Genomic DNA, 439,544 nt, shown 5'->3' with positions numbered 1-439,544 from the left:
ATATATATATATATAAAATATATACTCAGCCATAAAAAGAATGAAATGTTGTCGTTTGCAGCAACATGGATGGACTTGGAGGGTATTAGGCTAAGTGAAATAAGAAAGAGAAAGACAAATACAGTATGATATCATTTACATGTGGAATCTAAAAAATACAACCAACTAGGGAATATAACAAAAGAGAAGCCGACTCACAGATACAGAGAACAAACTAGTGGTTACAAGTGGGTAGAGGGAAGGGGTGAGGGGCAATACAGGGGGAGGGGATTAAGAGATGCAGACTATTAGGTATAAAATAAGCTACAAGAGTATATTGTACAGCACAGGGAATATAGTCAATATGTTAAAATAACTATAAATGGAGTACAACCTTTAAAAATTGTGAATCACTATATGGTACACCTGTAACATATAATGTTATACATCAACTGTACTTTGATTTTTAAAAAGGTTAAGTAAAATAATTGGTGAATATAGGGGTTCACCCTATTCCTGGAACTTCCAGTAGGTTTGAAATTTTTCAAAATAAAAAGGGGATTTCCTGGCAGTCCAGTGGTTAGGACTCTGCACTTCCACTGCAGGGGGGCATAGGTTCAATCCCTGGTCAGGGAACTAAGATCCCACATATACCGTGAGGCCAAAAAAAAAAAAGTTGGCGTCAAAAAGCAGTTGTTACCAACTCTACCCCCCAAGTTTAAAAAATTTAATCTCCCTTGATCCTGACAATGACTCCATTGCTCAGAAAGGTTATGATTTTGCATTGCAAGATTATGGGTTCGGGTTAATTAAGAAGTATATACTCTGATACTCATATATCCTGAACTATTACTAAACTGCTTGCAGTTTTAAAATGTAGTTTAAGAAGGCATAGAATTTCAGAACCATTTAGAATCACTGAACTTAAAAAGTGAAGATGGGAAGACTAACAATATCTATATACCTTTACATGGTAATCATAAGATACTTATTTTTGCATCAATTTAGCTCCCAGAGTTTAGTGACATCTTTAGTGATCCTTTGTCAGTTCGTCAGGATAACATACTACCACACCAGCTCTTCCAAACCTTGCCTTTCCCTTGGTTGCAGTAAATAATCTTACCCCTCTTTTGTTAAGATTGAGGAGGCATAAGCTTCTTTGTCTTCCTTCTGTTGCCACCTCTTAATATTTGGCATCTTTCTGCATTAGAGAAAGGAGAAGCCCTTCTGTTTCCCTCTCTGACTTCCTCTCTTCCCCCATGAATTTATTTATTCATTCAGGGTACTTTTCATGCCCTTTCACTTCCCTCAGTACATTTTTTTTTTTTTTTTTTTTTACTGCAGGTTCTTATTAGGCATCAATTTTATACACATCAGTGTATACATGTCAATCCCAATCGCCCAATTCAGCACACCACCATCCCCACCCCACCGCAGTTTTCCCCCCTTGGTGTCCATATGTCCATTCTCTACATCTGTGTCTCAACTTCTGAGTACATTGTTTTTTAATTAAAAAAATTTTTAATTGAAGTACAGTTGAGGTACAACATTATGTAAGTTACAGGTGTACAATATAGTGATTCACAATTTTTAAAGGTTATACTCCATTTATAGTTATTACAAAATATTGGCTATATTCCCCATGTTGTACAATATATCCTTGTAGCTTATTTTATACCTAATAATTTGCACCTCTTAATCCCTGACCCTTATATTGCCCCCCCTTCCCTCTACCCACTGGTAACCACTAGTTCTCTGTATCTGTGAGTCTGCTTCTCTTTTGTTACATTCATTAGTTGGTTGTATTTTTTAGATTCCACACATAAGTGATATCATACAGTATTTGTATTTTTCTGTCTGACTTATTTCACTTAGCCTAATACCCTTCAAGTCCATCCATGTTGCTGCAAATGGCAACATTTCATTCTTTTTTATGGCTGAAATGGTAATCCATTGTAATACACCTCAGTACATTTTAAAATTAAGTATCGGGACTTCCCTGACGGTCCAGTGGTTAGGACTCAGCGCTTTCACTGCAGGGGGCACGGGTTTGATCCCTGGTCAGGGACCAAGATGCTACATGCACCACGTCATGGCCAAAAACAAAACAAAACAAATTTAAGTATCCACACCATAGACTTTCTCAACCTTCCCCTTTTCACTTGCACCTTCCCCTGCCTTCACTCTTGCTAAATTTTCCATTATTGGGAGGGAGAAGGTGAGGGAAGTTAGTATTTCCTAGACCAATTTGCCACACCATATTTTTTTTTTATTGAGGTATAGTTGATTTACAATGTTGTGTTAGTTTCAGGTGTACAGCAAAGTGATTCAGTTATACATACATATATCGATATATCTATTTTTTTCAGATTCTTTTCCCTTACAGGTTATTACAAAATAATTGAGTATAGTTCCCTGTGCTATACAGTAGTTCCTTGTTGGTTACCTATTTTATATATAGTAGTGTGCATATGTTAAACTCCTAATTTATCTCTCCCTCCACCCTTCCCCACTGGTAACCATAAGTTCGTTCTCTAAGTCTGTGGGTTTCTTTCTGTTTTGTAAATAAGTTCATTTGTATCATTTTTTTAAGATTCTGCATATGTGATATCATATATGATATATGTCTTTGTCTGACTTACTTCACTTAGTATGATAATCTCCAGGTCCATCCATGTTGCTGCAAACGGCATTATTTCATTCTTTTTAATGGCTGAGTAATATTCCATTGTATATTGGAATTTCTTTATCCACATTTTCTTTATCCATTCACATACTGATGGACATTTAGGCTGCTTCTATGTCTTGGCTATTGTAAATAGCACTGCAATGAACACTGGGGTGCATGTATCCTTTTGAACAATGTTTTTCTCCAGATATATGCCCAGGAGTGGGATTTCTGGATCATACGGTAGCTCTGTTTTTAGTTTTTGAAGGAACCGCCATACTGTTCTCCAGAGTGGCTGTACCAATGTACATTCCCACCAACAGTGTAGGAGGGTTCCCTTTTCTCCACACCCTCTCCAGCATTTATTGTTGTAGACTTTTATTTTTATTTTATTTTCGGCTGCATTGGGTCTTTGTTGCTGTGCGTGGGCTTTTCTCTAGTTGCAGCAAGCGGGGGCCACTCTTCGTTGTGGTGCGCAGGCTTCTCATTGCGGTGGCTCCTCTTGTTGCGGAGCATGGGCTCTAGGCATGCGGGCTTCAGTAGTTGTGGCAGGCAGGCTCAGTAGTTGTGGCTCGCGGGCTCTAGAGCGCAGGCTCAGTAGTTGTGGCGCACGGGCTTAGTTGCTCCGAGGCATGTGGGACCTTCCCAGACCAGGGCTCAAACCCGTGTCCCCTGCATTGGCAGGCGGATTCTTAACCACTGCGCCACCAGGGAAGCCCTGTTGTAGACTTTTTGATGATAGCCATTCTGACTGGTGTGAGGTGATATCTCGTAGTTTTGATTTGCATTGCTCTAACTAATTAGCAATGTTGAGTATCTTTTCATGTATCTCTTGGTCATCTGTATGTCTTCTTCGGAGACATGTCTTTTTAGGTCTTCTGCCCATTTTTTTATTGGGTTGTTTGCTTTTTTGATATTGAGCTGCATGAGCTGTTTGTAAATTTTGGAGATTAATCCCTTGTCGGTCAGGTTGTTTGCAAATATTTTCTCCCATTCCGTGGGTTGTCTTTTCTTTTTGTTTATGGTTTCCTTTGCTGTGCAAAAGCTTTTGAGTTTAAGTAGGTCCTATTTGTTTATTTTTGTTTTTATTTCCATTACTCTAGGAGACGGATTGAAAAGATATTCGGGAGATTTATGTCAAAGAGTGTTCTGCCTGGGACTTCCCTGGTGGCATAGTGGTTAAGAATCTGCCTGCCAGTGCAGGGGACATGGGTTTGAGCCCTGGTCCGGGAAGATCCCACATGTCACGGAGCAACTAAGCCTGTGTGCCACAACTACTGAGCCTGCGGTCTAGAGCCCGTGAGCCACAACTACTGAGGCCTGCGTGCCTAGAGCCCGTGCTCCGCAACAAGAGAAGCCCCTGCTCGCCACAACTAGAGAAAGCCGTCACACAGCAACGAAGACCCAATGCAGCCAAAAATAAATAAATAAATAATTTTTTAAAAAAAAAGTGTTCTGCCTATGTTTTCTTCTGAGAGTTTTATAGTATAGTCTTACATTTAGATCTTTAATCCATTTTGAGTTTATTTTTGTGTATGGTGTTAAAGAATGTTCTAATTTCATTTTTTTACATGTAGCTGTCCAGTTTTCCCAGCACCATTTATTGAAGAGACTGTCTTTCCTCCATTGTACAGTCTTGCCTCCTTTAGCGTAGATTAATTACCCATAGGTGCATGGGTTTATTTCTGGGCTTTCTATCCTGTTCCATTGATTAATATTTCTATATTTGTGATCTATATTTGTTTTTGTGCCAGTATCATACTTACTGACAAAGTTCTTACTTGATTGGTCTACACTCTTGTTACTGAAACAAACTTGGGTCCCTTTGCCTGTGCACAGTAAAGCCAATCTACTGACACCAGGTCGTGGTGAAGGAAAGTGCAGCATTTACTGTAAGGCGCCAGACAATGAGTCCAGGGCAGCTAGTGTTCAAAACATCCCAACTCCCCCAGTAGGTTTCAGGGAGACATCTTTATAGGCAAAATTTGGGGGCAGGGCTGCCGGATGTGTAACCCTCCTTTAATTGGTTGGTGGTGAGGTAACAGGGTGGTATTCCAGGAATCTCAGTCATCAGCCTTCTGGTTCCAATTGGTCTGGGGTCCAGTGCTTATGCTCAGCCTGAAGTTACCATCTTCCACCTGGGTGGGGATCTTAGTTCCTGTAGAAGAACTCAGAGATATGTATCAAATTGTTATGCACATCCCCCAGGAGGAACCAGGATCTCACCCCATTCTGCACTATTGTTTCTTTTTTTAAAAAATTTATTAATTTATTTATTTTTGGCTGTGTTGGGTCTTCGTTGCTGCGCAAGGGCTTTCACTTATTGTGGTGAGCGGGGGTGGGGCTACTCTTCATTGCGGTGTGCGGGCTTCTCATGGTGGCTTCTCTTGTGGAGCACAGGCTCTAGGCGTGTGGGCTTCAGTAGTTGTGGTGCATGGGCTCAGTAGTTGTGGTGCACAGGCTTAGTTGCTCTGTGGCATGTGGGATCTTCCCGGACCAGGGCTGGAACCCGTGACCCCTGCATTGGCAGGTGGATTCTTAACCACTGCGCCACCAGGGAAGCCCCTGCACTATTGTTTCTTGACTGCTCCTCCTTTGTTTTTGCATTCCCTCATTTCCCTGGTTAGCAACTGTTTGAGTCTGCCCTTTGGAATACAGGGAAGGTCTAGGAGGCGGAATGAAGCCTATTTCCTACAAACAAGAAACAGGGGACATAGAAAGGGCTTATACCGGGAGGGCCGCACAGGGTCCTGCTCTGTTTCACTCCTTGCTTCCACTTCAGTATTTACCCTCTTTACTTTTCAAATCTCTGGCTTTTACTGTTGCCACCTGGCTCAAAAAATTTTTTTCTCTTATATGGCTTATTAGCAATCATTACTATTTTCATAACTAACTTTGTAATATTATATGCAGTTAATTATATCAGAAAGATGCAATTTCCTTGTATTTTGAAACTACTCCTTAAGTCTCAAAGGAAGATGATCAGTTTGAATATCTTAGTTACCATTTTGAAGGATTGTGAGTAAGGAGATTAGGAAGAAACTGTCGTGTAACTCAGATTGGGACTTGAACCCATGTGCTGGGACTCAAACCCAGCCAAAACCCAGATTGGGACTTGAACCCACAGTATTTTAACTGAGATCAGACACCTGGTCTCAGGACTTAATGAGCTCAGGTTCTTGATGTCTCATCACAGAAAGAATTCCGAGAGAGACAAAGTGATAGGTGAGAAGATTTGTTTATGGAGAAACACACTCCACAGAGTGTGGGCCGTCTCAGAAGGCAAGAAAGGCACCAGGGTATGGGGGTTGTCAGTTTTTATAGGGGTGGGTAATTTCATAGGCTAATGAGTGGGAGGAGTATTCCAGCTATTTTGGGGAGGGGTGGGGATTTCCAGAAATTGGGCCACTGCCCACTTCTTGATCTTTATGGTCAGCCTTGGGACTGTCATGGCGCCTGTGGGTGTGTCATTTAGCTTGCTGATGTGTTACAATGAGTGTATACTGAGGCTCAAGGTCTACTGGAAGTGGACTTGTCTGCCATCTTGGACCTATTTGCTTCTAATCAGTTTATGTCATGTCCTTGGGCTGTGTCATTCTTCTAAAGGTTGTGCCCTGCCCCCTTACCTCCTGTCTCTCTAGGGGAAAAAAATGGGCTATCATTCAAAACTATTAACAACACAACCACTACTAATCCCTACTAATTTTGAGTTCTTAGCAAGTGTCAGACACTAGGCTAAATGTGTTTACAAACAAATTAATGTTCCTGAGTACATACTTTTTTTTTTATAACTTTTTTAAAAAATTTTATTTATTTTTGGCTGTGTTGGGTCTTTGTTGCTGTGCGCAGGCTTTCTCTAGTTGCGGCAAGCGGGGCCTACTCTTCGTTGCGGTGCTCAGGCTTCTCATTGCGGTGGCTTCTCGTTGCAGAGCATGGGCTCTAGGCGTGCAGGCTTCAGTAGTTGTGGCATGTGGGCTCAGTAGTTGTGGCTCGTGGGCTCTAGAGCGCAGGCTCAGTAGTTGTGGCGTATGGACTTAGTTGCTCCATGGCACGTGGGATCCTCCCGGACCAGGGCTCGAACCCGTGTCCCCTGCATTGGCAGGCGGACTCTCAACCACTGCGCCACTAGGGAAGTCCCCATACAACTATTAAGTGTCAGAATTCAAGCCCACATGTGTCTGATTCCAAAACCTATGCTTCTGTCAGAAGTCACAAGTAAATTTCCAGTTAGAAAGTCCAATGACTTTCTCAATGACAACTATATCCTGAAACTTCCCTCCTTCAAGTTGCATGGTGCTGCTTTCCACACATTTTTTTTCCCTCTCTGCATATCTGCCTACTGTGGCTTCTCTTTCTGGATGTTAAATGATAAATCTCTGTTGTTCTACCTTTGTAAATACATATCCTCTTATTTAGAGAGCTCGTTTACTCCCTTGCTTTCAACATCATGTCTTTTTTTTTTTTTTTTTTTGGCCGTGCCGCACGGCTTGTGGCATCTTAGTTCCCTGACCAGGGATTGAACCCAGGCCCTTGGCACTAAGAGCAGGAATCCTAACCACTGGACCACCAGGGAATTCCCTGAATATCACTTCTTTTATTTATTTTTTTTAACATCTTTATTGGAGTATAATTGCTTTACAATTGTGTGTTAGTTTCTGCTTTATAACAGTGAATCAGCTATACATATACATATGTTCCCATATTCCCTCCCTCTTGCATCTCCCTCCCTATCCCACCCCTCTAGGTGGTCACAAAGCACTGGGCTGATCTCCCTGTGCTATGCGGCTGCTTTCTTTTACTTTTTTATTTTATTATTTTTAAAATATTTTTTAAAAATATTTATTTAGCCTGTGCCGGGTCTTAGTTGTGGCATGCAGACTGTTAGTTGCAGCATGCATGTGGGATCTAGTTCCCCAGTGGTCCACAAACTTTTTGGCACCAGGGACCGGTTCTGTGGAAGACAATTTTTCCACAAAATTGGGGGGTAAGGTTCAGGCGGTAATGCAAACTATGGGGAGCTGCAGATGAAGCTTCGCTCGCTCGCCCACTGCTTACCTCCCGCTGTGGGGCCCAGTTCCTAACAGGGCGCGGACTGGTACTGGTCCATGGCCCGGGGGTTGGGGATGCCTGTAGTGCCCTGATCAGGGATCGAACCCAGGCCCCCTGCCTTGGGAGTGTGGAGTCTTACCCACTGGACAACCAGGGAAGTCCCAATATCACTTCTTTGAAAATGATTCTCAAGTATAGTTTACTACCATCAGTGCCTCTTACAAACTCTATTCTCAAATTTCTAACTCTTTGCCGAATGTATCTACTTAAGCGACAGTCACCTAAAACTTGAACAACCTGAAAAGCAATAGTCATTAGCAGAATGGGCTTCAGAGCCAGTGTATCAATTACTTTTGCTACAATAATGCTATGTAACAACCCCAAAACTCAGTAGTATACAAGAACATTTATTTTACAAGTCTGGGGAAATGAGCTAATCAGGCCCTGGCTGATCTCGCCTGGGCTCACTCCTCACTCGTGTATCTGCAGTCAGCTGAGGGGTGGCTAGGCTGGCCTCTAAACTTTGCTAGGCTCACTCATTTGTCTAGGGTTGGGCTGATCGACGATGACTTCCATGGAGATGACTGGAGCAAATTGGTTCTGTTTCTTATGTCCTTCAACATGTTCTCTTGGTCATGGCAGAGGGACAAGTCGTTTTCAAGTCTCTGCATATGTCCTATCTGCTAATATTTGCTTGACCAAAAAGCAAGTTGCGTGGTGTAACTCAGAATCAAGGAGGGGGGAATACATTCTACTTTTAATGATAGGCACTTGGCAAAAGACGTGGATACACAGAGATGTGAACAATTAAGGTCATTAATACAATCAATCTACAATAGTCAAATTGCTTGCATTGAATACGGGCTCTTCCACCTATTAGCTGTGTGACCTTGGCAGGTTCTCTCACCTCAGTTTCCTCATCTGCAAAATGAGTATCTACCTTGAGTTGTTACGAAACTAAATGTTTAAAAGATACAAAGTACATAGTAAATGCACAGCATCTCTCTCCCCAATTTTGGGTGCATATAACATGCCCTGTCAGATGCATAATCCCACAGTGCTTTTCACATGTCACCAGTGGCAGAAAGTCCAGGACACCAGCCCATCCCTCTATAGGGTTCCGAATACTAAGTAGATAGTGACTTTGATAATTCATGTCTGAAGTGTGTATTGTTTGGCAAAATTATGGAGGCATAGTTATTTATGATAGCAACTATTCAGGTGCAGATTTATCAGACAAGCCTTTTGGGTTTAAGTTCCTTCAATTCTCTGTCTCTCACCCGTGTGAAGTTCTGCTGCAGGACCTAAGGACACTGAAGTATGAGACTGTTCATGAACATAGCAGCTGGTGTAGTTCTCCAACAGTAAAGTCATGATGCTACTCAAACTGAAGATGATCCTTTGTAGTGTAACAAAGGGCCCCAAAACTTACTGACTTAAAATGAAGATTTATTATTTTTCATAATTTTCTGGGTCTGGGTGGTTCTTCTCCCTGTGGCGTTGTCTGGAGTCACTCATGAGGTTAATTGAGCTGGCAGATTTGCTGTGCTGGAAGGTCCAAGAAGGCTTCTCACATAACCAGGGCCTTGGAGCTGTTGGCTGAGGCACTACATTTATTTCCATCAAGGCCTCTCTCTCCAGGATCTCGTCCCCCAGGGGCTTTCCATATGGCTTCCCTCTGTAGAAGGATAGCCCGATCTCCCTTACTCCCCCGCAGCTACATTCCAGGAAGGTGAAAGAAAATGCTGCAGGCTTCTAAAGGGTTGGAACTGGAACTGACACAGTACCATTTTTGGCCATCTTCTTTTGGGAGGGAACTATATAAGGGCTTGAATACCAGGAGGCACAGTTCACTGGGAGACACCAATGTAACTGTCTAACATGTTTGATCAGCCAGGTGAAGTGAGGGGGTCACACAGTATTTGGTTATCCCACTTTTAAAGATACAAGGATTGATCAGTGGGTTCAGATGGTAAGAGCTCAATCCTTTCATCGTAAAGTTACTGATCAACTTATCAACGAATAGTATTATCTACTGATATTATTGCTTGATTCAGTTATTACAGGTTGCAAAATGGTGATTTTTCTAACTCTACCATTCTTTTTGAGGGGCTTTTTCAAAATCTTCTTTACACTGTAAATGGACTGTGGAAAAAGAAAGTGGTTCTGGATCTGTGATATGATAAATGTCAAAACCAGTACTAACCTGGAGCCCTTAGGGTCAGTTGAGATCGCTCCTTTAGTGCTTGGTTTAAAGACCCTTGAGTGCAGCCAGTTGGGGCTACTTGTAGTTCCCCTCTCACATTCCCACACTTTCACATTCATGCAGTTCCCTCTGCTGAAAATGGTCTTTTTTCTCTGCAAAGTCATGCTGTAACTGAAATGCCAACCCTTGTAGAAAACCTTTCCCAAGTCCTCCTCTGTTGCCACAATACTTTATTTATATCTCTATATAGAACTTCTGCAGCTCAAACTTGGGTAAGCTACTTAACCTCTCTAAGCCTATTTTCTCATCAAAAAAAATGTGAATAGTGTCACATGTTGGGTTCTCCAGAAGGAAGACTCTTACATGATTAGTGTGCATATTTATTAGGGAATGCTCTTTGGATCATCACTTGTGAGAGAGAAGGGAAGAATGGGGCAGAGGGAGAAGTCGAGCTGCAATGCAGTCTTAATGGAATGCAGGTTGTTCTGGGGATGGGATGATCCATCAGAACTGTCCCAACTTGAGGTGAGAGGGCTGGGCCTTCCAACAATTTGTAGACAGATATTTGCCTCCTGGGGAAGGGGTGTGACATTAGGCAATGCCAGAAGGGGGCTGACAGCTGATGGCTATGGCTGTCTGTGGGCAACACTCCTGGCTGCTGGGGTAGTATATCCCTCGTTCCTGAAGGGGATCTGAGAAGTACATTTCAGTGCCCCCCACTAATAGCATCTATCTCAGGATTACTGGAAGCCTAAAATAGGATACGGTATAAAAAGTACATAGCATACTGCCTGGCACATAGGACTCAAGAAGAGCTAATTGTTAAGGTTACTATAAATTAGTACTTGGCTCTTAAAAGCATATAGAGCAAGGTAGGGAAACCTTGTTTTGTTAATTTTTGTATCTCTAGTCCTAGTATAGGGCCTGGAACTAATTAGATTCAATAAAGGCTTGTTGATGTGTCAGTATAAAAATATACCTGCCATCCCTGGTCTCCAAGCAGATGTTATTTTGAATTGAACTCTCAACTAAAACAAATACAAAAAGGCATTTCAAGCATTTAATAACTTTTATTAGCAAAATAAAAGGAGGCACATATCCACTTGCCTGAAAAAAAAGTTTCAAACACAAGGTAAACAAAAGCAATGAAGCAGTACTGGACAACTGCTGAAGAGCTCCAGTTAAAATGGCTTCTACCACTGCATTTGATATTTTTGGAATATAATCTTCAAATTATATAGAGGGAAGGAGATTTAGTTCAGCTTTTTCACAGCTCATAAATGGTGAGGCTGTCAATGAAACTACCAACCCAAAGTAAGTACTTATCTCCATCAATGGGTATTGGGCCTTTATTTTCCTGCATGCTCACTACAGTTCCTTGATATACTTTAATACAGTATCATACACTGCTTTGTGCCAGACACAGGTTCTGTGGATACAGCAAGATCAAAGGTTACAAAGTCCCTGCCTAAAAGGATCTCAGGACTCCCTCTTGCGATAGTACCAGAATCACAACTAACTGCTGAACAGTCATTGAGAGGAAGATACTGGAACTCACCAAAAAAGATACTCCACATCCAAAGACAAAGGAGAAGCCACAGTGACATGGTAGGAGGGGCGCAATCACAGTAAAATCAAATCCCATAACTGCTGGGTGGGTGACTCAAACTGGAGAACACTTATACCACAGAAGTCCACCCATTGGAGTGAGGTTATGAGCTTCAGGTCAGGCTTCCCAACCTGGGGGTCCATCAATGGGAGGAGGAATTCCTAGAGAATCAGACTTTGAAGGCTAGTGGGATTTGATTGCAGGACTTCGACAGGACTGGGGGAAAGAGACTCCACTCTTGGAGAGCACACACAAAGTAGTGTGCGCATTGGGACCCAGGGGAAGGAGCAGTGGCCCCATAGGAGACTGAACCAGACCTACCTGCTAGTGTTGGAGGGTCTCCAGCAGAGGCGGGGGGTGGCTGTGGCTCACCGTGGGGACAAGGACACTGGCAGCAGAAGTTCTGGGAAGTACTCCTTGGCATGAGCCCTCCCAGAGTCTGCCATTAGCCCCACCAAAGAGCCGGGTAGGCTCCAGTGCTGGGTCGCCTCAGGCCAAACACCCAACAGGGAGGGAACACAGCCTTACCCATCAGCAGACAAGCAGATTAAAGTTTGACTGATCTCTGCCCACCAGAGCAACACCCAGCTCTACTCATCACTAGTCCCTCCCATCAGGAAGCTTGCACAAGCCTCTTAGATAGCCTCATCCACCAGAGGACAGACAGCAGAAGCAAGAACTACAGTTCTGCAGCCTGTGGAACGAAAACCACATTCACAGAAAGACAGAGAAGATGAAAAGACAGAGGACTTGGTAGCAGATGAAGGAACAAGATAAAACCCCAGAAAAACAACTAAATAAAGTGGAGATAGGCAACCTTCCAGAAAAAGAATTCAGAATAATGATAGTGAAAATGATCCAGGACCTCAGAAAAAGAATGGAGGCAAAGATATAGAAGATGCAAGAAATGTTTAAAAAAGACCTAGAAGAATTAAAGAACAAATACCTAGAAGAATTAAAGGACAAACAGAGATGAACAATACAATAACTGAAATGAAAAATACACTAGAAGGAATCTATAGCAAAATAACTGAGGCAGAAGAACAGATAAGTGACCTGGAAGACACAATGGTGGAATTCACTGCTGTGGAGCAGAATAAAGAAAAAAAAATACAAAGAAATGAAGACAGCCTAAGAGACCTCTGGGACAACATTAAACCCAACAACATTCACATTATAGGGGTCCCAGAAGGAGAAGAGAGAGAGAAAGGACCCGAGAAAATATGTGAAGAGATTATAGTCAAAAACTTCCATAACATGGGAAAAGAAATAGTCACCCAAGTCCAGGAAGCAGAAAGAGTCCCAGGCAGGATAAACCCAAGAAGAAACACACCAAGACGCATAGTAATCAAATTGACAAAAATTAAAGACAAAGAAAAATTATTGAAAGCAACAAGGGAAAAATGACAAATAATATACAAGGGAACTCCCATAAGGTTAACAGCTGATTTCTCAGCAGAAACTCTACAAGCCAGAAGGGAGTGGCATGATATATTTAAAGTGATGAAAGGGAAGAACCTACAACCAAGATTACTCTACCCGGCAAGGATCTCATTCAGACTCGACGGAGAAATCAAAAGCTTTACAGACAAGCAAAAGCTAAGAGAATTCAGCATCACCAAACCAGCTCTACAACAAATGCTAAAGGAATTTCTCTAAATGGGAAACACAAGAGAAGAAAAGGACCTACAAAAACAAACCAGTAACAATTAAGAAAATGGTCATAGGAACATACATATCGATAATTACCTTAAACGTGAATAGATTAAATGCTCTGAGCAAAAGACACAGGCTCGCTGAATGGATACAAAAACAAGACCTATATATATGCTGTCTACAAGAGACCCACTTCAGACCTAGGGACACATACAGACTGAAAGTGAGGGGATGGAAAAAGATATTCCATGCAAATGGAAATCAAAAGAAAGCTGGAGTAGCAATAGTCATATCAGATAAAATAGACTTTAAAATAAAGAATGTTACAAGAGACAAGGAAGGACACTATATAATGATCAAGGGATCAATCCAAGAAGAAGATATAGCAATTATAAATATATATGCACCCAACATAGGAGTACCTCAGTACATAAGGCAAATGCTAACAGCTATAGAAGAGGAAATCAACAATAACACAATAATAGTAGGGGACTTGAACACCTCACTTACACCAATGGACAGATCATTCAAAATGAAAATTAATAAGGTATCACAAGCTTTAAATGACACAATAGACCTGATAGGTTTAATTGATATTTATAGGACATTCCATCCAAAAGCAGCAGATTACACCTTCTTCTCAAGTGCACATGGTACATTTTCCAGAATAGAGCACATCTTGGGTCACAAATGAAGCCTCAGTAAATTTAAGAAAATTGAAACCATATCAAGCATCTTTTCTGACCACAACACTATGAGATTAGAAATCAATTACAGGGAAAAAAACGTAAAAAACACAAACACATGGAGGCTAAACAATATGTTACTAAATAACCAAGAGATCACTGAAGAAATCAAAGAGGAAATCATAACATACCTAGAGACAAATTACAATGAAAACACAACAATCCAAAACCTATGGGATGCAGCAAAAGCAGTTCTAAGAGGGAAGTTTATAGCAATACAAGCCTAGCTCAAGAAACAAGAAAAATCTCAAATAAACAATCAAAACTTACACCTAAAGAAACTAGAGAAAGAAGAACAAACATAACCCAAAGTTAACAGAAGAAATCATAAAGATCAGAGCAGAAATAAATGAAATAGAAACAAAACAATAGCAAAGATTAATAAAACTAAAAGCTGGTTCTCAGTTTGCAGGGCAGAAATAGAAACACAGATGTAGAGAACAAAAGTATGGACACCAAGGGGGGAGAGTGGCGGGGGGGCGGTGGTGGTGTGATGAATTGGGAGATTGGGATTGACATATATACACTAATATGTATAAAATGCATAACTAATAAGAACCTGCTGTATAAAAAAAAATAAAATTCAAAAATTCTAAAAACAGAAAAACCCTAAAAGCTGGTTCTTTGAGAAGATAAACAAAATTGATAAACCATTAGCCAGACTCATCAAGAAAAAGAGGGCAAGGACTCAAATCAATAAAATTAGAAATGAAAAAGAAGTTACAACAGACACCACAGAAATACAAAGCATCCTAAGAGACTACTACAAGCAACTCTATGCCAATAAACTGGACAACCTGGAAGAAATGGACAAATTCTTAGAAAGGTAACCTTCCAAGACTGAACCAGGAAGAAATAGAAAATATGAACAGACCAATCAAAAGTAATGAAATTAAAACTGTGATTAAAAATCTTCCAACAGACAAAAGTCCAGGACCAGATGGCTTCACAGGTGAATTCTATCAAACATTTAGAGAAGAGCTAACACCCATCCTTCTCAAACTCTTCCAAAAAATTGCAGAGGAAGGAACACTCCCAAATTCATTCTATGAGGCCACCATCACCCTGATACCAAAACCAGACAAAGATACTACAAAAAAAGAAAATTACAGACCAATATCACTGATGAATATAGATGCAAAAATCCTCAACAAAACACTAGCAAACAGAATCCAACAACACATTAAAAGGATCATACACCATGATCAAGTGGGATTTATCCCAGGGTTGCAAGGATTCTTTAATATACGCAAATCAATCAATGTGATATACCATATTAACAAATTGAAGGATAAAAACCATATGATCATCTCAATAGATGCAGAAAAAGCTTTTGACAAAATTCAACATCCATTTATGATAAAAACTCTCCAGAAAGTGGGCATAGAGGGAACCTACCTCAACAGAATGAAGGCCATATATGACAAACCCACAGCAAACATCATTCTCAATGATGAAAAACTGAAAGCATTTCCTCTAAGATCAGGAACAAGCCAAGGATGTACACTCTCGCCACTATTATTCAACATAGTTTTGGAAGTCCTAGCCACAGCAATCAGAGATTAAAAAGAAATAAAAGGGGGGCTTCCCTGGTGGCGCAGTGGTTGAGAATCTGCCTGCCAATGCAGGGGACACGGGTTCGGGCCCCGGTCTGGGAAGATCTCACATGCCACGGAGCAACTGGGCCCGTGAGCCACAATTACTGAGCCTGCGCGTCTGGAGCCTGTGCTCCGCAACAAGAGAGGCCGCGACAGTGAGAGGCCCGCGCACCGCGATGAAGAGTGGTCCCCACTCGCTGCAATTGGAGATAAGCCCTCGCACAGAAACGAAGACTCAACACAATCATAAATAAATAAATAAAAGAACGTGAATTTCTTTTAAAAAAAAAAAAAGGAATACAAATTGGAAAAGAAGAAGTAAAACTATCACTGTTTGTGGAGATGACATGATACTATACATGGATAATCCTAAAAATGCCATGAGAAAACTACTACAGCTAATCACTGAATTTGGTAAAGTTGCAGGATACAAAATTAATGCATAGAAATCTCTGGCATTCCTATACACTAATGGTGAAAAATCTGAAAGAGAAATTAAGGAAACACTCCCATTTACCATTGCAAGAAAAAGAACAAAATACCTAGGAATAAACCTACCTAGGGAGACAAAAGACCTGTATGCAGAAAACTATAAGACATTGCTGAAAGAAATTAAAGACGATAGAAACAGGTGGAGAGATATACCATGTTCTTGGATTGGAAGAATCAATATTGTGAAAATTAGTATACTACCCAAAGCAATCTACAGATTCAATGCAATCCCTATCAAATTACCAATGGCATTTTTTGCATTTTTTACAGAGCTAGAACAAAAGATCTTAAAATTTGTATGGAGACACAAAAGACCCCGAATAGCCAAAGCAGTCTTGAGGGAAAAAAATGGATCTGGAGGAATCATATTCCCTGACTTTAGACTATACTACAAAGGTACAGTAATCAAGACAGTATGGTACTGGCACAAAAACAGAAATATAGATCAATGGAACAGGGTAGAAAGCCCAGAGATAAACCCATGCACCTATGGTCAACTAATCTATGACAAAGGAGGCAAGGATATACAATGGAGAAAAGACAGTCTCTTCAATACGTGGTGCTGGGAAAACTGGATAGCTACATGTAAAAGAATGAAATTAGAACACTCCCTAACACCATACAGAAAAATAAACTCAAAATGGATTAAAGACCTAAATGTAAGACTGGACGCTATAAAACTCTTAGAGGAAAACAGGAAGAACACTCTTTGACATAAATCACAGCAAGATCTTTTTTGATCCACCTCCTAGAGTAATGGAAATAAAAACAATAATAAACAAATGGGACCTAATGAAACTTAAAAGCTTTTGCAAAGCAAAGGAAACTACAAACAAGACGAAAAGACAACCCTCAGAATGGGAGAAAGTATTTGCAAATGAATCAACGGACAAAGGATTAATCTCCAAAATATATAAACAGCTCATGCAGCTCAATATTAAAAAAACAACCCAATCAAAAAATGGGCAGAAGACCTAAATAGACATTTCTCCAAAGAAGACATACAGATGGCCAAGAAGCACATGAAAAGCTGCTGAACATCACTAATTATTAGAGAAATGCAAATCAAAAGTACAATGAGGTATCACCTCACACCAGTTAGAATGGGCATCATCAGAAAATCTACAAACAACAAATGTCGGAGAGGGTGTGGAGTAAAGGAAACCCTCTTGCCCTGTTGGTGGGAATGTAAATTGATACAGCCACTATGGAGAACAGTATGGAGGTTCCTTAGAAAACTAAAAATAGAATTACCATATGACCCAGCAATCCCACTACTGGGCATATTCCCAGAGAAAACCACAATTCAAAAAGACACATGCACCCCAATGTTCATTGCAGCACTATTTACAATAGCCAGGTCACGGAAGCAACCTAAATGCCCATCGACAGATGAATGGATAAAGAAGATGTCACACATATATACCATGGAATATTACTCAGCCATAAAAAGGAACGAAACTGGGTCATTTGTAGAGACGCAGATGGATCTAGAGACTGTCATACAGAGTGAAGTAAGTCAGAAAGAGAAAAACATATATCGTATGTTAACGCATATATGTGGAACCTAGAAGAATGGTACAGATCAACCGGTTTGCAGGGCAGAAATAGAGACAGACGTAGAGAACAAACGTCCGGACACCAAGGGGGGAAAGCAGCGAGGGGTGGGGGTGGTGGTGTGATGAATTGGGAGATTGGGATTGACATATATACACTAATATGTATAAAATGGATAACTAATAAGAACCTGTTACAGAAACAAACAAATAAAATTCAAAAAAACCCTACCAGATCTCACATTCTTGGTGGCAGAGGACAGATAAATAAGGTCTGCAAGTGACAACTGTCATGAAGAAATTTAAGCGTGTAAAGACAGCAAAAGCGGTGGTGCAAGTGTGGTCCTTTGGATAGAGCAGTCTGCGAAGACTCAGATATCGACCTCTGACCAAGGACCTGAAATACGCGCCGAACGAGTTAAAAGAAATCTGGAGGAAGTGTTGCAGCCAGAGGGAACAGCAAGGGCGAAGTCGTGAAGTGGATCGAGCCTGCGTGTTGTAGGAACAGAGGGAAAGCCAGAGAGGTGAGCGAGGGAGCTATGCGGTGGGAGATGAGGTAGGCAGGAGCACATACAATATACACACACAGATTATTTTTCTACCTGAGACCACATTACTAAGGAGGGAGGGTGTACAAATCTCTCAAGAGGCCACAAAAGGCAGGATGAAGCGGACTTCCAACCGCGGCGCTCCACGGACGCCTTTCCTCCAAGGCTAGGGACAAGTTAGACAGCCGTAGGGGATGGACTGGGTCCCGCCCTCAGAAGACCAACCCTCGCCCAGGAGCGGGGGCGGATCGCGGGGGTGGACCTCGGCAGTCCCCGGCTCGCCTGGGCCGCCGGCGCTGCACCGGCCGCGGTTACCAGCAGGCGGTGTAGTGAGCGCGCCTGCATCTGCAGCCGCAGCCGCCGCCGCCGCCGCCGCCCGCCAGTCCCAGCAAGGACGAGAAAGGAGGGGACCGGAAGGAGCCACTGGTGCTGCGGGAAGTGGCAGGAACGGGAGGCGGGGACCCACCTGGAAGCGCCCCAGCGCCGCTGTCGAGCTTCCTGCGGCGGCGGCCAGCCGAGCCAGTGCCGTGGCGGGGGCGGAGAGCGGCCACGGCGGCGGCGCCTCCCGGAGTGGCCTGCGGTGCTCGGCCCCGCCCGAAAGGTGAGCAGGCGCTTGGGGCACGTGGTGGGGGCCAGATGCGGGGGAGGGGGGATGGAGGAGGAGGGATCCCGGGGATGATCGGCTCTGGGACCCGGATTTGGAACCTAGTGCTAGGAGGGGGTGGACTGGAGGCGGCGGCGGCGACGGCGGCGACGGCAAAGCCCCCACGTGGGGCGGGGGGGCGCGCGCACGTGTGCGCGGGCAAAAGGGGGGCGGGGAGCGCTCTGGGGAGGGCGGCGGGCGCGCGCTCGCTCAGTAGTGGTCCACGTGACCGGCACGCAGAGAATGTTTCCACGTGACAGGCTCGGAGGCTGGCTGAGGCAGAGGATTGCTGTGTCTGTGTAGCGCAACCGTGGTCGTCGGAGGTTTTAGGGTTGTTTGCCGCTTTTCATCTATACTAGTGGGGTATGAAGATAAATATAAGGCGGAAAAGACTTCCTGCTCTTTCTCTGTTATACACATTCTTTTCGTAAATGAAACCCTTTCTAAATGCCGAAGTACTGATTTCTCTGTACCGCCATGTTGGTTCTAGAGGAAACTCGCGAGATGCTAGCGGGTTTGTATCGCGAGATCTCCCGATTCTCGCGGGACCTTGTTGGCAGAGCAGTTGTCCTGGATGGCGGATCCCTGGGTTCCGGGGACCTGGGACCCGCAACTCTTTCTACAAGGCAAGTTGCGAGGGAGGGGCCGGGGGCAAGTGCCTCTTGGTGCCGGGATCCGTGCTGCGTCATCTTCCTCTAGTCTTGAAGGGAATACATTGACCCAGTTGAGGCGACACGATCCTCCTCCCCACCCCCCTGCGGGCGCTTCGCCACCTGCAGAAGCCACCCCTCAGCCCGGGCTCCTTCTCCCCCGCTCAGTGATAGTTCCTCCCCCGTCTCACTGGAAGTACGGAGCCGTGCTCGCACAGACGTGATGATTCCATTGGATACCGTTCCTCTTACTTTCAGACGTTCTTGTCAGTTTTTCCCCTTGTTGCCATTTTCTGAAGAATTCCAGACCTGTTAACCATTCTGTCGCTTGTTTCTGCTGCAGAACCTTTCTCCACGGCCCCTTCTCAGACGCTTAAAATAGAACGCATTCCGTTTTTTCTCTCTGGGCATCATTTACTCCCATTTATTTGGTCATTGATAACTTCCTCATCACTCTGTGTTTACGATAACTTTTGGCAGTATTTGGAGGGATCCTTTATATCTTTGACAATACCTGATGTCAGAATAAAACCATTCTTTTAATTTTTTTGGTACGTGCTTATTAACCCATAATTATCGATAAGTTTTTTTCCGATAGGATTTTGATTACTCTTGTTATGAGTTTGCCATCTTTGTTGTTCAGGGATGATTGTTTTAGTTTACGTATTTAAGGCAATAGTGGAATGTTTTAAGTCAAATTTAAAAGCAAACTTCTTTTCGTAAATTTTGATATCAAAGCTTGAGTTCAATTTTTCCTTAAATGAGTTTGACGTAAGATTAGTTTTTCTCCAACCCTTCAGTGTTTTATCAAAGGTGAATTTATAATATACTTTTTTTTCCGTATTTTTGAGCAGTCTGGATTTATTTAGTATTCGTAGTGGTAAATTAATCGCAAACTAATCAGATAATTAGGTAATCCAGTCATAATTTTTTTTAAACTACAAACGTGTTACTTTGCTCTACACTTAGTACGGAGAAAAATAAAGGGTAAAATGCTTCCTGTTACATTCTACCAAGTTGCCTCCCTCAGTCCTAAATCTCTGTAAACACTCTTAGCGGTAGCTATGTATTATTCCAGATATTTTCCTTTTTTTTTTTTTTTTTTTTTAACAAAGAGGAGGAAACGGAGGGATGTTGTTTTAAGATACTCTATCACAGCATTAGCAATCAGTAAAATTTTTTTCTGCTCACTTATATTTTTATTTAGTGGTTTTTTGACTCATGCATACATGCTTTAAAAAAGTAAATTTTTTGTACAGATTTTTTGGTGGTATAGTTTTGTGAAAATAGCTTGAGTGATAGCATTATTTTTACTGTAGAGTGGTATGCTAGTCGCTCTGTACAAAAATAAAGTACATGTGAAATAAGATTTAAAGATTTAAATGTTTTGTCACTTGAGTTTTATATTTTTATATTTAATAGTTGTGCTATCTGTTTACATTTATATTTATATGTTTATATATTCTAAACTGTTACCCAAGTGTGTATATCGGAGTTTTCCAGAAGTTTAAAAAGTTATCAGCTTAATTAAATAGTTCTCAACTGAAGAGTGGAAGATACATCAGTAGTTAATACAGACAAACGTACATATACTCAAAAGTTGCTAAGCAGCATTTTGTGATTGTTTTTTGTATTTTTCCCTCCAAACTACCAGCAATATTATTTATCACACTTGTCACATAAAAAAAGTGACCACTCGTTTTGGTCACTGTAGTTTTCTCTTGTAATAGTTAAAGTAGGAATGTTGGGGAATAAAAGTGAGTGTTGAGAGGTGAGATGCGGGGAAGAGGAAAAGGAGACATGGGAGTGTGTATAGGTTGATACTGAAATGGAATTGGAGAAGTTGCAGAGAAAAGAAAGGGTGGTAGAAGGTTGACAGAGCCATGGTCCAAAAATAGTCTGTTCATGATGGCGGGAGGGTGACTTGAGTTGACCAGAATTTGGAATCAGTATGTGAGGCAATTTTTTCCTCTTAAATAATTTTTTTTAAACAGGTTTCAGCCCACCCCCAAATTTGCTTGATATGACCTGTCCCAAAAAAAAAAAAAAAAAAACAACTGAAGTTGATGTTTAATCGGAACTTTGTGAATTCTTTACTTATTTTATGTTTTTAGAAATAGGAGCTTGTGAAAATGACAGTGGATTCAAAAGATCTCAGTTCTATAATGGCCTTTGCAAACTTTACAAAGTTTCGCTTGGGAATTGGGCCTTGAGAGTTCGCATGTGCATCTGATCCTTGTAATGATATATGTTACTTATTCGTACAACTTTGTTTTATAAACTGTTTTTGGTAGCGGATCTTAGGAATTACCAGACTTTTACAGACACTAAAATACCCATATACTGGGTAGAAATATACTGAGAAAATACAAGAGAAATATATCTTATGTGAGTTGAGTTTTGCTTGAGTAAAACTTAACCAGGAAATTTTATTTTCCTCTTTCTCAGTTATTACTGTCATAGAAGTGATCTATGAGAGCTAATGAGCTTCAGTAATCAGAGGATGTTAACAAAAGTGATAATATGATGTCCTCACTTGAATTTTTTTTCTTTAGATATGACACAATGCTAGTTTCCATAGACCTGTAACTTTGTAACTATATAGTGTAATACCTATGTTACATATTAATTATATGAAGAATGTACATTTTATTTCCTGTCTCTTACTGAACCAGCGTCCAAGACATTGCAGGAAATTACTTGACCAGAAATATCAATGAAAGTACGTGCAGGCGCTTTTTAAACAATCTGCCATTTCATATGAAAATTCATTGTCAGTTTAAGTACAAGGAATATTTGCTGGAAGTCTTTGCATGTTTTTTGTTTTGTTTTTTTTGTTTTTTTGGCCTCAACAGTGAAAGCGCGGAGTCCTAACCACTGGACCACGATGGAATTCCCAGTCTTGATTTTTATAGTACTATTTAATATATATGTGGTATACACTGTAGTGCAGTTTTCTATAGTTAATACCGTGATAACCACTGTAATTATACTTTAAAAAACACTATGTGTATATATTTCCCGAAGTCCTAAGTCTTGCCTTCTAGAACCATGCAGTATGGACTTTGCTATTTCATTTGAACTTGTCCTTCTCACTTCTTTCCTTCTTTTTCTTTTCATCTGTTATTTCTCAACTTACGTAGGTAATTTTTCTCTGGTCAGAGACAAGTGAGTTGAGTAACTTTGAGGAGACTATCAAACTATTCAGTTATTATTATTTTGGAACTCCAGAATATGTGTAAGTTGCAGTTAGTAATTAAACATTTTTTGAGTGATTGTGATTTTAGTCATTTCAAACAGCAGAGATCCTGAGGCTTCAAAATAACTGTAACCAAGTATAATAAGCCTATGAGCTTTATTCAGAAACTACTAACTGGAGTAAATAACTTAACATTTTGCAGCCCCGACAGGGTTGGTTATCTGATATTTCAGCCCACAGATTACAATTTGCAAGGTTGGCCATTGGAGTTAGGCACACTGACAACTGAAATGTCATCTTATTTCAAGGCTACTGAAGAAGAGCTATTAAAAAGTATATGGAACTATAAAAGGATAGTGTTTTAAGGCCATTACATGGAGACATACAGTCCTATAATCATTAACTTCTGAGGGAGTCACAGTGTTGTAGAGTAGTATAGTACATGGTCTGTCACAATGATGATCTTAATCATAAATAAACTTTTACTCTGTACTGTGTTTAAGGAATTAAGAAATTGGTGTCTTTTTAGAAGATTCTTATAAGGGTAAACGTTTTCAAAGCTTTTTAATAAATTTGTTTCAGTTTTCTAGAAAATTCACTTAACAGAACTCATCTGATACCCCCCAAAAAATGGGGCTGCTGTGTATGGAATTTTCTTTGTTTTATTTTATTGCTTTTATCTACTTATTTCCTTATTTAATATTTCAAGGAGTTGCGTCCCAAGTAAGACTCTATTACATTTAATATTTGATATCAGTAATAATTAACCAATTGGCTAAAGACAAGCACGTTTGTTGATGAAGGAATTTTCAGAGCAGATAATTAGAATTAGTAAATGACCTGTCTGTCAATCAGCTGTATAGTTCTGAATCCTGATAGTTGAGTCTCCATCCTTAGCACAGCTGAATGTCCTGAGGTGAGAAATGTTTCTTTTTGTAGTAGATTTTGTTTGTTGCTTTGCTTGCCTTTTCAGTCTCTTTTAATATGTTAATTTAAACCTTAATGTTAATTTAAACCACCCTTCAGTGGTAGAGTGATGGTATATAGCACTTGATTTAGGTATTAAGTGTGTATATTTGTGTGTGTTTTAATGATTTTGATGGCTGGTTTGAGGATTTTGAATCTTGGGAATTAATATAACCATATTAAAAATTTGATGTGTTTCTTCCATTATTTAAAAACATATCTTTTACATGTTTACAGATAAAACATATTTAATTTCATGTCCTGCTTTTAACCTGATGTTAGGTAACATTTTCCCATTCTCACAATGAGTATTCTTAACCATAATTATAAGTGGTTGTATGATGTTCCATGTGTAGATGTATATCATTCTCCTGTTCTAGTGTTTTGCATAAGAGTGTGAAGAACATTTATATATAAGGTGTTTCTTATATATAATATTATCTTCTAGTATATTACAGGTATAATTTTTAGGTACATTTTAAAGGCTCTTTAAACTGTGTCACGATATTTGTCAAAATGATCAGTTTATATTCACGTTGGAGTGGCTGTTGGCTCTATACATCAACATTAAGTATTTTTTATAAAAATGTAATAGGGGATAAGCCGTATTATAACTTTTTTTTCTTAGATTACTACTGGGGTGAAACATTATGCTTAATAGGTGTATTTCTTTTGTGAGTTTTTCAGATAAACAGAATTTTAAAATTAATATAATCAAATCATTGACCTAATTTTGTTTTATTTCTGATCTTACGAAATTCTTCCTTCTCTAGAAATGTAATAAATAATACTGATCTTAATACTATTTATTTTAGTTTTTCTAAGTTAGATTTAAATAAATTTAACTTTTTATCTCCTCTGGCATTGGTATGAGAATGTAAATGTTTTCCTGCAAATCGGTAATTGTCTCAAGTCTATTTATTAAATAATTTTTCTTTGTTTTGCGTGTTTCATTTTTACATTTTAAATGTTTATATCTTATATTGCTTATTTTTAAGCCCAAACTTAAAAAAAATTAGTATTGTTTTTTAGATGATTCTTACTGCATGTTTAATATCTTTTGCCCTGGTCTCTTTATTGTGTTTGTTTTCTTATCGATTTTTGAAAGCACTTTATAATTTGAGGATAATAAAAGCTCATTTTGTACAAAACAATGTTTTATAATTCCTTTTGTCAACCAAAATTTGAAATATTATTTTCCCATATACCAGAATTAAGTAGGATTAAATGAAGCAGTTTCTCCTTTCTTGAAAAGATAAAGTATGAAACTATGTAAAGGTACAGTACAAGAGGCTGTAAAGAGAAAAACTACTTTGGTAGATTTTGTGGAATTAGAGAAATAAACTTCTAAGATCAACAATTTAGGATGTGTGCTTAAGGTGTTTCTCTCATTAAATAGTAATACACAACTTGACATCATATCCCTCTAAAATATTTAGAAAAAAAAAGTGTTCGTTAGCAGTTCTAGGACTCAAGTTCCAGAATCACAATTCCTTTGTTTTTCAGCTGTTAAGAATGGCGACAATGTTGTGCATTTACTGAAATTAAATAATGAATCTGAGAAATTCTATGTGAGCATTAGTGAGGGCATCCATGCCAAGGAGAGCTTTTTAAATGTTTAAAGTTCTTATTGTTTACGAAGGTGTGGTTTGTTTTTTCCTTTATGAAATAATTATTCAAGATAATAAAATAATTTTTTAAAAAGTGAGATATTTATACTTACTTACATTTTAAAACTGTTATGTTCCAAGCTATTACTTTATTAAATATTGACGAACACTTTCTGTTGGCTACAGAATGGTGTGGTTACATAATTGCTAGGAAGAAAAACCAGATTAACTTTGTGAGTATGAAAATGTAATAAATATTTGAAAACACGTATGTCCTGTGCTTGGGTATTACATAAAGAGAATTGCAGATGAGGAACCAGGTGTGATGAAATTTCCTTTTACCTTGGATTGGGATTAGATTTATAGGGACTGGAGCATAATTTATATCTTTTATTTCTACTAGAATTCTGCTACCCCCTAAGGGGTGAGTTTATTTTTCAAAAGGGCACTGAAGTGGTCCAGGAATAGCAGTTGCTAATTGTGTTCTGGCATTTACTTACCTCCTTACTAATAACTTTTTAAAAATTGGACAGAAGTTTAAGGAAAGTAGATACTGCAGCTCATATACACTTCCCCATTAGAAGCAGATTTATGTGTTTCATAAATAGAGTGAAATTTAGCTTGGCTGTATTCTAGAGGGAGGTACCAAGATTTTTTCCTCCTGAAAAAGGTGTGTGTATGTATGTTTGTGGGATTTATCTACTGAAAGCCCTTGAGGAGCTTTGTAATACTTCTCTATATTAACTCTCTACTCCCCACCCCAAACCTGTAATTCTTTTTTTTTTTAAATTAATTAATTAATTAATTTATTTATTTATTTGGCTGTGTTGGGTCTTCGTTTCTGTGCGAGGGCTTTCTCTAGTTGTGGCAAGCGGGGGCCACTCTTAATCGCGGTGCGCGGGCCTCTCACTATCATGGCCTCTCCTGTTGCGGCGCACAGGCTCCAGACACGCAGGCTCAGTAGTTGTGGCTCACGGGCCCAGCCGCTCCGCGGCACGTGGGAGCTTCCCAGACCAGGGCTCGAACCCGCGTCCCCTGCATTAGCAGGCAGATTCTCAACCACTGCGCCACCAGGGCAGCCCCCAAACCTGTAATTCTTAATCTGAATGGTCTCCACTAAATTTTTTTTTTTTAATAAATTTATTTATTTATTTTTGGCTGTGCTGGGTCTTTGTTGCTATGCATGGGCTTTCTCTAGTTGCGGCTAGCGGGGGCTGCTCCTCATTGTGGTGCGTGGGCTTCTCGTGGCGGTGGCTTCTCTTGTTGCGGAGCACGGGCTCCAGGTGTGTGGGCTTCAGTAGTTGTGGCACGTGGGCTCAGTAGTTGTGGCTCGTGGGCTCTAGAGTGCAGGCTCAGTAGTTGTGGCGCACGGGCTTAGTTGTTCCGCGGCATGTTGGATCTTCCTGGACCAGGGCTCGAACCTGCGACCCCTGCATTGGCAGGCGGATTCTTAACCACTGCACCACCAGGGAAGTCCCTAAAAATTTTTAATGTTGCTTTTGCAGTAATACGTTTCATTTCCTGAGGGAGAAATTTCCTCCTCCCCCACTTAAAAAATGTAAATATGATTAGCATATGAATACACACAGAAAGTTCTCCTAAGTGTACAGTTCAGTGAATTTTCACAATGTGAACAAACCTGTGTAATTATTACTGAGAAGTAGAACATTATCAAAACCCCGGAAACTGTCTTGTGCTGTATTGTGGTCATTAACTCCCCACGCCCATGAGAAATCACTATTTTGATTTCTAGTACCATAGAATAATTTTGTCTGGTTTTGAACTTTAACTTCCTTTATAAACATTAATGCATTGTTATCCTGTTTTGATATGAGTAACTTGAGAAATCCTAGAACTTGATCTAGTTTATACCTGGACATCTCAGCACTTAGACATTTTTCTCGTGGTATTCATAGTTTTCAGGAACTCTAGAAGGGGACATCAAAGAACCACCTTCTTTGCTTTCAGATTGTGTGGTAGACCCTGTTTGTGTTTTATGTTGTTTGGGCAAACAGGATGCTTTTAATTTCTGTCATTGATGGCCTTCAAGAGTACCTCACCTTTTGTTTTTTTTTCCTCCTACTTAAAAATTTTGTTTTGAAAACTTTGGTATAGCATTCCTGACAAGTTAATGGCTTTTTGGACTTTTATCCTATGAGTTGGCAGCTTTCTTTTCATTCTTTGAATTCCTTTCAAGCAGTGATTCCCATTCAAATTTTTATGACAGCTACCCTGTAGTATCCGCTGTTATTTCAAAGAATGTCGTGAGTACCCACCCCGCCCCTTCCCTCCCCTCTCATAAAAAGTCTCAGGTTAAGTCATTTTATTTTAAAATATTTATTTTGTATTTATTAACAGTATAACATTGTGGTATACAGATTATAGATCAAATTATAGGCTACTAAAAAATTGAGAGTCAGCTATACCTAGTTAGCAACTCCTTTCAGGCTGGCTTCAAGTGTTAAGTGTAACTTTCTTATGAGAAATTCTCCCTTTGTACTTTCTTTTCTACCCCTCCATTTCACTTTCTTAATTGTAAAGGAAGGCATAGGAAAGATTTATTACTGTGTTCTTGCACATAATTTTTCTTTCATTTAAGTCCCACAGTTAGCCTGGGAGATACACTTAATTTCCTTTATAAACGAATTTTGCTTGCTGTCACTCAGTAATTATTAGGACCAGAATATTATAAATGGCCTGTAGCTGTCAAAATTTGATGTTTTGTTCAAGTATAATTTAAGAGTAACATGTATCTACATTTTGTACCCCAGTGCTCTTTCATTTGCTGAGCTTTTGTGGAAATTAAACGTTATGCAAAAATTGAGACTAATTTAAAAAAAAAATTTTTTTTTTTTTTGGCCTGGATATTTTAAATGTTTGACTTTGGGCATCATGTCATAGGAGAACATCTCATGAAGAGTGAAGGAGAAAGTAATTGACTTTTGTAAAGGTTATAGGGTTACCACTAAATTTGAATAAATGCTGTTCTTGGTGAATGAGTCAGGACAATTTCCAGTTTGACCTAAGGCACATTTATGGGTAGGTACTTTCCTTTCTATAGTTAGCAAAATTTCATGAAGGAAATTTTGATTCGTTTGTAACTATAAGGCAGTTGTTCTCAAACTTTAGCATACATCATAATCGCCTGGAAGTTTTGTTTGTTTTTATTCTTTAAAAACATTGCATGCTGGGCCCCACTCATAGAGTTTCAGGTTTAGTAGGTTAGGAGATCACACAATACTAGGGTATAGTAAGGGCACCTACATTTAAAAACAAACAAAAACCCCACAGGTGTTTCTGATGTATATCCTAGCTGAGAACCTTTGAGCATTATTTCTTACGATATGGTCCTGGGAATTTCAGTTGGCAATCTGTTAAAGGTGCAAATTCTCTCAAACTCTGGGGTGAAACCTAGAAATCTATTTTAAACTAGCCCTCCAAATGATTCTGGTGTGTGCCAAAGCTTGAGAACCATCCTTGTAACTCAGAAGTGTCCTTCCTTGACACCTGTCTGGGAGCTTGTTAGAAATGGAAATTTCAGACCTTCTTGATAACAATCTCATTTTAACTAGATTCCCAGGCAGTTTGAATGTATATTGAACATTGTGAAGGGGTGCTCTAGATGATTTTTATTACCATTATAAAAATAATACTAATTTAAAATTATTGAACATTTGCTGTATGCTAGATACATGTAAATACTGTATTCATTATTATTTGGTCCTCACCACAACCTTGTAGGGATGTTATTTATGTATGTATGTATGTATGTATGTGTTGGGTCTTTGTTGCTATGCACAGGCCTCTCATTGCGGTGACCTCCCCCGTTTCAGAGCACGGGCTCCAGGTGCACACGCCTCAGCAGTTGTGTCTCGCGGGCTCCAGAGTGCAGGCTCAGTAACTGTGGTGCACAGGTTCAGCTGCTCTGAGGCATGTGGAATCCTCCCGGACCAAGGCTCCAACCCATATCCCCTGCACTGGCAGGCGGACTCCCAACCACTGCGCCACCAGGGAAGTCCAGGGATGTTTACTTTTATCCTCATTCTGCAAATGAGCAAGTTGAGGCAGAGAGGTTAAGTATCTTGCTCAGTGTCACACAGGCATTGAATGCAGGGTTTAGGATATGAACTTAAGCATTCAAACTCTACTTTTGGGGTTTGAGATGCTATCATCAGGACCATTTATATGCATGTATATGTGTCTTCCTTGTTGTTCGAGCTCCATTGTATTGATATATATTCTAACGAGTTTTTTGTGTGTCAAATTTTACAATGGCATTTGAATTTTCTTCCAGATCTTATATGCAAGGACTGTTTTTGCTAAAATATTGTGTTTTATATACAGAAACAGAACTGGAAGTAGCTGTGATTTGATTACTTTGGTTTTTAAGAATAGAAATCACTTAAGTTTATTCATCAAGGTGTTATTTATCCAAACTCTTTGTTCCCTTATACTTTTGTTTTGTGTGCAATTGTAGTAAGGCAGCTCTTACAGGTTAGTGTTTCATTTAAAATTTTGCACAATGATAAGTTCATATATTCAAGAATTGTATTTGTTTATTAAAGAGGACCACAGTTGTAGTTCAGTACTTAGAGGCCCCGATGTGCTGAAACCATACTTGGGGTTCATTTCAAGTAAGCATGCGTATTTGCAGAATAATAAATCTAAATGATGGCATTTATTTCAAGGTAATAGTATAAGAAAGCATTCTGGTCACCTTATTAATAATAGATTATTTTGGGAGGATTTGAGTCATATTTTTTAAGTGTACAATTCATTGATTTTTAGTAAATTTACATTGTTGTGCAGCCATTTCCACAGTCCAGTTTTAGAACATTTCCATCAATCTAAATGATTTCTTTTTCTTTTTTTGTCAGTCTCACTTTCAGCTTATTATAGATTTTTTAAAAGTCAGCTGGTGCATTTTAGAAGTCCTTCAATATAGTACCATACTACAGTATTAGTAGTAAAAACCTGTGTATAAACCTTAATCCATAAACCTTTTTTTAACTTACTTTTAAGAAATGGAAAAAAAAAATACTATTCTAGCTCTTAGTTTCTGTTCACTCTGATCAATTAACTGATTGGCAGGATTCAAAGTGATGTGAATGGTAGTGTTTGGGCCTAGGAAACATTCTTTCATTCACCTAATTGGCTGTTCACAATCTAATGTATGAAGAGAGAATGAGGAGAAGAGAAAGAGAAGATAATTAAGGGAAACTGTAGTTCCATGATGATATTGACAAATACAGAGTTCTGTTTGGTGGTTGCTTGGTTTCTGGAAAACTATGGTAAGCATTTCTGTTGTCTTGATCTGAATACCTCACAAGAATGACAGTTGTTTTTTTTAAAAAAAAACCCTTTTTCGCTGCATTGTTTGTTTTAAGAATTTTGAGGATGAGTAGCACATTATGCTGAATAAGGTAGTTCAGCCACCTGACTTTTTGTCTCTCTAACCCTGGGTTTTTATGATTGCATATAAAGCTCTTTTACAAAAATGTCTGAAAATTACGTGGCATAATGTAATAGAATTTTTACTTTTAATTAAGTGGATTAATTAAACAATACATTAACAATAAAGATTATCAGAGCTTTTGATATATTATTCGCTGGCAGTTTAGTCTCCTGAACGTGGAAGAGAACTGCTGGTATGAAATTGATTCCGACCAACAAGGAAGAACAGTGAGGGACGTGTGGAATTAACTATTATTGAACATTTGTTTTGGGCAAGTGGACCCATTTTATAGTCTCTTCTTTGTGTTGTAGCAAAGAGAACACAGGCTTGGAATCAGATAGACCTGGATTTAAATCCTGGCTCTAGCACTTAGAAACTCTGTGACTTTAAGAAAATTGCTTATATCTAAGCTCTTGTTTTCCTCAATATAAATGATACATACTTTCTACTTACATGTAGAGTATATAAGGCACTTGATATAAAATAGGTGCTCATTAAATCTGTTCTTTATTGATGTCGAAATGGAGACTCAGAGATGTTTGTTACATGGCTAGTAAGTGACAAATATCTGTCTGATTTCAAAGTCCATGCTTTTCCAAAATACGGTTCTTTGTCTCCTAGATAGAAATGGAAATCATGGGAATCAAAAGTTAGAGACTGTGTCACTTTGGATTTTAAATTATTAGGTAGGAATTCACAGAAAAGCAAGTTTCAGAAAGGTCAGAAAAAAGATTGGTAATGACCACAGATGATGTAGACAATATTGATAGAAGGCACTTAAAAATGAAACATGTTATTTAAAAAAATGGAACATGTATTAAAATTACAAAAAGTTTCCACTGAGGGGAGAAAAATGCATGAGTCATCCAGAGAAAATATTGTGACTTTCACATAGGTAATTTCTAATAAACTTCAAAAGAAAACGTATCAAGAATACCTGCATTACTAATGGTTTATAACTGATGGTTAATACTAAAATGTGTCAGTAGGAGTATGGGGAGGCTAGAGCTCTGAATGAGTTAAAGTTTGCAAAAAATGCTTAAGCCAACAAAGGAGGGCTTTAGCTAAACTCAGCAAGATAAGTAAGGAAGAAAGAGGCCCATTCATTGGGGAGATATTAAATGATGACAACTACTCAAATCCTGTTTTACTTCTTTTACATCTAGGAAAATGACTTTCATACTGGAAGGGAGACAGCCTTGTTTAAAGAGGAGACTATTCCATGATTGTTATGTGGTAAAGAGCATCTAGTTTCATTAAATAAATTTAGATCTCTAGTTCTAATTAATTACTTAGAGCAATGAAGCATCATTGTTTCTTGATGTCTGTGACTGTTTTTGGGTGTAAGGAAGACCATTTACAAGTTTTGGTAAAATAATATTGAGTAGTTAACAAATTAAAAAACTTGTCTTTTAAGTTCAACTTATACATTTTATTACTCTATTAATAAATTTAGCAAGTTTCATATAAACTAAGAATATTTTTGTTTTCCTGGGTGGGGGGATGACCCTTTGATTACTATATCTTAGTAATTCTCGTTGAAGAGATTAAATCTCCCTTAAAACACCCTTTCCAGGTAAAATGGCTTTTGTACTTGTTTTCTTTTTCTGTAATACACTTATATATTTGCATGCCTTGTTCCCTCATTTCTTAGGTTCAAATGTCACTTGGTCTAGAGAGGTTTTCCCTGATGAAGGAGTTTCCAAGGGGCATCATTTACATAACTTCCCTGTGAATGATGCTTACTGGTGTGACCCACTTCATACCATCTAAAAGAGCACTTCCTCCTTTCAGTTTCCCTGGTTTATTTTTCTTCACAGTAATTATCATATTTGATATTTATTGTTTGCCTCTTCTCATTAAAGTATGAGATCCACGAAGGGTGAAATTATGTTTTCATAATTCACTGATTTATGTTCACTGATTTAATTCTCAGAGCTTCATGGTGTATGCTCAGTGATTATTTGTTGAATGAATGACTTTATATTGTAAAGTACTTGGAACAATGTTGAGCACTAGGAAAATGCTCTTTGAATGTTAGCTGTTAGTAGCACTACTACTGCTGCTTAAGTTCATTACATTCCTTATATTTACACATTAATTATACTGGATTTTATTTTATTTTTTTTAGCACTTTATATACCTTACAGAGTAAATGTAAAATTTCAACAAGCAGGACTTTCCCGGATACTTAAAACTCCTTTAAAATTAATAAGTGGAACTTATAAATGTAGTCAGTCATAATTTCTCTTAAGCATTCCAATATTGCTTATTAACCAAACCAAATACTTTATACCTTTAAACTTAATGTCCTAAGACTGAGGTCAGTTACTATTTTAAATTTAGAATTATAAGACTGTCAGATTCTATAATGTTAAAGTTCTCTTAAACACTATAAAAGCTTAAAGAAAAAATACGTAGTTGTAAACTTAACATGGAAATATTAATATTGTGGGTTTGATATATAATACTTAAATTTTAGTAGTATTTAATTCTAATTCACCTTGGCAGAGAGTCACTTACTTAAGGGAATAGTTTTGTTGTCTCAAGCAAGTTGAAATTTCTGTGACACAGTTTATGAACACAGACCAGTTACCATCTCTTGACTGGCTGATTATCAGCCTGACATTGATCGGCTTCGGAAGCTGCCTTTGTCCAGGTGGTTTTTCTCATTCTGCACACGGACACATTGAACCTTTAACAAAAATCGTCCCTATGATAACAGTGGAACTCCAAGACAATGCCCTTTGGTTTCTTCTCCATTCAAGTTTAAGGCTTTTTGTAACTGCCTTTTAATTCCATTGCCTGATAAATTTCTGTAAACCCCACTCAGGTTGTTTCACCACTTGATTGGATTCCAAGAATTCATTTTCTACCTATTTGGCTAATGCCACAGGTTTTAGATCGTTTAAATGACACAAGGGAACTGAGAGAGATGTTGATAGCTTTTGTTAATTTGTGGTGAATCAGAGTATGCCAGAAGATTAGAAACAAAGTCTTATTTTTTAAAAAAAAAAACAGTAGTTTTTGAAATCATTTTCCAGTCCTTGGAGGTAAGGTAGAGAAATAGGCTAGTTCATCAGCATTAAGACTATTACATTAATAGGTGTAAAATAACCTTTCCTAAATACTGGTACAGAGGGATTTATGTCAAACTTAAGAGATGTATCTAAAAAGGCTTTTTTTGTCCTTGTCTATTTTAACATTTTTGTTAATACTTTGCATAAATATACAGTTGTGCTTATTTTCTGAACAACTCAACTGGCAAGGATACATGACTAAAAACAGCTTTCAAAATTTTGTCTGCAATCACAGGCAGGAACCTATAGTGTGAGTTACTTAAAAGTGAAGAATTTCTGAAAAAGTATGGAATTCGATTGAAAAAGTTCTCTGAGTAGAATTCTATTCAGTTCACCAATTTTAAGGAACTGTACTAGAGAATAAAACATGAATTGCACTGTTCCCTCAAGGAGCCTGTAATCAAGTAAGGAATATACACACATCAAACTATACATTGTAAATTCTGTGATAGAAGATTTAAGTGTTATGGGAACAAAAGAGAAAGCATTTAATTCTGATGGATCATTGAATTGAGTTTTGAGGAAGAAAAGTTTTCTAGGAATTGAAGATGGGAGAAAGTCATTGTGGTGTTTTGTTTGTTCTTTTTTTTTTTTTTTCTAATGAGGGGACTGAAAAATCAGCCAGGGCTCTGTTTATTAAGACATATATTTGTGAACAGATAAATAATACATTGGAGTAGGAGATTAATTAGGCTATTACAGTTGTTTAAATGGGGTGATGATGGCCTGACCTGGAGCAATAACAATAGGACAGAAAGAGTAGAAAGTTTTTTTCAGGACATTTCAGAAGTAGAAGAAGTAGGGTTTATTGATTGTATACTGATGGGAAAAGGAAAGAGTTAAGATGTCTCAAAGTTTTTTAGTTTGGGTGATTAGATATATGTCCTTTAGATTGTTGACATAGGGAGGAGATAGTTTTTTGGAGGTAGAAAGAAAATGACTAGGGATTTGTACTTGTTGAATACAACTATTGGGATATCTAGATTGAGAGCTCAGAATATGCCAGTCTGAAGTTTTGGGTGTTGGTTGGTGCTAGAAATATAAAACTGTTTATAGATTAAATTTATCTGAAAGAGTTTGACTTCACCTACGGAGAGAGGGTTAGAAAGGGTGGGACATGTACATTTTGTAGGGAGCAGAGAAGAGTCACATTGCATGAGAAAATGGAGGGGAAAAGCCTTAGAAAATTTATCTCAGAGGTAAGAGGAAATCTAGAAGGAAATGCAGGTCAAAGATGGGAGTTTCAAAGGAAGGAGAGAAGTGATTTGATTAAAAGCTTCAGGGGGATTTAAATGGTGTGGTCACTGAGAAGAGAAATCTTTGCAACTGGGGGAAGAACTAGCTGGATCTGATAGACAATTTTAGGAGTTTGGTTTTGCATAATCTCAGAGATCCAACAGTGTGAGTTGTTTAAAAAAGAACAAAACAAAACAAATGAGGTACCAGGTTGTATTAATGGGATTATGTCCATAATAAGGGATATACCGTAATATGTATTCCATGTTGGTTAGAACGTGTTTACAATGTTGGCCTTGCTTCTAGAAGCTGCATTTTAAGAACAGTAAATGAAAAATTGAATGTGTCAAGAGGAGGGTAACCAGATGATGATGAAGTGTCTGAGAACCTTTGAAGGAGTTTGGAGTGCTTACTGTGGAGAAGGGATGACTTGGTTGGAATGGGTGGAGAACGGGAGGCGGCAGCTATTTTCAGGTAATGAAGGGCTGTAATGAAGTTTCATAGAATGGAACTAGATCCAGGTATACTGCCAGACTTTTTTCCTTAACTGGGATATTCTTTTAAAAAATCACAGTTGCAATGATCAAAATCAGGAAATTTAACATTAATATAATATCTAATTCATAGTCCGTAATCAAATTTTGTCAGTTATCCTAATAATTACTTTCATCGCTTTAAAATCAAGGATCATGCGTTGTATTTAATTATCCTGTCTTTCTAGTCTCCTTTAATCTGGAACAGTTCCTCAAGTTTCTTGACCTTGGCATTTTTGAAGAGTTTAGGCCCGTTATTTTGTTGAATGTACCTCAATTTGCGCTTCTGATGTTTCCTTTTGTTTAGATTCAGGCTATATGCACTGATACCTTCAATTCCAGTCACTGCAGTGTGTATTGCATTTTTCCACCCTGACATATTTGTAACTGTCTTCTCCAATAAAGGTAATTAAAAGGTTTTTTTTTGCATCATGTTTAAAAATACCCTGTTACCGCTTTGAACTGCTCAAAAATGGAGAAGGGGATATCTTGTGAGTTTAGAAACTCCCCTGAATTGGATAAAGGAAACTGACAACATTCTACAATGATCTCATTTTATTCATATGATAATTATCAATATTAAGATTGGTATGCTTTCTTCTTTTATACAAGAGAAAATCTCTCCTCAGAGAATTGTAGTTTGTTACCAAATATCTAAATATAAAGTCCATATTCATTTTCCTCTAAGTGTCAAAAAAGCTGTTAGGGTGTGTCTTCAGGGCATCTGAGGGTGTTTTCAATCATTGCATTGGAAGTTTGCTTTTTGTATGTGTGCCATTGTTAACTGCATGCTTTTCTGAGTGATTTTTATGAGGGGATCCAGCGATTTTTTTTTTTTTTTTAGAGTTAAAACAATTAATGCTCAGTTTATTGATGACAAATTAGGGTGGCAAATGCACTTAGAGTACATATGGAATTTGAGTTCCTGAATTATCCCAGAAAAGTTTTTATAAATGAAAAATATATGTTTTGTTTATATTGTGTGTTTATAAATGTGTGGTCCCTGTTGGAACAGCTATTGCTAGATATAAATTGGAAGAAACGGAGATTAGCCCAGAATGATTGGAAACTTGGATTTGGTCACAATGATAGTATAAAGGGAAGGTAAGAAGAAGGATAGTTGGGCTCTAAAATAATGGGATAGAAGTAATTGTGGCCTGTTACTTAAGAGGCATACCTTTACCTGCTAGAAAATGAAATGTGCCTCTTCATTATTATTGGTCCCTATTGATATATCTCTACTGTAAGTTTATTCTTCTAGCTTCTTGTATATAGGAGTGTTAATTTCAAATGTAATAAACTTTTTCAAAACCTTTTTGTTGCGGTATAACATAAATATGAAAAACACATCATCATTAAGTATAAAGGTCAGTGAATTTCCAGAAACTGAACCAGCAACTAGATCAAGAGGCAGAACATTAGCAGTACCTCCTTTCTTTCTTTTCTTCCTCCCTCCCTCCCTTCCAAAAAGAAAAAAAGAAAAAAAGAAAAAAAAAATATATATATATACATGGCTGCACCAGGTCTTAGTTGCAGCATATGGGATCTAGTTCCCTGACCAGGGATTGAACCCAGGCCCCTGCACTGGGAGCACGGAGTCTTACACACTGGACCACCAGGGAAGTCCCAGCAGTACCTCCTTTCAATCACTTTCTACTTCCCCATGCCAAGGGTAACTTTTATCTTGACTTCTGATAGTATAGATTAGTTTCTCTGATTTGAACTTTATGTAAATGATATCACATAATGTTAATTTTCGAAAGATTTTTTTTTTTTTTTAATAAATTTATTTATTTATTTATTTTTGGCTGTGTTGGGTCTTCGTTTCTGTGCGAGGGCTTTCTCCAGTTGCGGCGAGCGGGGGCCACTCTTCATCGCGGTGCGCGGGCCTCTCACTGTCACGGCCTCTCGTTGCGGAGCACAGGCTCCAGACGCGCAGGCTCAGTAGCTGTGGCTCACGGGCCCAGTTGCTCCACGGCATGTGGGATCTTCCCGGACCAGGGTTCGAACCCGTGTCCCCTGCATTGGCAGGCAGATTCTCAACCACTGTGCCACCAGGGAAGCCCCCGAAAGATTTTAAACCTAAATGTTTTTACTACTTTTGTTATGAAATCATAGAATCATAAAAGTTTTATCCTTTCACTTCTAGGGAAAAGATTATCTTTTATATTTGTATGATTAGTTTAAAATGTGAGTCTGCGCTAACTTTTCCATCGATTTATAGAAAATTTCATAGCTCTGTATGGTGAAGTTTATGCTGACATTTCTGGAGAAATGAACAAAAATTACATTAATTTATTTCTTCTGGATAAAGATAAAACTTTTTTTAGTGAAAAATAAAATCATCAGAAGTGGTTTAGTTATAAAGCAGGGTTTAATTTGGAATATCCAATTTAGGTGTGTTCTATAAGATTTTGATGAACATACTGATTGGGAAAAGGGGTATTATTGTAGAAAGAGAGGTATAAAAAGATAAAGGACATTAATGTGATCCAGTGTAGGCCCATCCCTAGTCCTAGGGGTGGAGTATATTATCCAGGCTAAAGCCGGATCAGCTCACCACTGGCCAAGTGATTGGTTCATGAGAGATGAGCACATGACTGAAGTTAGTCCAATCAGAGTGAATCTCAAGACTTTACTGTTACTGGAGTGTAAACTCAATAAAAGTAGGGACCTTCCTTACCTGTCTTATTTCCACTGCTTCCACAACATCTAAAACAAAGTAGATAATAAATATGTTTGAATGTTAAATATCCAAAAATGGAACTAAAAGTGGAATAAAAACTGGATTTTAATGACATCGAATCCCTGTACCTCAGCTAAATCTACCCCTAGGTCATTCAGTTACTAAGTCAGTAATTTTCTTTGTTTGCTTATACCCGTTTGAGTTTGGATTTCTCTCACTTGAAACCAACAGGTAATAGGGAAATAGGCAGGACAAGAAAAAAAAAGATAAAAAGACTTTAGAGATAAGCCTTTGATATTAAAACCAGAAATTAGACGTGATAAAGGAGAACAGCGTAAAACTCTGTCTTTTAGTAGGGAAGCTTGATGACACTTGACATCTTTTTTTTACCCCCCTGATGTCCTGTGTTCCTTGGTAAATAATCTTTTACACTGGGGTTTCTTAACAGTGGGCAGTTGGGCCGTGACCTTGAAACAATGGAGTGAACTGGCCTTTGGCAGTGGTTCCTGAGAGATACGTTTAGTCTGAAGTTCTGATAATCAGCCATTTGGCATTCGGCACCTATGTGTTTCTCTGGTAAACATTGCTGCCTCAATGTCAAGTTACTCAGTGGTTTTTCAGATAAGAAAATGTTCCTTAGGTAAATTGAAATACCTTAGAATCAGTATTTATAACCATTCTGTAGCCTTGAGCAGAATATCAGAACGCCTTCACAGAACTTCTAGCAAGTGTCCCTTTTAACCTTTATTGATTTCTGCCATATTTATGACACGCCATCTTCAGTTTTTTGTTTTTGTTTTTTCTCCAAGATGTGCAGGAATTGGGGGAAAAAAAAAAATCTTAGACCTTCTTCACTGCCACACACTTTCTTTGAAATGCAGTTTTTTCTTTTTTAAATCAGAATATCAGATTAAACTTTTTTAAAATGTAAAAAAGTTGATTAGGTTTATTAGAAAACATTAAATGGAATAATAAATTGTTTAGCCTAAATCTAAAATCGTCTTTCATTAGTAACATTAAAACACTTAAAGCTACATCAAGTGATAGGAAATTATTGTAGTATAAGCCACCTTTCTATATAAAGTATGCTTAATAAGGATATTTTAATGCATTGTTTTGTAGTCACCTTAAATTTAGAAGTTTTAACATATGCAGCTTTATATTAACAAGTATAAAATATAAAAATATAAAAGCTTTATCTTAAAAGCAACTTGACGGTGTTCATCACAACCCTAAAAAAGTTCACATCCTAGGACCCAATAAGTCTGTTTTAAACAAGTAGTCAGGGATGCAGAAATGTACAGAATGTACAAGGACATTCATCAAAGGGTTATTTATAATCAATAATAAAATATCAGAAGTAGTCTAAATGTCCTAACAGAATGGATATGGTTGAATTAGGGACTACTTACAAGGTTTTTCTATATCCATTGACAATTTTAAGACTTAACCGTGTGACATGTTAAGTGTGTGTGAGGCAGGATGTAAAATTAAGAATATGAATGTGAATTTTGACTTTAAAAATGCACATATAAATAGGAATGGAAAGGAATACACTAGTATATTAAGTGGTTGTTGAAATGGGTTAAGCTATATTTGTACTTTATATTAAGGATGTGTCTAATAATGATTGTATAGTAATTATTCATTTAACAAATAGTATTGGACATCAAGCTCTGACTAGGCTCTGGATTATAAAAGAGAAGAAAACAGACAAAGTCCTTCTAGTGGAGATTATATTTAAGTTGTGGGAGGTAGCAAGCAAATATTCCATTGAACGTTATTAAAAGGCTGTTATTTGATCATTTTTGACCTACTAAACTAGAAGTTTCATATGATTTAAACATATCTCAGATGGTGATAAGTGCTGTCAAAAAAACTGGAAGTAGGGTAAAGGGGATGGAGATTGTGGTTGTGTGGAGGCAAGGAGTGGCTATCAGGGAATATCATATGTAGGTGGTCAGGGAAGCCTGATACAGTGATATCTGAGCAGAGGACTGAAAGAAGTGAGGGAATTAACCAGAAAAGTGTTCCACACTGATGTAACAGTAAATTGAAGTCCAGAAGCCTGCAGTTGTATACTGTGCTCTATGCTTGTGAGAATGCTTTACCATGTTTTTGCAGTTTCATGTGTTCTAAACACATGATCCTAGTTTAGGTCAATTATATTAGCACATTAAACTTTCTTAGGCAGAAAAATAGAATTTAGATATAATTATCTTCTGTGTGTTTTTTAGGTGAGTGTATTTTCTGGATAACAGTTCCCAACTCTTTCCCTATAAAACTTCTCATTTATTATTTCCCCTCTAATCTATATTTTCAAAGGTTTTTACTAAAAAAATTGCATTATTAATACTTATGATCAGCACTGAGATAACCAACGTGGCCATATAACTTTCTAGTCAAGAAACAGGTAGACTGATAAGAATGTAAATATGGTTGATTTTCATTATTTGCAGGTTTTGTATTTATGAATTCACCTACTTGCTAAAATTTATTTGTAACACCAAAATCAATACTCCTGGAGCTTTCATGGTCATTCACAGACGTGCAGAGTGGTGAAAAATTTGAGTTGCCTAAAGGCACATGGTCGTAACTGAGGTTGAACAAGGTCATGACCTGCCTTCTTTCAGCTCGCATACTGTAAACAGTGTTCTTTTCATGGTCTGTTTAGTGCCATGTCTTTCACATTTTTGTGTTTTTTGGGGTGAGATTTTGCTGTTTAAAGTGACCTCCAAGTGTCGTGCTGAAGTGCTGTCTAGTGTTCCTAAGTGCAATAAGGTTGTGATGTATCTTACAGAGAAAATAGAAAATATGTGTTAGACAAGTTTCATTTTAGTACTAGTTACAGTGCTGTTGGCTGTAAGTTCAATGTTAATGAATCAACAATATATATTAAATAAGGTGTATTTAAACAGAAACATACATAAAACAAGGTTATGTATTGATCAGATGATGAAAATGTGACCAGAGGCTTACAGGAACTTAACTCTGCATTTCCCTTAGGAGAAAGGGTTCAGTATTGGCTAATTCAGTGTTTTGTGGCAACTTTATGGAACATAACTACTGTGAATAATGAGAATCAACTATATGAGACTTGTTATGGCAATTTTAGGTTTTTGAAATATCAAAACTAGCTTGGGAACTCCTTAACCTCTATAGATTCTTAGAGGTGGTGAAGCATCCACTTAGAGGTGGATTAGTATACTGGTGAAATTTTTTTGTCTTCTCTGAGATAATTGACAGAAAAAATTCAAGAACTTAGAGGAATTACTAGAGATCTGATAAGATTTCAAGGGTTTTGCATTTTGATATTCAGCCCTTGATGATGATATCAAAAAATATTTCTGGGAGGACTCTGTCCTGAGAGAAGAATGGTAAAATGTCCTAATTCAATATGACTCTTTACCTTAGTTTGTCTCCTGTTGATTTTTTTATTTGCTTTTAAGATTTTTCCTAGTCTTTTAAAAAAAATTTAATTTTATATTGGCATATAGTTGATTAAAAATGTTGTGTTAGAAGACTTTTCCTAGTCTTCATTGTTGGTCCTTGATTGTTGTGTTGACCAAAACCATTGAGAATTCTTAGGACAGATGGAACATGTCTTTTAGAAAGGGTTAAGTAATCATTTGTTACCTGTGACTGGCTTTTAAAGAAACTGACATTACGTAACATCCTTAAAGATAAAAATCACTGAATAAAATTAATGGAAATTTAGCCTTTTCTCTAAATTTAACTAATTGATAAATTCATAACCACTCTAGAGCACTGCAGAATTTGAATTTAAAATCATTATAAATATAAGACTTTTAAAAACTGAAGTATAGTGGATTTACAATATGTGTAAGACTTGTTTTTAATATTTTAAAAAAGCACTTACAATCGTAATTATTTGTAACCATTTTCAAAATGTTATGTACAGCTAGGCAGCTCTGAAAGATAGTTTTAGTGAGGAATATTACTGAAAGGAAGACATTTATACAAATTGAAGTTAATAGAGGGATCTTTACATCAGATATTTCACATAGGCCTTGCTGAATTATTAATACTTACGTTGCAAATGTTTACTGAAGGTGAACCATTGTACAGAGCTGAGATTTTATCTTAATGATGGTAAGTGCATAGTAACATAACATGCTCAGTTAATGTATCTTGAAATGAATCAGTCTTGCTAGTCCAAGAATCATTTCCAAACTAGTCTGTTCCATGAACAACCAAGCTAGTTTGGACCTCAGAATGATGTATAGATGCATTCGCATTTCATTTTTTGAAAGTCATCAGTCAACTAAGGGAATATTTTTGACTTATGAAGTTGAAAAGTTCAGATTGTTTATCTCGCTTCAGGCAGAACTAAATCAAACTGTTTAAATGATGGCCCTTTAGGGCTCTTTTTCCTTCTTTTGCTTGGCCACGGGGAGTTTCAACCTTATTTTTTGCTACTCTAGAGAAAAATCCTATCTGTTAGGCTATTTCATTAGCCATATAAACAGATCTCATGGAGGAACTGTGATTGGTGCTGCTTGCATCATATGCTCTGTGTGTGTGTGTGTATGTGTACATATACATATATACATGTAGATGGGGTCAGCCATGTTTAAATCAACTGTATCAACACACATTAGTTTTACCTGTTCTTGAACTTTATATAAATGGAAACATACAGTATGTACTCCTTTGTGTCTGTCTTATTTGGCTAAACATTATGCTTATGAGCTTTTTATTGTTGCATGAACTTTTAGCTTATTTTCATTGTTGTATACTATTTCATTGTGTGAATAATCAACAAGTTATATATCTATTGTTGATGGGCATTTAGGTAGTTACAAATAGTGCTGCTATGAACGTTCTTATACATGTCTTTAGATGAACATATGCATGCATTTCCCTTTTTTCCCCCATATGTATGCATTTCTATTGGCTATATACCTAGGATTGAAATGATTGGGTCAGATGGTGTATATTTATTGAACTGTAGATATTGACAGTTTTCCAGAGTGGTTATATCAGTTTACACTCTTGCCAGTAGCGTATCAGAGTTCTGGTTGCTCCACATTCTTGGTCAACTTTTTTTTTTTTTTTTTTTTTTTGGCCGTGGTGTAGGCTTGTGGGATCTTAGTTTCCCGACCAGGTATTGAACCCGGGCCCTTGGCAATGAAAGCGCCAGAGTCTGAACCACTGAACCGCCAGGGAATTCCCTCTTGTCAATTTTTGTTTTGCCTTTTTAAAAAATCATAGTCAGATGGTTTTGATTTTTGTTTGCTTGATGAATAATGAAGTAGAGCATCATTTCATGTTTATTGGCTAATTGGCTTTCATTTTTTGTGTGGTCAAATCTTTGCCTGTTTAAAAAATATTAGGTGTGTATCTTGTTCTTATTGGTTTATAGGAATTTTTAAAATATATTGGAACATGAGTCCTTTTTTGATTGAAATATACATTGCAAATATCTCTTCCCACTCTGGATTGCCTTTTCATTCTCTTAATGGTATCTTTTGCTGAACAGAAGTTCTAAAATTGTAACATAATCCAGTTGATCCATTTTTTTTCTTTTTTCTTTTCTTTCTTTTCTTTTTTTGTTTTTTGTTTTGGCCGCAACACGATGGGGATCTTAGTTCCCCAACCAGGGATCGACCCAGTGCCCCCTGCAATGGAAGCAGTCCTAACCACTGGACCGTCAGGAAATTCCCAGTGCATTTTTTCAAATGCTGCTTTCTGTGACCTGTTCAAGAAAATCTTTGCCTGTTCCAAGATGATGAAGCTGTTCTCGTGCTAAGAAGTTTTTAAATTTTTCTAAAAAGTTCAAAAAAGTTTTTTACCTTTCCCATTTAGATCCGTAGTCTGTCTGAATTGATTTTTGTGTATGTCATGAGGTAGTAGTCAAATCACATTTTATTCCATATGGATATCTAGTTGACCCTCTGTAATCTATTAAAGAAAACCTTTCTTTCCCCACTGTACTATAGTTTTACCTTTGTCATGAATCAGATGACCATATTTGCTCATACCCCTTTTGGTTATAAAATAAGTAGCTGTTTCTTTTAAATATTTAAAAATACTGTCATGACTAAAATCCAGTCAAAGTATAGGTAATTATAGAAGAAGCAATTTTAATTTTGATCTTACAGATCATTTGTTTGATCATGTTGTGTCAATATTAACTATTTAATTGGCTTGCTTCTCTTAAGTTTTCTATTCTAGGAGACAAATAGGAGATAAATACAATGAAGGGCACTTTTCGTATCAAGCCTTAGGCGCTGTCTTGTCTTCAGTCTTCACACCTTTCCAAAGATGGAAATCTTTTTCCTCTTCATGAACAGAGAGAGGGAATGAGTTTGCAGGAGAGACTGAATGACTTACAAAGAAGTATAAAACTCTCTTCTAGTTCTCTGTTAAATGATGTCATTCATTAAACAAGAAGCATATGCAGAAAACAGTAATGGACCTGTCAAAATATCTTCTGCGTTTGATTAGCACTGGGATATTCTCACAGACTTCATGTAAGTAGGGTAATGTTGTTATTGATATTCTTAAGTAAATCTATATATTTTTTAAAATTTTATTTATTTATTTATGGCTGTGTTGGGTCTTCGTTTCTGTGCGAGGGCTTTCTCTAGTTGCCGCAAGCGGGGGCCACTCTTCATCGCGGTGCGCGGGCCTCTCACTATCGCGGCCTCTCTTGTTGCGGAGCACAGGCTCCAGACGCGCAGGCTCAGTAATTGCGGCTCACGCCCTCGTTGCTCCGCGGCATGTGGGATCTTCCCAGACCAGGGCTCGAACCCGTGTCCCCTGCATTGGCAGGCAGGTTCTCAACCACTGCGCCACCAGGGAAGCCCAGTAAATCTATATTTTAACTTCTGGTAAATTTGACTGTTGACAGCCATTGGGAGGAAGTATTAACATAGGTCATGTATCATCTGTTTATTAAATATAACCTCTCTTGTTTTCTTCTGGAAGGAGTTCTTCATTCACAGTGTTTATAGAATTATTACCATAATGTAGAGAGCCACATAGTCTCATAGATTGAACTCTGGTTTGAGCAGTAAGACCTAGGCTCAAATTCTGGCTTTATTAGTTGTGTGATCATAGGCATTTCTTGAGTTTGTTGCCATATGCTACAGGAAATGAATATCATGCCTATCCTGTATACTTTTGAGATTGTTGTGAAGGTATAATGAGGAAGTTGTTATTGTAAAGCACAGTATCAAAGTGGTTAAGACTCTTTTCTGCCACTTAATTATCTGTGTAATGTTGAAGAAAATATTTAACTTTTCAAGCCTTAGTTTTCTCATGTGTAAAATGGGAATAATAATAGGACCCCCCCTCCCCCCAGGTTTTTGAGAGTTTTAAATGAGATGATGAATATAAAGTATAGTGCCTAGCATTGGACATAATACATGTTAACAATCATTATTATGTGTATCTATTGATTATGTAATATGTACTGGGAGTACTTTATATAAATTATTTCATTTAATTCTCAGGATAATTCTGTGTGGTAGGAATGCTTTTTCCCCATTTCACAGGTGAGGAATGAGTGTCAGTTAATTGCTCAAGGTCACATAACTAGTAAGTAGTTTAGTTTGGATTGGAACCTAAAACTCTCCTCCCACCCCAACACCCAGTATATTAAGATTCCTTTCAAATATATGCTGTAGGTACCTTTACACCGTATAGATGAATCACCTTTGATTCATGTTTACAGATTTTTTCAAAGACTGATTTTGAGTTTTCCAGTGTTTTCAAATATCTTTTATTCCAGTCTTCCTAGGTTTCTTTAATTTGCTTGGTAGACTAGAACTTCTGCTACAGAAATAAACAAGCTTTGTTGATATGTAGTTAAGAACAGTTAATAGTTTGTTTATAAGCCACTAGACTCCTTGAGTCTGGCTGACTTAGCTATTACAAAATGACTTTAGACTTTGCCTCTGGTAAGGGAAAAATACTCTGATTTTATCCTCTGTATGTAAGGAGCTTACTTCAAGTTGAAGTGCAAAATTGTAATTGACTTTCTAGCCAAGGGAAGAAGGTCAGAAGACCCCAAAATGAAAAAGTACCTAGCTTTAAATATTTCTGGTTGAAGTCTTTTGATGCTGCGTCTGGGAAAATTGAAATAGATATTGTTTTCAAGGGAAATTTGGAGAACTCTATTGAGGTTTTCTTCTTTGTTCTTTTAATTTTTTTTCTGATGCAGTCCAGTTTTTGAACTTGGAATACTAATAGAGACCTTTAAATTATCCTTAGGCATTATGATGGCCTTTCACATTTCATTCCATCACTGTAAAATGGGCAGCATTCAAATGAACTCTCTCACTTGGTGGTATATATTTGTTTAAAAAGCATTTTTAAGAGTTTTTATGAAAAGGTTTATGTATTTGGGATCAAAAGATTTTCTACTGATAATTCATCTGTGCAGTTGAGGTTGTAAATCATTGGGAAAATGTGAATTTTTATCAACAACTTGGAATATATGTTCTTTGTGGAGTTAGATATAGGTGTTTATAAAAGATAACTTGTGTATTTGTAGGTCGTAATAACACCATTTCCCAAACATTAATCCTTCTCCTATAACTTTATTGTTTTGTTTGCTGAAGATTTGACTCCCTTAATTTTTCCTAACTAACATTAGAGCATTCACTAATATACCATAAGTCAGAGAAAGCAGATTAAAATGATCTTCCTTACCCTTGTGCTGTGACATCATTAAAGTGCGCATAATGTACAAAAAAAATATGATGAATGATTGGATATGGGTATGGGTGGGTGGGTTGGATGATAGAGGAAAAGGGAATTAAAAAGGTTACTCCTAGGATTTTAGTTTTGGCAGTAGGGTATTTTGTAGTATCATTCATTTAGGTAAGTAATTCTGATGGAGGAACCAGGTATTGGTATTGGGGCTGAAGGGAAGAGGTGAATTCACTTCTGAACAAGTAGAATTTGAGGTTTTTATGGAGTCCAGCAGGCAGTTGGATATAGAACTGAAGCTCTGAAGGGAAATGTAGAAGCTGATGTATAGATTGAGGAGCCCACAGCATTGAAGTTATTGTGCAAGGATGAAAGAAGGCAGTAACAAAAGAGGGAGTAGGACAGAACCTTGCAGAGTACTCCTGAGCAGAGGAGGAGTAATTCTTAGAATCTTTGACTTTCTTTTAAAGCTCACATCCAGAGTATTAATGATAGTGAATTCGGTTTGGCCTGCTTTCAAAATCTAGGTTGAAGTGGCTACTGTCTTGCCACTTCCTCTGATAATGCACTGGTATTTCTCCCATAGCAGTAACATCCTCTGGAACTGTCCTTCATGTTTCTGCTCTTGCTGTCTACAGTCTGTTCTGCACAGAGCTGTTGGAATGATCCTTTTAAATAAATGTCAGATCATGGTACTCCCTTGATTAAAATTCTCCAGTGGATTTCATCTCACTCTGAATAAAATCCAAAGTCCTTACCATTGCCTACCAGGTCCTACATGATCGCTATTCAAATGTTAGGTCATTCTTAGAGATTGTCATACTGAGTGAAGTAAGTCAGACAGAGAATGACAAATGTCATATGATAACGCTTATATGTGGAATCTAAAAAAATGGTACAAATGAACCTGTTTACAAAACAGAAATAGAGTCTCAGATGTAGAAAACAAACTTATGGTTACCAAGGGGGAAAGGTGGGGGAGGGATAAATTGGGAGATTGGTATTGACATATACACACTACTATATATAAAATAGATAACTAATAAGAACCTACTGTGTAGGACAGGGAACTCTACTCAATACTCTGTGATGACCAATATGGGAATAGAATCTAAAAAAGGGTATATATATGTATATTATAACTGATTCACTTTGCTGTACAGCAGAAACTAACACAACATTGTAAATCAACTATACTCCAATAAAAAAATTAATTAAACAAATGTTAGGTCATTGGAGAATTCCCCCCTGACCACTCCCATCATTTTCATTGTCTTATCTTGCTTTATTTTTTGTAGTATTTATCTGACATAATTTATCTGTTGAATTGTTTATACAAAATGTAAGCTCTGTGAAAGCAGAAACTTTCCTCTTCCCAGTGTCCAGAACAGTGCCGGGACCACAGTTGGTCCCAGTTAGTATTTGTTGAATGAATGAAAACAAGTGACAATATTGGATGTAGTCACTTTCCTGCTTAAACGTTTATTCTTTTATTCCCTTTGTTCAAATTTATTAGGGTACTCTTGTTCCCTTCCCATTATGCTCTTGAGTTCACATTCACACAGCAGCCAGAATAATCTTTTAAAACTGTGTATTAGATTGCGTCATTCTCTTCTTTAAAACTCTTCTATGGAGTAAATACTTCAGATTAAAAATACATAACAAAATTAAAAAGTAAATTAAAAAAACCCCAAAGATCAAATTCCTATCATAGCCTACAAAGCCCTTCATGGTCTGGCACCTGTCTGCTTTAAAGCTTATTTCATGATGCTTCCTCCCTTGCCCACTTAAGGTCCAGCCTCATTGGCCTCATTTCAGTTCCGCTGATATGCCAAGGCTTTTTCTGTTTCAGTACCTCCATTGATACTGTTTCCCTTTTCTTAAACATTTTCCCCCTTACTGATTTATCCTCCATATTTACTTTTAGTTTGAATAATGTCTCAGTAATAATGTTTAATTAATGTTTTCTAAGCATCAGGGAAATGATACGGGAGGCCTTGCTATAAACTAGTTTTGGTGAATGAAATACAAGTGAATAGAAGAGTATAGTAAGTAGTAATTTTCATACTCCTAGGTGAATAGTTTGAGGGAGGGTGGGCAAGCTTACTGTCACGCAATGACTTTACCCTTGTTTTTAACTAGAGCAGCTTTACTTTCTTCTGTTTCTTTAGCATACAATTTAAGAGTTCTTGCTTTAAAAAAGGGTTCAGAAAATACCACATGTGCTCAGTGGTATGATAAGAGCTATGCACAGGATTCCCTGAGAACACATAGCTTCTTTATGGCTAAATTTTTTTTAAATTAATTAATTAATTAATTTTTTTTGGCTGCATTGGGTCTTCGTTGCTGTGCGCGGGCTTTCTGTAGTTGCGGCGAGCGGGGGCTACTCTTCCTTGCGGTGTGCGGGCTTCTCACTGCAGTGGCTTCCCTTAGCGTAGCACAGGCTCTAGGCGTGTAGGCTTCAGTAGTTGTGGCGCACGGGCTTAGTTGCTCCACGGCATAGTGGGATCTTCCCGGACCAGGGCTCGAACCCGTGTCCCCTGCATTGGCAGGCAGATTCTTAACCACCATGCCACCAGGGAAGTCCCTAAAGTGTACAGTTTTAATGGCATTAAGTACATTCACATTGTTGGGCAGTCATCACTATCATCCACCTCTAGAACTAATTTGATTTTGTAAAACTGTAACTCTATCCATTAAACAATAACTTTCCATTACCCTCTTTCCCTAGTCTCTGGAAACCACCAGTGTGTTTTCTATCTCTATGAATTTGACTACTTTAGTTACCTCATATAAGTGGAATCATGTAGTATTTGTCCTTGGTTGCTTGTGCTTTTAGGGTCATGTGTAAGAAACCATTGTCTAATCCAAGGTAACAAGGATTTATATTTATTTTTCTTCTAAGAATATTATAATTTTAGCTCCTACACATGGGTCTTTGATTCATTTTTAGTTAATTTTTGAATGTAATGCAAAAATAGGTGTCCAGCTTTCTTTTGCATGTGGATATTCCATTTTTGTTAGCACCATTTTTGGGGAAGATTATTTTTCCCCCATTGATTTATCTTGGTTCCTTTGTTGGAATAATTATCTTTTAAATACAGAATCTACGGTTATACCACTTCTTTTTTTTTTTTATTTATCTATTTATTTGGTTGTGTCGGGTCTTAGTTGCGGCATGTGGGATCTTTTGTTGGGGCATGTGGGCTTCTCTCTAGTTGTGGCACGCAGGCTCCAGAACACGCCAGCTCTGTAGTTGTGGCACACAGGCTCTCTAGTTGAGGCTCGCGGGCTCAGTTGACCCGCGGCACGTGGGATCTTAGTTCCCCGACCAAGGGTCGAACCCACGTCCCCTGCATTGGAAGGCAGATTCTTAACCACTGGACCACCAGGGAAGTCCCTCTTTGTTTCTTAATATTAATAATTTATATATTTTTTTCCTGATCAGTCTGGCAAGAGATTTATCAGTTTTATTGATTTTTGTTTTTCTTTTTTTTTATAAGGGATTTTAATGGTTCTACAACTTTTTTTTTTTTTAATTTATTTTTATTTTTGGCTGTGTTGGGTCTTCGTTTCTGTGCGAGGGCTTTCTCTAGTTGCGGCAAGCGGGGGCCACTCTTCATCGCGGTGCGCGGGCCTCTCACTATCGCGGCCTCTCTTGTTGCAGAGCACAGGCTTCAGACGCGCAGGCTCGGTAGTTGTGGCACACGGGCCTAGTTGCTCTGTGGTATGTGGGATCTTCCCAGACCAGGGCTTGAACCCGTGTTCCCTGCATTGGCAGGCAGATTCTCAACCACTGCGCCACCAGGGAAGCCCGATTTTTGTTTTTCTGTTTTCAGTTTTCATTGATTTGTGTTCTTTATTATTCCCTTTCTTTTTTATATAGGTTATATTATTCTGTTTTCCCTAGTTTCTTAAGGTGGAAGTCGATGTTATGTTGAGTTCTTATTTCTTTTCTAATGCTTTCTGTTATAAATTTTCCTTTAAGTGCTGCTTTTGTTGCATCCCACAGATGCTAATATGTTGTGTTTTTATTTTCATTTAGTTACACTATTTTCTAATTTCTCCCTTCATTTCTCTTTCTTCTTTGACTCATGGGGTATTTAGAAACATGCTATTTATTTTGAGATATTTTGGGATTTTGAGATATACTTTTAGTATTGATTTCTAATTTAATTCCATCATGGTTAATTTATATTACTTGAATCTTTAAAAATTTATTGATTGTTATTCTTTCCAAGCAACTTTTTCCAAATAACTATTTTAAAAGTGATTTTAGACCATTTACATTAGCTGTAGTTAAGTTTAAACCTACTACCTTGCTATTGTTTAAAATTTTTTCCTATATTGTCTTTGTTCTCTTTTCCCTCTATTCTGCCTTCTTTTGGATTTAGTATTTTTTCTTTTTTATGTTTTATTTCTTTTGTTGGCTTATTAACTATCATCTTTTTTTTTTTGCAAGTGATTGCTTTTAGGGTTCATAGTCTACATCTTTAACTTATCACAGAGTATCTTGAAATTATATTATACCACTTCACATGTAGTATAAGAACCTTACAACATTGTATTGTTGTAAGGTTGTTGTTGTGCTATTATTACCTTCCTGGTTGTTGTGCTATTATTACCTTCCTGGTTGTTGTGCTATTATTACCTTCCTGGTTGTTGTGCTATTATTACCTTCCTGGTTGTTGTGCTATTATTACCTTTTACTTCTGTGCATGTTATAAACTTCACAGTATATTGGTATTATTTTGTTTTAAATAGTCAATTATCTTTTTTTTAAAAAAATATATTTATTTATTTATTCATTTTTGGCTGCATTGAGTCTTTGTTGCTGCGTGTGGGCTTTCTCTAGTTGCGGTGGCTTCTCGTTGCAGAGCACAGGCTCTAGGCACGTGGGCTTCAGTAGTTGTGGTGCACGGGCTTAGTTGCTCCGAGGCATGTGGGATCTTCCCAGCCCAGGGCTCAAACCCGTGTCCCCTGCATTGGCAGGGGATTCTTAACCACTGCGCCACCTGGGAAGTCCCAGTTATCTTTTAAAGAGATATAACAACTAAGGGGAAAACTCTTTTAGATTTACCCTCATTTTCCATTTCTGGTGCTTTTCATTCATTTGGTTAGATCCAGAGTTCCAACCAGTATCTTTTTTCTTCTGCCTGAAGAACTTCTTTTAACATTTTTTTGGTGGGGGTGGGGGCTGCGCCACGCAGCATGCAGGATCTTAGTTCCCTAACCAGGAATCGAACCCACGTCCCCTGCAGTGGAAGCACAGAGTCTTAACCACTGGACCGCCAGGGAAGTCCCCTAACATTTCCTATAGTTTATTTCTGTTGGTGATGGCATCTTCCAACATTAACCATTTGAAATCATCTTTATTTCACCTTAGAGAACATATCTTTCAAAAATTATCGAATTATCAGTTGATAGTTTCTTTCAGTATGAAGATAAACTTCACTGTCTTGTCTTGTGTTGTTTCCAGTGAATAGTCTGCTTTCAATCTTATTCTTCCCGTGTATATAATGTGTCATACTTCTCTGTCTGCTTTTAAGATATTCTTTTTTTTTTTTTTTAAACTTGTTTAAAGCAATTTCCTTGTGATGTGCTGTGGTTTTCTTCATGTTTCTTGTGCTTGGGGTTTAGTCTCTGTGATCTGTGTGTTTATAATTTCCATCAAATTTGAAAAATTTGGGGCCATTACTCTTTCAGACATTTTTTTCTGCTTCTTTTGTGCACTCCAGTTACCCATCTATTAGGCCACTTGACGTTGTCTCACAGCTCATTTATGCTTTTTTTATTCAGTCTTGTTTGTCTCTGTGTTTTATTTTGTAGTTTCTGTTGCTATGCTTTCATGTTCATTGACATTTTGTTTGCAGTATCTAATCTGCTGTTTATCCCAACCAGCATTTTTCATTACTAGAAGAATCAGTTTTTAAAAATATCTTTCATATCTGTACCTAACATGTTTAATCTTTCCATTTATCTTTCTGAATGTATTAACTACAGTTATAATAACTGATTTAATGTTCCTGCCTAGTAAATCTTTCATGTATGTGTCCTTTTTTATTGATTGATTTTCTCATTATATGTAGTATCTTCCTGTTTCTTAGCATGTCTGGTAATTTTTTATTGGATGCCAGGCATTGTCAATTTTACGTTGTTTGGTGCTGGACGTTTTTGTATTCCTATAAATATTTTTGAGCTTTGTTCTGGGATATAGTTAAGTTCCTTGCAAATGGATTTATTCTTTTGGGGCTTGCTTTTAATCTTTGTTAGGTGTGACTAGAGTAGTCTTTAGTCTAGAGCTCATTTTGTCCCAGTACTGAGGCGATGCCCTCCTGAGCACTGTACTTGATGTCTTATGAATTATGAGGTTTTCTACTCTGGCTGGTAGGTATACAAACTATTCCTGGCCCTGTGTGAGCCACGGGCAGTGGTATACTAGAGCTTGTGAGGGCCAGTTTTCAAAATATCGGGAAGTTTGTGAGCTGGCTTAATTCTTTTTTTTTTTTTTTTTAACATCTTTATTGAAGTTTAATTGCCTTACAATAGTGTGTTAGCTTCTGCTTTATAACAAAGTGAATCAGTTATACATATACAATATGTTCCCATTTCTCTCCCCTCTTGCATCTCCCTCCCTCCCACCCTCCCCATCCCACCCCTCTAGGTGGTCACAAAGCACCGAGCTGATCTCCCTGTGCTGTGCGGCTGCTTCCCACTAGTTATCTATTTTACATTTGGTAGTGTATATATGTCCATGACACTCTCTTACCCTGTCACATCTCACCCCACCCCCTCCCCATATCCTCAAGTCCATTCTCTAGTAGGTCTGTGTCTTTATTCCCGTCTTGCCACTAGGTTCTTCATGGCCTTGTTTTGTTTTGTTTTGTTTTTCCCTTAGATTCCGTATATATGTGTTAGCATACTGTATTTGTTTTTCTCTTTCTGACTTACTTCACTCTGTATGACAGACTCTAACTCCATCCACCTCATTACGAATACCTCCATTTCATTTCTTTTCATGGCTGAGTAATATTCCATTGTATATATGTGCCACATCTTCTTCATCCATTCATCTGCCGATGGACATTTAGGTTGCTTCCATGTCCTGGCTATTGTAAATAGAGCTGCAATGAACATTTTGGTACATGACTCTTTTTGACCTATGGTTTTCTCAGGGTATATGCCCAGTAGTGGGATTGCTGGGTCATATGGTAGTTCTATTTGTAGTTTTTTAAGGAACCTCCATACTGTTCTCCATAGTGGCTGTATCAATTTACATTCCCACCAACAGTGCAAGAGTGTTCCCTTTCCTCCACACCCTCTCCAGCACTTATTGTTTCTAGATTTTTTGATGATGGCCATTCTGATCGGTGTGAGATGATATCTCATTGTAGTTTTGATTTGCATTTCTCTAATGATTAATGATGTTGAGCATTCTTTCATGTGTCTGTAGGCCATCTGTATATCTTCTTTGGAGAAATGTCTATTTAGATCTTCTGCCCACTTTTGGATTGGGTTGTTCGTTTTTTTGTTATTGAGCTGCATGAGCTGCTTGTAAATCTTGGAGATTAATCCTTTGTCAGTTGCTTCATTTGCAAATATTTTCTCCCATTCTGAGGGTTGTCTTTTGGTCTTGTTTATGGTTTCCTTTGCTGTGCAAAAGCTTTTAAGTTTCATTAGGTCCCATTTGTTTATTTGTGTTCTTATTTCCATTTCTCTGGGAGCTGGGTCAAAAAGAATCTTGCTGTGATGTATGTCATACAGTGTTCTGCCTATGTTTTCCTCTAAGAGTTTGATAGTGTCTGCCCTTACACTTAGGTCTTTAATCCATTTTGAGTTTATTTTTGAGCATGGTGTCAGGGAGTGTTCTAATTTCATACTTTTACATGTTCCTGTCCAATTTTCCCAGCACCACTTATTGAAGAGGCTGTCTTTTCTCCACTGTATATGCTTGCCTCCTTTATCAAAGATAAGTTGACCATATGTGTGTGGGTTTATCTCTGGGCTTTCTATCCTGTTCCATTGATCTATATTTCTGTTTTTGTGCCAGTACCAAACTGTCTTGATTACTGAAGCTTTGTAATATAGTCTGAAGTCAGGGAGCCTGATTCCCCCAGCTCCATTTTTCGTTCTCAAGATGGCTTTGGCTATTCGGGGTCTTTTGTGTTTCCATACAAATTGTGAAATTTTTTGTTCTAGTTCTGTGAAAAATGCCAGTGGTAGTTTGATAGGGATTGCATTGAATCTGTAGATTGCTTTGGGAAGTAGAGTCATTTTCACAATGTTGATTCTTCCAATCCAGGAACATGGTATATCTCTCCATCTATTTGTATCATCTTTAATTTCTTTCATCAGTGTCTTATAATTTTCTGCATACAGGTCTTTTGTCTCCTTAGGTAGGTTTATTCCTAGATATTTTATTCTTTTTGTTGCAATGGTAAATGGGAGTGTTTTCTTAATTTCACTTTCAGATTTTTCGTCATTAGTGTATAGAAATGCAAGAGATTTCTGTGCATTAATTTTGTATCCTGCTACTTTACCAAATTCATTGATTAGCTCTAGGAGTTTTCTGGTAGCATCTTTAGGATTCTCTATGTATAGTATCATGTCATCTGCAAATAGTGACAGCTTTACTTCTTCTTTTCCGATTTGGATTCCTTTTATTTCTTTGTCTTCTCTGATTGCTGTGGCTAGGACTTCCAGAACTATGTTGAATAATAGTGGTGAGAGTGGGCAACCTTGTCTTGTTCCTGATCTTAGTGGAAATGGTTTCAGTTTTTCACCATTGAGGACAATGTTGGCTGTGGGTTTGTCATATATGGCCTTTATTATGTTGAGGAAAGTTCCCTCTATGCCTACTTTCTGCAGGGCTTTTATCATAAATGGGTGTTGAATTTTGTCGAAAGCTTTCTCTGCATCTATTGAGATGATCATATGGTTTTTCTCCTTCAATTTGTTAATATGGTGTATCACATTGATTGATTTGCGTATATTGAAGAATCCTTGCATTCCTGGGATAAACCCCACTTGATCATGGTGTATGATCCTTTTAATGTGCTGTTGGATTCTGTTTGCTAGTATTTTGTTGAGGATTTTTGCATCTATGTTCATCAGTGATATTGGCCTGTAGTTTTCTTTCTTTGTGACATCTTTGTCTGGTTTTGGTATCAGGGTGATGGTGGCCTTGTAGAATGAGTTTGGGAGTGTTCCTCCCTCTGCAATATTTTGGAAGAGTTTGAGAAGGATAGGTGTTAGCTCTTCTCTAAATGTTTGATAGAATTCACCTGTGAAGCCATCTGGTCCTGGGCTTTTGTTTGTTGGAAGGTTTTTAATCACAGTTTCAATTTCAGTGCTTGTGATTGGTCTGTTTATATTTTCTATTTCTTCCTGGTTCAGTCTTGGCAGTTTGTGCATTTCTAAGAATCTGTCCATTTCTTCCAGGTTGTCCATTTTATTGGCATAGAGTTGCTTGTAGTAATCTCTCATGATCTTTTGTATTTCTGCAGTGTCAGTGGTTACTTCTCCTTTTTCATTTCTAATTCTATTGATCTGGGTCTTCTCCCTTTTTTTCTTGATGAGTCTGGCTAATGGTTTATCAATTTTGTTTATCTTCTCAAAGAACCAGCTTTTAGTTTCATTGATTTTTGCTATTGTTTCCTTCATTTCTTTTTCATTTATTTCTGACCTGATCTTTATAATTTCTTTCCTTCTGCTGGCTTTGGGGTTTTTTTGTTCTTCTTTCTCTAATTGCTTTAGGTGCAAGGTTAGGTTGTTTATTCGAGATGTTTCCTGTTTCTTGAGGTAGGCTTGTATTGCTATAAACTTCCCTCTTAGCACTGCTTTTGCTGCGTCCCATAGGTTTTGGGTCGTTGTGTCTCCGTTGTCATTTGTTTCTAGGTATTTTTTGATTTCCCCTTTGATTTCTTCAGTAATCACTTCGTTATTAAGTAATGTATTGTGTAGCCTCCATGTGTTTGTATTTTTTACAGATCTTTTCCTGTAATTGATATCTAGTCTCATAGCGTTGTGGTCGGAAAAGATACTTGATACGATTTCAATTTTCTTAAATTTACCAAGGCTTGATTTGTGACCCAAGATATGATCTATCCTGGAGAATGTTCCATGAGCACTTGAGAAAAATGTGTATTCTGTTGTTTTTGGGTGGAATGTCCTATAAATATCAATTAAGTCCATATTGTTTAATGTATCATTTAAAGCTTGTGTTTCCTTATTTATTTTCATTTTGGATGACCTGTCCATTGGTGAAAGTGGGGTGTTAAAGTCCCCTACTATGATTGTGTTGCTGTCAATTTCCCCTTTTATGGCTGTTAGTATTTGCCTTATGTATTGAGGTGCTCCTATGTTGGGTGCATAAATATTTACAATTGTTATACCTTCCTCTTGGATCGATCCCTTGATCATTATATAGTGTCCTTCTTTGTCTCTTGTAATAGTCTTTATTTTAAAGTCTATTTTGTCTGATATGAGAATTGCTACTCCAGCTTTCTTTTGATTTCCATTTGCATGGAATATCTTTTTCCATCCCCTCACTTTCAATCTGTATGTGTCTCTAGGTCTGAAGTGGGTCTCTTGTAGACAGCATATATATGGGTCTTGTTTTTGTATCCATTCAGCCAGCCTGTGTCTTTTGGTGGGAGCATTTAATCCATTTACATTCAAGGTAATTATCGATATGTATGTTCCTATTCCCATTTTCTTAAATGTATTGGGTTTGTTATTGTAGGTGTTTTCCTTCTCTTGTGTTTCTTGCCTAGAGAAGTTCCTTTAGCATTTGTTGTAAAGCTGGTTTGGTGGTGCTGAACTCTCAGCTTTTGCTTGTCTGTAAAGGTTTTAATTTCTCCATCAAATCTGAATGAGATCCTTGCTGGGTAGAGTAATCTTGGTTGTAGGTTTTTCTCCTTCATAACTTTAAGTATATCCTGCCACTCCCTTCTGGCTTGCAGAGTTTCTGCTGATAGATCAGATGTTAACCTTATGGGGATTCCCTTGTGTGTTATTTGTTTTTTTTCCCTTGCTGCCTTTAATATGTTTTCCTTATATTTAATTTTTGACAGTTTGATTAATATGTGTCTTGGCGTGTTCCTCCTTGGGTTTATCCTGTATGGGACTCTCTGTGCTTCCAGGACTTGATTAACTATTTCCTTTCCCATATTAGGGAAGTTTTCAACTATAATCTCTTCAAAAATTTTCTCAGTCCCTTTCTTTTTCTCTTCTTCTTCTGGGACCCCTATAATTCGAATGTTGGAGCGTTTAATGTTGTCCCAGAGGTCCCTGAGACTGTCCTCAGTTCTTTTCATTCTTTTTTCTTTATCCTGCTCTGTAGTAGTTATTTCCACCATTTTATCTTCCAGGTCACTTATCCTTTCTTCTGCCTCAGTTATTCTACTATTGATCCCATCTAGAGTATTTTTAATTTCATTTATTGTGTTCTTCATCATTGCTTGGTTCCTCTTTAGTTCTTCTACATCCTTGTTAAATGTTTCTTGCATTTTGTCTATTCTATTTCCAAGATTTTGGATCATCCTTACTATCATTATTCTGAATTCTTTTTCAGGTAGACTACCTATTTCCTCTTCATTTGTTAAGTCCAGTGTGTTTTGAGCCTGCTCCTTCATCTGCTGTGTGTTTTTCTGTCGTCTCATTTTGCCTATCTTACTGTGTTTGGGGTCTCCTTTTCACAGGCTGCAGGTTCGTAGTTCCCGTTGTTTTTGGTATCTGTCCCCAGTGGCTAAGGTTGGTTCAGTGGGTTGTGTAGGCTTCCTGGTGGAGGGAACTAGTGCCTGAGTTCTGGTGGATGAGGCTAGATCTTGTCTTTCTGGTGGGCACGTCCACGTCTGGTGGTGTTTTTTGGTGTGTCTGTGGCCTTATTATGATTTTAGGCAGCCTCTCTGCTAATGGATGGGGTTGTGTTCCTGTCTAGCTAGTTGTTTGGCATAGGGTGTCCAGCACTGTAGCTTGCTGGTCGTTGGGTGAAGCTGGGTCTTGATGTTGAGATGGAGATCTCTGGGAGATTTTTGCCGTTTGGTATTACGTGGAGCTGGGAGGTCTCTTGTGGACCAGTGTTCTGTAGTTGGCTCTCCCACCTCAGAGGCACGGCCCTGATGCCTGGCTGGAGCACCAAGAGCCTTTCGTCCACACAGCTCAGAGTAAAAGGGAGAAAAAATAGAAAGAAAGAAAGAAAGAGGCTATAATATAGTGAAGTAAAATAAAGCTATTGTAAAGCAAAGCTATACAGACAAAATCTCACCCAGAAGCATATACATATACACTCACAAAAAAAAAGGAAAAGGGGAAAAATTAATATCTCCTGCTCCCAGAGTCCCCCTCCTGAATTTGGGCTGATTCGTTGTCTATTCAGGTATTCAGCAGATGCGGGCACATCAAGTTGTTTGTGGAGCTTTAATCCGCTGCTTCTGAGGCTGCTGGGAGAGATTTCCCCTTCTCTTCCCTGTTCGCACAGCTCCCTGGGTTCAGCTTTGGATTTGGACCCTCCTCTGCATGTAGGTCGCCTGAGGGCGTCTGTTCCCCGCCCAGACAGGACGGGGTTAAAGGAGCAGCTGCTTCGGGGGCTCTGGCTCACCCAGGCCGCGGGGAGGGAGGGGTACAGAGGAGGCGGGGCGAGCCTGCAGCGTCAGAGGCCGGCGTGACGTTGCACCGGCCCGAGGCGCGCAGTGCGTTCTCCCGGGGATGTTGTCCCCGGATCCCGGGACCCTGGCAGTGGCGGGCTGCACAGGCTACCGGGAGGGGCGGTGTGGAGAGTGACCTGTGCTCACACACAGGCTTTTTGGAGGCGGCAGCAGCAGCCCCAGCGTCTCACGCCCGTCTCTGGGGTCCGCGCTGATCGCCGCGGCTCGCGCCCTTCTCTGGAGTTCGTTTAGGCGGCGCTCTGAATCCCCTCTCCTTGCGCGCAGCGAAACTAAGAGGCAAGAAAAAGTCTCTTGCCTCTTCGGCAGCTGCAGACCTTTTCTCGGTCTCCCTCCCGGCTAGCTGTGGTGCGCCAACCCCTTCAGGCTGTGTTCACGCCGCCAGCCCCAGTCCTCTCCCTGCGCTCCGACCGCAGCCTGAGCCTCAGCTCCCAGCCCCGCCCGCCCCGGCGGGGGAGCAGACAAGCCTCTCGGGCTGGTGAGCGCTGCTCGGCGCCGAGCCTCTGTGCGGGAGTCTCTCCGTTTTTCCCTCTGCGCCCCTGTTGCTGTGGGATCCGCGCTGATAGCCGCGGCTTGCGCCCTTCTCTGGAGTTCGTTTAGACGGCGCTCTGAATCCCCTCTCCTTGCCCGCCGCGAAACAAAGAGGCAAGAAAAAGTCTCTTGCCTCTTCGGCAGCTGCAGACTTTTTCCCGGACTCACTTCTGGCTACCTGTGGTGCACTAACCCCTTCAGGCTGTGTTCACGCTGCCAGCCCCAGTCCTCTCCCTGCGATCCGACTGAAGCCCAGCCTCAGCTCCCAGCCCCGCCCGCCCCGGCGGGGGAGCAGACAAGCCTCTCGGGCTGGTGAGTGCTGCTCGGCGCCGAGCCTCTGTGCGGGAACCTCTCCGCTTTGCCCTCCGCACCCCTGGGGCTGCGCTCTCCTCCGTGGCTCCAAAGCTTCCCCCCTCCGCCACCCGCAGTCTCCGCCCGCGAAGGGGCTCCTAGTGCGTGGAAACCTTTCCTCCTTCACAGCTCCCTCCCACTGGTGCAGGTGCCGTCCCTATTCTTTTGTCTCTGTTATTTCTTTTTTCTTTTGCTCTACCCAAGTACGGGGGGAGTTTCTTGCCTTTTTGGAGGTCGGGCGTTTTCTGCCAGCGTTCAGTGGGTGTTCTGTAGGAGCAGTTCCACGTGTAGATGTATTTCTACTGTATCTGTGGGAAGGAAGGTGATCTCCACGTCTTACTCTTCCGCCATCTTCCGCCCCAAGCTCTGGCTTAATTCTTAATAGAATTAAATTATATATACCTCCAGTTAAATCAATTATATTAAGAATAAAGGTGATAAAACTCATTACTTCCAAATTATATTATTACTTATTACTATTTTGATGCTTTGGTGGTAATTTATTATATCACTATTTTAGAAATATTCTGTAATGTTTAATGTGCTACCATGTATCTCTTCCCATGTTTCACTCAGTGATATTCCTTGATAGCTTGAAATTGGCCATGGGCAGGAGTATTCACACCAGAGTCATTGGTAACCCTGCAAACCAGGAACTATAAACCACCAACTGCCCTTAGTTGTTACACATTTTCTAGCATACCCCTGGCTATGGGTAAGAGTGGTTTTTCCAGACCTTGGATACACTGCATATACTGATCAGTGCTCAGCTCAAGACTTGAGGAGGATCTCTGCAGATCTCCTGAGGTCTTACTTGCTCTCTCTGAAACTGCCTCCTCTCTGGTACAAGTGTTCTGGGAACCTTAGCTACTTGGGTCTCCCCACACTCTGTGCTTCATTTTCTTAAATCAGGGAGACTGCTTTGCCTGGGATCACCCTCCTCACTCTGAAACTTGGAAACTCTCCAAGCAGGAAGCTGGGGCTTTGCTTTGTTTCTTCTCTTTCATCGATCACTCTCCTATAGTGTCTGGTTTCCAGTGTGTGAAAAACATTTTTATACATTTTGCCCAGATTTTTAGTTGTTTCGGATAGGAACGTAAATCTCATCTCTGTTACCCTGTCTTGGCCAGAAGCGGAAGTCCCTTGGAAGGGTTTTAGATAAGAGAGTGACAGAAATGTGCACTTTAGACCCCGCTGTAGACCATGAATTTGTAAGGGACAAGACTTAAAGTAGAGGGACCAATTACAAGTCATGTGGGTTAGTTCAAGTGAGAAGTGATGAAGGCTTAATGTTAGTCATGGATGACACTAGAGAGGTGGGGAACGATTTGAGAAACGTGTAGGGGGAAGAATCTAGTTCAAGGTTTGTAAAAGGATGGGTCATGAGCCATTTACATCTCAGTCACCTGTACTGTTTGATAAAAATGAGGATTCTGTGTCCTGCCCCAACTTTATTGAATCTGAATTTCTACGGATGAGGTTTAAAAATTTGTATTTTAAATAAGCCCCTAGGGTAATGCTTACAAACACTAAAGTTTCAGAAGAAAGTGATGGGATTTTTTTTCCAAAGGGTGAGCCTCATCTTTGGGGGATCCCCTGCATTGGAATGACCTGAAGTAGTTAATTAAAAATAAAGATTTATGTGTGCATGTCCAGAACTGCTGAATCTGAATTTCTGGGGCAGTTAGTTCCAGGAATTTCTTAGGCACACTAAAGTTTGCCTACTTTGCAGGTATAATCTCACTGAACTTCATAGTAACCCTGAGATGTAGTCGGCAGGTATTATGTCTCCAGTTTTATAGGTGAAGAAATGAAACGCAGAAGTGCAAAGTGGTTTTCTCTTGGTCAAACAGTTATTATTGATGGTGGGTAGAGAATCATATTTCCTTCTCCTTCCACCAAATCTGATGCTCTTTCTACTTCCTTTCTGTTGACTATATAATAGGCTTATCTCTGAAATCTGTAGGAGGCATCCAAGACATTGCACCTGTGGTTACAAACAATTTAGGGAGCCAGAAAAGTGTGATCTTCTTGGTCATACTTTGTACCAAGTGAAAATTCGGTTCAGCTCTCTATAGCAAGTAACTGTGATAAACTTAATTGTCTAGGAAAAGTATTTCTGTCTTTGACCATTATCTTAATGCCTTTTACAACCAGCTTTGAATGTCCCTCTCTGTTTTCTTTTAAAATCACTTAAAGCCATAGTGTAGTGCAGTGCATGTGTTCAGTAATTTTGCTTATAACAACTGAAGAATTGGGTGTGAAATATGAATCTATATTATAACCTTTGTTCTGAGTTTTTTTTCCCCAAGGTCTTATAAAAATAAAAAAAAATAAATTCAGTGTCTTATAATTTAGATTGCATTTAGCTTGGATGTCACAGTTTTACTTTTATAGTATGTTGTGTGGCTTATAACTTTGCTATATTAGTAGAACTGATATATTTTCTAGTGAGATTTTCTGTAGTCTTTTGAAGTGATTTCATATGTGCCATGAATCTGAGATCCGTAATCTGTTTAACACAGTAGTACTAGTGTTAGACTGCAAATGGTAGGAAAAGTAATTCTTTTCAGTAAAGATTGGTTTCTGGATTTGCTTTTGGAATTCTTGAATAGTCAATGAATTTTGTTAGTACGTGAAAACAAGCAAAGCTCTGTGGCAAAGAATAAATAAGGCCTTAGGAATGGGATTTAAATGGTTTGTTTTCTATTTTGTATGCTTTTCAAAAGACAAAGTAGCTAAGTTTTTTAAACTTCTGGAAGTAAGTTACTATATTTAAATAGTTCAAGTTTAAAAATTATTGTAGGGGCTTCCCTGGTGGCGCAGTGGTTGAGAATCTGCCTGCTAATGCAGGGGACACGGGTTCGAGCCCTGGTCTGGGAAGATCCCACATGCCGCGGAGCGGCTGGGCCCGTGAGCCACAGCTACTGAGCCTGCGCGTCTGGAGCCTGTGCCCCGCGACGGGAGGGGCCGCGATAGTGAGAGGCCCGCGCACCGCGATGAAGAGCGGTCCCCGCACCGCGATGAAGAGTGGCCCCCACTTGCCGTAACCAGAGAAGGCCCTCGCACGAACCGAAGACCCAACACAGCCAAAAATAAATAAATAAATAAATAAAGTAGCTATAAAATTAAAAAAAAAAAAAAAAAAAATTATTGTAGCTTGTCACAATTCTAAGTAGCTTCTCTGCTCCAGAAAGCATATAGTATTTGTGCAGAATCTTAAATATGAAATGTATAGTGCATGAATGAAGACTGCTATGTAGGGAATATAAGAAGAGTTTTGACTACATTAACTCCTTGCTTGTTACAAGAGAATTTATATCAACTTTTAAATTTAGGAATACCTAGATCTGTATTAATTTTTTATGGCATTTCCTAAAGTCTTTTTTAACATTTGAAAACAAATGAGGGAATGCACGGGCGGTCCAGTGGTTAGGACTCTGCGCTTCCACTGCAGGGGACCCAGATTCAATCCCTGGTCAGGGAACTAGGATCCCACAAGACGTGTGGAGCCGTGGGGGAATAAAAAAGGAAAACAAATAATAGGAATGAAGTGTTTGAGGATAGATATTAGTATTTCTTAATCGCTGTCTATTGTTTTTTTTCCCTCCAATTAAAAAATATTTAAATATAATTGACATTATGTTAGTTTTCTACTGTATTTTAGTGAAACTTTTCACTGAGAACATGTCAGGTTGACAACTCCACTAACAAATTTTATCCACAAAACAGATATAAGGCTATGTGCATTTTCTGTGAAGATTTTTACTCTTTCTTTTTATTATACAGGAATTTGGAATGGTACACCATGCTGAATCATTTTAGAATGCCATTGATAGATTTCTTTGACATATATATGACCTTTTTTTAGCTTATTTTTCCAATAATAAATGGGTAGAAATGACTTAAAAGTTTTATATAATGCTTTTCATTATCATTGTAAGCACATTGATGTGTTTCTCAGACTTGTAACCTACAACCATGTGTATGTTTTTAAGAAGCTGACTTTTTTTTAAGGAACGTTTGTACAGCTACATCTTGATTTCTTTCTTCACTTATTTTGTCACATTTATTTTCTATTTATATTCAAAATAACATGGTCAAATTAGTCACAGAGGGATAATCTAACCAAGACAAAAATGTTACTTTAAAAGACATAGAATGTTTTAAAGTCACATTTAGGGGAAAGTCATGATCTTTTTTACTGCATTCTTAAGCTTTCTAGATTTATTCCCTAATATTGTTATAAAACACAAAAAAAGTACTTTTCTATTAATGTCTGAGAAATTACAGATATATCTGTATGTCTACATTGGTAGTCAGAAAAGGAATCTAAGGAGCTCTAAAACTTGTTAGAATTTTAATTTAGAATTAAATTTGAAATATTTTATGTGGGTACTGTGAGAAGCATTTGTAAGAGTATTAACAAATCATCTTAGTCTGCTAAAAAATAACACATATTTTGTAGCTAAATATAAGGAATTATTTGTGAAATTTATTAGAAAATGCAGTGTGTGGTGTGTTAAGAAATATTATCAGTTTTATCCACAAATCTGTAAACAGTAACACATCCATAGTGACTATATTGTGGTTTCCCTTCACAGATACCAAGTTGTGCTAGTACAACCATATAAATAAGTAATACCTGAAGTCTCAGTGTAACATGGACATTAACAGTGATGACAGATAAATGCAGACGCTTGGGAATCAAATACTAGGCGAAACACTTTTAAAAAAGGTAAGAAAAAATGTAATCTTAATTAAGACCAAGCGGGCTTTAGTTAGTAGAAGTAACTGAAGTTTCTTTTTCACTGTATTAGGCTTTTAAGAAGCCTAATCTGCCTAATCATCTGCATGATCCTGTTTATCTTAATACTGGTAGGACTCAGCTGTAAGTATCAGTTCTTCTGTGAAAATAACTGTTGCAGATCTCCTTGCCTGGCAAAGATCATAATGGATGATGTTTCAACAGCAAACCCTACCCAAATAGGATAGTAACGTGACTGATTGGAACTTGATAGAGCGCTGGAATGGGCGTGCCAGTGAATACTCAGAGACACATCCTAAACTGTGGATCCTCTTTGGCTCAGTTGATTGCTGCCATCTCCATACACCATACAGTGTAATGCTTTACCATGTTTGTGAAAGGATTTCAGGGTTGAGTACAAAGGCGTTGGCAATTCGAATCTGTTATAAGAGTGAAGTTTCAAGTCAAGGGTTACTTTTTTGTAGGACCATTTTTCACTGTGCACCCTCCTCATGTTAATTTAGAACATTTTTTAATGTAGTATTAAATAATTTTATTTAGACAATTTTCCTACCTTGTGCTTTTCAAGAATTTAGAATACATATCTGGGAGAAGTTACATCTATAGATATTAGATATTAGCCTTGTTGCCCTCTTGCTGACTAAAACTGTAATCTATTTTTTCTAGGCAGTAAATCTAGTTTACAAAGCTTGATAATTGCATCAGTTTTTATTTTTAAAAATTTTTTGCATTAGTTTTTAAGTTGCAATCCTTTACCAAAAATAGTGTCACTTTTAGAATATCTAGTTTTATGTTTATAATAAAGTGACAATTTCCATCACGAACATCGCTAGTCTTTTTCCTGGTGTTCCTCCTTGTTTTTGGATGGGCACTCATAGTAACCCATTTATCCAGATTCTCTGAAAAGGATATCATAATACATTATTATAAAGTAAAACTGTAATTAACCAGACTGTCCAAGAAATGGATTATAATTAGATTAATTAAAATATCTGGCCAACTGGGTACTAAAGCCAGAAAATCCTTATTGTTTTGTTTTTGTTGAAAATCCATATGCCAAAAATAATAGAAATTTCCCTTTATAAAAAATTTCCCTTTGTAAAGTCTTGTAGCACTTTATAACCAAAGTTATAATGTATATATATTGCAGAAGACTTGGTTGATTCTTTGTTGTACATAATCTAAATTATTTTTGTTGTTCACTCCCTAGTTTTAAATACCTGAAAGCCAAACTTTGGGAAGGCCTCTAGAATAAGAGTAAGAGATTATAAATTCTGTATGAGAAATCTTCTTATCAAGGGCAGTCTTTGGGCCACCTCAAAACAATATTGCCTTAGACTCTAGAAAAGAACTGAGTTGCATTTTGACTCAAAATAATACTGAGTTGTTGTAAAGATTTAGTATATTTCAGGCTCTTTTTGGTTTGTTTTTGTTGGTTTCTGAAAATCCTTTTCCAGTTTCTTGATATCTCTGAGGCTACAAAGTTAACAAGAATTACCAAAGATGTTACTAAAATATTTTAGCATAAGTTAATTTGCTTCTTTAATTCTTTTTTTTTTATTATTTTATTTTTAAAGAAAGGAATTTAGGAAGTTCTAGTATTCTCCATGGCTGAAGCTGAGAGTCTGAAACCATGATGCTTAAGCTCTATTCTAGATCATAGCTCCAACTCCTTCAGGATATAAGGAAAAGAGATAATATTTCCACAATGATAGATCTTTGGTTGTACAGGTAAGTTATTTAGTTTTGTAGTAGTGAAGACAACTATAGTCTGTTTGTTTGCCTGTAATTAAGGAGAGGAGGCTTGTTATTTTTCTATACTTCCTTTGGTGCATGGAAAATTTTGCAGTCTGGGTAGCTGTTCATAGGAGTGCAGAGCTATAGGGAATGGTGTAGGGATGAAGTATTTTCCCAACAGGGGATAAATGAAGTAACTTAAAGTACGTTGGAATCTCTAGAGCATTATACCTTTCTTTGACACTCTAGGTATTTTTGATCCAAGGGTAGTATGAAATTCCTTGACTTCTCTTTTTCCCCACTTGTCTTTTTAAGTGTATATTCATTCAGCTCTCTCTATATCTATGTCTCTCTGCCTACCCCCTCGCCCCTCTCTGAATGGGGAAGAAAGAAGAGATCCCTTTAAACAAGGGATCAAGATAGTATGTAATAGAGTTCCCAGGGTTCAAAGAGGCTGATATTAAGAACCTTAAGTTGAATTGCATAGGTAGGTCCCCAGGTCTCACTCTCCTTCTTTTAACCTTATAGATACTTTTGACATTATAGATAATAGTGGTAATTGCTCAGCGAAGAAATTTGTCTTAAAATAATTGTATGACAAGGATAGTCCCTAAACTGTTATTAAACAGTTCCTGTTTATGTTCTAGACAAATAGAAAAAGAATCATTGGTAACACTTCCCAATTGCTCTTGCTCTTTTTGCCTTTCACTTTGGTTTGTCTGCATGGTATCATGACCAGTTCCTAAAAACTGTTCACTTAATAAAACTAAATAAATATCAGCTAGAACATTGATGTTAATGAAGGATTGCCAGTCCTTCAATTCCCAAAATAAACCATACTACTTCAGTAATTATAGTGGAACAAAAGCTTACAGGCAGTGTCTTTGAAATATCTTTTGAGATTTCTAAAGTAAAGGTGATAGATAGCTGGAGTAGTGTTTCATTAGGTGGACCATTTTACTTTCAGTCACTGAAACAGTGATACAGATGTGATCACAGGGGCTGGAAATGTATGATCTGAAACATAGCTGATACTGTTTCAGAGAGCGTTTCAGAATCCTATAATTATATTTGAGAATCCTATAATTAGATCCTACAAGTAGATTCAAATTTGGGAGAGGGTAGTTCAACAGTAAATAAATGGGTGAGACATATGGAATTATAGGTAGGATTTGGGCCTTAATGTGAATGGACAGGGTAAAATTTGGTTGACTCCTTCTGAGATATGTTCTGCAGTAGAGTGAAAACTTACGAAGGTGGGGAAGAGAGGAATTCTAGTGATTGATTATATTCTCTTCCCTCTATTGTAGAAAATGCCATATTCATTAGTTGGTGGATAACATAGGAAAAACGTCATTCTAGTTGCTAGATTGGGTTTTGCCCATATGAATCTGTTAACTAACAGTTTCCCTTAATTCTAAAACTAGAGTGATTGATTGAATTACCAGTTCTAGTTGGGTGCTGGCTAATGTTTAAACCATGTTAACTATTTACTTAACTAACAGGGGTATTTTCTGAGATATGTTGTTTGTAAATGAGTTTCTTTCCCTTCCTTTAGCAACTTAATTTTTGGCAGGAATGTAATTTTGTACTCCAAACCTCTTCACTGAATTTCTTCAGTAACTCTTGTGTTATGCAGCTAAAATGAGGAAGACAACTGCTTTAGTCTATAATACTTTATTTACAAAGCATGGCAAAACAATGTTGAGACTTGGTTGAGATAATTGGAACATTGTTAGCTTAGTCTCTTTTTGGTAATTGAATTTTGCACTCAGTTTATCAGATAACTACAGAAAATATGTGTCTTTATAAATGCTTATTCAAAAATAGAAAAGATAATGAAGAAAATGGTTAGAACAGAAGAAAAAAAATCATGAGAAGCAAGAGTGCTGAAATTTCACTTAACTCTAATCTTCAGAATTTTAACCAATTTAATACCTTAAGTATATATAATATGTTAATTTCAGGCAAGAGATTTTTATAGTCCTCTGGTGCTTCCTTAGCCAAAGGGATAATGGTTTTATTTATAAATTTTTTATTATTAGGATTGAATAAAGAATTAAAGGATATGTTATAAATGGTCTAATTTAGTTTGAAACTTGATATATTTTAATAGACTACTGTCTGGATGCAGTGGTCTAAGGCAGTGCTTCTCAACCCTAATAGACATTTAATGACCTGGGAATCAGATTAATTGGACGGTCTAAGGCAGGGCCTGATATTCTGCATTTGTAACAAGCTTCCAGTAGATGACCATAGTGCTAGTTCTCAGGCCACACTTTTTTTTTTTTTTTAAGACTTTTATACTTTAAGGACAGTAAATATGAGTCACCAAATTTCTGTACAAAATATCCTATTGGTTTCTTTTTTTTTTTTTTTTTTACTTTCTATTGGAGTACAGTCTATTTACAATGTTGTGTTAGTTTCAGGTGTTCAGGCCACACTTTGAGTTGCAAGAGTTTGAGGTACCACAAGGGTTCTTATCACAAAACGGTTTCGTTTAAAATATGGCCCAATAGCATAGGGTTTGAGAACTCTAAAACTTGGACTTCATTGTAGTTGTGAACGGAATAAAAAGATTTTTAGGGAGCAAAAGAAATGAAAAAAGTTTTAATATTTCATGTTGATCAGTGTTTTGATCACTGGAATGGTGAAGAAATAAAACAGACCCTCATTATAGGTGGTGTTTTATAATGATATATATATACATTCTTTGTTAGTAGTTTTGGGTACTACTAATAATAGGATTATTTCATTAATAATGATAAGGCAGAAATTTTGCTCTCATTTGGATTGGTGTGGAGAGAAAAGGGCTAGGAATGCCTGTTACCGGAATCATTTGAAGTTTATATGCCCTTGACTGGCATCATATTTTAAAAAATAAACAGTTTTTTGTGTGTGTGTTTATAAAGTATTACTATTGCCAATATTATTTTTGAACCATAAATCACAAATATAATCAAATTGGCATTAAAGATATTTGCATTAGGTTTTGTAAATAAAGTTTATAAAATTAACTTGTTTTCTTCATTATATTTACATAGGTATTTAATATTTAAAAATCTGTAATCTTCAAATTTGAAAGCTCCAGATTTGGGTACATGAAACAAATACATTGATTTTAATATTTTTTAGTTTGTGCTCTTTTGAAACATCATTTGAAGTTTAACTTAAAGTTTTTGTAATTAAAAGTGGATATTTATGGGTCATTCACTGTTTATTACCCGTGAATAAAAATAGACTGTAATCTTGATAAGAAGATTTTAACAGAAGAGAATTATACATCAGGTCTGACTAATGAGTCCCAAAAGAGTAAAAGTTTACTTTGAAAAGCATTATTTTTAAGTTCTGATCAGTGTTCCATACTTACTGTTCATGTGATTGCTATGGAATTCTCTAGAAAGAATTTTCACACTTTAATCCCAGGGCTGATTTTGTGAGTCTTGTAAGGTTTAAAAAAATTGTTAATTAAAAATTTAGAAGTATGCCATACTCTGAAACAAAACTAAATTCAACTGACTTACATATTTTGCAGGATACTTCTTCACTTTATTCATTTTGTCAGCAGGCAGGAACAAGAAGGCAGTTTCTGTTTTTTGTATGTGATACCGTGTTGCTGTATCTTCTGTAGTTCTTAATAACCTTTCCAACTGTTAGATACTTCTAAGTTGAGGCAAAGGAGAGATTGTATTTGATTTGTGGGGAGAGGGGTAGAATGGCATTTGGAGGGTTATGGGAGAGTGAGCTTGTGGGAAAGCTGGCAAAAGGGATGAGGGAAGAGGGTCCTGTGCAGCTTTGTACTACAACCATTACTGGCCTCTTTTCTCTGTCCATCGTGCACCCTATTCGAAGTCAGGCAGTGAAGTGGCAAAGTATCTTTTGAAAGCTAAATACAGGAGGAGCAGAAGAACGGAGACTTGAAATTGTAACAGCTCCTTTAATTCTGCTTGTTGGGAGAACCTTGGAAAATAATCACTGAATCACTCAGTTTATCCAAATGGATCACTCAGGGCAGTTTTCAGTTTCCTTCTCATTTGTATTATAGAAACACCAAAGCATCCACACCAGAAAGCCTGCTCATCTCCTCAACATGCATTAATACTGTGGCATACACATATACTCAGGAGTTCAAGAAGGAAAGGATGGGGTTATATGTGTATTCCTGATTTCTTAAATGTAATATTTGTTTGGCAGTGTGCTTCTTTCCCTTTTTCTTCTATCCTCTTTAGAATACTTCCTTTCACTTGCTAATTTGTGGCTCTACTTTTAGAGACTAGGGTGGCTTGGCTTTGCTCTGTATTGCTCTTAGCAAGTATAAGCTACGGTTGTGATTTCTGTTCATCTGCTTAGTTATAAAAAATTCTACTGCGATTTCTGTTCATCTGCTTAGTTATAAAAAATTCTACTTCAACCAAAATTTTTTGGGTGCCACGTAGTTTGTTTTCAAAGAATTTGACCTGAAACTCATTTTAGTAAGAGTGAATTTAAAAGAGCAGAGCCTGTCTTTTTACCTCCCAGAAGTGTTTTGAGAAAACATGAAAAGTGGTTGGGATAGTTTATGTGATAGCTGCTATATAAATTCAAGATTATTATTTTAATAACCAAGATGAAGTCCTGTCTTTGAGAGAGATCTTTCTGGGCCCTTTGCCCCTGTATATCTGAGAGGTAGATACATAGTGAGGAAGGTTAAGAGCATGGAATCTAGAACCCTGCCCAGCAGTTTACTAGCTGTGTGAATTTGGACAGATTACTTAAGCTGTATGTGCCTCAATCTCCTCATTTATGAAGTAGGAATGTAATAAGCACTTATTCTAATTGTTGTTAGACTTAAGTGAGTTAATGTATGTAAAGCATATAGAATGATTCCTGGAATGTATTAAGTGCCATATAATTGTTAGCTAATGTTATCACTTTTGGAAATGTTAATAAAATAATTATATCACAAAATTTAATATGGCTATACATGGATTAAAAAGTTATAGCTTTATACTTTTGTTTTAGGTGTATTAACTATTACCTTTTTCTCATTATTTTGTTTACGTTTTTGAAGGTTTCCCAATGAGTGGATCATGATGACCGTATTGTAGGGACTTGCCATAGTATGGCTGCTTCCCGATCTACTCGTGTTACAAGATCAACAGTGGGGTTAAACGGCTTGGATGAATCTTTTTGTGGTAGAACTTTAAGGAATCGTAGCATTGCTCATCCTGAAGAAATCTCTTCTCATTCTCAAGTACGATCAAGATCACCAAAGAAGAGACCAGAGCCTGTGCAAATTCAGAAAGGAAATAATAATGGAAGAACTCCTGATATAAAACAGCAGAGTACTCGAGAGTTATGGGTAAGCCCTAGGAAAAGAGGACTTCCTTCTTCAGAAAAAGATAACGTAGAAAGGCAGTCTGTAGAAAATTGTGAAAGAAGGCAAACAGAACCTGTTTCACCAGTTTTAAAAAGAATTAAGCGTTGTCTTAGATCTGAAGCACCAAACAGTTCAGAAGAAGATTCACCTATAAAATCAGACAAGGAGTCAGTAGAACAGAGGAGTACAGTAGTGGACAATGATGCAGATTTTCAAGGGACTAAACGAGCTTGTCGATGTCTTATACTGGATGATTGTGAGAAAAGGGAAATTAAAAAGGTGAATGTCAGTGAGGAAGGGCCACTTAATTCTACAGTAGTTGAAGAAATCACGGGCTATTTGGCTGTCAATGGTGTTGATGACAGTGATTCAGCTGTTGTAAACTGTGATGACTGTCAGTCCGATGGGAACACTAAACAAAATAGCACTGGTTCCTATGTGTTGCAGGAGAAATCAGTAGCTGAAAATGGGGATTCGGATACCCACACTTCAATGTTCCTTGGTAGTAGGAAGGAGGACAGTTATATAGACCATAACGTGCCTTGCACAAATTCAGAAGTGCAGGTCAAGTTGGAGGACCACAAAATAGTAACTGCCTGCCTGCCTGTGGAACATGTTAATCAGCTGACTACTGAGCCAGCTACAGCCCCCTTTTCTGAAATTCATTCATCTTTAAGGGATTCTGAGGAGGAAGTAGATGTGGTGGGAGATAGCAGTGCCTCAAAAGAGCAGTGTAATGAAAACACCAATAACGCCCTGGACACAAGTCTTGAGAGTATGCCAGTCTCCGGAGAACCAGAGCCATCTTCTGTTCTAGACTGTATTTCAGCTCAAATGATGTCTTTATCAGAACCTCAAGAACATCGGTATACTCTGAGAACTTCACCCCGGAGGGCAGCCCCTACCAGAGGTAGTCCCACTAAAAACAGTTCTCCTTGCAGAGAAAATGGACAACTTGAGGAGAATAATCTTAATCCCAGTGAAACAAATGCACCTGTTAGTGATAATATAAGTCAGTCTCTCACAAATCCCGATGAAATTTCTCACAATGAAAAAGGCATATGTTGTGACTCTGAAAATTATGGGAGTGAAGGACTAAATAAGCCATCCTCAGAGGCAAGACTCAATATTGGACATTTGCCATCTGCCAAAGAGAGTGCCAATCCGCACATTACAGAAGAGGAAGATGATGATCCTGATGTTTATTACTTTGAATCAGATCATGTGGCACTGAAACACAACAAAGAGTATGTGTAAATATGGTAACCATGAATTCTGCTTTGTTTATTATTCCCCAAGTTTTCATTTATTCATAAATGTCTATAGCATTTTTATTACAGCTAAAATTAATGCTTTAGCTGAAATTTTGGGTTTAACACAATGATATTCTCAACTCTTAAAAAAAAATTTTCCAAAAAAAAAGACTAACATCCAGCTTTATTAGCCTTCTCAATGGCAATACGGTTTTCTAGTTTTGAGATTTCACACATCTCAAATTAGAAAAGACATGTGGAAACATGGTTGATGGTGTTTTTATTTTTAATAAGTTTTATATCATTTGAGTTAATTTATAAAATAGAAACATCTTTAGTTATCACAATACACTTTGATTTATAGTTGTAGAGCTTTATGAAGTGTATATGGTATCCACATAATGTAGAACAATTAATGAGTGAATAAACATCATCCAAATAAGGGAAATCTGGCAGGCTACAAATCTACATTTATCTTAGTTACTTACATCTAATTTCCAATTAAAACTTTTGATTTAAACAATGTGCTTTATGCATCATCTTTGACTTTTGTGATATAGAGAAGTAGATATTACTGTTAATACTGTGACAGCTAGTTGTATGTTGTAATTAGCTTATTAGCAAGAGTTCAGTCTGCTCTATAGTTTACATAAAGCGTTTGAGACAGATTTTTTTTTTCCTGATTCTAAATTATAAGGGGAGACTGTATCTTAAAATACTATCTGTTTTCAACCTTTGTGATAAAGGTACTTTTTAAAATAAAGAATTCCGTGTCCAGATTTATCACGATTTTGCTTAGATTTTCTTTAAAGTACTCTGGGCAATAACAAATGAATTGGAGCTATGTCTAAATCGTGAAAGGAACTGTTAACAAAAGTGCTTATCATAAATATCATGATCAGCAATAGTAAAAGATAGACTTAATCACGTTTACTTCTACAGAGTAGGCTTTTGAATAAATATCACAATCAGATTATATAAACTGTGTAAAAATACTTATTTGAGGAACCTTCTTAATGTTTTTGTTGTGGCAGCTGTCAGATCCTGCTATATATTGGATGAAAGTATCAAATCCTGCTTGTAGAATATAATAATCTTTTACCACGCATTATAGATAGTTTAGATTTGTATATGATAACATGGTGGCCTTTTAGCATAGGTCTCTTTTCTGAAAATTTTCTTCTGTTTTCTTTATAAACAGTATTTTAATATTGTGTTTAATAGATCATTTTATCTGAGCATTTTACTTATTTTGTGGAACTGTTAGCATTTTCATGTATTTGAAATGTTTGAAGTCCAGTTTGAGATGAAAAACAATTCATAAATGAAGTTTTTTCAATTTGAGATAAGTTGAGTTCTTACCATTAGTATCATATATCAGTTTTCAAAAGTAGAGTTTTTTCCCGCAGGCACTAGGAAGCAGAGCATGTGTCTTGGGGGAAATACCGAAAAGTCTGGAAGTATGCATATTTACAAAATGATATTCTGTTAATTCTATTCTTTGCTTTTTATTGTTTCTTTGGCAAAAGAGGTACTCTCTTATTAAGGGTTAACTGGTTATTAATCATGGAAAATATTTTCCCATTAGTACATTATGTTACTTTTTTGGTAAGCGCTCTTCTGGTGATTCTGAAGAATGATGTTCCTATAAAATGATTATCTAAAGATAGTGGCCATAACATTTGAAGAGTGAGGTGCATATTCCTAAACCTTTGAGGATGAGAACAATAGTTTCATGGGTTCCTTAGGATATACAGAGTACTTTGGAATTTGGATGATAGTTGCTTTATTAGGACAGTGTTCTAAGTTAAATTAGTGCCTTGTTGGGTGACTTTGGGCAACAGAATTCATTCCTTCTTGCTTTTTTGCTTTTTCCAAATCTTTTGAAAATAGCACCTTTTGACCCTTCACTTCTAACTTTTTTTTCCCCCAAAGGAAGCAGATCAGGAGAAGTGGGACGGAGAGAGAGCATGTTGATTAGCATCTTGGTTAAAGATAATTTAAGAAAAATTGGGATGAGGTGTTTGATCATATCAGATGTAATCTCTTTCAGTAAAATCCCTGTTCCTATCTAGAACCAGGAGATGGTTAGAGAAAATGTTTTGACTCTTTTTACCCAAATTGTCATTGTTGAAAATAGCATCATGATACCTGTCTAGTGCTTTTAATTCTCAAGTAAATTTCTGGCAGTTGGAAAATGTTAAAAGGTACTTTGGGGAAAGAAAGAAAAAAAAAAAAGACACTTGGGATAGATGGATTATTGTCCCCCTGCACACACAGATCTCCACCACTAGGGATTGAGTACTTCCTGATGGCCAGTTTAGAAAATACATTATGAATAGAAGACACTGAGTGTGACGTAGCTCTTTGTCTGGAGCCAGGAGGCCATAGCTCTTTGTTCCAGTTACAGTTCTTTGAATTAACATTAATTAATCAGCAACCTTCTATCCTAGCATTCATCCTATAATTTATCCATCTTGTTTGCAAGGATATCATATACACGGTCATCTAATCACTTGTAAATGTTTGAAAAGATATTGTATGTCGAGTCCTAGACTTAGACCCGATTCATGGTAATTAGGCCATAGGCCAGAGAAATGAACTTGCGGATGTTTTGGGTGCTTGCCCTGTTTCCTCTCTAGATGCCATTCCTCTTCTCCAGCATATAAACCCATAGGTGCTTTTATGTATTTATTTATCCAAATGGAGAACTCCACTGTGATCAAGGGACTAAAGAGTATCTTCTTTTCTGGTGTGATTCCAGCTGTGGAGTATTTTACTAGAATATGCCTTCTTAAAGATTAGGGGGTGGGGAATCAAAAAGAAATATACTTTATCTCAAGACACTCTCATCTTCAAGGTTGATAGAGTCTGTTAAAGTCGTAGATAATACCTAATGACTCTCTTTTTGGCCTATATAGCTGGACTAACTGAGATCATGTGCTTAACTGTGGATTGCTCTTTCTGTTTGAGAATGGACCTTTTGCTGATTTTGAATCAGAGACACTGAAACTGACCTCTAAATTTTGAAGTTCTGGTTCTAGGGAGAAAAGATATGGAAAATTTCAGGCCCTGAGATTTAATGTTCAGAGCTTTCCTTCCAATTCACAAGGCAGTCACTGGAAAATAAATTTTCAAATAAAAATGTGATTTGGTCAGTTGCCTCTGAATTCTCATTGTACAAGAATACTTAAATAAATTTGTACTTGAAGGGCCTTGGATAGCTTCATGAAAGCTTTTATGAACAGATAGAGGGTGGAAAGTCAGATTTAGGGTTTCTAGATTTCTGGGGTCTTACAAATGATTTAACTCATTGATAATATTGCTAATGTTGATATTGATTTGTAAGTTTCTAGATAATGAAAGCGTAAGAGTAAGATAGTTATTGCTCATCTAAGAGTGTTGCTCATGTAGTCTTCAGGTAAAAATCTTGTTTTCAAATCATATTAAGGAATATTACAAGAATTGTAGTTTCAAACTTGATTCTCTGGAAACATTAATGTAGTGAATAATTATGTGTCCTTCTGTTGCACAATGCTTATGAGGAATCATTTGATACTTCATCAGTTTCAGAAGCTACATAGGAAAATCCTCATCAATTCTTCTAGATTCACTACTTCCTATGAGACTGCTTTTTTATTGTTTGTCAAGGTAATTTCTTTCAAAGGACCAGAAAACTCCCAAGACTAGGGATGGATTTTGCTTAGAAAGCACTAGAGTTGTCATCCTGCCCTGGATAAAATAATTTTACATTTGTACTGTGTTTCATAATTTACAAAGTAATTTCATCTAGTTTCTCATTTGACACCCACAGCTACTTGGAAGTAGACAGCATATACTACCAGGTGGCAGTATACAGTCCCTGTTTCCTAACTCATAATCAAGGTTTTTAGGTTATTAAGGTATGATGAATTCTGGGTAGAAATGGGGTTAGAAATTCTGTCTTTTAATTGATAGTCTGAACTAGGTTCCCTGATCCAATAAAGATTTATTCCATGGACTTTTGGGATTTCTAGGTTGAGTACTCTAATGGAGCAGATCTTGGATACCCAGTTTTCAAAATTTGTTAGCACAAGTTTAAGCTCTGTAATTGTAATCATAATTATTTGGTTTTATCTGTCAGAGAATCAGCCTTATAGGTAAGTAACCTGTTTATTGAATGAAAGACTTTCATGTTCATTGTTTTTTTTAAAAAAATAAATTTTATTTATTTATTTATTTATTTTTGGCTGCGTTGGGTCTTTGTTGCTGTGCGCGGGTTTTCTCTAGTTGCGGCGAGCGGGGGCTTCTCTTCGTTGTGGTCCGCAGGCTTCTCATTGTGGTGGCTTTTCTTGTTGCAGAGCGCGGGCTCCAGGCGTGTGGGGCTTCAGTAGTCGTGGCTTGTGGGCTCTAGAGCGCAGGCTCAGTAGTTGTGGCGCACAGGCTTAGTTGCTCCACGGCATGTGGGATCTTCCCGGACCAGGGCTCGAACCCGTGTCCCCTTCATCGGCAGGTGAATTCTTAACCACTGCACCACCAGGGAAGCCCGTGTTCATCGTTTTGAAGAACATTTTGTTAGTGTGTCTGTGAAGGATAACTCCCATGTACAGTAAACTGGGGAAATATAATTACAGCTACAACTTGACTTTACATAGAGGATTTGGATAATGCGCAAAAAATAGTTTGTGGAGGGTAGTTTAGAATGCAATTAGGTATATTAAAGTCAAAAGTTACTAGGGAAGACTCATGGGAAAACACTGTGGAATACAAGAGCCAGATTGGCCCCAGTAGTTTGACACAAAGATTAATGGGAGGAGGGAGATAAGTGTCCTAAGTATAAAATTTTGGGTTGAAGTGGAGTAAGCCATTGACTAGTCAAAATATTCAGTGAATTCTTTGTTTTTTTCCTTTGAATACCAACATCTTTTATTTCAACTAATGTCAATGGTTTCCAAAAGTAACTATCTGCCTGTGATTGAACTATATTTGTACTCCAGTGTAATTTAATCTGTTCTTTTTGATTTAGGGTCATCTTTGCTGGCAGAGGTTATGTGGTGATACTTTTTCTGGCATCACTGCCAGAAGGTCTGTTTTCACCTGTGTTAAATGATTTGGGCTTCTCCGCTTTTTATGTTCGTAGAATGTGGCTTCTTTTCGATGTTCTTTTCTAAGTTCTCTGGCTTCTTATGATTTTCTTCTTAATTTTTGTTGACTTTCATTAGTCACTTGTGCTGTGATGGTACTTCTTTTTTTTTTTTTTTAATTTTTATTTATTTATTTTTATTTTTGGCTGTGTTGGGTCTTCGTCTCTGCGCGAGGGCCGTCTCCAGTTGTGGCGAGCGGGGGCCACTCTTCATCGCGGTGCGCGGGCCTCTCACTGTCGTGGCCTCTCTTGTTGCGGGGCACAGGCTCCAGATGCGCAGGCTCAGCAGTTGTGGCTCTCGGGCCCAGCCGCTCCGCGGCATGTGGGATCTTCCCAGACCAGGGCTCGAACCCGTGTCTCCTGCATTGGCAGGCAGATTCTCAACCACTGCGCCACCAGGGAAGCCCTAGGTACTTATCTTCTAATAACTCAGCCTTCCCTTCTAATTGCTTTTAGTTTTCTTTCAAATTGGAAACCAAGAATAACCAAGCTTGTAAGAATTGTCTCATGATTTTTAAGATGCACTGAGAAATTTCTTTTTGATTTAGTAAATGAGCATTACTTCATGAAATTTTTTTTTTTTTAATTGTGTGTTTTCTTGTTTGCTTCCTCTCTGATTTGGAGGCTGTGTCTTACGTAAGTTACCAGGTATCTAAATTTTGAATAAACAGTAGTTGTTTCTTTATACATGGCAATAAATACTCATTAGAAATAAAACCCATCTAAAATAATTATCATTTATTTGAGACTGATTGAAGCTTAGCCTTTAGTTGCAGGAGGTTTATTTCTGTAAATTTTTATAGTAGGCTAAAAATGTTGTATTTTTACGTATTAGTAGCCTATACCATATATACTGTTTCTGTGATGATGCATGTCATCAGGTATTATAATGTATGGTAATAAGTGGGAAGATCTGTCTGACCGTTCTACTCCTCCTCCCCACCCTCCTCCCTTCCTCCCTCTTTCTTTAGTGGAATCTCTCTACCACATTTCCTTTGCATTATTATGGAAAGCTGCTTCTACTTGTCTCTTTAATTTCTGATTTTAACAGAGGGAAATTTGTAAAGTGATGAGAGGAGACTGAGTAATTTGTTCAGGGTTCTCTCAGTAGACAGAATTCTCTGTAGTGTGTTACGATTTTATTTTCACATATCTAGTAATATTTGTGTGGTGGACACTGTAAATATGTTGTTGACGGTCTGGATTTTGTTCTTTCTTTAAAAAGTGTTGAAATTTGATCTGACAGGCAGTTAATTTACTTGATAATAAGCTTGGTCTTAATAAGGCTTATACTTTTAGCTCTGTTAGGGGAAGTCCAGAGTAGCCTGTGCTCTAGATCTAGTTTAGCCTCACATCTATGCCATGGCCTTTCTGGTGTCTCTTTTAAAAAGGTCTTTACTCTGGCTAGTTGAAACCCTAATGACTCTAGCTAGCCTCGTGAGAATACTAGTAGTTACTCTTTGCTTGGTCCTGTTTTATATGTGCAGCTTTATGTTCAGCCAAAGACTCTAGGTTTCTGTGTTCCATCCTTTTCTGTTTCGCTTCTTCTTTGGTGCTCTGTCCCACAAATTCCAGCTGCTTCAGCTTGCCCAAACTCTGTTTTCTGTCTCTCTGCTCATCCAGACCCCTTCTTATTTCATGATACTGATGGTACTTCTATGTAGAAAGTGAGTGGGATCCTAGGGCTTAGCTCATTTGTTTGCCCTGTCTCACAGGTCATAGTTCTGCTCTGCCTGTTGTCCATTGTCTAACAGTAACTGTTTCTATATTTTCTCCAGTTTTCTAGTTATGTATAGTAGGAGGGTATTCAGTGTTAGCTACTCTGTCATAACTGGAAGCGAAAATCTCTGATTTAATTTTAATATACATTAGGTGTGTTTTCTTCTCATGACACTCATGCCCAGCCTACGGTTTGGTCATTTGGAAATGATTTTTTGTTGATGCTCCTGTGACAGTGAGGGCTAGTTTTTTTTGTTTTTGTTTTTTTAAAAAAATATTTATTTATTTATTTGGCTGCGCTGGGTCTTAGCTGTGGCATGCAATCTCTTAGTTGCGGCATGCATGTAGGATCTAGTTCCCTGACCAGGGATCGAACCCGGGCCCCCTGCATTGGGAGTGTGGAGTCTTAGCCACTGGACCACCAGGGAAGTCCCTAGTTTTTAGTTACACCTTAAAAATCAGTTTAAGCAACTTCTTTTTCTAAGAAGCTTAAGTCAGAGAAATTGGAATAATAACAATTTGAATTGAAGAATGAAGGTAAAAGAAACTTGACATTGTTTTAGTTGTGTTGATGAGGTATTGTTATGGTTGAAGTAGAAGTAAAAAATTGGGTTACTGGTTGATATATACTTCAGGAGGAGGGTAAAAGAGAAAGTGACATACAAGAAGATACGAAACATTGTTTACTAGGTTTAGAATGGTAGCCATAAATGATTAAGGAGTAATGTAATGTATCTGGATTTTAGTTAGCTGTTTTTCTTAGCCCCTTCAGATCTTTTTGCTGGACCAAACTTTCTGTATTATATTTTCAGAAAGCCATGGTGAATGTTCCCTTTTTACGACTATCAGTTTAATCCAGTTTCTTGTATATATTTTTTCCTTAAATAAAATTAAATGTAGAGTATTATGCAGAAATCTATTTTGCCTGGTACCATAATTTTTATCATTTGTATTAAGTTGAAAAATTTTGGCTGAACTCTTTCTTTCTTTCTTTGCTACTTTTCACTTGTCTCACATTATCTTTCCCCATAATTTTTAAATGTATTTTTATCATGTTTTAAATAATAGGTCTCAGAATATAAGAGCATAAGATTATTTTGCTCTGCTTAAACTTTAGTTAGAGAGCAAGGGTCATGCTAAAAGTTTATTGGCAATGAGGGTAGGAAGTGTGAGTGAAAAAGATTACAATGAAAACCTAAAGTATCTTCTTAATAAACACTTGAAAACATATATATGGGTGTGAAGAGTCAGGTTAAAAGCAACAAATATAATATTTTCTGTCAAAATTAGAGGTTTTTTTAAGGCAGCAATCATGAGTAGATAATGTTTGTGTTTTTCTTTTGATTTACTTATTTTTTATTTTTGGCTGCACCACACGGCATGCAGGGTCTTAGCTCCCCAACCAGGGCTGGAACCTGGGCCCCCTACAGTGGAAGCACGGAGTCTTTTTTTTTTTAAACATCTTTATTGAAGTATAATTGCTTTACAATGGTATGTTAGTTTCTGCTTCACAACAAAGTGAATCAGTTATACATATACATATGTTCCCATATCTCTTCCCTCTTGCATCTCCCTCCCTCCCACCCTCCCCATCCCACCCCTCTAGGTGGTCACAAAGCACCGAGCTGATCTCCCTGTGCTATGCGGCTGCTTCCCACTAGCTAGCTATTTTACATTTGGTAGAGAAGCATGGAGTCTTAACCACTGGACTGCCTGGGAATTCCCAGTGTTTGTGTTTTTAAAATGCTAACTCATTTAATTGTAAAATCTCAATATTTAAAAAATTTTTATTTGTAAATTATTTTCAGAGGTTGGACTAGATTTGAGGAGTGTTCCGGTCCCCTTCCATTACTGTTTTAAACTGGTACTATGGAGCTGGGTAAATGTCTTTAACTTCTATGGTTGTCAGTTTTCTCATCTATAAAGTTGACATGATTTGATTTCTGTAATTCTAATTATTGTTTCATATATGTCTATCTAATCTGTCTATCCATATATATGATTTTGAATTCTCTTTCTCTGCTCTTCCCTTTACTTTTGGCCCTGCTCAGGCTTCAGTTGTTTACTTTCTTCATATTTTGCATGCTCTCTGGGCATTCTCACTGCTCTGAAATTGCCATCTTATATACTGATGGATTTCCAAATTTATATGTCCAGTCAGATTATTCTTGAACTTTGGACCGTTTATAAGATATCTCCATTTACATATCTCACAGTAACTCAGTAGAACATGTCTAAAGTTGAACTCATCATTGCTTCCTCCATACACACCCAATAAACAACACCATCTTTTTTACTTAGTTGGTAGGGTCTTTCATTTGCCCAGTCTAGAAAAACGTACTCCTATTTTTCTTCAGTTACTTCTTCACCATACCCTCCTCTCCCACCAATGTTGACTCAACTTTATTTCTTTATTATTAATGCCACTTTCTTAAATTAATCTTAAATTAATGCCACTATCTTCTCTTTTCTAGATTATTGGAAATGGTTCCTCAGTTGCTTTCTGTGATGCGAGTGTATGGTTTCCCCCATGGATTCCTGTATTGTAGCTGGCATAAATGTCTTTAAAATAAAACCTATTCTTTAAAATGAATTATTGCATGATTTTAAAATATTCTCCTTTACTTTCTGCCTCTCACTCTATATTTGAAACAGATTAAGCCTTTAGTTCCTTGATGATTGTATTCTTTCACTCTAGAATTTCTCATGTGCCTAACTGCCTGCTCTAGTCCACTCTTACCCCCTTTCCCTGGTTACCTTCCTTTCCCTGTCTGCAAAGGGAGAAGGCTGTCACAGTTTAGATATCATTATCTCTGTGAGATCTTTCATATCTTCCCATGACTGATTAATTACTCCTTGTGTTCTCTGTCATAGCAAATTATAATTTCCTGTAAACATGTACCGTACAGTGAACCTCAAGCTCTTTGAGGTATCCATGCCTTACTAGTTGGTTGATGTATCATCATTGATATGTCAAGCCTTATCCTGTTTTGAAAATGTCAGAAAAATTTAGCATGCTAGAAATTTTTTTATACCATTAGTTTGACTTTTAAGATTCTGAATTTATGGAGTTAGTATTAGTGATGATTTCCCTTTTTTTAACTTAAAAAAATCTAGACTTTAAATTTTCAAAAGAAAAAAAATGAATAGCCTGCATAATCATTCACATAGTTCACTAAACTCAGGAATTGGGAAGAGATAAAGGCAGGGGGTGGGGAGATAAAAGGATGTGTCTCATAATCAGGGATGGTTGTCTGAACACAGTACCTGGTTAAAATAATGTTTCTACATGGTCACATAAAAAAGTAAGCTCAGTTGTTAATACCAGACCCGAAGAGAGGAAGTCATTGTATTATAAAACAAATTTACAAGTTTGGTATGATCAGAATGTTTTATATGGCTTCAGATATATTTTTACAATCTAGAGTTTTGCCAGTAGCCTTTAGAAAGCATATGGAATGATAAGAATTTGGTTGAGGTTGTCTTTATTGAATTGAAGGACTTGAAAGAAAATGTGCATCACTGTCTATGTATGTGTGTCTGTCCTGTTATTTAAAGATTTTCATCAGAGGTTATTATCCACCTTTCTCTGTACGAACTCATAATTTTGAGTAGATACTAGAAATAATTAAATATGACAAGACATATCCTGTGCCTTTGAAGTTACTGTGAAATGATCAAATACCTTAATAGATTTGTAGTTTGCTTATATTTGAGGTGTGTTGCCTGTTAGAGTATTAGCTTATAACTAGAAATTACTAGCTTGTCGCAATTATTTGAAACTTTAATTTATTTGCATCTCCAGAATAGAAGGTGAACTTTTTAGATGTTACAGAGGATTGTTTCTTAGAGTGGGTAATCTAAAACTCTTGAGTAGGGAAAATACGTGAATCTTGGTCTGACTGGTCAGGATTTTTTCTAGATGACTGTGCAACTTTTATAATATTGACCACAATACAGTTGCACTCAGCTTCCTATTTAAGAAGGAAAACTCAAGAATTCTGTTGAATAGATTTAGAAAAACAGGTACTAGGAACAAGTTGAAAGATCATCTTTTAAGGTTTATTACCACAAGAAACCTGGAGTCTTTAGGGAGGGAAAAAAACCACATTATTTGGAAGGCTATAAAAGTGTGGATTAAAAAGAATGATACTCACATTCTTTTAAAAACTCCCTGTGAAAGCCTTTGTATGGTTCTTCAAAAGGTATTCAATTTAAATACAAAATATTAAAATCCATTAATTAGTAAGGAACCTCTTCAGGTTATTTAAAACTAGTGAGAGAAATAAAGTCAAGGTAGTCAGAGCTTGTTTTAGTAAGAACTTGCTGGTTTCAGGAATCAGAAACCCATTCAAAGTATGTCAAATAAAAAAAAAGTTTATTTTGAATAAATAGTAGACAGTCTTAAGAATATCCAATGTCAGGAAATAAAGTCTAACCAAGCCTCATGAAATTATAACCTGTCAGTATCCAAGATTATACTCTCTTACCTCTGCTTCTCTTTGTGCAGCACGGACTGTGGTTTTTCTCTTTACCAATGTTTCTTTGCACACTTTTTGCCTTCTTTCCCCCGTAATTTCAGTTTGCGAATGGCAATGACTTCCCACTGTGTTTGCCCTGATCCCCACACTGTGTGATCTTTATTCTGCAGAGCTGCTTCTCACATTCTCTAAAGAGAACCTGGTTATTGACTTTTCAGTAGATGGACTCTCCTGGGTCAGGTTTCTATCCCTGGCAAAATTATCAATGGTCAGGGGTGGAATTACTGTGGGAGGGAGGTGGGGTGGAGCTGGAGGCAGTCTGTTGTGGCGTATCCTTTCTGCAAGGATATCTTCTAGGAAAGAGGTTGGTGGGCAGTGTAGGTGGTCAAAACATGCCCATTATAGACCAGTTGGTGTTTTGGGTCAGATTGTATTCTTGATTAGTTAGATATCTATAAAATGGGTTGTGGGAACCCTCATGCATTGCTATTGGGAATGTAAAGTAAAATGGTGCACCCACTGTAGCAATCTGTTTGGCAGTTCCTTGATATATTAAACATAAAATTACCATATGATCCAGCAATTCCACTTTTAGATATATACTGAAAAGAATTTTTAAAAACACGTATTCAGATAAAAAACCCTTGTACACAGATGTTCATGGCAGCACCGTTCACAATAGTAGGAAGGTGGATACAACTCAAATATCCATAAACTGATGAATTGATTAAAAAATGAAGTTTTATCAATACAATGGAATACTATTCAGCCATACAAAGGAATGAAGTACTTTTACATGTTACAACATGATGAATTTTGAAAATATTATGCTAAGTGAAAGAAGCCAGACACAACAGGTCACATATTGTATGATTTCATTTATGTGAAATATCTAGAAGAAGCATATTCATAGAGATAAAAAGCAGGTTAATGGTTGCTAGGGGCTGATGGTTGCACAACATTGTGAATGTACTAAATGCCACTTAATTGTATGCTTTAAAATGGTTAAAATGGTGAATTTTTTATTATGTGAATTCTAACACAGTAAAAAGAATGACAAAGTATGGTTGAGGTATGTGCATACCAGAGGATGCTCAAGAAAATCCATTGGGAGATAGGAAGAAAATGCTATTTATATGTATTTTTCCTTATTCTTAAGAATTTTGGGGGTTCTTTTTATATGTTTATAATGTATATAATAAGTACAGTTAAACATATAATTTATAAGTAAGTATACATATATTGGAAGCATGTGCCAGAATTTTTATTTTATTTTTACCAGTAGAGTTGCTTGGTACAAAAATATGAAAATCATTGTTTTTAACAAGGAAAAGTCAGTTATTAATCATTAAGTTTTTGCTTAAGCGGGGAGCTTTAAAAAAATATTGGTAGATTCTCTCTTGAAATCAGGGTTATAGAATCCTAATAATACATTTAGAGAAACTGTTGGCCTCAGCTGGCATTCACTTTACAGTGAAAACAACTTTGGGTTACTTTTAGCCAAATCATGGTGATCTATTATAATTAGACTGACATTTTAAGTATTGCTATCATTCTTAAGAAGAACACCAAAGGGATCTTAGGAATTAGAGACTTGTGAATTTTCTTCATACTGGGAAATTGAAGCCAGTAATACTAATGATAATAAATATGAATACTGGTTATTTAGAGAAAAACCAGTGATTTGGGGGAGAGGAATCATGGTTTCTGCAAGGGCAAGGATGGGAAGCATGCCTAGCCAATTAATGAGAATTCTTTAAGAGAAAATTGTTAATAAGATAAAGAGAACTCAGTAATGTATAATGTATGTAGACTTAGGAGCCTTCGGGAAGGTTCCATGTTATAGTTATTTCCTTTTAAATATGTGAAAAAATATTAGTTAATTTGAAGGGGTCTTTGACATACAGGAATCACATAGTGGTTATATTGATATTAGGTAGCATGTGGCTATAAGGTAGTACTACTGATTTGCTAAGTTTTATTTAAAAAGCAAAAATAAGTAGAACATCTTTCACTTTACAGATATCAGTGCCTCACTTTAATGGACTCAACAACCATCATGCTCAAAATGTTTTTGGAACTCAGTTTGTAACAGCTTACAGAATATCCTCAGTGGCAATTATTTTTGAAGGATATTTAATTTTTACTTGGTTTCTTAATCAGGTTTGGTACAGAAATACAACATGGAGAAATAAATATACTTTGTGTCAGAAATGAAATTGTAAGTAATGAAACTGATGTTCTTTCATTCCTCACTAACCTGAACCTAATGTGACTAATGAAGTTGGCTCTGAAGAATTTCAGAAAAACTTTATAGCCATTTTGCATATGCATCATCTATCACTATCTTCTCTCCTAGATTGTGAGTTTCTTTGAAGGTGGGACCAGGTTTGTTGTACATGATGTAGTTTCTTCACATTGATTTAATCATTACCGTCTTTGTTAAAGATTCAGAATATTTTATGGATCTCTCCCCACCTCCTCTGTCTCATTTTTCTAGTCATCATTGTAAAAAATTCTGGGAAATAATACTCTGTAAAGACCATCCTACTCCTTGATTATATTCTATAGTTCTGCATCAGTTTAATTTTGAACAGCCTTTCTGACTACCCTAAGTTCATGTACTGTGATGGTGGTGGTGCCATTTTTTGGTTAAGTAGAAAGAAGGCTTCCTTGAATTATTGGGTCTGCTGATCATCAGTTGTGAAAGCAAAGAGAGAAAGAGAAGAGGGAGCAACTGGGGTTACACCATTGTGGAGATTGATGGTTGTAGATGCCTCTACCGTTGGTGCCATGCTGTGCAGTCATTCCTGCCACCCCATTCATTAAGGCTTCTTTGAAGAATGAATGTTCTTTTTACATTTGCTTGCTTCTCTGATATTAGAAGTGGATTATAACTTCTGGTCCCTTGCCCATGGTTAGACTCTGAAGCTATGTTTTGATATGAAAGTAGATAAATATAAATATTGTGAGGGATTTGGAACTTGAAGCTAGCTAGGCACACCCTGGGCTCTTCTGTTTTTTTTTTTTTTTTTTCCCCCTCCTCATTTTATTTCTCTTTGCTTTCAAGACTGTACTCACATCTGATTTTTATATCCAGTCGTCCATGTTATTTTTAATTCTTTGCTACTTTAGGATGAAGATAACAGTAGTTAATAAATCGTTTAATAAATGACTAGACTAGATCTAGGGTTCAGCGTGGTGAAAGTCAGCTCCTAGTTGTAGAAGTGGCAGCTATTATGCTAATCATCCATGTAATTAAACCTGGCTTTTATTTTTCTCTTTAGAGGAACAGCAAAATTGCTTGTTTACTATTATGACCTACTGGATAAAGAGATTTATTCTAACACTTTACAGTTGGTGTGATGATAATGGTTTCAGAGGCTGTTTTATCCCTCTAAATTTATAGGTGTAAAAACCTAGACCAGAAAAGATAAGTCATGTTCAAGATTGCAAAATTAGTGGCAGAGTTGCCACTTGTTCCATGTTTCCTGACTCTGAGACCAGGCATTTTCTACTCTTAATTTCTTATAAAAGTTTAAAATTGTTACTATTGTTATTATTTTGGTCTGCATAACAGTCCTGAGGGTGTGCTAGTCAAATTTTACCACCTCAGTGAAGAAACTATAAACTTCTCCAAAATTTTTTAAATGGACTTTAATTTTTAGTACAGTTTTAGATTTACAGAAAAATTAAGAAGAAAGTACAGAGAATTCCCATACGCTCTGCACTATTTCCTCTGTTAACATCTTATAGAAATATAATATATTTGTTATAATTAGCGAATTGATACATTTTTATTAATTGTATATAATATAGTTCAATTAACATATATATAATATATATAAAATATATTAAAGTAAACACTTTGTATTCAGAGTTCCTTAGTTCCGGAATCCCAATTAGTGTATACCACATTTCTTTTAGTTTTCGTGTCTCCTTAGGCTTCTCTTGGTTGTGGCAGTTTCTCAGACTTGTCTTGTTGATGACCTGGGCAATTTTGAGGGATACTGGTTAGGTATTATAGGTGCCTCTGTATTGTAATTTGTCTGACTTTTTCCCTCATGATTAGACTAGGGTTGTGGGCTTTGGGGAGGAAGACCACAGAGGTAAAATGCCATTTTTATCATGTCATATCAAGGGATATACTGTTAATATGATTTATTACTGTTGATGTTGAGCTTGATCATTTTACTGAGGTAGTATTTGTTAGATTTCTTATTGTAAAGTTACTCTTCTACCACTATCCATATTGTATTGTTTGGAAAGAAATCACTGCACAGCCCACACTTAAAGAGGGCAGAGCATTTACATAAATTATTTGAAATTCTTCTGCATGGGCTTTTTTTTATTCTCTTTTTTTTCATTTATTCAGTCATTTATTTAAATCAGTATGGACTCATAAATATTTATTTTTATACCTTGGGGTATAATTTAGTACTGCTTTATTTTATTGCTCAAATTGTTCCAGCTTTGGCCATTGGGAACCTTTCTGATGGCTCCTGTGTCCCATTAAGGTGATATATTTTTGTTGTGTGTATGTGTTTGTTTTTTTGAGCACTTTCTTACTTTTTGGCACTTCAAAATACTCCAGACTCATCTTGTATGTTTCCTGCCCCAGTCCTAGAATCAGCCTTCTCTGCAAGGAACCTCAGTTCCCTTTATTGGAAAATGGTATTAGAAATCAGTATTTGAGTGCTGTGAGTACTCACTGATACTAGGGTTGCTGTTGCTTTTATTTAGTGTCACAGCAGATAGAGCAAGAAAATATATGTGTATATACTAACCTGTGTATACACATAACCATAAATCTTTTTTTTTAATAAATTTATTTATTTTTATTTATTTAATTTTGGCTGTGTTGGGACTTTGTTGCTGCGTGCGGCCTTCAGTAGTTGTGGCTTGCAGGCTCTAGAGCACAGCCTCAGAAGTTGTGTCCCCCCACCAAAGAAGTGGAAGGAATAGCAGTGGAGAATAAGGAATTTTCTTTCTTTTGATTCTAATAAAATCAAGGTATTTATTACATTATTTAATACCTGGTCTTCACAAATTTATTCTATGGTTAGGACTTCAAAAGTATAATTCAGCTAAATGCAAGTGAAAACAAGCTTCTATTTAAGAGAAATATCAGTTATACTCAAATTTCTTCAGAGATGGAAGAGTTATTCCTGCATGCTGTTATATTAGGGATTGTGTGTTTAGACCAATACTTTAACAGCAGCTAGATGATGTTTTAGTCATTTACTGATGAAGGTAGAACTTGCCAACTATAACCCAAACAAGGCGGTAAAAGTAAAGATCGTCAGACACTTTTAAAATAAGGGCACACTCTGTAAATACTGATTTTCTTGGCATGGATAATTTTTGTTTTCCCTTAGCTAAGAAAAATAAATGATGTTTCTATTTTTAGTATACAGGCTAATATTTTCTAAACAGATTATATTTTTGCCTTTAGGTTTTTTTTCAGTCAAAGCCATGTAAGTGAAAAATTTTCCAGCTTAAAAAAATATTGTGTGTGTATATAATTTAAATGGAGAAAGAGCTGGTCTATAACAAACACAAGTATTCTTTAAATTTTTTTTTAACCAGAAACAACATAGGAGGCATAAGACTATGTCTAAGCGTAAAGGGAATGAGGGCTGATACTATCAAATGCTTATTGAAAGTTTTTGAGATGTGGGAAGCCTCAATTCAAACATATTTGCATTCAGAAGCGAACAGCAACGTTAGAGATCCAGGGAATGGGTGTAGAACATAAGGGATTGGTGAGTTGACTGTTCTCACATAGCTTACTAGAGATATTACTTCTGGTACATGACACTGCCTAAATTTGCTTTCTTGATTTGTAAAGACTTAAATTTAGCTCACAAATAATTTTTAAAAACATTTTTATTGGAGTATAATTGATTTACAATGTTGTGTTAGCTTCAGGTGTACAGCAAAGTGAATCAGTTATACATGTACATATATCCACTCTTTTTTTCGATTCGTTGCCCATATAGGCCATTACAGAGTATTGAGCAGAGTACCCTGTGCTATACAGTAGGTCCTCATTAGTTATCTCTTATGTATAGTAGTGTGCATATGTCAATCCCAATTTCCCAATTTATCCCTCCCCGCCTTAGCCCTGGTAAGCCTTTGTAAATAAGTTCATTTGTACTCTTTTGTTAGATTCTACATATAAGTGATATCATATGCTTGTCTTTCTCTGTCTGACTTCACTCAGTATGACAATCTCTAGCTCGCAAATAATTTTTAAAAATTGTATTGCAGTTATACATTATCTTTGCCCCTTAGTTGTTAAATTATTTCATTCATTCATCTCAACTGTAAATAGTAGTTTCTTTTCTAATATTGATAATTCTTTTTTAGAAGATATTTATTTATTTGGTTGTGCCAGGTCTTAGTTGTGGCACGCAGGATTTTTAGTTGTGGCATGCAGGAGTTTTAGTTGTGGCATGCAGGTCTAGTTCCCTGACCAGGGATCGAACCTGGGCCCCCTGCATTGGGAGCACTGAGTCTTAACCGCTGCACCACCAGGGAAGTCCCTAATACTGATAATTCTTAATGAATCTTTATTGCTTTTTAGGATTGATAGAGTGTAGCAGAATAGAGCTGCACATTAGAATCACTTACGATGTTTTAAAAATACATGAATGCCTAGACTTGCCCTAGAGATTCTGATTTAGTCTGTGGAATCTCAATCACCCCTCTCTCTCTCTTTTTTAAAAAGCTCTCCAAATGATTGTAATATTCAGCCAGGTTTGAAAATCACTGCTATATATAGGATAGTTTTAGAACCCATCTAAAAGTTTCAATACTGAGACTAATTTTATTTTTTTTGGCCGTGCTGCGGCTTGGGGGATCTTAGTTCCCCAACTAGGGATCCACCCTGAGCCCACGGCTGTGAAAATGCTGAGTCCTAACCACTGGACCGCCAGGGAATTCCTACTAATTTTTAATCATTCAACTTAAAAAGAGAAATTTCAGATTGGTTTTTCAATTAAAATATTTCATTAAAAATTTTAAATTTGGATTTCCCTGGTGGCGCAGTGGTTAAGAATCTGCCTGCCAGTGCAGGGGACACAGGTTTGAGCCCTGGTCCAGGAAGATCCCACATGCCATGGAACAACTAAGCCTATACACCACAACTACTGAGCCTGTGCTCTAGAGCCTGCGAGCCACAACTTCTGAAGCCCGAGTGCCACAACTACTGAAGCCCACGCGCCTAGAACCCGTGCTTCGCAACAAAGAGAAGCCACCGCAATGAGAAGCGCACCGCAACAAAGAGTAGCCCCCGCTCACTGCAACTAGAGAAAGTCTGCGCACAGCAAGGAAGACCCAATGCAGCCAGAAAATAAAAAATAAATAAATAAAATTAAATTTAAAAAAAAGTTAAATTTATTTTTAGGGGAAAAACTTTTAAACTTAGAACATGTATTTTCCTTTTTTCTTTTTATGACCCTTAAAAGTGAGTGCTAATCTTTAATTTGGCATCTATAATAAGATGTCTTCTGACATTTATTAAGCATAACTATTATAATCTACAATAATATTAAAAAATTCTTATATTGTTTATAAGCCATTAGATGACAGGCAGCATAGAATTTTAAAGGGCCAGTCCAAATAGCATTATGTGAGAAGTGGTTTTATGGTAACATGTTGCACTCTGATCATATTTTTATTGATTTGGTTTTATACTTTGAAGAGCAAGTAATAAGTAAATGTCTGTAAATTATCAGATATAGTTTCCCTCAGTCTTCATTTGTGTTAATGCTCATTTACTGAAAAAAGAGATACGTCCTTGAGAACATCTTCCATCATTTCTTTGATTCTAAGAAACGATTGAAATCTTTCAGTTTTCTGGAACACTTCAGCTAATATGCAGTAACATTTGAAGACCACAACAAAAATGCAAACTCAAATTTCATGGATTTGTTATGATTAATTTAAAAATAGGTATTATTCTTACAAATACGATTTTCTAATGTCTTACTAGCCTAGCTGAAACTTGAATTGGCAGGCTCTTGAATGAATAGATGGTTCTAGTTTTAAGAAATTTTTTTTTCCTAGACATAGTAATTTTTATCTGCCATGTTCAGAGTCCTAGGTTTAACTAATTAATTTAGAACTATTTTAAAGATGGGGTGAAAAAAAATCACAGTAGCTTGTTAATCATGCTCATAAATCATGTAAAAATAAATGATTGTGTATGACCAGCATCTATTTTGACTTATTAAGTGTTCTTAATTAAGTGTAGGTGAAATCTGAGTCTGTCACTGGCATTGTGATTTAGGGCTCACAAGTCTTTCAGTGCTAGGGTAATTACCTTTGGTTAAAGCTGGTGCTTCAGTACTATAGATCCTTTTTTTTTGATTATATTTGATTAACAGTGCTGTTAGTTTCAGGTGTACAACAAAGTGATTCAGTTATACATATACATGTATCTGTTCTTTTTCAAATTCTTTTCCATTTAGGTTATTACAGAGTAGTGAGCATAGCTATATGTAGCTATACAGTATAGCTATACTGTGCTATACAGTAGGTCCTTGTTGGTTATCTATTTTATTTTATTTTATTTATTTATTTATTTATTTATTTATTTTTTAATGTCTGAAACATTTATATTAACATATTTCCATACAAATAACCCAATGAAAGTTTAGTATTAGTTGTTTTGTTTGTTTGTTTGTTTATACTGCAGGTTCTTATTAGGCATCAGTTTTATACACATCAGTGTATACATGTCAATCCCAATCGCCCAATTCAGCACAACACCATCCCCACCCCACCACAGTTTTCCCCCCTTGGTGTCCATATGTCCATTCTCTACATCTGTGTCTCAACTTCTGCCCTGCAAACCGGCTTATCTGTACCATTTTTCTAGGTTCCACATACATGCGTTAATATACGATATTTGTTTTTCTCTTTCTGACTTACTTCACTCTGTATGACAGTCTCTAGATCCATCCACGTCTCAACAAATGACTCAATTTTGTTCCTTTTTATGGCTGAGTAATATTCCATTGTATATATGTACCACATCTTCTTTATCCATTCGTCTGTTGATGGGCATTTAGGTTGCTTCCATGACCTGGCTATTGTAAATAGTGCTGCAATGAACATTCGGGTGCATGTGTCTTTTTGAATTACAGTTTTCTCTGGGAATATGCCCAGTAGTGGGATTGCTGGGTCATATGGTAATTCTATTTTTAGTTTTCTAAGGAACCTCCAAACTGTTCTCCATAGTGGCTGTATCAATTTACATTCCCACCAACAGTGCAAGAGGGTTCCCTTTTCTCCACACCCTCTCCAGCATTTGTTGTTTGTAGATTTTTTGATGATGGCCATTCTGACTGGTGTGAGGTGATACCTCATTGTAGTTTTGATTTGCATTTCTCTAATAATTAGTGATGTTGAGCATCTTTTCATGTGCTTCGTGGCCGTCTGTATGTCTTCTTTGGAGAAATGTCTATTTAGGTCATCTGCCCATTTTTGGATTGGAGTGTTTGTTTCTTTAATATTGAGCTGAATGAGCTGTTTATATATTTTGGAGATTAATCCTTTGTCCGTTGATTTGTTTGCAAATATTTTCTCCCATTCTGAGGGTTGTCTTTTTGTCTTGTTTATGATTTCCTTTGCTGTGCAAAAGCTTTAAAGTTTCATTAGGTCCCATTTGTTTATTTTTGTTTTTATTTCCATTACTCTAGGAGGTGGATCAAAAAAGATCTTGCTGTGATTTATGTCAAAGAGTGTTCTTCCTATGTTTTCCTCTAAGAGTTTTATAGTGTCCAGTCTTACATTTAGGTCTTTAATCCCTTTTGAGTTTATTTTTGTATGCTGTGAAAAAATGTTCTAATTTTATTTTTTAACATGTAGCTGTCCAGTTTTCCCAGCACCATTTATTGAAGAGACTGTCTTTCCTCCATTGTATAGTCTTGCCTCTTTGTCGTAGATTGACCATAGGTGCGTGGGCTTATTTCTGGGCTTTCTATCTTGTTCCATTGATCTATATTACTGTTTTGGTGCCAGTACCATACTGTTTTGATGACTGTAGTTTTGTAGTATAGACTGAAGTCAGGGAGCCTGATTCCTCCAGCTCTGTTTTTCTTTCTCAAGATTGCCTTGACTATTCTGGGTCTTTTGTGTCTCCATACAAATTTTAAGATTTTTTTTTTCTAGTTCTGTGAAAAATGCCATGGGTAATTTGATAGGGATTGCATTGAATCTGTAGATTGCCTCGGGTAGTATAGTCATTTTAACAATGTTGATTCTTCCAATCCAAGAACATGGTATATCTTTCCGTCTGTGTCATCTTCAGTTTCTTTCATCAGCGTCTTACAGTTTTCAGAGTACTGTACAAGTCTTTTGTCTCCTTAGGTTTATTCCTAGGTATTTTATTCTTTTTGATGTGACAGTAAATGGGATTGTTTCTTTAATTTCTCTTTCGGTCTTTTGTTGTTACTGTATAGACATGCAACAGATTTCTGTGTATTAATTCTGTATCCTGCAGCTTGACCGAATTCATTGATGAGCTCTAGTAGTTTTCTGGTAGCATCTGTAGGGTTTTCTTTGTATATACTATCATGTCATCTGCAAACAGTGACAGTTTTACTTCTTCTTTCCAATTTGGATTTCTCTTATTTCTTTTTCTTCTCTGGTTGCCGTGGCTAGGATTTTCAAAACTATGTTGAATAAAAGTGGTCAGAGTGGGCACCCTTGTCTTGTTCCTGATCTTAGAGGAAATGCTTTCAGCTTTTCACCATTGAGTATGATGTTAGCTCTAGGTTTGTCATATATGACCTTTATTATGTTGAGGTATGTTCCCTCTATGCCCACTTTCTGGAGAGTCTTTATAAATGGGTATTGAATTTTGTCAAAAGCTTTTTCTACATCTGTTGAGATGATTATGTGGTTTTTATTCTTTAATTTGTTGATGTGGTGTATCACACTGATTCACGGCTATAGATCTTTTAAAATTAATTTTATTAATCAACAAACATGCAATGTGGGCTGCTGTTGCTTTGCCCTGACGTAATTCAGTTCAGCAAACATCTGTTGAGTGCCTGATGTAAGCTTGGGATAGTCTTAGCGAAACCATATATGTAAAGATGAGTAAGAGTTGCTCTCTTTCCTGGAGGAGTTTAGGGAGACACATTTTATCTATCTATCTATCTATCTATCTATCTATCTATCTATCTATTTAATGTATTCCTTTACATTTTTTTTAATTGGTGTATAGTTGATTTACAATGTTGTATTAGTTTCAAGTGTATAGCAAAGTGAATCTGTTATGCATATATCTTAAAAGATTCTTTTCCCATGTAGGTCATTATAGCATATTGAGTAGAGTTCCCTGTGCTGTACAGTAGGTCCTTATTAGTTATCTATTTTATATATAGTAGTGTAGGGAGACACATTTTAAGCCACTACCCATTTCCATCCCAATTGTATTTTAGTGACAGTCTTGCTTTCATTTCTTCCAGGTATTTTGTTCCCTTTCACCATTCTTATGTCTGCAATGTCTCAATTAATTATTTAATATCTCAGGAATGTTTATGAAGCTCTTACTTTTCCATAACATTTGAGATGTGATTGCAGTGTATATGTATATGGCTTACCTTTTGTTTTCCTCCCCCAGTAATTGTCCCAGAATAGATGGACAGCTGATAATTGGCAAATAAATACATAGAAGAATATACAGTTTCTTACTTAACAACTCTACGTTTTCTGTATTTGCCCTTATCTGTCCTTGCTTCCTTTTGTTATCTGCCTTGGATTCCCTGATCTTTAACTGCATAGTTTTCTTGCCAACATTTTTTCCTCCCCTCTCCCATTGCCTTTCCTTTGTTCCTACTGAAGGAAGATCACATACTTCTGCATACTGGTACCACTGTAAATTTATGGTTTCCAATTACAGTTGGGGGCCTCTCAGGTTGTATGTACCTTCCATTTTTCCCTAGTCAGCTTTTTTTTCATGACTTTTTAAAATCTTTTTTACTCTCACTAAGCCACCAGCACCTCACTCCACAGATACCCTGGCTTCCTACTTCATGGGGGAACAAAAGGCACCGGAGCAGAACTGCTACCTCAGTCAACATCTTGCTCCATATTTATCTGCATCTGTACCCATCCTTCATGAGTGAGAGTATAGTGCACTGATTATGCTCTTGGGAGTCAGAGAGGCTTAGCTGGGTTCAAATCCACTACTTGAAGCCTTGGGCAAATTACTTAACCTCCTTGAAGTTTTGTTTCCTCATCTGCAAAAAGAGAGTAGTAATACATATAGGGCTGCCAGCGGTTGTAAAGAGCTTAACATAATATCTTAGAAGTACTAAGTTTTCAATACAAAATGATGATGGTGATGATGATGAGGAAAAACAGACTCTAAAGTGAAGGGATTTCTTTTTTCTTCCTGAGGCTAAGCCTTCTACCAGTGAGTCGGGTCCCATCCCCTCTTACTTTCTTTTAGAGACCTTGCTCTGTTTGTTACTACTCTCAACTGAGTTTTCAGAATCAACCTTTCTAATGGTCCCTTTCCCATCTGCATTTAAACATGCTTAAGTCTTTCCTGATTTAAAGATTATCTTTTCATTTCCCAAATACCTTTCAACTACTTACTTTCTCCCCTTCACAGCTAAATTTCTTGAATAGATTGATTCTTTTTCCCATTTCTCCTTTGTTAACTTTTCACTCAATCCTAAAGTATTGAAGTCTAGCTTCAACCTTCCAGCGCGCCACTGAAGTGACATACTAATGATTTCCTTGTATGAAATCTAGTGGACATAGCCTTTTACCTTAGATTTTTTTTAAAAATTAGAAGTTGGCTTCACTGGCCCTCCTTCTTGAAATTTTTTTTTTTTGAATATTTCTTTTGTCCAGGCAGTCACCAAGTGCTATAGAACCTACCATATAAATCTCTCAAATTACCTACTTACCTCATTCTTTCTCCACGCCCACTACCTTAATGCAGTCTGTCTTTCCTCTGGGTTATTACAACAAGAGCTCATTAATTGGTCTCCTTCTGGAGTCTTGCTCCACTCTAATCCATTCTCCTTGTTCTGGTGTGAATGGTTTTTGTAAAAAGCAACATTTTTTTCCTTCAGCTTAAAACTCCTCCAGAGCTTCCCATTGCCCTTAAAATCAAGTTCAGTCTTGACTTTACAGAGCCGTGTGTGATTGATCCCATTCTTCCTCTCGAGCCTCAACTCTGTCTTCACTCCCAGTCGTACCAAACCTCTTTTCTGGTCTTAGGTTCTGTGCTTTGCCTAGAAGCATTTCTGCATAATGTTCCTTCTGTTTGGTTGGAAAAATTCTTGAACTCTTCTTCCCTCTACACCTCTTCCCCAGCTAATTCCCTTTCTTCTTTCTGGTCTCAGCTGAACTTCTTTTGGGAAGCTTTTCCTGACCCTCAGAGACCTCTGTTCAAAGCCCTCCTATATTGTGTGCATTCCTCTTTACAACACTCATACCCCATATTGTAATTGGCTGTTTACTTATTTGTGTTGCCCCCTTGACTGGTACCTCTGATAGGAAGAGGCCCTTTGTATCCCGAGTGTTTAATGCAGTACTTTAGCGTCGGAGGTGAATGAGTTAATGAAAACGGAATGCAATCATGCTGCTTCTTCAAGTATTTGGAACTAAGAAAAACTATGTTAAAAACCGTACTTTGGCATCAGAGTATAGAAATATATCTGAAGCTTGTTTAAGCCTTCTATTTAAGTTAGACCCAAATAAAACAAAAAGTGATGAGACAAGGAAAATATAGCTTAACTGTCATGCTTTTTTTTGTTGTTGTGGTTAAAGTATTATAGACAGAGATTGTAGACTCCAATCTAGATCTATCCTAGGCCAGTTTCCAGGTACTAAGATAGACTCGGAAAAGAGAAATCTGATAACTTTTATTGTAGAGACCATTGAAAGAATGACTGTATCTTCAGGATATTTGATGAAACCTTAATGGAAATACCTTTTGAAGCACATTAGAAATTACACTTCTTTCAGGGGGCTACCTACACATTGAGAACATACATAATGAAGCCTTTTGGGGAAGGGGCAGGTATTTTTGTACAACTGTTTGAGACTGTCAAACCTCTTTTTTTCTTATGAATGACATGTTTGAGTTAAAACATTGTTTACTCTATTTATGATACATTTAAATAAAAAAACCTTGATATTCTTCTTTCTCCTCTGTTGTGTTGTTATTGAATTAATATTTGTACTAGTAGATGAGTAGGAAAAGGAAGAGTTGTTAAATAGGCTAATTTTATTACTATTCTGTTATATTTTAAATGGAGCAGGAAATTAAGGCCTCATGTTAGGTTTTGGATAATTTCTGAGTTTTTGGTTTAGGCTAATTTTCCTAGTGTATGAAATCTAAACTCAATATTACACATAAATTATGTTGTGTAAATGATATTATGGAAAGAATTTGGTGGCAGGAATCTACCTGTATTTCCAAGTTTTAGTTATGTCATCTGTAACGTGGTAATAATACCTATTTCAAACGTTTTTTGGTCAAGGATAAATATGATCACATATGTTAACATAACTAATATATACTCAGTAAATATTCATGAAATGAGAGTTACAAGGAAGGTAACAATAGCTGTGCAAAGAGTAAAGTTAATAGTAGTATATTGAGATTATAAGGTAGCAATATCAATACAGAAGTAAAAAAATTTTTATTCCATCTTGTGATTTTAAAATTTTATGTAAATTGCGTTCTTAACAGATGCATATACACCTAAATACATTTTTTACCACTCATAAATATACTTTACGAACCACTGTGTTGTAAATGCTAAAGTTGGTCTAATACTGTTTTTAAAAAATATTTATTTGTTTATTTGGCTACACTGGGTCTTAGTTGCAGCACGCAGGATCTTTGTTGTGGTGTGCACGCTCTTTAGTTGTGGCATGTGGAATCTTATTTTTTTACTTGTGGCACGTGGGATCTAGTTCCCTGACCAGGGATTGAACCTGTGCCGCATGCATTGGGAGCACAGAGCCTTAACCACTGGACCACCAGGGAAGTCCCTAATACTGTTTTATAAAACATCTACCATTATTAAACTGGAAGAACTATTATTTTTAAACTTTTCCTCCCTGCAGCCTCCCCATCAGAATGTATTTTTTATTTTTGTAAATCATTTATTTTTGGCTGCGTTGGGTCTTCGTTGCTGTGCACAGGCTTTCTCTAGTTGCAGCAGGCGGTGGCTATTCTTTGTTGCGATGCGCGGGCTTCTCATTGCGGTGTGCGGGCTTCTCATTGCGGTGGCTTCTCTTGTTGTGGAGCACAGGCTCTTGGCATGTGGGCTTCAGTAGTTACAGCATGTGGGCTCAGTAGTTGTGGCATGCAGGCTCCAGAGCGCAGGCTCAGTAGTTGTGGCGCACGGACTTAGTTGCTCTGCGGCATATGGGATCTTCCTGGACCAGGGCTCAAACCCATGTCCCCTGCATTGGCAGACAGATTCTTAACCACTGTGCCACCAGGGAAGTCCCCAGAATGTGTTTTTTAAGAGTATGTAGTAGCTAGGTCAGGCATAATGGTGTTTATTTTAATGTCACTACTATGCTGAAGCACTAAAATTAAAAGACTAGAGTTGTGCTTACTCAGTAGCCTAAGTTGAATAACTGTAGTAGGTCTAGAGATTAGATTTATTGGACAAAGATTTTACATTTGAAATACTCTAGCAGTGATCACTCTTAAGCAGAATAAATTAATACTATAAAGGTGTTTTCAACAAATATATGGAGCAGAGATAGCAGCTGTTTATAATTTGGCAATATACAGCTGCTAGCAGTTATTTATAACTTGGCAAGTTCTAGAATCATTAAAATGATTCCTCTATGTGGTAAAGTTTAACCCAAAATAAATGATAATTTGCTAACATAAAATTTTTAATTTTAAAATAATTAGATGGGATGTCTTAAATTCTGATATTTCAACTGGTGGAATCTTAAATACATACTTCAACCAAATACTTTCCCTTTTGCTATTCCAAGATAGTAAAGGAATAATGGCTATAGGGAAGGTTGAGAAATTTATTTTATTAAAAAGATTTATAGATTTATAGAAGAATCGAGAACATATTACCGAGAGTTCCCATCACTCCCTACCCAATTTCCCCCATTAGTAATATTTTACATTAGTATGTTACCTTTATTACAATTAATGAATCAATGTTATTATTAACCAAAGTCCATACCTTATTCAGAGTTCCTTAATTTTTAACTAATGTCCTTTTTTTGTTCTAGAATCCCACTTAGGATACCATATTACATTTAGTTTTTATGTCTCCTTAGTCTTCTCTTGGTTGTGGCAGTTTCTCAGACTTTCCTTGTTGATGACCTGGGCAGTTTTGAGGGATACCAGTGGAGTATTATAGATTCCTCTCTATTGGAATTTGTTTGATGTTTTCCTCTTGATTAAACTGGGGTTGTGGGTTTTTGGGAGGAAGACCACAGAGGTGAAGTGCCATTTTTGTCATTTCATACCAAGGGAAATACTAGTTTTTAAAAAAATTTATTTTATTGAAGTGTAGTTGATTTACAGTGTTGTGTTAATTTCTACTCTATGGCAAAGTGATTCAGTTATACATGTATATATTCTCGTTCATATTCTTTTCCATTATGGTTTATCACAGGATATTGAATGTAGTTCCCTATATAGTAGTAGTTTGTTGTTTATTCTCTATATAATAGTTTATCTATTCTCTGTATAATAGTTTGCATCTGCTATTCCCAAATTCCCAATCCCTCCTCCACCCCCATTCCCCCTTGGCAACCACAAGTCTGTTCTCTATGTCTGTGAGTCTGTTTCTGTTTCATACATAAGTTCATTTATGTCATATTTTAGATTCCACATATAAGTGATATTGTATGGTATTTGTCTTTCTCTTTCTGACTTCACTTAGTATGATAATCTCTAGGTCTGTCCATGTTGCTGCAAATGGTATTATTTCATTCCTTTTTTATGGCTGAGTAGTATTCCACTGTATATATGTACCACATCTTCTTTATCCATTCATCTGTCGATGAACATTTGGGTTGTTTCCATGTCTTGGCTATTGTGAACAGCACTGCAAGGAACATTGAGGTGCACGTATCATTTCTCATCTGTCGATGGACATTTAGGTGGTTTCCATGGCTTGGCTATTGTGAACAGCACTGCAAGGAACATTGAGGTGCATGTATCCTTTCTCATCTGTCGATGGACATTTAGGTGGTTTCCATGTCTTGGCTATTGTGAACAGCACTGTAAGGAGCATTGGGGTGCGTGTTTCCTTTTGAACCATGTTTTTCTCCAGATACATGCCCAGGCGTGGGATTGCAGGATCATATGGCAACCCTATTTTTAGTTTTTTGAGGGCCCTCCATCCTGTTTTCCATAGTGGCTGTACCAATTTCCATTCCAACCGACAGTGTAAGAGGTTTCCTTTTTCTCCACACCCTCTCCAGCATTTATTTGTAGACTTTTTAATGATGGTCATTTTGACAGGTGTGAGGTGGTACCTCATTGTATTTTTAATTTGCATTTCTCTAATAATTTGCGATGTTTAGCATCTTTTCATGTGCCTATTGGCCATCTGTATGTCTTCTGTTTAGGTCTTCTGCTCATTTTTCAATTGGGTTGTTTTTTGTTACTGAGTTGTATGAGCTGTTTGTATATTTTGGAAATTAAGCCCTTGTCATTTGCATCATTTGCAAATATTTTCTCGGATTGTCCTTTCATTTTGTTTATGGTTTCCTTTGCTGTACAAAAACTTGTAAGTTTGATTAGGTCCAATTTGTTTATTTTTGTTTTTATTTCTATTGCCCTGGGATACTGACCTAAGAAAACATTGGTACGATTTATGTCAGAGAATGTTTTGCATATGTTCTCTTCTAGGAGTTTTATGGTGTCATGTCTTATATTTAAGTCTTTAAGCCATTTTGAGTTTATTTTGTGTATGGTGTGAGGGTGTGTTCTAACGTCATTGATTTACATGCAGCTATCCAGCTTTCCCAACACCACTTGCTGAAGAGACTTTCTCCATTGTATATTGTTGCCTCCTTTGTCAAAGATTAATTGACCATATGCGTGTGGGTTTATTTCTGGGCTCTCTATTCTGTTCCATTGATCCATGTGTCTGTTTTTTTTTTTTAAAGATTTGTTACTTATTTATTTTATTTGTTATTTTTGGCTGCGTTGGGTCTTAGTTGCGGCATGCGGGATGTTCGTTGAGGCATACAGGATCTTTTCGTTGTGGCATGCAGCCTCTTCGTTGTGGCATGTGGACTTCTGTCTAGTTGTTGCGTACAGGTTTTCTCTTCTGTAGTTGTGGCGTGCAGGGTCCAGGGAGTGTGGGCTCTGTAGTTGTGGCATCTGGGCTCCAGAGTTCATGGGCTCTGTAGTTTGTGGCACGTAGGCTCTCTGGTTGGGGCCCGTGAGCTCAGTAGTTGTGGCACGTGGGCTCAATTGCCCCGTGGCACGTGGGTTCTTAGTTCCCTGACCAGGGATCGAACCCCCGTCCCCTGCATTGTAAAGTGGATTCTTTACCACTGGACCACCAGGGAAGTGCCCCATGTGTCTGTTTTTGTGCCAATACCACACTGTTTTGATTACTGAAGCTTTGTATATTGTCCGAAGTCTAGGATGGTTATGCCTTCTGCTTTGGTCTTTTTCCTCAGGATTGCTTTGGCAATTCTGGGTGTTTTATGGTTCCATAGAAATTTTAGTATTATTTGTTCTAGGTCTGTGAAAAATGTCATGGGTAATTTGTTAGGGATCACATTAAATCTGTAGATTGCTTTGGGTAGTATGGCCACTTTAAGAATATTAATTCTTCAATCCAAGAGCATGGGATCTTTCCATTTCTTTGAATCATCTTCAGTTTCCTTTATTAATGTTTATTAATGTTTAAAAATTCTCAGCATTTAAGTCTTTCACCTCCTTGGTCAGGTTTATTCCTAAGTACTTTTTTTTCTTTTGATCCTATTTTAAAAGGGATTGTTTGTTTACATTCCCTTTCTGATATTTCATTGTTAGTGTAAAGAAATACAACCGATTTCTGTATGTTAGTCTTATATCCTGCTACCTTGCTGAATTTGTTTATCAGTTCTAGTAGTTTTTGTGTGGAGTCTAGGGTTTTCTATATATAGTGTCATGTCATCTGCATATAATGGCAATTTTAGCTCTTCCCAAGGGATATACTATTACTATGATTTATTGCAGTTGTTGACCTTGATCACCTGGTAGTATTTGTCAGCTTTCTCCACTGTAAGGTTACTCTCCACTTTCCATACTCTATTCTTTGGAAAGAAGTCACTATGCACAGCCTACACTTAAGGAGTGGGGAGTTATGTTCTCTCTCCTTGAGGGCAGAGTGTTTCCGTAAATTATTTGGAAATCTTCTACATGGGAGATTTTTTTTCCTCCCTCCCTCCCTTCCTTCTTTCCTTCCTTCCTTCCTTCCTTCCCTCCTCCCCCTCCCTCCCCCCACCCTCCCTTCCTCCCTTCCTTCCTCCCCCTCCCTCCCTTCCTCCTTTCCCCCCTCGCTTCCTCCTTCTCACTCTCCCTCATTCTTCCTTCAGTCGTTTATTTGTATAAGTATAGACTCATAAATATTTACTTTCATACTTTGGGTATAATTGAGTACCACTCTATTTTATTGCTCAAATTGTTCCAGCTTTGGCCATTGGGAACCTTTCTGTTGGCTCCTGTGTCCCATTAAGGTGGTGTATTTTTGTTCTATGTATTTGTTTGTTTGTTTTTCAAGCACTTTCTTACTTTCTGACACTTTAAAATACTCCAGATTCAACTTGTGTATTTCCTGCCCCAGTCCTAGAATCAGCCTTCTCTGTAAGGAACCCCATTTCCCTTCATTGTAGAACAATGTTAGAAGTCAATATTTGGGTTCTGTGTGCTGGCTGCTGGGGGTTGTTGTTGCTTTTATTTATCCATCTCAGCTGACAAGAAAATATATGTGTGTTTACTAACCTGTGTATATACACATATCTATAAATATTTCTATATGTAATCATCTGTATATATACAAAGCTAAACATGAGTTCATACTTTGACTCTATCTCGAATTCATTATATTACCATATGGATCCTTTTAGCTCCTCCCCTTATTTATCTGTAAATTCTCCAGCACTAGCAAACCTGGCCATCCACCACCCATTTATTTGTTTAATTCCATTATATGTGTATAGCGGTATTAGAATTGTTAACTCTTACTTCTATGGGAAATAACTATGTCAAGCAGAATATAGTGCTATGTGAAGTTCCTTTTACCTTTTGTCCTTGAGATGCTGCTCATTTCCAGAGTTACCTAGGTCAGGACCTTTTCCTTCTACCCGCTTTAGTGAGGTTGTTTCATGCATTTATTGTACACTTAGATCCTTGTGTCACAGTTTATATTCCTTCCTAGGGTCCCCTGACCTACTAAATGATGTTTTTAAAATTTGCATACATTAAGGTACATTCTTTATGCTTTAAAGTTTTATATGCTTTTGACAAATGCATAATGTCATGGATCCAACATCACAGTACCATACAGAATAATTTCACTGGTATTAAAAAAAAAAATTACCTTTGTGTCCTGTACTCAACCCTCTTCCTTTCCCCTGAGTTTCTGGGAACTACTGATCTCTTTACTATGTCTGTAGTTCTATCTTTTACAAAATGTAATACTATTGGAATCATAACATATAGCCTTTTGAGACTGAAGAAATTTATTTTTAACACTCTTTTTAGTATCTTTAGAAACTTATTTTGGAGTGTCCTTGATGAAAGAAAGCCTAGTCCAAACTTCTGCCAAATTTATAACCACGTGTACAGTGTCCTTTGATGGTGATCATTCAGTATCTATTTAAACTTATCTTGTGACAGGGAACTCACTGCTTTATGAAATCTTTCCTTGTTTTGAAGTTCTTCCCTAGAACTTCTGTTGAATGATGTGATTTTGACTTTGGGGTGACTTAGAATATGTCTCTTCCCTTTTCTACGTAACAAGCTCTCATGTTTTGAAGACAGTTTTAATGTGCTGTCTTCTGCCAACTACTTTCTTTTAACTTTTCAGAACCCTAGCTGGTTAAAAACTTCTGGCTATATGTCAGTGTAAAATACGGTGTTTAGCATGTAATGTTACACACTAGCCACATAGCTTTCTATGTGGTTTCCATTGCCATTTTCAGTTCTCTCAAGTTTATCTTACACGTTGCAGCCATGTTAGCCTTCCAAATGCAAATGCTTTCTTATATCATTGTTCAAAACTTCCAGTTGCTTTCTGTTGCATTTTTGAATATAGATGCTCAAGTGGTACTTTCTGGGAATTACAGAAGTGGAAAGTGATTTTAGAAAGTCTTATTTTGTATCAGTACAAGAAGAAACTGAAGGCCTGATATGATACAGGCTAGTAGATTTGATCTTGACCACAGCTTGTCAGAATGGGACTAGAAACCATATCTCTTTGTCCCATCAGATCTACAGCTCTTTCTAGTATTCATTTAAAGACTTTTTATTTTGTGTTTTCAACTTGTCCTTATGTTTTATATTCTTCATACTATCACTGTTCTCTCAACTTAACACACACTTAACCTGCCGCTGTGCTTTCTCTTGCGCCATTTATTCTGTCTATAATATCTTAACCTCCTTTTCCCTTTTCCTTTAAAAATACCACATATTTTTCAGGATTCAACTTGATTTTTGCTTCTTCTTTGAAATATTGCTTGGGTTTCCCAGGAATGATAACTTTGTTCATTTCATGCTTATAAGCTCATCATGGTTAGTCAACTTTTACCTATGTGTTTTTCTCTTACAGTACATTAATCACTATAATTCTTGCAAATTTTAGGAATTGACTAGGAATTTTATAAGCTTTCTTGTTTTTTCAGTATTTAAATAAGCAACTACCAATATACATATGAACACCCTCTTACTTAAATTGTAATGGTCTTAAGGGTAGGGCTGCATGTCGATTATACTTGTATCCTTCAGGAACAGCTGATGTAGTGCTCTTTGTACACTGAGCATGCTTGGTTAAGTGTTTGAATGGGTTCATACAAGTTCAAGCTAATATATGTTTTTGAGCAGCCACTTCACACTTCAACCTCATAATTGTACTTAGGATCAACTGGGAGGCTCGCAGTTTTTTATGCCTGTTAAGGCAACTTCATGCCATCCTGTACTTGTCTGGTTATTTTGTAGTTCAATTCCAGATTTTTTGTTTATGTAGTTAAATTTCTTCGTGTCTAGTTTTCTAGAGGTTGCTTGTTATTTTTTAATCCTGACTTTTTTTCATCTAAAGTATTTGCTGTCCTTCTCAGCTTCATGTCATCCATGAATCTGCTTAAGTATACCTTTTGTGTGTTCATCTGAGTCTTAACTGTTGAAAGGATTGAGGCTATATGTACCTTTAGCATATCTAAAGAAATCACAAGAACGTATATACACCATTGAAACAGTGTTCTGTAAACAGTTGTTTAACCACTGAAAAGCCATCCATCCAAATAACTATTCAGATCATATTTTCTCTTGTGGTTTTTGTTTATTTGTTTTCATCTTTATGAGCACTTTCTATGTCTTGTGAACCTTAATATCCTATGGGACAGTATTAAAGAAGTAGAAAAATGGCTTTTCTCTCAAGGATTGTATAATGTAATAAATGAGGTAAGACATATATTTTAAAAACTAGAGGGATAGGTGTACCTAACAATTCCCACCTTCAGGAAGTATACTATTCAGTGATTTAGGGAATAGCCAGTCTCTTCATAAACCACAGCCACCATATTCCAGGTAATTTCTTTTTGGAAGTAGTTTCTTTGAGAGAAAAGCCATTAATGTATCATGAGTAGACATTGCATTGTAGGGAAAACTTACTCCTTAGATCTTTTAAAATACCTCTCCTTTGAGAGCACTTACTCCTCACTATGGGCAGAGCTGATGAACCCAAGTCTTAGATATGTTCTGTATGAAGTCAACAGTGACTTAATGCTGTATTTATGTGTACAATATAAACTGAGTCCATTTTTAACTCAGGAAGAACATAAAATAATGATTGACCAGAATTGAACAAGTGTTTTATAATCCTAGAATGTTTCACTTTGAAAAAAGTATTTGCAATCACTTATCAGGTCCATTCTTCTCATTTTATAGCTGAGGAAGCTAAGGCCCAACTTTTTTTTTTTTTAATTAATTAATTAATTTATTTTTGGCTGTGTTGGGTCTTCGTTTCTGTGCGAGGGCTTTCTCTAGTTGCGGCAAGCGGGGGCCACTCTTCATCGCGGTGCGCGGGCCTCTCACTATCACGGCCTCTCTTGTTGCGGAGCACAGGCTCTACACGCGCAGGCTCAGTAGTTGTGGCTCACGGGCTTAGTTGCTCCGCGGCATGTGGGATCTTCCCAGACCAGGGCTTGAACCCGTGTCCCCTGCATTGGCAGGCAGATTCTCAACCACTGCGCCACCAGGGAAGCCCCAAAGGCCCAACTTTTAATGACTTGAATAAGGTCCCATAGTTAGTTGCTGATGGAGCTTGGACTTGAAGTAGGACTCCTATGTGAATCCTGAATAGTTAGAAAAGAGTAGAAGTGATCTCTCTGCAACATTGTCTCCCTAGAAAATTTTCCCTTAAAAAAAAAAAAAAAGGTACAATATCTCATGCATATAACAGTAATGAAGTATTTACATACAGATATAGAGTAGTTATGGAATCAAAAAGCCTATAATTGTTTAACCACAATCTAGGTTAAGAAATACAATATTGACAGCACTCCAGAAGTCCCCTGTGAATAGTTCCTCAGTTACACCCCCTTCTCCTTCTCAGAGATAACCACTGTCTTACTTTTGTGAAAATCATTCTTTGCTATTTTAAAAGGTTTTACCACCTATGTATGTATTCAGAAACAATGAAGTTTAGTTTAGTATTCTTTTGTGATACATTATGTTTATGATATTCATTTGTGTTGTATAAATAGATGTAGTTTGTCCATTTTCATTGCTGTATAGTATTCCATTGTATACCCTTATCACAGTTTATCCATTCTGCTTAGATGGACCTTTGGGATGTTTCTGGTTTGGAGTTGTCATGAATAAGGCTGCCCAAAATACATGCTGCTGTGTATATTTGAGAGTTTCTTGAAGTTACATTCCTGTATATGGGATGTCTGGGTCTTGGGGTATGTGCATCTTCAGCCTTACTAGTTAATTACAAACTAAGATATTCTGGTCTTCTCTGAGAGGGCCTTTTATTTCCTGTTCACCCTTATTCCTAGGGTGTAGCCCTTCAGGATCCCAGGCCAGAGCATAAGCTGATTTCCCAGAGCCTCACCCTTGGTAGGCCCTAGACTCCAGCTTGATCTTCTTCCATTTTAAGCTATCAGAAGTCTCTCAATCTCCTCTTCTGGATCAGTAAATTGTTTCTGGGCAAAAGCGCCCCACAACATAGTTTCACTTTCTGGTTTCTGTCTTCTCATGGATCTTGACCTGATAATACTTATGATTCTGTTAGCTCATTGATGCTTTTCAGAGTTTTTACATATTTTTTTTCAGCTTGTCTTCAATGAAGGGTTTATTCTGAATTTGCCTAATCTACATTTTTCTGGAAGCCAAAGTTTGTGCCTGTTGAGCTTTTAGTTTTAACTATTATATTTTTAGAATTTTAATTTGCTTCCTTTTCAAAGCTATATACTCAGTTTTTGTAGTTTCCTATTCCCTATAGCTATTTTCAAGCTTGTGTTTTATTCTTATTCTTTGTGTCTAGTTTTCCTGTATGCTTGATAATTTTAAAATGTGAGCTGTTCACTTTCTTTGGAAAATTATTTATTAGTTATCTTTGAGGCCAGCAATAAAGTTGTATTCCTCCCAAGAAAATTGCGTTCACTTCTGTGGGTATGTTGGTGGGGATGGGTGTGTGTATACCAGTCCAGAATGACAGCTTTAAATGATAGTCATGGCTTCAGTTCTTTTAGGCCACGCAGTTAATATGATTTGGGGCAGCAAATATATACAAGGACTATCTGTGGTAACAGCTTTTTATGGTTGAAGTCTTTATGTACTTGGTTCCTGAGTCCCAAAGCAAATCTCCTGTGGGGTGGTGGGAGTGAGGGGGGTAGAGTCACACCTTGATGGGAGAGGGTCTCTTATTGGACTTCCTACCTTGTTGGCTTTGTTTTCTGTTCCCTGACCAAGTGAAGTACCTGCCCTCAAGGCCAAAGTGGTGTTGTGCTGCATTTGATTCTCCCAGTTTATGCCTTCACTTAGATTTTGGCCTGTTAATAAAAAGTCTTAGTATCTTACTGGTTTTTCTGTGCTTTTAAAATAAAAAAGTACATGGTTTTTTCTTTATTTGTTTTTATTTATTTATTTATTTATTTATTTTTATTTTATTTATTTATTTATCTTTTTAATTTTTGGCTGTGTTGGGTCTTTGTTGCTGCACGTGGGCTTTCTCTAGTTGGCGGTGAGCAGGGGCGACTCTTCGTTGCTGTGAGTTGGCTCCTCATCGTGGTGGCTTCTCTTGTTGTGGAGCATGGGCTCTCGGCACACGGTTGTGTGGGCCCAGTAGTTGTGGCTTCCAGGCTCTAGAGCACAGGCTCAGTAGTTATGGCGCACGGGCTTAGTTGCTCTGCGACATGTGGGATCTTCCCGGACCAGGGCTCGAACCCCGTGTCCCCTGCATTGGTGGGCGGATTCTTAACCACTGTACCACCAGGGAAGTCCCTCTTTATTTGTTTTTAATTCAGCATTTTTAGTTGTTTTCAATACAGGGTTGATCTTTATATCTGGAAAGATGTACTATCAGGAGCTGAGGTATTAGTTTTTGTCTTAACACAGAATTTCATTAAAGTCTTTTTGATCATTCTCTAATGAAAAGTGAGAAAGACCATTTGTGAATTATTGAATTTGCAAATCCTGTAGTTTTAGTGTTTCAAATCCTTCGTGAAGGAAGACAATAATTTTAAAAACCGTGTGTTCTACTTTCATAAAAGTAATTTCTGTTCAATCATGTATATACTTGGTGAGCTCAATATTTTGCAGACAGTAGAAAATGCCACACTTAGTTAAGGTAATAGTATAGTTAGAGTAAATTGAGGCTCCTCCCTCAATTGTTTTACCCTGGTAGATTGCTATGATGAAATTTGTTATTGTTTAAAATTTTGTTAAAATGTTATTGTTATTTTTGAGAGCCAATTTGCTTTACATAACTTTGTCCTGTTGAAAATAAAATCTATAATAAATCTTGCTCTTCTTTTTCTTATTTCCTTCTACTCACAATGCATACAAGTGTGCATTTGTGCACACATGTGAAAACACTGGTTAAGTCATCTGATTGTAAGTTTTTCATATACCCCTTTTCCTTTTCTTCTTACAGTATAAATTAATAGATTTATTATTATGTCATGATACTCCCTCTAGTTTTTTTCAGTGTGTTTAATCAAGCTTAGTGTTCCAGCTAATAATAATCATGCTACTCTTTCCCCCTCATCTTCATTCCCACCTCATATACTATAAAACTTTTCTTTTTGCTAAGCCGGTTTTTAATTAATTAATTAATTAGTTAGTTAATTTGGCTGCGCCGGGTCTTAGTTGAGGCCCGTGGGATCTTCGTTGCGGCATGCGCAATCTTTTAGTTGTGGCATGCGAAATCTTAGTTGTGGCATGTGGGATCTAGTTCCCTGACCAGGGATTGAACCCAGGCCCCCTGCATTGGGAGCGCAGACACTGGACTGCTAGGGGAGTGCCTGCTAAGCTGTTTTAAAGTGTGTTGTAGACTTATCACCCGTATATGTTAGTATATGTCGCCTAAAAACAAGGGCATTCTCCTGCATCACGTTAAATACCTTATTACACCAGTTTGGCACTGATACAAACAGCAATATATTAAAAATTTTCCATCTATACACCCAAATGTCCGTTTTCCTTCTGTGGGAGCTAATCTCAGATTATGCATTACGTTTGGTTGTCATGTCTCTGTATCTTTTGATCTAGAACAGGGCCTTGCAGACTTTTCCCTAAAGGCGCAGATAGTAATATTTTAGGCTTTGGGGATCAACTCCACTTTACAGCTACTCCACTCTGTCATTGTAGCTAGAAAACAGCCATAGACATTGTGTAAACAAATGAGGGTAGCTATGTTCCAATAAAACTTTATTTAAAAAAACAGGCAGACCATAGGTTGTAGACTCCTGATCTAGAATAGCTTTTTTTTTTTCCCTTTCCTTTTTTTTTTGGTGATGGTGGGTTCTTTAGTGACACTATTTAATGACTGAATAATCAAGCCAGTTTTAGGGGCAGAATAACCCTCAGTTTAGATTTTTAAAAATGTTTCCCCAGGGACTTCCATGGTGGCGCAGTGGTTAAGAATCCACCTGCCAGTGCAGGGGATACGGGTTTGAGCCCTGGTCTGGGAAGATCCCACATGCCGCAGAGCAACTAAGCCTGTGCGCCACAACTACTGAGCCTGCGCTCTAGAGCCCGCGAGCCACAACTACTGAGCCTGTGTGCCACAACTGCTGAAGCCCATGTGCCTAGAGCCCATGCTCCACAACAAGAGAAGCCACCGCAATGAGAAGCCCACACACCACAACGAAGAGTAGCCCCTGCTTGCTGCAACTAGAGAAAGCCCGTGTGCAGCAATGAAGACCCAAAGCAGCCAAAAATAAATAAATAAATTAATTAATTAAAGAATAGTTTCCCCATTAGTTTTTTAAAATTACAAATGCCATGTAACCTTCCACAATAGAATTGAAATCTGACTCCTTGAAAAAGATTCTGGCTTGCTTGGAAATAAAATCTTTCTCCTCTCTCTCTCTCACTCTCACTCTCTCATAGTGTGTGTAATATCACTGCCTAGAAATTGGACAATACAATTAAACTTCTAGATTGTTAATTCTTGGTATCCTCTTTCAGACATCAGAATTTTTACAAATATACTCTTTCATATAAATGTTTTAAAATTCACAGAAGTGAGTAAAGAATTCAGGAAGGCTTGGAGAGTGAAAGGTAGTGAAAGTAACTTAGATGTAGATTTGAAGAGTATTTCTATTTTAGTCAATTGTGATTCCTCAGTATACAAGCTAAAATTCTTTTTATGTTGAAGACATGAAACAGAAATAAAATTAACAATTATCTGCCACAGCTAAGCTTGCTGTTCTTTGCATTGGAGTCAGCTTTAGAAATAGATAAAAAATAATTTTGATAGATTTAATACAAAGTTGTCCATGTGGGGAAGCTGTACTCTACTTGCATTCATGTAAAAGTGTATACTTTTTTTTTCCCCCAGTCTTTCCATCCTCTTACTTGGTTCAGTGAATAGCAGAATTGAAAGCAGCATGTTTTACTGGAGTAAAAGAGTTTCAGGATTTTTTTAATGCTTGAATTTCCTTTAAATATCTCTGTGAACATCTATGGTGATTGGGTGCTATCCTACCATCTTTTATTGGTTTTGACTGAGAAAAGATTGTGCCTTATCACAATTTGATTCTAGTTTGCCCCTTTATACATTATAAAGCAAGTCTATTTTCTTTTCCACATAACTGCATGTTACATAAAGATTGAAATATTATTTTATTGGAGGTTCCCATTTCTTGGCTAATTATTCCTCACATCACATTGTGGAACAAATGGCTGCCATGATCTGTGCCTTGGTTTACTTATCTGTGAAATAAGGGTAATGGTACCTATCTTGTAAGTTGATTATGAGAATTGACTAATCGCACATTGTATAATATATATAGTACACATTCAGTAAATGTTTGACACTATTGTTATTTCATGTTACATAGTCTCCCATCCATCTTGTGTGGTCATGAACCTGTTTGTCTCTCAAAGCAGAGCTGAATACAGTAGCGAGTATGATCCGATTAGCCCAGGAAGAGTACAGTGGCCACATCACCGGTTAATTTGAACTTAAGTTGGAGTTTTCTTTTTAATTCATTGTGGAGAACTTCAAGCATACAAAAAAGTAGACAGACTGGTATGACGGACCCTCACATGCCCATCCTCCATCCCCCACAACATGGCAGTCCTGTCCCATTCATTCCCATCCAGTTCCTTTACTCCCTCTCTGGTGTAGTAGTAGATCCTCTGTTATACCTAAGCTCCGTTCCTGATTTACTTTGATAATTACTGAAGCCTTTAAGGATAGTGCCTAAATTAATGAACAGATGAATCTTGCCTCGATCGATGCCTGGGTCAGATTCCAGTGGTTTGCTTTTAGAGGTGAAGTGAGTGGATGGGTAGGATTGAAATTAGATTTGTCTGTATTATACTGTGTTTTAGATGTCATGCCATTTTCTTATTTCCTCCATTTCTGCTTAGGGATATGTATGATAATCTTATTGGTAAAATCTCTGAATACTCTAGGAAATTATTCAAATTAGCTGGCCTAGAAGACTTAAATTCACAATCTTCTTACAGTCTTTTCACTTATTCTGGACTTTTAAGTCTTTACCAATGTATATATTAGGTCTTTCAATTTGCTAATCATTTTATCTTGATTGAAGAGAAGCAAAATAGGGAGTGAAGAGTTATACTTTCTTTGTCATCTCTGTTGGAATTATTTTTTAAAGTCAGAATCATTGTGGAATAATTTACATACAGTAAAAATTGTTATAATTTACTGACTTCAAATAGAGGCCTTTCTTCCCAGTGGCAGTGACTGACTGTAGCACTTTTTTCAAGCCTCTGCTTGTTTTTTCCTATAACTCTGTTCTTACTTGTGCCTCATTAATTGTTACTTGCTTACAGTAGTTTGCTGCAAGTTCAATAGACTCATAATCATTTTCATATTGATGATACAGAAGTGTGTCCTCCTATTTAAAGCAGGGGTCAGTCATATCACAGAGACACCATGGTAAGTCTTTGGTTATTCAGCTACATGGGATAGGCGTTCTGAAGGTGAAATATGGCAATTAAGAGTATTATAGAGAAGTTAGGTTCTACCTGACTCAGTACAATCACCCTAAGATTGAGCGTGGGTGAGCCTGCCTGGTTAGAAAACACCAGCACAGTCAAGGTTTGTACACGCCCTACACCTCAAAGCAAACAGAGGCAGAGTGAAAGTGAGTTTAGGCTTAACCTCTGTAACTGATCCAGGAGTAACTTAGTACAGCCCTTGCTTTCCAATTCAGTTCTAACTTTTGAATGAAGTATCTCTAGCTTGAGAGAAGCCTTACCCTTCAGTGTTAGGAGTTTTTACCTTGATTATTAAACATTTCATCAGGGATTAGTTAACAAGGGACTTGAGAATAAGAATATGTTTTAGGCAGGGGGCTGAAACGGTGTTCTAATAGAGAATGTCCTGTTGCAGTTACGCCATGGGTGTGAACATCAAAATTGCATTGTTTTACCCTTGAAATTTCTGCTTGTTTGCTAACTTCCAGACTTAAAAGTTTCAGTATACTTTTGATTGCACGGAACATCTGTCCGTTTGTTCATTCAAAGAATATTTACTGAGCATCTATATGTTGGGAAGTGTGCTGCACACTGAATAAACAAAACAGTGGACTTTTCAGATGTGTTTGCCATTATGGAGTTTACAGTCTGTTGGGAAACAGAATGAAATTTATTCAAAGCCATAAAGAAAAATTGTGCTTCACTAATATTTTAAAGACCTAGTGACTTATTTTGAAGTGAACTTGGAGTGGTTTGTTCTTGGGTCTTTTTGCAAAATATATTTGAGTATTCAGGGTTTTTGTGCTAACATGTTTCCTTATGTGTATTGATATGTGAAATTAGACATTAGAGAGTCAGGACAATTTGAACTGGGGTGGGGGGGAGGAGAATATGAACAGAGTAGGTTTGTGTGGGTAAAATTCTACGTTAGCTGTGCTAAATAGACTGTTATAGGCAGGGAAGTGAAAAATATCTTTGAGTCCTTTCTTCTGTAAAAATGTTTAATACTTAAGAATTGACAGGGAAGTAAACTTCCTCTAGAATCGAGGTATAACAGAGCAAATGAGAACCATGACAACTAAGATCATGTCTGAATTATGTGACAGTTTCTTGTAACTCTGGTCAAGAAAATTTGCCTCAGATTTCTTATTCCAACAGAGTACAACAGAATTTGGTGATCCCTCCTGGTGCTAAAAATCTTACGATTTAAACAAAAATTTTTTTTTTTTTAATTTAGCTGTTTCTTAATGACTTGGATTGCTGGAAAGTCAAGATGCTTGCTTTCTTACTTTCTGTACTTGTTCCGGTTCAAGAATTAAGAACTTTAGATGGGGGAATAAGGCTTTGCTTTCTCTAACTGGTATTTTCTGACTAGGTACTTCGTAACTCAGGAAGACCTCATTTATTCCCAGTAATATGTTTTACTAAAACTCTTTCAGGTAACTTTACAAAGACTGTGTGACTTAATAGTAGATCACGGCTTGAACTCAGTTTTTATTTATTGTTGTAACTAGAAAATTTTAGTGAGGGCTTTTTTTTTTTTTTTTTTTTTTTTTTGTCTCTGTAGTTATCAGAGACTGTTACAGACGATTGCTGTACTCGAGGCTCAACGTTCTCAAGCAGTCCAGGACCTTGAAAGTTTAGGCAGACATCAGAGAGAAGCACTAAAAAATCCCATTGGATTTGTGGAAAAACTCCAGAAGAAGGTATATATTGAGCAATTTTTAAGATTTATTGAGATGTATTTGGTAATAACTCGGTTTATTCTTTTTATATGAATACATACATTTTTAAATGTTTAATTTTTTTCCCCTTCTGTAATTAACCATATTACTGAAGGCAGAATACTGCCTTCCTTCACCCCCACCAAACACACAATAAAATATACCCCAGTGAAGATAGCTAGGAGCTTTAATTGGATGTGTGTATAGAAACTTGATGTCCTGTTCCTAGCCATTTTTATAGTCTTTTTCTGTTACTTTCTTCCTTCCCCATCTTAAAAATATTTTCCCTGTTTTGCTTTCAGGACTTCAAGATTGTTGAAGCTAAAAGAAAAAATACTTTAGTATTTATTTACTGCTTAGTTTAGAGTTACTTTTCTAACTCTGAACGTAGTGAGATAGAAAACAATGGTGATACAAACAAAAACTATATTTTAAATGTCTTTAAGGTTATGGTTGCCAAGTCTATGAGAATGAGGTATATAAATTTTACTTAATTTTGAAATGTTCTTTTATTTTAGTGTAAAATTCCTTATAATTTTATTTTTTCCTTAAAATATAACTTTCATATTTAAGCAGTTAACCATTTGAAAGTGATCCAAGTTTTTATAACTTTCTTAGTGTGTAAACATAGAGATAATCTAGATGTGCATTTATGCCATAGTATGTGTCTTGAACTAGGGGCCCACTAATTATTCAGTAAATTTGAGAGGCAAATATTAATCAGCATTGTCTGAAAAGATTAAAACTGAAAAACTATGAAAAAGAATCCTCTTTTTCACCTTAAACAACACAAAAATTTAGCCTGTTCAGTATGACAAATTTAGTTATTAGTTACTAGTTTTTAATGAGTCACAAAAGTGGTCTACCAGGTGTTGAGGGAACAGCCCTGGGGACTTCATTTTATTTAGATGATTATTGTTTGGATTTGGATTTATCTAGTTATGTTATTTACTTGGCAAGCATTCCTTTCTCTCTGTGCTTTGAGAACACTGAATATCATAATAGACGTAGGATCTATATATTGATTTGTTAAACCTTCTAGAGTTTTTAGAACCCTATTGTATCCTCTGTGTTATAGTGGGCCCACTTAGGTGTTTATTGATTCTGCACTGCTGTCATGAAACAATTTGCTGGTGCAAAAAGATACAGTACTTACAGTGTTTACTTATCATTGATTCAACTAAAACAGATGGTGTTTTAACCTTAATCGCATTTTATTCATGTTCTTGGGTGGGCAAAAAGTTGCAATTATGCACATTTACTAGATACGTATGTGGTTGGTTATTTGCTGGTTTTCCATTTCTGTGTTTAGTTTAGAACTGAATTTCTTTCCACTTTATCTCAGAAACAGGGATGTGATATTGACTATCTTAAGAATTTTTTCAAAAATGTACAAATGTGTATTAAATCCCAGACACTTTGGTAATCATGAAAGACTTATGTTCCTTGGAAAGAAAATTTTCTGCTGGATTTAATTTAGAAGTTTGACTTTTCAGTTTTTCTGTGTTAACTCATGTATGCTTAAATTGTCTATTTTCTTTAGGTTTACCAGAGTAGTTAAGTTGTTGACATGTGATCTCTTTGTTTTAGTGGACATCTAAAAACTCCTAATTGAAATTAAGGAAACTTGGATTATATATTGGTATATAGAATGCAGGGAACCTTTACGGCTTGTTAGCTTTCTTTGATATTACTACCATCATTATTTTAAAAGACACTCTGTTCTAATTTTTCAAAACTTGAACCTTAGACTAATATGTGCTATTATGATGATGGTGCTAATATAATATGTCACAAGCAAAATAAAAATTAAGAATTCTGTGTCACAAAGTGGATTTTGCTTGCCAATTTCATAATTTATGACCTGATTTTTTTCTCAACGTTTTATTTTGAAAAATGTTAAGTAGACAAAAAAGTGGAAAGTACTGTATAGTTAGCACACACATCCACCCCCAGATTCTACCATTAACATTTTATTATATTTGCTTGATTGTATGTTTATGCAATCCTTCCATCCACCATTCTATCTTATTTCAAGATGGAATGCATTTGATGCATTCCAGAGTTGCAGACATACACACTTAACACCAAAACACTTCAGAATGCATATCGTTAACTAAAATTCTTTTTTAAAACTTTTTCAGGTGAAATTTACATGCAATGAAATTCAGAAATCCCAATTTTACCATTATATGAGTTCTGACAAATACACCCACCTATGAAACCCAAATCCCTATCAAAAGATTGATCATAATGACCTGGTTTTAGTAATTATGACAACTAGTAACTTCTCTAAAGGTGATTGGCAAAGCAATTGAATTCCAAGTAAACTAAAGATGTAGTTTTGATTCTCAAAATGTGATAAGTTTTTTTGTACACGTGCTGAGTTATATAGTGTGAAAATAATTAATAGTTTTATGGATAAGTCAGGAATACATGGGTCCATTAAAAATGAATTCTGTGTGTCAAGTCATATCTATTATATTTCAGTCAAACACATTTCATGTGCTGTTCTTAGAGATAAAAATCTTTCTTTGCTATTTCTGTTTAAAGTGTGTTAGTGATAAAGTACAGTATGTTTATATAGTTCAGCTTTAGACCTCTAAAAATAGTGCTTATGTTTTGTTAAGTTCATTTTCCTTTACTTGGCTATCATTTCTACCATTTAATGTTTAGACTGTATTAACTTCATTGGCTGTTGGATTCAAAAAGTGAATAGAAATGCTCAGTTGATGATTATTTAGATTTGGAGTCATCTGAAAATTTGGTTGTAGTTGATAATTTATTGAATTAAACTTAGTTTGTCACTTTCATTTTTTTCCCCCACCAGGCTGATATAGGGCTTCCATATCCACAGAGAGTTGTTCAATTGCCCGAGATTGTATGGGACCAATATACCAATAGCCTTGGGAACTTTGAAAGAGAATTTAAAAATCGCAAAAGACATACTAGGAGAGTTAAGCTAGTTTTTGATAAAGGTAAGAAATTACGTGATATGAATTTAATTAGAGAACTACCTGACAAAGTCTTGCTTTAATAATCCTATACATGGTTTTCTTTTTAGTAGGTTTACCTGCTAGACCAAAAAGTCCTTTAGATCCTAGGAAGGATGGAGAGTCCCTTTCATACTCTATGTTGCCTTTGAGTGATGGTCCAGAAGGCTCAAACAGTCGTCCTCAGGTACGCAGGATAAAGTGTTGGAGCAGGAAAATTTGAATTGTAGACAAAACATTTTAACATTTTGCTGGTTTGTAGTCTTAAAATTAAAGCAGTCTTTCACTTGAAGGTATAGTGGGAACATGAACTTTGAAGTTAAGAAAAAGCTGGGTTGAAATCATAACTCCACCGCTTACTAGCTGTGGAACTTCAGATGTCATCTATATTAAAGTTTCCAAGCTGCAGTTTCCTCTTGTATAAAATGTGATTGTTATCACCCTATGTTGTAGAGTTGTTGTGAGGAATATAATGAGTAGTACATGTAACATGCCCAGTTCAGTGCCTGACACGTAATACAGTATTTATTCTAAAAATAAGAGCTCTTTTTGTGTAGTGGATTGTAACTAGGGTTTGCTGGTTGTAACCTGGCCTTGCTGCTGTTGGTTAGATGAACTTCATAAACATGTGGGTTCAGAATGAAAAAGTAACATTTCTTTAAAATAAACAATAGCCATAAAGATAGGGGTATGTTGAGCTGTGTAACCAGTTAAAAATATTATGTACATTTTAGTAAAATTGATATTAGGCTCCATTTTATGAGCAAGGCATACGTTTAGGATATTACTTTATTATTACTTAAATAAAAAGACCAGCACATTAAAAATATTATGGAAAAAATTCCATGTATAATTTCTTCATTGTTAGCAAAGAATATATATGGTACATGATTATTTCTAAAACTGCCCTAAACAGTCAGTACATATGATCTCTTCAAGATGTTTCCCCACATCCTTAGGCTAGAGATAAAACTGTTCATATTTCAAAAGTAAAGAATAAATAGATAACAAAGGAGAAAGATGCACCTGGTATGTATTCATGCTTTGTTTCCTTCATTTTTGTTTGTGAGGGTGGATGTGATGCTTTATTTAAAAGATTGGGATGGAAATACTCTTCTGAGGTACAAAACACTAATTGGAAAATGGATTTGTTAAAAATCTTTGAATTCTTTGGTTTTCAGATGATTTGCAATCTACCAAAGAAAGGTAATTCAAATAAAATATAAGCAATATAACAATGATTATTTAAAAAAAAAAAGAAAAAGTAACATTTCTTTTTCTTTAAAATGAAGTTGCTGTCACCTATATCTCAAGATTGCTAGGAGTATAAAACCAAATGAAATAAAAGAACATGAAAACATTTTGTAAGCAATAAATTATGTACACATTAAAAAAATAAATTTACTCACATATTTTGAAATTAATTAAAAATTTCACAATTTGTGTGTTATTTGGCTATAGCAAAAGGTAGTCTTTGTTTTTTCTCTCTGACAAAAACCTTGTTCTATATGCAGATGATAAGAGGACGCCTGTGTGATGATACCAAACCTGAAACATTTAACCAGTTGTGGACTGTCGAAGAACAGGTAATAGATATTTCTAAATTGTGTAGGTTTAAAAAAAAAAAAAAAGCAGTTAAAATTAGAGCCAGTATTATGAGTAAAGTGTATATTGTTGTATGTAATCCCTCTTAACCATGAATTTAAAATATTTAAACTTGTTTCTGTATACCTTTTTGCATACTTCAAGAATTTCGCATTCTGAGAATATATGAATTCCATTTTGGGGATAATTTTAAAATAAGGAACCTGGGTTTTTGGGAGGGGGATTGAAAAAGATATTGAAACAGATGGAGTAAAGTTTTTGTAATGCAGCTTTGTGAGACAGAAAAACCTGCAGCCAAGTAAAGCTGTGCTTCAAAGTGAATTCTTGTTTTTGTTTGGAGGGGAGCTGGCAAAGCCAAGGTCAGAGTGTTCTCTTACATTTTGGCATATAGCTAGGATTGTTTGTGGGTAAGGTTTGAGACACATCTCTATCTCATATGAGGATTAGCCCCACAGCTATAATGAGTTTATCAGTTTATAAAAAGCTTCAGGAAACTTTTATTTCTAACATTTGGACTATTTTGCATCCTTAGGACTCAGGGAGAATTTAGGAGATAGGTCAGAATATTAAAATTAAATATTTGAATGAAGGACCACACAAAGGAGGAAAAGATCTCTTTTAGTATTCTAAGTCCAAATGAATTTACATAGTTTTGTCAGATCCATAGTGGCAAGCCTAAGCATAGTCTAGCAAGATAAAGTGGTCAGTGGAAATCACTAAGATATGTAACGTATTAATTAATTATTTTCTTTGTTGGGGGTGCTTTCCTTTTTTTACTGAAGTGCATAGAAAATCTTTATAAGGTCTTTCATAGGTTTATTTTCTAATCTTATTTTTCTTGTGAAGTCTTAAATTCCTTACTAGAAATTTTTCTAGCATGAGGATTTCTAGTTGACCTAACCCCCAAAGTTGGGGAGGGAGTATTATAGTTTAAGATGGAAGGTGAATGTATTTATTTAGAAACTCAGTATTAAACTTTCTTAAATTTGGTCTTTGGTTTGGCTTAGAAAAAGCTTGAACAACTACTCTTGAAATACCCTCCTGAAGAAGTAGAATCTCGACGCTGGCAGAAGATAGCAGATGAACTGGGCAATAGGACAGCAAAGCAGGTAATTGAGGAGATAGCCCCATATTGTTGGCATGTTTTTGATGGTTTTTTTAAATGAAGGATAGTGAAACTAAAATCAGTAGACCTGCCCCTTCATATTTAGCTACACAGTGCCATAGTATGTGGAGTTTTAAAAAATAACATTGTGTATTTTTCTGTTGATTTTAGAAACAACTCTGAGATAATTCTGCTTTGGATCATTACTAAAAAATAAAAAAGTAATGGACTTGGTGTCTCTTGAATGTTTAATGAGTGCACCAGTTTGTGCTTTTTGGTTAGACTGTGCTAATAGATTTGTGATAGTGCCTTAGTCAGTATTCCCTGGTTGTCTTTCTAAAAAAATATCTGTCAGTTTTCTCCTTCACATTCCCATTGATATTAATAGATGTGTTTTTATGCTACAGGTACTAGTGTTCACAAGTTGAAAATGTGTTTAGCTTTGGAATCAAACAGATTTAATTTATTTTAACAATTTTTTTGTCTATATTTTAAAACATAAGTGTCTTTGGTGGCAATTTAAAATTATTTCTAGATTTATGGTAGATTTTAAGTTGTTACTATTCATTAAGATACACGTGTATGTTTTAAAAACTATTTTAAAAAACTATTCTGGTACTGCATGTCTCGTCATTTATTACGTTAAAAAGGCTTGTCCTGTTTCCTTAGGTTGCCAGCCGAGTGCAGAAGTATTTCATAAAACTAACTAAAGCTGGCATTCCAGTCCCAGGCAGAACACCAAACTTATATATATACTCCAAAAAGGTAAAAAGAAAATAGGTAAAAGTAAACCTTAGATCTCAGATTAAATTCATCAAAGTCAGAGTTCCTGTGTAAAAGTTTATATATTTATCAGAACAGGGTTATTTTATTTTTAAAATTTGACTCACTCTAAACATTTTCTTATATATGGTAGGATTCCATTATTACTACTCAGTGAGTTTCAATGACGATTATTCATTATTTTCTTAGGAGTAGGTTAGTTTATGTGAATGAGTGCTATTTGAAAGATATTAGATTGTATGTATGTCAGAAAGGCCTTTGTGATGTTAAAGTTTTTAGGATGTTTGATTCTTTAATAAATATAATCAATTTCTGTTTTATACATATACTGTATAAATCCAAGGTTAGAAATGTTTATTAAGATATTTAATCCTCACTATAATTCTAGAAGTGTAGGTAGTATCACCTTCACTTTACTCATGATAATATTAATAGATAGCTTTTGTTCTTACTGTTGAATGCTCTGGGCTAGTAGGTACTGTTCTACAACCTTTTTATAGATGAGAAAACTAAGTACACTGAGTAAATTGTCTAGTCACATAGCTGGTAAGTCTGGGAATCATTGATCTTCTGATTCTGCACCTAAGCCTTTTCCACTGTTCTCTGCTGCTCTGTACAGTGAGAAAGCTACCGTCCCTCTCCTACATAGAACACTGCATCAAATTATAGCCAATTTTTTGCTTTAATTGCAAAAAAATAAAGCACATAATTGGCCTTCTTTCATTTCCTTGGTAAATCATCTGGGTACTTCCGCTCCCCTGCAACTGCCACCGTTCACCTAAAGAGAAGCTAGGAGCCGATCTAATGCTGTTACCCTTCCTTAGTGAAGCTAACTATTTTACATAATTTTACATTAAGAATATTGTCTATATAGCTCCATGTTTAAAAATTTTTGTTTTTATTCTTTTTACCAAGCTATGGAAGCTTGTTTTAATTTGTCAGATGTTTTAAATATTTTGGATTTTTTTCTCCCCAAATATAGTATTATCTATCTTAGATATGTAGAGTTCATCCTGTAACTTCAGGATGTTGGAACTTTGATAACCACCATTTAACTTAACAGCTTTAATTTTCGTGATTTCTAGGTTGTCTTTAGATGTGTTGTGCACCTTATGTTTTCACCACTAAGACTAGATGATGATAACAAAAGGAATACCAAAGAAACCTAAATGTGTTCCCTTCTTTGGGTGCACTGAATTTTAAGTTGACAGATATGTTGACTACAGACATCTAGCCCAGTCATAGACATGGTTAGAGGTTTTTTGTTTTGTTTTGTTTTAAATAAATTTAATTAATTAATTAATTTTTGGCTGTGTTGGGTCTTTGCTGCTGTGCACAGGCTTTCTTTAGTTGCGGTGAGCGGGGGCTACTCTTTGTTGTGGTGCATGGGCTTCTCATTGCGGTGTCTTCTCTTCTTGCGGAGCACAGGCTCTAGGCGTGTGGGCTTCAGCAGTTGTGGCACGCGGGTTCAGTAGTTGTGGCTCATGGGCTCCAGAGAGCAGGCTCAGTAGTTGTGGTGCATGGGCTTAGTTGCTCCGCGGCATGTGGGATCTTCCCGGACCAGGGCTTGAACCCGTATCACCTGCATTGGCAGGCGGATTCTTAACCACGGTGCCACCCGGGAAGTCCTGACATGGTTAGAGTTTGAATTTTGAAATGAAATGATGGTTCTCTATGTGGCTGAGGTTATTCTTTGTGGCGGTGCTGTTAGTGAAGAGAGGAAGTCTGCATAGTGGTTCGAAGGGAGGCCTTTGGCTCCACAGAGGCCTAGTTTTTAATCTTGATTCTACCACTGCCTAGCTGCAGTACCTTGAACAAGAAAGTTAACCTCCTCGTGCCTCCGTTTTTTCACCTTTAAATTAGAAGTGATAATAACTACTTTACAGGAATGTTTTGAGGGTTAAGTGACATTGACAAAGAGTAAGCAGTCAATCAGTGTTAGATACTGTTTTCAGACATTGATCGTGTTGTGGAAATTTTCTTTTTACTTGATAGTTAAATATAGTTATAAGGCTTTGGCTAACTTCATCCTCCTTGATCATCTGTAAGATGACCTTAAGAGGAGTTCAGCATGTGAATGCCAAGAGTGTAATAAATGTTGGGGATACAAATATAAGCTACATAATGACATATGGTCCATTATACTCCACGTAGGTATTCTGCCTGCATTTCTGTTTGTTGGTTTGGTTTGTTTTTATTTAAGGCTTGTTGTCTTTTTAAAAATCCAGGTAACATAGAAAAAGCAACCACGTAAGAGTATGCTGAAGGGTAGAGGTGCGGTCCTTCTGATTAGGCAGACCTGCAGGAAGTAGCATTTATATTTTTGATTCTTTTAATGATTGTCCACTATCCCAATTAAAAATTTGTTTTCTCACTTAGTCTTCAACAAGCAGACGACAGCACCCCCTTAATAAGCATCTCTTTAAACCTTCCACTTTCATGACTTCCCATGAACCACCAGTGTATATGGATGAAGATGATGACCGATCCTGTTTTCGTAGCCACATGAACACTGCTATGGAGGAGGCATCAGTAAGTTATCTATTTATACTATATTTATATCTATCTATCTATCTATCTTTATCTATGTATTATACAGATCAGGATACAGAATGGGAGCACCAGGATTTCCTAATTATTCCTATTCTTCAGACAATGTTGCTTTCTTTTCTTTTAATTAACTAGTCAAACTTGTTTTACAATGGGCTTTAAAAATGTTTTTATGAAGAAACTTTCAAGCATATACAAAAATAAACCCATGTGTACCCATTATTCAACTTTAACAATTATCTGTTTGTGGCAATCTTACTTTCATCTATACTTCCTACCCACCCAACTTTCTGTCTGGGATTATTTTGGAGCAAGTTCCAGACATTACAAAATATCACTATCATGTTTATTAAAAGGTAATTCTTTATATAATCCAGATACACAGTCAGTTCACATTTCCCCAGTCATAAATTGCAGTAGGTTCCACCCCCCACACACCTTTTCTCTGTCTTCTTTTTTCCCCTCTCATTTGTTTTCTTGAAAAACTGGGTTATTTGTCTTGTAGAATGTACCTCAGTTTGGATTTTGTTGTTTGCACCTTCTTGGTGTCATTTAACCTGTTCCTCTGTTCCCTGAATCTCCTATAAATTGATAGGTCTAGATAACTGATCAGATTCAGATTTATTTGTTTTTTGTTTGTTAGGGTGGGCAGGACTACTTCATGTATACTTTTATCAGTTTGACATAGCATACATTGTTGCTTAGATCCATTAACTCATTAGATGTTACAAAATAGTAAAATTCTTTCTTTTTTTTTTTTTTAATTAATTTATTTATTTTTGGCTGTGTTGGGTCTTCGTTTCTGTGCGAGGGCTTTCTCTAGTTGTGGCAAGCGGGGGCCACTCTTCATCGCGGTGCGCAGGCCTCTCTCACTGTCGTGACCTCTCTTGTTGCGGAGCACAGGCTCCAGACGTGCAGGCTCAGTAGTTGTGGCTCACGGGCTTAGTTGCTCCGTGGTATGTGGGATCTTCCCAGACCAGGGCTCGAACCCGTGTCCCCTGCATTGGCAGGCAGCTTCTCAACCGCTGCGCCACCAGGGAAGCTCTAAAATTCTTTCTTCATTTATTTGATAGAATATTCACAAAGTAACCCCCCCATCAACTATTTGATTATCCTAAGTTACATACAGAAAACGCAGCATAACTGCTTGATTCTTCCCTTTATTTTCTTGTTTTTAAATAATGAGTTTGTTCTCTAATATCCTCCAGATTGACTCATGAGGTTTTAAAATTTGTGTATTCTTATGAATTGTTGGACTTAAAATATATTTAATGTGTTTCAGTGCATTGATATTATTGTCTTTATTAGTGTACAGATTGTCCCATTGGTTGGTTGTAACCTATTCAAGCTGGAATTTGAGTTCTTTTGACAAGACTCTAGTAATCTTTTATAGCTTCCTTACTGTCTGGTAGGACAAGGAAATTCCAGGCTCATCTTGTGTATTTCCTGCTTCAGACCTGGAGTCAGTTCTGCTTTCTTTTATTGAGAAATGGTATTCGGAGGCTCTATCCTGATATAGGATGTTACTTGCTATTGGATTGATCATTGTATCTAAGCCTATATAGTGGATAGAGCTGAGAAATATGTTATATATTTGTTAAAATTAAAAGACATCATAAATTCATCATTTTATTTCAAATTCAACTTAAGGACTGTGGGAATTTTACTTAACCCGTATTGATCTTTAATATGTATCATTTTTCTCCCATGCTGAAAATTCCAGTTATCAGTGACATCAACATAATGCTTACTTTCTTTGTCTCATACTGCCCACAGTAGTCTCAGAATTTAATAATACTAACACTACCATCAACAATATGACACTGAAAACAGGTTTTTTGGGTAGCACTGTTTTTGCCTTAGGATATACCCAACTACAGAAATAAAGTCAAATTATACTTTTTAAATCCTCTTGGACTAATTCTTCTCTGTGTTGTCATCAACTGGATGCTAATTTAGGTTAATTCATTTCATCTTACTTTACATTCAGAGATTCCTTTTTATTGCTGTTAATATTTTTTATTTTACTGTGCTAAAATTCTTCCTCAATAAGTAACATGATTCTGATTCCTTGCTTAAAGGACATGAATATTGCCTTATATCTTTCTTAATACTTTGATTATATATGGTAACTGGAAAAGGAGATTTTAATGAAAAGTCAGCAGATAAAAATAAGTCTCCTTTGTTCTGTTTCTAGATTAATCAAACACTGATTGTATACTTTGGTATGAAACTACTGTAAAATGACTGTATTCTTAAATTTTTTTTTTTCTTTTTAAACTTGTCTTTTTGAAAAACAGCTAGATTCTGCTGTGTCTTAAGATATGGCATTTGTGTGTAATTTTGTATTTTGTGACTATTAGAATTACTCATTTGAGAAATGTTTATTTACACTTAATATGTAACAGGGTCTGCTAGAGGTCAGCTCCATAGTTATGAATAAAATATCTATGATCTTGGGGTTCTCATAAATCTTAGTTTTGTGGGAGGAGATAAATGTGTAATCACATCAATAAATTACAAAGTTTTAAAAATACTTCAAAAGTAGGTGTCATTGTAATTATTTTAGAGGTACTTAATCCAGATTGAGAGTTTAAGTGGAAGACCCAAGGAAGTGATAGTCAAGTTGGCCACTGAAGGATGAATAAAACTTAGCTAGGTGAGGAGTGATGATGGGATGCTTGAAAGAAGTACATTTTGAGAAAATTGGCAAAATATAGTATAGTGTAGGTGGTTGAATTTGATTTAGCTTTTGTTTGGTTGATTTTATTTATTTATTTTTAATTGAGCACCAGTTCACATCATTCTGATTACTTTAAAATAGCTATTGAAATGTATATTTATGAATCCTCTAGTGTAAAATTTATAGATTTTGGTTTCTCTTTTTCAGAAAAGCAGTAGCTAGAGAGACAATATGTATACCATTTAGACCCCCTTGAAATTGGTCATAGTATTTTTCCTTTAAGTAAATTTAAAATGATTATAACTAGGGAATCTGTTTATGGGTGAGCATTTTAAAAATATTTGTTTGTTTTTTTGTTCATTTTAAGGTAACATTGGTTTATAACATTATATGTTTCATGTGTACAGCATTGTAATTCAACGAATATATATGCACTACAGTGTGCTCACCACCAAAAAATCTAGTTTCTATCCATCACCATACATTTGACCCCCTCTACCCATTTCTCCCTCCCCCTACCACTCTTCCCCTCTGTGGAAAGAACACCAATCTGTTCTCTGTACCTGTGTGTGTTTTTGTTTTAATTTGTTTGTTTATTTATTTTATGTTTTTTTAGTATTCAACATAAGAGTGAAATCTCGGTATTTGTCTTTCTCCTCTGACTTATTTCACTTTGCATCAATTCTCTCAAAGTCCATCCTTGTTGCCACAGCTGGCAAGATTTTATCTTTTTTTTTTTTGATGGCTGAATAGTATGGAATTTTTATTTTTAATTGTGCTGAATACTCATAACAGAAAATTTACCATCTCAGCCAATTTTGAGTGTACAGTTCAGTGGTGTTAAAGTTCATTTACGTTATTGTGCAACGAATCTCCAGAACTCTTTATGTCTTGCAAAACTGAAACTCTGCATCCAGTAAACATCATCTCCCTATTCCCTCCTCCTTCTAGCTCCTGACAACTACCATTCTACTTTCTGTCTCTTTGAATTTGACTACTCTGGGTACCTCATATAGCTAGAATCATACAGTTTTTGTCCTTTTGTGACTGCTTCTGTCACTTAGCATAATGTCATCAAGGTTCATCCATCATGTAACATGTGTCACAATTTCCTTCCTTTTTACGGCCAAATAATATTCCATTGAGTGTGCATACCACATTTTATTTATCCATTCTTCTGTCAGTGGACACTTGGGTTGCTTCCACCTTTTGGCTGTCGTGACTAATGCTGCTGTGAACACGGGTGTACTAATATCTGTTGGAGTCTCTGCTCTCAAATTCTTTTGGGTATATACCCAGAAGTGGAATTGCTGGATCATATGGTAATTCTGTGTTTCATTTTTTGAGGAACCACTGTACTGTTTTCCATAATGGCTACAACATTTTATATTCTCATCAACAGTGTACAGAAGTTTCAATTTCTCTACATCCTTGCCAACACTTATTATTATTATTACTATTTTTTAATTTTGATAGTAGCCATCTTAGTGGGTGTGAGGTGATTTAACTTTCTTTTTTTAACATCTTTATTGGAGTATAATTGCTTAACAATGTTGTGTTAATTTCTGCTGTATAACAGAGTGAATCAGATATATGTATACATATATCTAACTTAATCTTGTTGACCAAATTTAATAATACCCTTAGACTTAAAATGCAAATTAAAAAATTTAGCAGAGTTTGTATTCTTTGTATTTGCCTAAAATATCTAAATTTAATACATTTTATTATAAAATTTCTTACTACATTATTTAATTATTTGGGTTACATCGTATTTATTGGTATTATATATTTATTACATTATTTATGTCGTCTTTCTCAGGGGTAACATAGGAAGGCAGTAGCTATAATTTAACATATTTAGTTGACAAGAATTTGAAATGGATGAAAGATAGTGGGAGATAAGGTAGGTGAAGTGTGAGATTGTAAAGAATCATTATCCAGCTGAGGACTTTGGACTTGACACTGTAGATAGCGAGGAAGCCATTTTTAGCAACAGTGAGACAGAGGAGGGAGTGGATACTATAGAGGACTGATTTGAGAGAGATTTTAGGTAGTATTAAATAGTGATAGAATTTTGTTGTATTAGATATGACAGTATAAAATTAAGGATAACACTTAGATTTAGGCCTTGGGCTGCTAGGTGTGTAAGGGGTTAGTTATATAGACAAATCTGGGTTCAAATCACTTGACTCTGCAACTAATTAACTATGTAAGCTTGGGCAAATTATATAATTTCTATAAACATCAGTTTCCTTGATATAATATAAATATAGTAGTTAATAATACCTAACATGGAGAGCAGGAGGAACGGGAGGTGCAGGGGTTGTCTGGTCCAGGATTGGGAATTGATGGAACACGGGATTAATGAATTGGGGATGCTTTTAGGAGGGTTGTGGAAATCAGTGACCATGGGATCAGTCATGAGGTAGCAAAGGGAAGAAATGGATCCTGGGTGGCAGAGCACAAATAAATTGGGAGAATAGGAAGCAGTTAGTGATTCATCTGTCAACTTCAAATTCATATAGCTTTTACTGTTCATTTCTTTATTGTAAATAATAATCTTTGTAACTAAGTTTATCCATTTGAATAAGAGGAATGTACTGTCTTGATCATTGGGAGTACTGAGCAGAAAACAGACCAGAGATTAGTTTGCTTGTTGTTAAGAAAATGTCATATTTACCTGAGGAAGCTTAAAAATCTGTTAGATTGGAGAAGAGGAGCTTCCTGCAGATCAGGAAGAAGTAGATTACAAGGAGTCTTCCAAGTCGCCATGAACTTGTTGGGATGGGGTTGAAGCTGCATTAGTGTATGACAGAGGTGGGAGTCACGCCTTGTTCCCCTGGTACTTGCATTATGAAGATGCCTACTACAGTTCAGTATTACTATTGCATTAAGAAGCCCTCCAGAAGTATTAGTCTAAAATATTGCTGATAGCAGCGCTGATTTTCTATGAGCCCTAAAAGGTTGAGGGTCTCTTAAATGTGAAAAATATCTTGTCAATAGAAAAATATTCTTTATCAGTATTTCTTATACTAGTTCATTTTAATTATGAAACGCACATTTTTGTTTTGTGTTTTGTTTTTTTCAATAGGATGAAGAAAGTATTCCTATTATGTATAGGAATTTACCTGAATATAAGGAACTATTACAGTTTAAAAAGTTAAAAAAACAGAAACTTCAGCAAATGCAAGCTGAAAGTGGATTTGTGCAACATGTGGGCTTCAAGGTAAATTCTACTTAATTTTTCTATTCATTTAATTTTTGAAAGGGTGATAGGATATATTTAAGGTGGTTTTCGAAGCTTTAAGCTCCACAACTTTCAAGCACACAGATAAAAGTAAGCTTAGCTCTTGTCCTGTTCATTTATACAAAGTAGTGTGCCACAGTTACTGGTGTCAAGAAATATATGATTCAGTAGAGATAGAGAAGAAAAATATACAGGTATACTTTGAGGTAATATATGAGATGAGAAGTTTTTCTAGCTATTCCCCCACCCCAAATTTACTGAGATATAACTGACAAATAAAAATTGTACATATTTAAGGTGTACAAAAAATTTAAGATATAAAAAAAATTCACCTCGCATAGTTATCTTTTATTTATTTTTTTTGAGATAAGAACACTTAACATCTGCTCTCAGCAAATTTCAAGTATGCAATGCAGTATTACTTTTTATTTTTTTAAACTTTGGGTTTATTTTATTTATTTATTTATGGCTGTGTTGGGTCTTCGTTTCTGTGCGAGGGCTTTCTCTAGTTGTGGCAAGTGGGGGCCACTCTTCATCGCAGTGCGCAGGCCTCTCATTATCGCGGCCTCTCTTGTTGCGGAGCACAGGCTCCAGACACACAGGCTCAGTAATTGTGGCTCACGGGCCTACTTGCTCCGCAGCATGTGGGATCTTCCCAGACCAGGGCTCGAACCCGTGTCCCCTGCATTGGCAGGCATATTCTCAACCACTGCACCACCAGGGAAGCCCGCAATGCAGTATTATTAACTATAATTACCGCGTTGTACATTAGACCTCCAGAACTTATTCATCTTATAACTGAAAGCTTGTTCCCTTTGACCAATGACACCACGGCCACCACCACCTCCCCACCGCCCCCCAGCCCCTGGCAACCCTCAGCAACCTCCATTCTAATTCTTTGCTTCTGTGAATTTAACTTTTTTGGATTCTACATTTAAGCGAGATCATATAGTATTTGTCTTTCTGTGTCTGATATATTTCACTTACCATAATGTCCTTAGATTTCATCCATGTTGTCACAAATGGCAGGATTTCTTTCTGTTTTATGGCTGAATAATATTCCATTGTGTGTGTGTGTGTGTGTGTGTGTGTGTGTGTGTGTATAGAGAGAGAGAGAGAACACATTTTCTTTATCCATTCATCCATAGAGCTATTTCTTTTGTTGTTGCTGTTGTTCATGGATCAGAAATTTCTTTTCCCCTTTCAGATTCAGTTATCTCTGCTGTTTTTTGAGAGGCTAGTAGAAATACATTTATTCATGCCACAAAATTTTGAAACATCCATTTATGTTCCAGGCACTTTGCTAAGTGCTAGGGATTCAGCAGTAAGCAAGATGGACTCACATCCTTCCCTATTCTGTTTTCATCTCATAAGTGATTTAGAGAAGTTAAATGAGTGAACTAGTTGAGTGTGACTAGCGTGCATACTGGAGAGTAGTGAGAGGCTATTTAGTTGCCTTGGAAATTTTGCTAAGGAGTTTAAACTCTTCTAAAATGTTGGAGAAACTTTGAAGGATTTTAAGCAGGGTAACATGAAATTTGCATTTTGGAAAGATCATTCTATTTTCTTAAACAATACAACCCTTAGGAAGGCAGTGGGTTTAGAGTGGATAACTCTTAATCTCTGACTACAGTATTGTTAAATTCTTTAAATAATAATTTGTTCATGTATATTTTTTATGTAATTGAAAAAAAATTAAGTGAAGGGGGAAAAAGATCATTCTGGCATTAGTATGGAGAATGGATAGGAAGAAAGCAAGGCTGAGGGCAGGGAGACTAGTTGGAGATTCTCTTCATTAATTTAGACAAAAGATGAGAATGTCCTGAACTTGACTGGTGGCTGTAGAAATAGAAAGATTGACAGGTTTGAGAACACCTTAGACATTAGAACTGGCTATACTTGGTGGGATTGGAGGAAGTAGAATTGAGACCATGAACTACAGATTTGCTGGTAGTGGTATACATAAAAATACTGGTGTGTGCTGTGACTTAATAAATTTAAAACAAAATTCTTATACCTCTGATCCTCTGGAGTGGCTATTGGCCAGACTATATTAAATGATTTTCTTTTCTTGATCTTGCAGTGGTCCTGCTTCTCCATTTAGAGATTTTCCTAATTGACAGCTGTGTCTTTCCAGGAAGAAACTCTCTCCACTTCTCATAATTTTGTTGTAAGACCCAGCTGTGGCTTGTTTGCCAGTCTGTCAGCCACTCTAGTTGGCCTGATGATCAAAGAAACTAGAAATGAGATTTACTTTGATTTCCAAGATTGCACAGAACACACCGAGGGCTACCACACTGCCACAACACTGAGAAAGAGCTAAATTTGCCTTTTCTTCATGGTGGGCATTGGTTATTAGGAGCCTTCAAGGCTTTGGAAAGTAACTCAGTAAGATGAAAGTTCAGAGAGGATTTTGTGTTCACTTGGGTTTATGTTAGCTGTGGTAGCCTGTTTTAAATAGTTCTGTAACATATTTGGATAGTTTTAACTATGGTATTAAGTCAGTGGTTCTCAATCCCAGTCATTGTACACTGGTCTGAGGTACCTTTCAAGTCAATAGCTACTAATAATCAAATGCCCAAGTTTGCAGATGATTTAAGATTTTTAAAAATAAATTAAAGCATATTACGATGTTCCTCTCACCCATTTGTATTGTAGCTCAAACTTGAATGGATAGAGTTTCAGCTAGTTTGCTAGAAATTGTGCCTAACTTACAACCATTTTTTGTGTTATCCCACTATCTGGTGCATGGGGAGAGAGGAGAGAATGTCTGTGTGCACATTATGTGTTGCCCAGCAGGAAAAAAGAAAGCTTGAGAACAATATAGTTTAATACTTTTTCTCTCTGAATCTTTAATAGTGTGATAACTGTGGCATAGAACCTATCCAGGGTGTTCGGTGGCACTGCCAGGATTGTCCTCCAGAAATGTCTTTGGATTTCTGTGATTCTTGTTCAGACTGGTAAGTGTTATCCTTCCTTGTAAGTCTTAAATTTTGACAGGAGCTTCTCAGACACTAGTGAGTTTGATTTCTAAACTGCTTAGAAAATCACCACACTTAATGGGTTAAACTTTGCTGTTCTAGACAATTAAGAAATTTTCCTTAATGATACCATATCTCAAGTAACTTTCCATTAGAGATTTTGATAGATTAATGGATTTAAACAGGTAGAGCTGTGAGGAAGTTTGATAATATCTAGACCAAAATGCATCCAATGCCATGTAATGATGTGTTTGTGTTTGTGTGTATGTGTGTGTGTGTGTTTTCTTTGCAGCCTTCATGAAACAGATATTCACAAGGAAGATCACCAACTAGAACCTGTTTATAGGTCAGAGACATTCTTAGACAGAGACTACTGTGTGTCCCAGGGCACCAGTTATAATTACCTTGACCCAAACTACTTTCCAGCAAACAGATGACATGGAAGAGAACATCATATACTAGTCCTCTTCAACACATAGCAATGGTATCATTGTGAATTATGTGCACAGTTTGGAAAGATTCTCTACTTTCCCTGAAATGACACTCACAGCATGACAGCTTCCTGAGTGTTCTCGTCAACAGCTCTGCACCGTTGTGGCTCTAGATCACTGTTCAGCAGCTGAACATTCCTGGTGAGCAAAAGGGTTTCCCTGGTGAAATTCTCACCACCACCTTAAAGCCTTTTAGGTGGTGATCTTAAATGGGTGAGATGGAAATGAGAGCACATATTAAAGAGAGAGTAAATTCCAAAGGTTTCAAAGAACTTGGTCATAAATATGCTAATGAGAAGACAAAGTATTTATATTAAAACAGTTTAGTAGCTTTCAGTTTTGTGAAAATAGTTTCCAGCACAGAAACTGACTTCCTTAGGCAAAGTTTTAACCAATGACGGTGTTTGCTTCTAGGATATATACACTTTAAAAGAACTCACTGTCCCAGTGGTGGCCGCTGATGGCCTTTAGTAAATTGGAGCTGCTTAACCATATTGATGTCTAATTTCTTTTAACCACAATGAACTGTCCTTATTACCAACAGTGAAGCACTACAGGAGGCAACTGTGGCATTGCTTCCTTAACCAACTCATGGTGTGTGAATGTTATAAAATTGTCACTCAGATATATTTTTTAAATGTAATGTTATATAAGATGATCATGTGATGTGTACAAACTATGGTGAAAAGTGCCAGTGGTAGTAACCGTGTAAAGTCTCTAATTCACAACATTAATTCCTTTAAAATACACAGCCTTCTGCCTCTGTATTTGGAGTTGTCAGTGCAACTCATTGAAGAAAACTGCCTAATAGAAAAATCATATATATGGTAATAATTTCCCTCTTTTGTAGTCTGCACAAGATCCATAAAAGATTGTATTTTTATTACTATTTAAACAAGTGATTAAATTTAGTCTGTGCAGTGAGCAAGAGTTCACATGCATTCTTTTATACTGCTGGATTTTGTTGTGCATCATTTAAAACATTTTGTATGTTTCTTCTTATCTGTGTATACAGTATGTTCTTGAATAATGTTCATTTGTCAGGAGAACTGTGAGAAATAAACTATGTGGATACTGTCTGTTTATATTATAGAATACTTGTTGTGACTTCCTTCGGTTAGATTTTGGATTTTATTTTTACTAGTATTAAAACCAGAACAATTTTTTTTAAGGTTTTTTTTTTTACTTTACCTATCTGTCCCTTAAAAAGAGTAAGGACTATATGATGGAAAGGAAGGTAAACTTGAGAAGCTCTGTAAAAGATGGTAATGTTTTCACTCAGTGTGTGCTGAAACACTAAACTAGGTTAACAAAAAAGAATATGTACCATGGTTAAAGAAAAAAGACAATTATTAGTGTCCAGATGTGAAAACTAAACTTAGGTTGAAAACTTTTAACCTAACCATCATTCTTTCTGATGAAATAAGCCCCCCATGTGTTAAATAAGTGGTTTTTGAAAATCACTGTATTCCCTGGAAATTATTATTGACTACTGGAAAAGAAAATATAAATATTCTAAGATTGACTAAGTATACTGACGCAATTTTTAGAGTATCCTGTTTTTTCCAATTTTAAATCAAGGGGACATTATTTACCAGTCCTCTTCAATACATTGCAGGGTACTGAAATCATACCCTGAATTTTTTTAATTGAGAAAAGTAATATAATTTTAACTATAGAAATATGAGAATTTTAAAGTAATATATTGATTAAAGAATACTGATGATTTTGATAAAATATATCACATCAGAAGAAAAGGAGATGGACTTGAGTTAGAGTTTTTGCTCTGGAATTATTAGCTGGGGCAAGAAGAGGGGAATCATTAACATTCTGGGCATTTGGCTATTAAACTTCAAGTGAATATGCCAGAGATCTACCTTCAACTTGTAGTAAAGTTGAAGTAGCACTTGATGGTAACTTCTGTAACTTCTGTGTTTGCATAGAAGTAATACCAATCAGTTTTGGAGAACCATTCAGAGCCATTCAAAAATCCCATAAAGTATGAAGTATGCTTTGAAAGAGTGACACAATTGATATTTATATAAGCAGAATAGACAAAATAAATGCACTTAAATGTATTTTTTAAGGACAAAGATTTTGAGAATTTTGAGTAACAAAGAGGCTTATTTTCTGCTTGAGCAAGGATGTGTTTATTTTGCATTTTTCAGTTCCAAGCAAATAGTCCTCATGGCTTTAAAAGGGTAGTAGTAGTGGTAATGTGTTTTGTTGTTGTTTTAATGTGAGGACTGCAGGAATGCACAGGGCTCTCATTTGCAAGTAGGCCTTCCATCTCCTACATAGAAGCATTGGTTGTAAAAGACAACATAGACCTACTTGTTAAAGCATCACTTACTTAGTAGTATTCAGTAGGTCAGTTGTATTTCCTGAAATAATCCTGCTCAAGTTATTTGCTAAGAACTGAAGGAACTTTTAATGACACCTAAAACCACTGCTTTAAGGTTTTTAGGCAGAGGGGATTTTGGTTGGTGTGTGATGTGTGCTAAGAATAATAGCAAACACTGATAGAGTGCTTATTATGTGCCAAGCAAGCATACGGTAACGAATTTAATTCTTACAACCTTATGAGGCAGGTTCATTTATTATCCTGTTTTCATATGAGGAAATCTAGCCAGAGAGGTTAAGTAACTTGCCCAAGGTCATATAGTTAGTAAAGTGGTGATGCTTAGATTTTAAGCCAGACAGATTGCTTCAGAGTCAGCGTCTGAGCAAGAATATTCCCTTTGTGTCAGGCGTCTCAGAGATGGTGGAGGTGGAGGTGTGCAGGAGTTGCTTTTCTGTCTTTTCTTCTGGTGCGGTATGCACCCTAGAGTACAATCCTGAGCACACGTCCAGGTTTATAGCTCAGAATAGAGCAGCATATCTGTGGATGGGGAAACCCATCCATCTGTGAAATCGTCTGCCCCATGACGAATTAGGAAAACACATAATTTACATATTCTAATTTGACAGCAAACGTGTGGTCATGAGGCTTTAGGCAAAGCTGGGACTGAAGACTTGGGTCTTCTGCCTCAGGTACGATTTGTTTCCATGCATGTTTGGTGCCTCTCACTTTACCTAATAGTATGCTGTGTCCATTTTTCTCTCCTTTTCTCTTTTGTTTAAATTAAATTGCAGAACACAACAATTTACTGAGGTATGAGGAACATTTGTTTTTTATGAAATTAAAAAAATAATATATGACATGTATTAAGGATAAATACTTTGCAAATTTCTATGTTAGTTATAAACATAAGAGTGGCATGCTATATAAACTATATTTCTTACTGTGGATAACAAAGTTTGAAGGGCATTATTCTAGGTACACTGGGTAGATTGAAAGCCTCCAGATAACAAGTAGATTTTTACACAAGATTATGTCCTATTTAGGTTCTAAAGATTTCACATCTTGAAGAAAAATGGGCTTCTGTTTATATGATCCCAGAAGAAAAAAAAAAAAAAAAAAACCTTTTCCCCTACAGTTCAAGTAGCTGATTAAATGGATTTTTGAGCATGGTGTCACATTTAGCTCCATGAGGACAGAGACCATCCGTGTCTATCTTTATCCCTAGGGCCTGGCTCTTAGTAGATTCTCAATAAATATTTATTGGTAGCAGTTCCAATGTTTTGGTTACGTTTTTTCTCTAGGAAGTTAGAGAAACCACCTGTGTCTGCGTGTGTCTGTGAGTGCATCTGTGGGACCCTTAGAGGGTTTGCCTCAGGAGATCTCCTTTACAGGGCTCTGGGAGGACTAAAGGATGATTACATCCTATTTTATCTGGAGGGTGTGGTTCAAACCTGGGTGGCTGAGATGTTGGTTCTCTCTGGGACCCCATTTTCTGCCATGTTTTTAGAGTGATGTAATGTTAACTAGCATGGAAATTCTGGGTCCTAGTCTCAGTTGTGGAGGTGAGAGACCCTCAACAAATGTTGACACAGAACTGCCTCTTATTGAGCACTAGGAACTAGTAAATGATTTACATGTATTATTAACCTGTTTAATCAGCACAACACCTCTATGAGGTTGCTTACTATTGTGACCTCCACGGTACAGATGAGAAAACTAAGGTTCAGAGGATTTAAATGTTAGCTCTCCATAATGACTGCTATGTGTGGGACTGAGGATACAGAGCCTTGCCCTTCTGAAGCTTATATTCTAATGCCGAAGACTGCGGTAAACAAGTAAATAAAAAATACTATGTAATTTTACGCAGACATAAATGCTGTGAAGAAAAATAATGCTTGAAAAAATAATGATGGACGAATCGGGACCAGCCTGCCATTTAGAGGGAATAATCAAAGAACACGTCAACAACAAGGGTAAATTTGAACAGAGACCTAAGTGGAGTGAGGGAATTAGCCTTGTGGATAATCTGGAGGAAGAGGCAGAAGGATAGCAAGGGCAAGGGTCCTGATCCAGTAGAGAGCTTAGCTTGTTCAGGCAACGTTAAGAGGGCCAGTGTGGCTTGAACCAAATGAGCAAGAGGAGAGTGGTAGTTGTTGGGGTGAGAGAGGGCAGAGGGCCAGATCAGGTGAGGCCTTGAATGTAGATCATTGTAAAGGAGCTTGGACTGTGTTCTGATGTCTTCTACATACAGACAGGGTCTTCTTCGAGGGGCAGAGACCTCTAAGGTCCTTTCCTGCTTTAGAATCCTCTGACTTCAGTGATGTCATATCAGGCCATTCAAGTCAGTCAACCTGTTTTAACAGTTCTGTAGAAGACTTGCTTTGCACCTCTAGATACTCTTCTTCCAGGCAAAGCCATTTACCCCTGCTGATCTTTTTCAAGAGGGTGGCCAACTGCAGCCATAAAAGCCATGGCTGGGCTTGTCTGCTGTCCTGCTGTCTATCAAAGCTGTGGTGGGCATGGGCTGTTGACCAATATGTGGTATGTGTTTAAAGAATGTTAATTCCTACAAAGAGTCACTTTGTGTTTTCTGGCACAACTGATAATTTTCATCCTGTAACTCTCTTTTTCTAATTTGCTCAAATATTCCTTGTCCTCCCCTGTAGAGAGTGTTACAACTCGGGGTAGTAATAAAGTATTTGACAACTGTGTGAGTTGTAGGAACATGCCCCTTTTTGTTAATAGAGGCGTAATTGTAACCAAAGAAATTTAATTTCTTCTTTAGCAAACACTGACATTTCTGTTTAAGAATGACTGCTAGAGTAAAAGGAAATAACCATGTATCATGAATTACACTGGAAGTTCTTTCTGTAATAGCTCAAAACTGGCCTATGGCCAAAATTAAAACCATATGAGCATATCATAAATCTCAACTCTTACTGTGTTTGCTTCTAATTCTGTTTGGAATAAGGCTTCAAATGCTTTCCAGAATGATGTGAGTTACAAATAAATAGAAAAAGAGTTATCCTGTGTTCCATTTACTTTATTTGTACATATCCATTTCAAGAAAAAAAAAAAAGATTTAAAAAATACAGTTCTGTTCCAGAAATGGATCCTTATCTGCACAACGATTGAAGAAAAAAAAATCATGCAAACGGAAACTATGGTCTTTTCTAGTGACTGAATGGAAGATGCAGTTATTCCAGTAGAATATATAAGAAACTCTTATTTGGCAACTGATAGCACAAAAGAGAAACCGAACTTCACCGGTTTGATTTGAGGAAACACAATTTTACATACGGATAAAAGGTTTGTAAACCCCTGGAAAAGGCCTGTATGGAACAAATACAGCATTGGGATTTGTTAAACATGGTGTACTGACATGCCCTTTCCACCCACATCAGTTTTGTTACTATATTTCTTACTTGCTTGGTAACTAAATAGATAATCATTTAAAACCAAAGCCATAAGTTGACATTAGTCCAGTGAATGTGATAACAAACCCCCTCATGCTTTTAAATTCTGTGTGGTCATTGGTTTTAACATTTAATTCCCCAAGTGCACCACCAGGTATAGAAGAGACTAGGTTATTAGATGATTTATCCAATTTCTTCACTTAGCCAATACGACACTATTCCAAGTAGCCAGTATCATTGAAATGAATAGAGAAATGTTACCGGTGACTAGTCTAGATTTTGCTATCTTGGAAAAGCTATACAATTTCACATATAAAAAAGCTCTTATCACATTTTTTCAAATTTAATCAAATTTCTTATGAACAATTGGTGTTGTCTCGTCAACCCAATCTCTTCAGCTCTGAACTGGATGAGACTTGAGGAAACAGCATCCAGAGGAAGAGGCCCAGGCCTGCCCCCCCATCTTAAGGGCCTTAATCAGGTAACAAGAGATAGATCTTGAGAAGAGGAAGGAAGATGTGATGGGGCGATAGGGGTGCTAACTCCTCCCTATCTGCGGAGAGTGGAACCGAATGATCAGACTAGTAAGTCCTGAAGGCACAACTGACACAGATGGGCACTGCACTGCTGTTCATGTACTAATTTAGCTCAGAGGTGATAGAAAAGTGTGCTGCTGTGAGTGCAGACAGCTGTCTGACTTAGGAAGAAAAGGTTGGATAATACCAGATACACCATGCATGATTTCCAGACACCTCTCAGGTCAAGCTGGGAAGCAAACAGCAATGTCAGGATTTGGGGGCGGGGGGTACACAAAAGGTTTAAATGGAAACATATACTGTGTTAAGGGATGAACTTTTAATATTTTTCTCTGTCTCCACTCTCCTTAACATACATGCATTTTTGCCTTCAGAAAATAGAGTCAATAGCTGTGCAGAGTTGAAGAAAAACTTCCTCTGGCGTCCCCTCTGCATTTATCTATGTTTAAAAGGAAAGAAAGAGAAAGTTAGTCTTAAGAAATGTTTGTAAATAAGGCCACTTTTAGGAATAAAAAAGATTACCTGCTTTTAAGTTGCTGTGCAAAATTTTAAAACACAGGACTCCAAAATCACAGAGAAAAGAGTAGTTGTTTAAAAACTAGGTGCCTAGTTAAAAAAACAAGACACGACTACACACCTATGAGAATGGGCAAAATCTAAAACACATCATCAAATACTGGTGAGGGTGTGGAGCAACAGGAAGTCTCGTTCGTTGCTGATGGGAATGCAAAAGGGTACAGTCGCTTGGAAAAAGAGTTCAGCAGTTTCTTACAAATTAAACATTCTTAGCATATGACCCAGCAGTTTGTGCTCTTTGGTACTTACCCAAAGGAGTAGAAAACGTATGTCCACACAAAATCCTGCACACATGTTTATAGGAGCTTTATTCATGATTGCCAAAACTTGGAAGCAACCGAGATGTCCTTAGGTGAGTGGATAAATAAACTGTGGTACATCCAAACAATGGGATATTATTTAGTGCTCAAAAGAAATGAGCTATCAAGCCATGAAAAGACTTGGAGGAAACTTAAATGCATATTACTAAATGAAAGAAGCCAATCTCAAAAGGCTGCATACAATATGACGTAATGGAAAAATGGCAAAACTGTGGAGACAGTAAAAAAAGATCAGAGCTGGGGGGAAAGAGGAATGAGTAGGTGGAACGCAGGATTTTTATGGTAGTGAAACTATCCTGTGTGATATTATAATGGTGGATACATGTCGCTATACATTTGTCAAAACCCATAGAACGTGCAACGCCAAGAGTGAACCCTAATGTAAACTATGGACTTTGAGTGGTAATGATGTGTTGATGTAGGTTCATCAGTTATAACGAATGTGCTACTCCTGTGTGGGATATTTTTGTTTTGGGGGGGGTGTTTGGCCACACCCCGCGGCTTACAGGATCTCTTGTTCCCCGAGCAGGGATTGAACCCAGGCCCCCTGCAGTGAAAGCTCGGAATCCTAACCGCTAGGCCACCGGGGAACTCCGTGTGGGATGTTGATAGTGGGAGAGGTTGTGTGTGTTTTGGGACGGGGAATATGAGAACTCTACTTTGTGCTCAATTTTGCTGTGAACCTACAGCCCGTCTAACAACAACAGCAAAAGCTAGGTGCTTATTGAGGTAGATAAAGTATTGTTAAAGGTCACGGAAAGGCTTTGAGTTAGTTAAAATGAGACTTCTGAGTGTTCTGGAGTGTTTGGAGCAGGACAGGAATAGGGCAGAGGTTGGGGGATGAGAAGGACGGGTGTGGAGAAGAAAGCAAAAGTTGAGACCTCAACTTGCAGGTGTGCTAAGTGCTAAAGGCAGAGCCCTCTTGGAGATTGTTGATAACGCCAGGGCAAGGAGCCTACAACACAGGAAGTAGGAGGGAGCTGATTTCCTGGGCGTGAAGGCACTACCACCCCCTCCTCTCAAAATTTCTTAACATTGTGCCAACCACTGAGATTTGTCCCACCGCACATGTAACATCCATAGAAAGTAGAGGCCTGGTGATCCGAATGAGACTCATGGAAGGGGCGGGGTTGTGAGCTTGCTAAAACGCAGCTTTTTCATACTTCATCTCCAGAGGTTCTCATTTGGTGAGTTTGGGCTGGGCCTTCTAATCTGCGAATTTAACAAGTTCTACAGATGATTTTGATGTGGGTCATCTCGGACCACACTTTGAGAAACTCTAGATGATTGCTTCAATTCCTGTCTACCTTCTTTGTGCAAATGAGTTTTGATTTCACAACCCCTGGGATTCCAGAGGTAGAATGAATGCTCTAAAGAAAAAAAAAAGTACACATTTAGGGACTTCCCTGGTGGTCCAGTGGGTAAGACTCCACACTCCCAATGCAAGGGGGCCCGGGTTCAATCCCTGGTCAGGGAACTAGATCCCACATGCCACAACTAAGAGTTCGCACGCTGCAACAAAGATCCCGTGTGCCACAACTAAGACCCAGCACAGCCAAATAAAAAAGTACACGTTTAAATATCCTAGAAAATAGATAATAACGATGTTTGTAGAAGCATTGTAATAGTCCCAAACCGGAAAAACTGCAAATGTACATCAGCAGTAGATGGATAAATAAATTGTGGCATAGTCATATAATGGAATACTATAGTAATGGAAAAAAACAAACAAACTACAGCTACATCCAACAACATGGATTAATCTCACAAGGTTGAAGGAAAGAAACAAGTTGAAAAAATATGCATTCAGTATGATTCAATTTATATGAAGTTTAAAAATGAGCAAAGTTAAATTATATCGATTAGGGATCCATACACAGTTGATAAAACCATAGTGAACCAGGGAAATAATTATCATGAAAGTCAGGATGGTGGTTACTTCCTGGGGAGAAGAATGGAGATTTGACTGGGAGGGAGAGACGTGGCAGAACTTCTGTGATTGTCTGCTGTTTCTTGACCTGCATGGTGATTACACGGTGTTCATTTGATAATTCTTCAAATTTTACATATAACTTTTATGCATTCCTGTATGTATGCTGTATCTCACAGCAAGGAAAAAATAAAACCTAAAGACATTTTTTCAGCTTCTCCCCCTCTTCCCCATAAACGTATCATAGTTGATCCTTACAGGAGGGTTAAAGAGCAACCCACAGCTGGTTTGTCTCCCTGGCTGGCGGCTCTCCATCTGGGGGGCAGGGACTTTGCTGTTTTCTGTCCCTCATAGCATCTTGCTTGTTGCTTTACCTCTTCTTCCTTTCCCTTTCAACCAACAAACATCTTCTGGGTGCCAACAATATATTACATGCTGGAGAAACCACGGTGAAATGGACCCAACGGTCCTGCTCTCAAGGAGCTCACAGCTCAAGGGTAGAGAGGAACAACAGGAATTCACACCATTGTCAGGTAAGCACAGGAGCTCTGGATAAAGGGATACTTAACACAATCTTAGCACAGGAGCTCTGGATAAAGGGATACTTAACACAATCTTGGGAGGGCAGGAAGCTTCCTGAGGAAAGTTGTCGTCGTCATCATCATTAAAAATAATACACTTTACTACTAATGAGGCATAAGTGCTATTTTTTTTCACTTCCACCCTTGCTTTACTTTCTCCCTTCCTTTTCTCCCCTCCATCCCGCCCTCTCTTAATCCCGTCCAGCCCTCCATCCCTGCTTTGCTCACTCCCTCACTCCCTACTGGGCTCCCTCCCTCTGTCACACCCTCCCTTTTCTGCTCCTCTCTCATTCCCTCTCCTCTCACTTGCTCCCTTCTTCCAACCCCTGCTCCATCCTCCCCTCCTCCCTAGCACTAGTGCTTTTAAACAAACAGGTAATTCTAACAATGATCTTAGGAGACAGGTATTGTTATCCCCATTTCACAGATGATGAAACTCAGGTCCTGAAAGATGAATTAAATTTCCCAAGGTCATACAGCAAAGCAAGTGTCAGACACCTGGTTCAAACCCAGGTTTCTGACTCCAAAGTCCTTGTACTTGTTGACTACATCCTTGTATATTATATCCACCAGTTCAAAATAGCTGGATGGTTGAAATTAGTGGGAGTAGCAAGGAGTGAAGCTGAAATAATAAGAAGAGGTTGACTATAAAGAGGCTAATAGACTATTATATAAGAATAATGGGGAGTCGGGTAATGGTTTTTAAGGAATAGGTTGACATAATCAAACACAGGAACATTAAAAATTTTTGATACATATTTAATTGAAAGGAAAGAAAGTTTGAAGGATACGGCAAAGAGCACTGTATTAGGAGAGATGATACCTGGTATTGTCCTTGGTGAACTTCAGGACCTGGACTGGCCACTGATCCTCCTGGGGTCTCAGCTTCCCCCTCTAGTATATGAAAAGACTGAACTAGGACTTGATAACTTCCAGGTTTGGTTCCAGCTCTGATATGCAATGCTATTCCAAATCTAAGTTCACATTTTCGTGGGGGTGAGGCCCCTACTGGTAGGCATCAATTTAGTAGGATTGTTCAGCTTAGTTTGGTGTTGCCAGGTAGGCTGGGTCTAGAGGAATAGAGATGTATTTGAAGATAATAAAGAAGAATGAGAGCCTTCCCTATGGAGAGAACAGATAGAGGTCTGAAAGCACCTGGATTTTTCAGGGAACAGTGGATCATTCCTTGAGGATACAGCAAAAACAGCTTGGTTGTGGGGAGAAGAAGGGGAGGAGGCTAGAAGAATAAGTTGGGATGATCTTGCATCTCCATAGATTTTCCCGTTCTGGACATTTTATATAAATGGAATCACACTATATGCAGCATTTTGTGACTGGTTTCTTTCACTTAGCATAACGTTTTTCAGGCTCATCCACACTCCGTCCTCTGCCACTGCCCACTGCCCTGCTGAGCAGTCACCTGACCTCGCCTTTTCAAATCCTAGGAGGAGGGAAGAGAGGAAGAGGCTGTGAACTCAATTTCCTGCCCCCTCTCAGAGAGGGTGGGTGAGAAGAGGTAAATCCACAAACACTAGGCTTACTATTTACACGATCCGTGATCATATCAGTGGGAGATGCATTAGATGCACAAAGACTCACTACAACCCTTGGGTACATCTTATAAGTTATCTGTCCTGGTGTCCAATGCTTTGTCCTTGGCAGAAACACTTCCCAAAATTCACTCCAGATCTTCTCCAGAAGAGGAAGCTAATTAGACTATGGATTGACCCCAAGTCACCTTCTACTTCATGTGCATGTAAATATTCTCATTATAATATAATTACCTAATCCAGGGACGCCTGTAGTGGGACTTTCAGCTTGGTTACAGCCTCTGCTTCATTTGGACAAACCCCAGCTAGTTCTGGGACCTCTCTGGTCCTTACAAGGTGGTCAGTATTTTTCAGCTTCCTCTTTATTTATGTGTTCTCCATAATTTTTTTTAAAAAATATTTATTTATTTATTTATTATTTTTGGCTGCATCGGGTCTTAGTTGCGGCACGCGGGATCTTTCATTGTGGCACACAGGCTCTTCCATGAGGTGCGCGGGCTTCTCTCTAGTTGTGGCCCATGGGCCCCAGAGTGCACAGGCTCTGTAGTTGCGACGGGTAGTAGTTGCATACGTGGCACATGGGTTCTCCAGTTGTGGTGCTCTGGCTCCAGAGCACATGGGCTCTGTAGCTGTGGCACACGGGCTCTCTAGTTGTGGTGCGCAGGCTCAGTAGTTGTGGTGTGTGGGCTTAGTTGCCCTGCGGCATGTGGGATCTTAGTTCCCCAACCAGGGATCGAACCTGAGTTCCCTGCATTGGCAGGTGGATTCTTAACCACTGGACCACCAGGGAAGTCCCCTCTCCATAATTTCTTGTTGAACTCTAGTTACTTGCATTTAACTGACTTAACATGTCCCCTGTTTTACTAACTAGCCCTGATTTGTTTCCCTCCTCCAACCCATTCTTCTCTAACCAATACTACCCCACACTTTTAACCTTATATGCTTTTCTAAATTTGTCGTCCTTCCAAAGGAAACCCATGCCTATATTTCCCACATTCTTATCGCCTGTCTAATAATCATCATGTCTCTTTTAACACTGATAAATTATTAGTACAAAAAAATTCTTTTAAAACAACACTGATTACATCCTCTCTATTTTTCTGCATTTTTTGGACTGATAACCTGTTCGTTCAGTGTAATGCTAGTGTCACATTCACATAATCTGGTTTACTGTTATCGAGAATTTCTTCTAGACTCTGACGAAAACACATTTGTTCATTACAACAACCTTTCTTTCCATTGTTACCTCTCCCCGCTTATCATCGTAATGAACTAATGGCTCTTTCAACATCTTCAGCTGGTTGCAATTCATTGTGATGTTCAACTTTTCACTCCTTGGCCAGATATAAGCCACCACTATCCCAAATATCTGCATGGCCAGCTCTGTGAGGACAAGGCCATTACTCAGCATTTGTTTCCTCAGAGATTGGCCCTAGATAGGTATCTGGAAAGTATCCTCTAGATATCCAGTGATCCCACTCCTGGGCATATATTTGGAGAAAACTATAATTCGAAAAGGTACATACACCCCAATGTTCACAGCAGCATTATTTACAATAGTCAAGACATGGAAGCAACCTAAGTGTCCATTGACAGATGAATGGATAAAGAAGATGTGGTACATATATACAATGGGATATTACTCAACCATTAAGAAGAGTGAAATAATGCCATTTGCAGCAACATGGATGGACCTAGAGATTATCACACTAAGTGAAGTAAGTCAGAAAGAGAAAGACAAATATCATATGATATCACTTATATGTGGAATCTAAAAAAAATGACACAAATGAACTTATTTACAAAATAGAAATAGACTCATAGACATAGAAAATAAATTTATGGCTACCAAAGGGGAAAGGCATGGGGGAGGGATAAATTAGGAGTTTGGGATTAAAATATACACACTACCTTATGTAAAGTAGATAAGCAGGGACTTCACTGGTGGTCCAGTGGTTAAGAATCCATCTTGCAATGCAGGGGACCCCGGTTCGATCCCTGGTTGGGGAACTAAGATCCCACATGCTGTGGGGCAACTAAGCCCTCATGCTGCAACTACTGAGCCCAGGTGTCACAACTAGAGAGCCTATGTGCCACAACTAGAGAGAAGCCCACACACCGCAATGAAGAGCCTGCATGCTGCAATGAAAGATCCCGTGTGCCGCAACTAAGACCCAAAGCAGCCAATAAATAAATAAATAAAAAATTTAAAAAAATAAAGTAGATAACCAACAAGGACCTACTGTATAGCACAGGGAACTATACTCAATATCTTGTAATAACCTATAATGGAAAAGAATCTAAAAAAATGAATATAAATATATATGTATAACAATCACTTTGCTGTACACCTGAAACTAACACAACATCGTAAATCAACTATATTTCAACAAAAAAAGAAAAAAGTACCCTCATTTTCCCATTCCTTCTTCCCTTTCCTCCCAGAAACAGGCTATTGTAGGAGCAGAAACATACTCTTGGAGCCCGTTTTCTGACCCACTATCTGGACTTTATAGAAAGATATGGATTCTCTCTTGTAAAAGCTGGGCAACTTGGTTTTAGAAACAAGGGCTAATGAGCACAAGCATCTGAAGGGCGACACTTGATACTTTCCGACATCTGAGACTGGGAGGCAGAAGGCTTTGCAGCGGGATCTTGTCAATCAGGCCAAGGCTGATGTTTGGGGGAAGCTGCAAGCTGGGCTGAAGGAGTGAGTCATGCCCCCGAGCTTTAGCTGGGCCATCTCCCGCTTCTATTTCCATCCAAAACCTCCCTCTTCATTTTGCTTTGTGGCTTAAATCCAGGCCTTTATTTATTTAATTAAATAAAAGAAAGCTGCTCATTGCCATCCAGAGTCACGTGCTGTGGTGTGTGCCTCTGTGGAGCCCAAGGACGTGAGGAGATTTCAAGACAGAATCAAATAATAAGACTTTCTAGATGGAAAAAGCAGCCTTTGACTTGGGTGAGTGGGAAATATATGAAGTTAATCTGAGACCCTCATTAGGCCCAAGAAGCAGAATTCTGAGAACAAAAATTGAGAGGCAATGAGGTAACATCTTTTTTCTTATAGAAGCTCTGTGTGTGTGTGTTGGGGGTGGGGGGGAAGGTATAGATGGGATTTTTATGGAGCAAAAGAGAGCCCAACTGAACTGAGTGGGATCAAAGCCCTCTGTCTACTCTCCAGATTTCTCCTTCAGTTCTTCAGAGATGACCTGATCATTTCCTGAATCTCATCTAATTCCCACATGGGGAGTATTTTAAGAGAACAACAAGTGGCTTTTATATTTTCATATATAACTGTGGAACTCATAGGAAATGGAAAACAACCAACTTCCTAAGTGCTTTCTAAGCTACAAGAACTATTCTTGGTGCTTACAACTTTAGCAAATTTAAATGAGCTCACAAGGTGCTAGTGTTTAGCCCTTGATGAACAGATAAGAATCCTGTGTAATTAGCATACTAATTGTACAGTGTGAAGAGAACTTCCTCAGCAATTGTGCAAACTCGAAAATAAGGTGTCCTCCCACATATGGTAAGTTTTCACCCCGTAATCAATGTGATAATATTAATTTACAGCAACCCTCTTTTCCCATGAAGAGTAAAAGTAAGCTTCATGATCTTTTCCCAAAGGACCTCCAGTTCTGAATCAGCAGAGTCAGAATGTATGAGGTTTTAATATATTTAATTTAACTGAAAACCAGGTGAGTGGATTTGCTTCTGACTTGAAGAATTTATCACTTTCGGTCTAAGACTTGATATAAAATCCTGCAGTAAGTGATATCTTGATCAATATACAAAAGATTTTTTTAATAAAAAAACTAAAGGCAAGTGAACAGGAAATATGATGAAATTTCTGAGGTTTCACCTGACTTCTGGAAGGAAAAGTAGAGCAGTCAGAGATAGTATTTCTGCCCAGCCGTCAGCAGAACAGATTGCAAATTAGGAAAGTAGTTACACCACCTTGGGAATTGCACATTTTGTCTACTCTTTAGTTCTATGAATTTATGAACTGTAAAACAGTTGGCTGGGGCATATACCCTGAGAAAACCATAATTCAAAAAGAAACATGTACCACAATGTTCATTGCAGCTCTATTTACAATAGCCAGGACATGGAAGCAACCTAAGTGTCCATCGACAGATGAATGGATAAAGAAGATGTGGCACAAATGTACAATGGAATATTACTCAGCCATGAAAGGAAACAACATCAAGTTATTTGTAGTGAGGTGGATGGACCTAGAGACTGTCATACAGAGTGAAGTAAGTCAGAAAGAGAAAAACAAATACTGTATGCTAACACATATATATGGAATCTAAAAAAAAAAAAGAAGGTTCTGAAGAACCTAGGAGCAGGACAGGAATAAAGACGCAGACGTAGAGAATGGACTTGAGGACATGGGGAGGGGGAAGGGTAATCTGGGACGAAGTGAGAGAGTGGCATGGACATATATACACTACCAAATGTAAAACAGATAGCTAGTGGGAAGCAGCTGCATAGCACAGGGAGATCAGCTCGGTGCTTTGTGACCACCTAGAGGGGTGGGATAAGGAGGGTGGGAGGGAGACGCAAGAGGGAGGGGATATGGGAATATATGTATATGTATAGCTGATTCACTTTGTTATAAAGCAGAAACTAACACACCATTGTAAAGCAATTATACTCCAATAAAGATGTTTTAAAAAAAAAAAACAGTTGGCCAGTTCAAACACTGCCCAGATGGAGTGTTTTTCCTGAATTTTCCCACACTGTTCAAAACATTGCTTGAGTTTCATTTTTCATGTATTGGCGCCATGGGGCTCCTGGGAAAAAACCAAGCTGCTATTGAGTGTTTTATGATGATTGTGTGGCTGTTGGCCACCTTTTTCCTCTTCTAACCCTGTCCTCTGTTCAACCAGACAGAGCCCCACACCACAGGGATCCCTCACAGCCAGAGGAGAGCGTGGTGCCCAGCCACGGCCAAGCCCTTCACGTGCAGCACTTGTGCACGTCTCTGGACAATCATCAGATGCGCTTTTCCAAAGTCAGGGTCATGGAAAAGGCTGCCCCTGGGGAGTCATCCATTTCAGAGATCTGGTCAGGCCACACATTCCTCCTCACTCTCAAGGCCTTAGAAAGAAGGAGGACTACGTACACCTTTACTTTAGAGAGCTTTAAGGACAAGCTTTAGCAAAAATACCAGGATGATTCATCATCTGCACATTAATGATGGTTCTATACACAGGACTTCCCAAAGTACCAGCAGTTTGTCCATTTAAAATGTTATCTGCTACTCCCTTTCCTTCTTTCTCTTCCTCTCAATTCTGTCTGTAGTTTAAATTTGACTAACAGATCTTCTCAAAGACATGAAAAAACAAAAAAACAAAAAACTGTCCTTTCTTTTTTTTTTTTTAAATTAATTAATTAATTTATTTATTTTTGGCTGTGTTGGGTCTCCGTTTCTGTGCGAGGGCTTTCTCTAGTTGCGGCAAGCGGGGGCCACTCTTCATCGCGGTGTGCGGGCCTCTCACTATCGCGGCCTCTCTTGTTGCGGAGCACAGGCTCCAGGCGCGCAGGCTCAGTAGTTGTGGCTCACGGGCCTAGTTGCTCCGCGGCATGTGGGATCTTCCCGGACCAGGGCTCGAACCCGTGTCCCCTGCATTGGCAGGCAGATTCTCAACCACTGCGCCACAAGGGAAGCCCTGTCCTTTCTTAAAGTGACTTTTCTAAAACAGATCTGATCAGCCATGTCCCTGCTTGAAATTAGTGGTTCCCTTCATTACTTGCAGTACTTAGTTCAAACTTTCTAGAAGAGGCTAGAACTATCCAGGATACAGTAAACACTAGCCACAGGTGGCTACTGAACACTTGAAATGTGGCTAGTATAAATGAGGAATTAAGTTTTTGATATTCTATAATTAAAGTGAATCTAACTTTTAAAACTAATATTTGACTCAATTATTGGAACATTAAAAAATATATTTGAACAAGTTGGGTATGTGAAATCTACCTTTTCAATTGGAAATTTTATGAGATACAAATACCATTCTAGTATTTCTGATGAAAATTTAGAATCTGAATTGAGATATGCTTAAATACCAGATTTTGAAGACATAGATTGAAAAAAATATAAAACCATCTCATTAATGATTTTTTTATATTGATTATGTGTTAAAATGATAACATTTAGGCTATATTAGGTTAAATAAAATATATTGTTAAATTAATCTCACTTGTTTCTTTTTACTTTTTTTTGGTTAATGCGACTGCTAGGAAATTGTAAATTACCTATTTGGCCCAGATTATATCTCTGCTGGACAATGCTGGTCTAGAATATTTATTGTATGAAGGAGGAATGAAGCCTCTACCTTGCTTTTTAGTCAAGTCTGCCCCCCACTTTAATCCATCTGTGCACACTACGTCCTGTGCTAGCACTACTGGTCTCCTTCTCATGTCAGAGCCCTGGTCCCCTCCCTTCCATCTGGCTCGAACTTCTGCTCATCCTTTAGGACCCAGCTCAAATGTCTGCTTCTTTCTGAAGCTGTTGCCTACCTTTCCAGACCCAAGCTTTTTTGCTCCCAAAGACCTGGAACATTCTGTAAATCCTATTATTATTGATAACATTTACAACCTTGCTGTGGGTGCAGAGTTTCATCTGTCTCTTTTCCTCTCTGAATACCCAGCACTAACCACCCAGCATTTGGAAGTTGGAGATGCCCCATAAATGTCTGTGGACTATATCAAAGACCTTAGATGGAACAGCACCAGTTCTCTGCTGGTCGAATCCGTGGCAGTGACTACTGCAGAGGTTCTGAGTTAGGGTGGAGTCCAGTGAAGGGACTGCGCTGAGCTGGGTAAAAGCAAAACCTAAACCCGCCATGTGATGAAAGCAACCACAGAGGAAGACAATCAGGAATGTGTACAGAAGAGAACAAAAGTCTGGCGTTCTCTTCTGCCTGCTGTCCTGGGAGGAGACAAGGCTGCAGTGAGCACAACTCAGTTCAACAGGACCACAGGGGTGCAAAGAATACTGTACCGAATCAAAAGCTCTTTGCGGCAATCTAGCGAAGGCCTGACAATCAGGAAGGGAGCGGGGTGGAGAGAAGAGTATTTCAAACAGACTCGTAAGGAATGGGTTTCTTAAGTCTCCCAGAGACAGATGGAAGATTTATGCCTCATTTGTCAAGCGGGAGGACAGAACCTCAGGGCTCCTCTAGGTCACTCTCTCCTTCATGTACCTTCCTTTCTCCTGGGCCAGCGGGCAGGAGGGAGAGTTTTCTCCAAATCCAGGTTGCTAGTAGCACTCAACCAGGGCAGGTCCAGATTGAATTAGGGGAAGCTTCAGACTCAGAACTGAGAAGTAAACTCAGCTGAGGTGGGGCATTGATCGAAGAGGCCAGGAAATCCCAAAGTTTTTCTACATGTTGAAGAACTCTTCTCAGGGCAACAAGGAGAGAAAGGGAAGTGAAAATTAATGGGTTAAAAAAACCCTCTGCTTAGGCCCTGAATAGACATTTTTCCAAAAAAGACATACAGTTGGCCAACAGACACATGAAAAGATGCTCAATGTCACTGATCATCAGGGAAATGTAAATCAAAACCACAGTGAGATATCACCTCACCTTTGTCAGAATGCCTATCATCAAAAAGACCACAAATAACAAGTGTTGACAAGGGTGTGAAGAAAAGGGAACCCCTGTGCACTGTTGGTGGGAATGTAAATCGCTGCACACACTGTGGAAAACAATATGGATGTTCCTCAAAAAATTAAAAACAAAACTACCGCATGATCCAACAATTCCACTTCTGGGTATTTACCCAAAGAAAACAAAAACACTAATTTGAAAACATATATGCATCATTATTCACAATAGCCAAGATATGGAAGCAACCTTAACGTCCACCAGTAGATGAATGGATAAAGAAGATGTGGTACATAAACACAATGGAATACTACTCAGCCATAAAAAGAATGAACTCTTGCCATCTGCGACAACATAGATAGATCTAGAGGATGTTATGCTAAGTGAAATAAGTCAAGACAGAGAAAGACAAATACCGCATGATCTCATTTATATGTGGAATCTAAGAAACAAAACAAACAAACAAAACATAAAAACAGACTCATAGACACAGAGAGAAAATGGGTGGTTGTCAGAAGGGAGGGGAAGGGGGGTTCAGGAGGTTGGACCAAATTGGTGAAGGAGATTAAGAGGTACACACTTCCAGTTATAAAATAGATAAGTCATGGGGATGTGGTATACAGCCTAAGGAATATGGTCAACAATACTGTAGTAACTTGGGAAGGGGACAGATGGTTACTAGATTCATTATGGTGATCATTTTGTAATGTATTTGAATTTCAAATTACTATGTTGTACACCTGAAACTAACGTTATATTGCGGCTACTAGAAAATTTAAAATTACACCTATGGCTCACATTTAATTTCCATTGGATGGCACTGGAGTAGAAGGAAGAGAGTTATGTGTTCCTGAGAAAAACAAGGAACAGTGGTACATAAAAAATATAGCAAACGTTCTTGAGTTAAAAAAAACTGTCATGCCATTGAAAATCATTGAAAAGCAGACCTATATCTGGACTCCAGTTTTAAATTACACGGAAAAACATGAACATTTTTTCTTTAAAGATACTAGTTGAAGAAAGTTTACTTCCAAATTTGTTTTTGCCTTTCTTCCAGCACACTAAATGCTTCAAAACAATGGGGCAACGTTTACTGACTTGCCATAGAGAAATATTGTGACCTAAATTTTATATACTGTGGAACAGTTATTTGTGTAACAAACCACCATAGTGACATTCTCAGGTATTCGTAGAGAGATTGAACTAAAAATTAGTTCAAGAGTTATTTTAGCTAATTGAAAGAGAAGAATCAAAATGAAGAATTTGAGTACAGAGGATTCAAGGTATAAAAGTAATCTGGGTTTTTCCTTGCCTTGTGCTAGATTCCTATCTTAGGAATGCACTTGACTAAGGGCTATCAAGTAGATTTTGCATCCAAGGGCTAAAATTTGATTCGATGCTGCCTTCTGCTTCCACTCCTTTCATGGAAGTTGCACAACTACATTTCTCATTCTTTATCCCTCAGTTCACAGGAAGTCTCCTGCCAGGTTGGATGACTACCCAGAACAATAAATGGGTACAGCTGTATTTTGGGACGTACTAAAAATGGCTAAGCTATTTATGAAGCTGGGACACTGCAGCAGAAGAACTGTTGAACGAGTAACTTATTTTCTCCTTTACAAAAGCCAAGTTGCCAAGGAACTGGATTTTCTGCATCTGTTGAATGAATGTTTAATGAGTCATTGGCCTCTCTTTTTATGTTTTAAATTGATTAAGACTAATAAATAACCCAGGGATGGATATCATCTGTTACCAGGACCGCTTCCTCTATGGCCTGGGGGTATTTCTGGGCTTATGATGCCATGAGCAAAAAGTATATTAAAAAATCAAGAGGGCCTCCCTGGTGGTGCAGTGGCTAAGAATCCACCTGCCAATGCAGGGGACACGGGCTCGAGCCCTGCTCAGGGAAGATCCCACGTGCCATGGAGCAACTAAGCCTGTGCACCACAACTACTGAGCCTATGCTCTAGAGCCCACAAACCACAGCTATGAGCCCGTGTGCCACAACTACTGAAGCCCGCGTGCCTAGAGCCCGTGCTCTGCAACAAGAGAAGCCACCGCCATGAGAAGCCCGTGCACCGCAACGAAGAGTAGCCCCTGCTCGCCGCAACTAAAGAAAGCCACACACAGCTTGCACAGCAACGAAGAACCAAAGCAGCCAAAAATAAATAAATAAAATAAATAAATTTATTAAAAAAAAAAAAAGAAATTCAAATGTAAGAAAATATATCAAAATGGTCATTAATGGTTATCTTTGGGTTGAAGAATTCTGGATAATTTTTATCTTTATGCTCTTAAATTTTCTAGTTTCTTTTAAAAAAGTAGTTGTTACTTTTATCCTTAGCAAAAGGAGAGGTTTTAAATATCAATTTATACACTTCTGTACTTGCCAGTTGAGGAAGCTAGTTCTGGAATTTCTCCCGGTTCACAAGATCTTCTCTTCTGGAAATTCCTTGTTCTCCCCTCAGTTTTCAGGGAAGAGTCCCAGGCAACCATGCAACCATGTTTTTATTAGTCAGGTCTTAATTCAAATGCTACCTCCTTAGAGACTTTCCAAACACCTGTCTAAAGTCCCCACCCCTAACAAGTCACTCTGTTTTGTCTTATTCATAGAGCTAATCCTATTAGCAATGATTTTATTTTCTTGTCGACTGCTCTTCTCTTTTCAGTGAGCGGCTTTGTCTTGTTTATTGCTGTGTCTCCAGCGCCAAGAATCTGACACGTGCTACGCACTCAATAAAACAGCCACAAGTGGAAAGAGCTCCACGTGACCCCGCCTGCCTGGCCATAGCTGATAGGACCAGGGACTGGAGCAAAACAAGGCCAATCAGAATATTTCTCTCTGGAATTTGGAGCTGTTGTGGTAACATGAACATGGAAGCTGCACGTTTGCCATATTCTAGCTTCTGGGCCAGAGAAGGAGAAAAATCAAGATGAGAGAGAGAAGGAGGGAAAGACAGGTGTGAGGAGCATAGGGAAGCCTGGTCCCACGGGCTTCCGGGACCTGCTGCGTTTCAGCCTTGGTTCACATAACGTTACAAGTAAGCTCCGTGTTTCAGGTTAGGCCAGCTAGGGTTGGTGCCTGTTACCTACAACCTCATGAATGTACCTGTGGTCACCATTATGCTTTAAAAATTCATAGCCAAAATATTTGAAGGAAATAATCCAGAATGTTTGCCTCTGAGTGATGGGACTACCTAGTTTTCTATATTTTCTAAAACAAGTATGTGTTACTTTTATGATTACAAATATATGTGTGTTTTGTTTTGTTTTTTTTTCCCTGAGAAGCATGGAGTGACAGACCTAGGGTATTCCAGGAGATCCCATTCTGTCCATCCATTTTATTCTGCTGAGAGGTTTAGCTGTGAAATGACTCACCAAGTTCCCAAAGCTCATTTTCACCACTGTGGCTTGGGTTTTCTTATACCCAGGCCAGTATTCTCTCTACTGGGCAACCTTTGGACAATTATTATGTTGTTCACTTCAAAATGCTACATTTCAATTATTTCTTCAATAATAAATACTCTCCCTCAAGGTGAAAAAAGCTTTCTCTTACAGATCAACTCTAGTGAGTTGTGTGTGACTACCTGTATTGCTGTGTTGAGAAAGTTTCTGAGGCAGCGTCCAGACTGGGTAGGAAGGTAGTACCACAGCTGACTAATGATGTCTGCCCTGAGTGCAAGGAGGAATGGAGTGACGTGGACGAAAGTTCTAATTCTTTCTTAGATGCAGCGCAAAGCTGGCGTTGTAAGAGAGGAAAACGGAAGGTCAGGGGATCCATTCGATTCACATATGCTTCTATCCCTTGGTTTATGATACAAGAAGTTCTAACTTTATTGTATGATGATGGCATAACAAAGACAAAGAATAAGGCAGTGACTATATAAGTTCTGCTTTGCTTTTTCATTACTTTTGTTCGAAATTTCATTGCACTTTTCCAGCTAGTTGGTGGCCAAAAGGGCTGATTATCATTAGGCAGTAAAGGTGTCAGAGGATGGATCGAGTGTAAGCATAACTGGGCAACAATGAGGTCTGAGGGAAGTGCTTTTGGAGGGTCCCCTGTTTCTGGGCTGGACCACTGGGCAGCTCTAATTCCTAAAGAAATCTCACTGAGCTACTGATTCATCTCACTTGCATCTTGAAGTGCATTCACCACCCCCACCTAGTTTAAGAAAACTCCTTAAATGATCCAGGAGCCCACCTGGAGAGTGAGCAGTCCTGCCTTGGGCTCAACAACCAATGAGACAGGGAAGGGGTACTAAGAATCCGAAGAGCATTGTGGGAACAAGACACAGGCTGTCGCTTCAAATCACAGGCAATTAAGCTGATGCTCGGAGACCAGGCAGGAGCCCAGAAGGCCAGAGGACACAAAGGGACAGAGACTTTCACCTGTAGTGGAAACCAAGCCGGCCTGCTCTCTCGCCTCTCCTCCAGTCCCCCTCTGTGGCCTGAGCTGCTGGCGAGCCCCATGGGGCACCTGCAAAACATTGTCACCTCCCTGGGCCCCTGGGCTAGCACTAGGCCGCCCTGTGTTGTCTCTACTCCAGGTGGGGGAGGAAGGCTGTTCATCTCTGCAGCTGCGTGGGTGAGGACAGCCCCGGGCAGAGGCAGGGACAAAGCAGCTTCTTCAGAGAGACCCTCTGGGAGTCCTGAGGGCTGGAGCCCACGCTGTTCCGGAGTCAGGGCTGGAGTGGTTTTAAATATTTGCCAAGTGGATCATACATGTTACCTCACCACAGACTCAACAGCCAGCATCTCCAAAATGCGGTTGGGGGGGCGCTGCAGAGATGAGCCGCATGGGACGGGAAACTCCCTTTCCCATTAACTTAGATATTAAATTTCTAAGGAGGAGCCCAGAAATCAGCTTTATCTGAGAACTCGGTTAGCCCCGCATGCACGTGCCAATCATTTTTGAGTGTGTAGAATTTAGGTTGGAATAATACAGGAGAGAGGTAAAAGGGCTTTTCTGACTCTGAATTACTTAGGGACTTTTCTCACCTCTGCAAATCTTGAAAGTGGAAGGTAATTTCCACGTGTGTTCTAGGCGGCACGAAGGGTGGAAATCACCAATCCTGGAAAGGCCTCTGCCACCTGAATTCTTAAGACCCTGCTCTTACATAGTGCACTTTTTGTTTGCTTGTTTCTAAAGATCTAGATCTTTGTTTTACGTAGCAACCAGAGGTTACATGAAGTACAGCAAATAGGATTCGTCTTGCTCAAGTCCTAGCAATTGGAAGGAGCTGCCTGGTGAGCTGTGCTAACAGCATCACGAGGCCACGTCTGGGTCTTGAGGAAAGCGCCACGATGGCTTAGCAGTGTCTGCTGTGGGTGCAGAAGGCGGGGATGACAGCTGTCATGTCACACACATGACATCTCTGAGTTAAATCATGGAGCACCTTTCAGATTCGACACAGGGCTAAGTTCGTAGGAGTCTGGAAAATGGACCATTAACAGGCTCAGAAGATAAGAATTCATTATCAGTGGTTTTCCCCAAGGAATGGATCGTGTAGCTGTCTCCGAGACAAGTTTGTTATTGATTGACTGATGTCTCCTTTTAACTTCCTGGGAAAAGCAGAGAGTAGCTGTTCACTCTCTCTCCTCTGTGTTGGGTCCTCGGGGTTTGGTTCCTGGATACTCCCCAGCCTCCCAGCGGTCTCCTGGCCTGACATTCTTGGGACCCATTCTCCACAAGCCTGATGGAGGGAGCTTGCTAAACAGAAACCCTGACTATGTCTGTCCCCTTTGGTCGTTCCCGTCATCATCCTCAGGATAATTATTTGCTCCTATGATAGGTTCATCTCGATCTGGTCCTTGCTTGCCTCTCCACCTCCACCTCTTGTCCCTCGCTTCCTTGTCACTGTAGGTCACAGCCGAGCTCCTTCTGTGTGAGGGGCTCTGCTCCCCTTACGGCACCCGCACCTCCGGCTCAGCTTAGTTCTCCTCTGGTGACCTTCCTCAACGCCTTCTGCCTCCCCTCAGACCAGCTTAAAGGGCCCTTGGAACTCACTCTGTGCTCGCTTTGACCACATACTTTGATCCCAGGTGTGTCTCTCTCCCCTACTAAACCCTAGGCTCTAGCAGGCAAGAACCGCATCTTATCACCTGCATCCAAACCACCAGGGCAGTGGATGGTCCATAGGAGGTGCTTGATACACAGTTATTAAATGAGTGAATGAATGGGGATTGGGTAGTTTTCCCAAATTTGTGAACTTAACAGGGACTCAGCATGGATTAGCGCTCGTGATCATTGAGTTGACACCACCCATTTCCTCATTGTTTCACCTCATCTGCTCTCCTGGCCCCATATGTTGCTTCTCCCAATAACACTAGTCATTGCAAGAAACTGAGGCAGCCAAGGGCCAATTATGAACTAGGCAAAAATCTAGAAATGCAAAGTTGTTGAATTTTAGATCTAGACGAGACCTTCTGGATCCTCCTGTGAAGCTGAGGTCTGGGAGGCAGAACTTATGCCTCATCCATGCCTCCCACCCTTCCTCTCTCCCTTCCTCCCCCCATCCCTCCCTCCCTCTCCCCTTCCCTCCCTCCCTCCCTCCCCCCTCCCTTTCTCCCTCCCTTCTCCCCCTCCCTCCCCGCCTCCCTCCCTCCTTCCCTCTCTCCCTCTTTCTTGGAAATAGGACCGTTTCCAGCAACCATAATGGCATCTATAAACATTGTATGGCCAGGTTTTCATGGTCCGTATGATGACATACAAAAGTGAAAAGAGTAAGGGACCCATATTTTGGCCCAAATTGTGCAGCTGTATGCAGTTCTAATTCCAAGATCCCCTAACCGAAATTTCCTATTTTTTTCTCTTTTTTTGAAAAAAAATTAGGCGGCTGGTTCATTTTGGGGGGCTGTGAGGTGACTCACCTTATGCAGCTGTGTTTTCGTCTCATAGTAGGCGACCATGGGGATGGAGGCCCGGTAGTAGGTCTCAAGGCGCTTGGTGAGAGCGGTTCTGTCGTCCGTGCGCGGGCCGCTCCCACTCCTCTGGAGAAGGCGGTTGGTCATGGTGTCTGCCGAGCAGTCCATACAGATCACCAAGCGAGGGTCTCCAATCTGGGGATAGGGAGGGGGCACAACACGCTCAGAAATTCTACTCAGCGAGGTTCTGGGAAGACCTGGGATCCCTAGTTCTTTACTTCTGCTTCCTCTCAGGGTCCCAGACCTACATTGTGGCAGAGTTGGGACAGGACATCATGGCTCCTTATTTCCACATCAGCGGCTTTCCACAATCTGTCCTCCACACTAAGGGGAGCGGTGTGTGTGTGTGTGTGTGTGTGTGTGTGTGTGTATGTGGTGTTTCCTGCTGGGAGCCCTGCCTGACCTACCGAGACAAGCTAATCACCTCCTTCTTTGTCCACCACTGTGCCTTACATGAGCCTCCAGGAGCACAATGTGGTTGTGTCTGTACTGCGTGGTGGTCAGGAGAGCACAATGGTTGAGCACAAAAGGTTCGAGTCAGGCTGCTGAGGGTCAAATCCTGGTGTGGTGACTTGTCTCCAAGACGGTCTTCATTGATTCATTACCTCCATGTACTTTAAGCTCTTCCCCCCATTGAGACATAGAGCCCATTCCTCTACCTCTTTGAATCTGAGCTGAACTGTAACTGACCAACAGAACATGGTGGAAATGATGCCACATGCTTTTATTTGTTATTTATTTATTTAATAACTTTTAACATTTTTATTGGAGTATAATTGCTTTACAATGGTGTGTTAGTTTCTGCTGTATAACAAGAGTGAATCAGCTATACATATACATATGTTCCCATATCTCTTCCCTCTTGCATCTCTCTCCCTCCCACCCTCCCTATCCCACCCCTCTAGGTGGTCACAAAGCGCCGAGCTGATCTCCCTGTGCTATGTGGCTGCTTCCCACTAGCTATCTATTTTATATTTGGTAGTGTTATATATGTCCATTACACTCTCTCACTTTGTCCCAGCCTCCCCTTCCCCCCGTGTCCTCAAATCCATTCTCTACGTCTGCATCCTTATTCCTGTCTTGCCCCTAGGTTCTTCAGAACATTTTTTTTTAGATTCCATATATATGTGTTAGCATACGGTATTTGTTTTTCTCTTTCTGACTTACTTCACTCTGTATGACAGACTCTAGGTCCATCCACCTCACTACAAATAACTCAATTTCATTTCTTTTTATGGCTGAGTAATATTCCATTGTATATATGTGCCACATCTCCTTTATCCTTTCATCTGTCGATGGACACTTAGGTTGCTTCCATGTCCTGGCTATTGTAAAGCCACATGCTTTTAGAAGCAAGATCATAAGAAGTTTTGCAGTTCCTGCCTGGTCAACTGCCATCTAAGATGTCCAGTGACTCTGACTGCTAGGCTGGGAGGAAGCCCAAGCTAGCCACACAGAGAGGCTATGTGGACAGAGATGCCTGACCAGACCTTGGCTGTTGTAGACATCCCAGCCCCTGCTCCAGACATGTCTACTCAGCCTTACCAACTATCTGACTGCAACTGAATAAAGGACCTCAAGTGAGAACCAGCCAGCTGAGCCTATCAACCCCCAAAACCCTATTAGAGAGAATAACAAATTGTTTTTTTAAGTTACCTGACTTCATCATTAACTAAAAGTGTCACTCAACTTCTCTGCACCCCCAACTTTCTCATTTGTTCAATGAGGATGATCACAGAATTGCTGTGAGGATTAAATACAATTAAATAAGGTAATGTAAGTAGATTGCTTGGCATATGGAAACACTTGGTAAGTATCAGCCACTATGCTTATTCCCATATTGGGCTATGATCTCTTTCTTTGTGTGTAGGCGTTAGGAATGCTCAGCTCCTGATTCCAAGTCTTGTATATAGTAGGTAACAAAGAAATGTTTTCATGAATGGGTGATAGTGTATGATCTGTAGTGTGTCTCTCCCCATCTCCCCATCCTTCCCTTAAAGTGTTCTTTTGTTTCTGATGTCTTTCTCTGGACGATACCAACCTTGCCTCCACTACCAATCTCAATCCTGGATCAGAAGAAATTGTTGCTCTCTTCTGATCTTGCAATGTAAACGAAAGTTTACCGCCCCACTGTGGAAAGCGCCTGGGAGGGATGGGAATAAAATCAGGGTAGGGGAGGACTTTAAGACAACACGCAGAGTCCAAAGTTGTCAGTAAGTGCTGTTCAGTGATTTATCTACCCCCTCTGAAGGATGTACTTTAAGAAACAGAGTGGAAAAATTCTCCAAAATCTAGAAGAGTGAAATAAACCTCTGGAACATGTCATCTAACTCTTCTGTCTTTATTAATTGGAAGAAAAAAAAAAGAGCATTTGAGCAGTAAGAAAGCTGGGTGAAAGTTTAGAAGACAATGACCCTTGTCCACCAGCAGAGGGCGAGCTTGGGAGGCAGCCTAGGGCTCAGTTACAGAGTTTGGCTCCTGGAGCAGTTTCCGGCTGGGGTTGTGTTTGGAGACTTAGGCGATTTTTCTTACTGTGGCGGTTTTCAGGCCACTTGTGAGGACACGGATGACAATTCAGGGACTCACTCAGGTACAGAGATAATGTGTGTCTGAGCAGGAGCTGGCAGTAAATGAACCGAAATAAGTGCAGGACAGAGAGGGAGCTTCCACCTTGATTCTCAAAGTGTGGGCTGTGAACCGGCAGCACAGGCTTCATCTGGAAGCTTGTTAGAAATGCAGATGCTCAGGCACCATCCTCGACCTGCTGACTCTGCATTTTAAGAAGATCCCCAGGTGATGCTTCACAAAGTAATACCTTGAGAAGCTGCTCTCCTGCCAAGATTGGGGTTTGACCCAACCTATTTCTCCTGGAGTCAGCACTCCCTTCCTACATAAAAAGCTGTCGAGCAGCCATTCCATTTGGAAGTGGCCTGTACCACTGATTCTTTTTTTTTTTTAATTAATAGATTTTAAGTTTTAGGAGTTTTAGGTTTATGGGAAAATTGAGCAGATAGTACAGAAAGTTACCATATAATTCCCCTCCCCTGGTTTCCCCTATTATGTCTTTAGGGTGGTACATCTGTTACAATTAATGAAACAATACTGAAGCATTAACTGAAGTCCATAGTTGACATTAAAGTTCATCCTTTGTGTTGTACATTCTATGGGTTTTGACAATTGCATCACGTCATGATCCACCATTATAGCATAATATGTAATACTTTCACCACTCTGAAAAATCTCCTGTGCTCTTCCTATTCATTCCTCCCTCTCTCTCCTCCCTAACCCTGGCAACTACTGTTCATTTTTTAACTGTTTCTATAGAATTGCCTTTCCCAGAATATCATATTGTTGAACTCATCCAGTGTGTAGCCTTTTCAGGCTGGCTTCTTTCACTTAACAATATGCATTTAAGTTTCTTCCATGTCCTTTCATGGCTTCAGAGCTCATTTCTTCCACTGATGCTTTTAACACCTAAAAGTTTTTGAAATGTTTGAGTGAAATACCATTCAATCATTTTTCAAAACGCTTTGATATATTCCTTTAGAAAGTCCCTTGGAGTAGCTCTGCCTTTTTTCCCTGGACCATGGTTAGTCTTTAACACAGCGGTCCCCAACCTTTTTGGCACCAGGGATGCTTTCGTGGAAGACAATTTTTCCACGGACCCATGGGGCGGAGGCGGGGGGATGGTTCAGGCGGTAATACGAGCAATGGGGAGCCATGGGGGGCGATGGGGAGCCATGGGGGGCGATGGGGAGCGGCAGAGGAAGCTTCGCTCGCTCACCCACCACTCACCTCCTGCTGCGCGGCCCGGTTCCTAACAGGCCGAGGACCCGTACCAGTCTGCGCCCTGGGGGGGGGGGGGGGCTGGGGACCCCTGCTCTAACATCCCGTGGAGGGGAGAACAGAGAACTCTGTCCTTGTCTGGATGAGTCACAGAGACTTGGGGACAACTCCATGTCCCCAGCACTCCCCTGCTGGCTCCCTGGAATTCTGCCACAGCAGTACTGGGCTCTTCATGGCCTTCGGGTATTCAGGGGACCCTTATTAGAGCACAAGTGCTCTTGGGAGGGCGTTGAGATAAGTAAGAACATTTCAGCAGCTGGCGCACTGTGCCATCGCCCTAACCCCTGTGGGGAGGAAATGGAGGCCCACAGAGGTTAACTTGCCCCAAATCACTGAGCACTAGTTAGTGGCAGTCCTGAGCCAGCTGCGTGTAACTCCAAAGCCTGGTGACTTCACCCTAGTGGAGGGCGCCAGAGCCTTCAGAATGGGACTCAGGCCAGAGGCCTGGTGGGCCAAGTGGAGCCAGGAGAGGAGGGTGGGGTAGTAGGAAAAGAAGTGGACGGTGTCAGAGGCGATTTAATTTTATTTTGCGGAAACTTGTTTTTGCTGCCTCTGGGGATCTAGCTGGGATCAGCACTCACTCCAGCTGAGAGCAGCCCGCCAGGATGAGGATGTCAGCTGACTTGTGATGATGGCTTTGCCTGGAGAATTCCAGCAGGTAGAGCAGGAGGAGGCGTCTACCCTGCTCTCCTCTGCCCCCCACTTTAGTTTTCTTCTGATTAAGTCAGGACACGGGTTAGGCCATATTACCAGTGGGCAGGGTCCTGCCATTCAGGAACTCTCTACGGTTCAGGGTACCAGCTTTCTTGTTCTCTCTGGGTGCCTCAGTTTCCTCATTTTAAATGAGGATGACAAGAGTTTCTGCCTCATAGGACGGCTGCCGAGGATTCAATGAGTAAATACATGGCCCATTTCAAGCACTGCATAAATGTGAGCTAATGTTATTTAATGTGGGCCTGGCAATATTCATTTTCATCCCTTTGCACTTTGTAAAAGCCCCTGTTGGTCAGATTTGAATTTAGAAAGAGTCAGAGGCCCCACCCGTGCTTTTAGCCTAAGTTGTGCACTTCAGTGCATCTACCAGCCTCACTGCACTGGGAGGTAAGGCCCGGCTAACAACAGAGCCACAGGCCGATTTCCCATTTGCTCTCACTCCTGAGCTTTATCCCCTTGGGGAACCTCAGTAGAGGAGGGGTGATGGGGTCATTCCAGCATTGCTGAACACGCAACCCTAATAATAATAATACCACCCCATCGCCACCGTAACGTCTGCCCTGGTGCTGCCATTACATAGCTCAAAAGTTCTGCAATGAACCGGAAGTTGGAAGAAGAGAGTGGAGGGGCTTCCCTGGTGGCGCAGTGGTTGAGAATCCGCCCGCCAATGCATGGGACACGGGTTCGAGCCCTGGTCTGGGAAGATCCCACATGCCACGGAGCAACTGGGCCCGTGAGCCACAACTACGGAGCCTGCGCGTCTGGAGCCTGTGCTCGGCAACAAGAGAGGCCGCGATAGTGAGAGGCCCCCGCACCGCGATGAATAGTGGCCCCCGCTCGCCGCAACTAGAGAAAGCCCTCGCACAGAAACGAAGACCCAACACAGCTATAAATAAATAAATAAATTTAAAATTTCCTTACTCTTCTTAAAAAAAAAAAAAAGAAGAGAGTGGAAAATCTCAAGTGGAAAATCCCGAGGTGGTCCCAAGGCTTGCCACAATTCCAAACCACTAGGACACACCAACTAGAAAGTTCCTTGGCCAGACTCATAACCTTTTTTTTTTTTTTTTTTGCTAAGAGTTCATGCCGAAGATTAGAATACACTTATAAACAGAATCACTGATTCTGTAGATGAACAGTGTTATGAGACAGTTCAGAGCTGTCAGGCAGAGGGATACACTCATCATCCACGCATCCCGGAAACTCATCTGCATAGTCAGGCTAAGGGCAGAATTTCAGCTAAGAGGCTTCTGGGAGGAAAAGGCAAGAGCAAACCCGTGCATTTCACTTCTGTTAACATGTGTTTAGCTTGGCTGCTGAAATGTTGGGTCAACACAGGAAAGTGTTTCGATTTCACACCAGGGAGTCAGGCTAAGCACACACCCTCCTTGAGATGAGAATAATCTATAAAGTGGGGATAATAATACCTACTGAATAGGATTGTAAAGATTAATACAATTAATACAATCCTGAATAGGATTGTAAAGATTAATACAATGACATGGGTAAAGCATCTAGTTCAGTTCTGGGCACATTTTAAGTGCTCAAAAAATAACAGCTATTATTCAGATAGTTATGTATCCTGTATGATTTTAACTGCATGAAAATAGGTAGAACCAAGACCGGAAGAACAGACATCAGACTGTTATCTCTGGGTGGTTAGTTAGTCTTTGTTTTACATTTTCCTGTATTGTCTCATATCTATATAATTCCTACTTCTATAATCAGAAAAAATATACATAATTTTGAAAAAAAAAAAACAATTTATTGAACATCATATGCAGGCTTATACATATATAAGTCACATTTCAAGGATTTCAGCCAATCCTCCCAACAAGCACTGAGGTAGCAATTTTTTCTTTTTTTAACTGAAATATAGTTGACATACAATATTATGTTCGTTTCAGGTGTACTACATAATGCTTTAACACTCGCATACATTATGAAATGATCACCATGATGAGTCTAGTTACCATCTGTCCTCATACAAAGTTATTATGATATTACTGACCATATTCCCTATGCTGTATATTATATCCCTGTGACTTATTTATTATATAATTGGAGGTTTGTACATCTTAATCCTCTTCACTTTTTTGCCCACTCCCCACCCCCTCCCTTCTGGCAACCACCTGTTTGTTCTCTGTATCTATGAATCTGTTTTTGTTTTGGTTTGTTTGTTTGGTTTTTTAGATTCCACATATAAATAGATCATGAGGTATTTGTCTTTCTCTGTCTGACTCATCTCACCTAGCAAAATACCCTCTAAATCCATCTATGTTGTTGCAAATGACAAGATTTCTTTTCTTTCTTTCTTTCTTTTTTTTTAATGGCTGGAGGTAGCTATTTTCCACCTATACTTTATAGAAGAGGAAATTGAACTATGTATAGTTAAATGACTTGTCTTGGACTTATAAAGCCAGGCTCTAAATACAGGCCTGTGCCTCAAAGTGACTAAAACCAGGGGTTCGCAAATGAGGTGGGAGCTGGTGGTTAGAAACCCCAACTCCTCCTTCATATTCCTTCTCTCTCTCTCTCTCTCTCTCTCTCTCACACACACACACACAGTGACAACCTTCCCTTCCTTAACACACTATGTTGGATACTGAAGGCACAGATCATTAATTCGATGGGGGGAAAACTAGGCTTGGGAACAGAAGATAGGGTGGTAATAGAGAAAGCACATACAGATTTAACCCTAAGCTGTGGACATGAGTTTGCACTTGGTCTTTAGTGGTGTTGTGTATGGTAGCCAAGCAGATCCTCAAAGGACCTGCCTCTCAGAGCAAGCAGCTACAGTATGCAAACACATCAGCCTAACTAACTGAACTGGATTTTTTTCAGCCACAGATGGTCTCAAGCATCAGACACATCAGTCTCTGTGATACAGAAGGGCTGGTGATGCGTCTATGGGCTGGAAAACCATCCGTAGGCCTGAATGGGCTTCAAACAGAGTCGCAGGCCTGACAGGTACACAAAAAACACTCACTGTGCTCTCAGCCAGGCTTATTACTCTGAATCTCTGGGGAAAATCGTACATCTGTATTTGTCTTTGCCACATTTCAAATGAATTGCTTGCCTGTAATTTGGAGGGGGCTGTACAAATGATTGAGTCCCTTCAGGGCATAAATGAATCAACAGCGGCTCATTCCGTGTTTGTAGCATCTTTGTTGTTCTGGTCAGGTTTAAAGCAGTGCTTGTTTTGGAGGGCTGGATGTGTTCTCTTGCACACAAGCCAAATTGATATTAGAATCTTCTAAATTGCTGTACCCAGGGACAAATCAAGATCACGCTTGATCTTTGCAAACTCCTTCCAGCAGAATGCAAAAGACTGTCGTCGTAAGCATCTCACTTGAAGGTCGCCGGTTCATTAATGAAAGGAGGCACTTGTATATTTTTGGAAGTGAGTCATGAATTTTAGCATTGGTTGAAACTATCCAGTCATCACGCTGATGACTCTTACTCCTAAGTTCTAGTTAAGTCTCTTATCTGACACTTTCTAAAACCTGTCTGAATGGGACCCACAGTGGGGAAGGAAGTTTTGCTTTACTTTAGGAAGAGCGTATGGATGATTTGAATTCATATTTACCCAAAGGCCAGGGATAGACTGGCTGGCCATCTAAAGTCCTGAACTCACCCATCCTGGGTTATAAGCAAAGGAGAAAGGCATGACGGAGCAAGAATTTATGGGCTTGAATGAAATGTGATTGAAAAATGGGTGACCCTAAAGTAGATAATATTTTATAGCTTAGGAAACACATTTATATGTGTTACATCATTTGATGCTCACAAAACCCTCTAAATAGGATTTGGCAGCTACATTATTCTCTCTATTTTACAGAGGAGGAATCTGAAGTTGAGTGACATGCCCAGGGTCACACTAATCTATGACCAAGGTGAACATCCATCTTTTTTGACTCCAGACAGCGTAAGTGATGTGCTTTAAAGATGTCACCTTGGGAGGGGCTACATGAGTGCCACAGTGCTGTCACTGCTCCAAACAGTTCGGACCCCATAGGCCTAAGTTCAGATATTTGCCTTCAGACCCAGTTTAAAAAGTTCCCAAAGGAGAACAAAGATCATAATTTTGTTGTTGTTTGCACACAGTAGTTGACAAAAAAGATGCTTATCTTTACCCTACACCTTATTTATCACACTTGGCCATTTGGGGGTTTCAAAGAATGTTCTACTACCACTGAGAGCAATTTAAAAAAACATTGAAAAGGATATTTCCCCCAGCACTTCCAAGCAAGTTCGTGACCTTTCCTGACTGTCCCAGAGACCTGCCAGGACTCTTGGACCTTAAGTTCATGGGCAAGTTCAAGTGTGAGATAATCTGGTGGGGTGCTGCCACCTTGAAGCCTGAACCTCAATCAACATTGCTGACTGGCAGCAGTTAGCACTCATCTCCCTTGTGTGTGTGTGTGTTTTTCTTTTTTTTTAAGGTTTTGCCCTCTTGTGTTTTAATGGCGTGTTTACACAACTGCCAATCTCCAATAAGCAGGGAGCCTCTCAAGGGCCCCTGACCACCCCTTCCTCTTCTCTGGATCTCCCCTCACCCTTGGCCTTGCAGAGGCCCTAATTCAGAGGTGGTGCAGGAAAGATGCCCTTGTCCCTCAGTTCAAGAGTATCCCCAGGAGCCTTATTTACAGCCTGGACACTGGCTAGAAGATCAGAATAAACAAAAATGTAAGACAATCCACGGAATACTTAATATTGTTAAGATGTCAATACTACAAAAGTGATCTACAGATTTAATGCAATCCCTATCAAAGTTCCAATGACATTTTTTTGTTGTTGTTGCAGAAATAGAAATATGCACCCTAAAATTCATGTGGAATCTCAAGGGACCCTGAATAGCCAAAGCAACCTTGAAAAAGAACAAAGTTGGAGGGCTCTTACTTCCTGATTTAAAAACTATTACAAAGCTACAGTAATCAAGACAGTGTGGTACTGGCATAAAGTCAGTAACTTAGACCAATGGAATATAATATAGAACCCAAAAATGAACTGTCGGATACACGGTCAAATGATTTTTGACAAGGGTTCCAAGACCACTCAATGGGGAAAAAACAGTCTTTTCAATCAGTGGTGTTGGGACAACTGGTGATCTCCATGCAAAGAATAGAGTTGGACCCTTACATTACACTGCATACAAAAATTAGGTCAAAATGGATTAAAGACCTAAATGTAAGAGTGAAAACTGCAAAATTCTTAAGAGAAAACAGGGGAAAAGCTTCATGACACTGGATTTGACAATAATTTCTTGGACATGATACCAAAAGCACAGGAGACAAAAGCAAAAATAGATAAATTGGATTATATCAAAATTAAAACTTCTGTGCATCAAAGGACACAATCAACAGAGTAAAAAGGCAACCTATGTAATGGGAGAAAATATTAGCAAATCATATATCTGATAGGGGGTTAAAATCCAGAACATAACCCAGACTCCTACAATTCAACAACAAAACCCAAACAACCTGGTTAAAAAATGGGCAAAAGACTTGAACAGACATTTCTCCAAGGGAGACATACAAATGGCCAACAAGCACATGAAAAGATGCTCAACATCATTAATCATTAGGGAAATGCAAACCCAAATCACAATGAGATACCACTTCACATCCATTAGGATGGTTACTATCAAAAAAACAGACAATATGTGTTGGCGAGGATGTAGAGAAACTGAAACCGTTATGCACTGCTGGTGGGAATGTAAAATGGTGCAACCACTACGGCTGGCAGTATGTATGCATATGTATTGATTCCTCAAAAAATTAAAAATAGAATTACCATATGATCGAGCAATTTCACTTCTGTGTATATACCCAAAAGACGTGAAAGCAGGGTCTTGAAGAGCAATCTGTGCACGCACATTCATAGCAGCATTATTTACAATAGGCAAAAAGTCGAAGTAACCCAAGTAGCCATCAATGAATGAATGGATAAGCAAAATATTATTCATCCTTAACAAGGAAGGAAATTTTAACACATGCAACAACATGAATGAACCTTGAGGACATTATGCTAAATGAAATAAGCCAGTGACAAAAGGACAAATCTGATTCCACTTATGTGAGGTACCTAGAGTAGTCAATTCATAAAGACAGAAAGTGGAACAGTGGTTGTCAGGGGGCGGGGGACAGGGAAATGGGGAGTTTAATAAGTGTAGAGTTTCAGTTTTGCAAGTTGAAAAGAGTTCTGGAGATTGGTTGCACAACAATACGAATACACTTAACATGACTGAAGCGTACACTTAAAATTGGTTAAGATGGTAAATTTTATGTTCTGTAAATATACAGAACATGGTAAAATATTACCATGATTAAAAAAAAAACTAGAACAATCCTCCCAATTCCATTTTGTAAAAAAGTGGTTGATTATATAGAAATCTGAGCTCTTAAAGTGGTTTGTTTGGTGGAAGAAGGCTGTTTAGATTTCTGGTACATGAGTGCCCATCAGGAATCACCTGGAACTGCCACAGTCCCAGGTGCTGCCACACAAATCCACTTCTCCCTGCTCACCCCCATCTTGTTGATAAAGGCTCCTGAGTTGAGATTCAGAAAGTCAGTCCCGGGAGTTAGAGCCCACCCTTGGCAACTGGGCCAGGGAATTTCTTCTCTGACTCTGGTTGCAAATAGGAAATGCAAGGGAAGGTGAGCAATTGTCCTTTAAGTATTTAGACACCATCTAAGGAAACTAATTAAAACAGAGACTCAGAAGGAGGTCAAACTAACTCCCAGGGGTCACACAAGTACCATTACCCCTAATCTACGTTGCAGTGTTAGAGATGGATGGAGATGGGCCCCCCCAAATCTTAGTCCTACCGGTAGTTGTCACTTACCAGTGAGTTGGCACTTACTAGCTGTGGGGCTGTGGGCAAGTCATGTAACCTCTCTGGGCTTAACTCATCACCTTTACCATGAAGAAAGTACCTCCTCTCTCTATCTAAAAGGTTATTAAAATTATATCAAATGAAATAACATACATAAAAGTGTTTTTAAAACTAGTCTAAAGAGATCTCTATATAAATATTAATTCTTGTAGGCTCTGGAATCTTTGTTTAATAAATGGGGACAATTGTTTCCCTCTTGCTTGGACTTTGTAAAATTAGAGATAATGTATGTAAAGTGTGTAGCCCAGGACTTAGCCCAGAGTAGGCTCAATAAATGATAGGAGCAATATTTTTTACTTCCTGCTGTTCCCCTGTGAGTGGCCTCCTAGTGAAGAGGGTGGAACCTATACCTGATGCTGGGATGGTCAGAGGGGTACATATATCTGACTCTGCCTGTCCAGCAACCTTTCTCCTAGCCTTCTTCTAAGGGCATCCTATTTTTCTTTGGGTAATTCCCTTCCCTTTCTTTTCATGGTTCTGGTGTGGTGCCCATTCTTGCCCAACTCTTCCCCTTGCTTCACTTCCCGGGGAGAGCCATCAATCAGGAAACCTTTGGTCTGCCTGGTTCAGGTGTGGTGCCCATTCTCCCTCCTTTCTTCCCATCCTTGCCCTGGTCCTCCAGGCTGGACCAGGATATTCCTGGATATCCACAGTGATTGGTTCCGTGATGAGCCCAGGACCTGATGATCCAAGATAATGAAACAAAATCCTAGGTTTTTTGCTGGAGAATAGAAACACTTTTCTGTGAGATCACTTAGATGGTAGAATATAAGCCTGTAACAGGAAGAAAATGAGGCCAACGCAAAGAAAGAATATCCGAGAGATGGAGGACGTCAGATCACTGATGAACAAATTTGAATACATGGATCCAACCAAGTGTGAACTGCTCTTGGAAGTTTTAGTTACTTGAACCCATAAACCCACCACCAGCGTCCCCACCCTCCACCCTGTTTTTAGCCTGCATGCTGAGTTTCTGCCATTTGTAACAGAAAGTTTTATTTCATGTAATTGAGAAAGGCATAGACTTTGAATTTATCCCCCAGCCTCGATGATGTCCCCTATTTTTCTTCTGGTATGATCCCCATAACAACACTCACCCTACGTCCGAACTCTTCCCCTTGCTTCACTTCCTGAGGATAGCCATCAATCAGGAAACCCTTGGTGTTTCTGAGGTTGGCCACCATGGCCTCCTTCAGGAGCTCCAGAATGAGGCCCTGGAGCGGAGGGAGAGCAGTCAGGACCCGAGCTCTTCCACAGAACAGCACTGGAGTCAGCGCAGTTCTCCCGAGCCATCCCATCACGGGAGGGAGAGAGATAACCGCAAGATGTTGAGAACAAACTTATGGATACCAAGGAGGGAAGCGGGGGGAGTGGGATGAATTGGGAGACTGGGCTTGACATATATACACGACTATGTATAAAATAGATAACTAATGAGAACCCACTGTATAGCACAGGGAACTATACTCAACGCTCTGTGGTGACCTAAGTGGGAAGGAAATCTAAAAAAGAGGGGATATATGTATACGTATAACTGATTCACTTTGCTGTACAGCAGAAACTAACACAACAGTGTAAAGCAACTAATTCTCCAATACAAATTAGTTAAAAAAAGATTAACAGCAGGCAGCAATATACTGTATTTCATCAACTCCAAATCTCACCCCCCCCCCATTTTAATGTCTATGGAATTGGTAGGTATCTTACAGTCAGTGCTGGGTCATAGTTTAATTGTTAGTGTTTTTTTCTTACCGGTATATTTTTATTGGCTATATTTTACTGGGGTGTCTAAAAATAATGACATCTTAGATTAGGTGAAATACAGTGCTGTATTTCATACAGTAGCACTCCTTGAATTAGGCCTAATGCCAGTTTAAAACTAGACAAAACACGGTATAAAATGTGCTTCACTGTTGATTTGTTCCAGTAAATATTTTATAAAATTTGACACACACTGACTTGAGGAGACTTTCAGTAGATAATGAAGTAGCATTTTCTAGCAATATCACTTTGTTAAAAAATTTGATTTAACTTGCGCTTATGGAAATAAGGAAGGAGAGATACATGGAAGCTTGGGAACAGATGTAGGAAAATGCCACCAGCTGCCCAAACTGGGGGGAATTCCTTGTGTTCTCTGGGTCCCAGGCATCCTCTGACTTTTGGCAGGGACTTGGGGAATGCAGCCATCGTAAGGGTGGTCAGAAACTATCCCTAGATAATAATGAATTAAATCTGCATGAAGCTTACATTCTAGTGAAAAAGACAGATAATAGACGAACAAGTAAATATATAGAAATAATCAGCTAGAGAGAACTACTAGGAACAAAATTAAAGCAGGACAGAAGAAGCAGAATGTTACAGGTGCTATTTTAGATGGGGTGCTCAGCAAGGGTCTCTTTGATAAATTGTGATATTTAAGTAGAGATCTGGATGAAGTAAAGGAGCAAACTCTATGCATATATGAAGGAAGAGGGCTCAGGCTAAGGAAACAGCAAGTGCAAAGGCCCTGAGGCAGGAACAGCCTGGCCTGTGGGAGGAACAATGAGGAAGTGACTGGTTGGGTGAGAGTGAACATGAGAGTGGTGGGAAACAGTGTCAGAGAGCAAGCTGGAGTCCAGAGCCACGGGAAGGACTCTGGATTTCATTCTAAGTGTGGTGAGGAGCTGTTGGAAGCCTCTGGGGAAGGGGATAAACGATTTCAAGAAATCACTCTGGCTGCTGTGAAAAGAGTGAACTGTAGGGGGAAAAGAGTGGGCAGAAGGAGGCCCACCGAGAGTCAACTGCAATGGTCTGTTTCCTTTCATGAGGACCATTCTGGCTTCCAGGTGGGAAACAGACTGTAGCTGGTTGAAGAGGAAGCCTAAAGCTCTGTTAGCTAATAGGGCTGCATTGTACGAGCCCTGACTACAGAGCCTAGTGTGGGACCTAGTCTGGAAGGGATGAATGTTTTTTGATACCCGTGGCATCCAGCTTCTCAGAGATGGGCAGTGACTTGAAAACAAACCAAAAAAGGTAAATAAAAGGGATATTCTTTACTTCAGCCACACAAGGAAGATACCAAATTTCAAGTTAATGTCATTATACTTCTCAGAACTAGACCAAAATGTTGTTTTTTATTTTCCAGTGGGTTCTAATTCTAGGTTCTGCTGCACCAAGCTCACTTCTGCTTTGAAGATTTTAACTGTAAAGCGGGGACCAATTTTAGAAGAAAATATGAAACAAGGTAACATTCAAGGGGCTGGCAGAGCAACAAGACAGAAGGAACCTGGGCCTGGACAACTTGGTCTGGCAGCTGGCTCTCTGCTGCGGACCTCCCGCCTGCCTCTGGACTGTTACATAAGAAAGAAATGAAATACAGCTATTGTCCTTTTTGGGTTTCTTTGTTCCAGAAGCTTAGATTAATTGCAACACTCCCAAATCTCTCCCCAGCCAGAGAAGGCAGCTGTTGCTTACTGAGGGCACCAGCTCTCCACGTTCCATGATGTTTCTGATCAATTTGCTTCTTTCAGATTCTGATGACAGCTCATTCCGCAGGAGCTTGCCAGTCGAGAGATGTGTAAATCCGTATTTTTCCACCAGCTTTTCACACTGTGTGCCTTTGCCAGAGCCTGGGCCACCTAGAAAAGAAGTCATGTATTAGACATCCATCCCAAATCTGGTGCCTCATTTTGGGCTATAATCACCATGGTGAGCAGGCCTCAGTGCTTCATCCACCAGCATGGACTGAGCAGTGATGATTTACCGGGAGCGTGTCCAGAGCTGTGGATACAGTGGAGAATGGGACACAGACCTTGCCCTCAACAAGCTTACTGTCCATGGACGGCAGATGGTGTTGTAGACAAAAAACAGCAGTCACTATAGGTGGTCTAGTGGGGAGGAGTTCCAGATGTTACAGGGGGCAGAACAGGGGGCAGAGCAGGGGTCCACAATCCCAGTTTGGTAGACACGCATGTCAGAGAAGTTTCCTGGGGCACTGAATCCATTCATGTGCAAAGCACGGACCACGGTGCCTGATACACTGTGAATGTTCAACAAATGCTAGCCATTACTTTTAAAATAAATTGTTTTCAAATTTATGGTTACCAAAGAGGCAAGAGGAGGGGGATAAATTAGGAGTTTGGGATTAACATATACACACTACTATATATAAAATAGATAACCAACAAGGACCTACTGTATAGCAGTAGGAACTATACTCAATATTTTATAATAACCTATAAGAGAAAAGAATCTGAAAAAGAGAAGATAAATATATAACTGAATCACTGTGCTGTGCACCTGAAGCTAGCACAACATTGTGAATCAACTATATTTCAATAAAAATATTGTTTTCATTTTCAAACACAAGCCTACAGAAGAGTTATGAGTACAAAGAATTTTCTGAAACATTTAAGAATCAGCGGCCAACCTGATGCCTCATGGCTACAGAACACTTAAATGTCATTTCCTCCGGACAAGGAACCAAACACATCCTCCTAAATAACTACATCTTCAGACCCCATTCACATTTCAGTGGAATTGTCCCAATCATCTCAATAATGTCCTCTGAAGCCGATGGATCAAGTTCAGAATCATGTGCTGCCTTTGGTTGTCATGTCCTTCTGGTCTTCTTCCCAAAGGAACAGTTCCTCTGTGTTTCCCTGACACTTTTGAAGATTATAAATAGTTATTTTATGGAATGTCCCTCAATATGAATTTTTCTGTTGTTTTCTAGCTATTATTACTGATGATCTCCCATAGTCCTTTGATGAACATTACATCTTGACTCTTTCCTTGCCCCTCCCTAAGTTCAACTAGTTGCTAAGTTGTAAGCTTTTACATCTTGAAAATAATAATAGCTAACCTCTGCCAAGTGCTTACTGTACTGGTCACTGCTCTAAGCATTTACATTATCTTAAGAGAGGCAGACACTGGTATTATTCCCATTTTACAGATGGGGAAGCGGAGGCACTGAGAAGTTAGCTGCCTTAGGCGGCAAGAGCAAGTACGTAGCAGTCTAGGATTCGAAGCCTGGACTCTGGCTCTCAGAGGTGTTCCCACCTCTCTTGGCTGCTGTGTCCAGATTCACCTCCACGGTTCAGGTCCTCACGCTCTCGGTGTACAGCAGCCGTCCTGCCTCTGCGTTGGGCAATGGGTGAGGTTTTGAGGTCCAGCAGACCTGCTAGCAGGGTGAGTTGCCTGAAAAGCATGTCACCGCCCAGCTCAGAGCATTCAGTGGCTTGCCATTCCTCACAGAATGAAATCCCAGCTCCTTAGAGTGGCATTTCTAGCTTCTAGAATCTAGTCCCATCCAACCTCTCCAACCTTCTTTTTTTTTTTTTAATTTTTATTTATTTATTTATTTATTTATTTATTTATTTATGGCTGTGTTGGGTCTCCGTTTCTGTGCGAGGGCTTTCTCTAGTTGTGGCAAGTGGGGGCCACTCTTCATCGCGGTGCGCGGGCCTCTCACTATCGCGGCCTCTCTTGTTGCGGAACACAGGCTCCAGACGTGCAGGTTCAGTAGTTGTGGCTCACGGGCCCAGTTGCTCCGCGGCATGTGGGATCTTCCCAGACCAGGGCTCGAACCCGTGTTTCCTGCATTGGCAGGCGGATTCTCAACCACTGCGCCACCAGGGAAGCCCCTCCAACCTTTTTCTTCATTTCTTATCCTCACCTAACATTGTCATGTCCAACTGTAGACTGTCCCTTCCTCAAGACATACTTTTTTTTTTTTTTAATTTTATTATTTATTTATTTATTTATTTTTGGCTGTGCTGAGTCCTCGTTTCCGTGCGAGGGCTTTCTCCAGTTGTGGCGAGTGGGGGCCACTCTTCATCGCGGTGCACGGGCCTCTCACTATCTCGGCCTCTCTTGTTGTGGAGCACAGGCTCCAGACGCACAGGCTCAGTAATTGTGGCCCACGGACCCAGTCGCTCCGCGGCACGTGGGATCCTCCCAGACCAGGGCTCGAACCCGTGTCCCCTGCGTTGGCAGGCGGACTCTCAACCACTGCACCACCAGGGAAGCCCAAGACATACTTTTTAAAAAACTTTACTTTGAGATAATTGCAGATTCACATTCGTAAGAATAATATAGAGAGATCCCATGTATCCTTTACCAATTTTCCCTTGTGGTGACATCTTGCAAAACTATAGCACAATATCACAACCGGAATATCAGCATTGATGCAATGAAGATACAGAACATTTCCATCACCACAAGAATCCCTCATGTTTTCCTTTTATAGCTACACCCACTTCTCTCCTATACACAGCCCCTCCATCCTTAATCTCTGGCAACCACTAAATCTGTCTATAACTATGTCATTCTGAGAAAATTATATAAATGGAACCATAGACATCAAGATATGCTTTTCCAACGTGCTTTTGCTATTCTTGGGTCCTCAGCCTGGAAGGCTTTTGCTTCCCCCTCTAACTATCAAGATCCTCTTTATCCCTTAGGCCTGGACCCAGTGCTGCCCCCTTCTGGCATCAGCTTGTCCCCCTCACCTCCCTTGGGGTGAGTGATGTAACCAGGGCTTGGGTGCCCTTGGCCTGTCTTATGCTTGGTCTAGGTCTCCCACTCGACTTTCTGCCCCGCAGTGCCTATAGCACAGCACCTGTACACTGTAGGTGCTTCTTAATGCCTGGAGGATTCCCTGTTAAAAGGAAATATTGAACTGAAATGTAAAACACAATTGAGGTTTTCAGCATAGCCATGAGGATTTACGACTTGTTCTGCAATTTTCCTGGCTGGCCTCTCTTCATATTCAAAACTCCTTTCTCAGAACAATTGGCAAGACCCTTCTTGAGGGGCATTAGTTGTGGTCCCTCATCAGTAGAAGGGCCTCTCACTCCCTCTCCTTTGCCTTGGCAGGAAATCCAGGAAAGGTCCACGTTTTCTGACTTCTGCTCATCTGTACAGCTGCTCTCAGCCAAATGGGGAGGGTTCAGACCCCTCACAGTATTGTCATGGATGGCCTAGATGTAGTAGGAAAACAGCAATTACAAAGGCTTGCAAAAATAATGCAGACCACTTAGCAGGAGCGGCCGATTGCCAGCTAATGCTACGTTTGCTCCAAGCGCTATGACTTCTGTCTCCTGAGATAATGGAAATGGAGAGTGGAAACAAGGGAAGGCCACTCAGGGGAGAAGCGCTTCCAGATAAAGGAGTAAGGGGAACAAAGGGCTAGGCTTCTGCAGCGGCCACGAGGGCTTCTGTGGCCGGATTTACCTAGAAACTCTTTTGCTGGGATGGCTGGAAGCCAGTCACGTGGGAAAGATATTTTCAGACTTGGCTTGCAGGGCAAAAATGCTGCGTTCCAATTATTTTCTTCCTTCAGCAACCTACTAATATGACTATTACAGTTTTTGCTCCTCTAAAATATTATTTAATAAATCTCGACACAAAGGCAATTAAAAATCTTCAGCTCAAATTAACCACAGCTGTGTGTGAAGCAGCAGCCACGGCCCCAGTTAGAAACCTTTCGTGGGAGCGACAGCTGCAAATTCTTAACATTCTTGGGCAAACGGTGCAGGCACAGTGGAATTTTAAGTAATCTACACAATGGTTTGATTCTTCCCACGGCTCCAAACCCGAGAACAAAGTGATTATTATCACTGCCGTGAAGGCACAAAAAACTGCTAGGAGATGTATGAATTTTCATACACTGTCACTGACATTTCTTTGAGGCCTTCACTTATGACTTTTAAATTAAAAGCAAAGGAGCCTTGATGTCCTTCTGGGATAATTTGTTACATGGGAAAAACTCTTTCGAGGTGCCACGTATCTGAACAAGCGGGCTGTGGTCTCTGGTTCTGAGATGACTGACAGAGATGTGCTGTCACATTTACTGTCATCTCACTGATTTTTCCTGTATCACTACTCAAGGCTCAACCCCTGAACAAACCTATACACGATACTGCATGGTGTGATTCACAACGCCAGCTGGGGGTAGGAGGTTCCATTTCGAAAGGGTCTGTCAACACTTCAAAAAAAAAAAAAAAGTGAAAAATCTTTATTCTCAACCAATGTGATTAAAATTTTTTTCCATGTGAGGTCAAAGGTGCTATATTGTGAGAAGTACAGACACTGTGGACCTCCAGTTCAGTGCACCCCTTCCCTTAACGCTGCACCGAAGGAAGGGGAAGAAGAGCCTGCAGGAGATTTGGGAGCCCAGGGTCCATGGCTGGACTCTCCCTCGCGCATTCTCCTTGGTACCTCGTGTTCTCTGAGGTGGAAGTGAAACAAGCTGCATCACCTGAGCATGTCCGCCTGAGCCACCTTTTCCAGCGTGCTTTTTATTTATTTATTCATTTATTTATTTCTAAATTGATATTCAGGGTTTACTTTTTTTCAGGGTTTACATTCTTTTTTTTTTAAGCTTTTTTATTTATTTATTTATTTTATTTTTATTTATTTTTGTCTGTGTTGGGTCTTCGTTTCTGTGCGTGGGCTTTCTCTAGTTGCTGCGAGCAGGGGCTACTCTTCGTTGCAGTGCGCAAGCTTCTCATTGCGGTGGCTTCTCTTGTTGCGGAACACGGGCTCTAGGCGTGCGGGCTTTGGTAGTTGTGGCTTGCGGGCTCAGTAGTTGTGGCGCACGGGCTTGGTTGCTCCGTGGCATGTGGGATCTTCCCGGACCAGGGCTCGAGCCCGTGTCCCCTGCATTGGTAGGCAGATTCTTAACCACTGCGCCACCAAGGAAGTCCCTCCAGCGTGCTTTTTATCTTCTGGGGCAATCCTCTTGGGGGACAGCTCCTGGATTCATTAGTTGGGCTCTGCAGGAGAAGACCTGCCTCCTATGTGACTTTGCAGGGTGCTTGGCCTCAGGGCGAAAAGAACAGAACGGCAAAGCTGGTGTGTTAGAGCACATTCTGCACTCAGAAAGAAAGCCCAAGTAAATACTGATGTCAGGTTGATAATTAGCTGGATCCCAAATACAAACAAATGCAGGGACATAAGTTTCCATTACACTTAACAGTGTTTTGAATAGTAATGGTGTAGAGCAGGCTCTAGTGTCCTTGGTTGACATTTTACTGTATCTTGTTAACCGTAGGATGCAACCTGGAACTAAGCATGAGGCCTATTAATACTGCTCTTCATTTGACAAACATCTGTTGGACAGCTACTGTGGGTCAGACACTGTGCTGAGAGCTGGGAATCGAAAGATTCAGAGGCCCTGTCTTCCATCAGAGAACTCACCCTCTAAGGGGACGCCGACAGGTGAGCCCAGCATCACAGCAGTGTGAGGGGGCTGCAAGCCAGGCCTGTCAACACCACTGCAGGGGCGCTGGGCGGGACTCCTCGCTCAGGCAGGGGAAAACACGTATGATTACCTTTGCTAACACCTGGGAAGTGTGGAAAAGAGGAGCAAAAGGCTGAGCTTGGTATCTTCAGCAAAGTGACTTGGAACATGAAAAGGTCTTGCAGAGAACGGTGGGACAGGGAGCATGGTGTACTGGGAAGGGCACAGGACAGACGGGTCGAGTAATAACCCCTGGCTCTACCACTTGCTAGACGAGTGGTTCTGGGTGAGTCTTTTAACTTCTCTGAGTCTTAGTTTCCTCATCTGTAAAATGGGGGGAAATAAGAACCAACTCCCTGCCTCATTCTACCTGTGCTCTCCTTCCGCCTCATCTTCCATTCCTGCCCAGTCACTAAGCAACTTTGACAAATTGAGTCTACATTTGAAAAGTTTCTGAAATCTGTCCCTTTGTCCCAAATCTCCCTTGTCACATCTCTCTGCCAAAAAAAATTGGTGCTTGATAAATGCTACTTATAACGCGAGGCGGTTACTCATCCCATTAGCTCTTCCTGAGTTAACATCTGCAGGGTGTCATCCAGCATAGCAAGGTTGGAATCAAACATAATCCAACAAGTATGGGGACTAGCCATCACTCCGAGACATCCAGACCACTTGCAGGTAATTAAGATATATATTAGTGTGTGTGTTCACACACACACACACACACACACACATACATATTTGACTACATTTACAAATATATGTATCTGGTTTGGAAAACTCATAAAGTTTATTTTCTCTAAGGCAAAGCAGAGGGGACAGCATTCTACAGGTTCTAATGTCATCAACAAAGCTTTTCAGTCCTTAATTCCCATCCCACCCCAGCCTCAGTGTTCTCTAAACCTCTTTAGCTCCAATGACCTTCATCACTAACCCAATTTTAGCTCGCCTTTGATCTGGATGAAGCTGAGAGTTCATCATTACTTGGGTCTGTCCTCCCACCCTGCTCACATCTTCTTCTTCTCCCTGTCTCTTTTCTCTTGACCTCATTTCTTCTCAACTTGTTCTCTGTTCTCACTGTGACCTCATCGAGTAGGTCCATTCCCTTTGGGCTCCACTTACCTCCCTGACCAGCTGGACGCCAGGCCCTTTCTAGTAACTCTGAATCCTTTGCACCCTTTGCATTCTATTGTGACTGTGATGAGAACCCCCAGCCTACTCTCTGCCCAACCCACCATTTACTTGATTTGCACCTACTCTGGGTTGCTAAGAATTCCATAGGAAGGTCAGAAAACTGAGCCAACTGGGTTTCTATCTAACTTCATAATAGCTTTTAATGCTTCTTGGCAGATACAGTCTTCTTTTGCTGATACCAAATTCGATGTCCAAGGATGGATTCTAATATATTTCCCCATTGTCCGTAAATCCTCAAACATACTCTTATTCCTTTCCCTTTTAACAGGCATTTACATCTTCCTATTATTCACTAAGAAGGTGAAGATTATCTTCTTTCCTCAACATTTTCAAAATGTGTATATCTTCATCCTTTGTCCTCCATCTCTCCTTTCTCTCATTTGGAAGATGCTATACAACTAGTCAGCCTAAGGCTAACTTCTCTGCTTTGGCTCTTGTAGCACTTCGGCGTTTTCCTTCATAGCATTTTTCACAGAATATAATTACTTTCTATCTATCTGTCTATCTATCTATCTATCTATCTATCTATCTATCTATCTATCTATCATCTATTATCTATATCTCCATTGTCTATATCTTTCACCTATCTCTTATCATCTATCATATCTATCAATTATCCATCATCTATATCTATCCATCATCTATATCTACCTATCATCTATCCATCTACTGTCTCTATCTCCTATTCTATCTATCTATCTATCATCTATTATCTATATATCCATTGTCTATATCTTTCACCTATCTCTTATCATCTATCATATCTATCAATTATCCATCATCTATATCTATCCATCATCTATATCTACCTATCATCTATCCATCTACTGTCTCTATCACCTATCCTGTCTATCTATCTATCTATCTATCTATCTATCTATCTATCTATCTATCTATCTACCTATCTATCATCTATAGTTTACTTAAAGTCTGTCTTCCATATTAGACTCTACAGGATATGGGTATGCTTTGCTTACCACAGTGCCCAAACATAGTGCCTCAAATACAGTTGTCTACTGTGTTTCTAAGTTGTCTACATTATAATAGTGACTGAAATAGTAAATACTTCGATGGTGAATGGATCCTCTCTTCCTGCCTGCTCCAAACACTTGATCCTCTCTTTCTAGTGCACATTAAATTCATTCCTCTCTGTTGGCACCATCTTTTCTGTAAACAACCTGCCTAGCTCTTCCCCATCCAAATAAAAATATTTCCACCATTGTCTGTATCCTCTAGTTGTCTTTACATTCTTTCCCTTTCTTCCAGTAGCCTGAAACTGCCCATTTCCATTTCCTCCTCTTTTATTGACTCCTTAGCCTCTTGCAAGCCACCTCCTACCCTCATCACTCTCTGAAATTGATCTTTAAAGTTCAACAGTAATTGCATAATTGTCATCTTATTCAATGACCTTCTCCTAGTCTTTACTGTCTTTGACTCTTTAGTAACATTTAACACCACTGATAAACATCTTAAAATTCTCTTTGCCCTTGATTTCCAGACACATAATTTGCCCATTTTCTCTCCCTTCCTTTGCCAGGCAGAAACTCACAGAGAGTAGAAACTGCTTTATTTATGTTGGTCTCCCCACAGAACCTTGCAAGGTATCCCAGGCAATTGTTGAACAGAATCAACGTCTAGGAGCCTTATGGCCCCACAAGAGTGACAACTATATTCCTTTTCCCATTAAAGGAACCCTGGACCAAAGGAATCGAGTTCTAGGTTCATACCCCAGACCTTTATCTGGTGAGATGACTTTAATGGAGTCACTTATCCTCTCTGAGCTTCAACCTCTTCAATTACAAAGTAGAGATGATCATCACGCCTATTGGTTGTGAGGACAAAATGTGATAATGCATATAAACTGCTTGGAACAGTAGCTGGCACAGTGAAATACTCAATAAGCATCATGATTATTATCTGTAAAATGAGGCAGCTCGTGTTAGTGATGCTTAGAAGTCCTCCCACCTCTAACATTCTGTGCTTTTACAAAGATTAGATACATCATTTTATATTGTGGTACTATTTTAACATCTTTAAAGACAGATAGTCTTCACAGTCACAGCCTGTGAAGGTATCAAATCTTCTTCAAATCAAACTATCCTATTTTTAGATAGTCCTCAGTGTTGTTTAAAAATCTATCAGATTTCTACCTCTTGAAATATTTCTTTCTGTCTGAATGAAAATGGGCTTCAAGATCGGGTTCAGGTTTTTGTAACTGAATGATTCCTTTAAGAGAAAAGCTATTCTGCCATCAGATCATGAAATGACTGTGACCTAGGAATGATCCTCAACCATTGTGGGCCCATGAGTCATTTTAAATATCCTGTATCTTGGGTGAGCTGTGTCACCATACAGAGTTTCAGCAGGGCTGCTGGGAATTGGCTCTCTCTGACCAGAAACAGTTAAGAAAAATAGATCTTTATCCTCAAAGACAGTATCTCTATTCGTTCTGAAACGCACTGCTGCTTCAGGTTATTTGCTGAATAGGATGAAGAATGCCAGTGATAGGGTCAGCTGAAGGTTATGTGGAAGAATTTCACACGGGACTGGGAACTTCTTGATAGCAGGGACTGTGCCTTATTTATCGGTACGTGGTGTATAGTAGGCACGCAATAGTTATTAGATCAGTCAATGAATAAATGACTGAATGAATGGATGGTGAATGATCAGGGAGCTTCAGGGAGGTAGCCTCCTAACATTGGGAGTTAGGAGACCTTGGTTCTAGACCATTCCTGGTTTGAACTAGCCGAGAGATCTTGGGAGAGTCACTCTGCCTCCTCAAATGCTATAGCTTCCTTGTCTGTAAATCAGAGTCTGGATTAAATTAGTGGTTTCCTGTGCTATTTTATATTACATTTCCTAAATATTCCAGCTTCTCTTCAATAGTGCTTCTCCCTGAGGAAATATTACTCATCCCCACCTTTTGAACTTAAAAGTCCCCAAGTGACTTGCTTTGATCAATGAACTGGGGGCAGAGGTGGATGTGTGTCATATTTAGGCAGAGGTTTTTATAGCCAATGCATGGTTTTCTGTGTCTCTTTTCTCTTTGCCATGAAATTAGCAATATTTTGGATAGTAGGGGCTCCATCAGCATGGTTACCAGAGTGAAGCCCAGTCAACTGTTGACAAACATGTAGCATTAGTCCAGAAAAAGAAGAAGAAGAGGAGGAGGTGGAGGAGGAAGAAGAAAAAGGAGAAACATCTTTGTTGTTCTACATCACAGAGATTTTTAGTTATGCTTCTTACTACAGCATAACTTAGCTTCTTCTGACTGATACGTTCCCAAACTTGACTGTGCATCAGAATCACCTGGGGAGGTTGAAAAATTGCTGAATCAGTAGATCTCTGAACCTCTGGGGTTGAGGTCTTGGAATTTATAGTTTTAGAAAGTTCCCCAGGGAAAGTATACAGATATTGGCAATTGACTTTGGAATATGTAAGGAAAAAAGATGTATTGATGGATGGATAAAGGGGTGGATAGAGGGAAAGATACATGAGAAAACAGTTATTGTAAATGTTAATGGCAGAATCTAGGCAGTGGGTTTACGAGTGTTCACTATAAAATTCTTTCAGCTTTGCTGAATATTTGAAATATTTTCAAAATAAAAAGAGATCTTAAAAAAATTTTCCTCAGGTGATTCTGATGGTTAGCTTGATTTGAACTTCTAGGCTAGATAATCTAAGGAAAGCCATTTGCTGCGAATGTCCCAGTGGTCACTGCAGGGAGTCTGTAGTGTTGATCTTTCTTTTAATATTTACAATGTAATAATTCTGAGATAATGATTCTATCATGAGTGAATATAATGGTTATTGAGAATCCGCATTGCCTTATCAAAAGCAAGGCTATCCTTTCTGTTGCAGATGAGGGAACTTTTTGTTTTCTCAGCATCGAGCTGGAGGTAACGGGAGGGGGATTATGGCCTATTTTGTACCAACGGAGTGGGTCAGAGACAAGTTCGAGAGGTCACTGCAGACTGTTCACATAAAGGTATCTGGTTCACAGTGCTTTTGGCTTGATATTTGACCCTAATAAGTATCTATCTATATGTTTTATTTGTAATAATTCATTTAATGCTTACAACTATGTGAAGTAGGTGCTCTTTGTAACCCTATTATACAGATGAAAAAACTATGCCCAAGGGCCAACTGTACCTTGGTAACCACTAAGCTCTATAGCCGTTCATATGTAAGGTCATTCTGGAAATCAGACCAACCTGCTGTGCAGAAAAGCACTGTACAGTCTTCAGTCAATCAGAATGGTCACCGGGAGATGGGTTTTAATCATGGACCCCTAGGGTTGCCAGCTGAAATACAAGCTGTCCAGTAGATATTGCATGAAACATACTTATACTAAACACTGTCACTGCCTATCTAAAATCCAAATTTAATTGCGTCTCATATTTTTTTTTTTTTCGCGTCTCATATTTTTATTTGTTAAACCTGTCAAATCTATCAGGCCACACCAGTTATTAGCTTAGAGGCTTTTGGGAGACATGATTTTATCTCTGTCCTGACAACTCTAATGTTCTGTGATTCTGCGATTCATTCAGGTAAAACCATCACAGCCATAGCGAGACATGTGAAATGTCTAATTAAGACAAGACGCTGAAACTGGATTCCACGACTCTAGCTCTTAACGTAGACAGATGACAAGGAAGGTTCAGGTCTTGGGGGAGAGGAAATCACAGGCACCATGATGGTGATTCCTAAACATTTACACCCCATGACGCTCCTACAGCTCATAGCACCCCAACCCCATCTCATCCCAACAGGGACAGAGACAAGATTTCCAAACTGCTCACAAGTAAATACCACTAAAAACCCTGTCCTTTGTTTCTTCACCCAGAGGTCTCCAGGGTCTATTCCAGACACAACTCATCAAACTTACAGACTGGAGCCTTCTAATAGTTGCTTCATCAGGCTCTGCTTGTTTGGGTCTCTGAATTCTTGGACTTCATTCTTCTAGAGTACTCCTCCTCTTCCAAATTCTTAAACTTATCAAGCCACCTTTTCCCCTATTTTGTAGACCCTTCATACTATGATCTTAGGCACACATTAAATGACTATAATAGGCAATTTATAATCCAGCTTCTCCTCTCTATTTTTTCCCTTCTTTTATATGAAATAATTTTTCTCGACTGTACAAGAAATATATGCTCCTTATTGAATATTTAGACAACTTGAAAAAGTGAAAAGAAGAAAAATCTCTCATGGTCTCACTCCCCAAATGTAACTGCCAAAAATACATTTTGTTTTGTTTCTTTGCAGCTTTTTTTTTTCTACATATGATTTTCTGGTTTGGTTTTCGTTGGGAATCTGTCTGCTTTGATACTTCTCCTCTTTGGGCTTTTGTATTCTCATATGAATACAAATACATATGAATACAAAAAAAGGTCATTTCCAACACTACCATTCTATGTTTTTGTCTTTGTTAGAGAACTTGGAGAATATTTGTGCTTGCAGTCTATTTTTGTACTGTAAAAGGAAGTGAGGATATTTAAGATGGTTAGGGACATTTGCAGTGGATGTTAGTTGGATTACATCTGGGGTTTTGTGTTCAATTTTGGGCCATACCACAGAAACTGGAAGTCTTATACACTGTGATGAGAATATAAAATGGGTGTAAACTTTCTAAAGGGCAATTTGGTAATATAAGTCAAAAGTTTCGAAAGATTTCAGGTCAATGAATTTATCCTAAGGGGAGAAAATCATGTTTTAATTACATAGATATTCACAGCATTTTTAATGAAAGCAAAAAATTTAGTGAAAATGCATGACAATAGGAATAAACTAAATAAATTATAATATAGCAATACAAAGGAATAGTATGCGGTCATTAAAATGATGCATTGAAAGAAGACAGATAAAACTGAATACATACAGTGTGATTCCATTTACATAAAGTTCAAAAATATCTATGGCATTTTTTGCAGGGGGCAGTGAATAGAAGAGGGCACAGGGACGCTTCTGGGATTGTGGTTATGTTTTTAATTTATTTTTTAACATCTTTATTGGAGTATAATTGCTTTACAATGATGTGTTAGTTTCTGCTTTATAACAAAGTGAATCAGCTATACATATACATATATCCCCATATCCCCTCCCTCTTGCGTCTCCCTCCCACCCTCCCTATCCCACCCTTCTACGTGGTCACAAAGCACCGAGCTGATCTCCCTGTGCTATGCGGCTGCTTCCCAATAGCTATCTATTTTACATTTGGTAGTGTATATATGTCCATGCCACTCTCTCACTTCGCCCCAGCTTACCCTTCCCCCTCCCCATGTCCTCAAGTCCATTCTCTACATTTGCATCTTTATTCCTGTCCTGCCCCTAGCTTCTTCAGAACCATGGATTCTGGTTATGCTTAATCTCTTGATCTGCGTGTTGGTAAGATGCGTGCGTCCACTTAGTGAAAATTCATCAAGCTAAACACTTATGATCCAAGTGCTTTTCTGTTTTGTTTCAGTTCAGTTACCAAAATACCTTTAAAAAATTAAATCCTTTGTTCAGTTTTACAGTCTTAGAAAGATGCCCATGATATCTTGTTAAGTATAAGAAGTAGGTTTCAAAGTTGCATGTTCTCATTTTAATGAAAAACATATATTTAAAATATATATACATAGAAAAAAATCTAAGAGGAATGTAAGTCAAAATCTTAATACTATTCACTCCCAGGCTTTGGGATTTTGGGTGATTTGTTGTTGTTGATACATGTTTTCTAGAATGAAGATGTAATATTTTGTAAAAAGAAAAATCCTTAAACAAAAATTCTGGAGAAATTTTGGCTACATGTGTTCAAGAGACCTGAGGGGGTGAAAAATGATGAAATTAGAATTTATGCATTTATTCCATAAGTTAATATGGAGAATCCACACGAGCAATACAGTATTTCAGTATTGAGGGCACAAGGATTGAGGACATAAGGACACAAGCTGTGCACAGTGCCCAGCTCTCAAGGAGCTTACAGCCTATAGAATAACAGAAGAAGCTGGATGTTCTTAATCAGATGAAAACATGACTCATAGGGAGCTATACATGTCTTCAAATATTTGAATGGCTACAATGATAGAGAGGAAGCTGATTTGTTCTGTGCTGCTCTGCAGGGCAGGATTAGACAAAACAGCGGAAGTTTTGACAGAGCAGGTTTTGACTAGGTCTTAGGAAGACCTTCTTAAAGACAGTGGCTGTGAAACAGAAAGAGACCCTCTCACCTGCAGGGAGACCAAGCACATGCAGCCAGTTCTCTCCACTGGGGCTCAAGCCTAGGATAGTCCCTTCCAGTGATGTTGTGCAGTGTTGGAGTTAACAGTTTAATTTAGGGCTCTTCCTTCTTTGGAGAGGACTTGAAAACAAGGGCTCTAACCAGTTGTTTTTGTTCAGTCTGAGATACTGGAGATGCAAACCTTTTCTTTCTTTCTTGTTTTTTAAAAAAATTTATTTATTTTATTTTATTTTTGGCTGCATCGGGTCTTAGTTGTGGTGTCTGGGCTCTTAGTTGTGGCACGTGGGCTCCAGAGTGCGCGGGCTCAGTAGTTGCAGCATGCAGGCTCAGTAGTTGTGGCATGCGGGCTCTCTAGTTGTGCGGGGGCTCGAGGGAGTGGGCTCTGTAGTTGTGGCATGTGGGCTTAGTTGCCTCGTGGCATGTGGGATCTTTTCCCCGACCAGGGATTGAACCCACGTCCCCTGCATTGGAAGGCAGACTCTTAACCACTGGACCACCAGGGAAGTCCCACAAACCTTTTCTAAGTTTGTATCCTCCTACCCCTATTTACCCTGAGAACATTAAAAAAAAAAAAAAATCCTGTAAAACTCAAAGGTAAATATGAGGGGTGTATGGGCAGATTCATCAAGGGAAGTTTTTCCCTCCTGGTGCTTGCTTGCCTGTTTACCAGCCCTGGACTGGTCCTTGGTCAACATCTCTTTGATCACATCATTCCTCAGCATCCAGGGCTTCTGTGATTTGGCCATTTCCTTTCTGTCCCTGGGCCAGGAGGGGCATACTCCTACCACTGTGATTGGTTCCTTACTTAAAATTTCTCTTCTTGGAGCCCCCCATCTCCCCAACCCTCTCCCAAACTTAGGGGACCCCATCCATTCTCTGAGGCTCCCCTTGGTTCTCAGCTTCTCCAAAAAGGGGCTCCCGACCATTCAACCATTGTGCTTTCTTCATCCCCTCATCCCTGCTAACACTCACTGAATAGCTCCTTTGTCTACCTGCCCTGTATTGATTCTAAAGTTTTCATAAGCATTAATTCTTGCTTCATCAAATAGATTATAAGCTCCTTGAGGGGTGATGACATTAAAAATTTAAAAAATTCTCCCTTGTATTTACTGTAGTGATGATGCATAATCCAGCTTTTTCTTGCTCTCCTATCTTTAATGACAATTTAGTAACATATGAACTCCAGTCCATACTCCCTTCTCTGAAGGATGGTGACACTCGGAATCAGTACAACCAATGGAATGATTTGCCAGCTCTTTGTTTTGTATTTTGCTTCCTGGCATCTATGCTAGCTACATAGTGGTGACTGGAACTTGATTCTGATACAGAAGCCACATGCTACCTTACCCAGCAAAAGCCATATTTGTTTTTGTCTTTGTTTGGTGGGAAGGGGCCAGGAAACCTTCGTGAAGAGTCCATATTGCTCTTTCAGGACCCATCCAGAGGAAGAATCTCTTAGTTATAGCTGGTTCTTAAAAATGACCAAGGCTTATAGTTTTACTTAAAACCTCTGCTCTTATCATTATGACTCCAAAATGGTTATTAGTAGAAGACAGGTTAATACTGTTATTTCTGACACCGTGTCTTTATTTACCACAACTGAGCTTGGGGAACGTGGGGACAATAACGTAATCTTAGCTCTCTTCATCTTGCTTTCTCATTCATTCATTCTAAAGACTTATATTGAACACCTACTAAGTGCCAGGTTTCTCACTGCTTAACATTCTCTTCCATTCTCAACAATAGATGTTGGAATGAGGGACAGTCTGGGGGCTTGCCTCCCCCAAGACCAAGCTGAGGACTTCCAAGAAAAAACAACTGTGCTCTGCATGCTGCTCTGCCCACGCCAGCTTCCCACGTGTTTACTCCAGGAGTTAGTCCAAGCAGGGAAATATATAATTGGACCAAATATGTTCCTTCCCCTTTAAACTAAGGTCATTGGGCAAGTGTGTGGTGGGAACATGGTGATCAGCTTTCTGGTAGAAGACATTCCTCGAGGCATGGTAGGGCCATCAGTAGCACTGCCTTCAGAGTCAGTGCCCCAGGAAATATGGGAAGAAAATATCAACTGGGTGACAGGAATCTGTCATGTTAAAGGAAAATAGCCTCATTCGCTTACGAGGGAAGAGTCTTTCATTGCCTTGACCATCTGATGGTTTAAATATGTTTCATTTACAGCTAAAAAGGGACTTCCCTGGTGATGCAGTGGATAAGAATCCGTCTGCCGATGCAGTGAACACAGGTTCGATCCCTGGTCCGGGAAGATCCCACGTGCCGCGGAGCAACTAAGCCCGTGTGCCACAACTACTGAGCCCACGAGCCACAACTACTGAGCCCACGAGCCACAACTACTGAAGCCCACGCGCCTAGATCCTGTGCTCTGCAACAAGAGAAGCCACCGCAATGAGAAGCCCGCGCACCACAATGAAGAGTAGCCCCTGCTCGCAGCAACTAGAGAAAGCCTGCGCGCAGCAATGAAGACCCAACACAGCCAAAAGTAAATAAATAAACAAATGAACATGTTTTTACAGCTAAAAAGGTGCTCTGAGACTCTCGGTTCTAGAGCTCGGAGCAAAATGAGAGGGAAATACTTTGGGAACGTTACGTATAGGAAGGCCAAAGGCCAAAACAGTCACTGCCCCCTTAATCACTGGCTTGTTATTCTGCTTCGTTCCTCAAGGCTAAATATGGTCTCCCACAGTAAAAACTTGTGTTGTTGTAAACAACTGCAGGAATGTGTCCACAAGAGGAAATGGCAGTCAATAGGCAGGCTTAAGCCAAAGGTCTAAGAGATACTTTCTCACCTCAACTCACCCTGATCCTAGCCAACCACATCTATTCTAGGTAAAACCCCATTTAACAATCAATCCCTTAGGGAGTGTTTAATTTGAATGAACGACATCAGAAGCAGATACAGGAATTTAACCAATCTCTTAACATCTGTCATGGCTGCTGATGGGTTCCAATTGTAGGTTCCAATTAACTTCTGATTCCATCTTCGTCCCCCCCCTTTTTTTTTTTTTTTAACTTGTTATTTTCTGTTTTTTTTAAAAAAATTATTTAATTAATTAATTATTTATTTATTTTTTTATTTTTGGCTGTGTTGGGTCTTCGTTTCTGTGCGAGGGTTTTCTCTAGTTGCGGCAAGTGGGGGCCACTCTTCATCGCGGTGCGCGGGCCTCTCACTATCGCGGCCTCTCTTGTTGCGGAGCACAGGCTCCAGACGCGCAGGCTCAGTAGTTGGGGCTCACGGGCCTAGTTGCTCCGCGGCATGTGGGATCTTCCCAGACCAGGGCTCGAACCCGTGTCCCCTGCATTGGCAGGCAGATTCTCAACCACTGCACCACCAGGGAAGCCCCTTCGTCCCCCTTTTATCAAGATATTCTCTTTCTTATTGGTTGTCTCCCCTAACTCAATATACAGTAGTTATACTGATAGCTAATGCTTGTTGAGTATTTACTAAGAGCACTGTGACACTTGTTAACTCATTTCATTTTCCGTCAACCCTATGACCTTGGTAATATCGTTGCTTCCACATCACAGATGAGGAAACTGAGGAAGAGTGAGTGTAAGGATGTTGCCCAAGGTCACACAGCTAGGACATGGGAAAGCTGGGATTTGAACTCACGTAGTTCATACTCTTAACTAGACTCTGTACTGTCTCTCTATTTATACAAATGTGCTTGACTCTCTTATATTTAAGAAATATTTCACTCTGGAGCTTCCTTTTCCTTTAGATACTGCCCTAAGTCTTTTCTTTCTCTTAGAATTGAGTACGTCTTCATTCCCTTACCTCTTAATCACCCCAAACCCACTGGCTTTACTTTCTTGTTTTCCACTGGAATTGCTCTTACCAAAGTTATCAATAGCTCTTTGGTTGCTAAACCCAACAGACAATTTTCATCACATTTTATTTAAACTTTCCTGGATGAAAACTCTCTCCTCCCTTGCCTTCTATGACACTGTTTGCTCTTGTTTTCTGCTTTCCTCTCTTTCCTCCTTTGGCTCTGGGATGGGTGTTTCCAAGCCTCCAGATCTCAGCTTTCCTCTAGCCTCCCTCTACCCAAGCTCACTGGGTGATCTCTCCCACATATATGTCCTCACCTACCATTGGTATCCTGGTGAATTCTACATCTCTGTCTATAGCCAGAACTTGTATTCTGGGTACCAGATCTCAAAAACCTCTTGTTTAATGGACATTACCTCTGGATGTCCCATAAGCATCTCAGCCTTGAAATGTTTAGAACTGAAATCTTTATGGCTCCCCAAAACCCACTTCTTCCCCACATTCCTTATCTCCTTGAATGGCACCTCTGTCCACCCGGTGGTCTAAACCAGCCACTTCTGAGTCATGCTAATTCTTCTCATTCACCTGTACACACAATGGATCTATAAATCCTGTTGATTCTATGCCTTACAATCTCTTGGATCTGTTTCCTCTTTTCCCTTTCAACTGCCTCTTTGTTCCTCACCTGTATGACCATCCAGATGACCTGTGGACTGACCTCCCCACTGTAGCCTTGGCTCCGTCTCCCTGCTGTCACGGTGCTCTTTCTGAAACCTGAGTCTGACGACACGTGACTGAGGAAAAGCCCTGACGGCTCCTCATTGCTACAGGATTAAGTTCAGATTTCTTAGCCTGGTCACGATCCAGACCTTGTCTCGTCTCCAGCTCTGCCTCGCACCACTTCCCACCCCCTCACCTCTGGGGCTCCCTCTTGCACACTTGTTCCCTCTCTGTGCGTGGGCCCACCCCAGTTGTCTTCCCACTTGCACTTGGCCAATTCCTTTTCTTCCTCAGGACTCAGCTCTGACTCTCCCTTCTCCACCCTCATGTCTCCACTTCATCTTTCTCTCTATCACCTATGCTTCTGCCATTGCATGTGCCAGCTGTACCATTTCTTTGTCCCCTCCCTACAACGTGAGCTCCTTGAGATTAGGGAGCCTTGTCTTTTATCTTTGTACACTTAAGTCTATCTCTTTGCTGACATATAGTAGAAACTCAAAAAATGTACCAAATGAATTAATGAAAGTAACGCAAAAGAATATATACCTAATAGAAGAATTTAATATAGCAGCAAGGGAACAGATTTATCATTCGGGGAGTTTAAGCAGCCCCCTTAAAGTCTATGTATCCTTTAGCTTAGGCCATTTTTCCTCCACCTCCATACTAAGCCATCGTTTGAGATAAATATGGACTCAGGGTACTCCATCCAACCCACAAGAAAACCCCAGAAGCACCAAGCTCCCTCAGATCCACCCAGCACCACATCCTCAGACATTTGCTAGTTGCAGCCCTTGGCCTTCTGAAATAGTTTTGGTAAAGCTCACAAAAAGGTACCCACAATATGTCTTAGTAAAAGATGCAATGTATCAATATATTCTGAAATCAATGTGCTTTGGGAGGGGTTCAGTAACGTTTCAGATATGGGATCAAATTGTTTCCTTTTTTGAAGTTAATATGGAATTTCACATGACTGGGAGAGACATAGCTGGGGCACTCAGAGGCCTTTTTCATTGATACTCATTTGATGTCTTATTATTTTGTCATTGTTTTCAGACATCAATAGCTAGATATACAGGAACAAAGTAAAATAGAAAATTGAGGTACTTATTCAAAGAATTATGGCAAACCCTTCCCTCATCTACCGTATTCTCACAACCACACCTAGATTTTGGCCTCCTCACTATATATTTATATAACCTTCGATAGCATGAGCTTTGAAGTCTGAGAAATTTGGTCTGAGTCTTAACTCTGTCACTAACTAACTGTGCAACCTTAGGAAATTTACTTAACCTTTCTGGACCTCCATTTCTTCATCTGTAAAATGGGGAAGAATATGAGTACAGATGATTGGTCTGATGATTAAATAAGATAATATGTATAAAGATAGCACAGTATATGGAACATAGTAAGTCCCCAGTATATGTCAGTTTTAATATTTTTATGAGGTAGAGGATGGGAACTTTGGCTTATTCAGTTGTCTTCACACTTCATTCCCTTGCGGCCATGTCTCTGTTGTACATGCTTCCAATTAAGAAAACAGTTTGCAACACGTCAACTCATTGGCTATTCAAACTTGGGGTGAATAGAGGACAAACGTTATTTTGCCATTTAAAAGAAATTCAGAGAGGCTAGGAGGTGAGTGACTAAGATGGCAGAGTAGAAGGACCCTAAGCTCACCTCCTGTCATGAGCACACCAAAATCACAACAATCTGCAGAATGACCATTGTTGAAAAAGACTGAAACCTACTAGAAAAGCTCCTCTACAGCTAAAGACATAAAGGCGGAACCACAACAAGATAGGTAGGAGGGACAGACTAGAGATATAATCAAATCCCATACTCTTAGGTGGGCGACCCACAAACTGGAGAATAATTATGTTATAGAGAGGCTAAGGGATTGGTCCAAGGGCACACAGAGCTTGGACACAAACACAAGATTTTGGGTGTTCTCTCATCTCCAGTGCTGGGTCTTGGGTCTGTAGCATCTGCCAGTGTCCAGTGATCATTCTTCGTGGGTCTTGGAACAAGCAAAAGGGGCTTTCAGTGAGTCAAGCTTGGAGATGTGGCCTTGACTGAGTGAACAGGCTCAGTACCTAAAACTTCACCAGGTGACTCTGTTGGTGAATTAATGGCATCTCCAAAAAGATCTCAACAAATGGATAGGGAGACAATGAGTGTGAGGGTGTGAGGTCGCCTTCACTTTACCTGGTAAAACTTACTCACTTGTGCTTTTTTCTTTTTAGCGATAATTTGCCCTTCTGGATGACTTAACTCAGCAACAGTCTTTTCTTTGAGGAAATAATTTTAAAAACATGGAGAAAAAAACCCCTTCTGCCATGTCATGCACTGTTCCAAGGATTGTTTAATGTCTTTTTGAACCTCACAGTTCTTTAAGCATAGTGAGCCCTTGATAAAGGTTTATTAATTTGGTCTGTATAAATGAAGAAAGTGTTTTGTTCTAGTCAAACAATACTTAGAGCTTTTTTGCAGTGAAAAGGTTTATGCAATTAAGTAGGTTCATAGTCAGCACATACTGCCTGCATTTCTCCAACGTTAGAACGATATCCCATTGTTTTGTAAATGCATTTGAGATTGTCTTGGAAAGAGGCCCAGTGTGTCTCCTGTTACTTCCATCCTGAATGGCCTGGACTTTGAAAAAACAGGTATGGCCAGGGTGAGCGCCAAAGGGGCCCTTAGTAACTGCACGCCTCCAGGGGAGAAAGAACTGTGGCAATCACGTGGCTGTGTCTAGAGCAGGGATGACGTTTCACAGTTAGGGCAAGCCACAGGCTTTGGAGTCAGATGAAACTTATTTCTCTATGTGAACTCAGCCTAGCTCATGAGCTGCCTGTTTTCTCTTCGTAGTGGAAACTCAACCAAGTCTAGGCTGGGTTTTCTTAGCCTAATCCAATAATTTTTGATAACCCTGATAGTCCAGTTCTTTGTGTTCCCGCCCCCCCCATTCCTATATTAAATCCTAAAGTCTAATGTGATCGTATTAGGAGGTGGGGGCTTTGGGAGGTGCTTGGATCACAAGGGTGGAGACCCCATGCATAGGATTAGTGTCCTTATAAAAGAAGCCCCAGAGAGCTCTCTAGCCGCTTCCACCATGTGAGGGCACAGTGAGAAGATGGCTGTATAGGAACCAGGAATGGGTTCTCACCAGTCACTGAATCTGCTGGTGCTTTGATCTTAGACTTCCTGTCTCTAGAACAGTGAGAAATAAATTTCTGTTTTTTAGTCTATGGTATTTTGTTAGCCCAAGTGGACTTCGACAAGCTCAAAGTTCAGTTTCCAAGTCAGGGCTGTCTCCCATCTGGAGGGTTTTCTTCACCCTTCCTTCAGTCCTGGTCTTGCCGGTGCTGTTGGTTCCCCGGGGTGTGTCCCCTCCACCTTCCACTCAGCCCCTTTTCTGGAGTCTCCTCCTGGTCCTCCAGATGCATTTCTCTTTGCCAGTTCTGACTAGCACCCAGACTTTCCTTTCAGGCATTCCTTGCACCACGGGGTACAGAGAAACGTTCAGAACTTTTCCAGGCCCACAGGAGCCCAGAGAAACAGGGACTTTTGGTAGATGCACCCCTTTCCCCTAACTGCTTCCTCACATTTGTGAGGTTATTTGCTTTTTTAAAAAAAAGTAATTAATTAATTAATTTTTGGCTGCTTTGGGTCTTTGTTGCTGCGCTCCGGCTTTCTCTAGTTGCGGCAAGTGGGGCCACTCTTCATCGCGGTGCACGGGCCTCTCACTATCGTGGCCTCTCTTGTTGCGCAACAAGGGCTCCAGACTCGCAGGCTCAGTAATTGTGGCTCACGGGCCTAGTTGCTCCGCGGCATGTGGGATCTTCCCAGACCAGGGCTCGAACCCATGTCCCCTGCATTGGCAGGCAGATTCTCAACCACTGCGCCACCAGGGAAGCCCCAGGGGCTACTCTTCATTGTGGTGCATGGGCTTCTCATTGCGGTGGCTTCTCTTGTTGCAGAGCACAGGATCTAGGCGCATGGGCTCAGTAGTTGTGGCACACGGGCTCAGTAGTTGTGGCACACGGGTTTAGTTGCTCTGCAGCATGTGGGATCTTCCTGGACCAGGGATCGAACCTGTGTCCCCTGCATTGGCAGGCAGATTCTTAACCACTGTGCCACCAGGGAAGTCCAGTTATTTGCTTTTGAAAGGACAAGTGAAAACAAGGCACAAGGGACTTTTTCCCTCCAAGATCCCCAAACGCTAAGTCTGGGGTTTCATATAGCTGCCCAACAACACACCCGCAAATCCAATTAACCCTAGGGTTCTCATAGTGTGGGCCACAGACTCTGGTCCCCTATTTTCATTACAATACTAAGAGGTTATTTGCTTTTCACTGATGGTGCAAAAGCAATGGCTGTAAGCCAGTGGTGCCAATCAAAGCCAATTATTCTAGTATTCTTCACCACCATGAACTCACAGGAAAAAAAAGAAAGAAAGAAAGAAAGAAAGAAAGAAAGAAAGAAAACAATGCCATTTTTACTTAAGAATGCTCTTGATGAAGCAATGAAAAAGTTTAACTTTAACCTTAAGTACATATTATTGTAATATTTTGTGAGACAAAATGGGAAGATGCGTAAGGCACTTTAGCACAGCCAGGTACATTTAATGGTTTTCTCAAGAAAAGCACTGTGTGATCATTTGAGTTGTTGAACTAGCTGTTTTTTAGTTGAACACCATTTTTACCTTCTGAAAGACTGAACAACAGATAAAACTATGGTTTTTCAGACTTGAGTATCTGGCAAACATTTTCTTGAAAAGTAATAAAGTAAGCCTGTCACTTCAAGGAAAACATCTGGCAGCATCTTTGCTAATGATAAAATCCAAGCTTTCAAGCCCCGGATCCATCATTTACTAGTAAATTACTTAACTCTCTGACATCTTACTTGAAAAATAGGATGGCGATAATACTCCATAGAGCAGATACAAGCGTCAAGTAAGATAACATTATAAAGCATTTTGTACAGTGCCTGCTGTGTAAGTGTTCAATAAACATTGCCTTCTATCATAGCTACATCAAGTTAAAACAATCAGATTTCATTTTCATTTGTAATTTGACCAAATACATGAGTCAATTCCACCAAAAATGTTTAACCTGATCTCCAAGGAAATACTCTCTAAAAATTAGATTTATTCATAGTTCTTTAATAACAGGGCAACTATGAAATGACAATAGACCTTAATAAAATAATGACAGGCATTGAGATATTGGGTTTTAAGCAAAAATTCTCATTTCTTTAGTTTTCTTCCAGGAAATAAATAGGACTAGTTGGTGGTGAAAAAATGCACAGAATAACATAAAATATTACACAAGTACCTCCCAAAGCTTACTACTTAAAAGCGGTGGATCAGCACCAATGCCAAGGTACACAAGGCCCTCAGTGTTCCTGCTACACTGAAAGCTACAGCCATTGAATGATGTCTTGATCATTATGCCATTAGTCTCACACTTCTCCTGTAAAGTCAGATGATTTTCCAAACTGAAGAACTTCTACCAAGACTTTGGATAGGAATTAATGGGAATTCAGGTTATGTTACATTTGGGGGTTAGGCAGGCCATGAAAAGCAGAGAAGGGAAAAAGAAGCCAAAATAGATTGGATAATAGCAAGATAGTGATCAAGAGAGTTAAAAAAAGAAAAAAGGAAAGAAATGTACCAGAAAAGGTTGTGAAAAACTGTAGGAGCCTGTTAATGGGATGTCACGAGGCTCTTTAAGATATTTTTGCATTTTCCAAATAATTTTCTGTTTTCGGCAACGATTGCATCCCAGTCTTGTACATCAGCACAGTTCTTCTTTTTTTTTTTTTAATTAATCAATTAATTAATTTTTGGCTGTGTTGGGTCTTCATTGCTGTGTGCGGGCTTTTTCTAGTTGCAGCGAGCAGGGGCTACTCTTCGTTGCGGTGCGTGGGCTTCTCATTGTGGTGGCTTCTCTTGTTGTGGAGCACGGGCTCTAGGCACATGGGCTTCAGTAGTTGTGGCACACAGGCTCAGTAGTTGTGGCTCGCGGGCTTTAGAGCACAGGGTTGGTGGTTGTGACGCACGGGCTTAGCTGCTCCGCGGCATGTGGGATCTTCCCGGACCAGGGCTCAAACCCGTGTCCCCTGCATTGGCAGGCGGATTCTTAACCACTGTGCCACCAGGGAAGTCCCCAGCACAGTTCTCATATCTTGTTTGTGAACAACCATAGAACCCTTTTCAATCCTTTTGATCACCAGGCCCTATCCTGTGAGATCTCTTATCTGTTCTTTGGAAGGCATTTCTCTATAAATAGCTACTGAGCTGCCTTCTTCATGAACAGAGAGGCAATAATTTTCACAACAACATTCAAAGGGCCAACTAGGTCCATCCTTGTCACTTTTCCCTTTGATCCAGACGGTACACTTTCTCTGAACATTTTTTCGACTCATATGGCAGTCAGTGCAATTTTTTGTCACCACTTAAAACTATTTTGCAAATGAGCAGGAAATAGCAGCAGCTTGGGATGGGGAGGAGTTGGTGCGGCTTGTTCTCCATGAGAAAGCACCAGCCACATGGCGTAAGAAGCGTCTGGTTAGGTTCATAATTAACCTGAAAACCATCCTGCCAGAAGCAGCTACAGCAGCAGCAACCTGCCTGTCAGTTCTGGTCCAGGAATTCCAATTGCTATTTCAGTTGTTATGGAAACTGACCACACTGCTTCCTAAAGAATTCATTATTCCAGCAAATATTTGTTGTTCTAGTCATTCTGGGACATCTAAATGAGTGATGCAGACACAGGGATGGAGAAGCACGGAGGAGGAAGGCTGGAGATCAGAGAAGACCGCACAGAGACCTAAGAATTAAACCTGACCTTGGGGCATGATTAGTCAGGGGAGAAGACATTTCAGGTGAGAGGACTGCCAAAAGCAGAGGAAAGTTCAAGAGTTAATAATGGTGCAGGTGAGGTCAGGGTTGAAGACTCCTGTATGGGAAAAGGGGAAGACACATTGAGGCCAGTAGGGAGAGAGCTTTGGAGGCCAGACTAAGGAGTTGGACCCTTCTGTGGACAAAAGGGAACCAGGAGACTTTAAACCAGGATACTTTAGGAATATTAATATTATTATCTTAAGACTAACAGTGAAGATGTCAACCTAGCTTCTGGCTATTACTACAACCTTACTTGTCTTGGTAGCTGTCAGGACAATAATTTGAAAAACGAAAAATTCAGCCATCTTCTCATATAGACAAACCACACTTACTTTACTGAAATCAGCTGACTGTTGTTGATTAAAGCTCATCAAAACTGCTATGGGTGTGTCGACGACATCCCGAGTAGTTTTATGAGCTTCAAATTGACCTGCAATAATACAGCCTCAAAATACCATCCTGCCATCTGTTGAGAAAGTACAGTTGATCCTTGAACAATGCGGGGCTTAGGGGTGCAAACCCTCCCTGCAATCGAAAATCCATGTATGACTTATAGCCAGCTCTCTGAATACTTGGTTCCTGCCGGTCCATCATTCTGAATCCGTGGATTTAACCAACCTGGACCGGGTAGTACTGTAGTATTTATTATTGAAAATAATCAGCGTATAAGTGGACCCGCGCAGTTCAAACCCATGTTGTTCAAGGCTTAAGTATATTTAGAACTAAAGCCTTAATTTTCAAGCAGAATCCAGTAAATAGCCTAGAAGAAGAACCATCATTTTTCTTCTTATTGCAGTTCCTTTGTACATGGCCCAAACAGTAAGCTGACATCTTTCTTTTCTAGAATAGTGACTGACTAACAAGTTGAAGTACAGGAGAGTCTGGTTGATATAAAAAAAAGAAAACCTTTATTCAGAGCAGCAGCTTTTAGTGTGGTCTGTGGACCCTGGAGGGTCTTAGGGTTTGTCTGGTGCCAGACTTTTTTTTTTCTCGGCCGCACTGCACGGCGTGTGGGATCTTAGTTCCCCGACCAGGGATCAAACCCGCATCCCCTGCATCGGAAGCGCGGAGTCTCAACCACTGGATCACCAGGGAAGTCCTGATGCCAGATTTTATATTGTGCTCTTTCACCTTCTGAAGGGCACAGGGCTTAGTAACAGGTGAGCTGAGATCTTTAGGCCTGGCTAGATAGAAGCAATATTTGAAAATACACTCAAAATTCAAGTATGGTACCAAACAACGGGTAAATCTGAAATAATATTATCCTTAGAGACAATAACAACAACCACAAAACATGCTGTACTATTTTAAAAAGCTTTTTTTGGGACCACATTATTAAAAACACAGATTGCTATGTGATAATAAAGCCTCATTCTTTGGATTCCTGGACTTCAACTTTAAAGAGTCTTCCCTTTTCCTAATTTGGCCTCTAAGATAAAAGCTGGACAGAAAGTATAATTTATTGTGTATAGTCTAGATGTCAAGATAATGGATTAAAATTTGTGTGGAAAGGGGAATTTTCTTTGAAATTATGGTGATGAGTTTCTTTTCAGTAAGGAGTAGACATAATGTACTTTTACTTTCTGAAAAGCATGTAAACTAAGTGCGGCAATAGTCCATCCACTTCCCAAGGCTAAGGTCAACTAGAGACAAGCAGGTCAGAAACAGAACTCAGTTGAGCTCAAGAATTCTCACTGCTTAGACACGCTGTTCACTCTGGCTAGAATTCGTCTTCCTCTCACCTCCCACTAATCCCTTCAGTCATCCATCTTTTCCTTTAGTTCCCTGCTTAAATGTCACTTTCACAGGGCCTTCCCTGATCACTCACGTTTACCCCAAACACTTCACCCTGCTTGTTCGCTGTTTCAGCTCTTTGTTTCCTTCCCAATGCTTTTCAAGGTTTGTGATAATAATTTGATTAGTTCTCCTTTTCCTCTAAGATGGAAACTCTCTGATCCCTGCTCACTGCCCAGCATGGGTCCAATATTCAGTAAGTAGTTGGTGGATGATTAAATGTGGTTGTGACCGTCTAGGGTGACAACCCACATAACTCAGTGGTGGGGTGAGGAGGGCCCCGAAATGGGGAACCACAGCCACGGACCCTGGTCTCCTCTCTGCCACCAGTTGTTTGAATGACCTGGATCAAACCCCTTCAGTTCTCTGTGACTCAGTTTCTTCATCTGACAATGAGGGAGGTTTACTGAGAGATTTCCAAGGGAGAATCCTGACTTTAGGATGCAAGATTCTAAGCATATCTGAGTATATTTCTAGGGTGCTGATAACCATTCTTTTTCCCACTCATTGAGGAGGCGTGGACCTTTTCACTATTTCTGAATATAAATAGGTATTTTCTGAAAAATGTACAGTATTAAGTGAGTGTATTAACTTTTCTATAGACTTGACTAGCTAGAGGGAAAAGCACTAAGTTTTGGGAGGTGATCTGACGATATTTTGTCCTATTCTATGTAATTTTAACTGCTGCGTAACTAGTCCCATTTATTCCCAAGAGAAAAACTGGAAATCTGGTTCTCATACTAATAAGCTTTCTGACCTTGGACAAGTTGCTTAACCTTCTGAGGTTCACTTTTCTTGTCTGTGTAATAGATATGTAATAGGGATGGACCGCCAACCTGTAGGATTGTGTAAGGATTAAAGGAGATAACTTGGAACATAAAAGGTGCTCAGAAAATGCTGGTTAACCCCAAATGAATTTTATCCCACAATTTGTTTCCCAATGAGTTTCTTTGTACTAGAGCATAAAACAAACGAGATTGCTTTTGTTGTTAGCTGTATGGAATGCAGGCTATGGTTATTGAGGTACACTTGAATATGTGGTTACTGATGTATTTAGTTTAGGGAGGAGCAGGTCATAGTTCAAAGAGAAAAGGTGTTAGATTTTAACAGACATAAGCATCCTTTTCCCGTGGGATTATAATGCATTTTATTATCGTAGAGCTAAACTCAGGAGTTTGATATTCCTTAGAGTCCTGCTTTGTCTATGCTGAAAAGATACAAAGCCAAAGTAATATAAAACTGTATAAATGAAAGGAATGATCTGGAAGCCTCGGGGGGTGTAATCTTGACTAAAAAAGGGCCAAGACTTCAAAACAGGTTGAGAAATGAGTAGTCTTTTTTCCTTATCACATTGTTATTATTAGCAATTACATTTGAAAATTTGAGGGCTGTTACTCACCAATCAGGAAAATAATTTTACACTTTCTCAAATCTTCCGTGAAACCTTTAAAATAAGAATAATCTAAGTTATACAGAAAGAAAAACTGTATTGAAACCCTGGTTTTATACTATATAGCATATAGTATTATATAGTATATAGTATAGTATAATATATACTATTACATTATGTATTATAGTATACAGTATTCTATATAATATATATAGAATAGATAGCATAGAGATAAAACAAAAGTCATGAAGGTGGTGAGTGAGAACTGAATTGGGAACCACTGCTTTAAGGCAAAGGAATGATTAGGGATTTTTGGCAAAGTGCAAAACTCTGCAGAGTTTGTGGAGCCCTAAAAGATTTCCAGTTGTCACGTGATGTAGTAGGCAGTCATGAAGTGGTTCATTTATATACACAATGCTACATTTTTGCAGGAATCCACTATTAGTTGAGTGAAAGGCCCAACTCTACCAGAGAGAGATAGAGACAGAGAGAGAGAGAGAGAGAGAGAGAGGGAATGGGGCATGAAGAATTGAGTTGGGGTAGAAGAAGAAGGAGACAAGGGAAAAAGAGCTGGAAACAGAGGAAAGAGGTGAACTTGGGGGTCTTTGGAGCCCTTTGGTTTTCACACGAAAGGATTTTTTGTTATTGTTCTCTGCAATCAAACAGATGCTTCAGTCTCTTTACAGAGTAGCCCATGGTGACTGGAAAAATCGAGTATTATCTGGAGCTTTCTGTTAAAGGCAGATAGATTGATGCTTTTAACACATGGAGCCAAATGGTCATCTCATGTTCTCCATACTTCTAGTTTACTTTTTTCTTCTAGTTTACTTTTATGAAGCTGAGCAACATTTAATGTATTTGCAATCTAGGAAAGTGGTTATTACTGTTAGTATTAGTATTAGTAGTAGTATGGTTATCTAATTCCAGTTTAAAAAAAATAGTTATTTTCTAAAAATTACTAGTTATTTTAAAAAATTAATGATGGTACATTCATAAAATGATGGTACATTCATACAATGTGGTCATTACAAATTAAGTTTATAGAGAGTTTTTAATGAGATGGGAACATGCTTATGTTATGATAGGTACAAAATATTGGAGATAATGTTTGTATATACACGTGTATTCACAACTATGTAAAAATAGGTATATAGACAATACACTGCAATAAAATAAACCAGAATGTTACCCATGATTATTTAGAGGCCATAAGGTCTTAGATGGCTCTTATTTTCTACCTTAAAAAAATTTCCACATGAACGTGTGTTAATTTTATAACCAGGAAAAAAGGAAACTTTATTCAGCAATCAATCAATCCCCATCCAGTTGGGACTGAGTTGATTATTTGCACTAGGCTCATGTTTATGTGCCTTTTCCTCATGAATCACCATTATGTCATTTGGTGACTGCAATTTTTACATACTGCTCTTGCCATTATCATCAAATGACACTTTATCTACTGCCTCCTGCTCATGGGTCAGCAGGATTAGAGCTGGGGTTATTTAGAAACCAATTCACTTACTTGTATATGCTCCCAGTCAATGTAAATATATTTACACGGACCATAATTGTAACAACAGCTATTACAGAGTGGAAATGATAGAAGGTATTTTTTCTAGGGCAATCATGAAACTTATCTTTTTTTTGGACAAACTCAAATTCACATAATTTTATCTATTTTCAGTTCCACGTGTAGCTAATTATGGTTGGATTTTTTTTAGTTTTGGCAAGACTTTTAACATGACAAAATTATGAAGCAGTATAATTTGGGTGTTTCTTAGGTTGCATCCCAATGGTACACTGCAGAGTAGTAACCACGATGCAGGAAAAAGACTTCTGTGTGCCAATAAAATTTGAAGAATGGTGAGTTAAAGATAGCCAGCTCTCTTTCCTACAGGACATGTGGGAGTCCTGCTGTGCTCTTATGTATGTGAATCTTCCAAAGGGGATTGGGTGTTGTGTTTTCCAAACATTTTAACCAGGGCATCCTCTCTTCACTGAGCATCTTGGGGCTCATGTTCTCTGGGCAGTGAGGAAATGCATCTCTTAGTAAGGCGTCCCTTTGATTCTTTACATGGACCAAGAAGGGAGAGATCCAAAGAGTCCCAATCTTAATCATGTTCCCTGGCTACAGGAAAAGTACATGCTGTTGGTAGTTTATTATCTCTTAGTGGTGTTTAATAAAAAAGACATGCTCAGAGCTACTAAAATGACAACTTCGGTCTGATCAGTAAAGAAAACTCACCTCCCATGGTGTCTTCTTCAAACACATTTAACGGGTCATCACCCTGTTTATAAAAAATCAAAATATTAGATGATAATACTAACAGGCATTGAACTAAACTTTTTGCCAGCATTAACATACTTAACCTTCCAAACGACTCTGTGAAGGAGGTATCATTATTACCCAGCTTTTACAGATGAAAACCATACTGAGTTCAAGAAGTTAGTTGCCCAAGGCCAGATAGTAGTGAGGGACAAAGCCCAGATTTAAACCTGGGCTGTCTGTCCCCAGAGTTCATGCTCTTTGTAACGGGTGCAATATCCTGCCTTTTTCCTTGGTGCATAACTCTCTGTGGTCAGAAAAGCTGATGTAAAGAAGACAAAACTGATAGAAGTACTTGAAGCTCACTGACAGGAGGAGTACAGCTATTTTACAAACAATTCCATGATTTACAGCTGGACTTGGCAAACTTTCTGGAAAGGGCCAGATAGTAAACATTTTCAGCATTGTGAACCATATGGTCTCACTACTTAACCAACAGCCTCAGTTTGCCAATCCCTGAATGAAAGCATGAAGTAAGGGAAGTTGGAATGACCAGCTTTGATTGATGCCTGCCTTTTAAATTTTCATTTTATTTTTTAATCAAACAGATCCTGCATTTTCCTTACAGAAAAACCCATGATGGTTGGGAAAAAAATCCAGAAAGAAAATCTGTAAAAAAACATTGGTGAGATTTCTCACTCCCACCTATGTCTCTATCCATCCCATTTTCTCACTCCCTCATCCCTTAGAGATAACCACTCATAGAAGGTGTTTTTTTTGGTATCTTTCCAGATACACAAAAACTGACTTCTAGATATCTATGGATACACTTGAGTATAACTATATTATCTTATTACCTCCGTTACACAGAAAGAAGCAAACATATTATATATGCATATGTGTTTATAATATACATACTAATCTGATAATACTGTTCTTCCCTTTGCTTTTTCACTTATCAGTATATCCAGGAGAACCTTCTGTATCCATACAGATGTTCTTGGGTTATACAGTATTCCACTGTATGGAAGGTACCATAGTTGTTACTGTTTTTAACTAGTTCTTTATTGATGGACCATTGAGTTGTTTGCAATCTTGGACTATTTTTGAAAAAGTAGCACAATGAATAAACTCATATAAACGTCATTTCACACATATATACCTGTTGGATTAATTCCCAGAGAGCGTGCTGTGCAGTCAAAGAACAAATGTATTTATAATTTTGATAGATGTTTCCAAACTGCTCTCCCTAGAGGCTGTGTAGTTTTTCAGGGACAGCCTCTGGCTCATGCTTTACTCCAGCCTCTTGCCTCTAATTTGCTTTGATACAGGAGTCAGTTAAATGAGGTTGCCTGGTTGGATTAATGCTCCCTTTAGGTAAACTGCCACAAAAGCACTCTGTTTGAAAACAGAGCCTTGCCATCCTTTTTTAGAACATACGCCTTCAGGGCAACTTTATTGCTTGTCTTCCTAGATTTGCCTGTGTATCCAGAGCTATTCCAGGTGAGGGAAGAGTATTCAATGGACTAGTTATTCAGGGACACATTTACATTAATTAACTCCTTTCCATGAATAGAAAAAGAACATCCACTATTCCTCAGTGAGCTTCCCCCCACTTCCCTTACTGAAATCATTGCATTTCACATTGTGCAGGGATCGTCTAATCCAACTCTACCATCCCCGCTCTCCCATTTTACAGATGAGGAAATTGGTAGTTGCAGAGGCCATGTGAGGGGCCCGTGGCCATATCATCATGTCCTTAGTGAGGCCAGGGTTGGGATGAGAACCACATCTCCTACCACACAGTCTGGCTCCTAGAGATTTAGTCCCATCAGCTTAGCTACCATAGTGGATCTGTTAGTGTCCTGCTGCTCACCTGGCTGGTACACCCATCCCCCAGCTGCTGCTAAGAGCACACAGGAGTCTGGTCCTTCCCTCAAGCTGGGATGACTCTGGTATAAGTTGTTCCCCAGTGGTTCCCTTGAGATCGAGTTGAAGCTAATATCCAGCTGGCTTCTCCCCCGGCCCTATCCTGCATCTCTCCGTGTCTCGCAAGAGCACACCTAATAACACGCTTGCAAAGAATCCCCATCTTAGCCTCTGCTTCTAGGGAAGCCCACCTGAGACAGGCACCTATTTGAAGCAATTAATATGTTTGCCTAAGATGCAGCTACATAGAAAGAGGCTCAATAGGCTTTGCTGGAAAAGAATCGTTTAATCAGACTCTGCTTATTGCTTGTCAAACAGCTATTGAATATATTCAGGTAATGTTAAGAGGAAACCATGAGGTCTTTTCTCTCAATTTTTAATATTATCGTTGAATTATCAGACTTACACTCACCTTATAGACCAAACTGTAACAGATCTTTCTTGTACCTGGCTATCATGTCTTGGGAGTTTGATCAGGGTTAATCTGAATTCATAAAACAATGTGCCAGGTTATAAAAGGGCCTTTCTGACCTTTATTAGGCTTCTTGAGTCTGACCTGCTTTTATCCACAGCTCTTATTGACAGTCTTCTGTTCTGTTTGCCCAAATGCTTCAGATGAGCCCCAGCTTCATTTCCATGAATGCATTGATAGTGAACAAGTTTCTGGAGCATAGATGCAACCGTCAAAAACTCTCCCTCAGGAAAGTGCTGCACTGCACTCACTGACATGAAAACCCCGGTGAATGGGATGTTTGATTGCAGGGTGTTATTTTCCAGCGATGCTCAATAGACTTCACAGTTGATCTTTTGTAGATAAAATTTATCTGACATCTTAAACACACACACATACATGAAACAACCAGTGAAAGGCAAACACTTCTGGTTTTGGTGAAAAGATGTCATACAGCCTCCGGGGGCCCTAATTCTTATCTCTTTTCTTTTCAAATGCTAGGTGTGTTCTGCATAAGAGGCATTAATTTCAGAATGTCAGTTATATAAGGTGCAAAATGTTAGATAAGCTTCTTGGAGAAATGGTTGATAAGGTGTTTATATCCGGTTCCACTGTAGCTGCATCTTCGGTGAGGCATTCTTGGAGAAAACACAACCCACTAACGACCGAGTTCCACCCTGGGTACTTGTGGGTGCCTCTGGGGGTTGCAGCCTTTTACCTTGTTGCTGCTTCATCCACTCAGCCCTTTGTTGCCTATAAGTCTGAATGTGGGGTTAGGCTTTGTGGGTACAGTGAGACATAGAAGACTTTCTGCAGTGTAAAACTAGGCTTTGGGGGCATGAAGCGGCATACCAAATATGAAGAAACTTACAAAGAGAGGTAGTACGAAAACAGGCACAGATTTATGTAAGTGCCAGTTGTGACTCACTAGTCTGGAACCCAGACACAGCCTGCAATGACGCTGTTAATGCTGGTGAAGGTAGGAAAGCCTGCAGCAAAACCACTAGCCCCCAAAACCCAACTCAGGTTGCCACATTTTTTTTGTGCTAGGTATTTGATAATATGTTGGTAGTTGATGGTGAGAAATCTAGAATCCTGTTGAACACATTTAGAACCTCAGGGTAGGATTGGTGGCTTTATGGGGAAGCTGGATTTGGACTACAGATTGGTTTTGGTCTCTATCCCTCATTCCCAGTCAAGCCAGAGCCGTAAGGAGAGTAAAAGCAACCTGCGTTCAACTTTACTTCCCTGCGTGGATCTGTAGGCAAGCAACTACTTTTACAAGGCTGGATTCTGGTATTCTTTGTAGGAAGAGCAGCTAATTGGTGTGTGTTTGTGTTTTCCTTTTGGATCAGAGGTCCTATTATCTTCACCTTGAGATATGGATGTTTTGTCACTCCCAGTGCCTTGAATTATTGAATTTGTGGTGGGCAAGATCAAAACAACATAGCTTCATAGATGGTTCACCAATCATAAGGCAGATCATGTCATAATACGAAGCTGACACTTAAACAGTGCTTTACAGCTCTGGCAGCATTTCTACAGATATGATCTTACTGGATCCTTGCTGCAACCCTGATAGGAATGATGCAACTAAAGTTCTGTTGTACCACTGGATTGGGATGTATCTGAGCTTCCACTGCTGCGCAGGGCTGGGCTGAGGACTGACCTCACTGCCCTGATACCAAGCTACATTTCCTCATCAGCATCCTCTTACTGTTATGTGTGTGTGTGGGGGGGGGGCAGTCATCAGATCCTCTACTGCCCCTCCTTGAGTAGACAGTGTTGATTTTTAAAATCCTTTTGGGGACCACAAAACAAAACCTCCCCTGGGAAAGAGAGGGAAGTAGTAGGTCATTTGGGGAGTGTTTTCCTAGTTCTCGTTTGTATTAAACAGTGTGTGTGTGGATGTCCCTGGTGGAACAGTGGTTAAGAATCCGCCTGCCAATGCAGGGGACACGGGTTCAATCCCTGGTCTGGGAAGATCCCACATGCCGCAGAGCAACTAAGCCCATGCACCACAACTACTGAGCCTGCGCGCTAGGGCCCGCAAGCCACAACTACTGAGCCCGCGCACCTAGAGCCCTTGCTCCACAACACGGGAAGCCTCGCAGTGAGAAGTCCATGCACCACAACGAAGAGTAGCCCCCGCTCGCCACAACTAGAGAAAGCCCGTGCGCAGCAATGAAGACCCAAGGCAGCCAAAAAATAAATTAAAAAAAAAAACAAACCAGTGTGTGTGTTTCATGGCATAAAAAATGTGTATAGCTTCAAGTGGGATTATGAGAAAGAGGCTTTATATAACAATAAAATGTCACAGCAAAGATTAATTTTTGGCCCTAAAATTCACAAATACTGCAAAGAAAAAACTATTTTCTTTCTCTGGCACTGAGCACAGATAACAATCCATTTTTAATTTCTTTTCAAAATCCAAAAAAAATTGATTTCAAAGAGATTCTGTAGTTTCTGAGACAATGTGAGGAGCAGTGTTTTCTAACTTTTTCTTACTTCAACTAGTACTAAGCAGATCATCCAAATTCTGGGAGAATCAACTAGTACTAAGCAGATCATCCAAATTCTGGGAGAATCATGAACCATGAAATGTTAGCATATGAGGATTTTCTATTTAAATTTGTCTAAAGACACTATCTCTGATTATAAGAAGCAATAGCAGGGAAGTAGGGCTGGGGTTGAGGCGCAAAAGTTCCTGCAGTTCTCAGAAGGGTTCCTCTCTATTGAGAACCAAAATCTTAACAGGAAAGAAGAATAATTAAAAAAGAACAAATAAAATAGTACCATTTCCCCATTTTGGGGCCTGAAAATGAGATTTTTGGATTCTCTTTCTTTATGCCTTTTAAGGAACAAAAACAGCAAAACACCTCACATAAACAATTTTAAAAATGGTTATCAGAACTGCTATTTGGGTAATATTTGGAGTGTTTGTAATATGTGTGATTTCATCTGATCCTCCAGAAAACACTAGCGGGTAGGCAGGTTTGCTATTTCCCATATTTCAGATGGGGAAACTCAGGCTCCGAAAGCTTATGTGACTTGTGCAGGATGCTCCAGCCAGTGGGGTTTCCTGATTCCCAAGCTCGTGTTCTAAACACCTTTCCTGCTGCCCCAGAAGGAGCGTGATGACTTGTCTGTGTGTCAACTGCAGAAGGACAGAGTGTATCGAGCGACTGCACTACACAAGGGTAGGGAATGCTCATGGTGTCACATGAATAGAGACGAAGATGGATTCATCTGCTAAAAGAGGGACTGAAGCTGGATCCTGCTCATCAAGTGATTTGAAAATGGAACTCTCAAGTTTTACTGGTGAATGAAGTTTTGAAATTCCTCAGATCTTCAGCAGGAGAATATTGGAAAATGGAACAATACCTACATTGTATCAGCAGGAAGAAGGGAGAATGGTCCTTGAGAAATGCTTTGAGTGTTTACAGCTCTTTTCTAAAAATGTTTTCATTTAAAGTAATGGGCAGGATTCCCTGGTGGTGCAGTGGTTGAGAATCCACCTGCCAATGCAGGGGACACGGGTTCAAGCCCTGGTCTGGGAAGATCCCACATGCCGCAGAGCAACTGGGCCCGTGAGCCACAACTACTGAGCCTGTGCGTCTGGAGCCTGTGCTCCACAACAAGAGAGGCCGCGATAGTGAGAGGCCCGCCACGATGAAGAGTGGCCCCCACTTGCCACAACTAGAGAAAGCCCTCGCACAGAAACGAAGACCCAACACAGGCAAAAATTAAAAAATTAAAAAAAAAAAAAAGTCATGTTGAAAATGGCTTAATGTTTAAAAAATAAATAAATAAATAAAGTAATGGGCAATTTGAAAAAAAAGTATGGGAAGTGGTATGTAATTTAATTACACCCAATAATTTATTTTACAGCAAGTTCCATTTCTCTTTCACTGAAGTCTACACAATTAGAGGTCTTGCTGCGGAAGTACTTGTATAATTGAGTAAACAGGGAGGAAAAACTATAGGAGATGCTAGGCTAGCCTTTTCCCCATCTTATTAAATTGCAGGTTCTCTACATGAACTACTTTAAATAGTGGTTTACAGATCTAGTTCTTGAGGAGGAATGGTATTTTTCTTCTTTTATGTATAAATTGAAATGTTCGTGTCTCTAATAAGAAATTTTAAAGAAAGAAGTTTTTCCCTGATGTTATCCTGTAAGTTCCTGTTTTCATCATCTCAAAAATATGTCCAACTCAACTCATTGCTGGAAGAGTACGGAGGAAACACTTGGTTTTGGCTTCATGTGCCAGATTTGGCCCTAGGGCTTTGCAAGGCTGGTGGTTTAAAGAAGGGATCAAAGTTCTCATTCTGATTTCACCTCATTTAAAGTGAATGTTGGCCATAAAGTCACACCTGACTAGAGTCTTACCAAGGAGAGTTATTTGGCCTTTACCACTTTTGTTTTCTGATTCCTTATGAAACAGAAATAAAATGGCAAAGCTTAGTGTCAATCATTGGGAACTACAGAGCATATTGGCCTGTCTGGGGTACTTTTGTAGATGTTATGAGGATATAGGCTTTTTATGAGATAGTCTCAGCAAAATGGAAAATCAGATTATTAGATTAAAGCATACTGGATGTGTGTTCATGTGTTTTTCAGAGAGAAAAATATTGCACAGAATCATTCATCATCCTTTGTCCCACCATCTTTCTTTAAAAAGGAAGTAAGGTTGGGAGAAGGCAGATCTGGATGGGGTGAGCAAGTGGAGGGTTGGAAGAACTCCTTGCGAACTCCTCCTGATTCCTCTTCCGAGTCTTCTGCTTGTCCCGGGTGCGCCCCCTGCTTTCTCGGTGGCCTGAAGCACTTCGTGCTTATCACTATTACAGATGCAACAAACAGCTTTACACGGACCACGCATACATCTACAGTCTAGCTCTGACCTTGCCTCTACTTCTCTCACTTTCATTGTTCTCCAACTTCAATGTCTGTGTTCAGTTCCTTGAGGTTTTAGGGGGTAAGGCTGAGCGAGGAGTGGGACAGGGTTAGTTAGTGGCCGTGGAGCATAGAGCAAAGAGGAGCTAAAGATGATCTCCAGGCTGGAGTTGGGAATCAAAGAGGCAGGTCGAAAGAAGTGTTCTTTCCACTAGAAGCAATCACTAGACTTGAGACCATGGGGCTTACGTCTCTACAAGTCCCAGGAAGGGTTCAGGAGGAGAGATCTTGGAGAGGCTGTGGGGCAGTTGTTATCTACAGCTGCTATCTACAACTTGGATAAAGTTCATGCTGTTTTTTTTTTTTTAAAATAAATTTATTTATTTATTTATTTATTTTTGGCTGTGTTTGGTCTTCGTTTCTGTGCGAGGGCCTTCTCTAGTTGCGGCAAGTGGGGACCACTCTTCATTGTAGTGTGCGGGCCTCTCACTGTCGCAACCTCTCTTGTTGCGGAGCACAGGCTCCAGACGCGCATGCTCAGTAGTTGTGGCTCACGGGCCCAGTTGCTCCGCAGCATGTGGGATCCTCCCAGACCAGGGCTCGAACCCGTGTCCCCTGCATTGGCAGGCAGATTCCCAACCACTGCACCACCAGGGAAGCCCATGTTCATGCTGTTTTGCCCAAGCTAGTTAAGATAAACCCTACATGAGATAAATAAATCTATTAATTTTCCTAGAACTTGACCTGTTTAATCTGGCCTCTGAACGCCTGCCTTCTGTGTTTGTCCAGCATGGAATGCCTTCTCCTTTACCCTGAGTTTGTTTACATTCTGCCTCTCCTCCCATTCCTCCTCCTCCCTGAGCCTTCTCCAGTCACTGCTGCATCAGCGAACTCCAGGTGCATCAGTAATTTGACCCAGAGCATCTGTGAATGGTAATAACAGCAACAGGAGCAGGTAACATTTTTGGAGCACTTGTTACATGCCAGGCACAGTACTGAGCACTTAACATGGATGAGCTCATTTAACTGTATTGTTATTTAACTTCTTATGTGTAGGATTCACTTTCACAATAACCCCCTTGAAGATGGGAGGCTGTCTTTCATCTTTTTGTAACCCCAGCGACTGAGATGGAGATGTGCTAAGTAAAGATTTGTAAATGAAAAAGACAATAAGTCATTTTTTTTTCTCCAAAATTGGGGAAGAAGAGTCATATAGAAGATACAATGTGTAGATTTCTCCGGAAAGAAGGGCAGAAGTAACCTAAGGAAGAAAGGTCTGAATGTCTAAGATCTATAGCTGTCCAACAGTGGAAAGGTTAATTTGGAAGGTGGAGAGCCCCCAGCACCAGAGGTATTCAAGCAGACATGGAATGACTATCTGCCAGTGAGGAGATTCCTAGACCTTGTAAGAGGTTAGACTACATGCTGTCTAAAGCAGCTTCCAATGCTGAGATTCTACTGTTCATTCAACAATTCTACAAATATTTATTGAGCTCTGTGGTAGACAGAATGATATGCACATCCTCAAAGATGTCCACCTCCTAATTCTTGGAACCTGTGGATATGTTATCTTACATGGCCAAAGTGACTTGCAGATATGACTAAGCTAAGGTTCTTGAGATGGGGAAATCATCCTGGATTATCTGGGTGGGCCCAATATAACCACAGGAATCATTATGAGAGGCAGGACGGATGCAATCAGAGAAGATGTGATGGCAGAAGATGTCGGAGTGATGCCATTGCTGGAAGGCAGCTACCAGCCAAGAAATGTGGGCAACCTCTAGAAGCAGAAAGAGGCAAGGAAATGGATTTCCCCCAACTACTCCAGAAGGAATGCTATCTTGCCGGTACCCTGATTTTAGCCCTGTAAACCCATTTGGAATTTCTGACCTCCAGAACTGTAAGATAACAAATTTGTGTTATTTTAACCCACCAAGTTTGTGGCAATTTGTTATAGCAGCAATAGGAAATGAATACAAGCTCCTCCTATATGCTAGGAACTATTCTAGATGCTGGGAATGTAATAGTGAACAAATAATTTTGACTCACTGACTTATATCAGGTATTAGTATATTAGTATATTAGGTATCTGAGTTTGCAGCGAAGGGTTACAGATGATATTTATCCACGGAAGCTTTTATTCGGGCAGGATTCTATGTGGAAGAAGAAGGGAGCCACTCTGGGTGGAGGTGGCATGGAAGGCACCAGAGCTCTGCCAGGGCTACCTCCTCTGCCCTCCTCCCTAAGCCCTGCGGCAGACACCCCTAGACCCCTACTCAGCAGCCCACCTTCTTCTTGCAGGCTGCAGCCATCTCCCTCTTCGGATGCTGAAAATGCCAAATCCTTGCTTTCCCATCCTCTGCATGATGGGTACGGGCTTGTGGCCAAATCTGGGCCAAAAAGATGTAAAAAGCAATCTTTGGTGGGGGGGGGTGCTTCAGAGGAGAGATTTCCTCCCTATTCAGAAGAGAGAAGGACACACATGGGGAGAATCAGCCTCACCCATTCCAGTTTTGCAAATGGTTGTGTGGGGAAAAGCGCTGTTTGGAGGCACTGCTGCCATCTTGCGACCTTGAAGGGAGGTCTACCCATACACCGAGCAGGGCAGATAGGAAAGAGGGAACCGGTCTGACCGCGTGTGGCCACTGCTGCACCAACCCCACAACCATTTATCCCTGGACTGTGGTTAAGAGAGAAAACCACCTTTTAAATTGTTTAAGCCAACTGTAGTTAGGTTACGTGCAGGCAACCTCACTGAATCCTACTGAATTTATCCACAGTTGCAAAATCCTTTCTTGGGTGAACAATGGTGCAAGTATATAGAATTTCAGTTTTTGCCTCTACCTGAAGGCATTTACCACTAATTTGATACAGAAGTTATTAAAGGTTAATAATGTTCCAAATCCAGACTTAAAATCAACATGTTTTTAGAGCTTTTGGAGGACTCTAGTTCAGTGCTTTAAGCACTTGGCCGCTATACAGGTCCGGCATGTACACGTGCTGAAACTGGCAGTCTTACAGTTTCCAGGAAGGGTGCTTTGTTGCTGCTCTTCTTGCTTTTCCATCACAAATTATGATTCCTTTATATTCCTTATCATCCGCTTAAGTTGTGAGTTGTTTACTTAATGCTACCCTGTGTGGTAATACCTCTTTGCATTGACAGTCTTTGGGGACAGACTAAGATCAGCAAGTTTGATGGTTCACGGATAAACTTCCAGACTATTCCAGGTACAGAATTTGCATCTCTAAACACCCCAACCTGCTGGTGCAATAACACCCCGATGTGCAGAGTTAGTTTTTTTGGGGAAAAGTGCTAACAGGTGAAGTAGGCAGTGGAGACAACTTTAAAAAAGCATTTCAGGGGCTTCCCTGGTGGTGCAATGGTTAAGAATCTGCCTGTCAATGCAGGGGACACAGGTTCGAGCCCTGGTCCAGGAAGATCCCACATGCCGCGGAGCAACTAAGCCCGCGAGCCACAACTACTGAAGCCCGTGTACCTAGAGCCCATGCTCAGCAACAAGAGAGAAGCCACTGCAATGGGAAGCCTGCACACTGCAACGAAGGGTAGCTCCCGCTCGCCGCAACTAGAGAAAGCCTGTGTGCAGCAATGAAGACCCAAAGCAGCCAAAAATCAATAAGGAAATAAATTTATTAAAAAAAAAAGCATTTCAGTGCATTCTAAACCCTGAACTAATGTTTCCATCATTTTATCATATTGGTTATAATAACAATAACTACATTTATTGGGCATTTTCAGCCTACTGAAAAAGGTGCTATCGTTCCCAGTCTACATATTTGAAGCTGTGTCTTAGGGGTTAAGGGAGGTGCCTGAGTCATGGAGCTAATGTGAGGGCTGAGATTCGAACTCAGGTCCGTCTGATTCCAAACCCTGGGCACCAACATTTAAAACTATAGCTTCTAAATGTGCCATTAAAATAAGAAAGTTCAAAACCATGGAGACAAATTATGGGGATTGGTTTGTGTTTGTATCCATACGGTGTATTTTTTCCTTGCAAATTCAAACACTGTTTTGGAATCACCACATACTGACCAAGCTTTTTGTCAAATAATTATTTTGTATTAAAAATAATTTTTATCTGTGAATATTTCTTATTGAGGCACAATTGACAGATAACATTATAGTAGTTTCAGGTGTACAACATAATGATAGTTGTATATGCAAAATGATACCACAATAAATCTAATTAGCATTTGTTACCATTCATAGTGATAAGAACGTTTAAGATCTACTCTCTCAGGAACTTTCAAACATGCAGTACAGTGTTATTAACTATAGTCACCATGCTGTACCTTATATCCCCATGACTTACTTATTTTCTAACTGGAAGTTTGAACCTGTTGATCCTACCTCCCACCTCTGTCAACCACCAATCTGTTCTCTGTACCTATGAATTTGTTTGTTTTTTGATTAAACATATAAATAAGGTCATACAGTATTTGTTTTTCTCTATCTGGCATATTTCACTTAGCACAATGCCCTCAAGGTCCATCCTTGTTGTTACAAATGACAAGGTTTTCTTCTTTTCTACAGCTGCATAATATGCCATTGTATATGCATTCATTTTCTTTATCCATTGATTCTACCTATGCATAATGACGCTACAAAAACACTTAAAAAAATGTCCAGTCCTGTGCCTCAAATATATTTGCCTTCTCTTTTCTAGTATGTAGTAGGTGCTCAAGTGTTACCATCAAAGAGAAGTATCATTTGTTGAGTTCCTGCCAGGCACTACAGCAGTAGCTTTCACAGATATCTCATTATTCTTATGCTAATATCATGAGGTGGGCTATACTATCCTCCATTTGCAAGTGAGAAAATTAAGGCTCTGAATATTTTAGTTTATAGTTTTACTGCCTTAAAAAGAGGGAAAAGGCATATTGGTTGTTACAAAATAATTAAAAAAAATTTTTTATTGGAGTACAGTTGATTTACAATGTTGTGTTAGTTTCAGGTGTACAGCAAAGTGATTCAGTTATACATATACCTATATCCACTCTTTTTTTTAAAGATTCTTTTCCCATATAGTCCACTACAGAGTACTGAGTAGAGTTCCCTGTGCTATACAGTAGGTCTTTATTAGTTATCTATTTTATATATAGTAGTGTGTATTGTTACAAAATAATTTTGATGTTGTTCCTCTTCTGCATCATCATATCAAACAGTCTGTGCTAGGTTAGTGGCAACTGTGGCCTCACATTTTCACTCTTCCCTGCATTCTTGCCCTTGCAATGTCACTTTGCACATACTCTCATTGAGAGGTGAGTCTTATTCCATGCCCTTGAATCTGTGCCAGTCAGACTTGCTTCAGCCAACAGAATGAGGAAGGTGCTGGTGTGCAATTTCTGAGGCTGTGCTTCAAGGACCTTTCATGCTTCCACATTCTCCCTTGGTCCCCCGCCCCTGCCATTAGGATGAATCTGAGGTAGCCTGCTTGAGGATGGGAGGCCATGTGGAACAGAGTTCCATTCATCCCAGAGAGGCCATCCTAGACCAGCCGGGCCCTGGCTGACCCAGTAGCTGACCAGTTAGGGTTCTATAAAGAAACAGAACTAGCAGGATATAACTCTACCTATGTATCTCTATCCCTATCTCTATCAGAGATTTACTACAAGGAATGGGCTTACACAATTGTGGAGGCTAGCTAGGCAATTCTGAAATCTAGAGGACAGGCTGCCAGGCTGGAAACTCTAGGGCAGGAGGTGACACTGTAGACCATAGAAGTTCCTCTTCCTCAGGGAAACCTCAGTTTTGCTCTTAAGGCCTTTCAGCTGATTGGATGAGACCCACCCATATTATCAAGGATAATCTCACTATTGGTAGAAACGTAAATTGGTGCAGCTGCTATGGAAAACAGTATGGAGGTTCCTCAAAAAATTAAAAGTAGACCTACCATACAACCCAGCAATTCCACTTCTGGGTTTTTATATGAAGGAGATGAAATCACTCTCTTGAAAAGATATCTGCACTCCCATGTTTATCAGAGCATTAATCACAATAGCCAAGACAAGGAAGCAATCTAACTGTCCATTGACAGACGAATGGATAAAGAAAATGTGGTATATACACACAATGGAATATTATTCAGCCATAAAAAAGGGAATCCTGCCATTTGCAACAACATGGATGGATCTTGAGGGATTATGCTGAGTGAAATAAGTCAGACGGAGAAAGACAAGTACTATATGATCTCACTTTTTTGTGGAATCTTAAAAAAAAAAAAACCTATAGATACAGAGAACAGACTGGTGGTTGCCAGAGGTGGGGCTGGGAGATGAGCAAAATGAGTGAAGGTGGCGAAAAGGTACAAATCTCCAGTTCTAAGGTAAGTAAGTCCAGGGGATGTAATAATATACAGGATGGTGACTATAGTTAACAATATTGTATTGTATCTTTGACAGATGCTAAGAGAGTAGATCTTAAAAGACATCACAAGAAAAAAAATTTGTTAACTATGTGTGGTGATGAATGTTAACTAGACTTATTGCAGTAATCATTTTGCAATATATACATATATCAAACCATTATGTTGCATACCTAAAAAATAACACAATATTATGTCAGTTATATCTCAGTTTAAAAAAAGATGATCTCCTTTACAGAAAGTCAGCTGATTGTAGATGTTAAACCATATTTACAAAATACCTTCACAGTAATGCCTGGATTGGTGTTTGATTAAATAATGGGGGACTATAGCCTAGCCAAGTTAACACATAAAAGTGACCGTCACACTGTGGATGTGTGAGAGCTGAGTCTAGCTGAGTCCAGCTTTGATCAGTGGATCTGCTCAGTCAACGCTAGTGTCTCAAGGAAAATAATAAATGGATGTTGTTTTAAATTCTGGGCAGTTTCACAGCAGTAGTCCACTGATACATAGCACCTCTTATTTTGAAACAGTATTTGGAAATCCTTCATCCCAAGGACTCTGCCCTCTCGATTTGGGTTCTCTGTTATAACTTTCCCAAGACAATGCAGAAGAGAGCTAAGTTTGGTTTCTGGAGTGAACTAGCTGTGAGCCTCCTGGAACACGTTGTACTTTATATCACTTCTTTGTTTTAAAATCTTAGTACAGAGTTCCACAGGAGGAAAAGAGAAACATTTTATAATCTTTTGAAAAACCTTTGACAAAGAGTATTTGGGGAATACTTAAAAGGTACTGATGACATCATATTGGAAAAGCACACATTCAACCCACAACCAAAAAGCAACCAGATAATAGGAGACAAGGAAACCAGCCTGCTCTGTACTACTGCTCAAAGTCCCTCATACAGAATGCTGCGCAGAAAAAAGAAACAACTGCCAAAGCAGAAGTAAAGGAAGCTCAGGTAAGACAAGGTTTTGACCATGAGGTTCGCAAATACACACATACATTGTCAGCCTTGGCCTTCCCGAGTGTTGTCCCTGCTCTGATTATACTCAGTACTCAGCAGCAGGCCCTGTGCAAGAGATGGCAGGGTGGAAAGAGGGATACCCATGGTCGTATGTTCAGGAACCCTGCGCAGGAGGAATCAGGACCCCTGCTTTCCAAGAAAGGAAACCGAGGCCTGGGGGTAGGGGTGACACAAGTGTCAATGTCACACCTCTGGACGTGAGCCAGGGGATCAGATACAAAGACCCAGTGAGCTTTTCCCGAACTATGAATGAACAAGAGAGGAGACGACATTATTTTCTAAGCAGGAGTTATGTTAGCACATATTCCAGGAGTTACTATTTGTTATACATCCACACATATCCACATCTAAGTTAATCTGGTCCCACAGAACACACTGTATTTTCTCTAGATTTCAATGTCTCGTATTTGTGTAGTGTCTTACCCAATGGAGCAGGTTTCCATTTCTAACACCTGCCACGCAGTGTGGCATGCTAAGAAAGGCGCTGGATTCCTAGGAGCTGGGTTTGAGTCCAAACTGCTGGGTGTTTTTGGTCATGTCAGTGAGGCCCTCATTCAACACCGAGGCCCGCTCTGCCAAGCCCTGGCCTGGGTGGGCAAACACACATGGTCCCTGAGCTTACGAGCTTTGTGTCTAGCTGGGGAGACATATTAATTAGATAATCACATAAAGAAATGTATATTAAATATGGATGTATATAAAACACAGGGTCTTAGGAAAATTAAAACAGGAGCTCTGGTATGCACTGGAGTCAGGGAGAGGGCGCTAAGTTGGCCAAGTGGGCAAGGGGGGACGGTGGGTGGGGAAAGGCAAGCCTGTCCCAGCAGGAAGAGCCCTCAGCTGCTGCAAAGGAGGAGCAGACCACAGCCTAGAGGAGCCGCGGGAGGCCAGCAGGGCTGGACACAGAGTCGGGAGGCTGGGAGGACGGTGCACTGAAGCATCCTGCGGGGCCTCAGGGCCACGGTGAGGACTCAGGTCTTACCCCAGGAACAAAGGGCAGAGAGGCATTGAGGACTGTATGCAGGGACGTGACATGATTGGTTCCGTGTTGCATTAAGATCATTCCCTGAACCATGGCTTAGAGGTGTTCTTCTGTCTAAAGTGATGAGAACAATGCCCACGCCAGAGGGTGGTGGCTAAGAGGAAAGGAGGCAATTAAAAGTTTTATAAATAGCAAATTATTGTACACATCTAAGGTGCTCTTATTATATCCTTTGTTTCTTAGTATATCAGGCAGGAGTTATTTTCTGTGTCTTCATAAAAGTCACATCTCTTGTTTAATGTTCTAAGTCTGGGGTGCTAGAACCCACCCACTATTCCTACCTGCTTTTCCCTTACAGGATCCACTCCACTACCTTAACAATAGAAATCTATAAAAGTGGCCTTCCGTGAAAGTTGGATGTAAGCAAATGTTACCCCAGAAAATTCTGAGATGAAATCTGGAGCTCACGTTCCCAACCACGAAGACAGCAGGCCTAGCGTCTGGCTTGGCAGGGAGAGGGAAGCAGGACACGCGACTTGAAATGCAAAGTGAGGCGCAGAGTCTTAGGAAAGACTTGGGGAAAATATCTCACCACACGTTACCTTCTTTCTTTCTTTTTAAAGAAAGAATGCTAAGCTCAAGAACAGCTAGAGTACATTTGTTTCTTCCTTTTTTTTCACTTAATTGAGCAGTTGCCACAGCAACTCAAGAACAAACTACTCACTGCCTTCAGTGAATTGCAGATACACATTTTTCATCTACTGAAAGTGGCAGTGAGCTTTTAAAAAGGGTAATCTTGAGCTGTTGCTTTTTTTTCCTGGCCTGATATCAGTATTCTTTCTCCATAGGACCCTGAAGTGGCAGCACTTTGCTTTCATGAATGAGAAAAATATGTCCTGGAGAGAGAGGGCTTAGAAATTTCATCAGGATTCAGACCTGCCAGCCAGTCAACGACACCCCTCCAGGCTCATGTGTGTCATTGTCTGCTCCCACATACCCTCCTGGCTGTTCCCCTGTGTGCACAACCATTTCCAACCTCGAAAGGCTCCAATCTCGAGCCTTTTATTTTTACCTAGAATGACCTGCCTAGCTTCCTACAACTCCTCTTGTTAGAAGGCCCATTTTAAGACTGAACTCAAGAATCTCTCTCCTTCCTCTCATTGGGATTAATCTCCTTCTCCGATGTGCTCACAGAGCATGTTATACTAAGGTACTCACATAATGAGGGTATGTTTTTGTAACATGCTTGTCTTTCCCACAAGGCTGAGATCTTTGAAGGTAAGGGCTAAGAGAATCTTAATTAAATTTGGTAACGCCAGAATCTGGCACTGTGTCCGGAATTTAGTAGGTGTTAAATACGTAGTTGTTGAATTGACATATTGACATTTTCTTGACTCAGATGAGATGCTTTATAAAAGCACTAAATCAATGTGGGCCTAACTTATTAACAGACTAACTCTGCTGAACTCTGGCCACTTACTCCTCTCCAGAGGAGAGGGGGAGTGTTTGGGAGAATTCTCAATTGTTCAGAAGTCAGGCACGGAGAAGGGGTGCTAGTTATTGGGCCTCCCTCAAACATTAGGAGGGAAGAAGAAGGTCCTCCCTCCAACATTCTCCTATAATTTTTTGAAATGGTTCATTAATTCACACCCAACTAATCCGTATTTATGATAATCCCACAGGATTATCCATTAAGATCAGAATTCTTTGCATGCCATAAAAAAGGATTTGATGTTAAGCTTCAGATAAGGCAGCAGGGATACAATTAAATTAGTCAAAAGAAAAATTTTCAGATAACCTGAAGCAATGCAGAGGTTCTAGTTTACACAGAATTGATATAAATTACTTTTCTTCATTAAAGCAGGGTTCAAGTTATTAATAATAATATTCTTAGCTTATCTCAAGAATATTTTCAGCAAATCCAGTTTTATTATTTTAAGGTATAGAGACCTACAAAATTCTCAAATTATTGTGTTTTTTTCTACTTTTATGCAACTACTCAAAAATGGTGAGGAAGCATATTGATTAGTATTGAAAGAGGTTCACAACATAGTATTATGTGAATAAATAAGCAACTAAAGAGTAGAAATACTGTGATCCCATTTTAATAAAAATGTATGTATACACAAAATTTCTTTATAAAAATTAAAATGTTAGCATATTAAATGGCTTAAACGTGGGTCCATGGTTATAGATCATTTTCCTTTTATTTATTTGTTTGTTTGCTTCATTTTAAAGATTTTTATTATTTTTTTATGGTGGTATAACTGACATATATTAGTTTCAGGTGTACAACATAATGATTTGATATTTATATATATTGCAAAATGATCACCACATAAGTCTAGTTAACATCTTTCACCATACATAGTTATAATTTTTTTTCTTGTGATGAGAACTTTTAAGATCTACTCTCTTAGCAACTTGCAAAAATGCAATACAGTACATTATTAACTATAGTTGCCATGTTGTATATTACATCCCCAGGACTTATTTATTTTATAACTGGGAAGTTTGTACCTTTTGACCCCCTTCACCCATTTCACCTATTTCCCCCCAGCCCCTGCTTCTGACAACCACCAAATTTGTTCTCTGTATCTATGAACTTGGGTTTTAAAAAAAATTTTAAATTCCACCTGTAAATGATATCATACAGTATTTGTCTTTTTTTTTTTTAACATCTTTATTGGAGTATAATTGCTTTACAGTGGTGTGTTAGTTTCTGCTGTATAACAAAGTGAATCAGCTATACGTATACATATATCCCCATTTCTCCTCCCTGTTGCATCTCCCTCACACCCTCCCTATCCCACCCCTCTAGGTGTTCACAAAGCACCGAGCTGATCTCCCTGTGCCATGCGACTGCTTCCCACTAGCTATCTATTTCACATTTGGTAGTGTATATATGTCCCTGCTACTCGCTCACTTCATCCCAGCTTACCCTTCCTTTTCCTTTTAAATACATCTTATAATTTATATAAAATAAACATGTACTACTCAAGTAAAAAAAATATTAAACAGAAAATTCAGGACTCACATATAACTCATCCATTCATGCTTCCACCCATCCACCCATCCACCCATCCATCCATCCATCCAGTTATTCAACAAATATTTGTTAAGCACCTACAACGTGCCAGGCCAAGTTAACCCAGATCAAGACAGTGAAAGTGTTCTTTGGCCTGTTCATCTTCTTGTGTGGAAGCTGTAATGCTAAAGTTTATGATGTGGATAATATAGACCATCTTGTCTCTTGTCTACAACTTTTTAGTAGGATAAGAGCTTATGGACCTTGGAAAAACAGGAAATAGTCTTAGAAAGTAGAAAGTCAGAAATGCTTTCTACTTTGTTTGTCCTTCTACAAAGAAAATTACTGTTTGTCCTTCTACAAAGAAAATTTTCTGTTCTTCAAATGATATTCCTAGTATATTTTGGTTGACCCTCTGAATCATTTTAAACCAACTTGAAATGTAGATTGGCAGGATTGGCAAATTAACTTCCAAAAGACAATGGGTATTATGTTTTTTCATTTTTACTGGTGCTAATGTACATGAGCAAACAAATGAATGTTCTAACGTGGGTTTGGTAACAAATCCCTGTTTAAAGGCTGGAGGAGTGTGTCTACATAAAGATATCCATTCTTTCTTTGTCATGCTTTGTATATTTCCTGTGATATTTATTATCATTTTGAAAGCTCTTCATTTGATTCATCTTTTGCAATGAAGCTAGGAATGACATAATCTCTATCTACCCCTTTGCTTATTTTGTGCGTATGGTGACCCATTCTGTTAAGGTCCGAGTCACTTTATCAGCATCCATTGGACACAGTCCCTGCATTTGAATATGTTCTTTTTTCTGTCTTGATGACTCTTTTATTAAAGAAATTTATATTTATATTCTTGGACAAGATCTAGAACTGTGTCGTATTTTTGAGATTCTAGATGTACCTGAAGCCTGAAATGATCACTCTGCTCATTGTAAGACTGAGATTTAGAGCCTTCACAGATTTCTCTGAATGTCAGTGTTTCCACTTGGTACTTACACAGTACCAGATAAAAGACTGTAAGCTTTATTTCTTTAAAATAGGATACAATTTTTAAAAAAATTTTATTTAAAATATAATTAAAATTAAAATTTATTGATTCAAAAGTCACAGATATTTAAGAAACTATTTCCTAATTCAAGAAACTTAAGACAAATTTAAATAGTATCTCTTCTTCCTGCCCCATTTCCTTATATTAGTAATGATGATAATGATAGTGCCCATCGATTGCGGCCTTACTATGTGCCAAATACTATGCTAGCTGCTGGGGATATAGGCAATGCTCACAGGTATGCATTAGATCTGTATGTAGTTCTCAAAGTGTGGTTCCTGGAGAAGAAGCATCAGCACCACCTGGGAACTTGTAAGAAATGCACATTCTCAGACTGTATCTCAGACTTACTGACTCAGAAGCTGTAGGGGTAGATATAATGACATGAATTCTTTTCTTTTTTTTTTAATTTTTATTTTTGGCTGCGTTGGGTCTTTGTTGCCGCACGCGGGCTTCCTCTAGTTGCAGCGAGCGGGGGCTACTCTTTGCTGCGGTACGTGGGCTTCTCATTGCGGTGGCTTCTCTTGTTGCAGAACACGGGCTCTGGGCATGCGAGCTTCAGTAGTTGTGGTGCGTGGGCTCAGTAGTTGTGGCTCGTGGGCTCTAGAGCGCAGGCTCAGTAGTTGTGGCACACGGGCTTAGTTGCTCCATGGCATGTGGGATCTTCCCAGACCAGGGCTCGAACCCGTGTTCCCTGCATTGGCAGGTGGATTCTTAACCACTGCGCCACCAGGGAAGCCCTTACATGAACTCTTAAAGAGAGGGGTAGGATGGTCAGAGTCAGAATAGGAGATGTAAGAAAGTAGTAGTTGTCAGAGAGGGAAGAAGGGAGGGAGGGAGAGGGATAAATAGATTTGAAGAGGCTACACTGCTGACCTTGAAGGCAGAGGAAGGGGCCACAAGCTAAGGAATGCAGGCAGCCTCTGGAAGCTGGAAAAGGCAAGGAAACAGATTCTCCCCTAGAGCCTCCAGAAGGAAGACAGCTCTGCTGATATCTTGACTTAAAGAACTTCTGACCCCCAGAACTATAAGTGATAAGTTCGTGCAGTCTAAAGTCACTAAGTCTGTGGTAATTTGTTATAGCAGTATTAGGAAACTAATACACTGCCTGACCATGCTGGACTAAAGCTTCCTACTTCAGAGCCCCCATGCACACAGAGCTGTTAACCTGCCTCACTTTTAATATAAATGGACAGCTGTGGATCTCAAAAGTTAGGAAAAAACCTTCAAATATGAAAGAAAGGGGTCCAAATAAACAAAATACGTCCAAAAGAAATAAAAATTATGTAAGAAATGAGGAAAATTTAGAAAGTAATCTAAACATTATTATTCTCAGAAAATATATGAGATATTACAGCCCAAAATAAAAACTTATGACATGTGAAAGGAACAGTTAGAAAAGAAGAAAGAGCTCTTGAAAATTAAAAATATAATAGCTGAAATAAATTCAGTAGAACAATTAGAAGGTGAGGTTAAGGAATTTCCCAGAAAGCAAAACGTAATAGAAAAGTTAAGAGGCAGAAAATGGGAGAAGAGAATGAGATGGTCAATTCAGGAAGCCTAACATCCGATAAAGCAGGAAAAGGGGACGTCCTTGGTGGTCCAATGGTTAAGACTCAGCCCTGCCAATGCAAGGGGTGTGCGTTCGATCCCTGGTTGGGGAACTAAGATCCCACATGCCGAGTGGCGTGGCCAAAAAAAAAGGATTAACTAAAAAGCAAGAACAGCAGTAGCATTTTCTACTGCAGTAGCAGTAGAAAATGAGCCAAAAAAAAAAAAAATGATAAAATGTTCCAAGGTTGAAGGACCTGAGTCTCCACCTTGAAAGGTCACATCAAATGCCCAGTGCAATGAATGAAAAAAGATCCACCAAGGCACATCGCTGTGAAACTTCAGATCTTTAAAAGCTTCCAGGGATGGGAGGAGGGTGGGAAGACATAGGTCACAGTGACAGAGGATGGAAAATCAGAATAACCCCAGACTTCAGTCCGGTGAGGCAGAAGAGAATGGCATGATGCCTTCAACGTTTTGAGGAAAGCTGACTGCCACTCTTGGATTAAATACCCAGTAACCCATCAGGAAATTACGAGGAAAGAGTAAAACCATTTAGTAATGGAAGACAACAATTTTTACCTTCCATCAGCTGTTTTTAGGGAAGCTATTATAGGACGTGCTCTAGAAAAATAAAAGAAACTTTAGAGAGGAAGACATCAGACCCCAGACACTGGAAAGAGGGTCAAACAGGCCCATGCAGAGGAATTTTATAGGCCTTCAGAACAAGCTGCACAAGACAGGTGAGAAGAGCAGGCTTTAGACTTCAGTGATGCCCTGCACACCACTCCTCATCATTCTTTGAGACTAGAGTGACCAACCATCCCTGTTTGCCAAGAGCAAGGGGTTCCCAGCATGTGGAACTTTCAGCTTTTAAATCAAGACAGAGCCAGGCAAGCTGGGATGCTTGGTAATCTTACTTGGAACTGTGGGCCCTGCTCATTCTTTCCAGTCTGTGCTTTTACATGTGTTCTCTCTTCCCTGCACACACGCTCTCTGCCTGGTCAAATCCTACTCACCTTCTAGGCCCCAGCTCAAGTTTGGAGATGGGGAAATGTACCCATGTCCAGGTGGCTCTGCTCCAGCAGGTGTAATACCAGAACACAGTCTGTTAACCTCCTGAGAAGTCTTTTTAAAATTAATTAATTAATTAATTAATTTTTGGCTGCGCTAGGTCTTCATTGCTGCGCGCGGGCTTTCTCTAGTTGCGGCGAGGCGGGGGCTACTCTTCGTTGCAGTGCACGGGCTTCTCATTGCAGTGGCTTCTCTTGTTGTGGAGCACGGGCTCTAGGCACAGGGGCTTCAATAGTTGTGGCTCGCTGGCTCTAGAGCGCAGGTTTGGTAGTTGTGGCGCACGGGCTTAGTTGCTCCGCGGCATGTGGGATCTTCCCAGACATCGAACCTGTGTCCCCTGCATTGGCAGGTGGATTCTTAAGCACTGTGCCACCGGGGAAGTCTCCTGAGAAGTCTTTATTCAGGCTGATGCCGAATGAGACCTCTCCCTGCTCAGAGGGGAAACGGCTTTTGGAGTGGGGTTTAGTCCCATTTTCCTGCAGGTTCAGAGACTACAGTCTAATCTTTGTAGGTATTTAAAAACTGTAAATCTTGAGAAATTATTTGCTTTTTTAGGAGCTTCTCTGGTTGTTTTCTCCACCAGACACTTTGCAAAGGCAAAGCTGAAAAACTGTATGGAACTTGCAAAATCCCTGGCACCCCACTTACACTTACTCTGACTTGGGGTCACCTTCATGAACTGGCACACATTTTTCACATTTAAACAAATTTGAAAAGATCATATTTTCTTACATTTTGGAAAGCACTGCTCCTGGTGCTTTTGATCTGCTCTACTATTTTTGGGCACTTGATCCCTTTCAGCCATCAGCCTTCTAAGCTAGTGGCAGTGGGTCTCAAGCCAGCTGCACATTAAAATCTCCTAGAGAGCTTTTAAAACATAGTTTTGCCCAGACTTCACTTTCCATAGTGAAGAGCTGCAGTTAGAAAGAAGTGCTATCTCTTCAACTGACAATGTTTTTTTCTTTATTAATAAATTAATAAATATTAATTTCCTGCTTTGGTAAATCTATTTGAAATCTCTTTGGAAAACATAAAGCCAACCAGATAGCTATGGTCTGGTTTATAGAATTTAAATATACGTCATTTGAATGCAATCATTCTCAGAGTAAATAAAAGCTGATGAAAATCAAAATGATTAAAAATCTCTAGAAATAAAGCTAGTCAGATATGTGATGAAGCAGTAATCATGTCTTATTTTCTGCTGTTGGTTCCTTACAAAAACAAATATAAATAAACGAGAGAATGCTAAGCTCTAGGAGTAGCATTGTCCAAGAAAGGGTACGATTAAAGTAGGAATTGAGGAGAGGGGAATGGGCCAATACTGCCTTTCCCAGCCAGAAGAGTGCAAATATTCCAGCAAAAAGGTTGGTAGTTTGTGAATTGAGGGGACCTGACCCCACTCCTACACCAACAGTCCCAGGAAACACCAAGACCAATAGTGGGTTTGGAAGGTGGATGGCTGGGATCTCAACGGCCCCTGTGGTCCAGCTGGTCAGTCACAGTAGCGTGCCTGCTGTGAGTGCAGCAGTCCACTTTTGAGTGGATAAACACAGGCTTGAACAATAAGCCATCTCATGTTGACCATAAAGAGCTGAAAACCAAAGACTCTTCCTCAAACTTTTTGGACCAGGTAAGTCTTCTCAGACTCTAGTAAGACCCTGAAGGAGAGGAAGAAGGGGCTTCTCATACCATGACTGAGAATGAAACTTCCATTACCTACAAGGACAGGGCCTGATTTAGAAAAATACAGAAAGGTTGCATGGAGGCGGGCTACAGTCCTTGCCTAACTACTGTACCACTGTTGCTAAAAACGTTTCTAATTTAGAGATGCTATGTATACTTCAAGTACAGCATAACTGTGCTTACACAGTTTTTTACTGATAGAATTGCACAAAGTGACAGAATTGCATAAATCCAATTACTTTGGGTATATAATTATTACATTTAAATATTTAAAAGAATCAGTTTGGTGAGAGCAATTTGGAAATGCATAGTAAGGTTGAAGATGCACAAACCCATTGAAAGATTGGCTGGCCAACTGGCTTCATTTTACTTGTGATGCCCAGAGGGCTGTGCTGATTTCCCATCTTTCCATTCACCCCAGCAGAGATTTGGAAGAGGAAGAGATTTAGGAAAGACGAGGGCCAGTCTCTTTCCACTTTCTCCCCTGTTATTTGTTATAGAGAAACTCCTACACAATTGGATAAGAAAGTGCCAGGATGTTCACTGCACCAAATTTACAGAATTAAACATTGGAAACAACCTAAATGCCCATTGTCAGAAGAATGGATAACTAAATTGTGTTATAGTCTTACATTGGAATGCTATGTTGCAGTAAAAATGAATGAAGCAGAGTTACATTATCAGCATACATTGAGAAGGATGTGTACAACATGGAACAATTTATAAGGGTCAGAAACATGAAAAAAAAAACCCTACGTTGCTTGGAAATACACAATCTATTTTACATAAAATAAATCTTTATTGAATACCTACTCTGTGCCAGATGCAGTTTTAAGTGCTGGTGATATGGCAGTGAATAAAGCAAAGTGCCTGCTTTCCTGGAACATATATTCTAGTGACATAGCTGCACACAGAGTAGAAATATAAAGACAGATGTGGGATTGATAAAGACTGAATTCAGAATAGTAGACAACTCTGGAAAGGGCCAGGAGAAGTGATTGTGGCAGGGCACAGAAGCCTTCAATTATTTGCAATATTTTATTTCTTAAGCTGGAAGGTGGGTAAATGGTGTTTGCTATATCATTCTCTATATCTTTTAGTCTGTCTTATATATCTTATAAAAATTGATTTAGTTTTGTTTCCTACTTCTGCTTCTACAAATTTCTTTTGTTCCTTTAAAAACACATTTTCCTCCATAGATAATAGGAAGGTCAAATGAAACATAAGAAGATTAATGGAGATGTTCTGGGAACTAGCTTTAAGTATTTAAGAAAGCCTATGTGTTTGGAAATGACACAAACTCTTGGACGTTTTGAATAATATTGTTTCTAGAGAAAGGAAGAAGGTCATGGAAACACCAGCACAGAGCCGGGCCCAAAGAAACTAAGCAACTGCTTGTGAAATTAAGGACTGATTGTGGACTTAACTTGTTTGCAAGGAAAAGCCTGGGAGGGGTTCTGCTACACGTCCTAGAGACTTAACCTAGCCTGGCCACAAGGGTGACTGACATTTTGGAGGACTGGCCTCTTGATCAATGGACTGCAGATATTTTAGTATTTAATGTACACTCTGCATCCTGAGTCATGTGGGACTAAATCTGACCCAGTTTGACAGCTCTTATTTCAAACAATTTAGATAAACAGCCTTATCTAAAAATCTTCCTCCTTAGAATTCTTTTGTCCCATCAGTAATCCTCGCTTTATTATTGAAGTGTATCTAATTAAAAAGAAGTGGAAATATTGCAATACTACCCTTAATACACTTTGGCCCAATAATCCCAGTATTAGTAATCTCTCCTAGAATAATGATCAGAGATTTGGGCAAAGTTGATGTGTAATGATATGCCAGGGCAGCAATGTTTATAGCAGTGAAAAGATGAAAAATAAGTGCCCTGCAGTGGGGGAATGATGAAAATAAATATAGTACACCTAGTACTATATTTATAGCAGAATAGTAGAATTATATTTTATACTGTCATTAAAAGTGTGTTTACAAAAATGATTCAATGACATGGGAAAGTCTATATTATTAAATGAAAAAGTTTGATTATAACTTGATTAAATATCTATCTAGTAATCAATGAAATGCTCCAAAATATTCTTTTTTATACTCATTGTAATTTTCCAAACTTTCCCTGGCATGTAGTTTTGATTTTATAAATAAGAAAAAAGTTGTTAAACTAAAAAACAAACAAACAAGGAAATGGAAGCATATTATGTACTGAAAGAGAAGCAGTCTTGACATTTTGACAGACTTGACATTTTTTACAATCTAAGACATTTGTTTATAGGGCTTGCTCATTTTATATAAGCCTGTGAAGAGATTAACTCCTATGATTGCAAATACTAGGATAAAATATAAGCTAGTTTTTGTGTGCATGTGTGAGTAGAGGTTTTCTGGGGATCATTATTATAGATTCTGGGGCAGCAGCATGACTTACTGGAAAGAGATGAACTTGGAGTGAAGACATTACTAGTTGTGTGACCTTGGGGATAATGATACTTTCCTCCCAGGGTTGTGGTTAAGATGAAGCCAGATCATGAGAGCTCTGGGCATAGGATAGGCACTTAGTAAAAGCTGCTGACTCTAAATTTTCTTCAAGGTTATGAACATACAGTAAAAAACTGCAAGTTTTAGGTTGTGTTCTCTGCCAGTTTCCTCTAGACAAGATTAATCAAAAAGCAAAGCGGTTTTAAAAGGAGTGTTGTTGCATTTACTGTTTAGAACCAAGTGTGTTCTTCATGAGTCAGCAAACTTCTAAATCAAAGACAAGACAAGCAGGGCTTCCCTGGTGGCGCAGTGGTTAAGAATCCGCCTGCCAATGCAGGGGACACAGGTTCGAGCCCTGGTCTGGGAGGATCCCACATGTCTCAGAGCAACGAGGCCCGTGCGCCACAACTACTGAGCCTGCGCTCTAGAGCCTGCGAGCCACAACTACTGAAGTCCGCGCACCTGGAGCCTGTGCACTGCAACGAAGAGTAGCCACCACTCGCCACAACTAGAGAAAGACCGTGCGCAGCAACGAAGACCCAACGCAACCAAAAAAAAAAAAAAGACAAGACAAGCAAACAGAAGCCCCATCCCTACCGCCACATGGCGTGCCTCCAAAGTCCATCCTGTCTGTTCTTCTCTGGGCCCATTCCCACTCCTGACCTCGTGGGGAGTTCTAGCAAAATCATCAAAGGGTAAATGAGCTCCAACTATCTTTGATTCCTCCTCACCCCAACACCCCGTCTTCCTTTAGATCTTGGAACTGAGCATGGTTTCCTGGTTTTCCAAAGTTCCCTTCAAGGGCTATCCTGAAGTGGAACCATACTGTGGTGGTTAAAACTTAGTCTCAGTGATGTCAGACTGCCTGGTTTTGAATCCTTGACATGTTACTTAACCTTTCTGGGTCTTAGTTCTACATCTGTAAAATGGGAATTAAAAAAAAAAAGGCTCACAAGATTGTGGCCAGGTTTAATGCATGTAATGTGCTCTGCCAGGTTTAATGCATGTAATGTGCTCTGAATAGTGCCTGGAACATAGAAAGCACTCAAGAAATTTTAGCTATTATTATGGTTACTTTTCTTGCAGGTTCTTACTCTAAAAATCCCTCATAAATGCAAGGCTAGAGGGCAACCTCCTCAGTGAGGAGGTGGTGGAGGCTAGGAGCACAGGTTCTGGCACTGGAGGGGATGGAGAGGGTGCAGTGTGTTACAGCTCTGCCTCTCTCCCGCTGTGTGATCTGGGAAAAGTTGCTTAGTATCTCTAAGTCTCAAGTGAAACTTGGGGCTGCAGGTAGGGTTGTTAAGATAACTGAATACTGCTTACCATTGTGCCTGATTCTCCGTAGGTACTTGATACACTTTAGCAATTATTATGTTCTAAGTGTATGGTATATATTATCTCATTTAGTCTTCACAAAACCCCCGTTTTGCAAGTGAGGAAACTTTGGCATTGAGAAGTTCAAGGTCACACGGGTAGTAATTGGCAGAACCAGAACTTAAATCCAGACAGTCTAACACCCCAACCCATGGTTTTAACCACAGTACACCCCTGCACAACACCAGCTCTGCTTAATGATAAGGAACTCATTTGTGCTTCAGGGTCAATGGCCAACAATTATTTAATATGTTTCTACTCCTCCTAATAGGGTTACCTTTTAAAAGAAAACTCCTATGATTTTTGATATTTCATAATACAATAATTTTTACTGGTCTGAATTTAAGCCTGAAAAGGGTTGTACAATTAACAATGTTCTAAGATGATAGAAATTTTATTCAGCTGCAGTTAGTTACATTTGGTTAAATGATATAAGCTAATGATGAAAAATTGAGAGACCTTCTAGTGACACAGTATCACCCCCCTTTAGATTCCATAGAGATAGGAGTTTAGGTACTGAAGCAGGCTAGTGGGGGTGATATTTAGATATTTCTGGGATAATGACGGTGGGAGTTGATGTTACACACACACACACGCACACACACACACTTTGGCCCTTTCTTAAACAAACAGACTCAGAGATGGAAAGGACCTTAGGAGGCATATAATTTTCCCACCCAGTACAAAAATCAATTTTTGTAAGCATCCCTGAAGAATGGCTACCTAGAATTTGTTTGAATATCTTCAGTGAGGTATCCAGCTGGATAACACTAGTTAGAAAACTCCTTCCTACATTGATCTGAATTCCACCTTTGTAATTACCATCTCTAGGACCTGATTCTCTCTTACATAGTAATATAGAAGTCTAGTTCCCTCTTCTAAAATAATATAGTCCCTTACAGATAACCGAACTTCTTCACTGGACAGTTAATTATTGAGCATAAGTCAGGTGCTGTGCAAGGCACTGGAAACAGAGTTGTGAACCAGACCACAAGCCCCGCCCACCATGGAGTGGGCAGGCCATACTCTCAGGAAAACGTACTTCTCCACTTAGATATTTCCAGATCCTTCAACCACTTCTCGTCTGATAGTTTTTAGATCCCTTAACATCCTGCTACCCTCTTTTGAAAACATGTAAATTAAAAAATGTCACCATTGCATGTAGATTTGTTTTAATCCCTGCTCTCTGTTTATATTTCATAGAATATCAGGCTTCTTCCTTGTACTTCCCTTTGAGATTCTTCTTTATTCTGTTTGTGAAGAAAATATTTCTGAATTGCCTTCCTGTACTTTCTCAAGCATTATGCAAAGAATCGAGGAATTATAGTGAAGTAGACATTGTCCGGGTCCCTAGGTATAATCTCCTGGGAGAGAAAGACATGTATACAAATGGCCATAATACATGTGATGAGTGCTATGACAGAAATAGGAATAAGTGCTGGTAAAATAAGGCAAGTCTGCTGAAACCTTTCAGGATGGGACTGGCATCCCAAGTAAATTTTCACTGTTTTATTATTTTCTTCCTCTCTGTGCCATTATTTAATGTATTTTGAAGGGAGGGGTCCTTCCAAAATCCTGAATGGTAAAACTGTTGTTCTGTAGTATTTTCTATCTACATTCAAAAGAAGATATGAGAAACTTACAGTAAATAATCATCATGTTAAGACTTTACGTTTCTGTAACTACACGTATAGTGCTTTACATCTGATAGGATGCCTTGATAGAAATCAGCTCTTTAATCTTCACATTATTTTCTTCATTCTATAGATCTGGAAACTGAGGCTCGGGGAAGTAAGTGGATGTGTCAACATCACGAAGCCACTAAGCGGTAGCAACAGAACTCAAACCCGCCCAGGACTCTAAGCCTGGGGGCCTCTATTTGCCTAGCTGCAACCACCATTCCTGATAAAACCATGGATTTGACACAAAAATTGCCGAAACCCCATAGAAAAAGACAGGGAATTCATCAGTTGGTGGACAATGGTAACCTCGCTCCTTGGCAACCGACTCCAAGGAGCAAAGGGCAACCTCCTCACATCCTTTTCTTGCCACTCACATGTAAGTCTGTATGAGCCTGTGTTTGCTTTTAGATTGGGTTTTCAGGCTTTCGTACACTCTCCCCACCCTTACTTCTGTAAATACATAATAAGCCCAGAAGGTTATCTGGTTTCCCATTAACAACAGCTTCCTGTCTTTTAAGGCTCCAAGGTACATCTCAACACGGGTCACACGTGAGTTCTATTTCCTTTCCTTTATTATGCAGGGATGCTATTATGTTATCACAAATATTTTCATTTTGCCTTCAAAGTGACAGGGCGTTCAAGGTTATTCCGGTTAATAAGATGTCACAGGAGCTCATGAAATTAATTATAAAACCTGTCTAACAAGAATAATAGGGTTTTTGAAAAGAAAAAGCAAAAGGTCTTTACCGATCAGTCCTTCATATGTTTTTTACCCCTGGAGTATATCCTATTGCTTTGAAATGAGGAATTCTATCAGTTCTTATTTCCTTCTGCAAAGATTTCTCCTCTAGTCCTGTGATGGGTCACACCAGACCTGCATTGTGATGAGGCATTCACTTTTATGTCTCAGAGTGTGGAAATATACTGAACTTCTGGCTCAAAATTGGTAACCTAAGTGACAATGCTGCTGTTTAGTGTTTAATATCTATACTGAAAATATGAAGGATATCCCTGACTTTTCAGTGAAGAATGGTGAAAATACATCCTTATATAATTTATGAGGTTTGAAAATGGAACTTGTCTTTCTTCTTACAGAATCAATTAGCTGCAAACGGCCCGTGGCCCATGGAGACAGTCAGGAAGGGCTGGCTGCCTGAACGTGCAGCAGATATTTTTGTTTTAGTGTTTGGGGAATGCTAGACTTACATCTTTCTGACCTTGGTCCTTCTCCCTCTCCTAAGTCCCTGCTTTCATGCTTCCAAGAGGCCACCAATAGTTTTCACTACCAAGTACAGGTACTTCCTACAGAGCTGAGAGGTAAACCTGGCCATTCCAGCTTCCCAGCTTCAGTCAGTCCTTGTAGAACTTGCCACAAAAACCTGACTTACTCATTAGAATAGGACTCAGGGTGTCAGCTACAACTCAATAAATCTCCAAATTATGATCAGTGCTGTATTGCTGAAATATACTGCTTTGGGAATAGCACTATTTTAAATCAGCTTTACACATACAACCTAACACAGGTTTTGGCTTAGTGTATTTCTTGATTTAGAAGCTGAATATCTCTACGGAAATTCTTTTGAAATACACCCGCGTGCACACACACGTTAAAGTCTGTTATCTGTTCTGGCCGGGGAATGTGGCATTATGATTTTATCCAGTAAGTCTATTTTGATCCTGGCACTGTCCCTGTCACAGTGTAGTAGACAAAAAAGAAGTACGTGATAGCGTCCTCCCTCTCAAGAAGGAAAGAAAGAAGAGGAAATATTTACTGGATGGTCGACTGTGTCAGGTGCTTTTACGTGGATCATCTCTTTTAATCCAAATAGCCTGGGGGTATTATGTCTGTATTTACAGATGAAGAAACTTAGGCTTGAAGAGGTTAAGTAACTTGCAACCCATAAGTGTGGCACTGAATTTGAACTAGGTCTGTCTGGCTCCACAGTAATGCTCTTTCTCATAATGGATGCATGAAGGAGACAATCAGGGAGTAATATGAGTCGGTGTGCAATGAAATACAAAATTACATATAATCAAGTGCTAAGACTTAGGGTATGAACCTCAAGTGCTTTGGGTGTTCAGTGGGACAAGCAAGAAATGAATGTCTACTCTAATTACTAGAGAAGGTCTCAAGGAAGAAGAAGCAGGGTTTGAAATGATCCTTGTAGGATTGCTAGGATCAAATATTCTTTTAAATAAAGAGCTGGTTCATATTTGTGACATAGACTTATATTTTTAAAGAAGTCAAATGTACTTCTAGGTCTTCTGGGCTTTGCTCCCTAACTGTGGTCTGTCCACTTCCCTTCCTGTCCTTGGTGCACCATCCCTTACACTGCTAATGCTCTGCCCTGATAGCATATTCGGTAAAATTCCATCACTGAGTGAAGCATACTATGGACAATCTCTGTGCCCCTTGGGAGTTCCTCCGCCCTCTGTATCTTTAGTCCTAGAAGAGTGTCTGGTACCTCTGGGACACCCAACTAACATTTGCTAAAAAAATGGAAAAAAATGAAAAGGATCGATTGGTCAAAAACCAATTTTCAGGACTAATGTCAAATGGGCTCTCATACTCTATATGAGACTCCAATCCTGTTAGGTTTCCTTAGTTCATTCTTTGCTGGATTCCACAACGTTTCAATCCTCCACTTGCTTCAAATCTTGCACTCTTAACAGATGGTTTTGCCTCATCAGCGTCCCACTATTAAACATACAAACCCACACTCCCATCCGATCGATGTTCCTTCTGTTACAACGCGCGCGTGGTCCCTGTTCTGTTCTTAGGCCTGTCTCTCCACCTGTGCTTGAAAACCCTGTGCTTTAGTTCCTCCTGCATTCAGAGGAAACTGCCTCTCTCTTGTCTATTATCCTTCTCATGAATAAATGGAGCCTTCCTATGAGTTTTTAAACATGGTCAAGTGTCTGCTATTACAAACAAACAAGACAGCCTCCCCCAGCAGCTCTTTGGAAGGTCAACAATTTCCTCCACGTTTCTATATACAATGGCCATTTTCCGTTCTCCCTTTTTCTAATCTTTGAATCAACACTTGACACTCTCTGCTTCTTGAAATACTGTTTTCTTTGGCTTTTAGAATACCACATTCTGCTGACTTTCCTCCTATCTTTCTAACAGCTTCTTTCACATCTGTTTTGCTGCCTTGTCTTCCTCTACCCAACCTTTACATTTCCTCAGTACTCAGCTTTAGACCCTCTTCTTTCTCTTCTCAATTCTGCTCTCTTTCTTTAAGTATCTCATCTCCACTCAGTTTCAAGCACTACCTATATTCAGAAGCTCACAAATTTATATGTGCAGCCCAGATCTTTCCTCTAAGCACCAGACCACTGTATTTAACTCTTCACTTGAATTCTCCACTTGGGTGCATTAAAGCACTTTGTACTCAGCATGTCTAAAATGACACTCATGCTCTTTCCTTATGGAGCTGGTGTCTTCTTAGTGTTCTTGCTCAGTGAATGTCACTACCATCCACCCCATTGTACAAGTAAAAAACCCTGGCATCATCTTCAACAGCTTACTGCCTCTTGGCTCTCAATTCCATTCCAACACAAAGTCCTGCTGATTTTACCTCACAAGTACCTCTCAAATTCATCCCTTCCTGTCCATCTCCTCCACTACTCCACTCCAAGGTACCATTCATGATCTCTTGCCTGGACTGCTGCAGCCTCTCCCTGGACTTCCCAGATCCATTCTTGCCTTCCTCCAAGTGTTCTTCATATTGCAGCCAGAACAATCTTTTTTTAAATTTAAACACAAACATAATGTTAACACACCCTCCTCTACCTGAAACAAAAGAAAACAACTCTTCAGTACTTCCCATTGCCCCACTCTCCAGGCTCATCTCACACCCCCTTCCCCTTTACTCTGCAATCAGTCACACTGGCCTCATTCCAGATGCTGTGACTCTTTCTGCTTATACAGGCTATTTCCTCTTTCTGAACATCCCCTGTGCCCCCCATCCTTTCCTGTTCTTTCACTTTCTCACACATACCTGGTTACCTCTTACTCATCTTTCAGATATCAACTGAAGCATCTCTTGTCTTAGAAAAGCCTCTCCTCGCCTCACTGATCACCTGACCACATCTACGCACTGCACTATGTACTTCTTTTTTTTTAAGTTTTTATTTTATATTGGAGTTTAGTTGACTAACAATGTTGTGTTAATTTCAGGTGTACAGCAAAGTGATTCAGTTATACATATACATGTATCTATTCTTTTTCAAATTCTTTTCCCATTTAGGTTTTTACAGAATATTGAGCAGAGTTCCCTGTGCTATACAGTAGGTCCTTATTGGTTATCTATTTTAAATACAGCAGTGTGTACATATCAATCCCAAACTCCCAATCTATCCCTCTCCTCCTCCTGGTAACCATAAGTTTGTTCTCTAAGTCTGTGAGTCTCTTTCTGTTTAGTAAATACATTCATTTGAATCACTTTTTTAGGTTCTACATATAAGTGATATCATATGATATTTGTCTTTCTCTTTCTGACTTACTTCACTTAGTATGATAATCTCCAGGTCCAACCATGTTGCTGCAAATGGCATTATTTTATTCTTTTTAATGTCTGAGTAATAGTCCATTGTATATATGTACCACATCTTCTTTATCCATTCATCTGTCGATAGACATTTAGGTTGTTTCCATGTCTTGGCTATTGTAAACAGCACTGCAATGAACATTGGGGTGCATGTCTCCTTTTGAACCATGGTTTTCTCTGGATATATGCCCAGGAGTGGGATTGCTAGGTCATATGGGTAGTTCTATTTTTAGTTTTGAAGGAACCTCCATACTGTTCTCCAGAGTGGCTGTATCAATTTATATTCTTACCAACAGCATAGGAGGGTTCCCTTTTCTCCACACCCTCTCCAGCATTTATTGTTTGTAGATTTTTTGATGATGGCCATTCTGACTGGTATGAGGTGATATCTCATTGCAGTTTTGATTTGCATTTCTCTAATAATTAGCAATGTTGAGCATCTTTTAATATGCCTCTTGGCCATCTGTATGTCTTCTTTGGAGAAATGTCTATTTAGGTCTTCTGCCTATTTTTTAATTAGGTTGTTTGTTTTTTTTTGATATTGAGCCACGTGAGCTGTTTGTAAACTCTGGAGATTAATCCCTTGTCAGTTGCATTGTTTGCAAATATTTTCTCCAATTCTGTGGGTTGTCTTTTTGTTTTGTTTATCTGTTTTTGCTGTGTTTATCCTTTGCTGTGCAAAAGCTTTTGAGCTTCATGAGGTCCCATTTGTTTATTTTTGGTTTTATTTCCATTACTCTAGGAGATGGATCAAAAAAGATATTGCTGCAATTTATGTCAAAGAGTGTTCTATGTTTTCCTCTAAGATTTTTATAGTAACTGGTCTTGCATTTAGGTCTTTAATCCATTTTGAGTTTATTTTTGTGTATGGTGTTAAAAAATGTTCTAATTTTATTTTTTAACATGTAGCTGTCCAGTTTTCCCAGCACTATTTATTGAACAGAATGTCTTTTCACCATTGTATAGTCTTGCCTCCTTTGTTGTAGATTAATTGACCATAGGTGTGTGTTTCTTTCTGGGCTTTCTATCCTGTTTCATTGATCTATATTTCTGTTTTTGGGCCATACCATACTGTTTTGATAACAGTAGCTTTGTAGTATAGTCTGAAGTCAGGAAGCCTGATTCCTCCGCTCCGTTTTTCTTTCTCAAGATTGCTTTGGCTATTTGGGGTCTTTTTTTTTTTTTTAAACATCTTTATTGGAGTATAATTGCTTTACAATTGTGTGTTAGTTTCTGCTGTATCACAAAGTGAATCAGCTATATGTATACATATATCCCCATATCCCCTCCTTCTTGCATCTCCCTCCCACCTTCCCTATCCCACCCCTCTAGGTGGTTATTCAGGGTCTTTTTTGTCTCCATACAAATTTTAAGATTTTTTGTTCTAGTTCTGTGAAAAATGCCATTGGTAATTTGATAGGGATCGCGTTGAATCTGTAGATTGCCTTGGGTTGTGTAGTCATTTTGACAATATTGATTCTTCCAATCCAAGAACATGGTATATCTTTCCATCTGTTTGTGTCATCTTTGATTTCTTTCATCAGCATGTTATAGTTTTTGGAGTACATGTCTTTGGCCTCCTTAGATAGGTTTATTCCTAGGTATTTTATTCTTTTTGATGTGATGGTAAATGGGATTGTTTCTTTAATTTTTCTTTCTGATCTTTCATTGTTAGTGTATAGAAATGCAAAAGATTTCTGTGTATTAATTTTGTATCCTGCAACTTGACCAAATTCATTGATGAGCTCTAGTAGTTTTCTGGTAGCATCTTTAAGATTTTCTATGTATCATGTCATCTGCAAACAGTGACAGTTTTACCTCTTCTTTTCCAATTTGGATTCCCTTTATCTCTTTTTCTTCTCTGATTGCCATGGCTAGGACTTCCAAAACTATGCTGAATAAAAGTGGCAAGAGTGGACATCCTTGTCCTGTTCTTGATCTTAGGGGAAATGCTTTCAGCTTTTCACGGTTGAGAATGATGTTAGCTGTAGATTTGTCATATATGGCCTTTATTATGTTGAGGTATGTTCCCTCTATGCTCACTTTGTAGAGAGTTTTTATCATAAATGGGTGTTGAATTTTGTCAAAAGCTTTTTCTGCATCTATTGAGATGATCATATAGTTTTTATTCTTCAGTTTGTTGATGTGGTGTATCATACTGATTGATCTGTGGATATTGAAAAACCCTTGCATCCCTGGGATAAATCCCACTTGATCTTACACACTGCAGTATGTACTTCTTCTCCCAAACACTTTTAATTCAGTTTTAATATTATATTTATGTGATTATTCTACTATTATCTATTTCTACCATAAAAGCCATGATAGTAGGAACCGTGTCTTCTTTTGCTCACCATATATTTTCAGTAGCTCATATAAGAGTCTGGCACATCAGATATTCTCTACATTCGTTGAATGAATACATAAATTAATACAGTTGAAGTCATGGGCATGGCTGAAGCAGCTGTAAAAGAAGAGGGACCCTCCCACTCCTGACAGAGCCCACTAAGGCATCTGGACGGGTTTTAAACAGAATGAGTATATAACAGTGTCAGACATATTCTTCCTTCCTTGAAAGCTGGCATTAAACAAACAAACAAAAAAAAGGAATTGGTGAACACAATATTTTAAAGCCAGGGCAGAGTAAGAAAAACCATGCTGGGGGGTGGGGAGGAGACAAAGAAATAATGGCCATAGAGGTGGCATAAGCCAAGGGAGCCAAGAGTTCTGAGAAAGCAGAAGTGCCATCAAGCATCTGGAGTCCCAGACATTGTAAGAAACAGGAAATGTTCTCCTGACTTGACATTAATTAGATGACTCTTAATTGTCTCTTAGGGGAATAGGTAGGCAGAAGTTGTTTTATAGGGCAGAATGGAAGGTGAGGACGTAGGAGCAGGGCAGCTGACATCTCTTTCACCAAATATGGTGTTGAAGGAAAAGGGAGAGGAAAGACAGTATCCTACTTGGCCTTTCTATGACACTTGGTACTGTTGATGGCTACCTCTTTCTTCAAAGTGGGGATGGTGGCTTCTTAGATAGAGAAAAAAGATACTCTGAAGATGAGAACTTTAGAAAGATAAAGCAGTATCAGTTAATGGCGCAAGGTCCTGGGGCAAATGGAAGGAATGGGATCAAGGACTTGGGCAGATGCTGCATCTAGAAACTCTGTTGTTAGGAGCATATACATTATGAATTGTTATGTCTTCCTGGAGTATTGAGCCCCCCCCCCCTTTATCATTATGTACTGCCCATCTTTAGCCTTGGTAACTTTCCTTGCTCTGAAGTTTTGCCCTGTCTGAAATTAATATAGCTATTCCTGCTTTCTTTTAATTAGTGTTAACATGACATATCTTTCTCCATTCCTTTACATTTATCTATATGTGTTTTATATTTAAGATAGGTATCTTGTAGACAGCATGTGGTTGGATCTTGTATTTTGATCTACTTTGAAAAACTCTGTCTTTGAAGTATTTAGATCACTGATATTTAAATTGTTTGTTGATATAGTTGGATTATCATCTAGCATATTTGTTACTATTTTCTATTTATTGCCCATGTTCTTTGTTTTTATTTTTGTCTTCCAAACTTTTTCTGCATTGGTGGCTTTAACTGAACATTTTATATGATTCCATTTTCTTTCCTTTCTTAGCATATCGATTATATTTCTTTTTAAACCTTTTTTTAGAAAGGGTGGTTGCTCTAGAATTTGCAATATACATTTAAACTAATCCAAATCCACTTTCAAATACGTGGACAGTACAAGTACCTTGTAATAAGAAAATATTCCTAATTCCTCCCTTCCATCCCTTGCTGTCATTCATTTCACTTATACATAAACACACATAATCAAATATATTGTTGCTATTATTTTGAACACACTATTATTGGTTAGATCAATTAAGAATAAGAAAAATTAGTTTTTATTTTACCTTCACTTATTCATTCTCTGATACTCTTCCTTTCTTTATGTAGATCCAAATTTCTCACCTATATCATTTTCCTTCTCTCTAAAGAACTTTTTTTTATCATTTCTTGCAAGGCAGGTCTACTGGTAACAAATTGCCTCAATTTTTGTTTGTCTGAGATAGTCTTTATTTCTCTTTCACTTCTGAAGGATAATTTCACAGGATACTAAAGTCTAGGTTTTTTTCCCTTCAACACTTTAAATATTTCACTCCACTCTCTTCTTGCTTGTATCGTTTCTGAGGAGAAGTCAGATGTTTTTCTTATCTTTGCTTCTCTGTAGGCAAGATATATTTTTCCTCTTGCTTCTTTCAAGATTTTTTTCTTTGTCTTTGATTTTCTGCAGTTTGAATATGATTATGGGTAGATGTAGTTTTTGTTTGTTTTTATATTTAACCTGCTTGGTGTTCTCTGAGCTTCCTGGATCTGTGGTTTGGTGTCTGACATTAATTTGGGGAAATTCCCATCATTATTGCCTCAAATATTTCTTCTGTTTCTGTCTCTCTTTTCTTTCCAGTATTCCCATTACATATATTGATATATTACACCTTTTGTAATTGTCTCACAGCTTTTGAATATTCTGGGGTTTTTTTTCAGTCTTTTTTCTCTTGACTTTCAGTTTTGGAAGTTTCTCTTGTCATATCCTCAAGATCAGAGATATTTTTCCTCACCCATGTCCAGTGTATTATTGAGCCCATCAGAGACATTCTCCATTTCTGTTACAGTGTTTCTGATCTCTAACATTTCTTTTTGATTCTTAGGATTTTCATCTCTCTGATTACATTAGCCATATGTTTTTGCATGTTGTCTACTTTTTCAATTTAAGCCCTTAGCATATTAATCATAGTTTTAAAGAACTCCTATTCCGATAAGTCCAGTATTCCTGACTTATCTGAAGACTCTTGTTCTAATGCTTGTTCAGTCTCTCCAAACTGTGTTTTTACCTTTAGTATGCCTTATAATTTTTTGTTGAAAAGTGGATGTGATGTACTAGGTAAAAGGAACTGCAGTAAATAGCTTTTAGTACTGTAGTGGTAAAGTGTGGGGGGAGGAGACACGTTCTATGAAGTGTACATTGTCCTATGATTAGGTCTCAGTCTTTTGGTGAGCCTGTGCCCTTGGACTGTGAACTTCACCACTGCTTCTCAGGTTCCCCCCCCTTAGATGAGACAGGATGGCTAGAGGAGGATGGAGTTGGCTATTTCCATTCTCCTAGGTAGGTTAGACTCTAATAAAACCCCAGTAGGTTAGTTTCTCCTGAGAGCAGTCCTTGTTAAGGACAGAGTGCTCAGGTGGCTTTCAAAATGATTTTTTTTTCTCCTCCGCCTGCTGGAAGCATGAAGAGACTGATATTCACTGTGAGAATCTGGTAGAGCTCCTAGTGGTAAAATCCACAAAAGCGTGGGGACCCCATGACTGGATGCCCATGGAGTTTTTATCCTCAGACTTGCCTACATTGAGTCTCCAGCAATTCATCAATTACAGTTTAGGTTTTCTTACCCTGGCCCTGGTTCTTGTGGAGGTTTTCTGCTCTGGTAAGTTGTGATTCTCTGAATCTGCCTGTTTCTCCAATTTTAGGTGCAGCAGTTTGCCTTATGACCTCACTTCTAAGAAGAGACTTTTCAGTTTGTTCAGCTTTTTACTTGTTAGGACAGTGGTAATTTTTAAGCTCCTACATGCCAGACTGAAAACCATAAGTGCTCCATTAGCATTCACTTAACTGAAGCAATGGTGGCCTCTGTCAGCTACAGAAAGACACTGATTGCTGAAAAGTTGGGTTTGGGGGAGGAGAGAAAGGGGTTCACATTTATGAAGCATTTGTTCCCTACAAGGTACCTTACACTCCCTACTTCTCCAAACAGCATGTCTAAGTGGGGTTACTGTCATCACTTTTGAAAAGAGGAAACCCAGGCTCGAAAGAGTTAGCAAGAGTTATCAAGTTATCAAAAAGTTACATATTAAGTAGAAGAACTGGAAATCATTTTATTGACTTTTTAAAAAAATGGACATTTATTGAGCACATACTGTGTGTTGGGCAGGAGAGCAGAACACAGTCCCTGCAATGCAAGAGGATATTACAACACAGGGTCTCATGGATCCCCCAAGAAGGTGACATGTAATGAGAAGGGCTTCCTCAAGGAGAAGCGTGGTTCTGATGGAGCATGAGTAGGGGTTATCCGGCATAGGGGTGATAGGGTTGTGGAAGCTTCCACATAGAGGAAAGAGACTGTGCAAAGCACAACCCACTTGGGGGGGAACTGCAAATGGCTTGGTGTGGCTGGAGCATTCAGTGTGTTTTGGTGACTGGCAAGGGATGAGTTTGGGGAAGGAGGGGAGAGGGTCAGACTCTAATTTGAAAGTTCCCATGTATGATAAGAGGTTCTGGTTTAAGTCTAACATCAATGAGGAGCCATGAAGAGTTTTAAGCAGTGGAATGTGATGATTGACTTGGCTTTTCAGCAAGATGATTTTGATGGGTGAGGAGCCTCGGGAAGGGAGACTGGTTAGGAGACTGTCTCAGTGGTCCTGGGGAAGAAGGGTCAGGGTGTGAACCAGGACAGTGGCAGTGGAACTGGGGAGGGAAGGAGAGATGCCTGCACAGGAGAACTGACCAGCTGACCAGCTTCTTGATCAAACTGATGTAGGGAGGGAGAGAAAGGAAGGAGACTAGGAAGATGCCCTGGTCTCTGGCTTGGGCAGCTGGGAGGATGGTGGTATCCTTCACAGAAATAGGGGAAACAGAAGGAAGAACAGATTTTGTGGGGGAAGATGGTGAGTTCAGTTTTGGACGTGTTGAGTTTGAGATGCACATGGGAAACCCAGCCAGTGCTGTTTAGTAGGCAGACATAGGCGCTGGGAGCCCACCAGGGAATTCTGAGTGAAGCTGAAATGCCCACATTTCCTCACTATTCCTTGTGAACGGAGCCCCTACTTTGTTGAGGTTTCCATGCCTTATGAAAAGAGAAACTGCCTGTGGTCAAGCTTCTCAAAAGAGAATATGTGCAGTGAGGACTGAAGGGTCCCTGGCCAGGATGCTGGCGGGCACCCGCACTGAAATAATAGACCAACAGAGTGGACCTCAGCAAGGAAAGCAAGAAAGAGTGAGCCAAGAAGTAGGAGGAGTGCCAGAGAGAGAACACATGGTGGGGGACAGAGCTTTGTGGCCCAGGCTGGCTTCGCACTCACTAAACCCATCTCTCTCTTCCTGGGCACCTGAGTAAGCTCCGTTTTCCATCCTTTTGCCTCTTCGCACAGGGGGAGAGCCAGTGACTAGGGATGTCAAATGATCGTGGGATGAAGAAATGTGCAATGAAGAGCAGGTCTCCCTTCCCATGCTTTTTTCCTTCCCATCCATGATCCCTCTGGAGGTCTCGCTGGAAGGAAAACACTCAGATTTTGAGTTTTATTTGTTACCGTAGCAGAGCCTCACCTATCTTTCTTGATCCTGCCTCTGCAGTCAGACGGCTGTGTTTGAATTCTGTCTTTACCTCTTGCCAGCTGTGTGACCTTAAATAAACTGCTTAATTTCTCTGTACCTCACTTTCCTTATCAGTAAAATGGGGATAATAATGTCAATTTCACATAATTGTCTCAGGATAAAATGAGGTAATAAATGTGAAGCACTTAGAACAGCATTAAATACTATAGAAGTGTTAGAAGCTAATGGAGAGGACACTGTCAAGAAATGGGGATGGTTTATGGCCATGGTCAGCAAACTATGGCCTGCAGGTCAAATCCACTCTGCTGTCTGTTTATGCACAGCCTCTCAGTTAAGAATGGGCTTTACATTTTCAAATAGTTGAAATAAATAACAGGAAAATATGTGGAATTCAAATTTCAGTGTCCATAAATAAAGTTTTACTGGAGCACAGCCATACTCTTGTTTAAGTGTAGTTGTGGCTGCTTTTGCACTACAATGGCAGGGTTTGAGTAGCTGCAGCAAATCCCTTATGGTTCACAAAGCCTAAAATATTTACTACCTGGCCCTTTACAGTAAAAGTGTGGTGGATCAAAGGCAGCAAAGGTCAAGAAAGATAACTAAAAAGTGTTAACTGGGGGTTTTCTCTGGTGGTGCAGTGGTTAAGAGTCCGCCTGCCAATGCAGGGGACACGGGTTCAAGCCCTGGTCTGGGAAGATCCCACATGCCACAGAGCAACTAAGCCCGTGCGCCACAACTACTGAGCCTGCGCCCTAGAGTCTGCGAGCCACAACTACTGAAGCCCGTGTGCCTAGAGCCCGTGCTCTGCAACAAGAGAAGCCACCACAGTGAGAAACCCGTGCACTGCAGCGAAGAGTAGCCCCTGCTCGCCACAACTAGAGAAAGCCCGTGCGCAGCAACGAAGACCCAATGCAGCCAAAAATAAATAAATAAATTTATTAAAAAAAAAAAGTGTTAACTGGAATTGGTGATAGATTACCAGTGACCTTGATAATGGCTTTATTTGGAGTGTGAAAGCATAAACTAGATTTTGGTTCTGGGGTGATCATAGTTTGATCCCTGACTCAACTGCTTGTTAGCTGTTTGGTCTTGGGAAGTCATTTAACCTCTATGAGCTCCAGTTTCCTGAGCTGTAAATTGGGGATAAACAGAGCTACCTTCTTGAGTTATTGTAAAGATTAGCAATAATGCATGTAAACCATAAAACACAGTGTCTGGCTTATAGTAAGTACTCAATAAATGCAAACGCTTGCTTCATTTAATCTTCTGTCCCCCAAATTGCTCTTCCTTTATAGGTAATGCCTTTTCACTTTTAATATTTTATTTTTGTCCTCTGTGTTCTCGATGTTTTACATTATATGCCAAGTCTTTGCTCAAATCTCACCTCTTTAATTAGGCTGTCCTAGTTAATATTGACTCTCCTATTTAATACTGTAATCTGCCCTCCCCAACCCAGCATTCCTAACCCTCCTAACATGTTCTACCTTTTTTTTCTTCTCATACCACTTAACAATCTAGAGACTTTACTAACATATTATGTTTATTGTTTACTATCTATCTTCCCCACCTGTATGGAAGACCCTTGCCTGTTTTATACAATTAGATAGTCCAAGTGCCTAAACGGTACCTGGCACATAGTAGGTGCTCTGTTAATATTTGTTGAGGAACTAAATGGAAAAAGAATAGGCGAGGATTTGTTTTCCTGCCCAGGACTGGATGTGCTCCTTCAATTTGGGGACTTGTCTTTTCTCACCTCTTTAAAGTCCTCAACCATTATCTGTTAAAATGCAGCTCTGCCCCATCTGCTCCATTTTATCCTCCTGGAACTCCTGTTAGAATATGTTGACCCAATCATTCCATCCTCAGTGTCTCCTAAGTTCTTTCTTTGACAATGATTTAGCTCTCTGTTTCATTTGAAGGAAATTTCCTCAGCTCTATCATTGTCTCTCTCTCTCTCTCTTTTTTTTTATCAGGGTATAGTTGTTTTACAATGTTGTGTTAGTTTCTACTGTACAGCGAAGTGGCGTTCCCTGTACTGTGCAGCAGGTTCTTATTAGTTATCTCTTTTATATATATTAGTGTATATATGTCAATCCCAATCTCCCAATTCATCCCACCCCCACCCCTATCATTGTCTCTTTTTAGCTGTGTCTAGTCTACTCTTCAACCTGTTAACTGAATTTTTATTGCAATGACTATTTCTTTGTGCCTAGAATTTCTATTTCTTCCTCCCTATTCCTTCCTGCTTCTTCCTTTCCATTCTTCCCTGCACTTGTTTCATGGTTTCTAATCTTCCCTTTATCTCCTTGGATATTTTAAATATTCCCAGATTAAGATTTCTTTCAGGCTTTTCTGTTATCCCCAGTCCTTGGAGTGTGAACCCTTCCATTTGTTTAATCAGCTGGATTTCTTGCTACGGTTCATTTCTTGGTGCGGTCTGTAATTTTGGATGGTGAGCTCACTCTTCACAGTGGTTGTCTGGCATTTGCCTCTGCTGGGGTCTTAAGAGTTAACAACTGAAAAGGCTCCAGAAAGGCACCACTGAATGGCCTGTCTTTGGAGGTGAGGATGAGGGTGGCGGAGTGCAGGTGAAGGTGCCCTGAGTTCACTTCCCCACTGTGAAACTATTTGTGTAACCGTGTGCAAATTACTCCTGGAGTCTTAATTCTCTTAATTATGAAATAAAGATAATAATTCCTATTTCCTAGAGATGTTGTGAGGAATTAGTACGATAGTCAAGTTAAGGAACTTAGCACAATGTTTAGTATGTATGAAGTGCTTAATATATGCTAAAAAATATTTTAAATACTTGTCAATATCTTCTCCTTGCTTTGCGATATAAGGGAAGAAACATAATGCTTGTGAAAATAGCTTCTGAATATGTATATGAAACAGAGAGACAGCCATTACATTTGGACACTGGTCATATCTATCCCCTTTATTTGTTACACATATTAGCTGAAAATGGGGGAAAAACAATTTCAGAAGAACATGCTCACTTGGCTTTCAGCCACAACAGAGGAGCACTGATGAGAGATGGAAGTTTCAGACATGATGCTTTTTAAAAAATAAGGCCTAATTAGAGACTGGGATCATTTGCCAACTATTTTGGATCATTAAAATAGAGCAAGAGGAAGAGTTCTTCTGCTGAGAAAAAATGACCCAGAGAAATTTCTTTGGTTTTATTCAAATAGAAAATGTATTTAATTTCTTGGCTGTGTTGTCCTTGGTCATCAGTCCCTTTCAAAGGTTAGAAAGAGAAAAGCAGAGCCCTGAACCTGTAACAAATGCTTAGTAAATACCGTGTGGGCTTATTACAGGGAAGGGATAGAGACACAGGCAAATTCTTGGCCAAGAGAACCTCATGCAACCTCACTTCTATCTCATGTAACATTTGACCACAAATCTTTCCTTAATTGCCACTTTGAATCTGTGGATAAGGGAGGGTTAAAGGGCCAAAGTTAATGTATAAAAGCTGTATGATTTATCATGGAATAGATTATTTTAGTTCTCTGTAAACATTTCACAGAATGATTTGTAATTCTAATTTTCATGAAACATTTATAAAGACTAAAATTAGAAACATTTAAATAGAGAAATATTTTTAGATTCTAAGTACCTGATCTTCATAATCAGATCCTGTATCAGTGATCTCTCCAGTGTCCAACATCATCGAAGGATCAAGGTCACTTGAACCTAAGATTAGGAAAACAAAGATTACCTGATGGAGGCCATCTGTGTACATTTCTAAGGCAAACAATCGCCCACCAAGTTTCCATATTGTCCTATTTACAAATATTTCCAGACTCTTCCCATCTGCCAGGCACTGTTTGGCCTGCAGATGGAAAATGCCGATGTAACAGAGCAGGACCCTATGGGGCCTTCCCAGGACAGACCCCCTCCCCCATATCCTCTGCTTTAGCTCCTCTCTGAAGTACCTAGATAATAGTATCTGATGCACATTTCCTGAGTTGTTTTACAGATGCTAAAACCATCACCAAATGGAAGAAATTAACTACATGACGATCATGAACACCTAGCTCCCAGATCTACTAGTGCCTAAGGAATGATAATGTTAACCCCTGTGACACCACCCAGTTACCTCACCATCAACCAATCAGAGAATTGTGCACGAGCTGATCACATGCCCTGGGACACCTCTCCCTCACCTGGCTTTTAAAAATCTTTGTTGAAACCCACGGAGAATTTGGGGTTTTTGAGCACTAGCTGTTCTGAACTCCTTGTTGGTCACCCTGCAATAAATGCTGCACTTTCCTTCACCACAACCCAGTGTCAGTAGACTGGTTTTACTGCATGTGGGGGAGTAGACCCAAGTACGGTTTGGTGACACTGTCTGCACCCTTAAGAAGACAATGATCTTATGGAGGAGATGAATTTATCAACAGCAAGGTTCAGAAACCAAAAAGAAAGACTAATTCTGATTAGTAGTGGAGGAGATGATAGGGGTGGGATTCTTCACAAGGAAATAGTTTGTAAGTCTAAACTGTGAGGGCGAATAAGGGTGGTCCAGGAGGAGAAGTGGTTTAAGGGTGTGCAATGGTGGCTGAGGAAGAAGGAACACCAGGAGCAAAGTACGGAGTGAGAGTAGAGCAAGGGGTTTCCAGGAAAAGAAGGGCTGAGTTTGCTCACTCCATGAGAACCTGAGAAGTTTTTCCTCTAGCCTTTGGGTCACCTTAGTCCCCGAAGGTGAGAAAAATCAGGTTAACTTCATGTATTAATATAGAGTTTTTTCCCCCCAGGTACTACAGGTTACACTGAATTACCTTCCATTAATCCCCAAGGCTCACACTTAAACCAGTAATTTTCTTAATGGGACTCCTGAAGCACAATTGATTCATCATCCTCATCTAATGACTCTTTCTTGCTGGGAAATATATATTACCTAACTAGCCAGAAAGACAGAATTCAGTGCTGTCCATAAAAAGCCAGGCACCCTGTGAAGAAACCAACCATCCCATGCTTCATTGTAAACTTGCCCTTGCCAAATAACTCTTGTTCAGAATATGCAATGAGTAATGTTTAATGAAGATGAGTTTTCAAAAAAATGTCAAGCATCTCACACACTTCTCAGATATGGACCTCTCCCAGAGATGCTGCTTCCATACTTTCTTCCACAAAAAGGATCAAAGTGTGTCCCCACACAGTCTTTCCTCATTTCTTTCTTCTCATCATTACCCCTGCTGTTCACCAAATTGACTAAGTACTAACCCGTTATCAAATCGACTAAGTACTAAGCAGTAACACCATTGTTTACTGTGTTTGTATTTAAAAAAAAATTTTTTTTTAAGTACAGTAAAGGCTTTCAAAATGGAGATACTTGACCCATCAAACCATTTTGGAAAAGTAACTAACTGTAGAGCTACCATGTATAGTTGCATAAGTGTGTACTGCACAATTCTTGGTGATGCCCTTGGCAACACCAGTGTTAATGAGGTGTTTGTATAATGGAGTTGGGAGGACTATTAATAAAGTGAGACTAGAGGGATGATATGGAAACGTTAATTTTATATATAATTTTTTAAGTAGAAGGATTATATACTTGTAATTTTTCTGTCTCTGTGCTTTAAGTATTTTTCAGATAAATACTTTTATTTATAAGGTGTACCTTATAAATAAAAGGTGTACCTTAGGGCCAAACTACCTGATGTCTCAGAACCCAGTTGGAAGACCAGTTTGCACGTATGTGTTGGGAGACAGTAAAGATGGCAGAAGTAAAACATACATTTTTCCATTATAAGATCATGGACGTTTTAGAATTTAATATTTCATAGAATCCTACCCTGTCACTTTGGAAAAGAGGAAAATGAGCTGTGGAGAAGTTATATAGCTTGGCCAAGGTCATGCAGAAAGTGACTGAGATCAAAGTCAGAAGTCACTGCTCCCATTTCTAACAGCCTGCTGACTCCAGGTTGTAAGCAGGCAAAATCCAAATGGCTTTATAAACATGATCTTTCATTACAGTGCTCTACAGGGGAGGACCTTGGAGGAATGTGCTATCTCTTCTACATTCTGAGAAAATAGGAACAGTGAATGGCCGATGATGAAATGGGTCACTGGGCGGCTGCAGAAAGGGAAGAATAGAAAGTGGAATAAAGAAGTGTCACTCCAGCCTGTGACAGTCAAGGTGGCAGCTATTGACAGCACCATTAAAGGCAATGCCAATTTTAACTAGCTTTCGTTACTTCCACAATATGGATATTATTCACTGACTAGTGGTGATAGATACTCAAATGATATCCTCCCCTTAGAATTTAGAGTGATTCATGTGCAGTGAGCAATGTGATCTGAACACAAAGGCTAATTAAACATACAGCTGTTTCAGTTCCTGTGTCCTACTTATTTAATTAGAAACTGTTCTTTTGGGCGTTTTAATAAAGTACAACGTGAAGGGCTCTTAGACAACCCAGTTAACAGAGATATTACACATTAATATTTGAAAATGGAACAAGATTATTAGAAAACTATCTTCAGCGATGGTAGAATGAAGAGGTCTTTGTTTAAAAAGCAACTTCTGCTTATAAGGAAGAAGAGATTGGCTTTCCTAATAAAATGTTTTTAACAGAAATTTTATTGTATCATCAAGGGGTGGAATTTCTTGACATGCTGTTGCTCTTGGCAACAGTACTAATAGATCATAGAAGGCATAGAGAAAGGATGTCATTATCAGCTCAGATAAAGATTGAATAGCTTTCATTTTCTTTTAGTATTGGTTACTTGGTTTGCTGAAAATGGGACCTTTAATAATAGTCTAAGGCTTGACATACAAAATAGGGAGGTAAATATAACCATATGTACACATTTTTGCCATCTTTCATTGGACAATTGAACACATAAAACAACTGCAATGATCTTGTTACTCAAAGAAGACAGCAAAATTAGGACCTTTTGCAAAACTGATAGTATGGCTTTCATTTCCCCCTATTTTGAATTTCTTGATTTCTTTTCAGATTTAAAAGTATCCTTCCCATAGATAACAGAGAAAGGTATGAGCTGAAATAGAACCCCACAGGGGGCACTCAGTGTCACTAGTTTTAGACATTGAATGGTCTTCGGAAATATTTTCAGGTTGTCTCCTTAAATTTAAGTGGGAAGATGACAAATTGCCTTCAGAGGTACAGGAAGGCTAACCATACTGCCTTCTGGGACACTGGTAAAGACTTTTTTCCTCCTCGTGGAACTTTCGATCTGAAGTTTTAGGAAGGCCCTCCTCCCACTTGGAGTACCAGATAGAGGGAGACTCCTGCAAGGTGGGGTTTCCTGCACGGTGAAGGGCGTCTGCAGATAAAGCTCCTCTCACACTTCTCCTGCCCCGTCTGAGGAAAGCGGTCTCTCCCTTCTCCTGTCTCTTCTGCTAAACCGTCAGCAGCTTTAGGTGGGGTTGTATTTCTTCTCTGAATCTAAGAACAAAACTTAGAAATTCTATGCATTCGATACATATATGCTGAATGACTGAAAAATGGGTAAAAGGACAGTTTTACTTTTGTGGATCTCAATCTTTTTTTTTTTTTTTTTAAGCATCTTTATTGGAGTATAAGTGCTTTACAGTGGTGTGGATCTCGATCTTAATCATTCGTTCTTCGAACATTAAATCCCTCCTAAGCGCCTTAGGCATTAGGCACGGAGAATCCAGCTCTAATTCCAACAGGCTTGGAAGTGTTAGTAGCAGTTTGTGTTAGAATTCCTTTGAAGAAGGGCATTGTATTTCTTTGGAAAAAAATATCCTGGCAGTATTTGGGGCTAGAAGGAAGCTCCTCGAGGGAACTGGGTGTTGGGGGACTGTTCTGGGTGAGAAGAGAAGGGGAGATTTTTTTTTTTTAGTTACTCCATGACAGCGGTGGGAGAAGGGAGGAAGAGAGGGAGAAGAGTGTAGACGTCAACCTAGGAAAATGCGGAAAGGCTGTGCTGCATGAGATGTGGTCTCTCCCTGCGACCCCTCAAATCCTCATCAAAGATACTAACCTATACTTAACCTTTTTAATGGGACAGCCGCATGCTTTATACACATAAGGCATTTACTCTTCACAACTGTCCTATGAGGTAGCATTAATATTCTTTCCTTATAGATGGGGACACTGAGGCCCAGCGACACTGAGTGATGTAGGCAGATGACTCTGCTAGAAGTATTACTGGAGGGCTCCATGGAGGAGGAAACAGCGCAGACGGGGTGCAGAGGTTCAGGGGCTGGCATTCTCTGGCCTGGAGGCAAGCAAATGCACACTCTGCTCTGGAGCCAAAGGAGATTTGGTGTGGCTGTGAGTTGACGGGCCCAGGTGAGTAGCCCAGCTGAGGTGGCCAGCTAGAAGAGAAAGGGCTAATGTGGCATCTCGCATGAGATTCATACTGGGTTTCAAACCAACGCTCACGTATACTCTCTGTCCTCATGAAGTCTTGCACTCTTGTAAAGGAAATAGATTTTTAACAAACAATCCTATATCTAATTATATAATCGCAGTTGCGATGAATGTCCTGAAGGTAAAGGGCAGAGCACTACACAGGGATGTAGTCTGAGATGGGGTCTGAGAACGTTTCCTTGAGGAAATCACGTTTAAACTGAGATACAAAGCAGGACCCGGCCAGGTGAAGGATGGGATGAGGAGGTGAGAGAGTAGAGGGATGCAAATGGAGAGAGGTGGTTCCAAGTACTTTGTGCAAGTGGCCAGAGGCGGGAAGGCACCTGAGGCATTCAGGAGCTGGAGGAGGCTGGTGTGGGGGAGGGGAGGTGACGCTCTGACGGGGACAGGACCACTGCAGGAAAGCTAAGGATATTTTTGTCACTGTAAGAACCCTGGTGCTCAGCCTGCAGGAAAGTCATGGAAGGTTTTGCTTTGTTTTGGTTTTTGTCAGGTGATCAGAGCTGCATTCTGGGAGGATCCCCATGGCAGCAACAGGATTCCTAACAGACGGCCGGGCCGGGCCAGGGATGATGTAAAAGGCCAGCAAGGGATGACAAAGGCTTCGATGAGTTCGCTAGGGATAGTGAAGGAGGCCTGGACTCCCAAGGTGTCTCTGAGGAACCACGATCCGTGATCGGTGTGAGGTGTGAGGGCAGGGACACTTTTGCCTGGCTCTCTTAAAAGAGAAAAACTGCGTGATCTCCCTTGCATGTGGAAACTAAAAAAGTCAAATACATAGAGGCAGAGAGTAGAATGGTGGTTACCACAGACACGCAGGTGGGGGAAATAGGGAGATTTTGACCAAAGGGTACAAAGTTGCAGTTACGTAGGAAGAATATGCCTAGAGATCCAATGCACAGCAAGGTGACGACAGTTCATAATATGTATTGAATACTGGAAAATTGCTAAGGGAATATGTTTCAGATGCTCATTCATCAAACACAGAAGAATGGTAACTATATGAAGATGAAGTATGTTAATTAGCTGGACTGTAGTAATCATTTCACAAATCAAATCATCGTGTAGTACATCTTAAACATATACGATTTTTATGTAAAAAATTTAAAGGAATTGAAAGCTATTCACGTGGAGGTGATATGGGAGCAGTGGGGCAGCTGAGATACTGCAGAGAGAGGATTCAGGAGAAGGGAAGAGCCAAGGGAGAGAACCTGGGGGCTGCCGAGTCATAGAGCAGAGGCCACGGACATGGCTTGTTTAATTGACTGAGTCACCAACATTTACAAGCTGGGAGATTCCACCTGCTGGTGCAGGTTTCTGTTTTCTCTGGAAAGAGAGAAGGATCCAGCAACACTGGCCCATTCCTTAATGGCACAGTAACCTGGGGCTGTGAAGTGGTTGCCTCTGGAAGGGGAGGTATGGCTTATTTCTGGTTTACCACAGCCCTCCTGGGTTCCCTTCGCTCACCAGGGCTGTTACAGGTAGAACAGGTTTACTTTAAGGCTGGAGCAGAACCCAATTTTCAGGGGTCTTGGAAGTGGAAGGGAGCTAGGGGGAGTCGAGGCTGTGAGCACAGACCCCTCTGTTCATAAGCTCGTAGTTGTAGAGAGGAAGGAGTGGTCTTCTGGAAACCTCTGCTATGGGCCAGGCACCGTGCACTCTACCAAGGGGACATGAAGAGGAAAAGACACAGTTTACTGAACTGCCCACAAGCCAGCCCAGCTACATCACTATAGGACGAGGCTACTTTGGAGAAATGCTACTTGAGAGCTATAAAGTACTGGGAGTTCTAAAGAAGGGGCCACTTAAATCTTCTCCTCTGCTCCACCGTTTGGAAACTGAGGGTATCTAGCCGACAGATATTTGTTGTTAGAGGTCTAAAGGAATGTTCTAAATGAAACATTAAAATGAAAGCACAGGTGTCACAGCAGTTTTCAGAGCAGTGGTACTTTTGTTTACATGATCTTACATGCTTCTCAACACTCCCTCTTGCCCTGCAATAGGCCATCTTTCTGTATATATCACTGGAAAATGAGGCAGGCGAGTTTACATCAGCTGTCTGTGCTCTGCGGGTCTGTCCAGAAAGACTACTGCCTTTTAAAAAACTCTGTCTTTCTTCGAACCTACTCGCAGTGAGCTTCAAATACGGCTTCAAACTTTTAGGTGTTTAGCCTTTTTCTTTACAGCCCGGAACTTTTGGTCTTTATTCACTGAGGCCACAACTGAGAAGAAAGGTGAGGACTGAGAAAGATTTGAGAGTCATCCACGTAGAATTGATGGTTGAAACCAGGACGGACAAGGAGCTGACCCAGAGAAAGAGTAAAAGAGAGTGAGAGAAGGGTCAAGGGCAGAAATGTGAGTACCGCCTACTTAAAGGGGTATGATTACCCTGCACGATTGTCCAACATCAAACTTCTAGACATAGGAAGAGAAGGGGCAGGGCCACAACAGGGGCTGTGGGTGGGGATGGGAGCAGCTATCACACCAAAGAGGAGGCTTTTCCCAGGTGGCACAGGAGAGACATGTATGAGTTAGGGAGTTCTGGAGAAACTGTAACTTCTATTGTTGCACAAATTGTGGGTTAGATCAGTTTTTTAAAATTATAGTAACAGAGGTCCTTTGCTACATTGTGACTGCCTGCTAATTTGCACGTGCAATGACTGGAAGAAAGGCAGTAACTGTTAAGAGCCAGATGTATGGCTCTTTTCTATGTTGTTTTGTGCCTATATTTTTAAACCAGAAGGTGTAAAGACCTGAGGACAACATCATCCTTACGACCTTATGGCAGTTTGTTGAGCTCCAACCTTACTACAAAGCCCTAGACGCTTGGCAGGGGATCAGGGTATACCGCAGCCCAAAGGACACAGTGACTTACCTGCTGCAGCCTCTTTGTTTGGAAATAACTTGCTGTCAACTGCCATGCTGATGTCACAGAATACCTCATCCTCGTCTCGGTCGGCATCAAACTGGGAGAAATCAGGACAGACAAGTTCGGAACGTGAGAATACATAAATTAATTCATTCCAAAATATAATGAACATGCATCACACAACTTTATCTCTAATGAAGCAGGACAACAGGAACTGAGTCTTTAATCAGATATTTATAGGGCTTTTCAAGCCCAGACCTCATATCAAACAGAGAGGGGTGCTAGGGAGCAAGTGTACAGTCACTCACGGTTAAGAAAATTGTGTAGAATTTTCTTAATTTCTAAAACAAGCTTTGGAAAAACCCATAACTTGTGCTTTTCTGGCTCTTAGTTTTGTTTTGAAATCCTCCCCACCGCCGCCTCCTTCATGAAAAAATATTTCTAAACAACAGGGGCATAGATTTTCTAATTTATTGTTAAAAAAAGAAAAAAGAGACCCTCAAACCAAATTTTAGCTACTATACAAATACTATAGATGCTATTCTATAGGTATAGTCTACAGACACTATAGGTTTAGATGTAACAAAAATTATGGATTCAAATATTTTACCATTCTCTAAAATTTACAAAATTTTAAATATTAAAAATGTGGTTACATTTATAAATCTTCTATTTCCCAAGTTGTTCAGTGGTTTTTAAATATTTATTTATTTGGCTGTGCTGGATCTTAGTTGCAGTATGTGGGATCTTCACTGCTGCATGCGGGGTCTTTAGTTGTGGCATGTGAACTCTTAGTTGCAGCATGTGAGATCTAGTTCCCTGACCAGGGATCGAACCGGGGCGCCCTGCATTGGGAGTGTGGAGTCTTAGCCACTGGACCACCAGGGAAGTCCCTCAGTGGTTTTTAGAAATACACTTTTGTCTCTTTGGTTTTTTAAAATAGGCTTACTGAGTTATAACTGATATACAATAAACTGCATGTATTTAAAATGTACAAAATTATAAGCTTTGACATCTGTATACACCTGTGAAACCATCATAAAAATCAAAATAGTGAACATCTCCATCACCTCCCCCCAAAGTTTCCTTGTGCCCCTTGGGAATCCCTTCCTCCTGCCCCCCCCAATCAGGTAATCATTGATATGTTTTCTGTGACTAGAGATTACTTTGCATCTTCTAGAATTTCATGTAAAAGGAATTGTACAGCATGAAATATTTTTGTCTGGATTCTTTCACTCTGCACAATTATTTTGAGATTATTCAACTTTATTCCTTTTCATTGCTGAGTAGTATTCCATTGTATGGATATACTATTAATTCCATCCTGGGTATCTTTCATCTTGGACATTGTAGTTTTTATCCATAGATTTTTTTAAAATTTATTTATTTATTTATTTATTTATGGCTGTGTTGGGTCTTCGTTTCTGTGCAAGGGCTTTCTCCAGTTGCGGCAAGCGGGGGCCACTCTCCATCACGGTGCACGGGCCTCTCACTATCGTGGCCTCTCTTGTTGCGGAGCACGGGCTCCAGATGTGCAGGCTCAGCAGTTGTGGTTCACGGGCCCAGCTGCTCCGCGGCATGTGGGATCCTCCCAGACCAGGGCTCGAACCCGTGTCCCCTGCATTGGCAGTCAGACTCCCAGCCACTGCGCCACCAGGGAAGCCCCTATCCATAGATGCTTGATTTGAGTCTTTAAAAATATCTATGTCTCTATTTAAGGTTTTAAATACATGAAATACCATTATAATAACTTCTAATATCTTTCTCTACTAATTCCCACAACTGAGTTGGTTTTGATTGATTTCCCCCATTATTATGGGGCATATTTTCCTGCTTCTTTGCATGTCTGGTAATTTTTTACTGGATGCCGGGCATTGACAATTTGACCATGTTGGATGATAGGTGTTTTTGTATTTCTATATTCTTGAGCTTCATTCTAGAATGCAGTTTAGTTACTTGGAAACAACTTGATCCTTTCAGGTCTTGTGTTTAAGATTTGTTGGACTGGACCAGAGCAGTGTTTAGTTTAGGGTTAATTATTCCACCCTGTTGAGGCAAGACACTTTGAAGTACTCTACCCATTTCCTTGTGAATTAAGGGATTTTCCAGTCTGGCTGTAGAAACAGGCACTCTTCTCAGGCTGGTGTGAGCCCCAGCTACTGTTCCTGTTGATCCTTCTGGGTGGTTTTTCCCTCAGCTTTGGGCAGTTTGCTCATAGGCATGCCCTGATTAGTACTCTGCTGGATGCTGGAGGGGAATCCTCTGCGGATCTCCAGAGTGCTCTCTCTGTGCATCTCTGGTACTCTGTCCTCTGCAATCCAGCCACCTTGGGCCTCTTGCACTCTCAGCTCCATCTCCTCAACTCTTGGAGTCTACTCATCTCCACAAGGCTTCCTTCTCCCTGCACTGCAGCTGGAAAGTCTCCAGTAATAAGCTGGGGGCAATCACAGGGCCCATCACGTTTGTTTCCTTTCTCTCAGGGAATCACCTCATTGTCTGATGTCCAGTGTCTTAAAATTGTTTTTTTTTAAAAAATATATATTTTCTTTTTATTTATTTTTGTTTGTTTCATGGGAGGGAAAATACAGTCTCTTTTATTCCATCTTGGTTTTTAATCTTAATTATTACCTTGAAGATATTTGAAAAGATTTAAGTGATTTTTTCCTTTATATATTTTTCTACTGAAGTGCTTCATTATTTTTAGTGAGAGGAATTTAGAAGCCCAGATTAGGACGTTATTACCTAATCTCCCCTTACACAGTTAAAGCTCATCGTATGGTGCTTTAAAGTACTTTCACTATGTCACATCAGCCCATGGGAAAGGTGAGGCAGATCGTCTTGTTTCTACTTTACAGGTGAGGAAATACCTACTCAGATATTATGACTTTCTCAAGTCAAACAGCTAACAAGCAGGAGAAGTAGGACTTGCACTTAGGATGACCGACACTTTCCATCCTATCAGGCTACATGTGATCATCATAGTCAGACAAATATAGCCCTGCTGCTCAAATGAGTGTTAACACAGCCCTTTTGTCTAAATGCAAGGGGGAGAAAAGCAGATGGTGGTTAGGGCAGATACGAGGGGACCACCAAGGCAAGATGAGTGCCACCTTAATGCACTGCTTCCCACACCCATAGACCATGGCTGGTTTTTTTCTTTCAAAATGTCTGTCAGCTATCATCAGTAAGGGGTAAGTTCTACTAAGAGGGGGTTTGTTTCTATTTTTTTTCTTGGGCTTTTGAAAGATGGGTGGCAGCATATCATTTTATAGATAAAAAAACATAAGCTTATGTTTTAGCCGTAGTTCCCCAGAAAACAGAACCTAAGGCAAAACTTGTAGGTTAACACTTTATTGGGGGCGTGCGTACGCATGTAACCCCAGGGCAGTAAGTTTGAAAGAAAAAGGGAAGTGAGACAAAGAAGGAAGCCAAGCAAGTGTAAGGTGGCATGTTATTGATCTGGGCCCCAGCTTCACAAAGTCACAGCTGGTCTCCAGAAAGGCTAAATGGAACCAGTACCTCTCAGAACAGTCTGAGGAGGGAGGTAGGGAGAGGCATGTATATGCTGTCTTTTCAGTTTCCTGCTTCCATTGGTCCAAGTTTTCCTTATGAAGAGTTAAGTCCTCCCACCTCTTGGTTGTGTTTCCTAGACCCCGGGGTAGCCCCTGGGAAGCCAGATGCCATGCCCCAGGGAGTGGCAAAGCATCTGGATCTAGAAGGGCTGGAAGGTGCCCAACCCCCTGCAGGTCTGGTCTGGTTGGGCCTGGGAGCCATCTCTGCACAGGCTCCCACCAGGCTGGGGACGATGAAGCCCAGCCTTCATCCTTAAGAGGCTGGCTGGGTCCGTCAGCCACGCTGGAAGGCAGGGCATTGGTGGACAGCTCTTCGTTCAACAAGTGGCCGAGGCCCGGGGCACATGGGCCAAGTGAGTCAGGGGAAGCTTGTAAACTGGCTTAGGCAGCTTAAAACTCAACCAGAGCTTGATTTGAATTTCTGCTTTCCCTGTAGCAGCAGTCTGATCTTGAACAACTTATTTCCCTGTTCTTAGCATATATACAATGTGATTATTGTGAGGACTAAAGAGATGGTATATTTAATACCTCAATACAGAGCCTGGCGTAACTGCAGTCCTTCTTTTTCCTCCTTAAGGCTGAGGGAGTATCTTCTATAGACCTTTGATTGCTTCTGTACTTTGAACAAGGCCTGTGTATGCTACACACACACACGTGCATGCACTTTTTTTTTTTTTAAACTTGGGGATTGTGTAATAAGGAATACAACTGACTTTGAGATTTTCTAGGAGATATTCTATCCTCCAATTGATATGAACAAGGATATGTTCAGCTCTGGCAGACTAAAGTACTTAATTGTCCAATCCAAAAGGCAAAATGCAAAAAATAAAACATCATTCATGAAAGCACTCAACAAATATTTGCTGAGTATCTACTATGTCCTAGGTAAGTTCTTCAACTGACCACTCTTAAGTGATTGGACTACGAACAAGGAGCCCCAAGGAAGGAAGATGACACCCACACAGCCAACTCAACTCTGGGATTATACAGATGTTGTTGAAGCCCACTCACTCTTGCATCAGGACCACAGAATTTAACCTAGACTTCCTTATTTTCTGTAATATCCCACTTTGACAGCTCCAGGACTAGCATGGGACTCTTGTCTCTAGTCGTTTGGCAAATTATGTGGCAATACGGACCTTGGAGAGCATTCTGATTGAGTACTATCAGGACAACTGCCACTTAATGGACAAAGATCTTTACAAAATGGTAACATTCAGTGTTGGAGAGGTTGTGTGTATGGTGAGTGGAGAACTGGCTTTTCAATCATCAGACTTTTTACTTACTATTTGTTTTTGCACAAACCATACACATCCATGGTTCTCAACCAGGAATAATTTTGTCCACCCCTCCCACCCCTGCCCCAATATTTGGCAATGCTGGTAGATATTTTTGGTTGTCACAACTGGGAGGGGGGAGGCTACTGTCTAGGAACGCTGCTAACTACCTTACAGTACACAGGACAGCCCTCTCACAACGGAGAATTATCCAGCCTAAAATGTCAGTAGTGCTGAAGTTGAGAAACCCTCATCTACACCAAAGCATTCTCAGTTTTTGGGTTTCTAAATAGTGTTTTGAAACTCAAGTAGCAATGATCTCCTTCCCTTCCTTTCTCCCTCCCTTCCTTCCTTCCTTCCTTCCTTCCTTCCTTCCTTCCTTCCTTCCTTTCTTCCTTCCTTCCTACCTTCTCTCTCTTTCTCTCTCTCTCTCTCTGATTTTGACCTGCAAGAACCCGTGCTGTAAACGTCAAAATACAAAGGATAGTAGAAGTGATAATACTGCAGGGGTAGCATAGGTATAGGGTGATGAAGGTTCTAGAAATAACAGTTTCTATAGATCTCGTGGGTCAGAAACAAGCTTTGGGGGCAGATGTAACTGTATGCCACTAGGCCAGATGACGTCCAAGGTTGTTCCCAGCTCTGAAATTCTGTGATTAGGTGGGCCCTTTATCTTTTTGGTGATTGTTATTTAATATCTAGCAATCTTAACAAACCTCTTTTCTTATTCTGAGGGAAAGAACTCGCAGAGGACACGGTCTGCAATGATTTGTTTTATGTCATTTAATGTAAGAGGGCTGGGGAGGTCAATTGGAAATTTCAAAATGAGATGCTTACCAAATTCCCCAGTTCACTCACAACATGTTTTAAGTTGAATAACAAATGTTGTAACAGCTTTCAAAATCATACAAAATATATCTAGGTTAGGATAGGAAATTATAGTAGATTGAGCAGAATTAGGCACCACCTGAGGAGAAAGCAACAATGACGATTTGCAATTTTAATGGCAGAAATGAGTTCTTGTTTGTTTTCTTTTGGCTCTGATTTTCAGACTGCAAGAGGCTGCCCAGATCTTCACCATAGAGACAAGGCATTCTGTATTCTTAGCTCTGCTAGCTGGGAATGTTAGGTGTATAAAATATCCTAAAAGGACTCGAAAAGGAGGATAACAGTTCAGTCTTTCTAGATTCCACTTTCATTAAACTTAGCTCTGTCTCTTATATTTTCTCTGCTTCAACATTTGAAAAGGAAATAAACTGGCTCTGTTATTAGTATTGTCTCAGTTTTATATGTCCCATAAGTATCATTCTCTGAGCATCATACCAGCTTCTTCAACATTTTACTTCTCCCTGGTTTCCTGCAAGGGATTTCAATTAAGTATGCTCTCTACCACATGATTTTCATCATTTGCTACTGGAGATCTTTCAACATGCAAAACACTGGCCCTTCAAATCTTTTCTTTTATATGTCTCGAGACTTCCTTCTAAAGAATTGATTGGTTGGTGTCCTCTTTACAGTACTTTGTTTTCCTCCAACAAAAATTGGAGTTTGCACTAAAATAGTGATTATTAAAAAACTTGTGGTCCCGGGAGTGAAATCTGTAGTTATGAGCGATGGAGTAATCACAGTTTATATTATTCTGCAGAACTGTGTTTCTAAAGCTTCATAATTAAACACAAAATTTGAAGAGAAGCATCGAAGTAGATTTGGTTGGGGGTGGGGCGGGTAGGGACAGCATTCTGTCTGGGAAAGCCAAATCATGTAGGTGGTGGAACAAGGATCTGAATCCACATCTGTCTATATCGAACTGCCAAGGCTGTCAGGATCAGCTCTCAGCTCCATGGGGCAGCCATAGATCTTAGCTGGGCTCTTGCAGAACAGACCAGAGTTAAAGCCCTAAAGGAGTACTCTCAGGACAGACTGAAGCCAAGCCAAGCCAGGTCCAGATGCAATAGACTCAAATATTCTTGATCTTGTTTTCCATTTTGAGGCCATACTAGGTGATTTTATTTCTCTGTATAATATGCGTACCCTGCCAGATGGATGTGTCTGTTGGCAGAAGAACCTCTCTGCAGGCTGGCCAGGAGCATCGGAAGGAGCAAGGACAGGCAAAGCTGACCGCAAGAGGCGGAAGATGTCCCAACTGCAAATAGAGCTCTCTCTCCCGGTCTTTAGCTTAAAGTTATCAGTTTCACAGGGAAGCTGGCGACTGCTCCTCCATCCTCTTTGTCTACTGTTGACTCTAGTTGTACCTTCCCAGTAGCCTTCTACAACTTAAACAACCCTGCCCTTTAGTTTCTTAAGAGGACTGAAGTCATCTAGCGTGGATTCTGTTTTTCTCCTCTCATCACCACTCAATCCTTCCTCAGTAATCAAAGAAAGAGTAGGCCTACCCTCCTTCTAAGAGCCTCTCTGGGGTTGGAGAGTAGATTTCTGGTTGGGGTCCATTTTCTGTCTAGCACTTCCTGTAGAGGCTGCTCTGGTTTTGCCCCAGGGGTTCCCTCTCCACCCGCACCCGAGGCACAGCCTTGGCTCAGCTGCTCCTCCTCACGTCCCAGCCAGGGCTTCAGCCCTGCCCCTGACTGGGGGGCAATGTTCCAGACTCCTTTCCCGGAGCTCCTTACTCTGGTTGTCTCATTAGGGGATGGTGGATCCAAAGCCAGACCGCCTGCAATAAGAGGGGAGAGACTAGGTCTCAGGACTTGCAGAAGGTTGCTGGGAAGAGTCAAAGAATAAAGAATCCAAGTTGGTGGTGGAAACTGGGTCTGGAACAGTTTTTGAGCCGAAGGGTATGTGGCTACAGTAGCTGAGTTTTAATACTTTGCAGGCTAAAGTAGAGCCCTAGAGCAGACATTCTCAGACTGAGCAATGTCCAGATAATGAACCGATATCAAGTGCTCAATATTTTGCTCATGGATCTGTTGGCACTATGAGAGGACAATTTTCAGGTTAAGTTGCTCCATGTGGCATCTTAAAAAAAAGCCAAACTCCAGAAACAAGAGAGTAGAATGGTGGTTGCCAGGGCCTAAGGGGTGGAGGAAATGTGGAGATGTCAGTCAAAGGGTACAGATTTCCATTATAAGGTGAATAAATTCTGTGGATCCAATATTCAACATGGTGACTATAGTCAACAATACTGTATCATACACTAGAAAGTTGCTCAGAGAGTAGATCTTAAATGTTCTCACCACACACACACACACACACACACACACACACACTGTAATCATGTGAGGTGATGGGTGTGTTAACAACCTTATCGTGGGAATCTTTTCACAACATAAATGTGTATCAAATCATCTCATTGTATATCTGAAACTTATACAATGTAATATGTCAATTCTATCTCAAGCTGGAAAAAAAAGTAAAGTAAAATTAAGTTGCCACAGAAAGCATATATATAAAAGGCACAGATATCCTTTTTATTCTTTTTGGCCTTGCGTTGAGGCTTGTGGCATCAGTTCCCTGACTGGGGATTGAACCCGGGCTCTTGTCAGTGAAACTACGGAATCCTAACCACTAGGCCAGGGAACTAATTTTTTTGGGGGGCGCACCACGTGGCTTGCAGGATCTTAGTTCCCCAGCCAGAGATCGAACCTGTAATTAGTCTAATGGAGGTGTAGCTGAAAAAACCCCTTATTTTAGTACATGTGAACGGATTTAATATATTTTTAAGATGATACTACTAAATGATGCGTTGCTTCTCACTCAGAAGTTAATTAAAGAAATAGATCTGCAGCCCAGCAAATAGGTTGATACAGTGGATTTTGTCAGATAAGAAAAGTTTTAGAATATGTCTTAGGATCAGGATGGATCTACAAGATGCAATTCAACTCAGTAAAGATTTATCGAGCACCTACTTTGTCCCAGATATGCGCTGGGTACTGAAAGTACATGAAAAGAAGTTAAATCATGTTAGGTATTCTGTAATTATTAAGGCACAAACAAGGATTAAAATACTTTGAAAAGATTTGATAAAGAAAAGTTACAAGAAGAAAATGGAGGAAAATAGGCAAGATATACTCACTGTAGACAAGAATCACATCACATGGTTCCTATATTTCCTCTACCGCACCTAGCAGGGTGCTGAGCCCAGCAGTTAGACAACAAATACTTGTCAGACTCAATTAACCAGAAAATTCAATTAATTAAAATACCCTTTCCCTTCCTATTTTCTCTTTTTTCCCTCTCCTCCCAGCATTCCAGCAATTTGAGACTTTATAAAACTACAAGGTGCTGGCATAAAGATTTAAACCTCTGCCAAGAAATCATCCAAACTAAAACTAGTTAAGAGCCTCAGAAGTCAAATTTCAGCCTCGTGTGACATTTGGTACCTTTCATAATTACAGGCTCCGTTCTCTCTAGTGCTCAAGTGTCTCCTCTGTAGAGCCCTAAGTGGTACCCTGGAAGCCTGAAAAAACCACTTGCTGCCAAAGCGCCAGATGTGTGACTAGGGGCTAATTTAGGCCTCAGGAAGATCAGGCTCATTCTTTCTTTCACTAATTTTTTCCTTTCCTTTTTTTCCCCCAGTTGAGATGCTTCATTCTTTTATTTTTAAAAATATCTCAACAGCGGTGTTGACTTTAACAACCCTAGCCAAATGTGGCCAGTTCATAATTACCTGGGAGATTTAGTGGAGATCAAGTGGAATCAAAGAGATCAGCTCAGAAAAGGAAAAACAAAGGGAAATGTATCTTGCAATGTCAACACGGGACCTTAGGATGAAACATATTGCTTACAAGCAGAAAAAGAGTTAGGATTTTAAATCAAATTCCTTTTTAGTTAATACACACTTTCTATGTTACCAGTACTGAGAGATTGTCTCTCTATACAAATTTCTTTAGGATGGCATTTAACACTGATGAAAACAGATTTTATTGGAGTAGCCAGCAATTGTTCTGGATAATAAAATAGCTCTTAGAAGAATCGTGCTAATGTTTCCCCTTGTTGGAGACATCGACAAGAAGTATTATAAATATGACTTTGGGGAAATAATTTAATTTAATTCAGTCAAATATGGCAGTGCCTTTGCCCTCATGGAGTTTAAGGTCTATGTTGAGAAACTGATAAGTAAATCGTTAATAACAGTTCCATGCAAGAAGGGCCTTGATGGGGTGTACATGGGGTGTCCTGGGGGCTGGGACTGTGCAGGTGGGCAGTGTGGGGTTAGGGGAGGGTCAGAGAAGGCTTCCTGGAGAAGCTGATCCATGAGTCAAAGTCTGAACAAGTGAGACTAAGTGAAATGAAGAAAGGAAAGGAAGGGCATTTCTTTCAGTGACAAGGAATAAAGGTATGAAGGCCACAGTTTCTTTGAAGAAAATAAGGGTGGCTTTGCCTTAAAATGTTGGGATTCACCTTCTGAGAAGGGATTGGGTGGTGATGGACCTTCTTGCTTCCTGAAGTTATTTGACAGCTTTCTTGGGGTTTTTGATCTGGTAGCTGCTTCCTCTACCAGAAATCCCTGGGCATGTGCATGTACTAACTGTGTGCTGGGCTGTGTCCACAGGAAGGTGACAGATGAGTTCATGGGCATAACAGTAGTTACCATTTATTAAGCACTTACTATCTGCCAGGCAATAGGCGAAGCACTTTGTAAACATCTCAATAACACCCAGAACAACCCGAGGTGTCACTCTCCCAAGGAAATAGTTAACTCAGAAAGGTAATACTTATTTAAGGTCAAAACTGGTGCAGAACAGGGCTTGGGTATGAACTCTGGTGTGTCTTACTTTTGTCTTACTATACTACACGTGTGCTCTTAAGAACTAAGCTACTTAGGTCTGTGAAGAATAAATCCTATGCAGTTAGTTATCCCACATTCATTTCTTTTTTTCTTTTTTTAATTGGAGTGTAGTTGCTTTATAATGTTGTGTTAGTTTCTGCTGTGCAACGAAGTGAATCAGCTATATGTATACATATATCTCCTCCCTCTTGGACCTCCCTCCCACCCATCTCACCATCCCACCCATCTAGGTCACCACAGAGCACTGAGCTGAGCTCCCTGTGCTATAAAGCAGGTTCCTGCTAGCTAGCAATTTTATACATGGTAGTGTGTATACATATTTTTCCCCTCTATTTTTAGTTTTAAGGTCATTTCCAATTTCAGAGCCATTTAAACAACCATCCTCATTTTCTCCTTTATGCACTAACCCCAGGTTTAGTACTTTGTGATAATGTGGTTAGTACCAAGTTCCCCAAAAAACAATCTGGTCTTTGTTTCAGAGTAATTAACTTATTAACAAGATGGCTATGGTTTGATGGTAAAAAGTAATTAAAAAAAAGAATGGAGGATTATTTAACAATTTAATAGCCATTGGGCCCTTTGGATAATCCAGCTACTTTGTTCCAAGTTTTAGGAAAAATATAAATGAAGCAAGAAAAAAAAATAAAATTATGAGAATGGAAATCAGATTTATAATAATAGGATTTATATTTAGGTCCATGGACAGGAGAGGAATTAATGTGTAAATGGATAAAAAATCCCTATAAATTCTTCTGATGCTGACTTTATGTGGTTTTAGCTGACTCAACTAAAAGGATGGTTACTCTTCACATTCCTCTGCTAAAGTCATTAGACCATTGACTAGAAGCAACATGTAGAAAAAGAGATTACTTGTCATCCATAAGCAATATCTATATTTTATTTGTTGAATTTTGAAGTGGGTCATCTAGAAATTCCGTTGGCCACATATCACTCAACCAATCTTGCACTCAGCAAATTCAAATCATGTGTAGCCCTGGGTTGATTCTGTTGGGTAAGTATGGTATTGATAGATCTTTAAGGCAGTAGCTGAGGTGGGTGGCTAGAGAGGATGAAGATGAGTGAAAAAGGGGATACAGATGCAGAACATGCCTCTATCTCATCCCATGGAAACTTGTCCATGTGTGTCCTGCTTCACCTTCTCCATCACTTTTGTTTGTTTGTTTGAGGCTAATTTTTGTTTAATTATTCCTCTTTTTCATTTTCAGATACACTTGAGACCCTAGAAGAAATCCTGTCTAGCCTCCCGTAGATATCAGCAATGAGAGATTCTGTTCTATGAAGGTGTGACTTCCCTCAAAGATGAAATGAACATAGCCTCTGAAAAGTGATTAGCCTCTGTGCTGTCTCCAGCCAAGTCTGCTTCTCTTTATGATTTATCTCTGCCATCGTGGACATGGTGAACTTCCTCCTAAAGGGGCTGGGAACTGGTAAGTTTACCTAAGGTATAAAAGGTGCATAGTATTTGCAAAGCAACAGACTTCTCCAAAATTTTATAGACAGCATTCCACATGGTACACATGGGACGTGCCAGTGGAGACCAAAGCCAATGAGAATCTGTTAAGAGCCTCAGGACAAAAAGCTGAGCCTGAGAAAACCAAAACTAATGTCAAGTTCAAATGCAACCTTTAGGCTCATAGACTAAGGCAGCTTTGATTACACAAAAGCAAAGGCAAATATATCAGCTTTTACAAAATGATGAAGTGACTTTGTAGGATATTTAGGAAATTTATCACATCCTGCAAGACCTCTTGCAAGCTATTGGAAGGTTCTCATAGATGGTTTTCATTTACTCAACAAATATTTGAGTACCTAACATGTGCTGTGGGTGTGGTATGCAAAGATGTTTTACTCCAGTATCACATAGTAGAATAAAGAAGACTGCATTTTCGCCTGTTATGAATGTCCTCTCCATTAAAGGTAAGTGAGAAAATGACACTATTGAGTGTGTGGAAACTTGTATTAATTTATTCATTAAAAACACATCTTGTGCACCTACTATATGCCATGCTTTGGAGGTTCAGTGCTCGGTAAAATAATACTCTTGCCCTTGAAGAATTCATTGTCCAGTGAGGGGACATTCACTTGAACCCTAACATTAATATGGAATAAAGGCAGTCACAGAGCTATAGAGAAATGTACATGGGAGATCAGAGGAGAAAGGAGGATTAATTGGTCTCAGAGAGGAAAGGGGGATTAAGAAGGATGTGTGGGTAGATGGGATTTGAGGATTAGAGAAAGTGTCAGAGGAGATGAGGGCATTTGAGTCCCAAATATTTAGGACCCATAAATATTCTTGTCTGGGTTTGTGGCTGCCCCAGATCTAATAAAGATATTCGTCTTTATGTGACAACAATTTAGGAATCAGAAAACACGCAGCCAGATCTACACAATTCTTTATCTGGTTGGAGAATTAGGTTTCTCAATAATGTCAGTAATAATTCATTGTTTTGCTTTGACCACAGGTAACCCTCAAGGGAAATGATAAGGTGTAGAGAAAGACTCTTAAGCTAGATCACCTGGATTCAAATCCTAGCCCTACCATTACTAGTTGTGTGACTTTGTGATTCTCTAAGCCTCTTTCCTCATCCATAGAAAGGTGATAGCCATAGTGCCTACATCACATGGTTGTGGACTGCTAAAAGGGTTAAGTAAGAGAATCCATTATTACTGTAGAGCTTGGCACATAGTAAATCTCAAAAAGTGTTACCTATTACTATACTAGGGAGTAGCAAATGGTTGTCTATGTAGAATCACATTTCCTGGAAGCATTTAAAATGGGATAAATTCTTTTAAGTCCAAAATGATTTACATCTCTTTCTGACAACTTCTTAGGTCTCATCATTGCTTCTGCTTTTTAAAAATCTCCCTGGTTGTAAATCAACTATACGCCTATAAAAATTTTTAAAAATCAATAAAAATCTCCCTGGCTTACATTTATTTTATAAATATCATTATAACATTGATAGAGGAAATAAAAGCCACAATAGCAACAAATCACCCCAATCTGTGCCTCACTTTCACTTTTCCACAATCTTTTTTGGACCAAACGTTCTGCAAGTGAATAAATGAATAAATAAACGAATTGTGATCTCAACGGTTCTGTCTCAAAAAGAAGTATAAGGTATCATAAAAATCATGCCCTAAGAACTAGGCTACATTTCTGTGTTTACCCCGAAAGCTGGGAATAACTGTAACATAAAATGATTTCCTGAATTTTAAAATATTTAAAAAGAAGTCCCATCACTATTTCCTGGTAGAAAAGGCAAAAATGGAAGATTGAGGGCAAAGTGATAAATTTGGAATGAGAAACTACAGCAATGACGTTGATACTAGCACCAAAACAGGTTTCCACGGAGTATAAAAAACAGTCCTTTGGCCACTAAAAAGCCATTTCCTTTTGGCATAAAATCGTGACCTACTTAGCGGTCTTGTCAGGAGAGTGAGAATCATGATTATGAGTGTGCAGATTCAGGTTCTGCGTTTCCCTGGTCGCAGTGAACACAGCTGGACAACAGCCGAGGGGGTTAAACATAATCCCCTGAGCACACACTGAAGAGAAAGCAATACGAGTTCTCTATTTAAAATTCAGATACATAACTTTTAAAGATTTGTAAGATACTTATAAGCCAGATACTTATCTCACTTTAAGATAATATTAGTATTCATTTAAAATGTGTTATTTTAAGTTTTTCTTTAACATGTCAAGCGAATTACAGAGGAATGTGGCTTAAACTTTAAGTCGCTTAGCTTATAAACGGCACAGAGCAAACCAGTAATTACCCTGAAGAAGAGCAATGCCACTCATTAGAACGGCCCCAAATGTGTTTGATGATTTCCCCCATAAGATTTCATGAGAGTTTAAGTCTGGACACTTGCTCCTTGGAGGAATACTGAAAAATAATTAACATCCATTTTAATCTCAGGCCGTCTAATAGTATTCATGGTATTTTTTTTTTTTAAATTACCAACGTGATTTTTTCTTTAAATTTATTTATTTATGGCTGTGTTGAGTCTTCGTTTCTGTGCGAGGGCTTTCTCTAGCTGTGGCGAGTGGGGGCCACTCTTCATCGCGGTGCGCGGGCCTCTCACTATCGCGGCCTCTCTTGTTGTGGAGCACAGGCTCCAGACGCGCAGGCTCAGTAGTTGTGGCTTACGGGCCCAGTTGCTCCGCGGCATGTGGGATCTTCCCAGACCAGGGCTCGAACCCGTGTCCCCTGCATTGGCAGGCAGATTCTCAACCACTGCGCCACCAGGGAAGCCCAATTCATGGTATATTTTTAACTGCAGCCAGGCCTAAACCTAAACAACCAATTTAGAAGGTATAATTATATATTTGCTTATTCAGTGGTTAATCTATCACATAGCAGAGACAAAAAGACTGGGAATCTTCTAGATATTTCAACCACTCTGCATGTTCCAAGGATTCTAAAATTTCTTATTTTATTCAAGAACCATCTTGGAGTTGATATGCCCGGCCTTTTAGAAGGAGGGAGGCGCAGCTGGTAGTTCCATCTTTTACAAGGAAAACGAAGCCACTCTGTGAAGCTATAAATGACCCAGGGTCAGTGGTTTTCAATATTTGTTTTACTCTATTCCACCTTCCTCATTTCTGAGCATTAGGTATAATGAAGAGGTTAAGAGTGTGAGCTCTGATATCACACCAGCTATGTGACTCTGGAAAACACATCATCTCACTTTCTGCAGGTGTAAAAGGGGGGTAATAACAGTTCCTACCTCACAAAAATAATCCATGCATAGTGTCTGCACATGGCAAATGTTTTATAAATGCTAGTTACTATTATTATCTATTTTTTATTATCTGGTTTTCGGTGTCTTTCCTGTAGCATCTATCCATTTATTTACCCACCCATTAGCTATTAATTGAGCACCTACTATGGACAGACACTGGGCCACATCAACAGCCTGAGGATGTTTTGATTTGAAGAAGGTCCTGAGAGAGACCAATATATATACCAGGTTGGTAAACCCCTCCCCACCTGCTGAGAGTGTTGGCTGCTAACAGCTTACCCCCAGACCCTTTTCTGGAGGACTGCTCTTGGCTGACAGGTGCTGCCTGGAAGCAGCCCCCTATCCCCTGGGCCATCTCTGTGCAATTCTCTGTACGGAGCTGCTGGTGAGATCAGGCTGAGTCTGGACTGCTCCTGAAATTTTTAATTTGTATCTGCCTTCTTTCCCTGCCTTCCCCGGTTCCCCTCACTCCATGACAGGTGTCTTCTGAGAGCAATCCCTCAACAGACCCTCTCAGAAGCTCTGCTGCTGCAGAATCCAACCCAAGACAAAACATGCCCATGTACTATTCATATACAAATATTGATAATGCAGCTTTCAAGTAAATATACCAATAATGATTAACCACAAATTTCTAGAACTTCTTTAAAATACACAGGTAAAAATAATCTATTGTTCTTCTAAAGGGATTGAACATGTACTTTTAAAGTATTCTTATTAAGGCTTCACTCTGCCTTTTTAAAATCTTAGCTTTCTTAGAATTTCCTCACTTTTAAACCAAGAAGTCATGCTGTAAAATGGATATAAAGTAAATAGAACAAAAATCTTATTTATGAATTTTTAAAAAACATTTTGGGGTTTGTTTTTATTTCTTACATTCTTTCAAAACTGGAATAAAGGCCTTCTTTTTTGGATGGGTTGGTGATTTTGATCATCTCTCTGGCTCAGTGTTTATTCCCATTGATATTTTTTCTTTTACTCTTTATGAGTGATCTGGGTTTGTCATTCTGTGTAGAAGTTGGTTGTTAGCTTCACAAGTTCTGGGCTCTACACGCTCACCTAAGTGTCCAGTGTTACAGTTTTATCAACTGTTTAATGACAGTGGTAATGAGCCCCTCAAGACACATACAGCAGTCTGGCAAAATACAAGTTTCATATAGTGAAACGTGCTCTGGTCAAAACTTTCACATCTCTGTTTTATAAACTACGACAGATAATGAGGTTATGAATAATTATAGATGAGTGCGTGGTCTAGGCATTTCATCCTATTGGAGATCACGTTATATCAAAGAAGTTTTTTGTGAAACTAAGCATAACTGATTGTAACCGGGTATGATATTCAGACAAGAGCAGAATGCACTTCTTAATATTCTGCAAGTGTCCTTTCAAACAGCTAACTATCCTTTATAACTGGTGATTCTTCCCCAAACCACAGAATCACAGGGTTATATCAGACCTCGAGTGTCCAGCTGAGGCCCAATTCTCACTCGAATTCACAAAGACCCATGTTTGAGGTCTGCCTGCCATATAAATCATCCTCTTTTAAAAAAGAAGTTTAGAGGAACTGTGGTTTCAAAATAATGATAATTGTTAAAATAGTAATAATTTGCAATTATTTTACCTCCCCAATTTCACATTAATCACTTTATCAATTTCTTTAAAAAGGTAAAATTGTATTCATTTCCTCTATCTTCCTCTTTTCTGTAGTCTTCTCCCTTCTCACTGCGTCCTCCAGTCACTTTTCTATACTTTACTTACATAATTCAGCATTTCTGCTGCACCAGGCAATCTCTGTGCCCCAGATAATGCCACTTTTTCTCCTTTCTTCTTTCGTATCAGTGAGGCCCAGAAATTCTTCTTGTGGTAGCCATAGATTCATCCAATTTCTTTCCCAGCATTTGGAACAAGAATTTGCAAATATCTTTCCCACATGTTTCAAAATTGAACATTACCATTCCTTCCCCATCTCCGCCATTTTCTTCTCTCAGGAGGATGTGGTCTTGACTTTCACCAATACTGCATCACATCAAAATAATTCTACAGTGTCCCTCTGGACATCAGAAAATCATCCTTAGGCTATCTAGCTTAAATACATGGCAGGCGTCCAAATACAGTCCATTGCAACTCAGGCTTTGGTTTAGTCAAAGAAGTCAGTTACTGTAATCAATGCCATAAACTTTACACATCCTTAATTATGCTATTTGGTTATCACTGAGCCTTCTATTTTCCAGACAGGATAGTTCTCATTCCCCGAGCTAGCTCCTTTTCCTTCCAATCCTCCAGCTCATCTCTACTTTCTGCCACATTCTCTGATATTCTGAATTTGCTTCCTTAATCTGTCGTCTGGGACTCAGCCTGTCTATTGAAACAGCAACTCTTCTGGTCACCCCACCAAAAACATCTTGCTGCTTGGCCATTCTCCTTTAGGCCAAGAGGAGAAAGCTCAAGACTCTGATCAATCTTCTTCTTCTTTTTATTAAAATAGATCTCATCCTTCCCACACTTTGTTTTCAGTAGTGCATGAGTTCTCTTAAATGTCAGGTGTTATGTAGCTGACAAGATTTAAAAGTATTTCTCCCACATTTCATTCTAAATTATCAGTTTCCCATACATGAGGAACGCTTACTGTGAAAAAAGAAAGGTAAGATGCAGAATATTCTACATGGATTTTGGGTTACTCTGAGACACTAAAGATTTGGCAGCAAAGGCTGTACCTGAATGCTGAGAACAGCTTACAGAGAGAGAGAGAGAGAGAGAGAGAGAGAGAGAGAGAGAGAGAGAGAGAGAGGGAGAGAGAGGGAACGAACAAGAGAGTAAATGATAGGGGTGGTGATCATCCAGAAGAGAATACACAGTTTAATTTTCTCCCTAAATGTAGCATATAACAGGGACAGGGCATCTCTGATTCACTTTTCCTCCCCTTTAATGACAACCATCTGCTAATCTAGCAGCTTGACTTATGCCATAAAATATAGACATCACCACGGAGATCTTTGAGGCTGGTCGGAAGAAGCAATGAATGCCCAACCCTCGTGATAGTCTGTGGGCAGAGTTATGGAAGATGAAAAACGTCATGGAGTGGAATAAGGGATTCAAACCTTGGGCCTGTTAAGGCCCCATTTATTTATGCATATGACAATGGAACTTTTAAACAATGTGATTGTTAATGTGCCATTAGGTCAGAACGGATGAAGAACCAGTAATGCTTGTTCTTGTTTAAAATGGCAGGATAATCAGAAAATAAGTAGCTTGGAAATCAGTGTTAGAAAAAGTATCCAGGTGGTGGTTTTAGCAGCCAATTTTAACCCAGAAATCATGGTTTATCTTGCTTTAAGCAAACATTTAATGATGGAAAATCTAGTCTTAAGCAAAAGATAAATGAGGGGATTATTATTTACTTTTCAAGCAACTTGATTGTTCTCTAAAAGTGCAACTAGGCAGACACGCCAGGTCCTGTTAATTCTCAGCAGAATGTAACTGATTTTGAACAAGATACAAGAGGCTCATTCTGGCTCCATTTTGCTAATAAACTTGAAGTGTGATTTGGGATGTGTCTGGTTACATTTCTTTACCTATAAATGGAGACATTCTGGGTCGAGTCAGTAGTTTCCAACTTGCGAGTCTCCCTGGGGTTTCAGAAAGCAGTGCTAAGCATCCACAAGTTACTTTTCTAGGTATTTTGTATTTCAAAATACCTAATGGAGTTTGTACTTTTATTCACAAAAATTCTCAAAGAGCCAACTAACACCTTGAGTTTATTTGCTTGCCCTTGTTAACTTGGTAAAGTAACAGTAGTTAGCTCATGCTAGTCAAAGGCTCTGATTGGTTGTAATGACATTCTAGAAATTTCCAGTGACAGGATAAATTAATTTTATTTCTTTAAAATTTATTTTATTGAAGTATAGTTGATTTACAATGTTGTGTAATTTTTACACACACATTCTTTTTCATATTTTTTCCATTAGTTTATCACAGGATATTGAATCTAGTTCCCTATGCTATAAAAATAATTTTCAAAGTTCCTTGGAGGTGTAAATATTGTGACTCTCTAAGCTTTTCCATCTGTAATATTCTAATATCTTTCCTTTCCATTGCCACAGCCATTGTTACAGTTAAAATCACTTTCACCCCCTAACTGGAATATTGCAATAACTGCTTAATTCTTCGCCGACCTCTGGTCTGGTCTCCTGATCGTAGCATCCCACATACCACCACCAGGCTGATCTTGCCTACGTCTTGCTCAAAAATGTTCAGGGACATGTTATTTCCTATGAAATAAAGTCCACACTTGGCATGGCCTCTCCAGATTGCTCCTTCAGAATTATTCCCATTACACCTCCCTTTTAAAATACAAATTTTGGGACTTCCCTGGTGGTCCAGTGGTTAAGAATTCGCCTTCCAATGCAGGGGACGCAGGTTCGATCGCTGGTCAGGGAACTAAGATCCCACATGCTGCGGGACAACTAAGCCTGTGAGCCACAACTATTGAGCCTGCGCACTCTGGTGCCCGTGTGCCACAGCTAGAGAGCCCGCGTGTTGCAACGAAAGACCCCACATGCCTCATCGAAGATCCTGCGTGCTGCAACTAAGACCCAACGCAGCCAAATAAATAAATAAAAATAAATATTAAAAAAAATATACAAATCTTAACGTTGCTGCCAAGTTGGTTTGCTACTGGTATGGGCTAATTGTGTCCCCCAAATGCAAATATTGGAGCCCTGACCTTCAATACCTTAGATTGTGACTGTTTGGGGAGATAGGGCCTTTAAAGAGGTAAGCAATAAAAATGGGGTCGTTAGGATGGGCTCTAATCCAATATCACTGATGTCTTTATAAGCAAAGGAGGTTTGGACACAGACAACACAGACAGAGGGAAGACCATGTGAGAAAAAAGCAAGAAGGTGGCTATCTTCCACCTACAGAGAGGTCTCAGAAGAAACCAAACCCACTGACACCCTGATCTTGGACTTCTGGCCTCCAGAACTGTGGGAAAATAAATTTCTGTTGTGCAAGCCACCCGTTCTGTGGTATTTTGTTACGGCGGCCCTAGCAAACACTATCTGTCTCACCATCACATCTGAGCTGTTTGCCTTTGCTCCCACTTGCCTCCTGTCGTGCCCGTGGGAAAGGCCTCGGCACCCCTCCGCTCACTGCCTGCTTCTTCCCACTGCTCGACTCGGCCTCCCTTCTCCGTGAGCTGAAGGCCACGTCAGACCATCTCTTCTCTGAAGTCCTGAGGCTTTCCAGTCCGTTACTTTTATTTAGTACTGGGAATATGATGCCTTACAGTGTTGTCATTCTGAATAAACCACAGACTCATGGAAGGAATGGACTGTCTTACAGATCCTATATTCCTTCACAGAGCCTAAAATAATTGATTGGGCTTTACTGAAAGGGCTCGGAGATAGCGAATATCAATTGATTTATAAAAATTAATCTACACGTATTGCCAGGAACACAGCTATTCTATTAAGCAAGGTTATGACTATTCCAAATCTTTTTTTTTTTTTAATTTATTTATTTTTGGCTGCGTTGGGTCTTCGTTGCTGCGCGCGGGCTTTGTTTCTAGTTGCGGCAAGCCGGGGCCTTCTCTTGTTGTGAAGCATGGGATCTAGGCGTGCGGGCTTCAGTAGTTGTGGCTCGCGGGCTTCAGTAGTTGTGGCTCGCGGGCTTCAGTAGTTGTGGCTCGCGGGCTTCAGTAGTTGTGGCTCGTAGGCTCTAGAGCACAGACTCAGTAGTTGAGGCACACTGGCTTAGTTGCTCCATGGCAGGTGGGATCTTCCCAGACCAGGGCTCGAACCCGTGTCCCTTGCATTGGCAGGCAGGTTTCTTTTTTAATTTTTTTAAATTTTTAAAAAAATTTTTATTTTTTAAATTTTATTTATTTTTTTATACAGCAGGTTCTTACCAGTTATCCATTTTATACATTAGTGTATATATGTCAATTCCAACCTCCCAACTGGCAGGCAGGTTCTTAACCACTGCGCCACCAGGGAAGTCCCCAAATTTTTTTTAAACTTAAAAATAATGAAATCAAAACAGTACATCCACACAGTTAAAAAGAAAAAGAATATGTTATTGTAAGGCTTAGTGAAAAAGAGCACTCTACATTTTCTTGCAGGTAAAACACATTTTTATTTTAGATGTTTCTTCTGGAAGTTATTGCAGTTATGAATAATATAGTTATACTGCTATTTCATGATTTATCAGTTTTAGGATTTATCTCTCACACCTCTTTGCACCTCTTTATTGTTGTGATCTCTCAATAATATTAGATCACTTTTCCTTTAAATAATTAATGCTTTCTTATGCATCTTGCTCCTGTCCTGTGGTGACACTATTTTCTCCTATTGCTCTGAAGACGTAACTAGAATATTATTAATGTTTTCTCTCATTTCCTGCATGTCTCCATTTCTTCCAGATTCATTATTTTCTGTTGTTTATACTGCACATGCTTTCATGCTGGAAACTCTCCTCAAAATTCTTTTCGGTCGGAGTATTTTTTAAAAATTTTTTATAGGAGTATAGTTGACTTACAATGTTGTGTTAGTTTCAGGTGTACAGCAAAGTGAATCAGTTATACATATACATATATCCACTCTTTTAGATTCTTTTCCCATATAGGTCATTACAGAGTATTGAGTATAGTTCCTGTGCTATACAGTAGGTCCTTATTAGTTATCTATTTTATAAATAGTAGCGTGTATATGTCAGTCCAAATCTCCCAATATATCCCTCCCCCACTTCTCCCCTGGTATGGTTGGCATATTCATGAGCTAGGCCATTTTGCCAAGGGACCTCTCAAATGTTAGAATATCCTTCATTGGGGCCCATTAGTTTCTCTCGAGAGGTGTGACTGATCTCTAGCCAGAGGAGAGGGTCTTGACCACTGACGCAGTGCACAGGGCAGGGCAAGGGTCCATGGTCTAACGACCTTGTGGCCAGGCTCTCAATCCACTTTCAGCCTATATCTCACCTTGGCTGCTGAACTAGGTGTTATGGGCTGACTTGTGTCTCCCCAAATTCATATATTGAAGTCCTCATCCTCAGTACCTCAGAATGCGACTGCATTTAGAGATAGGGTCTTTAAAGAGGTAATCACATTAAAATGAGGTCATACAGGTGGGCCCTAATCCAGTATGGCTGGTCCTTATAAGAGGAGATTAGGACACAGGTGACACAGAGGGAAGACTATGTGAAAACCCAGGGAGAAGACGGCCATCTGCAAGCCAAAGAGAGAGAGGTCTCAGAAGAAACCAAGCCTGTGGACACTTTGATCTCAGATGTCTAAGCCTCCAGACCTATGAGAAAAAAAATTTCTGTTGTTTAAGCTGCCCAGTCTGTGGTACTTTGTTATGGCAGCCCTAGCAAACTAATATGCTTGGTGTGTTTCATCTTGAGTTTTTCCTGGTTTATTTCTGTGGAGAAGAGCTCTCAGAATTTCTCCTAGGGGGAGGGCATGGGTAATCATGGTCTGTTCATGGGAATCAGGTGGGAGGAGACAACTCTTTTTCAATAAATGTCTGTATTTGGTGCTGAGCTTATCTTTATGTTCTGCCATACCTGGTACATCCAAATCCTGAACTTCTCCAAGGCCTTGCTTTTTCTTGTTCATAACCTCCTTTTATACAATTTAAACTGTGACTTCCTTCTTTCCTGTTAAATCAGTCACTTGTATCCCTCCTGCCTTCTGTTTTACAAAAATTTATTGGACTTTCTTAGTCATGGATGGCCTCTCCTGTTATCATTGTCCTTGTACTTTGTACATTAAAAAAATCCTTCCTCATCACTTTACTGGACTCTTGAGATGGAGAGGAAATAAACATGAGTAGGTCAACTAACCATTCTTAATCTAACTCAAATCTTTACTTAAAGCTAAAAATTGGAAATAAAAGCTATTTTCAATTAGTTACTTAAAAGCAGGATTAAATGTAGTAATGGTTAAGTCTTACCTCCGATTAAAAATATTATTTACAATTGGATCTTAAATTTTATGATTTCCTTTTATGGCTATATGGATAGTGTACCTAAGGATTTAAAATGGAATAAATAATAGTTATACCATGTAAAAAATAGGGCATAATGCTGAACCAAATTTGATCTCATTTATAAATAATAAAATTAATACAGCATAAATTACAAAACAACAAATATTTAGAGTAGTTTTATTGTAATATGAATTGACTTGTGTATTATAGCATTTTAATAATGTGCATTGTTAGTACCCGGAATAAAGAGTATATTCACCAAAATCTGTTAATAGATTACTATGAAGTAGGGTCTCGATGCTCAGGACAGGGCAGTTTAGCTCTTCTGTCATGATATTTTAGATATTCTGTTTTCATAAAATTAAACTGAGATTTTTACAATGCGTAAGTATGTGCTTCTGTTTTTGTTCCCCTCTATTTGACTCCTAATAATGGATATTTGGACCAAACTTTACCTAGTTAGGCTTCAAATTACCTCTGTTTATTAAGCAGCCACTAGACTTTATTTTCTCTTCTGAATTATGTGGTATTAAATAGGTCATTAAAGGATTCCGAGTTCCATTTCTTGACTGGTTGCCTTTTACAGGAATATGTGAAATGCCAACATTTTTTGCATAAACAGTTGTTAAGGAAGGGGGGGTAAAATGATGATAGTCATTATGGATTCCTGAATGTGTGTATTACTTCTAACCCGCTCAGAGAATTACTGTTTGATTTCATATTTACATTCTGTACAAGTCCTTGGCAAAACACTGCCTTTGCAAGTTAAAGTTAATTTTAAAAATTGCATTTTTCAAATGTTATAGAAAGATAAATGTGGAGCTTTTCTACCTAAAACTGCAAATATTTCTTTGCCTTTATGACCCTTCTGAATGTGTTCACAGAGTGTTTTCTTGGCATTTTTAAAAACATATAATCAATGTGTCATCACATTTTGCAATCATTTCTCCTGTCACACACGGATCAGGTACCGTTCTTGGTGCTCAACATTTATCCACTCATTCAGCCCACTAACATCTCTATGAAGTAGGCACTATTTTCTCCTCATTTTACACATGAGGAAATTAAGGAACACCGAGTTTAAGAGTTTAACCTTACTGTTCAACACCTAGTAAGGGACAGATCTGCACCCACGCAATTCATTTCCACTAATCTATACTTACTCTCACTCCATGACTACTGAATAATCCATAGTCCTGCTGTTCATCAATTTTTAATTATTATTAGTGCCATGATTACGTACTTTTAGAAGAATTACTGCATAAAAGGGGTGTGCTCATTTTGATTGATGTTGTTCTACACTTTGAATTGGCTTCCATAGCGATCGTTGGGCATTGGCTATTTCTAGTTTCCCTTAAGAGTCAAACAGACTAGTCGAAAAAAGTTTCCTATTCCTTTTCTTCCTTTTTCTTCTCTTTCCTTTCCCCTTTCCTTTGTTTTCTCTTTTTCTTTTCCTATTTTTCTTTTGCATTCCTTCAGAGGCAGCATGGTGTGGTAGAAAGAACTTGGGTAAACCAAGATCTGAACCTCTCTGACCTCTCTGATTTATTTAACCTTTCTGGATCTCAGTTTCCTCATCTTTAAAACACAGTCAGCAATATCCACCTGGAGTATTTTAGTAAGGATGGGAAATCATATCTATAAAGTGTCTGCTGCAGTGCTTACTCAAGTAAGTTCTCAGTCAGTGTAGTAGCTATAATTATCATCACATAGTCCCAGTAATATTGCTACATAAAATGATAGGGTCATTTTGAAAGATCTTGTTACATAGTTTCAACTATTTTTTCATAATGATTGTATAAAACTTACATGGCTGCCTGAAATGTATTAGTATACACTACAGCTCTGTCAATGTAGAACTTCATTATTTTTGATAATTTAAATAGTTGTGAGGTGGCACTGCACATTTTGGTTAATCAATATTTCCTTGATTACCAGCCTAGTGTGAACATTTTTTTCCTAAATGATATTTATTCATATCCATCTGTAAATACAGGCTTGTTATTGTGCTTTTAGCTTTCTTTAAATGTGAAGTTTAGATGTGAATATAACTATCACATTCATGTTGGTTTCATTATATCTCTAGTATAACATAGTTTAAATATTTTAATAATAAAATTCATTTACTTATTATTTCTTATGTTGGTCCAAAAGTAAAAGCAAATATATTTACTTTCAGGCTTGGAGCAATTATACCACTGCATTTTTTCCTGAAAAACCCATATATTTGGCTGTTTTGTTCAACTGGAGCTTACTGTAGCCTATGGTATAAAGTTTGAGTTGCATTGATTTTTCTTTGTATTGACAACTGTTCATTCCACAGAGCATTATCACCATTTAAAAATATTTGATTTAACATACATCTATATCTTGCACTTTTCAATCATTTTATTAAGTTCTTTATACTTTGACATTACATTTTGATATTTTGATTGGATTTGAACTTTGAGTCTTCTTAAATATTACAGTCAGGAGCAAGGTATATGTTGGCTTTCACTCAAGTTGTTCTTTATTTCTCCCATTAAGCCTTGGCAATTTTATCTGCTCAGTGTTGGAGAATGCCATATTAGCTTAAGTAGCAGATATTTGTTATTTTCATTGATACAGTAAGTGGGAACCCTTTTTTCTTTATTATTTCTCAGTTTTTGACCAGTCCCTTTACTAAATTTTCTATGCCTTTAATTTTTTTTTTAATTTTTATTTATTTATTTATGGCTGCATTGGGTCTTCGTTGCTGCACACGGGCTTTCTCTAGTTGCGGCGAGTGGGGGCTAGTCTTCGTTGCGGTGCACAGGCTTCTCATTGCGGTGGCTTCTCTTGTTGCAGAGCACGGGCTCTAGGCCCGCGGGTTCAGTAGTTGTGGCACGTGGGCTCAGTAGTTGTGGCTCGCGGGCTCTAGAGCACAGGCTCAGTAGTTGTGGTGCACGGGCTTAGTTGCTCCATGGCATGTGGGATCTTCCCGGACCAGGGCTCGAACCCTGCATTGGCAGGCGGGTTCTTAACCACTGCGCCACCAGGGAAGTCCTATGTCTTTAATTTTTGTCAATTTGATTACTATGTGTCTCAGCCTGTTTCTCCTTGGGTTTATCCTGCCTGGGACTCTGTGCTTCCTGGAATTGGGTGGTGGCTATTTCCTTTCCCATGTTAGGGAAGTTTTTGACTATAATCTTTTCAAATATTTTATCAGGTCTTTTCTCTCCCTCTTCTCCTTCTGGGACCCCTATAGTGTGAATGTTGGCACGTTTAATGTGTCCCAGAGGTCTCTTAGGCTGTCTTCATTTCTTTTCATTCTTTTTTCTTTATTCTGTTCCATGGCTGTGATTTCCACCATTCTGTCCTCCGGGTCACTTATCTGTTCTTCTGCCTCAGTTATTCTGCTATTGATTCCTTCTAGTGTATTTTTCATATCAATAATTGTATTGTTCATCTCTGTTTGTTTGTTCTTTAATTCTTCTAGGTCTTTGTTAAACATTTCTTGCATCTTCTCGATCTTTGTCTGCATTCTTTTTCCGAGGTCCTGGATCATCTTCACTATCATTATTCTGAATTCTTTTTCTGGAAGGTTGCCTATCTCCACTTCATTTAGTTGTTTTTCTGGGGTTTTAACTTGTTCCTTCGTCTGGGATATAATCCTCTGCCTTTTTATTTTGTCTATCTTTCTGTGATTGTGGTTTTCATTCTGTAGGCTGCAGGATTGTAGTTCTTCTTGCTTCTGCCGTCTGCCCTCTGGTGGATAAGGCCATCTAAGAGGCTTGCGCAAGTTTCCTGATGGGAGGGACTGGTGGTGGGTAGAGCTGGGTGTTGCTCTCGTGGGCAGAGCTCAGTAAAACTTTAATCCGCTTGTCTGCTGATGGGTGGGGCGGGGTTCCCTCCCTGTTGGGTGTTTGGCCTGGGGCGACCCAGCACTGGAGCCTACCCGGCTCTTTGGTGGGGCTAATGGCAGGCTCTGGGAGGGCTCATGCCAAGGAGTACTTCCCAGAACTTCTGCTGCCAGTGTCCTTGTCCCCATGGTGAGCCACAGCCACCCCCTGCCTCTGCAGGAGACCCTTCAACATTAGCAGGTAGGTCTGGTTCAGTTTCCTATGGGGTCACTGCTCCTTCCCCTGGGTCCTGATGTGCACACTACTTTGTGTGCACCCTCCAAGAGTGGAGTCTCTGTTTCCACCAGTCCTGTTGAAGTCCTGCAATCAAATCCCGCTGGCCTTCAAAGTCTGATTCTCTAGGAATTCCTCCTCCCGTTGCCAGACCCCCAGGTGGGGAAGCCTGACACGGGGCTCAGAACCTTCACTCCACTGGGTGGACTTCTGTGGTATAAGTGTTCTCCAGTTTGTGAGTCACCCACCCAGCAGTTATGGGATTTGATTTTATTGTGATTGCGCCCCGCCTACCATCTCATTGCAGCTTCTCCTTTGTCTTTAGATATGGGGTATCTTTTTTGGTGAGTTCCAGTGTCTTCCTGTTGATGGTTGTTCAGCAGTTAGTTGTGATTCCAGTGTTCTCGCAAGAAGGAGTGAGCGCACATCCTTCTACTCTGTCATCTTGAACCAATCCTCCTACTAAATTTTCTAACAGCTTGTTGTAGACTACATTGTGTCCTCCCCCTGAAGACATATGTTGAGGCCCTAACCCCCAGTGTGACTGTATTTGGAGACAGGGCCTTTAGGGAAGTAACTAAGGTTAAAAATGAGGTCGTAAGGGTGGGGACCTCATCTGATAGAAGTAGTGTCCTTATGAGAAGAGGAAGAGACGTCAGAGCTTCTCTCTCTCTGCCACGTGAAGACACAAAGAGAAGGAAGCCCTCTAAAAGCCAGAAACATAAGTCTCAAAAGAAACCAAGCCTGATGTCACCCTGATCTTGAACTTTTAGTCTCCAAAACTGTGAGAAAATGAATTTCTGTTGTTAAAGCCACATGATCTGTGGTATTTTGTTACAGCAACCCAAGCAGACTAATACATAGCTTTTAGTTTAGTACCCTGGATTTTCTAGTTATGAATAGTTTGCAATGGTGATATTTGTCCTCTCTTTATTTCTCTATTGATCCCCCTCTTTTGAACTTATTACAATGGCAGGAATCGAATAATGCAGAAAACTCAAGTACAAGAAAGTGAACTCTTGTTTTGTTTGGAAATGTCTGAAATATGTCTTTGTTAAGTATAGTGACTCTTAATTTTAAGTAAATCTTATTACAAATGAATCATTTTATGCTTAAATTTTTACTTTTCAAAAAATCCAGGCAGATGTACATTTCTATTAAATGTCTTTTTGAGGAATCTATTCATAAACTCATCATGATTTTTTAAAATCATGCTGTTGATATTTATCATAATAATGATTTTTCTCATATGGTACTAAATTGTGTTTAGGGGTAAGCTTAATTTAGTTACGGCAGTCAAACTGATGAACATATTCATTCATTCTCTTTGCATTTCTTTTATTAGCCTTATCAGTGAGTTGTCTGCACAAGAGGTTACTTTTAGCAATAAACCTAGCCAAATTTAGGTTCCAGATGACAGGTACCTCAAGAATCCTGTGATACTGGCTGCAGAAGTGTTACTGTTACTGTTAACAATAACATCATACCATGTAGGGTTTGAGGGCTGGAAGATCCCTTAGAGAACATCTAGTATCCAATGTTAACTCTTGGTTAACAGTTGAAGAAACTGAGGCCCCAAAATGTGAATGACTTGCTCAAGAGCTCACAGATGGTTGGTGGCATAAGCTAGAATCAAAACATATAAAAACTGTGTTGCAAGCTCTTAGAAGGGATAGCAATATTGAAATCAAATAGTCATTGCCATTATTCTCTCCAGTCTTACATTTTGTGCACAGTTTCTAAGCACAGACAGAAGAATAACTAAAGGATTAGGAAATCGGTCTTACAATAAAATTTAAGAGGAATTGGTTCATCTAATTAATGGGGGAAAACATTGAAAGGTCTTAATATCATCTTCATGCAAAAAAACAATTCATAATGAAAGGAATGCTTGAAAATCTGTTTTACAGAAGTTCACAGAGGAACTGCTGGGTGAAAACTGCTGCCTGAGAAACCCAGGCAGTGTGGCAATGGCCTTCAACCTGAACAGCATCTCCCTGCACTGAGGGGTGGGGGAAGGCGCCATGTGTACATGGTGAGGGAGGCCTGGCGAGCAGCCCCTGAAAGTTAATCATTGGGTTTAAGTTTTTTTCTCATTAAACTATTACTTGCTTATTTTAACACTTTCTAGCGTTCTCAGTAGGATTGTGCCCACATCAACATGGAATTTATTTTCCTTAATAAGATGGTAGTTACTTTTGGATAATAGTATTTTCTAGAGTTTAGCTGAATACAATAGGGAATGCTGAGTGGTCTAGGTGATAACAATAGGAGAATATTGGTAATGACGAGATAGAGTTACCTGGGAACCCCAAAAGTTTATGGACTTTTGTTTATGAGCTGAAGAAGGATGGTTCAGAATTCCTATTTCAGAATTCTGTTAAGCAAACCTCTGAAGTAATCCTGTTGAGGACTCAGTAAAGACATATTTTATAACCGCCTGTTTGTGTGTCTGTCTCACCCTCCTGTACACGATGTCTTTGAAAGCAGGGACTCTGGATTGTTCTTTGCAGCCTCTGGTGCTGAGCACGGTGACTTGCACAAACTCGCCTGGAGTTAAATATTGGTTGAAGAAATAAAGGGACAACTGGAATCTGGGCTAAACTGGATCTCTTGTTTAAGAAAGAGAGAATTTTCTTTATTAATGTTCCGAGAGGACTTGAACCTTAAAGCATTAATAGTATTAAATTGAAAAGTGAAGTTAAGATTTTAGTTTCACCTCTTCCACGTCCCCTCCTTGGTCTAAATTCCAGTCACAATAAAGCTGCTGTTTCCTGACCATGCCATGCTTTTGCCTCCATGCTCTCTCTGCCTAGACTGCCTTGGTCTCCACTCTTCGCCCAGCTAACTCCTATTTTCCTTCACGGCTCGGCTCAGAGACACCTCCTCTTGGAGATTCTCCCTGACCTTCTTAGAGGGCCCAGTCTCCGTGGCACACTTCTATCTTGACAGTACTTGGTACTCAGTACTGTGGGGTTACCTGTCTGTCCCCACCACCAGTTAGTGCGTTCCTTGAGGGAAGGGTCGTGTCTTAACCATGTCTGTGCCCCGCGCTTAGCACAGTGCCTGGTACAGCAGAGGTGATCAATACATGCATGTTGACTAAATGAAGACGTGAGCTCACAATTTTCCATTGGGGTTTAACACAGTGTGTTATACATAGCAACCATTTGAGAAGCTGAATGAACATCCTCCAGATACATACAGGTGGGAGAGGGTAGAGCCCAAATGGCTGGAAATGCAGGCTCTGGAGTCATCACTGGTGCTAGACCTGCTCTTGCACTTACTAGATCTGTGACCTTAGGCAGTCATGTACCTTCTCTAAACCTTAGTTTCTAGTGTGTAAAACCAGGGATAACAATACTGCTCACAGCGGCATGGGGATTTGGGAGGACTGGCTGTGAAGTGCTTAGTACAGTATCAGATGCTCGGCAAGTGCTCTTAAAAGTGAGCTCTTAAGTATATGGTTACCAAAGGGGAAAGGCGGTGGGGAACAGATAAACTGGGAATTTGGGTTTAACAGATACACACCACTGTATATAAAATAGATAAACAAGGACCCACTGTATACCACAGGGAACTATATTCAACATCTTGTAATAACCTATAACGGACAAGAATCTGAAAAAGAATATATGTATATGTAAAACTGAATCACTTTGCTGATTCATTACACCTGAAACATTGTAAATCAACTACAATTAAAAAAAAATTTTTTTTTAAAGTGAGCTGTTAGGATGAAGTGAAGCCCTGAGAGCTCTAGGCTCGGGTTTCGCATGTTACTGCACTTTCCTTCCAGCCTCCAGGGTTGATGTGTGGTGTCCTCAGCAGTTCCTTTTTTTTTTTCTTCCTCTGGTTTTATTGAGATATAACTGACATACAGCACTGTATAATGTTCTCAGCAGTTCTTTTCACCACCCCAGCCCTGCTGGGGAAGATGCCCAATAGGAGCTGCACCTGGCAGCCATCACATGTCAGCTGGCCTATCCAGTGCACGCCTTCTGAACAGTTTCCAACACTCTTTACTCTGTGGGCTCAGTGCGAACCTTCAGGATGCTGTCATTAATAATTATTAGTTCCTTGGAACCCTGCAAGCTGTTGACATGCTACAGAAACAGAAAACCCACAGGGGATAGTCAAATACGTTTTAGACTCCTTTGGCTTTCAAGGCCTGTGTGAAATGCATACTTTAAGCACTGACCCAGAACAGTTATTTATAAGTTTTAGGTTCTTGTCATGTACAAGTTATAATCTGAAAAATGCCGTGCTACAAAAGCATGGGGAGCAAACGGCACTATCCACAAAGTCTACTGTCTCCCTTGTTTCTGCCCCAACATTTATTTTCTTTTCAAACTTCAACTTGGACATCTTGCCTATTCTTTAAAGACGGATATACCTGCCTCAGCCCACGTGTACTAGTCACGGAGTTAAGGAAACCACTAACTAAATCATAAATTCAGGACATAGAACATGTTCCTCCATCCTCAAAACTTACTGCATTTGCAGGTCTCTTACTGCCACCATGAAGATTATTTGAATCCCTAGAAACAAAGGACCCTAAATGGCCCTTTAAGAGTGTGCAGGGTACAGCCCTCAGGAATCTCTGATGCTAATCTGTCGGACTCATAAATCCAGAGGACAAATAATCGTCCTGTTACGTGCTGTCAGCAGAGAAAGGAAGCAAGAAACCTGAAGCTTCTCCCTTTCAGGGGTCTGTGATAATGATGGGGGTTAAAGCACTCTGCAAATCACAGTGAGCAGGTCTCCAGAGGAGGTGCCAAAGATGCCAACTGCATCCATTGCAAGGGGGGCACTTACGCACAGGGAGACAGTCTGAAGCTTCCTGCCAGGGCTCGCCCAGAGCTAGGGATCTCTGCCATACACTGATCCCTCCTACTTAATCACTGGTCCTTCTCATGCTGGATCACCCTAGACCCACCAAGGTCAAAAGGCACATGACATGTTTGCACCACAGGACCGTGGGACAATGCTGCATTAGTGGTTAGGACTGGGGAGCAAAATTAAGAAACATGATTTTACAGAATGAATGCAGTGTGTTCTCTCTTGTGCCTGCTGTGGTAGGTTTTTGCCCAGACTTCCCAAGCCTGTGAAAGCATGTCCCCCATCCAGATGAGCAGCTGGAATAATAACCCGCCTCAAACACTGTTTATTGTACCTCTTCTCTGTTCAAACCTATGGCAGCTTGCTGTCCTAAGATATCTAAGCCTCCCCTCAGTCTAGAGAATCTAAGTACTTCTGTCACTTTAGTTGCATCAACCTTAGTCCTTGTAGCCTTTGCAGCTCCATTATCCTCCCTGGAGAGCTTCCTCAGTTTTGCATACTTTTTCACATACACTCACTTCAGTTCATATGATGACTTCTTCCCGGTTTCTTCATCAATGCAACCTTGTTTTAGTATACACCTTTAATTAATCAGACACCTTCAAACACTATTATGCTGTTTCACAGGTAGTGTAAGGCTCTTATGATCGTATATTCCTACCTTTCATCTTTTATGCTCCTGCATTTTACAATTTACATTGCTGTACATTTTACTTTTAAATATGCTACAAACACAAATTACACACCTATTGATTTTACTTTATTTATTTATTTACTTATTTATTTATTTTTGGCCGTGCCAGGCGGCTTGTGGGATCTGAGTTCCCCGACCAGGGACTGAACCCGGGCCCTCAGCAGTGAAAGCGCAGAGTCCTAACCACTGGACAGCCGGGGAATTCCCTGATTTTACTTTAGACAGTTTTCTTTTCAAGTAATTAAAAAATAAGAAAAAATAAGTTTTCCTTTAACTTTTCTTGAATTGTAGGTCTGCTGGCAATGAATTCTCTCAATGTTTATTTGTCTGAGGAGGTCTTCATTTCTTCATTTTTGAAAGGTATTTTCACTGGGTGCAGAATTCTTTGTTGACCTTTTTATTTTCGTTTCAGCACTTTGAAGATGTAACTTCATTATCTTCTGGCTTCTAAGTTTTCTGACAAGAAGTGTGTTGTGATTCTTATCTTTGTTCCTCTGTATACAACGTGTCTTTTATTCTCTGGCTGCCTTCAAGATTTTCTCTTCATTTCTTGTTTGCAGCAGTCTGATTATTATATGCTTAGACATTGTGTTTGTTTTTGTATTTACACTGCTTGGTGCTCTCTGAGCTTCTTGCATCTGTGGTTTGGTGTCCATCATTAATTTTTGGAAAATTATTTCTTCAATTTAAATTAAATTTAAATTGTTTTGCCCTATTCTCTTTCCTTCCTCTTCTGGGATTCAAGTAACATGTACGTTAGATTACTTGGTATGCTCAGTTCTGTGGGCTTTTTGTTTGTTTGTTTTTCACTGTTTTTCCCCTCTGTGTTTCACTTTGGGTAACTTCTTTGAACTACTTTGCAGATTTCTGACACTTTCCTTGGCTGTGTTAATAAAGCTGTTTCATAATTTTTATAAAAAAAACATAATAAAACAACATAAGTGTTATCAAGGAGGAGGTATTCACAAGTTGCTAGAGAAACAAAGAGGAGGAAAGTTTCATAGAGATTGTGACATTCAAGTTAAGTCTTAAAGAATGAGTAGGAATTCTCCAAGGGTGAAAGGTGTGCAAAGTAGCATCTTTTACAAAAGCACAGAGGTATGAAACTGTATTCCTCACTTAAGGAACCACTAGTATTTCAGCAGAGTGAGAAAGGAACATGGTAGAGTAGTCCTAAGTTCATGCTAAGGAATCCTCATTTTATTCAAGAGGTAACAGGAAAGCAATGAAGGATTTTAAGCAGTCGAGTGACATGATCATACATGTCACCCATGAAGCATGTGCTTATTGTCTAGAAGGGATTGGGTTGGAAAAAGGGAAATTGGTAGGTTATTGTAGAAATGCCAGCAGGAAGGAAAGGGAGTGGGTGGAGGGCCTAAATGAGAGCTGTAGCAGTAGGAATAAAGAGGAGGGGCCAACCCAAAGAGATACCTAGGGATTAGGATGATGAGAACTTGGTCACTGATTAGAGGGTGGCCTAGAGTGACTGAGGCTCCTTAGGAGATGGTATTAACATTTTTTGAGGTAAGGATGTAGGGTAGAAGCAGGGTTGGGGAAGGGCAGAGATTGTAAATTCAGTCTTGGACGGACTGTGTTAAACTGTCCATGGGACATCCAAGTAGAGAGGACCCCGGGATCGAGGAGCCTGATGTCTGGGCTTGGAGCTGCCACAGAGTATGAGGAGAAGAGGGGGGAGGGGTCAAGAGAGAAACCAAGAATGACAACACAAAGTCTGAGAGGAGAATCAGCCTACAAAAGATGAGGAGAGGATATTCTTCATACTTCTGGGGCAAGTGACTGTCCCATTACTTTGAACACTCAGGTAGAGTGATATAATTGCTTCCTTCAGCTTTACTACAGAGCCATGCTATTTAATGGTATCACATAATGCAAGTGGGACTTCTGTTTATTTCTCATTTTATCCAAATCCCTTTGTACCTTGGCTGACATTGTGCAACCTTTCTAGTAAACACAACACCAAAAAGCTAATCATTCTTTTGGAAAATCAAAGAGGAAAAAAAAAATCAAAGAGAAGACCCACAGGAATACCTACACACACCACTCATTAAACCAGTAATAATTTTAAAAGAGTAAGACGGGGTTTTTTCCTGGCATTGAGTGCACTGAAGTTTTCACGTTTTAGCTTGGTTTTACATCAGCTGTAGACATGGCAGCCTCCCTTTCCCCAGTCGCTTGGAGGTAAGCATCCTCAGAGCCTGCCTCGAACTGCTTGCCCTCCCTCTTGATTTGTACTAAGTAAGTATGAGGAGAGAGGCAGGGAGCCTGAACCATGTGCCTGCAGACTGTAAATCAAATTATAGTCATGTTCCCTAGTTATTGTTCAGTGTCTGGAGTTTCAAGTGACATAAACCAGGGGTGCCTTCTTTGAGTTTTCAGGCAGCGCCAGAAGTCTGAGGCTGTGGCGAATGTGTTAAAGCACTGAACCACGACTTTTACTGCTATTTTTTTTTTATAAGAAACTGAAAGACATTAAAAAAATTACACATTAGCTGTTACACACATCTCTAATAACTAAAGCACCTAGCTCTTGGTATTTTACAATATATTTGCATCCACATTCTTTCACTTGAGCATAACAGCAACCTAGTGAAATAGATATTAACATGATTTGTCCGTTTCCAAAGATGAGAAAACAGAGGTCCAGAAATTAAGTCATTAGGTCACACATATACCAAGAGGCAGGGTTGACAATCAAACCCGGCCTCCACATTCCAAACCATGATCCTTTCCTTATACGACATCATCTCTTGTATGGAACCAGCACTTTGAATCTGTTTGATTACTGCTGACTCTCTGAATAGCTGCATTCTATTGTGTGGGCATAGGAATAAAGTAGCCAGTGCAACATTAAGATGATCCAGTGGGATACAGTTTCCCAGCCCTACAGGTTATCTGCTGTACAATATCCCCAGACAGGGGCCTAGGAAGCACAGCAGGGACCCTGAAGAACAGCTGCAAATTCAGTGCATCAAAATATTTGTGACTTACAGAGACTGTAAAACAACAGCAACTTTTCTCACATTGAGCAAAACATGAGGAGAATAGAGACGGGACACAGAGCATCAACACTCTAGGGAAGTCCCGTTCTAAGATGGTGAGTTCTCATTTCCACTTGCTCCAGCATTTCTTTCTAGTCATGGATGGCAGATCTCAGCAGGCAGACTGTCATCTCATTTCCTGCCTTTATGGCTGGCACTACTAGGCATCCAAAACACTCTGATAGAGCTTGAATTGCTCACCTGCCTCAGCGCAGCATCAGGGGGGGCTCCTGATCAAGTTTTGCATGCCAGACAAAATATTTCAGCATTCCTGCTTTACACCAATGATCTGAACTGCCTTGTGTTACACTGCAGCACTGCGACCACAAGGTTTTGACCCTGCTTGAGTCTCTAGAGCTGTGTGGTCTTGGCCAAGTACTTTCAAGTCTCTCTCTCTCGTCTCAGTTTCCTCATCTCTAAAATGAGGCTAATAATACCTTGAAGTATATCGTTATTGAGAGGACTAAATGAAATAATAAATATGAGTCATTTAGCTCACTGTTTGGCACGTAATAAGCACAGAGTAAATAGTGATCCTGTTATTGATGTTACATAAGTCATGTCAAAGGAATTCATTTATTCATTTTATGAATTAATAAGAATGCACTTACTAATGCTGTTAAAATTGAGGAATCAGAGAAACTTAGTGAACATTAAACTAATGTATTAACAGCTTTTTCAATGATAACTTTCAGGTCTCTCTATTATATGTAAAACAAACTTGTACTTACAGAAAATAAAGCATATTTGGAGGGAATATTGTTAAACCTGATACCTCTTGGTTTCCTTCTCTTGGTTCTTAGAAAAAGCATTAACTCAATTGGCATCAAAGAACTGAATTGAAATGTAATAGGGAATTTTAAGTCAAAAGGAAATTCTTATTTGGAGGATTTCATGATAACTACTTGGAGAATTAGTTGGTCACTTTGCTATCAAGTGAGGTAAAAGAGAAAGAATAAAAGCAAGCCCAAGGGCATTTTGCTTGGCTAAGAAAACAAAACTGGAAACTGTTCAAGGACAAGTTTCCCACAGCTTTTCTAGAGTGGTCTGGATTTTAAACGAGATGAGCATACCCATTTTGAATTATTATGAGATAGTACTAAGAATGGTAGGCAAACAAGAGGCTAAAACTAAATTCTATATTTTTGGCACATGCTTTGGTAAAGAACATGAGATACCAATCCAATTTCTGGTGAGTGTTTACAGACTCTGAGCTAGAGTTAACTCAGTTGAAAAATGACGTTCTAAATCGTCAGAAAGGACATGTTTCTCCAATATACGTATTTTGTCGGCTGAAGACATACATACAGTTTATTGGGCAATTTAAAAAAATTGAAGTATAGTTGATTTAAAATGTTGTGTTAGTTTCTGTTGTACAGCAAACTGATTCAGTTATACATACATATATATATATTCTTTTTCATATTCTTTTCCATTATGATTTATTATAGGATATTGAATATATTTCCCTGTGCTATACAGTAGGACCTTGTTGTTTATCTATTTTATATATAGTAGTTTGTACCTGCTAATCCCAAACTCCTAATTTATCCCTCCTCCACCACCTTTCCTCTTTGGTAACCATAAGTTTGTTTTCTATCTCTGTGAGTCTCTTTCTGTTTTGGAAGTAAGTTCATTTGTATCATATTTTAGATTCCACACATAAGTGATGTCATAAGGTATTTGTCTTTCTCTGTCTGACTTACTTTGCTTAGTACGATAATCTCTAGGTCCATCCATGTTGCTGCAAATGGCATTGTTTTGTTCTTTTTTATGCCTGAGTAATATTCCATGGTATATATGTACCACATCTTCTTTATCCGTCCATCTGTCAATGGACATTTAAGTTGCTTCCATGTCTTGGCTACTGTAAATAGTGCTGTTATGAACAATGGGTGCATGTATTTTTTCGAATTAGAGTTTTCCCCAGATATGTGTATTGGGTAATTTTTGATGTTAGAATAATATTTTAAAATAGAATTTTCTGATATACTGATTACAGTGTAACATTTAAGAGTTAGAAGTTACTTCTAAAATAAAGAACATACTTGCTTCATCAAAAGCATTTACAATTTACTTCAGGGAGTATGCAAATTCTGAAAAATCATCTGGCAATTAGATGACTGTTAAGGATGTCTATTCAATCATATGTTTATTTATTTTATTCACTCTTTAACTCAACAAACATAATGTATCACTGTATGGTAGGTATTGGGATTATGATGATGGATAAGAGAGTCCTTCTCCTCAAGGAACTTACAGTAAAAGGATTGAGAAGACAAATTCTCTGTTGAATGAAAGGTTACACCAAATGATATCTAAGAACTCTTTCATTTTTAAGCCTATGTCTCAACTATAAAATATTTTTAAAAAGAGATAGTGCCCATTGTTAACAAGAGCTCAGTGAGGTGGGAACTCTCTGTGCACAACTCATGGGAGTTTAAACTATTACCAGCTTATTCTGGAAGGTAATTTTGCAATAGATATCAAGAATTAAAAACAAGGAACTTGGGACGTTGTGGTGGCGCAGTTGTTAAGAATCTGCCTGCCAATGCAGGGGACATGGGTTTGATCTCTGGTCCAGGAAGATCCCACATGCCGTGGAGCAACTAAGCCTGTGCGCCACAACTACTGAGCTTGCGCCCCAGAGTCAGGGAGCCACAACTACTGAGCCCACGCACCACAACTACTGAAGCTTGCATGCTCTAGGGCCTGGGTGCCTCAACAAGAGAAGCCACTGCAGTGAGAAGCTTGTGCACCTCAACAAAGAGTAGCTCCCACTCTCTGCAACTAGAGAAAGCCCGTGTGTGGCAACGAAGACCCAATGCAGCCAAAAACAAAAACAAAAACTAAAACAAAAAAAAAAAGAATTAAAAAAACAACATGGAAATTTTACTTCTTGGAAACAATCCTGAAAAAAATAATTAAAAGCGTGGACATGGATAAACAAAAGTAAAAACTTGGAAAGCTAAACATCAAAGAATAAAAAAAAAGGCTAAGCAAATTAAATAAATCCCTACAATAAAATGGTGTTTATGTAGAATTTTTAACTGGTAAGTGTTCATGCTAAAATTCTAAGAGCAAAAGTTGGGCATTTAATTACATACAAGATGCTTTCATCTTGTACACACACACTATATTTAGTTATTAATATTTTACTTAGAAGAAAGTCAAAATGTTTAGAAACTGTGGCTAAAGATTTTTGTCTAGGAGCATTCAGGTGGCAAGAAGACCTCCCAAAGTCCCTTTTACCCAATGCTACTTTTCGCATGAGTAAATCTGAGTCCTTATAAATACAAAGGGATTTGGTAGATACTTTTTCTTGATCAAAGAGAGAACGGGGTTCAGAAACTCTTTCTGAAACATTGGCATTTTGACATTAGTAAGTTAAATGTATTAAAAATGATTAAGAGTCATACTTCTATTTTAGAATATTAAACATAGAAATTTAATCACAAGCCTGGTTTTGTTAAGGCTTCTCCTTTTTCTAATTTCTTGGAGTGCTGAAATTTAATAATATTTTTTTCCATGAAAAGATGGGGGAAAAGGTGTGTATGTCTTTGGATGTCTAAATTTTGGTGTTTGTGCTCATAAAAGAAGTATTATCATGATTGGGTTAAGTCCCCGTATTTGCATGCCTGTTACTGTGAAAGGGAAATGTCATGCATTTCTCTCTGTGTTGTGCAATTTTTGTTCTTAGAATTTTTTTTTTTTTTTTAAAGGATTTTCTTATTTATTTATTTATTTATTTATTTATTTTTGGCTGTGTTGGGTCTTCGGTTCGTGCGAGGGCTTTCTCCAGTTGCGGCAAGCGGGGGCCACTCTTCATCGCGGTGCGGGGACCGCTCTTCATCGCGGTGCGCGGGCCTTTCTCTATCGCGGCCCCTCCCGTCGCGGGGCACAGGCTCCAGACGCGCAGGCTCAGCAATTGTGGCTCACGGGCCCAGCTGCTCCGTGGCATGTGGGATCTTCCCAGACCAGGGCTCGAACCCGTGTCCCCTGCATTAGCAGGCAGATTCTCAACCACTGCGCCACCAGGGAAGCCTCTTAGAATTTTTTAAAACACTTTTCTAAAATTTCATAGGAAACATTAAAAAAATCCAGTAGTATTATTCAAGGTCAGGTAAGTGACAGTGATTAAAAATGTATGAAGAAAGTGGGTTATTATTTGTGATTTATCAGAGATAAGCACATGCTAACAGAGCATGCTGCATTAGTAAGGATTAGGTATAATAACAACAAACAAAATCACAAGCGGATTGAGAGATCCAAAGGTTCAGATGAGCGCATGCTTTCATGGACGATGGCAGGTCTCCCCTCACAGGTCATTTCTGAGAGGGTCAAGCAGCCTGGGAAGAACTAGTTAAATCAAGGAATTCTGTCACTTCAATCCCTCTTCCTTCTCCCAGGATGGATCTTTCCAAGGAGTGTTGATAAGCACCAAATTTTTTTTTTTAAAAACATCTTTATTGGAGTATAATTGCTTTACAATGGTGTGTTAGTTTCTGCTTTATAACAAAGTGAATCAGTTATACATATACATATGTTCCCATATCTCTTCCCTCTTGTGTCTCCCTCCCCCCCACCCTCCCTATCCCACCCCTCTAGGTGGTCACAAAGCACCGAGCTGATCTCCCTGTGCTATGTGGCTGTTTCCCACTAGCTATCTATTTTACGTTTGGTAGTGTATATATGTCCATGCCACTCTCTCACTTTGTCACAGCTTACCCTTCCCCCTCCCCATATCCTCAGGTCCATTCTCTAGTAGGTCTGTGTCTTTATTCCTGTCTTGCCCCTAGATTCTTCATGACCATTTTTTTTTCTTAGATTCCATATATATGTGTTAGCATACGGTATTTGTTTTTCTCTTTCTGACTTACTTCACTCTGTATGACAGACTCTAGGTCCATCCACCTCACTACAAATAACTCAGTTTCGTTTCTTTTTATGGCTGAGTAATATTCCATTGTATATATGTGCTACATCTTCTTTATCCATTCATCTGTTGATGAACACCTAGGTTGCTTCCATGTCCTGGCTATTGTAAATAGAGCTGCAATGAACATTTTGGTACATGACTCTTTTTGAATTATGGTTTTCTCAGGGTATATGCCCAGTAGTGGGATTGCTGGGTCGTATGGTAGTTCTATTTTTAGTTTTTTAAGGAACCTCCATACTGTTCTCCATAGTGGCTGTATCAATTTACGTTCCCACCAACAGTGCAAGAGGGTTCCCTTTTCTCCACACCCTCTCCAGCATTTATTGTTTGTAGATTTTTTGATGATGGCCATTCTGACCGTAAGCACCAAAATTTAACAACTAAAATTTGTCTTCCCTTTCCCTCTATTATTCTCTAGTTTGCACACTAAATATGGAGTCGTGAAATAATGGAGACTTTAATGTGTCAAACGTTTATTCCGTGTTAGGCTCCTAACATTAAGAAGCTCCTAAATGTTAAGTCCTCTTAATAATCCTGTGGAGTAGGAGTTATTATTTCTATTTTATAGAGAAGCAAGCTGACCCCAATAAAGGTAAGCTGCTCCAATGTCATGCGGGTGGTAGATGACAGAGCTACTATCAGAACACAGGACTGCCTGACTTGAGAGCCCATATTCTCTGCAACCAAACTTTCAAGTCGATTCTCAAATGCCTGAGGGGTGGGCAACAGTGAGAATAAAATGAACCAGCCCAGGGGACTCCAGACAGAAAAGGCTTACTAGCAGACCTAAAAGTATCATTGAATTGACTTCCAAACTTGTTGCTTTTGCTGCCTCCTTAGAAACCTCCTTTCCAAATAGCACCTCCAAGGCTATAAAATATTCTTTCCATCTGGACATCTCTAGTCTTCAAGGAAAATTTTAAGGTTGGGCCTCTGTCGCCTCTTGCCTATCTAGACAGACTAGCCAGCTCCTGGACAAGCTAGGACTGTTCTTTTAAGTAAGCCACATACATATGTTCTTGGAAGGCTGTCAATAATGCCAAGAAGTGCTCCTGGTTATGTGAGAACTATAGTTAGGAATAAAAGCACATTATCATGAATCAGAGCCGAAGCAGAATTCTGACTGCAAGAGAGAAGCCCTGAACTGTGTGAAGACATGTGAATGGAAAAAGAGTGTGGATATTTATAGTCTCCCCATGCCCACATCCTCTCTTGTTCTGCATGGGATGGAGTTAGCAGGTAATGAAAAGTGACATCCAGCCAGGCACAAATGATTTAACAACAACAAAAAAGAATATAAAAAGGCAGATTGGTAGAAAGGAAGACTTTAGAAAGTAGTTGTGGAACAAAGTATGGCAGTCATTGTTAACTTCAGGATAGCAACAGACAGCCAGAAGGATCCTGGAGGTACTTGCCTGGTTGGGAAGGCACTGGGCTTTTTTGAAGCAATGCCCAGTTGGGAGGGAGGGTCCCAAGCCTGGTTCCCTGGCTGCTGGCCTTGCCCTGCGAGGCAGAGCTTGCTGAGTTGGACTGGCCAGGGCTGGAGGCAGGCAGCTCACTCCTACACGAGGTGAGGTAAAATATTCCCTTTCTTCCACTCACTGTGGCTTTCCAAAAGTACTAAATGGGAGGAGAACCAAGAGAAGGAATGCCTTCAGTGTTTCTATACCAATCTATGGTCTGTGAAAGAATTTCAATCTAAATCGGCTATAAAATGGAACATCTCCTGCATGTGCCCTCAGGAAGACAAAACTTAAGGACTGAAAGACCCATTTCCCTGTAAATGCCCAATTTATAGAAAACTGCTAATATTGGAGTTTTCTTTAATGACAGGGAATTGGTCAGGGGTTGCCTCATATTTACCCTTGGGAAGCTTTACTTATGGTTTCCAGAGGCATGAACAAGAACTGATCTAGGTCAGGTGGTCTCACAAAATAAGCTGAAAGAGCTTTGTATGACTGCACTGGTTTTGTCTGCTCGGGAAATTTTCAAAGCTGGTCTTGCTTTGGTTTTGATTTTAAGTCTCTCATTGAACTCTCCCCTCTTAACATTCTCTGCCCATAAATACAGCCTACCCCAAACCATCAACGGACTCACCTGTATTCCTCTGCTATTCCCGAATGAACTCATCTTTTGAACAATTTTATGCTTGCCTTTTATGTAGGTTGACATGTCCCTTTTGACAACCTTGATCCATCTGAAGTTTTTAAACCCCGTTCACTAAGACAGAGTAAATTATTCAGTTATCATACATGGAGCTGAAAAATAAATTGTAATCCAAATTCCCCCCAGTCTGTTTGCAATTTCTTTTGCTTGGTGTGAAGGTTTACTTTTGAGACAGCCTGTAAGGCGTGAGAGCGCCTGAGAATTTGTGAGAGAGATCATGTAGGGGATGATTTGTTAGAGGCTGAAAGGGAGAATTTGCTTCCTTTCAGCTTTGAGATTTGGGGCTTAATCACTTTTCAGTGACTTTTGGATAAAAGTGTCAGGAAGCCAAGCCCACTCCTGGACTTCTCCTCAGGGCTGGAGGTGAAGTATGAAAACAAAAGCTGTGTACATGTTGCCTGGGACAGGTGTGAGCAGGTGGGAAGCAGCTGGGCGGGACCAGAGCCGTGAAGAAGGTATCTGTCTCATCTCTGGTCCCAGACTCCTGTCACTTCAGCCTGTCTACAAGGGCAGAAACATGAGAGAAAAGTGTCTCTCAACAGCACTGGATGCTGTTTTGGGAAGAAAAGTAATGCTGGGGAATTACGTGGCTTTCTCAAAGCTGATATAATTGCTACGTCACAGCAATAGTAAGTGCCATATTGGAAACGGCAGGTACTGGCAGTGACTTTAAAATTGTATTTTGGAAGAGCACGGCTGTACTCTCAACTCCGAAACTTGTCCATTTTCCTTTAATAATTTATAATGAATTTATCCTGAATGCTTTTTCAAAATGCTTCTTGAAACTACTTAAATGTTTACTAACTTTAAAAGTAATAATTACATGTGAAGTAAAATATCAATACTCTTTCCTTGTAATACAAGTAATTCTAATACTACAGATTCTTATTTTTATTTGCATTTACCATTTTCATATACTGTATATTATACAAAAGGCAGTATAGTCCCATTTTGTCCTCAAAGAAATAGATGGAGGAGGCCAAAATTAATATAGCTCTAATGTTTAATTGATACAGGAGATACAAAGATTTTTTGTGTGATAACAGACAACGATGATAACAGAAGACTGCACTAACTTGAATAATTCGGGAGCGCCTACAACACTACAAGAGAGATGTTTATATTACTTATTTGACGAAGAAAATTAGAGAAAATAAAAGTAGTCTGTTTTTATTGAAAAAAACAATTTGCTAATATAACACTTCCTTAGAAATTTAGATTGTTATTTGTGTAAAAGTAGATCTTGCTAAACATATATTTTTTTGAATAAATTTGAGGTTGTGTATTAGAGAGAGAACAAGCTTTGGAATTAGATAGATCTTGGTTTAAAATCTGTATCTGTATCATATCCTGATTAAGAAAGGTTATTTAACCTCTCTGAGCCTCAGCTTTCTTGATGTAGAATAGATAACAAAACCTCCTCTGAATAAGGGTTTGAATAAGGATGAAAATGAGCACCATTTCAATGAACCAAGCATTTGGTAGTCTGGTACAAACTGCAAATAGTGTAGGTTGTTTAATGAGTGATATATGACCACATTTGATTGTTAAATGGAGCTGGATTATTAAAGTAATATTTTATATTATATATCTTTAAAGATGTATATATAACTATTAAACTATTATCACATTATTCAATCAGGAGAAAGAAGAACCCTCTATAATATACCTTGCAAGTTCTCCTGAGAATATTTAATTTTGGAACCAAAGGCCAACAGACAGTAACTGCAGAGTCTCAGCCTTTCTGAAGTTGATGCTACTACTCACAGACAGATCATTGACTTTTATCAATGATGGGTGTGGGCTAATATGCATTAATTGTAATTATTCAAGAAATTTAAAAAAGCACTAAGCTCTCCACTTGGAAAGTATATAAGCCAAAAGTTAATTTTAAAGATTTATTTTTTTATTGATTAATTGATTGATTGATTGATTGCTATGTTGGGTCTTCGTTTCTGTGCTAGGGCTTTCTCTAGTTGTGGCAAGCGGGGGCCACTCTTCATCACGGTGCGCGGGCCTCTCACTATCGTGGCCTCTCTTGTTGCGGAGCACAGGCTCCAGACACGCAGGCTCAGTAATTGTGGCTCACGGGCCCAGCCGCTCTGCGGCATGTGGGATCTTCCCAGACCAGGGCTCGAACCCGTGTCCCCTGCATTGGCAGGCAGATTCTCAACCACTGCGCCACCAGGGAAGCCCCAAAAGTTAATTTTAAATCACTGAGTGATTTACCAGCATTTTAGCCCAGTGACAATCCCTTGTCATTATGACTTGACCTTAGTGAAGAGAGAGATTTTAGACTGAAAATAGTCCACAAGATAAAACCACATGTTCTTTCCTGATAATTTAACTCTAAGACATATGGTTTATGTTCACACATGCATCCAAAGCAGAGTGTCAAAAATAAAGCAACTGAGGACAGATAACTTGATACCAAACTTTTTGGGACTCACAGTGAAAATAAAACTTTGCAATCATTATTCCTGGGGTAGAGGTAGAAGCGGGTGATAGAAAGAGCATTGGCTTTGCAGCTAGGCAGACACAGAAGGAATTCTGGCTCTGCCACTCACTTTGCTATATGAACTTGGGCAAATTCCTTAATCTGTAAATATTACAGTCTTATCCACATTACAGTTAAAGATCCTTAAACAGATGAGAGATAATAATGACAACCAAAACAAAAAATAGCAATAGTATATTCAAATTACGGAGGCTTACAACATGCTAGGTACTGGACCAAATGTTTTATATACTTTTAATCTGTATAGAAGTTCTCTGGAGATAGCGCTAGCCTAGTTCACAGATGAACAAATGGAGGCTTAAGGAGGCTAAGTAGGATCTTAACCTATCTGACTCCAAACCTTGGTTATTTTGTCTCCTTCCGAAGGTATAGAAAAGACGTAGCACCGGTACATAAAGTCTGTGACATCCTTGAAAAATAGTAGCTGTGATGATAATGATCCTATTTCCATTATATGGTTTTTGGAAAAAAACTGTTTATAAAAGCAACATTTATGTATAATATTTGGCAATAAAAAAGTACTACAAAAAAGATAACAAGATGATACGTCTTGTAAAATTATCACCTAGAGGTAACCAAAGTTAAGATTTTGCTGTATTTCCTTCAAAATTAAAAAAAGTATAATGTTACAAGATAGTTTTAAATTTTGCACATTTCTATGGTACTAAAAGTCTTTGAAAACATGACTCCATGTTTATAAACATTTCATTGTTTTAATGTGCTGCTGTTGAGTAGTTCTCCTATTGTTGGACTTTATTTCCTTTTTTTGCTCTTATAAATTTGTGAATCCATTCAACAAATGTTTATTGAACATGTACTATGTACCATGTACTATTATAGGCATTATGAAATAACAATGAATAAAGTATACCAAATAATGGCTGCCTTCATGGAGCTTACAATCTAATAGGGAGAGGTAGACAATGAATAAAATAAATTAAATGGCATATTAGAAGGTAATAAAAGTCCTGGAGAAAAATAAAGCACATAAAGGGGATAGAGAGTGCGGGTGAAAGGATGTTGCAATTTTGAATAATGGGTCAAGTAAGATCTCAAAGAGAAGGTAACATCTGAACAAAGACTTGAAGGCTGTAAGAAGCAAGGCATGTGGATATCAGCACCCCAGGGATAGGGAACAGCAAAATAAGGCCCTGTGGTGGAATTGTGCCTGCAGCATTCTGAGAACAGTAGGGAGTACAGTGAGTGAAATGAATAAACAAAGAGGAAAGAAGGAGGCATGAGGTCAGAGCGATAACAGGACACCACAGCAGATACAAGACCACACGGGTAAAGACTTTGGTTTTTACTCTGAGATAAGATGCTGTTAAAGGATTTGAACAGGGGAATGACATAAGCTAATTAGCTTTTTAAAATGTTTCCTTGGGCTGCTACGTGACTAGCCTTCAGGGGACACGGAAGCAAGAAGACCAGTTAGGAGGTTATCATGATAATCCAGGAGAGAGATGGTGTATCCTGGGCTAGGGTGGTAGTGATGGAGGTCCTGAGAAGCAGAAGAATTTTGATATACTTTGAACGAAGAGCCAGTAGGATTTGTTGGCAGACTGGAGAGGAGTCAAAGATTATGAAGTTTTTGGCTTAAGCTACCACAGAAGGATAGAGGTGGCATCAGCTGAAGACTGGAATAGAGCAGGGTTGGGGGGTGTGTGGTGGGAGATCAGGAAGCTGGAGGTCAGTTTGTACAGTTAAGTCTGAGATGCCTATTAGACACCCAGATGGAGATGTCAAGTGGGCAGTTGGATAGGGGAGTCCAGAGTTCAAGGAAGAGGTTGAACTTGGAGGTATAAATTTGGAAGTCAGCAGTGTATAGAGAATTTATAGATATGAGGGTGGATGAAATCACCAGGGAAGCAAATATAGCTTTGATGAATATTCTTCTTCATAAACACTTATCCTTATCTATGGTCATTTCACCAGAACAGATTTCTAGGAGTGAAATTATTGAGTCAAAAGGTATGTCATTGCCAAGGCTCTTGATATATGTTGCCAAATTACTTTTCAAAGTGGCAACAGTTTATATTACCAGCCAACACTGAGTATTATACTTTAAATAATCTCTTTTAATTTGATACATAAAATAGAGTTTTCTAGAAAACAAAGTTATGGTTAACAAAAGGGAAAGGTGGGGTTGGAGGGATAAGTTAGGAGTTTGGGACTGGCAGATCCAAATTGCTATATATAAAATAGATAAACAACAAGTCCTATTGTACAGCATAGGGAACTATACTCAATATCTGGTAATAAACTGTAATGGAAAAGAATCTGGAAAAAAACATTTGACTGAATCACTTTGCTGTACACCAGAAAGTAACCAACATTGTAAATCAACTACACTTCAATAAAAAAAAAAAATAGTCTTACTGTTGATGTGAGTTTTCTGATGACTAGTGAAGTAAAAAGTTTTTACAATGTGTTTGTTGATCATTTTTATTTCTTCTGTGCATTGGCTAATGGCCTGCTCAGAGTAAGACTTCTGTTGGAGTACTTTTTAAAAATTTTGTAATTTGCATAATTTATAGCTTTATTATTTTAGTTAATTATTTCTAATCCTTTGTTTTTATGTATAGGATAAGTACAAGCTAAGAAGAGGGATCAGATTGATGCCAAAGTGGCCTTTCCAGGGACTCATGAGTTGTGACATTTTATTTGCTTGAGCAGATAATGGTGGCTGTGATATCGTGATTTATAATAAGAAATACTTATGTGATCTTAGTTCCTATTTCCAGAACAGAGTTTCTAAAACCCTTAGAATTTCCTAACTGATGAGAATGATAAAGATGTCTTTTGTTCTGTTAATGAGGTGACTTTTGCATCTCCCCACTCAGGACAGGCGCTGGTGGCCCAAAGAACCGACCCCGTGATTAGAGGGTTGGAACTTCCAGCCCCACCCGCTACCTCCCACCAGGGAAGGCAGAGGAGTAGAGCTGGATACTGAGTTCAGTCACCAATGGCCAATGATTTAATCAATCATGCCTCTGTAGTGAAGTCTCCATAAATACACAAAAGAAGAGAGAGGGTTTGGAAAGCTTCTGGGTTGGTGAACACATGGAGATCTGGGTAGAGTGGTGTGCTCGTAGCCATGCCTCATGCCCTTTCTCTGTAAGCATTTCTTCTAACTGGCTGTTCCTGAGTTATATACTTTTATAATAAGCCAGTAATCTAGTAAGTAAATTGTTTCTCTGAGTTTTGTGAGTCGCTCTAGTAAATTAATTGAACCCAAGGTAGGGGTCATTGGAACCTCCAAGCTATAGTTAGTAGGTCAGAAGCACAGGCCTGGCTTCTGAAGTGGGGATGGTGGGGGATCAGTTTTGTGGGACTGAGTCCTTAACCTGTGGAATCTGACGCAATTTCTGAACAGACAGCACCAGAATTGAGTTGAATTGTAGGACACCCAGCTAGCATCAGAGAATTGCTTATTGCTGTGGGGATGCCCTCACCCACCCACCACATATACATGTTGGAACTGTATCTTGAACTTTTAGCAGTTTTAAAGTATTAAAGTATTGAACCACAATTGGGGAAGCATATATAATACAGCCATTATTAAATACACACAATAAACAGAAAAGTCAAAACAACACAGAAGTTTCTTAAAAATTAAAACACTGTGCTCACTGAAATGAAATTACCTGAAAACTAGAACTATTGCTAATATTGCTAAAGGGTGAGTAGCAAACATTTTAAGTAAACTATTTTTTAGTCTAATAATACATGGCAGGGAAGAAAATAATAATAACAGTGACAATTTACATAGTACTTATTACATGCCTAGTGATGTTTTAAGAACTTTATTGATACTGCCTCATTCTTTCAACAACTCTATGAGGTAGGCAGCAGTTAGAAACTCCTTTTATAAAGGAGGAATTTGAACCCCAGATAGGTTAACTAACCTGCCCAAGATGCCCCAGTAGAACCCAGATTCTAACACACACAGTCTGGGTCAAGAGCCCAGACTGTTTCAGTTGCCCGATAAATATTATTTCATGTACTCTTTTTTTTTTTTTTTAAGTTTTATTGGAGTATAGTTAATTTACAGTGTTGTGTTAGTTTCAGGCGTGTGGCAAAGTGAATCAGTTACACATATGTATATTTCATGTACTCTTGATAGCGACCTTCAGAGGTAGATTTACCTGCTCATTCTAGAGATGGAGAAACTAGATGCAGGACTTGCTCAGGTCCTGCGTGTAGGGAGTGATACAGGCTGGATTTGACCCATGAGACAATGCAGTCGGGGTTCCTTCACTTAATACAACACTGCCTCCCAGAAAATAGTTAAGAGCTGAACTGTGCAGTACACATGTTAAGTGGTAAAGGAATTCAGAAACAGAGGAGACTGACAGAGGCCGGAATAGTCAGGGAAAAGAGGTGAAATAACCAGGGACAAAAGACAGGATCTGAAAGGAAGAACGGAAGAGAAAGGGCAACTTAAGCAAGAGGGGCGAAGGCTGGAGGATGAATTGGGACGGCCTGTGTGGGGAATGTTCAGGAGATTTCGTACTGGCTCGTGGACTTGTATTGTCTGTCCTGTTCTTCTGGTAATTGTCTTCTGGATTTTATTTTGACACATATTAGTTATGTGGCTTCCTGTCTCTTCCCCTGAATAGATTCTCTTCCTGTGAGTTGCTATCAAGCTGTAGCTTCTAAAAAGCGGGGAACTTATCTTGTTCAGTTTTGATTCCTAGCCTATAAGGACTTAACATATATTTGTTGAAATTGGTTGAATTGCTGGTTTGGACCTGTTCTAGACTTTAGATAAGGCTGCTTACATTCATGGGGTCCTGTCAGCCTCTTCCTTTCAACCATGTCCCTTCCACTGGCATTGAAACCCACTCAAGTCTCCCCTCTCTGAAACAAAAGCAATGGATGTAAAACAAACAAAAGCAACAACTGTTTCCTCAGCTACACTCTTCCATCTAACTACTGCTTTCTTTTTCTCTTTTCCCCCACAGTCAAATGCCTTGAGTTTTTGACCCCTGCCTATCCACCTCTCTTCTCACCTCCCACTTATTCCACTGCCTACTCCTATCTGGTGTCTACTCCAAACGAGCAATGGACAATAAAATTCTCTAACTACCCTCCAATTTATAACAGGAACGGGTTTTTTCCAGTCCTCATCTTACTTGACTTCCCACAGAAGCAGCTTTGGAAAGTTGATGCCTCTCTTCCTGGAGCACTTTTAATTTAGGTATTGTATAGATATGGTACCCAGTTCTCCTTTTCTCCCCCATCTTTGACTACTTTCTCTTCCCCTCCTTGCCTCATCTTCCTCTACCAGCCTTAAGATGTTGCTTTTAATTAAGACTCTATTGCCCTTTATGTAATCTAATCACCACCAACAATACATACTTACTGAATTAATGAATGGACAAACAACCTAGTGCCTTCCTTGGGCTGAGCCCTAAGAAAATCCATTTCTTTCTCCTTCTGCTGACTGTTTCATTTAACTTTTTTCCTATGCTATTCCTGCATTTTCTACATCTTGCTAAACTCTCTACTTGGTCCCTTTCCCAATTTATCCCTGAGCCTCAGCTAATCCAAGCTCTATCCCTTGATCTGTGAATCCAATTCCTGGCTCTGACGAAGTTATTTAACTTTGGACAACTTTGATAGCCTGAATTCCCAGTAGACTTCATGGAGAGAGAAAAAACACTGCCGCTGAATTTGACAGTTGTTTGACATACCGTGAAACCAAATAAATAATTTGAAGGAAAGCTAGTGAATCATCTGGGGAGAGGTTCTGTAGAGTTCAAGGAAGCTTAATATGTACTTTTCCCTCATGGAAAATATTGCACTGGTTTCCTGTAGATATCATATTGCTGTGTTTTGTTTACTTGAGCTGAATTCTCCCACTTCTTATTTAGTTAAACTGGTTGACAATGTTATTTTTGATCTTTGAGCGTATGAGTTCTTAGTAATTTTCTTTTTTCTAGATTATCAACAGGATACATATTATAGTAGAAAAATTTGTAGAAAAAGAGAAGAAAAAAGGTAAAAAGTATTCTTTTTTTTTTTTTTTAAAGGATTTTCTTATGTATTTATTTATTTATTTATTTATTTATTTATTTATTTATTTATTTATTTATTTATTTATTTATTTATTTATTTTTGGCTGTGTTGGGTCTTCGGTTCGTGCGAGGGCTTTCTCCAGTTGCGGCAAGCGGGGGCCACTCTTCATCGCGGTGCGGGGACCGCTCTTCATCGCGGTGCGCGGGCCTTTCTCTATCGCGGCCCCTCCCGTCGCGGGGCACAGGCTCCAGACGCGCAGGCTCAGCAATTGTGGCTCACGGGCCCAGCTGCTCCGTGGCATGTGGGATCTTCCCAGACCAGGGCTCGAACCCGTGTCCCCTGCATTAGCAGGCAGATTCTCAACCACTGCGCCACCAGGGAAGCCCCTAAAAAGTATTCTTAATTCCACCTTTCAGACATAACCAAACATGGGAATTTTCCATAGTAACATAATTATGTAAAAATACCCCTTATATGCTTCTGGCAAAAAAAATAGTTTAGATTTTTTTCTGTAACATAAACTAACAGAATCTTAAGAAGCTTTCTCATTTTATAATCCTTTTTTTTTTTTTTTTTTAGTCCAGGGTTCTTTCTCTATAAAATACTAGTTTTAATTTAAACAAATCACTATAAATGATCTGAGTTTACAAAAATAGACCTTTTCTTTCCTCTTCCTTTTTTTTTTTTTTTCCAGGTGGGCTGGAAATTTACTATTCAGCTGGCAAATCACATCATTGGGGGTAAAATTACAATTATGTCTGAGGTAAGAAAAAAATAATTCTCTGAAGCAAGACTCATTTTAAAATTGAAAGAGCCAAGGATAGAAGGAATTCAAGATCTGAGAGCTCTTTTTAAATGATTAAGGCTCAGTTCTACTCATAGTCAAAAGAAGAGCTTAACCCTCTGCTTTTCTCTAATGTTTTCATATTTTAGCTTCATTCCTTGGACCAGACTGTGAACTCTCTGGGGTCAGGAGCTGTGTTAAGTCTTTTCTGGATCCCCACAGTGATTTGCAGAGTGCTCTGTAAATGCATAATAAATATGGGCTTTTTGATGCCTCAAATCATATGGATCAGAGTAAATAATAATCTCATTTGTGTGCTCTACAAGTGAGTTATGAAGGACCCTCACATCTTTTCTAATCTGGACTTCATGTCAATTCTCTGAAGTAGATACACTAGGTTATTCATTACTATTATGGCTTTAAAAGGGAAAATAAATATCTTGCAAACAAGTTCATGATATAATTTTAAGTTAAAAAATGTTTAATGTATAGCACAATATGATTTCAGCTGCCATACTATCAAAATATCATAGAAAAACACTGCATGGAAAAGACCCAAAATGTTAACAGCGTTTTTTTCTGGGTTGCAGAATAATGGATGCTTTTTATTTTCTCCTGATACTTGTCTGCATTCTTTACCCCCAGCACCCACTCACATGTAGGCACACACACACACACACACACACACACACACACACACACACATACACACACACTCTCCATAAATATCACTTGTTTTCAAGAGGAAGAATAAAATTTTTATATAAAAAGAATTAAAAACAGAAGTAAACAGACTCCATTTTTCCTCCTCTGGATTGAAACTTGAAAGCTGCTCAGCCTTCAGGCAGCTCTGCTTGCCAATGTTGAGAAGGAAAAAGAGAGAAAATAACATAGCATGCATCTGCCAAGACAGATTTGTGGTTGACATTTCTTCTGAAAAATGTCTCCATTAAAATAAGTAGCTGTTGGTGTTGTCTCCTGATTGAGTCATTTTGAAAAGTAATGAGTAGTTTTCAGAAATGGATTTCTGCTTTCCCATGGAATCCATCACTTTGAATGGATATACGTTAGACATTATGAGCACGTGATGAATTTATCTGTGGGTATAGTCATCTTCCTAAAACATACTTGCATGATGTTGTTCAGCACAGAGAAGTGCTCAAGAAACATAAGCTATTATTCATTATGAATATTTTGGACATATTTTTATTAGACTCTTTCTAAGTGTTTTAGAGCTCGGACTATGCATTACACTAATAACTGCAGATGTCATTTATTTAACCACCCATGGGATATGAGTCCTTTATTCATATTATTTCTAACCTTAATTAATCTTGCAAGTCGGTTAACTCCAGCCCCATTTTACAGATGAGGATACTCCAGAGAAGTTAAGAAACTTGCCAGGATTCAAACCCTGGTCTTTGTGACTTCAAAGCCAGCCTTTGGGGACTTCCCTGGTGGTCCAGTGGTTAAGAATCCGTGCTTCCACTTCAGGGGGCATGGGTTTGATCCCTGGTCAGGGAACTAAGATCCCACATGCTATGTGGTGTGGCCAAAAAAAAAAAAAAAAGCCAGTCTTTGGCCCATGATACCACACTAGGTTTTGCTGAATGTCATATTTATCATTGAGTTCCTTGTAGTATTTCCCTAGCATGGGGTTCCTTTGAATATGTTAGAAATTGAGCAGGGTTTTTGAATGATACAGGCATGAACAAATGTATGGAACCAGCAGCCCTACCCATCGTTCTTGGTGTCTGAGACCATCCTCAGGGAGGGAGAAAGGGGAAAGAAATCAAGGAAGAGATTTGCTTCCAAGTGAAAGCAAACTTGGAAGAAGTAAAGAGAGAAGAAAGAAATCAACATCAAGAGTCTATAAAATAGCTTCTGAAGGGCTTTTACAGCTGGTGAGAGGTTTGGCAACGCTTCTTCCAGCTGGGTTCAATTTTCTTAGTTCATCATTTCATAGGAGCTGCAACAGCTACCTTTAAAAAATGTCTCTGGATCACAGGAATTTTTCTCTTGTCATAAATCTGATATAATAAAAGAATCAAGATAAGAAAGTAGCACAGCACATGTGGTTGCTATAGCATTAATAATACTTCTGGCCAGTGCAGGGGGCAATACCATCCAAATAATAATAATAACAGCCATGCCTGATTAGTGCTTTCTCTCTGCTGGGCACTGTATTGAATGCTTTAATTACCTTTTCTCCCTCAATCTTCACAACATACCTAGGAGGTACGTAATTTGAGATTCAGTTTTCCAATGTCATAACTGAGGAACTGAGAGTTTCTGTAACTTGTGCAAGGCCAAGACCTGGTTAAAGGCCTACAACCATGATCAGTTTGCCTCTGAGTTTTTAATCACTGGCCTTGTTTTCCTCTGTTGATAAATGGTGCTGTTTTCACTTGTCTGTCCATGTTCATCTTTTTCTCTTTATGTCTCCAATCCAGTATGTGATTAGGGTGTTGGTTTAAATCTATATTTCATTCAGTAAATATTTTTTGAGCATCTGCTACATGCCAGACAGTGTTCTAGGAGTTTGGCATATTAGTGGTAAAGAAACCACTCAAAATACTTTCCTTCATGGAACTTTTGCTTTAAACATTGCATATACTTTCTGAAATTTGCATTATTTGAAGAATTCTAATTTACCTTATGAGAGTGTGGAACAACAAAAACAAAAAAATCAAAATCTGATGTGCAATTTAAGAGTTAAACTTTGAATCAAGAGACCTAACACTTAAAAGGAAAACAAAGCATGTTTAGGGCAATGTAAAGACTAGAATTCTTTTCTTTTTTTTTGGCTGCATGGCTTGTGGGATTTTAGTTCCCTGAACAGGGATCGAACCTGGGCCCCTGGCAGTGAGAACACGGAGTCCTAACTACTGGACTGCCAGGGAATTCCTGTAGAATACTTAAAAGATGTAACCTAGGATTAACTGCAAAGATGCGAAAAAAGGTTTTCAAGGTGAAAGGTGTTTTTTGGCTTTGTTTTTGCTGCCTCCTCCCCCCCATATATGGACTTATGGGCTCCAAGTTAGGTGCTAGAAATAAAATATTGAAGACAACAGTAAAGTGATACAAAAGAAAGTAGACAGTGAAATTATAAAGACAGTAGAATTACAGTTGAAAGATACTAGAATCATAAAGAAGTAGAATTATAAAATAGGGTAATAACTGTCATGATAGGAATCAAAAGGGGTGTTGGAGATCTCATAGGTGCAGGCATCTGTCCCAGACAGAGTGGATTCCCAGAGGAAGCCATCTCGAGTGTGACAGCCCAGCCAGGTCAACGCAGTGGCGAAGACGATCAGGACAGCAGGGAGAGGGAAAAGCTCGGGCAACAGCCCCTAGCTCAAGAGAATGCAGTCTGTGAGCAACTACAAGTAGGAGAAAATAATTTGAGCCAACTGAAGTTTCCTATGTTTTTTCTCTTCTCTTCTCTTCCCAGTTTTAAAGCAGAGCTATCATTTCACAGAACATGGAGTAGAGCAGTGCCATTATGGAATTGTCTACCCATACAATTTTAGGAAATTAATTAATTGATATTGTTAATAACAAATTTCAGTGTTTTAGAAATTCAGATGGAATTGATGAAATGAAAACGCAATCAGAAGCTACAGTCATCCAACATTGCTAATAGAGCCAAGAGGATTGCACCCGAGGCTTTAAGATCTTCTGAGAGAGAGAGGGTTTAGTTGGAAATTACTACTGAATTCAGTTGTAAGGGATCATATAATCTTTTGGGACTTCTGTCAGAATGAATTTATCATGAACATATGAACTCTAAAGCCGTGGTAGAAAAACTAAAAATAAACATTATCAAGTATGTATCAAATGATGGCCATGTCTGTATTCACATTTTTAAGCAGAAGTTTCAGGATAGAAGAAAAATCACATTTCCCATTGCATAACAATCTCAGTATTTTCAAACTAGATTTTCAGGTAAGAAACAAGATTCTTGGGACTTCCCTGGTGGTCCAGTGCATAAGACTCTGCGCTCCCAATGCAGGGGGCCCAGGTTTGATCCCTGGTTGGGGAACTAGATCCCGCATGCATGCTGCAATTAAGAGCTGGCATGCCGCAACTAAGAAGCAACTAAATTGGGAGATTGGGATTGACATACATACACTATTGATACGATGTATAAAATAATTAACTAATGAGAACCTACTGTATAGCACTGGGAACTCTACTTAATGCTCTGGGTGACCTAAGTGGGAAGGAAATCCAAAAAAGAGGAGATATATGTATACATATTGCTGATTCACTCTGCTGTACAGTAGAAACTAACGATATTGTGAAGCAACTATACTCCAATAAAATATTTTTAAAATAAATAAATAAATTAAAAAAAAAAAAAGAAACTACTAAGAAGTCCCCATGCCGCAACTAAAAATCCCGCGTGCTGCAACTAAGACCCGGCTCAGCCAAAATAAATAAATGGATAATAAAATAAATAAATAAATATTTAAGAAAAGAAACAAGATTCTTAAAAAAAATCCATTGCTTCTTTTTTTCTTCCTTGATCCTGAATTTGACAGCAATTGTAGAAATTGTTTGAAGCAATACTTAGTATTTTCTGAGAAATCTCTCAAGGTTGCTGACACCTTCAAGTAACCTGTGAATTGGCAACAGTTAGAGGCCAGACCACAGGGGAAAGCATGAATTTTTGAAAGCCTGAGTTTAAAACACTACTGAAAAGCGACTTATCCAATCCAAATGAATGAAGTCTAAACAAGGTCTTGTTACCACTAAACTTATTAGAACTAACTCATTCAACGCAACTTATAACTTAATGCATTAATTCAAAAATATTGATATTTTAAAGCACTCTGTGTATCTGGTACTGTTCTGGCTGCACAGTCCCTGCTAAGCTGGTTACTGAAGAGAACAGCTACAACTTATGCACACCCAGCTTTCTTTTCTACAGACATCCTTTTAAATTCAGGGTTGTTTTGCTACTTCATATAGAAGATCTAAAGGCCAGAAATCAATGTCTTCATTAATATTTGAGTACCTCCTATTAACTAGAAATCTCAAAACAACTGCTTGAAAAGAAATTGATGAATGAGTAGATTTTTAAGTTTATTTGATACTGTGTGCAATTAAATTCCTAAATTAGGGAGGGGGCAATCAACAAGAAATTAGAATGGTTAATACAAAATTTCTTTTATTTCCTCACTCCTCCCCTGGCTGTTCAGCCTTTGATTCAGTCTTTTCTGTCCACCTCTTTCTGTTTCCAATCCTGAACTTGGTAATGACTAGGACTCCTCACTCAGTAATTTCAAATGTCTGATTACTTCCTTGAATGCGTGGAGTAAGCTCCATAGATTGTCCAGAGCGTTTGGACTTCATTCAGTCCCACAGGAGTTACCATGGAGAAGGCAGAGGCAATTTGCTCCATCTTGCAGCCCTTTGTGCCTCCTTCTATCATCATAATGGTCAGATGCTTTGAGGCCACTCGTTTATCCCCTCTCTCCCCCTTTCCACCTGAGCTCCTTCAGAGCAGGGGCACGTCTGCATATCTGTCTATGCCTCACCTGCTAGGTCAGGGTAAACGAGGTGGAGGCATCACCCTTGGGACTGAGGCTTCCAGAGGCTGGCTAGGTGAGAGGCAGGATGAGAGGGGAGCCGGTCACAGCAGATGAGACAACAGCACGTGCTGAGTCTGAAGGGTGATGCAGGGCAGACCGGAGACGGAAGAGCAATGTCAGAGTGAGACACGAAGTGGGTGAGGCAAGAGTCAGGTTGTACAGTTGAGGATCTATCTGAGAAAGGAGAGCAAAGCTCTTGTCTTTACCCGAAATCAGCTAAGTTAGCTATGACACCTGGCACATCCAAGGCACTACATAATTTTATTTATTCATTTATTTATTTATTTTTGGCTGTGCTGGGTCTTCGGTTCGTGCGAGGGCTTTCTCTAGTTGCGGCAAGTGGGGGCCACTCTTCATCGCGGTGCGGGGACCGCTCTTCATCACGGTGCGCGGGCCTCTCACTATCGCGGCCCCTCCCGTTGCAGAGCGCAGGCTCCAGACGCGCAGGCTCAGCAGCTGTGGCTCACGGGCCCAGCCGCTCCGCGGCACGTGGGATCTTCCCAGACCAGGGCTCGAACTCGTGTCTCCTGCATTAGCAGGCAGATTCTCAACCACTGCGCCACCAGGGAAGCCCCCAGCACTACATAATTTTAACACCTGCCTAACAGGGTTGAGTGATTAAAAGTGGTAAAGATTAAAAGAGGTAAAGAGCTGGCATAGCATTTGATCTAGTATGTTAGTCCTTCTCCATTTCTCCTAGAATTAGATTTCTCAGTCAACAACGTCTTGTCATTCCCATTACTATGGCTTTATCGATATCTTTCCCGACTGTTTTGAGAGGGAGGCTAACTCTTTTCTTGGCCGCAAGCCTGGCTCGATCCCTTGTTATTAACTGAGTGGACTCTGTGACACGGGACCTATTTCAAAGCTCAGCACCCTCATTTACTGGCTCTGGCATTTATGGTATGTTCCTGAACATCTCTGAACCTGTTCCTTTCATTAAACTTTAAGGACGATTGTGAGACTTGGATATAAAGTGGATAAAGGTCCTGGAATATTAAAAGTACTTACTGAAATGTAGCTAGTATGAAGCACAGACACTTTCTACTCAAACTATTTTGGACAGAATTGGTAGCAAATGTATTTCCCAATATCTTTTTAAACCACGAAAATGGAATTTTTTTTAAACCTTGTAGTGGTTATTGCAGGTTGGTTTATTTAACATTTGTCCTAACTCTTTTCCTTTGCTTTCCTCTACATCAGAGGCTGGGAAGCTAAATAATTCATTTCCTAGCCTCCCTTGAAGGCAGGGGGAAACCTGTGACCTAGTTCTGACTGATGAGACCTAAGTGTGAGTCAATGAGGGAGAGAGAGGGGACTTATGGGAAAGCTCTTGCTTTCTTAGCAAAGGGTAATAGATACGGTTACCCAGCCTTTTGCCCTAACCTCTTTGTCCTATTTGGAATTCTGGATTTGATGACTACAGCAGCAGCAGCCATTTTGCTACAATGAAGAAACACATCAAAGAGGGTGGAACAGAAAGATAGAAGGAGCATGGTTCCTTGATGACATCATTAAGTCACTGTACTAGCCTTAGATGATCCATCTCTGTACTTATTTTTACACAAGTCAAATAAACCTGTTTATAGCTATTCAGCTATTCTGTTACTTGTAATCAAACATATCATTAACAGGTACAAACCTTATATTTTTGATTATAACTGACTACTGTGCAGTGGTTAAATGGAACTATGTCCTCATATCTGTAAAATGTATAGGACTCTCTGCCATGAAAATAAATAGTTCCAAATATATCTATAAGTTTTTACTAAATTTATTAATTTATTTACTCAGTGAGTTATTTTGAAACAACTATTTGTGGAAAGAATAATTGGAAATTCAATGGACTCTGCTGTCTCTTTGCTTTAGCTAATCACAATCCTTAGTACATTAGTACATTAGTTTTCTTTTCCATCCTCTTTTCTTTCAACTTTGCCATGAATGCTGTCCAAATAAGAAATCAAAATAATTAAATTGCTAAAATGTATGTTACATCTCATATGCAGGTGATTTATGAGTGCTATTCTTCCTCAAGCACTTTTTTGGTTACTCCCACGTTTGCGGTTGGTTCTAGATGGTTGTAGGTTCTGCCCCATGGAGAAGTAAAACCCTGTGACACCCACAGTCACCATCCCAGCTTAGGTCCTTATCAAATCCCTTCCAGATGCTTTCTCCATTACACACAGCTACGAGCTTATATTTCCAGTTGTGTCATTCCCTTGCTCAGAGCCTTTAAAGCTCACCCCTGCCCCTAGAATAACCCTTCCTCCTTAGCTGAGCACTTCAGGGCCTTCCTCATTTTGATCTCAGCACATCTGTCCCCCTTCCTTTCTTTTTTTATTTTTTATTTTTAAAGGAACTCCTTTATTTATTTATTTATTTATTTTTGGCTGTGTTGGGTCTTCGTTTCTGTGCGAGGGCTTTCTCTAGTTGTGGCGAGCGGGGGCCGCTCTTCATCGCGGTGCGCGGGCCTCTCACTATCGCGGCCTCTCTTGTTGCGGAGCACAGGCTCCAGACACGCAGGCTCAGTAGTTGTGGCTCACGGGCCTAGTTGCTCCGCGGCATGTGGGATCTTCCCAGACCAGGGCTCGAACCCGTGTCCCCTGCATTGGCAGGCAGATTCTCAACCACTGCGCCAGCAGGGAAGCCCCCCCTTCCTTTCTAATTCTCACTACTTCGTCATATACCCTCCCCGCCTTGTGTCTGTTCATGTCTGCTTATAATGCCCTTCCTTTCCATTTCTCGGTTCTCTTCCCCAACCCACAAGCGCCAATATTTCTAGGAAAGCCTTTCTTCATCTTTCCAGTAGTAAGTCACTTCCCTGCCCCTGACTCTTCCTGGCCTATTACACCTCTGTGTGTGACACTTACCCCTTCCTGTGCTATATTCAAGTTATTTATGTTTACGTTATTGCCTGCACACAAACTCCACGAAGGCAGATCTACCTCCATATCATCTCTGTATTCCCTACAGTGCCTGATGTGGCCCCTTTGTTTGACATGCAACAGGCCCTCGATAAAACTGCTTGAATGGATGACTGTAAAAGGCCTGTCATAATGGGGAAGATGAATGATAAAACTCCAAGTAGATAAGGATAGGGTTTTGCCTGAAGCAGAACTGCAGCCATGGTTTTACATTTGATTTGTAGAACTGAGCAAGATCAGAAATGACGGGTAGTGTAGATAAACAAAAATACAAGGCCCAATAACTGGCCATTCCCAGTTAAATTGTCTTCTTGTAATGTGTGCTCAGATTAATCAATTTTATGAATTATCTTAATTATTTTACATCTGTTATCTAGTAAAATTACTTTTTGAAAACCTTCTCAGTGTAATGCACCAACAGAATTAATTTTCTCATTTATTCTTTCCAGAGAAACATAAATGAAGCGATTACAGCTGAATAGAGGTGCTTATCAAATGATAAATGCCTGGATAAAGCAGTAATGGGCTTTCTCTTCAAGATCCAGAGTGCATAAGTGCCATGTTTCAATGAAGGGACGACATAGCAATCACAGGTGCTGCCTCTGGGGTCAGCGCTCTGCATCTGGGCCAAGGCTCTACTGCTCTAATGGGATCCTGGGCCAGCTACACTTTGGTGTGCTTCAGCTTTCTCATTTACAAAATGGAGATGATAATAATATCAGACTCATGGAGATCTGGTGAGGATTAAGGACCTACCACATGTGAAGCACTTTGAATAGTACCAAGCACATATTAAGCACTTATAAATTGTTAGCTATTGTTTTTTGACACCATCTATTCATAATATATTCTTGTATTTTCCTCACTGGTAAGTCTTAAATGCCTGTTCTTTTTCTTTTCTTTTGTCTTCTTCTCTTTTATTTTTGGTCACTTAATTTAGTTATAGTGTCTCTATTTAAAAATATTGATCAATTCCAATTAGTTCTGTCTGAAACAGAAAGAATTTAGTCCAAGAACTTTACAAAAAATATTATTTTCTTACTCATGTTCCTGATAAGTCTCAGTATAAAATATTAAAATAAATTAAGATCTAATTCTGGAAGTGTGGAATGTTCACTGACACTATTTTTTTTTTTTTAATTTAATCCATCTATTTATTTTTGGCTGTGTTGGGTCTTCATTGCTGTGCACGGGCTTTCTCTAGTTGTGGCGAGCAGGGCCTACTTTTCGTTGTGGTGTGTGGGCTTATTGCGGTGGTCTCTCTCGTTGTGGAGCACGGGCTCTAGGCGCATGGCTTCAGTAGATGTGGCACGCGGGCTCAGTAGTTGTGGCTCGCGGGCTTAGTTGCTCCACGGCATGTGGGATCTTCCTGGACCAGGGCTCGAACCTGTGTCCCCTGCATTGGCAGGTGGATTCTTAACCACTGAGCCGCCAGGGAAACCCTTGCTGACACTATTATCATAATTATTGTTGTGATCAGAGAGCTTCTCCTGGAGAAGTGACCAGCTGAAAATGTGTGTGTGTGTGTGTGTGTGTGTGTGTGTGTGTGTGTGTGTGTGTACATTTTCCTGTCAGGAACTGAAGAGTTGAAACAAGAATCTACAGTAAGCTGTCAGTGTGACATGACATTCAGCTACCAACTATCTACTAATCTGCTTTATTTTACTTAAAAAAAAATTATAAATAAAGACAAGCTATTGTAGAAGGCAGCCCCAGGCCTTAAACTAAAGTATTCTTAGGTAAACTTGTCAATAATAGTTCTTCGAATTGGGATTTTCTTAATGTGAATTTTCCACATGTGTTCACTTGAATATTATCTTGATTTTATCCATACTACTTATTTCATGGTTATCATGTAAGGACCCTGGTTTATACTTTAGCTGATTAAAGAGTAGTGCGTAGAGCTTTCTGAACTCTATTTCATGGGTATTTGTAATAATAAAATCAGCAGAAAAATATCTTATATCCTTTTGGGGATGGAACCATGTTCATTCTTTAAGTTCGTCCTCATTTTTCCTGTAAACATCTGTATGAAACATCACAATGAGTATATTGCATTTGCTGGCGTGAGAGCTCTTCTCATCAGGCACCGGCAATAGGTTCGCCATGTAGTTGGCATTTATTTCCCACTTTGAAAGGAGCTGCATTCTCTGAGCCATTTGGTTTGCTCTCTGACAGTGGAGTATGGATAGGTCTGATACTGAGTGAGCTTTGGGTATGGAAAAGTTGTGTCAGGGTGCTTGCTTGTTACTCAGACAGAACGACAGGATTAGCTATAAATACAGTATCTGCTTGTTCTCCCTTTTGTTTTGATGCTGTTTAGGAACCAGCATAATTTGCCCCGGAATGTGGATGTTACTTTGCTACAAGTAGGTTGCCACTTTATGAGCAAATAGTGATCTCTCAGTGCTTTTATTTTCCTTTCTATATATAAAAGATCCGAGAATGAAGCTGGTATCATAATCGTATTTTAGTTTTTAGAGCCCACAATAATGACAGTTATGAAAGTAATCAGATTCACTTTTCAATTCAGTTCTGGATATTTTAAAGCCAGGATACAAAGGTCTGTGTCACTAGGTAAATTAAATGGGTCCCACTGACTAACCCACAGAGATGATACTCTCCTAAAGTAGGCCATGGTACTTTTTCTAGGGCAGCACTGTCTTGCCAGCTTTGCACACAGTAGGATTTGATAAATGTCTGTTGCCCAGACAGTGTGATTCCTTATAAGCTGCTCTTAAGTCAAGCCAAAAATGGATATTTCTCATGTTTCTTTGGGGTGCTTCATATTGAGGCTTTATCAGTATTAGGTTTGATGCCAGAAAGTACTGTCAACTAGATTTAAAATACTTTGAATTAAAAAAATTATTTATTTATTTATTTATTTTTACAGTAGGTCTTTGTTGGTTATCTATTTTATTTTTTTAATATATTTTTTCCTTTGTCTTTTAAAAAAATATTTATTTATTTATTTCATTATTTATTTATTTATTTAGTCTGCACCAGGTCTTAGTTGCAGCACGTGGGATCTTCAGTTGTGGTATGCATGTGGGATCTAGTTCCCTGACCAGGGATCAAACCTGGGCCCCCTGCATTGGGAGCACAGGGTCTTATGCTCTGGACTACCAGGGAAGTTGCATGGTTATCTATTTTAAATATAGCAGTGTGTGCACATCAATCCAAAACTTTCAATCTATCCCTCCCGCCCACTCCCCCCGGTAACCGTAAGTTCATTCTCTAAGTCTGTGAGTCTGTTCTGTTTTGAAAATAATTTCATCTGTATGAAAAAGTACTTTGAATTTAAAACAATTCAGAGGGCCATATATCCAGGTGCACGTATATACCATCATCACCCAAGCAAATATCTTACAGAATACCTCCATAGCCTTTCCCATTTATTAACCTTTGAAAACTCCTCCCTGACTATTTTCTATCTTAGTTACTAAATCCACCAAATAGGAATTAGTGGGGGCTTTTGGTTATGTAACAATGAATGCTTAAACAGCATATAATCAGTGATGGTATATAAAGGAAATATAGCTTCATTATGTTACATATTACAAATTTATCAACCTCAAGCATTGGGATGCAGTAACAGAATTTTCCTCCTAGTAATTTTAGGAGAATGGGTTTGTCTGAGTAAACTGTTATCGGGTATTTTCATTGCCTTTCTTCTGTTTATGTGGGCTGCTGAATTTACAGAGGGCTTGTGCTGTTTAGATTTCTTTCCTACCACCCCATGCAGTGATGCTAGTGGAGATGGTGATAATTAACCAATGGCTGTGCACTAGGAGTTTAGGGATAAGTGTACTTGTATTTAAAATCTTAGTGTTGATGCCTATGAAAATTGAAGTTAATTAAGAAATGATTATTCAGCAGTTCTGTCTAAATTAACTTTTAATATTCCTGTTTATTTTCCCTCTGGTTAGGAGTGCCTGGTGGGATGGGAATTACATAGTTTCAGTGGTAAATTTGAAATACATCATGGGAGCATTCTCAAATTTGAAGGAAGTCATACGGGCAAATTAAGCAAATGTAGTGCCAATGGGGTTATCTGGGGGCTCAGGGACAATGCCTGGTGAATCACTAATAGTGTGGTTTTGACAAGGATGTGTTTTCTATGCCAGGGGTTCCCCAGAACTGATGCCAATTTATGATGAAGTGTTCCCTAATCCATAACAAAATGACAAAAATAAGGCAAATGTTGGGAATTTTTCTTATAGTCAAACAGATTTGTTTAGAGACTTTATTTGGAGCTATGTTATTCCTAATTTTTTGTGCTAAAAATATCCCTTTCAAACAATGGCAATGATAGATTTTTTTCCTTTCTAATGCCCTCATTTAGTAAAATTTTTTAACATGTCAACTTGGGAAATGCAAATTAAAACAAGATACTACTACAGACCTACTAGAATGGCCAAAATCTGGAGCACTGACAACACCAAATGTGTTACTGGTGAGAATGCAAAATGGCACAGTCACTTTGGAAGACAGTTTGGCAGTTTCTTTCAAAACTACACATACTCTTACCAGCAAACATGCTCCTTGGTATTTACTGAAATGAACTGAAAACTTACGTCCACACAAAAATCTGTACATGGATATTTACAGCAGCTTTATTCATAATTGCAAAAACTTGGAAGCCACCATGATGCCCTACAGTAGGTGAATAGATAAACTGTGGTATATCCAGACAATGGAATGTTATTTAGTGCTCCAAAAAATGAGCTATCAAGCCATTGGAGGTAACTAAAATGAAAGAAGACAATCTGAAAAGGCTATATAGATTCAAACTATACGACATTTTGGAAAAGGTAAAACTATGAAGACAGTAAAAAGATCAGTGGTTGTCAGGAGCCAGGCTGGGGGATGTGGATGGGTGAGGGATGAACAAGCAGAGCACAGAGGTATTTAAGGGCAGAGAAAATACTCTATATGATATTGTAATGATGGATACATGTCACTGTACATTTGTCCAAAAGCATAGCATGTACCACACCAAGTGTGAACCCTAAGGTAAACTGTGAGCTTTGAGAGATTATGATGTGTCAATATAGGTTCATTAACTGTAACAAATATAACACTCTGGTGGAGGATGTTGATAATGGGGGAGGCCATGCCTGTGTAGGGGCAGGAAGAATACAAGAAATCTCTGTATCCTCCTTTCAGTTTTGCTGTGGGCCTAAAACCACTCTAAAAAAATGAAGTCTTAAAAAAAAAACCAACTTCATCTTAGCCCCATTAAAATTTTTTTCCTGATCTATTAATTACTGAAATAGGAAATCACTGGCCTATGTGGCCTTGTTATATGCTAAGATGGTTTATAATTAGTCTCTCACTTGCTTCCCTAGGAAAATTGGTGTTGGTGAACACGAAATAATCCTGTTTTAACATCTTTCACATTTCCTGGCTGAAGAGATCCAGTCAGTTAATCAGGGTATTAGTTAGTAGGCCTCTTCATACATCCTATGACTCTAGCTTACTTCTCATTTTTAAGTTATGCTTCTCTTGCTTCCTCCTATAAAAAGTCCAGAAGAAAAATGGCCATCAGCTTACTTCACAGTCTAAAACTAAATGTGGACCTTCACTGATTGCCATCCACATTAGGTAGCGTTTGTTCAATGCACGTGAGTGTGCAACCATTTCCCTGGTAAGTTGAGTGTTGTTCCAGCTGAGCGGAATATCCAATGGCACATGCATTTTGGAAAATAATAACATAAACACTACGTCTTACCCTATTATTTTTCAAGCATTTAAAAAGACCCTTTTCTTAAAAATATAAACAAAACAGCATATAATTTTTAAAGAGTTCATCAAGCTTGTAAAGACTTGACCTGTTTCAACTAATAATATTCCTTTTTTTTTTTCTTGGCCGTGCTGCACGGCTTGTGGAATTTTAAGTTCCCTGACCAGGGATCGAACAAGGGCCCTCCACAGTGAGAGCACAAGAGTCTTAACCACTGGACCACCAGCGAATTCCCACTATTTCTTTAAAAAGGGTTCCACCTTGTGAAGATGACTAAAACAAAGACTAAATAAAATAAAATAAACATAAAAAATTATCTCTAAGCAGACACATTATTGGGGGTTTTATACAGTTTCACGAAGTCCAAGAGCTCCAAAATGTCATGAGACATAGCTTACTCAGTAAGACTAAATAAGTAGCTTTCCTAGTCCCAGGAATACTAAAACAAACTTCAAAGAAAAACTTCTGATAAACTTTGGGAACTCACAGCATCCTAATCTTTAATTAGGAGCAAAAAGCTGTAAAAGACATGATGAGCTATTACATCCAACCTATGGTAAGTTAAAAAACAATATACAAGCTTGTCTGAAAAGATTCTATGAAGTCCCTAACATACTAGCCTTGTGATTTCCTATCATTTAATTCATACTTGCATGGATGACTGTATACAGACAAGTATTAGAAAAGAATAAAAGTGAAGCAGTCCATGTGATGGGAACCATATCAATAAGATACAGTATTCAGGCAACAGCCTGTTTTCCTGGCTATTTTGATTAGGTTTTCTCTTCAAACTGGATTTGTTCTTCAGTCAAATCTGCCAACCGATACAGTTAATGTTGAAGTGAAAAAGAAAAAAGAATGGGTTGACATCTGTTACAATTCAACTACCATATTGACACATACCTATTATATAGCTTGATTACACGGGTGATAAAGAAGTCAAAGAAAACACTGGGACAATTTTCTAACTGATTAAAAGATACTTTTAAAGAAAAAAAAGAGAATTGGGGGAAAAGTTTTTAAAATCTAAATTCTTCATTTTGGACTTCTTCAACAATCTATCTACGGGAGAAAAGGCAACAGAGTACCCTCCAAGAGCACGGATTTGTTAGTGGTAATTGTAGGTTCCAAAAATGGTCATTAGAGGTGGAAGGAAGAAAAAGGAGGAAATATGAAAATTACAAAATAATTTCAATCACTTATATGTCACAACATTCCTGGCACCGTTCTAAGCACTAGATATCCCACTTACTCCACACAATTACATTGAGGTAGGACCGATGGTTATACCCACTGCATGGGTCGGGCATCTGAGTCACAGACAAGATAAGTAACCTTCAGGGGGTCACACGGGTGGCAGGTGATGCAGCAGGAATCTGCACCAGGCACTGTGGCCACGTGGTGCATCCGAACCACGACCTCTGCACTGCCATCGTCCGCCAGGCTGCATGCATTCTCTCATTTCACCCATACAACATCATTATGTCGGTAACGTCACCTCCAAGTTATAGATAGAGACTGAGTCCTAGAGCACCATGAATTTATTAAACGGCAGTGGAGCTGAGATTCCAGGTGAAGGGTTTCAGACTCTAAATCCCTAGGGAAGAGGAGCACCGAGATAAAGTTTCTCACCTGGACTGAGAGGTATGTGGTCTCTGTGGTCTTTAAGAACCTCACACCAAGATCAATGATGAATCCTACACGCGGGCGGAGAGAGTCTGTTCTACTCACTACGGGGCTTTCCTGTGGTGCACGACATATATGTGAGGCCCCCCTGTACATTCTCCTTTACAACAGTCATCACACTTAATAACTCATTGTTTAATATCTGTTTCCCCATAGACTGCAAGCTCTGTTCATTTACTGGCAATGTACTGTGTACCACAGAGGCACTGTTCTAGGAGTTTGAAGTGTGTCAGGAAATAAAATAAAGATCCTTACCTTTTGCTTATTTAGCATTGCACCCCTAGCACCTAGCAGAGGGTCTGGCACCCATTGGTTCTCAATAAATATTTACTGAATGAATAAATGAATCAATTAAGAGGGGCAGGTAGAAGCAAAAGAAAAAAATTACAGAGAAAAGGAAATATTTGGGTTTAATCTATTAACTCCCAGATTTTTATTAAAATCTTAATATGTTTTTGATTAATCAGGATAACCGTTTTAATCATTTAACTCATCTTTAAAAGCAGAAATGCTACCAAGTATATTTTAATTCCCACAGGGACCTATGATCCAGGTTCTGAAGAAGGACATGTGCTTCAGGATACTGCACTCCCTCTTTTGTCAGACTAAAATTTCCAGTGACATTTCCCAGAGCTTAGCCTGTGTTTGTGTTCACCGATTTTCAAAAGGTGACTTTCCAATGCAAGTCGTCTCCCAGAAATTAGAGGCATTCATCTTAAAGCTCATGGGGTTTAGCAGGGAGGTTACAGGCTGTCATCCGCATTGGTATTGACTCCCTCAATTAGAGGCAATGGCATTTCACCTCCATGCAAAATATTAGTAGATTAACAGTCCCCATTCTGCATTCATTTGGGAAATATCTTCTGCTTGTGATGATGAACGTGACAAGCAGGGAGTAATCAGAGACACTCTGGTAATACCTTTAAGCCTTGCAAACATCAGTTAAAACTCTGGCTCTGCAGCTTGCAGTTGAGCTTTGGTCTGTAGGGTAAATTTCTATTTTTATGACACGACACAGAAGTCAGCGTTGCTAATTTCCAGGAGAAACAACCAACAACCCCAACAAAAAAGAGCCAGAGAAATACCCACCCTGATTTTCTTGAATCTTTCATATCACTCAACGTCTCCTTTAGACCATAAATGGACTCTGGCATTGTGAACAACTTTCAGGTCAGATTTATAATTCTCTGACATGACAACTTTGACTCAAAGGGCAAATTCTAATAAACATTTCTTAATAGTGCTAAAAAAACTGCAAAGAGATTATTATTCAAATGTCATTGACTGTCTCTTTCAATCTAAGGGCATTTTAGGCTAATGAAGAGATTTTCAACACAGTAACTGTTAGGTCATAGGAGCTCTGTGGATGGGCTTCAGTAGATTTACCTAAAATTTATGGAAAGCATCTTATGTGCATTTTATTGGGATGGGCATGTATCACTTTCATCAGATTCTCCACAGCTTGTAGCCCCACTAGACAAGAATCTCTGGTCTCGTGAGAAGAGCTAAGGGCTGAAGGGAGGGTTATGCCGAGGTCTGCTACCACCACGGAGCACCCCGAGCTGCTTTGGTTTTAGTGTCTTCTTCTGCAAAATGCCTCAGCTGGCCAATGATCCTCCGTCTCCTCTATTCCATAATTGAATCTCTTATGTGTGGGGATCACAAATTTAGCTGAGTTTTCACCTCCAGCTTCCTGTATTCTAATAACTCTACTAACCAGTAATTCAGCTTCATCCTTCTTTGGCACATTCAGTATCATTAACCACAAAACAAACTATTTATGAGCAAAGTTAATATTTGCATTGTATCGATGGAGCAGAAAGATCGATGCCTTCCATTTTGAGACAATATCACTTCTTTATGACAAGTCAAACCCTTAATAACTTTTTGGGCCATCAGAATCTCATTTCTTTATGTGGTAACCTATGATAAAGTCTAACTTACAATTTAAGTCTAATTTTATTAGATTTTCAAAGACAGAAGAGTTGAGAAACTGGGCCAATATTGCTTAAAATGATCAAAAAATTATTTAAAAATACTTTAAAACTTGGGGGCCACAGAATTCTAGCCAAGGTTAAAATTTTCATTTTTGGTAAAATCAATTAAACTAAAGTGAAAGTGTTTTTACCATCATGGCTTAATAAAGGCAAATCAGGTCAAAATTACCAATTTTTTTTCATTGGATCTCCACCCAAGAAAAGTCACTTTTTTAAGGTAAAAGGATTTCTAAATGAGAAGAACATAGGATAATTAGAAATCTGAAAGATCGTTCTTATACTAGACATGTAAAGTATATCTAACTTACTGTCATGATGAGCCCCTTTTCCTGGAAGTATTTAACCAATGGAGCAGCGTTCTGCTTGAAGTTCATTAGTCTCCTTTGGGTAGCTTTCAAATTGTCATCAGGCCGCCCCTGTTGCTCTGCACGCTTCAGTAATCTTTCTTTGAGCCTCTGATTGGTACAGGCCAGGAACACCACCAAGTCGGGAGTACAGATCTGTGGAGAGCATCAAACAAGTAGACAGGCATTCAACATACCAACCAATGTGAGTGTGGGCAGTGGCATTTCTCTCTTCTGGGTCTGTGGAGGCTGCCATATTTTTGACCCTCTATGTTTTTGCCAGCATATTTCCAGGGCTACGGCTCCACACAAGGCCAGGAGGAGCTATTGCTATTACAGTCCATGTAAATGGTATACTTCAACTCACAGAGCCATGTACAGTGGCCCTCCAAATTTCTGGAAAATACTTTTTGTCTATGCTCAAATAAGTTTTCAAGTTTCAAGTTAAGATCAATATAGGCCAAACTCTGCCAAAGGCAGATGTGACCCGTTTAGAGGGGAAATGACTATTGAGCTACAGATATTCTCTACAGTAAACAAGTATTGCTGCTATTATTACTATGTGCTGCCCTTTTAAAAGTATGTACTGTATGCCAGGCCCAGTGCTAAGTTATTTCCTTATGCTGTTGCTAAACTTTACAACAATCTGCAAGGTAAATATTATCTCCATTTTAAAGATGAGCAAACTGAAGCTCTGAGAAATTAAGTACTTGTCTGAGGTCACATGGTCAGTAAGGTCAAAGGTGATATTTGAACCCAGGTCTGTCTGGTCTATGGTCTGTGTTCCTTCCACTATTACAAAGAATCAAACGGCTCAAAGGCCTTCATGAATTTCTGAAAATACCAAGGAATAACATGAAAAGAACCTATGAACTAAACAGTTTTTATTTAACTCAATTAGAACTAGTAATGTATATAAAAGATAACATGATCATATAAAATGAATGTACTTTCTTGTTGAAAATGGGACAAGAAAAAGAGGCAGTTTTGCATAGCGCTTTAAAGAAATGATCTCCAAAAATTTGTTATTGTATCCTCATGTTAGTAAATTATTTGAGCATCTACCTCAATAAATACTTATTAAATTAAAAATTATGCATGAATGTATGATAGCCATGTACTACCAAGCTAATATATTGTATGTATTACATATGTACATACATACATATGTATATATGTAATATATTGTATAATAGTATGTATGTTGTAAAATACACACAAAAATACAATTTTAAAAGGATGACATATGATCATCGTAATTTTAACATTTTCTTCCCACACTGCAGTGGTTTGCCTTGTGCACTCTTGAGACCACTGGCTAGAAAATGGACCCTGGAGTCTGGGAAACATGGATTACAGTTCTTGCCCTAGGATTTACCAGCTGAGCTCTGGGCATATGGCTTAACTTTACTAAACCTCCATGTCTTCATCTGTCCAAAGAGATACATGAACCTCCTCCCTGAGTTACTATAAAGATTAAATAAGATCAGCACAAACTTGATCAATGGTAGGTGCTCAACGAATTTTAGCCATGTTTATTATCTCTTGGTTTTCATGATTCTATATTGTCCTGGTTCTCATTTAACTTTTTGTTCTGTATTTTCTTTTTCTCTTTGCTCAAATTTTTTTCCTTAAAAATATAACACCCACAAATAATGATGTTTATGAGCCTTAGATAATGTTTTGTTTTGTTTTTCCCTCTCCAGGTTCTTATTCTCTCAGCTCCCTTCCACTGTTCTGGTTTCAACCACCTATCTTTTGTTGACGGATTCCAAATGTACATTTTCAGCACTGACTTTCAACAGCACTTATGTCCTATATTATCAAATGCTTATATGACAGGTCTACCTGAAAGTCTTTTTTTTTTTTTAAGTTTTTTGATGTGGATCATTTTTTAAGTCTTTTTAATTTGTTACAATATTGCTTCTGTTTTTATGTTTTGTTTTTTGGCCGCGAGGCATGTGGGATCTTAGCTCCCCAACCAGGGATTGAACCCACACCCCTTGCACTGGAAGGTGAGGTCTTAATCACTGGACTGCCAGGGAAGTCCCTGAAAGTCTTAATATTACGTGTGACTCAGCAAGGCCAAATCAGTTCCAGCACCTTTTTACCTGAATGAAATTCCCATCTTGCTTATATATGTATTTGTTTATTTATTTATTTTTATGGTAGCAACACTACTTTCCTGAATCTCTCAACTAGAAGTGTATTTTAAAACTTCTTTTTTAATTGAATAAAAGATTCTTTTTTTAAAAAAATAAATTTATTTATTTATTTTTGGCTGCGTTGGGTCTTTGTTGCTGTGCGCAGGCTTTCTCTAGTTGCGGTGAGTAGGTGCGGGAGCTACTCTTCGTTGTGATGCGTGGGCTTCTCATTGAGGTTGCGGAACATGGGCTCTAGGCACATGGGCTTCAGTAGTTGTGGCTTGTGGGCTCTAGAGAGCAGGCTTAGTATTTGTGGTGCTCAGGCTTAGTTGCTCTGTGGCATGTGGGATCTTCCCGGACCAGGGCTCAAACCCGTGTCCCCTGCATTGGCAGGTGGATTCTTAACCACTATGCCACCAAGGAAGCCCTGAATGAAAGATTCTTTAAATTCTATAGTGCTTTACAATTTTCAAAAGTTTCACAAATGTGATTTCATATAATCCCATAATAACTCCTTTTAAAATTCCCTACTCTTATATTGCCCCTCCCCCCTTCCCCCTGGTAACCACTAGTTTGTTCTCTATATCTGTGAGTCTGCTTCTTTTTTGTTTTATTCCCTAGTTTGTTGTATTTTTAAGATTCCACATATAAGTGATATCATATAGTATTTGTCTTCCTCTGTCTGACTTATTTCACTTAGCATAATGCCCTCCAAGTCTATCCATGTTCCTGCAAGTGGCATGTACACCACATCTTCATCCATTCATCTGCTGATGGACATTTAGGTTACTTCCGTACCTTGGCAATTATAAATAACGCTGCTATGAACATTGGGGTGCCTGTATCTTTTCGAATTCTCAGCTAGAAATCTTAATATCCTTTATAACCCTTATCAAAACTTCAATCTCTCGGAGCTATCACCATGGACTGTGGAGTTTTGTCTTGAAACACTACTCATATTCCCCTTCCCCCAGTTCCCACTGCCATGGTGTAAGCATAGGTACATACTTGCATAAGTGATTAAGAGCATGAATTTTAGAATCAGATCATGCTGATTTTATATGTAGAATCTGCTATTAGTCATTTGTCCTTGGGCAAAAGGTTCAATATCTCTGAACTTCAGTTTTCTCAACTATTTTTCCCTTCCCATCTCAGTAGTTTAATATGTCCCATAAAACACTTTTAAGTAGCTTTTGAGAACCCTTAACAATTTACAAAATCACTTTGTAATTTTTGTGTGATATATGGTAAAGAGGTTATCTGAAGTTAAAACTTTTATACTATCAAATATTATAATGCAAAATTCAAATTAAATAAAATCTTTGGTAATATTCAGTCTTACCCAACATAACAAATGACATCCTTTTAAATTTACTTTGAATAGCATATAAGGGAGAAGACAATTTTTGACAAATAAATTAAAATGACAGCGCTTCCCTGGTGGTGCAGTAGTTAAGAATCTGCCGGCCAATGCAGGAGACACGGGTTTGAGCCCTGGTCCGGGAAGATCCCACATGCCGCGGAGCAACTAAGCCCGTGCGCCACAACTACTGAGCCCACGCACCACAAATACTGAAGCCCGCGCGCCTAGAGCCCATGCTCCTCAACAAGAGAAGCCACCACAATAGAAGCCTTCGTATCACAAGAAAGAGTAGCCGCCGCTCGCCGCAACTAGAGAAAGCCCGTGCACAGCAGCAAAGACCCAACACAGCCAAAAATAAATAAATAAAAATAAATTTATTTAAAAAAAATTAAAATGACATTATATTGTTCTTGGTTTGGTCATATTGTATATTAAAATATGGAAAAAACTTCAACTACTAGCTCAGTGTGAATGCAGGTAAAACTTGCATTTAGAAATTCTTGCATTTTGCATTTAAACAAATTAAATGCTTTACTTTAATACATTTTGTGTTTTGTTTCAGACTGCAATGTATGTGCTTCTCCCTACTTAACACAATGAGGTTATGGGGAGACTTAAATATGTAATCATCACTTTATTTTGTCTTTTAGAATTGGCTTTTGAAATTAGCTTGAAATTTATAAAAGACTTTTTTACACTTTGAATAAAACCGAATTTTGTTTATTCTAACTAGTAGACTTAAAAAAAAAAGCAGTTATAAGTTTACAGGAAACAAGTAGAATATCTAAGATATTTGTTGTTGCTGTTGTTTCTTAAATTTCTCCCAATACTTTTTATTGCAGAGCTCTGTAGTTTTCTATGTAATGTTCTTGCCCATTTAAAAATTATTCCTATGTATTTGATATTTATTTTTATTTTTTAATATATTTTTTATATCTAAGATTTTTGATCAATGAATGCAACTTCAGGTCTGATATAGATGACTTTGAAGTGAATCTGCAAAGTTATTTAATTTTATAATTGTAATTAACTTGCTGTCTTCTCTTGGTATAAACTAAACAACATATAACCAGTGATACAAAAAATTAAAACGTGGAACAGGCGAGACCTCCATGGCAGCTGGGATAACCAGCCGACTGTGCTCAGCAGTGATCTCAGCCACAAGCATGCTCACCTGATTCCTAGTCACCCCCACATACGCCCACTCATTAGGACTCTCGTTCTCCAACAGTGCTCAATTTTAAAAGAAAAAATTTAATTGTTTATGTTTTTTTCCCCCAAAATGTAAAATAGAAGCAGATACCATTCTTTCCCAGAAGATGTGAAGCACCTAGAAAGTTTTCATGAAATTCACTCATGAAACGTTGAAAAGTATCACCAAACAAAGTGGATCCTTGGCATACCTTTTCTTAGCCTATGTTCTCAAAATGTATTTGCTGATTGAATGAATGAGTGAGTAAATAAATAAATGAGAACAAAGACCAAGATATCACTTTTGTCTACATGGAAGTAAACTTCCCAATTGCTGATATTTTTTCTCCCATTGGATCAACTAAATCAATCTTTTTTTTCCCTGTCATTATATGGACAAGTCAATCTTCCTCTATCCATTTTCTCAAAGTCCCTTATCTGAATGATTACTCTGTTAAAAAGAACCTATGACCATCTTTGATTAGCAAAGATGTATTATTCACAGCATCAGACTACTAAGTGAGCTTATTTTAGTGAGCTCTCTTCTTAACTGTCAGTGCTTTTGACTGCCCTATTCTTTATGAAGACATGTTAAAAGGCCTACACTCCATAGTTCAGATCACTGTCAGAAACCAAGAAGCAAAGTATGAAAAAAAAAAACAACCCACAAAGAGAGAAGATCACAGTGGAACAAAAACTGGAATCACAGAAATAAGAGATGAGAAAATCTTGGAGGTTATCTAGCCCAAATTAATGCCAAACCTGTAATCATCTCTACAATCTCTTGACAAGTGATTTTTAAACTTGAACCTTTAAACTTGAATGTTCTTTGTGAGCATTTCTTGTGATGCCTCACTACTTTCGAGGCAGCCCCTTTCATTACTGGATAACTCTAATAACTGGGAAGTTCTTTCTAATACTGGGTCAAAATTTGCTTTCTTAATTCTGCCTATAGGGAAAATGTAAAAGAAATCATTTCTTTCACCCATTAAGCATTTATTGAATATACACCATTATTGCAGGCTAGACTAGATCAAAAAGGGAAAAAGGATAGATACCTGGACTTCGCTATCATTTAACATGGAGATAATTTCTGGGCAAAGCTCTTAACGGACTATGGGGCTGAGGGGACAAAAACTGGAATATGGGGCCCACCACGGAGGAGGAGCTCTAGAAACTACTACTGCTGCTCCCAACTTAGGTTCCTGGTTGGAATCCTAAAGGGCTATACCATCAGAGTTTGTGTGAATCAGCCTTCACAGGACTAAATTCCATTTAGAATCATCCCATATCCTCATTATACTAAATGTGTTAATAGCCAATTAGGCATTGAAAACAGAATTAGTGAACTAAAAGTTCAGGAGAAAATATCCAGAGTGAAGCAAGGGGGAGCGAGGGGTAGGAAAAGTACAGAAAAGAGCAACAGAGACGTATGAGACAATGGTTAGAAAATTCTAGAAGAAGAAGAGAGAAAATGAAGAAGCAGTGTTTGAAAATGTAATAGCTAAGAATTTTCCAAACTCATAAATAATATCAAGTCCCAGATTCAAGAAGCAATATAAAAACCAAGAAGAAAAAACTCAGATCTAAGCACATCATAATAAAACTGCTGAAAGGCTAGACAGACAAAAAAAAAAAAAAATCAGTGATAGGACACAGACATCTAGACAGACAGTGACAGTATTATAAAGAAAGCCTGAATTTTGTGGGAGTGAAGGAATCCAGCATATGAGGTCCAGCTCATTAAGTCTGTGTGTACTGGAACACACAGTCTTTTCATAAACTCTTACAAAATATCAAGTATGTTAAAAATAATTTCTTCCTATATTTTCTTTATTCTTCATATTTCTCTTGTCAACTGCCTTTTATCTTTTTATTTATAATTTACCCCAGTCATGTTTTTTCCCATAATGCTCTCAAGTTCTGACAGGTGTGTCCATAGTCTCACTCTAGCCCTTCCTTCGTTCCTTTCGTCCTCCTTTTCTTCCTTCCTCCATTTCCTTTGCTCTGATATTTTTTCTTCCAAGACAATATTAAAATGTCCATATACAGAAGAGCATAATAGGACACAGTGAAGTATCAAGATTAATATACATGATAAAACCTTATATTTCAGTCTAGGGCTCAGTATATTACTCCTTTTGTACCCAATATTTAATCTGAGGCAAGATGGCACAATAGAAGAATAAAGGATTTGTTTAGGCAGAATTAATTCTAGGAGTCTATACTGTCTTATCAGTAAAAAAAAAAAAAAAAAAAAAAAAAAATCTTTAAAGCAGCCAGAAAAAAGAAATGATAGATTACCTTCAGAGGAGCAATAACAAGACAGCTAAATTTGCCAAAGAAACAATGAAAGCCAGAAAACGATGAAATGACATCTTTAAAGTGCCAATAAAAAATAACTGCCCATCTAGGTTTCAATATCCAGTCAAAATATCTTTCAAAAACTAAGAGTAAATACAGATATTTTCAAACAAACAAACACTGAGAGAATTCTCATCAGAAATTCTACTCTAATGGGAATATTAAAGAATATTCTTCTGGTAGAAGAAAAATGATCCAAGATAGAAATCTGGCCCAGAGAAATGAATGAAGAGTAATGAAATGATAAATCTGTGGGTGAACCTAAATGAAGATTGACCATATAAAAAATATTAAAAGTATCTTGTGGTACTTAAAATAGAGATGAGTCATGAGGCAGGTAAATGAAGTTCAACTGTTCTAAGGTCTTGTTTAGGAAGTGGTAAAAGTACTGATTTCTATGAGACATGAATAAGTTAGTGATGCGTGTCATAATCCGTAGAACAGGAATCAGCAAACTTTTTTTGTAAAGGGTCAGACAGCAAACATTTTAGGCTTTTCAGGCCATGTGGTCTTGTAGCATCAAAGCAGCCATAGACAGGAAAGCAGGAGTGGGGACCGGGGAGAATGCAGAGGAGGGGGCAAGCCAGTGCCAAGGTGCAGTGTCGGGTTAGTCACTGTGATGGAGACTGGGACGCCATGCTGCTGGCCCTTCTAAGGGGACATGTGTGAGGAGCCTCTATTTATCAGAGCCTGTCCCCTGCTGGTCAAAAGTACCCCCTTGGCACATTGCCTCCTTCACACTTTCACAATGTGTATATCTCAGGGCAGGAAGTCAGTGAGTTGCTGTCCTGGGCAGCATTACATGGGTACAAAACTGGTCACAGCAGCAAAGGCCAAGTAAAAGGTGGGCTGAGAGAATATAAGTTAGGGCATCAGAGGTGCTCGATACAGCAGTACACTTGAAATATAAAGACACAGAAATGCTAAAAGTAAAGGGATGGAAAAAACATACCATGGAAACATTAACCAATAGAAAGGTGGTAAAACCGTACAAATAGCAAATCCAATTAAAAATGGGCAAAGGAAAAATAAATTGAAAATATCAATTGAAAGTATCCACTAGGAAAGTGGGTCTTGAAAGTTCTCATCAGGAGGAAAAATTTTTATAACTATGTATGGTGATGGACATTAACTAGACTTACTGTGGCGAACATTTTGCAGTATATACAAATATGAAATCATTAGGTTGTACACCTGAAACTAATATAATTGGAATTAATACAATTATTCCTCAATAATTTTTTAAATTAATAAAATGCCTAACAATCCATTTTCTACAAAATAAAGGGCAAAGGACTTGAACAGACATTTCTCATTAGAGGACATACAAATGGCCAACAGGTACAAAAAAAATGTGCTCAGCATCACTAATCATCAGGGGAGTGCAAATCAAAACCACAACGGGGGAATTCCTTGGCGGTCCAGCAGTTAGGGCTTGGCGTTTTCACTGCTGGGGCCCAGGTTCGATCCCTGGTTGGGGAACTAAGATCCCTCAAGCTGTGCAGTGCGGCAAAAAATACCCCCCCAAACAAACAACAACAACAACAAAACAACACAATGAGATATCACCTCACACCTGTTAGAAGGGCCATTATCAAAAGACAAAAGATAAGTGTTGGTGAGGATGTGAGGAAAAGGGAACCCTTGTGCACTGTTATTGGGAATGTAAATTGGTTCAGCGACGATGGAAAACAGCATGAAGATTCCTCAAAAAAAATTAAAACTAGAACTACCTCAATTCAGTAATACCACTTTTGGGTATATATCCAAAGGAAATAAAATCAGTATCTCAAAGAGATATCTGCACTCCCTTGATCATTGTAGCATTATTTACAATAGCCAAGATATGGAAACAACCTAAAAGTCCCTTGATGAATGAATAGGTAAAGAAAATTAGTATTGTATATATATATATACATATATATATATAAACACACACACAGCTAAATATTCAGCCTTAAACAAGCAGGAAAACCTGCCATTTGTGACAACATGGATGAACCTGGAAGACATTATGTTAATTGTAATAAGGCAGACACAGAAAAACAAATATTGCATGATCTCACTTTTTTTTTTTGTTCCAGAACAGTTTATTGATTCATTCATTGTTTCCCCATTAATTTTTAATGTTATCTTTATCATATTCCAGGTTCTCTTATGTCCATAAATTTGTTTCTGGGCTTTTGATTCTGTTCCATTCTGTTTGAATTAAAATAGCCTTGCAATAAGTCCTGGAATGAACTTTCCTATCCTTTTGTATGAATTTTGAGATCAGATTATCATATTTCATAATATACTGTGCTGGAGTTTTGATGGAAATTTCTTTGAATTTGGGGAGAATTTTTATGTCATGATATTGAGCATTCTTAAACACAAAATATAATCAGTTAGTATGTTCAAATCATATAATAGATAGTCTTTTGTGAGTGGATCCTTCCACTTAGCATGATGTTTTTGATGTTCAGCTGTATTGTTGCATTTGTCAGTATGTCGCTTCTTTTTATTACTGAGTAGTAGTCTATGGTATATCTACACAAAAATTTCCTTATCCATTCACATTGATGAGCTTTGAGTTGTCTTCAGGTTTATGTCCATCATAAATGAAATTGCTACAAATATTTTCTTTGTTGGGAAACATGTTTTTATTTCTTTTGGTAAATGCCTAGAAGTGGAATTGCTATGTGAAATAGTAAGTATGTATAACTCTGCAAGAAACTGCCCAACAGAGTTCTCCAGATTAGTTATATCATTTTACACACCCTTCAACACTATCTCAGAGCTCTAGCTGCTCTACATCCTTGCCAAAATTGGATGTTGTAAGGTGTTTTTATTTTAGCCAATTTAATGATATCTCATTGTGATTTTAATTTGTATTTTCCTGATGACTAATCATGTTGAGCATTTTTATGAGCTTATTGACCATTTTTATATTATCTCTTGTGAATTATCTGTTCAAATCTTTTGCCTGTTTTTTTCCTTTGTCTACTTAATGCAGAGTTATAAGTATTTTTTATATATTCTGGAGAAAAGTACTTTGTCACACATATGCGTTGCCAATATTTTCTCCTTGATGGTGGATTGATTTTCATTTTATTCATGGTTTCTCTTGAAGAGAATTTTGTTTTCTATACATTCTAGTTTATAAATTTTTATGGATTGTGCTTTTTGTGTTCTAAGAAATCCTCTGCTAAACCAAAGTCACAAAGATTTCTAGAAGTTTTCTAGTTTAGCTTTTATATTTATTAATTTGATACATTTCAAGTTAATTTTGATGAATTGTGAGAGGTAAGCATCAAGATTTGTTGTTGTTATTTTTTTCACACACACACACTGTATTTTATTTTTACAAGAGATAAATAGACTGACACCAAGCATTGTAAATGGATGACCACAACAAAAGCAACAATGATTGAAATTACCAAACATGAAACACACTCATACTATGTCATAATATTGACATTCAGTCCAGTAATCCTCCACTGTAACAGCTCCTTTACTTTGCAATGAAAATTGATTTGTATATTCTTTGCCTCTGAGTCCTTGTGGGACATGATCTCACTTTTATGTGGAGTCTAACGTAGTCAAATCCACAAAAGCAGAGAGTAGAATGGTTGTTGTCAGGCGCTGGGTGGAGGCGGAGATGTTGGTCAAAGGGTGCAAGGTATCAGTTATGTAAGATGAATAAGTTCTGGAGATCTAATGTACAGCAATGTGACCACAGATAGTTAATAGTACTATATTGTGTACTTGAACTTTGCTTAGAGGGTAGATCTCAAATGTTCTCATCACAAAAAAAATTTTTTTTAAAAAGAAGAAAAGTGTAACTGTGTGAAGTGTGAATATGTTAGTGAGCTGGATTGTGGTGACTACTTCACAATGTATATATATACCAAAACGTCAAATTGTATGCCTTAAACATATGCAATTTTTATTTGCCAATTATACCTCAATAAAGGTGAAAAAATGTCAGCCAAAGTAGTCGACTTTAGGGAGAGAAATATTACTAGAGGTAAACAGTGTCATTTCATTATGATAAAAGATTTAATTATCCAGGAAGACATAATAACTCTTAATTTGCATTACCCAATAATATATGCTCAAAGTATACTGAACTTGGACAGGACTAAAAGTAGAAAGTTACAAATCCACAGTCAGAATGGGAGATTTTCATAAATCTTTCCAAATAACTGATAGAACAAGTGGCAAAAAAATCAATATGGAAAAAAATCAGTAAGGATATAGAAGAGTTTAATATAATTAACAAATTGATATATATTTATAAACTATAACCATCAAGTTGAACACAAAAATTTTAAAATACAGACAGAAAATTTAAGAAAGTTGACCATATTCTGAGCCATAAAGGAAATCTAAACAAATTTCAAATGATCACACAGATTATCTTTAATGACTACAATGGAAATAAACTTTGCATAAATAATAAAAATATAAATAGAAAATCCCTGTTTGGAAATTAAGCAATACATTTCAATATAATCCCTTTGTCAAAGAAATCACAATGTAAATAAAAATATTTTGAATTAAATTAGGATCAAATTATATATAACATTCCAAAACTTGTGGGATGTAGCTATATCCATAGTTACAGGGACATTTAATGCCTTAAATGAATATGTTAGGGGAAAAAAGAAAGGTTGAAATTAGTGATCTAAGCATCCATCTCAAAATGGTTAAAAAAAAAGAAGAAAAAAAATCAGACCTTTTAGGTCTACTAAAAAAGGAATAAAATAAGAGCATAAATTAAATTACATACATACTTAAAATGCATAATAAACACATTATAGCTAAGGGTTCATTCTTTGAAAACACTAATAAAATCGATAATCCCTGGTGAAACTAATCAAGGAAAAGAAAAGGCAAAATATTGAGAATAAAAAGGAAGGTACCCCTAAATATCATACAGAGATTAAGATGATAAAATAGGATATTAAGAAACACTTCATGAAAACAAATTGGAAAATATATATGAAATGGACAGATTTCTAGAAAAACACAACTCTCCCCAAAAAAAAAAAAAAAAAAGAATAACCAGAAAACCAGAATGGCTCTTTATTTTTGGAAGATATTAAATCCACAATTCAAAACTCTTACACAAAGAAAACTCTGGATCCAGATGGCTTCACTAGTGAATTGTATCAGACACCAATCTAACAGAAACCCTTCTACTAAATATAAAGAAGTAAATACTTCCCAATTCATTTTATTAGGCCTGCATAATCTCTGAATCCAAAGCCTGACAAGGACATTGAAAGAAAGAAAAGTTATAGGTCAATCTCACTCATGAACGCAAGCAAATATTCTAAGTAAAATATTAGCAAATGAATCCATCAATGTATAAAAAGATTATATACACCATGACCAATTCAGGTTTATTCCATGAATGAAAAATATGTTTACCTTTCAAAAATCAAGCACTGTTATTTACCAAACCAACAGAATAAAAAAGAAAAAAAAATCATATGATCATCTTAAATATGAAAAAAGCACTTGGTAAAACTTAACATCCCTTCACGATAAATACACTTATCAAACTAGGAATTCAAGAGAATATCCTTAATCTGATAAATAATAAATACATAAAAGTTACAGCAGGCATCATACTTAACTGGGAAATGCTGAAACCTTCCCTCTGAGATGAAATAAAGATGTCCATTATCATTATTTCTAGTCAACACTGTAATGGAGACTTTAGACAGTAGTTAAGACATGAAAAAAAAAAAAACCCCACAGGATTGAAAGGAAAGAAATATAATAGTCATTTGAGATAATATGATTGTATGTGTAAAAAATCCAAAAGAATTTAAAAGCCATAAGAATAAATATGCAAATTCAGTATGGTCTCTGCCTAGAAGGACAGTATACAAAAATCAATTTTATTTCTATATACTAAGAACAAACAATTTAAAATGAAATAAAAATGCTGGGCTTCCCTGGTGGCGCAGTGGTTGAGAATCTGCCTGCTAATGCAGGGGACACGGGTTCGAGCCCTGGTTTGGGAAGATCCCACATGCCGCGGAGCAACTAGGCCCGTGAGCCACAACTACTGAGCCTGCGCGTCTGGAGCCTGTGCTCCGCAACAAAAGAGGCCGCGATGGTGAGAGGCCCGCGCACCGCAATGAGGAATGGCCCCTGCTTGCCGCAACTAGAGGAAGCCCTCGCACAGAAACTAAGACCCAACACGCCAAATAAATAAAAAAATAAATAATAATTAAAAAAAAAATGCTAGTTAAATAATAAAAAAATCATTTAATTACCTAGGGGAAAATCTAGTGAAAAATGGTATAGGAATACTACACACATGGAAGCAACCTAAATGTCCATCATCGGATGAATGGATAAAGAAGATGTGGCACATATATACAATGGAATATTACTCAGCCATAAAAGGAAACGAAATGGAGTTATTTGTAGTGAGGTGGATGGTGTTAGAGTCTGTCATACAGAGTGAAGTAAGTCAGAAAGAGAAAAACAAATACAGTATGCTAACACATATATATGGAATCTAAGGGGAAAAAAAAAAAAGGTCATGAAGAACCTAGTGGCAAGACGGGAATAAAGACACAGACCTACTAGAGAATGGACCTGAGGATATGGGGAGGGGGAAGGGTAAGATGTGACAAAGTGAGAGAGTGGCATGGACATATATACACTACCAAACGTAAAATAGATAGCTAGCGGGAAGCAACCGCATAGCACAGGGAGATCAGCTCTGTGCTTTGTGACCACCTAGAGGGGTGGGATGGGGAGGGTGGGAGGGAGGGAGATGCAAGAGGGAAGAGATATGGGAACATATGTATATGTATAACTGATTCACTTTGTTATAAAGCAGAAACTAACACACCATTGTAAAGCAATTATACTCCAATAAAGATGTTAAAAAAAAAAAAAGAATACTACACAGACCTTGGCAGAAATTAAAGATTTAAATAAAATGAGGTATATGCCATATTCATGAATGGAACACAATATCATAATGTCATTCTTCCCAAATTGATCTATAGATTTAATGTAATCTTTAAATTCCAGCAGGGTTTTTTTTGTGTATGTGTATATGGGAATTGAAAAATTGACTCTGAAATTTATTTGGAAATTCAGACAGCCAAGAATAGCCAAGGCAATCTTCAAGACAATCTTGAAAAAAAGAATAAAGTGATAGAACTTACTGCCAGATAGTGTGACTTATTACAAATCTACAGTAATTAAGACAGTGTGGTATTGGTTTTAAGGAAGACCAGTAAACCACTGGAACAGAGAGAGAACTCAGAATCAGATCCACTGCCCAAATATATGATTTACAACAAAGGTGGTTTTGCAGCGCAGTGAGGAAAGCACAGTCTTTTCAATACATGGTACTGGGTCAATTGGATGTTCATATGGAAAACAATGACTCTTGACTCCCTACATCATAGGATATGCAAAGATTCATTCCAAATGGATTTTCAGATCTAAATGTGAAAAGTAAAATGATAAAGATTTGAGAAGGTGACATATAAGAAAATAGCTTCTAGACCTTAGGGAAGACAAGGATTTCTTAAATAGGGCCTAAAATACCCTAACCATAACAGAAAAGTTTGATAAATTGGATGGCTTTAAAATTAAAAAACACTAATATATTTATTAAAATAGACTAGTAAGAGAGTGAAAATGTCAGTTGCATAGTGGAAGAAGATATTTGCAACACATATAATCAACAAAAGGCTTGTTTTGAAAACATGAAAAGAAATCTTAAAAATCAATAAGAGAAGGAGAAAACAATAGAAAAATGGGCAAGAAACTTGATCAGGTATTTTTACAAAAGAGGATATCCAAATGACTAATGAATTGAAAAGGTGCCAACATCATTAATAATCCAGGGAATGCAAATTGAAATACGTACCCACCGGAATGGCTAAAATTAAGAAAGAAGACCAACAATACCAAATGTTAGCAAGAATATATAACAATTGGAGCAAGTTTGTGATAATTCATCAAAGAGCACACTCAAAATCTGTGTACCTACTATGTGCTAGATTCTATTCTATACACCAAAGACTAACAATGACCACAAATCAGGTATGTCCTTTCCCTGGTTGAGCTTATGGCCAGTTGGAGGAGACAAATTTTAATCAAAGAATCACACAGATAAATATAAATCTATAACTGTGGTAAGTAGCTCTTACTATGAGAATATTATAATAGGGAGATCCAACCTTATCATGGAGATCATGGAAGGCTCCTATGAGGAACTGACAATTGAGCTGAAATCTGAAGATAAGAAAGGATTAACTAGAGAAAGAAGGGGAGGAAAGAGTGGTCTTTCCAAAAGACCAGAAATTCATAGAGAAGAGCCAGCATGTGGGCCTAAGAGGAATGCAACACCCAAATTTTGCATGAAGTTTGCAGCTCACAAGATGAGAATCTTTTAGACATCATCCTCCTAGAGAGGAGACCATCTAAACAGGTAGGCAATTTTTTTTTCCAGGATAGGGGAAGCAATTAATGTCTTGATTGGGAATCTCTCCAAATTAAGTTTGACATGTAGAAGTAGAAAATTCTAGACACAGGAACAGATGAACTGGGACCCTGGCAAATATGAAGTTCTGTCATCTGTTTTCTTGGTCTACTCTCTTTTCCCAATTAACACGCATGGGCTCTGCACCACACAACTTGGTTATAAACTCCACGACTTGAGCTATTATATTAAGACCCTTGGGTTTACAGAAAAGGACAAAAAGTAGGATAATGTGAATCTCTAAGGAAAGTAAGTTCAAGACTTTTCTTCCATTCTTCCTCATCCTCTTCTCTTCACTTTTGAGGAGAAAGGTGTGGCCAAAGTTGGTCAGAGCAAGACTTTTCACTGAGCTACAGTCCTAGGTAGGGGCATGGTTTCTCTCACTTAAGATCCTCTCTTTTACTTCCAAGAGGTTGAGAAGTAATACCCATTTCTCTTTCTTTTTGCTGCTCATCTTTTTTTTTTTTTTTTTTTTTTTTTTGAACTTGCTTCTTTCTAGTGCAGCTAGTGAGATTGGCTGGACTTAATTTTCAGAAGGCTTGCATTGGGCACCTCTAAGCACTGGCACAATTTACGGCTTCCCGGCTCTACTTCCTGTCTTCTCCTCCAATGGCATTCTCTGGATGAACATTTCTGTGATGACACTGTGACAATCTGAGACTTAGTGGGTGAGATTAGGGTTGGAGGAGGTCTCCTGGCCTGATTTGGTCCTAGGCTCTAAGCTGCTGATAGCCTAGAGGAAAGGAATTCTCCATGTGGTTCAGATGGTACTCTTGGGCTCCACTGGGTTTAAAGACAGTTTCACAGTAAAAGAATATACATTTCTTTTTTTTTTTTTTAAATAAGAGCGTGCATTTTATTTTATTTATTTATTATAGCTACTTTATTTATTTACTTATATTTATTTTTGGCTGTGTTGGGTCTTCGGTTCGTGCGAGGGCTTTCTCTAGTTGCGGCAAGCGGGGGCCACTCTTCATCGCGGTGCGGGGACCGCTCTTCATCGCGGTGCGCGGGCCTTTCACTATCGCGGCCCCTCCCGTTGCGGGGCACAGGCTCCAGACGCGCAGGCTCAGTAATTGTGGCTCACGGGCCCAGCTGCTCCGTGGCATGTGGGATCTTCCCAGACCAGGGCTCGAACCCGTGTCCCCTGCATTAGCAGGCAGATTCTCAACCACTGCGCCACCAGGGAAGCCCAGAATATACATTTCTTTTGCTGTTAGTTGCTGTCCCTGCACGTATTTGATTTAGGGATCACGGTGGAGGACTAGTAGACTAAGGATAGGCTTGCTTGTACCCCAAATATCATTTTAATCTCTCATATTTCCAATGATCAGTACAGAGTATTAGGCATTGATTAGGAAGAGGAATAAGACATTTTTTCTGACCTTAAGGAGCTATAGTTTAGTAGTTGAGATGAAACAATAATTATAATACAATATGACTAGCACAATGCTTTAAAAAATATGGGAATAAAGAGGAGGGCCTCTTCCATATGGCTATTCTTATAATACTGGATGTCAGTTAACATATTCTCCCTAAGCGTTCTTTTTTACAAGAAAACTGCCATTCCAGATTTCCATTACTGTTACAATTACGTGAAATTACAGGAATTAAATGAAATTTATTTCACTGAAGCAAACTCTGATAACAATGTGAAGAAGACCCTACAGCTGTTACTGAGAGAGTAGTCGTTACACCAGCTGCCCTTGCATGGGCATCCCTGGAAACTTGTTAGAAATGCAAATTCATGAGCTCCACTCCATTCTACTGAATCAAAAGCTCTGGAGATGGGACCCAGGAAACTATGTTTTCACCTTTGCTTTATATTATAAGAAACACTGTATATAGACATGAGTGCTTGAAACAGTAACTTAATGAAGTTGTAAGCTCTTTAAAAGTAAAATAACAATAAAAATCCAAAGTGGATCAATATGATTAAGTATAAAAATGAAAGAAACTAATCATTTTATTTCACTTGGGGAGAAAGCTAGTATGTGAAACTTTATTTTTTATAGTTTGGGCGTTTCTCATTGAAAAACTCTATTCTATCCATTTCCATGGCCCAGTGGTGATCTCTTACAGTCCAATTGCTTCCACTACTTTAGTTAAATAGTTGTCTACGTTACTCTGTCTTTTCATAATTTGTCACAGGTCAAATTAATCATATCTGCTGAACAGAGTATATCATTAATGGTTGCAAAAAGATATCATTAGTTTATGAAAAGTACATTTCTGTGGTTTGATTTTTATGGTGCAAATCTTCATTTCAATAAAAGCAATTGGAGTACATTAAGCTGCCAAAATGGAGGAATTTAATGAAGAGGAAAAGATTAAGGTTTTATTTAATATATACCAGGATGACAATATGGAAATGAATGTAAACTTATAATGCTATTTTTTCCAAGATATTTTTTCCCCAGCACTAATTTGATTATGCAGGCATCTACTTCATTCATTTATTTATTCATTCACTTAATATTTACTAGGATCCTATCGGGAGCCAGAAATTGAAGTTCTGGAAAGGCAAACCGAGACTAGATGGGCTGGCATTGCTTTCCACGCTAAGCAGTTGGGGTTTTATCTTATAAACATGGAAGTAATACGTTTTATTTTGTGCCTTAGAATGAATGCCAATGGTAGTGCAGGGGGCAGATTGGATAGGGAGAGACTGAAGGCAAGCAGATCATCTAATGGAAGAGCTAATGAACCTGAACTGTCTACAATGATGTGCTCCTTATGAATAGTGGTCAAATAAAGTACAATGTAAAACATGATCATTATTCTTAATACTGTCTTTATAGATGTGCTTGATTTTAATGATCATTTAGGAAATAGGAGAAACCAGTAGTGCCAGCATTAGGCAAACGACCCTGAAATAAAACAAAAAGACCTCCTGACATTGGAGGGGAGAGTGGAATGAAGACAAATGGGTAGAGTCCAAAAATACAACAGCTGTTCTTACACCTGTGGGATGAGCCATGCCTGCCTGATTCATAGTGGTCGGTTTCTGCACTCTTCATTACTACTGCATGTGACACAGGACTGGTTAGACCACAGAAAACAGTATCTATTAAGAAAGCAGTCAAACAATTGTATGATGATGTTGGCTGATGTTGCCAGACCCAGCCAAGAAAATCACCACAGAGACAGACCTTGAAGTGGAAGATCTCAGCATGTGGCTATTGCTCACGCTTAGCCAACTTCTAAACCAGCACCTCTCTATACCTTGCCTCTTTACAAACATTTAATATTTAAATCCATAATACTGACAATAGGAATAACTATCCAAGAGATCCTGTCAGTGGTATGTGGGCACAAACCCCATTTATATTGTCCACTACATTCTAAATTCATGGAAGCAAAGAAGAGAGGGAAAGATTCTTAATGATCATGTGGTCCAAATCCCTGTCTGGTTTACTGCATAGCAATCAGTTTTCCAAAAAAACACCAAAACTGTTGGAGTTAAATATAGGGTATATTTTTGGTTGCAGCAAATAAGATAAAATATATTCATTTTATAAAGCAAGAACAGTGCAGTTTCTCCCTGACCTACTGATTTTAGACAACTGGATTTTATGCTTTGAGACATACTGCATCCATTCAAAGGAAGTATTAGAAAAGTGACTTAGAAATTAAAGCAAAAAGTGCATTTTCGAAACTTTTAAAAGCATTTCATGGAGGAAAATGAAATTCAAGAGTATATTAAGTGCTAACTGATATGGGAATGTAAAGTAGATAAGAAATTATGTGATAGTTCCATTAATACTCCATGCGCAGACTTACTGAGTGGAATACAGGCTGAAAATTCACCACTAAAAGCCATTATTGAATATTTCTATTTGAAGTTTAGATGGAAATACTTTTTGCCCTTCAACTTTGGTATCAGTCCAAAGAAAAAGCTGGTATCTTTTTCTCAAGTGTAAGTTATCTTGATTTATGTGGCTTGAAAGAAGCTAACACTTCGAAAGAAGATGCATGCCAATAGAGGGAACTTACCTCAACATAATAAAGGCGGTATATGACAAACCCACAGCCAACATCGTTCTCAATGGTGAAAAACTGAAACCATTTCCACTAAGATCAGGAGCAAGACAAGGTTGCCCACTCTCACCACTATTATTCAACATAGTTTTGGAAGTTTTAGCCACGGCAATCAGAGAAGAAAAAGAAATAAAAGGAATCCAAATCGGAAAAGAAGTAAAGCTGTCACTGTTTGCAGATGACATGATACTATACATAGAGAATCCTAAAGACACTACCAGAAAACTACTAGTTCTAATCAATGAATTTGGTAAAGTAGCAGGATACAAAATTAATGCACCGAAATCTCTTGCATTCCTATACACTAATGATGAAAAATCTGAAAGAGAAATTAAGGAAACACTCCCATTTACCATTGCAACAAAAAGAATAAAATACCTAGGAATAAACCTACCTAAGGAGACAAAAGACCTGTATGCAGAAAACTATAAGACACTGATGAAAGAAATTAAAGATGATACAAACAGATGGAGAGATATACCATGTTCTTGGATTGGAAGAATCAACATTGTGAAAATGACTCTACTACCCAAAGCAATCTACAGATTCAATGCAATCCCTATCAAACTACCACTGGCATTTTTCACAGAACTAGAACAAAAAATTTCACAATTTGTATGGAAACACAAAAGACCCCGAATAGCCAAAGCAATCTTGAGAACGGAAAATGGAGTGGGAGGAATCAGGCTCCCTGACTTCAGACTGTATTACAAAGCCACAGTTATCAAGACAGTTTGGTACTGGCACAAAAACAGAAATATAGATCAACGGGACAGGATAGAAAGTCCAGAGATAAACCCACGCACATATGGTCAACTAATCTATGACAAAGGAGGCAAGAATATACAGTGGAGAAAAGACAGCCTTTTCAATAAGTGGTGCTGGGAAAATTGGACAGGAACATGTAAAAGTATGAAATTAGAACACTCCCTGACACCATGCACAAAAATAAACTCAAAATGGATTAAAGGCCTAAGTGTAAGGCCAGACACTATCAAACTCTTAGAGGAAAACATAGGCAGAACACTCTATGACATAAATCACAGCAAGATCCTTTTTGACCCAGCCCCTAGAGAAATGGAAATAAAAACACAAATAAACAAATGGGACCTAATGAAACTTAAAAGCTTTTGCATAGCAAAGGAAACCATAAACAAGACCAAAAGACAACCATCAGAATGGGAGAAAATATTTGCAAAGGAAGAAACTGACAAAGGATTAATCTCCAAGATTTACAAGCAGCTCATGCAGCTCAATAACAAAAAAACAAACAACCCAATCCAAAAATGGGCAGAAGACCTAAATAGACATTTCTCCAAAGAAGATATACAGATTGCCAACAGACACATGAAAGAATGCTCAACATCACTAATCATTAGAGAAATGCAATTCAAAACTACAATGAGATATCACCTCACACCTGTCAGAATGGCCATCATCAAAAAATCTAGAAACAGTCAATGTTGGAGAGGGTGTGCAGAAAAGGGAACCCTCTTGCCCTGTTGGTGGGAATGTAAATTGATACAGCCACTATGGAGAACAGTATGGAAGTTCCTTAAAAAACTAAAAATAGAACTACCATACGACCCAGCAATCCCACTACTGGGCATATACCCTGAGAAAACCATAATCCAAAAAGAGTCATGTACCAAAATGTTCATTGCAGCTCTATTTACAATAGCCAGGACATGGAAGCAACCTAAGTGTCCATCATCAGATGAATGGATAAAGAAGATGTGGCACATATATACAATGGAATATTACTCAGCCATAGAAAGAAATGAAATGGAGGTATTTGTAGTGAGGTGGATGGAGTTAGAGTCTGTCATACAGAGTGAAGTAAGTCAGAAAGAGAAAAACAAATACAGTATGCTAACACATATATATGGAATCTAAGGGGAAAAAAAGGTCATGAAGAACCTAGTGGCAAGATGGGAATAAAGACACAGACCTACTAGAGAATGGACTTGAGGATATGGGGAGGGGGAGGGGTAAGATGTGACAGGGTGAGAGAGTGGCATAGACATATATACACTACCAAATGTAAAATAGATAGCTAGTGGGAAGCAGCCGCATAGCACAGGGAGATCAGCTCGGTGCTTTGTGACCACCTAGAGGGGAGGGATAGGGAGGGTGGGAGGGAGGGAGATGCAAGAGGGAAGAGATATGGGAACACATGTATATGTATAACTGATTCACTTTGTTATAAAGCAGAAACTAACACACCATTGTAAAGCAATTATACTCCAATAAAGATGTTAAAAAAAAAAAACCTCAAAATGGATTAAAGACCAAAATGTAAGGCTAGACACTATAAAACTCTTAGAGGAAAACATAGGCAGAACACTCTATGACATAAATCACAGCAAGATCCTTTTTGACCCACCTCCTAGAGAAATGGAAATAAAAACAAAAATAAACAAATGGGACCTAATGAAACTTAAAAGCTTTTGCACAGCAAAGGAAACCATAAACAAGATGAAAGACAATCCTCAGAATGGGAGAAAATATTTGCAAAGGAAGCAACTGACAAAGGACTAATCTCCAAAATTTATAAGCAGCTCATGCAGCTCAATATTCAAAAAACAAACAACCTAATCCAAAAATGGACAGAAGACCTAAATAGACATTTCTCCAAAGAAGATATACAGACAGCCAACAAACACAGGAAAGAATGCTCAACATCACTAATCATTAGAGAAATGCAATTCAAAACTACAATGAGGTATCACCTCACACTGGTCAGAATGGCCATCATCAAAAATTCTACAAACAATAAATGCTGGAGAGGGTGTGGAGAAAAGGGAACCCTCTTGCACTGTTGGTGGGAATGTAAATTGATACAGCCACTATGGAGAACAGTATGGAGGTTCCTTAAAAAACTAAAAATAGACCTACTACATGACCCAGCAATCCCACTACTGGGCATATACCCTGAGAAAACCATAATTCAAAAAGAGGCATGTACCACAATGTTCATTGCAGCTCTATTTACAATAGCCAGGACATGGAAGCAACCTAAGTGTCCATCAACAGATGAATGGATAAAGAAGATGTGGCACATATGTACAATGGAATCTTACTCAGCCATAAAAAGAAACGAAATTGAGTTATTTGTAGTGACGTGGATGGACCTAGAGTCTGTCATACAGATGAAGTATGTCAGAAAGAGAAAATACCATATGCTAACACATATATATGGAATCTAAAAGAAAAAGAAAAAAATATATATGGTTATGAAGAACCTAGAGGCAGGACAGGCATAAAGACGCAGATGTAAAGAATGGACTTGAGGACATGGGGAGGGGGAGGGGTAAGCTGGGACGAAGTGAGAGAGTAACATTGACATATATAGACTACCAAATGTAAAACAGATAGCTAGTGTGAAGCAGCCGCATAGCACAGGGAGATCAGCTCGGTGCTTTGTGACCACCTAGAGGGGTCGGATAGGGAGGGTGGGAGGGAGATGCAAGAGGGAGGAGATATGGGGATATATGTATATGTATAGCTGATTCACTTTGTTATAAAGCAGAAAGTAACACACCATTGTAAAGCCATTAGACTCCGATAAAGATGTTTAAAAAAAAAAAAAGAAGAAGAGCATGCTGAATACAGTTCTGTTTCACACTTATCTATGTTGATTGCTTAGCATTTACTTAAACACAAAGGCTGTCTCCAAGGAAATTCAGAAAAGACTATTAAGTTATTAGTAGTTGGAGGAGGGGGGATGGTATTTCCCTCTCTTCCTTAGACATTACATTCTCTCTCTGCTTAGCTTATCTTAGAGTAACTCTTCTCATTCATATAGATAATGATGAAAAATACTTTAAACTCATATCCTCAGACAACATTTGAGGCATTAAGTAAGACCCAAATTCCAGTCAGAATTTGAAAACATATCTTTAGAACATCTTGTTTTTAAGATTTTCTCAGACATCATAAGTATGAGAACCACTAAGGAAGATTCCTTCATTCTTCCACTCAATCTGTAAGTGTTTATTAACTATTTTAATATGTGCCCACAGTGGTTAAACTAGATCCTCTTTTTTCATTCATTTCTTTTTTTTTTTTTAATCTGATAAGCAGAGTTCTAGCACTACTTGGAAATGCATTTATAGGTGTTCAGTTCAACATATATTGAGCATCTACTATGAGCCAACTACCATACTGGATGAAAGAGATGCAGAAGGGGCAACACATGGTGCTTGCCCACAAGGATCTCCCAATCCAATGTGGAAGCAGACACATAAGGTATTATTTCAATACAATGGAAATTCCACTATGTTGGAATACAGTTCCAAAATGAAAGCCAGGGGCAGGGCACAACAGAGACACAGAACAGGGCCTGGAGTTGTGAAGCTTGTGGCCCATGTGAATACCACATGACTAAAAGGGATATCTTCTTTCGCCAGAAACTTTCCAGGGCTCCACTTTTCCGGGGGTAAGTGTGTAGAGAGAGGAAGAAATGAAGAAATTATATCCAAGTCTATGTTTGGTAAGCAAAACTGGATCTATGAGAAATCCTGCTGATATAATCAAATTCCTCTTCTATCACTTATTCATTCACTTAGTGAGATTTTGTTGACTACTACCAAGCACCAGAAGTATAATCGTTGCATTTTGTATTAATAATGTATCTCATAATCTGGCCTCCAGCTCTTAATTGCTCTGATGTAACAGAATGTGATGAACTCAAGGTTTATTCTAGAAGTTGATGGCCTGGTAGACATGGTTACATCAAGAGTACTGAGCTAAGCTGAGAGACTACCCAATGAAATGACCGGCACTATATGTGAAATCAGGAGTCTTTCTGACAACCAGGAGTAGTCTCTGTGGGTATCCCCATCCTATCCCCTGTTCCTTAAATGCAACCCCACTTCTAGGAGGTGGGTAAAGGATATGTTTTTTTCCTTTAACGAGCTAATAAATGGGCTTAGTAGGTTCAGTGTTTTAGAACATCTGGGATGGGAATTCAAAGTGTTATAATCTCGAGTCTCTACACCTCAGATACGGCCCATCAGGAGGCTTTCTATCTGGAATGGGCAGAGTTTCATCATTGCTAATGATCATAGCACTCCGGATTCAGCTTCAACATCTTTCTCAACATAGCAGGCCAGGGAGCCATTCTCATTTGAATATAGTACACCAGATGAAATATTTTTGTCACTGCTGGCTTATACACATTAGTGAGATGGCTGCATAAGCCATGCATAAAAATTAGTTTCAATCTCATTCTATAGTCATAATGAGTAACACACACACACAAGCAATACAATTAACTAGATTTTCAATGCTAAGTAGTGATGGAGAGAAGACGGTCTTTTAAAAAATTAAAACCAAGGAAGTTTTTCCCAAAATGGTTGATTTCCACATTCAATATTCTACTCAGCGGTTTCAGCAGGCTAATCTTTAGCTTACTTTCCCATTAGTAAATGAGCAATTTTCCAAGGCTCTAGAAGACAACAGCCACTGTAAAAATGGGTCTTTTCAAACTGTCCTGGTGCCACTGAGCTGAAACCAGACTTCTGAGTCTTTTTTTGCCACAGCAGCTGCCTTCATCTTGGCCTTTCTGCTCTAACAGTGAGCCAGAGCGCTGAAATATAATAACTCTAAGAGGATCTTTTTATTCATTTAGTGCTTTGAAATGTATGAGTGATTTGGGAAGAAACAAGTCTGAGCTGAAAACACTTTCCAAATATTTCTCTCCTTCCTATCTATCTGTCTATCTATTTATCTACCTATCCCTGTGTATGTATACACATACATGCACATGTGTACATACACACAGAATAATATATATTAGAAAGAATAGTATATATTAGAATACTTGGTAGTTCAAATATAACATACTTGGGTGAGTTTTCAGAAGGCTCATTATTAACTTTTAATAGAAAGCAAAGACCCATGGATATGAAAAGGCCCACCAGAGATTTTAGACTATTATCCTTTTATTATCACTTACTCATTTGCTCACTCATTCAGTAAATATTGAGTGTTCAGTTGTGCAAAAATAGTATTAAAGAATTTCTAGAAATTTCTAGACAAGAAGAATCAATGGTTGGTTCTAATAACTTGCTTTAATGCTTAACAATTGGTACTTTTAAAGAGGTTTTCATTATATGTAATTCAAAATTATTCTCTTAAATACAAATACATTTAGTCGGCAGAGAAGAATCAGACAATATACTATTGATAAAACTCTTAGACATGCTTGAAAAAGTTATGCGGAAATGACTATGAAGACAAACAATGATTTTGAAGTAAACATCACAGAACTAATAAAGCTAAATGTGCTTTCTCCTTCAAAATAGATCCTTTGGGGAATTAAAAAGTCATTTTAATATGTTGTCCACTGTTCAAAATGTTTTTGGGACTGCCTTTTGGATCTAAGTCTAAAGAGGTTCTTTTGCGGGGTACAACCCAGTCCTTTGAGACTAGACTTGACCTTTTCAATTGCTCAGGGAGACAATATAGTTGGGTGGAAAGAGCACTGGGCATAGAAGTGTGGGTTGCTTCTTCTAGCTCAAGGGTTACTCTGGCTTTCACATTAACTAGATTTATGAAATCCAGTCAGTCACTTAACCTCTCTGGAATCAATTTTCTCATTTACAAAATGAGATTGGTACTACCAAGCTTTTTTAATTCAAAGATTCTTTTTAAAGGTTTTTTAAAAATGCTAAGAGTTTCCATGTAGTAAAAGCTGTACTTTTGCTGTCAGTTGATTGAGAAAGTGCTTATTTTGCCTACTTTTGTTTGCCTCTGGAATGACCCAGAACCCCAGAGGCAGAGACCACCAGTTATGATATGCAGGATAAAGTAGCCTCTAAAATTTGTACTTCTGTGAATCTATGTACTCATGGAGGATATTGAGTATACTGAGATATAAAGCACGAATGGGGAGATTTTTCTTTTTGGCCATGATTCACACACATACAAAAGAGAGAACTGAAGACTACACCAGATTAAATGCAATAATCAAGTACTACTCACCACATTAGAAAATTAGTCACTACTACTTTTTTGATGCAAACAAACACAAGTGTATTATCCTCTGTCCCATCCACATTTATAGAGTGGTACCAATGACTATGTATTTGAATAGAGATATCCTTCTAAGTCAATATTTTAATAAGGAATCATCATAGGAAGTTAAATAATAAGCCAGAGATGGCTCACCCTATTTTTATAATACATAGAAATTTGCTGCTAATATATAGAACTACAATTGATTTGTACCTTGACCTTGTATTCTGTGACCTTGCTAAATTTATTAGTTTTGGTAGTCATTTTGTAGATTCCTTAGGATTTTCTTTGTAAACAATCATGTCATACACACCTACAGACAGTTTTGCTTCTTCCTTTCCTATATTTATGCCTTTAATTTATTTTTCTTGTCTTAGCTATTATTAGAACCTTCAGTACAAAGTTTAATAGAAGTGGTAAGAGTAGACATCTCTGCAGTTCCCAATCTTAGGGAGAAAGCACTCAATATTTCATAATTAGGTATGATATTAGCTATTGGTTTTTTTATAGATGCCCTTTATCAGATTAAAAGAGTTCCTCCTGGGACTTCCCTGGTGGTCCAGTGGCTAAGACTCCATGCTCCCAATGCAGGGGGCCTGGGTTTGATCCCTGGTCAGGGAACTAGATCCCACATGCCTCAACTAAGAGTTTGCATGGTGAAACTGAAGATCCTGTATGCCACAACTAAAGATTCCACATGCTGCAACTAAGACCCAGTGCGGCCACATAAATAAATAAATAAATATTAAATAAATAAATAAGTTCCTCCCTTCTAGTCCCAATTTGCTGAGTTTTTTACATAAACAAATACTGAATGTTGTCAAGTGCTTTTTCTGCCATTTTGGCCAAAGAACATACTCTATAAGATTTCAAGCTTTTAAAATGTATTAAGACTTGTGTTATGGCCGAGTATATAGGTTATCTTCATGAAGGTCCCTTGTGCATTTGAAAACAATGTCTACTGTGCAGTTGTTGGATATTGTATTCCAGTTATGTTTATTGTTCCTCAGATCTTCCAGGTCTTTACTGATGTTTTGTCTCGTTTTTATGTGAAATAACGAGAAAGGATTGTTAAAATTACCAAGTATGAGTGTGGATTTGTCTGTTTCTCACCTTATTTCTGTCAACTGTTTGACTCACATATTTTGAAACATTTTTATTAGGTATATACACATTATAATTTTCCTATCTTTCTGATGAGTTGACCTTTCTATCACTATGAAGTGTTCCTCTTTATTTCTGTTAAGAGTTTTTGTCTTAGAGTCTACTTTACCTAATACCAATAAAGTCATTCCAGCTTTCTTATATTTAGTATTTGCAGGATATATCTTTTTCTGTCCTTTATTTTCAACCTGTCTGTGCCTTTATTTTTAAAAAGCAACTATTATAAAACTAAAGTATGTTTTTTTCTACCCAAATAATGAAAATCCCAGTTGAATCTTTCTGTAAAGGTAGGAGTTCTTTTGTAATGTAAACAATGACCCTGTTTATTCTTCATAGAAATTCAGCATCTCTGACTTTATTTTCTCATAACACGGGGCACACTTGTGCACATATTTACTCTACACAGAATGTGATGTGTTTAGAGTCAGTGAGGCTAAATTGGTAGGATCTGAGAAGAGTACTGTGGGCTTCCAAAATATATGACAGCCAGTTTAATTTGAATTTATATTTTTGGTAATTACTGAGGAGACTCAAATTATAACTGCATCTGCATTTTCTCAAGGAACTGGCCTTTTCTACTAAAGACATTAAGGGAATTGGGCCTGGAAATTAAGGAAATACAGGAGTTTCTGTTTGAATGAATCACTGTGCAAAAAATACAAAATGTTAACATTGGGAAAGCCTTTTATCACTCATCCTTATCCAGCATTCTGGGGAAATAAAACCAATGGGTGCTGGCATTAAAAAATGAAGATATATTTACAGAACAACAACTATATACAGTAGCTCATTACAGGGCTGTGAGGATGACAAAAAGTGGATGCAAGACTCTCTGCCTTAATGAATTTGTAATTGTGCAGTATCTTTTCCCTTTGCCTCTCTTGCTCCACTCTCCACCGTTCTCTCCCCAGCTCTGGGCCTGGCTGGCTGACTTTCTGGAATGAATCAATGGGTTCTGTCGCTCTGTGGTTTTCAGTTGGTTTTGGGCTGTGGTCAACATCAGGAGGAGATCAGAGGAAGGGAGGAGATGAAAGTCTGGATATCTATTCCCTTGGTTCTGGTCCTCTGGGTTTATCATAGGCTGGCTACCTCTCTCTACTGAAGGTCAAGGCTTCGGTAAGGAAGCCTTCTTCATATATCTGTCTTTTCTCTGAGTTCAAGGAACTTCTTCCCCTTACTGCACTGTGAGCCTGGGGATGGTAACTGATCCCACTTTTACCAGCCTTGTGATATTGAACTATCCTTTGTAGTTTCCTTGTGTCCTATACATACCCTTTCAATAATTTTTAATAAAACTTTTCTGTTTAGCCTGTTTGCATGTTCTATATCTTTCCTGTTGGAACCTGACTGACACAGAAATCTAATGAACTAATAGTTAACAATTTAAGGTACTATATGATAAGTGCTATACAAATATTACAGACAGTAAAATATTTTGCTCAACGAGCTGAGAGTAGAGAGAAATCTCCAAGACTTGGGATCCTAAGGGAAGGTGTCCGGGGGAGGGTGAGATTTGACAAACAGCAAAAAATGACTATCAAGGAGAGACAAATAATGAGAGAGCAAGGGCAAAATGTATTCAAGAGATGGTAAGACAAGCCAAGTCCATCTCAGATCAGATTGCACGGGGCAGTGATTTCACAGAGACCCAAGAACCCTATGACACTAATACTGAGAACACAGCTTATGTGAAATTCCTCCCATTCTAAGGAATTACTCTCCCACTCAAAAAAGCAAGTGTGAAGACTACTGAAGATGACATTATTGGGATAACTGTGGGCTTATGCTCTAATTTCAGAACTTCAGTATTATTAGCAACAGCCGGCTTGCCCCATAACTATGGCAACATGCTATGGCTGAGAACCTTTGCTGTGTGCTGTTAAACACTAAATCAATTTGCACTTTAGTGTGCTTAAGAATCAGCTTTGCTAAAGATTTTTAACTTGCTAATTTGCAGATTCTTGGGTTCCACCCACGAGAAATTCTAATTCAGTAATTCTGTGAAGGGACTTGAACAATGCACATTTTTTGGCAAGGCACATACCTGATTATGAAACAAACCATACAGGGAGAAACATGTTTGTGGATAGTAGTTGGCATTAAAGGCTTTCGACCAGAAGAATGAATTAATGACAGTGGTCTTTTAGAAAGATTAATCTGGTCACAGGACACAAGACAGACTGGATGTGGAGAGAATAAGGACCAGAAAGGTGGAAAAGTGAAGACAATAGATGGAAGTGAGCACATAGCATGAAAAGACTAGGAAGAAAGGAAATGAAGGGAAGGGATAGATGTGAGCAAAGTGAAGAATGAGTAGGTATTTATTTACTGAGTGTCATGGTGTGGTGCTTTAAAACATGCTGACAAGTTTTTTTTTTTTTTTTGACACTCTCCTAATTAAAAAAAACAGTGGATTCTAAGTCCCTGCTCCTTGAATATGGGAGAATTAGTGACTGATTTCTAACAAACAGAAAGTGATAGATGTGATGCATGACCTTTGAAGCTAGGTTAGAAAAAGTGATAGGGCTTCCTCTGGCTCTCTTGGGTGACATGCCTTTGGAGCCCTGAGCTACTGTGAAGTCCAGTCACCCTGAGACCTCCATGTGATGGGATAGGAAAAGATGCTTGAGGAACTCCAGCTGTTCCAGACCCCAGCTCTTTGAGTCTTCCTCCCAAACCAAGCACCAGACACGTTAGTAAAGAAGCCTAACTTCAACCACTATTTAAATACGATGTCCTGAGAGATCGTGATATATGTATACGTATAGCTGATTCACTTTGTTATATAGCAGAAACTGACACACCATTGTAAAGCAATTATATTCCAATAAAGATGTTAAAAAAAAAAAAGCAAGCTTCAAGTCATTAATTCCAGGGGGAAAACATCCACATTTTCTTTACTATTTTGCATGAGCATGCTAATGCTTAGAAAAAAATTTGTTAATTAAAATTAAATCACTACCCTTTAGAAGCAAATCAAATTTGTCTCCCTTAGGAATAGCAAATCAAATTATGAGTCTGTCAAATCAATTCACTATGAAAGTAGGATGACAACCCTCTGAGCATTTTTTATTTTATCTCTAAGCATTTTTTAAAACTATATTTATCTAGTTGAGAATTTCTCATATATCCAATCTCACTCACTCAACTCAGAACTTAACTCTATTCTTAGACTCCTTTTAAATGGCAAAGGTGAGGCTAAATTACAGATCCTAGAGGAAATCACAACTAGAAGAAGAATAAATTTTTAATTGTCGTATGTACCTGCTCCAGCAGGTCTCACCCTCTTTTATCCCACAATGCATGACAAATTGAATTCACAAGAGCTGTGTCTGTCCTGGCCCACAACCCTTGGAGGCACAATTCCTGGAGTCCTTTTTCTCTTACTCAAGAAGCCTGAAGGGATGCAAATGAGTAAGACTGACATTATTATAGGGATAATCTTGGGTCATTACTATTTAAAATAAATATTCCCAAGCAATGGCCAAAGCTAGGGTGTCTTGAGGGGGCTTTAAAGTCCCCTCCCCATTACCTCCTTCACTTGACCCCTTATTCCACTACAGCCCAAGTGAAAATGCTTAGCGCCTGTTTTCACTAAGCATCAGTACTTTAACTATGAACACCACACCTCAAAACACATCTCAGGAAACAAACCATGGTGAACTGCTGCTTTAAATGAGAGTTTGAATTTGCATTAAAGAAGCCATTACTTCAGTTATTCTGCTAATGATCTCTGATGAATCAGACATATTTAATGCCCTAGTCTATAATTCCTCAAGTGCGATGTAAGCACCCCAAAAGATGGCTCGAGATGATGAACTGGAGTGCAGGAAGGAATATTAGATCTTCATTTTAAATCGATTTTTTTAATTTGACAAGTGGGAGAAATTAAGCTTCACAAATATTTAGTATATAGGCTGACAGTGTGGCCCCCACTATGTCAGACAGCCATATGTCACTTATGGAGGGTCTACGTATATTTATGAGGTTTTTTTTTTTTGGTGACAAAACAACAGTTAAAATCAGCCACAGCTGAGACAAGGGGAGGACGATGGGGAGGGCCATGGCACTGTGGGGTACGGACTCCAGTGCCTTCTAAGGGCCAGGCTGGTGATGCAAAGGCGAGCTACCGACTGGGGTGGGAATGAGGGATTGCCATGAACTGGAGAGCATGTACACTGTCCCATGCCAGCAGCACTACTCAGATGTAGGAATGTGGACCGGGAGCTACCAAATCTCCAGAAGTTTCCAGACAAGCCAGAAATCTGCCTTTTAATATGCAATCTTCCAATTTTAGAATTTGATACACTCAAAAAAACTGTCTGAAGCCCACATTCAGCCTGAGGGCTGCCAGTTTGGGATCTCAAGTTGACAGAAAGCTAGTGGTCTTGAATATCTGTATCCCCGTCCTTGGAATCCTAGCTCTGACTTCACTTGCTGGTGGCTTTAGACAAGTTACTTAACTTGTCTGAGCTTCGGTTTCCTTACCTTCCATGACGCTAATATTTATTTTCCATTTCCAACCAACAAACATTTAATGGAACCCGATACAGTAAAGGAACGTGCTAAGTTAGCAGGGCAGGTTTGGGGGTCATGGGGGTGATAATGGTGAGAAAGGAAGAAGAATGGAAGGAAGTTTACAGCATAAATGAGACAGAGAAAATAATAGGATCCTGTCTGAGGGGGAGAGACAGACAGACAGATAACGCTCACAAACACAAACACTAATTCCACAAAGATCAACTGAACACTAAGAAGAATTGGTTAGAAAAAAGGTATCTCATTCATAATAGTAGCAAAATTAGGAACAAAGCTAACAAAAAATGTACAAGACTTTCTATGGAAAACTATAAAACTTTACTTACTGAAGAACATAAAACAAGACTTGAATGAGTGGAGTGATATGGTAATGCTCATGGATGGGAAAATGTCAGTTCTCTGAAAATTAATCTGCATAAAATATAATCTATATTGAAATTTGAATAAAAATCTCCACAGTTTTTAATGAGTCTGACAAATTGATTCTAAAATCCATAAAGAAGAGTAAATGCATAGGCATAGTCAATTTAGAAAAGAAGAAGGGGAGGGGTCTGTCCTTCAGGCATCAAGGTATAATTTAGATTTCCTTGATTGAAATCATGATATTGAGGCAGAAATACATAAACAGACAAAGCAAGTCAGGCGAGAAGCCACGTACCAGACCCATGCCTATACAGGAAGAAGTCATTTCAGTGGAAAAAAGATGCACTAGTCAACACATGATCTTCAGACCATTGGATACATTTTTAATTTCCATTTAAAACATACAATAAAATTCTATCTCTTCCTCACACTATATACAACAATTAATGCAGATAGAATAAATAGCTGAACCTTCAAAACAAAACTAAAAATAGCTAGAAAAATATAGAATATTTTTGAGACTGTAGGGAATGCTTTCTTAAGATCTAAATGCTAAAGCCAAAAGGAAAATACTAATAAATTTACCATATTAAAATTTAAAACTTCTGTAGGACAAAAGATAGGACATGATTCTGTATGTTTTGCAAACATGATTTAGAAAAATATAAATGGAGGAAAATATAATCAAGATATATAACAAAGAATTATTATCATGAATGTTCAAATCACTAATAAAAACTCAAGTAATCCAAGGGACCAAGCTTATGTTTTGGCAGTTCTAAAAAGAGGAGATGCAGATAGCCAGTAAACACAGTTTCTGAAATATTTCAGTTCACTAGTCATTAGGAGAATATAAATTCAAATAGCAATACAAAAACATTTCTAATCTATCAGGTAACCGAAAATAAAATTTGAAACTAAGTATTGGAGAGATCAGGGAAATAGGAAAGAAGTAATCATAAATTTATAAGATCACTTTTTAATAACATGTTAACAAATTTAAAATATAGATTTAAAACTACACACACACACACACACACACACACACACACAGAGCTTTCCTCTACCCTCGAAAACCCATTTCTAGAAATATTCCTGAGAGATCTTTCTGAGATATGCAAAGGGAGATGTGTGCAAGGATGTTGATCACAGTACTGTTGGTAATAGCAGTAATTTTAAAGCAACCTGAAATTCCACTAATAAGACATGATATATTTATAGGATGCAACATTATGAGACAGTTATAAGAATGAGCTTGGTCTATACGTATTGAAACAGATGGAGCTCAAAAACAGAATGCACAGGGAAAAAAAGCAAGCTATGGGATGATATAAATAGCACTGAGGAAATAGCAGGAGCAGGTCACCGCAAAAAACAGGAAGTAGTCGAGTGTGGTGTAGAATGAGTAGGGAGATACATAAAATTGGAAAATTAGCTGGGGCCAGATAGTTGAATGTATTGTTTATTACTGTCAGTTGTTTGTTTTTTTTAAAAAAATAGATTTAGTGTAAGCTTTCCACCTTCGTTTTCAAAAATAGCACCGTAGAGTTCTTGGTTTCAGCTTTACTGTGTTGTTAATAAATCCTCATTACAGAAATCAAGCTTTTCTCCCCACTCCTAGATCGTGAAATATGAAATTCTACAACCTTTAAAAACCAACTTGCTTAGGTTCTGACTGTGGACTCTAAACTGTCTACTGAAACCTTGGCTGTGCAGTGTGTTTGGTTGGTGGTGAAAAGGTCTGAGACTTCCCTTTGCTGCCTATCTGGATTCCCTTCCCCTCACTAATCTGTTATCTCTTTCCAACAATCAGGCCAAAGATGAGAAGAAATGTTTCAGATAGGAAGGCAAATGCAAGGAGGAGAACCTGGGCTAGACTATGGTGATAAGGAGAGTCACCATGTCTCCCCTCAAACGGCAGGCCTGAGAGCTGGGAGAGCTCAGCTCAGGCTGAGAAGTAAGGGCAGGAAGGAAAGATGGGGCACAGACGTCACCTGTGGTGCAAAGTGCTGGTTGTCTCTCAAAATCCGTTTTCCCCTCTTGCATAATAACAGCTCTGTAGCCAGGCCCATGCGTGACCACGTGACTCTGTGTCCCAACCTTCCTGAGAGTTAGGATGTAGCCATGTTTCTTAAGTCCTCATCAATGGACTGTGAGAAGTGACGTGTGCTGCCTTGGGGTCTGGGACTTAAGCAGTTGAGCACGTACCTTCTCCACTCTTCTCCCTCTTCCAACCACCTGGAAGTAACCATGGCAGCGACCTAACTTTCACCACGCAGATGTCAACCATGTCCCAGGGCAGTGGTTATCAAAGTGTGCTCTTGAGACCCCTGGGGATTGCTGAGACCCTTTCAGGGAGGAAACAGATCAAAACTATTTTCATACTAACACTGAGAAACTGTGTGCCTTTTCACTCTCATTCTCCCACAGATGTACAGGAGTTTTCCAGGGGCTACATGAAGTGTGATATCACAGCAGCTGGACTGCAAAAGCAGACATAAGAATCCAGCTCTCTCGTATTAAGCTAGAACTTAAAGGGATTTGTAAAAATGTAAAGCAATGTTTCTTATATCATTATTATTATTATTTTTTTAGTTTTGGAAAACATGGTTTCTTTTCATAAAAATGTATTATATTTGTTCATCTGTATGGATTTATTGTAATTTTTAATAACTTAATATTTAAAGATTTCAGTTTTAATTTCTCATATGCTAAATATCAACAGATAAAGTCCATGTACATGAAAGCTTTTTGAATTCTTTAATAATTTTTAAAAGTGTTAAAGGGTCTTATGACCTAAAAAACCTGAGAACCATTGCCCTAGGGGTTGGAAGAACAATAACTTGGAAAGAACCTGCATCTGTGAATGAATGTGAGGACTGAAGCTATGAATAAATGAGGGCCCTCATTCACGGAGAGGCTGTCACATACAAGAGAAATAAGTTTCTGTGTTACTCCACTGTACCACTGTCTTTTTATTATAGCATCTTGGCTTCACTCTAAATAATACAGACAATAGTCATATGAGTAGGACACTACTACATCAAAAACTAAATTATATGGTATTGATTTTCTTGGGCAATAAAGGTACAGATATTTTAGATTGGAAGTTGGTGACCCTTGTTATACCATTGCAAAATGATTGGTATAACTATTGTGATAACTTGGAAGGCAGACCATGTTCTTATGGAGCCCATAGTTAGAGAAGAAATGGCTAGAAAGAGCTAGAATGTTAGTATGTGTTGATGTTCTCTGTTGTGTTTGGCAACATATAACAAGAAATAGATAAGCCCAAGAAAGAACTGACCAATTTGGAAGCAGATAAAGAAAAAAGAAAGTATCTGGTAATTTAAGACCTCATAAGATTGAAAAAGCCAACTGCGTACAATCCTGCAGCCTGTGGACCAAAAACCACAGTTACAGAAAGATAGACAAGATGAAAAGGGAGAGGGCTATGTACCAGATGAAGGAACAAGAAAAAACCCCAGAAAAACAACTAAATGAAGTGGAGATAGGCAACCTTCCAGAAAAAGAATTCAGAATAATGATAGTGAAGATGATCCAGGACCTCGGAATAAGAATGGAGGCAAAGATTGAGAAGATGCAAGAAATGATTAACAAAGACCTAGAAGAATTAAAGAACAAACAAACAGAGATGACCAATACAATAACTGAAATGAAAACTACACTAGAAGGAATCAATAGCAGAATAATTGAGGCAGAAGAACGGATAAGTGACCTGGAAGACAGAATGGTGGAATTCACTGCTGCGGAACAGACTAAAGAAAAAAGAATGAAAAGAAATGAAGACAGCCTCAGAGACCTCTGGGACAACATTAAACGCAACAACATTCGCATTATAGGGGTCCCAGAAGGAGAAGAGAGAGAGAAAGGACCAGAGAAAATATTTGAAGAGATTATAGTCGAAAACTTCCCTAACATGGGAAAGGAAATAGCCACCCAAGTCCAGGAAGTGCAGAGAGTCCCATACAGGATAAACCCAAGGAGAAACACGCCGAGACACATAGTAATCAAAGTGGCAAAAATTAAAGACAAAGAAAACTTATTGAAAGCAGCAAGGGAAAAACGACAAATAACATACAAGGGAACTCCCATAAGGTTAACAACTGATTTCTCAGCAGAAACTCAAAAAGCCAGAAGGGAGTGGCATGATATACTTAAAGTAATGAAAGGGAAGAACCTACAACCAAGATTACTCTACCCGGCAAGGATCTCATTTAGATTTGATGGAGAAATCAAAAGCTTTACAGACAAGCAAAAGCTAAGAGAATTCAGCACCACCAAACCAGCTCTACAACAAATGCTAAAGGAACTTCTCTAAGTGGGAAACACAAGAGAAGAAAAGGACCTACAAAAACAAACCCAAAACAATTAAGAAAATGGTCATAGGAACATACATATCGATAATTACCTTAAACGTGAATGGATTAAATGCCCCAACCAAAAGACATAGACTGGCTGAATGGATACAAAAACAAGACCCATATATATGCTGTCTACAAGAGACCCACTTCAGACCTAGGGACACATACAGACTGAAAGTGAGGGGATGGAAAAAGATATTCCATGCAAATGGAAATCAAAAGAAAGCTGGAGTAGCTATACTCATATCAGATAAAATAGACTTTAAAATAAAGAATGTTACAAGAGACAAGGAAGGACACTACATAATGATCCAGGGATCAATCCAAGAAGAAGATATAACAATTATAAATATATACGCACCCAACATAGGAGCACCTCAATACATAAGGCAACTGCTAACAGCTATAAAAGAGGAAATCGACAGTAACACAATAATAGTGGGGGACTTTAACACCTCACTTACACCAATGGACAGATCATCCAAAATGAAAATAAATAAGGAAACAGAAGCTTTAAATGACACAATAGACCAGATAGATTTAATTGATATATATAGGACATTCCATCCAAAAACAGCAGATTACACGTTCTTCTCAAGTGCGCATGGAACATTCTCCAGGATAGATCACATCTTGAGTCACAAATCAAGCCTCAGTAAACTTAAGAAAATTGAAATCATATCAAGCATCTTTTCTGACCACAACGCTATGAGATTAGAAATGAATTACAGGGAAAAAAACGTAAAAAGGACAAACACATGGAGGCCAAACAATACGTTACTAAATAACCAAGAGATAACTGAAGAAATCAAACAGGAAATAAAAAAATACCTAGAGACAAATGACAATGAAAACACGACGACCCAAAACCTATGGGATGCAGCAAAAGCAGTTCTAAGAGGGAAGTTTATAGCTATACAAGCCTACCTCAAGAAACAAGAAAAATCTCAAGTAAACAATCTAACCTTACACCTAAAGAAACTAGAGAAAGAAGAACAAACAAAACCCAAAGCTAGCAGAAGGAAAGAAATCATAAAGATCAGAGCAGAAATAAATGAAATAGAAACAAAGAAAACAATAGCAAAGATCAATAAAACTAAAAGTTGGTTCTTTGAGAAGATAAACAAAATTGATAAGCCATTAGCCAGACTCATCAAGAAAAAGAGGGAGAGGACTCAAATCAATAAAATCAGAAATGAAAAAGGAGAAGTTACAACAGACACCGCAGAAATACAAAGCATCCTAAGAGACGACTACAAGCAACTTTATGCCAATAAAATGGACAACCTGGAAGAAATGGACAAATTTTTAGAAAGGTATAACCTTCCAAGACTGAACCAGGAAGAAACAGAAAATATGAACAGACCAATCACAAGTAATGAAATTGAAACTGTAATTAAAAATCTTCCAACAAACAAAAGTCCAGGACCAGATGGCTTCACAGGTGAATTCTATCAAACATTTAGAGAAGAGCTAACACCTATCCTTCTCAAACTCTTCCAAAAAATTGCAGAGGAAGGAACGCTCCCAAACTCATTCTATGAGGCCACCATCACCCTGATACCAAAACTAGACAAAGACACTACAAAAAAAGAAAATTACAGACCAATATCACTGATGAATATAGATGCAAAAATCCTCAACAAAATACTAGCAAACAGAATCCAACAACACATTAAAAGGATCATACACCATGATCAAGTGGGATTTATGCCAGGGATGCAAGGATTCTTCAATATACGCAAATCAATCAATGTGATACACCATATTAACAAATTGAAGAAGAAAAACCATATGATCATCTCAATAGATGCACAAAAAACTTTTTACAAAATTCAACACCCATTTATGATAAAAACTCTCCAGAAAGTGGGCACAGAGGGAACCTACCTCAACATAATAAAGGCCATATATGACAAACCCACAGCAAACATCGTTCTCAATGGTGAAAAACTGAAAGCATTTCCTCTAAGATCAGGAACGAGACAAGGATGTCCACTCTCACCACTATTATTCAACATAGTTCTGGAAGTCCTAGCCACGGCAATCAGAGAAGAAAAAGAAATAAAAGGAATACAAATAGGAAAAGAAGAAGTAAAACTGTCACTGTTTGCGGATGACATGATACTATACATAGAGAATCCTAAAACTGCCACCAGAAAACTGCTAGAGCTAATTAATGAATACGGTAAAGTTGCAGGATACAAAATTAATGCAATTAATGAAACACTCCCATTTACCATTGCAACAAAAAGAATAAAATACCTGGGAATAAACCTACCTAGGGAGACAAAAGACCTGTATGCAGAAAACTATAAGACACTGATGAAAGAAATTAAAGAGGATACCAACAGATGGAGAGATATACCATGTTCTTGGATGGGAAGAATCAACATTGTGAAAATGAGTATACTACCCAAAGCAATCTACAGATTCAATGCAATCCCTATCAAATTACCAATGGCATTTTTTACGGAGCTAGAACAAATCATCTTAAAATTTGTATGGAGACACAAAAGACCCCGAATAGCCAAAGCAGTCTTGAGGCAAAAAAACGGAGCTGGAGGAATCAGACTCCCTGACTTCAGACTATATTACAAAGCTACAGTAATCAAGACAATATGGTACTGGCACAAAAACAGAAACATAGATCAATGGAACAAGATAGAAAGCCCAGAGATTAACCCACGCACCTATGGTGAACTAATCTATGACAAAGGAGGCAAAGATATACAATGGAGAAAAGACAGTCTCTTCAATAAGTGGTGCTGGGAAAACTGGACAGCTACATGTAAAAGAATGAAATTAGAATACTCCCTAACACCATACACAAAAATAAACTAAAGATGGATTAGAGACCTAAATATAAGACTGGACACTATAAAACTCTTAGAGGAAAACATAGGAAGAACACTCTTTGACATAAATCACAGCAAGATCTTTTTTGATCCACCTCCTAGAGTAATGGAAATAAAAGCAAAAATAAACAAGTGGGACCTAATGAAACTTCAAAACTTTTGCACAGCAAAGGAAACAATAAACAAGACGAAAAGACAACCCTCAGAATGGGAGAAAATATTTGCAAATGAAGCAACGGACAAAGGATTAATCTCCAAAATATATAAACAGCTCATTCAGCTCAATATTAAAGAAACAAACACCCCAATCCAAAAATGGGCAGAAGGCCTAAATAGACATTTCTCCAAAGAAGACATACAGACGGCCACGAAGCACATGAAAAGATGCTCAACATCACTAATTATTAGAGAAATGCAAATCAAAACTACAATGAGGTATCACCTCACTCCTGTTAGAATGGGCATCATCAGAAAATCTACAAACAACAAATGCTGGAGAGGGTGTGGAGAAAAGGGAACCCTCTTGCACTGTTGGTGGGAATGTAAATTGATACAGCCACTATCGAGAACAATATGGAGGTTCCTTAAAAAACTAAAAATAGAATTACCATATGACCCAGCAATCCCACTACTGGGCATATACCCAGAGAAAACCGTAATTCAAAAAGACACATGCACCCGAATGTTCATTGCAGCACTATTTACAATAGCCAGGTCATGGAAGCAACCTAAATGCCCATCAACAGACGAATGGATAAAGAAGTTGTGGTACATATATACAATGGAATATTACTCAGCCATAAAGGGGAACGAAATTGAGTCATTTGTTGAGACGTGGATGGATCTAGAGACTGTCATACAGAGTGAAGTAAGTCAGAAAGAGAAAAACAAATATCGTATATTAATGCATGTATGTGGAACCTAGAAAAATGGTACAGATGAGCCAGTTTGCAGGGCAGAAGTTGAGACACAGATGTAGAGAATGGACATATGGACACCAAGGGGGGAAAACCACGGTGGGGTGGGGATGGTGGTGTGCTGAATTGGGCGATTGGGATTGACATGTATACACTGATGTGTATAAAATTGAGGCCTAATAAGAACCTGCAGTATAAACAAACAAACAAACAAAACAACTAATACTAAACTTTCATTGGGTTATTTGTATGGAAATATGTTAATATAAATGTTTCAGACATTACATGAAATTTCTAAAAAAATAAATAAATAAATAAAGCCAAGAGCTGCCTGCTTCATAAAAAAAAGAAAAAAAGAAAAAGCCAACTGCTTCTATGCCTCTAGACAGCAGAATATATGGCTAGTGTTACTCAAAGGACTCCCAATAACTACCCAACTCCTTCCAAAAGTAGGGACCCAGCCCTAAGGCAAAACCCAGACTAAGAATGTTGCCTTCCTACCCAAGCTTGTTGTTTTATATGGCCTCAAAGTAACTGCCATCAAGATGCGAAAACAAACAAAGCAGCTTAATATCTATTGATATGTCCAGAAAAGAACTTTGAATGTAGTTACAGGTACATGGCACTACCTGCAAACAAAAAGAGCAGAAGCTTACCAAATTTTTGAGAAAATGCAAAGCAACTATAAGCCTAGCCAGAAAAAGCCTGTGTATTTCTCACACTTAAAATACCTCCCCTAAGGAAGGCATAGTCTCCAACACATCACTTTGATGTGACCTGTGACCATGCAGAATAATAGACAGTAAGGAGAACTTCTCAGAGGGCCAGGGGACTCAGAAGAGAACAGGCAAAGAGTTACTCCTTGAGAGAGAACGTCGAGTTGCCCATGGGCTAAGCCAGGAAATCACTCCACTTTCAGGGCAGAGACCCTTGGCAATCCCTGCCTCACGGATTTATTTGCTGTGGTTCAGGGACTACCATTTATATTGCCCAAATTCCCTTTTCTGAATAGGAGCCTTTATTTCCCTTCTTCTGGTATTACTCCTCCATTGTTTATTGTTGGCAGGGAGGTTAGATAACTTGATGTTTACAGGTGTCTGTGATGAGGAGTCAAATCTGGACCAAAGGGAGAGAACTGAATATCATGTAAAGATTCTCGACCTTTGAACTAGATGATGGGGTTCTGGGCTGTTTTCTTTGGGGAGCGAGTGAGTACATTCTGTGTGGGAAGAAGGGAGCATGGAGACATTTGGATGGTCAGAGGGGCAAACTTGGGTAGAAGCTGCTAGTCGGTTCTCCCATCCTTCCACAGTAATAGAACTGGACTAAATTTCCCAGGCTGCCTTGCAATTACAACACATCTAAATTCTCAACAACGTCATGTGAGCAGAAGTGATGCATGCCACTTCCAGATCTGGGACTTCAGGCCTTCATGTTCTCTTCCCCTTATGTGCCAGTTGGAACCCATATGTGATGGCAACCCTGCTTCGATCAGACAGCTGATGACAAGGCCTAGGAGGTGGCAGAACAACAACTTGGAAAAAACCTAAATGATCTCAAGGAGAAAAGCTGCCCAGTCAATCTGGACTGTTCACGTTGACAATTTTCCTTATGAGAAAAAAAAAAAAATACACTTCTTTGTCCACTTAAGTGTTAGGTCTTTTTGTTACAGTGGTCTTACCATCACTAGTGTATATGGCTGATGTCAGAAATCCATCTCTTATTATGCTCTGGACCTGTGAGGAAGTCTTGGGGAAAAATTTCTGCCTGTGTGTTTATACACGCCCACATGTTCAGTTAAAAAAAAAAAAAGCTGGTTAAAGAAAAACTTTGAGGAGTGTGGTATAATAAAATATATATATTTAGTGTTTGTCCCTGATTCCTGGCACAGAGCTTCTAAAACACTTGGAATTTCCTGAGTGATAGGAATGTCTTTTGTTGTTCGTAATTAGCACCTTCTGACTACACTTGAGTCTAAGCTAATGAGATGACTCAGGGCAGGGCCACTGGATAACCTCAGGATGGAGTTGGTTTGCTGGAAAGACCAAGCATGAGACTAGAAGGTGAGAACTTTCAGCCCCACTCCCCCGCCTCCACGGAGGGGAAGGGGATTTGAAGACTGGGTTATAAAAACTCTTCAGCAATGAAGTTTGGGGAGCTTTTGTGTTTGTGAACACACTGACGTGCTGGGAGGGAGGTGCACCCAGAGACGGCATGCAAGGTCCCCATTGTCAACCCCATACCTTGCCCTACACATCTCTTCTGTTTGGCTGTTCCTGAGTTGTATTCTTTATAATAAACTGGTAAATGTAAATAAAGCATTTTCCTGATTTCTTGGAATTGGTCTAGTGAATTATCAAATCTGAAGGGGATGTCATGGAAAGCTCCAAATTTACAGCTGGTTGGAGAGAATACAGGTGCCCTTAGGACTTTTGAATGATGTCTGAAGCAGGGGGCAGTCATGTAGGACTGAGCCTTAACCTGCAGGGTCTGTGCTAACTCCAGATATTTAGTGTCAGAGTTGAATTCAATTCTTGGACATCTAGCTGGTGTCAGAGGATTGGAGAATTGGTGTGGAAACTCCCCACACATTTGGTGTCAGAAATGGTACCCCAAAAAATGACATCACAGGAGCTTAAGCCTACATAGGGTGTGGAGTAATAGGGGCTGACCCTAACACTTTGCTTTACATAAACCCTGCAGCTTTGCCTCTGCACTCTCCAAACTCCTGCACCTCATCAAAGGCAGCACCAACTTCAGACACCACTGGACTGCCTGGGGGGCAAGAACCTCCAGGCTGCTACAGTGGCAACCTAAGAAAAAGTTACATTGGACTTTTCTAGCCTCAGAAGTGTGGCTCAGAACAGTAAATGCAAGTGACTGTACATTCTACAGAGAGATACCAGACCATCTCATGGAACCTGCTAGCAGGTGTCCCCAAAGCAATACCGTGACCCTTCACCCATTGCAGTGAAGGCCCATCACTCATGACCAGGCTATAGAAGAGAAGGTGGAGATTGATCAGGTATATGCAGAGAGAGCTGCTGGAGAGTCCTGCATTTTCTGCCCCTTCCTCACTACTTGCCCCACTGCAAGCAACGTGAGGAAGAATTTCAGGATTCTGAGACATCACTTTAGATTTCTAAGCCTGAACCAGGCCCAAGCTGAGGACAGCAGACATATGTTAAACTGAATGAGAAACTGAAGTTTTGATTTATATTGGACTGGGCTTTTTTTAATTAAATTTTTTTCCGGCTTTACTGAGATATAATTGTGGGCTGGGCTTTTTAATACCTAAAAATGAAACTATCTGTGACCAGGAAAACTCTAGGATCTGCCTGAGTTATTATCCAGGGGAGAAGCAAGAGACATAGCATGTTTGAAAAGCAATAGACAGAAAGAATCACTCAGCTTTTCTGCTTGTACTCGCAGAGTGCATTTCATTTGAAATGAAGTGTGGACCAGGTTTGGGTGTGAATTCCTGCCTGCTTGGCTCTCATGCTTCCACTGTAGCCACGAATCACATGGAATGGCTGACATAGTACCCATTTTCCACAGCAATATCATTTGGCAGCAATAGCAAAAACAAAAAATTGATTTTTCTAGTTTTTCTCTCTTCAAGGCCAGAGCAATTAGAACCAAGCCCTTAAGCTGAGTAAGAAGAGGTTCTGGACTTGCTGTGGGAGGGAGAGATCTGAGGAGGGGAGAAAGATATTCCAGCACAATAATCATCCCCAAAGCAGTTAATGTGAATATTCAAAGACAGCTTTCATGAAGCTATCTTTGGCTTTGAACTGCCTAACTCCACACTTCTTTTATATGAGACGTAAACTGACAACTTATTTGACTTAGTCCTCCTTGATATAATATCAGTCATATGTTAAAGGCTTCTCTAAATAAGATAAAGAAAAACAAGTTTGTAGAAAAACAGGCAAAGGAAAGCAGGCATTCACACAGGGAAGAAATACAAATGGTGAATAAGTATCTGAAAATATACTTAACCTCAGTAATAACTCAAGAAATATAAATATAAAAAGTGAATTACTGTTTCTTACTTACCAGGTTGGCAAAAATTTTAAATATGAATTATATCTGGTTGGAAAGGGTCTGGAGAAATATACTGTTATTCAACATCGATGGGTCTATAACTTGGAAAATTCTTTTTGGAGGACAGTTTGGAAAGAGCTATGAAAATTAAAACTGCATTTGTATATGAGCATGCACACACGTCCATGCCTGGGTGTGTAAAAGTGTAGTATGTAGAAAAAGGCCTGGAAGGATATATAATAAGCTTAACACTATTTCTATTTCTCAGGAGAGGATGGGCAGTGGAATGGAAGAAAGGTATTAATGGACGTTCACTTTTTACACCAGGACTTAAAATTTGTTATTTTTGTAATTAACATTTTTCAATGAAAAATTAGACACACTAGCTTTTCAAAGATTAAATAGATATACAAAATATTTTAATTGATTTATTTCTCTTTAAAATAGATTGTTGAGTATTGAGCAGACATAGTCTACTCAAATTTGAGTAAACTTTGGCAAACTGAACCCTACCTTGTTATAGATAGGTGGTTTAGTGTTTCATACCCCAGTGAAGAGGGCTTCCTTAACTAGTAAGATTGTGAGTGTAGGGTGATATTTTACATCCCCGGGCAGTACTGAATAAGGCTTGTTTTAAGTGATTAAAGATTAAAAATACAATCTTAGGGAAAGTATTCTGAAGTAAAGGTTAGAGAGATTTGCATTTTTGATAAAAAATAATGAATTCTATTATTGGTTTTTATCTTTTCTTCTTGGCAGAGACTGTCTTCAGTTTTTAAGCATGTGTGCCAAAGAAATGACCTTCTGCCAACCCAAATTAATGTACTTGTTCATTTTCAGATTAGAATTCATTCCAAATAAGAGCAAGTCTTCTAAGAAATATATATATATATTTTTTTAATCTCAAAGATTTAAGCAAAAAAAAAAAAAGAATAGGTCATTTAAAATATAAGGAGACATTCTTACTTGGTCCTCAAAAGACAGAGCCTGGGCAACATCCCTTGGAAATCCATCAATAACAATGCCCACTTCCTCAGGCATTTGCATCAATTTTTGTTTTATCTCTGTAATTGTTGTTTCCTTTTTTTAAGAAAAAAGATGAAAAACCACAGTTAAACTTACACTCACAAGTGGTATAAAAATCTTTGCAGAATAGAAGCAAATTATACAACAGTACCTGAGGGGCCAATTCTCCAGTGGTAATTATTTTGGCAATAAGACTCCATTTCCTATTGCTGCTGGTACTGTGGATCTTCTTCCTTAATAATTCTCCCACAGAAATGTACTGAAATCCATAACGTTCAGCGATTTTCAAACTCTGAGTACCCTTTCCACTTCCTGGACCACCTATCATTTAAAACAGGCAAAACTGGGATCTTCTGATACAATAAGAAACACCCTTTTATACAACTATTATCGTCATCTTGAGATGCAGAGTCTAGACCAGTACCAGGGCAGAAACCATTCTACTTGTGGCATTCTCAGTGCTACCTCTGAATGCAGAGAAGGTATAGATTTAGCCGAGGAAAGGGTAGAATTGTCATGATTGATTGTATTAGATGAAAGGGACATTTTTTCCCTTATCGATTTTAGTAAACTACTAGTTTTAAAAATTGAATAATGCAGTTGAAAGAAACCGCTTCCGTTTTTCTGTGTAAACTCTAATACTTTTATCCTCTGTAATCAAAGAAAAATCTATGAGATACAAAAAACAATGACTGCAATGGCAGAAATGTATTACATCTGAACAAAGAGTTAATGTGCAGTTTCGTGAAATGTAAAAATTAGTTTTAACCAAAGGCACACCAATGTTGACATGGCTTATTTAAATCTTTCTTTGAATTGTCTGTTCATGCATCTCCTTGCCTTATATCCTTTAAAATTCAAAAGAAGTTTTATGCAATAAATACGCAGAGTGAATGGAAGAGATCTTTAAGGTAGAACAATTTCATAGAACTCATGATAGTTTTGATTTTGTGATACATTAGCATGAAATAATCAATATTTTGCAACATAAATCAATACCAATAATCAGTAACTGCCATTTATTTTTTAAAAGCACAAGCACTAAAAAATTATAAAATGTATGTCTCAGATTTTATTTCCAAATCATATTACATCATTTTAGTCAATTTATATTTCTAGACAACCTAGACTAATTGGAATCTAAAGTCTGAGCAAATTTCAAACTAAAGCACATAACAATCATCCCAGTCTGATTTGTTATTTGTTGGCAATTATAAAAATAAAATATTTTAAAATACTTAATCATAAATTATTGACTATAGAAAAAATATTTTAAAAAGTCAATGATAATAAGTAATGAACTGTTTTTGGTGATATTCAATGAAACATAATTATAATTGGTTAAGCAATATTAAAAAAAAAATTCAATAGAAAAGTGAGTTGATGTTCTCTCTACTAATTCAATTTATCAAGTTTTTTGAGGGGTAACAATCATTTTACATACCATTATTTAGTACATTTTTAAAAATTCTTGTTGCAAATAACATAAGCAAAAAAGAATGGTGTTTGCTTTGCTTTGTTCTGGATTTTGTAAGAAGAGTTCTGAGTGACTGAACTTGGTTGGCTAGGGCTTATTTCCTCTTTAAAAATTTTGATGTGCAGAATTCTAAAATATACTAGTATACTGAGACCCTTTCCTTAACCTCAATCCCAAATAATGATCCTAATAAAACTGGTTTTTGCCTTTTCATTGCCTTATTAAACTTATGATAGAAATGTGTTTACATCTTTGACATTGTCTTTCTAAGAAACTCTAAATCCAATCCTATTAGACTTACCATTATAAACTACTACTGTATTAAATTCATTACTTCACAAATGAAAAGTTTTGGTTCCAAATTGCTTTTGGCCTATTAAGCCATGGGCAAACCATGGACTGGCTTGAAGACAAATAGCTACATGATCAACGCCGTCAACAAATTCAAACTAGTTTGATCCCTGAAGAATGAAAGTTATCTTTCATAAACTATATTTTCTCACCTGATCTGAAAAATCATCAAAATAAGAGAACATATTGAATTAAAAAAATGCAAACATGCTAAGAAAGTTATGGCACCTTCAAGGGAAAAAATTTTTTTGTCAATTAATGGAGGCATTAGCAGACAACAAAAAAATACGATTAGCGCAATTGACAGAGAAGAGCATTAATTGATTGGATGAGTTTGATTACCGGAGCTTCTTAACAAATAAATCTTACTTTCTTCTCCCTGAAACCAGAGTAAGTTTAATTTTGCTATATTTATTTAATTCTACTACTTATAAATATTAGGATCCATCTAACTCAGATTTTATGATTATGCTAACATAAGAGAGATTCATTAATATCTGTGCCAAGAAGGTTAGCTTTAAAAAAAAAAATCTGTATCACCAGAAGGGAAATTTTGCTTATTTGGATGTGGATATCTGTACCTCCCCCACTCTTTTTCAGGTTGGAACTAATAAAAATTTGTAAGGTTCAGGTACGATTATTTTATAATTCCTCAAAAGTCATAAAATTGTCCCAATTTTCTCAGATAACCTCAGATTCACTTTTTCTGTTCTTCTCTTATCTCAGTCCTCTAAAAGTTATTTACACTCATTGGTTCTATAACATTCTTGAAATGCATAAAATGTTACAGCACACAGTGTAAGTCTAAAACCAAAATCACACCCTTGGGAAGCAAGTTGATTTTACTGAGTAAAAAAGAACTGTGAAGTGTAGGAGATTTAAGCATTTATATCTTCTCCACAGATCTTAGTTTACTGAAATAGTTTAATCATTTTCATATAAAATTCACAATGCACAAAAAATTCACATATATGTGCTGTTTTATACAAGAACAACTTGTATTACACCTTTTTCAAGGAGAATCAAGCCTTCATTTGTTTATCCTGATAATAATCACCAATATTGTACTAACAACAAGAAAAGCAAAATTGAAAGAATATCTCATTATAAAATGGTGAAATAATTTCCAATTATTCTCCACCTGTAGCTCTATTTTTTAATGAAGCATTTCCTTGTCTTCTAGGTAAGAACCCCAAAGTTTTAAGCACACACACAAAAATTCCGTCTTCAAGAATAGATAGAGATTTATGGCATAATAGTGGCTGCCATAAACCATGAGAATATTTTGACTTTTAGAAAGCTGATTTCTGTTCTCTCATCTTACAATTATTTTTCTATAATATAACAATTCAGGGATAAACATATTTGCAATTTCATTACACTTATAGATGTACAAACATCCCTCCTTCTAGACTGGTGAACTTAAATTCTTGTTCTACTTTGGTGTGTTTATTTGCATGTTTTTTCCCCAGTTGCCATCATCGTTACATCTTCTGGGAGCAGTACTTCTTTGCTTGGGGGCTGTATACATTTGGCCCTCGGTTAACAGTTACTGGCTAGAATAGCTTTACCATCTTATGCTAGATTTTTGCTTTTGGTCATCTTTGTGAAAGCTGAGTCGAATTGGAAAGTGAGACAATGACTACAAATGTTTCATGTTGACAGGTCTCTTCAAAATTTTATAGCTTCTGAGGAAGTTAGAATTTGCAAAAGTGGTCAAAAATGCATTCTGCAAAATTACTTAAGACATTTTCAATATCTAATCCTTGTGAAATGGCATCAGACTGATATTTTCATGTTCAACATAAGATTCATAGTGGCAATTTAAAAAATTAACTATTATCCTTCTTATTTTCATTAATACTCAGATGTTACGTGCTGTGTAAAACACTATTCTATTAGATTTGCTTGTCTAATAACACCAAACTTAGATTGTATCATTGGTGCCAGTCTGTCATAAGGAAGATTCATTTATATGAATCTTTACCAACATATTATTATTATTTATTTCTTGCTCTGAAGTTAATAGTGAATAAAAATTCAATTTGTTGAATTAAAGGGAAAAAACATATCATGGTTAGAAAACTTCTAATGGATTCAGCTATCTACGTTAAAAATTAAGCAAATAAAAACCACAAGATGGTAAATCTTGATTTATTACAGAGAATTTCTACGACATTGTAATGAGATTCTATAAAAGTGCAATAAGCATTAGATTATATAATTATAACAATGTATGTTTTATTGAAAATTATGCTAAAAATATTTCCATCTACTGTCTCTCAAGCTTTTGTTTCCATTGTTTGTCATTATCCAACTATTTGTAAATATGATGTGTAGTTGACATAATTTTTGAAATGTAAATATATAAACAAAGTGAGCAACAGTACGAGAATTTTGCTTTCTGTCCTCATACCTATGACAAGAATGATTTTCGGTCGAGGTCTAGTAGGATCAAAGACCTCATACTCCTCAATTAACTCCGCAGTCTCGGAGAGGTCTGTGTCACTTTCTATGGAGAATTGATGGATTGGAGGGAGCCGATCATACCGTCGATAAGGAAAGTTTGAATTTTCAGGCATTACTGCAAAAGAGTAAGATAACTTTGAAACGGAAAAAAAAGCACAATAAAACATTTTTTTGCACTTAACCAATTAGTTGAAGAAATTTAAAAATTACATGAGTCTGATTTTTTTCAACTGGAAGAAGACTCCCGTCCCCTTAAGTCGTCAGCAAACTTTTCCTTAAAGGGCCAGATAATCAACATTTTGGGCTTTGAGGAAGAGAGTCTCATACTCCACTTAGCCAGGAAAACAGTTGTAGACAATAAATAAACAAATGGGGACTTCCCTGGTGGCTCAGTGGTTAAGGATCCGCCTGCCAATGCGGGGTACACGGGTTCGAGCCCTGGTCCGGGAAGATCCCACATGCCGCCGAGCAACTAGGCCCGTGCGCCACAACTGCTGAGCATGCGCTCTAGAGCCCACGAGCGACAACTACTGAGCCCGCGTGCCACAACTACTGAAGCCCGCGCACCTACAGCCCGTGCTCCAGAGCAAGAGAAGCCACCACAATGAGAAGCCCACGCACCGCAACGAAGGGTAGCCCCCGCTCACCCAACTAGAGAAAGCTGGCACGCAGCAACAAAGACCCAACATGGCCAAGAATTAAATCAATCAATCAATCAATAAACAAATAAACAAATGGATGTGCTTGTGTTCCAATTAAACTTTGTTTATAAAAAACAGGCAGTGAGCCAGACTTGGCCATGGGTCATAGGTTGCCAACCTCTGCCCTCGAGGAACCTTCTTAAGTACTGCCTAGTCTTGCTTGGTAGTTGGTATACATCCTGGTCACCGAAAATGGTGCTCCTAGAGTTTTGTAGTGCACACCTTCACAACGTTCATAACCATATGCAGCGGCCGATGGAGGCAATGCTTATGCACAACGTGTTTCATTTATCCATAAATATAGATATGCACTCACTATGATCCAGGTAGTCTACTGTAGTCCAGTGGAATGGCTTGGTGGCATAATGCACAAAAACTTAAGGTACTGTCACAAGACAGGTAAAGAGTAGCAAACAATTTCTATATTTGGAACATCTTTCAACATCATTTAACTTTACATTCCCAATATTTATTACCTTTAACCTCCTTGATTTAAAAATTTAACTATGAAGATTTAAATTTACATCTACAACAGCAATAAATCTTTGCTATTTATTGTCAGACATGTTAGTGTGTTGAGGATGGTTCAGTAGAAGAATAAAATAAGATGTAGTCCTGTCCCCACAGAGCTTACAAACTAGAGCTTACATGCTTATATCTGACAGCGGTATGCACACCAGGCAGGATAAGTGCTAAAATGAATATCTCTTATGGTAAACACCATAGGAGTTCAATCGATGGGTAGATCCATTTGGGCAGGAGCGGTAGAAAAAGACTGCAAAAGAGGCAGGACTTGAACTTCAAAAGACTAGAACAGGTGATGAAAAGTGGAAAGTATTTCTCAGTTGGTAGAAATGAAACACAAAGACTCAGAATCGGAAATACAAATGACATGTTCAAATGGATCAGAGGACAGAGCTGGCAAGCCCAAGTGAGGCAGATGCTCTCTACCAGCTATTGCTGTTTGATTCATGGATCTTTCCTTCCTCATCCATGTGCTGGTATTCAAGGAGGCAAAGAGAAGCCCTAACTACCCAAAAAGCACCTGCACAAAGGAGACGGAGGTCACCTGGCCTGCCATGAGAAATCTGGCTAAGCAGATTACTGGATTTTAGCATGGTATAATGCTCACATTTCCTCTGGAGATGTTGATCAGGTAGAACTTTCCATTCTCTGTTGATACAATAAATGAGGTCATTGACTACTGACTCATGGAACTCACTTTAATTCCACGAAAAGAGTGAAGTAGTCTACAGATGACAGTGGATATTCTTTTTTTTTTTTAATTTTATTTATTTTTGGCTGTGTTGGGTCTTCATTGCTGTGCGCAGGCTTTCTCTAGTTGTGGTGAGCGGGGGTTACTCTTCATTGCAGTGTGCAGGCTTCTCACTGCGGTGGCTTCTCTTGTTGCAGAGCACGGGTTCTAGGCACCCGGGCTTAGTAGTTGTGGCACGTGGGCTCAGTAGTTGTGGCACGTGGGCTCTAGAGTGCAGGCTCGGTAGCAGGCACGGGCTTAGCTGCTCCGCAGCATGTGGGATCTTCCTGGACCAGGGATTGAACCGGTATTCCCTGCATTGGCAGGCAGATTCTTATCCACTGCGTCACCAGGGAAGTCCCGACAGTGGTATTCTTTAGAAAATTCTGGGAAGGGCTACGTCAAGGAAGGCACTAACAACATTATCCAGTTCTGCCTTGAAATTGAACTGCTTCACCCAATGCAGGGCAAAACTCTAAGCATTATCCTTGATTACCTTCTTCCCTCACTCTTCATATCTATTCCCATAGACTTCTCTCCAAAGCATATCCCAAATGCACACGTTTTTCTCCATCTCCACTACCACAACTCTTCCCCAAGCTGCCATAATTTATCTGGACTACTGTAGACTCTACGAGTTGCTTGCTTCTACACCACAGTCCACTGCTTGAAATGTTCTTTCCTTGTTGATCCCATGGCTGACTGCTTCTTGTCATTCACACCTCAGCTTAAATGTCACCTCTCATAAGAGGACTTTACTGACCTTTTAATCTAGGGTAGCCAGCCAGTTAATTTCAAGGACATCACCCCTTATAATAATGCTCTGCACAGCGCCTACCACTTCACCATCTGAGAGGCCTCTAATTCATTCATTGTTTGTCCTCTCCCATTAGAATAAGTTTCATAAGAGCAGGGACCTTTCCTATCTGGAACTTTGTATCCCTGGGAGCTAGAACTATGCTTGGCACAAAGTTAGTGTCCAATAAATACTTGCTGAACCAATAACAAAGAGAACAGTCTTGCTGAAATAGATGGTGCCCATGTAGAAAAGCCAGAAGATGGGTAGGTAGAGTGTGGCCACAGTGTGGAGGGCCTTGATCACCAGGGTAAAGGGTTTAGCTTTAATCTGGTCGAAAGCCAGTGGAGGTTTCTGGGGGGTAGAGAAATGACATGATGAAATATGAAATATATTTTTTAGGAAAATTAATCTGGTGGTGGTTAGAATGGATTTGAGTAGGGAGAAACCAGGAGCAGAAAGAGTAGCAGCTAGGAGGCTGTTAAAGTAATTCACAGGTGAGAGGTGAGGGCTTAGACTAGAGGGGAAGCAGGGGAAATGGAAGTGAGTGGCTGGATATGAAGGACATGATTCGGATTCAGATATGAGAGATGACAGAAGATGACAGTTCAAAAACAACTGCCAGGTGTCAAGTCTAAAAGAATAAGGAACATATTGCATTTCATCCAGTATCTTTCTGCCCTCTCTTTTATGCTCCAGAAATACTGGGCTTCTCTCCTTCCTGTCTTTATCCTGGCTTCTTCCTCTATGTCAGGAATCTCTGTTCTCTGTTCCCTAGTATACTCTCAATCTCCTCCATCCTTCTCTAGTTGACACCTACTCACCTTTCAGTCTCTTAGTATTAGCATATCACTTCTTCCAGGAAGCCTGCCCTGAACCCTGGCTTAGGTTGGATCCATCTCCTGTTAATATGGTTAGTTCTATAGCATATGGTATTTTCTATAGCATCCATTGTGCTTCTAATTATATTTTTAACACCTGACTTCATCACTAGACTATAAGGGCAGGTGCCATGTTTGATCTTTTTTGGTGGCTACGTTCTCGGTCTTAAAAGAGTGTCTGACACGTAGTACTCAATAAGTGGTTATTTTATTGCTCAACTGACTCATAGACTGACTTCATGTAAATAAGAAAAGGAGGGCTGGTTTTGAAGCAAATATGATATGTTTGGTTTTGGACATGTTGAGTAAAGATGACAATGAGATATTCCAGAAGAAAAGCTCTATGGACAGTTGGAGCTATGGAACTAAAACTCTTATTTGTGAGTAATTATTTGTTCAATTGTATACAAATGGCAGAAAAAAATGGATGCTCACCTCATATTTACGGTACAATGCTTTAAAGAACTGTCAGCTAATAATTTATCCTTGCTTTTATCATATTTTTACTTAGGAAAGTAATTTGCTTAAAAATTATTAAAATGAAAAAAAAATTATTAAAATGTTCTATTTCACAGAATAATTTTTCATGATAATTATATATTAGCATGGCTATGTCAATATTTCAGCAAAAAAAATGCATGAATCACTTTTTGTTTCTAGAAATAATAATAGTGCTTAAAGTTACAGGGAAGTTAGCAATTTTGTCGATTTTAATAAGCTATTCTGTAAATCATAGTTAAAAACCTACAAAGCACAAATGTGCAAAGCATTTCATAAAATAATATTTTATTATTATAGGATTAATCAGTTTAGAAACCATTTTCTGTATTTTAGCCTATGTTCCAGATATTAGACAGTGTGATACAATATTCTTGTCACCATAGTATGTGAAAGGTTTTATTTGATGATTAATTAAAAGATCTCTGAGTTGGAATTCTGGTAAAGTACTAGCAGATATGGAGATTCTAAAATTAACAAGCGATTTCAGTTCTAATGAAAGTTAAATCTACATTTTCCATTCCTATTTTAGCTTATCCTGCTAGATCAAGAGTTCCAAACTGGTCATCTGTGGGCCCAATGTAGCCTCATAGATGTGCTTTGTTCAGCTCGACATTTTTCCAAAATTTGTGCTTGACTGCCTTTAGACAATGACTGTTCCCGCTAGTTCTGTTCTCTAGTTTGACCACAGTCTCCACCACTCTCTATTACATACTTGGCCTGCCTGGCTTCTACATATAATCAAGTCAAGTAACAGTATAAAATAGAAGCATTCAAATTTCATTTTGTTACAAATCGGTCACTTTATATAACCAGCTTTTCGACTAAGTGAATGTCACATCCTCTTAGACTTAAATTTAAGAACATAAAAATATCTTAGACTAAATCCAGTAATACCTAAGGTTTGTTAGTGCTTTAAGGTTTAAAAAGAAATTCCCCATATTTATGTCACTTGATTTAACAAGGGCCTAGGGCATGTATTTAACATTGAGCCAGATTCTAACATATGATGACACCCTGGGAAGGAAGTTAGCCCTTTTGGGAAGGTGTATGAACCCTTCAAGCTCACAAAAATATCATTTTGTTCACTTAAGCAGTAATTTACCAAGTGGTATGCTGCAGTGGTAATTGGTTAAAGGTTCTCTCTTGAGCACCCAAGCCTAAATCACCTAGTGGTGACCCTGCATTGACAGGGAAGGAGTCTTCTCCTCTCTGGAGATGTTTCTGAGACAACGCCATTTCTGCTTTTTCTCCCTGCTTGTGTTTCTTAAAAATTAACACACTCTGACTTTTCCCCACATCATGTTCAAATAAAATCTAAGTGGGTCATGACTAAGTAAGATAAAACAAACTAAGATTTATTTCCCCCTTGTATTTATTGCAAATAGAATTGTCTCTGCTTCAAATTCTGTCTGTATAACTGAAACTTTTCGTGGTACAATTTTTGAGAATGGCTTAGATTTTGAAAATAGAATGATTTGGGCCACTGGGAAAGAGTTAATTGGTTTCCTCTGATTGGAACTGATTCCATTTTGCACATACTATTGTACTTCTCAATTTTATCTGGAGCCCAAAAGGCTGCTTGGCTGATATTGAACTAATTTTGATAAGCACATATTTCAGAAAGCTGGAATACCATGAATCTCCTCTAGTGAATTCCAGTTCTTAGTTCCAAACTATCCCTAAAATTGTTAAACAAGTTTATGCATCCCATTTCTTCTGTAGCACCCAAATGCCTAATCTCATGCATTGCATTCAGTAGCTGCTAAATAAATCCTTCTTGAGTTAACTAGTATAAACTTTACATGCATTTATGCAGATGCATTAATATGAACTCTGAATCTGGAAACACAGCAATAAGTTAAATCTCTTCTGAGCTAATAAAAAAATGTTGTAGTTATATAATAACTAACAATTTTGTCTGTTATCTACTCATTTATTTGGAAAAGTCTAATTTGCAATTTTAAGAAAAATTCAGTTTGCTAATGTAATTCATTTTACAATGAATGCCCTGGTGGCGCAGTGGTTAAGAATCCGCCTGCCAATGCAGGGGACAAGGGTTCGAGCTCTGGTCCGGGAAGATCCCACATACCACAGAGCAACTAAGCCCGTGTGCCACAACTACTGAGCCTGCGCTCTAGAGCCCGTGAGCCACAACTACTGAGTCCGCATGCCACAGCTACTGAAGTCCCCGCTCCTAGAGCCCATGTTCCACAACAAGAGAAGCCACCGCAATGAGAAGCCAGCGCACCGCAACGAGAAGGCCGCGCATCGCAACGAAGACCCAATGTAGCCAAAAATAAATTAATTAATTAATTAAGAAGAATAAAAAAAACTAATGAAGTCAGTAAAAAATTTCATTGAGCTTTTAGTGAAGTGCTGGACAACGGTATGCAATTTTGTTTGTCTTACCATGGAGGTGATTAGAATTAGTAGCAGAGACAGAATAGTCACATTACAGGACCAAATATCCTTTTAGGTGCTGGGAAACCTACTAAATTAAATCATTGCCTACAGTTTGTATGGTAGGTTTTAAAGAAAATTGCTCTAATTATAAACTGTCTATTATTCTACGAATACATTACCATTTCTTAGAAAGGATCTCCGTGACTGCCCTCCATTGAGTGGAGGTAAGGTCTTCTTCTCCTGGCTTACAAATGAATCCCACTTCACCTTGTCACAGCCACCTAGTTCCTTTACTTTCTGTAAACAACTTTCCAAGTACTCTACTGGGTCTTCAGGCTTAGAACACATCAGTCCATTCAAAAGGCTCTGAAATACAACACAATATGCCCACAGAAAATATGTTTTTAAACCACCTTTGTCAAAACAGTGTATATCCCGTCTTTAAATTCTGGGTTGTTTTGATTCTTTGCATTAAAAAAAACAAACAAACAATTAGAGTTGAAATTATGCTCTGATTGTGTAATTAAAATACCCCCTCAAATTCTTGACCAATTAGTTTTCAGCTCAGCATTCTCTGTCTTTTAAACAATTAAGCCCAACTATATTGTTTAAAATGGAAGAACCCTATCAATATGAGATAAAGTGCAGCGTGTAAAAATGCCCCAGTCATGATTTATCTCATTCCTACCCATCCTTAAAGGCTCCAAGCCTCAGTTTCAGAGGGTTTTTTAAGGATTAAAAAATGTAAATATTTTGTAAATATAATGTATTTTACATACATATAATGTATGTAAATATTTGTAAAGTACATATTAAGTGCCTGGAACATAGTAAATAATAAATGTTGGTGGTTTTAATCATCATCATCATCATCATCATCAGGAAGTCTCCCCTGAGCCCTCAGGTTGGCTTGTGGACCCAACACCCTTCCTTGGTGTTCATGATACCCAGAAAAAACTATCTTACCTGTCATTCATACTAAAACCACCAGTTTATGTGTTGGTCTCCTCTTCTAACCTATAAACTCTTCAACAGTACAGTGTGGGTCTTATTTATTTCGCAATATCCAGCCTCTGACACTTTCCTTCGCACATGGTAGGTACATACTGAACTGTTCTCTACTTAGAAAAAAAATTTCACTCAAAACATAAAGACTGAGTTTAAAGAAAAACATTTGATATATAATAAATCACTACAATATCCATTGAACTTGCAGAGGAAAACCTGGTGTCTGATATTTCATAAGTACTAATTTCTAAAAATGCTATAAATTTGGAAATGCTGATTCCTGGGAACTGAACTGATGTGCAAAATATTTTCCTTTGGAATATTTCATGGAAAAAGCATAGAGGATTATTATCACCATTATTAATGCACAAAACATACACACTTTGAAAAGCTGACATCTTTCCTAAATACAGTATTTTATTTTCAAATTATTCTTGTGCAATTTGCTCTAAATGGTAGGCAGTTCCTACCAGGTACATTTGTTCTCTGAAATCCTAAATAATGTAGGTTAGAATGTTCAATCAGAGGAGTTCAACTGCAGAGGGAGCAGAAAAAACTAACCTGGGCATCCACACCCAGTTCGTATGTCAAGGTCTGTGCTACACACACACACACACAGATACACACACATTGCGTTTAACTCCTCAGATTCCTCCTACCTCAATGTAGCTAACTCTGTGGCAGGGCTTACTCTGTATCTTTGCATGCTTTAGCTTACCCAATGCACTTTCAGTCCTATGTGGCATCATTATCACCATTTATAGACCAGGAAATCCTGGCTCAGAGATGTTAGTGAGTTGATCTAGGTTACTCAGCTAGAAACTCGTAGGCCTAGGATTCCAACTCAATGGTTTTGATTCCAAAACCCATATATTCCTCTCTCTACATCTTGCAAAAATATGATATGGGATTTAAAAAGTGCCAGATTTTCTGTGCCCCATACATAATCCAACTGCAATTCGAGTCACTCAAGATTAGGTTTTTAGTTTTTTTTATCCCTATTATTGCCTAAAATGAGTGAACGTACTCAATGAAGTTTTTTTTTTTTTTACTGGAAAATATGGTTCCAGCCTCCCTAAACATATCTGAGTCCACAAAGGGTACTGATTTTAGAAGGGGGAATGAGGTCCACTCCTTCATAGATAATTTAAATCCATTCTTCTAATAGTCAGTCACCATCGGGGATCCAAAACAACCAGCAAACATTTTTTACTCGGTCTACTTGAGTCAACCCTTTGAGAACTTGAACAATCTAATTTGATTTGCCCCAGTATTTAAATTAATTGCCAAATCTTTGCTCTAAGGTACAGCGATACAAGATCAATATATACACCATAAGGTTAGCTAGAGTTAAGAACTCATCAGGGGAAAGTGGTTTTTGTTTTAACATTTAATCTAAAAATGCAAACACATTTCAAACTTGAACCTACCAGAGATATCCCATTTAGCCCATGTGATGTTTCAAGTCAGAAAGAAATCTGAAAAGGTCAGTTAGATACAGCTAGTTGCTTGACAATATGTAGATTCAATAATCAATCACTTGGTCTACAATGGTGTCTAGTATCCACAACTGTGACCAATGTTTTGGGCTTGATAGATATCTAATTGCTAAACTTTGTATGCCTAGAAACTTTGTATACCTACATTGTGGTTTTGAGGGAGAAAATTTCCCTCAAACTTAAAGCATTTGCTTTTGCTGTCTACACTCATCACATGGAGAACCTCCAAGTTTTACTTCTCTCTTGTGCTGTGCACAGCACAGATTCTTCTTACTGGAAGGATGGAGCTTTTGGAGGTCACCAGCAGTGTCCTTCCAGCTTCCCATTGCCTTGCATTTAAGTACACTGTATATCTGTATTTCACCTAAGCAAGTTGACTTCCTTTCCTGGGTGTGCACTATTTTAAAACACCCATTCATATGCAGAAAAGGAAAGGAAAAGCATAGCACCTGAACAAAAATGCCTGCCATCACTTATTTGCATACACTGTAGATTTTCATACATAAACTATCAAAATTCTCTGTGGTTACCAAGGGGGAAAAACAGTACTCACATGTATACAGAAAAAAGATGTACTATTAAGAAGCACTTTGCAATCAGGTGGCCCTGTTGCAGATGTTTCTAATTACTCTTTTAGGGATGACATTGATCTCAGTAGTAGTATTTATGACAAAACCCTTCAGCTCTTCATCTCCATATTTAGTTTTTGAAAATCAAAAAAAGAAAAATTCTTAACAAGAATCCTGCATACCCCCAAGACCTGTCCTTATGCAACACCTCCTGATTATTTTCAAATACTAGTAACGCACTCGCTAGATTGGAGTTTCACATACTAGGCTTGTGCTCAGTGGGCGATTTACCTGGAAATCTTGTCTTCAGATGGACCTGAAACCGGTGGCTTATGGAGGTGAGAGGAAAATGGAGATCTGTAATTATGGCGGCCCATTTAAAGATAATTTGGGAAAACAGAGACAAAATTATTTTCCCAAGTAGTGTTATAAAATCCCTTTTAGCAGAACAAACCCCCCAAATAGGAGAAAGAGCAACGCATAACTTTTAGTTTACTACATGAGACTACAGTCTATCATCTTTCAGAAATGGGGGAACAGGTTTCAGAGCCCGCTCTATGAAGCTTGGCTCGCTTCCATTTTTTTTTTTTTTTTTTTTTCCCTTAACCTAAGTAAAAACACATAGGATTCAGGAATGTTCTAAAATTCAAATACGGAGAGAAGGAAAGGAAACAAGACGATCCGCGACGTAGCCTGTGGTTTAGAACTAACCAAGGTTCTAGTTCATCCATCAAGCCTCCTCTCCCACATTTCCAAAGTGTTCCCCATTCCCCGGGTCTCTGGTGCAGATGATGCCGTGATGCGGTCGGAAGACGGGAGCAACAGGAGTCACGCCCGCCTCGCCACTCCGTCTCCGATTCGCCTTCTCTAGATGGGTTGGTGAGGGCAGGCGAAAGCTACGGGCTGGGGAGGTGAGGAAGGAGAACCATCCCTTTCAAGGTGACGGGGAAACGTGCTCAGGAGTTCATTCACCGAAAGCGCAGAGCAGCGCTGGGTGACGGCCACCCGGGAGGTAGCGCTGCACTTGATGGGTTTGGATTTGTTTTTTGCATCTTCCTCCCTCTCCTCCAAGCTGTCCCTGTGGAGGGCTGCTTTCGTCCTCACTTCCCCGTCAACGCGGGGGTCCCAACCCTCGGCGCGCGAAGGGACTAAGGCTCTCGATTCCCAGTTCCGAGTCCCTGCTGGCTGCTGGGCGCCAGCGTACCCACCTAGCCTGATCCTCGCCCCGGGAGAGCGCGGCCGGCCGCTGCCAGCAGCCCATCCTGGGGGTCCACATGGGAGGGATGCGCTGGGGGCAGCCTGCTTCCAGAACCCGGTTCGAAGACTGAAACTTGATTTTCGAGATGGAGGCTTCTGAGTCCAGCCATCCGACAAGGACCCCGCAACCCGCCAGACAGGCAGCTACCCCTGGGCAAGCGGGCGAGCAAGCTTCCGCAAGCGCCTTCACTTCCGTGCCCCGCGTCTGCAAGGTGGGACGGGGAGCGGCCTCCTACCCGGAACCCCGGGGATGCCCTCCCCCGATCCTCCCGTCCTCTCTGCCAGACCTAGCCCCCTACCTCGAAAAGCTGCGGGATTTCCCTCCGGGCCAGATACTCCTTGGCTTCGTTGGTGTTCATGGCTGTTCCGCGCGCGCCCTGGGGCGCAGGCGGGAGGCTCCCGGGCTGCGGCGATCTGGGCTGGGGCTGGCGGTGTCCGCGCCGAGCGCCGCGCAGCCCTCGCTCTCACGCGCAAATACGCGCTCGGCTCTGCCTCCCCAGGCCGGGCGCCCCCTCCGCCTCTACGCGGCGACTGTGGTCTCAGCGCTCCCGCCGCCCCCGCCGCGGTGCTGTTCCCCACGCCCGAGCTGCGGGCTCGGAGCCGCGTCTTCCCGGGCTCTAGGCGGCACGGCCGCCAGCGGAGGGGCGGAGGGGGCGGAGGAAGGAGGACAGCGCGGCGGACGCCAGGCTGCAGCCCGCCCGCCTGCTTGTCCCGCTCGGCGCGCCGCGCTCTGAGCCTCCCGAACCCGGCCTCCGGGCGGCGACGGCGGCGGCCAGTCACGCTGCTCGAGCGGAGCGGGGCGCGGGGGTGGGGAAGGGTGCGCGCGGGGGGCTCGCAGTCACGCCCCTCCGTGTCACACCACCGCCGGGCGCCGCGCTTCCCTGCGCGCGCCGCCCCCGGGACGCAGCAACCTGGGACCAGGTGGCCAAAGGAACAGAGTCGGGGTCTGTAGCGTCGTGCGACCCTTTCACCTCTCCCGACACCCCCACCGACCCCGCCCCCCACCACACACACGAGTTACTCCTGCATGCCCGAGGAGCTCCCAGGAAGAAACCTAAATGTCACAGAATTTATCGTTTATTCCTAAGGTTACCGATCCTTCATAACAGGGAGCTGGGAGTAAGGAGAAAAGGGGATTGAGGGTGTTGACTCCATCCCCTTAAGATAATTTTTAGATCTTGAGTATTTCTATCCTTCAGGAAAGTTTTGCTAGCTGGTCTCGAATTTTTTTCCCTGTTAGTGTCACAAATCCTTACAGATTTCAGAATAAGGCCTTACAGTGAGGCTGAAATCTTCCCTAACAGAAGGATTAGTAAGTAATCAACTAGGTAATTATGTCTGTAGAGAGGAATGGGAAGGTGGAGGCGAGAAGTGGGCGGTGGTTGAGAGCCGGAGACTGCTTAAACTGGAAACGTGCTTGGTAGTGACTGGATGCCACCGTTAATCCGATCGGAGGAGGGTGCTGCTGGTGGACCGTGGGCCGTTGGTGCGCCCTGGGGTGGGTATGGGTTGGTGGGATAAAGCAGCGTTACGGCTCAAGTATCTTCCCATTTCCCCCATTATGATGTCTTTTCATTGCCTGCTTGAAAATGGTCCATGCCACCCTGGGAACATGACCTCTAATTCTGTACAAGACCCAACACGTGGGAGGGCATATCAGAGGAAAGGAGGCTCTGATAGGCATTGCCATCTGGGATCAGGCCAGGGAGAGAGGCAACACTGCCACTGCTTCCAGAAACCAGTGTCTGGATGTCCATTTCAAGTTCATCTTTTGCAGATCTTTTCTTGGTTCTATTTCTTGTCACAGTAAAGACTGCTACTCATGCCTTCACTATAGCTGCAGTTTTGTTTTATCCAGGAAGGGAACTCAAGAATTAATTGAGTTTTGTAAAGTAAATGAAGTTTTCTGAACACTTGTGAAACCACGTGTCATATGGTAGCCTTAAGTAAGGCAGGTGTTCCACAGAAATTGGTTTCTGCCCTCAGAATATGCCACATCATTTATAGTTCCAGCTTCTGACATTCTTTACCTTGTTTAAGAGCAGGTTTTGGCAGTAGTGAAGCATTGTCTGTTCCCTGTGCAACAATACCTACCAGGATACCTACCAGGATCCATGGCCTGAGAGTTTACTTTATGAGCAGGCACAGCTGAGGCAAAGCACCTAGGACTGAAGAGGCCACTGTCTGCAGGACCTTTCAAGGTCACCCTTTACAGACAAGAATGTGGCAGAGTACAGCTCATATCTTCTCTCCTAGGGAGGAATGAATCCTGAATGGATATATGATTCTAAATGCACTTTAGTGTAGTCAGGCAAGGATGGCAACTTGCTTGTATAAAGAGAGTGGATAATGAAGACTGCATTGCACTAAATATTCTAAATAGCCTGAAAAAACGTAGTAGCTGGAGATATGGCAGATTTTCAGGTAGCCTCATACACTGACAATCAGTGCTTTTTGGTGTGTTCCAGACGTACGAAAGAAGCAAGTATTCACAATTACTTTTGCAAAGGGAGTTGTAGCCTGTTATGGAAGGGCTATATGGGGGAAGTGTAATGCTTAAAAGCCAGGCTGATTGTTTGGAAGAGAGGGAATAGAAGGGACAAGGAACAACAAATACATTCTTGCCATGGGAAAGCCGGCTCATCGCTCCCTGATATGAAATTCTAAGGGTGGGTAAATAAAGGGTTCCTTTGTTTACTTGGGGATACATCATTGCAAGGAATCAAGATGCATACTGCATACCTAGTGTCTCCAGGCAGAATCTCTTCTGCTCCCACATTGGGAGAGTGTGCTGAGTTATACAGCAGTGAATAAGACATACATAATTCCTTCTGTCAAGGAATGTACATTCTCCTGGAGAGTGCGTGTAAGAAGTGCAGATGGACAATAAGCAAATAAAAATGCAGAAACAACATAAAATAAATGAAGAGCAGATAAACAATTAACCCCTCTCCCACCAAAGACATAAGTGAGAACATATCAGATAGTGATAAATGTAATGATGAAAATCAAACATGCTTAACTGTTGATTTGATGCAAGGGGGTGGAGTCCAGATTGTTTGCTGGAAGTAGCAGAGCAAGTGGGAATGGTGATAACCTTTGAGGTGATAGCTAGAACTTTCCAAAGATCCAGACATCCTTGAGGAGGAGCCTCTTGGTGGGAATGTTTCTCTAGCTCACTGCTGACACACAGGCGATGTCTCAGCAAAGGGCTGAACTTTGCTCTGTCGCTATTAAGCAGCTGTCTCAGAGGAGAGACCATTGGCTGCATCCACCTGAGAAGGCTCAAGGGCTCTGTACCCAGGGCAGCAACTTCCCAAACCCCACAGAGATGGTTGGAACCCATGCTTAAACGCTCATTCATTCCTAACAGATATGTATGCCATTTATAATTTAAATAGGGCAAGTTTAACTGCAGAAAATTTTACTGATAAAGTGTCAAATATTTCTCACATTGCAGTTCCTCACCCCAGGAGAGGAGTCTAACGGGATCTACCACAGGCCCTGGTATAGTTGATAGTAATGATGTCATGTCAAGTTTGGCCCTAATACAAGGTAAAAATTCATTGAGTGTTATGAGTCAGGCATTGTGACAAGCACTTTATACAGTAGATTGCATATGCCATATTTAATTCTCAAATCAACCTGTGAGATATGTATTACTTTCATTATGTAAATGAAATAACTGAGATTCAGAGAGCCTAATTCCAAGATTATACTAGAAGTTACTATCAGTGCAACTGCAAATCCCTATGCATCCTCATTCCTTAGAACTCCATCATCACCATGCCTTTCGATGTTACAAAGGCCTGCAACCTTCCATTCTTCCTTTCCTATTCCCTTCCTTCCTTTCTTTTTCTTTAGCAGATGTTATTTTGTATTTGAGGGGAAATGTGTTTCAAAACACAAGTACAACAACAAAACATGTATAACAACAAGTTTATCTCTATAGATTTTCTAATTGTTTAAGGTTCTTTTCTATTTGAAAGTTTTTTCATGATTCAGAGGTTGAAAAGACAGCACAACATTCCTATTTATTGAAATCTTGAGTGTTGAATTTCTCTCATTCTGCACAAAAAAACCCCCAATATCTCCCTCCTAATTATTCTATTTCCCTCACTAATTGACAACCCACTGGGCCATTTGTATTTTCAGGGCTGTTTGTAAATATTTTGTTTATCCAGAAAAAAATCTAACTACATGAGACTATCCATATTGTGTACATTGGCCTGATAAGTATGCCCCTTATTTACAGGCTTTTTTTAAGAAGGTCTTACTGAGGCTTTTACTCTTTTGTAAATGTGGAGTATACATACTGGTCTGTGAAATCTGGGGTAAATGCAGGCTGAAATAATGATGTATAACACAACTCTTCAGCCAAAGCAGAATTTCCCTATGCTCTATGTCTTTTCTCCACACTGGCCGAGTAGCTGAGCCAGACACTTTGATTCTGGATCTCAAAGACCTCTAGGAATTTTTGGGTTAGTGGAGGTTAGAGGTAAGAGATTGAAAACTCTCCTACAATGTCTGAAAGCTTTAGGAAAATTTCCAAGTATATAATTTATACACTAAGAATAGGAAAATCCTATATATTGATCTATCTATTCATTAATATGTTCATTGATCAAACAATTATGAAATAACCTTATATGATCCAGACCTGTGTCTGGAGCTACGAATACAAACAGCAAGACTCAAAGCGTTCACTGTCTAGTAGGGAGACATGGACTTGTAGTAATTAAGTACAGGTAAATGTAATACTATGTTTTAATAATATGATAGAGGTAGATACGTGGAGGTAAGCTGTTATGGTGGGGATACAAAGGTACATGACTCATATAAATATGTATATGGTAAAAAAAAAAGCACTTAAAACAGAACTCACACACACTACTGGGGGAATGTAAACTTGCGCAACTACTTTAGAAAACTGGGAATAACTATTGAAGCTGATGTATTTCTATATTCACCAAAAGATATGTATTAGGATTTTCACAGAAGCACTATTTTAAATAGTCCTAAACTAAAATATACTCCAAAGATCACCAACAAGTAGAACACATAAATTGTGTTAGATTCACAGCATGGAATACTATAAGCAATGAGGATCAACAGTCTACAGCTACATGTAACAACATGGATGAGTCTCACCGGCATACTATTGAGTAATCACCAGACACAAAACATACAAGCTGTATGATTTCATTTATATAAAGAACAAAAACAGGCCAAAAAAAATCTATGCTGTTAGAAATCAGGACAGTGGTTACCCATAGGAGAATGAAGTGACAGAGGGAGCTCAAGAAGGATTTTGGGGAAACTGCTCACGTTCTGCTCCTTGATTTGGGTGCAGGTTACACGGGTGTGCTCATCTTGTGAAAACGCATTCAGCTGTGCAAATAGAATGTGCACTTCTCTGTGTGTATATTAAACTTCAATAAAGACATATGTTGAAAAGTAAAAGATGGTCAAGTATGGGATTCAAACCCAAGACCATCTCATTCTTAAATCCCATGCCCTCCTAACAGTTCCATGCTATTTTATCATTTAATAAGCAGATCAAAAGTGAATTTGCAATCCATGGCCCTTTGCTTGTGCCTTTGTTATTGCACTTAGAGTCAAATTGCTGCTCTCAACACTATGTTGTTTGTAAGCAATAATTTACTTACAGTTTAGTCTCTCTCACTGTAAGATTCTGAGCTCCTCATCAGTAGGGACCATGTCCTAGAAATCTCTGTTTTCTCAGTGCTTTGGACAATGTCTGGCTTAAAATAGATATGCATGAATGAACTATCTGTGTCTATATGTGTAGAATGCTTAGGACTCAGCCAAAGAAATTTAGAAAGATATCCTAGCAGGAAAAAGTAAACTTTCTAATATTTTTTTAAAACAAATAGGTTGAAACCTTTTAAAATTGCACCATGATGACTAGAAAGAGTTAATGCCATTTGTAGGGATTCCTGATTTACCATGTTTAGGTGCTGAGAAAATCTAACTCAGACAATGTCTTTGTAATGTCTAGAAATATAATGGTTTATAAATACATGATTAAGCTACACAAATTAAAAGGAAAATAGTGTTTTATAATCATTCATTCAGTCAAATATTTCTTGAGTTCCTAGTATGTGCCAGGCACTGCTGTGCAGCTCAGCACATAGACAAATAAAATACATGCGTATAACGTATATCTAGAAGGCGGAAACAATAAAATAATGTTATAAATCATATATATTTTTTATATTTATAAGTGATATAGGTTGTTAGAATGTGATAAATACCATACAAAAAGAAAAAGCAGAGGAGAGTAAGGAGGGCCAGAGGACAGTTTCAGTTTTTTAAAAAAATTTATACAATTTTAAATGTTATTTTTCATTTACAGTTATTACAAAATATTGGCTATATTCCCCATGTCGTACAATACATCCTTGAGCCTATCTTACACCCAATAGTTTGTACGTCCCAGTTCCCTACCCTTATATTGCCCCTCCCCCCTGTAAGCACCAATTTGTTCTCTGTATCTGTGAATCTGCTTCTTTTATTTTTTATTCACTAGTTGTTATATTTTTTAGATTCCATATATAAGCAATATCATACAGTTTTTATTTTTGTCTGACTTATTTCATTTAGCATAATGCCCTCCAAATCCATCCATTTGTTGCAAATGGCAAAATTTAGTTCTTTTATATGGCTGAGTAGTATTCCATTGTATATATATATACCACATCTTCTTTATCCATTCATCTGTTGATGGATACTTAAGTTGCTTCCATATCTTGGCAATTGTAAATAATGGTGCTATGAACATTGTGGTGCATGTATCTTTTCGAATTAGTGTTTTCATTTTTTTTCAGATATATACCCAGGAGTGGAATTGCTGGGTCATATGGTAGTTCTATTTTTAGTTTTTTGAGAAACCACCGAACTGTTTCCCACAGTAGCTGCACCAATTTATATTCCCACCAACAGTGTACAAGGGTTCCCTTTTCTCCACATCCTCATAAACATTTGTTATTTGTAAACTTTTGATGATAGCCATTCTGATAGCTGTGAGGTGATATCTCATTGTGGTTTTGATTTGCATTTCCCTGATGATTAGCAAAATTGAGCATCTTTTCATGAGCCTGTGGCTGATTACAATTTTAAATAGAGTGGTGAGAGAAGGTGTCATGGAGAACGTGACATTACAGCAAAGATTTGAGAAGGTGAGGGAGTTAACCCTGCCAGTATCTGGGGGAGCAGCCAGTTCAGATATCCTAGGGAGGAAGGATGCCTGACATGTTTTGGCAGCAGCAAGGGAGTGGGTTGACTGGAGCAGAGTGAAGGACGGGAAGGGCAGAGGGGAATGCGGCCAAATCACGTAAAAGACCTTGTAAACCTAGTAAGTTCTTAGACTTTGCCTCTGAATGAAATGGGAAATTAGTGAAGGGTTTTGAGCCAAGACTAACATGATCTGACGTATATTAAAAAATTTGTTTAAATTTTATATTGGAGTATAGTTAATTTACAATGTTTTGTTAGTTTCAGGTGTACATATATCTATTCTTTTTCAGATTCTTTTCCCATATAGGTTATTACAGAATATTGAGTAGAGTTCCCTGTGCTATACAGTAGGTCCTTATTGTTTATCTCTTTTATATATAGCAGTGTGTATATGTTAATCACAAACTCCTAATTTATCCCTCCCCCCCACCTTTCCCCTTTGGTAACCATAAGTTTGTTTTCTATCTGACTTAAATTTTTAAAAGGTACATCTGTCTTCTGGTTTAGGAAGAGGTCAGAGGGCAAAGGTAGGAGCATGGGGAACAGTTGGGAGGCTATGTGATTCAGATAAGAGATGAAGTCAGTAGAGGCGATGAGAACTGGTTAGATTCTAGATATATTTTGAAGATAGAACAAACAGGATTTTTGGACAGATTGCATGTGGTATATGAGAGAAAGAGAAAACATCAAGGATGACTTCATGTTTTTTGGCCTGAGGGTAGTAGACTATTAACTAACTGGCCACAAGTAGCTTGCTAACTTAGAAAAGCAAATACACCGAATGGAATTTTGACTTGCTCTGAAGGAGGTCTGGCACATGGTGAGTTCTCTCTGCTACTCACTGACCAATTTCTGTTTTCATACACAACCTTTGGCTTAAGTGCGGCCATCTGAGCTCATGTTAGGTTAATGTACATGTCACAAGAAGTCAATCTCTTGTGCAAGTAGAAGAGAGGAATTTCCAGTTATTTCAGGAACATACTTGGAACTTAATGTTTTAGGATTTCAATGTCCATTCATTGGCATGACTATTTTACCTACCAATGGGAAATCTGTAATTCCATCAAATCGGGTCTTCACCAGTCAACCTAACTTGGCTAAGATAAATACAAATAAGGAAACAACTTGAACTCCAAGGAGCTTCTAAATTTAAATGCTCTAGCTAAAATACATAGAGAAGCATTTTCATTTTGACTTAAATGAATATTCTGACAGAAGCTTTGAAGTAAAAGCTTTTTTGAGTCTCACAGAAGCCCCAGAGAAAAGTAAATCCATGACATCAATTTATGTTTTTAAGTTTGTTTTCACAGAATGCAAAGAACACATTTGAGTTTTTATTATTCTTTTTTATCATTATGGAAAAATGGCAATTCTGTGAGCCTAGAGGCCTAAAATTTCTAAATCACACATATGTGTCAGAACCAGTATGCCCTTTTAAGTGTTTACAGTGCTTATTTTTGTCTTTTTACTATATGTCTTATGAACAGTCTATTAGTAATACATATATTAATCAGCTTAGGATGAGTAAGATACAATCTTTCCATCCAAGGAATGAAATGTGCTGTTTCTCAAGAGTCACAAGGCATTCATGTTGGTGTGCTAGAAATTTTTAAAACTTACCAGAATTTACCATCTGCTACTGTTTTTTAAAATCTTTTTCATTTAATCACATTTTCTCTATTAACTGTTCTTCTATAATGCAATTAATTAGCATTCACAGTGTTTTTCTAATTAGGTGAAATCATAAAACTAAATATCTACTAGAGATAACATGGGCAGTGACTAATTTAAAGAGGTCCCTTCCCCAAATAAATCAACATTTTAGATTTTGCAAAGGAAAACTAATACTAAAGCACTTCTCCAATCATGTCACTCCCTTGTACAAACATTTTAGTGGCTACCATTGTCGGCACTGTCCAATATGGTACACTAGCCGCCTATGGCTATTTAAATTTAACACATTATTTAATAATAATTTTAAAACAATAAAATTAAAACTTTAGTTTCTCAGTTGAACTAGACACACTGCAAGTACTAAGTAGTCATGTGTGGCTAGTGGCCACCATGTTGGATGGAATTAGATATAAATATAGATATAGATATGGAACATTTCTCTCGTCACAGAAAGTTCTTTTGGAAAGTGCTGGTGTAGAGAATAACTTGTAATTTTTTTAGCAAGGAATTCCAAGCACTCCATTATTTCATTCCAGTTTACCTTACTAGGTATATCTTCCACTATACTGATCACATGTGACCTATGAATCCTATACTTTTGTATTTCTGAGCCCTTACTTATTTGATTCCCTCAGCTTATTATTAATTTCATCTGTTTTCCACTTAGTGAAATATTCCCATAGCTACAAGGATCCACTTAAATGTACCTTCTTCATAAAAGCCATCTATATTCAGCCCTGGTGGATTTAAGTAATTTCTTCCTTGGTGTTCTCTAGAATGTGCTTGTACAGGTAGCCCCTGGTTTTTGATAGTTCGCTTTACGCCACTTTGCTTTTATGAAAGACTTGCATTAGTACCTGTTTTCTCTAACCAAAAGAAATCCAAAGATTTTTGCTTTTACAAAAAAGGAGAAAATAAAAAATGGCATTCAGCACTTGTTTTGTAGCTAGCGTTATAGAGGCAGCGCACGACCTGTGCAGCAAGAGGGGAACCACCAAGCTCCTTCCCTGGGAACTGCACTCAGCACCCCAGCTTCAAGCTGCCATAGCTTTGAACTGTGTCTGTGAGCATCTGTGCTTTATCTTGATTTATTTATTATCTTTCAGCATTCTTTTTCTTTTTCATCGAATTATAATTGACCTACACTCTTATGTTAGTTTCAGGTGTACAACATAGTGATTTGATATTTTTTACATTAAGAAATGATCACAATGTCTAGTTACCATTTGCCACCACGCAAAGTTATTACAATATTATTGACTATAATCCCTATGCTCTACTTTACAACCCTGTGATTTATTTTTTAACTGGAAGTCTGTACCCCTTAATCCCCTTCACCTATTTTGCCTGTCCCCCCACCACTCTCCCTTCCGGCAACCACCAGTTTGTTCTCTGTATCTATGAGTCTGTTTCTGTTTTGTTTTGTTTGTTCATTTGTTTTGTTTTTTAGATTCTACATATAAGTGAAATCATACAGTATTTGTCATTCTCTGTCTGACTTATTTCACTGAGCATAATACCCTCTAGGTTCATCCATGTTGTTGCAAATGGTAAGATTTCACTCTTTTTTATGGCTGAGTAATATTCCATTGTATATATATATACCACATCTTCTTTGTTTATTCATCTATCAATGGATACTTAGGCTGCTCCCATATCTTAGCTATTGTATATAATGCTGCAATGAACAAGGGGTGCATACGTCTTTTTGAATTAGTGTTTTCATTTTCTCAAATAAACACCTGGAATTAGAATTGCTGGATCATATGGTAGCTCTATTTTTAATTTTTTGAGGAACCTCCATACTGTTTTTATAATGGCTGCACCAATTTATATTCCCACCAACAGTGCACAAGGGTTCCCTTTTCTCCACATTCTGACCAGCACTTGTTATTTCTTGTCTTTTTGATGATAGCCATATCTTGATTTTTTTGTGCATCCATTAGCAAGATGTGTCCTAAGATACCTGCTTCTTTGCTTTACACCCTTTTGGCTTACAAATTACTTAATAGGAAAGGTCTACTTTCAGAGAGTGTGGAAAACCTGTATCTCTATTGTACCCTGTATAGGATTTATGTACTTTTGTTCCTATCATCTGCTCCAGCCCCCAAAATATGTCTTCATGGTTGTACCACTATACAGCTCATCACAGTGTCATGTACATGAAGAATACTCTAAAATGATGATTTGAGTAATGTATAATACATTTAAATATTACTTCTTCTTCAACCCCATTGTTTGATATGTTTTGAATTTGTAAATTTATTTGCGCCATTATATTTTAGGATGATCATTTTCAAACCCCATCTCCATTGACTAGCCTAGATTTGGGGGCAGGGGGCAGCGGAGGGATTAACTGTATCAAGTTATAAATACAAGTTTCTCTTTTCATGTCTGTAATTCGATGCTTGAGCATTTCAACTGCCTTCTCTATTATCTCTCATGCTTATAGCTAGAAAACAGGATGTAATTTAAGCCAATCAAACAGAGTGTCTACTAATCCCTGATAATTGGTGCTATGTGCTAGGTGTCTTTTCATTCATCTGCCTCTGGTCACTGGTTTTGCAGAATCACAATCATCAGGACAAAAAAAAGGTTGTTATGACCTTGTTTCTGCCTTTCTGAAAAACTGTTGGCCATTACCACACTTCCATTTTTAAAGCAAAACAAAGCCTCTCACCGGTTAATCTATTATCAAATTCTAAGCTCCAAATGGATTCCCAGAGGTCATCACTCCTCTCATCTCTAGAAAACACAGCACAAGACCATGACACATTCCTTTTAGGGAAATTTTGAATTGTGTTTCTCTTGTCTTTCACAAGAGTCTCATTTGTAATTTTTCAGAAATCGGCAGGTGTTATTTGTGAAGATTATTCATGCTAACGAAATGTTGAAAGTCCCAACGTTGGAACTGCCTTTGTGAAAAGAGAAGGAGTTTTTGTCAATCTGTGTTATCCTGAGTACGTGCCTTCAGAAGAAGGTGTTTCCTAACATGACCCTCGTGGCTTCGTGGCGACAGTCATCCTGATATCTTTGGACTTGATAGCTACCATTCAATATGAGTAGAAAGAGAAAGTATTCTTATGCTCACCCTGAAGTCAATGTATTCATTAAATGGTCTTTGAATTTATTACAAGCACATATCAACTTATCTATCTGCTGGCTACACCAATGACCTGTCAGCAGGTGTCTTCCACATCTGTTTATCTCCAGCCCTAGCCTCTCTCCTGGGCTCAGTTCTGCCATTAAAACAGGTTGCTAGATACTTATTCTTTCATGCAGCTAACATTTATTGATCACATATATATGCCAGACACTGTGCTAGGATTTTAGGAAACAAAGACACAGCCCGTGTGGCAAAATGCTCATCGTGTCCACAGAGGAAAAGGCTACTAAACCAAAGATGCCAATGCAGCAGAGGACACTAGAGCAGAGTGGAAAGAGCATAGGCTGTGGAGTCCTAATTTCCACTCTTGTCTCTTTCTTACCCAGCTCTCTGATACCCACAGGTTATTCACCAGTCTAAGGCTCAGTTTTCTCTATTACAAAAATGAGAATATTATTCTTTAACTCACTGAGTTATTTGAGGCTTAATGGAGCTGGTAAGTGCAGAGTTGAAACTCAACCTAATTCTTTGCCTCCAGAGTCCATTTTGTTGCCTACTGAATGTCTTATTCTATCTTTTAAGACCCTGATCTTAATTATGCACTGTTCCCTCTCCCACATTGTGAGCTCAAATTAAACTGATTCACTTCCTGTTCCTTGGATGCATTTGCCTGATGCCTTTTTCCTTTGCTCAGGCTCTTCTTTCTGCCTGGAATAGCTCACCAATTCTGCACATCTAAATTCTTCCTGCTTCGGGGCTCTTGATGAAATATAATCCTCTTCATAAAGCTTTCCTTGGTTTCTGCAGCATGAAATGACTGGTTCCCATATAATCCTGTAGAATTCTGTTCTAACGTTTTTTAAATGTTGTTTTTATGAGATGTGGTACATCGAATACTCGAATGAGAATGATAATTAATATCTATGCATTGAAGTATAACTGTGACAACAGTTTGTCATTTGAGCTTGTGGAAGACGTGGTGGAACAATCGTACCCCTGAAATAAAAAGAAACTGATGGAGTGTGGAATGGGAATCCTCCTCCTTCCCCATATTCAATCCTCAATTTGCCCTTGCTAGTCTCACTTCACCACTTTAACTTCCTTCTCATTGTCTTCAGGAAGCCACTTCTATGTTTTAAAGTAAATTAGAAATGGTGGTAATAAACCAGACCTAAAAACTACCTCATATAAGTCCTTATGAACCACTTCAAAGTGAAGTTGCTACCTTGGTTCTTGGTAAATATGGGTTTGCTGGCTTATTTTTCCTTGAACCATCTTTCAAAAGTCTTGAATTCTTGGAAAGGTATGAATGTCTAGAGCTTCAAACTGTTTTAATTGTTGAAGAAAGAATGGATTTCACTGGTAATCTCATTTGCTTCATATATCATTAGACCATTCAACCAGTAAATACCTTGAATCTTCATAAGCAAGAAATATTTTCCATAGCAGCAATTTGGTACCTATTGTTCTAAAGTTTGAGAATACATAATGAATTAAATTACTCAGTGACAAAGTAACTTCACATTCTGTGTCTGTGCAAATGTTAGTAAAGTTCATAGAGTCCTATTAAATTCTTAGGCTCTCTGATGAATAAACATGATTTGATGGTGAACTATCACCACTCTTATGACAGTCATGAGCATCCAGGCAGGGACCAGAAGATGCTGGACCAAACCAGTGAACAGCCCTGTATAGTTTTACATGTCCACTGATAGTGCCAATTGTACCTTGTTTTGTAGTAATGGCCATCATCTTCACTTTTACATTGATATGAATATGTATGGATTAGCTGTACAATATGAATGTATATATGAATATGTACAAATGGTTTCAATCAACTCTGTGAACAACTTTGCCTATTAATCCTAATTCACAGACACACTTTCACATGCCACACAATGGAGCAAATGAGCTCTTCCTGTTTGCTTCCTTACATTCTTTCTGCTAGAAATTTTAGAACAATTTTAGTTGTTGATTTAGCAACTCTATACATTAAATCTCAAAACCTTGGTCATTTTATGTCTTTATCAGCCAGGCTGCAAACTTCATAGCATAAATATTGCCTCTTTCTTTTTCCTTGAGACTGCTCAGACTTTGTTCTTAACTTTCCAAGTTCTTTAAAATTTTTTATTTCTGTTAATAGTGAAAGATTTTTTGTGTTCAATATCTCTGCTATATATTTCCTACATTCACTATGATTTTATATACTATTTTTTCTTGCTTATCTGATCTCTTTATTTAAACAAAATTCTGAACTATTTTATTCTGTATAGAAGGCCTATATTATTCAACTGACCCATGGATAACGATCTGCTGATGGCCACTGCCCACTGTTGAATGTCTATATGAGGCATTTCATTTTGAAATACCCGATCCATGACAGTGTCAGGAACTGGTGATATAATTCTACAAATCTGCTTTCTATGTCAACTCTACTCACATCCAGCTGCTGCATCTTCATTTCCACCTCAGCCATATGGTGTAGTTCCCAACCTGGGCACCCTCCTGGAAGAGAGATGGCAGACCTAATGCATGGGTACAACGGATGCCACTGGGGAGAGTGTGTATCTTTCTTTGCCAGTGGCACTTTCCACCTTCTCTCTAGTGGTTAGAACAGACTCTGGTAATAATTCGTTGAGTGATTAATATGAACAGAGAGCACTTCTTCATGGCCTCTGACTTCTTGTGACTAAAAGTTTGAATGTGAGGACAGGGAGAAGGAATCTCATCTCTCTCCTTTGGTACTTTGCTCGATGGAAAAAACAACTCAACCCGACAATGACATAACCTGTCTACTATTGCAACACCAGATGGCAACATCAAAAGGATCCTAAGGCACCTGGGAAATCAATTCTACACGAGACTGTGAACCGTGTATGGAAAAGATTCCACTGGTGTCTTCATTGAACTAGGCAGGCTAGTGCCTTAAATTATTCTGGAACCAGTAAGTTCACAGCTGACTTATAATCATTTCCCTTCATGTGATTTGAACTGTGAGTCATCTGTTCCACTGAAATTGTGGACACATCGGTGTATTTTTAACTTACTATGAGCCACTCTTCTAGAATAAAACAGAACAGAAACGCAATATGCAATTGTCTAAGGGGCAATGATGTACAAGGTCTTGAGCAGAGATCTATGTCTTGGATCCTGCAGGAGCTCATGAAGGGCTCCAGGGCTGAGGCTCTCAGCCCCTATTACCCAGGGCTGCCTTCCCATTCCAGGAGAAGAAGAAACACAATTTCCCACAGTGAATCATTCCTTGGGGTTCCTGTAGCCTTTGGTTTCTGGGTCTGCCTCTTTTCTGGACCCAGTCTTATTCACCTTTGCAACTCCCAAACCAAGCGCTAGTTTCTAAATCATGGTAGAATCTACATACCTGTTTGTTGAATCCAACCATCCATTATTCATTCCTTTATCTAACAGATACTTATTATGCACTTATTATATACAAGAGCCTGTGTTAGGCATTGGGGATATAGCAGAGAACAAAATAGACAGTTCCTGCCCTGACAGAGCTTAAATTAAGTGTGTTAATTTTAGTGAGGGTGGGGTAAGTCAGATTATACATGAAAAATTATACAAATAATTCCAAATTCAATATTTGTAAGTGCTCCAAAGGACTAGGGAGTCCTGACCAAACTACTAATAAACTAACAATATAACACTAGCCAAATTACTTAACCCCTCTGAGTTTCAGTTTTCTCACTTGTAAAATAAGAAATTTGCGTGAATTAACATCTAAAGTCCCTTTTAGGCCTGAACTTTATGATTCTGTGCTTGCTTAGTGAAAAAACATGTTTTGTACAAAGAGCAGCTGATTAAAATTAGTCATTAAATAATTATACCAGTAACAATTATCAGAAGGAATTCATTTAATAAATTTTCAGACTCTCAGTGACTATAATGGGAACCTCACCACACAGAGAGAAATAAAGTAGGGAATCTTCTGGACAAAAGCAAAACCAAACCAAACCACAATTACATTAAGAATTAAAGTAAAATGAATGAAATGTCTTAAATCCTAAATATTAGGCATCATTATAGGACAGTGTGAAGTATTAACTGAAATCTTCTCTAGCTCCAGAAGGTTACAAACAGTGCAAGGCTTACAAAAGAGATAACATCTTTCTGAGAATAAAATTACTAAATTCTTTAATGCTGAGTTTGGTAAAAGCCCAGTTCCAGGATACTTTTTGGCATAAATCATTTTTTTTTTTTGGATCTATCTCTGAAAATAAAGGAAGTAAAAGCAAAAATAAACAAATGGGACTTAATTAAACTTAAAAGCTTTTGCACAGCAAAGGGAACGATTGACAAAATGAAAAGACAACCTACTGAATGGGAGAAAATATCTGTAAGTGATATGACCAATAAGGGATTAATATCCAACGTATATTAAAGGATTATACAACTCAACAAACAGCCCAATTAAAAAATGGGCAGAAGAGCTAGGTAGACATTTTTCCAAAGAAGAAATGCAGATGGCCAACAGGCACATGAAAAGATGCTCAACATTGCTAATCATCAGGGAAATGCAAATCAAAACAATGAGATATCACCTCACACCTGTCAGTTTGGCTATCATCAAAAAGAGCACAAACAACAAATGTTGATGAGGATGTAGAGAAATGGGAACCCATCTACACTGTTGGTGCAGCTACTGTGGGAAACAGTTTGGTGGTTTCTCAAAAAACTAAAAATAGAACTACCATATGACCCAGCAATTCCACTCCTGGGTATATATCTGAAAAAAACCCACTAATTCAAAAAGACACATGCACCCCAATGTTCATAGCAACATTATTTACAATAGCCAGATATGGAAGCAACCTAAGTGTCCATCAACAGATGAATGGATAACAAAGATGTGGCGTATATATATACCTATATATATGTACACACACACACACGCACACACACACGTATAATGGAATACTACTCAGCTATAAAAAAAGAGTGAATTTTTGCCATTTGCAGCAACATGGGTGGGTTTGGAGGGTATTATGTTAAGTGAAATAAGTCAGATGGAGAAAGACAAATACTGTATGATATCACTTATAAGTGGAATCTAAAAAATACAACAAACTAGTGAGTATAACAGAAAAGAAGCAGACTCACAGATGTAGAGAACAAACTAGTGGTTACCAGTGGGGAGGGGCAATATAGGGGTAGGGGAGTAAGAGGTACAAACTATTATGTATAAAATAAGCTACAAGGACATATTGTACAACATGGGGAATAAAGCCAATATTTTATAGGAACTATAAATGGAGTATAACTTTAAAAATTGTGACTCACTATATTGTACACTTGTAATTTATATAATATTGTACAGCAACTACACTACAATTTTTAAAAACTTAAAATTTTTTTTAAAATTTAAAAATCCTAGTTCTTAGCAAGAGACTTCTGGTTTGTTCCCACATGAGAGGGGAAAACTGGATTGATGACTTTTACCAATGAGACAGAGATGAGGAGGTGAGAAACTGGGAAATTAGAGTGTTTTAGGGGTTTTCTCTCCCTCTCCTCATGGAGGAAGGAAGAGAGGTGCTCAAATAGTTTCCTTCCTTGAAGATGAGGGAAGGGAGCCCAAGAGTTTCCCTCCTTGGGAAAACTTGCAGGGTAGCTGGTAGGAGAACAGCCTGACATCTCAAGCCTGGTGGTTGCTTGCTGACTCTTGGCTTGTTGACCTGCCCTAGGGCTATTGGAAGGAGGGAAAGAACATTGGGAAGAGGTGTTGTGACTGTAGTCAGCGAGGTGGGTGGGAGTAGGAACTACTCCCTGCAAGTTCACTACTTCCAAGAGATACAGCGGATACCTGTGAGCAGAGGGGCCTCCCCTGTGCCATAGAGCGTCCATGAGATGGGGTGAGGGAGAGACTTGCTGGGGACGGCTGCAGCACGAGACAAAGAGGCACACACAGAAAAGGGATGTAGCATGATGCTAAATAGGAATCCTCCAGCTGAACAGGCCCAGTCTCACAAGGTACCATCAGTGTCCAAGGGGAGTTTTAGGGATCTGAATACTTCATCTGTGGGGTCTGTTGGAACCCCTACTCACTCCACACTGAGACAGTAGATCAGAAGCCAGACCATCGGTGATAATCACAGAAAGGGAATAATTAACTCTGCCACAGCAGGGTGGAAGTGTTCATAAAAGGGAACAATGGTTACTTCCAAGAAAGATGAAATCAGTCAAGTAGCCCTGGGCAGTCAGGAAAGGAATGTTTGTCTCTTTCTCTTGCCTGAGATGAGACAGGGAGGACTGGCTCCCGACCAGGGCAATAGGTTTCAGATCATGACTCCAGCAGCTCAAAGTCTAGAAGCAGCTGAACTAAAGGACATCACCCAGGGACCAGGGGAAGCAAAGGACCAGGTACCTGACAGACTCTTCCCTGGCACCTCCCCAACGAGGCCACACCCTACCTTCATCACATGAAGACCATTTTAGGGAAAGAAGCAGGGAAAGGCTGTCTGAGAGACTACATATGTTTATCTAAGAGAGACTGAAATACTACCCAAATGAGTATTTAAATGATTATGTAGTACTAAGCTTTAAAACATATTGAACCCCATTAGCACTGAAAAAAAAAAAACATATTGAACTAACAGTTAATTTTGTTCCTACTCTTTGTTGGATGAGGGGCTCAAGGGAAATCAGGAATAGCTGTAACCAAAATAAAGAATTTACATTTACTTTATACACCTAAGTTTTCAAGTCTGGATTCCTAACCTGACTCTGGATTCCTATACGCTATTATTGAGTGAAATAAATAATTGGATCACAAAAAGTCTGAAAAATTCAGTTCTTTTATAAAAGTAATGTATTGAGGAAGTAATGTAATATAGAAAAACCATCTATGACCAAACCTATTTTGATAAGAAACAGCACAGCTTCATTTCCCAGCTCTGCTGCTTATTAGGTGTGTGGCCTTGGGCACATTGCTTAATCTCTCTGCCTTAATTTCTCCATCTTTAGAAAATGTAAAATAACAGCTATTGTGTTGGATTATTATAAGGTTTAGGAGTAATGAATGTAGAGTTCAAGTACAGTCTCTGACACACAAACCATACTAAACATTGACAATTACCATTCTTATGATTATTATATGTTGTGATCTTTTTACATTTTCTATAACAGGGAAGCCAGAATTACTGGTCCCTCTTTACTATTTGCTTTAGATGAATCAAGCTTAATAAATCTCTTAGCTAGTTCTCCTACTGTATAATATAGACAGCCTATGCTTACCAAAAAGCCACACTGGGGGTTAAATTCTACTTGTTGTTGACATTACTTTGTAGAGTCTTTTAAGTTAAAATATACTTCTTCAATGAATCACAGGAAAATAAATGAGAGGGAGTTCCTGGGTGGTCCAGTGGTTAAGACTCTGCGCTTCCACTGCACAGGGCATGGGTTTGATCCCTAGTCAGGGAACTAAGATCCTGTATGTTGCAAGGCATGACCAAAAAAAAAAAAAAAAGAAAGAAAGAAAGAAAGAAAGAAAGAAAGAAAGAAAGAAATGAGAATAAAATGTGAAAATTAACTTTAGAAATAAATGAAATTCTTGAGACTGGTTTTCTAGACAATAAAGATGGAGAGTTGAGAAATTTTTATTTGATCCTCAAAAGTAGCTAATTAGGTTATTTTCAGCCCCCAGTTCTTCCTTTTCAGAACTAGTAGGAATTATTTTGTTCTAAAACATCAAAAATTACTTTAATTCTCTTTAAAGAGCTAAATAGGCACCTGTCTAGAAGGAAAAGGCATAGAGAGAAACTATTTATGAAAATGATAGATAACAAGAAAGTATTCCTAAAATAGCGTAGTTTACTAGTTCTCTAAATGCATAAATAACAAAAGGTACAGAGATTTTCTGTCTTTGGCAATATCTTTTTCTTATTTATCCATTGCATTTCTCCATACTAAAAAGGTGTTTAATAATATACATAGAAAAAACCAACAGTGCGACATCTCTCAAGCTTCCTAATTCAAAATGACAAAGTATAAAAACATGACTAAAACCATTGAGATGAAAATAAAGAAGTTGTAGTGCATCCATCCATTTCTATAATCTAGGTATATTTTATTGTTTAAATCAAACATTTGTGCTTTTGACTGAATTTCTTAGCTTTTGTCTCTATGATTAATCATAATAAAGAAATTAATTATTAGTTAATCACAATTGAATGCTGCACTGTTACTCCTAAGCCATATAATAATCCAATATCACACTTTTAATATTGCTCTAATGTTTTTGCTCCCTGTGGTTACAATTCCCCTCTACTCCATTTTAGCTGTCATCCCTGGATTCTCTGGGACACTAGTAAATTCAAATATTCTGTGTTGTTGGTCCCTCATCCTCACTCATCTTTGAGCACTAAACACCTCCTTCTTACAGGCTCTGCCTCCCCTTGTCTTTGTGCCATCCTTGGGAAGGAGGATTTTATGAATTTTTCAAGTAGATGGAAAAGAAGTCAGGTGAAGTCCACAATTAGTTGTTGATTCACACTACCAACATATGCATGTGGAAGTTTCAGATTAAAATCAGGATGAACTTAGATGTGGCAGAAAAATACATCCCAGTTTTCCTCTCACCTCATTGGTTACTCCTTTTTTGTTACTTTTGTTGGTTCCTCTTCATCTTCCCAACTCTTAATTGTAGAGGGTACCAAGCCTCAGCCCTTGGACCCTTTTTTCTCATTATGGATCCACTCCTATTATGACATCATCCAGCCTCGTGGCTTTATATGCCATCAATAGGCTTAGTCTTCCCAAATTTATAATCCCAGCCTAGACTTTTCCTCAAACTATGGAAACTCTTGTATATAATTTCCTACTTGATGATCCTACTCTAAAGTCTAACTGGTACCTCAAATTTAATATTGCAAAGCCAGCTTCCTGGTCATCCCTCTTCTAACTGCCCTTTCAAAGTCTTCTCTACCTCAGTTAATGGTCACTCAATAATTTCAGTGGCTCAGGTCGGAAGCCTTGGGTCATCCTTGACTCTTCTCTTTCTTTCATCTGCCACAAACTGTTTGCTGTGGCTTTACAACATACAGAATCCAAGCACTTCTCTCTGCCTTCATCACTACCACCTCGGTCCAAAGGCCATCATTTCTCACCTGCATTATTGCAATAGCCTTCTGACAGTTCTCCCTACTACCATGCCTTGTGGCCTACCACTATTCTCAACACAGCAGCTAAAGTGATCCTGTTAAAAATTAAGTCCAATCATGTCATTCTTTGCCCAAAACCCTCCAGCAGCTTCCCATCACACTCAGAGAAAAAGTCAAAATTTTACAGTGGCCAAAAGCGCTCTACACAGAGGGCCTTCAAGATGGCAGAGGAGTAAGACATGGGGATCACCTTCCTCCCCACAAATACATCAAAAATACATCTACAAGTGGAACAACTCCTACAGAACACCTACTGAACACTGGCAGAAGACCTCAGACTTCCCAAAAGGCAAGAAAATCCCCACGTACCTGGGTGGGGCAAAAGAGAAAAGAAAAATACAGAGACAAAAGAATAGGGACAGGACCTGCACCTCTGGGAGGGAGCTGTGAAGGAGGAAAAGGTTCCACACACTAGGAAGTCCCTGCACTGGAGGAGACGGGGGGTGGGCTGGGGGGAAGCTTCAGAGCGACTGAGGAGAGTGCAGCAACAGGGGTGCAGAGGGCAAAGCGGAGAGATTCCCGCACAGAGGATCAGTGGCGACCAGCACTCACCAGCCCGAGAGGCTTGTCTGCTCAACCACCAGGGCGGGCCAGGGCTGGGAGCTGAGGCTCGAGCTTTGGAGATCAGATCCCAGAGAGAGGACTGGGGTTGGCTGCGTGAACACAGCCTGAAGGGGGCTAGTGCACCACAGCTAGCCGGGAGGGAGTCCAGGAAAAAGTCTGGAGCTGCCTAAGAGGCAAGAGACCATTGTTTCAGGGTATGCGAGGAGAGAGGATTCAGAGCACCGCCTAAATGAGCTCCAGAGACAGGTGCGAGACATGGCTATCAGTACGGACACCAGAGCCCAGCATGAGACGTTAAGGCTGCTGCTGCAGCCACCTAGAAGCCTGTGTGCAAGCACAGGTCACTATCAACACCGCGCCTCCCAGGAACCTGTGCAGCCCACCACTGCCAGGGTCACTGCTGGCCTCTGCTGCCGCAGGCTTGCCCTGCATTACGTACCTCTCCCTACCTACCCGCGGCCTGAGTGACACAGAGGCCCCTAATCAGATGCTACTTTAACCCCGTCCTGCCTGGGCGGGAAATGATGCCTTCAGGCGACCTACATGCAGAGGTGGGGCAAAATCCAAAGTTGAACCCCAGGAGCTGTGTGAAGAAAGAAGACAAAGGGAAGTTTCTCCCAGCAGCCTCAGGAGCAGCAGATTAAATCTCCACAATCAACTTGATGTACCCTGCATCTGTGTGATATCAAAATAGACAATGAATCATTCCAAAATTCAGGTGGTGGACTTTGGGAGTAACTGTAGACTTGGGGTTTGCTTTCTGCATCTAATTTATTTCTGGTTTTATGTTTATCTTAGTTTAGTATTTAGAGCTTATTATCACTGATAGATTTGTTTATTGATTTGGTTGCTCTCTTCCTTTTTTTAATATATATATATTTTTTCCTTTTTCTCTTTTTGTGAGTGTGTATGTGTATACTTCTTTGTGTGATTTTGTCTGTATAGCTTTGCTTTTACCATTTGGTCCTAGTGTTCTGTCTGTCCTTTTTTTCCTCTTATTTTTTTTTAGTATAGTTTTTAGCACTTGTTATCATTGGTGGATTTGTTTATTGGTTTGGTTGCTCTCTTTTTCTTATTTTAAAATTTTTTATTACTTTTTAATTTTTTAATAATATATTTTTTATTTTAATAACTTTATTTTATTTTATTTTATTTTTCTTTCTTTTTTTTCTCCTTTTTCTTCCAAGCCATGTGGCTGACAGGGTCCTGGTGCTCAGGCCGGGTGTCAGACCTAAGCCTCTTAGGTGAGAGAGCTGAGTTCAGGACATTGCACCACCAGAGACCACCCAGCACCATGTAATATCAAATGGTGAAAGCTCTTCCAGAGATCTCCATCTCAACACTAAGACCCAGCTCCACTCAACGACCAGCAAACCACAGTGCTAGACACCACATACCAAACAACTAGCAAGATAGGAACACAACTCTATGCATTAGCAGAGAGGCTGCCTTAAATTATAATAAGGTCACAGACACCCCAAAACACATAACTGGACGTGGTCTTGCCACCAGAAAGACAAGATCCAGCCTCATCCACCAGAACACAGGCACCAGTCCCCCCCACCAGGAAGCCTACACAACACACTGGACCAAACTAACCCACTGGGGGCAGATGCCAAAAACAACGGGAACTACAAACTTGCAGCCTGCGAAAAGGAGACCCCAAACACAGTAAGTTAAGCAAAATGAGAAGACAAAGAAATGTGCAGCAGATGAAGGAGCAAGGTAAAAACCCACCAGACCAAACAAATGAAGAGGAAATAAGCAGTCTACCTGAAAAAGAACTCAGAGTATTGATAGTAAGGATGATCCAAAATCTTGGAAATAGAATGGAGAAAACACAAGAAATGTTTAACAAGGACCTAGAAGAACTAAAGAGCAAATAAACACTGACGAACAACAAAATAAATGAAATTAAAAATTCTCTAGAAGGAATCAACAGCAGAATAACTGAGGCAGAAGAACGGATAAGTGACCTGGAAGATAATAATAGAGGAAATAACTACTACAGAGCAGAATAAAGAAAAAAGAATGAAAAGAATTGAGGACAGTCTCAGAGACCTCTGGGACAACATGAAAGGCACCAACATTCTAATTATAGGGGTCCCAGAAGAAGAAGAGAAAAAGAAAGGGACTGAGAAAATATTTCAAGAGATTATAGTTGAAAACTTCCCTAATATGGGAAAGGAAATAGTCAATCAAGTCCAGGAAGCACAGAGAGTCCCATACAGGATAAATCCAAGGAAAAACGCTCCAAGACACATATTAATCAAACTATCAAAAATTAAATGCAAAGAAAAAATATCAAAAGCAGCAGGGAAAAGCAACAAATAACATACAAGGGAATCCCCATAAGGTTAACAGTTGATTTCTCAGCAGAAACTCTGCAGGCCAGAAGGGAGTGGCAGGACATATTTAAAGTGGTGAAAGGGAAAAACCTACAAACAAGATTACTCTACCCAGCAAGGATCTCATTCAGATTCGATGGAGAAATTAAAATCTTTACAGACAAGCAAAGGCTAAGAGAATTCAGCACCACAAAACGAGCTTCACAACAAATGTTAAAGGAACTTCTCTAGGCAGGAAACACAAGAGAAGGAAAAGACCTACAATAACAAACCCAAAACAATTAAGAAAATGGTAAAAGGAACATCATATTGATAATTACTTTAAGTGTAAATGGATTAAATGCTCTACCCAAAAGACATAGACTGGCTGAATGGATACAAAAACAAGACCTGTATATATGTTGTCTACAAAAGACACACTTCAGACCTAGGGACACATACATACTGAAAGTGAGGGGATGGAAAAAGATATTCCATGCAAATGGAAATCAAAAGAAAGCTGGAGTAGCAATTCTCATATCAGACAAAATAGACTTTAAAATAAAGACTATTACAAAGGACAAAGAAGGACACTACATAATGATCAAGGGATCAATCCAAGAAGAAGATATAACAATTGTAAATATTTATGCACCCAACATAGGAGCACCTCAATACATAAGGCAAATACGAACAGCCATAAAGGGGAAATCGACAGTAACACAATCATAGTAGGGGAATTTAACACCCCACTTTCACCAATGGACAGATCATCCAAAATGGAAATAAATAAGGAAACACAAGCTTTAAATGATACATTACACAAGATGGACTTAATTGATATTTATAGGACATTCCATCCAAAAACAACAGAATACAATTTCTTCTCAAGTGTTCATGGAACATTCTCCAGGATAGATCATATCTTAGGTGACAAATCAAGCCTCGGTAAATTTAAGAAAATTGAAATCGTATCAAGTATCTTTTCCAATCACAATGCTATGAAACTAGATATCAATTACAGGAAAAAAACTGTAAAAAATACAAACACATGGAGGCTAAACAATAAACTACTAAATAACCAAGAGATCACTGAAGAAATCAGAGAGGAAATCAAAAAATACCTAGAAACATATGACAATGAAAACACGATGACCCAAAACCTATGGGATGCAGCAAAAGCAGTTCTAAGAGGGAAGTTTATAGCAATACAATCCTACCTCAGGAAACAAGAAACATCTCAAATAAACAGCCTAACCTTACACCTAAAGCAATTAGAGAAAGAAGAACAAAAAACCCCAAAGTTAGCAGAAGGAAAAAAATCATAAAGATCAGACTGGAAAAAAATGAAAAAGAAATGAAGAAAACAAAAGCAAAGATCAATAAAACTAAAAGCTGGTTCTTTGAGAAGATAAACAAAATTGATAAACCATTAGCTAGACTCATCAAGAAAGAAAGGGAGAAAACTCAACTCAACAGAATTAGAAATGAAAAAGGAGAAGTAACAACTGACACTGCAGAAATACAAAGGACCATGAAAGATTACTACAAGCAAGTATATGCCAATAAAATGGACCACCTGGAAGAAATGGACAAATTCTTAGAAAAGCACAACCTCCCGAGACTGAAACAGGAAGAAATAGAAAATATAAACAGACCAGTCACAAGCACTGAAATTGAGACTGTGATTACAAATCTTCCAACAAACAAAAGCCCAGGACCAGATGGCTTCACAGGTGAATTCTATCAAACATTTAGAGAAGAGCTAACACCTATCCTTTTCAAACTCTTCCAAAATATAGCAGAGGGAGGAACACTCCCAAACTCATTCTACGAGGCCACAATCACCCTGATACCACAACCAGACTAAGGTGTCACAAAGAAAGAAAACTACAGGCCAATATCACTGATAAACATAGATGCAAAAATCCTCAACAAAATACTAGCAAACAGAATCCAACAGCACATTAAAAGGATCATACACCATAATCAAGTGGGGCTTATCCCAGGAATGCAAGGATTATTCAATATACGCAAATCAATCAGTGTGATACACCATAGTAACAAACTGAAGAATAAAAACCATATAATCATCTCAGTAGATACAGAAAAAGCTTTTGACAAAATTTAACACCCATTTATGATAAAAACCCTCCAGAAAGTAGGCATAGACGGAACTTACCTCAACATAATAAAGGCCATATATGACCCACCCACAGCGAACATCGTTCTCGATGGTGAAAAACTGAAACCATTTCCTCTAAGATCAGGAACAAGACAAGGTTGCCCACTCTCACCACTATTACTCAACTTAGTTTTGGAAGTCTTAGTCACAGCAATCAGAGAAGAAAAAGAAATGAAAGGAATCCAAATCGGAAAAGAAGTAAAGCTGTCACTATTTGCAGATGACGTGATACTATACATAGAGAATCCTAAAGATGCTACCAGAAAACTCCTAGAGCTAAGTAATGAATTTGGTAAAGTAGCAGAATACAAAATAATGCACAGAAATCTCTTGCATTCCTATACACTAACGATGAAAAATCTGAAAGAGAGATTAAAGAAATACTCTCATTTACCATTGCAACAAAAGGAATAAAATACCTAGGAATAAACCTACCTAAGGAGACAAAAGACCTGTATGCAGAAAACTATAAGACACTGATGAAAGAAATTAAAGATGATACAAACAGATGGAGAGATATACCATGCTCTTGGATTGGAGGAATCAACATTATGAAAATGACTCTACTACCCAAAGCAATCTACAGATTCAATGCAATCCCTATCAAACTACCAATGGCATTTTTCACAGAACTAGAACAAAAAATTTCACAATTTGTATGGAAACACAAAAGACCCCGAATAGCCAAAGCAATCTTGAGAAAGAATAACAGAGCTGGAGGAATCAGGCTCCTGGACTTCAGACTATATTACAAATCTACAGTAATCATGACAGTATGGTACTGGCACAAAAACAGAAATATAGACCAATGCAACAGGATAGAAAGCCCAGAGATAAACCCATGCATGTATGGTCACCTTATTTTTGATAAAGGAGGCAAGAATATACAATGGAGAAAAGACAGCCACTTCAACACTTGGTGCTGGGAAAACTGGACAGCTACATGTAAAAGAATGAATTTAGAACACTCCCTAACACCGTATACAAAAATAAACTCAAAATGGATTAAAGACCTAAATGTAAGTCCAGACACTATAAAACTCTTAGAGGAAAATATAGGCAGATCACTCTATGTCACAAATCACAGCAAGATCCTTTTTGACCCACCTCCTAGAGAAATGGAAATAAAAACAAAAATAAACAAATGGGACCTAATGAAACTTAATAGCTTTTGCACAGCAAAGGAAACCATAAACAAGATGAAAAGACAACCCTCAGAATGGGAGAAAATATTTGCAAATGAAGCAACTGACAAAGGATTAGTCTCCAAAATTTTCAAGCAGCTCATGCAGCTCAATATCAAAAAAACAAACAACCCAATCCAAAAATGGGCAGAAGACCTAAGTAGACATTTCTCCAAAGAAGATATACAGATTGCCAACAAACAGATGAAAGGATGCTCAACATCACTAATCATTAGCGAAATGCAAATCAAAACTAAAATCAGGTATCACCTCACACCAGTCAGAATGGCCATCATCAAAAAATCTACAAACAGTAAGTGCTGGAGAGGGTGTGGAGAAAAGGGAACCCTCCTGAACTGTTGGTGGGAATGTAAATTGATACAGCCACTATGGAGAATAGTATGGAAGTTCCTTAAAAACTCAAAATAGAACTACCATACGACATAGCAATCCCACTACTGGGCATATACCCTGAGAAAACCATAATTCAAAAAGAGTCATGTAGCAAAATGTTCATAGCAGCTCTATTTACAATAGCCAGGACATGGATGCAACCTAAGTGTCCATCGACAGATGAAAGGATAAAGGAGATGTGGCACATATATACAATGGAATACTACTCAGCCATAAAAAGAAACAAAATTGAGTTAATTGTAGTGAGGTGGATGGACCTAGAGTCTGTCATACAGAGTGAAGTAAGTAAGAAAGAGAAAAACAAATACCATATGCTAACACATATACATGTAATTTAAAAAAAAAAAAAAGGTTCTGAAGAACCTAGGTGCAGGACAAGAATCAAGACACAGTCGTAGAGAATGAACTTGAGGACATGGGGAGGGGGAAGGGTAAGGTGGGGCGAAGTGAGAGAGTGTCATGGACTTATATACACTACCAGATGTAAAACCGATAGCTAGTGGGAAGCAGCCACATAGCACAGGGAGATCAGCTTGGTGCTTTGTGACCACCTAGAGGGGTGGGATAGGGAGGGTGGGAGGGAGACACAAGAGGGAGGAGATATGGGGATATATGTAAATGTATAGCTGATTCACTTTATTATAAAGCAGAAACTATCACACCATTGTAAAACAATTATACTCCAGTAAGGATGTAAAGAAAAAAAAAGCTGAGAAAAAAATGTAAATACTTGACTAAAACAGTTGGCAAGTTATTTATTTAGTTAAAAATCTGGTTGAATTTTGTGCTTAATAAAGACAATAATTATTTTTAAACTAATAATGTCATCTGTTAATTTCTTTGTAGTTTGATTTAGAAATTTCCTTGGAATGGATATTTTTTCCTCCACGTTTTGCTACTAACTCAATGTTTTCAGATGCAATGAATGATGACATGCTTTGTTTCATTTAGGGAATATTTTTAGCATTTCCAGCTTTAAAAAAGTATTTAAGCCACTTAAATTATTACCCATAGATGTCATATTTGTCTGTCATTTAAGGTATTTTAAGTCACTTTAGGAAAAAGATCTAATGCATTTCTAACTTTAATATCCCATTTTCTCATCACATTTTCTTATCCTTTTCCTCTTACCCTTGCCTTCCTGCTCTAATCCCTCCTCACTCAGCCTCCTAGCACTTTGTTGCACTGTACTTTTCTAGGTCATTTCCCTATGATATTTCTAAATATTTGGAAAGGCAGTCTCACGCACACAGTCTTTCAGTCTCTTCTTGGCTGCATAAGAATGGCCCTGGAACCTGGAACATTTACTTATCAAGAGATAAAGTACACCTGCAGCCTGTGTTAGACTTGTCACCTGTGTGGGAATATCTTTCCCTGTTTCCCACCCAATGTGTACTCTTTTGTTCTGCTTAGTGTGTGTGTGTCATAGGACACCTGACCAGCCCCGCTGCTGTATCTGTCCCTTGCAGGAAACCGATGAGGTCCTTCTGTTGCCGCACAAGAGGGGTTCGTGCAGGCCAGTTGTTCTGTGTTGGCTGCTGAGAGGGACCCACTGGCTATGGGAAACCACTGTGCACTCCTGAAGCTGATCTTGCCCTGTCTCTTCTTTACATGAGTAAAGCATCGTTCCTTCCAGTGCTTGACTGTGTTGTGTTTTCCTTGGAGCCTTTGATAATAACATGCAGTGGGCAGAAGTGCTTGGACTTCTAATTCTGGTGATAGACAACAGATGCCACTTGCCTGACACCAAATTTTCTGTAAAAGTACTGCTTCTTTATTTTATTTTGCTTTCATGGAAATTACTGGTAGGCTTGAACTTTGTGCCCAAGTGCAGTACCTGAGTGGAGACATAGGAAGGATATAGAAAGAGCCCTGTACTCACACAAAGCTTGAAATTAAGGCATCAAGTCAAGTTTCCACAAATCCCCAAGGGAAAGCGGAAGCCTCAACTGATACTGAGTTACAACAATTGCATTCTAATTTTGAAAGGTCAGTAAGAGAATGTACTCATCGAGGGATCACTAAACATAGTATCTTCATTGTACTATAGGTACTACCATCTTTTTTTGAAATCCAAAAGACTGGGAACTATTGCCTTAGCCAGCAGTCCCCAATTCTATCAGACCCATAGATACTGTAACTTGTATACAAACTTCCCAAAAGTAAATATATATATGTTTATATATAGAGAGTATAATATAAAGCAGGGAGAAAGGAAAGCAATTCATAATAAAATAACATGTCGAATAGAAACTAGCTAGCCAAAATTTTACTTTGAAAAACTTACAGTGAACTAGATCAAATCCATACACACATTTCTTTTTTCTTTTCCTAATATTTATTTATTTATTTGGCTGCACCGGGTCTTAGTTGCGGCTCGCAAGATCATCGTTGCGGCACGCAGGATCTTTGTTGCGACGTGCGGAATCTTTAGTTGCAGCATGTGGGATCTTTTCTCAGTTGCAGCATGCGGGATCTAGTTCCCTGACCAAGGATCGAACTCCAGCCCCCTGCATCGGGAGCATGGAGTCTTCAACCTCTGGACCACCAGGGAAGTCCCATACACACATTTCTTCATTTTTAATTCATAGAAAAATCTCTTTTAAATTTTTGCATGCAAAGAGATAGCATAGCTTAAGAGGGCAACTCTAGAGTCTGACTTCCAGGTTTTGAATCTTGAGTCTGCTCTTTCCAGCAAGTTACTTAAGCTCTTTGGCAAGTTACTCAAGCTCTCAGTGTTTTACTTTCCTCATGTGAACAATGTGGATAGAATTAGTACTATCATAGGGAGTTCTGGTGAGCTTTCAATGAGTTAATGCATGTAAAGCACTTAGACCAGGCTCAATAAACACTAGCTCTTATTATTATTGTGAAATTGTTCGAATGAGTCCACTGTACATGCCAACACAGAAACAAAGTACATTTGCAAAACTTCTATAAAGATTTATCCTGTTTCTCCCTTAGATTAAACTACTTTGAAAATATATAAAATAAAAAGAATCTTTGTTCTGAAACTGAAGAGAGCTCTAGGCAAGGACTCTGGAACGAGAAGGAGAGGAGCTCAGATTGTAAGGACATGTAAGCCGGGAAGCAGAAGCAATCCCTAAACATAGCTGGGAAGGATGTTTCTGAGCTCATAAACTTATAGACTCAAGGTTTAAAACTTTCAAAAGGTATAGGAGTGAAAAAGTAAATTTGTGCTTTTTCACCCTCTATGCTAACACTTTATGCTGTCGCCAAGGGTTACTGTGATTAATAGTGTCTTATTTTTCTTTCCAGGAAGTATCTATAAATACAGAAGCATATATATTTTTATTTTAAATAAAAGTTTCTCTCTGCTTGCCTCTGTGATACTATAGCATACTATAACACCTGGATGAGATTCCATCATGTTTGAGAGGAATTCATTGAGGATGGTTTGACTTACAATACAGAGTGTACAGCAGAGTTGAAAGTCACTTTGGAGAGTCTGTTGGGTCCATTCCAAAGCAGCAGGCAGTTATCCTCTAAAGCAAATGACACTGAAGTACAGGAAGCTTGTGTGCTGCCAAGTGGGAAAGAAGAGCATATAGATTAAAAGATCAAGGAGGGCTTCCCTGGTGGCGCAGTGGTTGAGAATCTGCCTGCCAATGCAGGGGACACGGGTTCGAGCCCTGGTCTGGGAAGATCCCACATGCCGCGGAGCAACTAGGCCCATGAGCCACAATTACTGAGCATGCGCGTCTGGAGCCTGTGCTCCGCAACAAGAGAGGCCGCAATAGTGAGAGGCCCGCGCACCGCGATGAAGAGTGGCCCCCACTTGCCGCAACTAGAGAAAGCCCTCGCACAAAAACGAAGACCCAACACAGCCATAAATAATAAATAAATAAATAAATAAAAAATTTTAAAAAAGACAAAACTGTAGTTCCCAGAGGCTCTCATTAAAAAAAAAAAAAAAAAAGGATCAAGGACACAGAAGCCAAACTTGGGTTTCAGATATGGATCCCAAATGGGAATCCACTCCAAACTGCAGCTGTTGATTTCTGATGAAGGACTTTATCATGTGAGAGGTTTTGGCAGTATCCTTTAGGATGAGTGGCATCAGGGATCTAATTATGTCATATTGGTAATGAATTTCTCAAGCCACCTGGGCAGGTTCACTGATTCTACACAGATCCTTTCTTCCCTCACGTATGGTAATTTGTGGTAAACATAACAAGTATATGAGTCTACTCTGTTCCAGCCATCATGTTAAGGATAAGGTTATAAAAGTAACCAACACTTCGTCCTTGACCTCACAGAGTTCAAGTACAATTAAGAAGTTTCCACTAGTGGTCTGGAGGGTATGCCAGGTGTAACCCACTTCGAGCCTGAAGCTCTCAGCTGTAGGGAGGAAAGCACAGAGAGGGCATCCTTAGATACTATGGATACATTTTTAGAATAGTTCTTTATTCATAAATATTCATTTTTCAACAAATATTTACTTAGTACAAATATTTGGTTGGTAAGCCCTGGTAAGTCATTGTAAGGATATTGGCTTTTACTCTGGGTGAGATGGAAGGGATTAGAGTTTTTAGCAGAGGAGTGATGTGATCTGACTTACATGTTAACAGATTTACTATGGCTACTGCATGGAGAGTAGAGTTTAGAGAGAGAGGGCAGAAAAACCAGTTAGAGGGTTATTACAATGAGAGAGAGAGAGAAAGAGAGGGAGAGTGATGGTGGCTTGGACCAGGGTGTTGATGGCAGAGGTGGTAAAAATCAGTTGTATTCAGGGTATATTCTGAAGACATGCTTGATGATGGATTAGATTGAGTTTTGAGCATGTTGTCAATGGAGAGTTGGCTGTAATAGGGGTTAGGCTTTAAGCAAGCATATATGCTGTATGCTGGAATATGACGAAGTGAATATGAATGTAAGAGAATGGATTGTAATGATTTTTTAAAATTAATTAATTTATTTTTGGCTGCGTCGGGTCTCCGTTGCTTTCTCTAGTTGCGTTGAGTGGGGGCTACTCTTTGTTGCAGTGCACAGGCTTTTCATTGCGGTGGCTTCTCTTGTTGTGGAACATGGGCTCTAGGTGCACGGGCTTCAGTAGTTGTGGCATGCGGGCTCAGTAGTTGTGGCTCGCGGGCTCTAGAGCACAGGCTCAGTAGTTGTGGCGCATGGGCTTCGTTGCTCTGCGGCATGTGGGATCTTCCTGGACCAGGGCTCGAACCCGTGTCCCCTGCATTGGCAGGCGGATTCTTAACCACTGCACCAACAGGGAAGCCTGAATTGTTATGACTGAATGTGGAAGTCAACTTATTTGAAGAGGGACATGAGCACTTGAGATGAGGTGAGGAAAAGTGAAAAGGTGATCGAATCAATGAATCGTTGTTTTTGATATGATCAGAGATGTTTGAAGACAGGGTTCTAAAAGAGTGAGCTAGAAAAATAGATGGTGGTGGGAAGTTAGAGGCTGGAACTTTAGATTATGGAAGGTTTGCAATTTTTGGTAATAACAAGGTCTAAGATATACCATAGGAATGAGTGGCTGATGTAAAGTGATGGACAAAATCATGGAGGAGAGGAGGTAAAGGATCATGGAGGAGAGGCTAGACTACTGGAAGGATCATCTACCTGGATTTTGAAGTGACTGAGGGTGAAGACAGTAATTGTGTTGAAGAGAGTGACGTAAGCCAGGAATTAAAATTTGGTGGATGGGGCTTCCCTGGTGGCGCAGTGGTTGAGAATCTGCCTGCTAATGCAGGGGACACGGGTTCGAGCCCTGGTCTCGGAAGATCCCACATGCTGTGGAGCAGCTGGGCCCGTGAGCCACAACTACTGAGCCTGCGCGTCTGGAGCCTGTGCCCCGCAACGGGAGGGGCCGCGATGGTGAAAGGCCCGCGCACCGCGATGAAGAGCGGTCCCTGCACCGCGATGAAGAGTGGCCCCCACTTGCCGCAACTGGAGAAAGCCCTCGCACGAACCGAAGACCCAACACAGCCATAAATAAATAAATAAATAAATAAATAAATAAATAAGTAGGGTAGCTATAAAAAAAAAAAAATTAAAAAAAAAAATTTGGTGGATGATTGCAACAAGAAGAGGTAAGGCGTAGTATAGACAGATGATTTGAGATTCAAAGTCAGAGAATTTTAGAAAGGAAAGAAAGAGAATGACCTGGAGGTGAAGTAAGGAGGACGCCTATCTTGCCTCTTATTTTACCTGCAGGCCCGATATTTCCAGGTAAATGGAGGAAAAGCAGCTTGTATGTAGAGGATCCCAGGGGCGAGCCAGGTTTACAGTGAAGCAAGAAGGTGAAGGAAATGATGAGAGAAGGGACTGAGAAAATAAGAGAATTTGCTGATGATGATCCATGAGTTCCAGAGAGCACAGGGCTCCCTCCTCACTCCTGCCACTGGAAAAGCACAGCCCTCTCAGCAGGCATGTTTCCCAGGCTTTGGTAAATCATGAATCTGTACTAGCAGAGTACGTATTCTTTTGGATTTTTGAAGTGGAAATGCCTTTTACATTTTAGGATTAGTACACTTTGTCTCTTCTAGGAAGGACCTAGATGTAGAACCAATCCATCTACCCACTACAGGTTTCCTGTAATGGCCACCTGAAGGGACTCATTGGAAACAGAAAAGGGACCCATTTAGATTGATGATCTAGGCCACTAGGACTAAGACTATTCAGCAAATATCCGGGAACAGAGACTTCCTGAACCTCTCCGTAACTCCCCTGTTTGGTAAAGGAATTAACACAAAGGTAGAAGAGACCTGAGGCTCCTGGAACATTTTGTGGTGCAACACTGATAGATTTTTTTTATCCAGCAGAATTGCTGGATAAAAGTTCAGAGCCAGACCGTCTTCATGACCTAGTTTTTGTTATGCTCACCACCTTGACCTCTGCAATCTGATTAGGGTGCCCGAGAAAGCCAGGATTGCATACATCTTAAATTGATCAAATCTGACAATGTTTGGTACTAAAGGAATATACTGCTTTTTTTTTCTTAATGGAGTTAGATTTTCTTTATAAACCTTTTTTTTTTTTTTGTAATAAAATAAAGCATCACTACACTTCACTCACAACCCTCAGCTGGAATAATGTAATGGATTTTTAAAAGCACTTTCTTCCCTGATAATAACATTTTGGGGTAAAAATTGATCCTTTGTCCAAGTAATTTCAAAAGCATTTAATTGACTTGTTTTTAGAAGATTCCATTTCTATGTTCTTAGAATAGAAGTCGAATGGTATTTGACATATTTAAACTGTACAGATTATATTTGATGTCCTTTATAGCTATCGTTAGAAGAGCAGTAGTGAAAATTGAATGGCTGTAGCACTAGCACTTAATTATCTGCAATGGAATAAAAAACTTACTTTTCTCTGACATCCATAACCTCATATATAACCCTTGTGGCACTATTACATATTGCTTAGGTATGATTTTATTCTTAATTTTTAGCATTTTTGTGTCTTTTGGGGTCTGTATCAAAACTAGAATATTGTAATTATTCAAGGAGCAACATAGTCGTTACGCCTATATGTGTAGCAGGTGCAAATTCCAAACAAGTAGGGTGTGCAAAAGATGATAACTCACTTTATTTTTCCATAATAAAATTTAATTTCTACTTCCAGCACTTGTTTCCACCTCATAGTAGAGAGCTGTATCTTGTAACTTGAGGTAAACTCAGGTAAATATGGTAATTTCTAGTAATTTAGCTTTAAATGTAGCCCAGTTCAGAGCGCTCTCCCTCCTCTCCCTAGGATGGCATCTCATTTAAGGGGGGAGAGAGAGGGAGCAGGTGTTAGAGGGGTCATGTATAGCATTATGGCATTGAATAAGCAGAGAATTCTCCTCTGGAATTCTCTGAGGTGGCTGGTAATTGCTCATGTTGACATATACTAGGTCTGCATCTGGTTTCCTGTTTGCACAGTTCACACAGAGGTCTGCAGATATGACCCCTTTTAAGGACTCTAAGGCCCTTTGGTCCTCTGGCTGTTTGCTTTGTATATTTCATTCTCTGAAGCAAGGAGAAGGTGTCCCCTCCCTTCCCCAGGGCCGTGAGCCACCCATAGCTGTCACTGGGCTTCTCTGTCCCACTGCCTTCCCCTTGTGTGGCCCAAGGCACTTCTTTGGGACGCTTTGTGACTCACATGCAGAGCACCGATGTGAAGCAGACACAAGCCTTGTCTAGAGACTCCCCTCAAGGTTCACATGGTGGGCCTGTTATCTACTACCTTCCCCAAGACTGGCTCTTGGATGGGCAGGAAAAAGGCCTATTGTGAGGACCTGTCAGAGTCTAAGCTTTCTTCTTTCGCTCTTGAAACTCTTCTCCCTAGAAGATGGTAAGTGGGTGTTACTTTGGCACTTTTTTGGAAGAAACATTAGGCCTCAATTTTTCTAAAGTGCAGCTTTTTAAAACAAAAAAGTTTCAGGGGCCTACTTTGGAATTCAAAATATGAGTGTTGACCATTTCTTTCTACATTCCTGCTATCCTCTGGAGGCAATGGATGCCCTGACCATGTAGGGGAGTTACTTATGTGAGGAAGTGCTGGGGAATGGACAGAGGAGAATGTAGAGAGGGCACAGACACACTGGCGAGAGCCTGAAGCTACTATCCCACAGCATTTACTCTCACCTGCGGCCATCTCCATTCATACAGTCCTCTCTGGGTTCTGCGACATTAGTGTATTTTAATTTTCTTCCTACCTCTTCAATTAGTTCTTTTTTCTCCCTTTCTACTCTTGTCTCAAACCGAGAGGTTCTGGTTTGGGCTCTTGATTTTTCTCTCTTCTTAAACCTCTGACTCTTTGGAATTTCATGCGTTCCAACACCTTCATCTGGTTCTATCTATACAAACAGGGCCTACCTCCAATCCCGACCTCCAATCTCACATTTCAGTGACCTTGAAGACACTTCTATTTGGACCTAGCATCACCTCAAAATAACATGTCTAAATCCAAATTCTTCACCTTCACATCACCTTTTAAAACTAGCCTTCGCTTTTCTCCCCATGTCTATTAATGGCATCCCCATTTTTGCATTCACCGTGTCCAAAACTCTCCCCCTTTTGGGCATCTAATAGTCAACGAATCTCACGGATTCTTTCTTTGAAATATCTCTTATATTTGCAACCCCATTTCCATTCTGCCTCTCGCCACCGGGCTGTGGCAGCTTATGTAATCTGACTTGAGAATTTCTTCAGCCTCACTTCCTCCTGCCATGTCTACCTCCTGTGGATCTCTCAGTTACTCTCACCTTGTTGTGACTCTGCATCTTGGCTCTCATATTCCATATTGATTTTCAGATGGATGAATAGATTTTGGATGTTCTAGTCTGGCTCTGTTTTTAGTGTCTTTCAGGGTATCTGTTCTTCAATTTTGTGTGCCGGCCCTGCGCACTGTCTTGATTGATGAGGATTCCACTTGCTAGAGCCTAGTCATCTGACTTCTGCCTAACTGGGAAAGGGCTTCATATTAACTTGCCTTGCTGCCTGCAGTCTGCTGAACACCATTCTCAGGTTAATGGTAGTCTTATCCTGTCTCTTTCTTCCTTCCTCGTCCTCAGGGATTCTTCATCACCTACAGGAGAAGATTCCAGCATGTGGAATCTTGCATTTAAGCTCCTCCACATTCTATCACGAATCAGCTTTCTAGCTTTACTACTAACGACTGTCATAAAAGAACCCTTAGTCAGCCCCACTAAATAGATCAATTACCATCTCTCTAGAACTTTTTTTGCTTTTGGACATCTGCAATTTTGTTTGTGTCCTTCTGGGTATTTGAAATCCCTCCCCCACCTCCCCCAACCCCATCCCCAATTCATCTATGGAAAACATACTCGTTTCAAATTTTAGCTTAAATTGCTTCTTGAAGCTTTCCTACCAGCTTACTGTAACTTTCCCTCTGGAAACACAAAACAATAACAGGAACTGAAATAATGAATCATTATATTCATATTAACAGATATATAAAATGTAAAGATATCTATATATAACAGTTGTATGTAAGTGATTTTACCCGTGTTACCGCAATTGGATTGGCCAGGCTCTGGATGGATTTCTGTGAAAAAAGGAGAGATGATTTTTAATGGCTCTAGCAAAGATCATAATGACCTCTGAATCCCCAAATCTAGCCCTTCTTCCCAGGCCTCTTCCTTCTTGATGTTTGTTGCACATGTCCTCCCCAAGCCCCTACACCCCCAAATTCTCTCCCTATTGGTCCTTCTTCTTCCACATTAATCACCCCCTTTCAGGCTGGTTTTCCATCTTTCTTTGCCTAAACCCTGGTCTGCAGGTGCTCCCTGAGTGATATCACCACTGATTTCAAGGACCAGCTTATGACACAAATGTTGAAGTCTACCCTTGACTCTTCTACTAGTAAGCTCAGTCTAGACCTATGTTTTTGGCTTGGCAACTCTGTAGGTAATTCAAACTCTAAGTAACCCAAACTGAACTCACTATTACCCTCATGACTCCAATTTGCTCCTCCTTCTGTATATGCCTTTCGTGTTGGAAACAGCATCGTCTCAGTCACCCATTCGGAAAGAATCCTCAGCTGCTCCTCACTCTCTTCCCTCAACACCAATGCACTCCTCTCCCTGAAATTCTTCAGAGCATTTTGTAACACTCAGACTTAGGTGCAAGTTTTACCATGGCCCTAAAGGTGGTGTCTGCCTAATTCTCCAACCTCATCTCATGCCACTATTCCCCTTTTGCTGAACTCTAATAACTCGGATTTTCTACCTCATGGCTGGCCTATTAGGATTCTTTATATCCTAGCTTAAAGACCACCTTCTCAGAGTCACAATTGACCTAAGTAAAGTAGCTCCCCTTGTCTTATTTTCTATTAACTATCATTCTATTTCTTTCTTTCTTTGTTCTTAATACAAACCACAAATTTCTTTCCACTGGCAAATAAGCTTCCTGAGAACAGGTGCCATGCCTACTTTTCATTGTTTTAGCTGCAGGTGCTTGCCATGTGGTAGGAACTCACTCAAATTTTATTGAGTGAAAAAATCAGTCATCAAATTCTGTTGATTCTACTTTCAAAATGCCCCTTGAATACACCTTCCCTTTCCATTACTGCTTTTTCTCTAGCTAGACTCTTATTAATTGAGAAGCAATGAAGGATAGTGGTTAAATATACAGGCTCAGGAGTAAGACATTTTGGGTTTGAATCCTAGCCTTAACACTTCCTACCCATGGAAACTTTAAGCAAATGATTTAGTAACTGTATACCTAAGTTTAACATCTGTAAAATGGAGATAATAGCATCTTCTTTATAGAGGTGTAATAAGAATATACATAAATAGGCAAATAATTAGCATATGAACATTATAAACATTGTCTGTTAGCTATCACTACTTTTCTCATTTAAACTATTATCGTAGCCTCCTGTCTCTAGTATCTTTACCGCTGTCTTCCTAAAACATAAATTTGATTGTATTACTTTGCTACTTGGAAAAACACTTTTTTTAATGGCTGTGTACTGTCCACAGGATGAAGCTCAGTGCTTGGCACTGAGCCCAAGGTTCTTCACAGTCTAGCCCCATTTCTCATCACTCAGACCCATGCTCCTACATTCCAGTTACTTGGGTTACTCGTCCTTCCTCAAAAATTAACAGCATGCTTTTCCCCAATTTGTATCTTGAATTGTGTCCTTACCTCTGCCTGGAATTCTCCTTGCCCCTTCCGATCAGGCAAATTCTTATTCTTTCCCCCCATAGCTGAACACCCAGTTCTAATATTGCCTGCTCAGTGAAACCCTCCCTGACTCTTCCTAATAATAATTATAGCAATACTAAAAATAACGACAGCTGTTAAACTTACTGAGTACTTACCACATGCAAGCTACAATGCTTCACATTATTATCTCATTTAATCTTTTTAATGACCTATGAGATAGGGCTAATGTTAGTCTCCATTACACAAATAGAAAAACTAGGCTTAGAGAAGTTAACTGGAATTAACGATTTCTCTACACTCCAGTAAGACTTTAATATACCTTCATCATAGCTCTAGAACCCTGTTACTCTATTACTTATTCAAGTGGCTGCTCTTTGCCTCCCTTCCTGCAGGATGAGCCCCTTGCAACTAAGAACTGTGCTATTTAACTTTGCATCTATGGGGCTTACTGTGATGCCTGGCACATGGTACTTAGTCAGAAAATGCTTTCTCTTGCCCGAACTGTGTCTTCACTAAGATCTCCAAGATCAGTTTTAGACAATTTTCTCTAATTAAGTCTAAACTTTCTTTTGAATCCTTGAGCCTGGTTTAAAATGGCCTTATTAACTTTTTTTTTTGAAATAAATAATTATAAATCTTCTTTAAAGAAGGGATGAAGAAAATAAGAGAGAGCTACACGGGGACATTAAAATTTGTTTTACTTACTGGAAAAATCAACTTAGATTTCAAATGATAAAAAGTTCCAACTGTAAAAAGAAATGAAATGTAAGCAAAGCATTCATATTCATTTTGTGGTACAAACAAAAGGAATAAAAATGCATTTTATTTTGATTAAATTTGTTCTGAGACCTCTACACCTTAATGATGCCCTTAAGAACTAAAGTAATTTTTACTTTGTATTTTTTGAAACAATAGGATGCAGCTATAGAAAGTTATTGACATCATAACCCTACATATCTTTCACTCATATGTACTTCTGTATTCAAAACAATTTATCTCTTATTGGTGAAGAAGATTTTGAAACCACACATGGAAAGATTAGGCTTTTTCATCAGAACAGACAAGTAAAATTCAAAATTCTGTGAAAGATCTAATTTATGTGAAAATTTCATTTTTTCCCCCAAATATGCCACTACAGAGAGAGGTGTCTGGCAATGTGAAGTATAACTTAACTCTATTTTACTATTCCCATGGATAGAACTATTAGAAATGCTAATTTGAATTTTGCAAAGATTTCCTTGAAGTTATGGGAAAAACAAGAACATTGAAAAAAATTAATTTTATTAATTAAGTAAACCTCAGGAAGGCACTGGGAGTACATTTTGCAGTGCAGTTACAAATCGAATTACCAGAATAATTTTTGACCCCTTAGACCCACAATTTGGAGTTCTATTGGGCCAGGCAGAGAACAAACTAGAGAACTTGCTGGAGACAGGGAATGGGGCTGACCATGGATGGGAAGAAGGAAATGTTAATAACTATTAACTGAACACTCGTCATGTATCAGACACTGAACTAGGGGCTTTAGCATACATATATACGCAATATCTCATGAAGTATGCATTATTATTAGCTCCACTTAGTATATGAGGACACCAAAGTTTAGAAGAATTATATAACTTGACCACAGAGACATAGCTAGTAATGTCTAGCCGAGACCAGGACTGACTCCAAGGGCTATACTTTTAACCACTAGGCCATAACAGACTCAAGAGACCAAAAGATGGCCTCTAGAGGTTCTATGTTCAGCTTTAGCCTCCATAGATAGCAATTCATGGTGGTTATATTTAAGGTCATTAGGTTCAACAGAGGAAATTCAACAAATAGGATATTGAGAAAAGCATGTCTAGTCAAGACTGATCACTGTTGGTCTTGGGGGCCTTGGAAGGGGCTCTACATCTTAAGTATGCTTCTTAGACAATAAGAAAATTAAATGCACAAATAGGAAGATTAAGGTGTACATACAGAATCATATAATTTTTGATGATAACTGCAGAAGCCTTACTGCCAAATCCATTATAAAGATGTAGTTTTTACAAAATTCACAAAAATCTCCAGAGGAGGTAGTTTACAAACTTCTTAAAAAACATTATGGTCATAAATTTCTTTCTGATGTCTAACCCAAATTTATGAAACTGAAATTAAAACCCTAATTTCCTTAGGTATAAATGATGATCATTTGCTCATCCATATACATTCAAGGAAGCTATACAAAATGCTGAGTTTAACTCTGCAGAGATGCAGTGACATTTGGGAATATTCAGGGTCATTACTTAAAATAATCTTTAGGCTGGTAAAATATTTTGTGAGTCACAAAGAATTTCTTAGTTGTTGATGAATCTGTCAAGTGTTGATATATATAGCCAATACTAAAGGTCTAGTAATGATTATTAACTTATAGATTATTCATGCCCTTTAACTTTTGTCCTGCTCCCTTTGGCTGACTGCCCCATACAACTGTTTTGCTTATTTGCAATTTAACTCTATCCATCTTGCTATTTGTTAGCTGATGTGATTAAAAATATTTGTTAATACTGTAGTTAAAATAACACTTAATCAAAATAAAATTACATATCACACATAGAATCATCATTTAAAAATGTCCCTACTTTTTCTTACTAATAATAGACTCATTTTGCTTTCTTTAACATACCATGTCATTTTCTTTTAGAATAATTCACTGAATTTGGTCCTCACCAATTGTCTTTTCTTGTTCTGTAAGAATAACATGGTCTGTACTTTTTATTGATGCGTTTTATTTATTTAAAAAAATTGTTATTGTGGTAAAAGTCACATAATATAAAACATACTATTTTACCCATATTTAACTGTACAGTTCAGTGGCACTAAGTACATTCACATTGTTGTGCAACTCTCACCATCATCCATCTCCTGAATTTTTCACCTTCCTAAACTGAAACTCTGTCCCCATTAAACACTAACTCCCCATTCCCCCTCCCCCCCTAACTCCCAGCCCCTGGCATCTACCAATGTACTTTCTGACTCCATGAATTTGACTATTCTAGGTACCTTGTATAAGTGGAATCAAACAGTATTTGTCTGCACCCAATGTATATTAGAATGCATTTTTAAGGTTAACTTAATATATGTCCTGCAAACAGATTGTACCTTCTTTTTATTTTTTCCCTGTGCTATACAGTAGGCCTTTATTTCTTAGAGAATTTTCAGTTTCATAGCAAAATTGAATGGAAAGTAGAGTTCCCTTATATTTTCTGCTCCCTCCTCTGCACCATACACACAATCTTCTTCACTATCGACATTCTGTACCACAGTGGTATATTTGTTACAAATGATGTAATTATATTAACACCTAAAGTCCATAGTTTACATTAGGGTTCACTATTGGTGTGGTACATTCTATGGGTTGGTCAAATGTATTATGACATGTGTCTACACTGTTGTATCATATAGAATAGCTTCACTGCCCTAAAAATTCTCTGTGCTCTGCCTATTCATCTCTCCCTTCCCCCAATCGCTGGCAACTACTAATCTTTTAGAAGTCTTTATGGTTTTGCCCTTTTCAGAAAGTTGTGTAGTTGGAAGCACATATTGATTGTATGTAGCTTTTACAAATTGGCTTTTCATTTAGTAATATACATTTAAGATTCCTCCATGTCTTTTTATGGCTTTATAGCCCATTTATTTTCAGCACTGAATAATATTCCACTGTGTGGATGTACCACAATTTATTTATCCATTCACCTACTGAAGGACATCTTGGTTGTTTCCAAGTTTTGGCAAAAATGAATAAAGCTGCCATAAACATCCACACACAGGTTTTTGTGTGAACATAAGCCTTCAGCTCATTTGGGTAAATACTAGGGAGCACAATTGTTGGACTGTGTGGTAAAAATACATTTAATTTTGTAAGAAACTGCCAAACTGCCTTCCAAAGTAATTGTACCATTTCGCATTCCCACCAGCAATGTGTGAGAGTTCCTTTTGCTCCACATCCTTGCTAGCATTTGGTGTTGTCAGTGTTTAGATTTTGGCTAGTCTAATACATGTATAGTGGTATCCCGTTGTTTTAATTTGCATTTCTCTGATAACCTATGATATGGATCATCTTTTCATATGCTTATTTGCCACCTGTATATCTTTTCTGGTGAAGTGTCTGTTCAGGTCTTTTGTCCATTTAAAATCTGGTATTCATTTTCTTATTTTCTTTCTGTATTTTGGATAACAGACCTTTATCAGATGTGTCTTTTTAAACTATTTTCTCCTATCTTATATTTTTAATATAAAACTTTCCCATGATTTCTATAGTTATTCTTTCCCCCAGTTAGTATTCTTCATTATTTAAATTTTTTGAAACCTCATTTGTTCATATGTTTATTCAAAATACATTTATTGAGCATTTTTATTTGGTATGTCCTAGATCATGGGAATACAAGATGAAAAAGGCATGGTCCTTGACCTCAAAGATGCAATCAGTCCACCATAAGAGACAATAAAACTATTGCTACAATAGAAATACATGTAGGGTGTTATGGTAACAAGAGACAGTTGTGACTCTTCTGGGAAAAAATAGGGCTAAATGAATAACAATGATAGCAATAATATCTGAGATTTATTTAGGAAGCTCTTAACTTTGTACCTGGCATTGTAGCCAAGAGTTTTATATACATTGTCGTATTTAAAGTTCACAGTAACTCTGTGAGGTATATATACTTTAATCTCATTAAATTAGGATTTCTGTTCAATGAAGGACAACATGAACCAAGGAGAAAAACCAATGACAGGAGGGGTAGAACATATCTGAAATGTCTAAAACCAATAAAGGATTAAATATCTGTACTTTGTAGGAACACCTGCAAATAAACAAGGAAAAGATAGAAAACACAACTGTAAAATGGGCAAAGAATATGAATAGGCAATTTACAAAAGAGGAACTCTAAAAGGTTAACAAGTATATGAAGACATGTTCAAAAGTATTAGTATTCAGAGAAATGCAAATGCACATTAAAACAATGAGCTATCGGTTTACCCCTGTTAGAATGGGGAAAAAAGGAGAGAGAGAGAAATGACAAGTGGGGCATAGGAATCCTCATGCACTGTTGGTAGTTTACATGGACCATCTATTTTGGAGAGAAATCTGGCTTTGCCGTGTGAAATTAAATATGCGTATCTTTTCCTCAGAGATTCTACTCCTCCTTCTTTGCTCACAGAATCCTAGCTTTTACTGGAAGCAGTTACCAGAGATCAGGGACAAACAGTGATTGACCTTGGTTACTATTAATCCTGTGCCCATTTGTCACGTCTGGAAATAGGCATGTGACCAAGCCTTGGATAATCACATGTAAGGGGAAGTCTGCTAGGAGGCCATTAAGATTGTCTTTCTTGATATGCAAGGATATGATATTTGGAGCTTCAGCAGCTATCCTGCTACTGTGACAAACAAATCAGGATCCCAGAGTCAATAGGCTGAGGTGGCAGAACAGGACTCTTGGTCTTTGAAGAAATCATTGAGTTTGCAAACCAACCTTGAAACCACCTTTCAGTGCACTGCTTGTCTTGCCAAGTAATTAAATATCTTTGGTGTAAATCACTTTTAGTGGAAGTTTCTGTTGCTTTTGGGCAAAATTATCCTCACTAATGCAGTGCGCAAATGTTTGTTGAGTGAATAAATACTGGTTGCTATAATCATCATAAAACAAACTGTTCTTAGTCTCTATTTCTACAATAAGAGAGGTTAAAGAAGAGGACAAAATAAAGAATGCAGCCAGCATAATACTAAAATATATTGGTTAGTTATGAAAATAGCTACATTAGATCCTATATTTGTTTCCTAGAGCTGCCGTAACAAATTACCACCAACTAGGTGGTGTAAAATAACAGAAAATTTCTCTCACAGTTCTGGAGTCTGTAAGTTGGAAATCAAAGTGTTGGCAGGGCTATGTTCTTTCTGAAGGCTCTGGGGAAGCACAAATCCTTCCTTGCTTCTTGCTAGCCTTTGGTGGCTCCTAGCAATCCTTGGTTTTCCTTGGTTTTTAGTTGCCATCCTCAACCATCTTACATGAATTTCTTCTCTCTGTGTGTGTCTCTCTGTGTGCTTTCCTCTTCTTATAAAGACATAAATAATTGGATTTAGGGGTCCACCCTAATCTAGTATGTTCTTATTTTGATCCTTATTTTTTTAAATTAATTAACTAATTTATTTATTTATTTATTTTTGGCTGTGTTGGGTCTTCATTGCTACATGCGGGCATTCTCTAGTTGCAGTGAGCAGGGGCTACTCTTCGTTGCGGTGCGCAGTCTTCTCATTGCGGTGGCTTCTTTTGTTGCGGAGCATGGGCTCTAGGCACGCGGGTTCAGTAGTTGTGGCACGCGGGCTCAGGAGTCGTGGCTTGCGGGTTCCAGAGCGCAGGCTTAGTAGTTGTGGCGCAAGGGCTTAGTTGCTCCATGGCATGTGGGATCTTCCTGGACCAGGGCTCGAACCCTTGTCCCCTGCATTGGCAGGATGATTCTTAACTGCTGCACCACCAGGGAAGCCCCTTGATCCTTATTTTGATTACATCTGCAATGACCCTCTTTTCAAATAAAGTCACATTCTGAGGTTCCAGGCGTTCAAGAATTTTGGGAGGACACTATTCAATCCACCACAGATCCAAAATACTTTATTTCATCTAAAGCAAGAATATCTGAATTCTAAATCTTCCATTTTATTATCACATTGATATCTTTACTTTTAGTCTCTCCTATTTGTAATTTAGCTGATATAAATCTCTGTTGCAACTGACATATAACTTCTTATTATGTCATTATTATTATAAGTCAATTCTACATTATGACACTTTTTTATTGAACATAGGCACATTTATGCTGATTCTAATTAAAGGACATTATTGCTCAAAATGTTACAGACATCTAAGTGTACTGAGAAGCAAGCAAGCAAACAAATAAATAAAAAGGATCACTTAAAATTGATAAGATTTTACTTATTTAGAAATTTTGATGTCACAGTAGTTATTAATGAGGGCATATTTATTATAGAGATGTTATTTTCCCCTCTACCCATCTGAAGGTAATCACAAATTATAGTTTGGAAAATTACTACTCATCTGGGAATTGTAACAGTTAGAAGATTGTAGTGTTGAGAAATTTGGAACTTTTGGGTTTTTTAAATATCCAGTTATTTCATTTATGAAATTACTTTAAGAAAAATTCCTTTAGTGATACACTTTGTGTTGATTTCAAAATAATTTTTGTTCTTTGTTCCTTCCCTTGTGTTCCTTAATTTTGATCTGATAAAAATAGCACTGTGATGGGCAAAGAACCTGAGTTTTATTTCCCTCAAGGTCAATGTTAAGTGCATTTCACAGCTCTTCTTGTTAGATTGACTATCAAAAGGTAATAAATCTCATAGTTTCCTAATGTAAGCTCTGGACAAAGAAGCTATTTAACCATTATTTTATTTTACTTTTTTTGTCCAGTGGCTTCAATTTATTAACTTAAATATTTCAATTGACTGAAGTATATGAGAGAAAGAGAGGAAAATGTCTGTTCATTAAACTAAATTTGGCTAAATCAAGCCGTATGAGCAGACCATTTCTAGCACTGAGCAGCTGTGTTTCCAGATATAAAGAGAGGGAGGAGTGTTAGTTATCCCTTTAAAAAAAACACTAGAAGGACTCATTTTTTATAACAGTAAAAGTGATATGTGCTCTTTACAGAAAATTAAGAAAATTTTGTTTTCCACCTCTGTCTGGCAAATTCCCATTTATCCTTTAGTTTTAAGCTGAAGTTCCTCAGGAAAGCATCCCCTGACTAGGTTAGCCTGCCCTAGGACATGATGACATCACCTGCACTTCTCCTTTGTTGAACTTCTCAAAATATAATTAATAATTTGTGTAATTGTCTGTTCAATATCCGCCTTCCCTACTACGTCTAAATTCCATGAGGGCAGGGGTCGTCTCTATTTTATTCTCATCTGCAATCTCAGCTCCTATAGCACATTCTCCAGCACAGATAGACGAATAACTGTTGAGGGACTTCCCTGGTGGCGCAGTAGTTAAGAATCCGCCTGCCAATGGAGGGGACGTGGGTGCAAGCCCTGGTCTGGGAAGATCCCACATGCCACAGAGCAACTAAGCCCCTGAGCCACAACTACTAAGCCTGCACTCTAGAGCCCGTGAGCCACAACTCCTGAGCCCGCACGCCACCACTACTGAGGCCCACGCCCCTGGAGCCTGTGCTCCACAACAAGAGAAGCCACCGCAATGAGAAGCCCGTGCACCATAATGAAGAGTAGACCCCGATCGCTGCAACTAGAGAAAGCCCGCGTGCAGCAATGAAGACCCAATGCAGCCAAATAAATTTAAAAAAAAGAAAAAAAAAAAACTGTTGAGTGAATGAACAGGTACATGAATATTGAACATCCACAATCTCAATACCCAGGACTGAAAACTGCTAACATTTTAGTAAGCTTCCTTCTTATTTTCATCTAATTTTTTCCATGGTTGAGAGATTATTCCATATACAATTTATTTCACTTAATATGATCTAATTTCTCTTTGAATGATTATTTATTTTTAGTAAAGATGCTATATAAATCCATAATAAAACAAAAAAGCGTGAAGAATGGAGAGTAAAAGCCCCCTAAGACCCCAATCTTCATTCTCAGATCTCCAGAGGACAGTAACGACTGTTC

At 38.9% G+C, this 439,544-nt stretch overlaps 2 protein-coding genes across 7 annotated transcripts; one reads left to right on the top strand and one right to left on the bottom strand.

Moving 5' to 3' along the window:
• The first annotated feature begins 18,568 nt into the window (after positions 1 to 18,568).
• Positions 18,569 to 135,977, top strand: ZZZ3 (zinc finger ZZ-type containing 3). 5 transcript variants are annotated; one of them, XM_057543920.1, is made up of 17 exons: positions 33,951 to 34,114; positions 35,253 to 35,420; positions 35,787 to 35,884; positions 44,351 to 44,662; positions 64,999 to 65,132; positions 66,740 to 66,893; positions 71,950 to 73,505; positions 116,285 to 116,423; positions 119,272 to 119,419; positions 119,509 to 119,621; positions 120,949 to 121,020; positions 122,047 to 122,148; positions 122,814 to 122,909; positions 125,307 to 125,459; positions 131,255 to 131,389; positions 134,270 to 134,370; positions 134,684 to 135,977. In XM_057543920.1, exons 7-17 carry the CDS (start codon positions 72,001 to 72,003, stop codon positions 134,826 to 134,828), a joined length of 2,709 nt encoding a protein of 902 aa, XP_057399903.1. In that variant the 5' UTR covers positions 33,951 to 34,114; positions 35,253 to 35,420; positions 35,787 to 35,884; positions 44,351 to 44,662; positions 64,999 to 65,132; positions 66,740 to 66,893; positions 71,950 to 72,000; the 3' UTR covers positions 134,829 to 135,977. The 5 variants fall into 5 exon arrangements, with proteins under 5 accessions (XP_057399893.1, XP_057399899.1, XP_057399903.1 ...); XM_057543907.1 differs by having other exon boundaries at positions 33,953 to 34,114; positions 119,506 to 119,621; XM_057543912.1 differs by lacking the exon at positions 44,351 to 44,662 and having other exon boundaries at positions 33,953 to 34,114; positions 119,506 to 119,621.
• Positions 135,978 to 140,243: 4,266 nt separating this feature from the next.
• On the bottom strand, positions 140,244 to 392,066 carry AK5 (adenylate kinase 5). Of its 2 annotated transcripts, none has more exons than XM_007191756.3 (14): positions 391,623 to 392,066; positions 387,170 to 387,356; positions 380,401 to 380,568; positions 376,308 to 376,477; positions 376,097 to 376,210; positions 330,184 to 330,375; positions 259,459 to 259,549; positions 251,831 to 251,907; positions 206,622 to 206,664; positions 204,386 to 204,430; positions 175,593 to 175,756; positions 173,237 to 173,353; positions 160,628 to 160,816; positions 140,244 to 141,617 (listed from the first exon to the last, which is right to left on the bottom strand). In XM_007191756.3, the coding sequence occupies exons 1-14, from the start codon at positions 391,680 to 391,682 to the stop codon at positions 141,549 to 141,551; spliced, it is 1,686 nt and encodes a 561-aa protein (XP_007191818.2). In that variant the 5' UTR covers positions 391,683 to 392,066; the 3' UTR covers positions 140,244 to 141,548. The 2 variants fall into 2 exon arrangements, with proteins under 2 accessions (XP_007191818.2, XP_057399910.1); XM_057543927.1 differs by lacking the exon at positions 140,244 to 141,617 and adding an exon at positions 145,332 to 145,655.
• Between the last annotated feature and the right edge of the window lie 47,478 nt (positions 392,067 to 439,544).

This window comes from Balaenoptera acutorostrata, chromosome 1 (assembly GCF_949987535.1).
Source record: "Balaenoptera acutorostrata chromosome 1, mBalAcu1.1, whole genome shotgun sequence".
In the NCBI taxonomy this organism is placed as follows: domain Eukaryota; kingdom Metazoa; phylum Chordata; class Mammalia; order Artiodactyla; family Balaenopteridae; genus Balaenoptera; species Balaenoptera acutorostrata.
Note: the sequence above shows the minus strand (reverse complement) of the source record. Positions and strands in the feature narration are given on the sequence as shown.

Excerpts from the sequence above, each read along its gene's own strand:
- ZZZ3 (XM_057543910.1), top strand. The coding sequence starts at position 72,001 with ATGGCTGCTTCCCGATCTACTCGTGTTACAAGATCAACAGTGGGGTTA. Across the intron at positions 122,149-122,813 it reads GCAATAGGACAGCAAAGCAG|GTTGCCAGCCGAGTGCAGAA; the intron begins GTAATTGAGGAG and ends CTGTTTCCTTAG. Across the intron at positions 125,460-131,254 it reads CTGCTATGGAGGAGGCATCA|GATGAAGAAAGTATTCCTAT; the intron begins GTAAGTTATCTA and ends TTTTTTCAATAG.
- AK5 (XM_057543927.1), bottom strand. The coding sequence starts at position 391,682 with ATGAACACCAACGAAGCCAAGGAGTATCTGGCCCGGAGGGAAATCCCG. Across the intron at positions 376,478-380,400 it reads GAAAATCATTCTTGTCATAG|GTGGTCCAGGAAGTGGAAAG; the intron begins GTATGAGGACAG and ends TTTAAATGATAG. Across the intron at positions 330,376-376,096 it reads CTCTGTCTTTTGAGGACCAA|ATCTGTACTCCCGACTTGGT; the intron begins GTAAGAATGTCT and ends TGCTCTCCACAG.